This window comes from Chiloscyllium plagiosum, unplaced genomic scaffold, assembly GCF_037043375.1.
Source record: "Chiloscyllium plagiosum isolate Xiang-an unplaced genomic scaffold, Cpla_swu_hap1 HiC_scaffold_2, whole genome shotgun sequence".
Lineage (NCBI taxonomy): Eukaryota > Metazoa > Chordata > Chondrichthyes > Orectolobiformes > Hemiscylliidae > Chiloscyllium > Chiloscyllium plagiosum.
In genome coordinates, this window is record NW_028270140.1 from 111,593,177 (window position 1) to 112,169,892 (window position 576,716).

At 40.7% G+C, this 576,716-nt stretch overlaps 2 protein-coding genes across 9 annotated transcripts in view; one reads left to right on the plus strand and one right to left on the minus strand.

Moving 5' to 3' along the window:
- Positions 1-35,249: 35,249 nt before the first annotated feature.
- On the plus strand, positions 35,250-321,541 carry LOC122559186 (hyaluronan and proteoglycan link protein 1-like). 7 transcript variants are annotated; one of them, XM_087999673.1, is made up of 6 exons: positions 195,874-196,002; positions 225,695-225,825; positions 251,989-252,120; positions 284,498-284,866; positions 294,875-295,177; positions 316,545-321,541. In XM_087999673.1, exons 3-6 carry the CDS (start codon positions 252,012-252,014, stop codon positions 316,829-316,831), a joined length of 1,068 nt encoding a protein of 355 aa, XP_087855799.1. In that variant the 5' UTR covers positions 195,874-196,002; positions 225,695-225,825; positions 251,989-252,011; the 3' UTR covers positions 316,832-321,541. The 7 variants fall into 7 exon arrangements, with proteins under 7 accessions (XP_087855812.1, XP_043564510.1, XP_043564521.1 ...); XM_087999686.1 differs by lacking the exons at positions 195,874-196,002; positions 225,695-225,825 and adding an exon at positions 35,250-35,268; XM_043708575.2 differs by lacking the exons at positions 195,874-196,002; positions 225,695-225,825 and adding an exon at positions 195,744-195,852.
- Positions 321,542-400,311: 78,770 nt separating this feature from the next.
- LOC122556227 (uncharacterized) overlaps positions 400,312-576,716 on the minus strand; it is a 197,022-nt gene continuing 20,617 nt past the window's right edge. Inside the window, exons 3-17 of one of the 2 annotated variants that reach the window (XM_087999688.1) lie at positions 572,650-572,725; positions 569,639-570,043; positions 563,467-563,641; positions 559,632-559,759; positions 553,766-554,059; positions 532,430-535,384; positions 449,132-462,031; positions 444,290-444,415; positions 441,639-441,752; positions 424,476-424,634; positions 421,375-421,457; positions 408,264-408,408; positions 406,781-406,963; positions 403,966-404,105; positions 400,312-402,842 (exon numbers count right to left, since the gene is read on the minus strand). In XM_087999688.1, coding sequence (XP_087855814.1) covers positions 403,981-404,105; positions 406,781-406,963; positions 408,264-408,408; positions 421,375-421,457; positions 424,476-424,634; positions 441,639-441,752; positions 444,290-444,415; positions 449,132-462,031; positions 532,430-535,384; positions 553,766-554,059; positions 559,632-559,759; positions 563,467-563,641; positions 569,639-570,043; positions 572,650-572,719 — 17,862 coding nt within the window. In that variant the 5' untranslated portion in view covers positions 572,720-572,725 and the 3' untranslated portion in view covers positions 400,312-402,842; positions 403,966-403,980. Of the gene's footprint in view, positions 402,843-403,577; positions 404,106-406,780; positions 406,964-408,263; positions 408,409-421,374; positions 421,458-424,475; positions 424,635-441,638; positions 441,753-444,289; positions 444,416-449,131; positions 462,032-532,429; positions 535,385-553,765; positions 554,060-559,631; positions 559,760-563,466; positions 563,642-569,638; positions 570,044-572,649; positions 572,726-576,716 lie in introns of those variants that run through there. The other variant, XM_043702808.2, reaches the window with a different exon arrangement.

Genomic DNA, 576,716 nt, shown 5'->3' on the forward strand with positions numbered 1-576,716 from the left:
ACATTGTTGAACACCTTACTGAAGTCCATATGGATCACGTCTATCACGCTGCCCTCATCAATCTTCTTTGTTACTTCTGCAAAAAACTCAGTCAAGTTCGTGAGACATGATTTCCCACGCACAAAGCCATGTTGACTACCCTTAATCAGCCCTTACCTTTCCAAATACATGTACATCCTGTCCCTCAGGATTCCCTCCAGCAACTTGTCCACCACCGACGTCAGGCTCACTGGTCTATAGTTCCCTGGCTGGTCCTTTCCACCTTTCTTAAATACTGGCACCACGTTAGCCAACCTCCAGTCTTTCGGAACCTCACCTGTGACTATCGATGATACAAATATCTCAGCAAGAGGCCCAGCAATCACTTCCCTAGCTTCACGCAGAATTCTTGGTTACACCTGATCAGGTCCTGGGGATTTATCCACTTTTATACGTTTTAAGACATCCATCACCTCCTCCTTTGTCATATGGACATTTTTCAAGATATCACCATCTATTTCCCCACATTCTGTATCTTCCATGTCCGTCTCCACAGTAAACACTGATGCTAAATACTCATTTAGAATCTCCCCCATCTCCTGCAGCTCCACACAGAGGCTGTTTTGCTGATCGTTGAGGGGTCCTATTCTCTTCCACATTACCATTTTTTCCTTAATGTACTTATAAAATCCCTTTGGATTTTCCTTAACCCTAATGCCAAAGCTATGTCATGTCCCTTTTTTGTCCTGTTGATTTCCCTCTTAAGTATACTCCTACTGCCTTTATACACTTCTAAGGATTGACTATACCTGCTGTCTATACCTGACATATGCTTCCTTCTTTTTCTTAACCAAAACTTTAATTTTTCTAGTCATCCAGCATTCCCTACACCTACCAGCCTTTCCTTTCACCCTAACAGGAACAAAATGTCTCTGGACTCTCATTATCTCATTTTTGAAGACTTCCCATTTTTCCAGCCACCTATTTACCTGCGAACATCTGCCCCCAATCAGCTTTTGAACATTCTTGCCTAATACAGTCAAAATTAGCCTTCCTCCAATTTAAAACATCAGCTTTTAGATTGGTTTATCCTTTTCCATTGCTATTTTAAAACAAATACAATTATGGTCTCTGGCTCCAAAGTGCTCCCTCACTGACACCTCAGTCACCTGCCCACTCTTATTTCCCAAGAGTGGGTCAAGATTTGCACTTTCTCTAGTCGGTACATCCATATACTGAATCAGAAGATTTTCTTGTACACATTTAACAAATTCCTCTCCATCTAAACCCTTAACACTAAGACAGTCCCAGTCTATGTTTGGAAAGTTAAAATCCCCTACCATAACCATTCTATTATTCTTACAGATAACTGAGATCTCCTTATACGTTTGTTTCACAGAGGCTAGAAATATTTTCCCTGGTGCATAGGAGACTAAGAATTGACCTCATACAGGTCTAAAAATCATGTGATGCATAGAAAAGATAGATAACCAACTGTTTTTCCCCATATTAGGGGAATCTAAAACTGGATTGCTTAGGAGATTGGGGAGAGATACAAAAGGATCCAGGAGCAAACGTTTTACACAGAAGATGGTAAGTATCTGGAATCTGTATCTGAAAGACGTAGTGGGGAGGTGAGTATAATTTCATCATTTAAGGAACATTTAGACAGGTACATGAATGGGATAGGTATGGAGGGATATAGACCAAACGCAGACAAATAGGACAAGTTTAATTGTAAAATCTGGGCAGCATGGACAACTTGGACCAAAGGGCCTTTTTGCACACTGTATGCCTCTATGACCTATATGTGAGTCATTCAGCTCATTGAGTCTGGTTCATCATTCAAGGAGATCATGGCTGATCTGATAATCCTCTCCTCCACTTTCTTAACTTTTCCCCATAACCCTTGATTCTCTCATCTCAGCTTTGAATATACTGTTTAAAAAAATTATTTATTTTGTGCAATGCGGATGTTGCTGCCGGTCCAGCATTTATTGCCATCCCTAGTTGCCCTTGAGAAGGTTGTGGTGAGCTGCCTTCTTGAACAGCTGCAGTCCACCTAGTGTGGATTGACCTACAATGCCATTCAGGAGGGAATTCCAGGATTTTATGACCAAACCTCAACTTTGCAGTAAAGAATTCCACAGATTCACTCCCTTTGTACTAGCTTTTTATAATTTACACAAAATGACTCCAAATCTGTCTGTGCTGCAGTTTTCTGTAATCTATAGTTAGCCTTTCTCTTGTTGCTTTTTTTAAAATAATGATATGACATTAGCAGTTTTCTACTCCTCAAACACTTTTCCAGAATCTAAGAATTCCTGGAACATTATGACCAGGTGCATCCACTATCTCTATAGTCCTTCCTTTAATATCCTATGATGCAACCTTTTAAGTCCAGAGGGCATATTGACCTTTAGCCCCATTAGTTTCCTTAACCATTTGCTCTAGTGATAGCTACTGTATTTATTTTCTCTCTCCTTTTGTCCCTTGATCATTTAGTAGTTTTGGAAAGCTATTAGTGTCTTCTACCATGAGCTTGTTTCAAAGTATTTATTTAACTCCTCTGCCATTTTCTGGTTGCCATTATTATTTCTCCCGTCTTATTTTAAAGAGGCCTATGTTCACTTTGGCCTCTTTCCTCCATTTATGGATTTAAAGAAGGACTTGCTATCCATTGTGACATCACGGAAGCCTTAATAAGCATTCGTACAACTTTCTTTAGCATCTTCAAAGATTTTATTTTGTGCGTATGTCCTCAGCCAATCTGCTTTTGTACCCATTTTAGAATTGTATCATTATTTTTTTTTCCAACCTATCTGAATTGAATCTCATCAGCCACATGTCTGCACACTCAGCAGCCTGTCTGTGCCCTCCAGAAACATATCTCTATTCCCCTAAATGTAGTTTAGTTTCCAGTCAATAATTATTTATCCTCATCAAGTGTGGAAATGTTGCCAGAAGATCTTCAATTTCTCAATAGCTAAAGAATCGTCAAAAACCTAATCTAAATTATCTAACAACAAAATACCCTATATGATGAGAATTTCTACTATGCTGACAGGGGTTGAAATAACATTCTGATTCTTTCTGAAAATGGAGAAAATGCACTGATTAGAAGCAGATACCTGCAGAGCAAAGAATTATCTGATTCATGCTGATGGGGAATCAACGTGGGATATTGAGAATAGAAGGCAACTATACTGCTAACAATGAAACATTCTAATGATTGTAAATGGAGCTCGACTACTATCTAATTTACAGCCAATTATTTCAAATTGTGGTGTGATTCAAAGAAAAATCATGCTGCGCTTTTGATAGCAAAATGTCTATTTGAGAGTCATCGTGAAAACTTACTTAAATTATCTCTATAAAATATTTAGCCTGTTACTTTAATATTGCAAAGTTTTCAAAGTACTAAATGGAATAGTTGTATTATGTTCCTTGTCTATGAAATGTTCCATAGAAAAATAATGGTGTTCATTGGCAAAGTCAGAACAGCAAAGATGTTTCTTTCTGAGAACAAGGAGTTAAAAGCATCCAACTCATTTTGGACCCATGTCAGCAGATTAGCTCAACCCCTGTGGAGGTTTAACAATACAACTCTACTGAAAAGATATGCTATCCTGGTACCCTGAGGCCAACTGAGATTGGTTGATAAATTTCTTTACCAACAACTGAGTAAATAGCCATAATTTGCTGTAAAGAGACATTGATTGATCGTAAAAGAGATTTTGGCTTTGCAGATGGGGGGATTAAGTTGAGCTGGAAGGTTTGTAAAGAATTATTTTGATTTCAAGCCTCAAGCATGAACAATGAGGAACATAACCCATGCCTGGAGAAAGAACCAGAGGTTAATTGTTGGACTCTTTTCAATTTAAATTATTCAACATGTTCCTTTCTGTTTACACGCACTTTCGGCCTTGATCTGCCAATCTTGCCTTTTAATGGCGCTAGAGGACAAATGATGCTTTACATGGGGTGAAATCTTCTGCTCCTGGACAGAGCAAGTTTGGGGGTGAGAAGGCATTAGCTAGTGATATTCCCCACACACTGCCACCTAGCTTCCCACATGCAAATTAGGTTAGAGTCAGAAGATTGATCATGAGTCTTCCTACCCCAATCTATTTCTCACGTAGATAGGGTAGGTGAAAATGGGCTATTGGGGTATTGCAAGGTCAAAGGGGTCACAGAGCCTGTAGGAGATACCTGGAGATCTGGCGGAGCCCAGTGCTAATGTTGTCCACCATGAGTTTGATTCCCTGCTATCACTTGTCATTCTCTGGATTTGCACTGCAACTGGAAAATGGCTGGGACCATGTCCAGGATGGATGGAGTCAGTGCTACTTTGATGGATGAAGTGCAGGATCCACGTCTGTTGATACTAAATCATCGATGGGTCAAATACGCATTTGCAAACTCCTGTTACAATTCATTTGCAAACCTTTTATTATCCATTTGCGATCCATACAGAATGAATGTGCGAATGATCAAAGGAAGCTTGCACCATACCATTGGTTTGCTCATTGAACATTTGCATCTCAATGATGATGATGAAATTAACAATGTCTTAAAAAGAGGTCAATGCAAGCCAAGGTAGTGGATTATTCAGACCACTGCCAAAAGGCCTGTGGGAGGCAAAAAGCACCGCTTCATTGTCTGTCTAGTCAGCCACTTCTCAACCTTTTAGTTAAGGTCAAGTGTAAGCTCTGAGTTGCAAGTCATCAGAGGATTCCAAGATTATTGCTGGATCATGATTGGACATTGGAGGGTCGTCAGTTTAGTTGAGCTGCTATTGGTGGATCTTTCTGCTGCCTTTGGCCTAACACCTATTCAGTGTGCAGCCAACTAGAGAAGTGGCCATTGAGGGTGTCCAGAACAAATTCAGAGTAACTGTGAGAAAGATGAAGAAGGTATAGCAGTCTACTGGACCTTCTTCATGAAGAGCATGCTCCTGGATTGCTGGATTGCTGCGGGTTTCAAGCAGCAGATATCTACCCTGCGGGATGGCGTGGTATTTCATTGTGACCTTCTGGAGTGTAAAACAATGTGAGCATCTCCAGAAGGTGTTTGAGGAGAAAGGAGGTGAGAGTTCCCACTCTGTCCTATCTGCAGCACCATTGGTCATCCTCCCTACACAGAGAAGCTGGCTGGTTACTATCCACATGTATGAACCACATGTCTCAACAGTAGATGTCCTGTTCTTCCTGGGAAAATAAGTCCAGATGTAGTGGATCTGTTTGATATCTGGACCAGCAAGAGACAGGTCAAGGTGGCTGTGCATGCAAACATCCTCCATGTGCCCTCCAGCTTCATGATTGGAGGGTGTTGCGGCTACCTGACATACACAGGGCAGCCTAAAGTGTGCTGAATCTGTGGGAGGTCAGGGCACATGGCAGTAGACTGCAAGGTAACCCTCTGCAGGAACTGTACACAGGAGGGGCACTCACTGACCAACAGCAACAAGGAAAGAGGCAGCTGCATGAGGGACACACCAGCAGCTCCTCTGAACACTGAGCTGTGCAAAATGATGGTCACAAACATGAAAGGAGACAAAGCACCTTGAGGCAGAAGAAGACGAAGATCATCCTCCAGCCCTGGATCACCAGACATCGTGAAGGGTCAGTGAACCCCCTCCTCCAGTTGTCGGAAACCAAGGGTCATCCCCCTGCACCACAGCTCCAGGCAATTGACATCAGTGACACTCTGAACAAGGAGCAGAGCACAACAGCAGCTCTGTCCGATTCAAAAGTGAAACGTCCTGACTTCGTCCTCGCCCTGATAACACCGGATCAGACTAACTCTCCAGAGAGGGTGGAGCAGAACAGCTCCCTCGGCCCTGATCAAGGGATAACACCCAACCAGGAAAGAATTGGACAGCTCCCCCTGCCCTGATGCAGGAGCAGGTAAAAACAATGACTGCACATGCTGGAAACCAGATTCTGGATTAGTGGTGCTGGAAGAGCACAGCAGTTCAGGCAGCATCCGAGGAGCAGTAAAATCGACGTTTCGGGCAAAAGCCCTTCATCGGGAATACAGGCAGAGAGCCTGAAGGGTGAAGAGATAAGTGAGAGGAGGGTGGGGGTGGGGAGAAAGTAGCATAGAGTACAATAGGTGAGTGGGGGAGGGGATGAAGGTGATAAGTCGGGGGGGGAGGGTGGAGTGGATGGGTGAAAAAGAAGATAGGCAGGTAGGACAAATCATGGGGACAGTGCTGAGCTGGAAGTTTGGAACTGGGATGACGTGGGGGAAGGGGAAATGAGGAAACTGTTGAAGTCCACATTGATGCCCTGGGGTTGAAGTTTTCTGAGGCGGAAGATGAGGTGTTCTTCCTCCAGGCGCCTTGTGGTGAGGGAGCGGCGGTGAAGGAGGCCCGGGACCTCCATGTCCTCGGCAAAGTGGGAGGGGGAGTTGAAATGTTGGGCCACAGGGCTGTGTGGTTGATTGGTATGGGTGTCCCGGAGATGTTTCCTAAAGCGCTCTGCTAGGAGGCATCCAGTCTCCCCAATGTAGAGGAGACCGCATCGGGAGCAACGGATACAATAAATGATATTGGTGGATGTGCAGGTAAACCTTTGATGATGTGGAAGGCTCCTTTACGATCTTGGATAGAGGTGAGAGAGGAGGTGTGGGCGCAGGTTTTGCAATTCCTGTGGTGGCAGGGGAAGGTGCCAGGATGGGAGGGTGGGTTGTAGGGGGGCATGGACCTGACCAGGTAGTCACAGAAGAAACGGTCTTTGTGGAAGGCGGAAAGGGGTGGGGAGGGAAATATATCCCTGGTGGTGGGGTCTGTTTGGAGGTGGCGGAAATGTTGGCGAATGATTTGGTTTATGCGAAGGTTGATAGGGTGGAAGGTGAGTACCAGGGACATTCTGTCTTTGTTACAGTTGGAGGGGTGGGGTCTGAGGGCAGAGGTGCGGGATGTGGACGAGATGCTTTGGAGGGCATCTTTAACCACATGGGAAAGGGAAATTGCGGTCTCTAAAGAAGGAGGCCATCTGGTGTTTTCTGTGGTGGAACTGGTTCTCCGGGGAGCAGATATGGCGGAGGCGGAGGAATTGGGAATAGGGGATGGCATTTTTGCAGGAGGTAGGGTGGGAAGAGGTGTAATCCAGGTAACTGTGGGAGTCGGTGGGTTTGTAAAAAATGTCGGTGTCAAGTCGGTCGTCATTAATGGAGATGGAGAGGTCCAGGAAGGGGAGGGAGGTGTCAGAGATGGTCCAGGTAAATTTAAGGTCAGGGTGGAATGTGTTGGTGAAGTTGATGAATTGCTCAACCTCCTCGCGGGAGCATGAGGTGGCGCCAACGCAGTCATCAATGTAGCGGAGGAAGAGGTGGGGAGTGGTGCCGGTGTAATTACAGAAAATGGACTGTTCTACATAGCCAACAAAGAGACAGGCATTGCTGGAGCCTATATAGGTGCCAATGGCTACCCCTTTGGTCTGGAGGAAGTGGGAGGATTCGAAGGAGAAATTGTTAAGGGTGAGGACCAGTTCGGCCAAACGAATGAGAGTGTTGGTGGAAGGGTACTGTTGGGGATGGGAGAGGAAGAAATGGAGGACTTGGAAGACCTGGTCATGGCCATTTCATCTGGAGGTCAAAGTTGGACTTGATGCACAGGGACACTATGTACAAAGCTCTGGATAAGGAGAAGGGGGAGAAGAACATGTACCCAATGCCTCCCTCATCCTGATGACCACCTTTGTATGCAGCTGCATCAAGCTGTGCGTAAACCCTCAGTATGCAAGCACCAAGTGTCACTACATACCGAGGTTCTACCTGTCCTGGGTGTTACAATGAATGAATGAGTCTGGCCTTGTTGCCGCAGAAAGCTCCAATTAGTTGGACCATCTGCATCACTTATCCCTCATGGAAAGAGTTGCAAAACAAAACACCTATGACCAAAAGTCCATCAGACAGTGGTCATCATGTAAAATCCTTGAGATTGTGCTGGAAAAGGAGACAATAGATCCTATTGGGTTGTTCACTGAGCAGATTGTTAAAGTCACTTGGCAGAATGCCTCATCACCAGAAGTTTCCAACAAGCATCAAGACATTGCTTGGCTGGTGGTGAGAAGTGCCCAGCCCATCAGATCCTTCATGCATACCTGCTCGGTCTGGGCTACTGTACATTCCCTAAAAATGGTTGCTAGGGAATAGAGACTAACACGCACCTTCTTGTAGAATGTGCCTGTAGGATGTCTGGAGAAAGGTGCAATGGTTTTTGTTGAGTTTAATTCCAAGCAGCTCCATGACACAGGACCCTGTGCTCTACAGTCTGTTTCATGGGACACACAATGAGGAACACATCACTGCGACTGTAGGAACATCAACTCAGTGAAAGACGCTCTTTGGTCTGCCTGAAACCTGTTGGTCTTTCAGAGCAAGGAACTGACCCCGACTGAATGTTGCAGACTGGCTCATTCCAAGGTCCAGGACTACGTGTTGAGTGACAAATTAAAGCCTGGGGCAGCTGCCTCCAAGGAGTATTGGGTAAAGACCACTGTCTGAGGTCTTCCTGCCAAAGTTCTGTGGAGTCCTTTCAGTTCACGACCCTCTCAGTGTCTCAAAATATACGTAAATAGCAACCGGCATGAGTATAAAATGCCTTTGTTAACTGCAGGGAAGCCATGAGGAATGTCAAATTCCAATGTGTTCAGTTTTTTGACTCTGCAAAGACTGTTAAGAAATGTTTTATTACCTTTTGTAAGTGCATAAGATAATTTTTATGAGGAAAGTATATTTTTGCAATTAAAAAACAACTATTTTCTAAATTTAACAATGGTCTGTACTGAATGCAACGTAGTCGAGAGTGTGGAGCTGGAAAAGCAGAGCAGGACAGGCAGCATCGGAGGAGCAGGAGAATCAATTAGTTTTAAGATTTGTAGTTCAGGTTGAGGTTCTGGATGTAGGTTTGCTCACTGAGCTGGAAGGTTAATTTCCAGATGTTTCGTCACCCTACTAGGTAATATCTTCAGTGGGTCCCCAGGCGAAGTACTGCTGATAATCCCTGCTTTCTATTTATATGTTTGGGTTTCTTTGGGTTGGTGATATCATTTTCTGTGGTGATGTCATTTCCTGTTCTTTTTCTCAGGGGATGGTAGATGAGGTCTAACTCAATGTGTTTTTTGATAGAGTTCCGGTCGGAATTCCATGCTTCTAGGAATTCTCATGCATGTCTCTGTTTGGCTTGTCCTAGGATGGATGTGTTGTCCCAGTCGAAGTGGTGTCCTTCCTTATCTGTATGTAAGGATATTAGTGAGAGAGGATCATGTCGTTTTGTGGCTAGTTGATATTCATGTATCCTGGTGGCTAGTTTTCTGCCTGTTTGTCCAATGTAGTGTTTATTACAGTTCTTGCAAGTTATTTTGTAAATGACATTAGTTTTGCTTGCTGTCTGTGTAGGGTCTTTCAAGTTCATTATCTGCTGTTTTAGTATGTTGGTGGATTTGTGGGCTATCATGATGCCAAGGGGTCTGAGTAGTCTGGCAGTCATTTCCAAGATATCTTTGACATAGGAAAGAGTGGCTATGTTTTCTGGACGTGTTTTGTCTGCTTATTTGAGTTTGTTGCTGAGAAATCGGCGGACTGTGTTCATTGGATATCCATTCTTTCTGAATATACTGTATAGGTGATTTTCCTCTGCTCTGCGTAGTTCCTCTGTGCTGCAGTATGTGTTGGCTCATTAAAATAATATTCTGATGAAGCTTCATTTGTGGATGTTGGGATGATTACTCCCGTAGTTACATACAGATAAGGAAGGACACCATTTAGACTGGGACAACACATCCATCCTAGGACAAGCTAAACAGAGACATGCACAACAATTCCTAGAAGCTTAGCATTCGAACCGGCACTCTATCAACAAACACATCGAGTTAGACCTCATCTACCACCACCTGAGAAAAAGAACAAGAAATGACATCACCATAGGAAATGACATCACCACCGGAAATGCCGTCACCGACTCAAAGAAACCCAGAAGTATAAATAGAAAGCAATAAGTATCAACAGTGCTTTTCCCGGATGCCCACTGAAGATGTTAACTGGTAGGTTGAAGAAACATCTGGAAATGAACCTTCCAGCTCAGCGAGCAAACCTGCATCCAGGAGAATCGACGTTTCAGATATAAGCCCTTCAGCAGGAATGCAGCCTCAGTAGCAGAGAATGAGGAGCATGCAGGTCAGTGACAGGTCGCAGCCCCAGGCACATCCAGATTCAAAAGAGGACCAGAGTTTGTCAGATCTGACTCCATTTCCTGGGTATGGGTGCAGCATAGTGACAATGCAGGGTCCCAGTGTGTCCGCACACTACGGCAGGACAACACTTGAGGCTAGAGCTGGACTTGAGAGCTGCGGGGTGGGGGTGTGGAGGCTCTCCTGTCCCAATGATTGTGAAGTTGACTGTCGCTTTGAACTTCTATGTGATTGGTTCCTTCCAGGAAGTAACGGGATTTCGCAGTTGTATACTGACAAGTGCTTCAGGATAGCAACCAATGCTATCAATGCAAGATCATATTGATTTATTTTGTTTCCTGGTGGTGCTGCCCTGGCATTAGAATTTGGAAATAACTGGATCCCCCAGATACCGGATACCATTGAGTGCACACACGTGGCACTGCGAGTTGTGCCAGAATGCTATGGATAATAGCATCAACCGGAAGGGATTCCATTCAATTAATACTCAGATGGTATGTGATCACCATCACCACTTCCTGGAGGTATATGCCCTGGCAGATGCCACGACCTCTACAACTACAGCAGTCTCATGTACTTAGTGTATTTGAGTGTTCAGGAACCTTACAAAGCTGGTCACTGAAGACAAGGGATACCCACTGTGATCATGGCTGGTCACTCCATTACATAATATTCTGACTGATGTGGAGCACAGATATAATGCTGCTCATGCTTGAAACAGGACTATGGTAAAACAGACAATGAAGTTGGCCTGGTCCGAAAGGTCCTCATCGTATAGTTTGGACATAATGTGCTGCACATCCAACACAGTATAATTTGGACATAGTGAGTGCATACTGCGCTCTGCACAATTGTAGTAGGAAACATGGTGACGTGTTTGATGCTGAGAAAATAGGGAAAGACTCTTCTGAGGAGAACAAGGATACAGGGAAGGAGGAAGCTATACTTGTGCATAACAGAGTTCTACAGCATCAGAGCTACAGGCCAGGCAATACCAGATTGACAACTGGTTTCAGTATATGAGAGCTGGGAACAGCCGTCCAATACATAATGAGCAATAGTCATTTGATTTGCATTGTTGGGGTGACCTGAAGGTCTTTGGTTTCTGTTCACTTTTGGAGCCTATGATTAAAAGATCATGTTTAGAATTGTCTGATTGACTGCCTTCGGCCAAGTAACGTCTTTGGTGTTTGTTAGAAAGTTATGGTGATGAGGCATTCTGCCTAATAACTTTGATAGTTCCTTACTGGACAATAATAAAATCAAGTAAGCAGAGGATATTGGGAACAGAGTAACGATGACTTAGGAGGGCATTCAGACAAATGTATTAAGGATGAGTAAACTGTGCAGCTAGATGGTTAAAGAGCGACAATCGTGAGAGGAGTGGGTTGTAAGTGTCAGGGAGTGTTAGTCAAGCTGTGAGCAATGTGGATTTATGGCTGCTCTGTAATTATCCTGCTGGTGAAGGGCAAGAGCAGATCGCCAACTCTTGTCCAGCCACGTAGCAACCTTCCAAAGACAGTGCAGTTACAAGGGATCATGGTCATTCCACTGATATCTGATGAGTGGTGGGTTTTTCTGGAATGATGTGTGGTAAGAAAGAAATGGAATTGGACCTGAGGGGTGCCATTGAGATGAGATAGATAGCTAATTAGGTGAGTTTGATAAGATAGGCTAAAATTTCTCATTAGGCCTTGTGGCAAGAATCACTCAAAAAACATGATACAACCTGCATTTAGCAAAAACAATGTAAGATTGAGCCCCATGAGTCATTTGCTCATTCTTTAGCTTCTTTAGCTTCATCAGATTCCGTTTAGATTATATGAGTTCTGGAACTATGTTTTCTAGATATTGTTGCTTGCAGGATAATTTATGAAATTATCTTTCCTTCTTTCAAAAGGCAGCAATTAATTCAAGGGGAATTTAAGTTGAAAGATGCTTTTGCCTTCATAATTGACTCCAGGATGAGTGTCAGGAGAATGGTCTAGAGACTTCTTTGTTTTGTATTTGTGGACCAAAGTGTAAACTAACTTCTGAAATGGAAAGGTGCTGCCTGAATGCAGTGTAAATGACCTCTGTTGAACATCTTATAAAGTCAATGCATCAGTGTACACTTTTTAAATTAATTCATGGGAAGTGGGTGTCTGATTGGTTAACTCAAGAGTCAACCATGAATCATTGTGTCATTTTTTTTCATCACGACATAACTATTTTGAACTGATAAACACTGCTATTGACTGAAAATTCATTAAATCAGTGACAATATTGTAATGTAACAATATCTTGAAACTACATAATAAAAGCAAATTACTGCGGATGCTGGAATCTGAAACCAAAAGAGAAAATGCTGGAAAATCTCAGCAAGTCTGGCAGCATCTGTAAGGAGAAAAAAGAGCTTTGACAAAGGCCAGTTAGACTCAAAATGTCAGCTCTTTTCTCTCCTTACAGATGCTGCCAGACTTGCTGAGATTTTCCAGCATTTTCTCTTTATTGGGTTCTTGAAACTACCTGTCTTGATAAATGGAAAATGCTGAGTCAGGTACTGCATGACGATTCTATTTTGCTTCTAACTTCAACATGGAAAAGCAAGGAAGAGTATGTCGATATTTGGGAACATAAACCAGCAAAAAAATCAAACCAATTAAAAAATCCTATTCTCTCGACATTCACTCCTTGTTATGCATGGATCCACAGGTAGTGAATCTGTGTTCCCATGGTGTTGGGCTCAGACCTGAGGTTTTCACCCCTAATTGACAGATCTTGATGAATTCCACGGTCCTTCATGGTAGACAAAGGATTTCTATCACCTCTCTGAGCTTTTATGCTATACATGGGTGTTCTGTGCCCCATTTCCTGTGGATAACAAGGATTTTGGTGTAATTTGTACTCTGGCCTGTATGTAAACTTTCCTATTAATAATTCTGTCACTCCAGTGAGAGAAAAAGCCATTACCATCCCACGTTAATAAGGTTGCAGACATTAGAAAGCTGTTTATATTCAATTAATGCTGCGAGCTCAAATGATAAGAGTGAGCTCTGGAGGTGTCCCCATTTCTGAGCCAGTCCCACCTGCTCCAGGGGTCTGTGATAACATTTCAGACTAGGTTGATTTAAAAATATCTGGGTGAAGAGGGCTTGTAGGCAGTCTATGTGGAGCATCTACATTAATATGATTCTGGATTGAATGTCCTGCTTCCATGATTTGTATTCAGTGGTATTCTATTTAAAAATGACAGTATGACAGCAAATAAAAGCTTGAACTCATACAGTACCTTTGTTAACCTCACAACACTTGCACTATTGGAACACCTTTAATATAATAAAATGATCCAAGATTTGTTATTTGAATATTATTGAATTAGGCACTGAGCCACACCAGGAGACATTAGGACCACTGACAAATGCTTTGGTCAAAGTGTTGGTTTATAAGGAACATCTGAAAGAATCAGGAAAGATGGAGAGGGTTAAGGAAAGCAGGTGAACATGACCACCAAGATGGAAGGATGAAAACTGGGGATAAACGATATATTACAGATGCTGAAGATCTGAAATAAGATTGGAAAATACTGCAGAAACTCTCAGTCTGGCAGCGTCTGTGGAGATAGAAAAACAGAGTTAACATTCAAATCCGATCTGACTCTTCTTCAGAACATGATGTGTTATATCAGATAAAAACTGAGATTGTATAAAAGGCAGAATTACAGGTGTATAGACACCTCATATTGTTGTGGCACTGAAGGAGATTACAGAGATTGAGAAAGCAAGGCACTGAAGGGATTTAGAAACAAGGATGATAATTTTAGTATAGAGGTGGGGCTGACATCCAACATACATTAGTAATTAGGTAAATGGGAGTTAATAGGAGTTAAGTTAAGGAAAAGCATTAATAAAAATAGGAAGTGCTGGAGAAACTCAGTAGGTCTGGCAGAATTTGTGGAGAGAGAAACAGAGTTAGCATTTTGTGTCGAGTATGGCTATGTTTCAGAACTGCAACAAGTGAATCTCCATAAATGGGATTCATAACAAAGGCAGCCTGTCTGGATCTCACAGCATGTTCGTTCTGTCTTTACAAGTGGCATTGTGGTTCTGCTGCCTCACAGTGCCAGGGACTCAGGTTCAATTCCAGCTTTTGGTGACCGTCTGTATGGAGTTTGCATGTTTGCTCCATGACTGTATGGGCTTCTGTCAGGCGCTCCAGTTTCCTTCCACTATCCAAAGATGTACAGACTAGGTGGAATGATCATGCTAAATTGCCCTGTAGTATTCAGGGATGTGCAGGCTCGGTGTCTTAGCCATGGTAAATGTCCGGTTATGGGGACAGGGTAGAGGGCTGGGTTTGGGCAGGATGCTCTTCAGAGGGTTGATGCAGATGGGCTGAATGACCTCTTTCCGCGCTATAGGGATTATATTTTCTATCTATTAAGGTACTAAATGTGTTGTATGACTCTATTGCCCTGATACAAACCTTTGACAGACTTTGAACAGATTTAGCAACTCTAAACTGGGTATCTGTGCAGTGCTCTGGGACATCAAAACCATTGCTCTACCCTTAACCATAAACTCTACATCAGAAAGACATTCCAGGAGCAGCATCAACTCTTTTTTTCATGTTCAGACTAAGGTTGGAATGAGGTCAGGAGCTGAGTGACCCTGACAAGCACAAACTGAACATCAGTAAGCACGCTATCACTTTGCAAATGCTGCTGATGTACTGTTAATGACCCTTTCCATCATCTTCACTGGTAATTGAGTGTAGACTGATAGGGTGGTAATTGACTGGTTTGGATTTGTCCTGCTTTTTGTGGACATGGCATTCTTTGTCAATTTAAAGTTTAAAATGAAGTGTCAACCCAGAGAAGTTACAATACATGCTAGCAGTAGAACCAGCATTCAACAAACAGGGTTAATTGATCTCACGACCAATTGGTCAGATCTAAATTTTGCAGTCCTGTCGCATCCGATCATGATTCATGTTGAACAGTTAAATATCTAACAGAAAGAGAAGGCTCCACTAATTATCCCCATCCTCAATGATGGAGGCTCCCAGCAAATCAGTGCAAAAGATAAGGTGAAAACATTTCCAACCATATTCAGACAGAACTGCCAAGCAGACAATCATCTCAGCCTTTGCAAGAGGACTCCAGCATCACAAATGGCAGTCTTCAGTCAATTCAATTCATTCCATGTGATTTCGAGAAATCCCTGAAGCGACTAGATGATGTAAAGTCTATGAGCAACATTTTGACAATAATAATGAATGCTCTCAAATTAGCCTCAACCCTAGACAGGTCTCTGTAGTGCAGCTACAATGCTGGGATCTACCCAATAATGTGGAAAATTGCCACTCAGCTTCTGACTTCATTATAGCCTTGGTTTGAACATGAGCAAAAGAGCTAAACTTCATAGGTGAGTTAAGAATTACTGCTTTTGCTACCAAAGCAGTGTTTGAGCGAGTTGGATTCAAGGAGAACCATTACAAATTAACTCAGTGACATTACCAATATACTATCATCTCTCTCTTGTTCCCATAATTAATCCAAGGCTGAAACAAGCTCTGAAGCTGTATGATCCTGGCAAAACCCAAACTGAGAATTAGCTAGTGGGTTACATGTGAACAAATGCCACTTGATAACACTGTCAATGACATTTTGCATTGCTTTGCTGATGGGACTGTAATTGTCTATTTGATTCTGTCCTGCTTTGTATGCACAACAAATCTTGTCAATTTTTCACATTGTCAGATAGATGCAAATGTTATGGCTGCACTGCAATGGTTAATGTCAAAAATCCTGATGATTACATCTAGATCAGCCTGAACTCTTGGCAATATGGCTGTTAGTGTAAGATCTGTAGTCAGTCCAACTACTATATATTTTCTGCAGGGAAAGTGATGACAGTGTTGCCCCATGCAGTTCGCAGCATCTGTCACTTCCTTTATTTATCTACAAATTGCAGACTGATTGATCTTGCAGGCATCCCTCTTGACAGCATCATGCAATGAAAACAACACAGCTATATGAAATGTTGTGCCATATAGGGAATACTGCATACATCAGAATATATCCAAATATTTAAAATCTTAAATTATACTGCAGCTGGAAACTATTGTTTATCTTACAGTAGTTTTGGGTGGATCTGGATAGAAAAAGATTATATGTTCTTTAAAAATGTAAAGAGTGATGTTAGGCCCACACAGTAGTTCCTACATTTTATGGCAACTGATACGATACTTTGAAAACAAATGAAGATTGGGCAATCTGTTTTGAAACAAGGTGGAGTTGAAGTGACCTCCTCCTTGTCTGTCAATATACATGAAGCTTCACAAGACTGGAAGTTAGCTTCCTTGACTGCACAGGACATTAAAATGCACATGGCATTTTGGTGACATTCAATTGAGAAGATATAAAATGCAATAAATGTTTCCTGTGGATTTAATTGCTGCAATTATATCTCCAAAAGCTGACTTCCTGGCTACTGAATGGAATTCGACAAAATGATAATGAAGAGAAATACTTTCTATCACAAGGAAATGCAAATGGCTACAACTCAAACCTTTTGTGTATAAGTGCTCAAGTTACCTGGGATCACATGCATGGACAGTGAGAAAGCAGGTACTGTAGTTTCCTAATGCTGACAAATAAGATTAAGCAAATCAAAAAGTACTTTATCAATACATTAAGACTAAGAAGATAACTAAGAGAAAACTTGGGCTCATATAAGACTAAAAAGGTAACCGATGTGTAGGGACAAAAGAATGAATAATTTGTGTCTGTCTCCACAAAAGTGGGAGATATTACAGTGTAGATATTATAAATAAGGAGAGCAGTGTGACATCTTGGATATAATAAACAAAGGGAGAGAGGAAGTATTGAAAGTGGTAATTATCCACAATTAAATGAAATACATCTTAGGCTTTTTAAAGAAGCCTTGGAGAAAGTGGCAGAATGTCTGACCATCATTTTCCAATTCTCACAGGACACAAGTGTAGAGCTGAATGATTGAAGGATCACTAGCATTGTACCTTTATCTAAAAGAAATAGACCAGTTTTTCTAATCTCAGAAGTGGGCAAATTAATGCAATCAATTCTGAGAGACAGGATAAGTTGCTACTTAGAAGGCACAGGGTAATGCAGGATAGCTTTGGAAATTGGGGTCCCTTTAAAACTGATATTTTCTAATAAATCCTGTGTAGCATGAAATTTCATTTAACTACTGTGACTCAAGGGCCAGTACTGTATATTTCACAAGCTTGTGTCACAGAACTATATAGCCACGTATACCCTGAAAATAGTGCAGAGTTTAGGAAGATACAAACTTTTTCCAAAAGGATTGAAAACTAACATTCAAATGAAAGTGTGCAATTGAGAAACAATTATCCAGACATCATGAGTAGTTCTCATGTAACTAGTAGCTAGAAGGAATGGATGGTTTACACAATAAAAGTTACCATCTACTAGAAATGCTTGTCAGCCAGACCCTGTAGGGTTAAAACTTTGTCAGGGAGCTGTCTTCATTAGATGGAGAATGGATCAGAAGAATTTGAGGGAAAACCAGGGAAGAATTAACATTCAGTTAGTGAGCAGGATGCTGTCTTCACAAGTTTAATAAGATTGACACACTCATCTCAACCGCCTGATCATCCTCTGGTTTCAGCGAACCAACTCCAATTGTCATGGGATTTTTTTTTGTCTTATTAACTAATGTAGAATCTCTAAACTGCTGTTTCTTTTCAAACTATCTGAATACTTTTTACTAGTGGTTGAATACCTACATTAATTAACTGTGGTCACAAGCCCCTGATATCTAACAACAATCAATTTGGATTTGTTAAGGGAAGATTGTGTTTGACTAACTCGATAGAATTTTTGAAGAAGTAACATGAAGGAGAAACAAAGATAATGCATTTAATGTGGTCTCCATGAATTTTAACAAGGCTTTTGACAAGGTCCCACATGGCTTACTTGTTGAAAACATAAAACATAATGAGGTCTGAAGAATGAAATCATTCATTTTTGCCTCGAAATAAAATTTGTTCAGCAGCAGGAAATGAAGGATACTTGTTGACAGTGATTTTGGAGCTGGAAAGCTGTTTCTATTGGCATTCCACAGGGGTCAGTACAAGGTGCCTACATGCTGTGGTATGTATTAATGATTTGGATGTAGATATAGTGGTCATGATCAAGATATTTGCAGTTACCACAAAAATTGACCATGAAGCTGATGGTGAAAAAGGTGGCTGTAGACTGCAGGAAGTTATCAATGATCTGGTCAGGAGGACAGAAAAATGGTAAATGGAATTCAACCTAGAATTTATTTTTGACATTTGGAAATATAGCAGGGTTCTATTAGTGTCGCTGGGTCAAAATGCTGGAACTGCTCCTCTGACAGAATTGTGAGTGTAACTACACTAAGTGGACTACAACAGTTTAAGAGGGCAGCACACCACCATCTTCTGAAGGGTAACAAGGAATGGGCAATACATGCTGGCCCAACCAGTGCTGCCCTCATTCAATGAATGAAGTTGTAAAAAGTGAATTGATGCATTTGGGGAGGTCAAACCAGGCAAAGAAATGCACAATTAATAGGAGAATACTGAGATGCAAAGAGGAAACAAGGGACCTTGGAGTGAGTGTCCATGGATCCTTGAAGATAGAAGGCCAGATCAGTAACATTATTAGATTAGATTAGATTAGATTACATTACATTACAGTGTGGAATCAGGCCCTTCGGCCCAACAAGTCCACACCGACCCGCCGAAGCGAAATCCACCCATACCCCTATATTTACCCCTTACCTAACACTACGGGCAATTTAGCATGGCCAATTCACCTGACCCTGCACATCTTTTTTTGGACTGTGGGAGGAAACCGGAGCACCCGGAGGAAACCCACGCAGACACGGGGAGAACGTGCAAACTCCACACAGTCAGTCGCCTGAGGCGGGAATTGAACCCGGGTCTCAGGCGCTGTGAGGCAGCAGTGCTAACCACTGTGCCACCGTGCCGCCCACTGAAGGCATTATGAAGGCATATAAAATAATTTCTTTAATTTGATGAGGTATAGCATATTAGAAATTAGAAGTTTGGTTGGACTGTAAAAATGGTTAGTTAGGCCACAACTCAAATACTATAGGCAATTCTGCTCATCTCAGTATAGGAGGGATGCAATTGTACTAGAGAGGGTTCAGCGGAGATTTATGACAATGTTGCCAGGATTGGAAGGTTGCAGTAATGAGGAAAGATCAGGTCGGCTGTGATTCCTATTCTCAATACAAGGAAAGCTGAGGGGAGATTTTATAGGGGTTTATGAAATTTTAGTAGCCCGGATGGATTGGTTGGGAATGGCCTACTTAAATTAGCAGAGAGGTCAATGACTAGAGGCAATGGATTTAAGGTGTTTGGGAGAAAGATTAAAGGGAAGATAAGGAAAAGCTTTTATGCTCTGAGGGCAGAAAGGTTCTGGAATTCACGGCGCTAATGACAAGAGACAGAGACCCTCAACTAATTTAAAAAATGTCTGGAACCTGCAGGCTGCAGACCAAATGCCATTCAGTGGAATTAAGCTTGGTGGCTTGCTTTTCAGCTGATGCAGATAATGTTCTGCAAACTTTCTATTGTTTCTCTGACCCAAGGGAAACCAGGTCATGGTAAGAAATGTTTGCCAACATACATTTTGAGGCTCAGTCAGGAAGTTAACCTGACTGTCAAGGAGATTCAGAGGGAAGACGTGCAGCTTAGCAAGTGAAAGGCCCTCACTAGAGTCCACTGACTGGCAGAGAAATGGGTTGGCCTTCCATTTATCACTCTGATCAACGAAGCCAGATCTTTGCTTCAGGGGCTCAACTGTGCTTCAACAGGTGCAAAGCAGAAATCTACTGCTGCAGTAATAATCCATTGCAAATTTATCGCCAGAAACTCCTACCGTCTATTTCTTCAGTGAACCAAAAGGGGAAACATCACACCGCGATGTTTTAATCTTCTTTCCTAATAAAATCCTGTATAATAGTGAATGTTACCTCTTTGTATTTACCTTTTTTTTAGAATATATACTTTGACATGTGTATGGTCGAGTGAAAGTTACTCTGAATATATTCAAATGTTCAGAAGTAAATCATTTATACCTGTTCAAAAAAACTTACACGAAAGCATGACTGTTGACAATCGTAGCACTTCATGGTTTAAAACGCTTCTTTAAAACACATGTATTGTCAATCACTTCAGAGATAGCAAAAGGGAACCCAGCATGTAAGTTGATACACACTGCACATTCTCTGCACCATCATCAGCAAACCTGATATCAAGAGAACTTGGGAAATCAGTTGACCCAATATGGGAAAAATGTTTATGATTCTGCTAACAGCATGCTATCAATTCTAACAGGACCATGACTATGTGATAAATGGAATGCAAGATGTCAGTGTTGAGTATTGGGGATTGCATACCACTGATTGATATCTAACATTTTTCACTCAATTATCTTCAGTGGTTAGGAAGATGTTTCACACGATTGTAGCTTTCTGCAAATTTACTACTTCACCTATTCACTTCTCAGAGGACACCAAATGAATTGAAGAGATCTATGAGTACAAATTGTGTACAACATCATCTGTTGAAGGAGACAGCTAAATAACGTTATAGACATCTGATGTAGGATGTTAAATGATAACATATTCATGTAGCAGACAGCAAGCAGCAAGGATATGGTGTCAAGATTGAACAGGATCTCTATCAGGAGGAAGTGAGGACTGCAGATGCTGGAGATCAGAGCTGAAAATGTGTTGCTGGAAAAGCGCAGCAGGTCAGGCAGCATCCAAGGAACAGGAGAATCGACGTTTCGGGCAGAAGGGCTTATGCCCGAAACGTCGATTCTCCTGTTCCTTGGATGCTGCCTGACCTGCTGCGCTTTTCCAGCAACACATTTTCAGCCCAGGATCTCTATCATACAGGCTACAAAAGTTACGAAGATCTCAGAACCAGCTGTTTAATTCCCAAAAATATTTTACATAGCACTGATCAACGGGGAGAGGAATAGGTGTCAAGACTCAGAATTAAAGATAAAAATCACACAACACCAGGTTATAGTCCAACAGGTTTAATTGGAAGCACACTAGCTTTCGGAGCTACGCTCCTTCATCAGGTGATTGTGGAGGGCTCGATCGTAACACAGAATTTATAGCAAAAATTGATTGTCTCTTAAGCCTTTCATCTGTTAGAATACAGTGATAGTTTCACTTCTTTCATGTGTAAATCACAAAACCCTTTTATTTAAATTGCATTCTCGGGTTAGCTGTTAACAATGGTGATAGCTAGACAATATGTTGAAGGTGTTAGCCCCCTGAGTTCTCTGTCTATGACCTGATGTTTAGATTGATTCTAATCTAAAAAGTGAAATAACAGAGTTTTACATAAATTCATGCAGTTTTTGAGTTCAGAGTTCGACATGAATCTATGTGTTTTTTGAGCAAAGTGCAATGTAACTCTGAAAGTACCAAAAAAATTCACCACACACAATATATATGTGTGCATGTGGGTCTTTGTCTGTCTGTGTGTGTGTCTGTCTGGGGTGGGGGTTGTGAGTGTGAGAAAGTGTGTGTGTGTGTAGTGAGTGCAGAGTATCTTAAGTCTGTGAGGGGGTGCATGTGTGGGAGTCTGTGTGTCTATAAGGGTGTGTGTGGGTGTCTGTGTGCGCGTCTGTGTGTATCTGTGTCCATGTGCATGTGAGAGTGTGTGTGTGTGTGTAGGAATATCTGTGTGTGTGTAATGCAATGGGTATCAACTGTAATGTGACATGAATCCAAGGTCCCGGTTGAGGCCCTCCCTATGGCTACCGAACTTAGCTATCAGCCTCTGCTCAGCCACTTTCCTCTGCTGCCTGTCCCGAAGTCCACCTTGGAGGATGGTCACCCGAAGGTCCGAGGCTGAATATCCTGGACCACTGAAGTGTTCCCCAACTGGGAGGGAACCCTCCTGTCTGTTGATTGTTGTGCGGTGCCCATTCATCCGTTGTCGTAGCCTTTGCTCAGTTTTCCCAATGTACCATGCCTCTGGGCATCTCTGCCTGCAACGTATAAGATAGACAATGTTGGCTGAGTCACATGAGTACCTGCCATGTACACGGTGGGAGGTGTTCCCACGCGTGATAGTGGTATCTATGTCCACAATCTGACACGTTTTGCAGCATCCACCGTGACAGGGTTGTAAGGAGTTGTCCTGAGAGCCGGGCAGTTTGCTACGAACAATGATCTGTTTGAGGTTTGGCGGTTGTTTAAAGGCAAGTAGTGGAGGTGTGGGGAAGGTCTTGGTGAGGTGCTCATCTTCATTGATAATGTGTTGCAGGTCACGAAGAACATGGCGTAATTTTTCAGCCCCTGGGAAGTACTGAACAACGAAGGGTACCCTGTCAATTGCAGCCCGTGTCTGTCTCCTGAGGAGGTCATTACGGTTCCTTGCTGTGGCACGTCGAAACTGACGGTCGATGAGTTGAACATTGTACCCCGTTCTTGTGAGGGCATCTTTGAGTACTTCCAGGTGTCCGTCACGTTCCTCCTCATTTGAGCAGATCCGTTGTATGCGTAGGGCTTGTCCATAGGGAATGGCTGTTTTAATATGTTTTGGGTGGAAGCTGGAGAAGTGTAGCATTGTGAGGTTGTCTGTGGTTTGCGGTAGAGTGTGGTGCTGAGGTATCCGTCCTTGATGGAGACATTTGGCACGTGTCCAAGAATGAGACAGACAGTCGAGAGTAGTCCATGGTGAGTTTGATGGTGGGATGAAAATTGTTGATATCACTGTGTAGTTTATCAGTGACTCCTCGCCATGGGTCCAGAGGAAGAAAATGTCATCAATGTACCTGGTGTACAATGTCGGTTGGAGATCCTGCAAAGAGAAGAAATCTTGTTCGAACCTGTGCACAAAAATGTTGGCATATTGGGGTGCAAATTTGGTCCCCATGGCTGTTCCATGTGTCTGGATGAAGAATTGGTTGTCAAAGGTGAAGACGTTATGATCGAGGATAAAGCGGATGAGTTGTAGGATGGTGTTTGGAGACTGGCAGTTGTTGGTGTTGATTGCTGAGGCTGTTGCCGCGATGCCATCATTGTCGGGGATGCTGGTGTAGAGTGCGGAAACATCTATTGTGACGAGGAATGTTCCTGGTTCGACTGGTCCATGGGTGCTGAGTTTCTGTAAGACAATTTCAAAAGGAAGTTAAGAATTAACAATATTTACATGGGTCGATAGTTTCATGTAGTCCAGCAAATTTCCTTCCTTAAAGTATGTTAAACTACAATGGGAGTTGAATTCACATTTCCTGGATCATCGCTCAGTCCTAGTATAGGACATAAACAATATGAGGTATATATATATAAATCAACCTTGTCTAGACATGTTATGATACAACTCTGCAGCAAGTGGGTCTTGAAACCAGACCTTTCAGCTCAGACATAGGTATTCCACCATTGCACGACACAAGCCCTTGATTGATAATGGTTTTCATAATGGAGATTAGCTTTATAATACTCTGAGGTACAGTTAGGGAATGGTACCATACTGTGAGTGTAATTACAAAAGTCTCTGCAACTAAAAGTGGAACGGGGGAATAGAGTGAGTTGCAAAGAATATCAGAATCAAAGTCAGTCTGAAGTAATTATTGCAATTATGGAGACTTGGATAAAAGGGGGACAGGACTGGCAGCTAAATGCCCCAGGATTTAAATGTTTCAGATGTGATAGAAAGGGATGTAAAAGGGGTGGGAGAGTTGCATCACTGGTAAAGGAATACCTCACAGCAGTGCTGAGAGAGGAAACATCAGAGGATGTGTGCAGCGAGGCAATATGAATAAAACTCAGGAATGGAAAAGGTGAAATCACAATGCTGGGCGTATACTGCAGGCCTCACAACCGCCAACAAGAGATAGAGGAGAGAATATGTCGACAGATTTTGGAAAGATATAAAAACAGCAAGGTTGTTGTGGTGGGTGATTTTAACTTTCCCCGTAATGACTGGGACTTACTTCGCTTGGGGCTTGGATGGGGCACAATTTGTAAAGACCATTTAGGAGGGTACCTTTACACGGTATATAAACAGTCCAACCAAGAAAGGGGTTATACTGGATCTGATTTTGAAATGAGCCTGATCAGATGAGTGAAGTTCCAGTGGGGGAGCATTTTGGGAGTAGTTGCTATAATACTGTGACTTTTAGGATACTCATGGATGGGGATAACAGTAGTCCACTGGCGAAGATGTTAAACTTGAGGAAGGTGAACTCTGACAATATCAGGCTGGTACTGGGAAATTTTGTTTGGAGGCAGCTGTTTGAGGGTAAATCCACATTGGATATGTGGGAGTCTTTCAAATGGCAGTTCATACCAGTTCAGGAGCAGCATGTTCCTGAGAGAATGAAGGAAAGTTATGGCAGGTTACATGAACCAAGGATGATCAGGGATGTTATGATCTTGGTCAAAAAGGAAAAGGAAGCATACGTAAGGTCAAGGAGGATGGGAACAGATAAAGCCTTTGAAGTAGATAAGGAAAGTAGGAAAGAACTTAAACAAAGAATTAGAAGGGCTAAAAGTGGTCATGAAAAGTTGTGAGCAAACAGGATTGAGGAGAATCACTTAGAAGAATCCCTGCAGTGTGGAAACAAGCCTTTCAGCCAAACAAGTCCACATTGACCCTCTGAAGAGTAACCCACCCCATTACTCTACATTTACCCCAACCGACACATCCATGAACACTATGGGTGATTTAGCATGGCCAATTGACTGAACCTGCACATCTTTGGATCATGGGAGGAAACCAGAGCACCCAAAGGAAACCCACACAGACACAGGGAGAATGTGCAAACTCACACAGACATAACCCGAGACTGGAATTGAACCTGGATCCCTAGCACTGTGAGACAGCAGTGCTAGCCACTGAGCCACCGTACCACCCAAGTATTTGTCTGCATGTGTAAAAAAGCAATAGGGTAGCCAGGAAAAGGGTTGACACACTCAAGGACAAAGGATTGAATGTTTATGTGGAACCAGAAGAGGTAGGTGATGTCCTAAATGTGTCAGTATTCACCAAAGAGAAGGAATTAGTGGAGGATGATCTCAGGCAAGAAAGTGTTGAATTTCTAAGACAAGTTAATATTGAGGGAGGCAAGAGAACAGATTTGCATTGACAGACACTTTTGTATCTTCTTTGGCCACAGGTGAGTCCTATAGGACTGGAGAATAGCCAAGCTTGTCCCATTGTTTAAGAAGGGTAACAGGGATAATCCTGGAAATTACAGGCCTGTGAGTCTTACGTCAGTGGTAGGAAAATTACAAAAGATTTTCAGGGACAAGAGTGGAAAAAGATTTTCATTGGAAGGGGCATTAAGTACAAGGATAGACAAGTTATGCTACAGCTTTATAGGACTTCAATTGGGGCACACTTGGAATATTGCATACAGTTCTGGTCATCACCACACTATCAGAAGGATGTGGATCTTGCAGAGGGTACAGAAAAGGTTTATCAGGATGTTCCCTGGTTTGGGGAATTTTAGCTATGAAGAAAGGTTGGGTTTTGTTTTCACCAGAATGCAGGAGGTTGAGAGGCGACCTGAAAGAAGTTAATAAGATTGTGAATGGCATGGATAAAGTGGAAAATATGAGGCTTTTTCCAAGGAGAGAGGGGTCAGTTACTAAGGGATTCAGGTTCAAGGTGCAGAGGAGAGGTTTAAAAGAGATGTGCGAGCCAAGTGTTTCACAGAAAAGGTAGTGAGTGCCTGGAACACATTGCAAGAGGAGATAGTGGAAGCAGACACAATAGCAGCATTCAAGAAGCACCTGGAAAAATACATGAATAGGAAGGGAATAAAGGGGTATGGATCCTGTAAATGAAGACAGTTTTAGGAAGACATCCTGAAGGGCAAAATGTATTGGCACAGGCTTGGTTGGCTGAAGGGTCTGTTCATTGCTGTATTGTTCTTTGTTTGGGAGAGAAAAGGCTGAGGGGAAACTTATCAACAAGGAAATACATTTTTCATTCAATTTTATTCTGGATTTAGAATTCAACAATTCTCAAATGTTATTTTCACAGAAATATTACATTTAAACCTGTTTAAAAACCTTCTTTGAAATTTCTTTTTTGTAACAAAGTCCTCTTACACCAAGGATGAAAAGATAGACTAAAAAATTAGAATAAAGTGTTAAGTTTTAACAAAGCTGGACAAATCCACTTGAAAGACTAGTTTAGTTCAAGGTAAAAAAACATTATTTCTAAAGCTCAAAGAAAAATTATGAAATGTAATCTCCAAATCACAACAATCATCTGGAAATCCATTGTTCAACAGAATAATTCATTGATTGATGCAATTAAGTAATGCATTTCTTAAAACATCAGTTAAAATTCTAATATCTTATATAATAAAAGGTGAACTTGACTTATTCTTAATAAAACCCTTAAATATCGACAAAATAATAGATATCATGAAAACAATTGCAACATCTTCGAAACACAGGGAAATAAAATCCCTTGTCTGTTATAACGTTTTAACGTGGCCAGTTCTTTGTTTTTTTTGTGAAGGCAATATACAGAAGAATCAATGCAAATGAAAGTCAGAAAGCCAGTAAAGGCAAAACTGCATGACAGTGTTTTCTTTGTTTTGCAGAACTTGCATAATTCATTCTTTTCAACACATAAAGTTTACCGTTATGCACCACAAAACTATCAAAACCACCCCAAATAATAGCATAAGGCTCAACCTTCGGTTACTACAGAATATATCTGGCATTTTCAATTCAAGATGATAAGGATGGCTGATTATTTTCAGATGAGTCTTCAAACAAACAATTGTTCATTTCTACTGTGGCTTAAATTTCATTTAACCAGGATTAAGCATCAGTCTCAGTAAGGAACCTGCAAAAGGCAATTTCCTGCTAAGAATCTACTATTTGTAAATGAATAACTATACCTTTTCTTTGGGCAAATGCTTTGATTAAAATGAATAAAGTCCCTCAGTAACTGTATGCCAGCAGCATGCTTTCGAAGTTACTAACTGTGTGAACCTCAACCAAAAGCACTGCTGGCAAAAATTATTCTCACAACTAACTCAGTGAAATTAAAATTAATTTTGGATTCACGCCTCCAGATTACCACACAGGCTATAGAGATGAAAATGCCTGTCAACTTGTTTTCGGGAGAATGGAACGATTTTTCTTTTAAAAAAGGATTAAAAATAAGGTTTGAACTTTAAGAAATATTGTTTAATAAAAAGGATTTGTCTTGAAATAGCAAGAAGTATGGGACATGACTTTTGCACTGTTATTTTTGCAATTTGAGGTGATTTAGAACATTGTATTGATTATTTGCATACAAAAAGTAAGTGCAACTTGAGATCTGCATTTGAGTGAAAAAAAGCAATCTATGAAGGGAAGACATGAAGGTAATACGAATTTTAATTATTTCCCTTCAGAAATATTGTTTCATTTTCAGTTTACACAGAATCTGACAATATAATTGGTGTGATCATCTATAACATGATTCGACTGAATCCAAAAGATTTACATGTGGGGAAACCATTTGAAATCTTTTTACCTTTACAGAAATTGATCAATGGTTTGTATTATAAGCAATTTTAAATTCTATTTAAAGATTAGTTTTACAAGTACTTTCAGAATTTCAGATTAGGCTGTATTGAAAGTTTTATTGCTAATTTACATGTAGGAGAGTTTTTCAGCTTCAGTAACTCTTTTGTGTACTTTACAAGAACATAGGATCAAGAGAAGGCCATTTGGTCCATCAAGCCTTCAGTGTCATTCAATTTGATTGTGACTGGTTGAACATTTCAATGCTTTTATATAACAATGTCCCTTTCCCTGATTCATATACTTTAAAAATAAGCTTCAGATTAAACCAGTGGTTAGTTGAACATGGTATATATAGGATTGCATCCATTTACAATTAAATGGCTACATATAAGACTGAAAGGTTCAAAGTAGATTTGTTTGCCAATTGCTGCTAAGCATGCCTGTGTTTGTGTGTAAGGGTAGTGGACAACTTTGAGGTGGGGGTGGGGGTGGGGGTTTGGGGAGTGAAAAAACAGTACCAAGCACCAATTAAGTCATGAAATCAGCATGGGGAAACAGTCATTTAGCAGGGATTTTCTTCAAATCATCCCGTTAGTGGCCAGAGAGTGAGATCATTGTTTTGACATTAGGTTCTCTTAAAGTTTAATATTGTATAACAGGATATCTAACTCAGAAGGAGCAGCAGGCCAGAGTTCAGATAAGAGAGAGGCTGAACTCAGCAGCTAGGTCACCATTGTGGAAGAGGAAGGAGGTCCTTGGTAATAGCTGTAATCAGGTGGATGGGGAGAAGCTTCACAGTCTGCCTGGAGGCCAGCCGGCACTCCACCTTCTCTGGGAATCCTACCCTGAAGCTTCTGACTTAGAAAATAGGCTATGATTGGCCTTTAAATACTGTTAATTAGTTTCCTGCTGCTAATAAACAGGTAGTTTGCTCATTCCAAATCCTCACCCAGAAAACTATTCCAGCAGCAGATGGCCAACAGTGCAAACATTATAGGCCTGCACAGTGCTGTTCCCCTCACCCCACTCCACCCCACATAGAACTAAAATCTAGATCCTCACTTGTGATTATGGGCAAATTATGAACTCTCATAACAAAATCTGCGATATGAGGTAGATCTAAGAACTGAATAACTAGGAGCAGGAATAGGTTATTCAGCCTCTTGAGCACACTTCACAGTTTGATCATGGCATGACTCTGGTTTCAACTTTACATTTCTATTTACACTCCATATCCCTTAACTCCATTGTCAATCAAAAATCTAATTAATTCAGCCTTGAGTATATTTGATTATTCTACTTTCCAGGCTCTATTGGTCTCTGGGGAAGAGAACTCCATAAACTAATGATTGTCTCAGAAGAAAATAATTCTCTTCGTCACCATCTTAAATGGAAAGCCACATATTTTTTAATCATGATTTGGAGATGCTGGTGTTGGACTGGGGTGTTCAAAGTTAAAAATCACACAACCCCAGGTTATAGTCCAATCTGTGTCTTACGACCTTATACTCCACAACCACCTGATAAAGGAGCAGTGCTCCAAAAGCTAGTATTTCCAAATAAGCATGTTAGACTATAACCTGGGGTTGTATGATTTTTAAGTTTATTTTTTAATCAGTCACACTGGACTTGAAGCATTAATTTTCTTTCTCGCTACTCAGATGACTTTCTCCAGCACTTTCTGACTTTATTCCTCTATTTCCTGCCTGTACCATGGGGGACACATCTTTCATTACCTAACTTGTAAAGGCCCATCAGAGCCATATGTGTTTCAATAAGGCCAGTTGTCATTGATCTAATTGATAAAATGGATACATCCTGACCAATATTAAATAAAAACTGAAAGAACTGGGTTGCTGTAAATCAGAAACAAAAACAGAAATTGTTGGAAAAGCTCAGCAGGTCTGGCAGCATCTGTGGAGAGACATTAGAGTTAACATTTTAGGTCATGTTCTTGACCAATACTTCCTCATAGGATATCCTCTCCTTCACAGGAATCGGTTGAGTGAACTGTTTCTAATGCAATTCTATTCTTTCATGTAAGAAGGTTTAAGATATAGTACAGCAGAGTTGGTCTCACAAAGACCCTCTTCAATTGGAGACAAGCATCCTTGCCTTACTGCTGTATTCCCCTTGCAATAAATGCCAGCATTCTATTTGCCTTTCTGATCATCTGCTGAACCTGCATACTAATGTGATTTAATCCATGTGCCAGGATGCCCAGATTCCTCTGTACAACAAAGTTGTGAATTGTCTCTCCACTTCAATTATATAATATTTTTTCTTTCTGTCAAAATGGGAAGTTGTCATTTTCTCACACTAAACCACACATCAAATTTTGGTCTGTTCACTTCACCTACCTATATTTCTTTGTAGACTCTGTATGTCCTCATGACAACTTATTTTCTACCCTATCCTTGGGCCATCAGCAAACAAGACATTCAGTGCCTTTGTCCTAGTCATTTATGTAGATTATAAGACCTGCCCCCCTCCATCAAGCAATCTGTCACAATCCACTACTTCTAGTTTTCCAGCCTAACGATGAATCACTTAAAAACATAGAATCCCTAGAGTGCAGAAAGAGGCCATTCAGCCCATCAAGACTACATCGACCCTTCGAAAAGCATCTGACCTAGACACAGCACTCCACCCTATCCCCATAACTTTGCATTTACCATGGCTAATCCATCTATCCCTCACACCCCTGGACACTGTAGGGCAATTTAACCTGGCCAATCCGCCTTACCTGCACATCTTTGGACTGTGGGAGGAAATCAGAGCATCTGGCATAAACCTATGCAGACACAGAGAGGACTTGCAAACTCTACACAGAAAGTCACCAAATGAAACACTGTCCCCTGGCAATGTGAGGCAGTAGCATTAACCAACGTTTCGGGCAAAAGCCCTTCATCAGGAATAGAGGCAGAGTGCCTGCAGGGTGGAGAGATGAGAGAGATGATCACCCTGCAGGCACTCTGCCTGTATTCCTGATGAAGGGCTTTTGCCCAAAATGACAATTTTCCTGCTCCTCGGATGCTGCCTGAACTGCTGTGCTTTTCCAGTACCACTCTAATCTAGAATCTGGTTTCCAGCATCTGCAGCCCTTGTTTTTACTTAACAGCATTAACCACTCAACCACCGTGCTGCCCATTTATCCCTATGTTCTGCTTCATGTTAACTAACTAATCTCTCTTCACGCCACTTGTAACCCCTGCACCTGAGTAAATGAGATATAGAATATATGACTGCCAACCTGATTCTCTACGTCCTCATGAACACTATCATCCAGAAACGGCTTTCCCCTGAGAGAGCAATAATAGTGTAGCCCTTCCAAAAAAAGCTTTATTTCTTCATTGGGTAGTTTACTGATTTCTGTGTAAAATGTCAGTGGGTGGAAGGATGCAAGAAAAGTTTAGTACAAAAGCAATGTTCACTCCAACAGGAAGTGTCATCTCTGTGATAAGAGCAGATGCAGTTAAGAGTCCACCATATTGCCATGAGTCCAGAATCACATATAGGCCAGACGAGATAAGAATGGCGGATTTCCTTGTCAAACATTTTTTTGGCAATTTACAAAGGTTATGTTCGGCAAGCTTTTATTCCAGATTTTTATTGAATTCAAATTCCACCAATTTTCCTGGGTTTGTCCTGAGAATCTGCTGTAATGTTGACAACTAGAGAGGTAAAATATTGATCCCCTATCCCTCACTGTTGAATCCCTTGGAGAAATAGTGGAAATTAATAAAAATATCAATTTACACTATTTCGCCAGGATTTCTGTCTAATTTACAACAGGCAATTGAGAAAACCTCAAAGAAATCTTTCCCCATAATACAAAGTGTGAACTTTTCATTATATATTACTTCATTGATTAGCTCAAAGTGAAAGTACAGCAGATGAAAATAGATCTGAACAAGTAACAAGAATAAATATGAAAAATGAAGAAAACCATGTGCCAAAAAGAAAGTATTAAATCCATATTGAGCCAATACTACACTCTAGATACCATCAGCTAGCAAGATAATATGTATGTGATTGAATGTGTTTTGTTTGCTGTCAAAACAACACTACAGTCTTCAAAGGGACAAACAGTTTAACCTTGCATTAATTGAATGTCCTCAGGTGAATATTTGAACTGCCCAATTATAAGACCTATATGTGAACTTTACAGATCAATCAACTGATGATAGGAATGATACTTACAATTTCTAACTTGTATTAAATGATTTTTTGACTTATTTTTTGTTGGCTATTTAATTAATGTCCACATCCATTTGATTTATTGCTGAACAGTAGAGAGGATTATTTTCAACTTGCTGAGTTTAAATACTTTATATAGTTTTGCATCAGTAAGTTGTGACTATTGCTGCAACTTGTCTCTATTCTCCATTGCCTTGATCCCTACATTTGACTCCAGTGCTGACCTTTCTGATCTCCCATTACATTTATGATCTCCTAATACCCTTCTGTTCTTGCCCCAAACTTTCAACATCCACAATCCCTTACCCCCCCCCCAAGGACCCTCTGACCAATTTTAGCCCTGAGCGTTCTGATATCCCTCCAAAGCCATTTTCTCCTCCACCACTGACCCTACTAATCACATCCCAAAAGCTCTGACTCCTTTTTGCTTTCCAGTTGCAATCTTGTGCCAAATAGCCATTTGACAGTCAGTCAGCACTGCAATGTAGCTGGCTGCAGCTAGAAACAGACAAAAATAATGTCCATTAGCTTGTGCCATTTCAATGATGTGCTTTTGAAGCATTGCTTTTGTTGTACTAATAAATAAAAGAAGCTGAGATTGTTTCTTGGGCAGAAAAAATTAAGAAGATACTTCAGGAAAGTCACGAATGGTCATGCTAGAGTAAATAAGGGCAAATTGCGTTCAGTGGCAAAACACTGGTAATGAGAGGATATAAATTTAAGTTGAATGGCAAAATAAGCAGAGAAAACATAGGGAAGCATTGACAATAAGTTGGTATTGATCTGGAATGCACTACCTGCAATTTTTAAAGGTGAATTTGATAAATTCTTGAAAAAAGAGGGAGAGCATGGCACTTGTTGGTTCGTCCTTTGAAAAAGTTGTCAAATGCACAATGGACCACTAACCACCTTCTTCCCTATATCATTCTGTTATTCAATGATTCTAAGGGACTAACACCATAGCGTATTCAACAAAGGAAGATCCTGTGATGTATTTTCAGAGGTGATCCTTTTTGGAAGGTCAAATGCAAGAGGAAAGTATACAGTAAATGGAAGGACCCTTAGGAGCATTAAAATCTAAAAGGATCTTGGGTGCATGTACATTGTTCCTTGAAAGTGGTAATATGAGCTGGTAAAGGTGGCATTCGTATGCTTGATTTCATTGGTCGAGTCTTGAGTAAAAAGTTGGCAAATCATGTTGCCGGTATATAAAACGTTAGTTAGGCCACATTTGGGATATGGTGTGCAGTTCTGCCTGCCACACTATAAGAAGGACGTGAAGGCTTTAAAGAGGGGGCAGAGAGGTTTACCGGTATGGTGCCAGGATTGGAGTGTTTTAGCCACAGTGAGAAGATTGACAAGCTGGATTGTTTTCACTGGAGCATTGGAGGCTAAGAGGAGATCTGATAGAACTATATAGAATTGTGAGATTTTAGGTTGGATAGTCAGCATTTTTCTCCTTGGATAGTGAAGTAAGAGGGTGTAAATCTTTTTACACAGAGGTTGGTAGGTGCCTGAAATAAGCTGGTAGAGGAAGTCATCAAAACCAATTCAATAGCAACATAAAAGACAGATTTAGACAGATAAATAAACAGGCAGGGAATAGAGGGATGCAGACCATGTGCAGATCAATAGAATTAGTTCAGAATGGCATCATGATTGGCACAGACAAGGTGGGCTGAAGGGCCTGTTCTATGTATTGTACTATTCTATGTTCCCATGCTACTTCACAAAGGAAAGGTCAAAATCATGTGTGTAATGAGTTAGTAGCCAAATGACAAGTAAATCTCATTAGAAAACATAATTAGTATCCAAAAGTAGAAGGAAGGTCAGAGTAAAGTGGAAATAACAGCTGTGAATTGCAATCTGAAATTCATCCCTTACTCCAACAGGAAAAAAGGGTTTTTTGGGGAATGACAGTGCTTGAATTGAATCAACATCTATTTTTAGCTAAATAAACACTTCGATGCAACAAAAATAGATGGAAGGTTATGATCAATCCTAGGCAAGGGCTCAGTTGATTGTATCCTAATTATAGGTTAAGTAAGTTGGCAAATGGAAGAGAATGTGGGGAAATGTAAGGTTGTTCATTTTGGAAGGGGGAACAAAGGAACAGAATATTATTTAAATGGAGTATAACTGCAGAAATCTGCAACACAGAGTGATTTAGGAATACTTGAGCATGAAGCTAGCACACAGGTGCAGCAGGTAATCAGGAAGGACCTTATTTTAAGTGAGTTGGAGTGTAAGAAAAGGAAGATCTTACTGCAACTGAACAAGATGTTGTTGAGACCATACGTGGAGTACTATGAAAAGTTTTGTTCCTCTCGTTTAAGGAAAGATAGCATTTCATTGGAGGAAGTTCAGAGGAGGTTCACTAGAATTGTCCCTGGTATGGAGTTATTGTCTTATGAGCAAAGGTTAAACATTTTGTGATTCTACTCACTGGGGTTGAGAAGAATGGTTGGTAATCTCAGTGAAACATTTGGATTTGTAAGGTACTTGACAAGATAAATGCTGAGAGGATATTTTCCCTCACGGGAGAGTCTAAAAGCAGACGGTATAGTCTCAGAATAAGTGGACACCAATTTAAGACTGTAATGAGGAGGAAATTCTTCTCTCAGAGGGTTGGGAGCCTTTGGAACTCTTTGCCACAGAGGGCTGTGGTGGCAGAGTCCTTGTGCATATTTAATACGGAGATAGGTAGATTTTTGATTAGCTAGAGAATCTAGAGTTATGGGGAATGGGCAGGGAAGTGGATGTGAGGAATATCCATTCAACTGTGACCCAATTGAATGGTGGAGCAAGTTTAAGGGGTTGAATGACTTACCCCTGTTTCTATTTCTTATTGTCAAATGGACACAAAAGGAGTCAAAGAATGCGGTGCTGGAAAAGCATAGCCAGTCAGTTAGCATCCAATGAGCAGGAGAATCAATGTTTCAAGCGTAAGCTCTTCATCAGGAGAACTTATGTTTGAAACATTGATTCGCTTGTTCCTCGGATGCTGCCTGACCTGCAGTGCTTTTCCAGCACCACACTCTTTGACTCTGATCTCCAGCACCTGCAGTGCTCACTTTCTCCCAGTGGACACAAAAGTAATCTAGCCTCAGCATAATGTTATTGATTTCTCCTGTATCATTGCATCAAAAAAATCTTTGACCTCTCCATCCTTGCAAACTATTAATCCATATCCAATCTCTCTTTCTACTCCAGATATTCTCGCCTCCCAAATCAACATCAACGTTTCCCAGAGGTCTATGCTTGGATCTCTCTAATCAAGTTTGTATGCCTGATACAGTACCAAATCACAAATAACTCTTCATAGGACTGAGATAAAGGTAAATCTCCTTAATCTTTCAACCTGTGTACAGTCTTTGACACTTTTGATCACGCCATCTTCCTTTAAAGTCTCCATCATCTCCCAAGTTGGTGGGACACAACTTGCCTAGTGCCTTCTGAACTTTCAAGTCATAGAACATAGAACATAGAAAGGTACAGCACATAATAGGCCCTTTGGCCCACGATGTTGTGCCGAGATTTAATCCTAATGTAAAATATAGTAACAACCTATGCACCTCTCAACTTACTGTTATCCATGTGCATGTCCAGCAGTCGCTTAAATGTCCCCAATGACTCTGCTTCCACCACCACCGCTGGTAACACATTCCATGCATTCACAACTCTCTGTGTAAAAACCTACCTCTGGCATCTTCCTTATACCTTCCTCCTAATATCTTCAAAGTATGACTGCTCGTATCAGTAAAGCCTGCCCTGGGGAAAAGTCTCTGGCTATTGACTCTATCTATTCCTCTCATTATTTTGTACCCCTCTATCAGGTCTCCTCTCTTCCTCCTTCTCTCCAGAGAGAAAGTCCGAGCCTATTCAACCTTTCTTCATAAGGCAAGCCCTCCAGTCCAGGCAGCATCCTGGTAAACCTTCTTTGCACCCTCTCCAAAGCCTCTGTATCTTTCCTATAGTAGGGCGACCAGAACTGGACACAATATTCTAAGTGTGGCCTCACCAGGGACTTGGAGAGCTCCAACAAAACCTCACAGCTCTTAAATTCTATCCCCCTGTTGATGAAAGTCAAAACATATATGCTTTCTTAACAATCCTATCCACTTGGGTGGCAACTTTGAGGGATCTATGTACTTGCACACCCAGATCCCTCTTATTCTCCAAACTGCCAAGAATCCTGTCTTTAATCCTATATTCAGCATTCGAGCCAGGAAATGAGTGCAGCTTTAACAACACTCATTCATGTCACCACATGCACCACAATATGGCACACCAAGCACTCAGTGGTAGAAATGTACACCATCCGTAAGATTTGCTGCAGAAACTCACAAGCTCTTTTGACTGCACCTTCCAAAATTAAGATCTCTACCACTCAGAACCACAACAGCAGTAAATGTATGAGAACAGCACCATGTGCAAGCTCCATTCCAAGCCACACAATATTCCAATTTCTTCACTGTGACTAGATGCAAATCCTGAACACTAACCCATATAGTGTTCCTGGCACTAAATGGTTCAAGAAGGCAACACAGAATTGTTTTCTCAAGGACAGTTATGGATAAGCAATAAATTCGGGCCTTGCCAATGGTCTCCTCATCCCATGAAGCATCTTTTAAAAAATGATACTTGCATCTAATTTTGATCTCTCCGATATTCCCGATTTTATTCACTCCACTACAGGTGATTTTGTGTTCAGTTGCTGAGGCCCTAAGCATTAGATTCCTTCCCAAAACTTTCTGCCTCTCTATCTTCTTCCTTTCTGATGCGCCCTAAACCTACTGCTTTGATCACATTTTGGAAAATTCACTCTAGGCAGTATTGTATGTCATATTATGTTAAAAAAAATATAATAACAATCCCATATAACAATAAGTTCTTGTTGATGTTCTTCTTCCTTTATACATTTCAAACGTGAATACATTTGCAGGACTTCCTGATCATTTCATTTGTCACCTCTTCAATACAGATATACTTGGTACATTTAAGTCATCTCATTGTGCATCTGAAGAACTAGCAATAGTAAAAATATATTTTTGCTGCCCCAAACAAAGCAGTTGGAGTCATTGATTCATTACTGGTATGATATATTTTTCTCAGCCAACATATCCTCAGATAGTTTGAAACTCCATAAATACTTACCTTCCCAAATTATTTAAAATAGTATCCAATAGACTTTATAGCTTCTCCTTGGTCTGTTGTAATTTTTTTGTTACCCACATTGTCACACTGGTTATTTTCTTTGGTCAGGATCTCCTATCACAGAATTCTAGGCCCTAATTATTAAAAATTAAAATAATGTTGTTGATTGTGATATTTGTATTGGTGCTTTGTTTCATTTTTTGCAACACATATTGTTTCACATATATGTTATTTGTGTAGATTGAATCTTTCGCCTGTTACAGGTCTAACAATTGGCTTTTGACATATAATGCACCATAAAGGTGGACATAATAGCATTATGCATCAATGTTCATTTTATATATTTTTAAATAGCATGCTAAAATTTCTTCAGAGGTCATCTTCATATGTGGCAATAATTTCATCTGAAAACATTTGGTGGAAACTTCAAGTATGCACATAAAAGTTCTGTGCACTTCTGGCAACATTGTAGTAGTAGAGTGGAAAAGATTTAGCAGAAATTATTGAGCTGTGTGTTTGAGACAGTAATGCTGAAAAGAGAATCATGTTGCCAAAATCCCTTCATCTTGCATCCATCAGGACAAACACAAGAACATCAAATTTCATGCAATCACTACCATTTTTAAAAAAGGAAACTAGAGTGCTGATTGGTTGGCAATTCAACTCTGATTGGCTGAGGCATGGTCAAGAGAAAAGAAAAGGGTAACTATAGGATCCCTAAGCTTCCAACTGATTAAAAGAAGGTCCAAGGCTTGATCATACTAGTTTTATTGACAGAAGAGGAAGTTATGATGTGTGTTGCTTCCAACTCGTGCAAATGAACCATATGATGAGTTTGGATGATTATCTTAAAGTAGTTGTTAATGTAACTACTGGCACAGTCAGGATGTTTCAACAAGTACTGCACAATCACAAAATCATAACTAATAGCTGACATTTTGCTTTGGGTTTCCAAATGCAGGCTGGTTGGGTATAATGTATACTCTGCTTAGTATTAACAACTGTACGAACATGCTGCTTGACTCAATCAGCCAGTTGTTGGAATGTACAGCTTGCATACCTGACATTGTAATGACACTGAAATTCGTACACAATGTTAGTTAATTGTATGGTAGGCAGAACATCTAGTTAGACTGATGATAGCAATCTGTTAGTGGAAACTCACGTAATCACTGCAGAGCTTGAGCACAGAATGACTTGTTTAGCCTGTTCTTCAAATCAAATCCTCTGAAAGAAAAATAGCTCATTAAGAGCATTACATTTCTCAACATTGCGTGATACTTTAAGTCACATATTAAAAATATAAAAATGCTTCAAAGTTGTTTCTTAGATTCCTTTCGTGAAGACTTTGTGTATTATGGTATGAGAACTTAGGACATTTGTTCCATTCAATGCTGTGACCTAAAACTACCCAGTTGAAACTAGTGTTGAAAAACAGCTATGAACACACCTGAAAAGGCAGTTTCTGACACCGCTGATCAAAAGCAGACATTTTGCTGTAGGCAAGTGTCTGTAAAAAGTACACACAGTTTCAAACATGCCATAGACGACCGTATCTATTTCTAACTATCCATGCTCACTCTAATAGGAAAAGAGCAGCTGCCTTCACAGTCTTGGACTTTCTTACTCTTTAATCTCAAAGTGTTTGAAAAGCATAATATTTCAGTAAGCATTTCCTTAAAAAAAAATTGGGCTATACTTTCCTTTGGCTGACAGTTAACAGGCAGAAATTCAAACCCATGTAATTCCTTCCAACATATACCAATGGTGGGTGCTAAGAATAGGATGAAATTCTTAGTCAGCCATGTGATAGAAATAACTTAGACCCTCAACCATTATTATCCTCAGCTGCAAACTTTGGCATGCATGTGAAACTGTACGATGCCACAGCAACTGAGATTCCTTGAAGGAGGGTTGTTTGGCACAGATGACTGATGTGGATCTGATTAGTGACAACAGCATGAGTTCCAACCCTTGTTCTGGCTGCCTGGGTGGATTCATCACTTACCTCCTTGCCCCACCCTTGTTGAACATCATGTTACTGCGAATTTGCCTTGTGTCAGTGAACTGAAGAAGAAGGAGATTGCCTCCACACTGACAATAAACCATGCTTTTTTTAAAAATTCATTCATAGGATGTGAACATTACTGGTTGGGCCAGCATTTATTGCCCACTTCTATTTTTCAGCAGCAGCAGCAGCTTGAAGGACGGGAACTTAGACCAGGGGCCTGCCAGGAGCAGTGAGTCACTGATTTGAGCATTTATATTTGAAATCAGAGAGCAGACGTTTCTGGGAAAGGAGGGATATTTTTTAAATTTCCACCTAGCTATATAAATCAGTGTTTTCTAAACCTGAGACTCTACTTTTGTAGGGCCTCCCACCCAACCACCTCCTCTAACTTTAAAGACCAGAGACACATCAAGTAAGCGTTTCTTCTTTTTTACTTTCTGATAAGAGGATGGCAGTGCAAGGAGAGGAATGTTCCTCCTGCATGGTGTTTGAGGTGAGGGACGCCATTAGTGTTCCATCCAAGTACATCTGCAGGAAGTGCACCCAACTCTCGCTCCTCCAAGACCGTGTTAGAGAACTGGAGCGGGAGCTGGATGGACTTCGGATCATTCAGGAGGCAGAGGCTGTGATAGATAAGAGTTACAGGGAAGTAGTTACTCCTAGGCACAAAGAAAGCTGGGCGACTGTTCGAAGGGGGAGAAACAATCAGTGGAGGGATCCCCTGTGGTTGTTCTCCTGAAAAACATGTATACCGTTTTGGATACTGTTGATGGGGACGACTTACCAGGAGTATGCATTGGGGCCCAGGTCTCTGGCACAGAGCCTGTCCCTGTTACAAAGAAGGGAAGGAGGGAAAGGAGGAGATTGTAAATCATTGGGAACTCAATAGTTAGAGGATCGGATGGAAGGTTTGTTGGCAACGAACAAGACTCACAGTGGGTGTGTTGCCTCCCAGGTGCCAAGGTCCATGATGTCTCAGCTCGTATCTTTGGGGTCCTGAAGGGAGCGGGTGACCAGCCTCAAGTCATGGTCCACATAGGTACCAACGACATAGGTAGAAAGAGGGATAGGGATGTAAGGCAGGATTTCAGGGAGCTCGAGTGGAAGCTGAGAGCTAGAACAAACAGAGTTGTTATCTCTGGTTTGTTACCCGTGCCACGTGATCGCGAGACAAGGAATGGGGAGAGATATCAGCTGAACACGTGGCTGCAAGGATGGTGCAGGAGGGAGGGTTTCAGGTTCTTGGATAATTGGAGCTTATTCTGGGAAAGGTGGGACTTGTACAAACAGGGCGGTCTTCACTTGAACCAGAGGGGTACTAATATCCTGGGTGGGCAATTTGCTGGTGCTATTTGGGTGGGTTTACCACTAGCTCAGCAGGGGGATGGGAACCTGAGGTGTAGTTGCAGTGCACAGGAGGATGACAGTAGGGAGGACAGGGACAGGATTTCACGGTCACAGGAATGTGCTGGCAGACAGCAAGCTGGTTTGAAGTGTGTTTACTTCAACACCAGAAGTATCCGAAATATGGTAGGTGAGCTTGCAGCATGGATGGATATCTGGGATTTCAATGGTGTGGCCATTTTGGAGATATGGATAGAGCATGGTGAGGAATAGATGTTGCAGGTTCCAGGGTTTAGATCTTTCACTAAAAACAGGCAAGGCAGTACAAAAGGGGGAGGTGTGGCCTTGGTAGTCAAGGATAGTCTAACGGTGGCTGAAAGAACTTTTGATGAGGACTTGTCTACTGAGGTGTGGGCTGAGGTTAGAAACAGGAGAGGTCACATTGCTTGGAGTTTTTTATAGGCCTCCTTAGAGTTCCAGGGAGGTAGAAGAGAAGATTGGCAAAATTATTCTGAGTAGGAGTGAAACTTACAGGATGGTCCATATGGGGGATTTTAGCTCCCTCAACATTGATTGGAAATGCTATAGCTCTAGTACGTCGGATGGATCAGTTTTTGTCCAATGTGTACAAGAGGATTTCCTGACACAGTATGTTGAAGGGCCAACAAGAGGGAAGGCCACATTGGATTTGGTGCTTGGTAATTTGGTTTAGTTGTAGGAGAGTGACCGTAATTCAGTTATATTTAGTTTAGCAATGGAAAGGGATAGGTACATGCCACAGGTCAAGAATTATCGATGAGGCAAGGGCAATTATAATGCGATTAGGTAAGAATTAGGATGCATAGAATGGAGTAGCAAAATGCAGGGGATGCAGACAATGGAAATGTGGAGCTGGTTTAAGGAACAGATATTGTGTGTCCTTGATACGTATGTCCCTGTCAGGCAGGGAGGAAGTGATAAGGTAAGGGAACCGTGGTTTACTACAGAAATTGCATCACTTGTTACGAAGAAGAAGGAGGCTTATGTGTTGATGAGGCAAGATGGTTCAGATGAGGCGATGGAGAGTTACAGATCAGCTAGGAAGGAATTAAAGAGAGAGTTAAGAAGAGCAAAGAGAGAACACGAGCAGTATTTAGCAAAAAGAACAAAGGAGAACCCTAAAGCTTTCTATAGGTATGTGAGCAATAAAAGGATGACTAGGGTACGAATAGGACCAGTCAAAGACAGAAGTGGGAAGTTGAGTTTTTACCCTGTGGAGATCGGAGAGGTGCTAAATTAACATTTCTCATCAGTTTTCATTCAGGAAAAGGAGAATATTGTAGAGAAGAAGAATGAGATACGAGATATTAGACTAGAAAGGATCGAGGTTAGTTACGAAGAGGTGTTATCAATTCTAGAAGGAGTGAAAGTAGACAAGTTCCCAGGGCCGGATGGGAATTATTTGAAGCTAGGGAGGAGATAGCAGAGCCTTTGGCTTTGATATTTGAGTTGTCATAGTCTACAGGTTTCGTACCAGAGGACTGGAGGATTACAAATGTTGTGCCCTTGTTCAAGAACGACAGTAGAGTTGACCCAGGTAATTATAGACCAGTGAGTCTTAGGACTGTTGTAGGAAAGGTTTTGGAAAGGATTGTAAGAGATAAGATTTATAATCATCGAGCAAGCAACAATTTGATCTCAGATAATCAATATGGTTTCGTCAAGGGCAGGTTGTGCCTTACAAACTGGTATTTCCAGTGCGAGCAGCAGCGAAGGTAAGACCGTTTGGTTTTAAAAGTACTTACCGGTAGCGGGCAGCGGTGTTTTTTGTCTCTTTCACTCTCTCTTCACAGAAAGAGCGGGAGCACCAGGGGGAAGTGACGACGACCAGAGGGGCAGCCGAGACCCGGAAGCAGTTAGTGTAAGCTTACCTGGGTAGGTTTTTTCCCCCTTTAAAAGCGCGAAGGAGAGGAACCCGAGGCACTACACGGGTAGTGCCTCCCACCCGCCCTCCTCCTCTAACCTAATAATAACATCTGTTGTGGTAAGTAGGTAAGTGCTGAATTTTGCTTGTTGTATTCTTTAGACCCAGTTTTTTTTTTAAATAAAAGTTAGCTTTAGAGGGATGGCAGTGAAGGCAGTGCAATGTTCCTCCTGCAACATGTATGAGGTGAGGGATGCCATCGACGTCCCTGCCGATTACACTTGCAGGAAGTGCACCCATCTCCAGCTCCTCCAAGACCGTGTTAGGGAACTGGAGCTGGAGTTGGATGAACTTCGGATCATTCGGGAGGCAGAGGGGGTCATAGATCAGAGTTATAGGGAAGTAGTAACTCCAAAGATGGCAGATAGATGGGTGACAGTGAGGGGGACTGGGAGGAAGCAGCCAGTGCAGGGACCCCCTGCGGCTGTTCCCCTCAAGAACAAGTATACCGTTTTGGATACTTGTGGGGGGGGATGACTTACCAGGGGTAAGTAACGGGGCTCAGGTCTCTGGCACGGAGCCTGTCCCCGTTACTCAGAAGGGAAGGGTGAAGAAGAGCAGAGCAGTAGTAATTGGGGACTCGATAGTTCGGGGCACAGATAGGCGGTTTTGTGGGAACGAGAGAGACTCACGTTTGGTATGTTGCCTCCCAGGTGCAAGGGTACGTGATGTCTCTGATCGTGTTTTCCGGGTCCTGGAGGGGGAGGGGGAGCAGCCCGAAGTCGTGGTCCATATTGGCACCAACGACATAGGTAGGAGGAGTGCCGAGGATGTTAGACAGGCTTTCAGGGAACTAGGTTGGAAGCTCAGAGTTAGAACGAACAGAGTTGTTGTCTCTGGTTTGTTACCCGTGCCACGTGATAGAGATTCGAGGAATAGGGAAAGAGAACACTTAAATGCGTGGCTACAGGGATGGTGCAGGAGGGAGGGATTCCGGTTTTTGGATAACTGGGGTTCTTTCTGGGGACGGTGGGACCTCTATAAACAGGATGGTCTACACCTGAACCTGAGGGGTACCAGTATCCTTGGGGGGAGGTTTGCTAGTGCTCTTGGGGGGGGGTTTAAACTAACTCTGCAGGGGCATGGGAACCCAGATTGTAGCTTCAGGGTGCAGGGCCTGGAGTGTAGGGAGGTTAGGAACATGGCATCAATTTCAAAGGAGGGTGCCTGTAAACAGGAAAGTGGCTTGAAGTGTGTATACTTCAATGCAAGAAGTATACGAAATAAGGTAGGTGAACTTGCAGCGTGGGTTGGTACCTGGGACTTCGATGTTGTGGCTATTACGGAGACATGGCTAGAACAGGGACAGGATTGGCTGTTGCAGGTTCCAGGATTTAAATGTTTTAGTAGGGTCAGAGGTGGGGGTAAAAGAGGGGGAGGTGTGGCATTGCTTGTCAAAGATAGTATTACAGTGGTGGAAAGGACGATGGATGAGGACTTGTCATCTGAGGTAGTTTGGGCTGAGGTTAGGAATAGGAAAGGTGAGGTCACCCTGTTAGGAGTCTTTTACAGGCCTCCTAATAGTCCTAGAATCATTGAAGAAAGGATAGGGAAGGTGATTCAGGAGATGAGTGACAGTAATAGGGTGGTTGTTATGGGGGACTTTAACTTTCCTGATATTGATTGGGAAAGCTATAGCTCAAGTTCGTTAGATGGGTCAGTGTTTGTTCAATGTGTGCAGGAGAGTTTCCTGACACAATATGTAGACAGGCCAACAAGAGGTGAGGCCATACTGGATTTGGTTCTGGGTAACGAACCAGGCCAGGTGTTAGAATTAGAGGTAGGTGAGCACTTTGGGGATAGTGACCATAATTCGGTGATTTTTACTCTCGTGATGGAGAGGGATAAGTGTGTACTACAGGGCAAGAGTTATAGCTGGGGTCAGGGAAATTATGATGCGGTGAGGCATGACTTAGGATGTGTGGCTTGGAAAAGTAGACTCCAAGGCAAGAGTGTTAATGATATGTGGAGCTTGTTCAAGGAGCAACTATTGAGTGTCCTTGATAATTATGTACCTGTCAGGCAGGGAGGAAAGGGTCGTGCGAGGGAGCCGTGGTTTAATAAGGAATTGGAATCCCTTGTTAAATGGAAGAGGGCGGCCTATCTCAAGATGAGACGTGAAAGTTCAATTGGGGCGATTGAGAGTTATAGGGTAGCCAGGAAGGACCTGAAGAGAGAGCTAAGAGCAGCAAGGAGGGGACATGAAAGGTCCTTAGTCGGTAGGATTAGGGAAAACCCTAAGGCTTTCTATAGGTATGTTAGGAATAAAAGAATGACTAGGGTAGGAATAGGTCCAGTCAAGGATAGTAGTGGGAAGTTGCGTGTGGAGGCGGAAGAGATTGGGGAGACACTGAATGAATACTTTTCTTCAGTATTTACTCAGGAACAGGGCATTGTCGTCGATGTGAATACTGAGTCACAAATAAGTAGAATGGATGGCTTTGAGGTATGTAGAGAAGAGGTGTTGGAAATCCTGGAAAAGGTGAAAATAGATAAGTCCCCTGGGCCTGATGGCATTTATCCTAGGATTCTCTGGGAAGCAAGGGAGGAGATTGCAGAGCCATTGGCCTTGATTTTTATGTCCTCTTTGTCTACAGGAGTAGTGCCAGAAGACTGGAGGATAGCAAATGTGGTTCCCTTGTTCAAAAAGGGGAGTAGGGATAACCCTAGTAACTATAGGCCGGTGAGTCTCACTTCTGTTGTGGGCAAAGTCTTAGAGAGAATTGTAAGGGATAGGATTTATGCACATCTGGATAGGAATAATGTGATCAAGGATAGTCAGCATGGTTTTGTGAAGGGCAGGTCGTGCCTCACAAACCTTATTGAATTCTTTGAAAAGGTGACGAAGGAGGTTGATGAGGGGAAAGCGGTAGATGTGGTATATATGGATTTTAGTAAGGCGTTTGATAAGGTTCCCCATGGTAGGCTACTGCAGAAAATACGGAGATATGGCATTGAGGGTGAGTTGGAGGTTTGGATTAGAAATTGGCTGGATGGAAGAAGACAGAGGGTAGTAGTTGATGGCAAAGTTTCTTCATGGAGTGCCGTCACTAGCGGTGTTCCGCAAGGATCTGTTTTGGGACCATTGCTGTTTGTCATTTTTATAAATGACCTGGAAGAGGGGTTAGAAGGTTGTGTGAGCAAGTTTGCGGATGATACGAAAGTCGGAGGAGTTGTTGACAGTGAGGAAGGATGTGGCAAGTTACAGCAGGATATAGAGAAGCTGCAGAGCTGGGCAGAAAGGTGGCAAATGGAATTCAATGTAGCTAAGTGTGAGGTGATTCACTTTGGGAAGAATAACAAAAAGATGGGGTACTGGGCTAATGGTCGGATACTTGGTAGTGTGGATGAGCAGAGGGATCTTGGTGTCCATGTACACAGATCTCTGAAAGTTGCCACCCAGGTAAATAGTGCGGTGAGGAAGGCATATGGCGTACTGGCTTTTATTGGTAGAGGAATTGAGTTCCGGAGTCCTGAAGTCATGATGTATAAGACTCTGGTGCGGCCGCATCTGGAATATTGTGTGCAGTTTTGGTCGCCATACTATAGGAAGGATGTGGAGGCACTGGAACGGGTGCAGAGGAGGTTTACCAGGATGTTGCCTGGTATGGAAGGAAGATCGTATGAGGAAAGACTGAGACACTTGGGGCTGTTTTCATTAGAGAAAAGAAGGTTTAGGGGTGACTTGATTGAGGTGTACAAGATGATTAGGGGGTTAGATAGGGTTGACAGTGTGAACCTTTTCCCGCGTATGGAGTCGGGTATTACAAGGGGGCATAGCTTTAAATTAAGGTGGGGTAGATATAGGACTGAAGTTAGGGGTAGGTTCTTCACTCAGCGAGTCGTAAGTTCATGGAATGCCCTGCCAGTAGCAGTGGTGGACTCTCCCTCTTTATGGGCATTTAAGCGGGCATTGGATAGGTATATGGAGGATAGTGGGTTAGTATAGGTTAGGTGGGCTTGGATCGGCGCAACATCGAGGGCCAAAGGGCCTGTACTGCGCTGTATTCTTCTATGTTCTATGTTCTAAACCTCATTGAGTTTTTCGAGAAGTTGACCAAGCATGTAGATGAGGATAGAGCAATTGACATGGACTTCAGTAAAGCCTTTGATAAGGTTTCACATGGTAGGCTGTTGGAGAAAATGCAGAGGCATGAGATTAAGGGCGATTTAGCAGTTTGGATTAGAAACTGGCTTCCTGAAAGAAGGTAGTGAGTGGTGCTTGATGGAAAATATTCAGCCTAGAGCCTAGTTACTAGTGATGTGCCACAAGGATCTGTTTTGGGACCACTGCTGTTTGTCATTTTTATAAATGACTTAGACACAGGCACATTTGGATGGATTAGTAAATTTGCAGATGACGCTAAAGTCGGTGGAGTAGTGGACAGTTTGGAAGAATGTTACAGGTTGCAGGGGTCATTGGACTAACTGCAGAGTTGGGCTGAGAGGTGGCGAATGGAGTTTAATGCAGCTAAATGTGAGGTGATACATTTAGGGAATGGAAAGATTCTTGGTAGTGTGGATGTGCAGAGGGATCTTGGAGTCCATGTACATAGATCCCTGAAAGTTGCCACCCAGGTAGATAGTGCTGTTAAGAAGGCATACGGTGTGTTAGGTTTCATTGGTAGAAGGATTGAGTTCTGGAGCCGCAATATCATGCTGCAACTATACAAAATGCTCATGTGGCTGCACTTGGAATATTGTGTATGGTTCTGGTCGCTATATTTTGGGAAGGATGTGGAAGCATTGGAAAGGGTGCAGAGGCAATTTACTAGGATGTTGCCTGGTCTGGAGGGAAGGTCTTACAGGGAAAGGCTGAGAGACTTGGGTCTGTTCTCATTGGAAAGCAGAAGGCTAAGAGGGGATTTGATAGAGACATACAAGATGATCAGAAGATTAGATAGGGTAGACAGTGAAAGTCATTTCCTAGGATGATGACATCAGCTTGTACGAGGGGGCATAACTACAAATTGAGGGGTGATAATTTTAAGACAGATGTCAGAGGCAGGTTCTTTACTCAGAGAGTGGTAAGGATGTGGAATGCCTTACCTGCCAATGTAATTAACTCAGTAACATTCGGGAGATTTAAACAATCCTTGGATAAGCATATGGATAATGATGGGATAGTGTAGGGGGACGAGCTGAGAATAATTCACAAGTTGGTGTAACATTGAGGGCCGAAGGGCCTGTTCTGCGCTGTATTATTCTATATTCTATGTTCTATGTTCTACCCGTGATTGTCCTGGAAGAGGTGGTAGTGAGCTGCTTTACTGATCCGTTACATCCATACTCACACTGCTGTTAAGAAGGGAGTTCCAGGATTTTGTCTAATGTCAGTAAAAGAACAGCAGTAAGGTTCCATGTTTCATGTGGCGAGGGGGAGGTGGTGAGTGACTTACCGGGGAGCTTGCAGCAGGTGGTCATGATCCCATGCATCCATTGCCTTTGTCCTACAAGGTCCTAGAGGTCATAGGTTTGAATTGTGCCATCTAAGAGCTTTTTATAGCACATTTTGTAGATGATACACACTATTATGAGCGTGCATCGGTAAATATTGAAGTTGTTAGATGTGGTGCCAAACAAATAGGTAACTTTCTCCTGGATGGTGTCAAACCTTTCCAGTGGTGTTAGAGCTGCACTCATCCATGAAAGTGGGGAGCATTCCGTCACACTCTAGACTTGTACCTTGTAAAATGTGGATAGACCTTGAATAGTGAGGAGGTGAATCGCATCTACAGAACCCACAGGCTCTGAGCTATTCTTGCAGTCACAGCATTCATATGGCATGTCCAATTCACTTTCTGATCAATTTTAACCCCAAAGATGTTAATAATGGTGGATTCAGTGATGGCAATGCTATTAAATGTCAAGAGACAATAGTTAGATTCTCTCTTGCTAGAGGTGGCAATTGCTTGGCAACTGTGTGACATAAATATTACTTGCCACATATCTCGCACATAGACTGCTTATGCATGGAACATAGAACATTAGAGTGGAGTGCAGCCCTTCGGCCCTCAATATCGCGCCAACTTGTGAAGCCTATCTATCCAACGCTATTCCTTTTTCACCTATATGTCTATCCAATGACCATTTAAATGCCCTTAAAGTTGGTGAGTCTACCACTGTTGCAGGCTATGCATTCCATGCCCCTATTACTCTCTGAGTAAAGAAACTATGCCTGATTTCTGTCCTATATCTATCACCACTCAATTTAAAACTATGTGCCCTCATGCTAGCTATCACCATCCAAGGAAAAAGGCTCTCACTGTCCACCCGACATAACCCTCTGATTATCTTATATGTCTCAATTAAGTCACCTCTCAACCTTTTCTCTCCAATGAAAACAGCCTCAAGTCCCTCAGCCTTTCCTCATAAGACCTTCCCTTCATACCAGGCCACATCCTAGTAAATCTCTTCAGCACCCTTTCCAAACCTTCCATATCCTCCTGTATTGCGGTGACTAGAACTGTGCACAATACTCCAAATGTGGTCGCACCAGAGTTTTGTACGACTGCTTTTTCATGGCTTTGAAACTCAATCCTCCACCAATAAAAGCTAACACAATCTATGCCTTCTTAATATCCCTATCAACCTGGGTGGCAACTTTCAGGGCTTTATGTACATGGACACCAAGATCTCTTTGCTCATCTTTATTACCAAGAATCTTACCATTGGCCCAGTACTCTTTATTCCTGTTGTTCCTTCCAAAGCAAGTCACCTCACACTTTTCCATATTCAACTCCATTTGCCATCTCTCAGCCCAGCTCAGCTTATGGATGCCCCTCTGTAACCTGCAACATCCTTCAGCACTATCCACAACTCCACTGACCTTAGTGTCATCTGCAAATTTACTAACCCATTCTTCTACAGCTTCATCCAGGTCATTTATAAAAATGATGAACAGCAGTGGCCCTAAAACAGATCCTTGTGGTACCTCACTAGTAACTGAACTCCAGGATGAACATTTCCCATTAACTACTACCCTCTGTCTTCTTTCAATTAGCCAATTTCTGATCCAAACTGCAAAATCACCCTCACTCCCATGCCTCGGTATTTTCTGCAACATTCTACAGTGGGGCATCATATCAAATGCCTTACTGAGATCCATATACAACACATCAACTACTTTACCCTCAACCACCTGTTTTGTCACCATCTCAAAGCAGTTAATAAGGTTTGTGAGGCACAACCTACTCTTCACAAAACCATGTTGACTATCCCTAATCAACATATTCTTCTCCAGATGATTATATATCCTATCTCTTATAACCTTTTCCAACACTTTAGCCACAACTGAAGTAAGGCTTGCGGGTCTATAATTATCAGGGTTATCTCTACATCCCTTGTTGAATAAGGGACAACATTTGCTATCCTCCAGTCTTCTGGTAGTACTCCTGTAGACAATGACAACATAAAGATCAAAGCCACAGGCCCTGCAATCTCCACCCTAGCTTCCCAGAGAATCCTAGGATAAATCTCATCCAGCCCAGTGGACTTAGCTATTTTCACACTTTCCAGAATTGCAACACCTGCTCCTTGTGAACCTCAATCCTATCTAGTCTAATAGCCTGTATCTCAGTATTCTCCTTGACAACATTGTCTTTTTCCAGTGTGAATGCTGACAAAAAATATTCATTTAGCACTTCCACTTTCTTTCTGGTTTCCATGCACAACTTCCCACTACTATCCTTGATTGGTCCTAATCTTTCTCTAGTCATTTTGTTCTTCCTGCTATGCCAGCTTCTGAGGAATTATAAACATTGATGAACATTGTGCATTCATCAGTGAACATCTCCACTTCTGGAAAGAAGGTCAATGGTGAAGTATTTCAAAGTGATTAGGTGGAGGACACCACCCTGAGGAACTCCTGCAGTGTTACCCTGAGACTGAGATGATTAGCTTCCAAAAACTATTTTCTTTTGTGGAAAGTCTGATTCCAACCAATGGAGAGTTTTCCCTCCAGTTCCCATTGACTCCTTGATGCCACAATTAGTAAGATTCAGCCCGGATGTCAAGGCATTTGCTCTCACCAACTCTCTCAAGTTTAGCTTTAGCAAAGAATTACAGATGCTAGAGATCTGAAAAAAACATGTCATCGTGTTTTGAGAAGATTTGTAGCTCAAGTTGAGGTTCTGGATGTAGGTTTGCTCGCTGAACTGGAAAGTTCATTTTCAGACGTTTCATCATCATACTAGATAACACCACCAGTGAGCCTCCAGATGAAGCACTGGTGGTATGGCCTGCTTTCTATTTATGTGTTTGGGTTTCTTTGGGTTGGTGATGGTCCTGTCACAGGAAATAATTTCACAACCGGAAATGATGTTGCCACAGGAAATGACATCACCAACCCAAGGAAACCCAAGCACATACATAGAAAGTGGGCCATATCACCAGTGCTTCTTTCGGAGGCTCACTGATGATATTACCTAGCATGGTGACAAAACGTCTGAAAATGAACCATCCAGCTCAGGGAGTAAAAATCTATATCCAAATCTGAAAAAAAATGCTGGAGAAACTCAGTTGGTCTGGCAGCATCTGTGAGAAAAAAAAAGATTAACATCTGATGAAGAGTCAACAGACTTGAAACGTTAATTCTGTTTTCTTCCAACAGATGTTACCAGACCTGTTGAGTTTCTCTATCCAGTTCTGTTATTGTTTTAGCTTCACTGTCTTTATTTAAATTACAACAGTAATGAGCTCAAAAGGTTACCTGTTGTTGTTCTGCATTGGTTTGAGTAAATTGAGCTGATTTCATCAAGTAAAGGTTGCTTTTTCACCTTACAATATCTGTATACTCGGATTGTTTTTTTAAAAGTATCAGAAGCAACAGTGTTAGATTTCTTATTCTGCTGACTATGAAATTACACAATGAAGATAGCGGTGTCAGGAATTAGAGAATTTTTATTTTAAGATTGGAATTGTGGTCTTCATTCAACAGTGCAGGTAGAGCATTGCTCTCGTACTACAGCCACACTATGAACATGTGCCTTCCAGGCATTAATGTTGGAGCCAAGAACTATTTATCAGACAATTTATGTACAAGCTGTCTCTTCCTTTAGTATTCATCATCACAATGGGACCTGGTGAGTGCTGAGGATTGTTTTGGCCTTGAACCTCATGTCCATTTTCTTAGTAGTTAGGATGTCACTATATTCAATGCATTAACATCACCTGTCCTTTTATTTAATCTACCTATTGGCTCTTGAGAGTCAAAATTCCAAAAAGGAATCTCAAAGTGAATGCCCATCAGGATCATGAAATTGTAGAATCCCACACCCCCAACACCCTCTCCACAAACCATTGAGAAAGCACCATGACATAGAGTCATAGGGTTGTACAGCTCAGAAAAAAGACCCTTCAGTTTAACTCATCCAGATATACTAAATTCATCTCATCCCATTTGCCAGGACCTGGCCTATTTCCCTCTAAACTATTCCTATTCATATACCCATCCTGATACCTTTAAAATGTTGTAATTGTACCAGACTCCACCAATTCCTCTGTCAGCTCATCCCATACTGCACCCCCTCTGCGTGAAAGAAATTACCCTTTAGGTCCCTTTTAAATCTTTGCCCCCTCACCTTAAACCTATGCCCTCTAATTTTGGACTTCTCCACCCCAGCGAAAAGACTTTGTCTATTTACCCTATCCATGCCCCTTATGGTTTTGATAAACTTTTATAAGGTCACCCCTCAGCTTCTGTTCAGTATACCCGTGAATGGACTTCAATTGAAGTTGAGTGCCTGATATCTCTGTGAGTGCATTTAATTGAAGTTGAATGTTTGGCATCTCTGTAGGCTTCATACTCTCTGTGTTGGGTAGCCTGAGGCGTAAACGTTAGTTTCGGCATTGTGTGTATGTTTTGATTGATTGTTCTCTGAGAGTGGAGGTGTAAATTGGAATTCCAGGCTGAACAATAGTCCCAGACAGGAATCTCCATTCTGGCTGTGTTGTATGTTCTCTCAAGCCTGAGCTCAGAATTTTGACCGGTATTTTAGATATTAGAAAAGTCCAGGGTCTTGTCCAGTATTTTAGACGATGGGTATTTTTTGCTCAATCCTAATTTTGTCACTCAGCAAATCTATAATTAAGAGTGTAAAGTGAAATATAACATAAATTACTGATCACAGTGTAGAAAGTGAAACCTAAAGAAAAGTATTTAATAGAAAGGTAATTGGGCCTCAGAGTTTGCTTAACATAATTTTGTCTCATTTAAATGTCCATTTCTAATGTCAACTAAGTAAACTAGTATATGGTGCAAATTAAAGCATAGATTCTCCATAATTCTCAAAGGAGTTAAACATTGATTTAAAACAATAAAAATATGTGACGCCGAGTTCAAAAAAGTGTACAGCTCTGAGCTTCTCATTCAACTTAACTTGCAGATATTGTCCTAATTGCAAGGAACCCAACGTAGTATTCAATACTTTTCAATCCAATGCAGTTAAATTTTCCTTATTTACCTGTAAATGTTGATCAAGCAAACACTGATAATCCATGAATTTTGCCAAAGAAAATATCAAGTGGAAAGTCCAGGCCATGAATTATGTCATTTGTGTAAAGTAAGTGCAGAAGTGGTTAAATTACAAATCTCTGGATTGTCCAGCCCTTACTGTAACTTTCCAAAATGTTATTTCCTGTCCTTCAAGCATGTTTTGAATATTTGTTTCTAGGTTTTATACTGAATCTTCACAATTTTGACCTTAACAAAATGTGATCTACCAAGCCAGTTTTCCATATGGGATCTGACTTGTCCAGCATTCACATCACGAGAAAGTCCCTGAAAAAATGAGAAGCTTTGTCAGCCACAATCATCTAAATATATGCAGGCTGCTGTTAATCAAGTACTCCCTAAATATACAATATTGCTGAAAATTAATTTCATATATAAGTACTGAAGATAGATTAATATTGCAAGCATCTGCTTCATGACTGTTATAATCTCAGGATCCAATTTCAGCTCAAGTTAAATCTCAGAGTTCATTTATTTTCCATTGCAAAGATTGCTGACTTCCATCTTCATAACATTACCCACATCTTCCCTCCACCTTAGTTCATCTGCTGCTGGAATTTGAAACCATGTCTTTTATGTTCTCCAGATATAACAGTTCTAAATCTCTCTTAATTAGTCTCTCATTCTCAAACTTCTGATCATCCAACATTCCCAAGCTCTTGTTCAATTGCGTGCAAATTCGATTTTACTCTGACCTCCCTTCTTGCTACCCTACACCAGATAAAAATCATCTAATGTTTCTGGTTTAAAAATTTGATCCTTGGGCATAAATTATTTAACGTACATGTTTATAATCTTCTTTTATCTTCACTAACACCCACTACCTGCAACCCCCACCCCACTTCAGAATATTAATTCCACTTAGAACATTGTTAATCGAAAATTTGTTGCTCACTTATTCTCTTGTGAATACCTGGATGTAAACACACAGAACTTTATACTTGGTAATTATTGTCTGTTTTAATTTAATCCTGGAATCTTGTCATTGATTTTCTTAAACATGATTTTTCGCATGTTATTTCTTTTAGATAATGATGGTCAATTAAAACTATTATCCATTATTTTCATAACTGAGATCCATAACACTTTTCTGAATTTTCTATTTTTTAATACAGAGTTAGGATTTTTCTTCTTGTTCTTTAGAGTGAAATTTTGCTTTTTGATTATTTGTTCTCAGGAGATGGTCAATGTAAGAAAGGTGGCACATATTCCAGGTTTCATTTTTATCAGTCTAAGTAAAGTCAGAGGGGCAGAGAGAAAGAAGTGTTGCTACCATTGAAGCAGGTGTTTGGAAATGTTCAAGAATTCATTGTTTTCTTTTTCAAAAGAACTGGCAATTGAGACTGAAGGACGGAGGTGAATTCTATCTGAGGCAGCAAAATTAGGTGAAGGGAAATGATTAGAGGCAATATAAGATCTGAGTGCCAGAAATTGTGTGGGTCAAGACAAGAATTAGAATTACATTATTATAAAGGAAATAAGTTTTTCAGATAGATTTATACAGTTCAGGGATGCTAGGTATGATATTAGGCCATAATGAATGAATTGCTGTGCAGTGCCAGCCTTCAAAAAAGGTGAATGAGTTTTCAATTTGTTAGTTAGTTAAGCTCCCCACATCCTCTTGCCAGTACAATCAATTCACAATTTGCCTGCTGTCTTCCTCAGACCCTGAAAGTAGAGAATAAAGAAACTGCAACTGTACTGAATTGTCTGAAAAAAAAGTACTGGTTGAAGTTAATAATTAATCCATTAAATTACATTGTACTTATTATATTGCGATAATTAAGTGACCTTTTTTGAACAAATAAATCATCAGTTACATAGATAGTAGTCATTGAAAATATCATGCAATGTGTTGTATGGGTTTTGACATTTTCTCAAAAGACAAAAGGATCTGAGATTGATTTTATTAGTCTTCCCCTTGTATAATTGATACCTAAATTTTTGTTCTTTGTGCATATACCTCCAGTGACCCAAATAATATGGGCTGGAATTGGGTGACTATTGTAAGTCTTAAAATAAATTCACTTCCAATATATTGTTGTTTTATGCCGAAGGGACATGACATAGGTACCACACCACGTTCTGCATGCAGGAGCTTTATGTACAATGCATTTTAAATGTCAAAGCATCCTAATTCCAAATGAATATGATGGGAGAAAGGTAATCTCATTGGATTCCCATTGTAAAGAAGAGCACTGCAATATTTCTGGGATATATTATAAAAGGACAAGGGCAGAAGGTACTTGGAAACACCAAAACCCACAAGTTCCCTTCCAAAATGGACCATCCTGACTTGGAATTGTAGGAGGAATCTTACAGGGATCTGAGTGATCTGGGCTATGACAAGATTTGTGGCAGAATTAGACATGAAATCCAGCGTTGTGAATCTCAACTTCAAATCATTTCGTTTCTTGTTTTAGGTATTTGACTAGTGATAAGGTGCATTTTGTGCCAAACAGCAATGGGTTGCCAGTTAAGGGGGATTGTTCTTGTTAAACACCTGCTTAACAGCCTCACAAATATTCAGTTTCCAATCTTACCAAATTCAACAATCAGGCTAGACGTCAATAAAATTTGACATGGAATTCAGTATGGATACCTGGAAAATTCAATTCACTGCTGGCTCTGAAAAACTTTCATGTTGGATACTGGCACAACATCCTCAGGGCACGCTTCAAGGGCACCAGTCACATGCACCAGCCACATCCATGGACATTTCTACCTGATAAGTGCCTGCCTGAAGAAGGGGTACACTCGAAACATTGACTTCTCCACTTCCTGCGTGGCTTGCTGTGTTCTTCCAATCTCCTGCTTGTCTACCTTGGATTCCAGCATCTGCAGTCTTTCTTGGTCTCTACCCAAATTACCCCATGGCACATCTCCAGTTCACTTACAGGACTGGACAGCATTGCCATGCTGTGCCTTCGAGAAGCAGTGGTCTCGTGGTATTGGCACTGGACTAGTAATCCAGAGACCCAGATAAATTGAGGACAAAAGCAAAATACTATGGATGCTGGTAATGACACAAATACTGAGAATGTTGGAGAAACACAACAGGCCTGGCAGTATCTGTGGAATGAGAAACAGAGTTAACATTTCAAGTCTGAAATGGCTCTCTTTCAGAAGAGTTAACTGTGACTCTCCCCACTGGGACCATGCTCCAAATCCCTCTGTGGCAGATGATGGAATTTAAAGTCAATAAAAATCAGGAATTAGAAGTATAATAATGGCTATTAAACCATTGTCAATTGTCATTAAAAATCCATCTCGTTAATTAATTCCCTTTGTGGAAGGAAATCTATTATTCTTATCTAGTCTGGCCAGCATGTGACTCCAGGCTGACAGTAATGTGGTTGACACTTAACTGTCCTCTAGGGCAATTAGGAATGGGCAATAATGCTGCCCCAGTCAGCAACACTCACATCCCATGAACAAATAAAGAATAGAGCCAACACATCCCATGAAAGAAAATTAAAATACACTTGTTTTAAGGTATGCCTTGGAGACAGCATTTTAAAATTTTATTTGGTTTCTGTCAATGTAAATCTAGTGTAACAGCTTGCCAGGCAAATTGTTCTTTGTGGTCAATTAATTCACTGGTCATTTTACCTTATTGGCCAGACTTGTTATAAATCAACTTTGCTTTCCTTTGATGGTCTCCCATTTCCTGAGGTGCAGAATCTTAGAGTGGACCATGCAAAAAAAAATTGAACTTTATAAAATATTAAACTCAAACCTTATACAATGAAGACAAAACTGTTGTTTTTAAGATGCTTCCAATAAACAAGCAAGATGAAAGGCAAAAGCAAGTTGGAAAGTATAGATTAGCAGAGACTCTTTGGGGTTGATGTACAGATAAGTGGCAGCACAAGTTGATAAAATAATGAAAAACATGCAGGATTTATATATTCAAGCATTGAGTTTAAAAGCAGAAATATTTGTTTGGAACTTTATAAATCAGTGCTTAGGACTCAACTGTGGGAATAACACTTCAGAAAAGATGTAAAGACCTGAGAAAGGTTCTCAGCTTCAGATATAAGGGTGGATCAGAAAAGGCCTGTTCACTTCTTTCTTATCTTACTGACATTTCCTCTGTCTGCCAAAACTCACTTACTGAATGTTTTGACCTCAAATTCCAGTTCAGCTTATCTTCCCTCTGAATACTTGGCAGAATCCAATTCCCTACTGATTAGTTTAAATTTGTCCAGCAGTTATAACAAGCATCCCCTTAACGATGTCAGTTCCATTCCTACTCAAAAGTAACCCGTCCAACTTGTACACTTCCCACATTCCCCAGAAATGGCACCAATGCCTCAGGGATCTGATGTACTTCCTCCTGCACCATCTTTTCTTTATTCAATGCTGTGTGGCACCGAGAGTAATCTGAAGGTTACAACTTTTGGAGTCCTGTTTTCCAATTTCCTACCTATCTCCCTAAACTGCTGGAGGACCTAATTTTTCTTCCTAAATCTTTGTGCCTGACATAGACTACCTCTGGAAGTACCCCCTCTCTTTCAGACTGCCTGTAGCTGTTCCATGACAGCCTTGACCCTGGCTTCTAGGAGTCAATTTACTATGCCATGTTTGCAGCCACATAGGTACCTGTCTACTTCCTCACAAAACAAATGCCCTACTGCTAATTCCCTTCCATAACACTATCTCCTGCCCGGGAGCAGCTGCACTACCCACAGCACCATGGATTCAGTTAGCCTCCAAAGAGGGATTCTCATCATCTCTATTTTCCAAGGCTGAGCGATAGTTTATGAGTGAGATGCATTTGGAGGAGAGTCCTCTCACTATTTGTTTGGTCCCTTCTCTGGTTGGTGGTTACTCTGCTTGCACTTCCTTAAGCTGAGGAGTGAACATATCCTGAAATGTGCTACCCATGAAGCTGTGAACTTTGAAAATGCTTAAGCCCCAAAACTCAGAGCTCAAATTAATATCCAGTCATCTGTTACCTACTTCTCTTCTGTGAAGTTACACTTGGATTTTGTTGAAGCAGCTCTGCTGCTGGTCTGATTGCTTCTGGGACCTCTTCAATCTTGCTCTGCTCTTAACCTCTCTGTCACCATCCCCAAGATCCAGGCAGATTCACTGCTTTGTCTGCTTTTGAGTCATTACCTTGCCAACTCCTCTTGGTGATACTAACTACCTAACTTGGAGAACTCACCACAACCACTATAGCTAAGCGTATAGTGTGGAGATACAGTGTCAAATGTTGATTGGGTACTTGGAGTAGGTCAAGGATGTGTTTGTGAGCAATTGTAGTAGCAAGGTTCGGTCAGGTCAGCAGTGTGGGGTGGGGAGGACTTACAGGCCTGGGGGTTTTCAGGCCAGTTGTAGAGGGGCATAAGTGTCAGGTAAAGGGTGTGTGTTAGAATTGGGTCTTAGGGATGATCTAACTAGGCTCTGCTTGTCTGGTGGAGATTTAATGGATTGGGGGAATCAGTTTAATAGTTACCCAAAAGTTAGAGTGAGTTTTAAATTCCATATTTTTCCTGGGTAACCATTAGGCTTATCATGATTGGAACTCTCCAAAGATTCCAACATGAAGGACCTTTTAGAATGTTCCAGGAAAATTGCCAACTGGAGTTTCAATTTCCTGGGCAATTGCCAAGGATCTGACTGCATCAGGGATTCTTTATTGTCCTGACATCTAACTCTGATCTATGTTGTTCCAACCAGTCTCTAGCCACCAAAATATCTGGGCCATTGTTATGGGTCTGAAGTTACATGCAGGCCAGACTGGTTAAGAAGGGTAGATTTCCTTACTTTAAGGACATGAAAACAAAATCTGGATCACCAATTAACAATGGTTTTATTGTCACCATTAATGAGTCTAATTTTCAAATCCAGCTTTTTAAATTTGTGTATACATTTGGAAATTCTTCTGCCATCCAGGACTAAGCAACCTCTTGATTGGCACCACATTCACAAACATCAACTCCCTCCAACATTGATGCTTAGCAGCATCAATGTGTAGCATCTTCAACATGCACTGAAAAAAAAAACCAAGGTTCCTTCAACAGCACCTTCTAAACCCTTGACCACCTTCATCTAGAAAGTCAAGGGTAGCTGATACAAGGGAACAACACCACCTACAAATTCCCCTCCAAGCCATTCACTATCGTGATTCAAAATATATTTTGATTCCTTCAGTGTCAAAGTCCCGGCAGTCGTTCCTTAACAGCGCCATTAGTCTACCTACAACAAATGGACTACAGCAGTTCAAGGCAGCTCATCCTCACCTTCAAGGGCAACTATGGATGGACATCAGATGCAGGCCAGCTAGTGAAGCTAGCATCATCTGAACGAGTTTTTAAACACCCTCAATGATATGACATTTTTTTTCCAAGAGTGAATATATTTGTGCTTGTGTTTGAAAAAGCATCAAGTATGCGATTTCATCACATCATGGTAAATAACTAGAGTGGAAACTAGATGAGTACACTTACTGATTTACTGCACAGATGATAAAGCTGAGAATATATTCTCTTATCATTGAGCCTGACAAGACGATCAAAGAATGAAGCATGATACACTGATGAGAGAGTGTGCTTGTGTATTTTGCCATTTTGTAAAAAATGCGAATTCTGAAAACTACGTATCTATAAATGCACTCAAGCACGCACTCAGAAACCTGCACAATTTCAAGCACAGGAGGAATTATAATAAGTCTGGCAAATATAATATTGTACACACAGCAGGAGAGCTGCTCAGCTGTATCTTCTAAATGTCACAAATGTAGGAAAAAAATGGATATTTCACAAATACATCTTTCAACTGAAGCCTGCAAATGCTGAAAAAAGATGATGTGTGACCTAAAATTGATTATGATTGAGGGGATGCACCTCTGAATTAAATGTATTTTAGCTTATGGTAGGAAATGGGAACAAAAGACATTTAAGCTAATTGAAATGAAGGCGTGTTTTGTAATGTTATAATCAACTTCATGCTGGACACAAGTACACAGACCAATGTAAGATGTTGCAGCTGCACACCAAAATCAGTTCAAGGACAAGTTGCTTAAATTACTGTCCATTTAATTTGTATCATTCACCAAACACACAATAAGGTAAGACAGACAAGGAATCATCATAAACACAAAATAGTGTAGATGCTAGAAATCTTTTAAAAATTTGAAAATAGGCATAAAATTCTCTGTAGGTCTGGTAGCAACCATGGAAAGAGAAATAGACTCGATAGACTGGATTATACAGTGAGGACAAGCTCTTTGCATCCCGGTGCAAATATCACACTGAGTCAGCTTTCAGTCGGCCAACTCCCACTTTAACTTTTCAGCCAATGGGCTTTTAATTATAATGTGACACTTTGACCCTCTTCAGGAGCAAATCTTGCTTTATAGAGCTGCCAGGTCATTGGAGGACAGCAGCTCTGCAACACAGAAAGCAGTGGTAGTTCTCAGAATTCCAACAATGTCAGGAGGGAGCCATATAGCAATGTACCTGACCTTGGTGTTGGCCAGTCTCACTGGGGTCAGGCTAGAAGCTCCAATAAGCTCCAGGACAGAGGCAGGAGAGTAGATCTGAGAAAGTCAACTATGGTGCTGGCAAACCCAGTTGACACAGAGAACTCATTTTTGTCATTTATTTGAATGATTTGGATGTGAACATAAGAGGTATAGTTAGTAAGTTTGCAGATGACACCAAAATTGTTGGTATAGTGGAGAAGGTTACTTCAGAATACAACAGGACCTTGATCAAGTGGGCCAATGAGCCGAGGAGTGGCAGATGGAGTTTAATTTAAATAAATGTGAGGTGCTGCATTTTGGAAAGGCAAATCAGGGCAGGACATGTGCACTTAGTGATAAGGTCCTGGGAGTGTTGCTGAACAAAGAGACCTTGGTGTGCAGGTTCATAATTCCTTGAAAGTGGAGTTACAAGAAAATAGGTTAATAAAGAAGGTGTTTAGTATGCTTTCCTTTATTAGTCAGTCATTTAGAATAGAAATTAGGAGGTCATGTTGTGGCTTCACAGGTCACTTTTGGAATACTGGGTTATGATGATGCTGCTCCTTTAACAAGGTTATGCTGTCCTTGGTCTTTTTTCAGAGAGGTCATAAAAACAGCAGTCCCGAAAAGTCCAGGTTTGAAGGGCCAATTTATTTATAGCTAACAGACACTGCCTTAGCCAAAAGGCTTTCAAGTTTAAAAAATACTTGTACAATGAAAAGGGAATGGCTAGTTCTCCCAACTCAGCTTTTCTCTGATTTGGGTTTGGTTTGGTTTTTAGCAATCTGGCTGTTCACTGAAAGCAGTCAGTGAGACTGCCGGTCCAAGAAACAGCTACATAAAAGCTACATGCTGAGTTCCTCTGCTTTCTCTCCCGCCCTGTGAGACCCTGTGTTTGAATTTACCTTTTTTGCAAGGGGGGGTGTTTAATGGAGATTGTTGCAGAAATTGGAACAGCATCATTAAGTTGGAATAATCTGTTGAGTTTTTGGATAGGTAAGTTATTTTATATTCTTTACTCTTTTGTTTGTGTTTCATTCGGTAATAGAATCATAGAGTCATAGAGATGTACAGCATGGAAACAGACCCTTCGGTCCAACCTGTCCATGCCGACCAGATATCCCAACCCAATCTAGTCCCACCTGCCAGCATCCGGCCCATATACCTCTAAACCCTTCCTATTCATATACCCATCCAAATGCCTCTTAAATGTTGCAATTGTACTAGCCTCCACCACTTCCTCTGGCAGCTCATTCCTTACACGTACCACCCTCTGTGTGAAAAAGTTGCCCCTTAGGTCTCTTTTATATCTTTCCCCTCTCACCCTAAACCTAGGACCTCTAGTTCTGGACTGTGAAACTAAGTTGTTTGACCAGCTACATTACTCCTGCAATATCTGCTGTACACCTGCTTAAAACAACTGGCAAAATTAGGGTCCATGCTACTTTCTTGAAATGCTTTGCGGGGGTCTGACCTGGTCCATAACAGGGTTCACTTCTTGTCCCCCTGCTATAGGAAGGATGTTATGCAACTTGAAAGTGTTCAGAAAAGACTTTAAATGATATTGCCAGGGTTGGATGGTTTGAGCAAAAAGGAGAGTTGAACAGGTTTTCCCTCAAGCGTTAAAGAGTGACGTTACTGAAGTCTATAAAATCATGAGAAGCATTGATATGGTGAATAGCCAAAGTCACTTCCCCAGGGTAGTGGAGTCCAAAACTAGGGAGCTTAGGTTTAAGATGATAAGGGAAAAGTTTCAAAGGGTCCTAAAGAGCAACTTTTTCACACAGAGGGTAGTGCATAGCTACAACATTAAAAAGGAATCTGGATGGGTGTGTGAATAGGAAGGGTTTTGAGGGAAATGGGCCAAATTCTGGCAAATAAGACTAGATTTACTTAGAATATCTCTTCGGCATGGACAAGCTAGACTATAGGGTCTGTTTCCGTACTGTACAGCTCTATGATTCCATGACTCAGTTGATCCTGGAAGCCTAGCAAGTTGGCATTCCTCTTTGTTCACTCCTTTCACTGACCATTAGCCAGCAGGTGTAAACTTGCCAGGCTGCACTTTGGGTAAAAGCTTTAATGCCATCTGTTAAATGAAAACAGCAGCAGGATAAGGTCCTGAAGTGGACATAAATACCCACTCAATTGGGCCACTGGCAGATGGATTGCTCAGCGTCCCTCCTGCCACACATAGGGCCAGTGGCCATTCACCACCATGGCAACCTATTTGACAGTTCACCTGCTTTGCTTTCCACCATAGAATCTAGCCCAATGTTAATTTGTTTAATAGATGGCCTTCCATTGAATCTGACATTTCTTGGCCAGCATTGGGGGAGGCGATGGAGGTGGTCTTATGCCTAGCTGTTAGATGATATTCTATTAAGTGACTCAGGGTGGAGGATCAGGGTTTGACATCAAGCAGTGAATGGTGACAGTTAAGGTACCTCCTGCTTGAAAAATAAGAATCATGAGTAGAACTTAAATGTGATCCGTAATTTTAGTTGCATACCAAGGGAAAAATAAGAAGCCAAGTTTAAAAATAACCTGTGAACCTGAGAGAGTGTTTTTGGTGCTACATGGTTTTGCAACTTTGAGAGATACTTGGTGAAATTAGAAAGGTATCAGAGCTGACATAATGAGGTAAGGTGACCAAACAAATAAAAAGGCTCCAATCAGATTACTATTAATCTTGATGGCATTACACATGGTCAACACGTGCCAATGTGAGAGTATTTCCAATCCTTGATACAAGGGCAAGCCAATGGCAAAAGGCATTTAAGGTGATAAGCAATAAGCTAATGATAATTAATGTAATGTTTGGAGCACAGCTGCCAAAACTTTTCCAGCGCTGTAGGTGTCCAAGCAAGAAATTTGTAAAACCCTTTACAGAACCACAAAAACTTGCTTTCATACAGCCCCTTCCACATTGAAAAATGTCTTGCATCACTTCCTAAAGCTACAGACAGGACTAAGCCAAAGTCTGGCTGCTGTGGAAGGTGACCCAACATTTGGCTGGATTACACAGAACACCACAGGGGCAATAAAAGTTGGAATGACACTGGGACGAAAGCAGGGAGTTGTGCCTTGACAGCTGATGTGAATCAATACAAGGAGTAAAATTGTTCCTGCTACTATGAATCAGTAATTAAAATCACTGTCTGCAGCAAGTGGCAAACATCTGTGGTTTGCACAATGCAACTGTGCAAATTGGCTTGGAGATTTGACTGATACCCATGTTGTTTCTTGAAATGATTATAACTTAAAAGTTCAAGGCAACTGTTTCCATGACAGCGGACCAGATTTTGTGTTTGGTTGCAAGAATGTGTACAATTCCATGTCTTGCAATAATAGTGTCTACATCCAAGTTTCATTGCACATTTCCAAAAAGGGTACTGCCTTCTAATCTTCATCCTCCTCTTCCTACTTCTTCACAATCCACATCTGTAAAGCAGAATGGACCTGAGGCTAGTTTGTTTATAGGCAGCTCACAATAAAATATATATCAGGTAGGATCCAGTTTAAAACATGTTCAGTAACCTTCGAGTTAAACAGTTCAAGAATGAAAGAAATTGAGTAGAAGAAATACCCAACAATTTCAAAAAGCTGACTGGATCTAATGTCTGGGGCAGTTCCAAATTTGTGAAGACTCTCTGATAACTCCATCTTCCATTAGCATGGTTCTTCAGGAATGCTATTCAGCTGGTTTAAGTCTATTATGGAGGCATTATGCAATTTATATAATATAATTTCTTGAATACACTGGATTGTCAGGTCTATGATTTAAAGTCCCAGTGGCAGCCCCTCAGAATGATGTGAAGTGAACGGACAGGTAAAGGAGTATCAAAGTGTGGTCCTAAAAAAAGCACACCAGGTCAGGCAGCATCCGAGAACCAGGAGAGTCAATGTTTTGGGCATCATCAGGGTCCTGCCCAAAATGTCAACTCTCCTGCTGTTCAGAAGCTGCCTGACCAGCTGTGCTTTTCCAGCACCACACTTTATCAACTTTGACTGTCCAGCCTCTGCAGTCCTCACTTTCTCCTGGATAGTTAAATGGACCCTGACTAACCTTGACCAGTTTGCAGTATTCCTTTGTAATTCAGGCATGTTATGTGGTGAGGTAGATAAAGGGGTCAAGGGTCAGTGGGACACTGTATCAAAGAAAAGCAATATTTATCAACTTCTTTCATAGAATGGAATCCCTATAATGTAGAAGAAGGCCACTTGGCCCACTGAGTCCACATCAATCCTCTGAAGAACATCCCGCCCAGAACCACCCCACCCCTGTAACCTTACATTTATCATGGCTAACCCACCTAGCCTGCACTTTCACAGAACATAGAGCATAGAACAGTACAGCACAGTACAGGCCCTTTGGCCCTTGATGTTGTGCTGATCTTTTGTCCTACTCTAAGATCAAACTAACCTACATACCCTTCATTTTACTATCATCCATGTGCCTGTCCAAGAGTTGCTTAAGTGTACCTAATGTATTTGACTCTACTACCACCGGTGGCAGTGCATTCCACACACCCACGACTCTGTGTAAAGAACCGACCCCTGACACCTCCCGTAAACCTTCCTCCAATCACCTTAAAATTATGGCCCCTTGTAATACACATTTCTGCCCTGAGGAAAAGTTTCTGACTATTCACTCTATTTATGACTCTCATCATCTTGTACACCTCTATCAAGTCACCTCTCACCTTTCTTTATTCCAATAAGAAAAACCTTTCTTCATCAGACTTCCCTCCAGTCCAAGCAACATCCTGGTAAATCTCCTCTGCACCCTCTCTAAAACTTCCACAACCTTCCCATAATGAGGCGACCAGAACTGAACACCATATTCCAAGTGTGGTCTAACTAGGGCTCAAGAGAGCTGCAGCAAAACCTCGCAGCTCTTAAACTAAAGCCCCCTACTAATGAAAGTCAATACACCAAACACCTTCTTAACAACCTTGTCAAATTGTGTGGCAACTTTGAGGGATCTATGGACATGGTTCCCAAGATCCCTCTGTTCCTCCACACTGCCAAGGATCTTCCCTTTAACCCTATATTCTGCATTCAAATTTGGCCTTCCCAAGTGAATCACTTCACACTTACTCAGGTTGAACTCCATCTGTCACATCAGTCCAGTTCTGCATCCTGTCAATGTGTCATTGCAACCTACTACAGCCCTCCACACTATCCACTACTCCACCAACCATCGTGCCATTGCCAAACTTTCTAACCCACTCTTCCATTTCCTCATCCAAGTCATTTATAAAAATATAAAGAGCTGAGGTCCCAGAAAAGATCCCTGCGGAACACCACTGATCAACAAGCTCTAGACTGAATACTTTCCATCTACTACCACCCTCTATTTACTATGGGCCAGCCAATTCAGTACCCAGACAGCTAAATTTCCCTGTATCCCATGCCTCCTTACTTTCTGAATGAGCCTACCGTGAGGAATCTTATCAAATGCCTTCCTAAAATCCATACACATCACTACTCCATCTTCATCAATGTATTTTGTCACATCCTCAAATAATTCAATAAGGCTTGTGAGGCATGACCTGCCCCTCACAAAGCCATGCAGACTATCTCTAATCAAACTATGGTTTTCCAAGTAATCATAAATCCTGTTTCTCAGAATCTTCTCCAAAAATTTGCCCACCAATGACATAAGACTAACAAGCCTGTAATTCCTAGGATTATCCCTATTCCCTTTCTTGAATAAGAGAATAACATTTGCCACCGTCCAATCATCTGGTACTACTCCAGTGGACAATGAGGTTGCAAAGATCATCGCCAAAGACACAGGGAGGGCACCCAGGGGGATAGTGAGTAAAGAGATCAATCCTGAAGAAGGGCTTATGCCCGAAACGTCGATTCTCCTGTTCCCTGGATGCTGCCTGACCTGCTGCGCTTTTCCAGCAACACATTTTCAGCTCTGATCTCCAGCATCTGCAGACCTCACTTTCTCCTCCAGGATATAAATGCTACAGGAAGGATAGAAAGGGAGGCAAGAGAGGAGGCGGTGTGGCATTTTTGATAAGGGATAGCATTACATCGGTGCTGAGGGAGGATATTTCTGGAAATGCATCCAGGGAAGTTATTTGGGTGGAACTGAGAAATAAGAAAGGGATGATCACCTAATTGGGATTGTATTATAGACCCCCCTGCTACTCAGCAGGATATTGAGAAACAAATTTGTAAGGCGATCTCAGTTATCTTTAAGAATAATAGGGTGGTTATGGTAGGGGATTTTAACTTTCCAAATATAGACTGGGACTGCCATAGTGTTAAAGGTTTAGATGGAGAGGAATTTGTTAAGCATGTACAAGAAAATTTTGCGATTCAGTATGTGGATGTACATACTAAGAAGGTGCAAAACGTGATGTACTCTTGGGAAATAAGGCAGGGCAGGTGACTGAGGTGTCAGTGGGGGAGCACTTTGGGGCCAGTAATCATTATTCAATTAGTTTTAAAATAGTGATGGAAAAGGATAGACCAGATCGAACAGTTGAAGTTCTAAATTGGAGGAAGGCCAATTTTGACAGTTTTAGGCAAGAACTTTCAAAAGCTGATTGGGGGCAGATGTTCGCAGGTAAAGGGGCAGCTGGAAAATGGGAAGCCTTCAGAAGTGAGATAACGAGAGTCCAGAGACAGTGCATTCCTGTTAGGGTGAAACGAAACATATCAGTATAGAGAATGCTGGATGACTAAAGAAATAGAGGGTTTGCTTAAGAAAAAGAAGGAAGCATATGTCAGGTATAGACAGGATAGATTGTGTGAACCTTCAGAACAGTATAAAGGCAGGACGAGTATATTTAAGAGGGAAATCAGGAGGGCAAAAAGGGGACATGAGATAGCTTTGGCAAATAGAATTAAGGAGAATCCAAAGGGTTTTTACAAATATATTAAGGACAAAAGGGTAACGAGGGAGAGATATTTGTGCCATCGATAGTCACAGGTGAGGTGCCAGAAGACTGGAATTTGGCTAATGTGGTGACACTGTTTAAGAGAGGTGGTAAGGACAAGCTAGGGAACTATAGACAAGTGAGCCTGATGTTGGTGGTCGGCAAGTTGTTGGAGAGAATCCTGAGGAACAGGATATACAAGTATTTTGAAAGGCAAGGACTGATTAGGGATAGTCAACATGGCTTTGTGCATGAGAAATCATGTCTCACAAACTTGATTGAGTTTTTGGAAGAAGCAACAAAGAGGATTGATGAGGACAGAGCATGGATGTGACCTATATGGACTTCAGTAAGGCGTTAGACAAGTTCTCCTTTGGAGACTGGGTAGGCAGGTTAGATCTCATGGAAAACAGGGAGAACTAGCCATTTGGATACAAAACTGGCTCAGAGGTAGAAGACAGAGGGTGGTGGTGGAGGGTTGTTTTTCAGACTGGAGGCCTGTGACCGGTGGAGAGCCACAAGGATCAGTGCTGGGTCCATTACTTTTTTGTCATTTATATAAATGATTTGGATGTGAGCATAACAGGTACAGTTAGTAAGTTGGCAGATGACACCAAAATTGGAGGTTTAGTGGACAGCGAAGAAGGTTACCTCAGATTATGAGGGGATCTTGATCAGATGGGCCAAATCGGCTGAGAAGTGGCAGATGACGTTTAATTCAGATAAATGTAAAGTGCTGCATTTTGGGCAAGCAAATCTTAGCAGGACTTGCACATTTAATGGTAAGGGCTTAGGGAGTGTTGCTGAACAAAGAGACCTTGGAGTGCAGGTTCATAGCTCCTTGAAAGTGGAGTTGCAGGTAGATAGGATAGTGAAGAAGGCATTTGGTATGCTTTGCTTTATTGGTCAGAGTATTGAGTACAGGAGTTGGGAGGTTATGTTGCAGCTGTACAGGACATTGGTTAGGCCACTTTTGGAATATTGCGTGCAATTCTGATCTCCTTCCTATCGGAAAGATGTTGTGAAAGTTGAAAGGGTTCAGAAAAGATTTACAGGGATGTTGCCAGGGTTGGAGGATTTGAGCTATAGGGAGAGGCTGAACAGGTTGGGGCTGTTTTTCCTGGAGCATCAGAAGCTGAGGGGTGACCTTATGGAGGTTTACAAAATCATGAGGGGCATGGATAGGATAACTAATCACAGTCTTTTTCCTGGGGTGACGGAGTCCAGAACTAGAAGGCATAGGTTTAGGGTGAGAGGAGAAAGATATAAAAGAGACCTAAGGGGCAACTTCTTCACACAGAGGGTGGTACGTGTATGGAATGAGTTGCCAGAGGAAGTGGTGGAGGCTGGTACAATGACAACATTTAAAAGGCATCTGGATAGGTATATGAATAGGAAGGGTTTTGACGGATATGGGCCAGGTGCTGGCAGGTGGGACTAGATTGTGTTGGGATATCTGGTCGGCATGGACAAGTTGGATCAAAGGCTCTGCTCCTGTGCTGTACATCTCTATGACTCTATGACTCTATATCTGAAGGCCTTCCTCCTATCCCAGTCTTGCAGCCATGTGTTCATCTGCACTGGATCTCTGTTCCTAGCCTCACTAGCCCGTGGCACTGGTAGCAATCCTGAGATTACTTTGCTGCTCGTCCTGCCTTTTAGATTCCAACCTAACTTCTTATATTAAATTTTCAGGTTCTCATCCCTTTTCCCAGCTATGTCATTGGTACCACTACTTCTGGCTGCTCTCCCTCTCCCTTAAGAAGCCTACAGACTCGATCCGAGACATCCCTGATCCTGGCACCCAGTAGGCAATATACCATCGGGAGTCTCACTCATGACCACAGAATCTTCTGTCTGTTCCTCTTACAATTGAATCCCCTGTCACTATCACTTTCCAATTCACCCCACTCCCTTCTGAGCCACAGAGCCAGGCTAAGTGCCAGAGACCTGGTCGCTGAGGCCTTCCCCTGGAAGGTTGTCCACCGCAACAGTATTCAAAATGGTATAGCTTTTGTTCAGGGGAATGGCCACAGAGTGTCCCTGCACTGTCTGCCTATTCCCTTTCCCTCTCCTGACAGTCACCCAGCTATCTTTATCCTGCAACTTAAGTGTGACTGCCTCCCTTTAACTCCTCTCTATCACCCCCTCAACCTTCAAAATGGTCTGAAGTTCATCCAGCTCCAGCTCCAGTTCCCTAATTCGGTCTGTGAGAAGGTGGATTTGGATGCACTTCTCACAGGTGAAGTCAGCAGGGACACTCGTGGTGACCCTTACCTCCCACATCCTCTAAGAGGCGCATGCAACTGCCCTCGCCTCCATCCCTTCTGCTCTAAATTGCCAAGAGAGATTGAATAAATTTTAAAAACTTATTTTACCAACTCTCCTACACACCGGGTCTTTTTTGTTTGGTTAGAGGAGGAGCACCCAGAAGAAATCCACCAGACATGGGGAGAATGTGCAAACTGCACACAGACAGTTACCTGAGGTTGGAATTGAACCTGAGTCTGCTGTGACGTAACAGTGCTAACCACTGGGCCATTGTGCCACCCTTTCTACTATTGTACTTTAGTTAAACTTCACCAATCTCTTCACAGAACTCTTCAGTAAACAGTCTTAAATCTCTAAGTAAGCAAACAGGCTCAAATCAACACTAGCTATCAACTTCTGACACACACTTCCAAGGATTTGCTACACAAAATCCGCTCGTCCCCACCACTGTATTTGAACTGTTTGTCTGAAAAGATTGGTAAGGCTTGTTCATTAAGGTTGGGAGAGGCTGTTTCTCAATCTTTGAGATTTGTCTGATGTCTCAGAATCTATTATAGTCAATTTGGGCTTCCGCTCTCTGGTTCTGGTGCTCGGGTCACCTCACCAAAGAGGCTGAGCAGCTTGCCAGTTGAAGGTGATTTCTGGAGACATTGTTGCAGAAGGTGCAAAAGGCACTGAGAGAGCTAGAAACTTGTGTTGCCCTTTTTACCCACCTCTTCGTGCCCTTCTTGAAACTTCTTTGGCCTCTGTCCAATACTAGCATCAGGCAAAGGTAGAAAGATCCAATAAGCTAATGCCTTTCCACATTTGGAGGTCGCGGAGCATGGTTTCGAAACTTGTTGTCAACCTGCCACGCTATGCCTCTGGCCTTCTACTGAGCTGGCTGCCACCAAGTCTGTAAAGTATTCTTCAAACAAAACACGTTCACTGGAGGTGTTAACCATGGTTCAGACTGAAATATGATTGTTTGCACATGGCCAAGCAGTTCCTGGTTTTGATGGGAAATTGATTTTCCAAGATTTGGCTGCATGAAAACCGTCTGGTCCAGCTCCACAGTTTGAAAATTGCAGAGTCTGGCTAGATTTAAAATTTTTTCCCCCCGCATTCAGGAAAAAAGAATCAATATTTTTGTAATAATCCTGCAGGTTATGGGTCACCTGACCGTAGTTGGCAGCTTGCCTGGGCGGCACGGTGGCACAGTGGTTCGCACTGCTGCCTCACAGCACCAGAGACTCGGGTTCAATTCCCGCCTCAGGCAACTGTCTGTGTGAAGTTTGCACATTCTCCCCGTGTCAGCGTGAGTTTCCCCCGGGTGGTCCGGTTTCCTCCCACAGTCCAAAGATGTGCAGGTTAGGTGAATTGGCCATGCTAAATTGCCCGTAGAGTAAGGTGAAGGGGTAAACGTAGGGGAATGCGTCTGGGTGGGTTACTCTTCGGAGGGTCGGTCGGTGTGGACTTGTTGGGCCGAAGGGCCTGTTTCCACACTGTAAGTAATCTAATCTAATCTAATCTAAAACTCTTCTGGAAGTGTTCCCACCTACCCCACTAGCCTGCCACCAGGAGGCCACTGCCACTAAGTTATTGGCCTTTACATTCACAAAATGGCTTCGAAGTGAGTCTAATTTGTAGCCCATCTACAACACTGATCAGATTCGGTAGCCATGGGCACACGTATGGGCCCCAGCTATGCCTGTCTCTTTGTTGGCTACGTAGAACAGTCCATCTTCCGTAATTACACCGGCACCACTCCCCACCTGTTCCTCCGCTACATTGATGACTGCATTGGCACCACCTCGTGCTCCCGCGAGGAGGTTGAGCAATTCATCAACTTCACCAACACATTCCACCCTGACCTTAAATTTACCTGGACCATCTCTGACACCTCCCTCCCCCTCGTGGATTTCTCCATCTCCATTAATGACGACCGACTTGACACCGACATTTTTTACAAACCCACCGACTCCCACAGCTACCTGGATTACACCTCTTCCCATCCTACCTCTTGCAAAAATGCCATCCCGTATTCCCAATTCCTCCGCCTCCGCCATATCTGCTCCCAGGAGGACCAGTTCCACCACAAAACACACCAGATGGCCTCCTTCTTTAGAGACCACAATTTCCCTTCCCATGTCGTTAAAGATGCCCTTCAACGCATCTCGTCCATATCCTGCACCTCCCCCCTCAGACCCCGCCCCTCCAACTGTAACAAGGACAGAACGCCCCTGGTGCTCACCTTCCACCCTACCAACCTTCGTATAAACCAAATCATCCGCCAACATTTCTGCCACCTCCAAAAAGACCCCACCACCAGGGATATATTTCTCTCCCCACCCCTTTCCGCCTTCTGCAAAGACCGTTTCCTCCGTGACCACCTGGTCAGGTCCACGCCTCCCTACAACCCACCCTCCCATCCTGGCACCTTCCCCTGCCACCACAGGAATTGCAAATCCTACGCCCACACCTCCTCCCTCACCTCCATCCAAGGCCCTAAAGGAGCCTTCCACATCCATCAAAGTTTTACCTGCACATCCACCAATATCATTTATTGTATCCGTTGCTCCCGATGCGGTCTCCTCGACATTGGGGAGACTGGACGCCTCCTAGCAGAGCGCTTTAGGGAACATCTCCGGGACACCCGCACCAATCAACCACACCGCCCTGTGGCCCAATATTTCAACTCCCCCTCCTACTCTGCCGAGGACATGGAGGTCCTGGGTCTCCTTCACTGCCGCTCCCTCACCACCAGACACCTGGAGGAAGAACGCCTCATCTTCCGCCTCGGAACACTTCAACCCCAGGACATCAATGTGGACTTCAACAGTTTCCTCATTTCCCCTTCCCCCACCTCACCCCAGTTCCAAACTTCCAGCTCAAAACTGTCCCCATGACTTGTCCTACCTGCCTATCTTTTTTTCCACCTATCCACTCCACCCCCTCCCTGACCTATCACCTTCATCCCCTCCCCCACTCATCTATTGTACTCTATGCTACTTTCTCCCCACCCCCACCCTCCTCTAGCTTATCTCTCTACCCTTCAGGCTCTCTGCCTTTATTCCTGATGGAGGGTTTTTGCCCAAAACGTCAATTTCGCTGTGCTCTTCCAGCACCACTAATCCAGAATCTGGTTTCCAGCATCTGTAGTCATTGTTTTTACCTAGATTCCCACCCCCACCATGGTAAGTTCCCAAGAGGTGTAAGTGTACAATGAATCATCTAAACTTACCCTCACCACTTCCAACCATAAAGTGCCAAATATCCAAAATGCCAGAACAAGATGAGATAATGTACAATAGCTGCAAAGGATGGGAGTGGCACAGATTCCTTAACATGGCACTGTGTCTTCCTCTGCACAATCGATTGTTCAATGACTAATGTTAAAATCAACTGTTCAACTGCCAGCAGTAACAACCACTGAAATGGCAGCAATATTCTTCCATCTACTCTTTCTGAACATCTCAGGGAATGATCTGTTAGCTTTTTGGAACTTTTTACTCATTTTTAGGTTTTTGCTCGTTTAGAAATGTGTGTTACATTATAATTTTTCTCATGCTTGATAACGAATAAGGTCACACTTCTGATAACTCAAAAAAGGCTGGACAAATTCAGTCCTTTTAAACCATAAGTTCATTTGGTCCTGGAGAAAGGTACCCAAAAGGAGAGGATGTTTTGTAAGTTAACCTTTTTGCAATAAACCAATGGGGCAGATGAATAAAGAAGGGGAACCAGTTCATCTCTCTTCACTCAGAAGTTTGAACATTTGGGGTATCCTTGGTGGGCGGCACGGTGGCACAGTGGTTAGCACTGCTGCCTCACAGCGCCAGAGACCCGGGTTCAATACCCGCCTCAGGCGACTGACTGTGTGGAGTTTGCACGTTCTCCCCGTGTCTGCGTGGGTTTCCTCCGGGTGCTCCGGTTTCCTCCCACAGTCCAAAGATGTGCAGGTCAGGTGAATTGGCCATGCTAAATTGCCCGTAGTGTTAGGTAAGGGGTAAATGTAAATGTAGGGGTAGGGGTATGGGTGGGTTGCGCTTCGGCGGGGCCGTGTGGACTTGTTGGGCCGAAGGGCCTGTTTCCACATTGTAAGTAATCTAATCTAATCTAATCTAATCTATCTGGAGCCATAATAAATTGGGAAACGTCTTCCATGATATGTCATAGTATTTGATATTTAATAGCTAGTTATACTACATCTGAGTTAAATGAAAATCCATTGTAAGACCTGTTGTTATACTTAAGTGTGAGTACACATCATTGCTGCTGAAATTTTCTGCTACACCACTTAGAGACCGCTGAATAACAATCGGCTAGCAAATCATAAACATTTTGATTTTCAGACATCTAAATTTGAAAGTTTGCATAGAGATATTCAGTTAGACCAAGCTAATAGGAGACTGAAAGTAAGCAGCTGTCGTAAATGTTATAGAGGTAGCTCTTCCCAGTAATAGTCTTCTGATAGTCATTTTTGAATCAACCTGTTCAGTAATGTTAATGCACATTTATAAAACAGGTGAAAGTTCAACCTGGATCTATATGCTATGGGGTAGAGACATTACCACTGTGCATAAGAGCCCTGACAAACACTCCTGTAACAAAGGATGGACTTATACCATGATGTCCATTAACCCTTTCAGGACTACCTGTCTTGTACAACAACTGGATGTCCCTCCCCAATAACACAGTGGATGTATCTACACCTGAAGGGTTACAGACATTCTAGAACACCACTTTTGAAGGTAATTAGGAATAGACAATAATCTCTGGCCCAGCCAGCAATGCCCATGGGTAATTAATGTATAAGAAAATGTCAGTGTATCAGGGAATAAAAGTGCCAGGTTTTCTTTCTGACCAATGAGTCAACTATTTACAGATTACATTACTGAAACATTGTCTGATACTGCAAGTAATCCTTATTCTAACCTGAAGAGAGCTGAAGTGTTCGTGCATTTATTTCGGAGTCAGTAGATCTGGGTTGTAGAACTAAATGCAAAGTAGGTGTGTCATAACATTTCCAAACAAGTGAACTAAAAATAGTTTAAGACTAGAGGGGAATTCCAGCTACCTGATGTTTGTTAGAGAAGTGAAACAAGTGAGAAAGTGAGGACTGCAGATGCTGGAGATCAGAGTCGAGAGTGTGCTGCTGGAAAAGCAGAGCAGGTCAAGCAGCATCCCAGGAGCAGGAGAATCGACATTTCGGGCATAAGCCCTTCATCAGGAATGAATGGAGCAAGGGAGTCTTACAGTACTGTACAGTGTCACGTGAGACCACGTCTGGATTATTGTGCAGTTTTGGTCTCCTTACCTAAGAAAAGACTGTCATCGGGAATGCAGCAAATGTTCACCAGATTAATTCCTGGGATTGCACATCAGTTATATGATTGGAGATTGGGTTGACTAAACCTGTATTCTCTGCAGTTTGGAAGAATGAGAGGACATCAGTTAACCTCAGTTTCAGGGATGCTTTTGGAAGCAATGCTGGGGGACAGAATTAATCTGCATTTCGAGAGGAAGGGATTAAACAAAAAAGTCCATATGATTTTGTTAAAGGGCGGTCATATCTGACCAACTTTGTTGAATTATTTGGAAAAATGACCAAGTTTATAGATGAGGACAATGTTTTTGACGAAATCCTGCACAGGAGACCGATAACAAAGGTAAGAGCCCATGAGATCTGAGGAAATTTAGTAAATTGGATCTACAACTGGCTAAGTGGCAGGAAGCAGAGGATAATGGTTGCCGTTTATTTCTGACTGGAAGTTTGTATCCAATGGGGTCCACAGGGGTCAGTGTTGGGGGTCGTTGGGAGTTGGGATTTATATAAATGATTGAGACTTGAGTATAGAAGGGTTGATGAGTAAGTTTGCAGATGATACAAAAATTGGTGGACTGGTTAATAGTGAAGAGGAAAGACTACAGAAGGATGTAGTTGGACTGGTTCAGATTTACTGATCGTAGCAAATGGAATTCAGTCCAGATAAATGTAAGGTATTGGGGTACCTTACAAACAATGAAAGGGAATACATGACGAAAGGTAACACACTGGGAAGCGACAAGCATCAGAGGGACCTTGGGGTGCATGTACATTGGTCCCTTTAGGTATCAGGATAAAGATGTTAAGAAGGCATACGGTACGCTTGCCTTTATTAGTCAAGGCATAGTTTTTAAAGAACAGGGTGATTACATTGGAACAATATAAAATGTTGGTGATGCCACAGCTAGAATATTGTATGCAGTTCTGGAATCAACATTATAGGAGGAATATGATAGTACTGGGAAGGATGCAGAGAAAGTTTACCATGATGTTGCCTCGGCTGGAGAGTTTCAATTGTGAACAGAAATTGGACAGTCTTTTCTTTAGAGAAGAGGAGACTGAGGGGGTCGTGAAAATAATGACAGGCATAGATAGGATAGACAGGAAGAAACCTTTCAACTTGATAGAGTGATCAATATCGAGGGGGAAAATGTCTAAGGTAAAGAACAGAGAGATTACAGGAAATTTAAGGAAAAAGGTTTTTACTAAGAGAGTGATGGGAATGTGGAACTCACTGCCTGTGAGAATGGTGGAGGCAGAAACACTCATAACATTTATGAATTTTTAAATGTTCTCTTGCAATGCCAAGGTATTCAAGGCTATGAGCCAGGTGCTGGGAAATGGGATTGGAAAAGTTAGGTGGTTATTTTTGACTGGCACAGGCGCAATGGATCAAACGAGCTTTCTCGGTGCTGTAGATCTTTATGACTCCATCTCATAGAAATGTAATAAATTCTGACAAAGCTGGATAGACTGGATGCAGAACTGATGTTGCCCTTGGTGGGGGTGTGTTCCAAAACAAGGAGTCACACCTGAGGAAAAGTCAGCCGTTTCCAAATGAGGAAAGGAGAAATTTCGCTGAGACTGTGGTGAACCTATGGAATTCTTTACCACAAAAGGCTGTTGTGACAAAGTCACTGAATATATTTATGAAAGAAACAGATAGATTTCAAGCAGCTAAAGTGTTAAGGGTTATGGGGTGAGGGTGGGAGTGTCCAGTTGAGATCAAGGATCAGCTAAGCCCTTGTTGAATGGCAGAGGAGGTTCAATGTGCTCAATGGCCTACTTCTGTTCTGATTTTCTATGTTTCTACAATTAAAAACAGGTTGCTGCAGTTATCCTTCAAGGTCTGCAACCATTACTTTGCTGCCACAATATCTATAAAGGCTTCTCAGCAGCTGGCACATCTCACTAGTATCAGACTGAATACTGATATGGGCTAATCAGATAAGCTCCTAGGAGTTAAATGCCAACAGAGAGCAGTATAATGGATTATACCTGAAAATGTGAATATATCTATCATATGCTGGAAGGTTATGCTTTGACTCTGCTGGAATGCTCGAGACAAGTTGTTTGTCACGCCAAGTCCTTTGACGACACTCTGTTAAGTGACTCTGGGTGCTAATAATCGCCAGATAGAGGAGGCAGTTAGCAGCCATAAAAACCCATTTCCCAAGCTGCAAATGTACTATAAAAGGCAATAAAAAAGTTCAATACTGAAGGTGCAAGAAATCTGGAACAAACAGGATGTTCAAGAAACTCAGCATCTCAGGGTGAACTGAAGGAGAGTCATACTGGACTCAATATGTTAACTCTGTTTCTCTCTTTACAGTGGCAGAACTATTCAGTTCCTCCTACACTCTCTGTTTCTTTTTAACACAATAGGGAGTTTCTAACAGCAATTTAAAGGAGGTACAGAAATTAATAGGAGTGTCAGTTTGTATAACTAAAGTGCTATTATAGAAAGAACATACAAGTTAATGAACAAGGAGCAGGAATAGACCAATCAAGCCTTTGACAATGCTCCACAACATAAGATTTTGGCTGATCTTATTGTAACCAAAAAATCCACATTTCTGCGTACCGTGAGAATCTTTTACCCTTTTTACAAACTGCACCTATCTCAAAAATATTCAAGACTCAGTTTCAAACGTGTCCTTTAGTTCAAATACTTCCCCATATCAAAACAAAACTTGTGTGATAACTGTTTTAAATGCCCTACCACTTATATTTAAACAATGACCTGAGTTGTAATTGCTCACAAAAGAAGAACCATTCCCTCCACAGCTACCCTGTCAGTATCTCACAGTTTCAATTAAGTCACCACCTACTCTGGCAGATATAAGCCTGTCCAACCTGCTGCTGACAATGTGACAACCTGTCCATTACAAACATTAATCTGGTAAACCATCTCTGAACTGCTTCCAACGCATTTACATCCTTCCTTAAGATAACCAAGACAAGACACCAAATGCAGTCTCACCAATGCCCTGTTTCAACTGAAACATAACCTCCCTACTTTTGCACTCAATTTCTTTCACAACAAATGATAACATTCTATTAGCTTTCATAATTACTCACTGTACATGCACACTTGCCTGTGGTTCATGCAGTCAGAAACCCAAATCCCTTTACAATCCTTTCTAAGCAGGCTGTGCAACCCTTCCACACGTAAACAATATGTTTCTTTTATTCTTCCAGTAAAATTCAATATTTCACATTTTCCCACATTTTACATGTTTGCCAGATACAGTATTTGCCGAACTATATTATTTTGTAGCCTTTTTAAGTCCTCTTGACAACTTATTATCCTATCTGTCTTTGTACAGATTTGGTGATGCCAGTATTGGACTCAGGTGGACAAAGTTAAAAATCACACAACACCAGGTTATAGTCCAACAGGTTTATTTGGAAGCACTCGCTTTCAGAGCACTGCTCCTTCATCAGGTGGTTGTGGAGCAGAATCATAAGACACAGACTTTATTGCAACAGGATAGCAGTGTCATGGAATGTAATATTAAACAAATTTAGCTTAAGTCTTTGATCTTTTAGAACGATCATGTTAGTTTTGGTTCCTTCATATGTAAATTTCAGTACATTTTTAAAGTTATATTCTCAAAGTAGCTTTTAACAATAGGTGCCATCTCAACTCGGATAATGCATTGAAGGTGTAAGGTTAAAGTCTGTCTGTGTCCCAATGTTAGGTCAGACTGCTTCTACTTCTAAGTGGGACATACAGAATCTTACATGGGTTTATGCAGTTTTTGAGCAAAATAAAGTGTGATTCTGCAAAGACAAATTCACTGTGTGTGTGACATGAATCCAATGTCCCAGTTGAGGCCATCCCCAGGGGTACCGAACTTGGCTATCAGCTTCTGTTTAGCCACTTTGCGTTTGTTGCCTGTCCTGAAGTCCGCCTTGCAGGATGGTCACTCGAAGTTCTGGGACATTCAATCTTGGACTTTCGGTTGACCATCCTCCAAGGCAGACTTTGGGACAGGCAACAACGCAAAGTGGCCAAACAGAGGCTGATAGCTAAGTTCTGTACCCGTGGGGATGGCCTCAACTGGGACCTTGGGTTCATGATACACTACAGGTGACCCCACTGCACTATACACTCTCTCATAAACAATCTGTCTCACATACACTCACATATACACCCCCAAAACTCATAATCACACAGTCATAGAGATGTACAGCACAGAAACAGACCCTTCTGTCCAACTTGTCCATTCCAACCAGATATCCCAACCTAATCGAGTTCCAGTTGCCAGCACTTGGCCCATATCCCTCCAAACCCTTCCTATTAAAATACTCATCCAGATGCTTTTTAAATGTTTCAACTGTATGAGCCTCCACCACTTCCTCTGGCAGCTCTTTCCACACACACACCACCCTCTGAAAACGTTGCTCATTACGTCCCTTTTATAGCTTTCCCCTCTCAACCTATACCTATGCCCTCTAGTTCTGGACTCCCCCACCCCAGGGAAAAGACTTTGCCTATTTACCCTATCCATGCCCTTCATGATTTTATAAACCTCTATGAGGTCACCCCTCAGCCTCCAATGTTCCAGGGAAAATAGCCCCAACAGATTCAACCTCTCCCTATAGCTTAAATCCTACAACCCTGGCAACATCCTTGTAAATCTTTTCTGAACCCTTTCAAGTTTCACAACATTCTTTCGATAAGAAGGAGACCAGAATTACACGCAATATTCCATAAGTGGCCTTACCAATGTCCTGTACAGCCGCAACATAATCTCTAAGCTCCTATACTCAATGCTCTGACCAATAAAGGAAAGCATATCAAACACCTTCTTCACTATCCTATCAACCTGTGACTCTACGTTCAAGGAGCTATGAACCTGCACTCCAAGGTCTCTTTGTTCAGCAACACTCCCTAGGACCTTACCATTAAGCGTATAAGTCCTGCTGTGATTTGGTTTTCCAAAATGCACCACCTCGCATTTATCTAAATTAAACTTCATCTGCTACTCCTCAGCCTATTGGCCCATCTAATCAAGAGATTGTTGTAATCTGAGGTAGCTTTCTTCACTGTTCACTACACCTCCAATTTTGGTGTCACCTGCAAACTTACTAACTATCCCTCCTTTGTTCATATCCAAATTATTTATATGAATGACGAAAAGTAGAGGACCCAGCACCGATCCTTGTGGCACTCCACTGGTCACAGGCTTCCAGTCTGAAAAGTAAACCTCCACCATCACCCTCAGTCTTCTACCTTCGAGCCAGTTCTGTACTGAAATGGCTAGTTCTGCCTGTATTCCATATGATCTAACCTTGCTAACTAATGCCCCATAATGAAGCTTGTGGAATGCCTTACTGAAGTCCATATAGATCACGTCCACCACTCTGCCCTCATCAATTCTCTTTGTTACTGTTTCAAAAAACTCAATCAAGTTCATGAGGCATGACTTCCCATGTACAAAGCCATGTTGACTATCCTTAATCAGTTCCTGCCTTTCCAAATACAGGTACATCCTGTCCCTCAGGATTCCCTCCAACAACTCGCCCACCACTGACTCACCGGTCTATAGTTCCTTGGCTTGTCCTTACCAATCCCCTATTTCACTCACACACATACACACACTCTCTCACAGACACTCACACCCCCATACACACACACACACACACGTCTGTGGGGTGAATTAGTCCTTGCAGAATTATATTTTATTTTGCTCAAAAATACATAAATCCATGTAAGATTCTGTAAGTCCCGCTTTAGAAACAGAAGCAGTCCGACCTAACATTGGGATACAGCCATACTTTAGTTTCACACCTTCAATGCATTATCTGAGCTGAGATGGCACCTATTGTTAAAGCTATCTTGAGAATGTAACTTTAAAAATGTTCTAGAATTCACATATGAAGGAATCAAAACTAACATGATCATTCTAAAAGATGAAAGACTTAAGCTAAATCTGTTTAATATTACATTCCATGGCACTGCAATCCTGTTGGTATAAATTCTGTTTCCAAATAAACCTGTTGGACTATAACCTGGTGTTGTGTGATTTTAACTTTTTCTTTGTACCATCAACAAAGTTGGCACTCAGACTGTTCATCTTTCACCCAAGTCATTTATAAAAACTGCAAACAGTTGAGGTCCCAGCAATGATCCCTGCATCTTGCCAACCTGAGAAAGATCCAATTATGCTGACTCTCTGCTTTCTGTTATTTCACCCTCTCAGCAGTGGCCTCGGAAGCTTTTCAGTTGTATCACCCGCTAAAAAAGAATTAAAAATGGACAGACCACGTGGTATTGATGAAAGCACCAGAAGTGACAATGGCAAACTCAGCCCTGTTGAACCTGCAAAGTCTTCTTTACCAACATTTGTAGGCTAGTGGCAACATTGGAAGAGCTGTTTCAGAAACTAGTCAAGTAAAAACACGACATAGTCACGCTCACAGAATTAACATCCCTTTGATCATCAGCACCACTACCAATCATAATGTGTCCTATCCCACCAGCAGAACAGACCCAGCAGAGATGACTGGACAGTGATATATAATTAGGAGGTAGTTTCCCTTGGATTCCTTAATATTGAGGGGAAAGTGAGGACTGCAGATGCTGGAGATCAGAGCTGAAAATGTGTTGCTGGAAAAGTGCAGCAGGTCAGGCAGCATCCATGGAGCAGGAGAATCAACGTTTCGGGCATAAGCCCTTCTTCAGGAAGGGCTGAAGAAGCCTTTCCTAAAGAAGGGCTTATGCCCGAAATGTCGATTCTCTTGCTCCTTGGATGCTGCCTTACCTGCTGCACTTTTCCAGCAACACATTTTCATTTCTCAATATTGACTCAAGTACCTACAGAGTTTCTTGACATCAGGTCAAACTTGGGCAAGGAAATCTACTGGTGATCGTCATATACTCACCCATTTTGAACATGACTTGGAGGGAGCACTGAGGGTGGAAAAGGCAAATAATGTATTTTTGGTGGACTTTGAGATACCTCACCCAGAATGGCTCAGCAGCATCATTACTGACAAGCTTGTCAAGCTCTAAAGGACATAGCTGCAAGACTCAGTCTGGAGCAGATGCATACACAGCTGACCTCATTCTCACCAACCTGCTGAAGATGCATCTGTCCACAACTTGTATTGGTCAGAGTGACCACTGCATAGTCCTTGTAGAAACAAAGGTTGGTCTCCACATTGAGAATACCCTACAGCATGTTGTGGGACAGTACTACTATGTATAATAGCACAGATCTTGCAACTCAAGACTGGACATCCCCGAGGCACCTTGGACCATTAGCAGCATAAGAAATGCACTCAAACCCACTCTGCAAATTAATTGCCTGGCACAACACCACACTACTTTGCCATCAAAGTAAGGGAGATCAATAGTGAACCTGTGTGCCAAACAGCATAGCAACAAGTGATAGGCAGGTGTAAGTGATTCCACTACCTCTTTAGTCCCACCACATTCAGTTGTGAATGGTGACACACAATTATACAACTCATTGGATGTACAAACTCCACAAGTATCTCCATCCTCAGTCAAGAAGATACTTATAATATCTGCTCATATTTTTTTTTATCAGACAACTGCGATACCAGACAGGAATCCTGGCTTGACAGTTACCTTGACTGAAGCAGATATTATTCTAACAATAAAGTAGAAATTTATTACTGGAAGTGATTAAGATAAAATAGAATAAACGGAGTCATCAATTTATTATACAAATCTAAAGATTTTTAAACATACTAAACATGTAATCCTGTTAAACCTAAAACAGTCCTTAATAAATTGAAAGGAGACAAAACTGCTTCAGTGCCATACCCAAAACCTTTGTATAATATCTGAACTCATGCGATCCTCACACTAAAGTCCCTGTATCTAAAACCTTGGTAAGTTAAAGCCACTTGTGACTTTGGCATTTAGACTGGAGCTGCAGATAGCTTCTACCTGGAACCCACACACCTGCCTAAATGTACTTAGCTTTATATAACCTCCTCAGGGTTTTATCCCTCCACTTCTGGTCTGGGATGAACAGTAACTGTTCACTCTAAGGTACGTTAGTTCACTGTATCTCCTTCCGTTCTCAGGAGCACAGGTCTATATAGCCATCCGAAGAATGTTTACAAGGTCTTCCCCAAATCCATAGCATTTGGCAAATTAAAATGCATACATTAACTATTCACTAGCCAATCTGCAAATTCATTGCCTGGCATAACTCCATTCTATGGGATTTGGAAATTCAAATATATGCATCAAATATCTCACTCACCATTTCTTTAAGACACCAGGATGAAGTTCATGAGGATCTGGACACATGTCAGCGTGCTGTTTGAATAATGTACTCAGTATCAATCTTCTGGTGATTGCAATTTTTCCAAGCTCTTCCCTTCCTTCTGTTTCCTCATTTATAGCTGTTTCTGACATGTTACTTATATCTGCTATAAAAGAGGACTGATGCAAAATGCCTTTTCTATTTATCTGCCATCACTGTATTTTCTCTTAATTTCCAGATTCACTTTCAATAGTACCAACAGTCACTTTGTTAACTCAAGTCATAGTGGCATACAGCATGGAACCAGACCCTTCAGTTCAATTCGTCCATGCCAACAATTTATCTGCAATTGGTCCATGTTCCTCTAAACACATCCTATTTATGTACCTCTCCAAATGACCTTTAAAGTTGTAATTGTATCTACCTCTGCTACTTCCTCTGGCAGCTTGTTCCATACACGTACCACCCTCTATCTGAGAAGGTTGCCCCTCAGGTCCCTTTTAAATCTTGCCCCTCTCACCTTAAAACTATGTCCTCAAGTTTTAGATTCCCATACCGTTGGAAAAAGACCGTGGCTATTCACCTTATCTATGCCCCTCATGAATTTATAAATCTCTGTTGGTCACCCCATAGCCTCTAAAGCTCCAGAGGAAAAAAGCCAAAGTCTATCCACCCTGTCCTTGTAACTCATACCCTCCAGTCCTGGCAAATATTTTCTGCACCGTTTTTAGATTAACAACATACTTCTCATAGAAGAATAACCAGAATTGTACACAGTACTATAAAAGTGCGTCATAAATGTTGTATACATCCACAACATGATATCTCAACTCCTTTACTCAGTTTTGGATGTAGGCTTGCTCGCTGAGCTTGAAGGTTCATTTCCAGACATGTTCCAACTGGAACTCTATCAACAAACACATCGAGTTAGACCCCATCTACCACCCCCCTGAGAAAAGGAACAGGAAGTAACATCACCAAAGGAAATGACATCACAAACCCAAAGAAACCCAAACATATAAATAGAAATCAGGAATTTTCAGCAGTGCTTCGCCTGAGGCCCACTGAAAATGTTACATAGTAGGGTAACAAAACGTATGGAAATGAACCTTCAAGCTCAGCGAGCAAACCTACATCCAAAACCTCAACCTGAGCTACAAATCTTCTCAAAATGCCTATACTCAGTGTTCTGACCAATGAAGGCAAACCTAACAAAACCATATTCAGCAGTGACCACCTACAACACCATTTTCAAGGAACTGTGAACCTACATCTTTAGGTCCCTCTGTTCAACAACACTTCCCAGGGCCCTATCATTAACTGTGTAAGTCCTGCTCTGGTTTGCCTTGCCAAACTGCAACACCTTTGATTTATCTAACTTAAACTCCATCTGCCACTTCATGACCCATTGGCCACCCTTATCAAGATCTCATTGTACTCTTAGATAACCTTCTTCACAGTCCACTATACCACCAATTTTGGTGTCATCTGCAAACTTACTAATCATCTCTCCTACATTTTCATTCAAATCATTTATATAAATGACAAACAATAGTGGACCCTGAACTGATCCTTTTGGAACATCGCTGGTCATAGGCCTCCAATCAAATGAACACCCTCTACTGCCACCCTCCGTCTTTTACCATCAATTCAACTTTGTATTGATTTGGCTATCTCTCCCTGGAATGCATGTGGTCTAGACTTACTGAACCAGTCTACTATGCAGAATTGTCAAAGACCTTGCGAAAGTCCATATAGACAACATCTACTGCTCAGTCTTCATCTATCTTCTTAGTAACCTCTCCAACAAATTTGTGAGATACAATTTTCCATGCAGAAGCCCTCTTTTCTTGTTGCAAATATTTAAAGAAACTTTTCCCATCTATTTCTGGTTGGCTTTTTCTCAAACTCTACTTTTTCCTGCATATTGATTTTTCTTTCCTTAATCATTTTAGTAATTAATTTATAATCTGTCCAATCTTCAGTTCTGCTACCTGTCTTGGCACTATTATGCACTTTTTTCTGAAACTTTGAGACTATTTTTAACCTTTTATATTTAGTCATGAATGGTTGGGTCATCACCTCAAATTTTTTTTTCTTTGGAACATTGCTATATTTATTGAAATTTGTAACCTAATTTACCAATTCACTTTTGCTAGCTCTACTTTCATGCCCTTGCAATTGCCCTTATTTAAGTTTTTAAAAATAACTTCAGACCGCTCTTCTTTCCCTGAATCTGAACATAAAATTCAAATATGTTATTGCCACAACTAGGTAGGAGCACCTTCATTGTGTGATCATTAATACTATTTCATTACACAATATCAGAAGTCACATGACACCAGGCTATAGTCCAATAAGATTATTTGAAATCACAAACTTTCAGAGCCCTGTTCCTTCATCAGGTGAAGTGACTTCAAGTGACCCTATGGATAAGAGCTATGTTACTAGATCTGGAATTGAGAATTACTGGAATGCCTGCAAATATTGGGAATTGGCAGGTGAAGTAGCTGGATTAGTTACAGGTAATATCATATCACTTTAATATAGCAATGTTTTATCCTCCACCTTTCCATTGTAGAGACCTTAGTTTGCTTTTATGAAGAGTAAATGAAACTTGTCCTTTAATGGAGTAAGAATGTGAGGAGGAGGGAAGTGTGTTGTACCAATCTAGTCAGGTCAAAGAAAGCAATATGGTAGAAGTTGCTAGCACTTCCTCAGGCACATCCAACACAGCTGACACTAGCACAGTTCGAAGCACACAGGCTCTTATAAATACATTTTAATGATGGGATTTAGTTAAGAATAGCTGTTGGTTTTAAGGTAAGGAAGTATTAAACTGCGTAGGGAAGGGGGAAAGTGGTTGAGAAAGGAGGTTTTGGAGGCCAAATGAGAAGAAATAAGAAAGATTGCTTATAAGATTTGCCACTCTCTAGGATCCATCAAAGTTCAGAGTGCTAGAGTTGCCAGCTAATCAGATTGACCACAGCTCTTGATGATGGTTTGGTTGCTTTGAGGAGCAGTAGTCCCACTCTACCTGGTTTGCATGCTGCGCATTTTGGCTGCCGCGCAGACTTGCTTCGGATGCATCAACTGCCAACCAGTTTTCCTTCTGCAGGGAAGGGTGTTAGCATCCCATTTTTACATCTAGGCCTTGGTGTCTAGATGAAGGAGTTATGGATGAGTATGAGACAGCAAGCTCTGGATAAGGATTGAAGGGCAAGGCATTCACTTGATGACTATTCAGTAGATATTAATTTCATTCAGCCTGTTTTTAAAAGGAGAATGTTCTCTAAGTATAAAGAACATGTAAAGGCTTTGTACAATGTGAAAGGTTGAGGGGGCAATCCACTACTGATTTCCACAGAAATACACACATCTTTGGCTTCACTATAAATGGCCACCACTCAGATATGCAGGTCACCATGCATACCTACTTTATGAAGCATATTAGAAGGAGGAAAGTGAAGTAGTGAGGCAGAAAGGTGAAGGGAGGAACTTCCAGGGTCACGGCAAATGAAGGCAAAGCCATCAATGGTGGAGTAATGATGATTTGGAAATGCACAAGAACCAGAATTAGAGGAGCACAGATATCGCAGCAGTTTAAATTCATTCACAATAATATTTATTTTGCCCAAAACAAAGCATTCTTTTCTGGATGTAATTGGAAATGGTAAGGGGCACAGGTTGTTCAGTGGCTTAGAATTACCTTCTCACGTCACCAGGACAATTCCAAGTTCAAACTCCCAGCTCAGCACAATTGACAGAGCCCACAGAAGTAGGCTGAAAGCAGAGAAATTATAAAGGGATTATTGGGCTTGCACTTGGAAGCATTGCTTCTCAGAATAACAAAAATTCATGGCCTACTAATACAGCACTTAAGAGGATAAATTGTTTTCTTTCTGGAGAGATCTAGAACAGAATCCACAAAGTAGAAACCTGAATCCTAATGAGAAACATTAGAATGTATGAAGCTCCTGCTGGAGGGCTGATTTTATTCTTCCAACATATAACTCATGCCACATTGTTCTGTTGTTTACACTCAAATCGTACTTAAAGGTGAGGATGTTCCATTTTATATCCTCCTTTAGAGACAATATGATTATTTCAGAGATAATCTTAGTTTATCCTTGCAAAGAAAACAAACTAATTTTAAAAGGACAGTTTCCTGACTGAAACAGTGTTGTAGTTTAGGTTGAATTGCAGTACCATTGCTGCAGCATAAAGTGAATCTTTCCTTCTTCTCAACTTTTGGGATGATGTGATGTAATGGGATTGAAAAAAATGTGGGTTCGGAAAATGTGAAATGAAATAGTTCAAAGGACAAAGTACTGCAAATGTTGGAGATTGTAAACAACTGGGAGTACACAGTGGGTGCACCAATATCTATAATAAAACCTAAATTAATGCCACACGTTAAAGGTACTTTATGCTTTGAATTGATGGGCTGTCTGCTCTTGCCTGCATTTTCTGCTTTTATTTCTAATGTAATTCAATTCTATCTGTCATATTACAGAAGTCTTACAAGCTCAAGTAAGCATTTCTGGTACTTGAGCTACCATTTATGGGAAGGTGATGGAATGGACTGTTACTGATGTACTGCAAAATCAATGTTAGCTGTAGCTACTCTAGCTGCTCAGTTCAGAAATAATTCTTTTGCAAATTATAAACACCTTGATTTTCACACCTCCAAATTTGAAAGATTGAGTGAAGGTATTCAATCTGATTATGCTAACAGCAGGCTGAAAGTAAGCAGCTGCAGAAAATGTCATAGAGACACAAAACACAGAAACAAACCTTTCAGTCCAACCAGTCCCTGCCGAACTAGTCCATGTTCCCAAACTAGTCCTACCTGCCTGTGCTTGGCCCATATCCCTCCAAACATTTCCTACTCATGTACTCATCCAAATGCCTTTGAAACATTGTAACTGTGTCCACCACATTATCTGGCAGTTCATTACACATGCAAACTATTCTTTGCGTAAAAATGTTGCCCCACCTGTCCTTTTTCAATCTCAGCTCTCACCTTAAAAATATACCCCATAGTTTTGAATTCCCTTGCCCTAGGGGAAAAAAACCCTTGTCATTTACCTTATCTATGCCCCTCATGATTTTATACACCTCAATCAGATCATCCTTCAACCTCCTATGCTTCAGTGAAAGAAGTCCCATTCTTAAGTCTATTTTTTAGTCTCAAACCCTCCATTCCCAGCAATGTACTGGTAAATCTTTTCTGAACCCTCTCCAGCTTAATGATCTCGTTCCTATAACAGGGCAACCAGAGGCCTCACACACATGTCAATAGTCCTTCAAGTATTGTAATTATATGTGGTTGCTCATAATGGAAAGTTCACCTTTAAATAGAATTGTGTGCTCCTCCATTTCTGTTTGTTGCAACAACTTAATTGATGACTTTGACATCAACAGTAATATAACCTTTCAAAATGCGGGAACAGCAAGAAGTCATTCAGCTTCTCTAATGCTTTTGCTCATTCAAAGAGATATAGTCAATTTGTATCTCAACCCCATTTAACCAACTTCATTCAATACATCTCTTCCAACATAGAACATAGAATAGTACAGCACAGCACAGGTCTTTCAGCCCACAAATCTGTGCCAAGAATTTGTCTTAATCTAAGATCAACATAACCTACACACCCCTCAACTTACTGCCATGCATATGCTTGTCCAGCAGTCACTTAAATGTCCCTAATACCTCTGACACTACTACCACTGCTGGCAGTGCATTCAACGCACCCACCACTCTCTGTGTAAAGCAACTACCTCTGACATCCCCCCTATACCTTCCTCCAATCACCTTAAAGTTATGACCTCTCGTGACAGCTGTTTCTGATCTGGGGAAAAGTCTGTGGCTATCTCCTCTCTCTATGCCTCTCATTACCTTGTACACCTACATCAAATCACCTCTCTTCCTTCTTCTCCCCAGTGTGAAAAGCTTGAACTCACTCAATCTCTCTTCAGAAGGCAAGCCCCCCAATCCAGGCAGAATCCTGGTAAATCTCCTCTGCACCCTCTCTGAAGCATCAACATCTTTCCTATAATGAGGCAACCAGAACGGGACACAATATTCCAAGTGTGGTCTAACCAGGGTTTTATAGAGCTGCAGCAAAACCTTCCGGCTCTTAAACTCAATCCCCCTATTAGTGAAAGCCAAAGCACCATACGCCTTCTTAACAACCCGATCAACTTGGGTGGTGATTTTGAGGGATCAATGTATATGAACCACAAAATCCCAGTGTTCCTCCATACTGCCAAGAATCCTGTCTTTAACCCTGTATTCAGCATTCAAATTCAACATTCTAAAATGAATCACTTCGTATTTCTCCAGGTTGAACTCCATCTGTCACTTCTCAGTCCAGCTCGGCATTTTGTCAATGTCGTTTTGTATCCTGAAACAGCGCTCAACACCATCTACAACACCATTGACCTTTGCGTCATCGGCAAATGTACTAACCCACCCTTCCACTTCTTCATCCAAGTCATTTATGAAAACTACAAAGAGCAGAGGCCCAAGAAGAGCTCCTTGCGGGACACCATTGGTCACTGACCTCTAAGTGGAATACTTTCCATCTACTTCTACTCGCTGTCTTCTTTCCGCCAGCCAGTTCTATATCCAGACAGCCAAATTTCCCTGGATCCCATACCTCCTAACTTTCTGAATGAGCCCATCATGGGGAACCTTATCAAATGCTTTACTGAAATCCATATACACCACATCTGCTGTTTGACCTTCATCAATGTGTCTTAGCATTTCCTCAAAGACCTGCCCCTCACAAAGTCATGCTGACTATCTTTAACCAAACTATGTTTTTTTCCAAATAGTTATAAATCCTATCTTTCAGAATCCTTTCCAGTACTTTGCTTACCACAGACATAAGACTGACTATAATTCCCAGGGATTTCCCTAATCCCTTTCTTGAACAGGAGAACAACATTTGCATCCCTCCAATCAGCCGGTACTACTCCCATGGAGAGTGAGGATACAAAGTTCATCACTAGAGTCACAGCAATCTCATTCCTCACTTCCTGTAGTAACATTGGATAGATCTGGTCCAGCCCTGGGGACCTACCTATCTTGATGCTTCCCAGAATTTCCAGCACATCCACTTCTTTAATATCAATCTGTTCAAGCCTATTAACCTGGTCCATGGTGTTCTCACTATCAACAGGGTCCCTCTCTCTAGTGAATACTGAAGTAGAAAGCTCATAGGGCCTCCCCCCTACTTCTTCAGACTCCAGGCACAAGTTCCCTCCACTATCCCAGATCAGCCCTACCCTCTCTCTGATCATTTTCTTATTCCTCATGAACATGTAGAATGCCTTTGGGTTTTCCCTAATCCTTCCCACCAAGGCTTTATCGTGCCCCCTCCTAGCTCTCCTAGGTCCATTTTTGAGTTCTTTCCTAACTACCTTGTAATCATCTAAAGCTGTAGCAGATCCTTGCTTCCACAACCTTAATAAGCTTCCTTCTTCCTTTTGACAAGAAGCTCCTCTGCTCTTGTCATCCAAGGCTCCTTCTATTTGCGATTTCTTGCCTGTCTCACTGGGATGTTTTCCAGTCGAGAACTCCATCAATAAACACATCGATTTAGATCCTATCTACCTTCCGTTGAAAAGGAGAAGAAGAACCAGAAATGACATCAGCCACCTTAAGAAACCAAGACTTATAAATAGAGAGGCGGGACATGCCACCAGTGCTTCACCTGAGACTCTCACCAATGATGTTCCTAGTATGGTGATGAAATATCTTAAAACAAACCCTCAAGCTCAGCGAGCTAACTTACATACTTATCATCAACCTGAGCCATAAATCTTCTCAAAAATCACTTACCCAACACTCGCAACAAGTGCTCCGAAAACAGCCTCTGCATTTCTGTTGTGCCTTTCCCGTCTCTTGATTCCCTTAAGAAAAGTCTATTACCCTGTCTTGAAAGCTCTCAATGTCCCAGCATTCACACCAATTTACTGAAGAGGTTTTTAAAACCTTTAAACTATCCATCCTTTGATTTCCTCTTTAGATAACCACCTCTTAATTGAAAAATTACTTTCCCTCATGGGCAGTATTATGGTTTTACTGCTCATGTGGATATGATAGCTTTTTCGGGGGCCTGTACAGATATGATGGTTCAGTTGGCCCCCTTCTTTACTGTAAAATCCTATGAATCTAAAATTTTAATAACATTACTGAGAAGATTTCCAGAGTTTCCTGAATTCTACTTTCCATTTTCTCCATTCCCACAGTAAACATCCATGGATGTAGGTTTGCTCACTGAGCTGGAAGGTTCATTTTCAGACGTTTTGTCACCATACAAGTAGCATCATCAGTGAGCCTCCGGATGAAACACTGGCGGTATGACCCACTTTCTATTTATGTGTTTGGGTTTCCTTAAGTAAACATCCATATTTAGTGTCAATCACTTCATGCACCAAGGCTGAGTCAACTACTGCTTTAGTGCATTTATCCTGGCATCTTTATGGTCAGTGTTGAGAGGCTACCACCAAGTGTAGTTCAAACAGGTTGTAAATCAAGGGTTAAATGCTGGCCCATGTGTACAGCATATCAAAATCTGCTCATCCGGTAGTAAGACCAGCAAGAAGGGGTATCTTGTAAGAGTGTGATCAGACCTTGGTCAGTTACTCCATGACAGCAGGGAAGTATCTTCCTACAAAGGATCATCAGTTACAATGTTGTTGAAACATCCACTTTAACACAGATTGGCTTTATCAAAAGCAAAATTGCAATTGACAAAATCTGATGCATGGTGAGTGATAATCTTTAGCTTGCTGGAGATACCAGGTTCAGAATTTTCATCAATGTTTTGGTGAGTGAAATTCATGGCAGTCATTCCACTGTGGTTCAGAATAAGTTTTCTCCTATAATCTTCTGCCCTACAACTCATTAATTATTCAACAGGATGTCAGGCACCTTTCTCAGGGTATTGCAGAGCTGGAGAAGTGTAAGTACTCACTAACATTTGAGCTTTCTGATGTATATGACTCTAGTGCTATATCAAAGCTCAGCTACATGCTACTTCAGACCCTGCAAACCTAAACGTTCCCCATACAATATGGTGCTTGAGTCGAGAAATGTGGCACTGGAAAAGCACAGCAGGTCAAGCAGCATCTGAGGAGCAGGAGAGTCAACAGTTCTGGTTTAAGCCCTTCATCAAGAATCCTGATGAAGGGCTTATGCCAGAAATGTTGACTCTCCTGCTTTCGGATGCTGCCCAACCTGCTGTGCTTTTCCAGTGCCATACTTTTTGACTCTGACTCTCCAGCATCTGCAGTCCTCACTTTCTCCTCTAAGTGGTTGAGCCTTAACTTCAACATGTTACCAAGAAGAAGGGACAGCTCAGTCCCTGTTTCACGAGCATGAACTGGGAGATATTGGTGGATGGGATAGTGGAACGGAGAAAAATCCTTTTTACTGCCCTCTGCACTTCCTATTCATTTACTGGGCACACTTTATCAACTCTTCTGCTCATGCATCACATTAACTGCTCTTCCATTCACTTCTATGATACTCAATCCCTCCCTTGACTTATTGCAGGGAAAAATGGCCCACACTTGGACTGATGTCTGCACAGCACCCCGATAGATGTGTGTGTAAATTCCTGTTGATTGCACTTGAACTGTGGGGCTGCCCGTGGCTCATTCCCTGAATTCTGATGTAACCAAGCATCTGATTGATTGTGGCCATCACTCTGGAATGGAATAATACAAATCTCTTGATTGACTGTGGTGGTATCTTCTGAATGATCGTAGTCTCCCTTCACCCACTAAGGACAATACTCCTTTCACTTTGGTACAAACCTGATATTTTCTTTTTAAGGCGACATGTGCTCCTGCATGGAACGTGACCCGGCAGAAACTTCCAAGTCATAGGAGTTACTGAGCTAAAGTACTGAAAGTCTGAATGATGTGTGAGTTAGGTCAAAAGCAGAAATGATCATGTTGTGAGACCAATACTTTAACGTTGCCAATGTGCGTGGATAAAGGGTCGAAGCGGATTTGGCCATGGAACGTGCATTGGCATTCTGAAGAAGCAGTTACATGATGGGCAGTCATCACCTACCTACTCTGATTTACATGTTGCGAATTTATCCCGTTTCTTAATGAAGGAGGGGCAAGTTGGAAGTGGTATATAAAATCAGCAAATTGAGACTTTACAAGATGTACATGCTAGAAATAAAGTAATTGCTGCTACATAATGGCAAAATAGTGAAGTCATCTTTTAAGGGATGAAGTGAAAAATGTAACATTTTTCTCAATTTCAGGAATCAGTTTTTTAAAAAATTCTCATTGTGCTTCTCCCTTTCTTAGAACCAAAGTAGCTAGGAGCAGGAGTAGGTCATTCAGCTGTTCAAGTCTGCTCCGCCATTTAATATGATCCTGGATGATCCTCTGACTCAATATTCTCCCCATACTCCCTTTATATATGTTTGAATATAAAAAACAGAAGTTGCTGGAAAAGCTCATCAGTTTTGACAGTATTAGTGAAGAGAAATCAGAGTTAGCGTTTCAGGTAGTGACCTCTCCTTAGAACCGGACCCAAAATGTTAACTCTGATTTCTCTTTACAGATGCTGTCAGACCTGCTGAACTTTTCCAGCAACTTTGGGTTTTGTTTCTGATTTACAGCATCCACAGTTCACTTGGTGTCTCTTTTTTGAATATATTCAGTGACCTGGCCTCCGTAGTCTTCTGTGGTAATGAATTTGAAAAGTTGACCACTCGAGCGAAGAAATGTTTTCTTATCTCAGACTGTGATTCTTCTTTCCCCTAATTGGAAGAACATAGGTGCCAAATCTAGTCAGTCCAGCCCTGTTAGAATTTTATACACTTCAATCAACTCCCCTCTCGTTCTTCTAAATTCTCATCCTTGTGAAAAACAGGCTCAGTTGAACCAATCTATTCTTATAAAATAGTCCTGCCACCCTGGTATCTGCCTAATGCTCCTCCACAGTTAGTATACTTACCATACTCCCTCTATGGTTAGCATATATCCATTCTTAGGTAGGGAGACCAAAATGACACACAATGCCCCAGATGTGATTTCACCAAGACCCTGTATAACTGCAGTAAGACATTCCTACTTCTGAACTCAAATCCTCTTGCAACTCACACCAAGATATAATTTGCCTTCCTAATTTCTTGCTGCACCTGTTTGTTTGCTTTCCTTGATGTAGGACACCTAGATTTCATTGTACATCCATATTTTCCAATATATTGCCATTAATATTACTCTGCCTTTCTGTTTATCACACCAAAATGTATAACCTCATACTTATCCATGTTTTACATCTGAATCTGATTTCTGACTTTTCCCCACTCTCTTAATCTGTCTCGACCACTGTGAAGCCTCTTTGCATCTCTTCACAACCTAGTTCTGTGTTTTCTTACTGTCATTCTCATAATACCAGACAGAGCAGAGTTCAACCCCAAATTTATTATACATGCAAATGACCAGCATTAGATGAAGAAACACAGCAGAGGGAGAGGCTTTGCATTTTGAATCATTGATTTGGAATACAGATCACACTTTCTCAGGCCAAGACAGACATAATTCTGCTGGAGACAGAAATGAAGTTGTTGGACAACAGAAATTGAAAATAAAGAATAGAAGTTATACATAATGACCTTAAGATGATTTTTGCGAAAGATTCTGACCAGCCAAGGTTTCCTGTAATTACACCTTTTTGGATACAGCAATAAGAATACACTTGATAGAACCAATATGTTGTCAACAGCCTGTTTTTTTTTCATTCATTCACAGCATAAGGGTGATCCTGGCTAGGCCATAGGGCAGTTTACCACATTGCTGTGGGACTGGAGTCACATGTAGATCAGACCAGGTAAGGATGGCAATTTTTTTCTCGAAAGGACATGAGTGAAACAGATTGTTTTTTCCCTCAATAATTGGCAATGCATTCATGGTCACCATTAGACCCTTAATTCATGATTTTTATTGTATTCAAATTCTACCATCTACTGTGGTGGGAGTTGAGTCAAGGTCCCCAGAACATTACCTGGGTCTCTGGATTAACAGTAGAGTGAAAATGCCTCTAGGGCATTGCCTCCCTTAATCTATGGTATTAGTTTATCTACTTATACATATACCCAAGGTAATAGAATATGAAAAATTGAGATATTCCAACAAATTGCATATTTTATAGTCAATACCAGTATTAATACAATCTTCTTTAATTACTCAGTGAAATTAAATGTAATATTTTAATTCTCTATTTGAATTGCAAACATCATTCTGACATTAAATTCACAGGGGGCAAGACATAATGGTTTGGTTTATATTTAACATTGGCTAAAAAGTATGTTAAATAAAACAAGAAAGGAAAATGCTCAGAGTGAGATTTTGACTATCCTGCATCTGAATAAAGAACTTGGAATAGTAAAATTGTTTTTAAAGTTGGTTTGAAACTTGGTTTTATGCAGAGCCAGGTTTTCAACTGCACATTGCTTTTTTTTTGATTTGCCAGCTTATTTGCATTATTTTTAAAGTTGTCAGCATTTTTGAAGCTGCCAGCCTGTGTAGCTTCTTCAATGTCCCATGTGCCATGTTTGTCTGTTTATATACATTTCACCTTCCTGCTTTTGTAAAGCAGGGCAAAATCCTGTCCCAACCCTATGGTTAATGCTGTGATTGGATACATTTAACCCCCACATTGCAGCTGTTGTCTCCACCTCTGATAAATATATGGCAGTAAGATCTATGGACAGTATTCCCACTTCATTCCCAATTGAGACCCACATGTGCATAATGAATGCCATCTTAAGGGCCTCATCCCACCACTATTGGTAATATAGTAGTGGGTGGTAGGGGGCAGGGTTGTTGTGAGGGCTGGAATGGGGAGGTAGTGTGGATGGGCATGAAATCTGCCTTAAAGGGAGCACAACATGCAATGCTATGTGAGATTACTTGCAAACTCTGAAGATAGGTGTGGGTGGGCAATGTGTATGTTCAAAGACATGTCTCATGGAGAGCCCCAACATGGAAAGTAGAGGGACACCACTGAAGACCCACCCTGTCCTCATTGACCTCTTCCCACCCAACACCAATCATTCAGATGTGGCTGGACCCAGCAACAATCCCAGGCCATTGAGTGGTTATTTTATCAGCTGCAGCATTGCTATTTCATGAAATTGACCATTTTTGAATGGCCAACAGCTCCTTTGGTAGGGAGGATGGGTTCCTTAATTCCAACACAAGACCTGCCACAGGGCTGCTAAGTGCCTGACTGGAATAAGGTGTGGTGGGCCTTCAGGAAAAGAGGTGGTAGGGAGCTCCCATCAAACTCTCCAGCTAGCAGCCGAGACTCCTATTGCCTCCACCAGATTCTGACTGTTAGCTATGATTGCTATTTATAAAGCTTTAATGTAAATTTTAGAAATTTAGGTGTAAACTCCTTAATTGACTCTTTATAAGCAAGAACATCATTAATGGGATCAGGTCAGCCAGTTAAACTGTGAAACTTGTTTATTGGAAAAGCAGTTTAAAGTGTTTGGATGAAAGTTTTATCACCAGATCAATAGTTAATTATGTAAAAGGTTAACTCACCATACATATACAATGATAATTAGGCTCTGAAATAGAATTGCTAATTAAGGTCTTAAGAAACTGTATTTATCTCAGTTGTAGAAAGTGATATGTTTTCATTACATCAGTAATGTGCACTATCTCCTATGATTTCATAACAGAAATTATCTTCTATTATATCAATGATGAAGTAAAAGGGATTAATTTAGCATCAGGGATAACTCATTGTGATTCTGATAGAAATCAATCAGATAATTTCCAGGCATCATTGGCAACAATCTATATTTTTTAATGTGCTTTTGATTTAGGCAGCACAGGCAGTGTGTACATTGACTGGTATCACAAGAACTCTCAAACAAACACCAAAACATAACTTGAATATTGGTGATAATTCCTGCACACCCTTGCAGTGGCTTGTACGTTGAAGAGATGATAACTCATTGTTGTAAGGCAGTCTACCTTTTTAAGACAGTTAGACTACATCATGACATGTGACAGTCCCGTACAAAACCCCAACTCGGCTTCAGCAGTGTGTGGTCAGACAGTGTTACTGTCATGTAATATAGCCATAGCATAAAGCCTTGAACTCAGACTATGTGTAAGTCTGGGACCATCTTATAACTGAACATAATATTGTTAATAAATTTCAAGACAACTGTGTCATCAAGAATCCAATCTTGATGGTATGCAGGCTGTCATAAAGGGAAAAGTCATCATATCCTGGCAATAGTGTTTAACCAATGGAATCACATCATGGTGACAATGAGTTAGTGATAGCTGGTTGGTGCTAAATATTGATAGCAGCAGTGGCTCAGGACCTCTGGGAGGAGACAGAACTGGATCCTTCATTTAACACTTCTAGCTGAATTTTTTTGCGACTGCTTCAGCCTTGTCTTTTACACTGATGTGCTGAGTATTCAGAAATATCCCTATAAATGAATGCCACTGTTTCTCAATCAACCTCAAACTTGTTGGACAATTTCAAAGGCTGAAGCTTCTGCATTCCTGTCCCAGGGGTCCCCTTACTTGGCACACTTACAGTCACATTCTCCGGTCCCTGGCTACTGACCAAATCAGAAGAACTTATGTTAGGTGTGTGGCCACCTGTTGATGGAAAATATGCAGGTAACTTTCACCTTGCCTGAAGTGTCTCATTGTGTAATTTGGCCTCCAATTCAAATTACTGAATCAAAACTGCTTGAGCTGTAAATATTTGTTGCAGAGTGTTTGCCTTGGATCACATTAGCATCCAGGAGTCGTCATTCCCTCTATAGGCATATTAGCATCCAGGAGTCGTCATTTCTCCAGGCATAGCATAGACATCCATTTTCTGTGTTCAGCAGTTGCTGGAGAAACCGGACTTAATGTATCAGCATGGAGTCAGCACATCGATTATTGCGTGTGGACAATCAGAGCAGTTACAAGGCACATGGCCACACAGTTTAAAGCAAATATTGCCAGGTGCTTGCACATGCTGCAGCCATGACACATCACCTTTCATAGAAACATAAGAACAGGAGTAGGCTATTCAGCTTCTTGAGCTTCCATCTTCCATTTTACATGACAGCTGATCATTTAGCTCCCTATATATCTTGATGTTGTTCATAACTGGAAACCTATCAGTCTCTTGAACTTACTTTATGGTTGAACATCCGCAACCCCCTGGGGTAGAAAATTATACAACCAATATTTATAAATCAAGCAGCTTTGGCTCAGAATTTGATTTGGAGGCCAAGTTACATAAAGAAGCAGTGACATTCATTTAAAGGGATATTTCAGAATACTCAGTCAAAATATATTCCTATGATAAAGAAAAAGTTCTATGGCGAAGACCCACTATGTTTGGTTAATTAAAAAGATTAAAGGAAAGTGTCAAACTGAAGAAAAAGTATTATGATATTGTACAAAGACTATGATCCACAGTTAAAAAAAGCTTTTCTCCTCAGCTCAGTCCAAAATAATTCATTTTTACTCTTAAACAAAAGCAGAAATTGCTGGAAAAGTTCAGCAGGTCTCGCAGCATCAGTGCAGAGAAATCAGAATTAATATTTCAGGTCGAGTGAACCATCTTCAGAACGGAGGAAATGCTAATGCTGATTTCTCTCGAAAGGTTCTGCCAGAGCTGCTGAGCTTTTCCAGTAATTTCTGTTTTTGTTTCTGATTTACAGCATCTGCAGTTCTTTTCATTTTTATTCTTAGGTTGTGTTCCCGGATTCTAGATTTCACAGCCATGGCAATTATACTTTCTGCATCTACTCTATCCTTTTAAGAATCTTGTAAATTTCTACACAATAGATGCTCATTCTTCTAAATTTCAGAGTATACACAGCCATCCTCCTCAATCTGACCTCATAGGAGCCCCATCTTCCCAGGAATCAGTCTGGTGAACTTCCTCTACACTACCTGCCATCTTTAATGTGATTTTTAATTAGCTCCTATTATGATACGGAGTAAACCCACCTGTTTAGTTTAAACCAGCAACACAGAAAGGATTTCAGTAATCCTTTGCAGTAATCTGTGAAAATCCGACAGGCCAATAACTAGTTAAAGTAAAATTAACAAGTTTATTTCTTAAAGTATAACAGAGAATAATTAACTAACAACTACTTACAACTTCTTCCTCTAATCTATCTTTTATCTTTCTTTCTGTAATACTAGTCCGATAAACTCTGCCCCAAATTAAGATTTACCAAAAATTAAAGTTTTCAAAACCAGCCAGCTGTTGAATCTTCAATTTGGATCTTCCTGTGTCTCCTTTTCTTCTTCTTAGGGATTATGCTTCACAGGTCACAGATCGACAAAGGTACCTTTAAGAGAGCTATTTTTCAGGCAGTCTCTACATGCTGGTGGCATGGCAGTTCTCCTCCTAACTGATTAATTTTCCCCAGTCTTATCAATCGAAGCATCATATTGTGATTGGCCTTTAAGATTGTCAATATACTAAATCTAAACTTGATTGGATATTGGTATTTTTTGGGTTATAATTTAAACTGATTGGCCTAATTCAAATCTGTTTTTGTCGCTAAGCAACTAGCTACCCCAATAGCTGGACCACATGTCACATTGTATCTTATTCAGAACACTTGGCACTGTCAGGTAGTTCTGCCAGCTTTTAACTCTCTTAAAGGTACAGTACACCTACATCTTCATAACACTCCTTAAATATTGTAGTCAATTTTTGAATTATTAAAATAAGATGAAAAACCTGAAAAAATGAGTTTTAAAAAACACTCATCTATCTGTCACATTATCAGCTATCTTACCCCCAGCCCCATCCTTCCCATTTATCTGTTAACTGCCCGGTCCACAAGCCTCATTCCTGATGAAGAGCTTATGCCAAAACATTGATTCTCTTGCTCCTCGGATGTTGCCTGACCTTTTGTGCTTTTCCAGCACTACACTCTCAACTCTGATCTCCAGCACCTGCAGTTCTAACTTTATCCCCATTAAAAAAGATAACTCTATTACAAATTTCTGGAATATTTTAAACCTTCAGATTAGACCTTAGCCAGTCACAAGATACTCACCAAACAGCTTATGTATCTCATCTAAGTCCAAGTTGCCACTTCTTTTAAAAAGAATACACTTTTTTCTAATTTAAGTTGTATAAAGACACTCTATATCAGAGGATTTGATTAATCAATGAACTTCTCTAATGTTACTCTTTGAGCTTTATTTAGAATCAGCCCTCTTGTGCAACTTTTCATCTCCTGGTCTCCTTCTTTTCAAGCTCTCTCAAAATTCACAGTACTTCATTCTGTTACCCAGCATTCCATGCCGACTGCACTAATCTCTCTTATTTATGCTACTGAGATCTAGATGAGTGGAGTGTAAGGCAATTACAGAACTAGATAAGGCCAGCTAGTTAATTAGCTGACCTTACCTTTTGTACAACAGAGAATTTTATTAACCTTGTCCAAGCCAGCAAGTAACGTAAATTTATTATTCTCAGTTTTAAATGATTATTGTAAGCAAGCAATATTAGATTTTATTAAAACAGATAACACCTTAAAATGTAAAAATCAAAACAGTCACTGCGTTACTCAACAAACTCATAGACATTCCTATCTGTTCTATGCATTACATGCACAAGCCTTTCTTCATATTACTCCTGAGATTCGAATGTCTGAACTGGAATATTGTGGCCACATCTGGGCACCACATTTTACAATGGATGTGAAAGTACTGGAGAAAGTGACAAAGACTTGCAGCATAAGAATTAAACTGGGGATGAGATCCTGCAATTCAAGTAGTTTTGCAAAAGTTTAAGAGGAAATCTAAAAGAATTGTCTTGAACCATGTGTCTGGTTAAAGTAGCTTGGAAGTAATTGTTCCAATTGGCTGAAGGTTCAAGGAAATAAAGGAGAGTGGCAAAAAAACAATGTGGAGCTGAGGACATTTGTGTTTCTGCAATGAGTGGCTATGATCTTATATGCAAAGATCAATTCAAACATGATTTTCAAAAGAGAATTGGATAATTATCTGGGAAAAAATGTTTGCAAGACTTCTGGAAATATGATGAAACTCAGTGACAAGATCAAAGTGGCTGATTGTGGCTTTTTCAACCCGAGAAAAAGAACATACTGTTCCCAGGAGGACCAGTTCCAATACCGCAATTTCCCCCCAGACGTGGTCGATGATGCTCTCCACCGCATCTTCTCCACTTCCCGCTCCTCCGCCCTTGAGCCCCGCCCCTCCAATCGCCACCAGGACAGAACCCCACTGGTCCTCACCTACTACCCCACCAACTTCCATATACATCGTATCATCCGTCGTCATTTCCGCCACCTCCAAAACGGACCCCACCACCAGGGATATATTTCCCTCCCCTCCCCTATCAGTGTTCCGAAAAGACCAGTCCCTCCGTGACTCTCTCGTCAGGTCCACACCCCCCACCAACCCAACCTCCATTGCCGGCACCTTCCCCTGCAACTGCAAGAAATGCAAAACTTGCGCCCACACCTTCCCCCTTACTTCTCTCCAAGGCCCCAAGGGATCCTTCATATCCACAACAAATTCACCCGCACCTCCACACACATCATTTACTGCATCTGCTGCACCCGATGTGGCCTCCTCTATATTGGGGAGTCAGGCCACCTACTTGCGGAACGTTTCAGAGAACACCTCTGGGACACCCGGGCCAAGCAACCCAACCACCCCGTGGCTCAACACTTCAACTCCCCCCCCCCACTCCACCAAGGACATGCAGGTCCTTAGACTCCTCCATCGCCAGACCATAGCAACACGACGGCTGGAAGAAGAGCGCCTCATCTTCCACCTAGGAACCCTCCAACCACAAGGGATGAACTCAGATTTCTCCAGTTTCCTCATTTACCCTCCCCACACCTTGTCTCAGTCCCAAACCTCGAACTCAGCACCACCTTCCTAACCTGCAATCTTCTTCCTGACCTTTCCGCCCCCACCCCCACTCCAGCCTATCACCCTCACCTTAACCTCCTTCCACCTATCGCATTTCCAATGCCCCTCTCCCAAGTCCCTCCTCCCTACCTTTTATCTTAGCCTGCTTGGCACACTTTCCTCATTCCTGAAGAAGGGTTCATGCCCGAAATGTCGATTCTCCTGCTCCTTGGATGCTGCCTGACCTGCTGCACTTTTCCAGCAACACATTTTCAGCTCAGATCTCCAGCATCTGCGGTCCTCACTTTCTGCTAGATAATCTTTGAGGGACACTATTCTTTCCCAAGTTACCCTTTTGTCCTTAATGTATTTTAAAATCCATTTGGATTCTCCTTAATTCTATTTGCCAAAGCTATCTCGTGTCCCCTTTTTGCCCTCCTGATTTCTCTCTCAAGTATACTTCTACTGCCTTTATACTCTTCTAAGGATTCATTCGATCTATCCTGTCTTTGGCTTACATATGCTTCCTTCTTTTTCTTAACCAAACCCTCAATTTCTTTAGTCATCCAGCATTCCCTGAAACTTACCAGCCTTTCCTTTCACCCTGACAGGAATATACTTTCTGCGGATTTTCGTTATCTCATTTCTGAAAGCTTCTCATTTTTCAGCTGTCCCTTTACCTGCGAACATCTGCACCCAATCAGCTTTTGAAAGTTCTTGTCTAATATTGTCAAAATTGGCCTTCCTCCAATTTAGAACTTCAACTTTTAGATCTGGTTTATCCTTTTCCATCACTATTTTAAAGCCAGTTTCCTTAATCATCTGATTATTATCTTCTTTTGTGGTTCTGTAACATATCTTGTTCTGTAAAGTCACTGCAAAACACCTTCGGGCATTTGATTTCTGTGTCGCCATATTCTTACCAGACTATCGGGCTGTTCTCTCATTGCAGAGATAAATGATGCTGATTTAACTTGAGTGCCACCATACCTCAGATGATGGGCGAGGTTGAGAAGGAGAGTACTTCATACTAACCTCAGCCATGGTGGAATTTGAACCCACATTGTTGACATCACATTGTTTTGCAAATCAACCATTCAGTCAGCTGAGCTAAACCAACCCCCTTTTAAAGAAACTGTATGAAAATAAAATGTTGTTGTATTGGTTAACGTAGCACAAGGCACTACTCAAATATCAAGAATTTAATTGTGGAAGTACACAAGCCTGTCTTGGATCACAGGGTGTATCCAAACGGTTCTTTTCAGATTCAGTTCAATATAGTTAAGAGAAGACTGGCAACAGCAATTTGTTTAAATATGAGTGTTTATTAATAATAATGAATGATAATAATAATTATAAGAGCAATATATGTGGAAAGAAAGGAGGAAGAGCAACAAGTCTCATGCTCTTCTGCCCGACAGGGAGCCCTCGATCGAAAGCTGGTCTGCAGCCTTAGGTTTGCTCTTGGCACCGTTCACAATCCCGTTCCAAGGTGAAGTACCAACCACTTGGAATGAAACTCTCTCTCTTATACAGTGTAACAAACAACCAGCACAGAAAGACAGAAGATAAAACTGCTTGCTAGTACAGATACAGAAAACAAAACAAGCAGCCTCTCATTCAAGGTCAGGCTGCTTGTCAAGAATCATCAACAATTTCAGCCCTTCCACCCAATCTATGCTGTTTATTTTCTCATGCAGCTCCTTTAGCTCTTTGCCCATCCAATACAATATCAATTTTCTATCCATTAATTTTAATTAGTGGACAATCACTTGATACCCAGAGAAATCTATTTCCAAAACTGCAACTCAAAATCTTCATGAGAATACTAATTTGTGAAATCCATACAATATTCTACCTTCAAACTTCTGCCATAATTTTGGCAGGGCCCCAAGAAGAAAAACCATTCCAGGAACAACATAGCACCCCGTTCACACAGACAAGGACATTCCTAGGTGAAGGGGGTATTGTATGATAAAGTTTGGACAGCTGGCCCTGTATCGATTGTACTTAAATTAAAGTTGATCTCATTGAGACATGCATGAGACATCATATTCAAACATCTGTAATCTGAGAGGACCTGATAAGGTGGACATTGTATAAAGTAATGGTTCTGAAATGGTTACTGTTGAAGACTGCATTACGCTCCATCCAATCTGTTCATGTCACAGGAATTTGGGCAAGAAAAGGCAGTCTTAATAACATGAGTACAATACAGATATACCTGATTATTCTCATGCAATAAACAACTTTTGATTAAGACATGTGACAGTGAATACTTAGTGGATGTTTCCTTTTACGGAAGAGACAAGAACAATGGGACACAGTTGAAGAATAAGATGTCTCCTTTTTAAGATGGAGATTAGGAGAAATGTTTTCTTTATGAGCATGTCATTCTGTGGTATTCTCTTCCTCAGAAAGTATTAGAGGCTGTGCCATTGAATCTATTCAAGGCAAAAATAGTTGGATTTGGAAGAACAAAGAATTCAAGGCCTATAGGGGCCAGACAGGAAAGTGAAGTTGACCCAGAGTAGTGATGATATTGCTGGATGATAGAACAGGTTAAAAAGCCAAATGGGCTAATCTTTCTCTTTATTTTCATGATCCCATTTAATATTATTCCCTTATGTGTTCTGAACAATCACCAAAGTTAATTTCATTGGACTTGTTACAATTATCCCTGGCAATATACTTTTATGATAAAAGCTATACACTTTGTAGCTGAGTTGCAATGTTTTATGTACATTCAGACATAATTTTCACACTAATTTTAATGAGCTACACCAAGGAATGCATGCACTTATATCTGTATTAATACTTAGTATGCAGTGGTACAGTGATTTAATAATTCATGCGTTTGAGAGGTACTCTGTGAAATGCTCAGATGTTTTGTTATACAAAGTCTGCATATTAACCTACTGAAACCTCATTACTGCATCAAGTCACATCTGTGACACTATTGTTTCCTCCAGTAATTGCCAATAATCTTTTCAGGGCTGAAGTGACCATTTGCTGCAAAGTTCAAGCTTCAATGCATTTTCATTTTCTTGATTCTCTCCCTCTATCCACTTTATGAAATAGCATTAGAATGTTTGTGAAAATATTAATCTGCTTATATGAAAGATGGGAACAATTATCAACATATAAGATGAAAGAGATGATAATAAAGTCATGTCAATTCATTATTTTGAAACACATTCATCACTCTGTGGAATATATGATGATAATTTTCAATAGATCATACAATTTAAAATTCAGTTAGTAACATTAGATCAACAGCATAATTTCTGGAGGCTATTATAGTTTGGACTATTTAATCTTGGTCATTTCTTGGGTCAATTCTGATTATCTATAGCTCGCTTTTTAATAATAAAAACTGAACAACACAATATTCCTATTAACTCTGCGAGATTAATAGGGGAAAGAAATTTGCTTACCCCAAATCAGACCTAGTAACTGCAGTGTGTGATTATCCCACACAGTGGCTCAGTGTTTGGCACTGCTGCCTCACAGCACCAGGGTCCCAGGTTCGCTTCCAGCCTCGGGCGACTGTCTGTGTGGAGTTTGCACATTCTCCCTGTGTCTGCATGGGTTTCCTCCGGTTTTCTCCCACAGTCCAAAGATGTGCAGGTCAGGTGAATTGGCCATGCTAAATTGCCTGTAGTGAAATTGCCTGTACTTCACACCTAACACCTGTAGTGTTAGGTATATTAGTCAGAGGGAAATGGGCCTGGGTGGGTTACTCTTCCGAGGGTTGGTTGGGGTGAAGGGCCTGTTTCCATACTGTAGGGAATCTAATCTAATTAGGATAGGATTCTGAGTAATCCAAGATGGAGGACAGGAAAAATTTCTGGCTGTAACAGCTGCTCCTTGTTTGAGGTGTTGGAGATGATTTCCTCGAATTCCAAGGGCAGTAATTACTGTTTTATTTGCATTGTTTTGGAACTTTGGAAAACAAAAGTCAAAACTACAGCAGTTTTAAAAGGGAGAAGAACAGACAAAGGAAGCAAATGGTGAGGACAGTGCAAGAGACAGAGAGAGAGAGAACACGCACAGTTACTGCCTTTGCTGTTTGAATTCATGTATTGCTGGACATTGGAGTGCATCTGGGAAAATTAACAAACTGTGAAATCCACCACTAATCTTGGAGGAACCTGTTTGGGTGAAGTTCACAGCACAGAATCAAATAAATTAATCGTTGTTTTAAGTATGTCCAACAGAAATGCTGCAGTAGTGAGTAGAGTGGGTTCTTTCTTGATTGTATTTTTTGGGAGATATATCTCTTGATTAAACATTAAAATATAAGCCATAACTATTAATTTAACCTGAGGTAGTGTTTTGTAGAGGAATAAGACCGTATTATTTTCTGGGTCGGTAGATTGTGAAGGAGCAAAAATGGCCTTGAGAACAGTGATATATAATTGTTGTCAGATGTGGAAGTTTAAAGAGAGTTTAAGGGTTACTGCAGATTATATCTGCCATAAATGCTGTTGGATGTGAATCTAATCAGATCGAATGGATCGGTTGGAGAGACAGTTAGAAGCAGTGAGGAATTTGCAACAGCAATAGTATGTGATGGATGGCAGTTATAGGAAGGGGGAAAGTCTCAGATACAGTCACATAGATGCGTTAACTCCAGGAAAGGTGAGAGAGGTAGGCACCTAGTGCTGGAGTCTTTTTGGGAGGATTTCAAATAGTAAGGTGGGGGGGTGGGACCCAGGGAGGTAGTGAGGAAAGAGATCAATCTGAGACTGGTACAGTTGAGAACAGAAGTGAGTCAAACAGTCAGGGCAGGCAGGGACAAGGTAGGACGAATAAATTAAACTGCATTTATTTCAATGCAAGGGGCCTAACAGGGAAGGCAGATGAACTCAAGGCATGGGTTAGGAACATGGGGCAGGGATATCATAGAAATTACAGAAACATGGTTCAGGGATGGGTAGGACTGGCAGCTTAATGTTCCAGGATACATATGCTACAGGAAGGATAGAAAGGAAGGCAAGAGAGGAGGGGGAGTGGCATTTTTGATAAGGGAAAGCATTACAGCTGTGCTGAGGGAAGATATTCCTGGAAATATATCCAGGGAAGTTATTTGGGTGGAACTGAGAAATAAGAAAGGGATGATCACCTTATTGGGATTGTATTATAGACCCCCTAATAGTCAGAGGGAAATTGAGAAACAAACTTGTAAGGAGATCTCAGCTATCTGTAAGACTAATAAGGTAGTTATGGTAGGGGATTTTAACTTTCCAAACATAGACTAGGACTGTCATAGTGTTAAAGGTTTAGATGGAGAGGAATTTGATAAGTGCGTACAATTTTTGGATTCAGTATGTGGATGCAAAACTTGACCTACTCTTGGGAAATAAGGCAGGGCAGGTGACTGAATTGTCAATGGGGGAGCATTTTGGGGCCAGCGACCATAATTCTATTAGATTTAAGATAATGATGGAAAAGGATAGACCAGATCTAAAAGTTGAAGTTCTAAATTGGAGAAAGGCCAATCTTGACGGTATTAGGCAAGAACTTTTGAAAGCTGATTGGGGGCAGATGTTCGCAGGTAAAGTGGCGGCTGAGAAATGGGAAGCCTTCAGAAATGAGACAACGAGAATCCAGAGAAAGTATATTCCTGTCAGGGTGAAGGGAAAGGCTGGTAGGTATAGGGAATACTGGATGACGAATGAAATTGAGGGTTTGGTTAACAAAAAGAAGGAAGCATATGTAAGGTATAGCCAGGATAGATTGAGTGAATCCTTAGAAGACTATAAAGGAAGTAGGAGTATACTTAAGAGGGAAATCAGGAGGGCAAAAAGGAGACATGATATAGCTTTGGCAAATAGAATTAAGGAGAATCCAAAGGGTTTTTACAAATACATTAAGGACAAAAGGGTAACTAGGGAGAGAATAGGGCTCCACAAAGATTAGCAAGGCAGCCTTTGTGTGGAACCACAGAAAATGGGGGAGATACTAAATGAGTATTATGCTTCAGTATTTACTGTGCAAAAGGATAGGGAAGATATAGACTGTAGGGAAATAAATGGTGATATCTTGCAAAATGTCCAGATTACAGAGGAGGAAGGCTGGATGTCTTGAAATGGGTAAAGGTGGATAAATCCCCAAGACCTGATCAGGACCCGAGAACTCTGTGGGAAGTTAGAGAGGTGATTGCTGGGCCTCTTGCTGAGATATTTGTATCATCGATATTCACAGGTGAGGTGCCAGAAGACTGGAGGTTGGCAAACGTGGTGCCACTGTTTAAGAAGGGTGGTAAGGACAAGGCAGGGAACTATAGACCAGTGAGCCTGACCTTGGTCATTGGCAAGTTGTTGGAGGGAATCCTGAGGGACAGGATGTACATGTATTTGGAAAGGCAAGGAATGATTAGGGATAGTCAACATGGCTTTGTGCGTGGGAAATCATGTCTCACAAACTTGATTGGGTTTTTTGAAGAAGTAACAAAGAGGATTGATGAGGGCAGCATGGTAGATATGATCTATACAGCCTTCAGTAAGGCGTTCGACAAGGTTCCCCATAGGAGACTAATTAGCAAGGTTAGATCTCACGGAATACAGGGAGAACTCGCCATTTGGATATTTAACTGGCTCAAAAGTAGAAGACAGAGGGTGGTGGTGAAGGGTTGTTTTTCAGACTGGAGGTCTGTGACCAGTAGAGTGCCACAAGGATCAGTGCTGGGTCCTCTACTTTTTGTCATTTACAGAAATTATTTGGATGTGAGCATAAGAGGTATAGTTAGTAAGTTTGCAGATGGCACCAAAATTGGAGGTGTAGTGGACAGTGAAGAGGGTTACCTCAGATTAAAACAGGATCTTGACCAGATGAGCCAATGGGCTGAGAAGTGGCAGATGGAGTTTAATTTAGATTATTGTGAGGTGCTACATTTTGGGAAAGCAAATCTTCGCAGAACTTATACACTTAATGGTAAGGTCCTAGGGAATGTTGCTGAACAAGTAACCTTGGAGTGCAGGTTCATAGCTCCTTGAAAGTGGAGTCGCAGGTAGATAAGATAGTGAAGAAGGTGTTTGGTATGCTTTCATTTATTGGTCAGAGTATTGAGTACAGGAGTTGGAAGGTCATGTTGTGGCTGTACAGGACATTGGTTAGGCCACTGTTGGAATATTGTGTGCAATTCTGGTCTCCTTTCTATCAGAAAGATGTTGTGAAACTTGAAAGGGTTCAGAAAAGATTTAGAAGGATGTTGCCAGGGTTGGAGGATTGGAGGGAGAGGGAGAGGCTGAACAGACTGGGGCTATTTTCCCTGGAGCGTCAGAGGTTGAGGGGTGACCTTCTAGCAGTTTACAAAATTATGAGGGGCATGGATAGGGTAAATTGGCAAAGTCGTTTCCTGGGGTCGGGGAGTCCAGAACTAGAGGGCATAGGTTTATGGTGAGAGGGGAAAGTTATAAAAGAAACATACGGGGCAACTTTTTCACACAGAGGGTGGTACGGGTATGGAATGAGCTGCCAGGTGGAGGCTGGTACAATTGCAACATTTAAGGGGCATTTGGATGTGTATATGAATAGGAAGGGTTTGGAGGGATATGGGCTGAGTGCTGGCAGGTGGGACTAGATTGGGTTGGGGTATCTGTTCGGCATGGATGGGTTGGACAGAAGAGTCTGTTTCCATGCTGTACATCTCTATGACTCTATAACATGTTCATTGCCTTGTACAAAGCTCATAAATGTTGCCTGTTGTTTTATACAATTGCTTTATGCTGCAAGAGCTCCTGCCATTGGAGTAGGTATCAATATTTTATCATGATACCAAGAGTCGTTAATTCTTCCTAATGGTAGTGCATTCTAAAGAAGAGGTGCACTGTGGCCAAAAGTCGAGGTAAAATTCATTTGTAAACAAAATTTGTTCTGTGATATCTTTGGAGTGGCTGAATCTTTGAGTGAATGTCACATCTAGATATCACTCTTTGTGGGAAGATGGAGAGATGTTCACGTGCAGTTGAGTTGGAATTCCACCAGACAGGTGTTCAAAAGGCAGTAAGAGTTGGTGATTGCTGACCAACAAATTACCTTCTTGATTTCCTAATGAAGATATTATTGACAATTTTCACTCTTCAGGTATCATCACACTTTCTTTCGAATCTGCTATTTAAACAATTCTCAAAAGCCCAAACCCGATACTTCCATCCTTGTAAACTATCACTTGATCTTCAATGTTCCTTTGCTCTCCAAAGTTCTTGAACATATCGTTACCTCCCCAAATCTGTACTGATATTTCCCAGAACTCCATATTAATCACTGCCAACAAATTACTGTTCCACAGTACTAGAACTGTCCTTATCAAATTCACAAAAGACACCCAATGGGACTATCACAAATGTAAAACTTGGCTCCCATTCCTTTTTGAACAGCCAGCAGTCTTCGACACAGTTGATCACACCATCCTCCTTCCATGCCTCTCCACTGTTACCCAGTTTAGTGGGTCAATACCCCGACTGTGTCCATTCCCTTGCCTTTGCTCTATTTTTTCAGCTTATACTAGGTTAATTGGAAGTATGTATTGTTATTGCTCTCGTATGTTTGAAATTATTATGAAATTTTGCCTAAAGATGAGTTTCACTGTCTCCTCACTATATTTTAGGGTCTATGCTTAATGTGATAATTCCTTTGCTGTTCCTTAACTCTAACCAAATTCATTTAGACTTTGAACATGTAGAATATTATCCCATTGTAGAACTTTAACATTATCATTGGTCAATATCTCACCACTCATGGAATCATGCAGTACAGAAGAGACCATTCAGACACACATTTTCTGCTACATCATTTATATATATCACAAACAATGAGGAACCTAGTACTGATCCTTGAAGTATGTCACTGCACATAGCCTCCAGTCATGCAAAAAGCTTTCTATTGCCACCCCCTGTCTTCTGCCACTAAACTAGATTTGAATCCATCTTGCCAAGTTACCTTGTATCTCATGTGTTTTTACCTTCTTTCGCAATGTCCCATGTGATATTCATCAAAGACTTTGTTGAAATCCATATAAAATGCATCAACTGCACTACACTCATTGACACCCCTGATCACCTCCTTGAAAGATTCTATCAAATTTGTTAGGTCTGACCTCTGACAAAACTGTGCTGACTATCCCTGATCAAACCTTGTCTCTCTAAGTAGAGAGTAATTCTCTCTTCAAAATTTTCTCCAATAATTTCTCCACCACTGATGCAAGACTCACTGGTATGTAGTACCCTGGTTATCTCTATCAGTCTTCTTGAAAAATGGAATCACAGTGGCTATCCTCCAGTCCTGTGGCACCTCCCCTATGGTCAGACAGGAATTAAAAAATTGTATCAGAGGCCCTGTAATTTTTTTTACTTGTCTCCCACATCATGGGATGGTAATCAAACTTAGGGATTTGTTTGTTTTAATCCTGAGAAAACCTCCAATCACTCCTCACTCCCTGTGTCAATCTGCTCAAGAATTTTATACTCCCTCTTCCTGAAGTCTGTACCTGCATCTTTCTTCTCCCAAGTGAAGACAAATTCATCAATGACCCACTGTCTACCAGGAAGATTGGGGAGGTTCACTGATGATTGTAGATGTTGAGCACTATTAGTGATTCCTCAGATACTGCAGTAGTCCAGTGCATACACAAGAACACCATAAGAACATCAGGCTTGAGGTGAAAAGTGGCAAATAATATTTGCACAAAAAAAAATGCCAGGTAATGACCATCACAAGCAAGAGATAATCTCATCACCATAACTCAACATTCCATGGCATTATCATCAGTGAAACCCACTGTCAACATCCTGGGGTCACACACAGAACTGAAATGTTGGTACCCCATCCAAACCTTCAGTATGGATTCAAGGTGGAAGTGCATGCATTACAGCAACTCACTGAGCCTTCTTCAACAATATCTTCCAAACTCATGTCAAAGTAAAATACTGCAGATGCTGGAAATCTAAAACAATGCAAACATTTGTGGCAAGAGAAACAGAGTTAACATTTTGAGTCCAATATGACTCTTCTTCTCAAAATATTAATTCAATAATCTCAATTCAGATGCTGGCAGACCCGATGAGTTTCTCCAACAGCTTCTGTATTGTCCAAACCCATGACAATTTACCAATGTGAAGCACATGGTCAGTGGAGATGAGGCATCAGGATCATCTGCAAGTTCCCCTCCAAGCCACACACCATCCTAACCTGGAAATATTTCTTCAGGGCAGCATGGTGGCTCAGTGGTTAGCACTGCTGCCTCAACGCACCAGGGACCCCGATTCGCTTCCTGCCTCGGGTGACTGTCTGTGTGGAGTTGGCACATTTTCCCCATGTCTGCGTAGGTTTCCTCCAGGTGCTCTGGTTTCCTCCCACAATCCAAAAGATGTGCAGTTCAGGTGAATTAGCCACACTAAATGCCCATAGTGTTAGGTGCATTAGTCAGGGGGAAATGTGCGGAAATGAATCTGGATGGGTTACTCTTCAGAGGGTCGGTGCTGACTTGTTGGGCCGAAGATCCTGTTTCCACGCTGTAGAGAATCTAATTTAATCACTGTTGCTGGACAAAAATCTTAGAAATTTCTTCCTAGTAGCACCATGGTGTCCCCACACCCCAAAGACTGCAGCAGTTCAAGAAGATGGATCACTTCCATCTTCTCAAGGGAAATCAGGAATGAGCAACAAATGCTGTATTAGCCAGTGATATACACATCCTGTGAAAGAGTAACACAAAAAGGAGGGTTTATTATCCAGCCCAAACAAATTGAGGATTCATTACATTAATCTGGTTAAGGTTTCAGTTCTTTTTGAAAATTTCAATCAGCCTGCCGACAGCTCTCATTTCTCAGCTGGCGTATGTGTCACTGGGCAGTCTATGATAGAATTCTTTGAAAAGCCCAGAAATTGCCTCAATGCTCAACTCTCATTGAGATCTGGGCAGAAGTCTTCTTCACAGGAATTTAAAATGTATTTTGGGCAGAAATATGGAGAAACTATATTGCACCCCACATTTGATGGCTGTCTTCTGCTCAGCTTTCTCAGAGTCACAATAGTTATAATGCAGAATTAGATGATTTGGACTATTATGTCTGCAGCACCTCTCATAATGAGCATTTTGACTTAATGTTATTTTCCTATCCTTTCCCCATAACCCTGCACATTATTTCCATTTAATAAATTGCCTCAGCACAGATTATTTTCTAAATGGGTAAAGGCTTCACATATCTAAAGCACAAAGGGACTTGGCAGTATTGTTCAAGATTCTCTTAAGGTTAACATGCAGGTTCAGTTGGCAGCTAGGAAGGCAGATGTACCGTCATCATTCATTTCAAGAGATCTAGAATACAACAGAACTGTACTGCTGAGGCTGCAGAAGTCCTTGGTCAGACCACATGAGGAATATTGTGAGCAGTTTTGGACTCCATATTTAAGGAAGGATGTGTTAGCATTGGAGGGGATCGACATGGGTTTCACAAGCATGACTCCAAGGATGAAAGCCTTGTCATATGAGAAGTGGTTGAGGACTCTGGGTCTGTACTCAGTGAATAGTAGAAGGATGACAGTGGGAACTCAATGAAATATATGGAATACTGACAGATGGACAGATTAGACATAGAAAATATATTTCCACTAGTAGGAGACACTAGGACCTGAAGGCACGTCCTCACAGTGCACGGCCCTTTAGAACTGAGATGGTGAAGTATTTTTTTCAGCCACAGGGCAGTTAATTTGTGGAGTTCAGTACCACAGAGGGCTGTGGAGGTGAAGTCATTGGGTGTATTTAAGACAGATATAGATAAGTTCTTGATTGATAAAGGGATCAAGGGTTATGGGGGGAAGACAAGAGAATGGGGTTGAGAATCATGCTCAATGGTGGAGCTGACTCAATTGGCCAAAGAGCCTAATTTTGCTCCTATTTCTTATGGTTTTGTAGTCTTAATGCCCTCTTGACTGCCTACATGTCTGAGGAATTTTATGCCAGAAATGCTTAAAAAAAAAGCACGTTGGAGGAAAGCAGGGAAATATTAATGTTGGCCCTGAAGAACTGAATTCATATACCTATGCTCAACTTGCTCTGATTTGCTTCAATTTCTCCAGCCTTACACATTGCCCTCTGATCTCAATATTTAATGGAAAAGCGCAGCAGGTCAGGCAGCATCCAGGGAACAGGAGAATCGACGTTTCGGGCATAAGCCCTTCTTCAGGCTTATGCCCGAAACGTCGATTCTCCTGTTCCCTGGATGGTGCCTGACTTGCTGCGCTTTTCCAGCTCTGATCTCCAGCATCTGCAGACCTCACTTTCTCCTCAATATTTAATGGTAAGTTCTTGGTGAGAAATGTGTCGATTTATGAGTACAGCACAGATTTATAATTCATGTAAGCTTTGCAATACCAAGATGAATTCATGGTTTGAACAAAATTCATCAGGATCTGGTGACTTGTCAGCTTACATCTCCAACAAATTTGCTCTGTACCAGCTCAGAAGTTGGCCAGGTTAAAATCGATGCTCATACGTTCAGCAGTTGTTAGGCCCTCAGTCTCAGATGATATGGTTGATCGCCATTGAAGTTAAGAGATAAGTTAAGAGATAGAGAAATCATGGATGTATCCAGGCAGACACCTATACTCAAGTGGAAGTGCTATTTTTTTCCATTCATTGAAGAGACTTGTCAAAATGTTTTTAAGGAATAACATTTGAACCAAGGCATGTTGAAGTGTCCTATTGACAATAACTAAATGGATGACAGACCTGTGGAATTTAATAATTCCTCAACGAATCACAAATTGAGAATAGTACAACATACATTAAAAGAAGAAAATTCAAATGAAGTCTTGAAGATGGAGAAGTAACATGTCTTTAAACATTAATTTTTCTTCTGTTTAGACATTACTTCATTTCTCAAAGGAATAAGTCTTTTTTTTGTAGTCCCCTTGCTACTTATTGATTAAATACATTCTAATCAGAAAACAGTGGATGATATCACATGCCAGTTTTGTCTAATCAACCCTGCATGAACATTGCAAGGAAACGTTTACACATATTTGAATGTTTTCTTTTTTTCGGAAATCTGTTGTTTTCATGATCAAAATCTACTTATAGAAAACTGTTACCCTAATGTATTTGTTTTAACGAATTTCCATTTTCTTTCAGATCATTCAAATCTAATTTGAGATGATTTCTAAACATATACTTCACTTACTATTGTTGCCATTCTATTGAAGTAACATGATGCTAATGAAGTTCTAATTTTAGAACTGAATAAAAAAACTCGAATGAATTTATCTGCACTCCCTGCCAGACCACATGTTATAAAAGTCCTTAACAACTGGAAACATTATGAAAGTGCTATAGGGCTGTTGGGTTAATTAGACTATAGAGATGCATTGAAATAATTAGGTCTTATCTCTTAACTTCAATGGCGATCAACCATATCATCTGAGATTGAGGGCCTAACAACTGCTGAACGCATGAGCATCGATTTTAACCCGGCCAACTTCTGAGCTGGTACAGAGCAAATTTGTTGGAGATGTAAGCTGACAAGTCACCAGATCCTGATGAATTTTGTTCAAAGGTCTTAAGGAGATAATCAGTAAGATAATCGATGTGCTGGTTTAAATTTTCCGAAACTCTTACATTCAAGGAAGGTTCCATTGGGTTGAAAGATAACAGGTAACTATTTCACAAGAAAAGGAAGATTACTGAAAGCAAGAATCTACTCATCAGTTATCTTACACCTGTCATAAGGAAAATGCTTGGACGTATTATTAGAGATATGTTAGCAGGGTTTGGTTAAGACAAAGAAGGAAGCTTATGTGAGATATAGACAGGACAAATCGAGTGAATCCTTAGAAGAGCATAAAGGCAGTAGAAATATACTTAAGAGAGACGGCAAAAAGAGGACATGAGATAGCTTTGGCAAATAGAGTTAAGGAGAACCCAAAAGCTTTTTTACAAATGCATTAATGACAAAAGGGTAACTAGGGAGAGAATAGGACAACTCAAAGATCAGCATCTTGAGCAGCCTTTGGGCGGAGCTGCAGGAAATGGGGGAGATACTAAACGAGTATTTTGCATCAGTATTTACTTTGGAAAAGGACATGGAAGATATAGAATGTAGGGAAATAGATGGTGACATCTTGGAAAATGTCCATATTACAGAGAAAGAAATGCTGGATGCCTTGAAACACATAAAAGTGGATAAATCCCCAGGACCTGATCAGGTGTACCCTAGAATTCTGTGGGAAGCTGGGAAGTGTTGCTGGGCCTCTTACTGAGATACTTGTATCATCGATAGTCACAGGTGAGGTGCCGGAAGACTTGAGGTTGGCTAACGTGGTGCCACTGTTTAAGAAGGGTGGTAAGGACAAGCCAGGGAATATTAGACCAGTGAGTCTGATGTCGGTGGTGGGCAAGTTTTTGGAGGGAATCCTGAGGGACAGGATGTACATGTATTTGGAAAGGCAAGGACTAATTAGGGATAGTCAACATGGCTTTATGCATGGGAAATCATGTCTCACAAATTTGATTGAGTTTTTTGAAGATGTAACCAAGAGGATTGATGAGGGCAGAGTGGTAGATGTGATTTATATGGGCTTCAGTAAGGTGTTCGACAAGGTTCCCCATGGGAAACTGGTGAGCAATGTTAGATCTCATGAAATACAGGGAGAACTCGCCATTTGGTTACAGAACTGGCTCAAAGGTAGAAGACAGAGGGTGGTGTTGGAGGGTTGTTTTTCAGACTGGAGGCCTGTGACCAGTGGAGTGCCACAAGGATCAGTGCTGGGTCTACTACTTTTCATCATGTAAATAAATTATTTGAATGTGAGCATAAGAGGTATAGTTAGTAAGTTTGCTGATAACACCAAAATTGGAGGTGTAGTGTACAGCAAAGAGGGTTACTTCAGATTACAACGGGATCATGATCAGATGGACCAAGGGGCTGAGATGTGGCAGATGGAGTTTAATTTAGATAAATGAGATGTGCTGCATTTTGGGAAAGCAAATCTTAGCAGGACTTATACACTTCATGGTAAAGTCCTAGGGAGTGTTGCTGAATGAAGAGACCTTGGAATGCAGGTTCGTAGCTCCTTGAACGTGGAATTGCAGGTAGATAAGATAGTGAAGAAGGCGTTTGGTATGCTTTCCTTTATTGGTCAGAGTATTGAGTATAAGAGTGGGAGGTCATGTTGCGGCTGTACAGGACATTGGTTAAGCCACTTTTGGAATATTGCGTGCAATTCGGGTCTCCTTCCTATCAGAAAGATGTTGTGAAACTTGAAAGGGTTCAGAAAATATTTACAAGGGTTGGAGGATATGAGCTATAGGGAGAGGCTGAACATGTTGGGGCTGTTTTCCTTGGACAGTCTGAGTCTGAGAGATGACCTTATAGAGGTTTATAAAATCATGAGGGGCATGGATAGGGTAAATAAGCAAAGTCTTTTCCCTGGGGTGGGGGAGCCCAGAACTAGAGGGCATAGGTTTAGGGTGAGAGAGACCTAACAGGCAACTTTTGCACTCAGAGGGTGGTACGAGTATGGAATGAGCTACCTGAGAAAGTGGTAGAGGCTGGCACAATTGCAACATTTAAGAGGCATTTGGATGGGTATATGAATAGGAAGGGTTTGAAGCGATATGGGGCGGGTGCTGGCAGGTGGGACTAGGTTGGGTTGGGATATCTGGTTGGCATGGACAAGTTGGACCAAAGGGTCTGTTTCTTTGATGTACATCTCTATGACTCTATGACTCTTAGAGCATTTCAAGGTATTCAGAGCCAGAATCAGCATAGTTCTGTGACAGGAAAACCATGTCTAACTTTTTTTTATTCGTTCAGTGGATGTGAGTTTCACTGACTTAGCCAGCATTTATTGCCCATTGTCTTTGTCCCTAAGTGTCTATGAGAAGATGATTGTGAACTGCCTTCTTGAACCACTGTAGTCCATTTGGTGTAGATGTGGTCCATAATGTTGTTAGGAAGAGAGTTCCAAGATTTTGACCCAGCCACAGTGAAGAACTGCAATATATTTCCAAATCAGAATGGTGAATGGCTTGGAGGAGAGCTTGCAGGTATAGGTGATGGTGCTGCATAAAAGCACTATTGATGTTACCTTCCTTTAACTTGCTGACTGATAATTGCTGATAATTAGTTGGCTTCAATTTGTCTTTTTTGTATGCAGGTCATACCTGGACAATTTCCCGTGTTGCTCAGTAGATGTCAGTATTGGAGCTACACAGGAACCGCTTGGCTTGGGGTGCAGCAGCGTCTGAAAAAAAAATGTCATCAGTACCATTGCAAGAATGTTGTCTGGGCCCATAGCCTTTCCTGAATCGATTGATTCTCATCCATTTCTTGATATCAAGCAGAGTGAATTGAACTGGCTGAATTTATGGGCCTGTGCTCAACCTTCTCTGATTTGCTTCCATTTCTCCAGCTTTACACTTGGCATCAAAACTGAATCGATCTGTGATGCTCAGTACCTCAGGAGAAGGTTGAGATGGATCATTGGCTGAAGATTGCTGCAAATTCTCAGCCTTCCGTTTTATCCTGTGTTAGACTCCCAATCATTGGCAATGGAGATATTTGTGGAGCCTCCACCTCTAGTAAGTTATAGAGTCATAGAGGTATACAGCATGGAAACAGAACCTTTGCTCCAACTCATCAATGACGATCAGATATCCTAAATAAATCTAATCTCATTTGTCAGTATTTGGCCCATATCCCTCTAAGCCCTTCCTATTCATTTACCCATCCAGATGCCTTTTAAATGTTGTAATTGTACCAGTCTCCACCACTTCATCTGGCAGCTGATTCCATTCACGCACCACCCTCTGCGTGAAAAAGTTGCTCTTCAGGTCCCTTTTAAATCTTGTTTAACTATCCACCACCATTCATAACTGGCTATGGCAGGACTTCAGAAGCTATATCTGACACATTGTTTGTGAAATATACACTTAGCTCTGTCTATCATTTGGTTCTTAAACTGTTCAGCATGCAGCTAGTCTTGTTTTATATCTTTACCTCAATCGTCAATATGCCAGGTGCTGTTCCTAACGTGCTGTCCTGCACACTTTGTTGAACTATGGTTGATCCTCTGGCTCGATGATATTGGTAGAATGGGTATTCTGCTGGGGCATGAGGTTGCAACTTGTGTTTGAGTACAATTTTGCTGCTATTGGTTGCCTATAACACCTCATGGATGCCCAACATCTATTACTAAATCTTTTCAAAATCTATCCCTGTGAGCATAGTGGTAATGCCAGATACCACGATGGAGGGCATCCTTGATGGGAAGACAGGACATTGTAACTGCAAGAATTCTGCAGTGGTAACTTCTACTTTTACCACCATGACAGATGCACCTGCCTCAGACCAACTGATATAGATGAGGTTAAGTATGCTTTTCTCTCTTGTTGGTTCACTCACTGGCTGTCATAGACCCAGTCTAGCTGTTATGTCCCTTTGGTCTCAGCCTGCTGTTGCACCATTCTTGGACATGGGCATTGAAGACTCCCACCCAGATTACATTCTGTGCCCTTTCCTCCCTCAATATTTCCTCCAGGTGGGGCTCAACATGGAGGAGCGCTGATCTCTCTGCCAAGATGGATACAATATATGGTAATCAGCAGAAGGCTTCCTTGACACGTGGCTAAGGGATTGGTGTGGGCATCAGTTTTGGAACCGGGGGGATCTGTACCGTTGGGAAGGTCTCCACCTGAACCAATCAGGTACCAATGTTCTAATGAAGAGGATAAATAGGGTGGTCAGTAGGACTTTAAACTTCTGAGTTGGGGGGAAGGGAAAGTGAAAGCGACAGGGAGTATGGAGTTAAATGGAAAGATAAGCGGCAGGATAGCATATGTGCAGGCAGATTTAAATTTGAGACAGACTGGGAATGCAGCAAAAAGGAAGGATAACTTCAGACATCTTATGACTTCCAATATCTCTAATGATAAGAAAGTTAACATTAAGGCACTTTACCTGAATGCTCGTAGCATTCATAACAAAGCAGACAAACTAATGGCACAGATCATCGTGAATGATTATGATGTGGTAGGCATCACAGGGACGTGGTTACAGGGGGGGTCAGGACTGGCAGTTAAACATCCAAGGGTTTTCAACTTATCGAAAAGACAGGGAGGTGGGCAGAGGAGGCGGGGTTGCCTTGTTAGTTAAGAACAAAATTAAATCTATGGTGCTGAATGACATAGCGTTGGATGATGTGGAGTCTGTGTGGGTGGAATTGAGCATACACAAAGGCAAAAAAACCATAGTGGGAGTTATGTACAGACCTCCTAACAGTGGTCAGGACCAGGGCACAACATGTACCGGGAAATAGAGAAGGCATGTCAGAAAGGCAAGGTCACAGTGATCATGGGAGACTTCAATATGCAGGTGGACTGGGTAAATAATGTTGCCAGTGGATCCAAAGAAAGGGAATTCATGGAATGCTTACAGGATGGCTTTTTGGAACAGCTTGTCATGGAGCCCACAAGGGAGCAGGCTATTCTGGACCTAGTGCTATGTAATGAACCAGACTTTATAAAAAATCTTAAAGTAAGGGAACACTTAGGAAGCAGCGATCATAATATGGTAGAGTTCAGTCTGCAGTTTGAAAGAGAAAAGGCAAAATCGGATGTAATGGTGTTATAGTTAAATAAAGGTAATTATGAGGGCATGAGAGAGGAACTGACGAAAATAGACTGGAAGCAGAGCCTAGCAGGGAAGACAGTAGAGCAAAAATGGCAGGAGTTTGTGGGTAAAATTGAGGACACTGTACAGAGGTTCATCCCCAAGAAGAGAAAGATTATCCGGGGAGGGATTAGACAGCCATGGCTGACAAAGGAAGTCAGGAAATCTATCAAAGCAAAAGAGAGATCCTATAAAGTGGCCAAGACCACTGGGAAATCAGAAGATTGGGAAGGCTACAAAAACAAACAGAGGATAACAAAGAGAGAAATAAGGAAGGAGAGGATCAAATATGAAGGTAGGCTAGCCAGTAATATTAGAAATGATAGTAAAAGTTTCTTTCAATACATAAGAAACAAACGACAGGCAAGAGTAGACATTGGGCCACTTCAAACTGATGCTGTCAGCCTAGTGATGGGAGATAAGGAAATAGCAGGAGAACTTAATAAGTACTTTGCGTCAGTCTTCACAGTGGAAGACATGAGTAATATCCCAACAATTAAAGGGAGTCAGGGGGCTAAGTTGAATATGGTTGCCATTACAATAGAGCAAGTGCTAGAAAAGCTAAAAGGTCTTAAAATTGATAAATCTCCTGGCCCCGATGGGCTACATCCTAGAGTTCTAGAGGGAGGTGGCTAAGGAAATAGCGGAGGCGTTGGTTGAGATCTTTCAAAAGTCACTGGAGTCGGGGAAAATCCCGGATGATTGGAAGATCGCTGTTGTAACCCCCTTGTTCAAGAAAGGATCAAGGCAAAAGATGGAAAATTATAGGCCAATTAGCCTAACCTCGGTTGTTGGTAAAATTCTAGAATCCATCATTAAGGATGAGGTTTCTAAATTCTTAGAAGAGCAGGGTCGGATTAGAACAAGTCAACATGGATTTAGTAAGGGGAGGTTGTGCCTGACAAACCTGTTGGAGTTCTTTGAAGAGGTGACAAGTAGGTTAGACCGGGGAAACCCAGTGGATGTGGTCTACCTAGACTTCCAAAAGGCCTTTGATAAGGTGCCACACGGGAGGCTGCTGAGCAAGGTGAGGGCCCATGGTGTTCGAAGTGAGCTACTTGGTATGGATTGAGGATTGGCTGTCTGACAGAAGGCAGAGAGTTGGGATAAAAGGTTCTTTTTCGGAATGGCAGCTGGTGACAAGTGGTGTCCCGCAGGGTTCAGTGTTGGGGCCGCAGCTGTTCACATTATATATTAATGATCTGGATGAAGGGACTGGGGGCATTCTAGCAAAGTTTGCCGATGATACAAAGTTAGGTGGACAGGCAGGTAGTACCGAGAAAGTGAGGAGGCTGCAGAAGGATCTAGACAGTTTGGGAGAGTGGTCCAGGAAATGGCTGATGGAATTCAATGTAAGCAAATGCGAGGTCTTGCACTTTGGAAAAAAGAATAGAAGCATGGATTACTTTCTAAACGGTGAGAAAATTCGTAAAGCCAAAGTACAGAGGGATCTGGGAGTGCTAGTTGAGGATTCTCTAAAGGTATACATGCAGGTTGAGTCCGTGATTAAGAAAGCGAATGCAATGTTGTCAATTATCTCAAGAGGGTTGGAATATAAGAAGCACTGTTGTGCTACTGAGACTTTATAAAGCTCTGGTTAGGCCCCATTTGGAGTACTGTGTCCAGTTTTGGTCCCCACACCTCAGGAAGGATATACTGGCACTGGAGCGTGTCCAGCGGAGATTCACACGGATGATCCCTGGAATGGTAGGTCTAACATATGAGGAACGGCTGAGGATCCTGGGATTGTATTCATTGGAGTTTAGAAGATTAAGGGGAGATCTAATGGAAACTTACAAGATAATACATGGCTTGGAGAGGGTGGACGCTAGGAAATTGTTTCCGTTAGGCGAGGAGACTAAGACCCGTGGACACAGCCTTAGAATTAGAGGGGGTAAATTCAGAACAGAAATGCGGAGACATTTCTTCAGCCAGAGAGTGGTGGGCCTGTGGAATTCATTGCCACAGAGTGCAGTGGAGGCTGGGACGCTAAATGTCTTCAAGGCAGAAATTGATAAATTCTTGATGTCACAAGGAATTAAGGGCTACGGGGAGAATGCGGGTAAGTGGAGTTGAAATGCCCATCAGCCATGATTGAATGGAGGAGTGGACTCGATGGGCCGAATGGCCTTACTTCCGCTCCTATGTCTTATGGTCTTATGGTTTTGACCATGTATGGTTTGATGTCATGAGACTCTGTAGAACCTTAAGTCAATGTTGAGCACTCCCAGGGCATTTTCTTCTTAACTGTATGCAGCTGTGCTGCCACCTCTGCTGGGTCAGACTGACTGTTGAGTCAGAACATACCCAGCAATGGTGATGGTATTGTTTGGGACATAATGGGCAGCACTGTGGCTCAGTGGTTAGCACTGCTGCCTCACAGCGCCAGGGAGCCAGGTTTGATTCCACCCTCGGGCACCTGTCAATGTGGAGTTTGCACATTCTCCCCATGTCTGCGTGAGTTTCCTCCTCGTACGCTGGTTTCCTCCCACATTGCAAAAGGTGTGCAGGTTAGGTGAATTGGCCATGCTAAAATGCCTATTGTGTTAGGTACATTAGGCAGGGGTAAATGGAAGGAAAATGAATCTGCATGGGTTATTGTTCAGAGGGTCGGAGTGGATTTGTTAGGCCGAAGGGCATATTTCCACATTGTAGGGAATCTAAATATGCAAGTTTAGTTTGTAAATATGACAATGCTATATCAGATTTTAGTGGGGAGATCTTGACTATGATGCATCATTTCTAATGCCTTCAACAATGTCAGGTGGCTTGCTCAGTTTCGTTCCTTTTTGAGATTTTTTTAGTAGTTGATAAGCAACTGAATAACTTGCAAAGCTATTTCAAAGGCAATCATGAGTCAAGCATATCACTGTGGATCTGGAGTCATGTGTAGGCCTCTCCAGATAGTGTGACAGATTTCTGTCCCTAAAAGATGTTGGTGAATGAGATGGCTTTTACAACAACTGATAATGATTACATGGTCATCATTCAACTTTTAATTCCTGATTTTTTGATTGAAGGTTTTGCATCTGTTGTGGATTATCTACACAATGAGACACTACAGAGCTCTGAGATACAGAGAGTCCTGGGTAACTGAGTGCATGAATTGCAAATATTTATTAATTAATAATTTGGAAAACTTTCATACTGTAATTTATTGTGATGCAGAGGTGCCAATGTTGGACTGGAGTGGACAAGGTCAGAGGTCGCATGACACCAGGTGATAGTCCAACACATTTATTTGAAATCACAAGCTTTTGGAGCAGTGCCTCTGACTTCACCTGAAGTAAGGGCAACGTTCCAAAAGCTTGCGATTTCAAATAAACCTGTTGACCTATAACCTAGCATTGTGTGACTTATGATCTTGTTTATTGTGAAGAAATTGAATACAGAAACAGAGAAGTTATGTTTCAGTTATGTTTCAAATATGTTGAGATGTTGATTTTTTTTGAGAAAGGATTCAAATGCATTGGAAGAAGTCGTGATAAAATGTAGTGGACATGGAATGGGTAGGTGGTCTTATTGAGAATGATAATACAAGCTAACTTGTATCTGATGGAGTTAGAAATAACTTGACTAACGTATAAGATCAGGAGGGGATTGTCACAGTAGATGTTGAGTAGCTATTTTCTCTAGTGGGAGAATCTAAAGGTAAGGGTCATTGCTTCAAAATAAAAGGTCACTTATTTAAGTTGGTGATGAAATGAAATGTTTTCTTTCAGGCATATATCATTCTTTGCTATTTTGCATCCAGCACAATTTAATGAAGAGAATCTTCAAGTATTTTCAAGGCAGAGGGTGATAGATTCTTTATAAACAAGGGAGTGAAAATTTATAGGACTGGTCAGGTAAGTGGAAATGTGGAACTAAGGTTGCTATCAGATGAGCTGTGATCTTATTAAATAGTGGAAAAGTCTCAAGGGGTCAAATGGCCTACACCTGGTCCTTATACATGCATTCAGAGGTACAGGAAGAGATTAAGTTGCTGGGAAGGGTGCTCGGTTCCTACTCAACTAAGATAATTCATCTTGAACAAAGGATATCCGCTGCTCAAGAGGTCTGCCTTGTTGCAAAAGGTTGCAAGTAGTTGGTGATAAACTAAAATCATGTAAGACCCATCAAAGCAAAACTCAACAGCACAATTGGGCAACAGATAGTTCAGAGCAGAAAAGCCAAATGTGTATACCTTTGTATGTCAGAAGGAGCAGTGATATTTTTCTGGCATCATGCAAGAGGCTCTTTGGCTTCCACAGCACTAGTCTTGCTTCCAGTAACTCAAATTTCTTCCATTGGCTTAAGGCTAGAAATGATTCCTTGGCATTATGGAGTCCTCAAGTCCCAAGCCAATTTCTGCTTTTACTTGCTGACTTTGATGTCATTGCCATTGGTTTTACATGGGAGGAAATGTTCTCTATAAAACAAAACTTAAGAAATGAAATTGTTCAGCCTTCCAATGAACTCTCCATGGGATTTTCCCCTCCCACCTCATACCCCACCAACTCAATACCAAGTCTATATGTTCAGTAACTTGAGAACTGAGCAGTAAATGAAAAATCATGCATTAAAGCAAACAAAAAGAATGATTGAAGATATCTTTGCTGATAAAGGATCATTTTCAGTGAATGTCCTCCAATATTGGCCATGTAAGATCATTGTCAGAAATGATAACATGGCTTCAATCACTGCAGCTGCTCAAACTTGGATATTTCAATAATTTTATAGAAAATAGTTATTTTAACATAGTAATCCACTCCTTGTTTGAGGTGTTTAAATACAAAGATACTAAAGATAAAGACAATGATATTTCATTATATCATAGCCCACAACATACTCCATGATAAGCAATTTAGCTCCAATCTGCAGCACTATTAAGAGATGTTGGAAGTTGCACTGTTCAAATTTGAGAAGATTTAAAGGGTGAATTTAGCGACTAACTAAAATACAGCTTGTTTTTTTGGTGCCTTCATTCATCAATATCCAAATTCATAGCAGCACTTTATCCATAATACTGTGTTAACTAAATTGGCAATTGTGCTAATGGTACTGGGTTGAGCCTAGCATACCTAACTTGTACTGTTGGATCCAAAACACTGTTTAAACTGGAAGAATGAAGCTATACTTTCTGGACTTGCTGGGTTTTAGCTCTCAGATAGAAGCACAAGTTGTCTTATTTTTTTTGGAAAAATGCGATATTAGTTCAGATCCGTACACATAAGTTATGCTCTTGATTTTACATTCTAGTGAAACAGAAATTGTTTGTGCCTTATATGTAACTCACCTATAAAGTAGATCTCCTCCAAATGGTTAAGCTCTATTGTTTTGACATTCTTCTTGATAATCAAGGTTAGCAACAATGAGTGGTGTTTGTTAATTGTAGGATAGCCTAATTAGACCTTTTGGCTTCTATCAGCTTTCATAATGAAAAGTTAATCTAGGAATGAAATGTGTAAAATTTAGCTGACACAACAATCTTTCAATCATTTTCCATCATCAGAAAGTGTATTGGTATCACTTTCTGATGGAACACACTAAAAAGCAAGTAACCAGGATGAATGATTTGTGACATAACAGTCATCCTCAGTCTAGGTCGAAGCATGTGGTGTTGAGAAGTATAACTGTGTTTCTCTGTAACAATATTTGCTCAGCTTCTGGAACAAATCAGCTCAATGAGCAATTCCATAAACCAAATAAACAGAACATACTACTCATCACTAAAGCTGGTGTGAGAATGGTAAGTATGTGTAAGTAAGCACAAAATGACAACAAAAATAAATTATATTAAAACAGATGCTGCACTGGAAACATAATCATTGTATTGATATTAAGTTTGCATTTTGGATTGACCTTAAATGTACTCACATTTTAAAAATGCTATTGTCTGGTTTTAAAAGTATTATTTTGTAATCAGCGAATTGGATATGGACTTAATCTTTGTATGCAGTTTTGTATAAGCCTAATGGATATAGCATTCTCTCTAAAATACTGGGCATCAAAATTTGGCTTCATAGACCTCCTGGATTTGGCACTACTTAGACATTGAAATGAAAGAAATAAAGCAATTCCACTCCAAATGACGAATGAAGCAAAGTTTGTGAGAAGATTTGTAGCTCGGGCGCTCGTTGTTGTGGTTCTGTTCGTCGAGCTGGGAATTTGTGTTGCAGACCTTTCGTCCCCTGTCTAGGTGACATCCTCAGTGCTTGGGAGCCTCCTCTGAAGCACTTCTGTGATGTTTCCTCCGGCATTTGTTGTGGTTTGAATCTGCCGCTTCCGGTTGTCAGTTTCAGCTGTCCGCTGCAGTGGCCGGTATATTGGGTCCAGGTCGATGTGCTTATTGACTGAATTTGTGGATGAGTGCCATGCCTCTAAGAATTCCCTGGCTGTTCTCTGTTTGGCTTCTCCTATAATAGTAGTGTTGTCCCAGTTGAATTCATGTTGCTTGTCATCTGTAGGATAGCTGATCGTGTCGTTTCGTGGCTAGTTGGTGTTCATGGATGCGGATTGTTAGCTGTCTTCCTGTTTGTCCTATGTAGTGTTTTATGCAGTCCTTGCATGGGATTTTGTACACTACATTGGTTTTGTTTATGCTGGGTATCGGGTCCTTCGTTCTGGTGAGTTGTTGTCTGAGAGTGGCTGTTGGTTTGTGTGCTGTTATGAGTCCTAGTGGTCGCAGTAGTCTGGCTGTCAGTTCGGAAATGCTCTTGATGTATGGTAATGCGGCTAGTCCTTTGGGTTGTGGCATGTCCTCGTTCAGTTGTCTTTCCCTTAGGCATCTGTTGATGAAATTGCACGGGTATCCGTTTTTGGTGAATACATTGTATAGGTGTTCTTCCTCCTCTTTTTGCAGTTCTGGTGTACTGCAGTGTGTTGTGGCCCTTTTGAATAGTGTCTTGATGCAACTTCTTTTGTGTGTGTTGGGGTGGTTGCTTTCGTAGTTTAGGACTTGGTCTTTGTGTGTGGCTTTCCTGTATACCTTTGTGGTGAATTCTCCGTTAGGTGTTCTCTGTACCATCACGTCTAGGAATGGGAGTTGGTTGTCCTTTTCTTCCTCTCTAGTGAATCAGATTCCTGTGAGTGTGGCATTGGTGATCCGGTGTGTGTTCTCTATTTCTGTGTTTTTAATGATTACAAACGTGTCATCCACATATCTGACCCAGAGTTTGAGTTGAATTTGCGGTAAGACTGTTTGTTCTAAGCTTTGCATTACTGCTTCTGCTATGAGTCCAGAGATGGGTGAGCCCATATGAACAAATCAACGGCACACCCAGGGGCTCAATGAAGCAGTTCATTGTCATTGCTATCATTTTGACGTTGATAATGCAGACCTTCCATGTGTGTATTGCAATAAACAAAAATACATAAGAAATAACTGTAGGCCATTCAGCTCCTCAAGCCTGCCCCTTGATTCAATAAGATTATAGCTGATTGTCCCCAGGCCTCAACTCTTCTTTCATGCCAACTCCTCATCATCCTGAACTCCTTGATTTTTCAATATCTATCTATCACCTCCTTAAATACTTTCAGCAATGTAGTCATGGGTAGAGAATTCCAAATATTCATTCCCGTTGGGGAGAAGAAATTCCTTCACATCTAAGTTTAAATGCCCCCCTTTTCTATAACTATATCCCCTAGTTAGTGATTCCACCATCTGTGGAAACGGCTTCTCAATATCTACCCTGCCAAGCCCTCTCAGAATCATGTACGTTTTGATTAGACCGCCCCTCATTCTTCTAAACTCTAATGAATAAAGGCTTAATCTGTTTAGCCATCTTTGATAAGTCAATCCCTTCATTTTAGGAATCAGCCAAATGAATTTCCTTTGAACTGCATCCATTGCCTGTCTATCTTTTATTTAAATATAAGAGACAAAAAGAAAGGGTATACTGGTCCTGGAGGCAGATCATCAGATCAGTCAGGAACAGTCACTGACATAGCAATCAACCAGCAATCTTGGGTCTTGCCTGTTCTATTAATACTCTTTTTCTTAAATGCACACAAATAGTCAATGGCAAGAATGATAACCACACTTCAGATACCCAAGCGTGCTACTTAAAGACAACATCATTCAACCTATTGGTAAGTGGTTTTGATGTTTGCAGCTCCAAAGTTAGCAGAGGTACTATATTGTTTGAGGAGATGGCATAGGGAACAGTGGGGGAGTGGGATTAGCTTATTTTGAAAGGATCAACATGGAGTCAGCATGCCAATTTGCAACCCTCTGCATTATAACACATCATTAATTTTAATTTCTTTCGATCAAGAGGGCTTGGTAAGATACAGCAAGAGGTAGAAGAAATTCAAATTGAATTTCAGAAGAAATTGTGGTATGAAGAAATTCAAACTCAACAAGAAACTCCAAGGCATGCAACAAAATTGACACTTAGCCAAAAAACATAAGATTCAGCCCAGTTTCAGCCCATGAATGGCATCCTTTTCAAACTTATAGAAAATTTTATCAAAATATGATCTCTATTCCTAAAGTTCTCTTGCTTGAAGATTATTAATTAGCCCTTTCTCATTACATAATACCAGATGTAAAATAGCTTATACCCTAGTTGGTTCCTGATTATATTCTTCCATCTTGTATACATTTCATGACTTCTTTACCTAAAGCATTGGTGCTCATTATATTTACCCATTTTGTATATAGATTGAAGTCACCGCTGGTCATCACATTTTCCTTACAACATGTTCATCTAATTTCCTAATTTACACCATATTCTACATTACCATAGCTGTCTAATTGCTTCTAAATCACTTCCATTTTGCTGTTTCTTCTTTCCCTTGTAAATAAATTCCTTATCCTGTTTTCTGATCAGAAATTCTCTCTCATGAATACACTGATTCTATCCCTTATTATCGCATAACCTACCTCTGTTTCTTTTAAGCCTCTCCATTCTAAATATTGATTAACTTTTAATACTTAGTTTCTAGGTTTAGTCACCCTGCTGCCATATCTCTGTAATAGCTATAAAATTATACCTCTTGACTTCTACTAGTGCCATCAACTCACTGAATTTGTTGTATCCTGCACCACAAGTATAGTGTTATCACACAAGATTCCCATTCTTGTAACCTGGGTTCAACTCCCAGGCAGTACACTGGCTATTTTATGGTGATATGGTAGTTCAGTAGTTAGTGTTGCTACCTCACTATGCCAGGGAATTGGGTTTGATTCCACCCTTGGGTGACTGGCTGTGTGAGTTTCCTCCAAATGCTCCGATTATTTCCCACAGTCCAAAGACGTACAGGCTAGGTGAATTGTTTTAGATTAGATTAGATTCCCTACAATATGGAAACAGCCCCTTCAGCCCAACACGTCCACACCGACCCTCCGAAGACCCATTTCCCTCTGACCAATGCACCTAACACTATGAGCAATTTAAAATGGCTAATTCACCTGACCTGCACATCTTTAGACTGTGGGAGGAAACCCATGCAGACACAGGGAGAATGTGTAAACTCCACACAGACAGTCACTCAATGATGGAATTGAACCTGGGTCCCTGGCGCTGTGCGACAGCAGTGCTAACCACTGAGCCACCATGCCACCCCATGCTAAATTGACCATGCTAAATTGCTCCATGCTAAATTGACCATAATGTCCAGGGGGATGTGCAGGTTAGGTGGATCACCAATAGGAAATACAAGGTTACAGGGATGGAGTGGGTCTGAGTGGATGCTCTTCGGAGGGGCAGTGTGGACTTGATGGGCCAAATGACCTACTTCCACATTGTAGGGATTCTATGAATGGTGATAGAATTACTGCCAATTTTGCATTTTCAACACTGTTCTGCAATATGTCCCTGGTTGATTCCAAGATTTGTTCCTGCTGCTTTCCACATTTATTTTCAGCTTTTCCACTTCCCATAACCTACACAGGTTAAAAAAAATTCTATCTGAATTCCTGCTGACAAGCTAATTTAAACATTCCCCAGCAGCACTAGCATACCTCTCCACTTGAGTATTAGTCCAGTTTTGCTAAGCAGTAACACCGCTGCCCTTCTCATACAAACCTCACCTGCCCCAGAAATCTAAAATCCTCCCTTCATTTAGTCAGCCATGTGTTTATTCATGCGTTCTTCCTATCTCTGTACCCACTAGCAAGGGGTTACAAGGAGCAATGATAAGTTTCTTGCATTACATGTCCTATTTATCAGTCTCTTATCTAGCTTTTTTGATTCTTCTTTGAGGACATCAATCATCTCTACTTTTTTTTAATTTCAAAGACATGGTTTATTCATAGAATCACCTATAATTACATTCAAATGTTCTAAATCCATTCTATACAAGTTTTTGCAGAGAGATAAAGAACAAACAAAACATTAAAATTTTGATATTGCTCAAAGCTTTTTCATGTTGCAACATGTATGCAAAAATAACTGCATTTGCTTATGAGGGATGTTAATGTGGTCCACAATCTTTGGCTTTTCACTTTCATAAATGCAATGATTGCGTTATTGGTTGCATATATGTCATGCACATGAAGATTATCTTTTTGCTGAATGTCAGCAGTGTTTATAGCATAAAGAGCACAATCATGGAGATGTGCAAGCAGCATGTCAGCTGTATGTTCCCTGCATTACCCCCATTGTTTTTCTTCATTCCATATCATGATCCTCAAGCCAGCTAACAGGCTTTATCTAATATTTTCCATGGTATTTAAGGAAATAACTCCTCATAGGCTAGTATCCCATCACTAAATCATCCTTCATTCACACATGAACAATCCTTAATATAGTACTGCTTAATACAAAGTGAGGCATCAGGGTATCATTATCTCTGAACTCATCCTTTTCATGTCAGCCAGGTCTCCCTGATTGGACCAGGTTAACATCCCCAATCAGAGAACTCATATTCTATGCATTTCAGATGCCTGACCTTTTCACAATCACTATATTTAAGAAAATATTTAAGGAAAAAATAAATTTATTTTTGTTTATATTCCCATGTTTGGTATTTATTCTGCATTAAATTTTCGATTGCTGTCGGTCTTTCTGAAATGTCTTTACGGGGGAGGAGATAAATATGATTTAGGGCAGATTTGGCAAAGATATATAAGATGTTGCTTGATTTAGAGAAGATAGACAGGAAAAAGGTGTTTCCACTAATTAATGATACAAGGTAAGTGATTGTTATTTGAGTGGGTGTCTTCTAGACCCCAGGTCCTACAAAGTAGGGCCTCCCTCCCTCCCTCCTCCTCTAACCTAAATTAAAAGTCCACAGACTTGCTCCAAAAAGAGGGTCCAAGGAAGTTCCTGTGGATTGAAGAGTGAGGCTTTAGCTCAGGAGTCTTTGACAAGGAGGTTGAGTGAAGTGATTATGCCACAGTTGAAGAGGGTGAAGACATGACTGCCTAGCTGGTTCAGTGTGCTACGTGCTTGATGTGGGAGGTCAACGACTCTGGTGTGTCTGGCTCATATAAGTGTGGAAAGTGTGTGCACATTCACTACTGACAGAGCATATTGCAGCACTCAAGGACCTTAGGCTTATCCGAGAGGACGAGATCTTTCTGGCCAAGATGTAATAACCTTCTGGCGAGGTTATTACATCAATCATACCAGAAGAGAGCAGAAGAGAGCAGGCGATGAGGAAGGCAGAGAGGAGACAGGTGCAAGAGACCCCGGGGGAAGTAACTGTCAGGAACAAGTTGAATCTTTTGGAAACAGTAGAGACAGATGACACTGCCAGTCCACGAGGCAGCCAGGTCTGTCAATCAAACGTTAGCGTGGAGGCAGAGCGGAAGAGTCGGACATCGCACAGAGCCTTGGTAATAGGGGACTGCATAGTGAGAGGAACTGACCGGGGTTTTTGTGGCAGCAGATGGGACTTAAGGATGGTGTGTTGCCTTCTTGGTGCCAGGGTTAAAGACATCATAGACAGAGTGCAGAAAATCCTCAAGGACGAAGGTGAAGAGCCAGAAGTGGTGGTACATGTCGACACAAATGATGTCGGGAAGAAGAGGAGGAACATACTACAGCGGGACTTCGGAGAACTAGGAAGAAGGCTGAAAAGCAGGACATTCAGGGTGGTTATCTCCGGTTTGCTTCCAGTTCCTCGGGATGGTGAGGCCAGAAACAGGGAGATAATGGACTTGAACATGTGGCTGGGGAACTGGTGCAGGAAGCAAGGATTTAAATTCTTGAATCACTGGGGTATGTTTTGTGGTAAGCATAAATTACACAAGAGGGGCGGGTTGCACCTTAATAGGTTAGGGACCAGCATTCTGGCAGGCAGGTTTGCTACTGCAACACAGCTACATTTAAACTAAGTAACGGGGAGGAGGGGACAAACTGGATGTTTAAGAAGGAAATTGAAGGGAAAGTTAGAACAATGGAAGACAAGAAAGACAACTGTATCAAAGAGGCAGAAAACTCAAAAAGGGATCATGCTGTAAGGTTGAGTGAAATAGGAGTTGATGGGAAGGGTGAGCGCAGTAACAAATTGAAAATACTATACATGAATGCACGAAATATTAGAAATAAGATGGATGAGCTTGAGGCTCTTTTGGAAATTGGCAGATACGATATTGTGGGGATAACTGAGACGTGGCTTTAAGTGGACAGGGCCTGGAAATAAATATTCAAGGCTACATGTGCTATCGTAAGGACAGACTGACGGTCAGAGGGGGTGGAGTGGCCATGTTGGTAAGGGATGATATTCAATCCCTTGCGCGGGGGGAACTAGAATCAGGGGATGTAGAGTCAGTGTGGATAGAGCTGAGAAATACTAAGGGTAAAAAGACCATCTTGGGAGTTATCTACAGGCCCCCAAACAGTAGTCTGGATGTCAGATGTAAGTTGAATCAGGAGCTGAAATTGGCCTGTCGCAAAGGTGTTACTACAGTTGTTATGGAGGATTTCAACATGCAGGTAGACTGGGAGAATCAGGATGGTATTGGACCTCAAGAAAGAGACTTTGTGGAGTACCTCTGAGATGGATTCTTAGAACAGCTGGTGCTGGAGCCGACCAGGGAGAAGGCAATTCTGGATCTGGTATTGTGCAACGAACCAGAATTGATCAGGAACCTCGAAGTGAAGGAGCCATTAGGAAGTAGTGACCATAATACAATAAGCTTCAATCTGCAATTTGAGGGGAGTGGGTACAATCAGAAGTGACAATAGTTCTGTTGAATAAAGGGAACTATGGAACTATGAGGGAGGAGCTGGCCAAAGTTCAATGGTACAATACCTTAGCAGGGATGACAGTGGAGGAAAAATGGCGGATATTTCTGTGTATGATGCAGAAGTTGCAGGATCAGTTCATTCCAAAAAGGAAGAAAGATCCCAGGAGGATGCATAGGTGGCCATGGCTGACGAGGGAGGTTAAGAAACATATAAAGTTAAATGAGAAAAAGTATAACATAGCAAAGATAAGTGGGAAAACGGAGGACTGGGAAGCTTTTAAAGAACAACAGAGGATTACTAAGAAGAAAATACGCTGAGAAAAAATGAGGTACGAAGGTAAACTGACCAAAAATATAAAGGAGGATAGTAAAAGCTTTTTTAGGTATGTGAAAGGCAAAAAAAATGGTTAAGACTAAAATTGGGCCCTTGAAGACAGAAACAGGGGAATATATTACGGGGAACAAAGAAATGGCAGAAGAATTGAATTCGTATTTCAGATCTGTGTTCACTGGGGAAGACACAAGCAATCTCCCAGAGGTAACAGTGGCTGAAAGACCTGAACTGAAGGGAATTTATATTTGCCAGGAATTGTTGTTGGAGAGACTGTTAGGTCTGAAGGTTGATAAGTCCCCGGGGCCTGATGGTCTACATCCCAGGGTACTGAAGGAGGTGGCTCGAGAAATCATGGATGCTTTGGTGATTATTTTCCAGAGTTTGATAGATTCGGGATCAGTTCCTGCGGATTGGAGGGTGGCTAATGTTGTACTACTTTTTAAGAAAGGTGGGAGAGAGAAAACAGGAAATTTTCGACCAGTTAGTCTGACCTCAGTGGTGGGAAAGATGCTGGAGTCTATTATAAAGGATGAAATTATGACACATCTGGATAGTATTAACAGGATAGGTCAGAGTCAGCATGGATTGATTAAGGGGAAATCATGCTTGACTAATCTTCTGGAATTTTTTGAGGATGTAACTCTGAAGATGGACGAGGGAGATCCAGTAGATGTAGTGTACCTGGACTTTCAGAAAGCTTTTGATGAAGTCCCACATAGGAGGTTAGTCAGCAAAATTAGGGCGCATGGCATTGGGGGCAAAGTACTAACTTGGATTGAAAGTTAGTTGGCTGATAGGAAACAAAGAGTAGTGATAAACTGCTCCATTTCGGAATGGCAGGCAGTGACCAGTGGGGTACCGCAGGGATCAGTACTGGGACCGCAGCTTTTTATAATATATGTTAATGATATAGAAGATGGTATTAGCAATAACATTAGCAAATTTGCTGATGATACCAAGCTGGGTGGCAGGGTGAAATGTGATGAGGATGTTAGGAGATGAGGGTGTCCTGGACAAGTTAGGTGAGTGGTCAGATGCATGGCAGATGCAGTTTAATGTGGATAAATGTATGGTTATCCAAATTTGGTGGCAAGAACAGGAAGGCAGATTACTACCTAAATGGAATCAATTTAGGTAAAAGGACAATACAGAGAGATCTGGGTGTTCTTGTACATCAGTCAATGAAGGTAAGCATGCAGGTACAGCAGGTAGTGAAGAAGGCTAATAGCATGCTGGCCTTTATAACAAGAGGGATTGAGTATAGAAGCAAAGACGTGCTTCTGCAGCTGTACAGGGCCCTGGTGAGACCACACCTGAAGTACTGTATGCAGTTCTGGTCTCCAAATTTGAGGAAATACATTCTGGCTATTGAGAGATTGCAGCATAGGTTCACGAGGTCAATTCCTAAAATGGCGGGACTACCTTACACTGAAAGATTGGAGCGACTGGGCTTGTATACCCTTGAGTTTAGAAGACTGAGAGGGGATCTGATTGATACATATAAGATTATTAAAGGATTGGACACTCTGGAGGCAGGAAACAAGTTTCCACTGATGGGTGAGTCCCAAACCAGAGGACACAGCTTAAAAATACGGGGTAGACCATTTAGGACAGAGATGAGGAGAAACTTCTTCACCCAGAGAGTGGTGGCTGTGTGGAATGCTCTGCCCCAGAAGGCAGTGAAGGCCCAGTCTCTGGATTCATTTAAGAAAGAGTTGTTAGAGCTCTCAAGGATAGTGGAATCAAGAGTTATGGAGATAAGGCAGGGACAGGATACTGATTAAGAATGATCAGCCATGATCGTATTGAATGGTGGTGCAGGCTCGAAGGGCAGAATGGCCTACTCCTGCACCTATTGTCTATTGTCTATTGTCTATTGTCTATTGACTCAGGGGCCAGTGTTAAGGTTTTGAGCAAAAGCTGCTGGGATGATGTAAGGAAGAACTGTTTTATGCAGAGTGGCAATGACTGCCCACAAGGGTGATGGAAGTAGCAATCATCAATGATTTCAAAAGGAAATTAAATGGACTCACGAGGAATCAAATTTACAGGGCTACCTGGATAGAGCAGGGGAATAGGACTGATTAAATTGTTGTGCAAAGAGTCAGCATGGACTTGATAAGTAAAACAGCCTCAGTCTGTGCTGCAATGAATCTAACATTCCATTACTGTGCTGGACTGTAATATCTAGCTGGATTTATTTGAACATACACAGTGCAGGGTTTGACCTACATTCACCAGTACGTTTTGTGTTTGGCATTTACACTGGCTTTAATTAACTGCTTCTTACATTTTGAATCTGATAAATAGCAGTTAGACTACAATATGGTGGCAGAAGTTATCTTTATGAAGGTGTTTGACTTATGGCATTTCCATTTTAATTTCTGAGGCAGTTAATCAGCAAGGAAAGTACAGAAACCAAGACAATCCTTTAAACAATGGTGTTTTTTATGTAGGTAACATAATGGGGCATTGAACAGTGTCTACTCTTTATTATACTTGCAACTATATATGTTATTTCAAATAATTTTATCCATAGAGATGCTAATAATAGCAGTGAGGAAATAGAGATAGAAAAATACAAAGGGAAAAGTAAGAAGAAAGAAATATATTTTAAATTTTCCATTCTTAAAACAAATTACATCCTGAAGTAATAGTTAATTTTCAATGCAAGGGACATTGATTGGCGGCCATTAATATTTATCATTTTTTTAAAAAGGTAAGAATTATTAGGCTTAGATATCTGCACTGGGTGTAGGTTGTATCAATTGTGTAAATACAACGTATGTTAATTTCAAGAGAATATATGAAATATTAATAGTGGAGTGGTGCAACCCAACCAGTAATATTTCGATATTTGTGTTGGAAAATGTAGCTATCCTTCGCCTGAACTTGGTCTGCTACTCAGACATATATGCAACCAATAACACAATCATTGCATTTATGAAAAAAACCGTAATATCAAATTATATTTACATATTTCTATTTATGGATTTTCCAATGATTTTATGCTCAGTTATTGTTCATAACCATTGTCAAATATCATAATTTTCTGTTACCGTCGTAATTTACTAGAGATGGTCCTGCCTGGAAGTTATTACATTTTCAGATTTCAATGCCAATAATGTCTCAAAATTGTGAGAAGCTCTCTAGAGAGTAGGTTGTCCAAATCTTAAAAGCCTGCTTTATCATTTAGTTTTTACAAAATATTTCAGCAGTAACAAAACATAACACTTAACATTTTGATTATTTAATGTTTAGTTTGAGAATATTTGAAAGCATGAACAAGAAAAGGCCAGTAAATGTGCCTTCCAAGTCTTACTCTACGAGCCAAGTTGACTGTTTTCAATATTGCTTTCCTGCCCAAGCCCATCTGTCTTTGTTTTGCTAAACAAGAAATCAATTCAATTCTCTTGATATTTCTGCTAGTTTGCAATTTGCCCACACAAGGAAATTCTAAGACAGGTCCATCTTAATTTAAAGAATTAAGGCAAGTAATCACTCTACAAGCTTATTAGCTTCTTCAAATTGGTAGTGAGAGCCAAAAGAAAGAAGAAAATAGATGGATTGGAGCCATTGAGTACGTACAATGTAAGAATACTGACACAGGGGTAGGAAATTCTAAAAAGTGGTAATTGACCTGGAATATTAACATTGTTTCTCAATCCATAAATGTTCCTGGAACTGCTGAGTATTTCCAACATTTTCCTTCTTTCTTTCAAATTTTCACCAGAAATTTCAATCATGAATAAAAAATTTTGAAATACTGAGACATTTTCGACAAAAGGAAAAAGATTACTAGCATTTGTGTTGTGGGATGTGGGCATTCCTGGCAAAATAAGGATTTGGTTCCATTCCTAATTGTTATTGAGTAGGTGGTTCTGAGTGACCTTTCTGAACCGCTATAAACAGGAATTTAGGAATTAGGAGCATGACTAACCCACTCTGCCCTTTGAGCCAGTTGCAACATTCAGTTAGGTCGTGCCGTTGATTTTGTGATTGCAAATTCACTCTGCTATGTTTTCCTAAAATCCTTGACTCCTATCAAAACTCTCCTTGAACAAATTAAATGATATTATTGTCAACAGTAAAGGCAGTAAAAGATTAGCTTGCACATGACATTTCCTACTCACGGTAAAAGGTTAAGAATGAAGGAGGTTACCTCCCACACTTCGTGAATCTGACTTCCATCCCACACCCCTTCCCCTTTCTTAATACAATGTCTGATGCCTTCCAAACCCAAAGCCACAGGCTTAATTTTCAGTCCAGTAATGGTGACTTCTTCCTGGAATATCCCTGTAGTTCCAGCAGTGACCACTACTATGGTTCAGTGCTGTTGACTTTATTCTACTACCAACCAGGCACCTGGGCAGCTGTCAAGGGTGGAATATCCTGTCCCTGATGGCCAGAAGAAGAGGAGATGCTGGAGGTTTTAAAACACATAAGTGTAGATAAATTCCTGGGACCTGATCATGTGATTCACAGAACTTTGTAGAAAGCTAGAGAGGAGATTGCTGCCCCCTTTGTTGAGATATTTGTACCACTGACAGCCATGGGTGAGGAGCCAGAAGATTGGAAAATGGCTAATGTGGTGGCAGTATTTAAGAAAAGCAGTATAGAAAAGCCAGGGATCTATAAACCCAAGAGCCTTACGTCACTGGTGGCTAAGCCGTTGGAGGGGATTCTGAGGGACATGATTTACATGAATTTGGAAAGGCAAAGACGGATTATGGATAGTCAATATAACTCTGTGCATGGGAAATCATATCTCACCAACTTGATTGAATTTTTTGAAGAGGTAACAAAGAAGATTGATGAAAGCTGAGCGTTAAATGTTGTCTATATGGACTTCAGCAAAGCGTTCGACAATGTTCCATGTGGTAGTCTGGTTAGTAAGGTTAGATCACAATGGATCCAGGGGGAGATACCCAATTGGATACAAAATTTGCTTGAACATAGGAGACAGAATATGGTGGTGGAGTGTTGCTTGTTGGAGTGGAAGTCTGTGACCAACAGTGTGCCACACAAATAGGTGCTGGGTCCATTGCTTTTCATCATTTATGCAAATAACTTGGATGCGAATACAGGAGATATGGTAGTGAGTTTGCAAATGATACCAAATAGGTGGTTTACTGGACAGTGAAGAAGATTATCTCAGAGTACAATGGGACCTTGATCAGATGGGCTATGGTCAAGGAATTGCAGATTGAGTTTATTTTAGATAAATGTGAAGTGTTGCATTTTGATAAAGCAAACCAGGGTGGGACTTATACAGTTGATGGTATGGTCCTGGGGAGTTTTGCCAAACAAAGAGATCTAGGGTGCAGCTGCATAGTTCCTTCAAAGTTGAGTCACAGGGAGACAGGGTAGTGAATAAGGCTTTTGGGATGATTGCCTTCATTGGTCAGAACATTAAGTAAAGGATATGTGACATCATGCTGTTGCTTATAGGATATTTGTGAGGCTACCTTTACAATATTACATACAATTCTGGTTGTCCTTTTATAGGAAGGATGTTGTTAAACTTCAAGGGTGCAGAAATTATTTATAAAGATATTGCTGGGACTGGAAAGTTTGACTGGACGGCAGGGGCATTTTTCCTTGGAGTGTCAGAGGCAGAGGGATGACCTTATAAAGGTTTATAAAACCATGAGGGGCATAGATGAGGTGAATAGCCAATGTCTTTTTCTGAGGATAGAAGAGTCCAATGCTAGAGAGCATAGTTTTAAAGTGAGAGGGGAAAGATTTAAAAAGGACCTGAGCAGTAACCTTTTCTCACAGGGGGTGAGACATGTATGGAATGAGCTGCCAGAGGAAGTGGTGGAGACAGGTACAATTACAACACTTAAAAGCCATCTGAATTGGTTGATGAGTAGGAAGGTTTTAAAGGGATATGCTGACAAATGGGACTAAGTCAGATTGGGATGTCTGGTCATTGCGAATGAGTTGGACAGAAGGGTGTCCAACTGTATGTGCTGTATGACTTTATAATTCCCACTTTCACCTTGTTAATTCTACCTTCAGCCTGTTATCATTGTTGGGTAGCCCCTTTTTAAATGTAAGAAACCACCGACCTTTATTTTTCTACTTAGATTAGAGCGGGGAGATTCAGGGAGGAGTGGGAAGGTGTTGCTATGAACAATGGAATACGGAAAAGCAAGTAATATGCTTCCTACCCCATCAAGTTCACTGAATACACCCCAATATTTCAAAGAATTCTTCATTGAGAATGCAGCAATTTAAAATACTTTAAAGATATAAAAGGTTCTTCGTTCATGAAGTTCTTGTTAAGGCATTTGTTTGAGCAACAGGGAGCTGTAGACCAACTAGGGAAAGAATAACCATGAATTAAGCTTAATGCTTAAAATTCTGGTTTGCCTTCATCTCTTGGAGTGTATGGGCCATGAAACAACAGCCTCACATGACATGTAACATTGCATGTAACATTACCTGCACCATTTTGCCCCTCCAGCCTTTTCTAACATTCAGTAAAATCATGACTGCTCTGTTAGTTAACTCCACCTTCTCATCCCTGCCCCACTATCCTTAATATCTTTGCTTAACAAAAATCCATTGGTCCCACCATAATCCCAGAAATTGATCAGCCACATAATGTAAAGCAGTCACTCAATTGTACTCCATCAGACTTATAATATGGACTTGTCGTTAGCTGAAAGAAGTAATGATCTTCAACTGACTACTAACATGAGCTATTATAAAAGAGTTATGTTTGAATTGCCTCTTTATAATTTAAGAGAAAACAATATGTCCTGGAAAACAAAGATTGTATGAATTTGTATTGGATTCTACCCAGCAACAGGCTAGGTAATGATCACCACTGGAACAGGGTCTGAGACCCAAGAGCCATACTCCATACCTGAAGACAAACATGGAGCTTGCTGTTCTGGTTTTGTGTACACTCACAGATGAACGACAGTCTGATTTAAAATTCCTGTACACCTGAAGGAACGAGAGAGAGGGAGGTTCTCACAGAGAGATAGAGCTACTGCAATCAGCAGAGAGCTGTTTTTCTTTGCTAGCTCCCAGACAAAATGCAAGTTCAAAGATGTTCTCTGGTCAAGGAAATAGAATGCATGGAAATGAATGGACACTGGGAGATTAATCTTGGTGAGGCCATAGGAAGGAATCACCAAAGTGAAATGTACTGCTGGACAGGTACAGGTTTGTACAGGCTGGTAATAACTTCTCCCTAGTATATTACTACCTTTTACAGAAAACCATTACTTTGCAACAGAGTTTTGGCATTTTTAAGAGAAGCCTGAGGGATGATGTGGAAAAAGTTCAAGTTAACACTGACTCTCTGGAGAAACCAGACCACTAAACAATAAATACTGAACTATGAAGTCTGGGATCAGACTGGAATTATGTTAATTCAGATGTACATGCAAAGAAAAACCTTACTGCATTCAATTCTGTCCCCCAATTTATCATATTAAATGATTTCCAAATGAAATAAATCTAAATGCAATTAAAGATGACCTTTAAGAGCACACTGACAGAGTCATACAACCCCTAAGGAAATCAAAGATAGACTATTTATGGAGAACAATAAAAATAAAACCTTACATTTCAGAGGAATATAAATTTCCTTCTGTCTGAGGTATTCATTTCATGGAATACTCTGTGATAATGTGGCAGTCAAAGAATCTTGATGATAATATCAGCCAGGGAGCCCTGGAAAGTAACAAATATTTTCAATGAGCCCTGTGCAATACTGATCTTTTGTGGAGAATGACTTTATAAGTAAATGAGTGCAGTGAATAAAATACAATTCGAATGGATTCACACAAGTTCAACGTTATTCTTCTGGACACTTCTGAGAGTAACCTGGAGAAGTATCAGTTCTGAGGAAAGTCACTGGACCCGAAATGGTAACTGATTTCTCTCCACAGATGTTGCTAGACCTGTTGAGCTTTTCCAGCAATTTCTGTTTTTGTTTTTGATTTACAACATTCGCAGTTCTTTCAGGTTTTATGGAGAAAAATCATGTTGGCGTTGAAACAAACTTATTTTATTACCCAGCAACTGGCTAGGTAATGATCACCACTGGAACAGGGTCTGAGACTGAGACCTAAGAGCCAAACTCCATACCTAAAGACAAACATGGAGCTTGCTGTTCTGGTTTTGTGTACACTCACAGATGAACGACAGTCTGATTTAAAATTCCTGTACACCTGAAGGAACGAGAGAGAGGGAGGTTCTCACAGAGAGATAGAGCTACTGCAATCAGCAGAGAGCTGCTTTTCTTTGCTAGCTCCCAGACAAAATGCAAGTTCAAAGATGTTCTCTGGTCAAGGAAATAGAATGCATGGAAATGAATGGACACTGGGAGATTAATCTTGGTGAGGCCATAGGAAGGAATCACCAAAGTGAAATGTACTGCTGGACATCATTTCAGGAATATTCAGAAAATTGAGGGAAGGTACCTTTGGAGGTCTCTGATTATTACATTTAGTGAAATGGGGAGAAACAAGCCCATTGGAAGCTGGGAGTAACTTTGGACTAGGTCCTGTAAACACTGAACCTGTGGAGAACGTGGTGTAATGTATAAATGTGGTGTGGGATTATCATTCATGATGAGGAATATATTTGAAGTAGTAATAAAATTTTGACACTGGTAGCACAAGGATCAAAACAAACAGCACAGACATCCTGGTTAGCACAAATAATAGCCCCTGAAAATGGCAGAAAGAGCAATGGATTGGAAAAACAATGCAATATTAGTTTAGTTGGGGTCTTTAGGGGAAAGAAGCTATATCATTTACCTGCGAGGTTCTTTTAAAAAGCTGATTCTGTAATTGTATATCTAATAAAATATGTTACAACTTTTGCATGATTGACATACATTAATCTTTAACAGCTATCTCACCCTGTTGTTGGGTAGGCTTCGAAATAAGATCACATAACCCCTTCATTTTATCTTCTATTAAAAATACCACCCCAAACCATGTCAATTTCATAAACATTAAATTTACAATAAATTACAATTCTGACACTCTTAAATGTGTGCAATACCTTAGTTGCATTAACATGAGACAATGTGACCTCATCATGAGTTCAAAATATCTGTTATACCTGTTACACCTGCAATATCTGTTGCTCCAGTCCACGAATAGTAGCATTCTAGAACCATACAGCTTTTGTGAAATAAACCAATGGAAATCAAAAATAGGGTTTATTAAAATGTGGCAGCTAATTACATATAATTTACAATGACTTGCATCATTTGTGAATATCTTCACAAAAATCAGATCTTTGTATTGTGCCCTGTGACATCTCTATGACAGTATAACTCTGCATTATTGGAACTTCCTAATAAATGATTTAAATTAGGAACAGGTCACCAATGTAATTAATTCTACTAATGTGTTGCTAAAAGTGAAAATTAATGTTTCCAATAATGATTTATTACATTTGATGCAGACATTTAAAAGCAAAACTTAAACAGCTATAAATCCTAACAGAATCCCTATATTGTTCTAAGATGGGAAGCTACTATACAAAATTGTTTATGTAGGTATTAAAACGAAGTTCGATTGTGCTTCATGCCATGGGTTCTGGCAAGATTCATATGTCATGCCTGGAGGGAATTTTCCTTGTCACTAAGTCACCAGTTAATGACATGGTGACCTGGTAAAATAAAGGCAACACAGAGAATTGGCACAGAATGAAAGAATTATGAGTGCTGTTGAGAAGCTGAGTACACACTTTGAATGATACACTGTGTATGGTTGCCAATAAACCAGGCAGGGGATAATACTATTTTTGAATTGATGGATGCAGGATAAAGACTGGGTGGAGCAATATGCAATGAGATAAGTCTTTTGTGGTTTGATCCGTGGGGAAGTTTGCACTGGAGTCAAAGGTGATGTGTTCCCTCATCCAGTTTTTCTCTGGCCCATGAGGATTATGTTTTCATGTGTTTATGCTGCTCAAGAATGCCTTTTTGACATTGCTAACATTAACACTGCTGCCTCACAGTGACAGGGATACGGGTTCAATTCCAGACTCAGGCATGTCTGTGTGGAGTTTGCATATTCTCCCCGTGTCTGCGTGGGTTTCCTGCCGGTGCTCCAGTTTCCTCCCACAATCCAAAGATGTGCAGGTCAGGTGAATTGGCCATTCTAAATTGCCCATAGTGTTAAGTGCATTAGTCAGGGGTAAATACAGGGCAGGGGAATGAGTCTGGGTGGGTTACTCTTTGGAGGGTTAATGTGGACTTCTTAGGCAAATGGGCCTGTTTCCACACAGTAGGGAATCTAATCTAATCTAAAAAAATATAGTGATGCACAGCAATCTGGAAGATGTCACTAATGTCATCTGCTGTAACTTGTACAAGCCTACATTGCAAAGATTAACGGCAATATTGTCCTTGACAATCACAGTCAGTGATACCCTTTCCAGGTTTGAGGTTCCAATTGTAACATAGCCCGATGTCAGCTTCCTAAGTCTGTCATTCAGTAATGGAATCCTAAGGAAGCAATTTTATGCCTGTAAAATTGATTCCTTGCAAATGTTAGTGCTAGTCAAATATGTATATCACATGAGCCAATCAAAGTTTGCCCGCAATCTGGTTCTGAATCATCCATTAATTAAATGAAATGCTTGTTAAATTTGTGAAAGACACACATTTTGTGGAATAAGGAAAGGTTTGTGCAGTTGATTACAACAATATTTGATTTAAACGAGATTGTTCACTAGATAGTTCTCTAGCTTGATTCCAGGGATGAGGAGTTTGTCTTATGGAGAGAAATTGATGTGGAGGGGCCGGTGTTGGACTGGCGTGTGCAAAGTTAAAAATCACACAACACCGGGTTATAGTCCAACAGGTTTATTTGAAAGTTCTAGCTTTCAGAGCACTGCTTCTTCTTCAGGTAGCTCGTGGGGCAGGATTATAGGACACAGAATGTATAGCAAAAGATCAAAGTGTCATACAATTGATGTGATGTATTGAACGAACCTAGATTGCTGTAAGTCTTTAAAGAATATGATCCTGTCCCATTAGCTACCTGCTTATTGGCAACTATTGACAGTGTATCATTCAAAGTGTGTACTGAGCTTCTCAACAGCACTCATAATTCTTTCATTCTGTGCCAACTCTCTGTGCTGCCTTTATTCCAACCAGGTCACCATATCACTAACTGGTGACTTAGTGACAAGGAAAATTCCCTCCAGGCATGACATATGAATCTTGCCAGAACCTATGGCATGAAGCACAATCGAACTTCGTTTTAATATCTACACAAACAATTTGTATTGTAGCTTCTCCATCTTAGAACAATATTGGGATTCTGTTAGGATTTATAGCTGTTTAAGTTTTGCTTTTAAATGTCTGCATCAAATGTAGTAAATCATTATCGGAATCATGAATTTTCATTTTTAGCAACACATTAGTAGAATTAATTACATTGGTGACCTGTTCCTAATTTAAATCATTTATTAGGAAGCTCCAAAAGCTTATACTCCCAAATAAACCTGTTGGACTATAACCTGGTGTTGTGTGATTTTTAAGAGAGATTAAACAGTTTAGGCCTATACTGGCTGGAGTTTAGAAAAATGAGAAGAGATATAATTGAGGTATATTAAATGCAAAAGGGGATTATGGTCAAGTGATCATGGGCCCAGAATTAGACATTCTAAATTAACCCATTGCCAGAGAAATCGGGCCTGACAGAAAGTTGACCAAACTAAATTCAACAGCAGCCAACACCTATCGACTACAGAGAACAGCGGAAACGGAGATCAAAGAGGAAACAATGCACCTCCTTGGCATGGCAACGGTGAAGGGTGTTGACACAACCCCATTGGATGCTTTGAACCCCACTCTTGACCCCGTTGGCCAAAGGCCACAGCACATAATGGAAGGTCCAGGGAGAGGGGAATAAAAACACGTGCCTGCAAGCCACCACCCCCCTTCCCCCCCCCCCCCCCCCCCCCCACCCCCCACCCCCCTCCAGTGAAGACTCACAGTGAGACTCATGGCAGAAGATCAACTCAAGAAGATCCAGGAGAAAATTCTCCCTGACCTGTGAGACGCACCTTCGTGAAAGAGAGCCAGCTCTATGTCAGAGAGCAAGGAGATTCCAATCGCCCAGTTCAAACACAAGGATCATTTTGAGTAATATTCTTCATCAGATGGATAAAGCTAGATAGAGCGTAGCTGTCGTGGGAATTTGGGAGATAATCATATGCTGTTATTTTACAAGAAATATTTTGGTAATCAAATAGAGTTGAACTACAAACCAAATTCTGTGTCACTTTGTTCCCCCTACCCCTATGGAAAAAGTTCTTCGGTAAAGTGTTTTTAATGCAAACTAATCAAAGTGTCCAAAGTATGGTCAACGGAAATGACAAATTAGTCATAGAATGGACATTTCCTGATGTGGTATATTCTAGAATGAAAAGTCTTACTTTTTTATGATAAGGGATGGCAGATTTAAAATGAAGATGAGGAAAAATTCTTTTTCTCATTGTGTCATGAATCTGTGGAATTCGCTAATGCAGGGTGTGTTGGATGTTGGGACACTAAATAAATTTCAGGAAAAGATAGACAGGTTTTTAATTAGTAACGAGTTGAAGCAAGAAAGAGGTGCTGAGGCCACGATGAGACCAGCCATTTTCATAGGAAAGGATGGAACAGAGTCAAGGGGGTGAATTAGCTATTCCTGCTCCCAGTTTTGATGTTCTTCCATTCTTACGAAACAGTTATTCAAACACAGGATAATCCAAATTTGAATAGGGGGAATAAGAGATGAGTGAGTGTTCCTACTCTTTATGGCATAGAGATAGTTTATTGAGCACACATCATCAATGCATTGCACATTGTATTGCAATCGCATTGATGTCAGCAGGATGCCTGATCTCACACAATTAAACCTAAGCAAGGGAACAAACTAAGACTGTGAACATCTCATGTCCAAAAGGCTCACTGAACATAGATTTTTGCTGGATTGCAAGCACCTCTCATTCACTTTTTAATTTGGATAAATACCTGATCAGTCTGTGTTCTGGTGTGCCATTGTGCCCTTTCATGGTATGTGGCTGGTGTACAAGCAGACTATTTCATGATTTACAAGTGTCATGATTCACAGATGCTGAAATTAGTTTTACACCAAAATTTTGCACAAGGGGATAGAGTTTGGTTAAAACCAGTATAAAGCCAAGATCAGATTTTTCCCGAGTATGTGTTATGTGTCAATCTAGAAGAAGCGGAAGCTGCTACAAAGAGCTCCTACAAAGGGACCTGAGGGCATTATTACACCTTCTAGGAGCCTGTTGCCCCCTAAGACCACAAGGAATAGTGCAGAAGTAACCCATTCAGCCCCTCGAGACAATGAGATTATGGCTGATCTGACAATTCTCTACTCCACTTTCCTGCCTTTGACCCATGACCCTTGATTCCCTTCCTAATTACAAATCTATCTCAGCCTTGAATATGCTAATGGCTCAAGCTCAAAAGCCCTCTGTGTTAAAGAATGCCACAGATTCACGATCCTCTGTCTTAAATTGGCAATCCTTACTCTGAGTTTATGCCCTCTGGTTCTTCATTTGATTATCCCAGGAAATAGCAGTAAGTGGGATGGATAGAGGGGCATGAGACAAAGGGAAATCAAAGACAGACATCTTGTACCCTTAAGATTTTTGTCATGTGTGAATGGGGAAGGATTGGGAAACATGGCTGTTCCCATGATTCAAGTATTCATGTACTTGTTTTGATAGCAGCAGTCACAGAGCACTTACCTGTTCAGGAAGCTTCCTATACAGTAGTTGTAGGATAAGGCATGGTGTAGGAACATAGAAACAGGAGGAGGCCATTCAGCCGATCAGGCCTGCCCCACCATTCAATGCAATTATGGCTGATTGAACACCTATATCCATTTCACTGTATATCATTAATCATCAGAAATCTATCAATCTCTCCCTTAAACATGCTGAAAGACTGAACTTCCACAGCTTCCTGAGGTAGAGAATGCCGAAGCTTCACACCTCTGAGTAAAATGAGTTCTCCTCACCTCGGACCTAAGTGTTATTCCCCTTGTCTTTGAATTTGTCACCCTCTACTAGACACACAAAGAGGGAAAACATAAAGGCTATTTTTCTTTCTAATCACTCATGGGATATGGGCATCACTGGACAGTTAGCATTTGTTGCCCACCCCTAGTTCCGCTTAAGAAGATGGTTCTGAGCTGCTTTCTTGAACTGCTGTAGCAGGTAGATTAATATTGGGGAGGGAATCCCAAGATTTTGACACAATGAAGGAATGGTGATCTGTTCCAGGTCAGGATGGTGAGTGGCTTGAAGGGGAATTTGCAGTTGTTGGCGTTCCCATGTATCTGCTACTCTTGTCCTTCTGGATGGAAGTGGTCATGGGTTTGAAAGGTCCTGATTGAGCAGTTTTGGTGAATTTCAGCAGCACATCTTGTAGTTAGTACACACAGCTGCTACAGTGTCAGTCATGGAGGAACTAAACATTTGTGGATGTGGTGCCAATCAAGCGGGCTGCTTTGACCTGGATGCTTTGACCTTGAGCATTATTGGAAGTGCATAACATGAAGAAACATCATGTTTAAGAGGCATCTATCAAATATTTGACTGGAAACAAATATAAGAAATATCGGTAGAGGTGGGAGCTTCCCTTACCTGTTGAGTATCAAAAACAATCTGAAAACTTTCTACAACAAATTTACATATTACTAGATTAGATTCCTTACAGTATGGAGATAGGCCGTTCGGCCCAAGCAGTCCACACCGACCCTCCGAAGAGTAACCCACGCAGACTAATTTCTCTCTGACTAATGCACCTAACACTATGGGCAGTTGAGCATGGCCAATTCACCTGACTTGCACATCTTTAGACTGTGGGAGGAAACCCACACAGACACAGGGAGAATATGCAAACTCCACACAGACAGTCACCCAAGGCTGGAATTGAACCTGGGACCCTGGTGCTGTGAGACAGCAGTGTTAACCACTGAGCCACTGTGCCACCCACTGGATTTATGAAATTTACAATTGAATGATTCAAACTCATGAGCTCTAGTTCAATAGATATAAGGTTACTGAAATCATGACTTCAAACTAGATTATCAGACAACTGATGCTCATTTCAAGAGGGTTGAAGTACTAGAGTAGGGAAGTCTTATTGCAACTGTACAAGGTGCTGGTGAGATCACATCTGGAGTATTGTGAGCAGTTTTAGTCCCTAATTTAAGGAAAAATGTAATTTCATTCGAGTCAGTTCAGAGAAGGTTCACTAGGATGATCCCTGGTATGAAGGGATTGTCTATGAGCAAAGGTTAAACAGATCGGGACTATTCATGGGAATTTAGAAGAATGAGAGGTGATCTTACTGAAACATACAGAATTCTGAAGGGACTTGACAGGATAAATGTAGAGAGAATGTTTCCACTCCTGGGAGAGTCTAGAATCAGAGGGCATATTCTCAGAATAAAGAAGAACCAGTTTAAGACTAAAATGAGAAGGAATTTCTTCTCTCAGAGGGTTGTGAATCTTTGGAACTCCTTGCCACAGAGAGCTGTTGAGGCAAAGTCCTTGCATATATTTAAGGCTGAGATAGACAGATTCTTGATCAGTATGGGAATCAAGGCCTATGGGGAAAGGACAGGAAAGCAGATGTAAGGAAGCAGGCTCAGGGGCCAGACAGCCTACTTCTGTTTCTATTTCTTATGGTCTTAGATACCATTTACCCATCTGCTGCAATGTTTAATAACAAATTAGTTGATCCCACACAAGTCTTGTAAGTGATTACTTATGACTGGAACAGACTGAGTCAGCCTGCATATCTTGATCGGAGTTTTCTTAGAGAATCACAATTTCCTAAAACAGAGGTCCTTTGTAAGGTGTAGGAAGCTTACTTTCTTAGGATATCCCAGGTGCAATAGGTACAAAGACTTTTTGCTTTGTCACCTTTCAGCATTTGTACTGTTGTTGGAACTCCTTCCAGTACTGGATCAAAGTGGCACTGCATGTAGCACCCAATAAAATAAACAATATCCTTTCAGTACTATTCCATCAACTATTTTGATCTAAAATAGATACACAATGCAGTTCCACATGAGGTAACTTTAAATAACCCGACAACAAGCAATAAATGAGCTCAATCCAACTCAGATGAAGGAGTATGTGTTAATTTGCATTGGAAGCAGAAACCTCATGGAACAATTTTCTGAGAAATACCACAGATTTAAGTCATACGGAAAAGATTTCTCAACATTATGCTCAATTTTCTCGGACATGAACACATTGAGGCATTTCCCTTGTGCATTGTGAACATAAGTAGAGAAAGCTACATTAACCCTAATTATATTGTATGTTAATTGGTCCATGAGAATCACAGGAAGAATCAGACTATGTTTTGAAATTCATTTTGTCAGTGGAATGGAAAATTGGTATTGTGCTAAAGAAGCAATTCATTTGATCTTGTCTTCCCCTATCAAGTGAGTTAGGTCAAAACTATAATGGTGATCCAGCAGAAAACTGAAAGCACAAATGAATGAGCTTTTTGGGCTGTCATGCTGTCATTAGTGGGGTCTGAGTTATGTTCTTAATTAGTTATAATCTATGCCCATGATTTGGATGTTGGAACTGAATATGTGGTAGCAACATTTGCGATGTCACCAAGCGAACTTGGAATTTATCAAGAGGAAGTACAGAGTCTACAAAGGGATAAAGATGAATTGATTTGGCAAATATCTGGCAGTTAGAGTATGAAATGGGTGGTGTGAACTCATTCACTGTGAATGGAAGGATACCAATGCATTGTACAATTTAAATTGAGAGATATCACAGGATTTGATTGAATAGAGAGATCTCTGTTTATGTGGTGAGTCCAGTTCATTTTCTGGTGAATGCTACATTCTAATTCAGTGTGCACCTGGGAAAATACATAGCTACATCTATGAAGAGAAATGAGAGTTAATACTTCGGGATATGGGGAAGGGTCACTGGACCCGAAACATTAACTCTGATTTCTCTTCACAAATGCTGCAAGACCTGCTGAGCTTTCACAGCAACTTCTGTTTTTGTTTCTGATTAACAGCATCAGCACTTCTTGTGGCTTTTAAACAACATAACTATGTTGCCAAGGGCTATTGCTCAGGCTGCAACACTCTCCTTCTCATGGGGAAATGTGATAAAATGGTGTGAGCTGGTGTAAATTACACTAGAACAGCTTTGATGTATATATGCATCAAGGTTTGAGACCTCCCCAGTGGCTACTTGGAAAGGCCTGTTTCATCTAGGTTACATACAACTGTCACTTTGACAGAACTCCAGACAAGATGTCCACTCATTCCTTCAGGTCTCAATTCAGCAGCTGACATAGGATTGTGACAATGTTCCGGGACATATTCAGTCAGCAACAAAACTCCATCTCACTCATCTGAAGGAAGTGGCATCGAAGTCAATATCTCTTGTGCAACCTGCAGGGATCTTCAGCTGCAACCTGTCCATTTAGACATTGTCATGATTTGGAGGTGCCGGTGTTGGACTGAGGTGTACACAGTTAGAAATCACACAACACCAGGCTATAGTCCAACAGGTTTATTTGGAAGCATTAGCTAGGGCTACAACCTGGTGTTGAGTGATTTTTGGTGTGTGGAATTGGTTCAGCATTCACTGACGGTAGCTGTAGGTCCTGGGCTTGTGGACTTTCTGTTCCTCCTCCATTTCTCTGAGCCTTCACTGTATCATAGCAACAGTGACAATAACCCCAGCGGTGGATGGATCCAAACGTATGTGTGGACTCGAAGGATACAAGAAATAGGTTTACTAGACTTGTTCCCCAGATGGTGGGACTAACTTATGGAAAGAGATTGGGTAAACTGGGCCTGTGTTCTCTAGAGTTTTGAAGAATGAGAGGTGACCTCACTGAAATTTACAAAGTACTTAAAGGATAGATGCAAGTATTATATTCCCTTGATGGGAGAGTGTAGAATCAGGTGGCAAAATTTAAAAGTAAGGGGCATGCCACTTAGGTCTGAGATGAGGAGAATTGCTGTTCCTCAGAGGGTCATGGACCTTTGGAATTTTCTATGACAGGCGCTGTGGAAACTTAGTCTTTGAGTATGTTTGAGTTAGAGATTGATAGATTTCTGATTACTAGTGGTGCATGGGGTTTGGGGTAGTTAGATGAGAGGTATTAAAGTATTTAATCATGCATTATTATATTGATGACGGGTGGGCTAAATGGCTTACTTACATTCTCTTGTTCCTCCTCTAATATCCAAAAATCAGTCACAGAATAACAGCTCCCTGGCTGATTTCCTGTAAATTCTCTGATGGTTTGCGCTGAATGTGCAAGACTGTCCATGTCCCACTACCTATATCGCAGTAAAACAGACCCCCTGACTACTTCTACCCCAAGCAACCATATCCAAGCCACTGCACTGTGACCACACAATGCCATTGACTTACAATCCTGGTAATCCCTAACTGACAGCAGCTCCCCTTTGATTTGACAGAGGATTGCTCCTCTTGAATATCGAGGCATGACTATGTGGAAGAAGCACATGACATGTGTTTGCAGCATTTGCTGTGACACACTCGGTGTAAACTTGGCTTAGAATGCCAACCTGCCCATCCCTTCGGCTGATCACTGCTGACAGCCATGAGAAGTTGCCTAGCTTTGTGTCTGTGTAAAGCACCAAAGCAAGACAGACATACAATGAGCCTTTAAGGTGTGGTTCGGTGAGCAAAATGACAAAAGACAAAACAGGAATGCTATGAGCATTGAATTAGTCACAAAGTGAGTGAGTGCTATGCAAGCAGCCCTGAGATGCAACCTGATTCAGTCTATGAGGTTGGTGCCTCTCCCTGTGTACAAGGTCCTTGCAGCAGCAATCCACTGAAAGGTACCAGTGTGCTCAAAGGTGCAACACTGAAGTGCAGAACAACACAATAAATAGTTTGGAGATGTGCTATGATGATGTGTAGAGGCTGGTACATGTTGGATACCATGGTCTATAGATGGGGTGCATATAGTCACTGCCCATGGAGTGTGCCTGTAATTTTGGTGCCAGGTATCCAAGATGGAAGTCCAGACGACTAAGTGGTGAACTGGAGTCATTATGTAATTATTGGGTAGCTGAACTGCACAAGATGGGCAGAACAAGAGTTCCAAGGGAAATAGTGATGAGGGTAACTCGATAGTGAGAAGTACACACAGGCATTTATGCAGCCACAGCTGGGACTCCAGGATCGAGATGATGGAGCTGAGGGCAATGTTGCTAGGTTTGTAGATGACACAAAAATAGCTAGAAGGACAGGTAGTGTTGATGAAGCAGAAAGGATACAGAAGGACTTGGTAGGCTAGGAGACTGGGCAAAGAAGTGGCAGATGGAATAAAATGTGTGAAAATATGAGGTCATACAATTTTGGGTAGGAAGAGCATGTTTTCTAAACAAAGAAAGACTTCAAAAATCTGAAGGAGAAAAGGATTTGTGAGTTCTAATTCAGGACAATCTTCAGGGTCACATGCAGGTTCAGTTGGCAGTTAGGAAGGCAAATGCAATGTTAGCATTCTTTTCAAGAGGGCGAGAATACAAGGGCAGAAAGGTACTGCTGATGCTGTATAAGACTCGGTTGGACTGCACTTGGAATATTGTGAGCAGTTTTGGCCTCATAGCTAAGGAAGAATGTGTTGACATAGGAGGGGCTGCAGAGGAGGTTTACAAGAATGATCCCAAGAATGAAGGATTTGTCATAAGAGGAGCATTTGAAGACTCTGGCTCTGTACACACTGCAGTTTAGAAGGATGAGGGAAAATCTGATTGAAACTTATGGAATACAGAGAGGCCTAGATAGAGTGGATTTGGAGAAGATGTTTCCACTAGGAGCAGAGACTAGGAACCAAGGACCAATCTTTAAATTGAAGGGGTAACTCTTCTGAACTGAGCTGAGGAGGAATTCCTTCAGTCTGTTGGACTCATTACTGCAGCGGGCTGTGGAAGCCAACTTATTGATTGTATTTAAGTCAAAGATATCTAGGTTTTTGACTGGTAAGGGGATCAAGAATTACAGGAAGAAGGCAGGAGAGAAACGTATCACCCATGATCAAATAGCAGAGCAGGCTCAATGGGCTGAATAGCCTAGTTCTGTTCCCGTGTCTTATGTTCTTATGGATTTACGGTGCGTTGCTTCCCGGGACCAGGGACAGAGATTTCACTGAACATCTGTAAGGCATCCCAGAGGGAGAGGGTTATAAATCAGATGTTGTGATATATTAACAGTTTTTAAGAAGATTTGTACCTCAGGTTGATGATATAGATGTAAATGAGCTTGCTGAGCTGGAAAGTTTGCTTTCAGACATTTCGTCACCATGACTAGGTAACATCATCAGTGAGAGCCTCCGGTGAAGTGTTGATGGTATGTCCCACCTCTCTACTTAAAGGTCTTGGTTTCTTAAAGTTGGTGTTGTCATTTCCAGTTTTTTTTTCCAAGGGAAGGTAGATGTCATGGTATATGTTGATACCAATGATATAGATAGAATGAGGATGAGGTTTTGCATCAAGAATTCAGGGACCGATGCAATAGATTAAAAACCAGGATTTGTAAGGACTGTAATCTCAAGATTATACCCAGTGCTACTTGCTAATGAGTACAAAAGTAGGAGAACAGGGCAGATAAATGTATTGCTCAGGAATTGGTTCATGAAGGCGAGTTTTAGATTCCTGGATCATTGGGACCTTTGCAATGTGAGGTCCAAGGTGTGCAATTGGCAAAGTCTTCACTTGAACCAGAATGGGACCAATATCTTTTGCATGAGTTTGCCAGTGCTGCTGGTAGGAGTTTAAACTAGTTCAGCAGGTCAAGGGGACACCAAGGATTAGTACAATAGGGATACTGGATAAGTAAAGTTCCCAGGACAGAATAGTTTAGCGATATTGTGATTCATGTTGGTGAATAGTCTCTAGGATTATAGAAAAGACAGATGAGGTAAAAGCATGAAATATGGAATTCTGGTATTGTTGCCATCACAGACATGGTTGAGGGAGAAACAGGACTGGCAACTCAACATTCCATTGTATAGGATCTTTAGGCAAGATAGGTGATGGTGTAAAGAGGAAATGGTAGTTATTATTAGTTAAGGTGTCAATTACTTTCTTAAGGACAGACCGATATCCAGGCAGGGTCTTCAAATGAGGCTTTGTGGGTTGAGTTTGGAAAAAAAAAGAGAGCACTCACACTATTAAGAGTGTATTCTAGGCTCCCATACAGTAAGCGAGCAGGGAGGAGCAGATATGTAGACAATTCACTTAAATGTGTAGCAATGTTAATTGGCTAATTGTATTAGGGGATTTCAACTTCCTGAATATTAGCGATGCATGCCCACTGCTAACTCCTATATATTCCTGTTCCATTTGTTTGGTCAATACTCGAATTGCCTTTTGTGGGACATTGCTAGACACAAATTGGATGCCAGAGAAAGTGGTGGAGGCTGATACAATTACAACATTTAAAAGGCATCTGGATGGGTACACGAATAGGAAGTACTTAGAGGGATATGGGCCAAATGCTAGCAAATGGGGCGAGATGAATTTAGGACATCTGGTTAGCATGGACAAGTTGGACAGAAAATTTTGTTTCCATGCTGTACGTTTCCGTGATTCTATGGCTCTAAGTAACTATGTGGAATGAAAGACTGAATTTTTTAGAAATATGATTCAAGGAGATAAACTAAGCAAGTTTTGGAGTGGGAAATGGAAAAGTATTCATATCAAAATAAGTGGTCAGGACTGCGGTGGGGAATGAATTTGGAAGACAATAGAGCAAGGTGGAGAAAACAGTTCATAGAATCCCTACAATGTGGAACATGCTATTCAGCCCATTGAATCAACACGGTGCATTCAAAGAGCATCCAACCCAAAACCATCCCCCACCATATCCCTGTAACCCAGCATTTCCCATTCCTAATTCACCCAAACTGCACATCCCTATACACTATGGGCAATTTGGCATGGGAAATCCACCTAACCTGAACATCTTTGGATTCTGGGAGAAAACCAGAGCATCCTGAGGAAATCCACGCAGATAGGGAGAGATTCTGCAAACACCAGGCAGACAAATGCCAGAGGGTAAAATCAAACCCTGGTCCCTGCGCTATGAGGCAGAAGTGCTAACCACTAAACCACCACACCAACTAAAGTAAAGTTGAGAATTTTAAAAATCCAAAGGCTTCTTGCATTTGGTGTTATAGATGAAGATGAAAGAAAGGGGACATAAATTTAAGGTGAAGGGTGGAAGGTATAGGGGAGATGTCAGGGGTGGGTTCTTTACCCAGAGAGTGGTGGGGGCATGGAATGCGCTGCCCGTGGGAGTGGTAGAGTCGGAATCATTGGCGACCTTTAAGCGGCATTTGGATAGGTACATGGATGGGTACTTAATCTAGGTTAGAAGTTCGGCACAACATCGTGGGCCGAAGGGCCTGTTCTGTGCTGTATTGTTCTATGTTCTAAAAGCACAACAACTTAAGAGAGATTTTTGGTTTTGTGTAGAATATGTTTTTTGTTTTTTGTTCCCACATCAAGTGGACTGCAGTAGTTCAAAAAGGCAGCTCACCATCACATCCTCATGGGCAACAAGACATAGACAGCCAGCCAGCAAAGCCCACATTCCCTGGATCGCTAAAAGAAGAGTTATTGTTGGAGATTGCATTAAGCTCCACCCAATCTGATGATTTAATATGGAATTGTTGAGAGAAAAACAAACATCACAGGATCTTGTAACATGATTACCTTTATCCATAGGTCTCCCAGTAATCTTAATAACAATGTGTAACGTTTGTTGTAACTTATATTTAATTGCTATCATGCAATAGAGTGATAGAGACATACTGCTTGGAAACAGACCCTGGTCCACACCGACTATATTCCCAAACTAAACTAGTCTCACCTTGGCCCATATCCAAGCAAACCATTCCTGTTTGTAACTGTACCTGGATCCACAACCACATCTGGCAGTTCAATCTACATGGAGAAAGTGAGGACTGCAAATGCTAGAGATCAGAGTCGAGAGTGTGGTGCTGGAAAAACACAGCAGGTCAGGCAGTATCCAAGGAGCAGAAGAATTGACATTTTGGGCAAGAGCCCTTCATCAGTTCATTCTACTTGCTAATCAGTCTATGTATAAAAAGGTCGCCCCTCATGTCCTTTTAAATTTCTCACCTTAAAAATATGTATCCTAGTTTTGAACTCCTACACTTTTAGGGAAAGGACCTTTGCTATTCACCTTATTTATGCCCCTCATGATTTTATAAACCTCCATAAGGTCAGCTGTCCACCTCCTATGCTCCAGGGATAAAGTCCTAGACTTTCCAGCCTATTTTTATAACTCATTTCTGACAACATCCTGATAAATCTTTTCTGAAGCCTCTCCAGAAAAGACCTAACCAACGCCCTATACTAACTCAACGTGATGTCCCAATTCTTGTTCTCAAAGGTATGAGCAACTAAGGTAAGCATGCAAAATGTCTTCTTAACCACCCTGCCTACCTGGGACTCAAATTTCAAAGAATTATGTACTTGAACCCATTGGACTCTTTGTTCTACAATACTAACCAGGACCCTATCATTCACTGTATAAGTCCTGCCTTTCTTTGTTTTACCAAATTGCAACACCTTGCATTTATCCAAATTAAACTCCATCTGCCAGTCCTCAGCCCATTGACCCAATTGTATCTAAGATAACAAAGATATAACTTTTTCATTGTCCACTTTGCCACTAATTTTGGTGTCATCCACAACTTGCTAACCATGCCTCATACATTCTCATCCAACTCATTTATGTAAATGACAAAAAGAAATGGACCCAATACTGAACCCTGTGGAACACTGCTGGTCACAGGCCTTCAGTCCAAAAAATAACCCTCCACCACCTGGCAGTGGGAGGAATAATTCAACTACCACTCTCTGTCCCTTATTGTAAAGCCATTTATGTATCCAATTGACAAGCTCATCCTGAATCCCACGTATTTAATAGCACTGTCAACCATACCTTCCATCATGTTAATGATTTGACAGTAGACTGGTGGGGCAGTAATTGGCTGGGTTAGATTTGTCCAAAGTTTGGTGGACATGACAATTTTACACATTGCCAGGTAGGTGCCAGACTCGATATTGTACTGGAACAGCTTGGCTGGATAGGTATTGTAACTTATGTTGTATAGGGCTAGTGTAGAAATCAAGTCTTTTGGAATGACAGGGCTCACAGACTTTACAATATCATGTATTCAGCCATTTCTTGAGACTACATGGAGTGAATTGATTCACTGAATATGGATCTTTGGTTCTGAGGACATCAGAAGGAGACAGAACAAGGCTGTTCAATTGACATTTCTGGCTAGAGATGAATGCAAATGCTTTAGTTTTATTTTTTTACATTGATAGACTGGGTTCCCTAAGTCTGGTAATATGGTGTGGTCCCTTCAGTGCAAGCTGCACTGGAGGCAAACTGCTGACCTTGATGCCACGTTGGCCAAGATCACTTTGAAGGGTGTCTGGCCTCTTGAGCCACAGAGCTCCAGTATTGTCAGGGGCTCCTGTACAGTCACAGGAATATCCTGGATTGTTGAGACGTCTTGAAGGGCTAGTGTCAGTGGCAGAGGAACAGAGAAAAATGCTGTCACCATCAGTGCAAGAGGGTCCACAAAATGGAGACAGCTGTTGCTCATCCACTATGAGGAGGTCTAATTGTATATCTCTGCTTACTGGAGAGGAAAGAAATCCTATTGGAGACTTCAGGCAACTTACCTGCTTTGTGCATTGGCACTCACCAACCTTTGCATACCCACCCCTCCAACTGTAACAAGGAGAGAACCCTCCTGGTGTTCACCTTCCACCCTACCATCGCGCTTCAGAAACAGCGTCGGAAATGTTGGCACTGTGATTGCATTTTTCTCTGGTCCTCATCATCCGCTGACATTTCCACCACCTCCAAACATGCCCCACCACCAGGGATATATTTCCTTCCCCACCCCTTTCCACTTTCCGCAAAGACCGTTCACTCCGTGACCACCTGGTCAGGTCCAAGACCCCCCAAAAACCCCACCTTCCTTCCTGGCACCTGTCCCTGCCACCACAGGAATTGCAAAACCTGCACCCACACCTTCTTCCTCACCTCCATCCAAGGCCCCAAAGGAGCCTTCCACATCCATCAAAGTTTTACTTGCACATCCACCAATGTCATTTACTGTATCCGTTGCTCCCGATGCAGTCTCCTCTACATTGGAGAGACTGGATTCCTCTCTCGCAGAGCGCTTTAAGGAACATCTCCAGGACACCCACACCAATCAACCCCACCGCCCTGTGGCCCAACATTTCAACTCCCCCTCCCACTCTGCCGAAGACATGCAAGTCCTGGGCCTCCTCCACCGCCGCTCCCTCACCACCCGACGCCTGGAAGAAGGACGCCTCATCTTCCACTTCGGAACACTTCAACCCCAGGGCATCAATGTGGACTTCACCAGTTTCCACAATTCCCCTCCCCCCACCTCATCCCACTTCCAACCTTCCAGCCCAACACCGTTCCCATGACCTGTCCTACCTGTCTATCTTCCTTTCCACCAATCCACTCCACCCTCCTCTCTGACCTATCACCTCTATCCCCACCCCCATTCACCCATTGTACTCTTTGCTAATTTCTCCCTACCCCCACCTCCCTCTCATTTATCTCTCCACTCTGCAGGCTTCCTGCCTCTATTCCTGATGAAGGGCTTTTGCCCAAAACATCAATTTTCCTGCTCCTTGGATGCTGCCTGACCTGCTGTGCTTTTCCAGCACCACTCTAATCCAGACTTTCTATCTAAGGTCAATGATAATAAGATGACTTCTTGGTCTGCATGTGTACGCAATATCTCCAAATGTTGTATTGGTTCTAGCTCTTAGTAAGTGGCACCATTTAATCTCTTCAGGGAGGAGGCATGAATACAGATGTGAGGATGAGTATTGCATTCTTAGCTTGGAAGGACTCTTACATTGTCCAAACCAATGCATTTACAGGTCATTCTTTTATAATGTGCATTTCGTCAACACAAATTCGCTTTAACGCTATTAATGAATTGGGGACACTGTTTCTAAAGCACAAACTTTTACATGTGTTGGCTGTAAAGATGGATGCAAATGCTTTAGTTTTATTTTTTACATGGATGCACTGGGTTCCTTAAGTCTGGTAATATGGTGTGGTCCTTTCAGTGCAAGTTGCACAGGAGGCAAGCCGCTGACCTTGACACCACATTGGCCAAGATGATCTTGGAAGGTGTCTGGCCTCCTGAGCCTCAGAGCTCTAGTATTGTCAGGGGCTCCTGTAAAGTCACAGGAATATCCTGGATTGTTGAGACGTCCTGAAGGACTGGTGTCAGTGGCAGAGGACAAGAGGAAAATGCAATCACAGTGCCAACCTTTTAGACACTGTTTCTAAAGTGTGATTTTTCAATAAAACGGGGTTGCTTAAGAATACAATCATCATATTATAGAAGAACTGATTGTATACACTTTGGAATTTCTTCAGTGTTTCATGCACAACACCTGCATATGCAGTATCTACCAACTCACAGACAAGTCTGAAGAATCATCAACAGAGGGTCAGCATCCATGTGGATCTTTCACAGCTTCTGGTAACACGCCCAATGCATATTCAGAGTTCAGACCAGTTTGTGTTTCTCAATGGTTTGACACAAATACTCATTGAGGTGTAATTATCTAATGTGGTGGGATGTGCGAAGTAAAACTGAGACAGTGATTCTTCTGAGATTCCCTCCTCCTTCTGGTTAGAAATGAGTTTGCCACATCTCAGACAGGGACCACATAATCATGAGATAGTGATGCCCTCAATGAGACACACTTAAGCCTTTCACTGCAATGTTAAGATAGTCTCCTACCTTCTCTTAGACTGGGCATTGGTACTTTGGATTCTCACCACTCACAGGCACGAACACCGCCTTGCCACAGCCAAAACATTTCCCTCCCACTGTGTGACTGGCCAACTGCAGGATGTGGCCTTCCACCTGAACTGCCACATTGGTAACACCCTGACTGGTCTCTAACCTCACCCATTTTCTCCTATGAGCACCATGGAAAATTATAAATATCTTTAACAGGCAAATTGTGACCGAACATGCTACAGAGCACATCAAATATCAATGCAGTTCAGACAGATCCCAGAATTTAGCAACCCACCCAGATGAGAATGCCATCTTGTTTTTAATGAGACCTGAACAGGCTGATTGATTTAGAGGCCCTCTTGTGGTGTAGTCGTGGTGTCCAGGTTCAAGTCCTACCTACTCCAAAGATGTGTAATAACATCTCTGAACAGGTTGATTAGAAAAATAGGTTAATTTTAAAAATTGTTCGTTAAAACTTTATGTCATTCTGTTACAAATGAGCCTTTAAATCATCTTTCCAGATAATTCCTCTCCCATTAAAAACACAGTTAAGTTGAAACCAGAGAAATTATCATCAACTCTATGAACCTGAATTCCTCAACCTGACCTTGAATGTTTGCTGAATGTTTTTAAAATAATTAAGCTGTAAATCCCTCTAGGTTGCCATTACTGCCTGCTTTACAAACACCATGTCTCCACTTAAGTAAGCCACCTATGGTTTTATAGCTCCATCACTTCTATTCTGGTTCTATTAAAAACAACATGGGTAGCCTTCCGAACTGCCATTTGCTTTGTTTGTTCGACAAATTATTAAAGTCCAACACTTCAGTTACCTTATCTTCCTAGCTGTTAACTTCTTAAATAAAAATAATGTAATCTTTTCAGAGCCTGAGTGTTCAACGTGCTTGGGTTGCATTTTTCCTTTTCTCTGGAGTTAGACTTTCATATTTAGTTTTTAGATTTAGAATTGAAATGCATAAACCATGAATTAGATATTCACAGCAACTACCTAAAATCTGAGGGTGTAAATGAAACAGAGGTGGTGAGACCAATGGTTGCTTTCCAGCCACCTTCCAGTGCTGCCACAGAGATTATATCCCATAACTCAACAGAGATGTTGGACAGCATCCTGCAACCCATCCCATTGCAGGCAGTCTGTCTGAATACCTAGCTCTGCTGTTATTACTGCTGCAATGTGATAGTACAATCTTTTATCCCTCTGTGAATCCTGCAAGGCTGGAGTCTCCGGTTATTTTGGCCATTTATAAAGAGAGGCAGCAACATAAGTGCAGACCCTAATTGATTGCCTAAGGTGTAAATATACCTGTCTAGCATGCCTTTTTTAATCCTTTTCCTCCTCAATCTGCAAATGTAAACGGATGCCCAGAGGAATAGTTTGTTTATTTGCAACACAGAATGAAATGTCCCTGAGGAGACAAGCAGGACTAGCAGATGGAATGCAGTTTTCAGAAGCTGACAGCATCAGTAACAGTAGAGCCAAACAACTAAACAGCATGGAAGCTGAATAGCAATGAAGCACTAATATAGGTGGTAACAATACACAGCAAGTACTGGCAGCAAATCTAAAGAAAACAGGTTACTTTAAGAGTAAAAAACAATCTGTTGCCAAGACCTGCTTTACAGCACCTTTAATTCACCTCAAACAAAACAGAAATAATTTTGACCTTGCACAATGGTAGTAAATACACGGTACTGGCAACTGATCTTATGTCACTTAGTTTTTATTTATATTGAAGCCAATGGAAATAAAAAAATTAGAAGAGTTATAAAATGCACAGCTGACTCATTACCATGCATTTTACACTATCACCCACAGTTGTAAATATCTCCAACATGTGAAGCAATGGAGGCACCTTCAGGACACTTTATAATGCACACTGTGCATTGGGTGCACAGTGAAACTGATTCCAAGTGCAGATGTTCAATTTGTAGCAGCATTACAGGCCCAAAGATCAGATTTTCTATTCTATTGTTGACATAAACGTATTTGGAAATGCAAGGTACTTTTAAAAAAAGTTCCATTTGATTCACTGCGTGTGGTAGTTCCCCTATTTCTGAGTCAGGAGACCTGGGTTTAAAGTCCCACCAGAGGTGTTTCATAACACATCTGAACAGGCTGATTGATTTAGGGTTCTCTTGTGGCAGAGTGGTAGTGTCCCTATCCCAGATGAGAAGGCTCAGGTTCAAGTCCCACACACTCCAGCGGTGTAAAATAACATCTCTGAACAGTTTGGTTAGAAAACATAGGTGAATAAAAAAGACCAATTTTTATTGAAACCAGAAAGAAAGTGCATATTTCAGAAGAAGAAACAAGTCAAGATTGCCATACCAAGGATACTGATGCTGTTGTAAATAGCTGCTTCTTACCCTGTTAATGTTTGTACCCTGCACACTAGGACTTTTTTCCATAGTACATGTAAAACACCAATAATACAGGTAACTCCACATCCCAGGTGCAATTTATAAATGCAACTTTATCTAGAGTTAAAGCCTGCAATGCTAAATCCTGTCAGGATGGGGATCAAGATGTGGATCGCAGAGGAACTTGTAACTAGAATTGTTCCCAGGAATTTGCTGCGCTTGTTGGCAGGCTTAGACGATACTTTCAGAGCAGTCTTAGTAAGTTAGTGCAATAAAGATTACGGTTGGTAAACACTGTTGTCAATTTGCATTGGTGTTGAAAGGGGTTCATGTTGAAGGTAATGGATACATCACCAATCAAGCAGGAAATCATCTAGGAAAATGACAAATACTTCATACCACTCCTGACTTGTGTCTTGCAATATACAGGTATTGCATATACAGAAGGTATGTTACTCACTGCAGAATTCCTAACCTCTTGCCTTCTCTTGTGACCTTAGTATTTATTGTGGCCACTAGTCTAGTTTAGCTTATGGACATAGTTTAGTATCTGCCAGGATGTTGATAGTGGGGAATTCCACAAATATAATGACATTAAAATTAAAGAATAAAAGTTAGTTTCTCTCTTTTTTAAGAGAATGGGATGAGTAGTCATGTTGATTAAGAAAGGAATTCTAGCCAGGATACTGTCTTCATTACTGTTAACCTGTTAAATTGAAATGGCACCCAGGGTAAGGAGTATTATCTAAAATACTGTTTCTCGGACAAGGCTGTGTAACACTGAGGGGCATAAATGTCATTCTTCATTTGAAATGTCAATGCAATATTCCACTAATCAAGGTAAACTGTAAGGGGTTAATACTCCAAATATGTGTGGAACCCTTCCTGTTATGAGTTCAAATAAAATATGTAAGCATTTTCTGTGAGGCACTTTAGGTGTCCAATCTCCATTATAGAAATACATATATCACTGTGAAATTGGCCTTGCTGAATGCTATTCTTCAAAGTATAGAAGAGTTTTACAGTGTCCTACGCATGCCACTCAACACTCCTCTAGAATTTCAATCAGATTATCAATTCAAATTTGTTGTTACCCAAAAAATTCTGACTGTTATGGCCAGATGAAGGGAAGTGAATTGGTTTCTCATTTGTCAACTTCCCAATAGGTCTCAACAAAGGTTTAATTTAATATTAAGCATGGAGCTGTACCTTTCTCAAAATGCAGTTTGCTAATTTTTATTACAGCAGTGGGGAGACAAACATAACGTTTTCTTGAGTTAAAAAGAGCACTTTTATTACCAATCGACGCCAAAAGTAATAAAAGACATAACTGCCTTTGGGCAGACATTTTCTCACACACACTCTCACAAGTGCACACACACGGGCATACAAACTCTCACTCTCACTCAGACACACATGCAGACAGACACACCAAAAAAAAGGGTACAGTGTCAGTACAAAAGGAAGGTAAGAGAATGGGTATTTTAGTGTTCTTTGGTGTCCTTGAGGAATAAGTGTTTAACCTGAGACTATGGTTCATATTGCTTTCTGGCACTTTCACTTGTGGATAATATCTTTTTAGTTCTCACTTTCCTGATTTTTCTTTTCAGTCAGTGTTACCATCATGCATTTCTTCTTGAAAGGCAGAGTGAGAGGTGGGGTGTGGGCGGTGCAGGTGGAAAGAGAAAGCTTTTTCCATCCCATTTCAGTTCTGTAGTCCAGAACTTATATTCTCTGCCTCTGTCATAAAGACAGCTTCTTGAAAATGGAGCTTGTTTCTGCATTCCATCTGCACACTTTTTTTATCTCCAACTTGTCAGGATTCTCTTGATGGTGCTAATTAGATAGCAGATGATGGCCTGTTCACACCTCAGAGCATGGGCTGTTTGTTGGTTTAATTGCCTTGGGGAAAGTATTGATTTCATTTCAGGCTGATTTGTGCTAATCCATATTGGTTTCACATGACTTGGTAATTTGAAATCATTGGAATTGGCTCATTTTAAAGCCATTTCAGTCCATGAATCTCCCGAGTGTTACATTAGATGTTAGAATTTGAAGTCCACAGTCCATGTTTTATGTCATCGTGAAGTAAGACAATAAGTAAGACTAAGCCAGTCTTACAGAGAACCATGAATGATTATACAACTAATATTGGGTGTATCATTTTACACTACACAAATATTTTTCCAAAATTAAAATCTGCAATTCCAGTTCAGTTTTTAGGCCTTCCCTTACACATGTAAAGTGTCTAACCTTCTCAAAGATTATTTCTCCATTGACTATTTGTTTTGGCTAGCTTGATAATGTTACATTGGTATTTTGTGCCACACGGTGGTAAGACGTGGACTCACACGTGCAATCCTTAATGTGTTGAATCCTAGATTTTTATCTAAGGTTTGGGAAATATGTGTTTATTAATTTTGAATTCACCTTCTCTAGCTACGTTAAATATCCATGTTTTTAGTGTCTTTCAGAATAGAGTCATAGAGGTCTACTGCATTGAGACAAGCTCTTCTGCCCAAACTGGGGGTCCATGCCAACCAAAAAGTCCATCCACACTAACCCCATTTCCATGCACTTGGCCTATATCCTGAGAAACCTTTTCTAATTATGTATTTGTTCAAATGTCTTTTAAATGTTGTTAATGTACCCACGCCAACCATTTCCACTGGCAGCTCATTTCATATGCATACTATCTGCTGTGTAAAAATGTTGCCCCTCAGGTTCCCATTTATTCTTTCCCATCTTGCCTTAAACTGATGCCCTCTCATCCTTGATTCAGTAACCCGAGGAATAAGACTGAGTGTATGCACCTCATGATCCTATGCACTTCTATAAAATCCTCCCTCAGTCTCCTATACTCTAAAGAAAATGTTCTAGCTTGTCCAATCTCTCCCTGTCCAACTTCCATCGCTTGAGCCCTGGAGACATGTTTCTAAATTTCTTCTGCACTCTTTCCAGTAGAATAACATCCTTCCTATAGCAAGCTGACCAAAACTGAAAACAATACACCCAAGTGCAGCCTCACCAATGTTCTGTACAACAGCAACATGATTTCCCAACCTCTATACTCAATGCCCTGACTTATAAAAGCCAGTGTGCCAAAAGCCTTCTTCACTGCCCTATCTACATGTGATGCCACTTTCAGAGAATGGTGCACCTGAACTCAAAAGACCATAAAGTCATGGAGTCCTACAGCAATCACAGCGCAAGTGTGGAGGAGAGAGCATCTGGGCACACAGTGGGAAAAGTCCATCATAGATATATCATTGAGAGGGGACCAGCTTTGTTTGAAATTAGAAGACATTTTTTGAAGCACATCCAGTACCAGTGTGGTGCTGTAAAAACAGAAAACATTGGAAATACTCAGCAGGTCTGAAAACAACTGTGGTGGGAACATGTTAAAGAAAGCCTATTGTGAGATCAGGTTACAGACATCTCTACAAATCAAAGACTGTTCCAGTCAGGCAAGGATTCTGTGTGGTCAGAATTGAAATAAGACTGCTTGGCTTTACAAGCTGCCACAGCCATGTGTGGGAGGAAGATGGTCTCTTGTCAAAGATATCCTGTAATGATCTAAGGATTACAGAAAATGTGTCCTTGCATGACCAAGCTGTGGACTGTGTGTTAAAAGACTAATTGTTTGAAAACCGCATTGAATTAAAAATATAAAAGGGATTTTGGAGACTTTGAATTATATTTGTTCTTAAATTTATTCTCTGTTGAGAACAAATCAGTCAGCTTATCCTCAAAACTTAGATTCATAGAGATATACAGAGTGAAAACAGGCCCTTCGGTCCAACCAGACATCCAAAAATAATTTAGTCTTATTTTCCAGCATTTGGCCCATATCCCTTTAAATCCTTCTTATTCATGTACCCATCCAAATGCCTTTTAAATGTTGAAATTATACCAGCCTCCTCCACTTCCTCTGGCAACTCATTCCATACATGCACCACCCTCTACATGAAAACATTGCTCCTTGGGTCCCTTTTAAATCTTTCCCTCTCACTTTAAACATGAGCTTTGGATTTCCCCACACCAGGGAAAAGACCTTGTCTATTCACCCTATCCATGCCCCTCATGATTTTATAATCTTGTATAAGGTCATCCTTCAGCGTCCGGCACTCTAGGGAAAACAGCCCCAGCCTATTCAGCCTCTCCCTATAACTCAAATCCTCCAACCTTGGCAATATCCTTGTAAATTTTTTCTGAACCCTTTCAAGTTTCAGAACATTCTTCCCATAGGAGGAAGACCAGAAGTGCACACAGTATTCCGAAAGTGGCCTAACCAATGTCCTGTGCAGCCACAACATGACCTGCCAATTCCTATACTCAATGCACTGACCAATAAAGGCAAGTATACCAAACTCCTTCTTCACTAGCCTAAGTACCTGCAACTCTACTTTCAAGGAACTATGAACCTGCACTCCAAGGTCTTTGTTCAGCTGCACTCCCTAGGACCTTATCATTAAATGTATATGCCCTGCCCTGATTTTCCTTTCCAAAATGCATTAACTCACACATATCTAAGTTAAACTCCATCTGCCACTCCTCGGCCCATTGCCCCTATGATCAAGATCCTGTTATACTCAGAGATAACCTTCTTGGCTGAGCACATTTCTAATTTTGGTGCCATCTGCAAACTTACTAACCATACTTCCTGTGTTCACATCCAAATCATTTATATAAATGATGAAAAACCGTGGTCCCACCACTGTATTTTGAATTTTTATATTCTTGTTTCTCTTTTCTGCAAATATTAACTCAATGTCCTCGTAAAAAATGGTTGATTGCAAATGAAGCCTCATTCTAGAGTCACATAGGATTACAATGACAACTCTCAATGTATAGTGAAATGCCCTTGAGTGCAGCCTAGGGTGTTATTAACCTTGCTTAAAAAATCCTTACATTCATGAATTGAAATAATCAATTTTTTTTTCTACCTTTCATTGGAATTACCTAATATAAGTCAAAGCTCCTGTAACAAAGTCCTCTATTTTTTTATTTCTTTGCTAAATGTAATCTGCCATTTTTCAGTCCACTTGCTGATAATTTTTGGATGCTTCAAATTTCCCTTGCACTGGTTTTCTGACACCATAGTTTGGTGTCATCAGCAAATCTAGCAATATTATTAGAATAGTGAATAGAATGAATAGCACTCTTGGGATGCAGCCAGAAGTGCATTCCTTTTGTATGCTAGTTAATAAAGAAAGCACTTCCAGAGAGACTTTATATGACCAGAATCTGGTGTTATTATATTTGCATTGGACTTGATAGAGAGCCTTTCGCACTAACAGTCTTATTAAAAATGTAATGCTGCCAACAGGAAATCCTTTGTTAAGGGATTTTCTTTTGCCTTATTGCTCTGCTTGCTTGCTCAAATTCTTATAATGGAGATATCCATTTTTATATATTATAAGGATGCTACATGAGTTTCTATTATTCTGATGATTATTTCTCCTTCAAATCAAAATCTTGGATCTTGCAGTATTCAAATTGTATTGGAATAGATATTGGCCCAGATTTTCCAAAGGCCAGATAGTAATGTCTAAGGGGTAGATAGTATTTGTGCATCAGGACCCTACAGAATCAGTGGCAAAGCAAAATATGAGGGAAAGGCCCAGGAAATTGATGATTCTGCTGGGTAATTCCAGATACCATGAATTCAAAGGGTTCCACTACAGTTAAGCAAATAGTTACTCAGGAAAAGCCAGACTTTTGAGTGTCCCACCATCAAACTGGATAAAGGGAGCACTGTTGAACAAATAATAGTGCCCTGCTTTAAAGCCAGCTCTATAAGCAGTCAGGCAAACTGCCGCAAGATCACTTTTAGAGCAAGATTGTCTGGATGACTGAAAGGTGCTTCCCACACTGGGTGCTGTTTCCTCAATTCACAAAATGCCAACACTTCAGGGAAGGAGAAAAAAAAATGAAAGACACTCAGAAGTTCTCAGTGAAGCACAGCAGCATTGACATTAATAACTGAGAGGAAATTGTTACCAACCATTCAAAACAGCCAAACATTTATCCATCAGTTTTGAGTCACAACATCTTAATAATGAGGCAGAGAAGGAAGGAAAGGAAAAAAAAGGAAACAAATCCTGCACTTTGGATCCTACTGCTTAATTAGATATCTTGCCGCATCTGCCCAAAGATCTCTGAGTTGAGAATTGCCCTATTCAGACACAATGGCAAAAATTCACAGGAGAGTGGCAATCAATTTTATATCAGATAGCTATCACTGACAACTATCTTGCATCCTCCCATTCCAGTAAAACATTTCCCCAATTTCAGATATTTTGCCCTCATCTTGCATTCTCCAACTCTTCATTATTCTGTGTTTTCCAATTCTTTTGTTGTTGACTTGCTGTCGGGTGAGTCAGCATCTTTCCCATGTGCATCTTTGTACATTTTCTATAAAACTTATTCATACATTTATTATCATCTCCTTATAAGTAGCGACATTCCATTGTCCTACTATCTATCACTAACACTTTCTTCTGGAATACACACTGAACACTAACCTTGCTAAATGAAATAAAACAAAGAACTGAGGATGCTAGAAATCAAAATAAAAACAAATTGCGGGATAAACTCAGCACATCTGGCAGCATCTGTGGAGACAAAGCAACGTTAATGTTTCGGTCCCAGTGACCCTTCTTCAGAACTGTTAGCAGCTAGGAAAAGATCTGTATTGTGGAGAAGATGGGGTGAAAGCAGCAGGGAGGAGTAAATGATCTGTGGAGATGAAGTTCAGAGACAGAGAACAATAGTTGGATAGAGAAAGGAATGGGGATCAGCCTGGGTGAATCAATAGCTGGTAATAGGAACCGTTAGTGGCTGACATTAGGTTGTTCATAGTAGCAGTCCATGTGTGTGGGCTTGGAGTAAGGACATAGTAGAAGGTGTTTAGGCTCTAAAATTATTGAATTCAGTATTGAATCGCAAAGGCTGAAAAATCTCCCCGTGAAAAATGTGATGCTGTTCTTCCAGCTTGCACTGAGCTTCACTGGAGTACAGCAGCAAGCCTGAGACAGGTGTTGGCCAGGGACGTGGCAGTATGTTGAAGTGGCAGGCAACGAAAAGTTCAGAATAATTTTTGTGGTCAGAATGTAGTTAGGTATTCCACAAAGCAATCACCCCCTAGTCTGCTTTCATCTCCCCAGTGTAGAGGAGGCCACATTGTGAGCAGCAAATACAGTAGATGAGATTGAGTGAGGAGTAGTTAAATCACTATCTCACATGGAAGCTGTGTCTGATGCCTTGTATAATGGGGAGGGAAGAGGTAAACGACTTTTACACCTCTGTGATTGCATAGCAAAGTGCCATGAGGATCTGGTGATATGTCAGAAATGGAGGAGGAGTGGACCAAGGTGTCCCAGAGGGAATGGTCACTGTGGAAAGAAACGGAAAGGAAATATGTATCTCATGGTGAAATCCCATTGGAGATGAGGAAAATGGTGGCTAATGATCCAAGTGAATGCTGGTGGGGTGGTAAGTAAGGATCAGGGGGACCCTATTGGTACTGTGGGTGGGAAGAGAAGGGGTGAGGGCTGAGGGCCCTGTCAACCAGGTTGGTTAAAATCCTCCTTTGAGGAAGAAAGTGAATATTTTGGAGGCCCCCTCATCAAATACGTGTGGCAGATATGGAGGAACAGGGAGAATGAAATGAAGTCTTTACAGGAAGCTAGGTGTGAGGACATATAATCCAGGTTGCTGTGGGTGTCAGTGGGTTTGTAATGGGTATTGGTGAACAGTTTATTTCCAGAAATGGAAATAGAGGTATTGAGTAATACAAAGGAGAAGTCAAAGGTGAACCAGATGAAGGTAAGAGCAGAGTGGAACATAGAACATAGAAGAATACAGCGCAGTACAGGCCCTTTGGCCCTCGATGTTGCGCCGATCCAAGCCCACCTAACCTATACTAACCCACTATCCTCCATATACCTATCCAATGCCCGCTTAAATGCCCATAAAGAGGGAGAGTCCACCACTGCTACTGGCAGGGCATTCCATGAACTTACGACTCGCTGAGTGAAGAACCTACCCCTAACTTCAGTCCTATATCTACCCCCCCTTAATTTAAAGCTATGCCCCCTTGTAATACCCGACTCCATACGCGGGAAAAGGTTCACACTGTCAACCCTATCTAACCCCCTAATCATCTTGTACACCTCAATCAAGTCACCCCTAAACCTTCTTTTCTCTAATGAAAACAGCCCCAAGTGTCTCAGTCTTTCCTCATACGATCTTCCTTCCATACCAGGCAACATCCTGGTAAACCTCCTCTGCACCCGTTCCAATGCCTCCACATCCTTCCTATAGTATGGCGACCAAAACTGCACACAATATTCCAGATGCGGCCGCACCAGAGTCTTATACAACTGCATCATGACCTCAGGACTCCGGAACTCAATTCCTCTACCAATAAAAGCCAGTACGCCATATGCCTTCCTCACCGCACTATTTACCTGGGTGGCAACTTTCAGAGATCTGTGTACATGGACACCAAGATCCCTCTGCTCATCCACACTACCAAGTATCTGACCATTAGCCCAGTACCCCATCTTTTTGTTATTCTTCCCAAAGTGAATCACCTCACACTTAGCTACATTGAATTCCATTTGCCACCTTTCTGCCCAGCTCTGCAGCTTCTCTATATCCTGCTGTAACCTGCCACATCCTTCCTCACTGTCAACAACTCCTCCGACTTTCATATCATCCGCAAACTTGCTCACCCAACCTTCTAACCCCTCTTCCAGGTCATTTATAAAAATGACAAACAGCAATGGTCCCAAAACAGATCCTTGCGGAACACCGCTAGTGACGGCACTCCATGAAGAAACTTTGGCATCAACTACTACCCTCTGTCTTCTTCCATCCAGCCAATTCCTAATCCAAACCTCCAACTCACCCTCAATGCCATATCTCCGTATTTTCTGCAGTAGCCTACCATGGGGAACCTTATCAAACGCCTTACTAAAATCCATATATACCACATCTACCGCTTTCCCCTCATCAACCTCCTTCGTCACCTTTTCAAAGAATTCAATAAGGTTTGTGAGGCACGACCTGCCCTTCACAAAACCATGCTGACTATCCTTGATCACATTATTCCTATCCAGATGTGCATAAATCCTATCCCTTACAATTCTCTCTAAGACTTTGCCCACAACAGAAGTGAGACTCACCGGCCTATAGTTACTAGGGTTATCCCTACTCCCCTTTTTGAACAAGGGAACCACATTTGCTATCCTCCAGTCTTCTGGCACTACTCCTGTAGACAAAGAGGACATAAAAATCAAGGCCAATGGCTCTGCAATCTCCTCCCTTGCTTCCCAGAGAATCCTAGGATAAATGCCATCAGACCCAGGGGACTTATCTATTTTCACCTTTTCCAGGATTTCCAACACCTCTTCTCTACATACCTCAAAGCCATCCATTCTACTTATTTGTGACTCAGTATTCACATCGACGACAATGCCCTGTTCCTGAGTAAATACTGAAGAAAAGTATTCATTCAGTGTCTCCCCAATCTCTTCCGCCTCCACACGCAACTTCCCACTACTATCCTTGACTGGACCTATTCCTACCCTAGTCATTCTTTTATTCCTAACATACCTATAGAACCTAACATACCTATAGAAGTTGGACGTGAAATTGATAAACTTTTTAAATTCCAGGCTAGAGAAGGAAGCAGCATAGATTATATCATTGATGTACCAGAGAAAGAATTATGGGTGATAGCCATAGTAGGACTAGAACAAAGAATGTCCCAGGCACCCACAAAGAGATAGGCATAACTAGGGACCATGCAGGTATCCATGGCCACCTCTTTGACCTGAAGAAACTGAGATCAGTTAAAAGAAATTTTTCTTAGAGTGAGGAAGTGACAGGCAACAGAAAGTTCAGAATAATTTTTGTGGGCAGAATGTAGGTAGGTATTCCACAAAGCAATCGCCCCCTAGTCTGCTTTCATCTCCCCAGCGTAGAGGAGAACACATTGTGAGCAGCATATATGCACTCAGCCAAGCAAAGGAGGGCGGTGCCACATAGAGATAGTTCAGGCCTGTTCTTTAGGAGAAATGGCAAGCCCAGAGACCACCTTGATGGGGGATGAACATGTAAAGGGATTGCATGTCCATGGTAAAGAGGAGGTGGCTGGAGCCCACAAATTGGGAATTCTGAAACTTTCATAAAGTGACAGAAGAACCCCAGATGTAAGTGGGAAGAGATTCGTCAATGGAAAAGAATATCCAGCCAAGATAGGAAGAGATGACTTCTGAGGGGCAGAAACGGGCAGAAACAATGGGTTTGCCAGGCAATCCTCTTTGTGAGTTTTGGGAAGGAGGTAGAAGAAGGCTGTGAAGGATTGAAGGCAGTGAAGGGGAGATTACCAGATAAAATGGGATTAGTGATTTTTGTGGACAGGGTGGCCTGATGGTCAATGGTTGGGTCATGGTCCAGATGGAGATAGGAGGAGGAGCCCAAGACTGAGCACTCAGACTCTGCAATGTAGGGGTCAATGCATCTGACAACAACAGCACCACCCTTGTCAGCAGGCTTGACCACAATGTCAGGGTTGGATCTGACAGTAGGGAGTACAGCCAGTTCAGAGAGGGATAAATTCAAATGAAAGTGAAGGGCAGAGAAATTACCAAAGTCACATTGTTCTCGATAAACAGGTTAAGTGCAGATAAAAAGTTGAGGGAGAGTTCCCAGTGGAGGGAGAGTTTTAGAGGCAGGTGAAGGAGTCTGTGGGATTGGAAGAGAACTCTTGTCCAATAAATGGGCACAGAGATGAATGCGACAGAAGTAGAGTTCAATATCATGCCCTGCCTGAAGTTCATTAATGTTGGGGCACAGAGTAACAAAACTAAGACCTTTACTGAGTACAGAAATCATGCCAATTTTGCTGAACTCATTCCCTTTCCACTCATGTCTCTTACTACTGACCCCATGAACTCTGTCAGAAAATCAAAAATCACTGTCCACTTCTGCATATCCTTCCAGAACATCTGTTTCACAACAAGTGAAGCTAGATTCATTGTTAGTTTTAGCAATTTGATCGATCAAGTTTTGTTAAACATAGATATTAAGAGATATGGAGAAAGGTCTTGCATCTGGAATTGGGTTGCAGGTGTTGCTTTCGTTGAATGGTAGAGCAAACTCAAAGTGCTAAATTGCCTACTCCAGTTCTTAGCCTTCTATAACATCATGACCTTGGCTTAGGGCAATTACATCTTGCACCTTACTTACCTAGTTTTGTTGTCCACCATGCACTTATCCAATCATGATGATGATGATGTTCATCAAATGTCAGTTTTTGCTGTCTTTTCTACTTCTCTGGTGTTTTCTACCACTTTGAGGGTGTTACCTCATTCTACACTTCTGTTATATTATTGATGATTGTTTTGTTACAAATCATTCATCAGAGATTGATTGACTTCATAGGTTAGTTTATTTCAAAGAGGAAGACACTGTTAGAAGTTATGAAGCAGATGTTGTAGCATATAGGCTAATTTCTCAGCTAACGCACACAGCAGACTGATTTGCAGTCACAGCATAGTACACACAGCTCATGGAGTCCTTAAAGTTGAACTTTCTGAAGAGTGGAGTACATATGCAACATCCTTTCCAAAACTGTTTCTGAAAACAATCGAGCCTGAGACTCTACAAGATATATGGAATTTACTGATACATCCAGATCTCACAATGGCAACTTTGTCAGCAGGTACCTTAGATTAGCTGCAGTAATTAGTGACTGTCTTTCCTGTTTGTGTTTTGGATTTATTATGTAATGCATCAGGACAGGCAGGTTGTTGGAAAACTCGAAAAGCCTTATTTCATCCTGAGTTCCAGCTCTCCACTGTATCAGAATATACATGGACCTCATGAGATCTTGATTCAAAGCACATTTTTGCCATGTCAGCTGATTGCCATATACTTTCTGTGGGATCCTGAATACCAAGGTGTTGTCCTATGGGTAATTTTGGAAAATTTGTAAGCTGATTTTTATTGTGCACCTTAGTCACCTTCTCCTTTACAAGCTGTCAAATTTCAAAAAATGCATTTGGGTTACTAAATTGATATGCATTAATTTGCCAAATATAAAGTCTGCCAGAGATAGAGTGATTGCAGTCAGGTGCCTTGCCCTCAAATAAACCATTGAATGTGTGCATCTTGCTTGATCTGCTTACATTTGAGGATTACATTTAATTGTATGTAACTAAATGCATTACATTTAATTATTTGTATGCTATTGTATGTGTACCTTGACTTTAAGAGAGTTCACCTTGAAGGACTTCATTTGTTTACATTTGACTGTGTTAATCAGACATTCGGCTTGACAGTTGGGCCTGAAGTAATGTGGAGAAGAAGTAAAGGATTCATATAATCTTAAGTTCGATATTTCCAATACTGACTATTTCTGTGCTTCAGAGAAGCACTGGTAGTCCTTGTGCCATAGGAAAGGTGTGTGTGTTCTTAATCATTCTCTTAGTGATGAAGACTGTTGAGTGAAATTGGGAATGCATAGCATCAAAAATGAAAGAGACCTGGGGATCCAAGTTGGCGGCGACTCAGCAAGTCTGAGTCTACAGTGCTCCTCCCAAGACTTGGGCAAAGTGGGTCACCCACCCCCACCACACTCACCAAATCATTTAAAATAGCTGTTTAATCTAATTAGTTGTTTAGTATTGAATTTAAACAATTTAATATTCAGTAAAAATGACTAAAGGGAAGGGAGCCCACAGCTCTCAGCAAGCAGGAACCCCTCCCCCACCCTCTCCAGCTGCAGCAGAGGCATACGCAGCTGCCCCAGGGGACTTACCTACAGTGGCGAGCCTCGTGGAAATCATCTCTAAACTGGATGCGAAGATCGACGCTTTTATTGAAGAATCTCGAAGTCAATGGGACTCACTCTTGGCCGCGCTGCAAAAGCACAACTGAGACATTAAGGAAATTGAGCACAGAGTCGGAGGGGCGGAGCTAAAGGCTGCGACCTCCGAAAGTACAGCGTAATCGGCCATGGATCGGGTCCGGACTCTCGAACAGCGAGTCCGGACCTTAGAGAACCACATTGACGACCTTGAGAATCGAGGTCATCGAAAAAATATTCATTTGCTGGGCCTTCCCGAACAGGAAGAGGAAGGCCAGCTTACAGTGTTTCTCGAACAGTGGCTGCCACAGCTTTTAAATTTGGAAGCTGGATCAGGCCAGGTAAGGGTGGAATGGGCCTACCGGGTTACAATACGTGGGCCCGGCTCGAACCAGCGCCCCCGCCCGGTCCTGTTCCGGCGGCAGAGCTGTAAGGAGAGGCAGATACTCCTAGAAGCCTCTAGAAATCTTGGAAAAGATCCCCAAGCCATGATTTATAAAGGTTCCAAGATCATGTTATTCCAGGACTTTTCCCCAGCTCTGGTCCGAAAGAGGAAGGCATTCGATGAGGCGAAGAAGTGTTTAAGGGACTTAAATATTCAGTACACCTTATGCTACCCAGCGACGCTATGCTTTAACCATGAAGGATCCGTGTATAACTTCGGATCGCCGGAAAAGGCTAAGGAATTTTTGTACTCTCTTAGATAAATTGTAAGAGATGATTGATGTTGGTTTGCCTTCCCCCCACTCCAGTTTATATCCCCCCCTTTTCTTTTTTTACCTTACTGTTTAATATTATCTTGGGGGGTGGGGAGAGGGATTTATTTATTTGTTCTCTACTTAACGATTTTCTCCCCCCCTTATTTTTTTTTATTCTATCTGTATATAGGCCGGGAGGTCTAGTTAATGTTGGTGGGGGGAGGTGGTTACATTATTCTATTTTATCTCTGTCTCGAGGAGCGGGGTTGTTTTCCCTTGTTATTTTGTATTATTATATTTAATTATTACTTATTGAGGTTCTAATTTTATAGTTATATATGTTTATAGATGGTATTAACATTACGAAATATATCCAGGTGTTGGTGTGGGTGGGGGGGTGGGGGTATGGTGCTCACTGTTAACTCGAGCTCTGTAGTATATTTGAATTTTCCTCATCCTATTGAGGAGCACCTGGGTCAAGGGTGGGGCACTGGTTGGGAGAGGATACGATGGACCTTTGGAAAGGAAGTGATACCCCCTGGGATCAAGGGGGAAAATCTCCATTTAAATACGTTTTATATTTTTTTATTTAGAAATAGTTTTTTATTATACTGTTGTGAGTGTATTAGAGAGCCTTTATTTTTGTGAATTTTATATGCGCTATGCTCGGGGTGTTCTGGATAGGGTTTCCCCTCCTGAGAGGTCTTGGATTTGCCCGGACAATTATGGTTGATCAGTCGGTTAAGTGGTGCACCTGGAATATCAAGGGGAGTAATTCACCAGTCAAAAGGAAGAAAATATTATCAAATCTCAAGAAAGAAAGGGTTGATATAACTCTCCTACAGGAGACACACTTGTTGGATAAAGAACACTTGAAATTGCGACAGGGTGGATTTGATCAGGCCTTTTTTCTTCTGTTAGCTCAAAAAGCAGGGGAGTTGTTATTCTTATTCGGAAGAATTTCCCTTTCAAAATCGTAAATAAGATAAAAGACAAATCTGGATGATATATTCTGATTAAAGCCCTTATAAATGGAGAGAAATATGGGATTTTAAATTTGTATTGACCCCCGGCACATCCTTTTAAATTTATAACGGAAGCCTTCTCAAAATTGATGGCTCTCGGTGCCCGTCATACAATTATAGGGGGAGACTTTAATTGTATTATGGATCCGGAAATAGACAGGATTCCCAAGAGTACTGCAGGAGTATCTCCCAGATCTAGACAATTGGTGGATTTGAACAAAGAATTAGGATTAGTAGATGTATGAGATGTCTTCATCCACAGGGCAGAGATTTTTCTTTTTACTCCAATCCACATAAATGTCATACCAGAATTGATATGTTTTTTGCCCCCTCAATTTTTTTAAATTCCATATCATAAAATAGGTAGTACAGCAATTTCCGACCACGCTGCTGTATATATGGAAATCAAGGCGAGGAACAATGGGACATCCCCTCGGCATTGGCGTATGGACCCCTTCCTAATGAAAGATAGTAAATTTGTAAAGTACTTCTCTCAAGAATTTAAAACATTTTTTAGAAATTAATTTAGGTACGGCTAGCAACCCATCAATGATGTGGGAGACCATCAAAGTTTACGCGTGAGGTTTGATCATCTCATACTCAGCGACCCAGAAAAGATTAAAGGGAGAACAACAGCATCTGCTCGAAGCTCGCTTAAAAGCAGCTGAAACAGCATACGCTGATATACCTTCTATTATCAAATTGCAAAGGATTACGGCCCTTAGGACAGCTCTAAAACACCACGCTTACCCAAACGGCTAAGAGGGAAATATTATTTGCAAAATAAAGGTTATATGAATTTGACTACAAACCGGGTAGATACTTAGCATTTCTTGCAAAGAAAAAAAAGGTCCCTCAAACTATCAAGTCTATCAAGGAAGGTACAGGTATTTTGACTCATGATCATAAAAGGATTAACGCAATCTTCAGAAAATTTTATTCTGATTTATATAAATCGTAGGATTGTGAAGACAGGACTACGAGGATGCAATCATTTTTTAAAAATTTGACCTTTCCAGACCTAACTCCGGAACAGGTATCGGTCTTAAATGCTCCCCTAACAGTCTAAGAAATACTTGACACAATCAGGCAACTTCAGACCGGTAAGGCACCTGGCCCAGATGGCTTTCAAGCTGAATTCTATAAAGAATTTACAGGAATATTGGCTGGTCCATTTATGGACATATATAACTACGCATACAGTCAGGGCTGTCTCCCGCCTTCGTTGAAAGAGGCAAATATCTCTCTTATCCTTAAAAAAGGAAAGGATCCAGAAGATTGCACGTCACACAGACCAATATCCTTGCTAAATGTAGATCTTAAAATCCTTTCTAAAACGTTAGCACTGAGACTAGAAAGGGTATTGCCACATATCATAAAGGAGGATCAGACGAGGTTTATTAAGGGCCGTAGATCATCCAATAATATTAGAAAAGTTTTGAATATGATTCAAGCCTGTCATCAGGGAAAGATACCAGGAGTAGTAGTCTCATTAGATGCAGAAAAGGCATCGATAGGGTTGAATGGTCATATTTGTTTTACACATGGAAAGGTTTGGCGTTGGAAAGGTGTTTACCAAATGGATCTCAACATTGTATAGTGATCCCAAAGCAGTTGTGGTTACCAATGGATTAGGTTCGGATAGCTTCAGTGTGGATGGGGCTGCCGTCAGGGATGTCCTCTCTCGCCATTGTTATTTATGCTAATAATTGAACCACTAGCAGAAGCTATACGAGCTGATCCTAATATAACGGCCCCGAGGATTGGTACAGGTAAACATAAAATTACCCTTTATGCAGATGATGTTCTTCTATTCCTCAGTAATCCTCTGATGTCCATACCTCGCTTAATCCAAGTTATTAATATATTTAGTGCATTCACAGGCTATAAAATTAATTTCTCAAAATTAGAGGCTATGCCAATGGGTGGCCTTGCTATGATACCCCACTTAGTGGACGGATCCCACTTTCCCTTTCGGTGGTCCCTGGAGGGTTTCTTATATTTAGGCGTTTTTATTGCCCCAGTATTTGGTCAGTTACACAAGGCTAACTTTGTGCATTTATGGATAAGGCAGGACCTCCAGCGATGGGGAGACCTTCCAATTTCGTGGCTGGGTAGAATAGCACTAATTAAAATGAATGTCCTGCCCATCTCCTATACCCTATGATAATGCTTCCGGTGATGCTGCCGAGGCTGGCACTACGTAAATTATGTGGCTGGTTGGGTTCCTTTATCTGGAATCATAGATGGCCCCTCCTTAAGCTGAAGAAGCTACAGCTTCCACAGGCAAGGGAAGGATTGGACTACCCAGATTTAAGAAAATATCAGTTAAGTTCCCTATTAAGTTGCATACTGATTGGGTCTTGTCTGACCCGCAATCAATCTGGCTGGACATCGAGGCTTCTCAAGTAAAATGCCCATTTATTAACCTTTTATTTTCAGACAAGAGGAAAATCATTACGGATCACTGTAAAAACCCTATAATACTAAACACAATTAAAGCTTGGAATATAATGCGGCAAAATGAGGGCAACTCACATAAAACATCCCCCTATGCTCCGATAGTGGGAGCATGGGGATTTCAACCGGGGTTTACAGATGCCACTTTTAAACTCTGGAGATCCAGGGGTATAAAGGAGGAGAAAGTGAGGATTGCAGATGCTGGAGATCAGAGCTGAAAATGTGTTGCTGGAAAAGCGCAGCAGGTCAGGCAGCATCCAAGGAACAGGAGAATCGACGTTTCGGGCATAAGCCCTTCTTCAGCCCTTCCTGAAGAAGGGCTTATGCCCGAAACGTCGATTCTCCTGTTCCTTGGATGCTGCCTGACCTGCTGTGCTTTTCCAGATCCAGGGGTATCTCATGTTTAGGGGACCTATTTAAAGAAGGGATCCTGATGTCTTTTGAACAGCTGCGTCAGAAATTCGGATTACCTAATGGAGACCTCTTTCGATACTTCCAAAGTCGAGATTATATACAGAAGAAGACTACGTTATTAGATAGTCTTTTTAAATCAGATAGAGAATGTAGAGTGCTACGACCAATGGGGGTATCTTCTGTCAGTACTATTTATAATTTACTACATGATGAAGTATCGGGAGATATGGACAATCTGCTTAAAACATGGGATCAGGATTTGGGACTAGAAATCTCTATAGAAACGTGGAATGACATTTGGGAAAACGCCAGAAGAATCACCATCTGCAACAGAACTCAGGCTATCCAGCTGAAGATACTTCATAGGGCCCATATAGCACCGGATTGATTGGCAAAATTTAAGGCAGGAGCATCTCCAATGTGTCCCAAATGTAAAATAGAGGTGGGCACTCTTGTACATTGCTTATGGACCTGTCATAAGATCCGTAGATACTGGACTAAAGTAGCAAGTACCCTGACAGAAATTTTAGGAACAGAAATTAAAGTGGACCCTGTATCTCTCCTTTTAGGCTTTTCGAACTTACCCTCCCTGGATATGCACGGAAAGAGATTATTTTCTATTCTCTCTTTCAGTGCAAGGAAAAATATTTTGGTAAACTGGGTGGCTGAGGGCCCTGCTGGACTTTCAAATTGGCACAGATTAATTATGGAATGTATTCCCCTTGACTTCCTTACAAATATGGTGCACCAAAAGACCGAATTATTTCATAAAATAAGGCAGCCCTTCTTGAATTATATAAATACAGATATTTCGGCTATCCTAACAAGGGCTTTTATTTAACTGAGATTGCGAACCTGGCTGCTCCAGGGCCCCTTGGGGGAGGAATCCCGCACGAATACGGGTTTTGTTATATTTGATGTTAACACATTCCGAGCATGTATCTCACTACCCAATTTCTGTGTTATCCGTTGGGTTTTTTTTTCTTTCTCTTAGTTGAATAATGTAAGAGACTAAATTATACACTCTGGTTAGTTGTAGGTTAGATTAGTAGTTAGTTGAGTTCTTTTTCCCTCGGTATTTTTCTTTTGTTAAATGTTTGTTATTATTTATTTAAGATTTAATTGTATATCAATGTTTATACTTGAGATTTTTGTTTATTTTTGTAAACTTGTAAAAATGTTAAATTTCCAATAAAAATATCTAAAAAAAAAATGAAAGAAATCTAAACATTTTAAAGATCATCTTTCTCTTCAGGAGACTTTTATTCCCTCTATTTGACTTGAATCTGGGAATTATGCCTGCACTGGAATAAAATGTTATCATGTTGATGTGACATTTCTGACTGTTGAATACCAATCCTTTCTTGTGTGCTTTTTGCATCAATAAGGGCAGATTGTGATCATGTTTTTACTTTGTACTTCTTACTGTAGCAATATAATCAGTGATGCAGAAGAATCATGATACAGTCCATGTGAGCATGAAATAATTCCTGGTTAAAGCATAGCATGATTATTGAAAATTATGACATTTTCCAAATGGGGTACGGAATATAGTGAGCATTTTGGACTCCTCTGCAAGATGTATTGATTCATAATCATATTTTGAGAAGAATTTCAAGCCTGAAAATCGCTAAAATGAGTATTTTGTAAGGCCATTGTTGCAAAGCTGTGTTTAGATGTCGTGGATCAAGATATATTGTCAAAGATCCATCAATCTTCATGATGTATGTCATTGAACTACACCAATCTGTTTGCTTCTGTACTCTGTGAATGATTCCATCTTGCTCCATCTTGTCCAACTTGTTCCTCATTTTGTCTTTTAAGTAGACGTTGTATTGACGTAGTGGCCAATGGACAAGTTTGCATTTATCTTCGAGTACGAGGTTACAGCTCCCTTAAAATTGCCAATTTCGTCAAAACATTCTGAATATTTTGACATTAAATCATGAATTGAAGTAGCAAATAAAGCTTCTGAGTTTGATTTCCTTTCTATTGTCTAATTCCATGCATTGTGATGAGTTTAGGTCATAGCATTCTGGTAAAACTGCAACTGCTGACCAGCACTGTCTGGGATGTAGAAAATCTGCCACATCCAGGCAGGATAATTCTACCTGCATTCTAACATTATTGATGCTGCACATGGAATTAGTGAACAAGTTTTACAGTCATAGATTTGATCTTGGCTTTCCACATCTGAATTTATAATAGTGTTAAATTGACATTTCTCCTCATGTCAACTTTAGACAGCAACAAATAGTCACCAGTTTTCTAAAGACATATGATATGAATTTTTGTGAACACTTCAAATGAAATGATGACATTGATATTTTCCACCAGATTGGCCAAGTGGAACATGTGTTCACCACTCTTTGCCTTGAGATTTATATCTCCAGACTCTGGTTTGATGATTATTTCTTGCGTATGCCTTTGTTGAAATACCAGATGATCTTCATTATACCTTCATTGTATACCATCTATCCCTTTGTAACTGCTTCAGCAATGGTTCCAGTGAGCTACTTTTGTCAATGACCTGTCTGCACATGCCTTCCAAAATTAATGAAAATCTGGGTGCATGCAGAAGGCTATCCATTCCACATGTCTTGCTCCATTTGGTTATCCCAGTGATTCAGTCAATAGTCACGTTTTGTACTTAGAACTTTTGAGCTTCATCAACCTATAGGGTTGTTTTACACTTAAGTAAGTCTTCACTTTGCTGAGCAAATTATTCTGGAAAGCATCTAGGGGGTTGGGTGAGTTTAGAAAATCAATAATTCTGTTTGTTAGCTCCCCAAATTAAAAATCGCATAATAAGCTTTCTTCTCTGCATCTGAACACCAAGTGAACCATGAATTTGATAGACTGTTGTCTAAATGGCATGATTTCTAGTCAATAAAAATAGAAATTTAATCTGACAATGAATTGGTCTTTCAATGTGGTCCATGTCTTTTCGGAATCTTTTTAGCACTTCAGCTGTTAATCTTGATCTAATATATCTACATAGACCTTTGCTAAACAATGTTAAAAGCTTATTTTTTCTGAATGGACATGCCCAAATCTAGAAAGAAGAGCTCTGAATGCGGTTAAACACTTTAAAGTATGTTAAGGGATCAGTTGTCCCAATCTAAAATAAAGAATGTTGTGGACTTTCTGTCAATATGCCTTTGACCTTTGTTGGCTATCGATGGGCCTCACACACACTGATCACTTCCTTTCTCAAGTGAGTTAAATTTGTCTCTCCATTGTTTACCAGAAAGCAGTGATTTTACACATACAAATGCTGTAATGATCAAAGATGCAGTGCATTGTTTCATGTGCTTTAACATGAGTTTTCTACTGCTGCCTACTATGTCATGTTAATGATAATGGTCAAGCAATCAATAGGTCACTATGGGGTGACACGGTGGCTCAGTGGTTAGCACTGCTGCCTCACAGCACCAAGGTCCAAGGTTCGATTCCAGCCTTGGGCGACTGTCTGTGTGGGGCTTGCACATTCTCCCTGTGTCTGGTGTTAGGTGCATTAGTCAGAGGGAAATAGGTCTGGGTGGGTTGCTCTTCGGAGGGTTGGTGTGGAATGGTTGGGCCGAAGGGCCTGTTTCCACACTGTAGGGAATCTAATCTAAAGTTCACTATGGATTCATTAACAACATAGATTAGCAGTATGGCAGACCAGCAGTATTAACTGTACTCCACCTTATACTTATGAAACAGACATTACAGCATATTAACTGATTTCTTGCACACAAACAGCAGACTAACTGGCATGTGGATTCACAACATTATACAGAATTTGAAGTCCTTAAAGGTGAACTCTCTTAAATTCAAGGTATGCATACAATAGCTACTCTGAGCCTCACCAATTACTTATCTGAATCTATAACCACTCACATTGTTCATTCACCTTCATGTCCCACTTTTTTCTGTATCTATTCCTCTCCTCAAATTCTTTCCAGTAACATGTTCAAACTCACAACTGTTTAACATTTGTGTTCCATTCATCTCTATTAAAAGCAGTTATTAATCTGCTCATATCCTTACCTTTGTCTTTGATGCCTTTGTTCCTGGTTAAAAACTTCATTGTCTCCTATCCTAGTTATTTCTGGTTTTGAATTTATTTTTACATATTTATATTGAATAGCTTCAGTTAGTATCAATAGATACTTTGTCTGTGTTGCATCGTTAAGTATTTTTATTATTGGAAATAGTTTTGGAGGAGCAAAGAAACAATGGACACATAAGGAAATACATTGAAACTAGAGCCTAGAGGAAATAGCTGTGATACACTTCACTGTACGAAAACTGTTAGCAAAAACATAATAGGAAGTGTAAGATGATAATTGCATTAAAAGACTATCGACATCACAGCAAGTATCATGTTCTGTTATCAAAGATTAGCTATAAATTTAGTATAGATAAGGGAAATGCATTATTTGGTTTTATTATAACTTCAAAGAATATTGAGTGATGTATCTAACCTGACTTTATGCCAATAAATGATTAGTTTCTAGTGCAGTACTTTTGAGCTAGATTCAATATTAGGCAAAATCAAGCAGCAAATTTCCTCAGAGATCATAAAGTAGACTTTATGAATTTGTGCTCTTGGCAAGGAGATTTGACATGAAGAGAGGAATTCAAGCATTGAGGTCAGGCTTTAGAAGATACATAATAAGAATGTAAATGCATTTAATAAAATGTCATATGGGGTGACTTAGGTAGGTTAATTTACCCACCTTGGTGCATCCAAACATCATATCACATGTGCTGTGCCTGGAGACAGTTTCTTGTTTTATGATCTACTTTGTTTCATCTTGGCAAAAGTGAGGACTACAGATGCTGGAAACCAGAGTTGAGATCAGAGTGGTGCTGGAAAAGCACAGCAAGTCAGACAGCATCTGAGGAACCCTGATGAAGGGCTTTTGCCCGAAATGTCGATTTTCCTGCTCCTCGGACACTGCCTGACCTGCTGTGCTTTTCCAGAATCACTCTGATCTAAACTTTGTTTCGTCTTGAACCATTCTCATGGTGTTGTTTGTCAGTGATGAGCTGCTATTGTTTTCCACTTCCAAGTGAAAAGCTAGAATAGGAATCAAACTTATCCTGTTGGCATTACCCTGAATCACACTCTAACTGTTATCTGTGCTAATCAGCTCCCTTATGTAAATAATATTTCCAAACTTTATAGAACATAACCACTCAGATAATTTGCAGGATGAAGTTTTTGGATTAACTTCACTTTTCCTTACTCTCTTTGAAATGAACAGGAGTCCTTGTTCTGGATATTGTTGCGCTCAGTCCACAGCATTATGACACTTTCAGATTTCACTCAGTTTGAAAGCACTAAATTGCTTCCATCACAGGTCCATCAACTTACAATGATTCCAGGTTCAAGAGGTTAGGATGGAGTTCAACTTTTAGTTTGTGCATCAGATGAATGATACAACTGTGCTGCCTTCTCAATGTTTGAGGAAAGAAACACAAGCTATTTCACAGCCATGCCTTAACAACATTTTACCTGCAATTTGTAAAGTGCTTAACTTTAAGAGCAGCTGCATGTTAGGGTTTAAAGGGTGGAAGTCTATGATGTGGTTAGTGAAGGAAGCATAGATTGATTAGCAAGCAGGGAGTTGCATATTTTTATTGGGCCCACATTTTCAGAGCAGTCATACAGAACCTCTTTTAAGGATGTACACCCATATAGACATTCTTTGTCTACTCGTACTTGGAAAAAAACAATGTAGGAAGCCAATTTGTACACGATATGCTAAGCTCATTGCATCAATTTTCAGAGTGCTACCATCTCCTTCCTTTCTTGTAAGACACCAATAATTCAAATATATAGAAAAATAAATAGAAAAATGGTTAGGTAGATACCCATAAACTATATTTAAGCATTCAAAGAAATAAAAAAGAGTATCCTTTTATTGAGTTAACATTTGAAATTTCATTCAGTCATCGGATACATTTTATAGGTGAAGATTTGACAAATGTAGCCCAAGTATATCAGGATTTGCTGCAACTTTATCCTGTTACCAAATCAGAAAGCCTCAGAAAATGTCCAAAAACATAACATTATAATTTAATGACAGCATTATGCCTTAGGTACAGATTTGACACAGGTACCTCCTTTGAAGCAGCGTGAGCTAAAAACACTGCCAACTGCACTTCAGTCTTGAATTGTGGAAAGGTAGTTCACATGCACATGAAAATACAAGTGAAAGGTTCCATTCACCACAGTTTAAGTACTGTCAAAAGTTTAACTTCAGTGAAGGGCTGACTGTTCTCTAAACTCTCTGGTCTGTTAATTGTAAGTAGTTTATTCAAGAACTTTTAAAATATTTAAGGTTGCAATGTAAAATGTTCTTGTTTCATTTGGTGGTGGTTACTACTACTGCAACTACGAAGCTCAAATGATGATCTCATGTCCAGTGAACAAAACCCAACTGAGGCTGGTTTGGCTTCAGTTATGCTGTATATTTTGTATCATAGCACATGTGGTGTATTTTATTCCATTCAACAAAGAGACCAAGACGTTATGCGAGAAGCAGCACCAGGCTTACCTTAAATGAAAGTGTCAACCAAGTGAAACTACAAAACAGGAAAAATTGCTCATCAACTAATGGAAACAGTGCAATATACAGGCTATAACCAATGAAACAGATCTAAGCTCTAAAGTCCTACCACATGCAGTCAGCAAATGTGATGGACAATGAACAAACTCATAGAAGGGAGAGGCTCCACAAATATCCGCATTGTCAATGATATCAGAGCAAAAGACAAGATTAGAGTACAGTATTTGTATCCATCTTCAGTCAGATGATGATCTGTCTCTATGATGATCCAACAACAATACTGAACACTTGTGCTCCAGAATTAGCTGCAGTCTTGCCAAGCTGTTCCAGTATAGTTACAGCACTAGTATCTACCTGGCAATGTGGAAAATTTCTCAGTTGTGTGTCCTGTGCACAAAAAAAGGATAAATCCAACATGACCAATAATCAATGTGATTCAATGAGTCATCCACAATGCTTTTAAATAGCAGAAGAATAACCTGCTCACTGATGCTCAGTTTGGGTTCCATGAGAAATTACTACAGCCTTATTACAGGCTTGGTTTGTAGACAACAGAGTTGAATTCCAGAGGTGAGGTGGGAATGACTGCCCTTGACATCAAGACCACATTTGACCAAGTGTGGCATTAAGGAGCCCTAGCAAAACTGGCTTCAATGGGAATCATGGGGGAATCTCTTTGGGGGTTGGAGTCATATCTGGCACAAGGGAAGAAAGTTCTGGTTGTTGGAGATCAATAATCTGAGCTTCAGGATATCACTGCAAAAATTTATCTAGATAATGTCCTGAGCCCAAGCACCTTGAGCTGCTTTATCAATGATCTTCTCTTCATCATAAGGTCAGAAGTAGGGATATTCACCGACAATTGCACAATGAGTAGCACTATTTACAACTCCTCAGATTCTGAAACAATCCAAGTCCAAATGCAGCAAGCCCTGGCCAACATTCAGGCTTGGGCTGACAAGTAGCAAGTAACATTCACAGCTCACAAGTACCAGGCAATGACCATCCCCAACAATATCATTAAGCATCATTGACTTTGTCACTATCATCATCCAGGGGTTGTCATTGACCAAAACTTCAGTCCATATATATTGTGGTTACAAGAGCAATTCAGAGGCTAACACATGAAAACATTTGTATTTTGCCTGAATATGAATAGCAGATTACAAAAGACATTACATGAAAATCTGAAGAGGATTTACATGATGTAATGGTCATAATGTGTGACATGGGGCAGCATGGTGGCTCAGTGGTTAGCACTGCTGCCTCACAGCGTCAGGGACCCAGGTTTGATTCCTACCTCGAGTGACTATCTGCGTGGAGTTTACACATTATACCTATGTCTGCATGTATTTCCTCCGGGTGCTCCAGTTTCCTCCTACAATCCAAAGATGTGCAGGTTAGCTGAATTGGCCATGTTAAATTGCCCATAATCAGGGGTAAATATAGGATAAGGGAATGGGTCTGGGTGAGTTACTCTTCAGAGGGTCAGTGTGGACTCGTTGGGTCAAAGGGCCTGTTTCCATACTGAAGGGAATCTAATCTAATTTAGAGTGGTGCTGGAAAAGTACAGCAGTTCAGGCAGCATCCAAGGAGCAGTAAAATCGACATTTCGGGCAAAGCATCAATTTTCCTGCTCCTTGGATGCTGCCTGAACTGCTGTGCTTTTCCAGGACCACTCTAATCTAGACTCTGGTTTCCAGCATATGCAGTCATTGTTTTTACCTAATCTAATCTAATTGCCTTCCCTAAAAATACAGAGGGTTGGCAAAAAAGTTAGGGAATTTTGTAAAACTCAGGATTATACTTTCTAAGCCACAACTAGATACATGGGAACTGCACATTCCGCTCCAAGCCACTCACTATCCGGACTTGGAATTGTATTACCATTTTTTGTAACCTGGGACTTCCTCTCTAACAGGATTGTGGGGACATCAATATCAAAGTGACTGCAGCAGTTCAAGAAAACATCTCTTGCCGACTTTCTCAAAGACAACTAGTGATGGCCATTAAATGCTACCCAAGACAGCTAGGCCAACATCCTATGAATGAGAAAAAGATTGTTATAATTTAGATGCACTACCTGCAAGGATGGCAGAAGCACACTCAATTGTACTTTTCAAAAGAGAATGAGTTTTGTTTGTTCATGGGATGTGGGCATCACTGACTACACCAGCATTTATTACCTGATTGTAATAGCCCACACAGCAGTTGAGGCTAGCCACATTGCTGTGGTTGGTAGGCAAGTGGCAGATTTCCTTTCCCAAAGGTCATTAGCAAATTTGATGGGTTTTTATAACAATTTCACCAACTCTTTTGATTGAATTACAATTTAACCATCCACCATGGTGAGATTATGAACCCAGCCTGGGAATATGGATTTCTAGTACCATGACATCATTACTCAGCCACTCCATCCCATTCCTTCCTTGAACAGAAGGAATTGCAGGATGATGGGAAAGGCCAATGGAGTGTAGTTAATTGATAGCTCTTTCAGAAAGCTTGCATAAACATAATAACAAAAAGGCCTTCCTCTATGCTGTAAAATTGTCTATTTCTATGGCTTAAATCCACAATCAGGTAATAAAGGATCTAAACTGGATCAGACAAAAATTATCTATTTACCTTCTCTTGATTTTTTGAGATAATCTTCCAACTGAGTATCCTTCCACACTCAGTTATCATAAAAATTTACAGGGAAATCAGTGAAGTAAGTCTAAACTCCCTTGTTTACAACATTATCTGCTGTATTCTGGTAAGAAGCTAAATGATTTGAACCTTCATCAAAATGTTATGGAGAGAAGGTAAGTGTGAAAGAGAATTGGAGACAGCGGAGTGGCGTGTTAGGTGGATGGTGTGTGGATGAATGGAATGGCTAGTGGATAAGGTGGAAGCTGGGTAGAGAGGCAAGTGGTGAGGTGGATAGTTGGATGAAGAAGGGTTATCAGGTTGGGTCAGTGATAGGGGGGTAAGGGAGGGGTTGTTGGGGGAGTTGGGGGAAGTTTGAGATCAAGGAGAGCAGTTAGTTTTATTGTTACCCAGGTGTTAGTGTAGGACTTTTCTGTTCAGCATTCCCTCAGTAACTAATCAGGTGAGTAAGTTAGAACTGTCCAAACTCTAACTCAGGGTCAAATATTTTGTGCGAGTTCTTGTGTGAGTTAATTCAACTCTATTAAGGGACAGTACTTCAAAAAATGCTTAGCCTTGGTATCAATTGTCAATAAATACTCTTCGTTTCTTGATGGTAAACCTTATCTCAGGGGTAATTGCTTTGGAAGGTTAACAGATTTAAGAGATGTCAACGTATGATCCAGGCTGGAATTTCAGTGTAGTACTACATGAATGTGGCATTGTTGGAAGTATTAAGTTTTTTGCCTTAATCAACAACACTAAACCAGATTGTCCAATCATGATTGTTTATGTAATTTGGCTACGAAATTTCCTGAGATTTCAAGGGTAGCTTTACTTCAAAAATAACATAATTGCCTTTAAGTACTTTAGGAAGTCTCGAGGTCATGAAGGGTTTCAATAAACACAAGTACTTTAGTTAACATTGGTAATACTTTTGTTCAACAATAATGATTTCTTAAAACTATTAGTATTCTTACTGAGAACAAATAAATGAATGGCAAAGACAGAATGTTATCGGTTTTATATTGTTTCCTGGAAATTGTATTTCAGAAATATAATTTACATCAAACTTGGACTTAAGTGAAGAATTACCATTTGAATACTAAATTATATTTTCATAAAGTACTATTTCACAGCATTACAGAGAATTTTATATATGCAATCTTTATAAATATTATTGTATTAATTTTTCTGTAAATGTATTCATCACAACTTCATTTCTTTTGACAAAGAGGCATTGTGTCCAAGATATATTGCTATCCTGATGAAAAAAAAACTGCAGGATTTATACTTCTAAAATTCATATTACTTCTATATAAGTTCTATGGTACTAACTTATTTATTTTCTCATTTTCTTTTTTATTAATTTTTGAATATTCTTTATTGCAGAATGCATAATTTATCTAATCTGACATCACTATTTTTGTCTGATTAGCAATCTTCATAAGTAGGCCATTTAGGAACTAGACTATGCCTATGAATTACCACTCTTTAGCACTTTCAAGGTAAATTCCATTGATGTGGTTTAAATATTTCTGAAATCACTCGATTTTGGCTTAAATATATTGTCATTGGCAAATGTTCAATTTTTAATAATTTGAGGCCTTGTTAAATCAACCTTACAACAAGGTAAATACATTCATGTATAAATAAGAGTGCAGATTAAACTATTTTAATTCACTGAATCCATAATCTTGTTTGCTTCACATCAGCTCTAGTTTTTCATCAATTTATATTTTTCTTCAAATTGTCCATTTGATTATGGTAGTTTGACATGAACTGTGACATTCAGCATAAGCAAAACAAGTGCGAAGTTGGCTTTAAAGGAAATCAAAAGGCATGGGAGCAGAATTAGGCCATTCAGTCCATCAATTCTGCTTCATCATTCAATGAGATCATGGCTGATCTGATAATCCTGAACTCCACTTTCCTGCGTTTTCCCTCACAACCCTTGGTTTCCTTACTGATTAAAAAATGTTTCTCTCAGCCTTGAATATGTACTTAATGACCCAAGCTCAACAGTTCTCTGTGGTAAAGAATTTAATTGATTCACAACTTTCTGAGAAAACAAACGTCCTGATCTTTGTCTTAAATGTGTGGCCGCTTATTCCCTCTGGTCCTAGACTCTCCCACAAAGGAAAACAACCTTTCTGCAGCTGTCCTGTCAAGTCCTCTAAGAATTTTGCATCTTTCAATAAGCTTGCCTCTCATTGTTCTATATTCCAATGGAAAGAGAGATTTCCTGTACTAAGTATGCTTGTCCCTAACATCACCATTTCTAAATGCTCTGATTTAAATATTTCTAAATCACTTGATTTTGTCCACTGGCAGAAGTTCCATAGACACATTGCTTGAAAGTACTGGCCAATTGAGTCCATTTATTGTATCTTAACTCTTCCCATAACTTATGTTACTTTCTATGGTCTTTTGGAAAGCCACAATGGGTGAATGGGTCAGTGGCTGTATGAATAAATAGGTAGGGTAATAGATGGGTGGGTAAGTGGGCAGAATAGCAGGTGAGACAATCAGGTCAGAGTGGTGTATTGGTCAGTGAAAATGGTCAAGAGGACATGCCAGTGAGGAGTTGTATCTTGAAAATGTCAGAACAAGGTAAGGGCATAGTTTGCAGGTCAGAGGACAGTCCAGTCGGGTTCATGGTGTCAGGTCAGGTTTAATCAGGGTCAGATTGTGGTGGAGGCTAAGGGGATGATGTTGGCGGACAGTCAGTTTGAAGAGTTTCAGTGGTACAAACACAAAGAATGTTGGAGAAACTCAGCAGGTTTTGCAGCTTCTGAGAAACAGAAACTGCCTCCAGCCAGATATGACTCTTCTTCAGAATTCAGAACTTCCAACTACCAGACCTGCAGAGTTACTCCAGCATTCTCTGTGTTTCAGATTTCCAGCACCTATATTTCCATCTTCCTTGGGAGTTCAGTGGTTATCAATTCTATTCTACCTTTTGAGTAGCAAAGTGGCTCAGTGGTTGGTACTGCTACCAGGGATCTGGGTTTGATTCCAGCCTTGGGCTACTGTTTCTGAGTTTGCACATACTCCTTAGGTTTGTGTGGATTTACTCTGGGTGCTCTGGTTTCTTTCAAGTCCAAAGAGACAGGCCATGTAGATTAGCCATGGGAAATGCAGGATGACAGGGTGGATTGCTTTTCAGAGGGTCAGTGTGGACTTGATAGGCCACATGGTCTGCTTCCACACTGCAACGATACCCTGGGTGTTAAAGCAGGTTCCAATTCTCTCATGTTAATGGTTATCCAGGAAAATGAGATGAGGTAGAACCCTTGCAATGGCAACAAATGTTGCACATCTCTCCTGTACGTGCTAACACCACAGGGACAGCATATGAATCCGTCCCCAGTTGCACTTCAGTTCTCCAGCTGTTCCACTAGAAGAAACCATAATATTGCGGAATAAATGAAAGTCAGCAGCAAAGGAACAAGCCAAACCGTTGATTTACAGAAAGCAAGTGAAACATGAAATGTGTCAAATGGGGAAAGGTTACTTAACGGAACATGACAGGGGCATGGACTGCAGCGGTTTCAGGAGGCAGCTCGCTACCCCCTTCTCAAAGGCACTTAGGGACAGGCAATCAGCGACACCCAGGTCCCACGAGTCAGTAAAGACAGACTTGAATCCCAGTGCTGGATAAGTTACTTTGGAGAAATAGAAGCGACTATATGTATCATAAAACATTATCGCAGAGACTTAAATGATTTAATTTAAATATGTTTCCCAATGAGCAGTCTTATATTTCAATGTGCACGTAGAAAATTGGTGCCGTATTATAATTTAGATCTTTGAGGTTGAGTTGACCCCGCTTGTAGCACACCGAAACCTAGACATTAATCACATATCTGTGCCCTGCCTCACTAACACAACACAGCAGTGAGAAACCCGGGTTAATAGCTTTGCTCATTAGTGCACTATGGTTTGGCATGTTGAAAGGGAAGGGCAGTTGTTGAAAGTGCTGCTATCTCAAACTGCCCATCTCTGCTGCGGGAAGCAGGGAGCGGGCGGAGCCGAGCCCTGGGTGGGACCTCCCTCACCTTTTCGTCTCCTGCCAGAGGCAAACAGGAGATCAAACTTCTCTTGGTGGGGGGTGGAAAAACAACTCGGATAGCAGAGAGATGTTGAAAAGGGATTAAAACCACCCCGCCACTACACACGCACACAAGAAATAATGCCCTGTGAATTTGCGTAGAAGGGAGAGGGCATTGGTAATGGTAACGTGCCCATCAATAAGACTGCCCAAAGCCCAAAACGCTAAGGGGAAAGCATCTGGACGCCTCACTGCACCGTTCAAACCAATGGTTAGGTGGGATTCAAAATAAAGTCTTCCCTTGTTCAGCACCTGACCAGGTCCAAGGAGAAAGGAAACCAAGGCGGGGCCCCAGACTGTGCAATCAGCTCTGCCAAAGATGTCTGGGGCAAGCCTGGCCCCATTAAAAACTCCGACCTCCGCCCTCTTTTATTGGCCTGGGGAGACAGCAATGAGCGAAGCTGCCCCATGCTGCCCTACTCCCCACCGCCCATCTCCCCCCCCCCCCCCCCCCCACACACACACACACACACACACTGCCTGGCGGGATGGGGAACATGTCCCTGCCGGTTTATAGACGCCGCTTGTCGTAAGCGGCAAACTGGCAGAGATCAACACTCCGGCAAAACGATTCGGTGCGATCGCCCGGCCGTGCATTTGGCCGCGCACTCGCGAAATCAGTTCCCGCGGAAAACGGCACATTTCATTTCCAGAAGGACACAAAACAAGGGAACAACTTTTCACTTTCATGAAACTCGAGAAAGTCGGGTGGTCGGCAGGGAAAAGGCACCGCGCGGGTTGTTTCTAAAGTTGTCTCTCGAGGAGAGAGTATAGCAATCCTGAATTGGGCGAATTTAATGAAAAGTGCATTTGTAAGGAAGTCACAGCCGACTCTCAAAGAGCGCACTGTGCTGAAATATGAAGTGACTTCCTTTTACTGGGCAGACTGGCTGAATGTAAACCTGACTTATTATTAGCTCTGACTGTTAACGTATGTATGTCCTGCGATGTTTTCTTGGTGGGAACGTTGCATTGAACATAGGAGCCCAGTTACATCCCTGGGTAAATAGAGAGAGTAAAAACCGGACAGCCCACACACTGTGCCAGGGTATCCTGCGTTAATCACCGCAGTTACACAACCCTGGCCGTTGTCAGTGTGTGGAGCCAGTTCAGAATAAACAAGCGAAGGAAAGAACAGTCACTAAAGAGACCGCGTTTGAGCTCATAAAACACCTCTGTGTTCCTGAGGAGATCTGCCTCTGCTGTTCCTGGCTATCTCTTCAGACCTTCCCTTTTTAATCGAGTTTACCCATCTCCTATACATTACCGAACTCTGCACCCCTGTTGCTGGTTTCACTTCCCTATTTCATTATTGGTTAGGATGAGGTAAGGATTGTATTACAATCAGATATAACTTCACATTTCCCACCAATAGTTCTCTTGCTCTTCGAAACTTTACCCGTTAAAGTTTCTCGACTATTTCTGAGCCTCACAGGCGGGACGTAACTGTTTAATGACGTGGTGGCCATTTCCTCCGGGTGGGGAGAAGTGTCTTCCTCCTTAATGGACCAAAATCCCCCACACCCAGAGCAACAGGCGGGCATTCAACAGTGAGGCAGAGGCCAGCAAGGTGAGCTGAGTTCAGTCTACACCTCTACTCAGCTGGGATAAGCAGGGACAGGCACTAACAACACCTGCAAGTTTAGCTGCAACTCCGAAAAAAAAGTGTTCTTTTTCTTTTATAATTTTGACAGGATTGAATCTCCGCGATAGCTGTCACGTAAGTGTGATCTGTGTGTTAGAACTGTGTAATGCGCTTTGCAGAAGGTTAAGAACAGGGATGGTGCTCTATTAAGTGACAGATGGTTGTGTTAACGCCGCACAGTCTCCCCTTCTCTCTCTCCCCCCTCCCCCCCCCCTTTAGATAATAACTCAAGTGAAGTTTTGTAAGGAAAGTAAACATTTCTCTTTGTTTTGAAAGAGCCGGTGCATTGAAAAATTTAACTCCTCGGGCACTGTAGCAGGCCAGGAGGTGGCTGGATATTGATGCTGACGGAGAGAACCACCGTCCCCATTGTACATGCAGGTGGGATTTGGGAACGGCGTGGCCCGGGGACAGTAACTTTACAAAGCCAGCATAGCGGGTATCAGCAGCTGGGAAATATTAGGGGGGAAGATATAGTTAATGGTGCGATTGGCTGCGATTGCAGAATGTTTAAGCCATGTGGATTTCGTTATTGAATTCCTCTTGTTTATATTTGTCGGCTGTCCAAGATTAGAAATTAGCCAGCTTTTAGTGTTTTGAACGCAAAGGGTTCCTGGTCAAGCATCCACATGGTTGGGGAATGGCTGTGCGGTGCGGGCTTGCTGGTCTTATTTGATCAGATTTGATGTTTGTCGAAAAGGTTTGTTGTCATCTGTCACTTCAGCTTTTCGGAGTCAAGGGCTCCGGGTAAGTTTGGAGTCTGTCCACTAGGCATTAAAAAAAAACGGATTTACTCCAGATCCCAGCTCACCCCAATCAGAATCGCGAAGAAAAATATGTAAACCGCTCTGGGGAAAGTTATGTGTAGCTAACTATTATTAATATCGGCACCCGGTGTCATTGGTGCTCTGTTCTGATGGAGAGTCGCCGAACTGGGAGCGTTACCTTTGCTTTCTCTCCACAGATGTTGCCAGACCTGCTGAGTTTCTCCAGCGCGCTTTTGTTTGTTTCAGATTCGCAATTCTTTGCTTTATTTCACTGGCGTTCTCTAGACTCTCCCCCATTTAAAACATTTATCGAAATGCTGTGACACGTGTTATATTAATTTCTGGCCACTCCGCATTCCCTCATTTTTGGCATCCGAGTAGCTGAATGCAGAAACTGTACATTTAGGGATGTTATTTGCACAGCTTTTATTTTGTAATTTTAAGAGCAGGGAGAGGCATCTGCTAAACAAACCATTGTGCGCAACGTGTAAGGGAATCCAGCAGTTTCATAATGCCCTCCTTTATTGGAATGAATGGGAGGGTTTGTGTCTGTTGACAGTAGTGTGTGTGTATATGTTTGTACACGTACGGGTGTGAAGACATTTTCCATGGCAGCTCTGCGCCACCTACTGCTCATGTAACCAATGTTTGTAAAATCGGCTGATCACCATCCTCACGAATGCCATCTCCCCCCCCCCCCCCCGATATTAATTAACAAGTTACACCGTCATATCTTCGTGCAGCTTCGAATTAGGGGGGAAATGGGGATTGGTTTGCACTGTATAGCATTCTGACCCTTTCAGCTGTATTGTGTCAAACGTTCGTGTGAATGATGCAATTAAAAAGAAATACAATCTGTATCTTTTGCCAAAGGCAATGGAGGACAGCCCCCTAGTCACTGAAGACGTTTGTTTGGTCCTTTCCCGTTTTGCAGTTGACTGCAGTAAACTACCAGCGTTCCGAATCCAGATTTCGAGCGTATCCAATCATGCTACAGTGTCATCCAGAATCCCTACTCCAGACATAACACAAGTGTAAAACGTGAATCCAAAAATAACATGTGCTCTCATGTTGAATAATATCATGCCAACACGTGCAGTCACCTTTGGCACACTTACAACATTTTTTAAAAAAAGCACATTTAAGATAATAGAATATTTGTAATTTACACTAAATAGTTGGAACATAAATACACTGAGGCTCTTTGGCAAACTCAAGTATTTAATGTAATTCAGCTGTATTCCAATATCTGGACAATATGGCCATTGGCCCTGGTAAACATTTTTAAAAGCTGCTCTGCAAAGCTTTGAAGGATACCTTCCTCTGATTCCACAGAGTATATTGTGTCAAGATAGCATTTATCTAAAATAGAATAATAAATTCTCACAAAAGGAACCTATTCAATGCATCCTGCTTGTGGCAATTCTTTGGAAGCATTATCCAATTAGTCACGCTACCTTGCCCTTTCCCCAAAGGCTCTGTATTTTTCCCCAGTTCATGTACAGACCTAATTCCTTTTGAGAGTTAAATCAGTTGGTGCCATATTTGAATTAATGCCATTGTGACTACAGCACAGACCACTAACCACTTAACACCATACATCAGCATCAAATAATGTACAGCAAACTGGTAAGTCAATAGTGCACAGCCCCCCTGCCAGAGGCTGGAGTTTTTGTTGGGTTGAATTTTGTTTCTGCACAATCTGCCCAAAACCAGTCAAGCCACAACAAAATACCATGGAATTCCAAGCACAAATTATAAGTTGCATACAATGTCTTTCCTCAAATTTATGCATGAATTTAAAACCATTGTACTGGATATTAGGAAGATTCACAAAACCAATAATGCTTCCAGACTCAATTAATCTCTGTGCAGTTTCCTGATTATGGGTCATCAAGAAGGCTTTAAATATTAAGGTTTTTTTTCAGGCCCTGGAAAACTGATAGATGCCTTTTAAAAGTTTCTTTTTAAATTATTCATAAAGTGATTGCTGTCAGTTACAACCCTGTAACTAGCGTATGGTTCTACTTAACATTTTTTGAAACCATTTCCGTCATTTAAAGTTGGATATTAACAGATTGTAAACTAGAAACCCTGATTTAAAATGCTATTTTTGTGATAAACCCACTTCAACCTCATTAATCAAGCTGCATCACACTACTTTTTAAAAATATATCAAGAATATTTTTTAAAAGTCTTTTGAAAACTTTCAAGTATGGGGTCAGTTCACTGATAGCAGGAAATGTTGAACAATCTTAATTGATCATATGATATTGAAATCAAAAGATGATGGAGTAGTTTCCATTTATGTGACTCCCTTTATTTTGAAGTCATTATTTTCAGATAGGAAACTTTTCACATGAAAACAAATTTTTCCTTCTGCATTAACCTATGAATATTGGTGCACTAGGAGAAAATTATGATGGGTCAACTGACCTTCTTCTGTGCTATGACCATTTGATGATTTTATTCTGATGTATTGTACAGTTTAGTATCAAGCCTACAATGTGAAATATTGCAAGATATATATTTTGAAACTTAATGAACAATCAATGTCAGATTGAATGTCTCATTGGTGTGAAATTAATTTTTAAAAATGCTTACATGTTGGCAGTACTGGAGTTTACAGCTAAAGGGTGTCATGAACTCAAAACAGTTTCTCTTTCTGATGGTTAGCTGCTGTAGATTTGGATGCTAATTTGCTGAACGTAATCTACCTTTCCTGAAGGATTCTTGCTATAATGGATAGATTAACAAGATACAACACATATAAGCAATAGTTCAAGATGGTGAGATCATATTTTTGTTTTACATCTTAGAACATGTTTTAAAGGCTGTGGTAACAGATTAATAATGTCCAGCCTTTTCTTTATATAATAGCACCAACTCTGGCAGCTCTAGTGTAATTTGGTTTCACGGTTTTCACTACTTATCGACATGCTCTGCCTGAATCCTTTAATCATTAATGTGGTTGTGAAATAATGATACTAAAGCAGAATTACAGTGATTTTAATTAGAATGCAACACTGCTTCTGTGATTCATTAAAATACTGTGACCCCAAATTTTCCAGACAGACATCATTAAATGATTTTAATTATTTAATGTCCGTTATTTCTGGTCTTGTTCGAAATTAAAATTCATTTGGAAAGCTGTATAATGTTAGATTAAATTAATGAATTCTAAGATTTTACTGTTCATTTCTCAATAATTGTCCTAAATCTTGTGCTGTGAACAGTTAAATCACAAATATTGGCATTTTGTAATTCATGCAACATCCACACAGGAAAAAAGTTGAAATAAGATGTTAACATGAGTGATCATAACAATGCATTGACAGCTCTAACTGCAACCTTGGCAAAATATTCAATGCTTACATGTAAAGGCTTCATTCTGTAATGGCTGGGATTCATCTTAAGGAGTACTTAGTGGAATGCACATTCGGAAACCTGAGGCAGTGAGAATTTCCAAAGGGCTGCAGATGTTTTAAATGGAGTTGGTACTGCCATCAAGTGGCAATAGATAGAATTTCAGCCAAAACATATATTGAACCATAACAAAGTTTTTTTAAGAAAAGCATGTTTTTATTTTTTAATTCATGGAATATGGGTGTGCCTTGTGAAACCAGCATTTATTGTTCAACCCAAATTGCCTCTTGGAAAGTTGTTTTCTCGAACTGCTGCAGTCCATCTGGTGTTGGTGCACCCACACTGATGTTTGGAAGCAATATCCAAGATTTTAACCCACTGACAGCAAAGGATCAGTTATATATTTTCAAGGCAGGGTGGCCTGCTGTGCTTGATTTTGCAGGCTCTAGAAGATTTGGAAGGTGCTGTCAAAGGAGCTTTTGCAGTTGGATGCAATGCATCTTTAGATACACACCATTGCCATTCTACAATAGTACTGATGGTGAGAATGAAAATTGAAAGTGGTGGATGGGGTGTAAATCATGTGGGATACTTTACCCTGGATTGTGCAGTCATCCAGGACAAGGATGTATATTAGTATGGTTGAAGGATTGGCTAACTAATAGAAGATAATGAGTTGCAATAAAAGAGGAATTTTCCGGATGGCAAACCATAACTAGTAAAGTGCTACAGGGTTCAGTAGTGGAGCATTTATTTATGATATATGTTAGTGACAGATGGCAGAAATCAATGTATGACCACCGGGTTTGCAGATAACTCAACAGTAGGTGGAAGGCGAATAGTGAGGAAGGAATCTACTAAGGGGTAGAGACACATCAAGTGAGTGCGCAAAAACTTAGCATTTGGAATATAATGTGGGAAAATGCAAGAAGAAACAAAAGCACTGAATATTATTTAAATGGGGAAAGAGTGCAAAAAGGTTCAGCACAGAGGGATTTGTGGGCCCAAGTGTATGAATCACAAATAGCCATGTTCAGCAGGCAATTAGAAAGGCAAATTAAATGTTGGCCTTTATTTCAAAGCAAGAAAGATGGTGTTAGGGATTATCAGATAGGTCATGGTCTCAGTGAATGGCAAAGTGGACTCAATAGGCCAAATGGCCTATTTCTGCTCTTATGATTCACTGATGAAGGGTTACACACCTCCTGATGCTGCATCCTGCTTGTCAACCAAGGATTTTCAGTAATTTGCTACCTTTAGAACACAATTTAAAAGATATCACATCCACAGACTATCATTTAGTTTATCTGTCAACCAAGATCTGTTCAAGTAATACAGAAAATGTGACTGTATGCACGCGCATTGCCAATTATCAAAGTAATGGGCAAAACCAAAAAACAGCAAGATTGGAATCTTCATTCACTGAGGAGGAGTTGCTTATTTTTGATTGCAAGAAGTGCCAGGTGAATGTAAGTCAGGTCAATTTCTTTTGACTCTATATATTGAGATTGCAGAATTCATCCCGACCCAGGTAAAGCCAAAGATGTGGGACAAATGCCTTCCCACTAAATAAAGAAGGCAAGAGATATGCTTTTAATTCTTCAACTTATTGGCACCTTATATTCCAATCTTTTCTGCCCAAGTGTCATCGCTGAGAAAACTCCTAAGAAAGACATAAAATGTATTGCAGAAGGATCATCAACATATGTAAAGTCTCTTAAACAAGTCTTGTCAACAGAAAACTGTACTCTGATGTACTACAAACTAAGAAAGAAGACAATCCTCAAATATGCAGAAAGGATAGGAGCATGTATCATGTAAAGTATTGAATTAATTGTATCCAAAAGTCTACTTCAAGTATAATCCAATTATTCCATCATACGATTTAAATATTTGTTCTAGAATTGGGTATGACAAGATTTCATACTTATCTGCTCAGTCAGTAATTTGTTATGGAAACCAATCAAAAACATTGGAAAGGATTTGCCACAAACTACTGATAAGTGCACCACCTAGACTACAGTGACTTCTGGTACAATTACAGGTCTAAAACTTGGATGTCTCTACAGAGATGGTACTAAAACTATCACCTCAGACACACTGGGTAGATTGCCAAGTCTAAATCAGGATGCAAATGTTCCACGGAATCTACTAGCATAGACAAGGAGGAGGAAGATGCGTTCACAATCAATCTATTGCATTTTGGTCATCAAAAATGTGACCAGCTTCAAGTGGAAACAGCTAATGATCCACAATTGAAGGAAATGTGTTATCAGTGTATCAGTGAAGGGTGGCCTGGCACAATGGCACAATATCTTGACATCTTCAAAGGAAAACAAATACTTGTGATTAAAGTTCTTCACCAGGGCATATTGGAACATTTACACCAATAACATATGGGCTATAACTAGCACATGATTTAGTCTGTTAGCAGAGCTTAACGGTAACATCGAAAGGTTCGTGACGATATAGTAGCCATGGCATAGCCATCAGCCACAGCAATGTCGAGAGCCTGTACACCCTCATGTGATTCCATCAGTCCCTTGGTCCAAAACCTATTGATCTATTCACCATGAATGGAGAACACTTCATGTTGGAAAAGGAAACAGATGGTCTGCATAGAAGGGATTTCCTTATCTGGGGGAAGGCAGATTTTATTAAAGTAAGGCAGGATTTGACAAAAGTAGACTTGAAACAGCTACTTGTAGTTACATCTACAGCAGAACAATGGAGGGCATTCAAAAAGTAACTGTTGAGAGTGCAGAGCCAAAATGTTTCCTTTCGGATGAAAGGTAAGAGAATAAGGCCAGAGAACCCTTCATGTCTCAGAATATTCAGGACTGATTAAGAAGGAAAGAGAGGCTTTCAACAGATACAAAAGGAGCAGATCAATGGAGGCCTTAGTGGAGTACAGAAAGCACAAGAGGAATTTAAGAAAGGAATTAGGAGAGCAAAGAGGGATCAAGGAAATGCACTCATGGTTAAGTTTAGGGAGAATCCCAAGATATTCAGTAAGCATATCAAAGGGAAGAGGATGACCAGAGAAAGAGTAGGGCCCATTAAGAACCACCGAGACATTTTTATGGAGTCAGGGAACATTGGTAGCATGTTAAATAATTACTTCACATTTGTCTTTATTTGGAAGAAAGAGTAAAGAGGGACAGAATTCGAGAACAGGGCCTGTGAAGTTCTTGAGTAGTTTGACATATGGGATATTGGAGGCTTTGGCATGCTTAAAAGTGGACAAATCGCCAGGTCCAGATGGGTTGTAACCCAGGCTAATGTGGGAGGCAGGGGAGGAAATTACAGAGGCCCTGACCCAATGGGCAGATATTACACCTTCTGCAATTGCAGGAGAAGGTGCTGTGGAGTAGAGACAGACCAGGGAATTACAGACCAGTGAGTCTCACATCAGTAGTAAGGAAAATATTGGAGAAAATCCTTAGCTACAGGAGGATGTACATGGATTGGGCAGATGGACAGATGAATGGAAGATAGAAAGTAACCCTGGAAATATAAGGTGATATACTTTAGCAGTAACAAGAAAAAGGAGTACTCAATGAATGGCAGGACACTAGGAAGCTCTGAGGAACAGAGGTATCTTGGGTACAAGTCCATGTATCACTGAAAGTGGCAGGACGGGTTAATAAGATAGGTAAGAGGGCATGCAGGATGCATTTACTTAATCAGTCGTGGCATAGACTATAAGGGCAGGGAGGTTATGTTAAAGTAGTACAAAAACTTTGGTTAGGCTGGAGAACTGTATGCAGTTCTGGTAACTGCACCAAAGCAAGAATGTTTTTACACTGAAAGGGTGGAGAGGAGATTTACCAGGATGTTGCTTAGGATGGAGCCGTTTAGCTATGAAAAGAGGCTGATAAGCTTGGATTTTCTTTAGAGTACAGAAGGCGGAGGGGGAATCTAATTGAGGTTTAAGATTGTGAGGGGCGTGGACCTGTTGGATAAGAAAACAACTGTCTCCCCCCCCCCCCCCCCCCCCCTTTATTGTAGTATTAATAATGAGGGAGCTAATTTTAGAGTGAAAGGCTTAGAGATGAAAGAGAGTGATAAGAATCTAAAAATAGTGTGTGGGAGGCTAGTTAGGGCAAGAAACCTTGCCACCTTCAAAAAATACTTGGATGTGAACTTGAAATGTCATAACATTCAAGTCTGTGGGCCCAGTGCAGATAAGTGGGAGCTCTGATGAAGTGTCACTGGACTCACAATATTAAGTCTGCTTCCTCCCTACAGATGCTGCCAGACCTGCTGAGCTTCACCAGCAATTTCTGTTATTTCAGATCGCCAGTGCCTTACATAGTTATAGCAAGAATCCCCATTCTTATATTCCATTCCATTCAAAATAAAATACATTTAATTTACCTTCATGATTTCCTGATTAAATTGAATACTATCTTTAACTTTTATTCTAAGGAAACATCTCATAGGCAGATTTTATGGAGATAGAAGAGCAACAAGAAGCATTACTTCAAACATAATAATCTTTGGATCACTCCTGGTGCCAAGTCCTAGTAAGTGTATAAATACAAAGAGAGAGAAGATGATATTTAGCTAAAAAGTTGATACAAGAAGGAGACCTATTGGGATATTGGGTTCAGTTTGGAGGGAGCTGAGAATTACACAGCCAGACACATGCAGCACCTCAATCGGGCTGGGACAAATATCTTTCTGAGGTGGTTTGCTGGTGCTGCTGGGGAGGGTTTAGAAGAATTTGTCAACGATATGGAAAACATGATGCAGCATTTCAAAAGGTAGGGTCAAAAAGTAGTGGGAGTGACAGCACAAGAGTAAGCAATAGTAATGAGGATGGGTTAGCTGAGTTGGTGGATGGTTGATTTGACATGAAGAGTGGGACAAGCTGAAGAGGTTCAATTTCTGTACGGGTTGAGGTCACCATGAAATCTCCATCTTCTCAACATCACCCTTGCCTAATGTACGGTGACTGACAAGTTAAATTCACCATTTTCTTTAATGAGAAAGTGGTCTATGGTCCTCAGGAACTTTGGTGATTTCCACTTTCAGAATGAGTAAGAGTTTAGAAAGCTTGGAGGGCATTCCAAGGTCATTATGTTCTTCTCAATGTTATGACATGGGGTAAACTCTCTTGCTTAATTTAAAAACAGCAACACAGAAAAGATTTATCCCATGCAGTAATCTGAAAAAAAACCAAGTGGCCAAGAAATATTTAAAGTAAAATTTAACAACTTTATTTCTTAAAGTAAAACAGAGAATAATTAACTAACTACTATTTATAATTTCTCTCTCTAACCTATCTTTTACCTTCCCTTCTATAATACTAGTCCGATAAAATTCCCAATTAAGATTTACATTTCTTATCTCAAAACCAAACATGTTTTGTCTTCGGATGTTTGTGTGTCTTCTTTTCTCCTTGTTAGGAACTTCTGCATCACAGGTTACTGATTGAAAAGGTATCTCTTTAAGAGAGCTATTTTTCAGCAGTCTGTTTACATTGCTGAGTTTGTCAGTTCTCCTCTCAACTGTTCAATTTTCCCAGGTCTTATACTCCATAGCATTGGATTGTGTCATTGGCTTTTAAGATTGCAGATATACTCAATTCAAACTTAATTTGAAATTGACATTTTTTGTTGGGGTTTAAACTGATTGGCCGAATTCAAATTTGTTTTGTCTCCAGGCAAAGAACTACTCGAGTTGTTCAACTCAGTGTTAAATACATTGTTGCCTTATTGAGAACACTTGGTGCTGTGTCCGGTAGTTCCTCTGTTTTTAACTCTCTTAAAAGGAAACCCACATCTTCATAAAATCAAGAATCAGAAGTTGTCAAGGCAAAGGCAGGCATTAGATTGCAGATCAGCCAAGATCTCACTAAATAATATACAAGCTAGAGGAACAAAATGGCAAACTCCTGCTCCTAGCTCCAGGAGCAGTTTATCAAGGAAGATGGATCCACTTTGGAGGGGTAGACACAAATTCACCAGCATTATGCCAGGGAAAGAGAAACTTTGCATGAACGTGGATTGTATTCAAGTAAGGATTCAGCAGTTAGACCAAGAGAGCTCAACAAGCTACATAAATTGAAGCTCTCAAGACTGAAATCTTTGGATTTTCCTGAGGTGAGGTTATCAGCATATTTGGGATTCAGAAACAAATATCCTATCTGAACAGTAGAACAGGCAGAAACTGAATGAGCAACTCCCTGTTCTAATATTCCCACCAAAATTAGCAAAAGCTGACCTGATCCATTACATCTCATACAGGATAAAAATACAACAGAGATTGTTGAGGATGTTACCAGGACTGCAGAATTTGCATTATAAGGAGTGGCTGGATAGGCTGGGGCTTCTTTCACTGAAGTGTAAAAGGTTGAGGTCATGTAAGAGGGGCATGGATAATGTGAATAGGCAAGGTCTTTTCCCTACGGTGAGGGAGTTCAAAACTAGGGGGCATATTTTTAAAATGAGAGGAGAAAGATTTAAAAGAGACCCGAGGGGCAACTTTTTCACACAGATGTGGAATGAACTGCCAGAGGAAGTGATAGATGCAGTACAGCTACAATATTTATGCAGTCAAAGTCATAGAGATGTACAACATGGAAACAGACCCTTCGGTCCAACTCGTCCATGCCAACTAGATACCCCAACCCAATCAAGTCTCACCTGACAGCACCTGGCCCATATCCCTCCAAACCCTTCCTATTCATGTACCCATCCAAATGCCTTTTAAATATTGCAATTATACTAACCTCCACCACTTCTTCTGGCAGCTCATTCCATACACGTACCATCCTCTGCATGAAAACGTTGCCCCTTAGGTCTCTTTTATACTTTTCCGCTCTCACCCTAAACCTATGCCCTCTAGTTCTGGGCTCACCTACCCCAGGGAAAAGACTTTGTCTGTTTATCCTATCCATGCCCTTCATGATTTTGTAAACCTCTATAAGGTCAGCCCCCAGCCTCCGATGCTCCAGGGAACACAGCCCTAGCCTATTCAACCTCTCCCTGTAGCTCAAATTCTCCAACCCTGGCAAAATCATTGTAAATATTTTCTGAACCCTTTCAAGTTTCACAACATCTTTCTGATAGGAAGGAGACCAGCATTGCACACAATATTCCAACAGTGGCCTAATTAATGTCCTGTACAGCCGCAACATGACCTCCCACCTCCTGTACTCAATAATCTGACCAGTGAAGGAATGCATACCAAACGCCTCATTCACTATCCAATCTACCTGCGACTCCACTTTCAAGGAGCTATGAATCTGCAAGGTCTCTTTTTTCAGCAACACTCCCGAGAACCTTGCCATTAGATGTATAAGTCCTGCTAAGGTTTGCTTTCCCAAAATGTGGGACCTCACATTTTTCTAAATTAAACTCCATCTGTCACTTCTCAACCCATTGGCCCACCTGATTAAGATCCCGTTGTAATCTGAGAGGTAACCTTCTTCGCTTTCCACTACAACTCCAATTTTGGTGTCATCTGCAAACTTACTAACTTATGCTCACATCCAAATCATTTAAGAGGCATTTGGACAGATACATGACTTGGAAAGGTTTAGAGGGATATGGGCCAAATGCGGGCAAGTGGGATTAGTTTGGTTTTGGAAACTTGGTCCGCATGGACAAGTTGGACCAAAGGGTCTGTTTTCTGTGCTGTATGGCTCCATGACTATGACGTAGAAATTCAAAGAATTGCCGCAGGTCTCAAACATTAGCACTCCCGATATGTGAACACAAGTCAATGCTGGCCATCAGGAAACCATCTTTGCAGATATGTGTCTCCAGAAACAATAATGGATTGTTAATTTAACCAAGTCTCTACTTCTTGGGTAATGACAGAAGATGTCAGTTCATATGTGCAGCCTCTGATAAGGTATGGAAGTAGGGAGGATGGGATTCCTTAATAGGTGAAATTGCTGAAGAATTTGGAATACTAGGTGTTATTCCCTGCAGCAGACATGGCCTCCCCGACTGAGCACAAGAGCTGCTGACCTCTGATTGGCTGGTACTCTCAGTAGACAGAACATCAGCCCAGGGGAGTCTTGATTCCAGGGGAAGCCTTCTGTTGTGCTCATCACTACCTGATCAGCTGACGTTCCACAGACCTTTCTGAAAAGAGGCAGGATGGTCTGTCCTCTGCTGGCCACCTGGCAGGCAAGACCACCAACAGCTGAACAAGGTTCTGTCTTTAGTTCTGTGATGGGAAGGCAAAAAATTCATTGATCCGGGTCAAACACAGCAAAGACAAAGTCTTTCTTCACTGTTTAGCACAGATCATTTTTCTTATGTTCTCCTAATCAATGTGTGGTTTGTGGGAAAGAACCCAATAGCCCATCCCTACGTCAGCAACTATAAATTTTGAAGAATAATTCTTTTGATTTAAAATTAATAGTTTGAGAGCTGGGCTTGGCAAGGCAAACTTTGGCAGCTGTCACATTGCATAATAAAGAACAATATTGTATCCCTTACATTCCAACAATAATCAGTTACAGTAAGCTCTCTATAAAGCCCTGTCTTCAGTAATGTAACACATTTAACTCACATGCTAACAGAAAACTGTTATACTTTTGTTCCTATCATGTGCCTTAATTCAGCACTCTCCTCTGTGAGAAAAAAAAATTATCCGACAGAGGATCTCATTCACCCCAAGCTCTTCTGTACCTAAAGTCAGAAGTCACACGACACCAGGTTATAATCCAACAACTTTATTTGAAATCACAAGCTTTCATGATTTAGGTGAAGTCACCACCTGATGAAGGAGCAACGCTGCAAAAGCTTGTGATTTCATAGAGTCAGAGATGTACAGAATGGAAACAGACCCTTCGGTCCAACCTGTCCATGCCAACCAGATATCCCAACCCAATCTAGTCCCACCTGCCAGCACCCAGCTCATATCCCTCCAAACCCTTCCTATTCATATCCCCATCCAAATGCCTCTTAAATGTTGCAATTGTACCAGCCTCCACCACATCCTTTGGCAGCTCATTCCATACACGTACCACACTCTGCGTGAAAAGGTTGCCCCTTAGGTTTCTTTTATATCTTTCCCCTCTCACCCTAAACCTATGCCCTCTAGTTCTGGACTCCCCACCCCGGGAAAAGACTCTGTCTATTTATCCTATCCATGCCCCTCATAATTTTGTAAACCTCTATAAGGTCACCCCTCATTCTCCGACGCACTAGGGAAAACAACCCCAGCCTGTTCAGCTTCTCCCTATAGCTCAACCCCGGAAACCTTTTTGTAAATCTTTTCTGAACCCTTTCAAATTTCACAACATCTTTCCGATAGGAAGGAGACCAGAATTGCACACAATATTCCAACAGTGGCCTAACCAATGTCTTGTACAGCCACAACATGACCTCCCAACTCCTGTACTCAATACTCTGACCAATAAAGGAAAGCATACCAAACGCCTTCTTCACTATCCTATCTACCTGCGACTCCACTTTCAAGGAGCTATGAACCTGCACTCCAAGGTCTCTTTGTTCAGCAACACTTCCTAGGACCTTACCATTAAGTGTATAAGTCCTGCTAAGATTTGCTTTCCCAAAATGCAGCACCTCGCATTTATCTGAATTAAACTCCATCTGCCACTTCTCAGCCCATTGGCCCATCCGATCCAGATCCTGTTGTAATCTGAGGTAACCTTCTTCGCTGTCCACTACACCGCCAATTTTGGTGTCATCTGCAAACTTGCTAACTGTATCTCTTATGCTCGCATCCAAATCATTTATGTAAATAACAAAAAGTAGAGGACCCAGCACCAATCATTGTGGCACTTCACTGGTCACAGGTCTCCAGTCTGAAAAACAACCCTCCACCACCACCCTCTATATTCTATCTTTGAGCCAGTTCTGTATCCAAATGGCTAGACCTCCCTGTATTCCCTAAGATCTAACCTTGCTAATTAGTCTCCCATAGGGAACCTTGTCGAACGCCTTACTGAAGTCCATATAGATCACATCTATTGCTCTGCCCTCATCAATCGTCTTTATTACTGCTTCAAAAAACTCAGTCAAGTTTGTGAGACATGATTTCCCACACACAAAGCCATGTTGACTATCCCTAATCAGTCCTTGCCTTTCCAAATACATGTACATCCTGTCCCTCAGGATTCCCTCCAACAACTTGCCCACCACCGAGGTCAGGCTCACCGGTCTATAGTTCCCTGGCTTGTCTTTACCGCTCTTCTTAAACAGTGGCACCACGTTTGCCAACCTCCAGTCTTCCGGCACCTCACCTGTGACTATCGATGATACAAATATCTCAGCAAAAGGCCCAGCAATCACTTCTCTAGCTTTTCGGGTACATCTGATCAGGTCCTGGGGATTTATCCACTTTTAACCGTTTCAAGACATCCAGCACTTCCTTCTCTGTAATCTGGACATTTTGCAAGATGTCACCATCTTTTTCCCTACAGTGTATATCTTCCATATCCTTTTCCACAGTAAATACTGATGCAAAATATTCATTTAATATCTCCCCCATTTTCTGTGGCTCCACACAAAGGCCACCTTGCTGATCTATGAGGGGCCCTATTCTCTCCCTAGTTACCCTTTTGTCCTTAATATATTTGTAAAAACCCTTTGGATTCTCCTTAATTCTATTTGCCAAAGCTATCTCATGTCCCCTTTTTGGCCTCCTGATTTCCCTCTTAAGTATACTCCTACTTCCTTTATACTCGTCCAAGGATTCACTCGATCTATCCTGTCTGTACCTGACATATGCTTCCTTCTTTTTCTTAACCAAACCCTCAATTTCTTTAGTCATCCAGCATTCTCTATACCTACCTGACAGAAATATACTTTCTCTGGATTCTTGTTATCTCATTTCACACAAACCTGTTGGACTACAACCTGGTGTCATGTGACCTCTGACTTTGTCTCCACCCAGTTCAACACTGGCACCTCCACTTCAAGGCTAACATCTTCTGTAGTTGACATGGGTCAATGCATTAGCAGACCTCTGACAAATATCAGAATACTAATGGTAAGGATTATAAAGATGAATGAAACAGAAAAGAAAGATAATTCAATTATAAGAAAAAGAAAATGCTATAGAAACTCAGTGGATCTGGAGTACTTGTGGGGAAAGAAACAGAATTGCTGTTCTGAGCTCGCTGTAACTGTTTCAGTACTTATTTCAGATTTCCAGCATTTGCAGTATTTTGGTTTGATTAGAGATAATTCAACATTGTGTGAGATGCTGGAAAGAAAGAAACACTTTGCATTAGAGACAATTACTGTAGCATTCATTATATAGAACATGAGATTAGATAAATATCCTGCATTTTTATTTTGTTTGAGACAAGGAAAAAGCTTTGTCCAGTTTATTTCATCCCTCCTCATAAAAACAAAGTAAATGATAGTGTAGCGTTTATGGTGCCTGTGGCATGAGTTGGCTTCATTTGTTCCATATTCTTTACTACATCTTTGATTTATGTATTTTAATTTTGTTCACTCACACATAAATCCATCATTTTAACTGAGTGATGAAGTGTAAGGGCAGTATGACATTTTAATAAAAATAAGGAAGGTGGACAAAAAGGTAAAAATAAAATGCAAACTGCTTTTATGCTGGTTTTTAACTTCTTCCTCAATAGAAACTTGTAATTATAAAATGTCTAGTGGAACTTTGCAAGAATGTTGGCAAACAAAATCTAACACAGAGCCAAACAAGGAGACATTGGAGCATGGAACAAAAGTAAAAAGATAATTTTTTTTTGTAAGTGTGTAAAAAGAGGAAAAAAAGGCATAAAGAATGAAGGAATAAATTCTACAGTTTAGAAACTAGGTAGCTGGAGGCTTGACCACCAATTGTAGGAGGAGGCAGTGACAGAAAATTAGACTAGAAATCCAGAATGCCAGGCTAATGTTGTGGAGATGATGGGTTCAAATCCTAACATGGCAGATGGTGAAATTTGAATTCAAAACAAATGAGAATAAAAAGAATGATGACCATGTGACCACAATGATTGCCTTTGGTTCACTCATGTCCCTTAAGAAATGAAATCTGTCACCCTTACCTGGTTTGGCCTATATGTGACTCCAGATCCATAGCAATCTGGTTGACTCGTAACTGCCCTCTGGGCAATTAGTAATTATTAATAAGTATTGGCCGAGCCAGCAATGCCTAAATTCCATGAATAAGGAGAAATTAAAATTGAGGATATGTAATAGGCTGGAATTAGAAGGGTACAGATGCTTTGAATGGCTGCAGAAGACTACAGAGTTCAGGAGGAGTGAGGCTGTGGTAGGATTTCAAAATGAGAATTTTAAAATTTGCTTTACCATGAGCCAATGCAAGTTCCAACAGGACCTGGGTAAACTGGACTGCATGCGGGTTATGAAACGACAACAGTTTCAAATAAGCTCAGTACTACAGGGGTTCAAAATGGAACGCTGATTAAGCTTGCACTAGAATAGTTTGCACTGAGAAGCATGGATGAGAGCAAATAGCAATGGAAATTAAAATGATCAATTATAGAATATTGCCTTTGAAGCTTTTCTTTCCAAATTGCAACATTGATTTTCCATGAATTTGTAAAAATCTGAACTGTTCTGTTTAAAATGCAATGATAAAACATTTATTTTTATTCATATGTTATGCACTATTGCATGGTAGGAGAGAAAGCTAACTGGATTACATTTGGCCAACTTGAGTTGTGAAGTTCCCTATGTGAGATAGCTACAGATATGTGAAAAACATTTTCCATTTGTTTCAATAGATTTTAGCACCATTACAGAGCCATACTAATAATTTATAAATGACCTTAATTTTGATATTGTCTTTCTGCCAGACTAATTTGGCATTAATTCATACAATTCTAAAACTTCTAACACAGGTTGAAAAGTTCCACTTATATTTCACACATGCTCCGAGTGGAAATGATCAACTAATTGGTTGTGGGGTGGGAGCGAGGGGTTAATTTGCCTGAGACACGTTGAGGTATGCAACAAATCCATTCTTCAATTACAATGTATTGTTGTCCACCATGTTCAGTAAGGAAAAGTAAGTTCAGATTTAATAAGCTTCAATACCCATCCCTACTCCCCACACTGTTTTGGCTTTACAGCTAACAATAAAATGCATTTGGGCATTTTTCCCAAAAAATAATGTTCTGTAGGAGAGAATATTAAGATAGTTGAGCTGAATGATATATTTAGTAATGAACCCATTGAATGTGACTTCCAGCTGAACAAAATTAATGTAAGCCTTTGAAATTTTCCAAAAATTATTGGAGAACATTCCATGATGAGTGATTTTCTTTTTAAAACTTTAGAGAAAATTAATGACATCGATCAATGAAAGGTGGCAGAAAGCTGTTGATGTCAGGCTGACCAAGATCAGAGTTAAAGTTATGGGGTCAACTTATTCATCACACACTCCTAAGATGCAATCATGTTCTGGAGACATGCACACCAGAGGCAAGGCTATAACACAATAGTGCAAACTCCGAGATTCTCTTCAAGCATAGTTTCTGTTGCCAACTTCAGAGCTCTGTTAAAAAGGGTCTACCTTTTTAAGACAGAAATAAAGATAAATCTTTTGTCTGAGATGGTTGTGAATTTTTAAAACTCTTCTTCAAAAGGGAGTGGGAACAGAGTTCTTGAATGTACAATCACGAAGTCATTAGATTCCAGGTAAACAAGTTAGTGAAAAGTTATCTGGTGAGTGGTGATTTTTTGTTTTATTCATTCATTGGATGTAGACAATGCTGGCTGCCTCAGCATTTATTGCCTATCCTTAATTCCCCTTGAAACGGTGGTGATGAGCTACCTTCTTAGTGTCATAGAGTCATAGAGATGTACAGCATGGAAGCAGACCCTTCGGTCCAACTCGCCTATGCCGACCAGATATCCTAACCTAATCTAGTCTCACTTGCCAGCACCCAGCCCATATCCCTCCAAACCCTTCCTATTCATAAACCCACCTGGATGCCATTTAAATGTTGCAATTGGACTAGCCTCCACCACTTCTTCTGGCAGCTCATTCCATACACGTACCACCCTCTGGACAAAAAAGTTGCCTCTTAGATCCCTTTTAAAGCTTTCGCCTCTCACCCTAAACCTATGCCCTCTAGTTCTAGACTCACCCACCCACCAGAAAAGATTTTGTCTATTTACCCTATCCATACCCCTCATAACTTTATAAACCTCTATAAGGTCATCCCTCAGCCTTCGACCCTCCAGGAAACACAGCCCCAGCCAGTTCAACTTCTCCCTGTAGCTTAAATCCTCCAACCCTGGCAACATTCTTGTAAATCTTTTCTGAACCCTTTCAAGTATCACAACATCCTTCCAATAGGAAGGAGACCAGAACTGCATGCGATATTCCAAAAGTGGCCTAACCAATGTCTGGTACAGCCACAACATGACCTCCCAACTCCTGTACTCAATGATCTGACCAATAAAGGAAAGCATACCAAATGCCTTCTTCACTAACCTATCTACCTGCGACTCTACTTTCAAGGACTTATGCACCTGCATTCCAAGATCTCTTTGTTCAGCAACACTCCCAAGGACCTTACCATGCGAAGATTTGCTTTCCCAAAATGCAGCATCTCACATTTGTCTAAATTAAACTCCACCTGCCACTCCTCAGCCCATTGGCTCATCTGATCAAGATCCTGCTGTAATTAGATTAGATTAGATTCTCTACAGTGTGGAAACAGGCCTTTCAGCCCAACAAGTCCACACTGCCCCTACAAAAAGAAACCCACCCAAACCCATTCCCCTACATTTACCCCTGACTAACGCACCTAACACTGTGGGCAATTTAACATGAACAAGTCACCTGACCTGCACATCTTTGGATTGTGGGAGGAAACTGGAGCACCCAGAGGAAACCCACGCAGACACAGGGAGAATGTGCAAGCTCCACACAGACAGGCGGGAATTGAACCCAGGACCCTGGCGCTGTGAGGCAGCAGTGCTAACTACTGAGCCACTGTGCCGCCACTGAGCCATCGTGCCACCCTGTAATCTGAGGTGACCTTCTTCACAGTCCACTACACCTCCAATTTTGGTGTCATCTTACTAACTATACCTCTTATTGCTCACATCACTATATTCCATTTTGCATGGATTTCTAGATTTTGACCCAGGAACAATATAGGAATAGCAATATGTGTCCAAATCAGAATGGTGAGTGGCTTGGAGGAGTATTTGTACATAATGGTGCTCACTTGTATCTGCTACCATTGTCCTTCAGATAGTACTGGTCTTGGGTTTGTAAAGTGCTGTCTAAGGAGCCTTGGTGAATTTCTGTAGGTGGTGCACAATGCTGCTACTGTGTGTTGGTGGTGGATATGGTACAATCAAGCAGCTACTTTGTCCTTACGGTTCTTGAGTGTTATTGGAGCTGCACAGATCCAGACATGGAACTATTCCATCACACTTGTGACTTGCATCTTTGTGATGGTGAGTAGGCTTTGGGGAGTCAGAAGGTGATTTACTCACTGCAGGATTCCTAGACTCTATTTGTTCTTGTTTCTGTTTCTGGTCAATGATTATACCAGGATGTTGAATGTTGAATAATTAGATCAGTAACAACTTTATTGAATGGCAGGACATGTTCAAGCTGCTGAATAGCTTACACATGCTCCCATTTGGTGTGTTCGTACATACATTCGCAAATTTATCCAAGTTGAGCCAGATTTTCATTGCTGGTTTGGGAACTACTTGTCGGCCATTCCAGACATCGCATACCCCCAATTTCTAAAAAGCAATGCATTTCTGCAAAATTTTATTCTTCAAGAGCTGGTTGAATGATTGAGTCATTACTTCCACACATTGAGTAAAACTAAAGGTGGCCAGCATGTTGAATAGCCCATCTGCACCTACCTGCACATTGTCCCAATTCTCTTCATTGTTGTTAAGCCCTCTTGGTTTCAACCCCTGACTGTCACATGCCATTCATCTCTTTTGCCTGATAGCCTCATTGTGAATGTCTGGCTGAACTCCAGTGTTTCACTCTGGAAGTTAAATGCTTTGAAAACAAAAATTCTGCGCATTTTCTCGAAAGATTGTTATTTCACCAATCACACATAATAAAACTCTGCCATCTTCTGGTTGACTTTTAAATATATATTTAAATACAATTAACTAGTTTGTGCATGATGACTGTTGCCTTGTTACCTTTAATTCCTAGATGTTTAGTCTCCTGATAACAGAATTAGAGAATAAGTATTTTCTTTCAATAACAAAAAATAAATTTGTAAGGAAGTACACAAAATGATAAAATGTTGCATGTTGCATTATTATACACTCTTTAACAAACTCAAAACTCCCATATTGAAAATAATTTAATAAGGTAGCAGCATGGATATGATTTTGTTCTGATAAATCATCATAGCACAATACAATCACAGCACAAAACACCCCTATTTGAGGACATCCAACAATTTTTCATACAACAGTCTATTTTTGTAAAGCAATCTGATAACTGATTACTTATATTTACATATTTTACTTTTGAAATTTCTTTTCATTCTAACATCTCCATTATACTCATAGGACCAATCTCCAATCTCTTTTCAGCAACGTTGCACATTAAGCAAACATTTTCCCATAGTGATTGATTATCAACATAACATCCTCTAGGCACAATTGGCCCTTATATAGGAGTCCCTTTATATTACTAGATAATTGCATAGCCACATCTGTCATTTCTACAAGTGCAAGTATCTCTGCAACTAAGGTGTTTGTAACTACTGCTTTTGTTCAACTTTTGATTCCCAAGCTAATAGACAACATTTGTCATTTCTTTCCACTAAAAAATATAATGAATCCTGCCATGCTTGGAAAAAAAAAGCATTGGAAAGATTGGTATATGAGGTGTCACTAAAATGACTAATCCCATTCCTCCTGTCTTACCCAGTACTTCAAAACTGAGTGTACACTGTTTAACATTTCTCAATAACCCTTCCCAGTCATCTCTACTCTTTAAGTCCTTTTGTCTTCTAGTGAATCATATCTCCCTGATTGAAACTGGTTTTCAATGATCTTACATTATATCTTAAGGCTCACTCTTTCTAAGACTTGGGCTTTAATGAAAGCCTTTCTGTCTTTATGCAATGCAGGCACTTTGCAGTTTGGGCCTGATCACTTATTGCTGATAGAAATTTAGAATTTCTGCTAAAACCAATTGATACGGATTATATCCTCCAAGGATCTGCATTAAGTTTTAAGCTTTTCTTTTGCATGGACAGCTCATGCTGATGTGGATGATCATTTACAGATTGGTTGATCTGCCGAACCTTTCTGAATAATTTTCTCGATAACTGCATGGTTCTTTTCAACACCATTGCTAAAAGGGCTTTCTGCTGCTGTAGTCACAATTATTCTTATTTGCACACTTACCTCTAAATATATCATAAGCTAATTCCCTTACCTTATCTATGAGAAACTCCACTAGTGATTCAAGATTGGTCCCGATCCATTTTTCCATTACCATATCTAAAATTATTTTCTTATTGTTACTATATATTATTGCCAACTGATGAAAATTGAGTTGCCACACCTATGAAATGTAAAATGAAACTGTGTTTTCCTTTCTCCAATATCTTTAAATCCATTACACTAGTTCATTGAAATCTCTTGTTAAGAGAAATTTTACTGTAGATTATGATGGTGTCCTTAGTCTTTCTTTCATATTGTATGTTGCTTACCTGTTCTATAAGCTTATTCCATCTTGCTGCATTCTTTACTCTAGTTCTTACTTTTTTGGAAAATTGTTGAAAACTTTCTATGTAATTTTAAACATACTGATTTTCTGTCTTCTAAATTTCCATCCCTGATGTTAATTAAACTTTGTCAGTTCCTTCAGTCAAGAGATTATGTCCCATTAAAGGAGTACAAGAGCGTCCTGCTTGTTTAAATTTCAATTGACTGATGTCCAATCAAATCGCTTTACAATTTCCAAATCCAGCTTCATCTATGATTTCTTCATCAATGGCCTATTTCATAACAAGAACATTTCACTGGATATTACAAGTTTAGCACTGCTTACTCACAGGACCAGGGACCCAGGTTTGATTCGAACCGTTGGGCGACTGTCTGTGTGGTGTTTGCACATTTTTCCCATGTTTGCATGGGTTTTCTCCCCGTGCTCCGGTTTCCTCTCATAGTCCAAAGATGTGCAGGTTAGGTGGATTGACCATGCAAAATTGATGATCCAGGGATGTGCATGCTCAGTGGCTTAGCCATGGAAAATGTAGAGTTACAGGGATAGAGTACAGAGTGGGTCTAGGTGTGCTGCTCTTCAGAAAGTCAGTATGTACTCAATGGGCTGGATAGCCTGTTTCCACACTGTAGGGATTCTATGAAAATGATTGATATTATGAATGGAATGACTACTCTTTTTAAAGATACATGTTACCATCCCCAAATCTGAAACTGTTGGAATTCTCCATTTTTTAAACTTTGTTCCAATTTTTTTTTGTCAGATTTTGGGCAACATTTTAGCTAGTCTGTTCTTGTAAACATGTATCCAGTGTCCAATACTATACAATTAAAAGATTCTGCCACCACAGGTTCTGAGTTGCTATGCGCTTCGGAGGGCGGGTGTGGACTTGAGAGGCCAAATGCACCGTAGGGATTCTATGATTCTATTCATTTATTGTAAGTCCCAAATCGTATTTCCTTCTCAATGATATTTATAGCATATCTGTCCTCATTTCTCTTGTTTACAGTTCTCCCTTTGTACTGTCCACATGGTTGATCCATTCTTCCACTGGTCATAATCAGGAGTCATAATCACCCCACTCCCCTCTCCCCCAAAATTTTACATTTTGACTCAACTGTTTCCTTTTACTAATATTCTACACCAGAAGTTCAATGCATTTACACAAAGCCTTGTAGTGAAAATCTTATATCAAACACACACCATAAACCCCTGCCATCTTCTGGCTTTATATATCTTTGAATACATTTAACTTATTAGTTTACAACACATTTTTGCTTTATTACATTTAACTCAGAAGTTTTTTATATCTTCTCAATCGATTTAACATTAATACCCATGATTCACAATGACTCCACCTGTTGGATACTTTTTGCACAGCTTTGAAGGGACAGCTTTCTTTTACAGATTGGCAGTTTTATGAGTTTGCTTATCTTTCTTTAAAGAGGTTACTCAATGCTGTTTTTATTTGCACAAGATTGGAAGATGTTAACTTGATTAAAGCTATATTTAATGAGACTTTAGTTGCTGTGTTTGATGATTCTTTTTGAGTTGTTCTAGGAATTTTGTTCTCAAGGTGAATGGTGAATTACTGATTGTCTGCTTATTTCATGAGTACTTCAAAGACTTGTCAATGTTATACAGCTCATTGTTTCAGTACCTGACAGATACTAGAAGAATGTATCAAAGGCTCAGCAGATATCAGGACATTAAGTCAACTTGGAAATCAACCAAATGATCCTCCATAAACATTCATAGCTGATTTTCTGTAATTAAGAATGAGTTGTTATGTTCAAACACTGCATTAATACCATATTTGACTTTTGAAATGGCATATAATTATGACCATTGAAATTAGAAAGAAATTTTAAAGGTACCTGTTCACACCAAATTTCTCTCAAGGTACACACACTGACTTACCTGGCATCATTCATGCAGCCTTCAAGAACCCAGAAAAATCTGAGGCAAAAATAAACCTGGAGCAGGTTTTTGAATAGCAGGTGTCATGTCATGATTCACCACAATACCTGACACAGTAAAAATGGCAAAAGATGGGGTGTACAGGATAAGTACACAATCCCAAAAGGCATCTTTTGGGACCCACAATGTGGCTTTGATCAGTGTTGGGAGATGAATGTTCAGCCTATTGTCTCTTCCCATAAGAAAAGTAAACTGACAGCTCATGGGAAAAGACTGATGTATTTTACAGCCATCAGTGAATCACAAGAGAGTAATATAAACTGACTTCAGAGAAACTTGTGCAATGTCATTGAGTCGCATTAAAGTAATGCCAAAACACAGTTTTGAATACTTCTACACAATATATAATATGTTGTCCAAACTTTTAGCTTTCCCAAAATATGTCAAATCTGTTTACAATCTTCCTGGATGCCATAAACAGTCATGTTGCCTTTTAATGTTCACATGTAGAGTGCATCCTAAGGGATAGAATGATAGAATCCCTACAGTGTGGAAACAGACTATTTGGCCCATTGAGTCCACTCCACCCTTCAAAGAACACCCCAGTCAGACCCACCACCCTCTCCAATCCCTGCACTTCACATGGCTAGTTCACCTAGCCTGCATACTATGGGCATGCCAATGCACCTATCTTGCACTTCTTTGGACTGGACAGAAGCAGGGAGATTGTGCAAACTCCACACAGTCATCTGAGGGTAGGATCAAACCCAGGTCCCTGATGCTGTGAGGCAGCAGTGCTTAACCATTGAACCAACATGGGCAGGGCAGGTGACTGAGGTGTCAGTGGGGGAGCATTTTGAGGCCAGCGACCATAATTCTATTAGTTTTTAAATAGTGATGGGAAAGGATAGACCAGATCTAAAATTTGAAGTTTTAAATTGGAGAAAGGCCAATTTTGATGGTATTAGGCAAGAAGTTTCAAAAGCTGATTGGGAGCAGATGTTCGCAGTTAAAGGGATGGCTGAAAAATGGGAAGCCTTCAGAAATGAGAAAACGAGAATCCACAGACAGTATATTTCTGTTAGGGTGGAAGGAAAGGCTGGTAGGAGAGGGCATGTTGGATGACTAAAGAAATTGAGGGTTTGGTTCAGAAAAAAAAGGAAGCATATGTCAGGTATAGACAGGATAGATCGAGTGAATGCTTAGAAGTATATAAAGGCAGTAGGAGTATAGAGAGAAATCAGGAGGGCGAAATGGGGACATGAGATAGCTTTGGCAAATAGAATTAAGGAGAATCCAAAGGGTTTTTAAAAATACATTATGGACAAAAGGGTAACTAGGGAGAGAATAGGGCCCCTCAAAGATCAGCAAGGCGGCCTTTGTGTGGAGCCACAGGAGATTGGGGAGATACTAAAGGAGTATTTTGCATCAGTATTTACTATGAAAAAGAGCATGGAATATATAGAATGTAGGGAAATAGATGGTGACATCTTGAAAAATGTCCACATTATACAGTGCTGGATGTCTTGAAAGGCATAAAAGTGCAAACATCCTCAGGACATTATCTTCTGTGCCCTAGAACTCTGTGGGAATCTAGGGAAGTGATTACTAGGCCTCTTACTGAGATATTTGTATAACTGATAGTCACAGGTGAGGTGCCGGGAAACTGAAGGTTGGCTAACATGGTATCACTGTTTAAGAAGGGTGGTAAGGACAAGCCAGAGAACTATAGACCAGTGAGCTTGACATTGGTGGTGGACAAGTTGTTGGAGGGAATCCTAAGGGACAGGAAGTACATGTATTTTGAAAGGCAAGGACTGATTAGGGATAGTTAACATGGCTTTGTGCGTGGGAAATCATATCTTACAAACTTGATTGAGCTTTTTGAAGAAGTAACAAAGAGAATTGATGAGGGCAGAGCTGTAGATGTGATCTAAATGGACTTCAGTAAGGCGCTTGACAAGGTTCCCCATGGGAGACTGGTTAGCAAGGTTAGATCTCATGGAATACAGGGAGAACTGTCCATTTGGATACAGAACTGGCTCAAAGATGGTGGTGGAGGGTTGTTTTTCAGACTGGAGGCCTGTGACCAGACTGGAGTGCCACAAGGATCAGTGCTGCTTCCACTACTTTTCATCATTTATATAAATGATTTGGATGTGAGCATAAGAGGTATAGTTAGTAAGTTTGCAGATGAGACCAAAAGTGGAGGTGTAGTGGACAGCGAAGAAAGTTACCTCAGATTACAATGGGATCTTGATCAGATGGGCCAATGGGCTGAGAAGTGGCATATAGAGTTTACTTTAGATAAATGTGAAGTACTGCATTTTGGGAAAGCAAATCTTAGCAGGACTTATTCACTCAATGGCAAGGTGCTAGCGAATGTTGTTGAACAAAGAGACCTTGGAGTGCATGTTCATTGCTCCTTGAAAGTAGAGTTGCAGGTAGATAGGAAAGTGAAGAAGACATTTGGTATGCTTTCCTTTATTGGCCAGAGTATTGAGTACAGGAGTTGGGAGGTCATGCTGCGGCTGTACAGGACATTGGTTAGGTCAATGTTGGAACATTGCGTGTAGTTCTGGTCTCCTTCCTATCGGAAAGATGTTGTGAAACCTGAAAGGGTTCAGAAAAAATTTACAAGGATGTTGCCAGGGTTGGAGGATTTGAGCTACAGGGAGAGATTGAGTAGGCTAGGGCTGTTTTCCCTGGAGCTTTGGAGGCTAAGGGGTAACCTTATAGAGGTTTATAAAGTCATGAGGGGCATGGATAGGATAAATAGACAAAGTATTTTCCCTGGGGTTGGGGAGTCCAGAACTAGAGGGCATAGGTTTAGGGTGAGAGGAGAAAAATAAAGAAGAGACCTAAGGGGCAACTTTTTCATGCAGAGGGTGGTACGTGTATGGAATGAGCTACCAGAGGAAGTGGTGGAGGCTAGTACAATTGCAACATTTAAAAGGCATCTGAATGGGTATATGAATAGGAAGGTTTTGGAGGGATATGGGCCAGGTACTGGCAGGTGGGACTAGATTGGGTTGGGATATTTGGTCTGCATGGACGAGTTGGACCGAAGGGTCTGTTTCCATGCTGTACATCTCTATGACTCTATGACTCTTTGAATGGATAGTTGAATCGATAAACACTAGTGCTGAATATGATTAGGACATGGCAATCCTGATCAACTGAATTCTAGCTCTGATAAAAGATTTGCATTTTAAAAATCCTAGAGATAATTCTCAGAAGCATTTTGCTTCAATTTTATGTTGCAACCAGTGTATATAATGGTGAACGTATAGACAACGGCTATGCTATGATTGAAGTGGAATTGTTGAATCCATAGAGCACACAAACAATATGCAGCTCTGATTCTGGAGGAGTTCGCCCATTGGATGATAAATGTATGGATTATGTTTGTTCCACAAACTATTATGAATGTCATAAATACTGCACATTTAACATGCCATGAACATTACATTCAATGGGAAGGAGGCAGCTCTCTATTGGATTGTGTTGAAGATAAGTGCTACTGAATAAATTGTTGGAGCCGTGGGCTGACAAATGCTCGGATTCTTTATGGACCTCATCCTCGGGTCTTAAAAGAAATGGCAAGTGAGATAATTGATATTGTTTTTATTTTACAAAATTTCCTAGATTTGGGAAAGATTCCATTCATTTGGAAAATAGCTAATATAACTCCTTTATTTAAAAAGGAAGGACAGGAATCAGGAAGTAGAGACCAGTTAACAGCAATCATAGGGAAAATGTTTGAAGATATAATGAAAGACATTGTAACAGGACATTCTGTAAAGTTCAAGGTAATCAGGCAGAGTCTTTTTGTGAAAAGGAAATCATATTTAACTAATATATCGGAGTTCTTTGAGGAAGTAACATATGCTGTGGATAAAAGGGAAACAGTGATGTACTATGCACAGATTTCCAGATGACATTTGATAAAGTGCCACATCAAAGCTAATTGCAGAAAATAAAAACTCATGGTGTTGGAGGAGCATATTGGCATGGATGAAAGATTGGCTAGCTAGCAGGAAACAGGGTAGACATAAATGAGTCATTTTCTGGTTGGCAAGACATAACAAGTGGTGTGCCACTGGGATCAGTATTGGGTCTAACTTTTTTTTTACCATTTATATGTGTTCTTTGGATCAAGATATCAAAGGCAAAGTAGCTAAATATATTGACTAAATTGTGTGACCAATAATATAAAAAGACCTGATTGTCTGGTCTCTGAATTGTTAGAAACTTGACATATGTTCTAAGAGGCACATCAAGACCCCAAGGGATGCTCAGCGTAAAATTGTACTTCCAATGTGAAATTTCCCTGTTTTCAGGATGCCACTAAAAAGTATCTAACTCTGAACTTGAGACATAGACTTCAGACAGCTCAATAGTTACCTAGGAAATATTAGAAAAAATCCTAGCCCTGGATAACAATACAACTGATCCTGCCACAATCATTCACATTAATCTCCCTCATCTTGTCCCACCAACACATGATTCACCCCCCCCCCCCATTCAAATCTGTCCAGTCCCCACCTCAAGACTCCACCCTGATACCCCAAACCAAATGTCCAGCACTTTTGCCAGTGACTGCTTCATCACCAAACAGAGGAAAAAATTCCAGATACTCACCATCTTTTGGGTGAGAAAGCTTTTCCACATGTCCTCTCTAATCCCTCTACCAATCTGTCTTCTTTATAAAATCTTTAACTTTTGTGATTAAATAGTGGGGCTTGATTTACAGCATGCTCCCTCTGTGATCTGTTCCATCATCTCTGCCCTCAACTCATTATCTTTATTTGCTAAGCTCTTTGCCGTTATCTGTTTACCTTTTAAAACTATCAAGTTCCAATGCTGCACACTTTTCAGCCTTTGTTTCATCTGTCTTTCAGTCATTCATTAATTTTCTGCTTCCTATTCCCTGCTTCAAATTTGTTGAACAGAATTAACCCTCAGGTTCCCACCCCCTTGCCAAAGTAGTTTAAATCTTCTCAATAGCCCCAGCAAATCTTCTTGTGATAATATTTGCCCTTGATGTAGGCAGTCTGGTTTGCACAGTCCCACCTTCCCCAGAACTGGACCCAAAGCCTCAGAAATCTGATGCCAATCCTCCTATATCAATTTTCCAAACACATGTTCAATTGCTCAGTTCTCCCATTTCTGGAAAAATGAGCATTTCTGACTGGGTCCAATCTTACAACTTCTGCATTAAATATCCTGCTTTACAATATCTTCCTTTGCTCCCTGAAATCTGCTTTCAGGGTTTCATCCACATTTGGAACCAAATTATTGGTGATAGCGTATGCCAAAACCTCCAACTGTACACTCTCCCACAACCCCCATGAATGTCCAATAGCTGCTATGTGACAACCTTGACTCTAGCACCAGGGAGATCACTTAACATACTGGAGTCACACCTGTAGCCTCAAAAGTGTTGCCTGTTCCGCTAATTAATGAATCCCCTATCACCATTACTCTCCTTTTTTCTACCTCCTGAACAGAAGTTACCATGGTGCTATCAACTAACCTGACTTCATTCCTCTCAAGAATAAGCATCCTCTCCAGTATCAAAAAAGTGGACAAGTCATTAGTGAGTGGGACCCTCGTGAACTCCTGTCTTGCCTGGCTGGTGATCATTCTCCTAATTTGTGGTGTGATCTCTGTGAATGTGCCATCCACATAATCCTTCGCTTTTCAGATGCAACATATTCGTCTTCCCTCCAATCTAGCTCCAAATCCCCACAAATCAGACTTCTGCAGCTCCTGGCACTTCCTGAACATATCATTATCCAGGTGACCAGTTTCATCCACAGCTTCCTGCATATAACAGCACATGCTTTCCACGAGACCAAGCTGCCCTGCCAGGTCATAACTTTACTCACATTAATTTTATTTTACTTTAATGTAATTGTGTTGCTTTCCCTTGCTTAACCTTGACTTGTCTTTACTTCACTATTGCTTTATACTTCATATGTAAATCTTTCTAAATTATTTCTTTTCTAATACATTTTTCATATTTTCAGCTGAACATGACCACAGTTTCTCACCAATCAATAAACTTTTTCCTGTGATATCATTCTGAATTTTTTTCAAATTCAGCCAGCTCCCAAGTAGAGGCACCTGCTACAGAACCAGCTCTCTCTTTTCTCCAAACGTAAGTGAATGCCTCAAGCCTTACTCTCTCTTCCACCTCTTCCTGAAAAGAGGTGCCTCCTGCAGGTCCAATTCCCTTTGTTTCCAATTAGCAAACATTATTCTGACTTGGAACTATATAGCTCCTCACCGTTGCTGGGTTAAAACTCCGAAACTTCCTTCTCAACATGTGGTTGAAATCAGTTCAAGAAGGCAGCTCACAATGACCTTTTCAACAGCTATTCAGGATGGGCAGCAAATGCTGCATTACCAATGATAGGCATATCCTGTGAAAGAATAGTGACATAATCAAACGTTAATGGGCACTTTTGACCAAAAAGCAATCTACAGACCAGTCCTTGTGATGTCCATCAGTACTATGTTGGGATCTAGAAATTAAGAAGTAAGTGTATTAAATTGGTGCAATGTGATGTGGAGATGCTGGCGTTGGACTAGGGTAGACAAAGTCAAAAGTCACCCAACACCTGACAAAGGTCATCCTTTGTCTCTCGAAGGTCATCCCTTACCCATTGATGCTCCAGGGAAAACTGCCCTGGAGTCTGAAAGCTTGTGATTTTAAATGAATCTGTTGGACTTTAACCTGATGTCATGTGATTTGTAACTTGGTGCAATGTGAGGAGTGGTGTTCCTTAGAAATTTATACTGGAGCTTCAATGTTTCACTGTGGAGTGGGAAATGGAATTGGCACACAGCTACAGTGTGATTGACTGCGGGAACAGGCTCAAGACCATCAGTTTTACAGCGATTCAAAGGCGTGTTACAGACTGAAGTATGACATGGAAAGAGATTTTAGGGCAGATGAGTGAAGCTTTAAGAACTATTTTAGAAAAGGAAAGTGAGGATGGTCAATGGAGAAGCTCAGGGAGGGAATTTCAGGGCTTAGAGCAGAGGCTGCTGAAGGCATGGCTACTAATCCAGGAGTGATTATCTGATTTAGTTTATTTATTGTCACGTATATTTTGTTACAAAATACAATGAAAAGTGTTGTACACTTTCATTGTAAGATGGCGGTGGAGTAGCACTTTTGAGCCTAGGGCTCGTCCACTCCGTCTGCTTTAATTTTCGTTTCTTTTCTTTCACTTTTTCACTTACCTCTTGTTGGAGAGCTCAGTTACAATGATTGCATCAATGGCACTGGCTCGTGGCTATTGTGGCGGAGACGGGTTCAGGCCCAGTAAGAGACTTGGTGGCATCAGCATAGAGTCATAGTCATAGAAATGTACATCACAGAAACAGACTCTTTGGTCCAACTCATCCATGCCGACCAGATGTCCCAACCTAATCTAGTCCCATTTGCCAGCACTTGGCCTATATCCCTCTAAACCCTTCCTATTCATATACCCATTGAGATGCCTTTTAGATGTTGCAATTGTACCAGCCTCCACACTTCCTCTGGCACCTCATTCCAGGCACATACCACCCTTTGTGTGAAAAAGTTTCCCCTTAGGTCCCTTTTATTTCTTTCTGCTCGCACCCTAAAGCTATTCCCTCTAGTTCTGGACTCTCTTACCTCAGGTCTAATTTATCCTTTCCATGTCTCTCATGATTTTATAAACCTCTCGAAGGTCATCCCTTACCCATTGATGCTCCAGGGAAAACTGCCCCAGCCTATTTAGCCTCTCCCTAACGCTCAAATCCTCCAACCCTGGCAACATCCTTGTAAATCTTTTCTGAACCCTTTCAAGTTTCACAACATCTTTCCAATAGGAAGGAAACCAGAATTGCACACAATATTCCAAAAGTTGCCTAACCAATGTCCTGTACAGCCGCAACATGACCTCCCAACACCTATACTCAATGCTCTGGCCAATAAAGGAAAGTTTACCAAACACCATCTTCATTATCCTATCTACCTGTGACTCTACTTTCAAGGAACTATGAACCTGCACTCCAAGATCTCTTTGTTCAGCAACACTCCCTAGGACTTTGCCATTAAGTGTATAGGTCCTGCTAAGATTTGTTTTCCCAAAATACAGCACCGCGCATTTATCTAAATTAAACTCCACCTGCGGCTTCTCAGCCCATTGGCCCATCTGATCAAGATCCTGTTGTAATCTGAGGTAACCTTCTTCACTGTCCACTACACCTCCAGTTTTGGTGTCATCTGCAAACTTAGTAATTATACCTCCTATGTTTATATCCCAATCATTTATATAAATGACAAAAAGTAGTGGACCCAGCACTGATCCTTGTGGCACTCCACTGGTCACAGACCTCCAGTCTGAAAAACAACCCTCCACCACCACCTTCTGTCTTCTACCATCAAGCCAGTTCTGTAACCAAATGGCTAATTCTCCCTGTATTCCATGAGATCCAACCTTGCTAACCAATATCCCATGGTGAATGTTGTTGAATGCCTTACTGAAGTCCATATAGATCACGTCAAGCATTCTGTCATCATCAATCCTCTTTGTTACTTCTTCAAAAAACTCATTCAAATTTGTGAGATATGATTTCCCACGCACGAAGCTATGTTCACAATCCCTAATCAGTCCTTGTCTTTCCAAAAACGTGGAAATCCTGTCCTTCAGGATTGTCTCCAACAACGGTGCCCACCACCGACATCAGGCTCACCTGTCTATTGTTCCCTGGCTTTTCCTTACCATTTTTGTTAAGTAATGGTACCACATTAGCCAACCTCCAGTCTTGGCATCTCACCTGTGACTATCGATTATACATATATCTCAGCAAGAGGCCCAGCAATCACTTCACTAGCTTCCCACAGAGTTCTAGGGTACGCCTAGATTTATCCACCTTTATGCGCTTCAAGACATCCAACACTTCCTCCTCTGTAATATGGACATTTTTGAAGATGTCATCATCTATTTCCCTACGATCTATATACTCCATGTCTTTCTCCACAGTAAACACTGATGCAAAATACTTGTTTCGTATCTCCCCCATCTCCTGTGGCTCCACACAAAGGCTGCTTTGATGATCTTTGAGGGACCCTATTCGCTCCCTAGTTACCCTTTTGCCCTTAATATATTTGTAAAAACCCTTTGGATTCTCCTTAACCCTATTTGCCAAAGCTATCAGATGTCCCCTTTTTGCCCTCCTGATATCCGTCTTCAGTAAACTTCTACTGCCTTTATACTCTTCCAAGGATTCACTCAATTTCTCCTGTCTATGCCAAACTCTCAATTTCTCTAGCCATCCAGCAGTCCCTACACCTACCAGCCTTTCCTTTCACCCTAACAGGAATATACCGTGTCTGGACTCTCGTTACCTAATTAGCTGCTGAATTGGCAAGGTGGGCTCAAGCAGATGCGTGGCGGTAGCGGAGTTGAGTTAGGGCTGATACTTGTACCCAGTGGCATCTGCATTGGAGAGCTCCTAGTGGAGCTACAGGACTCATAGTGGCGAGGGTAGTGGTGAGATGGCGCTGAAGAGTGGGTGACTTTCATTCCAGCAGTGGTGGCACAGCGAAGGGACTCATGCCTGGCCAAAAGGCCCTTGGCCTATGACAGAGCCGATAGCAAGAAACACTGAAAATTTGAACACTTTTTCTTTATTTCTTCATTTTACTGTCTTTATACACTATGTTTTGGTTTACTTGTCTATGTTTTAAGATGGCATCAGAGAGTGGCAATACTATACAACACTTTTCACTGTATTTTGGAACAAAATACATATGACAATACGCAAATAAAATCGATTCAACTGAAATATTTGTTCAAAATAGATGTTCCTTATTCAACAATGGAATTAGTTATATTATGAAAACTGTATAGGCTATGAAAACATCTGGAAACTATTGAAGCATCCAGACAAAAATAAAGTATTAAGCTTGGCCTTCTGTGTACACTTTTGAAGGTGTTCTCTGGTGCTTTTTTCTCCATTAAATAATTTATCCTTTGCAATCCTTTTATAACATCATTAAATTGTTTGAGCAGCTCTTACAAAAAACTTCTGGTAAAGTTATGCTAATTTGCTTGGTACTCTTCTTGGGAGATGCCTTCCTTTTCTCTGAGAAAATTATTGCCTTTACAAAGGTAGTGGCCTACTCTCTTTAGGCTATGCAGAATTGCTCCTGGTCAGAATTCTGAACTAAACATTCACCGATTATTTTAAAAGGATTAAATATCCCATTTTCTATTTGTAAAGGTACCAATTTTTCTGAAACTATTGCTTGGACCTTATTACTAAAACCTATTGCTAAAGCTTGAAATTACATCTTCTTTTTGGGTTCTGAAACAGAGATAGTTGGAGAGATTGTGGAGGCATTGTGGTGATCTTTCAGGAATCACTGGAGTCAGAGAGGGTCACAGAAGCTGCCTAATGCTACCACCCTGTTTAAGAAGAGAGGGAGGCAGAAGATGGGAAATTATAGGCCAGTTAGCCTGACCTTGACCATTGGTAAGATTTTAGAGTCAATTTTGAAGAAGGAGAGTGCTTAGAAGTGCAGAGTGAATTAGGCCTGAGTCAGCATGGCCTCTTCAAGGGGAGGTCATGTCTGACAAATCTGTTAGAATTCTTTGAGGTGGCAATGAGTATGTTAGACAAATGAAACCCAGTGGACATGATTAAGTTGGATTTCCAGAAGGCCTTTGACAAGGTGCCGCACAGGAGGCTAATAAATGAGATAAGCTTCCATGTTGTTAGAGGCATGGTACTGGCAGAGGATTGGCTGACTGGCAGAAGGCAGTGAATAGAGATAAAGATGTCTTTTTCCAGATGGCATGAATGATTAATGGAGTTCTGCAGGAGTCAGTGTTGGGACCACAACAATTCACATTGTACATTAACAATCAGGATGAAGGAACTGAGGTTATCTATGTTTGCAGATGACACAAAGATCGGTAGAGAGACAGGCAGTGTTGAGGAGGCAGGGAGGCTGCAGAAGGACGTGGACAGGCTAGGAGAGTGGTTAAAGAAGTGGGTGATGGAATACAATGTGGGAAAATGTGAGGTTATGCTCTTTGGTTGGCAGTTAGCCAAAGTGTAAGAAAGGAAGTGTAGACAATTTTCCACTTAGGGAAAGACTTCAGAAATCTGAAGCACAAAGTGGCATAGAAATCCGAGCTCAGGATTCTGTTAAGGTTAACATGCAGGTTCAGTTGGCAGTTCAGAAGGCAAAATGCAATCATAGGATTAATTTCAAGAGGGCTGTGATATAGCAGCAGGGATAAACTGCTGAGAGTTTATAAGGCTCTGGTCAGACCACATTTGGAACATTGTGAGCAGCTTTCGGCCTCAACTTAAAAAAGAATGTGTGGGCCTGGAAGGAGTGCAGAGGAAGTTTACAAGAGTGATCCTGGGGATGAAGAACTTGTCATATAAGGAGTGGTTGAGGACTCTGGGTCTGCACTCCATGGAGTTTAGAAAGACGAGGAGGGATCTCATTGAAAGATGCAGAATATAGACAGGCCTGGATAGAGTGGACATGGAGATGATGTTTCCGCCAATGGGAGAGATATGAATTCAAGGCCACAACCTCAATGTGAAGGGATGACCCTTTAGAACTGAGATAAGGAGAAGTTTCTTTAGCTGGAGGGTAGTGAATCTGTGGAACTCATTGCACTGAAAGCTGTGAAATCCAAGTGATTGAGTAATTAAAGACAGGGATTGATAGATTCTTGATTGGTAAGGGGATCAAGGGTTATGAGGAGAAGGCAGAAGAATGAAGTTGAGAAACATGTCAGTCATGATCGAATAGCAGAGTAAACTCAGTGGGCAGATTGGCCTAATTCTGCTTCAATGACTCATGGTCTTATGTTAGTGTCTTAGGATTGGGAATGACTTATTTTCACCTTGTTTCAGTGAGGTTTGAGTTGGCTGATAAATCCAATGCATGATCTGCAGACCTTAGCACATACAGCACAAGTGCTTGTAAGGTGATGGTGATGAGCTAAAGTTGTGCATTGTCTTTGGACATCTCCTCTGTGTGTTCTCAATGAAATCTCACAGTGACTTTTCTTTCTTCTTGAATAAAACTCCATTTTGGTCAGTCACAATACAGGGACTTCCATAAGTCCTCATGGATACATGATCTCTTCTGGGATCTTTTGAAAACATCTTCTACTGTGTTTTCCTGCTTCCTACTGTGACTGAGTTCCAAGTAGAATATCAAATGCAGCACTGGGTATACTGGCTTGAGAAGTGACACTGCTTATTGGACCATATTCATTCTACTTAATTTGAAAGTTTTTTTAAAGTAATTTATGGGATCTGGGCTGCTGGCTGGACTCGCATTTACTCATCAAACCCAACCAGGATTAAAAATGCTGCCAGAACTGCTGAGTTTCTCCAGCATTTGCTGTGCCGGTACCATTTCATCATACACCAGTTAATCACTTAATATTATGAAATACTGACCAGTATTTTCTGTGATTATTCCAGCATTTACTGCCCGTTCCTGGTTGCTATTGAAAAGGTGGTAGTGATTTGCTACTTGAACTTCTGTAAGCTATTTGGTGTAGGTAGACCAACTGTACTGTTAGGGAGGGAGATACGGGATTTGACCTGGCATCATTAAAGGAACGGCAATATATTTCTGAGTCAATTGCATTGCAATTAACTTGGAAGGGAACTCGTAGGCAGTGCTATTCCTATATATCTGTTCTCCCTGTCCTTCAGGTTGGAAGTCATTGGAAGTGGTTATGGGTTTGGAAGGTACTATCTTAGGAGCTCTGTTAAGTTGTTTAGGGCATCTTGTAGATGGTATACATTGCTGCTACTGAATGTGAGTGATAAAGAGAGTGGATTATTTGTGGATGTGGTACCAAACAAGCATGCTGTTTTGTCCTGGATGGTGTCAAGCTTCATGAGAGTGATTAGAACTGCACTCATCCAGGAGAGTGGGAAATATTTCATGACCTTCCTGACTTTTGCCTTGTAGATGGTGAACAGGCTTTGGGGAGTCAGGAGGTGAGTATATTTGCTGCAGGATTCCTAGACTCTGACCTGCTCTTGTAGCCATTGTATTTACATGGCCCGTCAACTTCAATTCTGGTTAATGGTTATCCCCAGGATGTTGATAGTGGAGGATTTGATCATGGATTTCAAAATACCATTAAATGTCAAGGGTAGATGGTTAGATTCTCTTTGAATGGAAGTGATGGTCATTATCTGGTACTTGTGTGATGTAAGTGCTATGAGCCATTTGTCAGCCCAAACCTTGGTGTTGACCAGGTTATGCTGTGCTTGGATATGGACTGCTTCAGTATCTGAGGTGCTGAACATTGCACAATCATCTGAAAAAATCTCCACTTCTCACTGTCTGATGGAGAGACAGGCATTAATGAGGCAGCTAAAGATGGTTGGGCCTATGGCACGACCCTGACAATTTCCTGCTAAGATGTCCTGGAGCTGAGATGATTGAGGAGGAGAAAGTGAAGACTGCAGATGCTGGAAATCAGAGATGAGAGCGTGATTCTGGAAAACCACAGCACATCAAGCAGCATCAAGGAACAGGAGAATCAACGTTTCAGGCATAAGCCGGAATATCGATTCTCCTGCTCCTCAGATGCTGCCTGACCTGCTGCACTTTTCCAGCAACACATTTTCAGCTGCTGCGCTTTTCCACCGCCACACTCTTAACACTGAGATGATTGACCTCAATCAGAGCTAATGACTAAGGTTTTAAAAAATGTTTCATTCATAATTTTATAATGATAACTTTTTTATGCATTAAGTGGCACGGTGGCTCAGTGGTTAGCACAGCTGCCTCACAGTGCCAGCCGACCCGGGTTCCATTCCAGCCTCGGGCGACTGTCTGTGTGGAGTTTGCACATTCTCCCTGTGTCTGCGGGGTTTCCTCTGGGTGCTCGGCTTTCCTCCCACACTCCAAAGATGTGCAGGTTAGGTGAATTGGCCATGCTAAATTGCCCAGAGTGTTCAGGGATGTGTAGGTTAGATGCATTAGTTAGGGGTAAATGTAGAATAATAGGGTAGGCAAATGTGTCTCGGGTGGGTTACTATTTGGAGGGTCAGTGTGGACTTATTGGGTCAAATGGCCTGTTTCCACACTGCAGGGATTCTATGATTCTATGACAGCATTTTAAATAAAAATAATCTCCTTCAAACACTGCTTTAGCTTTAAGCAAGATGTGTGGATTCTAATAGTCATATTTAAAGGCTGGGATAGACAGGTTTCTGCTCTCTTATGGAATTAATGGATATAGAGAGTGGGCTGGAAAGTGTTGTTAGAGACCAAGTTCAGCATGAGTGTATTGAGTGGAAGAACAGGCTTATTGGCCTCTCTGGTCTTTTTGTGCTCCAATTGTTCTTAGAGTCATAGAGATGTACAGCACGAAAACAGACCCTTTTGTCCAACTCATGCATGCCAGCCAACTATTCTAAATTAATCTAGTCACATTTGCCAGCATTTGGGCCATATCTCTCTAAATCCTTCCTATTCATGTACCCATTCAGATGCCTTTTAAATGTAATTGTACCTGCCTCCACCACTTCATTTAGCAGCTCATTCCATACAGGCACCACCCTCTGTGAAAACATTACCCTTTTAAATCTTCCTACTCTCACCTTAAACCTATGCCCTCTTGTTTTGGATTCCCCTATCTTGAGGAATTGTGTTACGATTTCAAGAGGTACTGTTAGAAACGAAAATCGCTTCTCAATAATCGCTCTAGACAAATTCAGGAAAACAAAGTTTTATTAGCAAGTCTGCAGAGTTGGGCACTCTTCTGAGAAAAGCGCGCCAGGCTAACAAAGTTTTCGATTAAATACAGTTCAAGCTCCTCCCTTCTATAGCTCTAAAGAGTCACGAGGTTCACATTCTGAACATTCATTATTTTTCCATTCTGGACCCTTATCACAAAGTCTGCAGTATATGTCTCCCTCGTTGTTTTTCTAGCCTGCAGTCTTATCAGTCAAGGACTTATTCTTCTCTGTCAGAGTTAGTGGTCTTATCAATCATAGAAGAACATAGAACATAGAAGAATACAGCGCAGTACAGGCCCTTGGGCCCTCGATGTTGCGCCGATCCAAGCCCACCTAAACTACACTAACCCACTATCCTCCATATACCTATCCAATGCCCTCTTAAATGCCCATAAAGAGGGAGAGTCCACCACTGTTACTGGCAGGGCATTCCATGAACTAACGACTCGCTGAGTGAAGAACCTACCCCTAACATCAGTCCTATATCTACCCCCCCTTAATTTAAAGCTATGCCCCCTTGTAATACCCGACTCAATACGCGGGAAAAGGTTCATACTGTCGACCCTATCTAACCCCCTAATCAAGGACTTGTTTTTCTACTCTGTCTTGTCCTTTATTATAGAGAAGCATGTTTTACCCTACCCCCACGGCTCTATTCCCCTTAGACTCTGAGGTCATGCACATCTTAACTATTTGTACCGAAATCGTCTCTCACAGGTACTAATGAGGTATTTAAATATGGATGTTGGGATTATTGTAATCCAGGCATTTTGGTAAAACAAACAAGGACAGGATTTATACAGTTAATGATAGGGCCCTGGGAAATGTTGTAGAACAGAGAGACGTGGGGGTTGAGGTACATTAGTTTTGAAATTTGCATCACAGTTAGACAAGGTGTATAGGAAGGCGTTTAGCATGCTTGCCTTCATTGTTCACACCTTTGCGTTTTGGAATTGGAAGTCATGTAGGAGATTATAAAGGACATTGGAGAGGGCTCTTCTGGAGTACTGCATGCAGTTGTGGTCACCCTATTATAGGAGGGATATTATTAAATTGGAGAGATTTCAGAAAATATTTGCCGTGATGTTGCTGTGAATGGAGTCTTTGATTTAAAAAAATGGCTGAATAGGCTGAGACTTTTCTCACTGGAGTGTAGGAGGTTGAAGGCTGACCTGAAAGAGGTTTATAAAATGATGAGGGGCATAGATAAGGTGAATAGCAAGAGTCTTTTCCTCGGGTAGGGAGTTCAAAACTAGGGGGCATATTTTTAAGGTGAGAGGAGAAAGTTTTTAAAACGACATAAGGGACAACATTTTTACACAGAAAGTGGTTCATGTATGGAATAAACTGCCAGAGGATGTGGTGGATGCAGGTACAGTTATAACATTTAAAAGACAGTTGTATAAGTATGCAGATAGGAAAGACTAGTAGGGAAATGAGGCAGCATTTGATGTAGGGTTTTTGCCTGAAACGTTGATTTTCCTGCACCTCGGATGCTGCCTGACCTGCTGTGCTTTTCCAGCACCAATCTAATCTAGACTCTGATTTCCAGCATCTACAGTACCCACTTCTACCTAGGAGAGAGATGAGCCAAATGCAGGCAAGTGAGACTAGTTTAGTTTGGGAACATTGTAGGCGTGGACGAGTTGGACTGAAGGGTCTATTTCCATGCTCTATGACAGTAAAAATTTGAATCAATGCAAATTATAATGAGGAACTATGCAAACTAATTTAAATGTATGACAATGTTTTGGAAATAAAGAGGTAAGTACAGCAGGTTAAAAAGCATAGTTAAGAGTTTGCAAGAAAATATTACATATTTCAGTCAATATATACTACAAAATAATAAATGTGGGAAGAAGTTGTCAAGGATTTAGAGTTACCAATATATCTGAGCTAAGAATATTAACTCTGTAAGGAAATATACACAACATATGCTGCATCAGAATATTAAATATAACATGCAAAAGAATGTTAGTTAAAAATATATAACCCTGAGCTAGCAATAAAAGCTTAATATTAATGGCGATCAGCTTTCATTTGTATTAAATTCAGATTAAAATGTCAAACATAAATTTAAATCAATTAAAAAGAGTAATTAAAGGGGAGGGTAAAGTATGGGAGGGTGGACACATGGAATATTGGACCCTAAACAACAGAAACTATAGGACCTGGGATTTCTCTCACTGATCCTGATTCTATGGCCTGGGCACATAAACTGGGGTTCAGAAGGGAAGAGTTTACACAGTTAAGATTCATGTTAGAACATTAAAGTTCACCTTAAACAAGATAAAACACTTTTTCAAATACTTACTTTCACAGACAATTTCTGTATAGACCAAGAACTTAAAAAGAAATTTGAATTCCCAGTGGTCAACCTAAAGAACTGTGAGACAGATTTGAGGTTTTAAGATTTATGAATATTCTTTGAAACTTGCACACTTGTTAATTACTAAAATGAATTTTTGTTTCATTTTCAAAAATTCATTTTTAGCAGTTAAAAAACATTGCCAGTTTCAGAAGACATTTGGTATTCAGAAAGCTTAAACTTCTCTTTCATTTCAGTGATATGATTTTTAGTTCACTCAGGGAATATGGGGTGAGCCAACACTCATTGTCTATTTCTGAGGAGGTGGTGGCATGGAACTGGTAAGCTAAATACACATTGATTAAGCATTAAATTAATAAGCAATTAATGCAGTACAGATACAATATTGCTTATTAGTTTATTAACACATGTGATAACACCACACCGCATAGATAGATTTCAGTCCCTCTCTGGAGAATTATAGTATTTACAGGACCTAGTACAAAGTTATACCCAGCTTCCAGTGAGCTAAATTTCTGGCCGTTTCTCTGAGTCATATTGCCAAAGACTGTCAAATGTCCTTCCTCCAGTTTTCTGAAAAATTCCAAACCAACCTCCAGCAGAATGGTTTCTCTGTGATATTTCCTTCCACTAGCCACACCAGATGAATCTTCCATAGATGTTAAATTTCCGTGTGTTTTATTTCTTTGACCAGAGAACACCTTTGCACTTACATCATGTCTGGCAGCTAACAACAAAAACTGACTTTTGTTTCTTCTGCTGACTGCAGCAGTTGCACTGTCTTTCTCTGCCTGATGGATTTCACTATCACTTAATCTGGGACTCCTGTCCCAGTGGTGAAGAGGCTACACAGCATTGGCATTACACCAACCTAGTGGCAAATTTACCTTAAATGAAAAAGATAGTTGAAAACATACCTATCTTATAAAACTTCACATTCATAACAGTAATTGGAAAATAACTGTTATATAACTGAAAGATTGGCATTAGATGGTTCCAGTTTGACTTGATTATGTTTGAATTGAGGTTCTTGAGTAACACTAGTGTATGGTAACATAAAGAAATGAACTAATATGAAAGGAGTTTAAAAGTAGACAGTTTTTACTCAATGCTAACTGAGGGAGCTGCGCTTTGCTCCTTTCTCGACTTGTAATGTTCATGTTGCATACAGGTAAAGAGACAAAATATGGTATTGTTGGGTTGGAGAAGCACAAATCAAGTATTTTCTTTAATATGTATTCATAAGATGTGGGCATTCCATCACTTACTGGTCATCTTTAATGGCCTTTGAGGAAATGCAGGTCAGCCACCTTCTTAAGCCAACGCAATTATTTATCACTGTGGTTTGATCTGAGTAAGCGGCAGTTAAGAAGCTGTGATCATAATGAAAATGAAGGATCGATATTAAACTTTTGATATTTGTCTTTAATACCTGAGACTTACATGGACTTAGAATTACTTTAACAAGGATGCTACTGACTTAAAATGGTCACTGGAATCACCTGACAAGTACAGGAAAACCACATGGAATATATGAAATTGGCTGCATTAGAATCATCATTTTAATCAATAGACGTTGAAACTCAACAAGGCATTAAGAAGTTCATATCTGGTTTTTACTCATAATTGCATGATAAATTCACAGAATGAGAGACGAGAGGTTGCATACAACAATATATCTTAGAATGAAACAGTGACTCAGAGATAAGAATCCACAAAAGAACTGTACATCAACTGCAGCCTTTGAGCAACAAAGGAGAGAGAAAGCAACACGGACCGATAACAACAAGGATAGTACAAACTCGCCTTTCCAGCATTCTGTCAATCTTAGAAACTAGTCTCAGTGAAAAAGCAGCTTGGGGAGAAAAACACATCATTCATTGAGAAATCAAGCTTATTTGAAAGCTTTGCCACTCTTGAGGGAAAAGGGCAAGAGTTAAACAGTTGTCACTCCTATTTCATTTGTGGTACACAAGAACCCTATAAATGTTGAATTATAATTGATATTGCCTTCCTGTCTACTCTCCCATTTTTTGAAGCTTCAAATCTATGTTCATGTGTGTTTGATATAATATTTTTAGTATTTTTTGGGAGGCAGTAGGTTATAACATGCCTCTTCCTTTCACTCAAGAAAACCATGGTATTGGTTCCTTCATTATGCTGCAGTTAACTAACTTTTAATTGAAATATGGTAGCTGCATGCTAAGAAATATTGCTGCAACCAACCAAAAGGGGCCTAAAAAGAGGGTAACCAGTAATCCAATCTCATGTAGCCCTAACAAGAGTAATCACTTTGAAATCATATTGAAGGTACACTTCTTTCCTTAAATTAACTTTTATTTTCCAATAACCCAGTAGTTTCATGGTCACCATTACTGATCATAGCCTTTTGTTACACATTCCTTAATTAATTGAAGTTGGTGGCATTTTAATGCATATCTCTGGATCAATCCTCTGGATTATTAAACCAGAAAAATAATGAATCAGGACAGCAGGAGGTCTCACTGCCTGCATTTTTCTTCACTCATCATCACAATTTTTGATGAAATTGTGGAACAGGATCTCAACCTTCATATGATAAATGGATTTTCATAATGTGAGGAAGGAAGTCATTCATTCTGTTCAGAGGAACAGAAATTGCTGGAAGCCTCAGCTGGTCTGGCAGCATCTGTGAAGAGAATTGAGGTAGACTTTATTGCTTGCCATCCCACTATTGTTTACTCCAACCCTCTCCTCAGTCTTTCTTCTTGATAAATACCAACCTTTTCCTAGCTAATATCAATTCTGAAGAAGCATCACTGGACCCAAAACGTTAACTCTGATTTCTCTCCACAGATGCTGCCAGACCTGCTGAGATTTTCTCGCACTTTCAGTTTTTGTTTCTGATTTCCAGCATTAGCGGTTCTGCTGGTTGTTTAATTAGTGACTAGTGGGCTGCAATTGTCGGTTGACAATCCATGATACCTTTGAAAAGAAAAGTGGATAAATAATTGAAATATGGGACAAGTTAAAAGGATGTGGGAAGTAAGCACTAATTGGGACTGATCAACAATAGCTTCAGATGTTCAGTGCCTTTGTTTAGATAGAAAGGATTTCACTCTTATCTGGTCATTTTTCTGTCTGGTCCCTGGACATGTAATGATGGCCCTGGCCACCTAAAACAGAACATATTACAAGATACACTGTATTACATTCCTCAGTACTGAAATGGAAAACTATTATCTTCCCTCATTTTAAGTTAAAAACTAAAATTAAATTAAATGAAGAACACATTTCTTCCAGAATGGATGAAATACAAAAATAAAACAAAACAGTAACCACCCTGAAAACCTAAAAGGGATTTGGCATCAGAAATCACTTTCAGTCTGCCAACTGCCTGATAAACTATCACATAATATCTGAGGAAATAATCTGCAGTATGGGAATCTCTGTCCTACCTAAACTTGCATAATTAAAGCCTGGCTATTGATTTGCGAGACACTGATAAAAAATGTGCAGAGTAGAATTGGAGGCAGTCCCAAGATGTAAAAGTCCGTGACTTCATGCTGGGCAATTTGCCGCGGTGAAATCTGTGCTTTCTGAAACATATTTGGAAAAGACACTTAATTTTCGGTTACAGATCATTTTACAGTTAAGATTACAATCCAATAAAGCATGTTCTTGAGAGAATGATATTTGATCCTGCGACAACCATATAAAAGGCATTTCCTCACGTTGGTCCATGAGCTATGGACCCTTTTTAATTTGAATGGTTCAAGGTAAAATTCAGCAGGTTTTAGTCAAATGCATTAACAGTTCGTTTATTACAAGATTTTGCTGAAGATTGCCCAAGAATAAAGAGATAAAATTATTAACTAAAACATTAAAGATAAACCAGATTAAAACAAATACACACAGGACAAAAGGATGTTTGCAAGGAGAAATTTCCAATAATAATCTATGATCTACCATTAAGGCCTGTTAGAAACATAAACAAGAGCAGGAGTAGGAGAAAGTGAGGACTGCAGATGCTGGAGATCAGAGTTGAAAATGTGTGTGCTGGAAAAGCACAGCAGGTCATGCAGCATCCGAGGAGCAGGAGAATCACGTTTTGGATAGTGCCATTCACCAGGAGCAGGAGTAGGCCATTCAGCCCTTCAAGCCTGCTTCACCATTCATTGTGATCATTGCTGATCATGAAATTCAATAGACTGTTCCTGCTTTTCCCTATACCCTTTCATATCTTTAGACCAAAATGTTTTTTTCCAACTGCTTCTTAAAATCATAGCTTCAACTGTTTTCAGTGATACTGAATTGGGAAGACACACCATTCTCTGGATGAAGAAATGTCTCCTCATTTCAGTCCTAAATGGTTTCCCATGTCCTTAGACTGTGGCCCCTGGTTATGGACTCCTCTGACATTGGGATCATCTTTCCTGCATCTACCCTACATCTAACCCTGAAGTGGTTAACCATTAAAGTCAGGTCCAGCAGCTGTGAAGCATTCAATAAGCGAATAGTCAATATTTTCTTGTATAGGGAGACTCAGCAGCACAGCAGATTTTAGGGACTGAGAGAGATTCCTGGCTTCTGGTACTGTAAATAAAGGAGGAAAAATGCTAAGGTTGCACCACTGTTTAAACAAAAGGGAAGGCATAGATCAATTAATTACAGGTCAGTTAGCCCAAACTTGGTGATGGACAAGTTTTTAAAAATCAATCTGAAAACAGTATTAATCATCGTTCAGACAGTCATAGATTAATCAAAGACATGGATGATTTTAAGAGAAGGTCATGCCTAAATAAATTGACATATTTTGAGGCAGTAACGTGGAGGGCATTAATTGTATATAATTGCTTTAATTGTATGCAGGCAGTGGACATTAGCTAGGGATTCATTTGTGCCCTCATAAGTAGAAACAGACTGAAACAGTAGGTTAGGAGGTGTAAATAAATGCTTATGAAAATGTGTAGAGGTTGATTCTAGTTTTATCAGTTATACATTGACTTTCTGAAGTATAAGGTTAATGAAGATTTATGAGGATAGTGTCACACAGCAGACTGATCAGAGGGGTAAAAGCCCATAGGAGAAGTGTCAGGCAAAATCCAAAATTGGCTCAATGGGAAATAAAATGTAAATGTTTACATGGGCTTTTGTGACCGGAAGTTGTTTCCAATCAGGTTCTGCAGGCTCAGTCATTAGTCCCTTGCATTTTGTGGTGCATAACAATAATGTAGACTTATAAATAAAGGGCAAGATTCAGATGTTCAGAGATAATACGAAAATAACTGTGATAGGTGATTCATTAAAAAGCTGTAGACCATCAATGAACAAGACAAGTAGGCGAATGGAAATCAATCTGGAGAAGTGTGCGGCAATGCTTTTGGGAGGGAAATGCAGCCAGGGAAAAGTCAACAAGTACAAGGGTATTGAGAATTGTAGATGAACAAAAGGGACCTGATAGAGTAAATCCACAAATTCCTAACTGTTGCAGGACAGGTAAATAAAGTGATTAAGAAGACCTATGCAATATCTTCCTTCATTAAGTAAAACATGTTATAATTGCAAGAATGTTGTGTTGGAAATGTATGAAGCATTAGTTAGACCACATCTACATACTGGATGTGGTATGATGAAATTCATGTAAATAAGGAATATGTAGTGGATGAGATGACTCCGAAATTAGTAACAGAGAAAACATTAGTCTAGAATGAGCATAAGAAGCAAGAAGACTTAGACACTAAATTAGACTACTGTATTTGATCATCTATTATGTGCAGTTACAGTGCAACATATGCCTAATTGAAAAGCCTCCCTTCGCGATAAAAAATAAGCAGCTTCCGGGCAGTCTTTGCCAGTTAAAAGCCAGGCAATGACCATCTCCTGCAAGAATCTAACCATTACTACTTGACATACAATGGCATTATCATTGTTTAATCCCTACTACCAACATCCTGGGATGAAACATTTACCAGAAACTGAACTGGGCCAGCCATATAAATATTGTGACTAATAAGAGCAGATCAGAGACTCAGAATTCTGTGGCAAATAATTCACCTCCTGTCTCCCCAATGCCTGTCCACCATCTGCAAAGCACAATTCAAGATAGTGATGGAATACTCCTATCTAGAAGGACAAGGGCAACATATACATTGAAATACTACCATTTACAGATTTCACTTTAAGACACACAATCCTGATTTGGAACTACATTGTCCTTACTTCATTGTTGCTGAGTCTAGAATTCCCTTTCTAACAGTATTCTATGTTTCCTTAATTTCCCAGTGACTGCAGTGGTTCAAGAATCAGTTCATCACTGCTCTCGTCACGTTAATTAAGGGTGGGTGGTAAATGTTGGCTCACCCAGTGAAGCACATATCCCAGGAGCAGATGAATGAAATTCCTGTGATGTACATTGTCTTAAAACACAAGATCAATCACTATATTCAGTTACAGTCACTATATCAGACAAAAGTTATGAAGAAGAGTCTTGAAATGTTAACTCTGCTTTCTCCCCACAGACCTGCTGAGTTTCCAAATAATTTCTCATTTCTTTTCAGATCTCCAGCATCTTAGTTCTTTATTTTATTATATAAAAAAGATCTAGAAATAGTACAGAGGAGATTTTAGAGAATGCTAACTGAACTGGAGAGTTTAGTTAGAAGAAAGGTTGAATAGACAGGGGTTGTTTTCATTGTACTGAAGGGTCAATAATAAACAGGATGGATTTAAAATAATTGGTGGGAGAATAAGAAGGAAGTGAGAGTATTTTTCACATAAATAGTGTTGGACACATAGAATTCACAGTCAAAGAGTAAAAAAGCAAGAAACACTGACAAAATGCATAAAGTATTTCCTTGAAATATCATAGTCAGTTGGTTTATGGATCTACAGCTGGAAAATAAGGTTAGACTGGATTGCTCTTCTTTGGCTGACATGAACAAGATGGGACAAATGGTCACCTCCTGTAAAATAAATTTCTGTAAATATATGATCAGTGGCTGGCTCTCGATTATGTAGGCAATTGGTTGATAGTAAGAGAATGTAATAGCCACAGCAGTATTTAAGAAATACAAGGATAATGTAGAATCGAGAAGGCTTGTCATTCTGCAGTTGCTGATCAGTAGAAAATATGAGAAGGCTGTTTTGTAAAGCTTCATATTAGGTTTATCCACAGACAGCATTTGTCCTCTGCACTATCCGAAAGACATGAATGCATAAACAGAGAGGGCAGTAGTAACTTCCATGCTCACTCACACTGTGCCTGAGAATTAAAGATTTCTTGAAATAGCTAACATAGCTCTCTAACTGCAAAAGGTTCATTAACACTCTTCAGTAGTTGTGCAGTAACTGTGTCCTTGATATAAAGACTAACAGTGGTTAATCTGGACAGTAAGGGAGGAGTACATGGGTTTGAGAGTGGCCATTCCAGGGAAGATGGTCGAGTGTCAGAAAGCCAGCTTCACCTCTTCAACTTCTGCATTGACTCATGAGAGAGATGAGTATTAATCACACATTTACACTGAAGTTTCAAAACATTGCTGACTTTAACATTGAATCCAAAACTTCCTAACTGGCCAGTGAAAGCAAGACAAGGATACAGCAGCAATTGAGGAGGCTGAATCAATTGAGCAGAAACATTACAATAAATACTCAGCACTCACAGCTGTTCTCTTATCTGCATGTGGGAAAGTGCTGTGGGGAGTTCACTTTCCACTTTTCAGAGAATTTCTGACTCACAGCAGGATAGGTGGTGCTTTGGCTGCGTAAGCTTGAACCTTGGACAAAGTCTAATATACAGTGCAAACTCCCAGGAGCAGCCTGCTTTGGAGATACCTGTAGCTAAGCAGCAGATAGGGGATCAGCACAAAGAAGAGTGGCACAGGTTTGTAGCTTGCAGGAGTCACTATGTGCAGCATAACGGATTTATCATGGGGTTAAATTTCTTTCCAAGACTGAGCAGCTGCATTCAAACAGACTCAATTATAACATCAGCTTGTGGCCAACAGCTGAAGTCTGATAACCTGCCTTCAACTGGACCTGAAGGTCACATTTTACCTGTGGCTGTCAATGTCAGTATCACCTTCAAACTGTTAGCCTGATGATCCATCAGAACCCTGCTTGATACATATATGGGATCATATAGAGTGGCCTCAGAATGTATAGGATATGTGATCGACCCTTTTTGCTAGGGTCAGTAATTATATTAACTTCATCTGAGATTATACTAATCAGAATGAGTGGGACTCAGGTTTAAACTTTTGGCCAGCTTTCCAAAATGTCTAGGCTGTTATTGACTGCACTGACTTGACAATCAGAGAACACCCGTGAAAAACCATGAGATTTTCTGAACCAGAGAGACTTTCACTTCATCAATGTGCAGCTGGTGCTTAGACACAGTAAAATATTTCTCCAGGTTTGCACAAGGTTTCCAGGAATCTCTGTTATGATATTTTAGTCCAGCAGGAGGCTGGAAGAACACAGCAAGCCAGGCAGCATCAGGAGGTTCAGATGTTGACGTTTCGGGTGTAACCCTTCATCAGCACTGGGGGTGGCTGTGGGAGGAGCTGCAGATAAAGGGTGTGGTGGGGCAGGGTGGCAAAGTGGGAATAGGTAAAGGCAGGTAGAGGGTGTGACCTGGTTAGTCAATGGAAGGAATGAATCCTGTTGGTGGCAAGGAGGAGTGGAATGGAGGAGGAGGGACTGGGAAGAGAGTCAGGGGTTGGGGACAGAGCTTCTTTGAAATTGGAGAACTCAATGTTGAGTCCAGCATGCTGTAGGGTGCCCAGGTGGAAAATAAGGTGTAGTCCTGCAGCGATCTCCACACCTGTTGATGCACTTAAGGAGTAGCTGTTAAGAATTTTCACTTCAAACTTGGCTAATGAAAGCTGTCAGAAGCCTCAGCAATGACTCCCAACAGATGATCAGAAGTGTGATCAATCAAGCCCATCAGCATGTTAAAAGCAAATGTGATAGATTTTGAAGCATCTATCAGGACTGACCCACGAAAGTGTCCAGAATCCCTGTGGTATGATGCCCTCTGCACAGCATTGCACATTATTAAGGTGACCTGTTCAAAAGTTGCTGAGAGCTTACTTCAAGATGGAGGCACATTGTCTCTCCCACCTGCAATTGCAGGTTGCAGCTTCATCCAAGTTGGAGTGTCCCAGTTGACCCTCAGCTTTGAGAGTCTATCTGCCATCTTTAATTGGCTACCAACTGCCAATTCAAGAAAAGTCATGATTCAGGGCCACTCTGAACATTGCGTGGAGTCAGGACCTTCATTTGACCTCAATGTGGGGGCCTCGAATCAAAATGCAGTGTCATGCCTACAGGTTCTAAGTAATAATTCTAGATCAATAACCCATTTTCACTCAACTTCCAATCAAAGGAAATAACCATTAGAGAGAGCCATTCATTTTCAGTGTCCATGAGTTCGTGATGTCAATTGTGGAACCCAGTCAAAATGTGTGGCGCTGTAAAAGCACAGCCAGTCAGGCAGCATCCGAGGAGAGTAGAGTCAATGATTCAAGCATAAGCTCTTCATCAGGAATGTGGAGGGGCCCCAAGGGGGCTGAGAGATAAATGGGAGGGGCTGAGGCTGGACGGAAAGTAGATAGGAATGCGATAGGTGGAAGAAAGTGGGGTGGGGGATGGTGATAGGTTGGAGTGGAGGGTGGGTAGGAAGATGGACAGGTAAGACAGTTCAAGAGGGCAGTGTTGAGTTGGAGGGTTGGATCTGGGATAAGGTTGGGGAAGGGGAGATGAAAAATTTGGTGAAATCAACATTGATTCCATGTGGTTGGAGGGTCCCAAGGCGAAAGATGAGACATTCTCCCTTCAGTTGTCAGGTTGCTAGAATTTGGCAGTGGAGGAGGCCCAGGACTTGCATGTCCTTGACAGAGTGAAAGAAGAAGTTGAAGTGATCAGCCGCAGGGCAGTGGGGTTGTTTGGTCCTTGTGTCCCATGGCATCCCAGTAATTGTGGAATCCATCCTATTTTAGTATAATCTGTTTCTAATGGGTTAATCAAATATTTGATTTGAATCCAATGTCAATTTAAGCACAATGTAATTAATTTAGTATGTTAAACCAAGTCTTTTTACATACTCAGTTTTGTCTCTTTTTGTTAAAGTGTGATAGTGAGCATATCAGGTGGCAACTGATGGGCCATCCTCACCACTGAAAAAACTCAATCCGTTCCATGTCATTGAGAACGCAGTTAGTGTGAGTGAGTTTATTTGCCATTGTAGGCCTCAACATGGTATCACAAGTCACCAAAGGCTGATAGCTATTTGAAGATTGGCAGCTCTGGAACTAAAAGCTGCCAGCTGGGGATGTACTTCTCTGGGAACTCCAGTTTATTCATATTCATTCAAGGAACATGGGCTTTGCTGGCTGAGTCAGCACTTAATGTCTATTCCCAGTTGTCCTTGAGAAGACGGTGGTAGCTGTTCTTGAACTGCTGCAGTCCATCTGATGTGGGCAAACCCACAAGGTTATTAAGGAGGGAATTGACCATGTGAATGTAAAGGCACAGTAATATGCTTCCACTTCTGGATGGTAAGTGGCTTGATGGGGAAATTGCAGATGATCGAGGGAGGTAATGTTTGTGAATATGGAGCTTTGTCCTGGATGGTTTCAAGACATTTTTTATCTTCTTGTAATGGAATTTGCAGGCAGAGGAAAGTTAGTGGGGGACAGTGAAAAGAACTAGGGCTAGCTTTCAGTCACTGTCACTGACTCACATTCTCCAATGGCAGAAACATCTTACAGCTGCTTCATCAATGACCTTCTCTCCATTCGCACCATTCATGACCCTTCAGATTCTAAAACAGTCGATGCCCAAATAAACATAGAACATAACAGTGCAGTATAGGCCCTTCGGCACTCGATGTTGAGCCAACCTGTGAAACCGATCAGAAGCCCATCGAACCTACACTATTCCATTACCATCAATATATTTATCCAATGACCATTTCAATGCCCTTAAAGTTAGGGAGTCTACTACTGTTGCAGACAGGGTATTCCACGTCCTTACTATTCTCTGAGTAAAGAACCTATCTCTGATATCAACTTAAAGCTATGATCCTTGTGCTAGCTATCCCCATCCAAAGAAAAAGGCTCTCACTGTCCACCCTACCTAATCCTCTGATCATCTTATAATATGTTCAATGCAATAAGCTCTGGACAATATCCAGGCTTGGACTGACCAGCGACAAGTAACATTCATGTTACACAGATGCCAAGCAATGACCATTTCCAATAAGAGACAAGAACATCTAACCATCACCCCCTTGGCATTCAACAGCATCATAATTATTGAATCCCCCAGTATCAATATCCTGGTGTAACCATTGAGCAGAAACTCAACTTGACTAACCATATAATACAATGGCTACAAGATCAGATCAAAGATTAGGAATCTTGTAGCGAATATCTCACCTTGTAACTTCCCAAAGTCTGTCCACCATCCTCAAGGCACAAGTCAGGACTGTGATGGAATATTCTTCACTTGCCTGGATGAGTATCAGCCTCTCAGTCTTGGTGAACATTCCAACTGGCCTTCATGCTCCTTTCTGGTTTGCACACCTTGTTAAGCCCATCAGCTTTGAACTTTTCACATTCCACTCAACTCTTATGTAACTGCACATCAAAATGATTTATCCCCTGAGCCCAATGCATGTACTTTAGTTATGCCAAACATAGTTATGCACTGTCCCTCATCAAATCTACGGTGGTGGTGTCCTTTAATAACCTCCTCCTGACTCCCACAGAGCCCCTTTCCCTCCCATGCTGGATCACCTCTCGCCCTTATATGTTGACATGCTCCCCCTCGCAACTCTTAAGGGGAGCACCTCTGCATTCCCACATACAGTCAAAGAGTCATTTAAGATGTACAGCATGGAAACAGACCCTTTCATCCAACTCATCCACGCCGACCAGATATCCCAACCCAATCTAGTCCCATCTGGCAGCAACTGGCCCATATCCCTCCAAACCCTTCCTATTCATATCCCCATCCATGCTTTTTAAATGTTGTAATCGTACTCGCCTCCACCACTTCCTCTGGCAGCTCATTCCATACCCGTACCACCCTCTGTGTGAAAAAGTTGCCCCTTAGGTCTTTTTTATATCTTTCCCCTCTCACACTAAACCAATGCCCTCTCATTCTGGACACCCCACCCCAGAGACGAGACTTTATCTTTTTATCATATCCATGCCCCTCATGATTTTATAAACCTCTATAAGGTCACCCCTCAGCCTCCGACACTCTAGGGAAAACAGCCCCAGCCTATAGCTCAAACCCTCCAACCCTGGCAACATCCTTGTAAATCTTTTCTGAACCCTTTCAAGTTTCACAACATCTTTCCAATAGGATGGAGACCAGAGTTGCACGCAATATTCCAAAAGGACCTCTACATACTGCCTCTCATCCCCCAAATTGACTTCTAAGCATCCCCTTCACAGCGCTGGCTCTTGATAATGCTCACCACCCCTTACATTTCAATGAATAGAATCCTGGTCTGACCGTTGACACCCCACTGACAAACTTGGAGAAACAACACTAACTGATGAGTGACCAAACTCCTGACTGCTCTCTTTACAGTCCCCCTGGTAATCACTGGATTGATTGCACCAGACTGACAGGACTGATTATGGGTCACCCCCCAGACGATAGCACTATGCACCACCTAATGATGGGCTCAAACCCTGAAGGACTTGTCCAAGCCCCAGCAGTAATATTGTGTAATACCCTTGACTCTAAGCTGGTACATATTGAGTGAAGATAGTGCCCTTTGATTTGACTAAGGACTCCCCCCATTAGACTTTCAGACATGGCCATTTTGTTGAAGCACATACAGTGTGTTTGTTGGCGCATACTGCCCTGTCCTAGCAACATATCATACTGTATTATGTTCACCCTTTTAACATTTTCTTGCTGGAACAGCACAGAAGGTCAGGCAGCATCCAGGGAACAGGAGATTTGACGTTTCGGGCACAGGCCCTTCTTCAGGAATGAGCAGAGAGTGTTCAGCAGGAGAAGATAAAAGGTAGGGAGGAGGGACTTGGAGGAGGGGAGTTGGAAATGTGATAGGTGGAAAGACCTATCCACCTATCCACCTATCCACCTTTCCACCTATCACATTTCCAACTCCCCTCCTCCAAGTCCCTCCTCCCTACCTTTTATCTTCTCCTGCTGAACACTCTCTGCTCATTCCTGAAGAAGGGCCTGTGCCCGAAACGTCGAATCTCCTGTTCCCTGGATGCTGCCTGACCTGCTGTGCTGTTCCAGCAAGAAAGTTTCAACTTTGATCTCCAGCATCTGCAGACCTCACTTTCTCCACCCTTTTAACAACCATGACAAGCTGCCTAGCTTTGTGCTGGCACTAAACAGCAAAGCAAGAAACAAATACTTTGATCCTACATGTAGTGAATGAGGTGGAAATACACAAAGTGCAAGGCAGAGATGCTGTGAACATCCAAGTAGGTGTAAGCGAGTGACCCCAAGAGAGCAAATAAGGAGGCTTGAGATGCACCCTGCTCCAGTGCATGAGATGACTGCTAGTCATGCAGTGAAATACAACCAGGCCGAATTACAATGAAATGTGTCAGTGAGTTCTAACATGCTGTATTGAAGTGGAGAACCGTATTCTGAGTGCTTTGAAGATATGCCTTGATGATTGCTGAGGCTGGTGCATGTTCGATGCTAACTTCCATGAATGAAGGATGAGAACAGTCACAGCCCATGGACTGTGCCCTGAGAAGCTGGGGACTACTTGCCAAGATGGATGTCTGGAAGAGCAAGCAACAAACTGGATCTGTCAATTACAAACTCTGACTTTATTGTCAGCCATTATCATTCTCTCATTTTTCTCTGTTACATGGGATAATAGCCGACTGGATATAAATAAGATGATTATAGGTAATAACCAGGTGTAAATGTGCAAAAGGCTGCTTTCCACTCATTAGTGAGATTCTCATATCGCCATTCAAACCAGGGGTGGAAAATCGGACCCAATGCTGAGAATCTCATTTTATCAATCTTGCAATAATTTCCAATTGAGTCATCATTTGACTACATCATTCAGGGGCTGTGAAAATTCAGCCCCATGTCTCTGAAGCATTCGTCCAGGTATCTGAATTACTGGACCAGTAACATTTCATCGTGCTCCATTTCATGAACATGAATGCTGGAAATAATGCACTTAATGGGGCATTTCAGTCCTAATGTCGACTGCAGCACATGCTAGGATGTTTGAAAGTTATTTCACATCATCACATGGTGCAAAATAACAGTGACAGAAAAATTACTTAAAACTAATGTTTAAGTTGTAGGTATAAATATGTTTCTAATATAGAATTTGTGATGCTGTATACAGTCTAATTAGTTGCAATGCAGCATCCAGGATCTTCTTCTTATGTCATTATCTATTCACAATAACAGCTAGCTCAACTCTTGTGACCGTTCCCAGTCTGGTTGTGCCATTCTGCTGCATGCAGCTTTGCTGACTGCAGACACACTACCTGGCACACTGAGTTTGTGCGTCAGCATTCTACGTTAGAAATGAATGAAAAATCAATCTGTGTGACTGCAGTGCTAGCACTGTCCACTCTAACCTAGTTTCTACATTGTCTTCTATGTTGCTTCTTCAAGTGATGCCCTCTGTTTGAAATGGTGAGTTGGTTTGTATTTTATTTCCATGTTTCAGTTCTTTTTGAAAGATAGAAGTATAATACTGCAAAGGGGTTTCTGCAGGTCTGAGCACACTCCTGATTGCAGTGCTGAGTTGTTTTCTGATACTTTTAAAACGTGTTTATTACCAAACCCCAGTTGTTTTATACCAAAATTAAACAAAGGGAACAAATGGAATTTCAAATATTATATGACTATCCCAAACTAATTCTTGAAACAGGGAAGCATTTTACTTCTCTCTACAGCCTGAATGGCTTTCTCACTGTATTTAAGGCTGTACTTGATATGTTTTGTGGTCCCAGTAATAAATGGGTCGGTGTTACTAGAAAATGCTTATGTTACCAGAACTGGATTTGAATGTAATAAGAGTTAACATTCCAGTCTTAATTTTGTATCTCTCCATTTAAATTCCACTGTGGATTAACATAATTATCACTCTGTGTATTTGACTGCAGTGTGCTCAAGACAATTTGCAGCTGCTGAAATCTCTGCTCATTTATTCATTTGTCCAAATTCCTTTGGCTTTTCCTACAGTGAAGTGAATTTCTGCAGCCACAATGATGACTTCACTGCTGTTACTTGCTTTGCTGTCCGTCTGCTGGGCTGATTCTCAATTTAATCTGAACTCTACAGAGTCAAAATACTTCAGGACAGTCTACATTGCAGGTAAGACACATAACCAGGATAAGATAGGGAATATATTTCTAGCTTTGTTAATTAGTGTGAATGAATTGTTACATTACGGTAGTCCATTAATCTAGTGTAAATTTGCTTATAAGGTTAAAAGGAAAAGACATAAGTTTAATTTATTATGCATATGTTTGAATAGTATTTTGATATTCACGTCTTTCCATAGCTCCAGGACTATGGGCCAAGTACGAGAAAATGGGATTAGTGTCATCAAATGTTTGAGTGGGCTCAATGGGCTGAATGGCCTCCTGTGTTATAAAAATCTGAGTATATGTTGCCAATTAATGTATTCTAAAATGTGTATTAAGTACAATTTCATGAAGTTATTGAAACAGTTGGTCATTATTCTTTTCATATTTATATTCTGTAACTATTTTCACTCATGCCTGATAATTATTCCACTCATATAACAAACAGCAGGTACCAAGCAGAGCTCTCCCATCTCATTCTTCACTGACATATTCCCTGGCAAATCAATATAGCACTTCCCTTCCCCACAGCAGTCTCTCAATTTCTGGTAGTTGCTAACCTCTCTTACCAGCTGTTGTTTCTTTGCCTTCTGTGAATGTTTCCTGAATAATAGAATCTGTGGCCTTGAAATTACACACCTCTTGGAGCCAAAGAACATGTAGGACTTTCAGCAGAATGTTATACCAATTCGTGCTGTGTGTACCACTGCATTACCTATCTTAGAAGCATCTGAAAGTGTTTCATATCGAGAATGACTTGCTCTGAATTTCACTAACTGTTGTCTAATGGGCAGCAGGTGACTCATTTACACAAATGCTTTCATGCAAAATGATATGATAACAAGGTTGCATATGGTATTAGTTGAGAGATTAATATTGACATTTATTATGGGAATCACTTGTTTCACTTTGAATGATGTTCTCCAGTCATTGCCATTTACCTGAACCAGTGGAATCATGGCCTCACAAACGATGGTGCCTCAGGTACAAAGCAGTGCCATGAATCCTCATTTTATGTATTCCGGATTTGACTGCTCGTTTTGAAATTTCACCTTAATTGAAATTATAAAACCGAATACTAAGACACATCACCTTTGCAAAATGAACTCAAAGTCGAAAACCATCAATTTGTTGTTCATAGGAATCTGCAAACATTACATGGAAACCCATTGATAAACAAATACAGCAACCTTGTAAGAAACATTCCAAATAAATCTAAGTGGTTTTCAGCATCAACTGACAGGCTTGAGAAAACATTAGCAGTTACTGTTTAATAAATAGCAAGCAATGTTTCTATATTGCTTTTTTTTTGCTCTCTTTTTATTTAGCTTTCTTGACTTTGTTCCCTTTTTTTATCAGTCCTATTGAATTAAATTTCCTTATCTTGTGCCACCTATATTTTTCTGGTGGAAAAGCCATGATCCAGCATTTATACGGAGTCAAGAAAGGAGAAAGCAACTAGCTGCAGATTAATAAAATCAGAAATAAAAACAGAACATGCTGAAAATACTCACCAGATCAGACTACATCTGTGGAGCGTAAAACAGAGTTAACGTATTAGACTTAATGTCGGTGATGAGGATCTCTCCTGCTGAATGAAGATTTGGTGGTCCTTCATTTTGGGGAAAGTCAAAACATAAAGTACTACTCAGGCATGTAACTGGACATCAGCTAGCTTTCTCAGGATTAAGAACCCTGGGCAGGACTCCTGTTTACTGAGAAACTTTCTGTTGCCATTATAGCACCCATCTGAGGCTAAGGATCATGGCAGGATCCTAGTCCACAGGTAAGTCCTGGTGGGAGGGGAATCACCAGTTGACTGGTGACAACAGCAGGGATGGCGCGCAGTTGCCTCACTCCAGAATCCCATGATCAGGCACTGAGTGCATTTAAATGAGGCGGCCCTCACCGCAGCCCATAGGCAACCTCACAGAATTTGCTTGTCATGCTCCTTGCATGGCAAGATCCCATACCAGTGGATATCAGTGGAGGCAGGATGGGGTGCTTAATCATGTTCCTATGAATTGGCCATGGAAGAGTCTCAATTAGGGATAGGGCAGATATATAATCTACAGGCCTTCCTGGTGGAAGCGAGATAGTGGTGGAAGTGAGTACAACTTTCTCATTTAAGAAACATTTAATCAGATACATGTTTGGAATAGGCATAGAGGGATATGGACTAAACACAGGAAACGGGAACCAATTCAATTGTGAAAACTGGGTGGGGGTATGGACAAGTTGCGCCGAAGGGACTGCTTCCATGCTGTCGACCTCTATGAACCAAATTTAGTTGAAGACAAATTCACCCAACTTACCGTTCAATTAAATGCCCTCACCACAACAGTGTACTCTCCCAGAGGAGGGACAAGTAGTTCCCTCCAACATCTCAGGCCAGCAACCTTTTTATCAAAGCTGAAAGATTAACTCTGTTTTTCTCTCTACGGATGTAACCTGACTTAGTGAGTGTTTCCAACATTGCTTCTATTTCAGGTTTCCAGCAAGTGTAGTATTTTGCTTTTATATTAATAACATCAGACAAGGTGAAAAGCCATCCCCTGCATTGGTGGCATGATGGCTCAGTGGTTAGAACAGCTGCCTCACAACACCAGGGACACAGGTTCGATTCCAGCCTCAAGCGACTGTCTATGTGGATTTTGCACATTCGCCCTGTGTCTGTGTGGGTTTCCCCCCAAAGATGTGCAGGTTATGTGAATTGGCCATGCTAAATTGCCCATAGTGTCCAGGGATGTGCAGGCTAGGTGGATAAGCCATGGGAAAGATAGGGTTACAGCGATAAGGTGGGGTGTTAGTCTGGATTGGGCAATTGGTGTGAACTCAATGGGCTGGATGGTCTACTTCCACACTGTAGGGATTCTACGCACTTGCAGTATATCAAGATTTAAGTTACATTAACATTCTTGGTATCTAAAGATTTGCAGCTAACCGGAGCAACAGTGACCAGCCATTTCGAACTGTTTGAAAGGCAGCTGCAATCACATTCCAACATCTAAATAACCCAACCATTACAGCTAACATTACTAATGTCCTTCCCTTTCTTGCTATTGGCAGCTTTAAATCCTCCATGGGCAACATCTACAATATTTGACAGTTTGTAATTAATGATATATTGAAAGCAAGTACTAACTGCTATCAACTAGGTCAAGTCCTCCTGTGAGAAACAATAGAGAAGAAAAAAAACAGCTTTTATTTTATATTTGGCCTTTCAATAGTGCAAGGAGTTATTAATTCCACTTGTGTATCATTGCAAGCCACCGTCTATAAAGATACAATCATAAGGATTACACCCAGTCAACAACCAAATGGATCGCAGTCAGTTTACAATTCATTAACATTTCACATAACATTTTCATTTTGTGATTATTGTGTTTAATAGTAGTGAAGGGGGACTTCTGTTGGAACAAAATTTTCATGATTTCATGTGGCACAAATCTCCACTCAGATGACTCTTGTAATGCTCAAGAGAAGACAATTAGGGGCATATCCATGTGAAAAGTATCATAAAGCAACATACAAACAATGAACAAGAACCGAGAGTAGGCCATTCAGACCTCCAAGTCTGCTCTGTCATTTTGATTTTAATCTCAACTCAACATTCCTGCATATCCCCAATAGCATATCATTCCCTTAGCAATCAGCAATCTATCTGCCTCTAACTTAAGTTTATTGGGATCCTCAAATAACACTCTTGTTGTGTGTCTCTCACTGTGTCTCACACCTGTACACACACACCATGGGTGCTGGGGAAAAATAAGCTCTACCGCAGTTAGGCGGTAGTGTGGGGGTTTATTTAAAAAAAACACTCTTGTTGTTTGGATCTGTCTTGGGGCACTTTACTATATGTTGAATAACATATATAAAAATCTGCCACATGCTATAAAGCATTTTCAGGGATAGAAAAGCGAGCCATTCCATTTATGAAACACAGGGCAGGAAACCGTTGAAGAAGATAATTGAGAGAAGCAAAAGTCGGCTCTTGCAGGCCTTCAGTGTGTTTGCTTGTTCACATGGCGTGTGTGGTACAACATCATTCAAAAGCAATAAGACATAGCTGTCATTAAAAGTTACATGCAACAATCAGGGATGAAGGGCTTTTGCCGGAAACGTCGATTTTCCTGCTCCTCGGATGCTGCCTGAACTGCTGTGCTTTTCCAGCACCACTCTAATCTAGAATCTGGTTTCCAGCATCTGCAGTCCTTGTTTTTACCTAAGCCTATTGGTTTGTAGTTCTTACAACAAAACTGGTGTAATGATGGAATATCATCCTCAAACTTCAGGTAAAAAAAATCTTAAAAAGACATGTGCGACAATGGAATACACCTTCACAAGGACAATTAGGGATTGGTGATAATTGCTGACCTTGCCAGTGAAGCCTTCATCCAATGAACATCCATGAAAAGAAATTCCCTATTAAAATGTTATAAGTTCTCCTAAAATGTCTTTTGGTGCATCTTGGTTTTGAAATTCTCAGAATGTTATGCGATGTCGTCAGAATGATATATGAACTTACAAAATAATTTCTCCTGATGACTGCAAGTTTCCTTTCTGAATCCAAAATGTCATCTTCATTCCTTGCTGCAAGATAGTATCCAAACAATGTTACCATGCATCAACTATACACCAACTAATGCTAGCACATTAACATGCTCAGTGCAGAGCCCTGTATATGAGTGCACAGAAAAGAGGAGGCATGGTGACAATACAGCAGTAAGCATCTTTTTATTTATGCAATTTGAATTAAATGTTAAATTATGTATAAACTGAAGGTATAATATCATGGCACCTAGCAATGCTGTATGAACCACCTCATGCACAGCTCTAATTGTTACATTACACTGGAAGAGACAGATGTTATTCTTGGCTTTGAGTTCTGCTGCAGTGTTTCTCCAGACTGATACTGATGGGAATGATTCATATACTTCTGCAGATGGCTCCCCACTGATTGGTCTGTAATTACTCAGGGATCTGACACTCACCCAACTCTGGTACAAATAAAAATAGGAGACAAAGTGAACAGAGTATGGGTGTGACTGCATTGTGGGACATATTGTCTGTAACAATTTAATAATAAGTTATGTACAACAAAGAAACAGGGTGACTTTGTTTCAGTTGAACTTCACAAAGACATTTTGATCTTGACATTCACAATTTCTCGTCACAATTCCAGAAACAAATTCCAGAGAAATAGCATAAGTGGCTGAAATTGACTGTTACTATGGGAGACCAGCAGAAATGCTGTTGAATATTAGTACTTTTATGTTACAATGTGGCTAATGCATATTAGGGGTAAGACATCTATTTGTTGCATCCTCAATTATGCAAGAGATACTCCCAATTCAGTGGCTATTTTTCCATTTAAATCAAACCCTCCTAAATGATGAGTGTTCTTTGAAAGTCTAATTTATCTTTGAAATAATGGTCTATGCTTGAACTTACAGAAAACCTTTCATTAGGCGATGTCAAGGCACATGCAGCATATTTTGCAAACGTTGTTTGTACTATACAATTTAATGTAGTGTCCAATTTAATGTTGCTGAGAAACTGTGCCATAGTAGTTTACACATTGGCAGTGATGTTTATTAAATCACTCAACATGCATACAGCATTGCTATCTGCCTCAGTTCTTAGATATGATTTCTTTATCTGGATATTTTTATTTGGGCCTAAAACCTTTACTAAGTTGAGTGGTACTGGAAAAGCACAGCAAGTCAGGCAGCATCCGAGGAGCAGGAAGATTGACATTTCGGGAAAAAGCCCTTCATCAGGACTCCAGGGTGGAGAGATACATGGGAGGGGGGTGGGGCTGCGGAGAAGGTAGCAAAGACAACAGTAGGTGGATGGGGGTGGGAACGAAGGTGATAGATCAGAGAGGCGGGTGGGGGAAGGTAGCAAAGAGTACAATGGGAGGATGGGGGTGGGGATGAAGGTGATAGGTCAGAGAGGAGGGTGAAGCGGATAGGTGGGAAGGAAGATAGGCAAGTAGGACAGGTCATGGGGATGGTGCTGAGCTGGAAGGTTGGAACTGGGGGAAAGTTGGGGGAGGGGAAATGAGGAAACTGGTGAACTCCACATTGATGCCCTGGGGTTGAAATGTTCTGAGGCAGAAGATGAGGTGTTCTTCCTCCAGGCGTCGGGTGGTGAGGGAGTGGCGATAGAGGAGGCTCAGGACCTGCATGTCCTCGGCAGAGTGGGAGGGGGAGTTGAAATGTTGGGCCACAGGGCGGTGTGGTTGATTGGTGCGTGTGTCCCAGAGATGGCTCTGCTAGGAGGCGTCCAGTCTCCCCAATGTAGAGGAGAACGCAACGGGAGCAACGGATACAATAAATGACATTGGTGGAAGTGCAGGTGAAACTTTGATGGATGTGGAAGGCTCTTTTGGGGCCTTGGATGGAAGTGAGGGGGGAGGTGTGGACGCACGTTTTGAAATTCCGGTGGTGGCAGGGGAAGGTGCCAGTAGGGAAGGGTGGGTTGTTGGCAGGCTTTTTCCTGCTCCTCGAATGCTGCCTGACCGACTGTGCTTTTCCAGCACCACTCTAATCTAGACTCTGATTTCCAGCATCTGCAGTCCTCACTTTTGCCTACCTTTATTAAGTAGTCCACAGAAATTAGCAAACAAAGCTCTCACCTCCATGGTTCCATCACACCATTCTTGATCAGCTTCGTAATGGGAAAATGGATTTCCTTGACATTTCTCATTCCATTGCACTAACATTCACAGAGGTTGGGCAAAAAATCTTATTAATGTGTTATTTTTTAAAAGGTTTTTCTTTTTCTCATTTCTTCCTGAGACATTGGGTGGAATTTCATTGCTCCCATCAAGGGGTCATCGAGAGTAGGCTGGGAAGATGTAGAAACAGGGCATTGGTTTGGTGAGTTGATGAGACCAATCTTACTGAAGGTGAGTGCAAGTGACTAAGCACTACCTGTCTGGCAGGAGCAGGTAGCCAATTTGCATGTGTAAATAGCCATTGTGGACAGATTTAGGTTAGCACTGGGATCGTTGTGATAGCAGACAACCCCACACTGGGCCCACAACCCAGCAGGGGTCTGGGGCAGTGGGTTAGTGGCTGGTTGAGGGGTTGGCAAAGTTTTTTTGTTTACCTACCCATCAGAGCTACAGGGAACAATAGGTGTTAGCTGTGGCTGCAGGCCATCCTATGGAGCTGTTTGCCTTCCCCACGGTGACCTGACAACTGTAGCCAATATTTAAAGTAACAAAACATCTCCAGCAGGCACCTCAGCAGAAACCATGCAGAACTATGCATGGTTTCACCCCCCGTCACCAACTGCCCAAGCACATAGTGACAGTACCAGGTCTGCTGTTGCATTCAATGCCTTTTTCAAACTGTAGGTGCACCAGTTGGTTTGCCTCTGGAAGTTGCCAATGGACCTTAATAGGATGGTAGATGTGGAGGGAGATCTCCAGGAAGCTCACATCAGTGAATGAACTGCTAACCAGTGCAAAGCTAGGAGTAGCGCCAACCAGTGATTCTTTTTAGTTGTGTTAAGATTTCACCTATTGAGTTACAATGACATATAGTTCTCAAAAACATTGGTAATCTAGTCATTCCTATAATGCAGTGAACAAACATTATCTGTCAGTGTTGGACTGTGAAAGCTTTAAAATTACAAAAGGCACCACCGTTAAAGAAGTTCTACTAATGCCTGATGCCCACTTTTGCAGACATCCCTTCGAGGTCATTGCAGCAACCTAGGGCAGGAACATTGACTGATTTTTTTACCCATCTATGTCCAGGATTGAAGAACAATGTGAGTCACCAATTGGGAGAAAGTGAGCACTGTAGATGCTGGAGAGCCAGAGTCAGAAATTGTGGTGCTGGAAAAGAACCAGCTGGAGAACTTATGCCCGAAACATCGATTCTTCCACTCCTCGGATGCTGCCTAACCCACTGTGCTTTTCCAGCGCCACACTTTATGACTCTGAATTACCAAGTGGTCAATTAATACAGCGCAAAGCAGAATTTCATCCTGGAGTCTTCAACAACAACAACCTGTATTTGTTAAGCATCTTTAATGTAATAAAACATCCTAAGCTATTTACCAGTAACATTATAAAACAAAATATGAAACAAAGTCACACAAGGAAACGTTAAAGCAGATCTTTTGCTGAGAAAGAAAAAATTAAAAGAATGTCTTTAAAGGAGAAAAGTAAAGTAGAGAGATTTCAGGAGCGGTTCCTGAATACAGGAGCCAGCCAACTAAAGGCAAGATACATAACGAAGCCAGAATTCGAGTAGCACACGGATGGTTGTAGGACTGGGGAAGATTAGACCATAAGACCATAAGACCATAAGACATAGGAGTGGAAGTAAGGCCATTCGGCCCATCAAGTCCACTCCGCCATTCAATCATGGCTGATGCGCATTTCAGCTCCACTTACCAGCGTTCTCCCCGTAGCCCTTAATTCCTCGAGACAACAAGAATCTATCAATCTCGGCCTTGAAGACATTTAGCGTCCCGGCTTCCACTGCACTCCGTGGCAATGAATTCCACAGGCCCACCACTCTCTGGCTGAAGAAATGCCTCCGCATTTCTGTTCTGAAATGACCCCCTCTAATTCTAAGGCTGTGTCCACGGGTCCTAGTCTCCTCGTTTAACTGAAACAATTTCCTAGCATCCACCTTTTCCAAGCCATGTATTATTTTGTACGTCTCTATTAAGTCTCCCCTTAATCTTCTAAACTCCAACGAATACAATCCCAGTATCCTCAGCCGTTCCTCATATGTTAGACCTGTCATTCCAGGGATCATCCGTGTGAATCTCCGCTGGACACGTTCCAGTGCCAGTATGTCCTTCCTGAGGTGTGGGGACCAAAACTGGACACAGTACTCCAAATGGGGCCTAACCAGAGCTTTATAAAGTCTTAGTAGTACATCTCTGCTTTTATATTCCAACCCTCTTGAGATAAGAGACAACATTGCATTCGCTTTCTTAATCACGGACTCAACCTGCATGTTTACCTTTAGAGAATCCTGGACTAGCACTCCCAGATCCCTTTGTGCTTTGGCTTTATTAATTTTCTCACCATTTAGAAAGTAGTCTATGCTTTTATTCTTTTTGCCAAAGTGCAAGACCTCGCACTTGCTCACGTTAAATTCCATCAGCCATTAGAGATAGAGAAGGGCCTAACCTTAGTGGAACCAAAAATAAGGATGTAAATTTTAAAACTGAGGTGTTCATTAAATGGGAACCAGCGTTGGACAGTGAGCAGGATTTGTTGCAGGTTGAGTTACGGTGAGAGATTGGCCAGGATTATGTGTCTCGTCCAGAGTTCACAAAGGTCTAATTGAAGGATTCAGTAAAAGATTTTGCTGAAACAGGGAGATACTCAGATGATGTTGTGAGACATGGCAGTCTCATTAAGTAGTTGAGTGTTTAGAAGGGAATCAAGTTCCAACTCTAGGGTCAAAAGTGAAAGCTAACCCTGCTGTGGTGGTGGCTAATGCAGCTGCGGGCCTGCATTTTACCAGAGGCAGTAATTACCAAGTCACTGGCCAGGATCTTCATCCAACTGAAGAAGACAACTTTTCCCTCCGCAGCTGCTGGCCAAACCAGAGAGCAACAGCTCATTTGCCAGAAAGGTTTCACTGCATGTGACAGCTGCAAATGAAGCTGATTGATGAAGATGGGGATGCCACAATGCTATGGCACACAATGAAAAGTGAGAGATTTTCTTGAGGAGGCTGAGATCGTGTAACCAGGCTGCTGCAATCGTGTGTGGGGCGGGGTGGGAATAATCATTTCTCCTCTGATGTTGGGATGGCCATTGCCACGAGATTGGAGAATTTACCTGGTGATGTTGTCAAATGGCAGCACCATCCTGACCAACATTGATGAAAATGCCAGAGGAGAAGGCAATTTCTTTGATTTAGACAAATAATTGGGTCAGTGACCATAATTCTATTAGTTTAAAAATAGTGATGAAAAACGATAGGCATGCTCTAAAAGCTAAAATTATAAATTAGAGGAAGGCCAATTTTGATGGTATTAGGCAAGAACTTTCAAAAATTGATCGGGGGCAGATATTTGTAGGTAAAGGGACAGCTAGGAAGTGGGAAGCCTTCAAAAGTGAGATAACCAGAGTCCAGAGACAGTATACTCCTGTTATGGCGAAAGGCAAGGCTGGTAGGTGTGGGAAATGCTGGGTTAATAGAGAAATTGAGGTTTTGAATCAGAATAAGAAGGAATCATATGCCAAGTATAATCAGCAGAGATCGAGTAAATCCCTACAAAAGTATAACGGCAGTAGGAGTATACTTGAGAGGGAAATCAGGAGGGAAAAAAGGGACATGAGATAGCTTTGGCAAATAGAGTTAAGGAGAGTCCAAAGGGGTTTGACAAATACATTAAGGATAAAAGGGAAAGGATAGGTTCCCTTAAAGATCAAGAGAAAGTGAGGACTGCAGATGCTGGAGATCAGAGTCGAAAGTGTGGTACTGCAGCATCCAAGGAGGAGGAGAATCGATGTTTTGGGCGTAAGCCCTGCTTTGCTTTTCCTCTCCTGTTTCTTGGATGCTGCCTGACCTGTTGTGCTTTTCCCTCCTGTTTCTCGGATGCTGCCTGACCTAGTGCTTTTCCAGCACCACACTTTTGCCCCTTAAAGATCAGCAAGGCCACCTATGTGTGGAACTGCAAGAGATGAAGGAGATACTAAACAACAACTTTACAACAGTGTTTACTGTGGAGAAGGATATGGAAGATATAGAACATGGGAAAATAAATAGCAATATCTTGAAATGTGTCCATATTACAGAGGTGAAGGTGCCTGATGGCTTGAAATGTGTAAAAATGAATAAATCTCTGGTACCTGATCAGGTGTACTTGAGAACTCTGTGGGAAGCTAGGGAAGTGATTGCTGGGCCCCTTGCTGAGATACTTTGATCATTGAAAGCCACAAGTGAGCTCAGAAAGACTGGAGGTTGGTTAACGTGGTGCCATTATTTTAAAAAGGTGGTAAGGAAAAGCCAGGGAACTTTAGACCGGTGAGCATGATGTCAGTGGTGGGCAAGTTGTTGGAGGGAATCCTGAGTGATAGGGTTTACATGTGTTTGGAAAGGCAAAGACTGATTAGGGATAGTCACAAGCTTTGTGTGTAGGAAATTGTTTCTCACTAACTTAACTGAGTTTTTGAAGAAGTAACAAAGAGGATTGATGAGTGCAAAGCAGTGGACATGATCTATATAGACTTCAATAAGGCGTTCGACAAGGTTTCTCATGGGAGACTGGTTAGCAAGGTTAGATCACATAAAATACAGGGAAAACTAGCCATTTGGATATAGAACTGGCTCGATGGTAGAAGACAAAGGGTGGTGGTGGAGAGTTGCTTTTCAGACTGGAGACCTATGACCAGTGAAGTGCATGCAATTCTGATTTCCTTCCTGTGGGAAGAATGTTGAGAAACTTGAAAAGGTGCAGAAAAGATTTACAAGGATGTTGCCAGGATTGGAGGGTTTGTGCTATTGGGAGAGGCTGAATAGGCTGGGGCTGTTTTCAGATTGGAGGCCTATGACCAGTGGTGTGCCACAAGAAGCAGTGCTGGGTCCACTGCTTTTGATCGTTTATATAAATTATTTGGATGTGAACATAGGAGGTATGGTTAGTAAGTTTGCAGATGACACCAAAATAGGAGATATATTGGACAGTGGAGAAGGTTACCTCAGATTACAACTGGATCTGACCAGATGAGCCAATGGGCCGAGAAGAGGCGGATGGAGTTTATTGTAGATAAATGTGAGATGCTGCATTTTGGAATGGCAAATCAGGGTATGGCTTACACACTTAATGGTAAGATCCTGGGGAGTATAGTTGAACAAAGAGACCTTGGAGTGTAGATTCATAGTTCCTTGAAAGTGGTGTTGAGGGTAGATAGGATAGTGAAGAGGGTGTTTGGTCATAGCATTGAATATAGGAGTTGGGAGATCATGTTACAGCTGTACAGAACATTGATTAGGCCACGTTTGGAATACTGCATGCAATTCTAGTCTCCTCTCCTGTATGAAGGATGTTGAGAAACCTGAAAAGGTCAGAAAAGTTTTACAAAGACGCTGCCAGGGTTGGAGGGTTTGAGCTATAGGGAGAGGCAGAATAGGCTGGGGCTATTTTCCATGGAACATTGGAGGTTGAGGGGTGACCTTATAGGTTTATAAAATCATAAGGGGCATGGATAGGCTAAATTGACAAGGTTTTTTCCCCGAGGTGGGGGAGTCCAAAACTAGTGACCATAGGTTTCAGGGGAAAGATTTAAAAGGGACCCAAGAGGCAACATTTTCACATAGAAGGTGGTGTGTGCATTGAATGAGCTGCCAGAGGAAGTGGTGGCGGCTGGTACAATTACAGCCTTAAAGGCATCTGGATGGATATATGAATAAGAAGGGTTGAGATGGATGTGAGCCAAATGCTGGCAAATGGGACTAGATTTATTTCAGATATCTGGTTGGTATGACAAGTTGGACCGAAGGGTCTGCTTCCATGCTGTATACCTCTATGACTCTCTGATACTAATTGCCTCCTTTGGCTTTTCCAGATCAGGTTGCTGCATTTTATTGTGTAGAATGTGATGTACATCCTGCTCAATGTCCTCATCCTTCTCTTTGGAAGACTGCTGCTGCTGCTGTCACAACTTGTCAGGCTCTGTTAAATACCCTTTACCTACTCTCAATATGAAGAGCACAGCGTGGCTGGTGTCAGTAGTGCACTGTATCTAGATTGAACTCTAAGGGTCCCAGCCCAAGTCAAGCATCAAAACCTCACCTTTCGGAGATCCGTTGTCTGCTCCATTATGGTCAAAGAATGGGCTGCACTGAACTGACACTCTGCCTCAATCAGAGTCTTGTATGATGGAGTCATCAGCCATGGTCACAAAGGTAGCCCTTGTCCTTCAGTTACCATCCTTGTAAGGCATTTGGACCCTTGAACTACAAATTTCTCAAAGATGCAAGTCCCCGGGAACCTGTTCAGATTTCTAAGGTGTGGTATCAATCATCACAGGTGACTTGCGCATTGATAGGATGGAATCCTTTTTTATTGATGCTGTAACATAGCCTTACAATGCAACATTTATACATTCTATAGCACCCTGCACCTATGTTGCCAGAACTTACTGCCCAGGCTGTAGCACTGACCTCATTACAGAGAAATGAGATGAAGTGATGAGATCTGGTACAAATGGCATTGGTAACAGTCTTGATACATTTATGTGTGGATAATTGAGAGATTCCATATAGGTATCTTGGAGTTCTGTGTAAAAAGCAATGCATAAAAGTTCAATGCAACTATTACCTTGATAACCACTGGGATAGGATAGCTACTCAGGTCCTGTTTCAGCAGATGGTATAGTTCCACGACAGTGTCCTGGACAACCACAGTCTGCATCAAAACTGAGCCTCGCCCATCCAGAGGAAATGGTATCGGAGACAAAAGACTCTCACCCTCCTTTACCCCCTGCACACCCTGAACGGACCTTCAATTGATGCCTCTTCATGTGGAGGCTGCTTGGCATTCGCTGGAGATTGTTGACAGTCCTGGGCTTACTGGAGCATCTGTTCATCTTTCAGTCCTCTGCATTTTGTTGCTTCACCACAATGGTGACAGTAACCCCTGCTGTGATTGGATTCATCAGACACGCTAGCGATGACCCACTGTAAGGAATGTAAGAAACAGAACAGGTCCTTAGTAATGGGAGCAATCAGCATTCACATCACTCACAACTGACAGTTTATATCCTCTTCCGCACAATGGGACATGCAGCACTCTGACAAGGAGCACCTTGGAATGCCTTAAAGTGCTGCTTTGACATAGCTTATTCTAAAGAAGGCACCACCAGTCACACAAAGATACAGTATGAGATTTTAAGTTCTACATGAGTACTGAAGCCTTCTCCTCCCAGCCCCACATCACCCAAGAAAGGCAGCATTGCATACAAGAGCATGTTGCAGAATATTGATGGCTCTAGGTGAGAGGACATCAGTTCTGCATCATGGTGCAGCCTGTGAAATCTCACAATTTCTTTGTGCTTTGTGACCCACAGGTACCACTTTTAAAGTCACCTGTGATGATTTCTGCTTCACAGAGATGACTGCTTTCAATCTGCAATGACAAATGACATGGTCAAGATTACGTATGACCAGCATTTGCACCCCATATACTTGGACACTGCATGTATTTCACATGCACGATGCTATGATTAAGGTAACTTCAGCCCGCAAGTGTTTTACTGATGCAATTGCCCCTTGAAGAGCCTCCCATCACTCAAATATGGAGTCCACAACAACAGATTCCACCCCCACTCCGGATAAGGTCACAGTAATTTTCCGTTTATACCTCACTCTTAGGAGTCAAGTGCATATGGAAGGCCTCCACCCATTCCTCCTAAAAATCCTCCATGGTCCACGGTGGCAAAGTGGTTAGCACTGCTCCCTCACAGTGCCAGAGACCCGGATTCAATTCCCACCTTGGCAATTGTCTGTATGGAGTTTACACATTCTCCCCGTGTCTGCGTGGGTTTCCTCCGGGTGTTCCGGTTTCCTCCCACAGTCCAAAAATGTGCAGATTAGGTGAATTGGCCATGCTAAATTGCCCATAGTGTTAGGTGAAGGGGTAAATGTAGGGGAATGGGTCTGGGTGGGTTGCTTTTCAGAGGGTCGGTGTGGACTTGTTGGGCCAAAAGGCCTGTTTCCACACTGTAAGTAATCTAATCTAACTGGCACCTTTAGACTGCCCATCACCACTGGTCTTCCCCCACATGTCCTGACACACCACCTGCAATTACGACTATAATTCTTATCTAAACCTCCAGATCCCATTCCTACAGTTTAGTCCTGCCTACCATTGTACTCTACAGGTCCCCACTGAGGCTACAGCGGTGGTGACCTCCAATAACACAGTCCTCCCATGAACGACTGTCCCCTTCCTTTATATGGAGAAATAAAGGGAATTCAATGTGGGAGGGAGCCAAGGGGCCCTCCCATTTATCTCTCAGCCCCTTTGGGCACATACCCTTGCCTCCCCCCAACACATTCCTGATGAAAACGTTGACTCTCCTGCTCCTGCTGCCTGGCCTGCTATGCTTTTCCAGCACCACACTTTTTGACTTCTCCCTTTATATGTTGAATTTCTGCTCTTCACAATTCCCAGCCCTTTGTATCTTAGGTTGCTGCTTCCAAACTCCAGCACCTTAAATTCCCCAATCCCAACCACACAGCATTCTTGTAAAATTCTAATACCCATTATTAGCATCAGATAATAAATATTGTCCTATATTTCCAGCTAGGATCATTAATATTGCAAGCAATAACACTCTCATGCAGCATTAGTTTATGAAGAGATCAGATCGCCGCTCTTAATTAAACCAGAAAGCAAATATTTTATGTTAATAGCATTGTGCAATATTACTACTTTGACAGACAAAGAATCCCCAGAGGTATTTATATTGCCTCAGCAGTAACACACATCCTGGTGACTGCCTCATCCCTCATTAACGTGTACAGTATGTACCAAGTGACAGCAAATTAATATTTGGGGACAAAATTCAATGCTTGTAACCTAGAAAAAGAAAACCTTCTAAGTTTTCTTTTATATATTTAATATAATAACCACAATAATGAATCAGACATGAAATAACATCCTTATTTCATACAACAGCTGAAATTGGATCACCTTTCTCACAGGGCAGAAAGATTAAGTAACTCCTAAGCAACAACGTGGAATGATTGAATAACATAGGTCTTCACTGTTAGTGAGAAGCATTGGAGCTATCAGGTGGCTTTGGGCAAAACAACCTTTAAGAGACCAGAAGATAAAGACTGAATTGTTCACAATTGTATCTCTGCTTTTCTAATTAGCAAGTCTGAAGATCCTGCTGAATGATGCTTCTCGCTATAGAATTATTTCCATTCTCTGTCATGCCATGTAACTTTATCACAATGTTTCAATACCTCAGGAATCTCATGAGAGCACAGAATGGGTTAACAGGTCAGAAGACAAATCAGACACAACTTAAGTCTATGGAAAAGACTCTGGAAAATCTTGTGAGATGTAATGCAGATTCCTGATTCACTGTAATTTACACACTCCTGGCAATTTCACTGCACAAAGTCTGCTTGCAATAAATTTTCATAAGCATCAAAAAGTAATGAACTCCAGCTATGATTCTACCCTCTGTTCACGAGATAATTTTCAAAGACCAAGACCAGCTAGCCCATCACATCAGCATTCAGAATGGCCTTAAAAGTCACGTCCTCTAAACTTTTATTTGATTTGATCTATTAATGTGGCATGTACCAAAATACAATGAAAAGTATTGTTTTGCGTGCTATATAGGCAAATCATTCCTTACAAAAGTATCTCAGAATAATAGAACAGAATGCAAAAGATATTGTTGCAGCTACAGAGAAGATGCAGAGAAAGATCAACTCTATGCAAAAGGCCCATGCCAAAGTCTGATAACAGTAGGGAAGAAGCTGTTCTTGAAATTGTTGGTATGTGTTTCCCAACTTCTGTATCATCTGCCTGATGCAGGAGGGTGGAAGAGTGTAGCTGGGGTGGAAGGAGTCGTTGATTATGTTGACTGCTTTCCCAAGGCAGCGAGACGTGTGAACAGAGACAATGGATGGAAGCCGAGCTGATTCCAGGGATTTCACTCGCCATTTTACAACCAGATTTTCAAGCAAGAGCTATCTCACAACAGTCACAGCAAGTAATAAATGCTGCTACTAATCTTCAGGCAGCTTTGTGGTTTTCTTGGTGGTCTTTTAAACAAAAATTCAGGATTTTTTTCAAGATTTTCAAGAATTCCACAAGACAGCCTGAAGTCAGAAGCAGCTGCACAAGCAACTATCCATGAAACAGACCTGAAAGATTAGATTTGTTTGAAAAAAATCAGAACTGACTGTCAGCTTTATTTTCATTATTGTTAATGTTGGTTTTTCAGACCTGAAAATTTGGCTGCTCAGTGTGGCCAATGATGTGAATGACAATATCCCCAGGCCCGCCCAAGCCTGAATCCCAGAGTTTTGCAAATTGTCGAACACTTCTACCAGCACTGGCTTTACTAAAATTAAAAATCACTATCGGCCTTCCAGTTCACAAGCATTAAATGGCACAGTGTAGTTATATTAGAATGGCACATACAAACTAAAGTTGCTGCAAATATTTAAGACAAATAATTACAAGTTTAATACCTTTTTGACCATGCAGTGAGTGCTAATGACTGCCAAATAATGGATCTGGGTTATTGATATTGGAACTTATAAAAATATCAAAATTAAAACTTTTATAATTTTTGTCTGCTTCTGCCCATTTATCATTTTCTGTAAATCCATGTCTTTCTTTCACTCTCTTTTTCACATTTCTCTACCCTACTTGACATTACATTTACCCCCTTTAGTTTGCTCTCTTTCTCAGTCTTGCCTCTCATTATTTCCTTATCTCATAGTTTTAGAAGAGTTGCAAATGGTGCTGAACATTGTGCAGCTATGAGTGAACATGCCCACTTCTGACTTTATGGTGGAGAGAAGGTCATTAGTTAGGCCATGTCACTATTTTCCCTGCTACAGCAAAGTCTGGCCACAGTGTAGAAAGTTAATGAATGTTGATTGGAATCAATACAAAGAATTGATTGTGTTCAATGATACACGGAGATCATTCACGTAGAGAAGCTGCTGACTGCAATAGCAAAGTGTACCTGAGGAAACCAATTAGTTAACAAAAGCCATGAATAAATGGACCATTGCCGACAGAATAGACAGAGCAATTTGGAATCAGATAGCTACAAAAAGGAACCAAAGTCTCTATCATACTAATTAAAAGTAAATAGTACAAGGCAAGCACAATATTGCAACCCACTTTTGATTTCAGCTGACACCCTTAAGTGAACTTTGTTGTATCTGATATCATCTGGAATCTGAAAGTAAATTAGATTTTAGTCATTCTCAATCAAGCCTCAGAAGTGGAGAAGAGGAAGCAAGCAGATGCAATGTACCATATCTAATAAGATAATCCAGAGAAATAAGGGAGCCATGGCATCTCTCAAGGTTATTGATAGAATTGACTGAGTTCATGCAACCAACAGAAAGAGATGTTACTCCCATAATTCCTGATATTAGTTCCTTTATTTGATCGTCACTAGTTTATCGTTGCTAAAATGTATTTATCCCCTTGGAAATCTCCTCTATATTCCATTTAGCAAAGAAAAGCACAATGTCCTAAATGAACTTGTCAGTACTGCAAGTTCAAAACTATTTTTCAGGATCCTCAATACGTTTAAAATGAGTGACTGCCACACAAGAACAAGAATCCATTCACTCTGAGCAAGCAACAGAATATCAGAAAGGACAAATGTTGATATAGGTTGATGTGCTTTTCAGAATGTTCCAAGGCTGGTGTCATATAATGCTTGGCTGTTGAATTCTTCACACTTTACTTCTCTAGAAAGCTTCAAGACTAGAAGTCAAAGGCAGAGGGCAGTGAAATTACAGGTATTCAGTAGGAGCAACAGACAGTGAAGTAAAGCCAGATTACCTAACATTATAACATAGGAACAGGATTATACCATTCATCCTCTCAAACCTGTTCTGCCATTGTATGTCATGACTGATCATCTACACAATGTTGTATACTCACACTATCCTCATGTCCCTTAACGTCATTAGTCTCTAGAAATATATCAAGCTCTCTCTTGAATTTACTTAATGACTGAGCTTCCACATCCTCTAGGATAGGGAATGTCAAAGATTCCAATGTCAAAGGGGAAAGTGGGAGTGACTACCCTTGACATTAAGGTATTATTTGGTTCATTATTTTGTCTTGGAGTCCTAGCAACCTTGAAAGCAATGAAATCAGCAATAAAACCTTCACTGGTTTAAGTCCTACCTAGCACAAGGGAAGATGGTTGTTGTTGAAGGTTAATCATCTCAATTCCTACAGGAATTCCTCAGGGGAGTGTCCATGACCCAACCTTCATCAGCTGCTTCATCTATGACCTTCCATCCATCAAATGCCCAGAGACAGGGATGTTCATTTATGATTGCACAATGTTTAGAAACATCTGAGAAACTGAAGCAAACCAGGTCTATGTGCAGCAAGATCCAAACAATATCCAGATGTGAATTGATTAGTGGTAAGTAACATTCATGCCATACAATTTGGCAGGCAATGGCTATCACTAACAGGACAGAATCTAACCATTTCCACATGAAATTCAATACCATTACCACAATTAGATCCCTCACCATCAACATTCTGGGTATTTACTATTGTCCAGAAACTGAACTGGACTAGCTAACATAAATAGTGTGGCTACAAGAACCTGTTGGAGGCTGCAAATTCTGCTATGAGTAACTCCCTTTCTGACTGTGCAAAGCCTGTCCACCATCTACAAGGCACAAATCAGGATAGAATACTCGCTATTTGCCTGAATGAGTTCAGCTCCAACAACACAGGAAGCTTGACACTATCCAGGACAAAGCAGCATGCGTGTTTAGGGTACCACTCCAACACCTTGAGCATCCACTTCCTCCTTCAAATATGCACAGTGGCTGACTGTTTTCCATAATAAAGATGCATTGATGCTGCTTGGGAAACCTACTTTGACCGTGTCTTCCAAACTTACTGCCTGTATCACTTAATGACAGCATATAGTGCAAAACATTAATATCTACAAGTATATTCCAATCATACATTATCCTAACTTGGAAATATCACTGTTTCTTCAGTGTTGCTTGCTCTGTATCCCAAAATTTCCTTCCTAATAGAATGGTATGTGAGTTAGACTGCAACAGTTCAAGACGTTTTTTTCACCATCAACTTCTCTAGAAGAATGCAGTGTGAGCAATAAATGCTCGACTTTGCCAAAAAAGTTCAAGTGAATGAAAGAACGAAGCACCAGCAGCTAAAGCAACATCTGCAGCAGAGAGAAGGCTGTGATTGAAGCTTTATCAAGACATCTTTTCAGAAGATATGTCACCACTTGTCAAAGCATGCTTCTTGTATTGCAGTGCCTGTATTAAATCTAAAATGCATTTGTCTTAAACTTCCATTACTGCTTGAATGATCATTGACCGAAAATACAAGCCAAATAATCACTGATGTACAAAGTATCAAAATCATCTTCATATAACTACATGACAAATCTTCCCAAAAATAGGTGAAAAACCACATAAAATTTAACATAAACATGGAAGGACCCTGATGACTTTCCTATTTTCCTAATGCTTAGTCCATCAGTCTATGTAAGTGCCAATGAAAAGTGAAGGTTTTGAAACATTAATATATGCTTGAAATAACAATGGGCCTGTTGATATGGAAATGGCCTTTAATGTGGTGGAGGAGGGGTAGTGGCCCATTGGTGAGCCAGCTCAGGGTTCAGGACTCTCTCAGTTATATCTTTTACCCTTTTTATTCTTAAACTATTCAAAATGGTGCTGGATTGTGGTGACTGTTGAAGCATTTCACTGTATTTTACTGTCTTATTCACTGTAGAGTGCAAGTGACAATAAATAAATCATTCATTCATTCTATCTATCACTGCAGCAAAATTGTGAGAATTATTATTTCCTCTTGGTTCATCCACAACCTGTTCTGCTCTATTTCTCCCAAATAGGAAGTGCTGTAGTAATCTCAGTTTTGTCCCTGCCAATGAGCCAAAAACTCTAAGTTCAAGTCCCACTTGGGACTTGATGTCCTATGGTGGTGTGTTCACAATGTGACCAAACAGGTGGAATTTCAACTTGTAAATCTTGCTACCATCTGTCAATGACAGGCAGTAAAAGCAGGAGGTATTCTGAAATAAAAGTAGTGTTGCAGATGCTGTAGACCTGAAATGAACACAGAAAATCCTGGTAAACTCAAAATGTTTGACAGCATGTGTAAAAAGAGAAAAAAGTTAACATTTTGAGTGCAATATTCATCTTCTGTGCAGTTTCAGAGATAGGAATCAAAAAGTGAACTCTTGTTCCTTCTCCGCAGATGCTGTCTGTTTTTGTTATGGCAGATGTCCTGGTCAGGAGGTTGGTCAGTTCAGTTGATTGGATATCTAGTTTGTGATGCAGAGTGATGCCAACAGTGAGGCTTCAATTCCTGCACTGGCTGAGGTTATCATGAAGGGCTGTCCTTCTCAACCTCTCCCTTCGCCTGAGATGTGATGACCTTCCAGTCATCTCTCTTTCTTTCTTTGTCTCTCTCTCTCTCTCTCTCTCTATGGTCCATTTGAAGGATGGTGACTTCACCTTTACCCTTACCATTCTGGTCACCTGTGTGCTGGAAAGTAAATTGATGCTTCTCCCATCACTATCCAGAGCTCCAGATTACAATTAGCATGTAAAAGTCTGTGATGCCACAGCAACCAAGACTACTTGGCACCATGGTTGGTCCATTTGACTAGAAGGCTGGTATGAATCTGATTGGTATCAACAATCTGTCGTTGGACCTGCAACCTCTCCCTGCCTGTGCTGGAGAACATGGGGCTGTATGCCAGACAGTGAACTGAAGAAAAACATTGTCTGAATATATCCATTGTGCTGCCAACCTGAGGGAAAGCAACTTTATCAGGCTAATCTGCAGTTGTACCATCTGAACACCAAACAGGATTATGGAACATTGTAATTGCTGTAAAATCAGACTATGTTTTCATTAAAATCCCTCAAATCCTTAACAAGGATACATTGACTGTATTAAAATGCTGCTGTTAACTGGCAAGGTCAGCATTTATTCCCCAGCCCTAATTATTCTTGAGAAGTTGATGGTGAGTTGGCTTCTTGAACTGTTAACTATTGCTGTCTGCAGGCTATCGGTACAGAGTTCCAAGATCTTAGCCCATGCACGTTTTTGTGTGTGTGTGTGTGTGTCTGTCTGTCTGTGTGTGCCTGTACCTGTCTGTCTGTGTGTGCCTGTGTGTGTCTGTCTATGTGTAATGTGAAGAAGCCTTGGCTATGAAACATCCTGTGACTGTGTGCCAGAAATGGAAGAAAGTACTGCCAAAGTGGTGATTGCATTGCCAATCGGGCAGCCTGTTTTGAATAGGGTGATATCAGAAATGGACATGGTCGCATTCAGTACGAATAGTGAAACACAACTAATGGAAGAAGGAGATCACATGAAATCCACATTTGGTATGGTAGCAGAACTCAGCATGAGTAAACTCAAAGCTGAAACATTTCCAACTATCTTCATCCTGAAGTTCTGGGCAGATAATCCATCTTGGACTCCTTCTACACTCTTAAGCCATTCTGCAGCAAGTCTGATTCACTCCAGAGGTGTCATGAAGTCGTTATTCACACTTGTCATGGCACTGGGTCTGGAAACATTGTGATGAACTTAGCTCTAAAATTTCACATGCCCCTAGTCAAGTGGTTCTTGCCAAGTAAAACACTTGGATCCACTTAACAATGGAGAAAATTGCTGACCTTTGTTCCACCCACAGAAAACAGGACCAGTCAGCTCCGGCCTATTGGTCTATTTTATCAGCAAAATGATGATGAAATTATGTCATCAGTTATGCCATCAAATGATACCTATTTAATATGATAGAAATATAACAACTGGGACTCAAAGTTTGGACAAAAGGGGAAAGACCTGTAAGAAAACTGGAACATGGGACCTGAAGCAATGCATAGTCGAGTGTTTAAACACTGAAGACAAGCAGCATTGATGTCTCCTCAAAAGTATCAGGAGTCACATCTCTTTATATTGATGGGTCCCTTACCTTTATGATTAAACAAGGTTTATTCATAGCAAATCAATTAGAGCGACTTTAATGAATTTGTTTGGACATACCATCAAGCCAGGTGGAAGTTGAACCCACGCCGTCTGACCCAGAAACAGGGACACTATTACTGTGACACAAAAGCCTGCCAATTGATTATAAAATTATACTTAATCTATTAATTACTGAACTTAGATTTCTGTGCCAAATTTAATGGGCAAATAATATGTAAATACCACAACTTCAAAAAACCAACAGGCAGTGCAAGGCTGAGATGCCATTTTTAAGAAACTATGGTGATCAACTTGTGATGATGCAGTGTAAGAGTGTTGCTATTGTAAGACTGTATCTATTTCTTTCCAGATAGCTGGCTGATTTTCACATTAATAATGACATCTGTGTTAATGTTCCATTTTTTCACCAAGGGAGAGAGAGACTGCCTAAAAATGTCATACCAAGATTCAACATCACCTCATGAACTAATAAAGTGGATCATTAAAGTGAATCCAGAAACAGATTATAATGGAATTATAAACTGGATTATTCATTCTGCACTTAATAAAGAAAGACAAATAAAAAGATAGTTACCAGTTATAATGGTTCCATTTAGGTAAATGTTTGCAGTGGAGTCTCTTAAAGAACAGCCACAACTTTTAAAATAACCCATTAATAATCGCAAACATTTTTAATGAAAATGCTGTAAGTGAAATGATGCAGTTGATATTGAGCTATATGGGAAAGTGGACTATTCTAAGAGACCAGACATATCCAGAAATCTGCAGATGCTGGTAACACAAATTATACAGAAAAATATACTAATTACTGAGAACAAATGAGTGTCACAAAGGCACTACATAACAGAATATATGGAACACCAGAAACAGAGTCAGAGAATAAAAGAATACAGTTTTGACTTTCCTTGATTTCTCCCCTTTTGCTCCTCCTGCAGGTCAATTAGGAACAAGGAAAATAATGCTATTATAAAGTGACTTTGGTGTTATCAGATCATAATTTTCTTTTGAAGTGCAGTCACTATTGCTCTCAAAGCACTGGAAAAACTCTGTTAAACAAGTAATATTCGGGGTGGGGTGCATGGACAGGCCAGAGAGAGTTAAGAATCAAAAGCATGCACAGTGATCAGAGAGGGAAAATGAAAGCTAAGAACGTGCATAATTGTGTGAAGGCCTGGGACCCAAAAGCTTACTCAGTGGTGTAGGTTTACAAGTTATACGGCTTAAAGATTGCACAGTAAGGGGAGTTGTTAAATGGGTAGGAGTGTGTTCAGAGGTTGTTTCTAACTCGGAAGAAATGTGGGAAATTTCATTAAAATGCTGTGTGTGGCATTGTGTTATAGAGTGGTCAGTATTCTGTTGAGAATCCGGTAACCTCAACATGATTCAGAGTCTTAGCAACAAATTTCCTCAACACTTTGAAGCGGCTTTCAAGAAGGCATTGGTTGATTATTTGGATCAAAATAATGTGCAAATGTATGAAGATAAAGCAAGAGACTCATAGTAAATAATTAGACTGTTTTATTGAGCTGGTACAGGCAGGGATGGGGATGCAGGGCCGAATGGCCTCCTCTTGTGTTTTAACACTTCTTTGATTCTATGATCAAGTCATACTTCTTCATGTTTGCTAGTTGAGCATAAAGTAACATAATGCTTGATTCCCTTATTCCCAATTTGCGATATTGTATTGTACTTACAAAGCATTTATATCTGTAATGTCTTTAGAATATTGAGACAATTCAACATTGTAGTGTTTGGTTGAAGATTTCTGACAATAACTAAAATTATCAAGAAAAAAACAAAAATTGTCAACAAATATTATGACAAGTTTAAATACTTGGTGCCCATAGTGATTATGTCATAAATGGATTTATTGACATTTCCTGTCATACCAGCACCTGCCTCATGATCATCCCTATTACAGCCTATCCCACCCTTCCTGTGCCAACCCTAACTCTTTATTGCTTTCATCCTGCTCTTGCCATTCACTTGTTTCCTATTATTCCCAACCTCATAGAAAATATGTCTCTGTCCAGGATAGCTTTATTTGTAGTAAAAACACAGTGTTAAAGAAATCTTTCATTGGAAAACAAGTCATATTGGACTGCAGCATTTTATGTTTTTATTTGAAAGTTCCAGCATCCACAATACTTTGCTTTTCTTAGTTTTACTGTAGCTTTACATTGCACTGTTTTTGGTTCTCCACCAAATACTGACAATTCTACATTGAACTTCACTTCAATTATCTGTCTATGTGGTTCTATGTGGCACTGCCCATCAACAGAGGCATCCCTCAATTTGACAAATCAGGGTAGAGAAACATAAGGTGAGATCATTATAGATTAATCAAAACCAATTTAATGTACAGGGCTAAAGTAAGGACTACAGATGCTGGAGATCAGAGTCAAGAGTGTGGTTTTGGAAAAGCGCAGCAGGTCAGACAGCATCTGAGGAGCAGGAGAATCGATGTTTTGGGCATAAGCCCTTCCTGATGCTTGCTCCTCGGATCTGCCTGACCTGCTGTGCATTTCCAGCACCAGTGTAATGTACACTCTAAATACAAGTGTAACTAATTTCTCCAAGCCTTATTTTTTTTTAATCTTTAAATAGTTGCCAATGAATGTTAAATAATTAAGAAGCAAATTAGTGCCTTGAAAGGTGTGAGTTTATGCTTGTCTTCTTACTTTAGTTAAATGTTGTATGTAGCCAGACAAATGCTTCCCAACAAATATGGAAAAACAATAAGCCATTCAATCTGGCCTTCACCACAGCTACACTCAACCTAGTACATGATTTTCTGACTAACACCATGGAACATCTGTAAGCAATTGGGATTACCAACTGTCAACATAATTTTTAATGGTGTTTGATCCAGAGAAGCTATTTGCAGGACTGAGGGGGAGAATGTAGCAAAATATAAATCAGGTGCAGTTAACAATCTGAAATAAATAAGATTTAATTAATTGGAATTAAGTACATCTGAGACTATTTTAATGAATTAAAATCAAAATATCTACAAAGATAAAAGAAAATATAAATTAATCATAAATATATTCACAAAACTTTAAATAGAAGTGTAGTTTTATTGAAACAGAATGAATCCATTGGTATCATCACATTGGTCCTTTTATACAGGCCACCTTATTATTCTTAAGGTGTGATCTAAATAATTAGAGATGTTAACAATATATTTAACATTTCAATTAAATAATTCCTATTCCAATTGCTTGGAGCAGGTTTTAGCTCGAGCATTTTAAGACAATGTAGATTATCTGTAAACAAACATTACTTTGTGTTTATCCAAGCTCAATTCAAAAGAGGTAAATAATTTAACATTTCACAACCAGCTAACATTCAAATAAAGATCTCAAAGGCAATTTGGAATGGGCAATAAATGCTGATCCAGCCAGTGGTACCCACATCCCATAACATGATAAATATTTTTTAAAATCCAAGGACTTCCAGACCTGTATTGACGGTAAATTTGAAGTACAGAGCATTTTAATTTCATTCATTCTTTGAGATAGGTTGAGCATTTTTATTCAATCTTCGTTTGTGTCTGAGAAAGCAGTCAAGAATTGTCATAATCCATGTGGTGAAGGCTTGCACAATGTTCTCTTACAGAAAGTTCCAGAATTTTAATCCAGGAATAATGAACTATATGTTCAGAAGATGTGAGCATGCACCAACTTGGCTCAATGAAGGAGCAATTATAAAGTTCTCTTGAAACTTGACTCTTAAACCAGAGTTTTTCATATAACAAGTTTTGCTGTTTGGAAATTAGGTTTTTTTATGACATGATCTTTTCAATCTCAGGGAAACAAAGTTATTCCTCAAATGTTATTGAGGCCATTAGATATAAATTTGATATTTCAACTCCAGAGAAAACAGTTCCCAATTAGATTTTCATTTACTACAATTATAAACAAATCACAGCCTTTTTTTTTCTAGATTTGTATTTGTACTCTTAGGGCTGTTTTTGCAGATGGACAGCTTTATGCGACTTGTGCCTAGATTGAGAAGATTTAATTCTGTTAAAATTTTTATTAAATAAATATCAGGAATTTTGCACTTGGAGAACATTTGCAATAATTAGACTGCAGATCTTTTGTGACTCTCTGCTAGTTGGTGCAAATATTCATGTGGAAAGAATTACTCTGATCATCATGTGTGGCATCTTCCTACTTATGTTCTTCACTCTGGTCAGCACTTTTCATGAAAACATAAATACATTCATTCTTGAATCCATGCTTCGAGGGAAGCTGTACGTCCATGGTGTTCCCACGCAGCCTTTTACTTCTCAGTGGTGAAGATTGTGAGTTTCAGAGCTGAGACCAAGGAAGCTTTAATAAGTTGTTGCTGTGGATCCTGTAGGCTGTACATATTGCAGTCATGGTAGACACGAAGCAGAGGAATGAACATTTAAAGTAGAATAAAGGTACCGATCAAGTGGAATATTTTGTCTTCAGTTCTGCCGAGATTCCTGAGTTTTGATCTACCTCCAACTGTCTAGTCATGTAAAAAATATTTCCTCAAATTCTTCATGCATTGTAGATGGTTGAGAGACTTAACACAGATAGGGAAACCATTGGCTTAACAATATCTACTCTCTTACCTGCATGTATGTGACTAGTGCAAGTGAATTTCTTGTCAAAGGCAAGCCTCTGGGATATTGATAGTTGAGAACTTTATGGTGTTAATGCAATTGCATGTCGAGGATGCAAAGTTAGCTCTCTCTTATCAAAGAAGGTCATTGTCTCTAGATGTTGCAAGTCCAAGTTGGATGTTGTCAACATCCAACTATCTGAAAGCACAAATGCTCTCATTTCCTGAAAAGGTGCAAATCAAGCTGGATAATGGGCAATGCCAATACCATCCCTGCTTATGTCCTATGTCATTGGCTGAACCCAGCAGAGTTTGTGGCACAGTCACAGTTGGCAGTGAGGCAGAGTTCAATACTGACTTTGGACTCCATGAAATTTCATGGTGTCAGGTCAAACATGGTGAGAAACCTCCTGCTAATTACAATGTATTGTAAGTGATTATCAGCAGCAGCATAATTGTATTCCAACATAATGAAAGATCAGCATTTCCCACACAAGGATGTCAGGAGCAGAACCTGACATACTTAAAAATGTGCCAACAACATGCTGAAGGCACAGCACAAACAGCATAAGAAGGAAGTGATAGACAGAGCTAAGTGATTTCACAACAATTGAATCAGACCTAAGGTTTGAAGTCCTGCCACCCAGTTGTGAATGGCGGTCAACAATTAAACAATTCACTGGAGGAGGAGATTCCACAAACATCCCCATCCCCAATGATGGGGGAGCCCAACACATCAGTGCAAAAGAGAAGGCTGAATAATTTGCAACAATACATTGGTGACAGTGACGATAACTGCCACACATTTACCATAGCCATGGAGAGGGAAACAAGCAGGTACTATGGGAAAATATTTAATTGCGACAAGGAAATTATGATGCTATCAGACAGGATTTGGGAAGTACAAATTGGGAGCACTTCTGGCTTTATGTTGATGGGAGGACAATTGTTGAAGGCTGTTAAGGTTGGAAACTGCACTGAGAAGTTTGTGGAACAATCTCCTAAGATTCATTGGCCTCCAACAATCACATCAGCCACTGGGGAATTCTCTCCTGTTCCTCCTGAATTTGTTACTAATGACAACTGCTTGAAGCTGCACTCAGTTGAATGCTGTGTTACTTTACTGATGTATAACAATGCAACATGAACTAAAGGCAAGTTAAAGTTAACATAACCCTACAGGACAACAAGGCTGCTATCTCATTAGAGAGAGATGGTTGGTGATGGTTTAACCTGAAGGTCACAATGCTTAAGGCAAAGGGATAAGTTGAGAAGGAGCCTCAGCCAGTACAGAACTCGAACTCATACTGTTGGCATCATACTTAATTGCAAACCAGCCATTGAGCCAACATGAGCTAACTGGCCCCTTAACTTATAAAGAAAGATATGCTTTTCTATACTATGTGCTTTCTCCCTGCCTGAATGCTTGCAGCTGCTGAAAAATCTCAATTCCACAAGCTTCAGGCAATGAACAGGTTCTAATATTTTTCAAAACTGATTGAAAAAGTATTCTAAAGGTCAATCTGATACAAATAAATGTACATACATGAGATAAATTGATCAATATGGATTAACATCAATTAATAATATCGTGATGAAATCTGTTGTGATTTGTAAGGTTGATGTATCATTGTACATTGAGCAAATGCAGTATTCTGCAAACTATTGACACCTGCAAGAGTTGAGGATAAAATAGATACGCTATACTAATCTTTATACTCTAATCTTTTCTCAGTCTGAGAGAGTCACAAAGTCATAGAGATGTACAGCATAGAAACAGACCGTTCGGTCCAACTCATCCATGCTGACCACATAACCTAAATTAATCTAGTCTCATTTGCCAGTATTTGACCCATAACCCTCTAAACGCTTCCTTTTCATATACCCATCCAGATGCATTTTAAATGTTAGCCATGATGTGCAAGTGCCAGTGTTGGACTGGGGTGGGCAAAGTTAAAAATCTCCCAACACCAGGTTATTGTCCAACAGATTTATTTTGAAATATTAGCTTTCAGAGCGCTGCTCCTTCATCAGGTAGCTGTCATCAAGTAGCTTCATCAGACAGCTACCTGCTGAAGGAGCAGTGCTGCAAAAGCTAGTACTTCCAAATAAACCCATTGGACTATAACCTGATTTTGCATGATTTTTAACTTTTAAATATTGTAATTGTACCAGCCCCCACCGCTTCTTCTGGCAGCTCATTTCATACATGCACCACACTCTGTGTGAAAATGTTGCCCCTTAAGTCCTTTTTAAATCTTTCTCCTTTCATACTAAACCAATGCCCTCTTGTTTTGGACTCACCTAACCATGGAAAAGACCTTATCTATTTACCCTATCCATGTCCCTAATGATTTTATAAACCTCTATAAGGTCACCCCTCAGCTTCCAGGGAAAACTGCCCCAGCCTGTTTAGCCTCTCCCTATAGCTCAAAACCTCCAACCCTGGCATCATCCTTGCAAATCTTTTTTGAACCCTTTCAAGTTTCACAACATTCTTCCAATAGGAGGGAGACCAGAATTGCACACAAGTGGCCTAAGTATTGTTCTGTACGACCACAATGTGACCTCCCAACTCCTATACTCCATGCTCTGACCAATAAAGGAAAGCTACTAAATGCCTTCTTCACTATCCTATCTTAACTGAGACTCTACTTTTATGGAATTATGAACCTGCACTCCAAGGTCTCTTTGTGCAGCAACATTTCCCAGGACCTTACCATTAACTGTATAAGTACTGCCCTGATCTGCCTTTCCAAAATGTAGCACCTCACATTTATCTAAATCTGCCACTCCTCAGTCCATTGGCCCATTTGATCAAGAACCCGTTGGACTGTAAAGTAACTTCTTTGCTGTCCAATACACCTCCAAGTTTGGTGTCATCTCATCACCTCCTATGTTCACATCCAAATCATTTATATATATGACAAAAAACAGTGGATCCAGCACTGATCCTTGTGGCACACCACTGGTCGCAGGTCTCCAGTCTGAAAAACAACCCTTCACCAGCACCCTCTGTCTTCTATCTTTGGGACAGACTGTATCCAAATGCTAGTTCTCCCTGAAGTTCATGAGATCTAACCATGCTAACCAGACTACCATGAGGAACCTTGTCAAACACCTTACTGAAGTCCATATAGATCATGTCCACCACTCTGCCCTCATCAATCCTCTTCATTACTTCTTCAAAAAACTCAATCAAGTTTGTGAGCAATGATTTTCCACACACAAAGTCATGTTGACTATCCCTAATCAATCCTTGCCTTTCCAAATACATGTAAACCCTGTCCCTCAGGATTCCCTCCAACAACTTGCCCACCAGCAATGTCAGGCTCACCAATCTATAATTCTCTGACTTTTCCTTACCATCTTTCTTAAATAGTGGCACCACATTAGCCAACCCCCAGTCTTCTGGCATCTCACTTGTGACAATCAATGACCCAAATATCTCAGCAAGGGCCCAGCAATCACTTCCCTAGCTTCTCACAGAGTTCTAGGGTACACCTGATCAGACCATGGGGATCCATCCACCTTAGTGCATTTTAAGCTATCTAGCACCTCCTCCTGTTTCCTGTCAAGGATGTTGATATCATTTGAACTCCCCAGGTTAGGTTATTATTTTTAATCATTGTTAGACCTCCATTTATGTCTATTTGAAAATATTTCTTATATTCTATCAATCAGAACATGTTCAATTTCTTTACCTTAATCTTGGAACTGGCTAGATGGACTTCAGTGGTCTTCTAACTGATTATGCTGTGAATTAGTAGTTGTACAATCAATTTTAATATGAGATGTATATGTTATCAGTAAAGTCTCCATTTGTTATCATCCCTGACTACCTTGAATTTATTGGTTTTCTCAGTCATCTAGAAGGCAAGTCAGAGTCAACTACATTGTTGTATATCTGAAATCACATGTAGGCCAGACCAAGCAAGGATTATAAGTTTCTTTCACTAAGATAACATTTGTTACATTAAACATTAGTGGTTTATTAGTCCAGTGATGTTACCACTATGCCACCACTTAATACTATCTACTTCTAGTTGCAATTTTTACAATAGTTCCCTAAAATGATTTTGTTGAGGTTGTGTTACTAACCCTGACCATTCTTCCTGCTTGCATGCCAAGCAGTAGCGCAAATCAGGGTGGATTTTCAGCATATGGGTGATTAATTGCGTGAATCAATTCGTGCAATGCTTGTCTGTGTGCCTGTATCTGTGTGAGCTGCAGAATGCATTGTTGAATAATTATTGAAATATGATTGATACAGTGCAATTGAGAGCTGGTTGCTTGAAGCATTGATTCTTAATAAAGAGGTTAAAATTCTCATTGATAGCTTAGTGAGTCTTGACTTATACTAAAAACAATTTGTAGAATTTGAGAACCTACAGAAGTATAGTTAGCATATCCTTATTAATGAGCAATAAGCTAGGAACAGAGCACAATCACTTCATTTAGATTGTTAAACATCTGTATTATACGTAATAGGTCTACTTTATATCCGTAATTAGCTTCCTGTGAGTAATGCCTAATTTGGGATCTTATGAACAAATAACAGGATATTACCATTCATTTTTGTAAGATGTTGAACTATGGTTTTTAATTATTTGATTTGATTTTCTCATCATTATGAAAGCATTTTGAAAATTTTGTCTGAATTATGATATTCTCATTCTCAAAAGGTTTTGCGGGTAGCACCTGGATTTATGCATTAAAGAAAAACATTCCTTGAAACTTTAAAAGGCATTCTTTAAACTCTTCAGAAATAGTATTATGGCAACCAAATTTCTTAAAACAAGGAGTTTTTCCACTTTATCAAATGTGCTTTGAACATTATTGAGCACAATTTTGATAACATATTTGAAGCAAACTTTATTATGTCACTTCAACTTCCACCTATCACATTGCCAATGTTGATTTATTTCAATATTAAGTTTTAGTTTTAAGCTGTTCTCTGCAATGTAAGAAATTATATAAAGACAATGCAACTGGATCTGTATTAAATCTGTCTATTATTCTTCTTTTTGCAGATAAAGAATCACGACTGGGCATAAAGATAGAACAGCCTAAAGTTGTCTCATACCGAGGCAGCAATGCCACTCTGCCCTGTAAGTTCTATTACAAGCCTGTGCCTGTGCGTGCAGTTCAAACTCCTCTTAAAGTCAGGATCAAGTGGACCAAACTCACCTCTGATTACCTCAAGGAAATTGATGTATTTGTTTCATTGGGAAATAACTGGAAAAGTTTTGGAAACTACCAGGGAAGAGTTTTTCTAGAAAATGAGAATGATGCCTCCATAACAATAACAGATTTAACATTGGAGGACTACGGGAACTACAAATGTGAAATAATTGAAGGATTGGACGATGTCAGTGGGACTATTCTGCTGGATCTGCAAGGTATACATATATGTTTCAGTTTATGTGCAAAATAAGTAGTCATCTAATAACCATGGTAGAGAATATTTCTTGAAAAACGTTGTGGTCATGTTGTGTTCATTCAGGTGAATCATCTTATTTCAAAGCACTGCAGCACCCAATATTAAGCTACTGTTACTGCAATAGCCATTCCTCTCGCATTTTTGGATGAAATTGTCAATTTTGTTGAGAGGTCTGCTGATATTAGGCTCATTCTTTGGTCTCACCAATAGTGTAATCTCAGTATGCCCATACAGCCAGCAGGCAAACGAGGCTCCATCAGCTGGGCTGGTCTTGAACCCAGATGTTGATCCCACCACCCACTGGCTCCCATTGATTTCAATATTTGTATAGCTCCTTTATACCATACTCATCCAAATGTTGCCTTGAGATCAAGGGCAGTCAGAATGACCTAACATCTAGAGTCTCCTCTTTAGTTTGTTACAAAGTTGATTACAATGCAGAATAAAACCATTCAGCCACCATGTCTGCATTGGCTCTCTAAATATGTTAACCTGGTGCCAATCTCTTTTCTTTTCTGTCTAACCCCACACTTTGTTTCCAATGAGATAATCATCTAGCCCCCTCTTGAATGCATCAATTGAACCTGCCATCCAGGTACTGTATTCCAGCTCCAAACTACTCAGTCTGTGAACATGTTTCTCATTTTCTTCTTTTGTACAACATTGTAAAACTGTGCCCATTGGTGCTCGACCCTTTAACAAGTGAGAACAGTTTCTCCATATCCACTCTGTCCAGATCCCTCATGCCTTTGGAAACTTCTGTCAAATCTTCGCTTCACCTTCTTCTCTCCAAGGGAAACAGCCCCAACTCCTGTAGTCTTTCCCAGTAAGTGTGTGCCTCAACCCTGCAGCCATTCTTGGAAACCTCTTTTGCATTCTCTCCAATGCATTCACACCCTTCCTATAGTGTGACATCCAGAACTGCCTGCAAAACTCCAACTCAGGTCTAAATTGTTTATGTTGTATATATTTGACCAAGGTTTTAATGAGCCCTGAAGCTAAGTAGCCCTGATGCAACCCAAAATGAGCATCAGTGATCAGATACTTTTGTCAGACATTTTAATTGCTCTGATCCACTTACCTTTCACTTCTATGTTGTTAATTTATGCCTCCAGTCCATCAAATATTTTAGTTGTCATTTAGTAATCTGGTTTTATTTTTATTTGAATTATGTACTTTTTTCATTCTTTTCGTTTTCTTACCACATGGCACAATTATGGCACAATTAATTCGTAAAATTTAGGGCTCGGTTGGATATTTCGAGAAACTACCATTTGATTTCCCATGTTATATGAGGGGCTTTCTAAGCATTCCATCTTTTTTTTTTAAATGTGACATTTGACATAATTGTCATGGTGATCTGATTTTCACTACGGAGAGGAATTCTATCACAATTTTATTGCTCCACCTTACAATGAAAACTAGCAAATTATGGCCATCCCATTGATTTTATGATGTACTATTAATAAATATGCTGCAACTTATTTTTTTAAATCTATTATATTCAAGGAAAGAAAGTTACAAAATAAATTCCACATTCTGATTAAAGAAGGAATGACTACAGACATGTGCTCACATAAATTTACAAGTAGCTATTTTACATAAAATAATTGAGCAGTGTATAACCTGGTGAAATTAAGCTCTAAAAGACACAGTAGAGACCTATCAGAGAATTTATCCTTAAGCCATAGTTTTTCATTTCTGCCTCAAAATAGGAATAGAATTTATATTAGAAAAAATTTATTGCAATACCACAACTGTAATTAAAAAGGAAATACTGAGGAAAAGGAACCCAGCAAATTAGTCAGTATGTATGGAGAAGTTAATGTTTCAGATCTGTAATCTTTCAGCAAAACTAAGAAATGTTAGTGGTGTAATAGATTTTGGACATGGGAGTGGTTAGGATAAGGGACGGATGACAAGAAAGATTGAAGTACATATGGCTTAGTACTCCAGGACTACAGGGATTAATGATGGAGCTGAAAATGTTTTGCTGGAAAAGCGCAGCAGGTCGGGCAGCATCCAAGGAGCAAGAGAATCGACATTTCGGGCATAAGCTCTTCTTCAGGAATGAGGAAAGTGTGTCCAGCAGGCTACGATAAAAGGTAGGGAGGAGGGACTTGAGGGAGGGGCGTTGGAAATGCGATAGGTGGAAGGAGGTCAAGGTGAGGGTGATAGGCCGGAGTGGGGGTGGGGGCGGAGAGGTCATGAAGAAGATTGCAGGTTAGGAAGGCGGTGCTGAGTTTGAGGGATTTGACTGAGACAAGGTGGAGGGAGGAGAAATGAGGAAACTGGAGAAATCTGAGTTCATCCCTTGTGGTTGGAGGGTTCCTAAGCGGAAGATGAGGCGCTCTTCCTCCAACCGTCGTGTTGCTATGGTCTGGCGAATAATGGAGGCAAGAAAAGAAAACAAACAAATAAAGGAAGTATCTCAAACAGGTGTGCTGCTCACTGAAAGAAAATAAATGAAATGAGCAAAGAATAGGAAACAAAAATGATGGACAGATTGACAATCTGAAATTGGTTAATTGAAAGCTGAGTCCAAAAGGCTACAAGGTACCTGATTGCAAAATGAAGTGTTTTTCCTGAAGGTAACATTGAGTTTCACTGGCATAGTGTGATAGGCCAAGAGCAGAAATGCCTGCATGAGGACAAGGTGGAGAAGCAAGATGACAGGCCATAGGAAGCTTGGATCGTGCCTGCAGATGGAACTGAGGTGTCCTGCAAAGTTGTCATTTGTTTGGTCTCCCCAGTATAGAGGGGACCACAGAGTGAGCAGCAAATACAGTAGACCAGATTGGAAGAAGTAGAGGTAAATTGCTGCTTCATCTAGAAGGGTATTTGGATCTTTGCATGGCAAAGTGGGAAAGTGAGAAGGGGCAATGTTTAAGTTCCTGTGTTTCCATGGAAAGGTACCATGGGAAGGAGATGGAGTGTTGAGGTATCTGGGATATGGACCTCAGAGGACACATTCCCTTTGGATTATCGAAAGGGAAGGATAAGGGAAGATGTGTTTGGTTGTGGTATCATGCTGGGCATGATAGAAATAGTTGAAAATGATCCATTCAGTGCAAATGCTGCTGGGGTGGAAGGAAAGAACAAGAGGAACCCAAGCAAGGGAAACATTTGTGAAGAAGGGGAAAGGGAGGGTTAGGAGTGCATGGTTAGGAGTCCTGACAACTATTTGCCTGTTCTACTGAGGGAAACTTTGTATATGACCTGGAGGAATGATATTTGAAACAACATTAAATCCTTTTTTTGGCTATTTATCGACACATTTTTTTCCTCAGGCAAGGTTCAGCTTAGGATTTATAAAGAATACACTACTGCACCAGTGAGGCAGTTCCTTATCTATCAAGACTCAAGAGGCGATCCAGAAATAGGAGGATGTTTTAGATTAGATTCCCTATAGTATGGAAACAGGCCCTTCGGCCCAACAAGTCCACATTGACCCTCCAAAGAGTAACCCACTCGGACCCATTCCCCTACCCTATGTTTACCCCTGACTAATGCACCTAACATTGTGGGAGATTTCCCATGGCCAATTCATCTAACCTGCACATCTTTGGACTGTGGGAGGAAACTGGAGCACCCAGAGGAAACTCACGCAGACATGGGGGAATGTGCAAGCTTCGCACAGACACTTGCCCAAGGCGGGAATCAAACATGGGTCCGGGGTGCTGTGAGGCTGCAGTGCTAACCACTGAGCCACCGTGCCACTCAAAGATGAAGCAGATGAATGTATGGCTTGAAACATGATGAAAGAGTGGAAATATGTTGTTTGGGTGATTCCTATCTCAAGGAAGGGCAAAATTGGGTGTTAAATAATAAGTTGTTGAGGTACGTAGAAAAGTAAAGAAAGGAGAATGGGTAGCAGTATTGGTTAAGGAGCGCATTGCAGTGCTTGAGAAAGAGGATGGCATCTATGTGTTGTCCAAATTTCTGAGCCATGTGGAAGAGTGTGCTGCAGCAAGGTGAGAAGTTTGCTGCGCAATTCCTGGGAAACAGTGTTGCTTCACATAGACTCTCCATATTGCTCATGGGCAGATACTCGGTCCCACACATGCACAGAAGATGGGGAGTCTGCTTGTTATGCAGACTGCTTGCGCACACAGAGGATCAAATGTTCGATCTGAGAATGCACAATGATCAAAGCTTGTACCCCCAAGATGAGAAGAAACTGCAAATGCGCAATAAAGAAGCATGTGATTGTTGGACAACTATGGAACTGGTCTGCTTCCATATTAGCAAGGCCTTTAAGGTGAATATTTTTGGATTTTCTTTTTTAGTTCAGCCACTAATCTAAGTCTTAAATAGATTTAAGAAGAAATGACAAAGTTTCTTTGTCAAAATATGCAATTCCTTTGTCAATTCAGTCGATGAAATATCTGAACTCAAAGAAAATAAAGTTCTGTTGAGAGGCATAGTGAGAACTATGTGGCCTTTTGGATTTTCATAACAGAAGATGATGCTTGCCCCTTTCCTGAATATCTCATCTGCAGACAGAAATTGGCTAACATTGTACTGGTACCAAGTAAGTAAAGACACCAGTTACAAATTTTCATGAGGTCCTGAGAGACCTGACAAAGATTTCAAAAATGAAGAACTGCCTTATAAAGTGATACTATCTGATGATTACTTGTGGGTTAAGTTTGTATAACACACAGACTCTTCCAGCCAGCTGAATGAGCTGAATACTAAAATGCAGGGGAAGAGTGAGATGATCCTGAGCATCACAAATAAACTTCAAGGATTCAGATCTAAACTGGGCCTTTGGCAAGAGACAGTGTCAGAGAATTCACTCGGGATGTTTCCACTAGCATTGCCACTGGCACACACAGCTGTCAAGGTGCACAGTCTCATACTCAAACATATCAATGCAATGCAAGAGAAATTTGAATTCTACTTCCCCTCAACAAATGTGGAAGACTATGACTGGATACATGATGTGTTTAGTTCACTGGTTTCTGATTCCTCACAAAAGCTAACATTAAAAGAGAAGGAGGAATACGTAGAGCTACAGATGAACTGCACAATGGCGAGGCATCTTTACCTGTGTTTGGCTGACAGTGGTACATGAATAACTAACAATCTCTGCATATGCTATTGCTGTGTTCTTGTAGTTTGTGACAACATACCTCTACAAGCTACTATTTTCAACACCACCATAAATGAAAAGTAACAGATGGGAGTGTTTATCAATGAAGCAAGTTTGCAGGTCAATTACTCCCCAGATTAAAAAGTCCTTTGCACACTGACAGGTCCAAGTTTCCCACTAGGGGAAAGTGAGGACTGCAGATGCTGGAGATCAGAGTCAAGAGTGTGGCTCTGGAAAAGCACAGCTGGTCAGGCAGCAGCTGAGGAGAATCGATATTTTGGGCATAAGCCCTTCATCAGGTTTCCCACTAATCCAATAAATTGCAATTTATTCTACATTTTGCCACGACCCATTCTTTATGAACATGTAGAAATATTAAAATAGAGCAGTTTTTGCGAATGTGTCCGTGCATGCAGTTGAAGGCAATTTTTTTTTCTGGTAGATTTGAAATATGAATGCTTTTGATCCTTCTTTCATTCATTACATGCACTGTGTTGGAAAACTCTCCAGTAAAGCCATAACAACAATAAATGAGACATATCTGAGGAATGAGTTTACCCTAAAAAATGGGTGTGTGGACAATGCCTTCTTCCTTGACTCCACCATTGATCTCGAGGTTTGCCATCACATTTTCAGCAATGAGGATCATTGCCAATTGTGTCATGGAGGAGCCAGAGGTTATTGTTGAAATTTGCAGTAAAGCGAACACTTGGCATAGTCTTCCATAACACTTCCAAATGATTGCAACTGTTGGTAAGTGGAATAAAGAAAAGTTTATTGTGGAGTTCCCAGGGGTTGTTATTGGGGCCCTTGCTTTTCCTGACATATATTAATGATCTGGATGTTGAGAAACAGGGAACAATTTCAGATGACACGAGGCTTGAAAGAATTAGAAACTATGAGGAAAACAGTATGGAACACCAGAGGGATGTTGACAAGTTGGTGAAGTGGGCAAAAAGGTGGTAGATGAAGTTCAGTGCAAAGAATTGAGAGGCGATTCAGTTTGATAGGAAGAACACAGAAATGCAACATAAAGTAGGGGGTACAGTTCTAAAAGTGGTACAGGAACAAAGGGACTTCTGTGTATACAGTATATGCAAAGATTATTGAAAGTGGCAAGGCAGGTGGAGAGAGCAGTTAAGGGACATAGTGTCCTCAGCTTTATTAATAAGGGCATTCAGTGCCAGATCAGTCTTTATTAGTCTCAGCCCATTGGCCCATCTGGTCAAGATCCTGTTGTAATCTGAGGTAACCCTCTTCGCTGTCCACTACATCTCCAATTTCGGTGTCATCTGCAAACTTACTAACTGTACCTCTTATGCTCGCATCCAAATCATTTATGTAAATGACAAAAAGTAGAGGATCCTGCACCAAATCCTTGTGGCACTCCACTGGTCACAGGCCTCCAGTCTGAAAAACAACCCTCCACCACTACCTTCTGTCTTCTATCTTTGAGCCAGTTCTGTATCCAAATGTCTAGTTCTCCCTGTATTCCATGAGATCTAACCTTGCTAATCAGTCTCCCATGGGCAACCTTGTTGAAAGCCTTACTGAAGTCCATATAGATCACATCTACTGCTCTGACCTCATCAATCCTCTTTGTTACTTCCTCAAAAAACTCAATCAAATTTGTGAGACATGATTTTCCACGCACAAATCCATGTTGACTATCCCTAATCAGTCCTTGCCTTTCCAAATACATGTACATCCTGTCCCTCAGGATTGTCTCCAACAACTTGCCCATCACTGACGTCAGGCTCGCTGGACTATAGTTCCTTGGTTTGTCCTCACCACCCTTCTTAAACAGTGGCACCAGATTAGCCACTCTCCAGTCTTCCGGCACCTCACCTGTGACTATCGATGATACAAATATCTCAGCAAGAGGCCCAGCAATCAGTCTACTCTCAATAATCAGGAAAGTGATGGAAGGGATTATCAGCAAAGCTGTTAATCAGCACCTGATCAGCAATAACCTGCTCACTGACACTCAATCTGAATTTTGTCAGGGCCATTCAGCTGCTGACCTCATTGCATCCTTGGTACAAACATGCACAAAAGAGGTCCATTCCCTTCACATCAAGGCTGCATTTGACATAGTATGGCATCAATGAGGAGAAAGTGAGGACTGCAGATGCTGGAGATCAGAGCTGAAAATGTGTTGCTGGAAAAGCGCAGCAGGTCAGGCAGCATCCAAGGAACAGGAGAATCGACGTTTCGGGCATAAGCCCTTCTTCAGGAAAGGAAGAAGGGCTTATGCCCGAAACGTCGATTCTCCTGTTCCTTGGATGCTGCCTGACCTGCTGCGCTTTTCCAGCAACACATTTTCAGCGCTGGCATCAAGGAGACCTAGTAAAACTGGAGTCATGGGGATCAAAGGGAATCTAACTGGATTGAGTCATACCTAGTTCAAAAGAAGATTGTTCTGGTGGTCAGTTGTCTCAGGTCAGGATATCTCTGTAAGAGATGGTCTGATGAAAGGCTTATGCCCGAAATGTCGACTCTCCTGCTCCTCAGATGCTGCTTGACCTGCTGTGCTTTTCCAGTGCCACACTTTTCAACTCTGACACTTGGTAGCAGTAGTGTGCACAATCTACAAGGTTGTGCAATCTACAAGGTTTTGCAGAAATTTACCAAGGTTCCTTAGAGTGTGCCTTCCAAACCCATCACTGCAACCACCTAGAAGGGTAAGGGCAGCAGATTTATGGGAACACCACCACCTGTAAGTTCTCTCCAAGCCACTCACCAGCCTGACTTGGAAATATCTTGCTGTTCCTTCACTGTCACTGAGTCAAGATCTTGGAATTCCCTTCCTATGAATGCTGGGGATGTACCCACTCCAAACGAATTGCAACTGTTCAAATCTATGGATAACTAGTACCGACTCTAAGACAACTCATAAATGAATTTTTTAAAAATTGCACCAGACAGATTTGAGATTTCAAAATTTTTATCTCAGTAGAATATGGCAGAACAATGAGATCAATGACAGGAGAACAGTGGCAACATAGCAGAACACTCAGAAGCCGCAGAAGAATAACACGACTTGAGACAATCTGGGGCAGGGCAAGGAGAAATTCTAGGTCAGGAATTCAGGGCAGGCAGGAAATAGCACATCAAGAAATTGGGAAAGGAGCAACAGAAGGTTAAGGAATTAGAATGGGAACATAAAGTCAGATGGAGACCATTTGACCCTTTTTGCCTGTTCCATCATTAAATATGGTCACGCCAGATCTTTACATCAAATCCTCTATACCCATTAAGAAGAGAATTAACAAAACATTAAGTATCTAGGGTAAGTGAGGAAGAGCACAGCTGGAAATCAGCAGGTAGAAAGGAAACATTACATTATCACATTATAAGTTGATCTTCATGTCTCTGTGTGGAACTAGATTTTAAACTGGATATTGAAATCCAACTTTTGAACAAGAACTGTCGAATTCATTCATTGGCAAATTCCTAAATGTGACATAACTGGCTCAGATTTGTGTAAACAAGAAATCGTGACTTTTAGCATAATGTTGCAATCTTGTATTTCTAGCTTCCCTATGCTGTCAGAATTAACTGAGAGCTATTTGTTACATTTAAATTGATGTATAACTTGTACTACATATTCTGGCAGAAAGTGAGGACTGCAGATGCTGGAGATCAGAGCTGAAAATGTGTTGCTGGAAAAGCGCAGCAGGTCAGGCAGCATCCAAGGAACAGGAGAATCGACGTTTCGGGCATAAGTCCTTCTTCAGGAAGAAGGGCTTATGCCCGAAACGTCGATTCTCCTGTTCCTTGGATGCTGTCTGACCTGCTGCGCTTTTCCAGCAACACATTTTCAGCTACATATTCTGGCACTGTCCTATTTCTCTCAAGTGTAAACTGTCAAGAATATGCAAAAACTTCATAAGTTGGATGAAGAAAATTCTAGCTCTGATGAAATGTCATGGCAACCTAAAGCATTAACTCTCTTTCAACCCACAGACACCGCCTGACCTGCTGAGTATTTGCAGCATCGTTTCTTTGGTTTCAATTAAAGAGCAATTCAGATTTCAAATGCGTTCATTAGTTAAAATAGACGTGAATTGGTAGCACAACTTAATTATGTGCAGACTCACAGCCTCAGAACGGTCAGACATGTATCTGAACAAAATTCAAAATATTAACTGCCCCATTGCAAAGATTTATCTCCTGGGACCTAGGGTATTAGTGGCATTGGTCTGGAAAAACCTGAAATTGTTGCAATTTCAGACAGGAATGATGAATATTTCAGAAGATTTAATGAGGTGTTGGGCTAGTGGTGGATGGGAAAGAAATATGCACAAAGCAGAGAGAGTCCACAATTCAGTTAAATATAAATAATTTAACTTTGCTTTCCATTTTGAAAGCTGACAGATTTCATATATTCAATTTGACTTAATTCATGTGGAAAGGTTGCAGGCATGCATATGTATGCACGAATAAATTTACAGTAATAAGTCCAGCCAACAAAAACACTCACAGACCTCTTACTGGTTATTCATAAAGTTTGCAACAGTATTTTGACAATCTCTCATAGAAATTAACATCTATACAGTGAATTTTGCAAGAGAAATGTCTGGATTACATGTGCATCAATGTCAAATTATGGCAATGTGGAGAAAAACTGAAGAAAAATATCAACCACATCCAAGAGATATTATTAATGACTTATTAAAATTTCACAGAATCAGCGTACTTCTCAGGTCCAGGCAAGTCATTGTGAGGAATGTTCAATGAGCATATATTTGAATAGTGTACCTACACATATGTTTGACAGTCTGTGTAACTATGTATTTGTTGTGCTTTCATTTATCAAATGGATGTATTAATTTCTCTTTTGTTGTCTTCCGCATTTTCTTCCAGGTGTTGTGTTCCCATACTTCCCAAGACTAGGTCGTTACAACCTGAATTTTGTTGAGGCTCAGAAGGCTTGTGAAGATCAGGATGCAATAGTTGCTTCATTTGAGCAACTTTATGATGCATGGAGAGCAGGGATGGATTGGTGTAATGCAGGCTGGCTGAGTGATGGGTCTGTGCAGTATCCCATCACTAAACCCAGGGCACCATGTGGAGGGAGAAATACGGTTCCAGGTATTAGAAGCTATGGATACAGAGACAAGATGAAAGACAAATATGATGTGTTCTGTTTCACATCCTACTACAAAGGTAAGAAACTCAAGTGTTTGGCTCTGTCTTGAGTGATATAGAACTTTGATAAGCTACCAAACTGGAAAAGTAGCATTCAGCAGTGGTCAAGCCATTAAATGATGACTCTGAACAGGTTCAGTATCATTCAAAATCTAAGGAAAGTCAGTCAATCTGCAACAGTCTTGTACTCCTCCTAATGGCTGTTTGGAGTGTAGCAAAGGCAACAGCTAAAGATTGTTTCCTTAGTCCTGGACTGGAGAATGCTGCAAAGTGTGGACATATCAGACTGACTTTGTCCAGTCGATCAGCACTGTGCCATTCTGAGTACTCTTGCTGGAAACAATTTAGACCAGCACTGACAACCCGTCTGGCAGAGGTAGTTAGTTAACTAGGCTCAATTATTGCTCTCTTGGAAGCCACATTGGTAATGTCACTAAGATCTTCCTGATAGCAGATAGCTCAACTGCTGAGACTCAAACCTAGACTAGCTTGAAAGTACCCACTACTTTCTAGTGTCGCACATGTTAAAGATTAACATAGACACCCAGGAGCAGGAGTAGGACATTTAGATTTTCCCATTTTCCAGCTTTTACTCTGTAACCTTCTAAATGGTATGAAGTGCCTATCCAAATGTTTTTTTTTCAATGCAATGAATGTTTCTACCAACATGTCCCTTTGGCCTATGGCATACTGTCCTTGCCAAGACAATGAATAGAACTCCAGGGAGGTCATGTTCAAACTGTTGAAAACACTAGTTAGGCTATAGCTAAAGCAAAGCATATAGTTTTAATCACTGCATTATGGGAAAAAATGTGATCATACTGGAGAAGAGAAAAAGGAGATATGCAAAGATGTTGCCAGGACTGGAGAGTTTTGTTAATGAACAAAGCTGCAGTCTTTTTCTTTGGAGCACAGTGTGGAAGGGGAGCTTTAATTAAAGTGTGCAATGTTATAAAGAACCAACAATAGTTAACCAACTCAGTTAACTGGAGCATATTTCATTCAGACTTGTTGTTTTATCTGTTTTCAAAGATGGGAAACTTCCTTCTATCACTCTCTTACTGTTTATTTCCTCCAGAATTATACACTTGAATCTCTGAGGCACAACCTTGGCCCTGGGCATCGATTGAATTGGCATTGACAGAGGGTAGTGGCAATATCTCTGATTCAGTCACTAGTCGAGTCCTTCAATGATCTATATTAGGAGTATTGCTCTTCACCAGGCTTGTAAATGAGTTGCATTCAGGTTTTGAGAAGTCCTTGACATTTTTCTGATGGAATGTCATTAGGAATTTAGATAAAATAGACTCCAGGGTGATTTATTGATGGAATAGGCCATAATGTAGCAAATGTCCTTCATGTAAATTCAATCCATGGAATAAAATTCCAGAATGTGTGATGAATATATAATACTAAGACCTTTTGGATAAATTCAAAGCAGTAGAAGATATCTCAGTCAAGAGAGGATAAATGGTGCCAAAAGTGACAAGTATTATCAGTTATTCTAGTTGCCTGGAGTTTGATTAATTGCTTTCACAGGTCAATGTGAAAATCCACAAGAGATTTTTTTTTAAACTTGGCCTGCAGCTTTTGTTCTCTGAATTTGGCTCTCCCAGGAGGTTGTGTAACTGGGACTTAATAACATCCTGGGTAGCCCATTTCCAGGGCTTCAATATCATCACAGAGCGTGAGAAGTTTTTATGGTGCATGTAAGTTGCACAATGTCTGAATGTGACCGACTAAATGAACTAGTTTATCTTTCCTTGTCCTTTTTGTTTGCTGTAATACATATTCAATGCAATTAGTTTCCAAATTGACAATGATCACTTTAGCACCAGTCATGTGATTGCTGCACAATCATAGTACTTCGATTATCCTTCAACCTTCAACATGCTCCCCTTCCACATCCTGTATTCATCATGAAATGCAAAAAATTCAGTGAGAAGAAAATTCAGTGGGCGGCACGATGGCACAGTGGTTAGCACTGCTTCCTCACAGCACCAGAGACCCGGGTTCAATTCCCGACTCAGGTGACTGACTGTGTGGAGTTTACACATTCTCCCTGTGTCTGCGTGGGTTTCCTCCGGGTGCTCCGGTTTCCTCCCACAGTCCAAAGATGTGCAGGTCAGGTGAATTGGCCATGCTAAATTGCCCGTAGTGTTAGGTTAAAGGGGTAAATGTAGGGGTATGGGTGGGTTGCACTTCGGCGGGTCGGTGTGGACTTGTTGGGCTGAAGGGCCTGTTTCCACACTGTAAGTAATCTAATCTAAGTAATCTAATCTAAAAAAAAAGTTAATCTGCAATTTGATGTAAAGAGCAAAACATAACTGGCTAGTTGCTGATGGCTGTAATAAAATTAGGGAGGACAGCTGTTGACTCCCTTCTGTAAAATTGGATTATCCTCAGAAACATTCAATTGAATTGTCACTTTTTAACTTCCTCGGATTTTTCTTCTTTCATATATTTGTTTTTACTATGGTAAAATTAGTGAGATCAATTGTATAGATTATGGATGAGTATTTAGTTAAATAAAGACTGAAGTGTAATCTTGAACCCAATACTGGTTTGGATATTATGTTAATTTGAGAGCTGGGAATCCATCTGCCATATTGTCAGGGGCCTATAAATGATTCCCCTCTGTGTGGTATCTGTCAGGGACTTAAGATGATTGCATATTATTATTAGCTCTCCCCATAAAATATTGGGAATCACTCTGGGGAAAGGATGTGTATCATGAACAACAACAAATAAAGGAAAGAAAAGATTGGACAAGCCTTTAGATAAATTTGAGAATCAAACGTTGTGCAAGGTTCAGATATTAATTTAGTTGACAAGTGTCAGAAAATGGGTTGTGAATCCTTTGTGCTGGACTGTTGCATAGTTGCCAGACTTTCATGGATCAAGTCTGCTGGAGGAATTTGGATGGGTAATTCTATCAAGCAGGTACTTCAAATTAAATAATGCTGAAATGAAAACAGAACCTAGTACCATGTTTTACGTGTTAACACTGCTTCAGTAACATTCATACTTCTGATATGAGCATTGTAAATAAAGGTAGTGGTTTGAGAAACCCAGTCTCTGGTATTCTGTTATTGCCACAGCATTGGTAAAGTTGGTCCAGCTCAACATCTGGTCACTGATGACCGTCCAGATGTTATTTGTGAGGTTACCATTGAAGATCAAAGGCAAGTCAGCTAGCTTCCTCTTATTTGAGATAGTCACTACATAACACTTACATGGTGTGAATATCATCTTGTCATTTGTCAGCCCAACACTGGAGATTAGTTGTGTATTCCAATAGCTTGGCATGGGGTCTTTTTTTGAGTGGGTTATTGGAACTGGAGGCTGAAAACTATGGAACCAGCAGTTTCAAAACCAGGAGTTTACAGCAAAACAAAGCAATCTAGCTACAGCTGATGGGCAGTCAGGAAAGTACCAGTACAATGGGGATTCATGAACATCTCCATTATTAATCAAGCCCTGAGAGCCCTCTCTTGACTTATGACAGACAAAAGCCATTGAAGAACCATAGAAAATGGTAGGGTTGAAGATTCTTCTGAGAGCAAGTGTTGCTGACTGGTCTCCAATGACCACAGTCATTGTCCCTCCCAGCTATGATTCCAGCTTTGGAGGAGTTTTTTTATTGACTACAATTTATTAAATTCGCCATAACTCACTGATGCCATACATAGTCAAATATGTCTTAATGTCAAGGGTAGCAGTTTCTCTTTACCTCGCAAATTTTTTTGACTACATCTGAATCAAGGCTGCTTGATGATGCCAGCGATCATTTTACTGGTGACTGGATGGAGACTGATAAGCCAGTGTTTATTTGGAATCGAAGGGTCCTTTTCTTGTGAATGGGAACTCTTCCATATTTTAGAAGAGTGTCCTAGTGGAACAGTTTGGAACTGGCTAGTTTTGATGGACCCACCTTCAACAACGCTGCTGGAATTCTCTCAGAGTTCAAAGCCTTTATTGTGTGTTTGGCAGCTATACAGTGCCATGTGTCATGCTCTATGTTGGCTGAAGATTACTATCTAAAGTGATGAGAACCTCAGGAACAGATTTGGATCATCCAGTTTCGCGAAAGATACTTCCAAACAGTTCAATCTTGTCTTTGCACTCATATACATAGCTGTAACATGGTTAAGAATGCTGATGTTCATGAATCCCCATTGTACTGTTACTTGCCTGATTGCCCATCAGCTGTAGCTGGGTTGCAGTGTTTTGCTGTAAACTCCCGGTTTTGGAACTACTCAGCCCTATCCATATCCTGTGGCTTATTTGCATTACTCATGCCTCATTCCCAGATCTGTCTGATACTGTTAACAGTGAAGGTGGCATCAGATAGCTCAGTACTGACCCATTTATTCTGTTGGGCATTGAGGAAACAGGAGCAAATGCTAATGTTACTAGGTGAATAATGCAGAGGACCAGACTAGTGCTCTGAAGAGGTAAAAACAATGACTGCAGATGCTGGAAACCAGATTCTGGATCAGTGGTGCTGGAAGAGCACAGCAATTCAGGCAGCATCCGAGGACAGGCAGCGGATGCTGCCTGAATTGCTGTGCTCTTCCAGCACCACTGATCCAGAACCTAGTGCTCTGAAGACATGAGTTCAAGTTTCGCCATGGCAGTGAGGGAACTGAAATTCAATTAATAAATAACTATAGAATAAAATAATCACTAGATCACTGTAAAAATCCATCTTGTTCACTAAATTCCTCAAAGGAATAAAATCTGATATATAAGTGACTGAAGGCCCACAGCAATGCACTGGAGTCTTAACTGCCCACTGAAATGACCCTAGCAAGCTACAATTTGTAGTTGGTTTACCACCCATCTACCAAAGGATAATACAAAAAACTAGCCCTGCCAGCAATGCTTACATCCCAAGGGCAAATAAGAAAAACTTCTCTGTCCAGAATGTATTCTGGGCACTTGCTTCTCTCAGAAAATCCTCAAAGTACAGTTTAAAATGGAGTTATGGAGCTGAATTTCACAGTGAGTCCAGGATCTCTCCCCCCACCAACCTCTGCAATAAAAATCAGGGGTTTGCCTGCCTCTACTTGGCATTGTTTGTTATTGGATGATGGAAGTTATTTAAATTTGGCAAAGGTTATTTCCTTTGAGATGTTGGCATAGCAGTTTAATATCATAGTGTTTGCTTTGTTTGGCAGCAAATTAAGTTCGGCAACTAGTGACGAATTGAACTCTGCATTGCCATAATCAACATGAAGCAGAATTAGTACATTGTATATTTCTAATCACTGTTAACACTGGGGACTTGAACAAATCCATTTCATTATTACTGTTTTTTAATTGTTGTTTTCATAATTTTGGCTCGTTAAAATTTTCATTTTATTCTCCCAGGAAATGTATGGCCATTCCAGTCAGTAACATAGCTACAAAACTCAAACAAAAACAGGAATGCCGGAAAAACTCACCAGGTCTGGCAGCATCTGTGGATAGAAGGCAGAATTAATGTTTTGGGTCCAGTGACCCTTCTTCAGAAGTGATGGTAGCTAGGAAAAGGTTGGTATTTGTGCAGAAGATGGGGTGGGAGAGGGTGGAGGAGTAAATGATAGGTGGGGAAAGAGTCCAAAGAGAGAGAAAATGAGTTGGACAGACAAAGGACAAGGTACAGGTCAGCCGAAAATAATGAATAGCTGCTAATGGGGACCATTCATAGCTGACAATGGTTTGTGTGTGATGGCAGCCCATGTGATCACAAGCCCTGGTATGTGGAATTTAAGGTAAGGACATAAGCTCATTACATCAAGTTTTCTGAGGAATTGCTGATGATCACTTTTAGCTGCTTTAAGTCTTGCTAGAAAACATATTTGAACATTTTCAGAATGATCTAATTACTTCCATTATGTCTACAAAATTGTATCAAGGAGTTTCATTTGAATTTATTCTGTGAATATTGCTATGAATAAGTCTAGTGTAGCTTTTAATTACAATGTAGCTGGATTTCAGAATTCAAATTCCCTTATAGATGGAAGAAAATATCAATACCATTTATAAAACATGACAAACAAATGATGATAAACAGATGGCTGCAGTCAGCAATTTGGTGTTATAAATTAATATTTGTTTTTCGGAATGATCTTTAAGTAGTTCGATTGTGCCTTCCAAAAACAGTTCACTTTTGTGTAATTACTGGATTCGCAGTAACCACAAATAAACTACAAAATGCAGCTGGATCCTCAATATGCTTGAACAAAGTTTTAAGGTATAGTTTTGAAAGGGAAAGATGAACTGTCCTTGTCCCCCATAAGGCTGTCAATGTACAGGAGAAAGTGAGGTCTGCAGATGCTGGAGATCAGAGCTGAAATGTGTTGCTGCCACAGCGCAGCAGGTCAGGCAGCATCCAGGGAACAGGAGAATCGACGTTTCGGGCATAAGCCCTTCTTCAGGAAGGACTTCCTGAAGAAGGGCTTATGCCCGAAACGTCGATTCTCCTGTTCCCTGGATGCTGCCTGACCTGCTGCGCTGTTCCAGCAACACATTTCAGCAGCTGTCAATGTGCAGGAGCTATGAGGTGGAGGTGCCAGTGCTGGACTGGGGTGGACAAAGTCAAAAATCACACAACACTGGGTGATAGTCCAAGAGGTTTATTTGAAACTTGCGGTTTCAAATAAACCTGCTGGACTATAACCCCGCATTGTGCGATTTTTGACAATGCAGGGGGGGTTTTTAGGGCCGAACTGGATGTACTGTTTTCTTAAGATACTTTGAGATTTTCATTTGGGTTATAGCATATCATTGATGCAGCCATCTCTGTATTTAATTGAAATGGCATTATTAAGTGTTAGCTTGGAACTAGACTGGGCCCAGTATTTATATTCAGATTTTTAAGTGACTGTTCCTCTAAGGGGACTGCTGGGGACATGCAAATTATTCTTCTGGGATAGAATCCAGCTCCCCTACCTGGTTAGACCAGTTTATCATGACTAGTTCCAAGCTCTTTGCTGGGAACAGGGAAGCGGACTTGTGGCTGAATCCCAATGCCCAAAAGCCCATAACTGTAAGATCCTTCTCCTAACCCTGTAAACATGAGCAAGGTCAACAACAGAGTCTCATGGCAGGCTTGAGTCTGACAGAAGTGTCAGAATTACATTCCCACAGAGTTTCTAGACCATTGTATTTTCACAAGGAAAAACATGAGCCTGAAAGAAGTGTTTTGTACCATAAAATGATACATTTACAGCCACAGAAGGAATCGATTTAATCTGTCGTGCCATTGCCAACTTTTTGTGACAGCAATCCAAGATAAATCTCTCCTTCTGTCCCATTCTCATCCTTTGATTTAATCCATTTTTATTTTTCCCTTAAAAGATCCAATATCCTGTCACACCCCATTCTTGTCTCAATGAATTCAGCATCCACAGGCAAATTTCAGGCGTAAAGAAACTCCTTTCAAATCCAGTAATTAAAAAAAGTAAGCTGTTTTTGGAGGGCAGAATCAAACTACTTAAAGATCATACAGAGAAACAGATATTAGTATTTAATACCAAATTGCTGATTGCAGCCATCTGTTATCATCATTTGTTTGCCATGTTTTATAAATGGTATTCATATTTTCTTCCATCTGTAAAGAAATTTGAATTCTGAAATCCAGATTCATTGTAAGTAAAAGCTACACGAGACTTATAGCAATATTTACAGAATAAATTCAAATGAACCTCTTTGATACAATTTTGCAGACATAATGGAAGTAATTAGATAATTCTGAAAATGTTCAAATACATTTTCTAAAAACACCCAAAGCAGCTAAAGGTAATCATTAGCAATTCCTCAAACAATTTGATGTAATAGACCATTTTGCCTTCAAACAACTGTAATAAATCATGGATGGAAATGTAAGCTCAAACTTAACTCACATTTGGAACAGGCTATGAGTCTTTGAAAATGTGTATAAAGCATAAAACTTGCATCTCGAAATCCCTTAAAATCCAGTTGGGGAACAAGAAAGAAGAACAAGATCTGAGAATGATTGTTGTTTTGACTTGATCAGTGGCAGACTTTGGTGAAATAATACCACTGAAGTATCCCAACCCAAGAGTCTGATCACTCATGGACATGAATTCATTCATTTCTCTGTGTATTCTTAGGAAATGCACAATAATCATTGAGTAACAATAAATACAACTCCATATCTCAGAATTATCTACCTATGAAATCATGCTGGTGATTTTTTATGTTGAAAAGTATAACTTAGCCTTTCTGTGTATGAACAAATGTCTTCATAATGTTGTCTAATAGAAGCTCCAAAACCAATTATTTGAAATGCTTCAAATGTGCATTCCAGATGGTTAAAATAAATCTATTTTCACCACCACCTCGTTGCTTGAGAAGTACGAAAGCAACATAATTATAGATTGTGTTATGACTGGTCTTCTGCCATTCTAAGTAAAGAAGTTAGTCCTGTCAAAATTGCACAAAGGAAAATCTGTCTCATTAATTGGTGGATATTAAATTTGTTTCAAAATTAATGGAGCTAAAATACCATGGGCTTTCTGACACACTTTTACAATTAGCCAGGGATTTGTGTCTCCTCCCTGTTGCCAGGATTTTATAGCATTTCAGGGTATTAAGTATTCACCTCAGAAAGAAAGAACCTTACAATAGATAGACCCAGAGGAAGTGCCAGGAGTTCCCCATGCATCTAAAGTCAGAGCACTAGCAGTTCTCATTCACATGAGTGGGATTTTCACCTCCCAGCAGCCATGCTGTGAAGGAGAAATAATCAGGTGTGTTGGCACTGTTAAGATACCCAACAACTTTCCACCATTTTAGCAATTAATTTATGGTCAGTGTTATGGACAAGAGGGAGAGGCAAATTGATTTGTTTAATGTAATCTGTTTCAGTGTATAAGTGGAGATGTTTTTTTCTATTTGTTTCCTTTTTCAACTAGGTGGTTGCATATTCTCCCAAATGCTTTTGTTTGCAAAGTCTCTTTTTTTTTCAAGTGACACACACAATTTCCTGAGGTTTGATACAGGAATGTAGTTTATTAATGTATTCAAATATGGGGATAATTGTTGCAATACATACACGCAAACATGCAAGAAATAAATCTAAATAAAAGAAGTTGCAGTTCAAAATAATTGAAAGGTCAAAGATATAAACATTATTTTGTGTGATTTTTCTCTGAGTCCAGGTAACCAGTGTTTGATTGAGGTTCTTGTAGATGTGTGGATATTGGTGATGTCAGCTGGCTAAACTTGCAGAATTCCTTATGAAGTTGAAGGTGTGCAAGATGATATTGGTTTACAGACTTGTCCACATTTTTCAAATATGAGATTTTTTTTAAAACCAGGTTATGAACAGGATTTGGACTGGAGGAAGCCTGGCATCTGCCTGTGGTATGTCCAGTTGGAAACATAACAGACAGATTTAAAGTTAATCAGAACCTGCTTCCTACCAGACTGAATGGATGTGATTCAGGGATTGCAGTGAACCTCTCCAACAGCAAGTTGGTCATGTGACACATCCATGAAGGAATCACTTTTAATTTAACAGTTGCTCTTATGTCTTCCTTGCCTGAGTTCTCATATTAAACTTAGAAGATAGATACGATCATTTGCATCTCCCCAAATAAAAGGCACTCGGGTTTCTATAATCCTATTCCCATTGATGAGATGGGAATTCTAAAAGATCAGGGTGAACAGCCAGTTGTCTTGGTGCATATAGGCACCAACGATATATGTAGAAAACGGGATGAGGTCCTGAAAGAAGAATTCAGGGAGCTAGGAGAGAAGTTAAAGAGGAGGACCTCAAAGGTAGTGATCTCGGGATTACTACCAGTGCCACGTACTAGCCAGTGTAGAAATGAAAAAATAGGTAGGATGAACACGTGGCTTGAGAGATGGTGTAGGAGGGATGGATTCAGATTTGTTGGACGTTGGAAACAGTTCTGGGGAAGGTGGGACTATTATAAAAGGGACAGTCTACATCTGAATCAGACCGGAACCAATGTCCTTGGGGAGTTTTTGCTACTGCTGTTGGGGAGGTTTTAAACTAATGTGCCAGGGGGCTGGGAACCAGAAGAGAAAACAAGTAGGCAGTGAGGTGGAGACTGTAAGAATCATGAAGATAGCATTAATAAAGGGAAGAGCAGGCAGAGAGCAGATAAGCGCAAAGGAACTGGTGGCCTGAACTGCATCTACTTTAATGCAAGGAGTATAGTGTGTAAGGCAGGTGAACTTAGGGCTTGGATTGGTGCCTGGTCGTATGACGTTATTGCAATCACAGAGACTTGGTTGAAGGAAGGGCATGATGATTAGCAACTAACTGTTCCAGGGTGTGGACGCTTTAGACAGGACAAGGAGGGAAGTAAAAGGGGGTTGGAGTTGCATTGCTGGTCAGGGATGGTACCACAGCTGAGCTAAAGGAGGACACTATGGAGATCATGGGTGGTGAGGCATTATGGGTGGAGCTGAGAAATAAGAAGGGTGCAGTTACATTGTTGGGGCTGTACTACAGGCCTCCCAACAGTGAGCGTGAGGTAAAAGGACAAATAGGTAGACAGATTATGGAAAGATGTAGAGGCAATGTAGTGGTGATGGGAGATTTTAATTTTCCCAACATTGACTGGGATACACTTAGCGTCAGAGGTCCGGTTGGGGTAAAATTTGTAAGAAGCATCCAGGTGAGTTTTCTAGAGCAGTATGTCAATAGTCTGACGAGGGAAGGGGCCATATTTGACCTGGTACTGGGGAACGAGTCAGGACAGGTGGTAGAAGTTGGGGTGGGGGATTTCTTTGGGAACAGTGACCACAATTCTGTACGTTTTAGAATACTCATAGATAAAGATGAGAGTGGTCCTAAGGGAAGAGTACTAAACTGGGCCAAGACCAATTATATCAAAATTAGACAGGAACTGGGAAATGTGGATTGGACACAGCTATTTAAAGGGAAGTCCATATTTGAAATGTGGGAGGCTTTCAAAGATAGGTTAAAGATAGTGCAGAATAGGCATGTCCCGTTGAAGGCAAAGGATAGGAAGGGCAAGCTTCATGAACAGTGATGACAGGAGAAATTGTACGACTAGCCAAGAGGAAAAGGGAAGTGTAAATAAGGTCTAGGCAGCTAAGAACAGAACAGGTCCTGGAGGAATATCGGAAGAGTAGGACCAGTCTTAAACAAGGAATCAAGGGGCAAAAAGGGGTCATGAAATAGCATTAGCAAGCAGAATTTAGGAGAATCCCAAAGCATTTTATTCTTATGTAAGAAGCAAGCGGGTAACTAGAGAAAGGATTGGTCCACTAAAGGATAATTAAGGAAGGCTGTGTGTTGAACCTGAGAGAATGGGTGAGATTCTGAATGATTACTTTGCATCAGTGTTCACTGAGGAGAGGAACATGAATCTTGAGATTAGAGATAGAAGTTTGATTAGTCTGGTTCATGTTGGCATAAATAGGGAAGATGTCTTGGGTAGGCTAGAGGTTATTAAGGTGGACAAATCCCCAAGACTGGATGGGATCTATCCCAAGTTGCTGAGGGAGGCAAGAGAGGAAATACTTGGGGCCCTGACAGATATCTTTGTGACATCCTTAAACAAAGGTGAGGTGCTGGAGGACTGGAATGTTGCTCATGTTGTCCCCCTGTACAAGAAGGGTAGTGGGGATATTCCGGATAACTACAGACCAGTGAGCCTAATGTCAGTGGTGGGAAAGTTGCTGGAGAGAGTACTGAGGGATAGGATCTATTTATATTTAGTAAAGAATGGGCTTATCAGTGATAGGCAACATGGTTTTGTGCAGGGGAGATCGTGCCTTACCAACTTAATAGAGTTCTTCAAGAAAGTGACCAAGTTGATAGATGAAGGAAGGGCTGTTGGTATCATATACATGGACTTTAGTAAGGCGTTTGATAAGGTTCCCCATAGTAGACTAATCGAGAAAGTGAAGTCACATGGTGTGCAGGGTGTTCTAGCTAGGTGGATAAAGAACTGGTTGAGCAACAGGAGACAGAGAGTAGTAGTTGAAGGGAGTTTCTCGAAATGGAGAAAGGTTACCAGTGGTGTTCCGCAGGGGTCAGTGTTGAGGCCACTGTTGTTTGTAATATACATAAATGATCTGGAAGCGGGCACTGTTGGTATGATCAGCAAGTTTGCAGATGACACAAAGATTGGTGGAGTAGCAGAAAGCATAAGGGACTATCAAAGAATACAGGAGGATATAGATAGACTGGAGAGTTGGGCGGAAAAGTGGCAGATGGATTTCAGTCCAGACAAGTGTGAGGTGATGCATTTAGGCAAGACTAATTCTACAGTGAATTATACAATGAACGGAAGAGCCTTGGGAAAAGTTGATGGGCAGAGAGATCTGGGAGTGCAGGTCCATTGTACCCTGAAGGCTGCTGCACAGGGAGATAGAGTGGTCAAGAAGGCATATAGTATGCTTGCCTTCATTGGGCGGGGTGTTGATTATAAGAGCTGGCAAGTCATGTTAAAATTGTGCAGGACGTTGGTTCGGCCACATTTGGAATATTGTGTACTGTTCTGGTCGTCACATTACCAAAAGGATGTGGACACTTTGGAGAAGGTGCAGAGAAGGTTTACGAGGATGTTGCCTGGTATGGAAGGTGCTAGCTATGAAGAGAGGTTGAGTAGGTTAGGTTTATTTTCATTAGAAAAAAGGAGATTGGAGCTGATTGAGGTTTACAAAATCATAAAGGGTATAGACACGGTGGATAGAGACAAGTTGTTTTCTCAGAGTGAAGGATTCCATAACGAGACGTTACGCTTTCAAGGTGAGAGGTGAACAGCTTACACGAGATACATGTGGCAAGTACTTCACACAGAGGGTGGTGGGCATCTGGAACGCATTGCCAGCAGAGGTGGTAGAGGCAGGCATGGTAGATTCATTTAAGATGCATCTGGACAGATGCATGAGTAGGTGGGGAGCAGAGGGATACAGATGCTTAGGAAATAACTGACAGGTTTAGACAGTAGATTTGGATCGGCTCAGGCTTGGAGGGCCGAAGGGCCTGTTCCTGGGCTGTAAATTTTCTTTGTTCTTTGAGATAGAGGAGGAATATCACTGGACTAAGAATCCAGAAACCCAGGTTAGTACTTAGTATTTTAAACCCCCGATGCTGAAAATTGAATTAAATTTTTAAAATGTGGAATCAAACCTGGCCAAATGGCAGCCATGCATCCACTGTTAATGCGAAAAAAACCCACTAATGTCCTCCAGGGAATGGAGTTGGATCTGTGTGTGATCCTATGCTCAAAGTAGTGTGGTTGACTCTTAACTGCCTTCAGGGCAATAAGAGCTGAGCAAAAAATGCTAGCCCGGCCAATAAATCCCACATAGAGTTATAGAGTCAGAGAGATGTATAGCATGGAAACAGACCCTTCGGTCCAACTCGTCCATGCCACCAGATATTCCAACCCAATCTAGTCACACCTGCCAGCACCCGGCCCATATCCCTCCAAACCCTTCCTATTCATATACCCATCCAAATGCCTCTCAAATGTTGCAATTGTACCAGCCTCCACCACATCCTCTGGCAGCTCATTCCACACACGTACCACCTTCTGCATGAAAAAGCTACCCCACAGGTCTCTTTTATATCTTTCCCCTCTCACTCTAAACCTATGCCCTCTAGTTCTGGACTCCCCAACCTCAGGGAAAAGACTTTGCCTGTTTACCTGATTCCATGCCCCTCATAATTTTGTAAACCTCTATAAGGTCACCCCTCAGCCTCCGACGCTCCAGGGAAAACAGCCCCAGCCTGTTAAGCCTCTCCCTATAGCTCAAATCCTCCAACCCTGGCAACATCCTTGGAAATTTTTCTGAACCCTTTCAAGTTTCACAACATCTTTCTGATAGGAAGGAGACCAGAATTGTATGCAATATGCCAACAGTGGCCTAACCAATGTCCTGTACAGCCGCAACATGACCTCCCAACTCCTGTACTTAATACTCTGACCAATAAAGGAAAGCATACCAAACGCCTTCTTCACTATCCTATCTACCTGCGACTCCACTTTCAAGGAGCTATGAACCTGCACTCCAAGGTCTCTTTGTTCAGCAACACTCCCTAGGACCTTACCATTAAGTGTATAAGTCCTGCTAGGATTTGCTTTCCCAAGGTGCAGCACCTCGCATTTATCTGAATTAAAGTCCATCTGCCACTTCTCAGCCCATTGGCCCATCTGGTCAAGATCCTGTTGTAATCTGAGGTAACCCTCTTTGCTGTCCACTACACCTCCAATTTTGGTGTCATCTGCAAACTTACTAACTGTACCTCTTATGCTCGCATCCGAATCATTTATATAAATGACAAAAAGTAGAGGACCCAGCACCGGTCCTTGTGGCACTCCTCTGGTCACAGGCCTCCAGTCTGAAAAACAACCCTCCACCACCACCCTCTGTCTTCTACCTTTGAGCCAGTTCTGTATCCAAATGGCTAGTTCTCCCTGTATTCCGTGACATCTAGCTTTGCTAATCAGTCTCCCATGTGGAACCTTGTCGAACGCCTTACCGAATATCACTGCAGGCAGTAACTTCCCTTTACACTCACACTCTGCTGGAGACAGAGGGCAGAACTTTACAGCGATCTGAGTGATGTGGGCTGCGGTGAGATGTATGACATATTCAGGCGACAAGTGTAGCAAAGACCATCTAAACATCAGGACTAACTCAGGCCAGCATTTATACTTTTCACAAGTGGCATGGCATGATCCTTGCTGGACAGTGACAATTGACAGTATTTTTTGTTTGTTAAATACCTTGTTAACAGCTTGACTCACCTCCTTAATATTCAGACTCCTATCTTAATAAGCTCATCAAACTCTCTCGATGTCAGGAAAACAAAACAAGGAAACCAAAGTGAGCACTTGATGGATTTAATTTGCCACATACTCCAAGCAACCTCATGTTGGAAACTGGGAACCAACGTCTCTGAGCACTGACCATATGCACTCCTCATCTGTGGACTTGGGCATCTGACATGTGGCAGCCTCTAATAATCCTCCTGGTACATCCTCAACTACTTACATGACCCTTCTGCGTTGCTGCACCTCAGGCTAAACCAGCAACTATGGTTGTACATAATACTGCAGCAAGGACACACACAGTCAGGGACATGCACCCTATTCTTCACTTGTTATCACAGAAGTCATCACTCAGCCTAGATGCTCACAGCATTCTTGCATTGCTTTAATTTTTTTGCCTCTTCAGCCAGAGGTGCCAGGTTAATTTTAGTGGTGTCTTGTAGTGCCATTTAGTGCAGACACAAAGCCAGGAAACTTTGTCATGGTTGTGAAGGAGGCCTCAGTTGAGTAAAGGGTGGCAGCCTTTGGTCAGAGGCTCCTGGCACATTTAGTCTAGAGCAGCCTCCAATAACAGTACAGCCCATGATGGTCAGAGTCAGGATCCTCTCTCACAAAGGGTCAGGAGCCGAATGATGGGCAGCAGTCCACCCATTTGAACAATTTCTGCCCTATTTTGGGACATCTTCCATAAGGACAGAAAGAGAGGTGGTATTATACATGATTAAAGTAAGTGTTACTGTTGGTACAAGTGAGTAAGTGAATAGGCAGTGTAGAGGGAACCAGGGTTAATGGTTTCAGGGATTGGATTGGGTAAGTACGAGTAGGAAATATGCAGGCAATAGTGAGAGTGGTAGAGCATGAACCTTGGTGAGAGTTGTATACAGTAATTGAGATAAAGTGTGTGTGAGATATTGGAGACAAGATAGAGACATAGAGTCATAGAGTCCTACAGCATGGAGAGAGGCTCTTTGGCACAAACTGGTCCATGATGACCAAAATGTCCATCAAAGCTAACCCCATTTCCCTGCACTTGGTCCTTCTATACTTTTCCTATCCATTAATGTGTCCAAATGCCTTTTAAATGTTGTTAATGTACCCACCTCAACCACTTCTGCTGGCTGCACATTCCATATGCGTACCACCTTCTGTGTAAAAATGTTGTGCCTCTTGTTCCAATTCATTCTTTCCCTTCTGACCTTAAACTGGTGCTCTCTAATCCTCAATTCCCCAAAGCTGGAAAAAAGACAGAGTACTTTCACCCTATCCATGCTTCTCATGATCTTATACACCTTTGTAAGATCCCCCCTCAGTCTCCTACACTCCAAAGAAAAAAGTCCTGGCTTGTCCAACCTCTCCCTATATCTCAGACTGTTGAGCCCTGGCAACATCCTTGTAAATTTCTTCTGCACTGTTTCCAGTTTAATAACATCCTTCCTTTCGCAAGGTAACCAAAACTAAACACAATACTCCAAGTGTGGCCTCACCAATGTCCTGTACAACTGCAACATAACTTCCCAACTTCTATACTCGAATGCCCTGACTGATGAACGCCAGTGTGCCAAAGCATTCTTCACTGCCCTGTCTATTTGTGACTCCACTTTCTGAGAACCGTGCCCCTGAACTCCAAGATCCTTCTGCTCCACTGCATTCCTTAAAACCCTACCATTCTCCATGAAACTCTTACCTTGAATCAACTTTTCAAAGTGCAAGACCTCACACTTGTCAACATTAAACTCTATTTGCTATTTCTTAGCCCACTTCCCCCGCTGATCAAGATGGTAGATCCACCTAACAGACATTGACGTTCTTCCAACAGCATTGGGTATTATTCTAGACAGCTGAGACTACTTGAACCCAGCTGCACACCCTGGATGGTGTGGTGACATGGCCTCTATTGCTGGTACTGAGAATAAAGACTTACCTGTGTACTGCCCCATCCAACAGGATTTCTGGGACTCTACCCACAAAATGGGGCACCATTTTCTCCATTGCAATGTACGGGGTAAATGTCAAGAACAGTGCAGACGAGATGCAGACTGATAGCGCCTGTCCGACTCCACAACAGGCTTTTATAGATGGCATGAGCGCATGGGATGCCAGAGAATTCTGGGATATCTGACAAGTGGCGAGTTGTTCTGGGAATGGTATGTAGTAAGGTGGGTTAGAAATTGGATGAGAGATGCCAAAGAGGTAGTTACAAAGGAGAGGTTGGTAAGATATGGGAGAAAACTCAAGATGACAAGCTGTCTAAAAAAATTCAACATAACTCAGATTTAGCCAAAAGGAAGCTCATTGGTTTCAGCCTATGATGTCTCCCATTTGTAAATGCTGGCTTGATGACAATGTTGAGAATGTGGTGCTGGAAAAGCTCAGCAGGTTAGGCAGCATCCAAGGAGTAGAAGAGTCGATGTTTAGGGCATAAGCCCTTCATCAGGAGTCCTGATGAAGGGCTTATGCCCAAAACATCAATTCTGCTACTCCTCAGATGCTGCCCCTCCTACTGTGCTTTTCCAGCACCACACTCTCGACTCTGATCTCCAGCATGTGCGGTCCTCACTTTCCCCTCCTTTAGGACAATGTCCACACAATTCCAGGGTGTGACTTTCCAGGCGGATGGTGTACAAGTTTATCTTGGTAATTGCTGATCAGAATCCTTCAGAAATTGTCACCAATTTGTAACATATGATTATTAGTAATTCAGCAAGATTAATTTTAAAATTGAAACAATAAAATGTAACCATTGACAGAATTACAGAAGAAAACAATTAATACGATTTTTGATCTCTTTCCATATCTTGTAGACATGACTGGGGCAAAGTCTATGGGCTTTCTCCAGACTTGCCAACAATCATTACCTATGAGTGTTTACGAATGGCTACTTGAAGGCTTCATCCCTCCAGCAGTCTGACCACCTGCCCTCCTGGCGGGCAAGAAAAATAGCTCTCTTGTCATGGGAAAACCAGGGCAGCCTGTGCGCCATGGTGGAGAGTACAGGAGAGGTGATACCATTTGCCTCAAGCTGGGGACATGGATAGGGAACACTGGGATGGGTGGTAAAAGCCAACCTCTTCTGTGTGTCCCTCATCCCCACACCCTGTTACTCCTGTTACCACTGTCATCAGGCCTGTGATTCATCCAGAAAGCACTGACCTACTCACTCATACTGCTCTTGTGCTGGCTGTGCAATCTGGGCCTCCAGGTCCCAGTAATGGCTGGCAGTTTCCAGCAGGTTGAAACTTCAATGTAATCCATTCCTAGTTGCTCTGGGGAAGGTGGAGGTGAGCTATCTTCTTGAACGCTGAAATCTGTGGAGTGTATGTCAATGCTATTTGGACAGGAATTCTAAGATTTGGACCCAGCATTCTGGAAGAATCAGTGATTTTTATGATTGAATTGAATGGATCATATCTGTGTACAATTGGGCCAGTGCTAATAATAAACCTATCATATTTAAATACAGTTATAAGGATAAATAGACAAAGTCTTTTCCCTGGGGTGAGGGAGTCCAGAACTAGAGGGCATAGGTTTAGGGTGAGAGGGCAAAGATATAAAAGAGACCTAAGAGGCAACTTTTTCACTCAGAGGGTGGTACATGCATGGGATGAGCTGCCAGAATAAATGGTGGAGGCTTGTACAATTGCAATATTTAAAAGGCAACTGGTTGGGTATATGAATAGTAATGATTTAGAGGGATATGGGCCAAGTGCTGACAGGTAAGACTAGATTGGGTTGGGATATCTGGTCGGCATGGATGAGTCTGTTTCTGTGCTGTACATCTCTGTGACTCTATGATCACAGCAATTAGATTAGATTACGTACAGTGTGGAAACTGGCCCTTCGACCCAACAAGTCCACACCGACCCTCCGAAGAGCAACCCACCCAGACCCATTCCTCTACATTTACCCCTTCACCTAACACTACGAGCAAACTCCACACAGACAGTTGCCTGAGGCGGGAATTGAACCCGGGTCCCTGGCGCTGTGAGGCAGCAGTGCTAACCACTGTGCCACTATGCCGCCCATAAGGCAGTATCCATGGAGAGAGAAAGCAAGCAAATGTTTCGATTCCAGATGACTCTTCATCAGAGTTGACATGAAGTCTGGAAGGGGCAACATACCTGCAGTGGTGGGGGTGTGGAGTGCTGGGGAAGAAAGGGTGTTGATAGTGCAGATTAAGTGATCAGAATGTGAGAATGGTAGAACAATGGTGTGTCTAACTGCTCGACTGGAAAGATGAAGGGCTTTTGCCTGAAATGTCGATTTCGAAGCTCCTTGGATGCTGCCTGAACTGCTGCGCTCTTCTAGCACCACTAATCCAGAATCTGGTTTCCAGCATCTGCAGTCATTGTTTCTACCTGGAAAGAACAGAATAGTCCCACTGAAGTGGGGAGGGAAGGGCGGTAATAAGTAAAGCTATAAGAAAGGGAAGGAATGGGAGTGGGTTCACAACTGAATCTGTGTTGTAATAAAGTTGAGAGTGTGTTGTTGGAAAAGCACAGCAGGTCAGACAGCATCCGAGGCACAGGAAAATCAACGTTTCGGGCCAGAGCCTTTCATCAAGAATGCCCTTCCCAATGAAGGCTGCTGCCCGAAACATCGATTCTCCTGCTCCTTGATGCTGCCTAACCTACTGTACTTTTCCAGCAACACACTCTCAACTCTGATCTCTAGCATCTGTAGACCTCACTGTCCCCTGTGGTGTAATAAAGCTGTGTAATGGACTGTATAACAGCAAGTCTCTCACTCTGAGCCAATTAAAGATAAAAATATTGTGAGTTTTTCAGTTAGGGTGGTAATCTGTTTCTGATGCTTTGTAATAAGATTGCATTGAATGGATCATACCTCTGTACAATTGGGCCAGTGCTATTAATAAATCTATCATATTTAAATAGTTATAACCCATCTTTGAGTGCCTGTTTGTCCCCTGCTTATTTATTTAATTTAAATTAGTTGTGGGATTTGAAATGATTGATTCACTGTTGCATCAAAGGTTAAGTTTGACAGGTGGAAACTATAACCTCTGAATATCCGACCAAGTGACAATAAATAATTTTGTAGGAACTTTCATTAAGAGAATAAAAATGTGGTAGAATCCAATATTGCGTGGAATATAGTTTAGGTTAAGGGAGGCAGTGGCATATTTTAGTAATGCAGTTATTTAGAACCAGGCTAATGTTCCAGGGATATGGGTTTGAATCTCACCAGAGCAGGTGGTGAAATGTGAATTCAATAAAAATCTGGACTAAAAAGCCAGCCTAATTGTAAGCACTGTTGATAATTACGAAAACCCATCTTGTCCACTGATAACTTTTAGGGAATGAAATCTACCATCCTTACCTGATCTGGCCTATATGTGAGTCCTTATAGCACACAGAGTTGATTGTTGAATGACATCTGGACAATTAGGGACAGGCAGTCAGTGCTGGCTTAGCCAGTGACATCCACTGGCTAAGCCAGCACTGACTGCCTGTCCCTAATTATCCAGATGTCATTCAACAATCAACTCTGTGTGCTATAAGGACGTCCCAAGAGCAATTTTTAACAAGAGGGTGCTATCAAGGAGGTGATAATTGTGGCTGAAAACGAGTTTGGAAAAAGGCTTCTGTGTGTAGGGTGGATGGAGAGGGCCTAAATAAAATGTGAGCGTGGCTGCATGATGCCAAACAAATAATGTTTATTTGATATTTAATCCAAGATAATGCATGATATTCATTCCATTCTTAATTAGTTGTCAGATTTTCAATTGGTTCATCATTCACTGCTGCCTCACAGCGCCAGAGACCTGGGTTTGATTCCAACCTTGGGCGACTGTCTGTGCAGAATTTGCACATTTCCTCAGTGTCTGCGTGGGTTTCCAACGGGTGCTCCGGTTTCCTCCCACAGTCCAAAGGATGTGCAGGTCAGGCGAATTAGCCATGCTAAATTGCCCATAGTGTTAGGTGCATTAGTCAGGGGTAAATGCAGGGCAGGGGAATGGGTCTGGGTGAGTTACTCTTCGGAGAATCAGTGTGGACTTGTTGGGCCAAATGGCCTGTTTCCGTACTGTAGGGGATCTAATCTAATCATGGACTAAATCAGCCCAAGTCAACTTCATCAAGTCAAGTTCTTCCATGATATCATTTTATAAACAGATTATGAGATTTTTTTCAACTAATTAACAAGAATGTTTTAGCTGTACATTCCAAGTAGATGTATTTAATAATGTATATGTATGTGTATTATCTTTGGTATTCATGTGTCATATCCTTTTAATGAAGAAAATCCTGAAAGAATTCAAAATGCAAAACTGTGACTTTTTGATTTTCATAGACTACTTTTTTTAATTTTGTTGGCTCCTTTTACATTCTCACTAACTCATTTAATAACTGTTATAACTATTAGTTGCATTTGTGTTCATTGTGAGAATATAATGCAATCAGAATTACTCTGTACAAATGATGCTTTATAATAATTGTGTAGAATTACCAATTACTAATCAAAAACATTTAATGGGTAAAAATGTTTAATTTTTGAAAGCTGCACAATAACTAACTCTTTAAGTTGGAATACTGCTAATCAATTTTCCATTCTTTAATTCTTCTTAGGGCGCTTCTACTATCTGATTCATTTTAGAAAGCTGACCTATGGTGAGGCTGTGCAAGCCTGTATTAAAGATGGATCAAGGATTGCTAGTGTTGGTCAAATGTATGCAGCTTGGAAGTTGCTGGGCTATGACCGCTGTGATGCTGGCTGGCTAGCTGATGGCAGTGTTCGTTATCCAATCAGCAGACCCCGAAAGAGGTGCAGTGAAAGTGAAGCAGCTGTGCGCTTTGCTGGCTTCCCAGATAAGAAACATCGGCTATATGGTGTCTACTGCTTCAAAAGCAACTGAGAATTCATATAAATGCTTAAATGGAGATGAGTGTTATTTTAATTCTGCACATGTGAAGGATGTACTTTCAATGATATGAACTCAAAATATGTTACCAAAACTGTGATAAAAATATTTTTACTTACTGTACAATGCCATTTTCAAACAAGCCAAAACATTTTTTCTTTATTGTAATGTATCATAAATCATTAAATCTTAAAAATAATATAATTTTTATAGGAATCTATACCAAGAATTAGCACCATTTTGCTTCTTTTTAAAGTAGCAGTTAACAAAATTTAGAAAGAACATTGCTCTGACTGTATCTAACAGATAAAAAATTCAGGAATAGGTGGAACATGCCATAAACAGATCTTATTTAAAGTTGTATTCATTTACAAAATGGACATTTCTCAGGCAATCTTTCATTTTTTTTGTCAAATATACAAGCATTCAAATTCATCCTTTCAACTTTCTGAATTATACTGCATTTCTGACTCTCCAGCAAGTGGAACAAAGCAATGGAGAAACTTGATGCTAGAATCTAAAGTCCATCCTATTATTTGTTGAGTATTTATTGTATTTGATTCGGCTAGCATTGATTTTCATACTTTTGCAAAACCATTTGATATTGAACAATTTGAAAAATACCAACATCATTTTAATTTTGCTAGGTTTGTTTCATATGTCATTTTTGATGAATATGCTAGTTTTATCCCTGAACTTTAATCGTAATTATCTTTTCAGAAAAAGTTTTAAAAAATGCGAGACTGGACCACTTTTCCAATGGTGCTTTGTGGATTTGCACCACATTTGGTAACATTTTAAAGTCAGTAATTTGTACTATGTTGTACCAATATACTAATTTGAACAAGAAAACAATATGCTTTCCAACAATCTAATATTTTAACTGCTTTTCTTTGTTATCAAGAATGCTTTATGAGATAGTATTCAGAACATAAGCTTTTCCAAGTCTTTTAAATAGATCCTAAAATACTAGAAGAGGATGAGGGAAAAGAATGACTACATTACTGTAATGTAAAATGGTTACAGGATTCTACAATCCTCATTGAATCCCCAGCAAAATTAAAATCTGAAAATCTAAGTTTGCATGTGTAAATTCAAAAAATCTATGGTGCTATCACAGTTTAGTAAAGTTCAGTTCAAGAAAAAAATGATGAAACCAAACCAAATGTGTTTCATTCTGCCTGTTTGTACAATTTTCTCAATATATTATTGTAGCTTAATTTCCATAGTTCTGTGGCAAGCAGACTATTTGATGCACGCATAGTAGTTTTCTCTCTCTGAACAAATAGGTCTGGTTATTGCACTGAGTAATGAATTGCCTGAGAATTCAACACCTTCTTCGGCATCTTCATGTCTTCACAATCTATTGAAGGTCGCCATTATATTTAAGAAGACTATTTATTTGTGACAGAACAATAGGGAGAGTCTCCCGACACATGCACAAATCTTGTGTCAGTGTCAGTGTCAGAACCTGTGACTATTTTAAGTGAGAGATGCTTTTTATTTTCTTATTCTTTATTTTATTTTTAGATTGTGGTTATCACTGGCTAGGCCTGCATTTATTGCCTGTATCTATTTGCCTTGGAAAATGAGGTGGTGAGCTGCCTTCTGGAATTGCTATTGCTGCAGTATTTGGGATTCAGGGACATGATCAGGGCTGCCATGTAGGGAGTTCCACCATTTTGATACGGGACCCAATATGATAAGCAATGTACTTCCAAGCCAACATGGTTCTTGATTTGACAAGAAACTTGCAGGTGATGGTATTTCCATGTATCTGCTGCCCTTGTCCTTCTTAATAGTAGTCATCGTGGATTTGGAAGGTACTATCTAATAAGCCTATGTGAGCTGTTACAGTGCATTTGTATCTGGTACATGCTGTTACAACTATGCATTGGCAGTAGAGGGAGTACATTTTGAAGGCATTAGATGGAGTGTCAATTAAGTGGACTGCTTTATCCTTGAGGATGTTGAGTTTTTTGGATGTTGTCATGACTGCACCCATCTAGCCAAGTGGGGAATATTCCATCACACTCATGAGTTACATCTTATAGACAGTGGACAGGCTTTGAGCTGCCCGCAGCTGAGGTACTCATTGTATAATTCCCAATGCCTGGCCTAATCTTGTAGCTCTAGTATATATATATATATATATATATATATAGATAGTCCAGTTCAGTTTCTGGTCATGGTAACCCTCAGGAGTTTGATAGTCATGGTAATGCCATGATTCGGAAGGTTGGATTCTCTCTTGTTGAAGATAGCCATTGTTTAACACTTGTTTGTCACAAATATTACTTGCCACTTATTGACAAGATTGTGCAGATCTCTTTTAAAATGTTGGTTTAATTTCCTTGCTCCTGTTGCATCTCTCTGCTGGCAATACCATGGGTTCATAGTGTGCTTTGTGCAGCACTCACTTGGTCCACATTGTTAAAGGTTACCAACCTTTAGAGCTGTTCCATCTAAACAAGCAATCATCTGCAAAGCAAACATTTATCCAAAATGTTTTCCGCTCCAGTTGCATAGTAAGTAAATATAATGGGTTCATTCATCGCGAACAATAAGAGAATAAAAACACTGTTTAATAGTTGTGAGCGCCAGATCACAAATCCATATATCACAACAAACAATCACTTTGTGGAAATCACAACTGAGTAATCATATTCCGTTCAGAGTTTTTTTTTAATTGGACATTAGTTATGAGCATGATGTACTTCCAGTTTAACAATCCCTATTCAATTGCTTTTTTTGATTTTAGATTGTTTGCTTTTTAGTTTAGAAATTGTAAAATGACAATAGCTTCACTCATTGAAATGTGTCACCACCACTACTCATTTATAATTCAGTTCTAATGTAAATGAGATTTCCAGACTTGAGAAACAACCTAGTTCAGGCCTTACCTGGAGGTCGTATAGTCTGTTCACCAATATAGCTAGTTGAAGTAGGAGTGACAATTGAATGCAAAGAAGAACTTGGAGTAGTTTTGACATAATTTTTTATTCAATTTATTTAATCTGTTGGAAAGACATTACTGATTTAATGGAGGAATAGATCAATTATCATTCAGCAAATAGAGATGCTTGTTCAATGTCTAAACCGTGGTCTAAACATTGACGTGGATTCATATGTTTAGATCCTTTACATGAATTGACAACATTACAGCAAACAACAATATCTAACCTACTTCAAAGAAAAAAGATATTTAATTGTTCATCATTGTGAGATCAGGGTGCACTGGTTTAAATGACTAAGTGTTACCTGGTGTAGTCCCACTGGGTGAATTTCTACATACTGCCAACAGTATGTCGCTTTTGCATCTGTTATATTCCAATGGGATACATCATGTGTCAACTTTTCATTGGTCAATGTTTTTTCCTGCTTTTCTGTAATTATCTACTATTTCAAGCTCATTCTTTTAGTGATAGAAAGTACTAATATCAAATGCTGTGATATGATTACATACAAAGCCGTTCTGACGTTTTTTTAGTTTATTAATGGTTCAGGTTAGCGTGATTATCCTAAATGCTGAATTAAACTAGTTGAGAGTGTGTTTCCACAAAGGTGAAAATCAGCTGGACAGTAGCCTTTGCATGGCAAAAGGGAGGACTGCAGATGCTGGAAATCAGAGTCTAGATTAGAGTAGTGCTGGAAAAGCACAGCATGAATGAATGATGAATTAAATAGTTTTGCCCAAACGTCGATTTTCCTGCTCCTCGGATGCTGCCTGACCTGTTGAATTTTCCAGCACCACTCTAATCTAGTAGACTTTACATGGTCAAACCTCATCAGCGTAACATCGCCAGAGATTAATGAGCACTGAAAGGAGCTCTCCAACTGGGAGAAGGCAGGAAATCTAATAGCTCCTTCATGAAACCAAGATAAAGTTAGCATTTTAAGTAGATTAGGGGTGGAAATTCTGGTGAGGACATATAAAGCAGCAGACTGGAAGATTTACAATAGGCCATAAGGAGTATAATGCAGTGAAAGAAATTGCAAATGATCTTTGCAACTAGAGTAAGATCCAATTTAAATATTTTAATTAGGTGCCTGTCTGTTTCAAGTAGGACTGATGGGTATATATTTCATACCTTGTTAAAAATAGAATTGAATGGGCCTCAGAAGGCCAGTGTGTGATAGTTTCTTTTTAGAAATAAAGATTATTGTCCCATTTTTCGGCATTAACAGAACAGTTATGCAACAAATCAAGATCCACTGGAGTGAATTTGTTGCATCAGAGAATGAAACAATGTTGAATAGAGAGGGAGTTTTGTTTGTGCTGACGGGCAACATCTCACTGAATGAGAAGCGAAGTCTTGACTCACATGACAAAACGTCATGGCAGGTATGATTTGGAAGAGAGACCATCCTGATTTTTGATAGCAAGACTCTGACAGCTAGAAAGTGCTACGGAAAGTGATTTTCTTTTGCTCTGGAAGGAGTGAGACTTGTTTAGCGAGAGAAAATGAGGAATTTATCGGGGAAGATTAATTTTGTCTCAAGCAGAATTGTTTTTGGTATACTAGGGTTGAAGATACTATTGATGCGGCTAACTGTCTGTAATGAAAACACAATTTTTACTATACTTATTTTTTTCTGGATCCAATAGGTGAAATTGCTTGTTATGCAGGTTGCAGTAGTAGTATCACAGACAGAATTTACATAAACCCTTTCACTACCCATAGTCAGCTTGCTTGTGTATAATGGATGTATGTTTAACTCCCTCAGACTGATTGTCCCAATAAATAATTTAGCCTGCAAGCATTTTGAGCATATTAAACAATGAATGATCATTTTTTAGAACATATCTATCCCAGGTATTTAAAATGTGATGTCTCACTCACTCATCTCATGCACACAAAGACGAGTTCAAGTAAATGAATGCAATTGCAACATTATGATTACCTCTGTCTATTTAGTGGCATGTCTTTATGGATGAGCTGATGCTTTAGTCAAAGTGAAGGTTCTGTAAAGTAGAGAATTCTCAGAAAGCTTCAAGGGCTTTTTGTTGTTACAGTTGGAGCAGGTTGAGGAGAGTCCACTTCCCACTTTTAAGGAATCGATGTTTATGACTTTGCTTAGATGACTTTGGTTCAGTGGCTTTCTGGTGGAACTCTATATGCAAAAAAAAACACCTTGCTGCTTTCAAAAGCAGACAAAATAGTTGTCTCATCATTTGGCCTGTTACATATCCAAAATCCTTTTCCAACTAAGGTGGGTGATTAGTTCAGCTACATGTATTGTGCATTTCACACCTTGAGAGTTTGAGACAACCCATGTCTTGTACTTGATAAGACCCATTCAATTCATAAAAAAAATTTTTTTGAAGTAATTTCAAAGAAAAGGCATTACTATCAAGTCACTCTGGAAAGTTCCTTTTGAGTCAAAAAGTGTGGTATTGGAAAAGCACAGCAGGTCAGGCAGCATCCAAGGAGCAGGAGAATCAATGTTTCAGACATAAGCTCTTCATTAGGAATGCCCTGATGAAGGGCTTATGCTGGAAACATTGATTCTCCTGTTCTTCGGAAGCTGCCTGACCTGCTGTACTTTTCCATTGCCACACTTTTCAACTCTGATGTCCAACATCTGCAGTCCTCACTTTCTCCAAGGTTCCTTTTGATCCCTGTTAGGGCAGAGTGCATTTAATTCACAAAAGTGGTGAGGTAAGCCTTGAGTGACTATCTTTCTCCAGCCCTTTCGTGATCAGTTTTAAATCATAGAAACTGGTTTGATTTCAGGATATGTTGGGACATGACAGTCAGTCTTTCAGCTTCAATTGTGTTGTACAGTTCAATTACTTTACCGGCCTCAGGCTCAATTTGTACTTTTATGTCCAATCTTAGAAGTGTCCATTTCTTAGAAGTGCAGGCAGCAGCATTAGTTGAACAGTGCATTGTTTAGCCACATATTAGATGCTGCAAACAAATATCCAGTGAGACAATGAGAATGTTTTGTTTGGAGTTTGGCACACATTGCTGGTGGGGTACCACAGTAAGTTTTTTTAATTTACCAGAGAAATTTCTTTTATTTCTGAGGTACGTTAGTTGTATAAGAACTCAAGAGAGTTATCTGGTAAAACTGCAGGCAAAGAAGCAAAGGATTATCTACTTTCAAAATGTTTGCGTTGTTCTAACATTCCAATGTGTGATACTTAAATTGGCAACCCCCTGTATTCATCTTCGACTATGTAGACGGATTATTACTGAATGAGTTACCAAAATGTTCGTAAGAAGAAATGCAGCTATTACATAATCAAACAAATCAAAGTATCTTAATATAATCAGTGCATTGGTTCACATAATTTAAAAAAAGATACAAAAGCCACTAGTATGAATTTGGAGAGAGATTTAAATAATATCAGTTGTTTTTAATGGATTCATAGAAGCCCTACAGTGTACCAACGCTCTGAAGATCAACCCACCCAGACCCACCTCCTTATCCTATACCTGTAACCCCTGCCTTTCCCACGGCTAATCCACCTAGCCTGCACATCCCTGGACACTATGGGCAATTTAACATGGCCAATCCATCTAATCTGCACCTAATACGGGGAAACTGGAGCACCTGGTGGAAACTCATGCAGACATGGGGAGAATGTGCAAACTCCACACAGACAGTTGCCCAAGGGTGGAATCAAGTCCCAGTCCCTGGCACTGTGAAGCAGTAGTGCTAACCACCGTGCCACTGAATACAAATTCACAGAAAAGGTTACAAATAGTATGAAAGAATTATGGTACGATGAACTCCATAATAAATTAGTCTTAACTTACCGAGAGAGCTATTTATGTGTTGCTGGAAAAGCGCAGCAGATCAGGCAGCATCCAAGGAACAGGAGAATCGACGTTTCGGGTATAAGCCCTTCTTCTGAAGAAGGGCTTATGCCCGAAACATCGATTCTCCTGTTCCTTGGATGCTGCCTGACCTGCTGCGCTTTTCCAGCAACACATTTTCAGCTCTGATCTCCAGCATCTGCAGTCCTCACTTTCTCCCTGAGAGAGCTATTTGACTTATACAATGACTGTTCAAAGATGATATGTAAACTGTCTCAGTAATTATGATATACTGTATTTCCTTAGGTCCTCAGTTACTACATGCTGTGTGAAAAGTTGATATTTAAACCCATTTTAGCTCTTACTACATAAGGGCTATGAATAAGTAGGGCTATCAATTTGAGATGAAAATACAGCTGATTAGAGCATATGTGTATAATTTCAATTTAGACTTTTTTGTTTATTGATAATTTCTTTAAAGTTGTAAGTCAGTAATTTGAATTAGAACAATAGAGTAACTGTTCCATTGAAAAATGTTATGTGCAATGAATGAGCAAATCCTGAAAATGAAAAGCTATCTTCACTCAAGAGTGGACTGTGCACTGTAATCCTCCTTGAATATTACGCAGTGTATAAAGATTAGTGTTGCATGCATTCTATGAAATATGGATTTTGGAGGTGAGTCAAGGGGATAATCAAAGGTTTGACACTGATTTCTGCAGAGATCCAGATTTATCTTGCAGTATCAATGGCCCCGATGTGTCCTTTTACTGCTAAGCATCTCGTCTCAAACATCTGACCAAATATTAATTCTTAAATGTACATAAATATACAACCCAGTATATGGATCATTTATATGCAATTTCCCATTAGCATGGATTTGTTGCTTCAGCCGACAGAACAATGACACAGTAAAAATTTATTGCTGACAGCGTTTTAAATAGCATCAAGGTTTGCAGCATTGGTCTTGCTCAAGGGAAAAATGCTGGGGTTTTTTTGCTAGCGATACTTAGACTTCCTGCTCTCACATACTGCAATATTTTGTCACTCTGTATTATCAGTATCTTAATTCTAACCTTTGGAGGACTGAATACTTTACTACAACCTGCAGCATTCTGGTGACACCATTACAGAAATATAATATGATGGAAGAAGAAAATTAAAATTTATTTTTTAGAACACAAGCACATAGAACAATGTTTTAATGGCACTAAACATTTGGCATGCTGCTGGATGCAGAAAGAAATCCTTCAGGACTCTGTTATCTTGCTATGTAAATATGATGTGCTTCTATGTTTGTATGCCTTTTCTGCACCTATTTGCACTGTACCACATTAGTACTATTGATGTGTCTTCAAAACAAATTACTTGGAATACATTAACAAAGTGAAGCAACTGATTTAATATAATGTAAATTGTAGAATATCATATTGGAAATTAGGTAAAATTCAACCCCAAAGATCAATATTTGAAGGAATTTATTTCAAGTATTAAAAAAACTTTTTTTTTGTTTTTGCATTTTGTGACAGGAGCACAGCAATGCTAATAAAAGTATGAAAATAACTTTCCCTGAAGTTTAATTTTGTGATTTATTATCATGCTATTTTATTAAATGAATTAACAATCTGTTTCCAAAGGTAACCCTATCAACTGATTCTTAACATTCTAAGGTATATCAGACTACTTTGAGAGTGTTAATGTGGATGCGTGTACTGCTTTCAATTGTACATTTTATGCACACACAAAAGGGGGTCAATTTTGAGTGGTCTAACTTTGCATTAATTGAATTTAATGGCCTCAAAATATGTTCAGTTGACTTATTGCTCCTTTAGTGACGTGACAAATTGACATTGCTTTGAAAGGGGCCTCCAGCAGGTGTCTGAAGTGACTATCTATTTAAGGAGACAGCCCCTTTTAATCTACGTGTAAGGATTCTCAGACGTAAATATAAACGTGATGAATGCTTTAAATAGGAAGTGCCAGTACAAGCTCAAATCAGTTGGATATTGGAAAAGAATATGTTATGAATGGTGGAAATCTGAAATAGTTACAGAAACTGCTGGAAGTACTCAGCAGGTCTTGCGGTATATGCATACTGGGAGGTAGAATTAAGGTTTCAGGTTGAAGACCTTTTTTCTGGATGGGAGATTACTGGAGATGTCATAAGTTTGATTGGAGTAAAATGGGATGTGTGAAGAAAAGAACAAAAAGTAAGCCATCTGATCAGGTGATATGCATCCATTTTGTCAGTTAATCAGTTCATGGGCGGCACGGTGGTTAGCACTGCTGCCTCACGGCACTAGAGACCTGGATTCCATTCCCGCCTCAGGCGACTCTCTGTGTGGAGTTTGCACATTCTCCCAGTGTCTGCATGGTTTTCCTCCGGGTGCTCCGGTTTCCTCCCACAATCCAAAAATGTGCAGGTGAATTGGCCATGCTAAATTGCCCGTAGTGTTAGGTGTAGGGGAATGGGTCTGGGTAGGTGGCGGGTCGGTGTGGACTTGTTGGGCCGAAGGGCCTGTTTCCATACTGTAAGTAATCTAATCTTCCCTGTTCCTCATTCACAACCTTAATGGCAGTATTTTCAACCCAATTTTCTGTACTTGATCTGAGTTATATCAGAGTCTGTGCCTCCTCTATTGAATTTAAACACCTCAAAATTATGGTCAGTACTTAACATGCCCTACCACATGAGTTTGAAGGCAGGAGGTATCCTAGAGGACTAAAGAGGAGTACTTACATTTGCTTCCTGGTGTCAAGAAAACTGTTCTCAATTTAATGAAGGTTGGTATGGGCCTGACAAGGAAATCCTACCCAGGGGCACTAAGATGTCAATTGCTGATTAATGAATCACTGAAAGCTAATTATCCTGGATTCCACCAGAATGTAAGGGTGCCGCAGTGATTTAACAGTACGTGCACTCATTTTCCATAAGTCCCAAAGTCTGTTCAGCAAACTTTGTTGGTGCCCAGTTGAGGGACCTGCTTTGGGAATAGAGGGCCTCTGAAAATCAACCTCCCACCATTATGTCCAACACCCCTAGCCCCAGCTCAGTGATGTTTCCATCCCAATCTATTCAAATGCCTCCAATGATCCAGCAAAAACCTTGGCAAAAGTCATAAACAATTGCCAGCAACAGATACCACTTCCCCTGCCTCTAAGTGACTAGACATTGGTACGGTCTGCTTACACTGCAATTGCCACAGGTGTCCTGGAGAAAATCAACATGACGCTCTCAATAGGCATTTACGCTGTTAAGGATGACCCCCATCGCTAGGTCTAAATTCTGTCTGAGTTGTGTCTTTTCATTGCCACAACAGGTTGCCAATGTACATGCTCCACTAGTCAGGCACACAAAAATAAAAATCTACTCCAAATTGTTTTGAGTTGTGCTGAAGCCTAAAGGGTGAACCAGATATTCTACATCAGAGCATTTAATTCATAAGTTTTGTTTGTTAAATTTATTTACATGGTAAAGTTTTAGAAAGCAAGTATGTAAATTGTTTATATTGCTAAATGATGGGACAGTTTATTTCAAAAACTTTAATTATAAATAAATACAAATACAAAACAGTACAGCACAGACTTTACAGAAAATACGGTTGAATGTTGATATTCCTCATTAGAGCTTCAATCCAGTTGGAATAAAAAAGGCATTTTCTAAACATGAAAGAATTATTTACATACCTTAATTACATACCTAATATAATACATGCATATATTAAGGCATAGGATATTACACCAAAATGTTTTAAGTTAAGCAAGTTAAATATTAGGGCAGCATTGGAGGAAAGGAGAATTATTGATTTTTCCATTTAAAGTGACTATCTCAGATGTTAACTGTACTCTGAGAGAAAAGCTTGACTTTTTTTTGCTGCAGTTAAGCTTTGGTGCAGTGCCTCTTGTGCTCAATGTATTATTCACATTAGATTAGATTACTTAGTGTGGAAACAGTCCACACCAACCCTCCGAAGAGCAACCCACACAGACCCATTACCATACATTTACCACTTCACCTACCACTACGGGCAATTTAGCATGGCCAATTCATCTAACTTGCACATTTTAGACTGTGGTAGGAAACCGGAGCACCCGGAGGAAACCCACGCAGACATGGGAAGAATGTGCAAACTCCACACAGACAGTTGCCTGAGGCAGGAATTGAACCCGAGTGCCTGGCGCCGTGAGGCAGTGGATTTGCATATTGTATCTCATTGGTCGGTCATTACACTGCGCGATTCGAAAAATGTATAAAGCTGATGGAAACTGAGACATTCGCAACACAATGTGATTGTCCGTAATGACCAGTAAGGGATGTTTATTGTAAAGCTATAGGTATGTGTTTAATTTTGTTCTAAATATAGCTTTCACATATAATAATTCTTGGAACTATAATACTATCATCAGTGAGCATCAATGGAACATTCTTATTTTACTCTTGACTGTACAGAGGAACCTCGATTATCCGAACAAGATGGCCGAGCACTATTTCGTTCAGATAATTGATTATTCAGTTAATTTATTCAATGCTTCTCCTCTAGGGTTTGGGTTTTTTTGAAGTTTCCTTTTTCCTCGCTCTGACTGCCTTGCTGCCTCTCTCTGTCTCAGGATTTGTTTCTGAGCAGAGGCACACACTTGTGTGTAAAGGACCTGCAGCATTGCTGAAGCCCCCCCTCCCCCAGCCCCCCCACCAACACTGCCCCAAACAGTTCAATGGGATTGACACAGCGAGCACTTGCTAAGTCTGCTCCACGTTCAGAAGACTAGGCAGCAGCACACCGCGCGTGGTCCCTGCACCCCCGTTCACCCCCACGCCAGCCCCGTCCCCCGGTACCCCCCATCTGCTTCCCCAAACCCATCCACCATCCGGCCCCCCCAACCCCATCCAACCCTGCCCCCTGTGACCCCTCAACCCATCCACGCCAGCCCAGTGAGGTCCCTTTCATCCCCAAACAACATACCCCCCCACCCCCACCTCTGGGGCAGCCAGACTGGACAACAATAGGAAGATTGCTGCTGCCTTTGGGAGGGTGAGTCTCAAAATAGCACACACACCCACGCACACAAACACACAAAAAACGTTATACTACAACTTTTTGTCAGGTTCCACCTTTGCCCTGTACAAGACAATGTGGGAGAGATTATCTGGGGAAGGGGGGTTTAGGGTACACCCTTGTGTATAACTCCAGGGAATGAGCGAGGAGAGAGAGTGGGAGGTCAGTCAGGGCCCCCATCCATGTACAGGACTGTTCTCAGCAGCATTTCAGTAAGCCGAGTTCATTTTTAATCATTGTTAACAAAAGACGTGGACAGTGTTGAAGCACCTCTTTGATGTAATGTTTCTATCGGGACTTTGAGATCTTCGGATAATCCAAAATTCGGATCATTGATGTTCGGATAATCGAGGTTCCTCTGTAAAAAGATTTAATGCACATTAATGAACTCAATCAGCAGTCATTTGCTTTCACTCAAGTTCTGGATGTAGGTTTGGTCGCTGAACTGGAAGGTCCATTTTCAGACGTTTTGTCCCCATACGAGGTAACATCATCAGTGAGTCTCCAGATGAAGCACTGGTGGTATGGCCTACTTTTTGTTTATGTGTTTAGGTTTCCTTGGAAACTGGAGCACAGCATTTCATCATTGTTCTCCGGGGGTCTTCATAGACAAAAAAGGACTTCAATGATTATTGAGAGGATCCAAATCATACAATGACAAGCCAACAAAGAGTGCTTTGTGAACAAAAGACTCTGGCCTTCCGCTATCTGCAAGGCATTCTGAAAGCCCCTTGAGCTGCACCATCTTCATGTAGTGGAGATTTGGCTTCCCCTACTGGTTGTAGCTGGTTCAGGGCTTGCTACTGCACCCCTTTCTCCACTGTCTCCGTGTGCTGTTGCTGAATGGCAGTAACTACAACAATGGAGCCCTGCTGTGGTTGGGTGCATCCATGGACCTGGGTAGGAAACATAAGGAACAGAAGAGGTTCTTGCCAATTGGAACAGTTGCATTCATCACAAAGAAAGACTTGACATGCTCCTCCCTAGTGTGAGAAATATTGCATTATACCAAGGGAGGCCATAGAATGACTTATTTTGCCATTCTTGCATTGGACCTTATTTTCACAAGTGTTTTCTGGTCATGCCACAGAGATGTTAAGCAGATATGTCACTTGGATCACTGCATCACTGAGTAACTATCTGTTTTTTCATGTGTCTACCTATCCCAAGGTTGTTTGGTGACACATGTTGTTAGAGAAGACTGAAACATGTCATTGTGCACAATTACTCTCTTGTCAGTTTAATATTGCCCATGAGCAACCAACTCTATTTCTGCTCACAATATCAGCATCTTCTACCCCTCTCTCCTTTGAGCATTTATAGTCATAGAGTCATATCGCACGGAAACAGACCCTGCAATCCAACTTGCCCAAGCCAACCAGATATCCTACATTAATCTAGTCCCATATGCCAGCATTTGGCCCATATCCCTCTAAACCCTTCCTATTCATATACCCATCTAGATGTCTTTTAAATGTAATTGTACCAGCGTCCACCATTTCCTCTGGCAGTTCATTCCATATATGCACCAGCCTCTGTGTGAAAAAGTTGCCTCCTAGGTCCTTTTTAAATCTTTCCCCTCTCACCTTAAACTTATGCCCTCTAGTTTTGGACTCCCCTGCCCTGGGGAAAAGACATTGACTATTCTCCCATCCATGCCCCTCAATAACAAAAGGGCAACTGTTCCCTGAATACAATAATATCTTCCACTCAAATCACATCAACAGTGCCTTTCCAATCATACTTGTGACCCAATTCTAAACTCACCCAATTTCCCTCGATCAAACTCGCAACCAATGGATTTGACCTAACTTCTATCATCCTACTACACCCAGTCATGAATGAGGTAGACAATTAAACAACTAATAAGATTTATCCACAAATATGATATGGGGGAGACCAGCATGTAAGGCTGAGGTATTTGAATCCATTTTCAGCCACAAGTGCCAAGTGAGTGATTCTTCTGAGTCTATAGGATCACAGATGTCAGTCTTCAACCAATTCAATCATTCCATTGACATCACTCCATGTGATATCAAGAAATAACTGAAGACATTGCATAATGCAAAGTTTATGGATCCTGACAACGTTTGAACAATTGTACTGAAGTCTTGTGCTCCAGAACTTGCAATGCCTCTAGTCATGTTGTTCTATTATAGCTATAACACTGACATACTTGACAATATGGAACATTGCCTGGGTGTGCCCTCTACACAAAAAAACAGAACCACCACAGCCAATCATTAAACTATCAGTCCATACTCAATCATCAGGAAAGTAGGGAGGAGATTGTGGCATAATAGCAATATTAGTAATAGCAATATAGCAATAATGGCAATATTAGTAAGCTAAAGACCTGGGCTAATGTTCTATGGGCAGGGGTGAAATTTTAATTCCATGATGTATGGAAGTAAACGTGACCATGTAACTACTGTTGATTGTTGTAAAACCACATCTGACTCATTAATGTCCTTTAGGGATGGAAGTCTGTTCTTGTTACCTGGTCTGTCTTATATGTGACTCTAGACCTACAGCAATATGACTGATTCTCAACTCTGAAATGGTCTAGCGAAGTATTCAGTTGTAGGACAATTAGGAAGGACACCAAATGCCAGATGATCCAGTGATGCACCCACTCTGAATGAGTTTTAAAAAGTAATAGAAGAGGTCATTAGCAATGCTGTCGTGCACATTGATGCTCAGATTTGTTTCTGCCAGGGGACTCAGGTCCTGAGCTCATTACAGGCTTAGTGAAAATATCGACTCCAGAGGCAAGGTGACATGACTGCCCTTTTTATCAAGGCAGCCTTCAAATGGGGGTGACACCAAGGGGTCCTCACAAAACTGGAGTCAGTGGGAATTCGATGAAGAAATGTCACCAATTGGAATCATACATTAACAAAAAAAGGAAGATATTTGTAGTTGTTGGAGGTCACACATCTCCATCAAGGACATGCCTGCAGGAGTTTCTCCATGTAATGTCTCTGATTCAATCATCATCAGCTGCTTCATCAATGACCTTCCTTCCATCATAAAGTCAGAAGTGGGGATGTTCACCAATGACTGCACAATATAAGAGATTGAGGAGTGACCCTCGAGGTTTATGAAATCATGAGGGGCATAAATAAGGTGAATAGCAAAGGTCTTTTCCTAAGGGTTGGGAAGTTCAAAACTAGAGGACATAATTTTAAGGTGAGACGAGAAAAATTTAAAAGGGACCCAAGAGGCACTTTTTTACAGTGAGAGTGGTGAATATATAGAATTAACTGCCGGAGGAAGTGGTAGATGTAGGTACAGTTACAACATGTAAAAGACATTTGGAGAGGTACATGATAAGGAAAGATTTAGAAGGATATGGGCCAAATACAGGCAAGTGGGTCGAGTTTAATTTGGGAAACCTGATCAGCATGGATGAATTGGACTGAAGGGTCTGTTTCATCTGTATGACTCTATAGGGTAGCATGGTAACTCACTGGTTAACACTGCTGCCTCACAGCACCAGGGACCCGGGTTCAGTTCCAGGCCTAGGTGACTATCTGTGTGGACTTTGCACATTCTCCCTGTGTCAGAGTGGATTTCCTCCGGGTGCTCAAGTTTCCTCTCACCATTCAAAGATGTGCAGGTAAGGTGGATTAATGATGCTAAGTTGCCCATGGTCTCCAAAGATGTCTAGGTTAGTTGATTAGCCATTGCAGGGTTACAGGGATAGAGTAGGGGGATGAGTCTGAGTAGGATGCTCTTCAGAGAGGTGCTATGGACTCGTTGGGCTGAGTGTCCTGTTTCCACACTGTAGGGATTCTATTCAGCACCATTTATGATTCCTCAGATACCGAAGCAGTCTGTGTATATATGTATGTTGATAATTGGTAATTAGTATTCACGCCATACAAGTCCCACATGATGATTATCACTAACAAGAGTGATTATCTAACCATCACCCCTTGACATTCAACAACATTATCGTCACAGAGACCTCCACTATTGATGGTGTTTGCTATTAACCAGAAATTGAAATGAATCAATCATATAAATACTGTAGCTACAAAAATGAGTCACAGATTATGATTTCTGCAGAATGTATCTCAAATCCTGTGTCCCCAGTTCCTGTCCACCATCCACAAGTCAAGAGTTTGAGGAAAACTCTCCGATTCCTGAATGTGTGCAACTCCAAAAACACTCAAGAAGCTTGATATCATCCTGGATAAAGCTCTCTGCTGATTTGAGCCATACCTAGCACAAAAGAGGTCAATCATCTGCAGGTATTCCTCAGAGTAATGTCCAATTCAAACCACCTTCAGCAACTTCATCAAAAATCTTCCTTCCATCATAAGGTCAGAATGAGTATTTTCTTGATGATTGCACGGTCTCCAGCATTATCCAGAACACCTCAAATACAGAAGCAGTCCATGTTCAAGTGCAAGAAGATGTGCACAATATTTAGGCTTGGATTGAAAAGTGACAAGTAACTTTTGTGCCATTCAAGTGCCAGACAATAATCATCTCAAACAAGGGAGAATCTATTGTCCTTTGACATTCAATGGTGTTACCATCACTGAACCTACCACCAAGCCCCCAGCCCCCTCCTCAATATCAATATCCATTGACCAGAAACTACACTAGGCATATCAATACTGTGGTCAGAGGCTTGGAATCCTGCAATGAGTAACTCATCGCCTGATTGCCAAAGCCTATTCCCCATAGGAACATAGAAACAAGGTTAGGCCACTCAGTCGCTTAGGCCTGTTCCACCATTTATGCATTCATGGCTGATCTGTGGCCTAAATGTATATACCTACCTTTGGCCAATATGCTTAATACCTTTCCTTAACAAAAAGAAATGACCAATTTCAGATTTAAAGCTAACAACTGATCTAGCGTCAACTGCCATTTGTGGAAGAGAATTCCAAACCTCTACCATACTTTGTGTGCAATATATCCTCATATCTCCTGAATGGTCTAATTTTCAGACAATGCCATATCCACATCAACAAAGCACAGTGATGAGTGTGGTGGAATACACTCCATTGGCCTGATGTGTCCAGTTCTGAAAACAAGAAGCTTGATACCATCCAAGACAAAGCAGCCCGCTTGATTGGTAGCACACCCACAAACATCCATTCCTTCCACCAATGATGCTCAGTAATAGCATGGGGTACTATCTACAAGATGCATTGCAAAGTTGATCAAAGATCCTTCGACAGCACCTTCCAAACTTGCATCTCTGAAAAAAACTCACTAATGGAGGGCACTCCACAAATATCCCTATCCTCAATCATTTAGGCACCTCACAAATTTGGGATGCTTTGTCTCAACATCAGATTAATTCTAAAAGCAATTTTACAGGTTTATGTATACCTTTGCTGTCTTCAATAATGTTTGAATGTAATGCTCACATAATGCTACGATCGTTGTGTAACTTGTGAAAAGTCTAGGGTCACCCCACTTCATAAGGTTTTGTACCATTATGTAGTGAATTAATGGAGGATCAATAACTCTCATGCAATATACCAGATAAGGAATTGTGTTTGCAATTCTAGTTAATTGAAAAGAACATAAATGTTTCACTATCAAAGGTTACTACAGAAAGAAAACACAAACCACTCTGGACCACATATTGAATCCTTCACAAATGAAGTTGTTTGAGGCAGTAATTCCAAATATTTTGTAATTTTTCACTGTCAGTTTAATGTTTTCTTTTACTCCAATGGGAACAACTATAGCTGGTGTTTACAGAGCTAAATACTGGTGTGGAACTAACCAGTTCAGATAATATTAATTCAGAGCACATTAACATGAATTCCTTTGCAGTGACTAAATCAAGACACCTTGGTCACTGCATGTCCTTAAATGAGGCAATAAACTTTGCTGCTGATATTCTGTGGGGTTTGTGCCAGTCTCCTGCTCTAACTCTGACAGGAAACTGATGGAATTCCTTGGAAAATTGCAGACACCTAGGTCTGGAATTTCCTCAGGACTGCTCCCACTCACTCCACCACTCTAATGTTGCCAGATATACAGAATGTCTACTTCACAGGTTTAGTCAGGACCCAGCCTGGCAGATGGCTGGCAGGCTGAGTCAGCCGAGGAGTGCTGGTCTTCAAATTGGCAAAGGTGGGCCCCACCAATGTGAAGCCAGGCAGTGGAGCATGCTGGACTCCAAAGTAAATTGAGCTTTTCAGGGACATTCTTCTTATTCAGTCCTTTAAGGAAATTAGGTTGGGAAAGCAAAAGAAATACCCTCAATGATATACAGTGGCATTCCTTTTTCTATATTATGGAGGATATGCTGGAGGCTCATTCACTTGTACCTTACTGTTCTATGCAAATTTTGTGCCCTCACCACCACTCCCTTCCCCCACCCGGCCACTGCATCTGCAAAAAACAGCAGATACCAATCAAATACAACTGCAGGCATAGTTCCAATGGTCAGGACTGTATCGTGTGAAACTATGTGTGCTTCGGCTCATCAAAGCTACAATGGGTCCTAATTTCCTCCTATCTTGTGTCAATTTACATTTAGATATGTTCTGCAGGTCATTATTTTAATCCACCTGAATTACAAATTCAAGTTATTCGCATAGGTCTCACATCACTCAATATACAAACACCTTTTGACAGAAAATAAAGTTCAGAAATGAAGGAACAGTGTGTGAAGAAACCTTTTGCTTCTGAACCCAATCCAGAAACAGCAGTGCAACAGCTTCCAGCTCCAGTGACAATCCTGCTGGTTTCAATTAGGAATCTTACCAGTTTATAGAGCTGAGACTTCACTGCCTGTCAGCATTCAAAGGTTCAATTTCAGATGATCTGGATATTGGCAGTAATGTCAATCAATTAAAAATCTCTACATTTAGTTTCATTTGTGTTGAGGCACAGGAAAATGGGTTAGGAGGTATACTGTCTCTCCTCGGAAAAACTCACATACGCTGCAATGGATTACATTGGCCTGACATTATAATTAACACCTTTTTCAATTTTTAAGATTTGCACGTGGTTTGGAAACTTCCCTTATCTTAAAAGTCGACCCCAAGGCCGGTTTAATAAATTTTGTCAGAGCAGAAAATCCCCTAGGAGACAGTGACCGTAACATGGAAGAATTTCATATTCTGTTTGAAAGGGAGATACTTGGGTCATAAACAAGGGTAATTACAAAGGAATGAGGGCACTGCTGGCTGGGGTAGACTGAGAAAGGAATTTAGCAACAAAACAATTGAGAAAAAAGTGGCAGATGTTTAAGAACATGGTACATGGCTCACGACAAAATGTGCAGGAGTGAGGAAGAATGATTCCATGAAGGGATAAGCCAGCCAAAGTTAACCAAGAAAGTTAAGGATGGTGTCACACAAAAGAAAAAAATACAATATGGCAAAGATCAGTGGTAAGCCATAGGATTGGAAAAGACGTTTTTAAAACTAACAAAAGACAATCAAAAATATAATAGAGGAAAAAAAAATCAACAATGGACAGCAAAAGCTTCTTCACATATATAATGAAGAGAGAGGCCAAAACCTCTTAGAGAATGAGATCGGGAAAGTAATAATAGAGAAACCACAAAATGGCAAAACAGTTTAATAAACAATTTGCATCAATATTCACAGTAGAAGACATGAACAACCTTCCAAAATTTACTAAATAATCAAGAAGCAAAAGGAGGAGAGGAAATGAACGCAATAATCATCACTAGAGAAAAAGTGCTATGAAAACTAATGAGGCTGAAGGCAATAGGTCCCCTGGTCCTGATGGGGTGCATCTTTGGATATTAAAGGAAGTAACTATAGATATAGTGGACATACTGAGAGTAATCTTCCAGAATCCTTAGATTCTGGAAACGTCCCAAAGAATTGGAAAACTGCCAATGTAACATCATTGTTAAAAAAGGGGAACAGACAAAAAAGGGTAACTGTCAACCAGATAGCTTAAAGTCTTATTGGAAAAATGTTACAGTCCATTAGAAAGTATGCAATAGCAGAACATTTAGAAATGCACATTATAATAAAGCAGAGTCAGTAGTGCTCCACAAAGATAAAATCAAGCCTGATAAATTTATTCAAATGAGGGAGTAGCAAGCTTGATAGATAAAGTGGAAGCGCAGTAGAGGCCAGGACGTTGGGTGTCTTTAAGGAAGAGATTGATAAATTCTTGATCTCGTAAGGAATTAAGGGCTATGGGGAGAGTGTGGGTAAGTGGAATTGAAACACCCATCAGGCATGATTAAATGGCAGAGTCGACTCGATGGGCCAAATAGCCTTACTTCCACTCCTATGTCTTATGGTTTTATGGTCAGATGGTCTAAGCTGTGCCTGCAGTACATTTGGATATTCAGAAGGCATTTTATAAAGTCCACACAATACACTACTTAATAAGATACAAGTTCATAAGTTTATTCGCGTGAATAGAGAATTGGTTAACTAATCAAAGACAAAGAATTGGGGTATTTGGGGCATTTTCAGGATAGCAACCTGTAAATAGTAGAATGCCACAGGGATACATGCTGGGGAACAACAATCTACGTCAAATATTAATGACTTAATAATGAATTTGATTGCACTGTCACCATGTGTGCAATGAAATAAAAATAGCTGGGAAGACGAATGTTGAGAATGACAGAAAGAGTCTGCAGAGTGAAACAGATAGGTTAAGCTGAGAGGTGATCTTATTGAAACAGAAATGAATCCTAGGAGGTTTCACAAGATTGATGTGGAAATATTGATTTCCCTTATGGAAGAGTCTTAGACTAGAGCACGTAATCTCATTTAAGATACAGATGAGGAGGAATTTCTTCTCTCAAAAGATGGTGAATTGGAGGAATTCTGCACTGCAGAGAGCTGTCAAGGTTGGCTTATTAAGTATATTCAAGGCTGAGATGGACATATTTTTAATCAGTAAGGCAATCAAGGTTTATGGCAAAAAGATAAAGAAGTGGAGTTGAAGATAATCAGATCTGCCGTGATCTCATTAAATGATGGAGCAGAATTAATGGGCTGAATGGCTTATTTCTACTCTTGTCTTATGGTTTTATTTTTTCATCGGAGTTTACTCTCAGAAGCATTTTCCGCAACGAACTTTATTTTAATCTTTTAAACAGACTTTGTGTTTACATAACTCCAAGTGCCCATAATTTTGATTATTTAACAACTGTAACAAAAGCTCATGCCTGGAAGTGCTCCTCAAGGGTCAGGAGTATGTTTGATAAATATTTTTATTTCTTTCCTGCTTTCTTCTCCTGTGTTTCAAAATATTGATTGCTTTTTTGGATTGTTTTAACTTTGGTTTTACTGTCATCAGAATATGGTCAAAAAACAAGGGTCTCGCTAGTCAGAGGCATAGACAGATGTTTCTGCGGCCAGCAGCTAAAAATCAAAATTGTGTGTTGTCTCCCTGGTGCCAGCACCAAGGATGCCTCAGAGCGAATGCAGAATGTTCTCAAGGGGGAGAGGAACCAGCAGAAGTTCATTGTACACATTGGAACTAACGACATAGGAAGGGAAAAGGGCAGCAACTTGAAGGGCGGGAGCTTGCACCAGGGCCTGCCGGGAGTGGTGAGTCACTGATTCAAACCTTTAAAAACTTACCATGAGCGCTGGAGTCCTCCATTTCTGTTTTTGAGCGGCAGCAGCAACTCGAAGGGTGTGAACTTGCACCAGGGGCCTGCTGGGAGCAGTGAGTCACTGATTTGTGCATTTAAATTTGAAGTCAGAGAATAGAGGTTTCTGGGAGAGGAGGGACTTCTTATTTTTATTTCTGTCCAGCTATATAAGTCAGTGTTTTCTCAACCCGAGACCCTACATTTGTAGGGCCCCCCACCCAACCACGTCCTCTAACCTTAAAACCAGGGACATATCAGGTAAGCTTCTCTTCTTTTTTACTTTGTGACTAGGGGACGAGCAGGGATGGCAATGCAGGGAGAGCAATGTTCCTCCTGAATGATGTTTGAGGTGAGGGAGCTCATTAGTGTCCCATCCAAGTACATCTACAGGGAGTGCACCCAACTCTCGCTCCTCCAAGACCGTGTTAGGGAACTGGAGCGGGAGCTGGATGAACTTCAGATCATTCGGGAGGCAGAGGCTGTGATAGATAAGAGTTACAGGGAAGTAGTTACTCCTGGGCATGAAAAAAGCTGGGCGGCTGTTTGAAGCAGAAAAAAAACAGTCAGTGGAGGGATCCCCTACAGTCATTCCCCTGAAAAACATGTATGCCGTTTTGGATACTGTTGATGGGGACGACTTACCAGGGGTATGCAGTGGGGCCCAGGTCTCTGGCACAGAGCCTGTCCCTGTTGCACAGAAGGAAAGGAGGGAAAGGAGGAGAGTGTTAGTCATTGGGGACTCGATAGTTAGAGGTTCAGATAGAAGGTTTGTTGGGAACGAATGAGACTCGCGGTTGGTGTGTTGCCTCCCAGGTGCCAGGGTCCGTGATGTCTCAGCTCGTATCTTTGGGCTCCTGAAGGGAGAGAGTGACCAGCCTCAAGTCATTGTCCATGTAGTTACCAACAACATAGATAGAAAGAGGGATAGGGATGTAAGGCAGGATTTCAGGGAGCTAGGGTGGAAGCTGAGAGCTAGAACAAACAAACAGAGTTGTTATCTCTGGTTTGTTACCCATGCCACGTGACGCGAGGCAAGGAATAGGGAGAGATATCAGCTGAACGTGTGGCTGTAAGGATGGTGCAGGAGGGAGGGTTTCAGGTTCTTGGATAACTGGGGGTCATTCTGGGGAAGGTGGGACTTGTACAAAGAGGATGATCTTCACTTGAACCAGAGGGGTATTAATATCCTGGGTGAGAAATTTGCTGGTGCTATTTGTGGGGGGGGGGGTTAAAATAGCTCAACAGGGGGATGGGAACCGAAGGTGTAGTTGCAGTGTACAGGAGGATGAGAGTAGGAAGGACAGGAACAGGATGTCAGGGTCACAGGAATGTGCTTGCAGACTGGTTTGAAGTGTGTCTACTTCAACGCCAGAAGTATCTGAAATAAGGTCGGTGAGCTTGCAGCATGGATAGTCACCTAGGATTTCGATGTTGTAGCCATTTCAGAGACATGGACAGAGCAGGGTGAGGACTAGATGTTGCAGGTTCCAGGGTTTAGATCTTTCATTAAGAACAGGCAAGGTGGCATAAGAGGGGGAGATGTGGCCTTGTTAGTCAAGGATAGTATGACTGTGGCTGAGAGAACTTTTGATGAGGACTCATCTACTGAGGTGTGGGCTGAGGTTAGAAACAAGAGAGAAGAGGTCACGCTGCTTGGCATTATTTATAGGCCTCAGCAGAGTTCCAGGGAGGTGGAAGAGAGGATTAGCAAAATTATTCTGGGTAGGAGTGAAAGGAACAGGGTGGTCATTATGGGGGACTTTAACTTCCCTAACATTGACTGGAAATGCTATAGCCCTAGTACGTCGGATGGATCAGTTTTTGACCAATGTGTACAGGAGGGTTTCCTGACACAGTATGTCAGTATGTCGAAGGGCCGACAAGAGGGGAGGCCACACTGGATCTGGTACTTGCTAATGAACCAAGCCAGGTGTTTGGTTTAGTTGCAGGTGAGCACTTTGGAGAGAGTGACCATAATTCAGTTACGTTTAGTTAAGTGATGGAAAGGGATAGGTATATGCCACAGGTCAGGAGTTACCAATGGGGTAAGGGTAATTATAATGCGCTTAGGGAAGAATTAAGATGCATACAATGGGGTAGCAAAATGCAGGGGATGCAGACAATGGAAATGTGAAGCTGGTTTAAGGAACAGATATTGCATGTCCTTGATAGTATGTCCCTGTCAGGCAGGGAGGAAGTGATAAAGTAAGGGAACCGTGGTTTACAACAGAAATTGCATCTCATGTTACGAAGAAGAAGGAGGCTTACGTGTTGATGAGGCAAGATGGTTCAGATGAGGTGATGGAGAGTTACAGATCAGCTCGGAAGGAATTAAAGAGAGAGTTAAGAAGAGCAAAGAGAGGACACGAGCAGTCTTTAGCAAATAGAATAAAGGAGAACCCTAAAGCTTTCTATAGGTATGTGAGCAATAAAAGGATGATTAGGGTAGGAATAGGACCAATAAAAGACAAAAGTGGGAAGTTGAGTGTGGACCCTGTGGAGACCAGAGAGGTGCTCAATGAACATTTCTCATCAGTTTTCACTCAGGAAAAGGAGAATATTGTAGAGGAAAAGAATGAGATACGAGATATTAGACTAGAAAGGATCGAGGTTAGTTACGAACAGATGTTATCAATTCTAGAAGGAGTGAAAGTAGACAAGTCCCCTGGGCTGGATGGGATTTATTCGAGGATTCTCTGGGAAGCTAGGGAGGAGATAGCAGAGCCTTTGGCTTTGATATTTGAGTCATCATTGTCTAAAGGTTTGGTACCAGAGGACTGGAGGATTGCAAATGTTGTGCCCTTGTTCAAGAAGGGCAGCAGAGATGGTCCAGGTAGTTATAGACCAGTGAGCCTTATTTCTGTTGTAGGAAAGGTTTTGGAAAGGATTACAAGAGATAAGATTTATAATCATCTAACAAGCAACAATTTGATTCCAGATAGTCAACATGGTTTTGTCAAGGGTAGGTCGTGTTTCACAAACCTCATTGGATTTTTTGAGAAAGTGATCAAGCATGTAGATGAGAATAGGGAAGTTGACATGGTGTACATGGACTTCAGTAAAGCCTTTGATAAGGTTCCACATGGTAGGATGTTGGAGAAAATGCAGAGGCATGGAGTTGAGGGTGATTTAGCAATTTGGATTAGAAACTGGCTTTCTGAAAGAAGGCAGCGAGTGGTGGTTGATGGAAAATATTCAGCCTGGAGTCCGGTTTCTAGTGGTGTGCCACAAGGATCTGTTTTGGGACCACTGGTGTTTGTCATAGAGCATGGAAACAGACCCTTTGGTCCAACCCGTCCATGCCGACCAGATATCCCAACCCAATCTATTCCCACCTGCCAGCACCGAGCCCATATCCTTCCAAACCCTTCCTATTCATTTACCCATCCAAATGCCTCTTAAATGTTGCAATTGTACCAGCCTCCACCACATCCTCTGGCAGCTCATTCCATGCACGTACCACCCTCTGCGTGAAAAAGTTGCCCCTTAGGTCTCTTTTATATCTTTCCCCACTCACCCTAGACCTATGCCCTCTAGTTCTGTACTCCCCGACCCACGAAAAAGACTTTGTCTATTTATCCTATCCATGCCCCTCATAATTTTGTAAACCTCTAGAAGGTCACCCCTCAGCCTCCGACACTCCAGGGAAAACAGTCCCAGCCTATTCAGCCTCTCCCTAAAGCTCAAATCCTCCAACCCTGGCAACATCCTTGTAAATCTTTTCTGAACCCTTTCAAGTTTCACAACATCTTTCCAATAGGAAGGAGACCAGAATTGCACACAATATTCCAACAGTGGCCTAACCAATGTCTTGTAAAACCACAACATGACCTCCCAACTCCTGTACTCAATACTCTGACCAATAAAGGAAAGCATACCAAACACCTTCTTCACTATCCTATCGACCTGCGACTCCACTTTCAAGGAGCTATGAACCTGCACTCCAAGGTCTCTTTGTTCAGCAACATTCCCTAGGACCTTACCATTAAGTGTATAAGTCCTGCTAAGATTTGCTTTCCCAAAATGCAGCACCTTGTATTTATCTGAATTAAGCTCCATCTGCCACTTCTCAGCCCATTGGCCCATATGGTCCAGATCCTGTTGTAATCTGAGGTAACCCTCTTCGCTGTCCACTACACCTCCAATTTTGGTGTCATCTGCAAACTTACTAACTGTACCTCTTATGCTTGCATCCAAATCATTTACGTAAATGACAAAAAGTAGAGTACCCAGCACCGATCCTTGTGGCACTCCACTGGTCACAGGCCTCCAGTCTGAAAAACAACCTTCGACCACCACCCTCTGTCTTCTACCTTTGAGCCAGTTCTGTATCCAAATAGCTAGTTATCCCTGTATTCCGTGAGATCTAACCTTGCTAATCAGTCTTCCATGGGGAACTTGTCGAACGCCTTACTGAAGTCCATATAGATCACATCTACTGCTCTGCCCTCATCAATCTTCTTCAAAAAACTCAGTCAAGTTTATGAGATATGATTTCCCATACACAAAGTCATGTTGACTATCCCTAATCAGTCCTTGCCTTTCCAAATACATGTACATCCTGTCCCTCAGGATTCCCTCCAACAACTTGCCCAGCATCGAGGTCAGGCTCACTGGTCTATAGTTCCCTGGCTTGTCTTTACCGCCCTTCTTAAACAGTGGCACCATGTTTGCCAACCTTCAGTCTTCCGGCACCTCACCTGTGACTATCGATGATACAAATATCTCAGCAAGAGGCCCAGCAATCACTTCTCTCGCTTCCCACAGAGTTCTCGAGTACACCTGATCAGATCCTGGGGATTTATCCACCTTTAACCATTTCAAGACATCCAGCACTTCCTCCTCTGTAATATGGACATTTTGTAAGATGTCACCATCTATTTCCCTACGTCTGTATATTCCATATCCTTTTCCACAGTAAATCATGACCATTTTTATAAATGATTTAGAAGCAGGCATAGGTGGATGGATTAGTAAATTTGCAGACGACACTAAAGTCGGTTGAGTAGTGGACAGTGTGGAAGAATGTTACATGTTGCAGAGGGACTTCGATAAACTGCAGAGTTGGGCTGAAAGGTGGCAAATGGAGTTCAATACAGCTAAATGGGAGGTGATGCACTTTGGGAAGAATAACAGGAAGGCAGAGTACTGTGTCAATGGAAAGATTCTTGGTAGTGTGGATGTGCAGAGGGATCTTGGAGTCCATGTATGTAGATCCCTGAAAGTTGCCACCCAGGTGGATAGTGCTGTTAAGGCGGCATACGATGTGTTAGGTTTCATTCGTAGAGGGATTGAGTTCCGGAGCTGCAATATCATGCTGCAACTATACAAAACGCTGGTGTGGCCGCACTTGGAATATTGTGTATGGTTCTGGTCCCCATATTTTGGGAAGGATGTGGAAGCATCGGAAAAGGTGCAGAGGAGATTTCCCAGGATGTTGCCTGGTCTGGAGGGAAAGTCTTATGAGGAAAGGCTGAGAGACTTGGGTCTGTTCTCATTGGAATGCAGAAGGCTAAGAGGGGATTTGATAGAGACATACAAGATGATCAGAGGATTAGATAGGGTAGAGACAGTGAAAGTCTTTTTCCTTGGATGATGACATCAGCGTGTATGAGGGGGCATAATTACAAATTGAGGGGTGATAGATTTAAGACAGATGTCAGAGGTAGGTTCTTTACAGACAGAGTGGTACGGGCGTGGAATGCCCTACCTGCCAATGTAATCAACTCATTGGATAAGTACATGGATGATTTTGGGAGACGAGCTGAGAATAGCTCACAGATCGATGCAACATCGAGGACCAAAGGGTCTGTTCTGCGCTGTATTGTTCTATGTTCTATGTTCTAGATTCTGAATGGAGAATATAGAACATTAGGCAGGAATTTAAAAAAGGAGGTCCTCGAGGGTAGTAATAACTGGATTACTCCCAGTGCTATGAGCTAGTGAGGGTAAGAATAGGAGGATAGAGTGGATTAATGCATGGCTGAGAAGATGGTGCAGAGGAGAAGGATTCACATTTTTGGATCATTGAAATTTCTTCTGGGGTAGAAGTGACCTGTACAGGAAGGATGGATTGCACCTGAATAGGACGGGGACTAATATACCACAGAGAGATTTGCTCGAGCTGCTCGGGCGGATTTTAACTAGTAAGGTGGGGGTGGTGGTGTGGGCACAGGGAAATCGTGAGGAAAGAGATCAATCTGTGACTGGCACAGTGTAGAAAGACAGCAAGTCAGTCAGGGCAGGCAAGAACAAAGCAGGGAACAAGGTAGAACTGATAAATTAAACTGTATTCAATGCAAGAGGCCTAACAGGGAAGGCAGGTGAACTCAGGGATGGTTAAGAATGTGGGACAGGGATATCATGGCACTTACAGAAATGTGGCTCAGGGATGGGCAGGACTGACAGATTAATGTACCAGCATACAAACCCTACAAGAAGGACTGAAAGGGAGGCAAAAGAGGAGGGGGAATGGCATTTTTGGTAAGGGATAGCATTATTGCTGTAATTAGGAAGGATATTCCTGAAAGTACATCCAGGTAAGTTATTTGGTTGGAACCGAGGGATAAGAAAGGGAGGATCACCTTAATGAGATTGTATTGTAGACCCTGTAATAGTCAGTGGGAAATTGAGAAACAAATTTGGAAGGAGGTTTCAGTTATCTGTAAGAATAATAGAGTGGTTATGGTGGGGGATTTTAACTTTCCAAATATAGACTGGGACTGCCATAGTGTTAAAGGTTTAGATGGAGAGGAATTTGTTAAGCATGTACAAGAAAATTTTCTGATCCTGTATGTGGATGTACCTACAAGCGAAGGTGCAAAACATGACCTACTCTTGGGAAATAAGGCAGAGCAGGTGACTGAGGTGTCAGTGGAGGAGCACTTTGGCGCCAGAAACCGTAATTCTATCAGTTTTAAAATAGTGATGGAAAAGGATACACCGGATCTAAAAGTTGAAGTTTTAAATTGGAGAAATGCCAATTTTGACCGTATTAGGCAAGAACTTTCAAAAGCTGATTGGAGACAGATGTTCACAGGTAAAAGGATGGTTGGAAAATGGGAAGCCTTCAAAACTGAGATAACGAGAGTCCAGAGACAGTATGTTTCTGTTAGGGTGAAAGGAAAGGCTGGTAGGTATAGAGAATGTTGGATGACTAAAGAAATTAAGGGTTTAGTTAAGAAAAAGAAGGAAGCATATGTCAGGTATAGACAGGAGAGATCGAGTGAATCCCTAGAAGTGTATAAAGGCAGTAGGAAGATACTAAAGAGGGAAATCAGGAGGGCAAAAAGGGGACATGAGACAGCTTTGGCAAATAGAGTTAAGGAGAACCCGAAGGGTTTTTGAAAATATATTAAGGACAAAAGGGTAACTAGGGAGAGACTAGAGCCCCTCAAAGATCAGCAAGTCAGCCTTTATGTGGAGCCGCAGGAGATGGAGGAGATACAAAACGAGTATTTTGCATGAGAATTTACTGTGGAAAAGGACATGGAAGATATAGAATGTGGGGAAATAAATGGTGACTGTACTGGATATCTAAACACAAATAAAAGTGGGTAAGTATGCATAAAAATGCATAAAAATCCCCAGAACCTGATCAGATGTACCCTAGAACTCTGTGGGAAGCTAGGGAAGTGATTGCTGGGCCTCTTACTGAGATATTTGTATCATTGATAGTTATAGGTGAGGTGCCGGAAGAGGTTTGTTAATGTGGTGTGTGGGAAAAGATTTGCTAACCCATGATTGGCCAATTTTGCTTTTGTGGGCCTAACAGTACCAAAAACACCCAGAATTCCCAAGCAACTCACAAACCAAATCAGACAGCCCACACAGACAAAGCAATACACTTCAAGCTCCCACTAATAATAACAGAACACCACAAGCCACACAAAGAGCAGGTCAGACAGAGGGACACCAGCAAGGACGTGCTCCAGGAACAGGACAATGGAAACATCCCACCACTTCAGAAGAGACATTAACACCTACCTGTGAAGAGGAATGAAACCACCGATACTGTCAGGATGTTGCATTGTGTGAAGGAACAGGACATTCTTCAAATATTTATTTTCCAATTAGCAAATGCCAGCAAATGGGACTAAATTAGGTTAAGATATCTGGATAGCATGGACAAGTTGGACTGAAGGGTCTGTTTCCGTGCTTACATCTCTGTGACTCTATTACTTCTACAGAAGTACCAAATCATCCACTGTAATAGAAGTGTTTAAATTAGTTCATAAATCAAGCAAAACTGCAAAAAGTCCAGCCATGTGAATGAGCTTTTAGAGTGTGAATGTTTGATCCAAATCAGTGAACAACAAGCCACTTAAGCTTCAACCTATTTAGCAGGATGATTTAAAAATTAAGATAATGGGGTTGCTTTGAAAGTCACTCAACTATATGTATGAAGTAGCATAAGATGCAAGAAGGCATGTGTGACCAGCAGGGACCAGATTCCTGCTGCCAGACTTTCCAGATCCAAACATACCTGTATGTCATGGTGCTTACTATGTGCTGACTGAGAGCAGACTTTGTGTCTGCATCAAGCTAGTCGCACAGTCTTACCATCTGTTGCAGACCCCCCCTGTTCTGTATTTCTAGCACAATGACAGCACTGTTCATGCTACCAGTACACAACACTTCTGCCCAAGCTAGTTTAGGAATCATCTGAATAATCAACCAAAATACTGCCATGCATGAGTTGAGCAAATGACTTGTAGAATAATCATCAGATCCAAATCAATCTCCTTAAACAATTACTCAATATTACTGAGCTGTTGTATTTCCCAAAATGTGTGGGCTATTGTTGTCAGTTGCTTAAATTGGCAATTTATATTAAATCTAAATGACCAATTCTGTGAATCTGTGCAGCTATTCAAGTAGTAGGTTCCCACCCTTATAATTTGCAGCCAATACTCTATCATGATGTCCTCTACACTGTGACACCATCAGTTCTACCTTGTAAAGCATGTCACACCCTTAGAGAAGTAGCTTATTGTGATTGGTTGCTTGCAAACTTATACAAAAGAATGCAAAATGCTGTCTTGTCCTTGTTATTGGCAGTGTGTTGATATTAAGCTTTCTTAACTTATTCCATTGAATTTCCAAATATATCATCCGACATCCTCTTCCTGCAAGAGCACTATTTTGAACTCATCCTTATTTCCTTCTTTCTCCATCTCCTTTCCTTCCTCCTGTCCTTCAATCCTCTCTCCCTCCCTTCCTTCCTTCCTTCCTTCCTTTCTTCTTTCCTCCCTCCCTTCAAATTTATCTTGAGCTCATTTAAAAGTGCTTTGTTGCCAGAAAGAATTTGGTAAATCAATTCACAGATAAGAACACAGAAGCATTATGACAGAGAGGGAGACTCTTCAGCCCATCATGCCTGCATGACTCTAAATGAGCATTGTAATTCAATGCCAATCTCCTTCCATTTCCCCACGATTCTGCACATTGTTTCTATTTAAATAATCATCTAATGACCTTCTGAATGCTTCAGTTTTACCTACTCCAACACACCTCCAGGCAGTACACTCCAGATCCTAGCCACTCATTGTGTGAATTTTTGTTTTCTCACATCAAATCACCCTTGCTTCTTCTGAAAATCATTTTAAATCTATCTTATCATCCTTGATCTTATTAGACGTGCAAACAGTTTCTTCCAATCCACTCTATCCGACCACCTCATTTGGAAAACTGCTACCAGTTCTGCTATAATGCATGTTTTGTTAACACAAATTCTCTATAACACGATTGACGAATTGGGAACACTCTTTCTAAAGCAAAAAGTTTTCAAGCGTTATTGGTTATAATGTGATTCTGGCCCCATTTGTTTAAATGATGCTGCTATTACATGATTTTCTTATAACATGGTATTGCACAAGAATGGAACTACCGCGTTATAGTAGAACTGACTATGGTCCCATTCTCTCCAACTTATTTTGATAGCTAAAATTCCTATCATAAAACCACTCTCATAAATCTCTTCTGCACTCCCTCCAATGCATATACATCCATAAAATAACACGGCACATAGAACTGTATTCAATACTCCATGTGAGGTTGTAACAAGTATCTTGTATAAGTTCAATTCCACTTCTTTGCTCTTGTATTCTAGTCACTATTAATGAAATCCAGGAAACTGTATGCTTTACTTACTGCTCCCTCACATGTCCTGACAACTTCAATGATCTGTACATGCATACAACCACATCCCTCTGCTTTTGCATCCCTTCAGAATTGTACCTCTGATTTTATATTGTCTCTCTATGTTTGTGAGGAACAAAGCTCAGGTATCAATAAATTTCATTCCGAGTCAAATTCTGAAACAGCAAATTTTATTGAAACGTTCTTGCAAGATGGGTGACTAACAAATAGGCACACCAATCCAAAAATTACTTCACAATTTATACAGATTAACTGAGTCTCTCTCGGTACTTCCCCATTTATTTCATTGGCCTAGCATATTATACGTCAATCCTATCACTATTCCTTACTGTTTTCCGCCCCTGCCTAGCTGCGCTCTGCCCTTGTTTACTTCTCCCACTACTCTAAGCCTGATGCCCCTTACTCTTGTTTGTTTTATCCCTTATTTGTAACTAACTTGGCTCGTTCTGGTGCCTACGTGGAGGCAATCTGCTGAGCTGGCATGGCTCAGTGTCCTTTTCTTCCTACTATCCTCCTTATCTACTTGTCCTAACATAATCCATTGTTGCTCGTCCTAATCTTAACTGACTCCCTTCATATAGTTTCATCTTTGCATGCAAGTTTAGCTAACTCAGCTCTTTGCTGAAACAATTATGCAATTGTGTAAGTTAGTTCGTCACCTTGCAGAAGCAATTATAGCTGCAGAAGCAACATTGCTTTACTTACATCCCACAATTTCCCCCTTTTCTTTAATTAACATTTGTTGTCTTCTGCATTTTCCTTATATGTCGCCTCCAAGTTAGCGAGCATCATCCCCGAGATTTCATTTATTTTGGAAACCTCCCCGAGGTCACTTACTTCCTCATAGTTCAACAGGTAGAGCCCTTCTCCCTGATTGCTCTTTAGGGGCATTTGTGAGGCCAAAGCTGTTTCAATCAGCCTTTGGGTTAGCCCTCATGCTCAAGGTATGATACAGCATCCTATTGTGGTCAGTACTCCTGCCACTACGATCAAAGAGGTAAGGACTGAAACCACCACACCCTTCCACTTTCCAAACCACAAGTCTAGCCACCCGGTGAGTGATGAGTTGACTCCTGAGTTTTCGGCTAGTTCTTCCGCCAGAGTTGTTAGGCCTTGCAGGGCCCGAGTAATAGACTCATCTGCGGCTGTGCTACTTGGAATAAAGGTACAACAGCTCCCTTCTAACATCACACACACACACATACCCTTTTTCTGCTAGGATCATGTCTAGGGCCATTCTATTCTCCCGTGCCATTCTGCTGGTTGCATCAAGTTGTTCGGCTATGCCTTTAATTGCGTCTCTAGTTAATTAATGAGAAAATATAATTTATCCAATCCACATTTTTATTGACTGTTACCCACCAGAAGAGAGCCGATTCAAAACCTGCTGTGATCTGGTTACAAACCTTGAACTCATTGGGTACCCTTCTTGGAATTCCGATAGAGTCTAGATATATCCGATCATCAAATGAAGTATCCAATTTTGATCTCTTTCTCCGTCCCCCTTTCTTTACTATCTTTTTCTTTTCAAATGCCAGGGTGAACGGGATTGCCAATTACACAATCGCACGCATGCCCCTCCAACCTGGAGGTAGGGTGGGTCTCAATTTTTTCCCTCCACAGTACCACCACAGATCCGCTCGGGGAATCCTTAATGTTGAGTAGTTCCCTCCCTTGTCCGTTTCTGTCACATACTCAATTTCGGTACATGATTTCAGCTCCCCCAAGTATCTGGACCAATTTGTTCCTCGTCTGTTTACACACAGTGTGATTTCCGACCAAGGCAGAAAACGTGGGGGGCATTTTTAAATCTTCCTTCTTTAAGGGAAGGAGCATTAATAAAAGGGGCTTACAATTTTTATTACTCCATGCGGTCTCATCCTGATGCAGGGCTATCATGCATGTCATGCGCCTCCTGCCTCGCTTCCACCCGAGTGGATAGGGGACTACTTGGGCCATTGGTCTCCCAGAGGCACATGCATAACAATTGCTTTTATTCAGACTTTCACAGTGTACTTTACCCATTCAACCCAGGCATTTGTATCCCCATATCCTGTTTCTACTTCAATGGTCTGTTTTAAGTCTTTTACCTCTACAATTTTTATCACCTCAGGGTCAGAGTAAGGGGCTTTACCATTCATTTCTTCTACTCGGGTTCCGTCTTTTACCTGTATATTGAAATAACATCCCAAATCCTCCCATCTGCTTTCATCTCTATCCCAAATGTTTTGTTTAATTGGACCTGATAGGTTCCTTCCCCCCAAAACCGCTTCATGCCATGAGGTTTTCTTTATTGTTAAATATATAGGGTTACACTTTTTACCAGGACAGTCAAGAGCTGGCCGGTGTACTACAACGAGTGGATTAATCAAGAGATCACCTTCACGGTCTTCCTGTCTCTGCCATTCTTTACATCTTCTATCCCAAAGATATCCCTTACACTCCTCTCTCCGAGACACTTTCTTCCCGCAACCCTACCCCATGCCCCGCCTTCGGGGCCTTTTTCATAGAATTTAACTTTGAGTTACTGTATGGCCTGACTTCTTACATCTCCGTAATCCACTAGGCTGCAGACATCTGTTTCTATGACTTGTGGATTTGTACTTTCTGGAACCGTTATCACTAAGTAAGATGACCACACCAGGGCCTGACAGAATCCTAGGACTAGAAGAGCTAATATCGTGTACCTAAACATCCCCCCCATTCTACAATGGTACTGAAGCACCGAGAGACTTAGCATACAATATGACAAAAACTATCCTGTGCCTGCACTGCCACTGTATAATCAGTTATTTAAAGTCTTTTTAGCTTGAGTTTAAGTGGTTCTTTTGTCGATTCAGTTGTCCAGACTTCTCTCTCAACCGGAAATTCCACTGGCCCCTTTGTGGGTGGCACGGTGGCACAGTGGTTAGCACTGCTGCCTCACAGCGCCTGAGACCTGGGTTCAATTCCCGCCTCAGGCGACTGACTGTGTGGAGTTTGCACGTTCTCCCTGTGTCTGTGTGGGTTTCCTCCGGGTGCTCCGGTTTCCTCCCACAGTCCAAAGATGTGCAGGTCAGGTGAATTGGCCATGCTAAATTGCCTGTAATGTTAGGTAAGGGGTAAATGTAGGGGCATGGGTGGGTTGCGCTTCGGCAGGTCAGTGTGGACTTGTTGGGCCGAAGGGCCTGTTTCCATGCTGTAATGTAATCTAATCTAATCCGGGTGTAGTGAGTCCAGCCTTTCTCTGCCATTCTTATCGCCGTTTCAGTGGTCAAAACAGTGGTCTCCCAGTCCAGTTGCAATTTGGTCTCAGTCCATGATTTGACTAGGACCCAATCTCCTGGTTGGATTGGATGGACGGTGAATTCAAAGGGTGGAGTCTGTGCCAATGAACTCTGTTTTCTGAGGAAAGACAAAGAGGAGGACAAGCCCAGTATATACTTCTTTAAGAACAGCTCTTTAGTCTCCAGGGTCGGCAGTTCCCCTCTCGTTCCCAGATAGGGCAGGCCAAACAATATCTCATAAGGGGACAGCCCCATATCTTTCCTTGGGGCCGTTCACACTCACAAAAGAGCTATAGGTAAACACTTAGTCTAAGGGAGTCTGGTTTCTGCTACTAATTTAGATAACTGCCTCTTGAGTGTCTGGTTCATTCTCTCAACCTTTCCTGATGAAGATGGATGCCAAGAGGTGTGGAACTTCCAGGAGATTCCCAACTCCTTCATCGTTCCTTGGAGTACCCTGGAAGTAAAATGAGTTCCCTGATCCGAATCTATACACTCCATTATCCGTATCTGGGAATTATGTGTTCAAGTATTATCTTGAACACTCCACTTGCAATGGCAGTGGCTAGAGGATACACCTCCACCCATCCAGATAAATGATCAACTATTACCAGCATATATCTCAGTCTTCCCACTCGGGATAATTCAGTATAATCTACCTGGATGCTCTGAAATGGTCTTAGCCCAGGTTCTCACCGTCCTGGGACTTGTTTCCTTTACACCTTCTTGTTTACTTTTTGGCATGTTATACATCCCTCACATATCTGTTGGCTATCGTATATATCCCTTTGCATCTATATTTGCTTAAGACTAAATCACACGTTGCTTGCACTCCCCAGTGACTCCCATGATGTAAGACAGGCATAATTTCTCGCATCATCATTTTATTCAACATTTCCCTCCCATCTGGTAACATCCAGCACCCATCCGCTGTCTTTGCAGCCCCTAAATCTTTCAGTTCCTCTTCCTTCTTTGCAGTAAATAATGGGGCACCCTGAAGATCTGAAATTGTAGGTATTAGGGAGCATATCACTGCTCCTTGTGGATTTGGGGCTGCTTCTTTAGCTACCTTATCGGCCAGTTTATTTCCTCTTACTTCCAGTTCATTCCCCTTCTGATGTCCGTTTATATGAACTATCGCTATTTCTCTCGGAAGTAACAGGGATTCCAGCACTTGTTTTATCAATTCCTCGTGCGCTAGTTCTTTTCTTGTATTATTTATTAGTCCTCTTTCTTGCCAAATTTTTCCGAAGATTAGAACCGCTCCAAACGCATATTTGGAGTCTGTGTACACCTTTCCTTCCTTGTATTCTAAGGCTCTGAGAGGTATTTCTAGGGCATAGAGTTCACAAGTTTGGGCTGACCAGTCGTTAGGCAGTCTTTCAGCCTCAATAATGCTTCCCTCTATCCCGTCTACTACAACATATCCATTGTGCCTTTTACCCTCAAGCATCTGGGAGGACCCGTCGATAAACAACCGAGCTCCCACATGCAGCGGGATGTCCCTTAAGTCCATCCGCACTTTCGTCTGATATACAATAATATCAAGGCAGTCGTGTTCTGGATTGCCGAGGGCCTACCCCTCTCCCCTCCACAGGAATGTGGCCGGATTTAAGCAACTATCTGTGACTAACACATGGTCATCCTTCACTATTAAAATTGCCTCATATTTCAAGATCCTAGTGTTGGTGAGCCATCGTCCTGCTTTCTGATTTAGTATGGTCCGTACCTGGTGTGGGGTGCTGACTATTAAGGCTCCCCCAAAAGTAAGTTTCCGACTTTCCTCTACCAATAAGGCTGTTGCTGCCACTGCCTGCACACACTCTGGCCAGTAATGTGGCTTTCCATTCTTTAATTAACAATGAATTAATGCTGTCATGTTTTAAATTAGCCATGAATCAATATGACAGGTCACTGAGAATTGTGAAGGTATCCTGCCATTAATATTGATTCAGGCTAATACAATTGATTTATTAAAAATATTAATAATATAAATAATAATATATATAATTAATAATAAATATTTATAATAATAAATAAAATGATCATTATCTGTTATTCAGGGTGGAAACCCAAAAATTGTACTCTGCTGCTTCATCCTTCTTATTGCATTATTCTCTTCCCTTCTGTAGTTGATCTCCTTGCCTTTATTTTCATTTTAACCTCATTTAACCAATTTATCAATTTATGCTTGTCTAACTTTAAAGCCTGTTCCTAACTATACATTTTGGAATCTTACTTGTCATAATCTGAAAGCTAATTTTAGGATTTGAATTTCCATCTAATCAAAAATTGCAAGAGGAGAATAAATAAATAGGTGATTTATCTCATTCACTTGTCTACAAAAGAAGTAAAGATTGATATACCACCCTATTCCTCGATATGTTTGGCTGTCCCTATGTCCCAAAGGTTGGAATGCTGGGTGACAGCAGTGCCTGCTTAAGTCAGTTAGGGACACCTAATGATATGGATAGAATTCAGCTTGAATTTTGGAGAGAGCACTGAGTGGAGTGGTACCAAGCCACTATAATTACCCGGTTTTAGTCCCTTAATTTAAATTCAAAATTAGTTTTCTTAAGTAGTCCTGACCAGTCATTGCTCAATTACGATGCTATAGGTCATGAAATAACCGGAGCTGCCTTAAAAGGATTTGTCTATTCAAGTTTAAAAAAAACTTCTAATGCATGAATAACGGCCAAATCCAAGGTCACAGATATTACCATAGGATTTTTTTTTATGATTTATTACAATCTAATGTTCAACTGTCATTGAGGGAGGGGACTTTCTGAATAAAGCTACAGCTGGCACATCATAATCACCAATGAAACACATCAATCTTAAAATTAAGTGGAAACAAATGAGTCTGAAACACAAAAAAAGGTTATAATGTTGTTTTCCTCCGTATTAAGCTGATTTGAAATCGAATAAGATTGGCTTTTATGTAAGGATAAAAAAGATTAGTTAGAAACTGATAGTAAGGCAGCCATGACCTGTAAAAAGAACAGGAGTTAACATTTTATTTCATAATCACTGCAAAATCCTTAACCTTAAAAGAAATCATGTTAAATTTTCATAATAGAAATCAGATTCAAAACAGTTCCGGATCTCAAGCTCCAGGAAACAAAGCACAAGTGTTCAATCACCAACAAACAAATGTGCATTCAAACCGAATCACAAAGGGTTAAACTTTCTATTGTTTTCTCTCTATCTCACTCTCTCACACACACACACACACCACATCTCACAAACACTTTCTGAGCTTTCCGCAACAACTCCTCTCGAGGCTTCTCACCCCACCCCTCTATCTTTTGAATGTTTCTGGATGGCTGGTCATGATTTAGTTACGAAGTGTACCCTCAGTAGCCCTTCAGCTACTAGCCCTTCCAGGTCCATCCCGGAATGCTTTCTCATAGAATCTCTTAACAAGTATTATGTTTCCAATTCCTCAACATCCTCCCCGATGGACTTTCTGGAGGTAAGACCCCGCCTCCATTTCCATCTCCTTTTTCCCTGGAGGCTCTTTCTTTACTCCCAGCACAACCCATATTGAGTTCCTTTGTCACTCCCCTGTTCACTACTAGAACTCAATCCCAGCCACCAAGGCAGTACTTAAAAGTCAATTTTCTTACCTTGGTCCATGCACGGAATTGCCTGGCTTGACGTCTCCCTGTGCCTACTTACATTTCTCACTTCACAACCCTTTCGCCTGGTTCAGATAGATTCTCATTGGATCTCGATCAGTCAACCAGAAGGGGGTGCCCACCGCCGCGGAACACAGGACCGTTCTAAAAGGAACGGGACGTGTCTTCCCAGCTGTCGACGGTGCCTACCGTGCTGGTGATGATGGACATTGCGGACGAGCCCCCAATTGTGAGGAACAAAGCTCACGTATCAATAAATTTCAGTCCAAGTCAAAATCTGAAGCAGCGAATTTTATTGAAACATTCTTGCAAGACGGGTAGCTAACAAATAGGCACACCAATCCAAAAATTACTTCACAATTTATACAGATAAACTGAGTCTCTCTCGGTACTTCCCTGTTTACTTCATTGGCCTCGCATATTATGCGTCAATCCTATCACTATTCCTTACTGTATTCCGCCCCTGCCTAGCTGCGGTCTGCCCTTGTTACTTCTCCCTCTACTCTAAGTTTGGTGCCCCTTACTCTTGTGTGTTTTATCCCTTATTTGTAACTAACTTGGCTCGTTCTGGTGCCTACGTGAAGGCAATCTGCTGAGCTGGCATGGCTCAGTGTCCTTTTCTTCCTACTATCCTCCTTATCTACTTGTCCTATCATAATCCATTGTTGCTCATCCTAATCTTAACTGACTCCCTTCATATAGTTTCATCTTTGCATGCAAGTTTAGCTAACTCAGCTCTTTGCTGAAACAATTATGCAATTGTGTAAGTTAGTTCATCACCTTGCAGAAGCAATTATAGCTGCAGAAGCAACACTGCTTTACTTATATCCCACAATGTTCTTCCTACAGAAATGGGCAGCATGATGACTCAATGGTTAGCACTACTGCCTCACAGCACCAAGGACCTGGGTTCAATTCCACCCTCAGATGATTGTCTGCGTGGAGTTTGGACATTCTCCCTGCGTCTGCATAGGTTTCCTCCAGAAGCTCTGATTTCTTCCCACAGTCCAAAGATGTGCAGATTAGGTGCATTAGCTATACTAAATTGCCTGTGGTGTCCAGGAATGTGCGGGCTAGGTGAATTAGCCATGGGAAAAGCAAGGCTACATGGATACGGGGAGGGGGGTGGAGATGCTCTTTGGACGGTTAGTGTGGACTTAACAGGCTGAATGGCTTGCTCCCATACTGTCAGGATTCTATGAAAATGCATCACTTCACACTTTGCATTGAAGTTCGCCTCCAACTACCCATCTACTTCACCAACTTGCTGATGACTTTTGGAGTTCTACATTGTCCTAATTGCAGTTTACAATGCTTCCAGGTTTTGTTTCATCCAAAACCAATGAAACTGTCCCTCATGTGCTAAGTTCTACATTGTGACCATATATCAGGAAGAGCAAGGGTTCCAATCCCAATCCCTGGGCAACACCACTACAAACTTTCCTCCAGCCTGAAAAACATATCCATTGACCCATTCTGAGGAAGGGTCACTCAACCCAAAATGATATAATTAATGGCCACATGGAAAAAGGTAGAGGTTGATTGGGAAGAATCACCATGAATTTCAGGATTCTAAAGCCCACCCTCTTTTGCCATCTTTTCAGCCATCTTTCTCTTCCTGTTGCACATCCGGAGAATAATCCAGAGATGAATACATTTGAGGTCCTGCTTGCTAGTTTTGTCTTCCTAGCTTCCTAAATTCTGATTGCAGGTCTTCATTCCCCTCCTACTTAAGTCATTAGTGCCAATGTGGAACACGACCACTAGCTGTTCACACTCTCCACGAGAATGTACTGCACCAACTCTGTAACATCCTTGACCCTGGTACCAGGAGAGCAATACACCATCCTCGAGTCACATCTATGGCAACAAAAACACCAGCCTGTTCTCCTCACTAGTAAATCTTCTATCACTGCTGTTATGCATTTCTGCTTTCTTCTATCATGGGGAACTGAACGGCTCGTGGTGTGACAAACTTGAACTGAATCACCCAACTGAAATAATCATTGACACAGTACACCATCTCATTTATCAGTGAGTCAAGAGGCCAGTTTCAAGTCCCACCTGCTCCAGATGTGTGTAATAACATCCCTGAACAGGTTCTTTTGAAAGTATCTCATTAATAGCTGCCATATCTTGAAAACAGGAAACAATTCACATAATCCTCAAATATTTGCTGTAATGCCTATATCTCTGCTATAGAACATTATCTGCAACAAAGTAGAATATCACACATATCAGTGCAGTAACTTCAGAAAATCTATCAGAGTTGAATCTATCCTTTGTAAAGTTGACCAACTAGGGCATCACTAGGAATGGGCGTCAGAAATAAGTTGATTTTAGCATTCTAACTACCAATGCACTCCTTTGCTGTTGTAGATCGGGTGAGATAGCATACCTATGTTTGAAGACCGAAGATGATGGAGCAATGTCTCTCTTGACAATGACTAAGTTGACCTTATCAGTAAGAGCTTTCATTGAAAGAGTTTGACTTGAAAAGCTGGATATTTTGTGGGGGATAACATTAATTTTTAGGAGTCCTGAGATCACTCCCTTCCAAATTATCCTGAGACAAGTTAGTTTTATCCTACTGATGATGTGTTGTTGCAATAATAATGCTGCTCAGTCCGCATGGACCTGTAGGTTCAGACATTTGGTGTTGTGCGTGGCTAAGGAGCCAGTGATATGAGTTGTGGGATTGTGGGTTGTGACTGAATGCTTCTAAGTCAGAATCCCAGCTAAAGGTAATGATACCCTGGCACTGTGGACTGCTGGTTGGCCTTAGATAACCGGGTGCGCTCGTGTGTGCCATTTGATTCAGGGCAGGAGTGTGGCAGTGCAGAAGTTGTCTCTCTCCTGTAAACACACAACATGTTTGTGGGGAATCTGGTGCTAAATTGTGCATAAATGACCCGATTTCAGCTCAAGGTTTTATAAGTAGCAGAGCAGCTGTCTCACTGCTATTAATTGAAAGTCGTCCCCAAAACCAACCTTTTGTTACTTTTTTTTGGGCAGTTCAGTGGTTAGCACTGCTGCCTCACAGCCCTGGGACCTGGGTTCGATTCCGGCCTTAGTAAACTGTCTGTATGGAGTTTGCACATTCTCCCCATGTCTGCGTGGGTTTTTGCTGCATGCTCCAGTTTCCTCCCATAGTTCAAAGATGTGTAAGTTAGGTGGATCGGCCATACTAAGTTGTTTGTAGTATGCAGGATGTGCAGATAGGTGGATTAGCCATGGAAAATGTGAGGATCATGAGCTGGTTCTGGGTGTAATGCTCTTCAGAGGGTTGGTGCAGACCTGATGGGCTGAATAGTCTCTTCTTGTACTGCAGAGATTCTATGATTCTAGCTGTACATTACTGGCCTGTCCATGGAACAGGATATGTAGAAATGAAGATGATTAAGGAATATGAGTTGTTGATTGAAATGTATAATTCTCTGTGTAGGACAATATCAGGTTATTATTGCTTAGCTAGTCCTTGGGACACTTTGGGGAAGGAAATGGTACAATGAGATCTCTGAGTCCTTATGTACCACTCACTGCAAGTAAGCATGCAGATACAGCAGGCAGTGAAGTAGGGAAATGGCATGTTCCTAGACAGAAGATTCGAGCATAGGAGAAGGGATACAACTGTACAAGGCCTTGGTGAGGTGACAACTGGAATATTGTGTACAGTTTTGGTCTCCTTTTCTGAGAGAGAATATTCTGGCTATTAAGGGAGTGCAAAGAAGGTGCAGACTGATTCCTGGGACATCAGGACAGACAAAAAGGGTGATATTGGATCAGTTAGGACAATATTCAATGGAGTTTAGAAGAATTCTATTAGAATTCTCATACAAGTCTATAAAATTCTAACAGGACGAGACAAGGTAAGTGCAGGCCAGATGTTCTCAATGACTAGGGAGGCAGAATCAGGGGTCACAATCTAAGGATATGGGGTAGACCATTTTGGATAGATTTGAGGCTAAATTTCTTCACCCAGAGATGGTGAGCCTGTGAAATTTTCTGCTAAAAGAAACAGTTAAGACCAAAAATTGAAGACTTTCAGGAAGAAAGGACTAAACACATCAAAATAAAGGGGCAGCTTTCCCATTTCACTAACAACTTAGTGAGGTAGATTCTCCAGGATCAAGTCAGTTGGATGCATTTTGTCTTATCCAAATCCAGTCCTCAAGTTGGTGGCAGGTAGTCTATCCCTTATAATATGCTTATTATAATTTTTGTAGCACTTTGAATAATCAATGGCTTGCTAGCTCATTGAAGAGGACAGCTACATAATTGGCGATATGAAGATGCATACATAAATACAGCAGAAATCCTTTGTTAAGGACATTAGTGAAATAGGTGGGTTTGATGAAGTTATTGGCCTCCATTACTGATACTGGGCCTTTGCTGAAGTGCCCACATTCCACAAATGAGTATAAAAAAACCCCTCCTACTGCCAGTGCTGTGGAGCAGGATTCCCACCCATGTGACTACACTAACACTAACCCAGTTGTACTTTATTCCCATTTTGACTGCAGTTGAACTTCAATTAGAAATATTGTAAAACAGATTGACTATTCACTATTTCCCACTTTACACTGTTACTAAAAGAAAAATCTATACCTGTAATGCTTGCAAAATTGCAACTCAGTATGAGAAAGCTAAAATTGTGGTTGGATGGAATTGAGATACAAGCCCAGTCCTCCAGGATATCATTCATGGGTTTCCAGACTGTAGGTTGTGACCCCCATTGGGGTCATGGGCTGATCATTTGAGCTATAAGCTCTCATGTAGTAATAGTGAATCAAGATTCTGGATAGAATGTGAACTTTCTGGCCAAACGATTTCTGAATGGAACAACTTCTCAGTCCATTCATCAGTCATTCTTTTAGCCACCTGACTGACCATTTAATTCTATACTCCAACGAATCAATTAGGGACATCCTTGGACATTTCTGGAAAGGAGGAGAATCTATAATGTGCATTACTGTCAATGGTGGGACAGTCCCCGATCTGCACTGAAGCTCCATTACATGCTCACTTGTGACCCTTAGCTCTGAAACCTTATCAGAGTCTTCAAGACTATTGTAGACAAAGCTATTTGCCTCCATTCAACAACTCCCCTGTCTGGCTCAACAACATTCCCTTATTCCTCTCACAATTCCCAATACCACACCCCTCCCTGACAATTGCTAGTATGTGAATTTCTCTTCCCCAAAAGCAATGAAGACTGGGCTTTTGAATGTGTTTTAGGGTGAGCTGGATAACGTTTTGATAGCAAGAGAGTCAAGGGTTGCGGGAACAGACAGGAAAGTATCACCCATTTTCAATGGGGAACCAACTCAAAGGGCCAAGTGGCCTATGTTCTATATTCCTATTACCATTCTAGCATCATTTTACCCTCAAAATGTAAACAATGATGCATTTGAACACCAATGCAAGGTTTGTGTCTTATTTCTATTTGCATATCATCAATATAGTGCGGCAAGTTAGTTTCATATTCTTCAGGTTATCTTCAATGGTTTCATTGTTTTGTCAAGTTGAGAAGAAGTTTTAAAGAAAAGGGACAACTTATGCATGTTTCATGGATGCGAAATGTTTGTTTTTCACTGCAGGACTTATCGCAGATGTGTCCTTTTCAGTGGTTCGAGCAGATGTTATGGGATTTGGAGCATTAAACTTGAAGCAGTCCAGAATACAAGTGGGCCTCCAGTGCCGCACGTCATACCGGAACTGGGCATGGTTAATAATTTTTTCTGGCATTAGCTGTGTGCCAAAACGCCTGATTACAGGTCCATTGAGTCTAAGTCACAAAGATAATCTTGTACCCAAACAAAAAAGATTGTTTTATATTCTAACCTGAGGCTGTAAACATTGCAGTTGCAAAAGCTGAACTTTAGTAAGTACATCAAGATATTAACTTTAAGTCAGTTCAATTACGAACATGGTACATGTTGAAACCATTACTCCCTGGCATGAGTTATTCACTTTCTTTGTCTGCAGGGAGAGAAGGAGGTGATGTAGAAGCACCAGCATTGACTTCATATGCCTGCTGTTGCTACAGCCAGAATTCTATGAAGCTATGAATCTGGGAACACATTTTACAGATAAGTGGCAACTTTCCAAAATGGCATGTTGGCCCTGGTAAAAGTGCAGCACTTACCACATGATATAAAAGAATAGAAGAATGTATTGTGCATTGTATCTAAAAAGTACATTCTTAGTACTTCAAAATCATTCATTTTCATTAGAAAATAAGAATTCTTGGAACAGGTAACAAATAAATAAGTAACAACTTTGGTTGAGTTCAGAATTGTTTTTAAGATAGTAGTTCACATTACAATTTATTAATTACCTTTTCTCTCATTGTTCTGGGATTTATTTAACTCTTCTACCCAAATGGATGGTTCGGGAAACTCAAATGAAAATTCACCCCAGAAGTTTTTTTTGTCATTGCAATGTGTAACAGTCCCTTGGTCGACATTCTTGTCAAAAAACTTAGAAATAGTCTGTGCTGAACATAACTATACAGAAGGAAAGGTAACAGAGAATATCTTCTGGAAAGCTTCAGACTCGGGTTCTATTTCCATGTAATCTGCATCACTATGACATGGTACCTTGTACACATTCTCGGTAGTTATTCTCAGGTCAAAGGTATAGTTAACCCTTTACTTCACATAGTAGGCTGTGGACCATGTGAGGATAAACACGTAGACAAGCAGGAAGACAATGACAAAAATTTGCTCTGACACTCTTAGCCAACAGCTCAAATATTGGCATTGAATGAATTTTGGAGGAGAACATAGCGATTGAATCTAAACATGGGGAAGCACTGGGGACAAATGAGCTGCAGCGAGGGCAGTGAACAAGGGTAGTCGAGACCCAATGTAGAGGTGCTGGAAAAGCACTGCAGGTCAGGCAGCATCCAAGGAGCAGGAAAATCGACGTTTCAGGCAAAAGCCCTTTATCATGCATTTTGCCCGAAATGTTGATTTTCCTACTCCTCGGATGCTGCCTGACCAGCTATGCTTTTCCAGCACCACTCTAATCTTGACTCTAATCTCCAGCATCTGTTGTACCCACTTCCACCTCTCCAATGTAGAGGATTCACATGAGAACACCAGTGAGATGGTCAACAAAAGAAGACTGATACATTAGTGGATTGAAATATTTGGTACCATTACCAGACCCATCAGAAAGTCAGGGGTCAGTCAAGAAACTTTGAGGAGTCCAGTGTCAACTTGGAATAGAGCTTTATGCTTGTTTTATGTGAGGAACTTGAGACCATTCTTGCCTGTGTGGAAGTGGTGGTTAAAATTCCGTCAGCGAAGCTATGGGTCCTACTGTGCTGCAGCTTGTAATGTTCAATGTCTCAGCTCCGCTACATCACAAACAGAAGCTAATTAATTTTTGGATGTTACATTGAAAGACATAGGAACAGGAATTAGGCCATTTGGCCCATCAAGTCTGAACTGCCATTCAATAATGGCTGATGAGTTTTTCCCACTTTCTCTCCTTAACTTTGGATCTCTTTAGCAATCAAGAAATGATCTATCTCTATTTTAAATATTCTCAATGACCTGGCCTCCACAGCCTTTTGTGGCAATGAATTCCACAAATTCACCACCCTCTGGCTGAAGAAGTTTCTCCTTTCCTCTGTTCTAAAAGGTCCTCCCTTTACTCGAAGGCTGTGCCCTTCGGTCCCCACCTCTCCTACCAATGGAAACATCTTCCACTCTGTCCTGGCAATTTAGTATTCTGAAAGTTTCAATCAGATCACCCTTTCAACCTTCTAAACTCCATCAAATATAGTCCCAGAGCACTCAAAAGTTCTTCAATTGTTAAGCCTTTCATTCCTGGAATGATTCTTGTAAACCTCCTTTGGATCTGCTCCAGGGCCAGTACATCTTTCCTGAAGTATAGGGCCTAAAATTGCTCATAATATTCTAAATGTGGTCTGACCAGAGCCTTAAAAAGCCTCAGAGGTACATCCCTGTTTTTATCTTCTAGTCCTCTCGAGGTAAATGACAACATTGTATTTGCCTTCCTAGCTACTCACCCAACCTGCAAGTTTACCTTAAGAGAATTTCTGGACGAGAACTCCCAAATCCCCTTGCACTTCAGATTTCTGAATTTCCTCCCCACTTAGAAAATATTCCCTGCCTCTATTCTTCCTTTCAAAATGCATGGCCACACACAAAGCTCAGACAAGCCATGTAAGCTGACCTTGCACTCAAACTGCTCACATCCAAAGCTAGATTGGTTGCCACTATCATTCAGTTTGCTGCTATTATAACAGCAGGCATCAATGTTCAAAGGTACAGCAGACTCTCACAGTAGTCCAGCATTGTTTTCTTGAAAACCTTGCTAGGTTTGTTGACCTATTGCCTGGGAGGAGTGACAGTGACACCACAGAGCATGACATGTAGCCTGCATTCACGTTTGCAACTTACATCTTCTCAGGCCCTATAGAAGGGCCTTTACTGTTGTCTATCAGCCAACCAGCCCAGACTGATGCCACACATGCAACATTCCAGCTGATGAAGGAGCACTACGTAGGAGCATAAGGATCGACAAAGGAAAACAGTCAGGAAGCTAACTAGAAAAATGAATGGGGATCTCAAAAAAACCTATAAAATTCTGACTGGACCAGACAGGGTAAACACAGGAAGGATGCTCCTGGTGACCAGGGAGTTCAGAACCAGAGGTCATGCTTTAAGTACACAGGATAAGCCATTTAGAACTCAGATGAGGAGAAATTTCTTCACCCTAAGTGGTGAACCTGTAGATTTCTCTGCAACATAACACAACTGAGGCCAAAACACTGAATATTTTCAAGAAGGTATCAGATAACGTCATTAAAGCTAAAGGGAATATAGATATAGAGAGAAACAGGGAACAGAGTTGACTGATCAATCATGACCATTTTGAATGGTGGAGCAGACTCAAAGGGCCAATTATCATACTCCTGTTCCTATTCTCGATGTTTCTATGCTTCTAAACAAATGTTCTGAGGTGTTAACATGATGCTTATGAGCATGTAGCATGATTTAATCATGGGTCTTATTTGAAGCACTTAGTTATTGGTGGGTTTTATTTTTACATTGTGGTCGATGGACACTCTGATAGTCAGTGACAGAGTGAAAATTGGATGTATGGCTGTTGGGGCAATGGAATTTAAGGTTGCATTCATTGGTATCACAGTTGAATGAATTGATAGTGGCCAGCCTGCACAGTGTTACGACACAGGGCAAGCCCTCCTGTTTAATTTAAACCAGCAACATAGAAAAGATTTGTTCCATCCAGTAATCTGTAAAAAATTCGAGTGGCTAAGAACGATTTAAAGTAAAAATGAACAACTTGATTTCTTAAAGTATAACAGAAAATAATTAACTAACAACTACGGACATGTCCTTACTATAACCTACCTTTTACCTTCCCTTCTTTAATACTAGTCCAATAAAACTCACAATTAAGATTTAGAAAACAGCACTTCTTGTCTCAAAACCAGGCAGCTTTTGGTTCTTCTATTCGGATCTTCCTGTGTCTTCTTTTCTTCTTAGGAATTTCTGTGTCACAGATTACTGATTGAAATGGTACCTTTTAAGACAGCTATTTTTCAGACAGTCTGTTTACATGCTGGGCTTGGCAGTTCTATCCCCAAATGTTCAATTTTCCCCCGGTCTGATACCCCAGAGCATCGTATTTTAAGATTGTCAATATAATCAATTCAAACTTGACCGAAAGTTGGTATTTTTCGGGGTATAATTTAAACTGATTGGCTTAATTCAAATCTGTTTTTTGTTGTTTCCAGGCAACCAGCTGCTCCCATAGCTGGAACACATGTTATGTTGTGTCTTATTGAGAACACTTGGTGCTGTCACTGTTAGCTCTTAACTCTCTTAAAAGGTATAGTTCACTCACCCTTTATAACACCTCCCTCCTTAAGAAAAAATGAACCATCAAAATGAAAAGATGCTTAATGTTTTTCTTTACTTTTTAACCACATTACCCTAACATACAGATGACTTTAATATAAGTTCACCCTAATTTATTTCTATATTATATATATACAAAACATTAAATAAAGACAAATCTCATCTAAACTCTATCAGTTAAATGCACAATAATGCATCTGTGATTACATTCTTCTGACCTGCAACATGTATGATTTTTAAATTAAAAATCTGTAACATAAGACTCCAATGAAATTATCTGATATTTTTGTCTTTAAAGCATTCTAAGAATGTAAGTGTATTGTGGACTATCTCCGATACATGTGGGCGGTATGGTGGCACAATGGTTAGCACGGCTGCCTCACAGCACCAAAGACCTGGATTCAATTCCCACCTCAGGCAACTGTCTGTGTGGAGTTTGCATATTCTCTCTGCGTGGGTTTTCTCCGGGTGCTCCGGTTTCCTCCCACAGTCCAAAAATGTGCAGGTTAGGTGAAATGGCCATGCTAAATTGCCCATAGTGGTAGGTAAAGGTGTAAATGTAGGGGAATGGGACTGGGCAGGTTGCTCTTCGGAGGGTCAGTGTGGACTTGTAGGGCGGAAGGGCCTGTTTTCACACTGTAAGTAATCTAATTTAAGTCACATTAAAATGTTGCAAAGCCAGTACCAAACTCAATAGTTCCTTTTCGATTGTGGAGTTTCCTTTGGTGAATGTGAAGCATTCTTTCTTCAAAAAGTAATGAACTGACAGTTCAATCCATCCTCATCTTCCTGTAAGAGTACAGCTCCAACTCCAATGTCACTAGCATCGATGGTTACTTTAAAAGGTTTTGACAAAAGGTTTTAAAAGGTGTAGCTAAAACTGGTTTGGTGGTTAATATTAATTTCAAACGATCGAATGCCTCCTGGCATTGTTCTGAACACCGAAACTTTGTGTTCTTCCTCAGCAAATCAGTAAATGGTGCCACTACACTGCTGAAGTTTGGAACAAACTTCTGATAGAATCCGCTGAGTCTGAAGAATCAAAACACCTCTTTCTTCGAGGTTGGTTGTGGAAATTCCTTGATGGCCTTTGTCTTTGCGTTCCATGATCGATGTTATGTCCCAAGAACGTTGCCTCTGCTTTTGCGAATTCTGTTTTATTTAAGTTTATCACCAGTTTTGCTTCTCATAGTCATTCAAGGAGCTCTGCCAACTATACCATGTGATCTTTCCAGATCACCTACTAAAGTGACCACTACATTGTCCAATAGACTGCAGTTTGTTAACCCAGCCACAACTCTGATCATGAGTCTTTGAAATGTGGCGGGTGCATTCTTCATTCCAAAGGGCATCACTTTAAACTGATATAGCCCATTTGGGGTTACAAATGCAGAAATTTATTTCGCCAACTCTGATGAAGGTACCTGCCTGTAACCACGCATTAAGTCCAACTTGGTGATGTAACTGGCTTGTCCGACTTTCTTGATACAGTCCTACGATCTAAGAGTTGGATATGAGACCAATTTTGTAACAGCGTTGACCTTCCGATAATCCACGCAGAATCGTTGAGTCCTGTCTGGTTTGGGAACTAAGATGGTCGGTGAATTCCACTCGCTCTGGCTTGGTTCAATGATGTCTTCATCAAGCATGGCCTCCACCTCCTTCTGGACCTGTCTGACTTTGAAAGGATTAAGCCGATAGGGGTGTTGCTTTATCAGAACAACATTTCCTACGTCTACTTCATGTATAAAAGCATTAGTCCTCCCCAACTGTTTCTTACATATGTCCTTGCACTGCAGGAACAAATCTTTCAACTCCATTCTATGTTCCTGAGACAGATAGCTTACTAACCTATCCCATTCCTCAAGGACGTCTTCATTTTTTAATCTATTTTGAGGCACCTCAAAATCCACATCATCTGGATTTGATTCCTCACTCTGCGGGGCAGTAACTAACACCTGTTTCTCCAGTTCTTTCTCTCTAGTGTAATATCTATCTGTCATCTTTACTAGATAGTTCACCTGACTCAACTTTATCTCAATTTGATAGGGACCACTAAACCTGGCTTTGAAGGATCTCTTATTACTGGTAACAGTACTAACACCTTATCCCCTTAGGAAAATGTCCAAGTCTCAGAACTTTTATCTGCCACCTGCTTCATTCTATACTGTTCCCTCCTTAGATACTGTTTAGCTAACTCACCTACTTGGTTTAATCTCTCCCACACTTCCGATATATAATCTAAGTGTGAGATCTCTGACTTTGGTCCTGCCAATTTTTCTTTAATTAATTTCAAAGGGCCTCTCACTTCATGCCTGAATATTAACTTGAAGGGAGTGAACTGAGTCGGTTCATTTGGGGCATCTCGAATGGCAAAAAATACGAATGGGATACCTTTATCCTAATCATTCAGGTAATCCTGACAGTATGCTCTCAACATGGTCTTCAAGGTGCCACCTTTCTAACACTCCCTGGGATTCAGGATGATACACATTGAATTTAAAGTGCTGTATACCTAAGCTATCCATAGCCTCCTTAAACAGCCTAGCAGTCAAATTAGACCTTTGGTCTGACTGAATCTCTCTAGGTAACCCATACCATGTGAAGAAAGTTACTAACTCCTACACTACCCTTTTTACTTTGATATTCCATAATGGAATTGCTTCCAGAAATCTGGTAGACACATCCATTATGGTCAACAAGTACTGGTTCCCACTTTTAGTTCTCGGGAAGGACCTACACAATTAATTATAACACACGTGAAAGGTTCTTCAAATGCAGGAATTGGCAGTCTTTTGTATCCCTAGGTGACCTCCTATAGGTAGTTCATGTGCTGCCCGTAACACTTCCTGTCTGTATGCTACCGGCAACACAATCTGATGCACTTCAGCCCATTTTCCCTCTGCACTAACCAGCCATTTCTGTCTTAGGATTCTATCTTTCAGATAATAACCATCCGGTATATTCTCTGCCTCCTTTTCAAAGTTTGCATCCACATATATATCTTTTATTGTCTTGTCATGCTGTTGCAAGTCCCTTAGCCTTTCAGGACTAAACACTTCTTGCACCATTACATCAAACAGGGTATCCACTAACAGAACCTCCTTCATCTTTCTCTTTACTTTTTGCATCGTACTGTGACTTATTAACGTGGGATCTGGTTACCATACAGTCTGGGAAAATACTAGGATATTTCTGTTTTAACTCCTCAGTTTCTTGGTCTTCCTTGGGCTTCTCCATAACAAGGGGTGTCACTCCCACCTTGGATCCTGCCAAATCATTCCCAAGAACAAACTGAATTCCTGGAACTGACACTCCGTCAATCACTCTCACTGTAATTTCTCCAGTTTTAGGTTGACACTCCAACCTAATCTTCCACAGAGGAACGCTACATTTCTGTCCATTTATCCCACAAATTACCACACTCTCAGATAACAAATCAGAAAGAATGCATACTCGCTCATCCCTTACTATCAGCGCCTGGTTAGATCCTGTATCTCTCAAAATTATAACTTCTTATCCTTCTCCCCCTTATCTTTCTGACTAAACTTTATCCACAGAGGCGAATTCCTTGTAGAGATCAGATACTAACTCCATACCCAGCTCCTGTCTAGGCTGCGCACTCTCCTGCAGCCCCTTGGCTCTTCTTGGGGTCTCCTTTACTACCTTCACTAATGCCACTGGCTTTGCTTCTTCTACCACATTTTTTTTCCACAGCACCTTCTTTTAACAACCAGCACTATGTCTTTATGTGTCCCACCTTCTGGCAGTGAAAACACCTTTTCCCAATGCCCTTCTGAAAACACCGGCACTGTAATTTTCTGAGTCCCACTCCATTACAGTGAAAACACCTGAGGCCTTTCACCTCCTGCCCACCCTCTTGGGCTTCTTTAACCTGTGGTAAAATCTAACCAGTGCTCTCTACTCTTGGTTTAGTAGTGTAGAATCTGCCTTTCTCCTAACTTCTATCCTTTACAGGACGAAACTTTGGCCAGAAGCTTATCTTATGCACCAACATGTACTTATCTGCTAATTCTGCTGCCCTTCTCACTTGCTGAATTTTCTGTTCATCCACGTGAATTCTTACCATCTCTGGAAGTGAGTTTTAAACTCCTCTAGCAGAATAATCTTTCTTAGAGCCTCAAGTGTCCTATTTACTTTCAAAGCACTTATCCATTGATCAAAATGAATATGCTTAACTCTTTCAAGCTCAACATAAGTCTGATCTGGTTCTTTCTTTGTGTTTCTGAACTGCTGTCTGTATGCTTCTGGTACCAATTCATAAGCAATTAAAATAGTCTGTTTAACCTCTTCATAATCTCTTGACACCTTATCTGACAGTGCAGCAAATACCTCGAGGTTTTTCAAGGAGCCCAGGTTTTGGTTCCTTGTCTTTTGCCCTTGTTGTAATGCACATTCCCAGTACCTGAACCATTTTCTCCTTAATCATTTAGTGTTCTGCGATAGTTTTTGCTCTCAACCTTTGATTGCACATTAACCTTTCAGATCCTTTCTCATCAAAATTAATTATCTTCAAATTTGGATGTTCGAAGTTAGATTGTTTCTTACTCTTCTGCATTACTTCAGTAAACCAAATCATACGTTTATAAGTCTTACTCAAGTGTTTTGCCACAGATACTTGGTCCCCTTAACTCAGCTTATGTCCCATCACCAGATCCAACAATGCTTCCCTTTATAGTTGGACTGAGAGTATACCAATTAAATAAGTTCTCCTGAGCGCTAAAGTTTTTCATCCTTGCCCTTTACTTTAAAAATATCACAATAAATATTTAGATAATTAAAGTGCCCCAATATCTCCACTCCATAGATGTTGTAAATCTCTGTGATTTTGATGCAGATTCAATTCTCTGTTTTTCTTTCTCTCACTATCTGAAGACCAATGGTATATATTTCTTGATTTATGCAAGGCTTGTGGACTTCACTGGCTGAACCAGCATTTATTGCCTATTCCTTCTTGCCCTGGAACATAAGAAATAGGACATAAGAAATAGAAGCAAGAATAGGTTATCTGGCCATGAAAAAGCTGTTTTCTTGATGGTAGTATTCTCATTTATCTGCTGCCATTATCCTAATAGATGTTCATAGTCATGGGTGAATTTCTGCTGTGCATTTAGGAACAGGAAAAGGCCTTTCAGCCCTCAAGCCTTTTCCATTACTCAATTAGATCATGACTGATCTGTGGCCTATCTCCATATACCTACCTTTGGCCCACATTCATTAATATTTTTAATATTGATGTTTACCATGTATTTAATATTGCTGTATAATAAATAATGTTACTTTGAAATCTAAGCCTGAAGACAATTCTTGACTTTACTTCTTCTCAACCAATCTGGACATACCCGAAACTCATAAAATGGTATGACACCACACAATAAAAGACCATATCCCAGGATAAGGCCCAAACAAAGTCATGGAGCCCTTGCTGAAGTGATAGAAACCTCTGGGTTGATAACAGCCACAATTCTGTCAGAAACAGCAGGGCATCAGAATGAAATCAGATATGCACAGAAATCTGATGAAGAATGTGATCAGGTCAGAGAGTTGTCTGACATAAAATACCCAGCATCAATGTCAAAACTCCTAGTCTCATACTTCACTATTTAAAGAGAGGTTATCAAAGTGCAGTGGATGTTTTGTTCATCAACACTGAGAGAATAGTCATTCTGGGAGTTCTGAGATTCAACATATTGCAACAATTGCATCAATAATAGTTGGGCATTACAAAACATTGAAGCAGAGCAAAATATACTGTTCAGTGGCTATATCTCTCAACATCACTCGAAGAAAAGATATCAATCATATGCTTTTGATCATCAAAAGACAAGACAAGAATTTATGTCATCTTCGGTCCCATTACAATCATGGAATGAGTTGAGATGGCATGTGGTAATCAGCAGGACGTTTCTTTGCCCATGATTAACCTATGCCACAAGACTTTATGCAGTCCAAAGTTAATATTGAGGACTCAAAGGCAACTCCGTTTGCCATTAACTCTGCTGGGCCTGTCTTGCCAGTGAGACAGGAATATCCTAAGATAGTGATGGTGATGCCTGGCATATTGTCTGTAAGGTATGATTCCATGATTATAACTATGTCAGGTCGTTGTTTGATTAATCTGTGAGACAGCTCTCCCAGTTTTAGCTCTAGCCTTGAGATATTAGTAAGACGGACTTGACTACGTTGATAGGGCTAGGCCAGCAATTATTGCTCTACACTAGTTGCACTGGAGAAGGTGGTGGTGAGTTGCCTTCTTGATTTGCTGCATCCCTTAGAATATAGGGAGACCCATAATGTTAGGAAGGGAGTTCCTAGACTTTGAACCAGTGACAGTGAGAAATGGAAATTTTGTTCCATGTCAAGATGATGTGTGGCATGGAGGGGAAATTGCAGGCAGTGGTATTCCTCATCACAAGGACTTTAGAAGTTTGAGGACTCACAACTTTTCAGGGTAACTGGTAACATACAATGAATACAACCTTGTTTGTTTCACACTTATCCCAGGCACAAATAACAAAATATTTGTTCCATGTGTAACAGGAAAGGCCCTCCACAAAGAAATGATTCGGAGATGCCGGTGTTGGACTGGGGTGTAAAAATCACACAACACCAGGCAACTGAGCAAAGGCTACGACAACGGATGAATGGGCACCGCACAACAATCAACAGACAGGAGGGTTCCCTCCCAGTTGGGGAACACTTCAGTGGTCCAGGACATTCAGCCTCGGACCTTCGGGTGACCATCCTCCAAGGTGGACTTCAGGACAGGCAGCAGAGGAAAGTGACCGAGCAGAGGCTGATAGCTAAGTTCGGTACCCATAGGGAGGGCCTCAACTGGGACCTTGGGATCATGTCACATTACAGGTGATACCCATTACACTACACATACACACAGATATTCCTACACACACACACTCTCACATACACATGGACACAGTAAACACAGACGCGTACACAGACACCCACACACACCCTTATAGACACACACATTCCCACACATGCACCCCCTCACAGACTTAAGACACTCTGCACTCACTACACACACATACATTCTCACACTCACAATCCCCAACCCAGACAGACACATACACAGACAGACAAAGACCCACATGCACACATATATTTTGTGTGGTGAATTTTTTTGTACTTGCAGAGTTACATTGCACTTTGCTCAAAAACTGCATACATTCATGTAGAACTCTGAGCTCAAAAACTGCATGAATTTATGTAAAACTCTGTTATCTCACTTTTTAGATTAGAATCAATCTAAACATCAGGTCATAGACAGAGAACACAGGGGGCTAACACCTTCAACATATTGTCTAGCTATCACCATTGTTAACAGCTAACCCAAGAATGCAACTTTAAAAAAAGGGTTTTGTGATTTACACATGAAAGAAGTGAAACTATCACTGTATTCTAACAGATGAAAGGCTTAACAGACAATCAATTCTTCAATGTATAATTTCAGTTACATCACACTGCAAATTTTTGCTATAAATTCTTGTTACGATCAAGCCCTCCACAATCACCTGATGAAGGAGCGTTGCTCCGAAAGCTAGTGTGCTTCCAATTAAACCTGTTGGACTATAACCTGGTGTTGTGTGATTTTTAACTTTCCACAAAGAAACACCACTAGATGGAGACATTGTGATAAGATTGCAATATATTCAGTGGTTTGCATTTGTTCATTAGATTAATACCATGTGCAAATGACACAAGAATGTTTTGGTGACTGAGTGATGTATTTCAACATAGATTGTGTCAATACATTGAGTGCTTGGCAAATGAAAGGCTGTAAAGGCTGTCTCAAAGCTTTTCAAGTGGCTGTTTCTTTGTAAACAGTCAAACTGATCTTGGAATTCACCCCACATTTGCTTTCTTGTTAATATGCCCTGTAATTAATTGGATAGAAACATTCAGCACATTAGGACTGCTCCACATTTCAACATGATCATGGCTGACCCTTTATCTTCCACACTGCCATTCATCCACTCTTTCCCGATACCCCTTAACACTTCTAGCTTCAAGATGGCTATTTATTTATTAAACATATTCAAAGACTTGGCCTACAAAGTGTTCTGTGGTAGAGAGTTCCTCATGTTCATCGCCCAAGAGTGAAGGCATTTCTCCTTCTCTCAGTACAAACGATCCAACCCAATACCCCAACCCTGTATTTCCTTCTTCTGGATACTCCTGTCAGGGGAAACATCAACTTTGCATTCAATCTGTCCAGCCTTGGAGTTTTACAGGTTTCAATGAGAATCCCTCTCATTCTTCTAAACCCCAATAAATATAGGCCGATTTGACCTTGTCTGTCCAAACCTGTCACCTCACAAATTCGTCTGATGAGACTTTACTGCACTTCCTCTATAGAAATTATATCGTTTATTAGATAAGGAGACAAAAACTGCACAAATACTCCAGGTGTAGGTTTACCAAGTCCCTGTGAAGATGCAGCAACTCCCTTGTTCTTGTACTCAAACCCTCTTACAATGAAGGTCAACATGTCATTTGCCTTCCTAACTGCTTGAGAAATCTGCATGCTTGCAGTCAGTGACCAGCATATAAGAACACCCACATGCCTCTTTTCATCAACATTTCCCAGTGTATCACAATTTAAATAATGCTGTAGCATTCTATTTTTCCAACCAAAGTGAATATCTTCACACTTATCCATATATGTTTTGCTATATCTGCCATGCATTTGCCCACTTGCTCAACTTGACTATATTGCCTTGAAACCTCTTTATATCCAATTCACCACTCACAATCCCACTTAATGTAGCATCATGAGAAAACGTAGAAATATTATGTTTGATTCCCTCATCCAAATTTTTTATATTTATTGTGAATAGCTGGGACTCAAGAACTAATCCTTGCAGTATCCCACTTGGGACTCCTTTCAAATTGTCTGAACTTTTCTTTATTCAGTCATGAGAGGTAGGCATTGCTGGCAGGATGAGTATTTATTGCCCACGTCTAGTTGCCCTTGAGAAGGTGTTGGTAAGCTGCCTTCTGAAACCACTGCAGCCTGTGTGCTGTAAGTAGAACTTACACTATTTCCACCCAAAATATATATTGTTAAAATCTTGATGTAATCATTCAGAACCAATTATGATGTGTTTCAATGAATGTTCTTCAAATGTACAAAATATCTAAACTTACAATCAAAAGTTCTGCTAACAAGTTTAATAGCTATGATTTTCATTGGCTGTTTTCAGTCTGATTTTCATCTGGTGATGTAGAGAGAATGAAATCAGAAATTACAAATATATTCAGGTTTTTTTGCAGTAATAGTAAATTTGCAACGCCCTCCAAACCAACAACGTTCACCTCATGTATAGGCGGAGCGCACACAGAGCAGGACCAGACACAGGACTGTTGGGTTAATGAGGCTTTATAATTGAGTGGTTGCTTTAACCTAAACACTACTCAGGTAGTGTCTCCTACCCAAACTCCTCTTCTAACCAAAACAAAAGGTTTTGTGTGCCAATTGGTAAGGTGACTGGTTTATTTCTTTTTAGTTTTTCCGTAGTCTCATTGGGAATTTAGAATAGTGGGAGTGGAGGTTAGGGCAGTTGAATGTTCCTCCTGAAGAATGTGGGAGGTAAGGGTCACCAATAGTGTCCCTGCTGACTGTATCTGTGGAAAGTGCACCCAACTCCAGCTCCTCGAAAACTGCGTTAAGGAACTGGAGCTGGAGCTGGATTAGATTCAGATCTTTCGGGAGGCGGAGGGGTTACAGGGAGGTAGTCACACCTCAGGTAAAAGATGAAAGTAAATGGGTTACCATCAGGGGACAGAAAGGGAACCTGCAGGCAGTGCAAGGACCCCCTGTGGTCATTCCCCTCAACAATTATACTGTTTTGGATACTGTTTTGGGAGGGGTAAGCAATAGGGCACAAGTCTCTGGCACAAGGTCTGTCCTTGTTGCTTGGAAGGAAAAGGGGAAGAGGAGCAGAGTATTAGTCATTGTGGACTCCATAGTTAGGTGGACAGATAGGAGGTTCTGTGGGAATGAGAGAGAGACTCACGGTTGGTGTGTTGCCTCCCAGGTGCCAGGGTTCATGATGTCTCTGATCGTGTTTTCGGGGTCCTTGAGAGGGAAGGAGAACAGCCCAAAGTCATGGTCCACATTGGCACCAAAGATATAGATAGGAAGTAAGATGGGGATTTAAAGCAGAAATTCAGGGAGCTTGGGTGGAAACTTAGAGCTAGAACAAGCAGAGATGTTATTTCTGGTTTGTTGCCTGTGCCACGTGCTAGCGAGGAGAGGAATAGGGAGAAAGAGTTGAACATGTGGCTACAGGGATGGTGCAGGAGGGAAGGTTTTGGATTCCTGGATAATTGAGGCTTTTTCTGGGGTAGGTGGGACCCCTACAAACAGGATTGTCTTCATCTGAACCAGAGGAGTACCAATATCCTGGGGGGAGAATTTGCTAATGCTCTTTGGGTGGGTTTAAACTAATTCAGCAGGAGGATTGGAACCAAAATTGTAGTTTGAGTATACGGGTGGATGAGAGTAGTGAAGTCAGAATGAAGATTTCAAGATCGCAAGAAGGCAACAGCAGGCAAGAGATTGGTTTGACATGTGTCTACTTAATTCCAGGAGCATGCAGAATAAGGTGGGTGAACTTGTGGCATGGGTTGGTACCTGGGATTTTGATGTTGTGGCCATTTCAGAGACATGGGTAGAGCAGGAACAGGAACGGTTATTGCAAGTTCCAGAATTTAGATGTTTCAGTAAGAACAGAGAAAATAGTAAAAGAGGGGGTGGTGTGGCACTGTTAGTCAATGAAAGTATTACGGTTGCAGAAAGGACGTTTGAGGATTCATCTACTGAGGTAGTATGGGCTGAGATTAGAAACAGGAAAGGAGAGGTCACCCTGTTGGGAGTTTTCTATCGGCCTCCATATACTTCCAGAGATGTAGAAGAGAGCATAGCAAAGATGATTCTCAATAAGAGGGAGAGTGACAGGGTAGTTGTTATGGGGGCTTTTACCATTCCAAATATTGACTGGGAATACTATAGTTCAAGTACTTTAAATGGGTCAGTTTTTGTCCAAAGTGTGCAGGATGGTTTCCTGACACAGTATGTAGACAGGCCAACAAAGGGCAGGGCCACAATAGATTTGGTACTGGGTAATGAACCCTGCCAGGTGTTATATTTGGAGGTCGATGAACACTTTGGTGATACTGACCACAAATTGATTATGTTTACTTTAGTGATGGAAAAGAATAGGTATATAACGCAAGGCAAGAGTTATAGCTGGAGAAAAGGCAATTATAATGTAATTAGGAAGGATTTAGGATGCATAGAATGGGGAAGGAAACTGCAGGGGATAGGCACAGTTGAAATGTGGAGCTTATTCAAGGACCAGCTATTGTGGACTCTTGATAAGTACATACCTGTCAGGCAGGGAAGAAGTGGTCGAGCGCAGGAGCCGTGTTTACTAAGGAAGTTGAATCTCTTGTCAAGAGGAGAAGAAGGCCTATGTTAGGATGAGATGTGGTGGCTTAGTTAGGGTGCTTGAGAATTACAAGTTAGGGAGGAAGGACCTAAAGAGAGAGCTAAGCAAAGCCAGGAGTGGATGTGAGAAGTCATTGGTGGATAGGATCAAAGGAAACCCTAAGGCTTTTTATAGGTATATCAGGAATAAAAGAATGACTCGACTAAGATTAGGGCCAATCAAGCATAGTAATGGGAAGTTGTGAGTGGAGTCAGAGGAGATAAGGGAAGTGCTAAATGAATACTTTTTGTTAGTATTCACATGAGAAAAAGACAATGTGGACGAGGAGAATACTGAGAAACAGGCTAGTAGACTAATTGGGATTGAGGTTCATAAGGAGGAGGTGTTAGCAATTCTGGAAAGTGTAATAATAGATAAGACCCCTGGGCTGGATGGGATTTATCCTAGGATTCTCTGGGAAGCCAGGAAGGAGATTGCCGAGCCTTTGACTTTGATCTTTATGTCATCGTTGTGTACATGAATAATGCCAAAAGACTGGAGGATAGCAAATTTTATTCCCTTGTTCAAGAAGAGGAGTAGAGACAGCCCTGGAAATTATAGACCAGTGAGCCTTACTTCAGTTGTGGGTAAAAAGTTGGAAAGGGTTATAAGAGATAGGACTTATAATCATCTAGAGAGGAATAAGTTGATTAGGGATTGTCAGCACGGTTTTATGAAGGGTAGGTTATGCATCACAAATCTTATTAAGTTATATGAGATGGTGACCATACAGGTAGATGAGGGTAAAGTAGTTGATGTGGTGTATATGGATTTCAGTAAGGTGTTTGGTAAGGTTCCACATGGCAGGCTATTGCACAAAATACAGAGGCATGGGATTAGATTAGATTACTTACAATGTGGAAACAGGCCCTTCGACCCAACAAGTCCACACCGACCCGTCGAAGCGCAACCCACCCAGACTCATTCCCCTACATTTGCCCCTGCACCTAACACTATGGGCAATTTAGCATGGCCAATTCACCTGACCTGCACATTTTTGGACAGTGGGAGGAAACCGGAGCACCCGGAGGAATCCCACGCAGACACGGGGAGAATGTGCAAACTCCACACAGTCAGTCGCCTAAGGCAGGAATTGAACCCGGGTCTCTGGCGCTGTGAGGTAACAGTGCTAACCACTGTGCCACCGTGCTTCCCAAAGAGTGATCTACTGGTTTGAGAGTGATCTACTGGTTTCTATCAGAAATTGGCTAGCTGAAAGAAGACAGAGGGTGGTGGTTGATGGGAAATATTCATCCTGGAGTTCAGTTACTAGTGGGGTACCGCAAGGATCTGTTTTGGGGCCACTGCTGTTTATCATTTTTATAAATGACCTGGATGAGGGCAGAGAAGGGTGGGTTAGTAAATTTGCAGATGACACTCAGGTTGGTGGGGTTGTGGATAGTGACAAAGTATGTTGCAGGTTACAGAGAGACATAGATAAGCTGCAGAGCTGGGCTGAGAGGTGGCAAATGGATTTTAATACGGAAAAGTGTGAGTGTTTCATTTTGGAAGGAGTAACAGGAATGCACAGAACCGGGCTGATTCTTGGTAAATGAGCAGAGAGCTCTCTGTGTCCATGTGCCACCCAGGTTGATAGGGCTGTTAAGAAGTCATATGGTTTGTTAGCTTTTATTAGTGGAGGGATTGGTTTCAGAACCATGAGATCATGCTGCAGCCACATTTGGTGTATGGCGTACAGCTATCGTCACCGCATTATAGGAAGGATGTGGAAGCTTTGGAAAGGGTTCAGAGAAGATTTACTAGGATGTTGCCTGCTATGGTGGAAAGGTCTTACAAGGGAAGGCTGAGGGACTTGAGGCTGTTTTCGTTAAAGAGAAGAAGTTTGAGAGGTGACTTAATTGACACAAAAAAGGTAATCAGAGGGTTAGATAGGGTGGACAATGAGAGCCCTTTTCCTTGGATGGCTAATGGCTAACATAAGGGAACATAGCTTTAAATTGAGGGATGATAGATATAGGACAAATGTTAGAGGTAGTTTCTTTACTCAGAGTATAGTAGGGGGCATGGAATGCATCGCCTGTAACAGTAGTAGACTCGGTAAAAACAATGACTGCAGATGCTGGAAACCAGATTCTGGATCAGTGGTGCTGGAAGAGCACAGCAATTCAGGCAGCATCTGACGAGCAGCAAAATCGACGTTTCGGGCAAAAGCCCTTCATCAGACTCGCCAACTTTAAAGATATTTAAATGGTCATTGGATAAACATATGGACGAGAATGGAATAGTGTAGGTTAGATGGGCTTCAGATTGGTTCCACGCATTGGCACAACATCGAAGGCTGAAGGGCCTGTACTGCTCTGTAATGTGCTTTATACTATGTTGTATGTTCCATGCTGCACTTCTGAGTGGCAATTTTGCAGGTCACGTACGTTTTGGATCGCAACACCACGTGTATTTTTTTTTGAGTCAGGGTAACATTGTCAGTCCTATATGAAATCTTTGAATTCGCCTCCACAACCACAGTATTTCTGTATAATGGTGTAGCATGTGTCCTCTGTAGGAAGCCTGCTCAGGAATTGGGAACATTCTTACAGGTAGGTCGGTGTTAAAAGGTATAATAATTTCACATTTTACTATTAGATGCTGTTTTGTAGCATTTTGTGTTCTCATGGCTTTTGTAATAGTACTCTGTCATGAAAAGTTAAATTAACCATTGCATGGATTTCAACAGCTTCCTCATTTCCCTTCCCCCAACATTATCCCAGTCTCAAGCCTTCAACTTGGCACAGCCCTCCAGATCTGTCCATCACTCCCCCCTCTGACCTATCACCTTCTCCCTCACCTTCATCCACATATCACTTTCTCAGTTACCCTCTCCCCCCCAAATCCCACCCACCTCCCGTTTATCTCTCAGCTCTGGCCCACAAGCATCATTCCTGATGAGGCTGAATAAGCTGGGGCTGTTTTCCGTGGAGTGTCGGCGATTGAGGGGTGACCTTATAGAGGTTTATAAAATCATGAGGGGCATCGATAGTTTATGTAGACAAGGTCTATTTACCCTATAGACAAGGGTGTCCAGAACCAAAAGACATAAGTTTAAGGTAAGTGAGGAAAGATTTAAAAGCGACAACTTTTTCACACAAAGGGTGGTGCGCCTATGGATTGAGCTGCCAGAGGAAGTGTGGAGGCTGGTACAATTGCAACATTTAAAAGGCATCTATATGGGTATATGAATTGGAAGGTTTTCGAGGAATATGGGCCAAGTGATGGTAAATGGGACTTGATTAAGTTAGGATATCTGGTCAGGACGGATGAGTTGGACCAAAGGGGTCTGTTTCCGTACTGCATATCTCTATGACTCTATGTCTCTGTCAAAGTGTCCAGATACTATAACCAGCCTGTGCCATACTGATTAGATGCTCCTGCCTGTTTAACACACACTGCTCTACAAGAAAGTGGAAAATATGCTGTGAATGTGGGCAATGTGATTGGTAGAATAAAAGTTTGAAGGTTGAAGCTAATAGTATCTGCAAGCTCTGGAGGTGCGTGTAAGGATTGCAGCATAGCTAAGTGAGGATGGCATTAAAAAATGTGAGAGCTGAGTTGTGACAGTGGTTTGGGGTAAGTGAATGAGGAAAGTGTAGTACAGTGAACAAAATTATAGTTCAATTACAAAATAAGACATTTGTCATACACAATCAGTTACCTCAACTACTTGTGTCAGGTTAATTAACATCTTGTGTCACTGTTTCCAGAGCCTGAGTTTACATTAAGTGCAGCAATTATCTGTTCCCATTGCCTTTCCAGTGTTTATCCGGATGGCCTTCTGGGACCTTGCAGACAGAAAGCATCTCTCGATTTGACTACCTCCAGCTCCAATGCTTCTGATGCTAAATTGAAGAATCTTGAAGCACTATCTCTGCTATTTCACTACAATCACTCTCATAGCAGGCTACACATTCTTCCTCAGTCACTTCCAGCAACGTTTCCCCATAAAATACATCTCTTCCTAAGGAGTACAGACATAGTTAAACTCATGGTTACTTTTCATGATATTTTCAATTCATTCTAAAAATGTGACTATTACTTGAAAGATAAAAATTGAATGCCTGTCCCCAATTACCCTTGAGAAGGTGGTAATGAGTAAGCTTCTTAAACTACAGAGTCCATGGTGTAAGTACATTTATGGTGCTGTTAGGGATTTGAGGGTTTTGATTCCTAGATAGTGAGGGAATAGCAATGTATTTATAAGTCAGAGTGGTATGCAGTTTGGAAGAGAACTTACAGCAGTGGGGTTCCCACACCTCAGTTGCCCATATAGGTAGTAAGAGTGGTCACTTTGAAAGATTTTGTTGAAGGAGCCTTGGTGAGTTGCGAATCTTGTAGAAGTTATGCACTGCTGATCTTGTGCATTGTTGGTGGAGGATGGGAATATTTAAGGTTGTGGCAGATCAAGTGTCTATTTTGTTTTGGAAGGTATCAAACTTTTTGAATGTTGTTGGAGATGCACTCAACCAAGAAATTGGAGATTACTCCATCACACTGCTGAACTGTAATTGGTGACCAGCTTTAGGGTGTTTGGGAGTGAGTTACTCATACAGTGTTCTCAGTCTTTGACCTATTTTTGTAGCAAATTTATTTTTGCAGCCTCTGGTTAGATGAGAACTATTCAGCAATCTACTTAGTGTTGGAAGCACATTGTAATCATGCAAATGAGCATTGGAAGTGACAAGAGTGATCATTTATCACAATGCCAGTATCCATTTTCATTCTTTATTGAATTTTGCACGACTGTTTTGGTCTTATTTATTGGAACATCAAATCAATTTTGCCCCTTTTCTCTCTTAGGTTTCTTACATGAAATCGAAATAACTTGGATTGAGGTAGCTTACATAACCCACCATGAGCAACTAACTTGTAGTAATATGCTACAATATAGAAAAAAATCTCCCAGAAAACAGAGATCCAACTAAAACACATTTGCAGAGCTACAGAAGATACTCGAAGACGTGACTTGAAAGTACAATCAGAGGTGAGTTTTAAGGAAGTTCTTGAAAGGAAATTTCTTCTTGCAAAGGGAAGAGGGAAAACAGAAGAAATTAGGTCAGAGATTCCAAAACAGTGGAGCTGAGGGCTCAGACAATAATGATGAGACAAAGTTGGGCATATACAGACTATACTGTCCTGGCTCAGAAGTAGCTGCCAGCATCATAAGAGGCCCTTTTTTCATTTTCCACCAACTGCTGTGGTGATGTTTGAACCTGCATCCCCTAGTCATTAACCTGGTCCCGAGATTGCTTGTCTGGTGTCATTACCGAGGATCCTGTATGCTTTATTTCATGCTCTGCCAAAATGTCCTGATACCTTCAATTATTTATGCACATACATATCCAGATTCTCAGCTCATGCATCCCATTTAGAATCATAGCCTTTATTTTACATTGTCTCTCTGCATTTGACCTACCAAAGTAAATTATTTCACACTTCTCTTCACTAAGTTATATTTGCCCCCCAGTTGGCCTTGTGTTTCAACTCGTTTATGTCCCTTTAAATTTCGACACTATCATCCTCACAACACACAATGCTGTTAAGTTTTGAGTCATTGCAGATTTTGAAACTGTGCCCTGTATATCATGGCCAAGACTATTAGTATGTATTAGGAAGAGCAAGGGTCCTAATATTGACCTCTGGAGAACTCTGTTGTAAACCTTCTTACAACTCCAAAGATGTGCAGGTTAGGTTAATTGGCCATGCTAAATTGCTCACAGTGTATGTTATTAGTCAGGGGTAGGTCTGGGTGTGTTACTCTTCAGAAGGTCAGTGTTGACTTGTTAGGAGGAAGGGCCTATATCCACACTGTAGGGATTCTAATTCTAGTTTTAATTCTTCTAACTCAAAAGTAGCCAGTAACCACAACTGTCTGTTCCTTGTGACCAACCAATTTTATATTTATGTTGCCATTATTCTTTTTAATTCCACGAGCTCTAACTTGGTTGGACAGTCTGACAGTCCATACATGACATCAGTAACATTAGCCTCATTAATCCTGTCACCTCATTAAAAATGCCAGCAAGTTTTTTAAACACGAGTTGCACTTAACAAATACATTAAAGCTTTCTTGGCAGATCATCCGAGGTGTAGATGGAGGCAAGGGATATTACAAAGGTAGACGTAGGCAGTATTTGTGATGAAGAGGTTTGGGAGATGTATTGTCTTATGGTCAGTATAACAGAACATCTTTAAAAGACATGACAGCGGGGGGGATCCAAGATGGCGGCGATCTGAGAAGATCGCACTGCAGAGCTCCACATCGCAGCACAAGCCAGACAAACCTTTAACCCGCCTAATCCAGGCCATCGCGGTATCTTGGGACTCTGGAAAGATTGTGGAGTCCCAAGAAACTTATAAAAATTAACTTACCTGTGTTTCTAGATGTCCAAAGATGCTGAAAAAGAGAGGAAGAGCATCTGAGGCCAGGTCTACAATTCAGCCTGCAGAATGCCCACAGCCGATTACTCTCCAGAACCTGGTGAGCAAGCTCCCGAAATCTCCCGAGATGCTGGGGAAACAGATTGAAGAGAAGCTGGCTCCAATCTCTCTCATGCTGCAGAAGCATGAGCAGCAGCTGGGAGACCTGAAGAAGAGGACGGATGAGGTGGAGCACAGGATTACAGTGGTGGAAGCTGATGGCAGTTCATTCAAGGATCGGATACAAGCCCTGGAGATGCAGGTTCGTAATTTGCGTGACCAAGTGGATGATCTTGAGAACAGGGGCAGGAGAAAAAGCATTCGGATCATCGGTCTGCCTGAGGGTAAGGAAGATGAGCGGCCTGCGGAATTTGTTGAGGATTGGCTGCCAAAATTCCTTGACTTGGAGGCTGGCATGGGAGAATTGAGGATAGAGAGGGCTCACCCGGTTACAGCGCGGAGCTGGGGTCTGGGTCAAAGTCCTCGTCCTCTCCTGGTGCTGTTCCATCATTACCAGGATAAGGAGAGAGTCATGGAAGCTTCCAGAGTCCAGGGGAAGGATCTGAAGGCCCTAATTTACGAGGGCTTTAAGATCATGTTCTTTCAGGACTTCTCAGTGGCGGTGATCCAGAAACGAAAATCTTATGACGGTGTCTAGAGAAGACGGAGGGAGCTTGTGATTCAGTATGCCCTGGGGTATCCAGTAGTGCTCCGGTACACCTTAGATATACATCTCTTTGACACGTCGGAATAGGCAAAAAACTTTGTGGACAAACTAACCTAATTTGAACAATTTCAGTATGTATAAATAGTGTTGTTTGGGTAAATGTTTATCATTCTGTAAAAGAAACGGAAGAAGTCCGGTTGGAGCTTTATCTTTTTTTTAACTCTATTGATAATAATTTGGCTTAAACTATGTTTGGCGGTGGTTGAGACGTACATTTTCAATTTCTAAGTTAGGGTATACTAAAGGATGGGTGCGGTATGTATTCCCCTTTTATTAAAAAAAAGTGTTTTTTATTCATATTGGTTTTCTATGGAGTGTTTATTCTTTTCTGCTTGTGTTTGTGGTGTGGCTCTAGCTGGGAGAAGTGAAGGTGGTTGTGATGGTTAGATGCCTACTTATGGGCAGTTTGGGATGGGTAGTTGCCCCCTCTGGGCAGGGGGTGAGTTCCCCTACTCAGTGCTGTTGGTGCTTTATATGTTGGTTTGTTTTTTGGTTTTTGTTGTTTTTTTATTCTCAATACTTTTGTAGGTTTGTTAAATGTAATGGCTTTAGTTTATGTAATTTTTATGTTTGGTGGATCATATGACATTAATGCTCAGCAGTTTGTGGTTCGGGTTCTTCCTCTCTGGAATTTAAATGTTATTACAGAAGATTATGGCTAATTACTTGATTAAATGGTGTACCTGGATATTCGAGGGAAGTCACTCACCAATTAAGAGGAAGAAGGTACTCTTGAGTCTTAGAAAGGAGAAGGTGGATACTGCTTTGTTACAGGAGAAACATTTGGATGACAAGGAGCATCTGAAATTATAACAGATTGGTTTTGACCAAGTTTATTTTTCATCATTTAATACCAGAAGTAGGGGAGTGGCTATATTGGTTAGGAAAAATCTTCCATTTAAGTTGTTGGAATGCATTAAAGACACACACGGGAGGTTTGTAATTCTTAAAGCCTTGATAAATGGGGAAGAATACAGTGTTTTAAATGTTTATTACCCTCCAGCTCATCCCCTTGAAGTTTTGGTAGACGCTTTTTCTAAACTGATAAGTCTCGAGTCCCAGCACGTCATTATAGGGGGAGATTTTAACTGTGTCATGGATCCCACAGTAGACAGGTTGCCCAAAGGTCCCTTGATACCCTCTGTACAAACTAAACAGTTAGTGGGTCTGTGTGGGGAGTTAGGGTTGGTGGACATCTGGAGGCATCTCCACCCTACAAGTAGGGATTTTACGTTTTTCTCCAATCCGCGCAGATGTCACACCGGGACTGATTTTTTTCTGACCCCTGCGGTAACCCTGGATTTGGTGGCATCTTACACGATTGGTAATATTACCATCTCTGATCATGCTCCACTGTACCTTATGGTTAAGATTAAGGTCGTTACAGTGGGTTCAAGGTACTGGCGAATGGATTACTTTATCCTCAAGGATAATATGTTTGTGGAGCATTTCTCTTGGGAATTTCAGGCTTTCCTATACATCAACAAAGGCTTGGTTGATAGCTCATCCATTCTCTTGGAAACTGCCAAAGCCTATGCTAGTGGGTTAGCTATTTCATATTCTGCTAGTAGGAAGCAGCAGAAGGGTGAACAGCAATGTCTCCTTGAAACACGGTTGAAGGCAGCCGAGAAGGCCTACTTTGACAGAACCTCACTGGTCAAACTACAGAGGATTATACTCTGTGCTCACGCAGATGGCAAAGAAGGAGCTGGCTTTTGCAAAGCAAAGGTTATACGAACATGGTGACAATCCAAGCAAATGCTTAGCATATCTTGCCAGAAAGAGGATTGCCCCACAAGCCATTACAGCGATTAGGGAAGGGTTTGGGAACCTAACATGTGATTCTAAAAAGATTAATGTGGCGCTCCAGAGATTTTACTCTAAGTTATACCAGTCTGAGGATTGTGAGGAGGGGCAGGCCAAAATGGAATCCTTTTTTAGGGATCTGAAGCTCCCTGGTGTGACTCCCGAAAAACAGTCCTTTTTCAATGCCCTGTTATCAGAGCAAGAAATGTAGGAAGCTGTGAGGCAGCTTCAGAGTGGAAAGGTGCCCGGTCCTGACGGACTTCCTTGTGATTTCTATAAGGAATTTATAAGTATACTGTCTGGCGCGATGCCCAGTATGTTTAATGATTCATACAGTCATGATTGTCTCCAACCAGCTCTGAGAGAGGCCAATATTTCACTTACCCTTAAAAAAGGGAAGGACCCGGAAGATTGTGCTTCATACAGGCTCATTTTGCTCTTAAATGTGGACTTTCAAATCCTCCCTAAGACTCTCGCGTTAAGACTGGAGAATGTGTTACCTTCTATTTTAAAGAGGATCAGATGGGCTTTATAACGGGTCGCAAATCTTCCAATAATGTTAGGAGCCTGTTTAATGTAATTCAAGCATGACAACATCAGTCAATACAGGGATTGGTGATTTCTCTGGATGCAGAGAAGGCATTTGACCGAGTTGAGTGGTTGTATACTCTAGAGCGAAGTCTTCATAAGATGGGTAAAGGTTCTCTACATGGCCTTCTCGCAGGGGACATCACCAATGCGGTAAAATCTAGCAATTTTAATATTTTTAGGAGCAGCTGGGAGGGCTGCCCCCTTTCACCATTGCTTTGTGCGTTGGTGATTGTACCATTGGCAGAGACCATTTGTGGGGATCCCAATATATCAGCTCCAGAAGTGGGGTCAAAATTACATAAGATTTTGTTGCATGCAGACGATGTCCTAATTTTTTTGACAAATCCAGCAGTTTTAGTGCCTTGCCTGAGACAATGCACTCATGTGTTTGGTGCTTTTTCTGGGTACAAGATAATTTTGCAAAATCAGAAGCCATGCCTATGGGTGGTCTTACAAAGGAGCTAGCTCTTGAGGGCAACTATAGATTCCCATTTAGCTGGTCACAGGGAGTTTTGTATATTTGGCTTATTCATTACTCCAGTTCTGGATCGGTTGTTCAAAGCCAATTTTATCCAATTATTTGGAAAAATTAAACAAGATCTTCAAAGATGGGAGGCACTTCCAGTCTCGTGGTTGAGTCGGATAGCCCGCTTAGTAAGGTGCGGAGCAGGTAAGGGCTGTTTGGCAGTGGCAGCTTGAAGGCTTGGTGACGTTTGTTTAACGGTTTAAATTTGAAAGTTTTTTTTTAAAAAGTGCGGAGCAGACCCGGAAGCTGGTGTAGCGCAAGCTTACCTGGGTAGGTTTTTTTTCCCTATAAAAGCGCACAGGAGAGGAACCTGAGGCACTACAGAGGTAGTGCCTCCCACTCGCCCTCCTCCTCTAACCTAATAATAAGACCCGTTGTGGTAAGTAGGTAAGTGCTGCATTTTGCTTGTTCTATTCTTTAGACCTAGTTTTTTTTTAAAAAGGTTACTTTTAGAGGGATGGCAGTGAAGGCAGTGCAATGTTCCTCTTGCAAAATGTTTGAGGTGAGGGATGCCATGGTCGTCCCTGCTGATTACACTTGCAGGAAGTGCACCCATCTCCAGCTCCTCCAAGACCGTGTTAGGGAACTGGAGCTGGAGTTGGATGAACTTAGGATCATTCGGGAGGCAGAGGGGGTCATAGATCGGAGCTTTAGGGAAGTAGTAACTCCAAAGATTGCAGACAGATGGGTGACAGTGAGGGGGACTGGGAGGAAGCAGCCAGTGCAGGGACCCCCTGCGGCAATTCCCCTCAAGAACAACTATACCGTTTTGGATACTTGCGGGGGGGAACGACTTACCAGGGGTAAGCAATGGGGTTCAGGCCTCTGGCACAGAGCCTGTCCCCGTTGCTCAGAAGGGAAGGGTGGAGAAGAGCAGAGCAATAGTTATTGGGGACTCGATAGTTCGGGGCACAGATAGGCGGTTTTGTGGGGGCGAGAGAGACTCACGTTTGGTATGTTGCCTCCCAGGTGCAAGGGTACATGACGTCTCTGATCATGTTTTCCGGGTCCTTAAGGGGGAGGGGGAGCAGCCCGAAGTCGTGGTCCACATTGGCACCAACGACATAGGTAGGAAGAGCGCTGAGGATGTTAGGCAGGCTTTCAGGGAGCTAGGTTGGAAGCTCAGAGTTAAAACAAACAGAGTTGTTCTCTCTGGTTTGTTACCCGTGCCACGTGATAGAGAGTCGAGGAATAAGGAGAGAGAACAGTTAAATGCGTGGCTACAGGGATGGTGCAGGAGGGAGGGATTCCGGTATCTGGATAACTGGGGTTCTTTCTGGGGAAGGTGGGACCTCTATAAACAGGATGGTCTACACCTGAACCTGAGGGGCACCAGTATCCTTGGGGGGAGGTTTGCTAGTGCTCTTGGGTGGGGGGTTTAAACTAACTCTGCAGGGGCATGGGAACCTAGACTGTAGCTTTAGGGTGCAGGACCTGGAGTGTAGGGAGGTTAGGAACATGGCATCAATCTCAAAGGAGGGTGCCTGTAAACAGGAAAGTGGCTTGAAGTGTGTATACTTCAATGCAAGAAGTATATGAAATAAGGTAGGTGAACTTGCAGCGGGGGTTGGTACCTGGGATTTCGATGTTGTGGCTATTACGGAGACATGGGTAGAACAGGGACAAGATTGGCTGTTGCAGGTTCCAGGGTTTAAATGTTTTAGTAGGTCAGAGGTGGGGGTAAAAGAGGGGGAGGTGTGGCATTGCTTGTCAAAGATAGTATTACAGCGGTGGAAAGGACGATGGATGAAGACTCACCATCTGAGGTAGTTTGGGCTGAGGTTAGGAATAGGAAAGGTGAGGTCACCCCGTTAGGAGTTTTCTACAGGCCTCCTAATAGTCCTAGAGACGTAGAAGAAAGGATTGCGAGGATGATTCAGGAGAAGAGTGAAAGTAATAGGGTGGTTGTTATAGGGGACTTTAACATTCCTGATATTGACTGGGAAAGCTATAGCTCGAGTTCATTAGATGGGTCGGTGTTTGTCCAATGTGTGCAGGAGGGTTTCCTGACACAATATGTAGACAGGCCAACAAGAGGCGAGGCCATACTGGATTTGGTTCTGGATAACGAACCAGGCCAGGTGTTAGAATTGGAGGTAGGTGAGCACTTTGGGGACAGTGACCACAATTTGGTGACTTTTACTCTAGTGATGGAGAGGGATAAGTGTGCACTGCAGGGCAAGAGTTATAGCTGGGGGCAGGGAAATTATGATGTGGTGAGGCACGACTTAGGATGCATGGCTTGGAAAAGTAGGCTTCAAGGCAAGGGCACAATTGATATGTGGAGCTTGTTCAAGGAGCAACTATTGAGTGTCCTTGATAAGTATGTACCTGTCAGGCAGGGAGGAAAGGGTCGTGTGAGGGAGCTGTGGTTTAATAAAGAATTGGAATCCCTTGTTAAATGGAAGAGGGCGGCCTATGTAAAGATGAGGCGTGAAGGTTCAATTGGGGCGGTTGAGAGTTATAAGGTAGCCAGGAAGGATCTGAAGAGAGAGCTAAGAGCAGCAAGGAGGGGACATGAAAAGTGCTTAGATGGTAGGATTAGGGAAAACCCAAAGGCTTTCTATAGGTATGTCAGGAATAAAAGAATGACTAGGATATTAGCGGGAAGTTGTGTGTGGAGGCTGAAGAGACTGGGGAGACACTGAATGAATACTTTTTGTCAGTATTCACTCAGGAACAGGACATTGTTGCCGATGTGAATACTGAGTCACAATTAATTAGAATGGACGGCTTTGAGGTATGTAGGGAAGAGGTGTTGGAAATTCTGGAATGGGTAAAAATAGATAAGTCCCCTGGGCCTGATGGCATTTATCCTAGGATTCTCTGGGAAGCAAGGGAGGAGATTGCAGAGCCATTGGCCTTGATTTTTATGTCCTCGTTGTCTACAGGAATAGTGCCAGAAGACTGGAGGATAGCAAATGTGGTTCCCTTATTCAAGAAGGGGAGTAGGGATAACCCTAGTAACTATAGGCCGGTGAGTCTCACATCTGTTGTGGGCAAAATCTTAGAGAGAATTGTAAGGGATTTATGAACATCTGGATAGGAATAATGTGATCAAGGATAGTCAGCATGGTTTTGTGAAGGGCAGTTCATGCCTCACAAACCTTATTGAATTCTTTGAGAAGGTGACTAAGGAGGTAGATGAGGGTAAAGCAGTAGATGTGGTGTATATGGATTTTAGCAAGGCATTTGATAAGGTTCCCCATGGTAGGCTACTGCAAAAAATACGGAGGTATGGCATTGAGGGTGAGTTGGAGGTTTGGATTAGGAATTGGCTGGCTGCAAGAAGACAGAGGGTAGTAGTTGATGGTAAAGGTTCATCTTGGAGTGCAGTTACTAGCGGTGTTCCGCAAGGATCTGTTTTGGGACCATTGCTGTTTGTCATTTTTATAAGTGACGTGGAGGAGGGGCTAGAAGGTTGGGTGAGCAAGTTTGCGGATGATACGAAAGTCGGTGGAGTTGTTGACAGTGAGGAAGGATGTGTCAGGTTACAGCAGGATATAGATAAGCTGCAGAGCTGGGCAGAAAGGTGGCAAATGGAGTTCAATGTAGGTAAGTGTGAGGTGATTCACTTTGGTAAGAGTAACAAAAAGATGGGGGAACTGGGCTAATGGTCGGATACTTGGTAGTGTGGATGAGCAGAGGGATCTTGGTGTCCATGTACACAGATCTTTGAAAGTTGCCACCCAGGTAAATAGTGCGGTGAAGAAGGCATATGGCGTACTGGCTTTTATTGGTAGAGGAATTGAGTTCCGGAGTCCTGAGGTCATGTTGCAATTGTATAAGACTCTGGTTCAGCCGCATCTGGAGTATTGTGTGCAGTTTTGGTCGCCATACTATAGGAAGGATGTGGAGGCACTGGAACGGGTGCAGAGGAGGTTTACCAGGATGTTGCCTGGTATGGTAGGAAGATCGTATGAGGAAAGGCTGAGGCACTTGGGGCTGTTTTCATTGGAGAAAAGAAGGTTTAGGGGTGACTTGATAGAGGTGTACAAGATGATTAGGGGTTTAGATAGGGTTGACCATGAGAACCTTTTTCCACGTATGGAGTCAGCTATTATGAGGGGGCATAGCTTTAACTTAAGGGGTGGTAGGTATAGGACAGATGTTAGGGGTAGGTTCTTTACTCAGCAAGTCGTGAGTTCATGGAATGACCTGCCAGTAGCAGTGGTGGATTCTCCCTCATTATGGACATTTAAACGGGCATTGGATAGGCATATGGAGGATAGTGGGCTAGTGTAGGTTAGGTGGGCTTGGATCGGCGCAACATCGAGGGCCAAAGGGCCTGTACTGCGCTGTATTCTTCTATGTTCTATGTTCTATGTTCTATGGATATTTTCCCCTATTTGCTATACCCTATATGGATGCTCCACCTGATTTTAATAAGCAAACTCTCAGGAGGCTGAACGGCTGGTTTAGCTCCTTTATTTGGTATCATAAGCGGCCCCTCATTAAATTAGCCAAACTGCAACTGCCTCACAAACTGGAGGGAGTGGACCTTCTAGATATTAAGAATTACCAATTAAGCTCATTTTTGTCCTACGTGAGTGATTGGGTTTGTGGAGATCCTCTTTCAATATGTCTAGATATCGAAGCCTCCCAGGCAAGGTGCCCCCTTACCAGTTTGCTGATTTTGGACAAAATGAGGAGAGTTAGGGAATATTGCCAAAACCCAATAGTCATCAATATTGTTAAAGCATGGAGGGCAATTCAGCAGAAGAAAGGCAATATTGGCAAGACATCTTTGTTTACACCTTTAGTGGGTATGCCGGATTTTCAACTGGGGATGATAGATTCAGGATTTAAACGTTGGACAGCTAGGGGTGTGTCTTGCATGGGTGAATTATTTGACGGAGATGTAATGATGTCCTTCGATCAGTTAGTACGGAAGTATGAGTTGTCTAATAGCGATCTCTTTCATTTTTCTCAAGTTAGGAATTTTATTCAAAAAAAGACCACACTTTTGATTGATTCCTGCAAATCCAACATGGGGGCGGGGGCGGGGGGTGTGGGGGGGGGACGCGGAGGTGGGGAGAGCTGCTAAGTGCTAAGAGTACACTTTCTGTCAGTACTTTATATCATCAATTGGGGGTGCCCCAATTGACTGACTCTGCATACGTTAGGGCCCGGGTGTCTTTGGAGAAGGAGCACGCGGTGTCAACCAACACCCTGGAGGTGTTCAGGGAGAGGTGGGCGCCGCAGGGAGTGGAGTGCATCATTTCTCCCTCCAATTCTATTTTGATTTAGTCCCGACCCTCCCCTTCACTGTTTTGATCACACAGCACTGCCCTTTGAAGTGAAGGGCAGTGCTTGTCACTGGCCACCTGGGTGTTTTCCTATCTTCCTGGTGGTGGAATTTGAATAAAGATTTGTGCACTTTGTGTCTTTCACTGTGTCTCACACCTGCACACACACACACACCATGGGTGCTGGGGATAAAATAAGCACTACCGCACTTAGGTGGTAGTGTGGGGGTTAAATTTTAAAAAAATTGACTGACTCTGCAAGATGTGGGAAAGAGAGCTGGGTGTTAAAGTCTCTTCAGAGGCATGAGAGGATATTTGGGAGAATGCAAGGACCCATGCTTTACAGTTGAAGATTCTCCACAGGGTCCACTTGGCTCTGGACCGTATGTCAAAATTTAAACCAGGGGTATCTTCAGCATGTCCCAAGTGCAAGGTCTGCACGGGCACTCTTACCCATTGTCTTTGGTCTTGCGATAGGCTTCAAACATATTGGAGCGCTGTGGTGGGCACAATGGAGAAAACTTTGGGTGTAAGGGTGAAGAAGGACCTTATCTCTCTCCTTTTGGTCCTGCCCACTGTATTTCCTGCACATGCGCATAAGAAAAAAACTTTTCAATATTCTCACGTTTTGTGCAAGAAAGAATACCTTGCTAGGTTGATATCCGAAAACGCCCTACCCCCCCACCCCGGACCTATCAGGTTGTGGAAGATTGTTGTGGAGCATATTCCTCTGGATTTTCTCACAAATATGGTACACCACAAAACTGAGAATTTTTACATGCCATGGCAACCCTGATTGGAATACTTTGACACCGATTTATCTGCCACGCTAACAAGGGTTTTAATATAGCCATAACGATTGTGTTTTACGAGTCCAATATCCAACTAGGAGGAACTGTGAATGTTTGAGCATTTTGTTTGGCTGGGCTGAGTTATTACAATTTATTAGATTGTTGTTGGTTATTTAATTATTTAGTTAAATAGCCAGTTTGGGTTTCTTTTTATTCTTTTTTTTATATGTGTTTATATATTTGTACGTGAGGGTGGGTTGGGGATTATTTATATCCGCGTTGTTTGTTTTGTACTTTTTGAATTGTATTGTTTTGTACTTTTTGTAATATTAAAAAATCTATTCTTTCAATAAAAGTATATTTTTAAAAAAGACATGACAGCTATCATTACCATACTATATCATGTGACTGAGGGTCCAGAGTTCTCATACTCTAACTTGCATTGATTACTTAAAGCATAACATTCTATTGGAAGCATTTTCCTCTGGTTTAACCAAATAAACCTAAAATTAGTCCAGATACTTATTTATCTGAGGAATGGAATGTTTGTATATATAGAGTATAACATGCAGATCAGCCATGATCTCATTGAACGATAGAATAAGTTTGAGGGGCTCAGTGACCTCCTCCTGTTCCTAATAATTAGTTGGAATAAATGTCTGTTTGATTCTTCAAAACCACATTTAAAGCCCAGTTGCTTATGTTGCAGAAGGTAACATAGGCATTGCCACATCAGGACAAATACACTGTTGGAGGCAAACTCACACCAGGGTGGGTTATGCATTCTATTAGAAATGGCATCAGAATCTCAGCTTTTGGATTGTTGAAGTGGCTAGAAAAAGTAAGGGGCTTGTATGGTACTTATCTGTCAGCTGTGCCATTTATATTTGCTATGTCACTGCAAATGGAGCTACTGAATTTCAGATCTTTACTGCTTCTAACAGTTAATCTTTCTGAAATACCCTGGCACTGGAGATCCACAGGCTGACAAATCTGTCTGGCTCCACCAGCCCATAGGCTTCATTAGTGATTCCAGCAAAACCCATGGGATTGGGAGGATTACAATTAGCTGTTCTCTGGCTCCATTCCACAAGGCAATCCCAAAGATGTTGTCCCTGTAACCTGAATTACATATATTGTGAGTTGCTGCTGACTTTCCAGATTGTTTGATGGACATTCGGCATCAGAGAATGCTAAATCAGTGGTTGATTCTTGAAGTTTTTAACATTATATTTCAAAAAATTCTTGGGAGAAATTTCCAGAGGTCTCTGCTCAGATATACCTGACTGTATAGGAGTAGGAGTAGGAGTAGGCAGTTGGGCTTTTGAGCGTCCTCCATCATTCAATATGATCATGGGTGATCATTCAACTCAGTACCCTTTTACCACTTTCTCCCCATACCTTTAAATCCCTTGAGATCTAAGAGCTATATCAAATGTTTTCTTGAAAACATTTAATGTTTTGGCCTCAGCCACAATCCATGGCAAAGAATTCCATAGGTTCACCACCCTCTGGGTGAAGAAAGTTCTCATCTCAGTCCTAAATGGTCTATCTTGCATCCTTAAACTGTGAAGCCTGGTTCTAGACTTCTTGGTGATTGGGAATAGCCTTCCTGCATTTATCATTCCTCTAAACTTCAGTGAATATGGTCCCAACTGATCAAGTGTCTCTTTATATGTCAGTCCTGCATCCCAGAAATCAGTCTGGTAAATCTTTGTTGCACTCCCTCCATAGCAAGAATATCCTATTTTTGACAAAGAGATCAAAAAAGCACACAATACACCAGATGTGGTCTCACCAAGCACAATTGCAGCAAGACATTGCTGGTCCTGCAATCAAATCCGCGCATTATGAAGGTCAATATAATATTTGTCTTTTTAACCTGCTGCACCTACATGCTTACCTTCAATAACTGGTATCTCCATCTTCCTCACAGGCTCACCCTTCCATCCAACTTTGTGTTATCTGCAAACCTGGACATATTTCATTTAGTTCCCTTATTTCTATCATTAATGTGTTTTTGAATAGCTGGAGTCTAAGCACCTATCCCTGCAGTATCCCATAAGTCACTGCCTGTTACTCAGAAAAAAGACCTGTTTATTGCTCTTGTTGTATCCTTTTTGACAATTAGGTCTCTATCAATAGCAGTACACTATCCCCAATCCCATAGCCTTTAGTTTTACCCCTTAGTAACTGAAAACCTTCTAACAGTCCACGTAAACCACATCCACCTCTTATCAACTTGAATTATATCCTTACAAAATTCCAATTGATTCATCAAGCGTGATTTCCCATTCGTAATTCCTTGCTGCTTGTATCCAATCTTGACTCTGTTTTCCAAGTGCTCTGCTGTTAAATCTTTCAGAATGGACTCCAGCATTGCCTACCATGTGGCACCCCAAGTATTGGGAAACGTGGCAAAATTAATGGAATGAAAATTGGCATTTTTGTTTATTGTCACATACTGCAAGCCATCCAACTTTTCAAAAATAATTGTGGCAAAATCATCCAGATTATCTATTTGCAAACCCATATTTGTTATAACCTACTAAGTTCTGTGATTCATTTAATCTCTTTCAACATAAATTTAAAAGGGACCTAAGGAGCAATTTATTTTCAAGCAGAGGGTGGTGTGCATATGGAATGAGCTGCCAAAGGAAGTGGTGGAGGCTGGTACAATTACAACATTTAGCAGACACCTGGATGGGTATATGAATAGAAGGGGTTTGGAAGGATATTGGCCAATTGTTGGCAAATGGGACTAGATTAATTCAGGACATATGGTCGGCATGGACAAGTTGGGCCGAAGGGTCTGTTTCCAAACTGTACATCTCTAAGACTCCACATTACAAAATTTCAGAGAGCGTATGCAATTCCAAGAATTAATTTTTAGGTGAATGATGTCCAAGTATTGTCAGATCAGATGCACTAACAATTCTTCACAGTTTGGCATTTCTCTCTGTACAGTAATGAGACACCTCCAATATGCAGTCTCCTCTCTCCTGCAAGGCAGCAGCAGCCTTTGTAAAGATTATCACCTGTCCTTGACAATTATGCTCAATCTATTCCAGTAATGTCAGCAACCCAACTCAGCCATCTATATTTGAATATTGTGTTGAGGGAGTAATCCACATAAAACATTGGATCACGACCTGAAAATTATCCGTGCGTGCTTTGCTGACAGTAGACTGAAAGCCGCTATATTTTAAAATCAGTGCAACTAACAACTGACATTAGATGCAAGTTAACAGTAAGGGTCTGTAAGCTAAATTATAAAGAACATGAATATTACATCACTGGAGAATGCTGCAGTGCATGAGTACCCTTTGAAGAACCATTTCCTTGATTGAACAGATGCACATATCACATAGCTTTCTCTGTGATAGAGAATATTCCACCATTCTGTTCTCTTGCAGAGAAAAAAAATGTGCACATCATTTGCAGGAATAATAGGCAATTGGAAACCATAAGGCCATTAAATGTAGAAGCACAACTAGGCAATTTGGCTCATCATGTCTGCTCCTTCATTCAATCATGGCTGATGTGTTTCTTAACCCCATTCTCCAGCCTTCTCCCAGTTCCCTTGATCCCCTTACTAATCAAGAACCTATCTTTCTCTGTCTTAAATAAACTCAGTGGCTTGGCTTCCATAGCCTTCTGCAGCAATAAATACCTCTCATCTAAAAGGGTCATACCTCAGGTCCTAGTCTCTCCTACTAGAATTAAAATCTTTTCCACATTTACTATATCCAAGCCTCTCAATACTCTATAACTTTCAATGAGATCACCCGTCATCCTTCCAAACTCCATGAATACAACCCAGAGTCCTCAACCATTCCTGATATGACAAGCCCTTCATCCCCAGGATAATTCTCATAAACCTCCTGTAGACCTCCTCCAACACCAGCGTGTCCTTCCTGACATGTAGGGCCCAAAAGTGCTTACAATAGAGACACTATGATGACGGCAAATGGAGAACAGGAGAAACACACAATCAAGGACAGGAGTAGGTCACTCAGGCCTTCCATCTTGCTCCAATATTCAACAAGATCATGACTGATGAAATTTGAACCTTAATTCTACATTCCTGCATATCTCTGATAATCTTTCAACCTGTTGTTAATTAAGAAACTATCCAACCCTGCATTAAAAAAAAATCAAAATTCTATATTTGCTACCTTTTGAGGAAGGGAATTCCAAAGGCTCACAACCCTTTGAAAGAAAATATGTTTCTTCATCTTTTGATTTAAATGGTCCACCCCTTATTTTATAAACTATGACTGTATTCTGACTTGTACATAATAAATTACAATGTGTAATGACCAAAACGCTTTTCAGTAACCTGATACTTGTACTCTTTAAGAGATTATCATTTGTAGAATAGAAAGAATCCACAGATTGCAAGAAACACTATCCACTCTGCTGTGAATTTGTCTTCAAAAGAAAGTAGAGAGAGAAAAAAAATGACCAATAGTAAAGCCCTGAACAATAGGAATTAATAATGGGTCATTCACCTGAATTTGGTTCCATCTATTTGCTCCCACATTGTAACTTGGAAATATAGATTGCTGAGAGAAGGAATGGACATTGGGTAGTGTATAATGAAGCCTATGGCTGGGGCCACAAAACGGAGAAGGACATTATTAGGTGTATCATTGTTTATTTCATGAATGCTTGAGTAATCATTTCAAGGATCCTATTACGAACAAAATGGGGCAGGATCATCAAGGAACTATCTGAAAATATACAACAGGTATTAGCAATGAACAATGGATCCTGGAAATCTGAAATACAAACAAAGTATCGGAGAATCGGAGCAGATCTGGCATTTGTAGAGAGAAGCAGAAGTAACATTAAGTGATCCCTGGACTCTTAAAAATTAACACTGCTTCTCTCTGTACAGATGCTGCCGGATCTGCTGAGTTTCTCCAGCACTTTGTATTTGTGTGCAGCAGTTGTCAGAACAAGGGAAGGAGTTCAGCACAACGTCAGAGTGGGATCCTCAACAATGCAGGGCAACATGAAAGACTTCATGGGATAGATGCAAAAACATTGTTTTCCCTTCTGGGAGAGTCTAGGACCAGAGGGTAAAATCTCACAATAAGTGGTTGCACATTTATGATAGAATGGAAAGAAATTGCTGCACTCAAGAGGGCTGTGAATCTCTGGAATTCTTTTTCAGAGACAGCTCTTGAGGCTGGATTGTAAGTATATTCGAGGCTGAGAGAGACAGATTTTTAATCACTAAGGGAATCAAGGGTTTGGGAAAAGACAGGAAAATGGAGTTGAGTATTATCAGAGCAGCCATGATCTCATTGAATACTGGAATATACTTGATGGACTGAATGGCTTACTTTCTTTCCTATATCTTATGATCTTGTGGGTGATAGTTACAGGAACATTTGACTATGTGTCACTGAAAACCAAGGCCTGAAGGGATGCTATCATTTCCAGTATGCAGGCTTTGACTAGTTGCTTTCAGTCTTTGTATAGTGAAATGTAGGAAATAGGCAAAGCAAATTCTACTCAAGAATGACCTCCTGAGCACTATTTTAGACAGTATGCAGAATACATAGCATTCACTTTCCTAGTACAAGGCTGCTAATTTCATCATTAATTGGGCTCAAAAATCGCTGATTAGCCGAAATGTAAAATGACACAGATCCCTCTACCCAGAGTGCTACAGTGCCCCCATGATGCCAACTGATTTTATGATCTCACATTGGCCTCCAACCTGCTAACCTGCTCCTGTAGAGACCATAACATTCTGGTCACTACTTCCAAATCCTGTTTCGATTGAAGGAAAAATTCTGTCTGCTTGGCGATGAGTATTTGAATTCTCTCAGGATCCTCATTTATAGATGGCTTTCAACCAAAATAGATTGGATGGGTATTTACCTAGAAATGTTTATGGGATCTTACTAAGCAAATTGGCTTTAACATTTGCTCACAAAATTTACAATGAAAGTTCTTTGAATGTAACTGTTTGATTTTGAAATGTCAGGGCATATCCTCAACTAATGAAAGATATAGTAGAATAATGCATATTTGCTTTCCTGATCTCTTTTTACTTTTATTACTGTGTAGACACTGTGGACACTAAAAGAACATAGTCTTCTAAAGAAACATTCTGATATTCATCCTATGTACATAATGCATGGCTAATTCCCAACCAGATTTGATCCCCTATTGGTTGCCAAGTTGCTTAGATACACTCGTTTTGGCTCAAGAGGACCTCGGCCAGCTATTTGCTACTTATCTGTGTGTGCAGGAGCTTTTATTTTAAACTCATTGGTATCTCAGAAATTCTGTATTAGCACTTGGATTTTCTACAATTCTATACAATGGTTCAATGGCCCACATTCCTCTACTCAATGTCATCAAATATTTGTAATAATCCTATATGAGTCAAGATCAGGACACCGTCCTGCCCTCCCAGGAGTGACTCACTTCCCCTATTAAGTTATTCACTATACCTAGTTCACTAAGTAGTAGGAACCAGATTGAAGGAACTTCTTAGAGGGCTATATTTTTTCTACGGTCAGTACCAGTCCGGGCGCAGTTGTCATAGGACATTCCAAAGTCTATTTCCAATAGGTCTTCTGTAATCAACTTGCTCCCCGCATCAATTGTTGAGATTTAGAATTTTCAAACTCTCATATAAATATATTCAAAGTAATATGCATAATCATATACTTGCATGATCATTCATATTAATTAAGAATTTCTTGCAGTTCCATTTTAACATTGTTTCAATCATCTGTAAGTCACATTTTCCTTTATCTCCTTTCAGATTCTGAGTCATCATTAATGTGCTTATCCGCCCACACACAGGAAGCATGGTGTGGAGTTTAGTTAATAGATATCTCACCTGACCCATGAAGGTCAACTTGTCTTTCAATCCAAGGTAAGGTCAAAAGTAGTATTTCGGAGAGCTTTTGCTTCAACCTTTGAAATTAATCCTTCCACAACTGGACTTTCTGGATCTTTCATTTGAAACGGAGACCGTATTATCTGCCTGAGAAGCTAAAGCTACCCATCCTAACATGGCAAACATACCCTGATTGATCTCTTTCAGCAGGTTATTCTAGTGAGTTTGTAAGGGACTATCCAGAAGAAGCCAGTCAATCAAACACACCAGTTTGATTGACAGGAGATATTCATGTTCAGAAATAGAAGATATGTACATACCTATCAGTAAATGAATTGGAAATTCGCAAACAGAATTTGATAAACTATTGAATTAAACAATTCACAGGACCTGGGGGGAATATCAGAGAACTGGAGCTAATTGTACAGATTTTCTGGAGGCTGAATGGTCTCCTTTGTGCGGTATTCTTCAAAATTTCTCTGATTCTTTACTTACATATACAAAAATGTTTCAAAACATATTATGCCATATTTCTGTCAATAGTTTACTTTGGAATGTTATTTATTTTGTTCTGTCTTTTTATTTAGACTACAGTACTCGAGAAATTAGCTCACAAAGCAGAATTTGAATTCTTGTAACATTACATTTGCCACAAGAAATTCAAACCTATTGATGTTTCACATCAAATACATGAACAGTGCATATACTGCTGTCTAACCTATCTGAGAAGCAGTATTCTCTGATTTCAATGGTAGTGAGCATTGCAAGCATAGCCTCAATAGAAAATTGTGGTACTGAGGCAATCACAGAATTTTGAATCTAATTTTATCCTGAAGAGAAGATGTTACACTGTGAACTGCAAGAAAATGGTCAGTCAATAATAATCATAGCTCAAGACAATTATGAAAACATGTCTAATAAATACTAGAGATATCTTATAACTGATAAGTAATCACAATTCTCAGGCTATGCAGAGCTTATTGAATAGTAGGTCACACCATTTACTGGAAAATCCTGCAGCATTGGAAAAGCTGTAGTACAAGTATTTCATGAATGCTTGGCAAAACCAAAGACAATTTTGTGTTGATAATTTCTAACTTCAACAGGAAACCTAACCAAGTTTTATGTTGCAGATGAATTAGAACATTGCAGGGAGGATATTTAAGGTCATTTCATTTTTGGCCACATTGCTTCAATGATCTGAGGTTTAAGCCAAAGAAGAGAAAAAAGGATAAATATACTGTATCTGGCAAGACAATATTACAAAGTTGTACTGTACTATATCAGCATTATGTCAGAAAAAGAGAATTGAGTAAGGATGTATAATACATGAAAATCAAAATCACAAAACAAAATAGTTAATGATGTTCAGGTCAATGATCTGCTGAGGGGGCAAATTGTATTTGGTTGGATTTCAGAGCTCCTGTCCTACTATAAAGCGAACTGGTATATCATAAATTATGTAAATTTAGAAATGGAAAAATGTTGTGCTTTTTAATACATTTCAAAAGGTTGATTCATATTGTCAAACCTGGTTGGATAGATTGCTGGAAGCTTAACCATATGGTTTTGCATTTCCAATGACCTACATGCATCATTGACAAGTTCACCCTCACAGAACACCACTATTCATTATCTGATTCAATAATTCTTGGCTGTCAAGTCACATCTTCAATTTATTTTATAACTAATCAGTGGAAGTGTCCAAAGAAAGTGAAGACAACATCCATATTTTTTAAGTTCTCTGTTATTTTTTTCTCCCAGGTTACGCACAAAAATGTCTTACAGATTAATATTCAATTCCTGCAGGCTTCAGGACAATCCAAGAGCATTGTCAATGATGTAAATTAGGGCATCAATATACAAGAAAATAACTAATCGTCACTGCATCCCAACATTGCAATATAGCCAAAGGCTTCAAATTTTTTTTTAATATTGCTCTTCAAGTCAGTTCTATCAGTAGGACTAAGGCATGAAAATAGAAACAGCATGATCAAAATTTGTTTTGGTTTCTTTGGTGAACCACAGTAAGTAAAAAAAGTAACAAAAAGGTTTTCACTATTTCATTCACAAAATCCCAAACGTTCACATTATACACTATACAAGTTAAAATATAAATACAGCATTGTTCTGTGTGCATTGTCAAGAAATATAAAGCAAAAAAAAATCATACAGTGATTTTTGTTGATGCTGATAAAAAGAAGAAACTGAAATGGCTGAAGCAACCAACATATTTTCTATTCAGAAATTAATTTCCTGCGGACCATATTAAGTTTCATTTTCAGAAGAAGTCTTTGTTCTTACCACATGTTAACCATTGGACTTACAGGTCATTTAATTCTTTCTTTCTGCCATATTCTCTCCATGATTGAATTTAAATTGATGGGATTTGGTTCTTCTCAGTATAATTTCTAAGTGGTTTCTATACAATCTTTCCACTCATATCCACAGATTTGAATGATAATTAGACCTCGAGAATATAAAATACATTGCAATGAAATCTGAATCAAAATGATGTACTTAGATCTTTTCCCACAGTGCAAATTATAAAAGCCGGTGGTGCTTTATACAGATTCCCAAGGGTTAACAGCAGAAATGTTACAAAAATATATAGTTCATTTCTTCTCAATCCCATCCTTTCAAAGTAAATAAAATCCCAAGAATTAAACTACATTGCCATATGTGATGATCAACATATGCTACACAGCTGTCACATTCAGACATAAACATTCATTTTAAAAAATGCACTAAGATGGTTATATATACAAAAATTAATTTATTTTTTTGTTTTTTTTTACAAAAAAAAGTAGGTTTATATTCACCCTTAGAAAAAGGCAGCTCCATATTGTAGTATGGTTAGTGAGGGCTGCAAAAAGCTGCCATATCTGAGAAAGTTAATATATTAGCACTTGTGACCTCAGAAAGAATCAACTGTCTTTTGTAAGGTCATGTAGCGTCCTTTTGCACTTGCTATTCTGATTGCTTGTATCCAGGTGAGTTAAAGAGCAGCTTCACAATGCAGTCTCTGGGCTTGATCCCACCTTGCATCCTTAGAAATACAATACACAGGGGTCTTGTAGCTGTAGAAGTGAGAGATCGATTGAGGAAGAGGATGTTCAATGTTTTTGAATCAGACAATTAATCATCCAGGTTCTTTAAAAACAGGTTTCACTCACATTAATGCACCATAACTGCCTCTATTTTCTGTTCACCTAAAAATGCTTATTATAGTGATCAGTATATTTGGAGCAGCAATCAAAATGACACTTGTGCGACCACCAGATTACTACAAGCAGCATGTTAACGCCTTCACATCCCTGAACATGACTACTTGAAGCAATGTAAAATTTGGAAAGAAAGTAAGTTGAAATAGCCACTAGGGGTCACTGAAACCACAGGTAATCATTTTTTATATACTGTATGTCAAACTGGGTCGGTTAGCTCCGTTGGCCGGATGGCTAGTTTGCAATGTAGAGTAAGGCTAACAGCATGGGTTCAGTTTACACACTGACTCAGGTTACCATGAAGGCCCCCCTTCTCAACCTTGCCCATTTGTATGGTGACCCTCAAGTTAAACCACTCCCAGTTATCTTTCTCTCCAATGACAGCACAGTCCTCTGGAACTGTGGTGACTTAACCTATGTCTCAAATGAGTGCAATAAATAATGAAATGAATTTATAAAATATATGCCAAAATTAGCCCAGTAAAGTGAAACGGTACAACTGAAATGGTAATTTATGATTGATTTGCAAAAACTGCTGAAAAATGTAACTTTTCCACATGTAAGAAACAGAAAACTAATGACATGAAAAGGTGCAAAAATGCTCTAAAATATTTTATATTGTTAAAATAATCCTGCAAAGACATGTGCAGTATATGCACGCATAAATAAAAGGAGTTGTTCAATATTTGTAAAACAACATGGAGAATTGCAGAACTGTAAAATGCTGAATGTTAGAATTATGAAATTACAATGAACTATGAACAAACAACAGGGCCTCAGCTTCTATTCAATTTAACTTATTCAGATCATCATGAAATGAATGATTTACAATTGTTTTAACAATCACATTTTTGAAGACACTGCCATTTGATCTTTCCCGATGTGCTTTGTCTTTTAAGAAATATTCCCCATCCCAATGTGTTACTAATGGCACTGTTTGGATCAGATGTGGCTCGAATAGCAAGGAACAGTTTCCCACCATTCAGTGGTGCAGTCAGTGCCCTGAATGAAATTTCCTGATCCAGCGATGATGGTGTCGGATCGGTTCTTGCGAACTTTTCATTCCTTTTCGGTACAATCCGTGAAAATACCTTCGTGAGTTTCGCTGATATGTTGAAGCTATCGGGTGCAAGGAAGAAAAGAGAGAATTAAAGGAGTTGACAAAAAGAAATAAAATGATGAAATATTTGCAAACACTTTGTCAACGTGGGTTAAAATCATCAAAAGACAACCAGTGCCGTAGGAGGTGAAACACACCACCTGTTGTGGTACTGAGATACACAGACTAAATTCTGCAAGCAGCCCTTGGCTAGCATTGAGTCTATGGTAAAGTTAAGATGCTGCATGTGGGTTCAGTCCTTTTAAGCAAGGGAGAAGATAAATTAGTCAAATTTCCAATTCTAGTCTTTATTGAGTGACTCCTACTAGGAAATGTGGGACCGTGGATATTGGACTCAGTCAGAAGTAAACTTGACTGCTATGCATCTTTAAAACTGGCAGAATACCTCATGAGGTAAGTTCATTGGAAATTATTTACTATGGAACCAAATCCCACCATGAGCAGGTACCTTCTCAAAAAGATAGGACTGCATCTTTCCTACAGGTCATTTTAAGCTAGCTCTCCTCAACATCATTTTACTGGAAGAAAAACCAAATTACATGAGCTTAAAAAGTAGGTGGCTTTTTCTTGAATCTGGATTTATTTAAAAGTAAAATAAATGTCTAAAATAGCCAGTCTTAATAGGTCACTCCCAACAAAATATTTTTGTCACACCTTATTTCTTATGTTTTGCTGCAATGCTGTGAATTCAAATAGTATTGTTTACATTCCCAACATCAGGACTAAGCAATGATGTACTGTTTTCTGAGAGAATGAATAGGAATGTGACCAACATGTCCTTTCACTTCAAACTTACAGGTGCACAATAATATTGTTCAGATTATGGCCTCGAAGAAATATGAACCTTATCTAGGAGTTCAAATCATTAATAAAATTTAAAGCCCAAACTAACTACAAGCTATAATTTTACTGAAGTTAACTTTCCAAGAATAAATACCAAAGAAGCTGCTTAGTATGAACCTGGTAGTAACACTAATGTTATTTTATGTATTGAATTTTGTACATCAAGTGGCATATAAGCTGTCTAGGGAAGGCAGCAGGTGTCATTTGATGAAATCCACAATAAAAAAGAAAATTAAGTGAAAATAATAAAATCAACATCCACTTAAGCAAGTTACAACAATCCTGTTGCAAATACATATCTAGCAATGCACAAACTCTGGGAACAGGGGTACAAATCTCATTTTGACAAGTGCTACAACTTAAATTCAATTAATAAATCTGGAATATAAAGCTAGTCTGTTATGCTGACTATAAATATGTTGATGATTATTGTGAAAAGCTGGTCCACCAAAGTCCTTGAGGGAAGGAAATCAAAATCCTTCTGAGCAATCACAAGTGGTGATAAATACTTGCTTTAGATTGTGTTGGGGCTGTTTTTATGCAGTGATTGACTTGGAGAAGTTTTCACTTATCTACCTGAATTAGAGGAAAGCCTGCTAAGAATTGTGATTTGGGGATGCCGGTGTTGGACTGGGGTGTACAATCACACAACACCAGGTTATAGTCCAATAGGTTTAATTGGAAACACTAGCTTTTGGAGCATTGCTCCTTCATCAGGCGTTCCTTCACCAACCACCTGATGAAGGAGCAGCACTCCGAAAACTAGTGGTTCCAATTAAACCTATTGGACCTGGTGTTATGTGATTTTTAACTCTGCTAAGAATCAGCTTATTAGAGGCAAGTTTGCTATCAACAAAATACCTAGCTGATCTCTCTCATTTCTGAATGAGAAACCTCCACACCAGTTCAGGCTAAAACCTATTTGCTCTTTTGAAAAAGTGATGGCAAGAACGTGTTAAGATAGTATTTTCTGAGCAAATTGTGTCTGTACCAAGTCTGCAACTTCAGAGACAACAGTGCATGATTATTGACTACCACATATGTGAGAACATCATAGAAATAGGTTCCACAATATCCTATACTTTATCCTTTTGTCTCTATGTTCTTTGTACACAATTCAAAAAAAATGTACAAAATAATGGGCTCTATACTGCAGGATTTAACAGAGGTATAGAATACAAGAGCAGGGTGATTATGGTGAAGTTATTTCAGATACTAATTGAACCTCAGCTGGAGTATTGGGTACAGAATGTACTGCCTGATAGTGTGGCACAGGTAGGTTCAGTAAGGCATTCTCAAGAGGGTATTAGAGTTTTATTTAAACAGAGACAATTTGGTGGAGGGGGGTGCTATGGGAAAAAGCAGGAGATTAATACTGACTTTTAAATCTTCAGGGAGGCCAGTGTAGACAAAATGGGTTGAAGGACCTCCTTCTGCATTCTAACAGTTTTCATTGGCTAAGAGTGTGTGATTTGTGAACATTTAGAGGAGTACACATTTTTATTTTCATTTGATTACCTGTTAACCAATTAGTGCAATTTTATTGAATACATTTTATTTTGACAATAAACTAATAACATGTTTATAAAGAAACCTGATTGTTTGACCGTCTTACTTAAAACCAATATAGTTAAGACATTTAATTGGTAATCTTGCTACCTGAATGAAATATTTTTACCTTATGTTCTGATTTGTGGACTGGTGGGACTGGAACAATCATGCACTCCTCCAGCCTCAGCAGTAACAATATTTTAAACATCAAAAAAACTTTTCTCCTTTTTACTTTCTCTTTTCCTCTCCTCCAATCTCATAAACTATTTACGCAACTTACGTGTTATGCAGGCGACTTTTGGTTTATCCCAGTATCCATTGGTTCGACACTTAATGACTGGAAAGTGGCGTTGGATAAAGCCCGCACTGCAGTGGTACCTGATCATAGAATTTATTTCATATCGAGGTTTCAACTTCCCAAACATCCTAGCATTCTTCACAACAGGCGGTTGACCACAGGCAACTAAATTAAGAAAGGAATGTCTTCTGTATCATTAATGACAACTTATTAGAGGAAATTTATTTCTTAACATACAAAGTAATGGCAACCACTTTATATACCATAGGCTGAGCAGAATTACAGAAGAAAATTAGGAAGCAACTTGTACAATTGATGAGATAACAGCTAAGAAACTAGTATAAATAAGGTTTTAAAAGAAAACTCTGGTACAAAGTTGCAAATTACCTATCATTTTCTATAAATATAAATAGAAAGATATAAATAGAAAGCAGGAGACAACAGCTTTGCTTCACTTGGAGGTCGCCACTGATGATGTTACCTTGCCAGGTAATGAAACGTCTGGATATCAAACCTACAGCTCAGCGAGCAAACCTACACCCTAAACCTCAACCTGAGCTACAAACCTTCACAAACCTTGCAAAAATTTTCTATAAAGTAAGGAGTTAGCATCTAATGTAAAAATCTTTAGTTATTGATAAAATCTGTCTTCTATTAATGCAACTGTTTGGCTTAAGTCCAAACCAAGGAGGAACAAAGCACTATGCTGCTCATTTTAAGGTTATAGGGACAAAGGCTTCGACCAACAGCTAACATAATCGTAAAAAGACTATTATATCTCTGGTACACTAAGATATTTTAAATGAAAGTCAGAGCATGTGTAAACACTTTTAAGATTGAAGGACCTAACATTTAGCAATGAACGCATTCTGAAAAGCAGAGGCCTAAATTATTATAGTTAAACCAGTAAAAGAACAGAACCACATGTCAGTTTGTACTCTCGTCCATTATGTAGTCATCACTACTGCGAAAGGTCTATAAATCTCAAATGATGTCAGGATGAGTTTAATTTTAATGCCCTCTGGGGTGAAAAACCTGTCATCACCCGACTGAGGTGGAAGATACTGAAAATGAAGCACTGTAATATTGCAGGGATCCATTTTGCATGGAGAGGATGCTTCTGAAAGATGAGTGAAAAATATTTTGACTACATAAGCAGAATATCAAGGTGTTTTCTACTTTTGTATTCTAGGGGCATATAGCAGCATATTATGTGCGCCTTTAGCCTATGACTTTTCATCCATCAAAATAAGTGAATAAAGAGTCACAGGTTTGGGGTATGCAGATCACTGGTATACGTTTCCAGTATATAAATGAAGGAATGTCTTCACAAACCTCTTTACTACATATTGCTGTTATACTTTGTGCTTTCATCTATGGGTAAGGTTTTGAAGAAATGTTGAAGGACAGGTTTGAGAAAGAAAAGGGGTAGAGCCAAGTATATGCAGTCAATGCCAGATCTTACCTGTGCCTTTTTTACAAGTGTAGGTTAGGTGGTAGTTACATGGAACATCATTCCACTGGCCACCTTCATGCCAGATCATAACAACACAATCTTCTCCAGTAGAAAAGAAACTGTCAGGCTGGTGTGGGCGCCAATTTTCGTATTGCTATGTGAGAAACAAAAATGACAAAGTTAAGATAAAAGCTAAGTACTGCAGATGCTGGAGATCCAAAATAAAAAAGAAACAGGAAGTACTGGAGAAACTCAGCAGGTCTGCCAGCAATTTCAACTTCAAAGAAGAAAAATCAGATTCGAAACGTTAATTCTGTTTGTGTTCTACAGATTGCTGAGTTTCTCCAGCACTTTATACTTTTTATATGACAAAGACTTTGAATGGAATCAATAACAATACCCATCACAGGTTTATCAATAACAATACCCATCACAGGATTATAATGAGTGTGCAACTGAATTAGCATGGTGACATAGCGTGGTACAGATGTATATGAGCTTCTAGACCCTAAAAGTAGACATTGTTTTTCTGCGTTCTAATTGCTGTGATGTTGATACTGGCATGCAGCCATGCCTAATGTTAATTCAATTTATAGCAATTATAATGAACTGTCACACTCAATGCAGAGATTAAGTATATGTAGACAAGGCAGATACCAGAATAATAATATTTTGTTTTGAAAGGTAGAGTAATTTCATTGAGAATTGAATTTTGAATAATAGAAGATTTACTAAACTGTAACATTCTCGATTCAGTGTCTGATGGCTACCTGAGCTTGTGTTCAAGACAATAAGAACATACTTGCCACATGTTCTTTGTGCTATAGATACAATGCTTCATTAGCCCTGTGCTTTAACATTGCAGTGACCCTTGCTTTGAGGACACAGACACTGGTGTTTTATGTTTTTGCGCTATAAAAACATGGGCCTGACTCATATCCTGTGAAATAAGATTTACTGCCCATCTCATATCTTGTAGCATATGATTCACTTTCTAAGTGCCCTCTGTCCTAAAGCAAGTGATCACATTTTCTTGGAATGCTTTCGTTTGATTTCAATGGATGCCTGCCATTTTTCTGGAATCAGCTTCTTTTGTATCTCAATGCACAAAGGCTCTATCTTTGAAACATTAAACTGGAATTTATTTTACCGAATAAATGAAGCTCTGAAGATAAAGTTTTGCTTAGACAACTTCAAAATGACATTGAACAATTATATCTTTTAAGGTATTGGTTAATGTAATAGTCTTTGCCTGCTGCAATGCAATAATAATACTCAAGGTGTGAACATGCCAAGAGGTAATAATTCACCACATTTGCAATAGAATTTGTAATCTATTCCTCTATTTGCATCAATAAGCACATCCATTCTCCTGATTCTGTGGTCACTAAATATGCTACATATGTTGTGAATAACTATTCTCAATTTAATTTCTCAGCTCCCGCATTTTGCAGGAAAATCTAAGTTCTAGTTTCACCATAAAGAGGCTGATATCTTTAAAACTGATTTACTTTACAGTATGTAAATATATATAATTAGTTTGCTCCAATTAATCAATTGGAGCAAGCTAATTAGGCCAACAATTGAACATCCCATGTGACTGAAAAGATAGCAAAATAGTTGCATTAGCTTACGAGTGTCACAAAATGAGTCACTAATGCATTTAAGATAAAAGAGAAATGAAATACATTTTAAAAATAGAAACTGCTGGGAATTCTTAGGCCCTCAGTCAGCATAGAATGAGGAAAATAAGTTAACATCTTGCTCACAAACGAACTTAAAATTTCCAGCATTTTAGCATTTTTAAAAAATCTCAGATAATTGCTATCTTCATTTTTTTGTTCAGTCCTCAACCTATGTATTTTAATATCAATTGTTAATAAAATCCAACAGCATTAGTGAGATAGAAGACAATGTATATTGCTCTTTTTTGGGGTGAGTGTTTATCAACTTGCTCAGTTTTACTCCTCTCATCCATGCCAGAAATCCTTATGTATATGTGTTTAAAGTAATTAATATCTGCCACCCATTTCTCTTAACCTTAACAATGACATTCACAAACCTTCATCATGTGATTAGCAAGACACTAACATTACCAATTTAAAAATACAATTTATAGAAAACAATATTGTTTACATAAACACAATTCTCACAAATCTCAACCATGCCCCATGATTTTTAATTCAAATTAATCATTCTCTTCAAAGCATTCCTTCTTCAGTTGACCTTGTTTCTGCAATATCCTTTGATACACGTGCAACTTTTCTGTCTAATCTAGATTACAAAATGTCCTACCTCGCTCTGTATAACCAATGTTAAGTCATCAGATGCTATACCCCTGTATCAAAACCCCTCTCTCAACCCAGCTGTCTTTAAATTGAACTAACATGTTATTAATGTCTTTCCAGCACACTGCCTTTTACAACCATGGCTTCGACCACATCCCAACCAGACTTTTCTGTGTAAGATTTTGCTTCCAATGCAACACCTTAGGTCAATTTTTAGATTAAAGATTGCACATAAGTTGTTGAAGTTCGAAACTATAATTCCAAATAGATTTCTTCAATCATAATATTTTACTAATTTGCATCAGCTCTTTACTTAATAAGCTTGCAGGAAATAATTATAATGAGTTTTGTGTGCAGATGCAACTTTGAAATGAGGTCAATGTTTCTGAAAGCAATGAGATTTCAGAATAATATTTTAAACCATGGATTCTGAACTGTTTTGGCAATGTTGCTTTTTATGGCCGTTACTAGACTGTAATAAGTGCCAGGACAATAAATCAGACTGCAATGCCTCGTCAAAATTTGGCCAAATCAGATAAGGCAACTTTTTAAAGGGCTATTCTAACTAAGCTGCTTAAATTTAGCTGGAATTATATACTTAGATAAAATTTAAGGATTTTCTAGTAACCGTAACTTTATTTTCCTTCAGAATTATGGGTTTTACACAAGACCTGTTTTACATTTTATTGTACCTTTATCCGATCATTTACAATGTTATGGCTCAGTTAGCCAGACAACTAGCATGTAATACAGAGTAATTCTTGCATCAGCTGAGGTTACCATGAAGACTTGTCTCATCAACTTCTCATTTTACCTCTCTCTCACAGACACTCACAAACACCCCCCACTCCAGACACACACGCACACTCCTACACTCAGACATGCACCCCCTCACAGACTTAAGACACTCTCCACTCACTACACACACACATACACTCTCTCTCACACTCACAACCCCCAACCCCGACACACACACAAATACACACACACACTCACACACAAAGACCCACATGCACACATATATTTTGGGGGGTGAATTTGTACTTGCAGAGTTACATTGTACTTTGCTCAAAAACTGCATGAATTCATGTAAAACTCCGTTATCTCACTTTTTAGATTAGAATCAATCTAAACATCATGGCATAGACAGAGAACACAGGGGGCCAACACCTTCAACATATTGTCTAGCTATCACCCATTGTTACAGCTAACCTGAGAATGCAACTTTTAAAAAAAAGGTTTGTGATTTACACATGAAAGAAGTGAAACTATCATGGTATTCAAACAGATGAAAGACTCAACAGACAATCAAGGTATTTTTCAATGTATAATTTCAGTTACATCACACTGTAAATTTTTGCTATAAATTCTGTGTGTTAGGATTGAGTCCTCCACTATCACCTGATGAAGGAGTGACGCTCCGAAAGCTCGTGTGCTTCCAATTAAACCGGTTGGACTATAACCTGATGTTGTGTGAGTTTTATCATTTTACCTGAAGTATGATGACCCTTAAATTCAATCACCACCAGTTGTCTCTCGCTCTAATGGGGAGGGAACACTATGCTCCAATTGGACAATGGTGATTTTACCTTGATGCCCAGTGAAATGTATTAAAAACTCTTAAATATTAATGCTATTTTCCATTAATGCCAGTAATAAACCTGCTCATCTGAACAGAGAGGTAGCTGCCTGTTAGTAATTCAGGCTTTCTGCTAAATAGGTAACAACGTTTGGGTCGGAAGGGGGGAACCCTCTTAAAGTTCAAGAGCATTACACTTGAAACAGGCAGCAAACACACAGCCATGTTTCAAAAAGCATGTCAGCTCAGGTCATGTACATTACTATAGGCACATTCCATTTGATGGTCCAGAATGTATTTGACTAAAGCAAGAACACTGACTGAGGGACAGCTTGTTTTATAACTTATGATTTGGTACTGGGTGTAAGCAACCTGCAGAGCTTTCCATGGACTAAATGAATTCAGACCACCGATTCACACCAGAATGGATTGATACACAGTGTGAAGCCAAGTGGAACAGAAGATGTGGGGAGTCTCATACTTCACGATATGTGATATCAATCATACCAGGACCTGATTCACAAGTTATACTGCTCCTTTTCTTTGAATGTGCACCTGAAAATTCTTGAATCATTGCAAGAGTAGCAATCTAATTGGCTATAAGCTGCAGTTGATTTTATCTTAAGTGTGCTGCACTCAGATTGTGCCTCAATTCAAGCACAAACTAATTTCTAGACTGTGAAGTTTCCTTCCTCGTTTCGCACATGGTGAAAACTAATTTCACTGACTTGACACAACTGAATCTTTTAAGTACTGTATGTACTATGAGTAAGTTGATATACATTTAATGATAAAGTGAAAAATGATTTTACCTAATCTCTGTGGTGCTAAAATATATTTGTTTCAGATAAATATATTAAATGGGCTCCTAATGACAACATATGTAGGTTTCATTAAGGCGTCACTAACTGTTCAGTCACTAATAAAGAATTGAGTTCTATCTGCCTCTGTTCTCATCTATCTTCCACAAATTTTCATAACTTCATAAAATTTGTACAGTTTTCAGGAGACTGTAGTGAATGTTTCATGAGTGTTCTTTAATTATGTGTATATTAATTTGTACATAAAATAAAAATGATTATAGATGATCACCTTTTAGCAGCATGGATTACAGAAAAGAAACATTGGGAAAAGATTTCTTGTGCAATCCGAAAGTTCAGTCGGAGCACATCCCCACTGATACCAGTTGCCCCATAGCTGTTTGATGCTTGTGGCAGGAATTAGGTTAGGGGAGACTTCCAATGAAGAGGAGGTTCTGTCTTAGAGAATTGCTGCTCAGTTGGATGGCAAGCAGTTCTGTCTTCTCAATGTTACCGAGATCGAGCAGTAGTCACTGCTGGAATTAGAGACAGTCACTGAAGAAGAGTAGGCCAGACTGACAGTAAATCCAGAGTATCATCGGGGCCTGGATATGATGTGCCAGGGAAGAAAGTGAAGGCTTTGCAGCGGATGGGCTTGGAAGGTCAGGGGTGGAAGGATTTAAATGGGACATGACCTTGAGGATAGTCTGCTTCTGATGGAAACCACCTCCCCCCAGAGCAAGTCCCTGCCTGCAATACCCCACTTCCTCTGACCAACATAAGCATCTGCAAAGAAAGCTACCCAGTTATCTGCTTAGCATGGGCCTCCACTTGCTGTGGGTGTAATAAAAGTTGGGTGGGATGATACATTTTAAGTGACTGGCAACCTCAACAGACTCAAGGGTGGCAGACCACCAAAGGCCTTCACCATTCCCAGTGAAAGTTTAGATTATGCACATACGCAATGGGCAGACCCTGTACCATATTCAACAAGTCACCTCCTACCTCACCCCTGACTTCAAATTTGCCAGCAAGAATTGTTAATAACTCCCACAGATGGAATCCCCATTTATTTTCTTCAAGAAATTTGGTATTTATCCCTACTATTTTTCTAATGAAGGTGGGTAACTGTTTAGTGATATATGAAAAAAACAGAAGAGACTGAATCTCAACTGGGAAGAACTTTATGAAAAATCGCCAGTGCATTTTTGATTAAACATTAAAGTCTGTTCATGCTAACAATAGAAAACTACATGGTACAGTTTAATTTAAATTACTCTGCATGACAGCATGGCATAGTTGACAGCAGGGTATAACATCGACAATGTGATAGAAAGGGGTCCTGCTGTTATAATGAGAATCATGCCAATAAAGCTCTGTACTGTCAACACCTGTTCTTACTTGGGAATGAACATTCATAAGGGAAATTTTCTCTTCTGTTCAGCATCAGGAGCCTATCACAATTTAATTGTGCCCTCTTGTCTTTCACTGCGAGTAATATTCACCAGGCACTGAAGACTATGCTCATGCAGTTTGCCTGCTTTCCATGCAGATGTTGACAGGGTTAAGTGGTAGGGCTGTCAATTACCAGAGCTTGACTGTCCCTGTTGGGTGGAATGCATGAGTTGTCAGTTGGGCTGCCAAACAATAGCTTGGTTACTTCAGATGATCCATCAGTGCAAGTAAAAACTGAAAATGCTTGCTGTAAATTTAACTCCTGCTGGGTTACAAGATGACACCAGGAGTAACTGTTGTAAAATCTCATGTTCACTCATCAAAAAAGAGGAAAGGAGAAACAACTAACAGAACTGTCACTAAAAAAAAATCAATATTTAAATTTCATGCAAATTCTTACGTTTCTCAATTAATTTGTTTCATCAAGACCACTATAGATTGTATAGAAAGTCATCTGCCTTCCTTAGCTTTTGGTCTCCTTGAATTCTCCCAACTATGATTCTCCCTACATTAACAGGGGGATTGAGATTAAGAGCCACAAGGTTTTGCTGCAGCTCTTAAAAACCATAAACCATAAAAACCATTAAAACTTAGTTAGACCACAGTTGGAATATTGTGCCCAGTTCTGGTTGCCTCATTATAGGAAGGATGATGCTTTAGAGAGGGTGCAGAGGAGATTTACAAGGATGCTGCCTGGATTGGAGGGCTTGTCTTATGAAGAGAGGTTGAGTGAGCTCAGGCTTTTCACACTGGAGAGGAAAAGGAAGAGAGGTGACTTGATAGAAGTGTGCAAGGTAATGAGTGGCACACAGAGAGTAGATAGCCAGAGACATTTTCCCCACGGCAGAAATGGCTGTCACGAGGGGTCATAATTTTAAGGTGACTGAAGGACAGCATAAGGGAGATGTCAGAAGTAGGTTCTTTATGCAGAGAGTGTTGGGTGCTTGGAATGAACTGCCAGCGGTGGTAGTAGAGTCAGAGACATTAGGGACATTTAAGCAACTGCTGGACAAGTACATGGACGGCAATAAATTGGAGGGTGTGTAGGTTAGGTTGATCTTAGATTAAGATAAATGCTCGGCACAACATAGTGGAACAAACGGTCTGTACTGTGCTGTACTGCTCTATGTTCGACATTTACTATACCATCCACCACAAGATGCACTTTTGCTTTTGCTGAAAAAACATCCCTTTGTTCACTGTGAAACATGGAAGGGTGGAGATGCTACATCCCCAGATCTTTTTGCTTTATGCATGCAATTATCACTGAACATGCTGAATGGTGGTCAATAGGTTAATTTCAATATTAAAATATACCATTTAAATAGTATGATGTATACTCTTTGACTCCTGTTCAGAGCAGTCATGACATGACGAATTGTATAAAGAAAACTCAATTGTTGTCTGAAGTGCAACTCAATTTCACTATGCGGGAGTTCCATTTAATTTTATTTTGCTGTATTTCCGACTTGTAGACAAATTTATTGCAGTGACTTAGAGGTTTCCTCACTATATGCAAGTTACAATCCTTTTCAGTGATACATTTTCTGTCAGTTCCATCATGTGGGGCTACTTAGCAGCCAGAAAGCGTACAACATTTAGGTAATTTCAAATGTGCTTTTAGTGATCAACTTACCAAGGGATAATTACCCTATGAAAATGGGAAGCTGTGGATTCATACATGCTAATAGCTGGTACATCTCCAACAGCTGTTAAAAACTGGTCAAGGTTACTGCCAGTCTGTAAAAGTCATTTCAGTCAAATTTGGATTTTACTATGGTGATTTATTTACTAACAAATATAATTTTAACACAGCCCTGGCTTTAAGCTGTAACTAACATAGATGCTGGAGATCTGAAACAAAAACAGAAATTGCTGGTGAAATGCAGCAGGTCCAGCAACATCTGTGGGGAAAAAGTTAACATTTTGAGTCTGGTCTGTGTATAGCTGGAGATGGAATCAGAGAGAAAGAGAAAGAGACAGATTTAAACCGGGTAGGCAGATATAGAGATTATTGATAGTTGGCTATTAAAGTTAAAGTGAGGATAAACTGGACAAGCAGAGGAGATGGTTGTGGATGGAGACAATTCAAGTCTTTCCAGGAAGAAGCAGAGAGACCTAGCCTTCACACTTCTGTCCTCACCCCTTCTCTTCCTCTCCTGCCCCCAATAAAGCCTCCACATACAGAGGATCAGAAGATGCCATTTCCGTCACCTCCAGCAGGATATTACAACCGGATACATATTCCCATTCCTTGTCAGCATTCTGCAGGGATTGTTCCCTCCAGGACACTCTGGTCCACCCCTCCTCCACTCCCAACACTTCCCCTCACCCATGCAGGTACAGAAGGTATAACACTTACTTGTTTATCTCCTCTCTCCTCACTATCTAAAACTCTAGACACAGGTGAAACAGCGATTTACCTGATTTCACTCAATCAAGACTATTACATTTGCTGATCACAATGCAGTCTTCTCTACATTGGAGAGACAAACACAGACTGACTTACTGACTGTTTTGTGGGACATCTACAGTCTGTCTATAAAAAAATGACCCTGACCTTCCAGTTGGTTGCGATTCAATACACCACTGTGTCCCCACACCAACATTTTTCTGTTGCCAGCCTGCTGCAGTGTTCCAGCGCAGCTCAGAGCAATCTCGAGGAATAGCATCTCATTTTCAATTTGGGAGCCCTGCAGCCTCTGACACTCAACATCGAGCTCAATAACTTTAGAGACTGATTCCATTCTTCCATGTTTTTAACCCACTCCACCCCCTGGTCTTGTCATGGCATGGGATGCTTTCAGCACAGCCAACCCATTCCTTCCTATCCTTGGGAATAATTTATTCAGCTCCTCTCTGTACTGGCCCTCATCAGCTTACCCCTTTCATACCTCTGTCTCCATCTCCATCTACCCACTCACCTCTCCCCCCTACCAACAGCACTCCCTAGTCTTCAGCATAAATACCAATTTCTCCAGACTCAAAACATTAACTCAAAATGTTAACTCTGCTTTATCCCCTCACAGATGCTGCTTGGCTCAATAAGTTTTGCCATAAATTTCTAATTTTGTCTTTGTTGTAGCTGTCTGGTGAGCAATGAATAATGCGATTTGTTTAAGAATGGTCAGCATTTCGACAGGCTATTTGGATCTGTTTGGGGAATTGTTTTAATAGTTCCTAGAGCAGATGAGAATTAAAATACGGTACACATTTGGACCAGGCTGGGCCATATGGGTTGAAGTATCCACATGTGATCCCTGTTTGGTGCCATGTTGAGCTGCTGGGTTGGGAAAGGTTCCTATTCATTCCTGAAATTGCGTGGAACGAGCTCAGTTATGATGCTCTCACTCAATGACTATAGCACTGGAATGAAGAATGGCTGCATATGCCAAATGGCAGGCTCTTAATGGCACCCCAAAACAGTTGGCCACTAACAGTTAGGCCCTGGAAAGAAAGGAAAAGGAGAATGCAGGAAAATCTAGCCCACCTCACAATCTGATGTCTCCCCAGCATCTCAACTGATCTACCTGTAATCGCTATATTGGTTGTGCTCGACTTGCAGAACTGGCCACGGTCCAGACCTTGGGCTGCAAGAACTGAGCTGATTCCTGAACACTGGTTGAACCAAGTGTCTGACTAATTGTGGCCAATTCCCTTGGTGTGGAATTGGATGAGATCCTTGACAGGCTGTGGTGGTATTTCCTGATTGACGGTCATCCCCCTTGACCTCACTATGGACAGGTCTCTTTTAGACTTGCACTTAAAACCATTTTCTTGAGGCACATGCAATGTGATGCCATGTAAGCTGCTGCCACCTGCTGGTCTAACATTGAAGTAGCACAGTGCCACACAACGACATTGATTGATTGGTTCTCCCCACCCTAACAAGCTCTCTGCCCCAACATCTGCGCTGAGTATGCAATATGAAGTATACGAAGACGGGCAGCCTCCAAGTATTCACAACGTGAGTGAGCACTAAAAAAGCAAGATAAGAACCAATAGATGCAGCTTGTGCAGGTGCACGAGGTGCACATCTGTCCCTGCATGCAAAGTGCCCTGGCAGAAGCAAGCAAGTCACGGGTGTTACTGAGTTTCAAGGTAAAGCATTAAGGAACTGAAGTTGCTTGTGAGTTTGTCCAAGAGCAAACCTGATGAAGCTGGTGGCTTGCCAATGCTGACTCATGTGAACTAAGGGTCAAGGACTATGATGGCCATGCAGCGCACAGGGGCATTGTGCTGAACAGACAGTTGGATGATGGTCAGTAAGCTGTGTTACTCATTCTGACTTACATGTCAGGAATTCTCTCTAGGAGAAAGAGGGCAAGAATTAGATGTAGCATATAAATGAGGTAAGATAGTGGCAGGGGCTGGGTTAAGAAGTTCCACATAAAGTCTTTGGCTTTTCCAATATTCTTCCGTTCAGGTAAAGAGTGACTGCAAGCAAGAAATTGGAGGATCACTGGAATTTATATCTATCCATGACCTCGAAAGGTTCCACAGTGCTTCACAGTCAAGTTAGAGCAATTTGGAAATATTGTAAATACATTTCAATGTTTTCAAGGAAGAAGTGGGAGCTCCAAAAGCTTGTGGTTTCAAATAAACCTGTTGGACTCTATAACCTGGTGCTGTGTGATTTTTGACTTCAAGGAATAAAAATAGGAGAAAATTTGGGCAAAAATTTGTATTTAAGTCATTTTCTACTACCATTAATTAATGAGAGTAGCAGTGTTCTTGGTGTTAGTTATGAGAACAGATGAAAGAAAATGGGGCTCTTCACTTGAACCAAGTCAAGAGGAAATCTTTTCAACGTGCTAAAAATTACCTTTTTCAGAGATACATTGAGAAAAACAAATTTCCACTGACCAATCAATAAGTGAATAAGTGGGATGAAAGGAATTAGTATCATAATCCAAATGGATGAAAGGAGAGGTTAAGATGATTGTTAATATATGGACTCAGTGAATAAAAACACAGATGGAAGCAGAATCAGTCTTTGCTTTCAAAATGGAATATACATAGTTCAAGAATATGAGTTTTCACCAGTCTGGTGAAGGGAACAGGGGCTGGATTGGAAAGCAGCAGGCAACACCTCTACAATGAACTGAATAGTCTTTTGCTACCCTGACGGAATCTGTTCTACAATTTTTGTAAGTAAAATGATCGTGTGACTAAATGCTAAAAAGTATATTTGAAGAGAGATAGAAAGTGTGCTTCTATCAAAGATTTTAACAGTTTTCAGCAATTGTAAGTCACACATGTATTTTTTTTTCCCCATCAATGCAGTAATATAGTGCAGATTGGATGGGTTTTTTTTACTGATTTTCCATGCAGTCATTATTACACAATGCTCAAACTGGCCAATTATACTAGACTAATTATGCTGCATCAAAAACAAACATACCATCAAGGAGACTTTTCTTCTCTGAAGAAACCAACTGAGAACTTCTCCCACTGGATTTCGTCTCAGTGAGGGTAAATCTGTCATTTACACCACTTCTGTGCAATGTCTTGGGAGTTTTATGTCTCAACTTACACTTACAATATTGGTGATCTAAACTATGTTACCACATGCAGTGGTGACTCACCTCTACATAAAAGCTCATTATATTAGCAACTGCTGCTGGAGCACATTGTGTGTACCTCAGCAACAGGTCTTGGGAATGGCTCAATACAGAAATCTATAAATATCTCTGCCAGATCACCAATAACATTTGGCATAAAGCACTGAATGCTTTTTGGCCTGTATTCAGGAACAGACTTGAAATGAAAGTAGCAGAATCACACTGAAATACCTTATATGGTCAAATAATGCTAATAATTCAAACAGCATAATGTGTAAAGTCAGTGGAAGTGCAAAGAATTTTTAAGGGAAAGAATTATGTTCTAAATGTATTTCTGCCAGGTTTTTAATAATGGGGATTGTTTGATGTTTCACCTTATAAACTCGAGTTTTTAATAACATGCTAAAGTGTCAACAGTGGAGTTTCTTTTGGCTCTTCATAACTCAGTCAAACTATAACTCTTAATTTATATCTATGTTGTATTAGTGGTTCATAATCAAATGCTAGAATGAACAACATGAAAATCATTATGATTCATAGTGTTGCTGTACTGATCATAATTAAGAATGAGCACAAAAATAGTCTGAATTGAGCCATCATAAGTCAATTAAGAAAATTATTTGGGCAATTTACTTTCAAAGGTAGACTGCCACATGTTTTCAGTGCTGTAAGAATTTCTCTTCCCCTTTTCTTGTTTCTTTAATTCTCAATAGCTTGGAAAGGTCAAGATAGATACAGGCTGCTTGGTACATAGTCCTCATTCTTTAGTGAGGGAGTCATGGCCTTGGTAGATATATATCCGATTAATTTCTGATAAGGTAATGTATTATGTGGCTGCAGTGAGGATTGTTATTATCGCACAAGTGTGTTTGCCTAACCTATTGCCATTAAGTAGACAGGTATATGGGTGTTAATTTTGCTTCCATCTGATAGCAGTTATGGTACAACAGAACATGCAATTCACACATAATTACATAATGAATTTGTTTATCTACAAGTTTAACTATCTCCACTGGGACGTTTAACGGTTCTTGATGAGTTAAAGAACCACGTTTCCTAATGCAATCTGAAAATCCTTTCTCTGTATTTAGATGACTCAAATTTCTGATCACATGAATTACAGTCGAAATCAGAGACTGCAGTTTATACAAGCACATTTTCTTGGTTATAATAGTCAAGGCTATTACATTAAGTGATATTTCAATGTACAAATGCATTATATAATCATAAGCAATTCTTTCATATGTTTGTTATATTGAAGAAACTAACCCATCTGTGGATTAAAGTTGGCGGTGTAGTTTTTATAATGCTTGTGCATTTAACAATTATACTTGTCTAGAACCTTGTGGTTAGGCCACACTGTCTGCTCACAGATCCCTGAGGGGTTTCTCACTTGAATGATATAAAACTGAAAAAAAAATTTCAAAGACTAACCAGAGGGCTTCCATCAGTCCAACGGAAATCATGTTCAAACATTTTGTCATTTAGGCCAATCCATTGGTAGTCCTGGCCAATACCTATGGGGCAGATAAAACAAGGAAAGGATGTGTTTGAAAACAATTCCATGTATGGCAATGATTAATCCAGCAACGTCAGGAAGTTTATATGTATATATAAATTGCCCTTCCTGTTCTGTAGATCTCAAACAAAAATCTTGATGACTGGGTGTCTTTCATCCAATCTTTTTGGAATTTCTATCTTAACATAAGTAAGCTGCTTTCATCGTGCTTTCCTACCCTCCTTCTCTCCCGAAATTTTAAAAAAATTATCTTTGTTAATTGTCGTGGTTTTGCTATTCCACATTTCTGTTTATTGGCATTGTCCTAGTATGATTACTGAGGTACTGGTAACATGTCTGACTGACTTTGTTATACAGGTAAAAACTGAAAGACCTGCAGATGCTGGAAATCAGAAATAAAAACAGAAATTGCTGGAAAAGCTCAGCCGATCTGGCAGCTTCTGTGGAGAGAAATCGCCAGAGTTAATGTTTCAGGTCCAGTGACCTTTCCTCAGAATGCTAGTGCATGAAATGTTAAACAGGAACTAAAACAGGAATTGCTGGAAAAGCTCAGTGGGTCTGGCAACATCTGTGGGAATAATCAAGAGTTAACATTTCATGCACTAGCATTCTGAGGAAGGGTCACTGGACCTGAAACATTAACTCTGGCGATTTCTCTCCACAGAAGCTGCCAGATCGGCTGAGCTTTTCCAGCAATTCCTGTTTTTGTTTATACGGGTATTGCTAGGCTGCAATAACTTGTAATAGTAGGTACTGTTGTCAGAACCATGTTAAATCTATTATTAGATTACTTACAGTGTGGAAACAGGCCCTTCGGCCCAATAAGTCCACACCGACCCTCCAAAGAGCAACCTACCCAAAACCATTCCTTTATTCCTGATGAAGGGCTTTTGCCCGAAACGTCGATTTTGAAGCTGCCTGAACTGCTGTGCTCTTCCAGCACCACTGATCCAGAAATCTGGTTTCCAGCATCTGCAGTCATTGTTTTTACCAAAAAACATTCCCCTACAGGCAACTAAGCATGGCCAATTCACCTAACCTGCACATTTTTGGACTGTGGGAGAAAACTGGAGCACCAAGAGGAAACCCATGCAGACACAGGGAGAATGTGCAAACTCCACACAGGCAGTTGCCTGAGGCGGGAATTGAACCCGGGTCTTGGGCGCTGTTAGGCAGCAGTGCTAGCCACTGTGCCACTGTGCCTCCCACAAGTACCATTATTAGACTGTGCTAATTCTATTACTCATCTGTGGTCAATAAGTGAAGTTAACTCTAATATTCAAGCAATATTATCCATGCCACTAGGTAAAAACAAGGACTGCAGATGCTGGAAACCAGACTCTATATTAGACTGGTGCTGGAAAAGCACAGCAGGTCAGGTCAGGCAATTCCTGATGAAGGGCTTTTGCCCGAAATGTCGATTTTCCTGCTCCTTGGATGCTGCCTGACCTGCTCTGCTTTTCCAGCACCACTCTAATCTAGTATCCATGCCACAACAACACTATTAGCTAGAGACCATTATCAGTGTTATATTGAAGGTGCTAAATTGTTCATTTTTTAAAACATTTTTTGAGACATCTTGTCAACTCTTTATCACACCCAAAACTGTCAACTGCAGGCATGGAGGAGAGGAAAGTAAGAATGCACTTGGAACTTAAAAACGAGTTAATTAAATACATTTGCACCAGCCCTCACAGGTTTCTGGCCCACGTCAGCTTTAGAGACAAAACGCATTCACAAGAGGTCCATGTGTTGGAAAATTAAGATTATGGTTCTTGAGAATTTTACCTATGCATTAACGTATGCACTGAAGGGTTTTGAATTGAATTACTCATACTGTTATATGTGATTTTAAAAACCTTATGGACTCTTCAATGCATAGACAGGTTAATGCTCAAAATAAAATGTATTCTGAACTATGCTCTCCTAGTGTTTTGCATCTCAAAACTACTGACCCTTCAGATGTGCTCACCTCTGTCAGTTTCAGTTTTGTCATGCTTCCACTGGGCTGTCAGATGGAGCATGTGCAGAAATGTGATGGCCTCCTCTGAGGAGGTAAAGATCACTGACATGTTCCAGCTGGCCCGAGTCCAGTCATACCCTCCCGCTGGCTGTCAATGGAGTTCCACTGCAGTCATGAGGAAGGCAATAACCCAGGTTCTGTAACTTGTGAGACAAAAGAGGAGGTGCACTCATAAGCAACCTCTGAAAAAGGAAACGGGACCTAAATGTAAGTTTTCCAAAGCTGAACTATCTTTTATGTTGGACGACTCTGCATGTTATTTCTTTGTGTTTGTACTTTCAGGCTTGAGCTTTAGCTTTGACCTTGAATCTATTGCCTTGATGCAAGGAAGTAGATCGATAGCATTAGAAGTATCCTCTTAAGAAGGGACCATTTCAGAGGCTACTTTCCCTGGATTGTCAGAGGCTGAGGGGTGACCGTACAGAGGTTTATAAAATCATGAGTGGCATGGATAGAATAAATAGACAAGGTCTTTTCCTCAAGGTAAAAACAATGACTGCAGATGCTGGAAACCAGAGTCTAGATTAGAGTGGTGCTGGAAAAACACAGCAGTTCAGGCAGCACCCGAGGAGCAGGAAAATCGACGTTTCGGGCAAAAGCCCTTCATCAGGAATACAGGCAGAGAGCCTGAAGGGTGGAGAGATAAAAAGGTCTTTTCTTCCACGTAGGGGAGTCCAAAACTAGAGGGCATATGTTTAAGGTGAGAGGGACAAAATTTAGAAGTGATCTAAAGGACAACATTTTCACGCAGAAGGTGGTGCGTGTATGGAATGAGCTGCCAGAGGAAGTGGTGGAGGCTGGTACAATGACAACATTTAAAAGGCATCTGGATAGGTACATGAATAGGAAGGGTTTAGAGGGATATGGGCCAAGTGCAGGCAAATGGGACTAAATGTATTTAAGATATCTAGTCGGCATGGACAAGTTGGACCAAAAGGTCTGTTTCATATTGTACATCTCTATGACTCCATGAATAATTGTCACAGAACATACGGTTCACAAAAAGTTGCTCTTCATGTGTGAGGATGCTAGCCAAGTGAGCACCCTGCAGGCGACATTCCTTCTCTGCATCTTCCCAAGCTCGCCGGTGACCGAAGTACTTATAGCAGTGTCCTTGGAATTTGTGCCAGCCAAAATCACACACCTGCGTATCTGAAAATCAAACAGACCCATCCATCAAAACGGCATTGCTTTTCCAGACTGTTACACTAACTCAAAGCACAGCAGATACATATTTGCTTTGAATATAATTTAACTTTTAGAAGATACAAACTATGCAACTACCAAGGGGAGATTTACATTATGCAATAAATTAATTTCATTTCTTCAAATATATCATAGCCCCATACAACAGAGTTAAAACATGTCAGAAAAAACATATTAATTTACTGGCAGTTTAGAAGAACCTCATGACTCTGTAAGGCTTTGCAGTAATGGCAGAAGAGTTATTTTTGACATCCAGTTTCATCCATTTCTGATCTATACCATAAAATGCCTGCACACCATGGCAAATATTTTTGTTTCATTTAATCAACACCAACCTTAGCCAAAACAATTAAAATAGTTTAAAAATAGTTAAATTGTACTGGCTTTAATATTATGCTGTTTCAACTTTTGCTATTCACTGTTTAACACTTTCATGTTTGATTATTTATCCTGCTAATTTAAATAGACAAATAAATTATGCACAAATAGTGATATATCATAATTTCAAGAGAATCAGATTTAGGACAATAATTAGGTGGCTGATTTAAAATGCAAAGAACTCAATCCCACTTTTTAAATTTTATTTTATTAATTCATGGGACATGGACATTGCTGGCTGGGTCAGCATTTATTGGATATCCCTAGGTGACCTTGAGAAGGTAGTGGCAAGCTGCCTTCTTGAATCAATACAATCCATGTCCTGTACATAGACCCACATTGCTATTAGGGAAGGGATTCCAGGACTTTGACCCAGTGGTACTGAAGGAATGGTGATATACTTTCAAATTAGAATAGTGAATGGCTTGGAGAGGAATTTGCAGATGATAGTGTTCCCTTGTATCTACTGCCCTTATCCTTCTAAGTGGAAGTGGTCATGGGTTTAGGAGTTACTGTATAAGGATATTTGGCGAATTTCTGCAGTTCCTCTTGTGGATGGTACACACCTTTGCTGCTGAACATTGATAGTGTCAATCATGTTGGCTACTTTATCCTGGATGGTGCCAAGCTTCTCAAGTGTTGTTTGGAGCTGCTCTCATGCAGTCAAGTGGGGAGTATTCCATCACAGTACTCACTCGTGGCTTGTAGATGCTGGATAGGTTTTGTGAAGTTAGGATCTGAGTTACTCGCTGCAGGATTCATAGACTCTGCTCTTATAGCCACTTTATTTATATGATGAGTCGGTTTCTTCTCAATGGTAACTCCCATGACATTGATAGTGGCATATTTAAAGAAGATAATTGAATGTCATGGGACAATGTTTGGAATATCTCTTTATTGGCCACCATCTTTGCCTGGGATTTGTGTAGCATAAATATTACTTGCCACTTAAATATCTCTAACCATCATTCTTGTCATCAACCTTGACATTTAGTGCCATTGTCATCACTTAATTTCCCTCAAGATCAGCCAGACCATTGACTAAATCAAGCCACTCATGAGACAGCATGTTAGCCTGAATGGCAGCATGAATATCAGGTCATTGGGGTCAATTTCTATAAAGCTGTAGAGATACATCTAAACTGGGTCATCAAGAAATGAACATGAGTGAACATAATACAGACCAAATGCAGATGTAGTTTAACTATGATGTGAAAAAGGAGGACTTTTCAGGGGAAGCACCCAAGTTGTCACTTCCAAATCTCTACCTGCAAGTTTTCTTTGACTGTTTTATTCAGGGAAGCTCATTTTCAGAAAAAAAAAAGTTTTCAAGAATTGGTAAATGACCCTACAGTCAACCCAAATGCTTTGTAGTGCCAGTGTACCTGACCTCATCTGGGTGGCACTCAGGATATTATTACTGGCCTGAATGCCTCTTAATGGGTGAGGCAATATCTGAATAATTCCTGATCCCAAACACTCTGAAGTTACTATTGTGAAAAAGACACTGCACAGTCAGATTTTCTGATGAGGAAAGGATTAGGTTCAGGGGTGATGCCCCTATAGTCATATCTGCCACTGAGATACTTATCTGTCCATGTTTATGTGGTAACACCTATGTAGAAAAGATATTGAGCACACGCAGCACTTAATGACATCTTAATTGTATAATGGATCAATATATTGAGAAGAGAATGACAACACAAGACAGAATATTGGCAACATTTAAAATTACTTGAGGTATATTTCAATAAGGGCTTGACAATAAATCAAAAGACAAAGTACAGGACAGCTCAGTTTATTTATTTTGCGATTTAAATGTGTGGTGACTTTCAACCTCCCAACATCAGGAAATAGGGAACACGTCTTGCGACAATAAACTAATGACTAATTAAAGCAATTTGTCATCCCGATGATTTATAATCATTCATTTTCTAGTTCCACTGTATCACTGACAAAGCTAGCATTTGTCCTTCTCTAATTGCTGGGTTAATATAACTCAATGCTTTTCTGGTCACATCAGAGGCCATTTTAATTAGGGGAATAGCTTCTAACTGTTGAGAGTTCAATGGGTTTTGACTGTTGTCTGTTCATTGTTATACAGAGTGAACCTTTCCTTGTAACGAGTAGTTTACAAACTCAAACAAAAACTCTGGGTGGCGGGAGTACACTCAAATATTGTCACCCTATTTACAAGGTGTCCCGGTGATGAAAATGAAATTGAGAAATAGCAGCACTCACACTGAGGGCCTTTAAATGGGCAGTCAATACTTCCATGGAGGTCTCTGCTTGTGGATGCAAATCTGGGTTGACTTCATTGGCATTGTCCAATGGCACTAGAACTTTGGGGTGACTGTGCATCCATGACCACACGACAACACACATGCGCACAGTTCCAGGCCCTGTACATCCATTGTGTCATACACAAAACCCCACAATGTGTTTGCATGCATTACAGGAGCGAGCTTGAAACAGGAATCAAATGAAATTGGAGGGAAGGGAATGGGTGGGGGGACAAATGGGGCTGAGGTGATGATTGGGTCCACATTAAAGTTGGGGGGAATGGGAGAAGGGCATCATCTGACCTCTGTCCCCGCCTACTGATCTCTTTCTCTCTCTCCTCCCTCATAATCTCCCCCTCCCCGACTTCTCTCTCCATCTCCACCCACATCCCAATCTCTACCTCATCCTTAAAGATGAAAATAGTTAAAACTATCTGTTCAAAAATATAACTAAAGTCTGAAAGTGCGTTCAAACCAAAGGGCGGCACGGTGTGGACTTGTCAGGCCGAAGGTCCTGTTACCGCACTGTAGGGAATCTAATCTAATCAGCTACAGATATGTTTCTAAAGACAAAGATGTGTATGTGGACACTTTTCAATAAACCTTATTCACTAGCACATGTGCAAGTATCTCCCTAGAGCATACTGCACATGCTTATCGGTATCACCAAGTGCAGCCATTTGCAATTTCTAAGTAAAAATGGAGCTACCGCACACCTTAAGTGCAGTCCTTAAAGGAATCATGATTGCAAACCATTCTGTGACAGATTGCAGCAATATTGGAATTGTAGGAGCAACAAGACTGTTCCTGCTCCCACAGACATACTGCAGCCCACCAATAACCAATAGGCAGATCTGAGGAAGGGTCACTCGACTCAAAATGTTAATTCTGATTTCTTTCCACAGATGCTGCCAGACTTGCTGAGCTTTTCTCGCAATTTAAATTTTTGTAGCCAACAGGCAGGATAGCCTGACTATTATAGTATTTACACTGAATTTTAACTTCTCACCCAATTTTTAATTTGTTGAAAGTGTCGAGAGGAGGCAGTAAATGCGCCACCACCTTCACATCCATTTTGTGCACAGATTACCTTACATACCCCTGGAGCAGGTTGGACCTGAACCCAGGCTTCCTTGTCTAGAGGTAGATGTGCTAACACTTTGCCACAAGAGCTCTCCATTTTAGGTTCATGTTTAATATCACCCTTTGGGTTTGCCAGCCAACAATGTGAACGAAGATAAAACAATGATATCAGATTAAAGTCAATTGAGATAGTTCAGTGGAAAGGGGTTGGCGGTGGGTTGGGGGAAATAAATTGGACCAGTCCTCCACTAACTTGTGCTCAGTGTCAAGCTGTATTTCTCATTAAAACCATCAAAGAGACTCTCAAAGCAAGTGGGTCTTCAATAAAAACGAAATCTAATTCCATTTCTGGATACAGCAATAAAACTGATGTATGAACAGTAAATGTTCCTCGAGTCTTGAATGATTAACAGAGGGGAGGGTACAGATGACACACTCAACTCCTCCTATCATGGTGTAAGATCTTTCAGTCATCTAATTTTTAACTATCTATGAACAAACGAGTTGTTGGCAAATGGAGTTAACTTAAATCTGGAAAATTGAATAAAGGTTATTAAAATCAACATAAGAAATTGTAATACATACAATTTTAAAGCCTCGTTCCTGACAATAAAGTGCTTCATGAGTTTTGCCTGGTCAAGGTCACAAACTTCTAATTTCACTGAGACTGATTTTATGCGTATCGCTTTCAAAGACAAGTATCTGAGGGATAATTTTCTGCTCCTCGAATGAAATATTTCCCAATGTGTTTGAAACTACCTTGCTCTTTTATCTCAAAAGCACACAGTAATTCTTAAGAACAGAGTATTCTCCCCACTCCAACAGTGGTTTAAGATTTATTGCCTGAGCCCGTTTAGAGACTCTTCAACAGCTCACAGGAAGGAAGTGGCGTGTAACAATAAAGCCTGTGGTAACTCTGAGAAACCATAAGCCACGTCTAAAGAGTGCAGGCTACCAACTACGCAATAGAGAAGAGAAGCAGTTTAAAGGAGTCTGTGAGAAAACTATTTAAGATAATTTATTCTTGTTTTATTGAAGTGAAAAATAAATAGAATATATATGAATTAAAAACTGTGGAAAGGGAGTATTGGAAATGTAATCCAGAACAAATGCAGTTTATAGACTAAACTCAAACCTCAAAAAAGATGAAAGGTATAATTATAGTCTTAGCATCAAGGGAGATTTCTTTTTGTGCCATCTCCATCAAAACTGCAAACTTTTTTGACACAATTCATAATCCATTCCTGATGCACCAAGCACACAGTGTTGTTATTTTTAATATTACCGCAAAACGTTATCTTATTATCGTCCTGTTTAATGTTACTGAATTGAATAATAATAATAATAATCAATCTTTCCAATACTTGGACCTTGTCTGATTTTGGTTAAAATGGTCTTTTGCTGCTGAGCTGGTAATGATACCTTTTGAGAAACAGATTTTTTTTTGGTTTGAATTTTGCCATAGCCAAGCACTCATTTGTTACAATTGTCATAAGTCAACAACAGCAACTGGCGTTTATGCAGCATTTTAAACTCATTAAAATGTCCTACTTAGGCATCTTAGGAGATGAATGTACTCATTCTGATTCTGTGTTTGAGTGGGGGTACCATTAACAATCTTGAAAATAGAGGTGAAGGGCATGTGCCCAGTTAGGAAGCCACCCCCAACACCTTCCCCACCAACTAATCCAGACTGGGAGGCTGCAAGGATTTATCTAACAGTCTCCCTGTATGCCAAAGAGTCCCATGCTTCCCATCCACACCATCACACTGTTGTTAAAATACCAGCTGAAGGGGAAATGGTCCTTAATTGCTACTTTTGTGGTTGAATTGACCTCTGGTGCGATGACTCTGTCCTGCCTTCCCCATTCCTGGCAAAATGTCATGGGAGCATCCCCCCGTAAGGAGGTGAGGATGACTCGAGATCTCCCAGCCTCCACCTATCTCCACATCATTTCATGGTTTTTTTTAATTCATTCAACTGACGCAATTATCACTGATGAACCCAACATTTATTGCCAAAGAAGGTGGTGGGTAGCTGACTTATCGAACCACTGTAGAGGTAGTCCTTGGGGTGCTGGAATACCCAAAATGCTGTTAGACACAATTCCAGGATGTTGACCCAGCCTCTCAATTCAGTTAAAATTCAGCCTGCTGTTTAATACATACATGAATGTTTGCCACTCATAGAAAATACATATTTTTTATGTTAGTCTTCACTCTTCTTTTCCAGAAGGTCACAGAACTATTGCAGTACAGAGGGAGACCATTCAGTCCATTATTTCTGCACCAGCTTGCCATCTGGCCATCATGACTCAGTGCCATTCTATTGCCTTTTCCAAGCAACCTTGCACATTGCTTCCATTTAAATAGTCAGCGAATACCCTCTGAAATACCTTCATTGAACGTGCCTCCTCCAATACACTTCTAGACGGTGCTTTCCACACTCCAGCCACTCGTTTTCTCACATTGCAAATCTTTTGCAAATGGCAAAGATGTTGATTACTTTAAAAAAAATTCTTCTCTATCTGCTAAGTAGAGACATGTGAGCATACAACATGTCAAAATAATTCATGTGATCGGTATTCCTGCCACAAAATTCAATGTCCACCTCTCCCCTACAGACACATTGCAGTTGCAGTGTGCAAAATGTGCAGCCTGTATTGCTTTAGCGTTTTGAGGTTTCTTAAGACAGTACCTCTTAATGCTGTGACCAGCAGGAGAACCAATGCCATAGGAATGCAAGAACCTTCAGGTACCCTCCAAGTCACACAAAATTCCTACATTGTTGCTAGGTCACAATTTTGGAATCCCTTACCTAAAGTCATGGCAATCCCCATCTCTGGCCTTATTGCTGCAACATGCATGTCTATCATTCTATCAACATACTTGCTTGGATTGAGGTTTAGCAACACCAGAAACCACTTGTCAAAAAGTCCAAACTCCATCCACTTTACACATTCTGTTCGGGTACTTTGATTCTACAATAATAATGGAGTTGTGATTAATCTCTGCAATTAATTTCTGTCAAATACCCCAAGACAGTTACAGAAATGAAATGAGGAAATCCTGATGGTATGGAGCTTTCAGAATCATTGGTCCTAAGTAATCTTTTTCTGACCAAGTAGGTTACATTCACCAGATGTCTCAAATTACTCATACATTCCATCTTTAAATATGACTTTAAAAAAAAACCTTATTTTCATTTGAATGAATCAATACTGAATACTGGCACTATTTCCCAAGGGAGTCTGTTGCACAGATCAAGCACATACGTATGTTTCCAAAGATTTCAAGAAAAATGGTTGATGAATCAAGTTTTGTATGATGAAATTGGAATAACCCTCATTACTTAGCTCTTCATTTTTAAATTTAAAACTGACTGATTGATGTAACTCTCTCTCTCATTGATCAAAAAGTAGCAGCTTATTAATTCATTAGAGCTGATTTGCTCAGATCCTCCAAGTTGGTTTTAAACAGCTTTTAAAAATACAATTAACTGTGTCCTTAAACAGGCAGACTGTCCTCAAAGATTAAACAGACATCTGATTTTATAACACAGACTTTTCAATGGCATTTGAAAATCTTCCCTCATTGCAAAGTGAAAGAAATACAAAATCACAATTGACTTTTACTCAATTGGTTCCATTCACTATCAGAAAAAAATAAAGGAATCCATTAATTATGCATCAGAATAATAGGAAAAGCTTTTGTTTGAAGAAAGTAAGGTTACAGCTGTGAGAAAATCTTTGATTAATCAAGATGTCAGTTTGTTGGCAGTGGGTCCTCAGCATGTAACAGTAATGTTAATGCAAGTTAGTGTGATTGGATGCTCTGTGAACATTAATCACATTTGGTCAGTCCTGTCTCACACGCACAGGCTTGTTTAGGTAATGGAGCAGTGCCTGAAGGTCAGCAAGGCCACCACCAATTTAAGATGGACTGACAGACCATGTGGGCCCAATCCAGTCAGGCAGGAAACTCATTATGATAGTTGAAATGGACAATTATTTTAAAAACTTATCCATTACTTACGACAACTCTTCGAAAGAATGATTTGAATGTGGGAATATATTGATGGTGAATAAAAAGCCCCTTTAAGGCACAGCATACAAAATGATCTAGTCCTCAGAGCTTAACTCTGAAAAGAGGCATAAACGTACCATTTTCCTCAAACTACTAAGTTGCTGCAATATTATAGATGCCTGAAAGTGGATTAATCAATGATGGTAAAGAAGCAACTGCATGCATTGCACTCTCTTATTTCAGTCAATTTTACAATTTTGCAGTTTATTTCTAAGTAGATATAACATCTACATAGAGCTGGAAGATCAGCATCTCATTTTCCACCCTGCAGTCTTCAGCACTCAATATTGAGTTCAATAATTTTAGGGCCTGAGCAACTTTGCCCATGTCCTTCCGCTAACCCCACACACCAGGCCTTGTCATCACATGGGCTGCCACCACAAACAACCTGTTGTCAGCCATTAGCAGCTATTGACTCTCCCATGCTGACCTTTACTCATTTTTCTGTCTGCTCAGTTCTCTCTCTCTTCGAGCTCCATTTCTACCTATCGTTTACTTCTCCCCACTCCCCCAACCCATCTTCAGCATATATACCAATCTTTTCCTAGCTACGATCAGTTCTGAAGAAGGTTCATTTGACTTGAAACATTAACTCTACTTTCTCTGCACAGATGTTGGCAGACTTGCTAGGTTTTCCCAGCAATTTCGATTTGTGTTCCACATAGCAGGTGCTATTCCTTAAAAGTGTAGGACTATACGGTTGGTTGATAATGAATGATGAAGCATTATTAGTAGCAAATTAAAACAGATGAGATAAATTATTGGATTTTTCTTTGAATCCTGTATTGTCACATACACAGAATGTGGCACTTATAGTGTATTTATATTTGAGGTGGAACTCCAGTATGTTGACTATCAGAACAGACCCAGAGGCTACATACAGAGAAAGGACCCCACCCGGGCATTGGCAAATCATCTTACAGAATTCCTGGTCACAGAGTCATAGGGGAGTAGTGCACCCCAGCATTAGCCAAGATACACGCTGAGCCAATACTAGTTTCTTACTCATAGAGGAAAGTATATTATAACTGCATTTGCTGCGGAGTAAAGATTATACTATACTGTAACAAATTTCACAGTGTGTTGATTCAGTCATAGGATCATACTCAATTAATCAACAAAAGTGAATTCATGTTTTCCTAATTGGCCAAAGGGTTATCCCATCTTTCATCTGCTTTTCCCATTCTCTTTCTCCACAAGATGAATTTGAGCCATGCCACTACTAGTGCAGTGCCTTCACAGGACAATTTATTTTATTGTGAAAGATTATAATCATCATATAAACCAATGGAGAGAGCAAATTCAAAAGCAAAGTAGATGGATAAGTTGAGATGCTAAGTTAAATTTAAATACAGATTTCTTTCATTTGAATTTTAATGAAAAGGAAGAGGCTAAAGAAGGGAATGAAAAAATGTTCTAAATATTCTAGAGCAGTTAACATGGTGAAATAATATGGCAGGTCATATTGATAATGGTGTACCATTTCTACTCAGGTAGGACAAACACCAGTAACAACAACTTAGACCTATACAGCATCTTACATGTAATGAAATAACCCAAGTTGCTTCACAGAAGCAATACGTAATAGCAGATCTGACAGTAAGCCACTTTAAATGATATTAGATGACCAAAAATGAGGTAGGTTTTGAAAGGTATCCTCCAGGAGAAAAATGTGGTTGAGGCAAAGAGGTATGGAGAAGGAATTTCAGAGCTTGAGGCCTAGGCAACTGAAGACACGACCATCCATGGCAGAGTAAACATGATCACAATACATTGAGAAATAGGGGAGGTCAGCCATCTCCAAGAATTGTGGGATTGGAGATTTCCGAGTAAGGGAGAAGCAAGGAATTTGAAGACATGGATGAGAGCGTTAAAATCAAGATACTGCTTAACAAAAGGCCAGTGAAGGTTAGCAAGCACATTGTTGCCTATGTCCTAACTTGCAATTAGGACACGGACTGCAAGTTAGTCATCCCGAACATCATATTTACAAAGAGTAGAATGTGGAAGATCAGCACAGTGCTTTGGAACAGTCACATCTAGATGCAACAAAGATATAGGGATGTTCTCACTAACAGATGAGCTGAGACTGGGATTAAGTGGAGCATTGTTATAAGGTGTAAAAGGAGGTTTTTAGCATAGAATGATTATGAGATCTCAGGGTCAAATGTGACAGCAAGGCTTAAGGTTGCCAGGCAAGAGGTACAGGCTGCTAGATAGGGAATGAATTTTGAACAGATACTCAAAACAATGGGTACATTTACCCCAATATTTCATTTGAGGAAAACTCTGCTCATCCAGAACGGAATGCTAGTTAACAGTTTGATAATTTAGCAACAGTGGAGAAGCCAAGCGATGTGGGGAGGTGGAGCTAGTTAAAATAAGCATATGTGTGAATGCTAATTCCATGCCTTTCAACAGTATCACCAAAATGGCGTATGTAGTCGAGAAATAAGAGGGCAGGAGTTGAGGAGAGATCATAAGCATATCAACAGCTTATTGTGAAGCAAAGGAGCAATGATTATACCAAGAAAACTGCCTAAAATATTAATGGATATGAACTAAGTTGAGAGCTCAATATAATGTTAACTTACCATAATCCTCTCCTTTAAGAAAAGTGAACCAGCATATTGGACTATTGCCTTTGCACAGCACTGCCATAAAAGGACTTCTACATATTTTGAGCAACTCCTACAATTCTGACTTACATGTGACTAACAGATTTAGCATGCATTTCCTGGATAAGCATCTACAGACACAATTCAGATTTGGAAACCTAAATTTACCCTGAACCATTACCCCCAAAGGTCATTTATCACAAACTTATGTGGCACTGAGACATGGATTCAGTAGTATTTTGTGATGACTTCCACTCCTGTGGTCGTATCCTCACACCAGACAGCTATGTCTGTGCTTTGAAATACATTTTTGTCTGGTGTGGTGGAAATCTGGCATGAAATGCTTTGCCCAGAGAGTTCTGCTGGATCCTGAAGTCTGAGCTACTTTATATCTCAAAGACTGCAGGCAATAAATATAACTTACAATTTCATACCCAAATTGCTGCTGAAGAAACAAATACTTCTCAGGTGAGAAGCTGCTTTAGAAAAAAGTTAATCAGGGACTACAGATCATCAGACAAATATAAAGTATACAGACGTTTAGATATTATTTTGTTTTGCAGTCATGTCCATAGTTACTACTACTGTCACTCCTTGGCTAAGAAGCACATGTGTGCAATGTGTGATAGGATTCTTCCCTAACGAGACTTGTCTCCCCTCCCAGAGTCTGTCTATGCAAGGATGGAAATCCTGATGTATTATTTGTAATTATGACTTCACCAGATTAACAGAATATTTAACCCTTATAATGCATGAATTTTTAAAAAATGTGTGATAATGAATGGAAAGCGAACAGATATTCTGAACTCAAAGATTTAGAAGTTAATAATCTGGAGGCTTACGTTATACTTTTTTTTAAAAAATCAAACACAACTTCTGTCTGTTATATGTAATCAGCAAATATGTTGGTTGGCTGCACATTCACCCTCACTGAAATGAATTGTATTGTTTGCTGTCTGTGGGATAATTTGGCTCATTTCTTATTTCTTTATGTCTAAATCCATATTTTTTTTTATAGATCAAGTGAGTGTTGTGCACAAGAAATTACTCTTCATTGCCGCATGATCACATCCTATTTGCAAATTGAAATCGAAGACAATGACTTCAACTGCTGCCTGCAAATTTGGCACTGGTTCAGTTAACAGATTGCTGAAAAGTACAGCTGTAAATATGCTGAGGAACTGACTTTAGAATAGTGTTCAGATCTCAGTTAACATTGTAGGAACATTAGATTCAAATATAAAATGTCCCGGTCTTGAAAGTGTATCTTTCCCTCAGATTTTACAAGTACTCATTAAAGGCCTCATCTAAGAAAACATTCTTCTAATCTAAGCCCAGACAGTGAGTGTCCGCAGATGATTTGATTCTGGGGGCATATCACAGCTGGAACAGATTATTAACAACAACAACAACAACTTGCATTTTTGGTGCACCTAAAGTAGCCAACTTGCAAGTGGTAAGCTCCAACAAACAATGATGCAATTTGTTTTTAATTAATTGACAGGCTATGGATGTTTTAATCAAGGCCAATGGTTATGGCCATTCCAATATGACTGCGTGATTTGTTAAACCATTTCAGTAATCCAAAGCCAACAGTTCTAATCATGGAATACCATTCAAGAATTTGGATAAAAATCTTGGAACCCAAATTATCTCAGTCACTAATTAACAAATGCCTTGTGACAAGTTACTATGTCTTGGTGAATAGATATCTCTGACAAAATGCTGCCAAAGGAAGGTTTAAGTTGTAAAGAAAGGCTGGGACTTCTTTCGCTGGAGTATAGGAAGCTCAAAGGTCAAGGACAAAAGGGTAACTAGGGAGAGAATAGGGTTCGTCAAAGATTAGCAAGGCAGCCTTTGTGTGGAGCTGCAGAAAATGGGGGAGATACTAAATGAGTATTTTGCATCAGTATTTACTGTGGAAAAGGATATGGAAGATATAGACTGTAGGGAAATAGATGGTGACATCTTGCAAAATGTCCATGTTAAAGAGGAGGAAGTGCTGGATGCCTTGAAACGGTTAAAGGTGGATAAATCCCCAGGACCTGATCAGGTGCACCCTAGAGCTCTGTGGGAAGCTAGAGAAGTGATTGCTGGGCCTCTTGCTGAGATATTTGTATCATGGATATTCACAGGTGAGGTGCTGGAAGACTGGAGTTTGGCCAACATGGTGCCACTATTTAAGAAGGGTGGTAAGGACAAGCCAGGGAACTATAGACCGGTGAGCCTGACCTTGGTGGTGGGCAAGTTTATTTAGATTACTTACGATGTGGAAACAGGTCCTTTAGCCCAACAAGTCCACACCGATCCACTGAAGCACAAACCACCCAGACCCATTCCCCTACGTTTACCCCTTTATCTAACACTACGGGCAATTTAGCATGGCCAATTCACCTAACCTGCACATTTTTGGACTGTGGGAGGAAACCGGAGCACCCTGAGGAAACCCACGCAGATACGGGGAGAATGTACAAACTCCACACAGTCAGTCGCCTGAGGCGGGAATTGAACCCGGGTCTCTGGTGCTGCGAGGCAGCAGTGCTAACCACTGTGCCACCATGCCGCCCACTGTTGCTGGAAGGAATCCTGAGGGACAGGATCTACATGTATTTGGAAAGGCAAGGACTGATTAGGGATAGTCAACATGGCTTTGTGCATGGGAAATCATGTCTCACAAACTTGATTGAGTTTTTGAAGAAGTAACAAAGAGGATTGATGAGGGCAGAGCGGTAGATGTGATCTATATGGACTTCGGTAAGGCGTTCAAAAAGGTTCCCCATGGGAGACTGATTAGCAAAGTTAGGTCTCATGGAATATAGGGAGAACTAGCCATTTGGATACAGAACTGGCTAAAGGTAGAAGACAGAGGGTGGTAGTGGAGGGTTGTTTTTCAGACTGTAGGTCTATGACCAGTGGAGTGCCACAATTTCGGTGCTGGGTCCTCTACTTTTTATCATTTACATAAATGAGTTGAATGCGAGCATAAGAGGTACAGTTAGTAGGTTTGCAGATGACACCAAAATTGGAGGTGTAGTAGACAGCGAAGAGGATTACCTCAGATTACAACATGATCTGGACCAGATGGGCCAATGGGCTGAGAAGTGGCAGATGGAGTTTAATTCAGATAAATGCGTGGTGCTGCATTTTGGGAAAGCAAATCTTAGTGGGACTTATACACTTAATGTCCTAGGGAGTGTTGCTGAACAAAGAGACCTTGGAGTGAACAAAGAGACCTTGAAAGTGGAGTCGCAGGTGGATAGAGTAGTGAAGAAGGCTTTTGGTATGCTTTCCTTTCTTGGTCAGAGTATTAAGTACAGGAATTGGGAGGTCATGTTGCGGCTGTACAGGACATTGGTTAGGCCACTGTTGGAATATTGCATGCAGTTCTGGTCTCCTTCCTGCCAGAAAGATATTGTGAAACTTGAAAGGGTTCAGAAAAGATTTACAAGAATGTTGCCAGGGTTGGAGGATTTGAGCTATAGGGAGAGGCTGAACAGGCTGGGGCTATTATCCCTGGAGCGTCGGAGGCTGAGGGGTGACCTTATAGAGGTTTACAAAATTATGAGGGGCATGGATTGGGTAAATAGGCAAAGCATTTTCCCTGGGGTCCGGGAGTCCAGAACTAGAGAGTATAGGTTTAGGGTGAGAGGGCAAAGATATATAAGAGACCTAAGGGGCAACTTTTTCACACAGAGGGTGGTATGTGTTTGGAATGAGCTGCCAGAGGATGTGGTGGAGGCTGGTACAATTGCAACATTTAAGAGGCATTTGGATGGGTGTATGAATAGGAAGGGTTTGGAGGGATATGGGCCAGGTGCTGGCAGGTGGGACTAGATTGGGTTGGGATATCTGGTCGACATGGACGAGTTGGACGGAAGGCTCTGTTTCCATGCTGTACATTTATATGACTCTTATAAAGTTTGATAAAATCATGAGGGGTATAGGTAGGGTTGATGGTAAGTGTCTTTTCCTGAGGATAGGGGCGCACATTTTTAAGGTGAAAAGAGTGAGGTTTATAAAAGGACATGAGGGACACATATTTTATACATAGGGTGATTCGCAAGTGGAGTGAACGTCCTGAGGAAGTGGGATGTATGCACAATTACAACATTTAAAAGACATTTGGATAAGGACATGAATAGGAAAGGATTGGAGAGATACAGGCCAAGAGCAGTCAGTTGAGACTAGTTTAGTTTGGAGTTATGTTGGGCATGTTTGGACTCAAAGGTCTGATTCTGTGCTGCATGACTCTATGACTCCATCATAAAGTAGGGGGTGTGGCATTCTAATTGCCATGCTTCTAAACCCAATAAGAAACAGTGCAGGAGGGCATACCAAAAGCAGAAGGTATACCTAAAACTGAGATGTCAACCTTTGGAAGCCACTATACAGGACTATCTGTATGCCAAACATAAGCAGCAAGTGACAGACAGAGCTAAACAAGCCCAAGGCCAATAGATCAATTCTAAGCTTTGCAGTTCGACCATATTTAGTCATGAATTGTAGTAGACAATTAATCAACTAACAGGAGATGGAAGCTCCAGCATTAGCTCCACCCTCAATGATGAGGAAGCCTAGTATGCAACTGCAAGTGATGAGGGTGAAATATTTGCATTCTTCTTCAGCCAGAAGTGTTGAGTGGATGATTCACCTCAGCCTCCTCCTGAGCTCCTCAGCATCACAGATGCCAGTCTTCAATCAATTTCATTCACAAATTATCAGGAAATGGCTGAAGACACTGGAGACTGGAACATCTATGGGCACTGACAACAATTTGGCAATTGTACTAAAAACTTGTGCTCCAGAACTAACTCTACCTCTAATCAAGCTGCTAAAACATTGCCACCTGTCCACACCCTGGTAATTACTGGCCAAACAGTGGACTCTAGATCATAAGCAAAGAAACAGGAGGAGGTGCGGACTGTACAATCAAACAGCACTTGCAAATGATTAATCAGCTCACTGACTCTCAGACTGAGCTGAACTCAAGAGGTGAGGCAAGAATGATATCAAGGCAGCATTGGATCAAGTGTGACATCAAAGAGCCCTGACCATGGTCAGGCAGCATCCAAGGAGCATGAGTTTCCTAATGAAGTGTTTTTGCCCGAAACATCAATCCTCCTGCTCCTCAGATGCTGCCTGACCTGCTGTGCTTTTCCAGTATAACATTCATATACATACAGTGTCTACAAGAGCAGTCAGAGGCTAGGCATTCTGTCCTCATCTACAAGGCACAAGTCAAGAGTTAGTCTGATGGAATACTGCCCATTTTCCCTCCCTAATGGCATTGTGAGTCCACCTACATCACATGGACTGAAGCAGTTCAAGAAGGCAGCTCACCACTATCTTCTCAAAGGCATCTGGGGTGGGCAATGAATGCTGGCCAGCCAGCGATGTCCACTTCCCATTAGAAAATAAAAAACATTGCTTGGAATGTGCAGCACTGACAAAACTCAAGTAGTTTGACACCATCTAAAACAAAGCAGCAACCTTCAACATTTCTCCCAACAACAGAGCACCAGAGGCAACAGTAGACACAATTGAAACAGTGCACTGTAGCAACTCATCAAGACTTCTTTGAAAACGCCATCCAATTCTACAACCCTCACCATCTACAGGGACTAGGAAACAGATATATGGGAGTACACTACCTGCAAGTTTCCCTCCAAGCCACATGTCATCCTGACTGGGAACTACATTGTCATTTTGTTAATCTTGGTGGGTCAAATTCCTGCAACTCTTTTCCTAACAGCATGATGGGTGTAGCTTCCTGCTACTGACTGCACTTGTTTAATAAGGTAGCTTAGCACAACATTGCCAATGAATGTTAGCTTTGCCAGTGAATCCACATCCCATGAACAAATTAGAAACTTGAAGGGTCAGAAATCAGGCTCTATGTAACAGACAATTACGATGTTGATTTCAGAATGTCTACCTACCATAGGCTTTAAAGTGGCATATTCTTATATTCATACAATCCCTGTCATGCAGAAGCAAATCGTTCAGCTCAAGTTCACACTCATCCTCCGAAGAGCATCTCACCTAAACCCACCCCTCTGTGGTATCCCTGTAACCCTTATTTCCCATGCCCAATCCACCAAGGCTACACATCTTTGGACTGTAGGAGGAAACCCACGCAGACACAGGGAGAATGTGCAAACTCCACACAGATAGTCACCTGAGGCTGGAATCGAACATAATCCTTGGTGCTGTGAGGCAGCAGTGCTAACCACTGAGTTCACTATATTCTTCATTGCAAAGCATCTGGCTTTTGCCAGTTTACCAAATGCTTAAGCAAGATGTTGCAATTTGTGTCAAAAACATGAAGAATAAATTGCTTTTTAAAAGTTGTTTGCCGTATGCCCATCATTACGATATTGTTTCTAATCATCATCATCCCATTATGGTAAAGGGATAATGGGTTTACTTGAAATATGTGATGAATTGTTCACTTCAACACTTCAAACAATGAGCTTTCATAATTAATACATCTTTAGGCTTACCTTGTTCACACAAAGCACCACCATAGCTTGGTAAGCAGATACAAGTGAAGCAGTTGGCACCGTCAATACATGTGGCTCCATTACGGCAAGGGTTGGATTGACATTCATCTATATCTGTGTGAGATATAAGTGGTTAGTGATTAATTAAACCAAGAATTGCTTTCATTATTGCTGTATCTTGTGTGCACCAGAACTAAAGCAGCCAGCAAACCGGACCATGTGAATTGGCATCTTCAAAAGCAGAACCAGGAAGTGGCTTCTTTGAAAGTTTAGACCAATTTCCTAAAAGCTGAAAGCATCCCTAATTAATCAGGATGGTATTACTGCTCAGAACTTTACTGGCTCTTCCTGTGTCTTTATCTAAACAAACAGTGGCACTTAAAATATTTCAAAAAATACTGCCACAACTTAACATGAAAAAGCTTGAGCTGTCAGATGTACTTGGGGCAAATCTGAAACTCAAAGCAAATACATAAATAATTAAATTCAAACGATTAGAAACAATCCTTCCAGGTAACCAAGGCTTCAAGTGGATATTTTGCAGATAAAAAGATTGTAAAATGGATCAGTATTAAATGGATGTCTTAGGCACATAATGACTATCCCATCTAGCATGCGATAGCATGGTAAATAAGGGGCATGTATAGAGTGGATGGAGGTGAGGGTGTGAGGGCCTGATGTTGATCATTAAATCAGTGGTTAGCACTGCTGTCTCACAGCGTCAGGGACCCAGGTTTGACCCAGCCTTGGGTGACTGTCTGTGTGGAGTTTGCGCGTTCTCCCCGCGTCTGCGTGGGTTTTCTCCAGGTGCTCCTCAGTCCAAAGATGTGCAGTCCAGGTGAATTGACCATGCTAAATTGCCCATAATGTTAGGCGCATTAGTCAGAGGGAAATGTGTCTGGGTGGGTTACTCTTCTGAGAGTCGGTGTGGACTTGTTGGGCTCAAGGGCCTGTTTCCACACTGTAGGGAATCTAATTTAATCTATTCTAATCTAAATCTGGGTTAATGTTCCAGTAAAAAGTGGTAGACATCCCACCTGCTGGCCTCACCATCTTCCTTGAATGAGAATGTGGTACCCTTTAAGTTGACAGATCTCCTGACTTGGGAATGCTTCTGACTTGACCTCCCAACCTCCTCTATGAAAATCTATGATAAAGAGTCTTAGAATCACTATGGCACAGAAAGAGATCATTCAGGATCAGTGGAATCTAATCTTTCTCACTCAGTCCATTCCCCTCTGAATCCTTTAGCCCGAGAGTTTCAGTACTCTCCATTGTCCACCCCATTTCCTTTGGAAATCATCCATCATTCCCACTTCTACCACCCTCATAGGCAATGAGTTCCAGGTCATTACCACTTACTACATGAAAAAAGCTCTTCCTGACTGTCCTTCCCCTTCATCTCACACACATAACCTTAAATGTGTATTCCCAATCCTTGTAAAATGAACTAATGTCAAAAAGCATCCAAAATGTATCAATACTTTTGCATATATCAAATCTTTGATGTGGCAATATGGGAATGTTCTCTGCCCTATTATATCTGCTTTAATATTCCCTTAATGCATTACTTCCTCCAGTGGTAGTAACTTAAATATGCTATTCTTAATTTTACCAGAGGATGGCACTAGTACACCTCTGAATGAAAAGCATGCAGCCTGTCCTTTATGTTTGCTCCAGACAAGCTGCCTCTTTCTTCAGCAAATCACAAGAAGCTCACCTAAAGGCAGTCAATTCCTCTGCCTAATTATGAGTAATTCTATGATTCAATGATGAAATTCAATTGGACTCTCAGTATTAAATTCATTCTGAAAGACTAAACGGTTTTGGGCTACAGTTTTGGTTTACTACAACAAGGAGATTTGTTGTCCCTGGGGAAGTATAAGAGGCTGGCTAAAGTTCCTGGGTGAGTAAAGATGCACTTTATTCCCTGTGGACTTTCTTAAATCGTTTCTTCCATGCCTGGAGACATCAGAAATGCCCTGTCATTCCTGTATCCTGCCCTGTTATGGCAAAAAGGATGGAAAAGGTGAGATCTGGAATCACTGGGTCATTGATGTGTCATCTGAATATGTGGAAGGACTTACTCAATGACTGACATTGCTTTTATTGATAGCAGTTAGTGGAAAGCTTATGGAATTTAGCACAGGCTGATACCTTACCCTCATCCATCAGTGATTCACCAGAATTTGTGTATAAACAGAGGATAACATCTCGCCTAAATACGTGGAGTGCATTTGTGAAGATTGTTGCTATGTCAGTGAGATAAGATTACTAGTTGGGAGACTGAATTCTGAATTTATGAACAAAAGATTTGCATATGCTTGGAGCAGATTTGTTTTTTCTCTGATACAGTATATTGAATTGTTTCCCACAGTCAAGGTTTGTGACTTCCATTTTATATCTGCATCAGACCCGGTAATACTAGTAACTAGAGTGTACTTCAGATTACATTAACACAGTGTGCATGAAATGCAATTTCCGTGTCATGATGGAAACAGAATTGGATTGCTGCATTACTTGTGGGTATCACCTCTGATTAAAACATAAAATTCTTATAATCTTAGCATTCTAATAATGAATATATATCATTTCCAATGAAAACTAAGCATTGTATATCACTGAAACATTGCGGAGTGTCCTGCCCTTACCTAGTTCACAGTGCTCCCCAGTGAATCCTGGCAAACAGGTACAAATATAACTTGTTTCTCGTGGGTAACAACTGCCTCCATTTTGGCAGGGGAATTCTTCACATGGGTTAACCTGTGCTATGAGAACTGAAAGCATAAAGAACACACAAGCATGGTTACTTCCTTAGCTGGGTATATTTCCTTTTTGCAGATAAAGAGAAGAAAAATCACAATATGAATAATTACAGCCATATACCATTATTAAATTTAATGGTATTTACTGAATGGAATTCAGTTCATTGATGTTTTTAAAAGATAGTTGCTTAATTTCAAATGCTTAAAATTGGAATACCACTTCTGCAAATCAATCCCACATTTTGTTTTTCATTGAGGAGGACAACCAGGTTCTGTAATAAAAACCTTCAGCCAACCTGTCACAAAAGGGTTAACGTCTTTGCAAAGTGTTTTGTATTATTGCCAAAACTTCAGAGAAGGTGATAATCAAAAATCTTATTCAGTGACTCTTTTTCTTTTGCATATATGGTTCATTCTTAATAGCAGATAGAAAATAGTTGCAAGTTCAAGCAGAATGTCAAGTGCACAGCCACAGCACAAGCAGAAAGTTCAGTTTTGGAGAAGAGTGATTTTAGGGGCAAGTTGCCGAACGTTAACATTGTAATCTTGCTAATGACATATAAGTTCTCTCCTTAGAAATCATTAGTCAGACATTTTGAGCATAAGTCAAAGAAAATACATTTGAGAAGAACAAACGATTAAGTAAGAAAATGACTGAAAGAAAACAAAATCTGCAAAGAGGTGCATTGATTTATTTTAGAGCTTTGTGAAGTATTTCCTTCATGTAAGAGTACAAATATTTGAAAGCTGTTAGATGAACATAACTAATCAAAAAAAATCTGACAACTGATCATTTGTCAGAGCACCCCGGTGGTTTGAACCAACAGCTTGCAAAAGCAGAATTGTCAGTTCCGTAACCATGCGCTAAGGGAGATAAGGAGAAACTTTTTCAGCCAGAGTGGTGAATCTATGGAATTCATTGCCACAGGAGGCTGTGGAGGCCAGGTCATTGAGTATACTTAAGACAGAGATGGATAGGTTCTTGAGTAACAAGGGGATCAAGGGTTACAGGGAATAAGCACGAGAATGGTGTTGAGAAACTTATCAGCCATGATAAGTTGATGGGCTGAATGGCCTAATTTCTGCTCCTGTGTCTTACGGTCTTCTGGTCTTATGACATATGGGACTCAATCAATCAATTTCCTTAACCAATGAGGATTAAGGATTCAGAGGGAAAAGCTATATGTCTGAGAAGGAGGAGAAATGAGAATTAAATTGGTTATAGAGAAAAATACAAAAAGAGGGAAAGATAAACCAAATCTCCCACCTGAAGGAATGACTCCACAATTTTGGGCCAAAGAGTCGATGAGCATTGTATTAGCAATTGACAATCAGGTACATGGTATCTTAATTACTGGATTTTAACATTCTGCAGTGAATTTATCAAGCTATTCATGTGCTAAAACAGTAGGTTCTTAGAACAAGAAGGTTGAGAAAGAGACAAGTTTATGTGAAGTAATTGGCAGAGTGGTGTAAAACAAATAGCAAGATCTGAAGATAATACATTTCTTGGTGCAATGAACCTGTTAACTGATCTGCAATTATGATTTGGAGATGCTGGTGTTGGACAGGAGTATACAATGTTAAAAATCACACCACCAGGTTATAGTCCAACAGGTTTAATTGGAAGCATGTACCAGTAATACATTGTGTATTGGTCAGGAGGTTCCATGACACATGTAGGCCAGCTCAAATATTGAAGAGTCAGACCTCCATCCCTCAATGGGAGTCAGTCCCACCCTCTGGAGTTTTCTGGTCAATCTGACTGGTTAATAGTTTCAGAACCCCAACAGTGCCAGAATTCCACAATGAATACTGCAAGGACTGCAACCAGTTAGAGACAAAAACAAAATGCAGATGCTGGAATCCAATGTGGACAAGAGGCTGGAAGAACGCAGTAAACAAGGCAGTATTAAGAGATGGAGAAGTCAACGTTTCAGGTATAACTCGTCTTCAGGAATGAGGGTCGGGGTAGGGGGAACTCCTAGCCTTCCCCTACCCCCAATGCCATTCCTGACGAAGGGTTATATTCGAAACACTGACTTCTCCACCTCCTGATGCTGCCTGGCTTGCTGTGTTCTTCCAGCCTCCTGCTAAACTGCAACCATTGCGAGAATGAAGGCTCCAATGAGCCCCAGATCCAGGTAGGTAAGCATTGGATGGGAGGATTTGGCAACATTAAGGAAGAAGCAAGGGTGATACATTCATGGATTGGTCTCTAATTCTAAAGAATGATACATGTCCCCTGTCAGAACTGATTAAAGGAAACATTAGAACACCCAAAAACTCAAAAGATGAATTGAAATATTCATTAACCTTGAGGATTCCAGATACCAATCATGTGACTGTGGTCCCAAGTTAAAATTTTACACCTGAAGGATACCCTAAAGTTTAGACCATATATTCCTTTTATCTTCCTCTCCTGATGGACTCTATCCACTTTTAAGTTTGTAGCTGTCTGCATATGTGCTTGATACTGTGTCTTTATGAATTTCTCTTTATTTCACTTAAGAAAATATTGTATTTGGTGCCTAATAGGCAGACTAGACTTTGGGTAATCTCTTTTCCATTAGGGAGTAAAGTAGCAATGTGAGAAGTTCTAGAAATAGTGTTATTAGTATTAATAGTAGGGTTAAAAAGAAAGTGCATGATGCCTAAAAATGAGTTCTGCAGTTCCCATTCGATTCTAAATTGTCACAATATACAATAACACATATTGCAACACAAAGGAAGGAGATGAGGGGAATTAAAAATCCAGACAAGGCAACTGAGTTACCATGGAAACTAACAAACCCAAGGTCTAAATATTGAGATAAAATGGGCCTGCATGAGTTTGAGAATGATAAATACATGCTGATAATTCTATTCTTCTGAGAAGTTCTTTGGTTAACCAAGATGAGATGTTCCCTTGCATATACTAATATCTTTGCTTGAATCAACCACACTAACTGAGAGTGGTTGTTTTTCACCACAACAGAGAGAGAGGTATAGACACAGACTAAAAAGAACATAAATGTTTGTTGGCAGTCAACTGAGTAGGCTAAAAACAAGGGAACTAAATCACCCCTCTTCACCTCAGAATAATACATTATCCCAAAAAATTCCTGCACACCTGCTTCTTTTCTCTCTTCCCTCCCAGCTTAAATTTGTTTTGTTACATTTTAAATGTTGTTCCTTCATAATGTCCTGCAATCCTAAGGGAGAATCTTATATTTGAAACATAAAAATTCCTGATGGGACTGAACAGGCTAGATGTGGGAAGAATGTTCCTGATGTTGGAAGAATGTTCCTGATGTTGGGCAAGTCCAGAACTAGGAGTCACAGTCTAAGAATAAGGGGTAAGCCTTTCAGGACTGAGAGGAGGAAGAATTTCTTCACTCGGAGAGTTGTGAAACTCTGGAATTCACTCTTGCAGGAAGCTGTTGGGGCCAGCTCGTGAGATATATTCAAGAGGGAGCTGGATGTAGCCCTTGCAGCTAAAGAGATCAAGGGGTATAGGGAGATACTGAGATTGCCCGATCAGCCATGGTGGTATTGAATGGTGGTGCAGGCTCAAAGGGTCAAATGGCCTACTCTTGTACTGGTTTTCTATATTTCTATCCAAATGTTGACTGACTATTTGCTCCACACATGCTTCTTGAACATTTCCAGATTTTTCTTTTCGTTGCTGAAACCTAAGTTACCTGCTTGGTTGGTCAGTAGTTAATAGCGTTTATATCATTTAATGTGAGTCAATTCAAAGCTAATTTAGGCCTCACAAGCAAACCACTAAAAAGCTTGGCTAAACTACTATTCCTACAAGACAACTCTAATTAATAAGAGCAAAGTATTGTGAATGTTAGAGATTGGAAATAAAAACAGAAAATATTTTTAAAAATCTCAGCAGGTATGGCAACTTCTTAGGAGAGAAAACCAGAGTTAACATATTGATTGGACTTAGGGCGGCACGGTGGCTCAGTGGTTAGCACTGCTGCCTCACAGTGCCAGGGACCCAGGTTCAATTCCCGCCACGGGCAACTGTGTGGAGTTTGCACATTCTCCCTGTGTCTGCGTGGGTTTCCTCCGGGTGCTCCAGTTTCCTCCCACAGTCCAAAGATGTGCAGGTCAGGTGAATTGGCCATGCTAAATTGCCCGTAGTGTTAGGTGAAGGGGGTAAAAGTAGGGAATGGGTCTGGGTGGTTTGCTCTTTGGAGGATCGGTGTGGACTTGTTGGGCCAAAGGGCCTGTTTCCACACTGTAAGTAATCTAATCTTAAGGTTTCGTACTGCACAGATGCCACTAAACCTAATTTATAAGGCCTCTGTACAATTTCCATCAACGTCATGCCTAAGCTATATTAGGTGTTCCTACGTGGACTGAAATCAATTTTACCTTGCATTTTACTAAGTATTTCATTTGGCAAAGCCTTCCAAACAGAAACTAAAATTTCTCCATTGAATGGAATAAGAGTTTGAATGCACGCTCGCTTTCAATGCTCAGATTGGCCTGCTGGGATCACTTCTCAAAAAAGTATAGGTAGAATTCCCATTTTCCATTCATTTCTTGATGGCAAGGACTCTGCCCAGGAACGTTCATGCAGAAAATGTAATTTCAAGCAATTTGAGAATATTAAGTTACCAAAAATAACATGATTTTTACACCAAATATTCCTAACGTTGTATTTTTCTTTGCATCACTAACTGACTTTAAAATTCTGGGGGAAAAAATAATCTGACAGACATTTCATACCTGGAACATGAACAGTCTCACCGTCCTCTGGCACACCAGTAATCATTGGTTCACCCGTTTTACTATGGTCCCAAGATTCAATTTCAGAGGTGGTCTTCGAGCGAGCTGTCGACACCAGGGTGGTTTCAGCAGTTTTGTTATCAGTTTGTACCAAATGAAAAATAATTTTACCAGAATCATCAGTACTCTTTATCAATAGTTGAGGCGTTTGTGTTGATCTCCTATCTTCTGATCGGTCAAGATGTGACAGAGGAGGAACATCTGTGTGAATGTCAGTGCCATCTGTTAGAGACTGTTCTACAGAAGGGGAGGCAGGTATTGAAGGAAGAGTCCTGAATTCACTTATTTTTGAATGTGTCTGAAGTGTTGTATCCTTGAGATCTTGCTTCACTAATAGATCCAGCTGCTGTGAAGTGTTCTCATGTAAAGAGGATGAAATTGTTGTAACTTTAATAGATTCTTTAATATCCTTTTCAGTATCCTTTTGCTCTGTCGATGGCCATAAAGATGTCGCACTGACTGACGTTTCTTTAGAAATTTCGACATAATTATCCTGTGCTGGTGATGCATCTCCTTCTACAGGTATAGCGGTGTCTACATCTGGTGGCAACATAGATCCTGGAATGTGTTCTGTAGCATGTATGTAAATATCATATAAAGGAATTTCACCCACTGTACTTGGGGAAGTGGCTGTTGGTGGCACAGGTGATTCTTTTCCAAATATTTTGATGGGCATTGAGGCTGTGGCAGAACTTCCTACTGACTGTAATCTTGAACTCAAATCTAACAAAGACGTTGCATTTGTCACAGTCTCCTCAGTCCTCTTGTCCATTGCATGTGAAAGTTCTTGCTGACTAATAGTTGGTTGCATAATAATCTGACTTGCTCCAATTTCTTCTTTTGTAGAAACATTGTCAAAGGTCGATGCTGAAGGCAAACTTTCGAGTTCTTCCATTTTAATTTGCTGTGTGGTTGGTTCCATTGTCACAACCATCACCAATTCTTCACCATGCTTCTTGTCTGGCAATTCTACTGATATACCTTCTTCTACAGAAGAGGAAGTAAAGTTATTAGTAGATACATGTTCTGTACGCAGCTCTGTTACAGTTAGAGCTTGTTCTTCAGCAGAATACACAGAAGTTGCTTTTGTTGATGAACTTACTGTGTTCGTAATATCAAAGCCAAGTTGAGATGAAGTCTGTGTTTGGGCAGCCTTATCCAATAAATGGGTAAATGTTCTATCGTCAGTACTTACGAAATCATCCCCAGAGAATTCCTCTTGTAGTAAACTGGATGCAGTTGAACTTTCAATGTCCTTATGTTCTGTCATAGTATGAATATCTCCTTCACTGACATGGGCCTTTGAATCATTGACTATTTGATATGTAACTGATTTTTCTGAAAGTGTACTTGGACTGTCTACATACTTGAAAGGAGTCTGTGCAGTGGATGTGTGTATGTCACCATCTTCTTCAACTGAAATTATTTTTGACACAGTTTTCCTTATGCCTTCAGTGGGTGAAACTGGTACATGTTGAGGTAAAATTGTAGTCTTAAATACTTGCGACATATCCTTTTTTATCTGTGGTTCAGACACATCTTTCTCAATTTTATCCAAGGAAACAGTTGTGGCAGCTGTGCTCCTGATAACGCTTGGCTCAGGTGTTACCGGTAATAAAGATGAAGGCAGATCTCCGGATCCAACAATATCTGTCTCAATATCACTCAACGCATAAGTGACAACGTGCTCTAGTTCCTCAGTTTGGATAATTTCCAATAGCTTTGTAGTGTTATGAGTTGGCAAATGAGTTGGAGACACCTTATCAGGTTTATCCACGTTTATACTTTCAATTTCTCCTTTTGCATCTTCTAATTTTTTGTCAATATCAATTATAAAGTCTGACACTGTAGTGGCTCCAAATTTCTGTTCTTCTATAATACTAATGCCATTTTCTTTACCATTCACGTAAATTACACTAATGTTTTGAGGTGCTAGAGAACTATCTGTAATTTTATCTTCAGATAATTGGTCATCTCCCCAGTCCCAAACAATGTCTATGGTTTTTACTGTCTTGTCATCAGGTTTTATAGTTCCCTCTTGGATTTCTTTCAGCTCTGCTTTAACTGTTTTTAACAATGCTTCAATTTTTTTATGATCCTCTTCACTCCTGGCAGTACTAGGAATTATTTGTTGTGTATAATTCATTTCATCACTTGTTTGGATTCTTGTCCTATCAACTGACTTTGGTTGAAATTTATCCATTACTCTCTCTGTTGGAACAAGAGTTGGGGTAGTTACGTGTGAGGCTTCTTTTACATGTACGCTACTGGCAAACACTTCTGGTTCTTTTGCTGAAAACTCTTCACTGATCAGGGCAGAGGTTGGTGAAAACTCTTTGTCAAACTGCACCGTTGTTAATTCACCAGAACTTTCTTCTCCTGTAAAAGAAGATACTGTTTGTTTGCTTGCTTCAGTAGTAAATATGAATGGTTCCCTGGGAGTTGATGAAGGCCTAAGATATTCGACAGATGGTTTTGATTGTGGTTTACCAGTAACCTCAATTTTCTCTCGTCCTTTGAGTGTGGACATGTCAGTTTTCTCCTGATGTGCAGCCACAGTAACGGACTGAATTTCCCCTTCTTGTTGTGATTCCTTACTGTGGATAATTTCAACAGAACTTTCCTGCTCATGTAATGAAATTGTTGTGTGGAAGCCAACTTCCACAGTTTCTTCTCTGCTTTGCATTGTGCCAGCACTTGTTCTCTCAGTTGAGTCTTCTTCACTTTCACTGCTATCTCCAACACCAGGATGAACTGATACCGAAATATGTTCTTGTTCAACTTCTTCACCAGAACGTTCTTCATCTGAAAGAGGAGTCTGCTTGTGGTAAACTTTCATCATTTCTGTGGTTTCTTCAATTGCTGCAGAGGTCCCTGAAGGTTTTGTAATCACTTTTCCAGGCAAACTATACATTCCAGTGATGGATTTTGTTGAATCTGATGTAAATTCTTCAGACTTTTGTTCAAATGCGGGTGTAACTCTGACACGGGGAGCATTTGTTGAGACTGAAAATAGTGTGTCAAAAGTTTGCTCCTTGTCAACCACAGTTATTGCTGGAGATTTGTCTGATGCTTCAGTAAATATTTTAACCAAAGTTTTTTGTGTTTCTGACTCTATCTCAGGTAAATCAGATGTAGATATTCCAACTTCTGCCTCATGGCCAGCAGTGACAGCTGTATAACGAGCTTCCTCATCCAGTGATGTTTTGCTAGTCACTGGGACTCCATGGCTGCGTGTTCCTGAAGTGGAAACATCTGTAACTTCCTGTGTGAGGTTAAATAATCTTTCACCAGAACCTTCGAAACCTTCAAATGGCATTTGTGTCTGTAAATCTTCTTCTGCTTTTGTGCTTTTCTCAGTAGCTGGAGATTTATCTGAAGGCTCAATATCCTTCACTGGCAGCTCTTCAATCGTAGTGATCACCTTTGTTGCTTCTGTTCTGGCACGTTGAGACAGTTCTTCAATTGCTGGCGCAACAGTGACATGGGGAATGCTCACATCCATTCTTTTTGTTGGGACTGACAATAGTTTATCCACGTTCTCATCAACCCAGGCTGCTTCAGGAGATTTGTCTGTCACATCCATAAGCACTTGGAGAAATATTTTTTCTGTTTCAGATCCAGGCATGGGTGATCCAGATGTGGTCAGTCCAGGCTCGCCATCATGTCTGACTGTAACAGTTGTCTGAAGAGGATGTGAATCTAGTGGGATTTGACTTGCCACTGGAGTTTTTTGGCTACTTAGTTCAGAAGAAGAAAGAACTGGAACATGGCTAACTGTGTCTTTGATGCTAAGTAATCCTTCACCAGAGCTCTCTGTTTCCAGTAAAGAAGAAGTGGACAGTTCTATATCTCCAGCATGAGTTGATGTAATGTTGCTGTGGAGAGTTTTCACATCTAAAGATATGTTGCTCGTCATTGGAACCACTTGGCTGGTCAAAGTAGAAAAGTCTGAACTATCTGGTTCTTTGATGGCAAACATTTCTTCACCTGAACCCTCTATATTTGCAACTGACATTTGTTTTTGCAAATCCTTATCTATTTTTGTGGTGCTTTCAATCACTGAATATTTTGCAGAAGGCTCCATCAACTTTTTCCCTGGCAGTTTTCCCGTCGCTGCAGTCACATATATTCCTTCAGATGTAGGTTCTTCAGACCTTTCCTCAGTTAGTTCTGAATGCACCTTTACAAAGGCGGTTTCTGCTTCTGATTTTATGCTTGGTAATCCAGATGTGAACACCCTAGCATCTGTAACAGCAGTACTCACAGCTTCTGTATCTAGTGAGGTCTTGCTTGTCACTGGAACTATGTGGCTGCTTGTTTCAAAAACATCTGGGACAGGTCTCACATGTAGCTTGATGGTCAGGAATCCTTCACCAGAAGCCTCTATGTCTTTAAATGGAGTTTCTTTTTGAGAATCTTCAGCAATTTCTGTGACTTCATCAATTTCTGGAAAAGTTTCAGAAGGTTTAGTGATTACCTTTTCTGACAGCACTTCAGTCTTAGTGATTATATCTGTAGCTTCGGTTGTGGATTCTTCAGACATTTCTTTGATTGCTGGTATAACAGACACATGTGGAGCTGGCAGATCTAATTCAGCAAATTGCCTCTCAGTTCCTTTAATGGTCAATATTTCTTCACCTGAACTCTCCACATCCAAAAATTGTGTTGATTTCTGCAAATCCTGATCAGTTGTTGTGATTTCCTCAGTTGCTGGAGGTTTATCTTCAGGCTCCACGTCCCTTTCTGGCTGCTGTTTCATTTCCTTCATCACTTTTGTAGCTTCAGTTGTAGTTTCCTGAGACATTACTTCGATTGCTGAGGTAACAGTGATACGGAGACCTGGCGTTTCCAATTCTCTTGGTGTGACTGAAACGAATGTATCAGCAGTTTCCTCCTCACCAACCACAGGTGTTGCTGGAGATTTGTCTGTTCGTTCCGTCGCCACTTTTCCTGGTAAATCTACTATTTCTGCCTTTGTCTCTGGGAGTTGTGATACAGTCAGTCCAGCCTCTCTGTCATGTCCAGCCGTAACAGCTGTATGAACAGATTCTGTCTCCACTGAGATTGTCCTTGTCACTGAAGCTACATGTGTGCTTGTTTCAGCAGTGTAAACATCTGGAAAAACTTTGACTGTTTCTCCTTCACCAGAACTCTCGCTATCTGTGAACAGAGTTTGTTTCTGTGAATCTGTTCCTGTGGTTTCTTCAATTGCAGGAGATTTTTCAGAAGTTTCCATTACTGTTTCTGGCAGTTCCTTTTTCTCTGTGATCACTTTTATTGCTTTTGGTGTGAATTCCTGAGACCTTTCTTCAATTCCTGGTGTAACAGTGACACGGTGAGAACCCACATTCACTGTTGGGACTGAAGTAACAGTCTTAGTAGCTTCCTCTCCATCAACCAGAAGTGCTGTTGAAGATTTTACTACTAGTTGTGTATGTACCTCTCCCATCTCTGATTGTGTTTCCAGTAAAGAAGATGTAGTCAGTTCCTCATCTCCAGCATGAGTTGCGGTAACATTGGTGTGGAGAATTTCCACATCTAAAGGTATTTTGCTCGTCAGTGGACCCACATGGCTGGTCAAAGTAAAAACATCTGGACTGTCTGGTCTTTTGATGATAAACATTTCTTCACCTGAACCCTCTATATCTGCAACTGGTGTTTGTTTTGGCAAATCCTTATCTATTTTTGTGGTGTTTTCAATCACGGAGTATTTTTCAGAAGGCTCCATCAACCTTTTCCCTGGCAATTTTCCCGTCACTGAGGTCACATATATTCCTTCAAATGTAGATTCTTGAGACCTTTCCTCAGTTGGTTGTGAATGTACTTCTACAAAGAGTGTTTCTGCTTCTGACTTTGTCCTTGGGAATCCAGATGTGAACACTCCAACATCTGTACCATCTGTAGCAGCTGTGTGTATGGCTTTGACATCTAATGAGATTTTGCTTGTAACTGGAACTACATGACTGCTCATTTCTATAACATCTGGAACAGTTCTGCTTGCTGCTTTGATGGTTAATAATCCTTCACCCGAGCTTTCTATATCTGTGAATGGAGTTTGTTTCTGTGAATCTTTCTCTGTTCCAGTGGTTTCATCGATTGCTGGAGATTGTTCAGAAGGTTTCATAATCAGTTCTGGCAGTCCTTTGATGTCTGTCATCATTTTTATTGCCTCTGATGTGGGTTCTTGAGGCTTTGGTTCAATTCCTGGTGTCAAAGTGACTTTGGGAAATCCCACATCTACTGCTTTTGTTGTGAATGAATCTAATGTATCAAAAGTTACCTTCTCTTCAGCCTTAACTGTAGCTGAAGATTTGTCTGCTCTTTCTGTATGTACTGTCACCAATAATGTTCCCATTTCTGATTTTGTCTCCGATAATCTAGATGTGGATGTTTCTGTCATTCTATCATGTGGAGCTGACATCACAGTGTATAGAGATTCTCCTTCAAAAGGCATTTTCCTTGTCACTGGAACCACATGACTGGTCATTGTGGAAACATCAGCAACCTCCTTCTCTGTTTCTTTTAGTATAAATATTTCTTCACCAGAGCTCTCCATGTCTACAAATTGTGTTGATTTCTGCAAATCTTGATCTGTTGTTGTGATTTTCTCAGTTGCTGGAGATTTATCTACAGGCTGCATTTCCTTTCCTGGTTGCTGTTCAATTTCCTTGATCACTTTTGTAGCTTTGGTTGTGGATTCTTGAGACATTACTTCAATTGCTGGTGAAACAGTGACATGGGGAACTGCTGTATCCAATTCTTTTACTGTGACTGAAACTAATGTATCACCAGTTTCCCCCTCATTCATCAGAGGTGTTGCTGATGATCTGTCTGCCAGCGCTGTATATAATTGTACCAATACCTTTCTCGTTTCTGAATGTGTCTCCAGTAATGAAGGTGTAGTCAGTTCCTCATCTCCAGCATGAGTTAATGTAATATTGCTGTGGAGAGTTTCTGCATCCAAAGATATTTTGCTCGTCACTGGAACCACTTGGCTGGTCAAAGTAGAAAAGTCTGGACTATCTGGTTCTTTGACGGCAAACATTTCTTTACCTGAACCCTCTATATCTGCAACTGGTATTTCTTTTGGAAAATCCTTATCTATTTTTGTGGTGCTTTCAGTCACTGAGTATTTTGCAGAAGGCTCCATCAACTTTTTCCCTGGCAGTTTTCCCGTCACTGTGGTCACATATATTCCTTCAGATGTAGGTTTTTCAGACCTTTCCTCAGTTGGTTCTGAATGCACCTTTACAAAGGTGGTTTCTGCTTCTGATTTTATCCCTGATAATCCAGATGTGAACACCCCAACATCTGTATCATGTTTACCTGTAACAGCTGTATGCACAGTGTCCAAATCTAGTGTGGTTTTGCTTGTCACTGGAACTATGTGGCTGCTTGTTTCAAAAACATCTGAAACAGGTCTCACATGCACTTTGATGGTCAGGAATCCTTCACCAGAAGCCTCTACATCTTTGAATGGAATTTGTTTTTGAGAATCTTCAGAAATTTCTGTGGCTTCATCAATTTGTGGAGTTTTTTCAGAAGGTTTAGTGATTACCTTTTCTGACAACACTTCAGTCTTAGTGATTATATCTGTAGTTTTGGTTGTGAATCCTTGAGACATTTCTTCAATTGCTGCTCCAAGAAACACATGTAGAGCTGGCATTTCCAATTCTCTTGGTGTGACTGAAACTAATGAATCAGTAGTTTCCTCCTCACCAACCATAGGTGTTGCTGGAAATTTGTCTGTTCGTTCTGTCGCCACTTTTCCTGTTAAATCTGCCATTTCTGCCTTTGTCTCTGGTAATCGTGATGCAGTCAGTCCAGCCTCTCTGTCACGTCCAGCCGTAACAGCTGTATGAACAGATTCTGTCTCTACTGAGATTGTCCTTGTCACTGGAGCTACATATGTGCTGGTTTCGGCAGTGTAAACATCTGGAAAAACTTTGATTGTTTCTCCTTCACCAGAACTCTCGCTATCTGTGAACGGAATTTGTTTCTGTGAATCTTTCTCAGTTCCTGTGGTTTCAGCAATTGCAGGAGATTGTTCAGAAGTTTCCATAATTGATCCTGGCATCTCTTCGATCTCTGTGATCACTTTCATTGCTCCTGATGTTGATTCCTGAGACTTTTCTTCTATCCCTGGTGTTACAGTGACTTGAGGAAATCGAACTGTTTTTGTTGTGAATGAATCTAATGTATCAACAGTTACTTTCTCTTCAGCCTTAATTGTAGCTGAAGGTTTGTCTGTCCGCTGTATAGGCACTGTTACCAACAGCGTTCCCATTTCTGGTTTTGTCTCCGGTAATCCAGATGTAGGTGTTTCTGCCGTTCTTTCATGTGGAGCTGACATCACAGTGTGTAGAGATTCTCCTTCGAAAGGCATTTTCCTTGTCACTGGAACCACATGGCTGATCATTGTGGAAACATCAGCAGCTTGCTTCTCTGTTTCTTTGATGATAAATATTTCTTCTCCTGAACTCTCCATATCCACAAATTGTGTTGACTTCTGTAAATCCTGATCAGTTGTTGTGATTTCCTCAGTTGCTGGAGATTTATCGACAGGCTCCATGCCCCTTTCTGGCTGCTGTTTCCTTTCCTTTGTCATTTCTGTAGTTTCGGTTGTGGTTTCTTGAGGCACTACTTTGATTACTGGTGTAACAGTGATACGGAGACCTGGCGTCTCAAATTCTTTTGTTATGGCTGAAACCAATGCATCAGCAGGTTTCTCTTCAACCAGAGGTGTTGCTGAAGATTTGTCTGCTCGGTCTGTACCCACTTTTACTGACAATTTTATTATTTCTGACTTTGTCTCTGGGGATCCTGATGCAGTCAGACCAGCCTCTCCGTCGCGTCCAGCCGTAACAGCTTTATGAACAGATTCTGTCTCTACTGAGATTGTCCTTGTCACTGGAGCTACATATGTGCTGGTTTCGGCAGTGTAAACATCTGGAAAAACTTTGACTGTTTCTCCTTCACCAGAACTCTCACTATCTGTGAACGGAGTTTGTTTCTGTGAATCTTTCTCAGTTCCTGTGGTTTCAGCAATTGCAGGAGATTGTTCAGAAGTTTCCATTATTGATCCTGACATCTCTTCGATCTCTGTGATCACTTTCATTGCTCCTGATGTTGATTCCTGAGACTTTTCTTCTATCCCTGGTGTTACAGTGACTTGAGGAAATCGAACTGCTTTTGTTGTGAATGAATCTAATGTATCAACAGTTACTTTCTCTTCAGCCTTAATTGTAGCTGAAGGTTTGTCTGTCCGCTGTATAGGCACTGTTACCAACAGCGTTCCCATTTCTGGTTTTGTCTCCAGTAATCCAGATGTGGGTGTTTCTGCCGTTCTTTCATGTGGAGCTGACATGACAGTGTGTAGAGATTCTCCTTCGAAAGGCATTTTCCTTGTCACTGGAACCACATGGCTGATCATTGTGGAAACATCAACAATTTGCCTCTCTGTTCCTTCTCCTGAACTCTCCATATCCACAAATTGTGTTGACTTCTGTAAATCCTGATCAGTTGTTGTGATTTCCTCAGTTGCTGGAGATTTATCGACAGACTCCATGCCCCTTTCTGGCTGCTGTTTCATTTCCTTTGTCACTTCTGTAGTTTCGGTTGTGGTTTCTTGAGGCACTACTTTGATTACTGGTGTAACAGTGATACGGGAACCTGGCGTTTCCAATTCTCTTGGTGTGACTGAAACAAATGTATCAGCAGTTTCCTCCTCACCAGCCACAGGTGTTGCTGGAGATTTATCTGTCCGTTCCGTCGCCACTTTTACTGTCAATTTTACCATTTCTGCCTTTGTCTCTGGTAATCGTGATGCAGTCAGTCCAGCCTCTCTGTCGTGTGCAGTCGTAACAGCTGTATGAACAGATTCTGTCTCTACTGAGATTGCCCTTGTCACTGGAACTACATGTGTGCTTGTTTCTACAGTATAAACATCTGGAAAAACTTTGACTGTTTCTCCTTCATCAGAACTCTCGCTATCTGTGAACAGAGCTTGTTTCTGTGAATCTTTCTCAGTTCCTGTGGTTTCAGCAATTGCAGGAGATTGTTCAGAAGTTTCCATTATTGCTCCCGGCATCTCTTTGATCTCTGTGATCACTTTTATTCTTTCATGTGTAGCTGTCATAATAGTGTGTAGAGATTCTCCTTCCGAATGCATTTTCCTTGTCACTGGAACCACATGGCTGATCATTGTGGAAACATCAACAACTTGCCTCTCTGTTCCTTCTCCTGAACTCTCCACAAATTGTGTTGACTTCTGTAAATCCTGATCAGTTGTTGTGATTTCCTCAGTTGCTGGAGATTTATCGACAGGCTCCATGCCCCTTTCTGGCTGCTGTTTCCTTTCCTTTGTCATTTCTGTAGTTTCGGTTGTGGTTTCTTGAGGCACTACTTTGATTACTGGTGTAACAGTGATACGGAGACCTGGCGTCTCCAATTCTTTTGTTATGGCTGAAACCAATGCATCAGCAGGTTTCTCCTCAACCAGAGGTGTTGCTGAAGATTTGTCTGCTCGGTCTGTACCCACTTTTACTGACAATTTTATTATTTCTGACTTTGTCTCTGGGGATCCTGATGCAGTCAGTCCAGCCTCTCTGTCACGTCCAGCCGTAACAGCTTTATGAACAGATTCTGTCTCTACTGAGATTGTCCTTGTCACTGGAGCTACATATGTGCTGGTTTCTACAGTATAAACATCTGGAAAAACTTTGACTGTTTCTCCTTCACCAGAACTCTCGCTATCTGTGAACGGAGTTTGTTTCTGTGAATCTTTCTCCGTTCCTGTGGTTTCAGCAATTGCAGGAGATTGTTCAGAAGTTTCCATTATTGCTCCCGGCATCTCTTTGATCTCTGTGATTATTTTTATTGCTCCTGATGTTGATTCCTGAGACTTTTCTTCCATCCTTGGTGTTACAGTGACTTGAGGAAATTGAAGATCTATTGCTTTTGTTGTGAATGAATCAGCCTTAATCTTCACTGGAACCACATGGCTGGTCAACCTGGAAACATCAACAACTTGCTTCTCTATTCCTTCACCTGAACTCTCCATATCCACAAATTGTGTTGATTTCTGTAAACCCTGACCTGTTGTGATTTTTTCAGTTGCTGGAGATTTATCTCTTGGCTCAACGTCCTTTTCTGGCTGCTGTTTAATTTCCTTTGTCACTTTTGAAGCTTCAGTTATGGATTCTTGAGATATTTCTTTAATTGCTGGTGTGATATTCCCTGCTTGAGTTGGCACTGAAACTGATTCATCAACGTGTTCTTCCTGATGAACCTGAGAGGTTGCTGCAGGTTTGTCTGCTCGCTCTGTATGTAATTTTGCAAATGCTTTTGTCTCCGGTGATTCAGATGTGGATATTCCAGCTTCCTCGTCCTGTGTAGCTGGAATGGCTGTCAGATTGGTTTCGCTTGTCACTGCAAGTACATGGCTGCTCATTTCTAAAGCAGAAAGGTCTGGAACTGACCTTACTGGTTCATTACTGGTTAATGTTCCTTCACTTGGGCTTTTAACATCTAAAGATGGAGTGAATTGTGGTAGTGTTTCTCTGGGTTTTTCAGTAAGTTCAGTGTGTGTTTTCTCTGTCAGTTTTTCTATCCTTGTGGTTGGTTTCATTGTTGCCAGAGTGAGTACTCCAACCTCTCTGTCAGTTCCCGGTGTAACATCATCAGTCTGCCGTCCCTCACTTCGGAATGATCCAATGGTACTGGATATAGTTACCGTAACGTCTGACACAGAGCTAATCCTTTCTCTACTGATACTCTCAGTGACTGTAATTGGAGTAGATATGGGCAAAGTGCCTGTATACATTTCAGTCAGAGTTGCAGTTTCTAGTTTTGGTCTTTTTTCTGAAACATCAGAACCTGTTTCCGGTTTTCTCAAAATAACTGTTTTTGTTGTTGCTTCTTTGACAGCATCAGAATCTACACGGCTAATTATTTCACGTTCTTCACTCGAACTCTCAACCTCTTTTTCAGTGCTGAATACTTCCAGTGATTTGCTATCTTCACTCTCAGTGGACTCCAATCTCTTTTCTGCTCTAAATGTTGGAACAATGATTTCTGCTGATGACCCTTCTGTTGGCAAGACGTCTGTTTTTGTATCTGTTGTTGTGACCTCTACTTCAGTTGTTCGGGAAGCAGTTTCCTTTGATGCAGTTGTAACAGCCAAATGATGCTTGTCTCTCAACTGATCCATTGCTGAAAGCTCATCATCTTTCTCTTGAGTGCCTCTGGTTGAATGGGCATAATCCTCTGTGAGTGAAGAGATGATCCAGTCTTTGTCAAGTTCTACCCCAGAATGAACTTTAGTTGCTTCTTTTGTAATGCCTAGAATTTCAGGTTCTTTACTAGTAGAAACAGTTTCCATACTCTCAATAGTGATTTCTTGTTCCTGTGTTCCAGTAATTCCAGTTATTAAATGAGGCTTACTATCATCGTGTGTTTGAATAATATCCATATCTGATATTGGTCTTAGAGCAGGTGATACGCTTTCCAGTTGGCCACCCTTTGCTTCCTCTCCATTTGGTGTCTCACATGGGGGATCAAATTCCATTCGGCTCTTGCCAATAAGAAAGCTGGGTGATGGAGGCACATCCTCTCCTGTACCTGCTGTTGGTGCTTGTTGTCCAGAAAAAGATGGAAACAAGCCAAAGTTTCCACTGCCTTCTATCCTATCATCATCCACTTGATGAATGTGAATGTGTAATATATTGATCTTGTTAAACATTTGAGATGTCATGTCTTTAGTTGATTGATGATGTAGTAATGACATTGATTCAGTAGAAGTGCTTTTCCCAGTTTCAAGTTCTTCAGGTTCAAGCCCTGAAATTAAATCAATAAATATGTATCAATGAAAAGAGACAGAAACATAGGAATAGCAGTAAATTACTCAGCTGCTCAAGCCTTATTTGCCTTAATATCTCAACACTTCTTAGCCACCTCAGTTCCAAGTCCCTGAGTATTCTTAACTAATAAAAACTTGCATGCTACATATTTTCATAGATTGGATACTATTCACAGCAGACAGAAAAAAATGTACATGCACAAAAGATGTATTTCAACTCAACAAAACAGTTAACATCCATTCTCTGATTTGTTTCTCAGGGATTGATCAATCAAAGTCAAATTGCCTGGTTTAAAACTTAAAGAAAGTATCTCTTTTGTCAGTCATCACTAACTGAAGCATTGTCCATGGAAACGCCGCTATTAATTAGAGGTATTCTTCTCTCTTAAGTATAAGTGTTACTTTCCCTTTACTTTGGTTTTTCTTGCAACCTATCCTGATGATTCCAGAATGAACAGCTTTCACAAAATTTGCCTTTTTTTGCAATACTCAAATTCTGTACAGTTAACTGAATATTTGTAACAAATCTCTATTGCTCTCCATTTGACATTTTTAATTAGCCCACCATCAGCTTTGTGAGAGACAAGAGTTCCCGGTTCCCACATTCTGAAATAATGTGCTTCTGTTTTGCTTGTGAAGAATATGAAAGAATGCTGGATGATGTCAAGCTTCTTGACTGTTGTTGAAGTTGCACTTATCTAGACAAGTGGGGAGGATTCTATCACCATCCTGACTTGTGCCTTGTAGATAGTGGACAATTTTGGATGGTCTGTAGGTGAGTTACTTATTGCAGTATTCATTACTTCAGTAGCCACTGTATTTATATGTTGAGTCCAGTTAGGTTGTGGTCAATGGAAGCCCTCAGGATGTTGATTCTAGGGGATTCAGTGATAGTAATGCCATTGAATGTCAAAGGGTGATGGTTAGGGGCTCTTTTATTTGAGATGGTCATTGCCTGGTGTGATATAGCATGCCACTGTTCAGCTCAAGCCTGGATATTGTCCTGGTCTTGTTGCATTTGAACATGGGTCTGCTTCAATATCTGAGGAGTAGCAAATAGTGCAGATGAGAAGGCAACATTTGACCAAATATGGCATCAAGGAGCCTGAGCAAAAGTGGACTCAATAGAAATCAGAAAGAAAAGTTTCCACTGGTTAGAATCATACATAACAGAAAGGAAGTTGAATCCCCCACTATCAACATCTTGGGTAACCACTGACCAGAAACTGAATTGAACCATAGCTACAACAGCAGGTCGAGAAGCTAGGAATTCTGTGGTGAGTAACTCACCTTTGCCTCTCAAAGCCTTTTACCATGTGAAAGTCGCAATTCAGAATGAGATAAAATACTATATGAGCACAACAATATTCAAGAAACTTTTCACCACCCAGGACAAATAGCCCACTTGATTGGCACCCCATTGAACCCCTGCAATATTCACTTCCTCCATCATCAATACACAGTAGCAGCAGTGTGTAGGAGAACAATAGCAATCCAGGTAACAGATGCAAGGAGCATTCCACCTACAACCTCTTCAAGCCGCACACCAGTCTCACGCAAAATTATTTCATTATTTCTTCACTGCTGCTGGTTCAAACTCCTTTCTTAATAGTGCTCTGGGTATAACTAACCCACAGTTCGAGAAGGTAATGATCCATGGAAAAAGCTCCTCTCTCTGCCTACTAAAGAACTCTATAAAGGCCTTAAGGGCTCATTAATTTTCAGGGAGGCAGTCATAGTTTGACAACTACTTGCCTTCAGACCAGTTGCATGGAACTCTAAGCCCAGAATCAGTGAAGGGAAGACTTTAAAAGTCAAGCAAAAATGGTTTTCCAATTTAAAAGCGTTTAGCCCAATTGTAGTTAAAGTTCCATCACAGGTCAGTGGAGGAGACAGATTGAGAAATTCAAGGGAACCCTGCTCTTCTGGCATTGCTTGGCAGTGCCTGCTAACATGAGGGCACCACAGCAGTGGGTATGCCTGTGTAAACTCCAGCTGAGCACCAGGAAGGATACAGGTGGAAATGGGAGGTACATCCCCAGAGCTCAAGTCTACTGTGGATAAGCAGCAGTAGGCTGCACGGGAACTGCACAGCTCTGGGCATCAGGATGCCAAAGGAGAGGAACAAGGGGCATGTAGAGAAAGAGATACTACCATGAGCACAGGATCTATGTACAGAGGAGAAACCGCCTGTCAATGACTGAGAACCAGTGGCGTAAGAGGCTGTGACTCTTTAAGGAGATAGCCACAGACATAAGTACCCCTGAGAGTGGCAGATCTCTGCAGAATCGCACAAGTGGTTGCAGCCTAGTGTATCATTCAGGATAGATGGACCCTTTTCTGATGTTGGATACCACATTAGGATTACAACTGATGAACCATTGCAGGATCAGAGGGCACTGCATCTGTTACCTTGGGTAGTGTCCTGCAACACCAGCAGGTCATGGAGGATGACCCTGTTGCCTGACAAGGTGGTCTCCAATCGGGACCCTTCAGGAAGAGGACTTTCCACCTCTCCCTCATGTGTATCAGGACTCTAGCTCCCCATGCCATCTTAATTCCCGTGGGGCAGTGGCAGGCTTTGGTATAACCTCTCTTCCTTAAGACAAGCAACAGTCTCAGTGATGTCTGCCCGAAACCAGATTCTGTTCCTGCCCTCCCTAGCTTTAATCAGGTGGGAGACCTGTTTCCAATGCAACTCGGGGTTCACTCCAATGAAAATTGCAACTGGAGTCAGTTATCTGGTAGAGAAGGGTTTCTAAACTTAATAAAGTCCAACCTCCTGTTTCACATCTTCAATGGAAAAATCCAATCCTGAGAATTCGAACAGTATATTCTTTGTTTCTGACATTTCCAGAATTCATTGAATGCTGCCTTTGCAACATCTCTTCATGTCAGAGTGATGTAATTAATTCATCATGACTGGGCATGCTTATAGCTTGGTAATCTCAGAGGTCTGATGTAAATGCTGTGGCAGGGATAAAAAGGTACTGACAGACGCACAGCAGTAAGTTCTAGGTTTCCTGAATGCGAACAGACACACTGTCTCACAACTCCCAGGACATCTTTAAGTTATAATTCTATTCAAAAGTTCAGATGTTGTCCCCAAAGTTGAAATAAATAATGACCATCAATTGACCTTTGTCATCAAAAGCACATATTTCTTGATCTAATCTCAGTCTCTGTTTTTCAATTATTTCTTGATCTAATCTAATTCTCTATTTTACAATTATTTCTGCACAACGGTGTCCTGTAAACTGGGCCTGCTTGTTCATGCCTGTCTAATCTGCCTTAGGACATTGCTTATCTGGCTAATCTGTTCCTTTCAGATCTCACGACTAAATGGCCTTAGTACAGCTGTGACAAAAATTAGATACTTTAAAAAAACATCAGATCACTAGGATAAAGAAACACCTCGAGTTGAAATTATAGTTCTCGGCTCTATAATTGTAGTGGATAATTAGTATGCTTTATTATGCTGTACAAAGGGTAATGGCTACAAATTATATTTAATTATTTATTGAAGCCCAAGATAGCATTGGTACTTTTTGACCTGTACAATCAAATGCTTTTGAAACATTTTATTTCATGATCGATAAGTAAGTTAAGTAGACAAATAATCGTACTGATCTGTACCAATGTTCTCCGGTAGTTAAAGTATCTGCAGTTTTCACAAGGTCCTCCTGAAATGCAAAGCCCATGCTTAATGATTCGACACCTCTACTTCTACCAAACAGCAAGGTCATCATTATTCTTACCTACCAACAGTCCCCTTACACTACATTGAGTTCTACTAAAAGGTGACTAACCAAGAACACTCACTGTATCTCTCTGCAGATGTTGTCTGATCTGCTAAATGTATCCAATATTTTCTGCTTTTATACAACATTGGAGTTTTCAATCATAATTTCTTTTGAAGTTTGGGCACTCACCAACTCGACTGCATGCATTACATTCCTGCAAAGCAGATTGTAAGTCATTGCAACTGGAGATGGTACAACTCAATATTGTTGCTAAGAATTCAAAGTGTGATTCATAAGGAAGTTCAAAAGTTGTAATAATATAAGAGCAGGAGTACACTACTCAGTCTCTTGAGCCTGGTTTGCCATTCAAGATCATGGGTGAGTTGAGTATATATACCTTCTTTCACCCCATATCTCTTTGGGTAACAGAAGTTCATTAATCTCAGAATTAAAACTCTCATTTGATCCGCCATCAATTGCCATGACAGAGAGACTTCCAAACTGTTACTACCTTTTGCATATAGGAATGCTGATAATTTCATTCTTGAATGATCTGGCTTTAAATTCTTACTTATGTTCACTTTTCCTTAAGTTCCCAACCAGTAGTTTCTATCACCTATTCGTTCCCATTAATATATTGAAAATTTCAATCAAATCACCCCTTAACCTTCCAAGTTCCTGGGTATATAACTCTTGCTTCTGTAATCTTGCTATATAACCAGTGGAGTCCAGGTATTATTCCGATCCTTCTAGCCTGCACTCCCTCCAGGCAAATATGTCCTTCCAGTGCTGTTCAGAACTGCTCAAGGTACTCCAGGTATGAGTTTTTGAAGCATCCATGTCATCTATGTGAATGAAACAGTTCAAACCTTTTGTATCTCCATTACTTCTAGAGTTTTCACAAATTTTAGAAGTGTTCTGTTCTTTCCTACCTTGCCCATTCAATTTCCCCTTCTTTTCAATTTTATGATTCCATTTATAGTGCTGCCTCTAAGTGTCTTCAGTAAACTTGGTTATGTGCCTTTCAATTCCATTATCTTAGTTATTACTAAACACACTATATCATTGAGGCTCTAACCACAAATCTCTGTGGGACTCTACTCATCACATCTTTCCAGCTGTAACACCTACTCATTATCTCTACTGGGGGTCTCCTCCTGCTCAGCCACATGCCTAACTGTGGTAATCATTTGTCCTTGATTGTATGAGCTTCAACATTAACAAAGAGCTGGTAAAATAGTTGAGATATTTCCCTGCCCACCATTTTACTCAAGTCTTCACAAAATTCAATCAAGTTTCACCAAAAATGACATACCTTTACAAATCCATGTTGGCCCACTTTGACCAGCTTAATAATTTCAAGGTGTTCAATCTTTCCATCCTTTTAATTATTAAAACTTATAAATTTCCTAACAATAGGCATTTGTTAAGACGTTGACAACCTACTTGCTTTCCTTAGATAAACACATCTGTCTTGAAGATTTGCTCTTTATTCTTCATTACTATTCATTTGCTTACATTAACTTTGATGAAACCCATTTACAGTTTCAATATTAGCTTCCTAACCATCTCTAGAATACTGTTTCCTCCATTACAAATACCAAGGCAACACAGTTAATATGTCTGCCATGTTATTTTCATGGAAGCCACCGAAACCACTCTCTTTTTTCTAACATAATAGTAAAACAAATTGATTTATGTTCCTTGTAAGTTCTTTTCATGCATTTTTTGTGGCTTTTACTATCTGTTATGTCACATTTTGCTATTCTTTGGATTATTTGCATTCACTGAGATCTGTCTTTTTGTTTTACATTCTTCGGTGCTTTTTTTTTTGTTTTCTGTTATCCCTTACCACACCTTAGGAAGACATATTTGCCTGGAGGGAGTGCAGGCTAGATTGATCAGAATAATGCCTGGACTCCACTGGTTATACAGCAAGATTACAGAAGAAAGAGTTACATACCCAGGAACTTAGAAGGTTATGGGGTGACTTGATTGAAGTTTTCAATATATTAATGGGAATGGATAGATGATAGAAAGCAACTACTGGTTGGGAACTTAAAGAGAAGTGAACATAAGCAAAACTTTAAAGCCAAACCATTCAAGAATGAATACTAGCTTCGTATGGCTGCCTTTTTAACTGACAAATAAAACTCTTGCATTTTTGGAGGAATGAACTTGTTCTGTATCTTTTTTTGATATCATTGCTATTCTGTTCCTTTACCAAATAAGAAACTTTCCAGTTACTGTGGATAGGCTCACACCATCCCATTGAAGTTGGCCTCAACTAAATCTGCAATCCTAGTTCCTGGTTGTGTTTCGCATTTTCAAACAATACATTGATCTCAATCTTATTAAGGTCATTATTAGATAAATGTTAACGCACTTTTCATATGTTACCCAAAAGTGTATAAAACTCATGGTTAATCAAACATGATCATGAGATATAGTTGCAAAATTATGTCATTTGGCCAATCAAATCTGCTCCACCATTCACTCATTGCTGATATGTTTCTCAATCGTCGAGAGTGTGGTGCTGAAAAACAGCAGATCAGGCGGCATCCAAGGAGCAGGCGAATCGATGTTTTGGGCAAGATACTGCCTGACCTGCTGTGCTTTTCCAGCACCATACTCTTGACTCTGATCTCCAACATCTGCAGGCTTCACTTTCTCCTGGTATGTTTCTCAACCCTATTCTGTTGTCTTCTCCCCATAACATTTAATCCCTTTACTAATCAATAACCTATCTATTTCTGTCTTTATTACAAGAAACAACTTGGCCTTCTGTGGCAATGAGTTCACACAGATCCACACCTTCTGGTTGAACAAATTCCTCCTCATCTCAGTTTGAAAGAATCGTCCCTTCACTCTGAGGCTGTGCCCTCAAGTCTTTGTCTTTCCTACAATAGAAATGTCTTCTTCATGCCTGCTCTATTCAGGCCTCTCAGTATGCTGTGAATTTCAATGAGATCTCCTCTCATCCTCCATTGGGCAAAGGGCCAGATTCCTCAACTGCCGCTCATATGACAAAGGTTGTTCAACCACTCCTTATTTGATAAGTTCTTCAACCTGGGATCATTCTTGTAAACCTCGTCTGGACCGCCTTCAAGGCCCTCAAACCCTTCTTTAGATACAGGGCCCAAAACTGCTCGTATATTCAAAATGTAAGATCCAACATTCAATCTAGAGCCCGACACAGTCTCAGCAGTACATTCCTGCTCTAGTTTTCGATCCCTCTTGAAATGAATGCTAACATTGGATTTGCCTTTCTAACTGCCAACTGGACCTGCATGTCTTTAAGAGAATCCTTAACTCAAACTCCCAAGTCCTTTCATGCTTCAGGTTTTAAAAGCCTTGCACCATTTAGAAAATAATCTATGCCTCTATTCTTCCTACCAAAGTGCATAACTTCACACTTTCCCACATTGTTCTCTATCTGCCACTTCTATGCCCACTCTCCTAACCTGTCCAAGTCATTCTGCAGCCTTCCTGCTCCCTCAACACTATTTGTCCCTCCACCTATCTTTGTGTCATCTGCAAACTTAGTACTCTCAGTTCCTTTGTCCAGATCATTATGCATAACATGAATAGTTGTGGCCCCAAAATGACTCCTGCAGAGCTCTGCTAGTCACTGACTGCCATCTTAAAGAAGAGCTGAAAATGTGTTGCTGGAAAAGAGCAGCAGGTCAGGCAGCATCCAAGGAACAAGAGAATCGACGTTTCGGGCATAAGCCCTTCTTCAGGAATGAGGAAAGTGTGTCCAGCAGGCTAAGATAAAAGGTAGGGAGGAGGGACTTGGGGGAGGGGCTATGGAAATGCGATAGGTGGAGGGAGGTCAAGGTGAGGATGATAGGCCGGAGTGGGATGGGGGCGGAGAGGTCAGGAAGATGATTGCAGGTTTGAAAGGCGGTGCTGAGTTCGAGGGATTTGACTGAGACAAGGTGGGGGGAGGGGAAATGAGGAAACTGGAGAAATCTGAGTTCATCCCTTGTGGTTGGAGAGTTCCCAGGCAGAAGATGAGGCGCTCTTCCTCCAACCGTCGTGTTGCCATGGTCTGGCGATGGAGGAGTCCAAGGACCTGCATGTCCTTGGTGGAGTGGGAGGGGGAGTTAAAGTGTTGGGCTACGGGGTGGTTGGGTTGATTGGTCCGGGTGTCCCAGAGGTGTTCTCTGAAACATTCCGCAAGTAGGCGGCCTGTCTCCCCAATATAGAGGAGGCCACATCGGGTGCAGTGGATGCAATAGATGATGTGTGTGGAGGTGCAGGTGAATTTGTGGCGGATATGGAAGTGTCCCTTGGGGCCTTGGAAGGAAGTAAGGGGGGAAGTGTGGGCGCAAGTTTTGCATTTCTTGCGTTTGCAGGGGAAGGTGCCGGGAGTGGAGGTTGGGTTGGTGGGGGGTGTGGACCTGACGAGGGAGTCATGGAGGGAGTGGTCTTTTCGGAATACTGATAGGGGAGGGGAGGGAAATATATCCCTGGTGGTGGGGTCCATTTGGAGGTGGCGGAAATGACGGTGGATGATACATTGTACATTGAGGTTGGTGGGGTGGTAGGTGAGGATCAGTGGGATTCTGTCCTGGTGGCGGTTGGAGGGGCGGGGCTCAAGGGCAGAGGCGCAGGAAGTGGAAGAGATGCGGTTGAGGGAATCGTCAACTACGTCTGGCGGGAAATTGCGGTCCTTGAAGAAGGAGGCCATCTGGGTTGTACGGTTTTGGAACTGGTCCTCCTGGGAGCAGATGCGGCGGAGACGAAGGAATTGGGAATATGGGATGGCGTTTTTACAGGGGGCAGGGTGGGAGGAGGTGTAGTCTAGGTAGCTGTGGGAGTCGGTCGGTTTATAGTAGATGTCCGTGTCGATTCGGTCACCCGAGATAGAAATGGAAAGGTCTAGGAAGGGGAGGGAGGAGTCTGAGACGGTCCAGGTGAATTTGAGGTCGGGGTGGAAGGTGTTGGTAAAGTGGATGAACTGTTCAACCTCCTCGTGGGAGCACGAGGCAGCGCCGATACAGTCATCGATGTAGCGGAGGAAAAGGTGGGGGATGGTGCCAGTGTAGCTGCGGAAGATGGACTGTTCCACATATCCTACGAAGAGGCAGGCATAGCTGGGGTCCATGCAGGTGCCCATGGCTACTCCTTTGGTTTGGAGGAAGTGGGAGGATTGGAAAGAGAAGTTGTTCAGAGTGAGGACCAGTTCAGTCAGTCGAAGGAGGGTGTCAGTCAAAGGGTACTGGTTGGTACGGCGGGAAAGGAAGAAGCGGAGGGCTTTGAGTCCTTCGTGATGGGGGATGGAGGTGTACAGGGATTGGATGTCCATGGTGAAGATAAGGCGTTGGGGACCGGGGAAGCGAGAATCATGGAGGAGGTGGAGGGCGTGAGTGGTGTCCCGAACGTAGGTGGGGAGTTCTTGGACTAAGGGGGACAGGACCGTGTCGAGGTATGCAGAGATGAGTTCGGTGGGGCAGGAGCAGGCTGAGACAATGGGTCGGCCGGGGCAGTCAGGTTTGTGGATTTTGGGCAGGAGGTAGAAACGGGCGGTGTGGGGTAGTGGGACTATGAGGTTGGAGGCGGTGGATGGGAGATCCCCTGAGGTGATGAGGTTCTGGATGGTCTGGGAGATGATGGTTTGGTGGTGGGAGGTGGGGTCATGGTCAAGGGGACGGTAGGAGGAGGTATCTGCGAGCTGGCATTTGGCCTCAGCGGTGTAGAGGTCGGTGCGCCAAACTACTACCGCGCCTCCCTTGTCTGTTGGTTTGATAGTGAGGTTGGGGTTGGAACGGAGGGAGTGGAGGGCTGCACGTTCCGAGGGTGAGAGGTTGGAGTGGGTGAGAGGGGTGGAGAAGTTGAGGCGGTTAATGTCGCGGCGGCAGTTGGCTATGAAGAGATCGAGGGCGGGTAAGAGGCCAGCACGGAGTGTCCAGGTGGATGGGGTCTGTTGGAGGCGGGAGAAGGAGTCGTCAGAGGGTGGCCGAGAGTCTTGGTTGAAGAAGTAGGCGCGGAGGCGAAGGCGGCGGAAGAATTGTTCGATGTCACGCCGCGTGCTGAACTCGTTGATCCAAGAGCGTAGGGGAATGAAGGTGAGGCCTCTGCTGAGGACTGATCTTTCATCCTCAGAGAGGGGTAGTTCTGGAGGGACGGTGAAAACACGGCAGGGCTGGGAGCTAGGACCTGGTGTGGGGCTGGAGCTGGGAGTGAGGGCGGGTTGGGCGTGGGGGCGGGGACGGAGATCGGCGTGGGGGCGGAGTTGGGCGTGGTGACGGAGATCGGCGTGGGGGCGGGGTTAGACGTGACGGAGATCGGCGTGGGGGTGGAGTTAAGCGTGGTGACGGAGCCCTTTATTCCCACTTTCAGCCACAGTACTCAGTACTCGACAATCTCATCCTTAATAACGGACTCTAAAATCTTACCAATATTGAGGTCAGGCTAACTAGGCTACAATTTCCTTTCTTCTGCCTTCCTCCTATCTTAAACTGGGATGTTACATGAGCCATTTTCAGGCCTCTGGGACACTTCCTGATTCCAGCATATATGGCCCTAATTCCTTTTGGTGTCCAAAACATTGTCATGGAAAACTATCCTGAATACACTCAAGATATTTGCAGTCTTTTTGAATACAAGCATCGCTGCTTATCTCAGGCTGTTCAAAAGTTAAAATTTTACCTTCACCACATTAAGGAGAGCTGCTGAATGCAACATATTTGTACACTTTAAATATTCATAATTTTACAATTATTTTATTTTTTGTTTCATGCTTATGTATAATTGTTATAAATTATGATTCATTGTTTTGTTTGTAGCACCATCACAGTTCAGCACATACCTCCATGAAGTTTGTGAATAAATGAGTTTGAATCTACCTGGACAGTGTATCTGTGAATCAGATCATCCAACCCTTACAGATGCTTCCTAATTTCACCCCATTGCAGTGAAGGTAAACATGTATCACTGAGGATTTACTTAACTTCAATAATACACCATTTAGCTATATCACCAAGTAACAAAAATGACAGCAGCCTTTCAATTTAAAATTATCATCTCTATCATCATTTTTTTCCTCTTGAAATGACTAAAATGCACTCAGCTCAGTACAGCTATCTCCAAATCTGTGATACAATACACGAACCATTTTAACTGAAATCATATGTACAATATTAGTATGTCATTGGATTCATATGAAATATTTTGCCTACGAGGTAGGTCTTTGTTAAAGAAGCAAAATAAAAGATTGTCTTTTAAATGTATTAATTATCAATATTACTGATTTCAGCTTCCTATGAATGTCCCTTAATTCATATTCAGACCAGAAATTACAATCAAAGCACACCCAAATTACACCTTTAGTCATTGTACGCAGTTCAGAAATCTAATCCTGTTTCAGCGCATTTGTTAAGTGCCATCTGAAGGTGAGATCAAATTCTTTCCTCTGACAAAAACTCACCAATGGTTCACTTAAATCCCTGTCTAAGGTAACATTTTTGGCAAATTTAGAATATAATAATTAGAATGCAACTCAACTGTGAATCAGATAATATTAACTGTATAATGACTCATATTTCCAATGCTAGGCAGTATAAAATAGAAAATAAAGTAGATAAACTGTAAGAAATTTTCATAAACTAAAATATATTATAATCTCATTTGTTTTACTTTGGTGCACATTTCAGTTATAATGAGCCGTACATTCTATTTTTGCTTGACAAACTGAAGCTATGTACACACTTGATTGTAGTTAGTAGCCTGCTTTTTAAATTGTGATATTGTGCAATTACTGACAATGCAATTTCATTTCAGGGAATGAAAAAATTAATATTCCCAAGCTGCCTATGCTAATTAACGTTTAACATATTTAAATCTATTAATAAGTGACTTAAATCCTATAAATCTTGGAGATATTGCTCGCACAACTTTAAAATGTTGTGTAGATATTTAACGGCCGCTTTGGTTGCTTGCAGCAGAAGTAAACCCACTTCAGTCAAAGCTTTTTAAACCTCAAGTTCCTTCATTCACTGCCATGACACAGATGTGGAATTTCCTCAGGGCTACTCTCCAGCAAGTAGTGGGAGGAAGCAAGAGGGTTCGACCCAACCATAAATGAAGTTGCCACAGTGGGAGCTCCGAGGAAATTCAAGGCTCAAAACTGTTCAGTGTCTATTCTGTGTCTGTTGTAAATAGTGCACTTTCTATACCTCTGTGCTCTTAATCATTCTTGCTCATTACTGTATATCTGCCAATGACTACTACAGTCATGTCATCAGGTAGAGAATTGTTCAGTACTTTGCAGATGCAAAAAAGCTGAGAAGTACTATTCAGTTCTGATGTGGCAATGATTTGAAATGTCTGACCTTAAATGCACTTCACAGCAGGTCTGGCCAAGTACAAAATCATAACATTTCACTCCATGTTGCTAAGTAACATTGTTTCAGACAGTAGTAGAACAAATGAGCTTGGAGCCAGAGGAGGAGAATGGTGGCATGGTGGTAATGTCACTTGACGAGTAATCCAGAACTTTGTGATGATGTTCCCTGGGGTCATGGGTTTGAATCCCATCATGGTAGATGTTGAAATCCTAATTAAAGCATTTCCTTTTACTGTTGTGGTTTTGTCACTGGATTAATAATCCAGAGACCCACGTCCAAATCCAATTCGCAGATGGTAGAATTTGAGTTGGAAAAATCTGGAAATAAAAGTTTAATTATGCCCATGAATCAGTTGTTGGGAAAACCTAGTTTTCCAATGTCACTTAGGGAAGGAAGTCTGCTGTCCTTGCTTGATCTGGCTTATATTTGACTCCAGACACATAATTGACTCTCAAATGCCCTCTGAAATAGCATAGCAAGCCACTCAGTTGTATCAACTGCTAAAAAGAATGGTGTGAAATGAACAGACAATCTGACATCCACCTAGGGACCAGAAATGACAACGGCACACTCAGCCATGTTGACCCTTCAAATGAAAAGTGCATGCCAGGAGCACCAGAAGGCATATCTAAAAATGACATGCCAACTTGGTGAAGCTACAAAACAGGATAACAGGGCTAAATGATCCTACAACCAGCAGATCAGTTGTAAGCTCTGCAGTCCTGCAACACCCAGTCATGAATGGTGGTAGACAATTAAACAACTGACAGGAGGTGAAGAATCCACAAATGCCCCCAGCACATTAATGTAAGGCACACAGCAGAAGTATTTGCATCCATTTTCAACCAGAAGTGACAAGTGAATGATCCATTTTACCACCTCCGGAGTTCCCCATTTTCACAGATGGCAGCCTTCCAACAACATCAAAAAATGCCTGAAAGTGCTGAATGCTGCAATGGCCATGGACACTGACAACAATCAAACGACGGTACTGAAGACTTGTGCTCTAGCACTAGCTGCAGCTCTAAACAAGATGTTCCAACATAGCCAGAATACTGGCAACTACCAGCAATGTGAAAAATCGCCTCGATAAGCAGGTCAAATCTAATCAGTTTAATTATCACTCCATCAGTCTACTCTTAATTATCTGGAAAGAATTGGAAGTGTTATACATAATACTATCAAACAGTGCTTGCACATGATTAACCCGATCACTGAGGCTCGATTTGTGTTCTGCCAGAGTCACTCAGCTCCTGAGCTCATTGCAGCTTGGTCCAAACACGTGTCTGCCCATGTGCAGCAAGACCTGGACAACATCCAGATTTGACCTGATAAGTGACAAGTAACTTATGTAATTTGAATTCCAAGCAATGACTGTCTCCAACAGGAGAGAATCTAACCATCTCCCCTTGAAATTCAATGACAATAGTTCCGCTATAAGTTTCTGTCCAAAACAGACACCATTCTATCAACATTCCTTCACTGTCAGTGGGTCAAAATCATTAAACACCCCTACTATTAACATCCTGCCTGTCACCATTAACCAAAATTAGAGTGGTGCTGGAAAAGCACAGCAGGTCAGGCAGCATCCGAGGAGCTGGAAAATTGATGTTTCAGGCTAAAGCCCATCAGGCTTTTGCCTGAAAAGTCAATTTTCTTGCTTGTCGGATGCTGCCTGACCTGCTGTGCTTTTCCAGCACCACTCTAATCTTGACTCTAGTCTCCAGCATCTGCAGTACCCACTTCTGCCACCATTAACCAAAAGCTAAACTGGAAAAGTTGGTCACAACCTATGGGTTCTACAGTGCAATTCCTTACCAGTCCAATGGCAATCTATCATCTAGAAGACACATATCACAAGTTTTTTTTTGTAATACCCTTGTGCTGTCTTGCAGGTCAAAGCAGCGCACTTAGTTGGCACCTCATCCACCAACTTCAGCTTTCACTTCCTTTATGCTCCAATGGCTGCAGTTGTACCATTTACGAGATGTGCTGCAGTAACTCACCAAGCAATATTCAACAATACCTTCCAATCCATGACCTCAACCATCTAGAAAGACAGGACCAACAGATTTAGAAGAACATTACTACCTGCGAGTTCCCTTCTAAGCCACATGTCATCTTGATTTGGAATTTTATTGACATACCTTCACGGTCACTGGGTCAAAAATCTGAAATTCCCTTCCTAAGGCAGAAGGGATTGCCAATTAGTACAGGCCTGTGAGTAATAAAGGTCAGCCAATAATGCCCAAATCTCATAAAAAAAATAAGAAGTAAAGGATGTATCAAGCAAAGGAAATGATTTCAACCAAATCATTAATAAAGATCAAGCATCTGGACACAGAGCCTGCCTTGACTCAGAGGCAAAAGATTAAAGCCCCGCTATAGCATCTTGAGCAATACTCCAGGCTGATATCCAATGCTGATATCCGAGGAGCAGGAGAATCGACGTTTTGGGCATAAGCCCTTCTTCAGGAATGAGGCTGGTGTGCCAAGCGGGCTGAGATAAAAGGTAGGGGGAGGGGGGGGGGGGAATTTGGGGGACGGGCGCTGGGAATACAATAGGTGGAAGGAGGTTCAAGGGCGAGAAGTGGAGGAGATGCAGTGGAGAGCATCGTCGACCAGGTCAGAGGGGAAATTGCGGTCTTTGAAGAAGGAGGCCATTTGGGTTGTTTCGTAGTGGAACTGGTCCTCCTGGGAGTAGATGCGGCAGATGCAAAGGAATTGGGAATATGGGATGGCGTTTTTACAGGGGTAGGGTGGGAGGAGGTAATCTAGGTAGTTGTGGGAGTCAGTCGGTTTGTAGTAAATGTCTGTGTTGAGTCAGTCACCCGAGATAGAAATGGAGAGGTCTAGGAAGGGGAGGGAGGAATCTGAGACGGTCCAGGTAAATTTGAGGTCAGCGTGGAAGGTGTTAATAAAGTGGATGAACTGTTCAACCTCCTCATGGGAGCATGAGGTAGCGCCAATACAATCTTCCCATTTCCTCCAAACCAAAGGAGTAGCCATGGACACCCGCATGGGCCCCAGCTATGCCTGCCTCTTCGTTGGATATGTGGAACAGTCCATCTTCCGCAGCTACACTGGCACCATCCCCCACCTTTTCCTCCGCTACATCGATGATTGTATTGGTGCTACCTCCTGCTCTCACGAGGAGGTTGAACAGTTCATCCACTTTACTAACACCTTCCACCCCAACCTCAAATTCACCTGGACCGTCTCAGACTCCTCCCTCCCCTTCCTAGACCTCTCCATTTCTATCTCGGGCGACCGACTCAACACAGACATTTACTACAAACTGACCGACTCCCACAGCTACCTAGATGACACCTCCTCCCACCCTGCCCCCTGTAAAAACACCATCCCATATTTCCAATTCCTTCGCCTCCGCCACATTTGCTCCCAGGAGGACCAATTCCAATACCGAACAACCCAAATGGCCTCCTTCTTCAAAGACCGCAATTTCCCCTCCGACGTGGTTGACGATGCTCTCCACCACATATCCTCCACTTCCCGCTCCTCCACCCTTGAACCCCGCCCCTCCAATCGCCTCCAGGACAGAACCCCACTGGTCCTCACCTTCCACCCCACCAACCTCTGGATACATCGTAACATCCTCCGTCATTTCCGCCACCTCCAAACGGAGCCCATCACCAGGGATATATTTCCCTCTCCACCCCTATTAGCGTTCTGGAGAGACTACTCCCTCCGCGACTCCCTCGTCAGGTCCACACCCCCACCAACCCAACCTCCACTCCCGGCACCTTTCCCTGCAACTGCAAGAAGTGCAAAATTTGCGCCCACGCCTCCCCCTTCACCTCCAAGGCCCAAATGGATCCTTCCATATCCATCACAAATTCACCTGCACCTCCACACACACCATTTACTGTATCTGCTGCACCCGATGTGGTCTCCTCTACATTGGGGAGACAGGCCGCCTACATGGGGAACGTTTCAGGGAACACCTCTGGGACACCCGCACCAACCAACCCAACCGCCCCGTGGTTGAACACTTTAACCCCAACTCCCACTCTGCCAAGGACATGCAGGTCCTTGGCCTCCTCCATCGCCAGACCCTGGCCACACGACGCCTGGAGGAAGAGCGCCTCATCTTCCGCCTAGGAACCCTCCAACCACACGGGATGAATGTAGATTTCTCCAGCTTCCTCATTTCCCCTCCCCCCACCTTATCTCAGTCCCAACCCCCGAATTCAGCATCGCCCTCTTGACCTGCAATCTTCTTCCCGACTTCTCCGCCCCCACCCCCTCTCCGGCCTATCACCCTCCCCCTCACCTCCTTCCACCTATCGTATTCCCAGCGCCCCTCCCCAAAACCTCCCCCCCTTTTATCTCAGCCCGTTTGGCACATCAGCCTCATTCCTGAAGAAGGGCTTATGCCCGAAACGTTGATTCTCCTGCTTCTCGGATGCTGCCTGGCCTGCTGCGCATTTCCAGAACCATACTTTTCAACTCTGGTCTCCAGCATCTGCAGTCCTCACTTTCTCCTACCTGATATCCGATGCGGCACTGTAGGGTACCAAGTTCCATGTAAGTGGCCACCTTCTCAAATGAATGCAAGTATTCTATAGCAGTATTCACAGAGATGCCTCAAGTCCTTTAATTTCAACATTTGTTTGTCATTTGTATGCACAAATTGTTTTGCACCAATTGTCTGCTCTGTTCCCTTACATTACCTACCGCCTCATTTCAGAAGTAGTTCTTCGATTGTAAGCACAACAAGCAGAATCTTGTTCTGATGGGGATGGCAAGGCAGAGGAAGCACTGTGGTGGCATACCTCAACTCTGCTGTCATCTCACCTCCACAAGAATTAAGTTCTGATTGGAAAGGTACGTGAGTGGTCATCTTGCTTAGTTGCCGAATGAGACCCTAAAGTGGTCTAGTAAGGATCCTTAGGAGCCTGCCCAAGAGTGCTGGGTTTAAACCAGTGGCAAGTGCAACTTGCAGTTCCCTGGATGAAAATGAACTGTGGGCTGTTTATCAGCTGGGAGTGTAAGAGATGCCCTTGATCATAGGCAATCAGAGCCTGATCAAGGACATGGATATAAGGCAGGGTGTTGTCCACTGAGAGCTTTTCTAACAGCCTTGTCCCCTCTGCCCATATGTCTGATGTCTGAAAACTACAACGACCACCACAAATGAGTCTCTTACCTTGATTCTGGATCATTGGACTCCAGGGGTCTACTTACGACACCAACCCTGTGACACTGTCAAGCATAGGAGCTGCCAGCGTGTGATTAGTCAGCAGCTCCTGGTGAGCAGGATCTCTATTTCTGGGATTTAATCCCAAAGCTAGGTCCGTTTGTATCTTCTGACCTGACTGATTGGTAGAAGATTCAATGGGTCTTACTTTGAAGATGCAGTGCATGTCAATGCAAGTCATTGCTTTATTAGGTTACAAAGCTCTTGAACAAAGGCTGTCTTTCTTCAATGATCTTTAGAGTCAGTTTTCAAATATTGCATTCCTGGAATTTTGCCGGTCCAAAGTACTGAAACAGTACCTTTTGGAAATTCAGGCAATATTATGCACGATTTTCCAACCAATTCAACAAAAGCAACAAGATGTCTAACTATGCAGTTCCAGCAGACAAGACTGGGAGTGTAAAGTATCTCAGCATTTCTTCCATTATGTTTTCACTGTTTAATTTCCATCAACCAAAAACAAAATGTTTGGTTGAATATGTCAATCTTTTTTGTCTGATATTTTGCTTCTCTCTCATTTGTTTCTCTTATTCTTCTCTTCTTTTATAAGCTACCAATACGATGGTTGATAAATGCTTTAGAATGTTTTACGGGTAAAATATATTATGGAAAAGAATAATAAAACAAAACTAAATCAAGTAGATTAACCGATGCTGAATAACTGCGTAACTGATTTAAAATAAAAACAGCAATATTTATTTTTAATGCATTTAATATACCAAGACAGGCTGTCTGTTAAGTCATTGCTGACCTGTTCAAAACTTCAGAACCTTTGTCTCATTGCTGAAGAGAATTATTGCAAGCTATGGGAAATAAATTATGCGTAGCCACCTGGACAGGTCAATAGTTTAATTCTTAATCAATTGAAGAGACAAAATGCACTCAAGATTAAATCATCCCTAAAGCAAGATCAAGTATTGTTAATGACGTCAGCAATTTATATCGATTCATTTGAATTATGAGCAAATTGGAACCTGATGTTTGAATGCTTATACAGTATGGACGTAAAGGTGATGTAGCATGCAGTCATGGGTAGAGACTGAACTTAAAAGTGGTGTTTGCTCTGTAACAGGACACTGCCAAGCCTTAACATCAGAAAAGCTTCCAGTGTGGGGTTCTCAATTCCTGGATAATCACATCAGCTCTTTCCACAGTGCCTAAGGCTCCCTTTCAGATGGAGGAAATGGCTGGCTGGTGATTTAACCTGTCAATAAATCTCACTGTTAAAAGCAAATTTAACCCATTGTTGCTCACATGTGACAGAATTCCTCTCTTGCTAACAGTAAGATCCTGCGATTCGTTAAAAGAAAGGAAACATGAGTTTCGAGAGCTCTCTTTGGAGAGAAGAAAGCCATGAGGAGACATGATGGAGTTTTCAAGATTGGGAGGGGCTGGATAAGTAGAAAGGAAGAAATTCTTCCTGCTGAAGAAGCTGGGTGCACAGGTTTAAAGTGAATTGCAATAGAAATAAATGTGAGGTGAGAGAAAAAGACATTTCACACAAGTGGTTTGGGTCTGGAATGCACTACCTGTAAGTATGGTAGAAGCAGGTTCAATCAAAGCATTAAGATGGCATTGGATAATTATTTAAATAGAAGTAACCAAGTGAGGGTACAGGGAAAAGATAAGAATATGGTTCTAAGTCATGATGTTAATTCACAGAGAGCCAGTGCAGACACAATAGGCCAAATGGCCTCCTTCTACATTAGCTCCAGTAGTTTTGATGGATGGGATGGATGGATAAAAAGTATTAGCGGGCAGTTCTAAAAGCCCAACTAATCCTGCAGGAGTAGCAAATGTATGAGGTAGGAGATTGTCAGAGACTTTGCTGATGACATGGAATATCAGAAAGCAGAACTGGCTGACTTGGGTGGACAGACAGTGTGGATCAGATTGGTGCCATAACATGTGTTTAAATTCTGGTTCCAACTGAGATGGATTCAGGACATGCCTCCTTACCATACACAGTTTGAGGACATGGTGCTACAAGTTAGACATGCCCTTGGTCATTATTATTCAGTTGCTGCAAATAAACATTCTATGAGGATAGAGCTAACTGGAGTTGCCTTTGCTGTTCCCACTTCACTTATAGACTTATTCAGATTGCAATGGTGTTACTTAGCCGTGGTCAAGTAAAATGACACACGAGAGTTCCGCTGTTCTATAAGTCCATACCCAACATATTAAACTAATTTAAGTAATTGTGGCAATGGTGTAGTGTTATCAATACTGAATTAACAATCTTACAAAAATCAGTAAATGATCTGGGATCTTATGTTCGAATTCTGCCATGGTAGACGGTGGAGTTTGCTGTTCAATAAAATCTTGAGTTGTTGAGGGTAAGATGAGCTTGAAACCATTATCAATTGATTAGGGTTCTTGGGTTACAGTGGCAGTGTCCCTTCCTTTGGGCCAGAGGCCTGGGTTCAAGATGTTCTGGAGATGTGTCATAATGGTTTGATTTAAAAATTTGTATATGGGGCTTCTGTGGTGCAGTGGTTATGTCCCTACATCTGGGTTTAAAACCAATTTTAATAAAAGGGGAGTCAGAATAAAAAAAAAACTGGAAAAGGTCGAAGGTTGAAAAGGTTATTTTAACTCATTGAAGTTGTCACATTTTACTTTGAATCTTTTACCTGCAATTAATGCATTGTGATAGGTGGTGAAGCTTAGAGGCTGAGCTCCAAACGAACATTTTTTATTATTTATATGCAAGACAAACAAAAAGACAAATCTGAGAACAGCCTTTGTGCACTGGGAGCTCAAAGTACTGAGCTGGGAAGGAAGAACACAGAAAGCATCACAATCTTTGCAACACAACCACCAATTGTGGGATAATTGATGGGCCTGGATTTAATCAACCAGAGTAATTGTGCACACACTCTATCATTACAAGCTTTCTTCAGTCAAAAGAGGCTTATTGAATACATGCAGAATAACACCAGGTGCAGTTTAGATATGATTTTTATACTTGTTAGATATGACTATAAAAGTGGATTTTTATGCAAGTTCAGGCCATTTTTCTATAGAACGTACCAAATTTGAGCACTCCTCTACCATTTTTTTGTAAACCATTTATTTGCAGGGAAAAAACTAAATCATATGATGTCTGAATAATTCTGTGATTTAAAAATAACTTTTTTATCCCACTTTAGTTTTTATCCAGCAATTTATTTTACCAAACCTATAAATGCTACCTCCTGGAAAGACAATGACAGCAGATGCATGGGAACACCACCACTTGCAGTTTCCCCTCCAAACCATGCACAATCCTCAGAAATACAGAACTATGGAAGCATTAATACACGGAAGAAGGTGGTTCAGCTCATCATGCTCACATTGCCTGAAAAATCCAGCTGCCCATTCTGATCCCACTTATTAGCACATGGTCCACAGACTTGCAGGTTACAGCACTTCAGGTTCAAATCAAGGTTTCTTGAAATGATTTGACAGTTTCCCCCCCCAACCATTAAACTGGGCAGCAAATTCTAGGCAGTTCCCCACCGTTTGAGTAAAAAAGAGAGTTTCCTCATATTCCTCATGGGGCGGCACGGTGGCTCAGTGGTTAGCACTGTTGCCTCACAGCACCAGGGTCCCGGGTTTGATTCCAAGCTCGGGTGACTGTCTGTGTGGGTTTCCTCCGGTTGCTCTGGTTTCCTCCCACAGTCCAAAGATCTGTTGGTTTGGTGAATTGACCATGCTTAAATTGTCAATCAGGTGCATTAGTCAGAAGGAAAAGGGGATTGGGTGTGTTACTTTTCGGTAGGTTGGTGTGGACTTGTTGGGCCGAAGGGCCTGTTCCCACACTGTTACCTAATCTGTAGGTAATCTAAATGGGCGGCACAGTGACTCAGTGGTTAGCACTGCTGCCTCACAGCGCCAGAGTCCCAGGTTCAATTCCAGCCTCAGGTGACTGTCTGTGTGGAGTTTGCACATTCTCCCCATGTCTGCGTGGGTTTCCTCTGGGTGCTCCGGTTTCCTCCCACAGTCACAAAGATGTGCAGGTTAGGTGAACTGGCCATGCTAAATTGCCCGTAGTGTTCGGTGCATTAGTCAGGGGTAAATGTAGGGGAATGGGTCTGGGTGGGTTGCTCTTCAGAGGGTCGGTGTGGACATGTTGGGCCGAAGGACCTGTTTCCACACTGTAGGGAATCTAATCTAATCTAATCCCCTCTAATGGTTGAAACAATCCCCTTAAATCTGTGTCCCCAAGGAACTGATTTCTCTACAAAGGACAAAAGTCTTCCCTGTCCACTCTATGAAAGTCCCTCATTATTTTGTATATTTTGATTAAATCACCCTGTATAGTTCTCTGTTCTAAGGAAAACAACCTTAGCTTCTCCAATCTTTCCTTATGCTTCGAATTTTCAAGCTCTGGCAATCTTCTTGTAAAATTCCTCAATACTCTATTTTGAATAATTATGGTTTTCCTATAATGTGCTGACCAGAACTCGACACAAACTCCAGATGTGGCCTAACTAGTGTCTTACTCAGTTCCATTGTTATACCCCTGCTTGTATTCAATGCTTCTTCTAACTGACACAAATATCCCATATGCTTTCATTTATCACCTTATCCACCTACACTGCTGCCTTCAAAGACATGTGAATATGCAATCCAATGTCTCTCACTTCCTCTACCTCTTTCAATATCCACCCATTTATTATGTATTCTGCTTTTTTTGCCCTTCTCAAATGCACTATCTTGCACTTCTCCAGATTGATTAATATTTGTTATTTTTCAATCCATTCAACCAAACAGTTGCTATTCTCTTCACTATCACACATATACCGAACTTTTGTTGGATTTGGAACTGTATCACTGTTCTTTCACCATTGTGAGATCAAGGTCCTGGAACTCCTTTCTTAACAATACCATAAGTGTCCCTACATCCCAAATCTGCAGTAGTTCAAGAAGGCAGCTCATGACTATCTTTTCCAGGGCAATTAGGGCTCAACAATATAGATTGGCCTAGCCACATCAGATGAGCAAATACAGTTGTTTTCTGCTTCTTCTTCTTAAACTAGTGATTAATTTTGGGTATAACTTCACAAATAACAGAGCACTCTTGTACTCATTGCACTGAAGAAAACTTGGCAAAGCCTATAAAACCCTTGTTAAAAACATCTCTAACCAAATGTTAACCTATATTTTCTCTGTTCATTCACTGTTTGACTGCTATTTTTTGCATGCATCTGTTCTAAATTCAATATTTCAACATTATTTTTAAAAATAAGAGAATCTATTATTAATACTTGGCCGACAGGTCACAGCCGAAAATCTTCGCACCTAAGATTCAACCAGTGTGAATAGCTCTGATTAAAATTGAATTATTGAAAGTAAAGTAGTTCCAGTTACCAGGTTACCAACAGTGACAAGTTCAATTGCTTTCAACGTTCTAAAGGGAAAGCCCTAAGGCTTTTAAACAAAGGGCTAATCTTAGCTGTCCTCAACATATCTTCCTATTCCTCAATGAAGTTTCAAGATAACGTGTAGTGCAGTGTTCAAGAACTTCACCTAGCTACAAAAACATGTAGACTACATTGTCTTTACCCGATTAATCTCATGTTGTATGAAAGACAAGCAGCTTGATATACTCATCTATTGCCTTCAAAGGAGATGGTCTATGGTTTTAAAAGGACATAAATTCCTTCTGTGATAACACAAAACCAATTTCCTGCGGGCTTCCCCTATTAATTTTAAAGGTTTTTATGGAAATAATTTAATAAAAACAGAGAACTTACAAGAAACTTGCAACGGAAACTAAATTTGTGTATTGATATCATGTATATCTTTTAGTGTCGAAAATGTGTTGCTGAAAAAGTGCAGCAGGTCAGGCAGCATCCAAGGAACAGAAGAATCGACGTTTCGGGCATAAGCCCTTCTTCTGGTGTCATCGTGGCATTTTCAAAGCACTTGCAGTGACCCATAAATGTGTAGCTTCATGTGGAAGTATTCAACGGAAATCATGGTTAATGTCTCATATATGTCAATCTTGCTGCCACCAGGGGAAAAAATAAATATCAGTTGAGTTGAAGTCATTGCAATTTGGTAGTATCAGAAATTTTAGGAACCTGCCTTTGAAAATTGAAAGATGAGCAGGAACTGGCTAGAGGACTACTGGGAGAAGCTAAGATACAAATTGTTGATTCTTTCTCTTTGCAGAAGAATAACTATCAAGCTTTTGGAAAGGAAGTTGCCTTAAGGCAAAAGTCCATTGACAGTTTATTTAAAGAAAAAAAAGACTTTTTATACTCCCTCACTATGCCTACATCAACAATAAATAAGGACCTCTGCCACTGCAGTTACATTTTGATTAGGAGCCAGCTAGGAAATTGAGTACAGTTTCAACTGGGCACTAACTGCCAGAATTAAGCACCCCCAGGTAAGATGTTCTGTAGAGCAAAGATCTCTGTTTCTGCTGAACAATGACTTTCATCTCCAATCACAGAAGAGCAACACAGTAATGCAATTATTTCCATTTCCCAAGCCAACACACGTTGTGGTCTCTGTAGCTGCCAACTTGTTGCTGCATGGGAAATTTTATGTTGTGTACTCTAACACACTGGAACTAAGTTAAGACAAGCCAACCGCATTATTTTCACTTAGGTCCACTTCGGTCAGCAACAAGAAACTTTCATCCATCAGTCTGATCTGGATTCATGCCCAGCCTTTGACAGTAAAGGACAGTGCTTGGTGCCAATACAGCATCAAGTCCTCAATTAGAAGTATATATTTTAAATATAAAGCTCCTTTGCAGGAATAAATCTATTGTTCAAATAACAAAATGAAATTACAAAGATTTTCAAACTCAGATCATTAAAAAAACTTAAGCTGTATTAACAGGAAAAGTAGAATTTCCTGATTATACTGATTTCTTGAGATTCCGTTAAAGAATAGCCACAGATTTAAATTTGGGAAATGTTTTGGGGAAGCATTTTTTCCCTCTCCAATAAGTACTCACCCTTTCCAGTTCAACCATCTTTTCATCACAAATGTATTGGGCTATTTGCATCCATTTTTGTGAAAAAACAATTTTCAGAAAATGAAACATGTTGTAATCAAGCTAGCCAGTATACAGGAGAAACCAATTACAGTCAAGTGTTCCTTTATTACTGTGAGCAGATTGAAGACTCTGAAGTAATATTTTGCAGGATTTATTCTTTGAAGAGATTTTGACTCAGAGGCAGAAGCAATCCCCAGCTTAGCCATTCAGTTACTGTGCACCCCTATTACAGATGTGAACTCCTATTTGTGACAGTAATCTGAATGTAGGTGCACACAGTTGTTTAGTCAATGTTGTATAGCCAACAGTATTAATACTCCTAAACAGTTCAATGAGATGACTCACAAAGGCAAGTTGTCAGGTGGTCAAAATGATAAAGACAAAGGTCAAACAAATTTAAAAGCACTGCATGCACCAAATAACCCTCCACCATAACTGTTTGATAGGGCATTTAAACAGACTAGAGGGTGGTTGAAGGTGACTCTGCTTCCTTCACATCACCATCCTGATAAAGTCAGTGACAGAAAGGACTTTGGACAGTCTTCCATTCCACCATAACAAATGCCCCTATTGAAGCTCATACTTTCCTCACTGGTATTAACCCAGTAGTGCGCAGGGATGCAAGATGGGAAACAAGCCTTTTTGGGATTACTTACGGGCTCTGATCGGGTCCTTTGCTCATTACCTGATGAAGGGACTCAGCATCAGGAAAGCGATGTTCCTGAGGGCCACCCTCTCCTTTTCCTGCCAAACCTCTTCTCTCATGATCTCCCTTTCCACCATTACTCACCTGTGGTCTGAGTTCCAGTAACATCGCTAGGTCTCAGGCAGATGTAAAATTGGCAGCAGTCACCAACTCCCTGGTGACACTTATGTTCAATAGAGCTGCCACTGTCTGACTGGTTGGCAGATCTTGGCAGGCAGAATTTCTGCCTGTGGGATTCTTGATCCGTGGGAAATCCCATTGCTTTTAAGTATCTAATTTGACAGGACTTTCCTAAAAGAGGTGACACAAATGTCTCACTGGCTTTCCAGCTGGCCAGCAAGATCCCTGCTGACTCCATCAAATACCACCCTGAGATTCTTTTAATGGTGGTCATTTGTGAGAAGTTAAAAATCACACACCAGGTTATAGTCCAACAGGTTTAATTGGAAGCACACTAGCTTTCGGAGCGACGTTCCTTCATCAGGTGATTGTCATCACCTTCATCAGGTAAAGGAAGGTCGCTCCGAAAGCTAGTGTGCTTCCAATTAAACCTGTTGGACTATAACCTGGTGTTGTGTGAATTTTAACTTTGTACACCCCAGTCCAACACCGGCATCTCCAAATCATTTGTGAGAAGGTTTACTAAAGAAATACTTTTGGTTATTACTGTAATTTATTGATTCAGTTCAATGAAATGGTCCAAACAAAAAAAATTGAGAAAAATGGAAACTATTAGAGACAATATCAAAATTCCCTGTGAGACACTTGTGAATCTGGATTCCTTGGAAGTAGGATCCCCAAACACAATGATATCAGTGAAAAGAAGAGGAGAGATGAGTTGTGTGAGGTCAATGGGCAAAATCATACAATGAACATTTATATAAAAAGGAGGCTAACACTTCCTAACAGAATAGCAAGTTGGTTGTCTATATAAATGTATTAAACAATCTGGTGCTGTTAAAAGAATGACTACACACTTTGCTGAAGGCCAAGTAAAGTTGATTCAGTTGCAGAAAGACCCTGCATGGTTTTCCAAATGAATTACAGATAAGCAGAGGAGTGTACTCCGAGACTGACGTGCTGGAGTCCTGCCAATATTGAAAGATCAATGAATACATCAGCCAGGAGAGGCCTAGAATCAACCCACATGATTCAAAAATCAAAACATCTGAAATGATTTTTAAAATGTTGTGTTTGTGTCTCTGTGTGTGTCTGTTGATGTGGAGGTGGGGGGAGAGAAAGAGCAAAGTCACCTATAGCATATATTAATGATTTTTCAATTTGCATCCTGTTTGGCTGAATTGTCTGTTGTAAAGATGCCAGTAATGATCTAGCACTGCTTAATTTATTTAAATATACACACTCTATGGGACAAAAAGTTCATTTGCATCAAGTACAATCTGTGAATAAGAGACTTTCAAAAGTAAAAGTCAAGAACAGGATAATTTAGACTGGCTGATTAATCTGTTGATTGATGTTTAATTGACACAGCTTCTTTTGCCTGAAGGCAATTCTTTCTGTTGGTCCTGAGATGCTGGGAAAGAGAGGAGGTTTTTGTTTCATACTGCAATTAAAGTTGAGGCCTCCTGTATGACTGCATGTGACCATAGCCTCACCTCCTTTGACAGGCCTTTGTGCAAGATGTAATTCATTCATATTTCAGTTTGTTTGCAGTTAAGGTTAATATACTCCAGCAGAGAAAATGCCTGAAGGCTACCATAGAGATTTCATAAACAAAATGGATATCACATCTTTTTTATATTCTGTACCTGAACTGGAAGTTTGTGCTGAATGAGCAGAAAATTCACAGCAAGAAGTCTCATATCCCAAAGAGGTCAAAGGTTAAAACCAAACTACAAACACTAACATAATTTAAATAAAATTTGGCTAAGACATAGAGGTAAAACTATTTTTAATCATTCTAAATTTCATTCATTTTCTATTTGCCAAAAATTAGACAGCAAAGTAAGTAATTTATATGAAAAACACTTGTTTGAGACCTTTATTTGCTGTTCTCTTCTAATGGTTGTCTCTCTTTAAATCTCCCATCTCTCTATCACTTTTCACCTTTCGCAACTTACACACTGCTGCTTCCCCTGATAAGACACCTTCACAGCTGGCAGACCCATCAATCTAAACCTCACAAATCTTAAAACACCGGTAACTAGCTGTTTATTATTGATTACAGTTGTTCTTCCACAGTGGAAGTGCTGGGGACCTTGTTATGATATGGTATTATCATGCCCCATGCTATTCCCTCCATGGTAAGATTTTAGTGTTATTGTATTGAGTATATAGTCTGTACCAAGTGATAGGCACCACGCATTGCAGGTTCACAAATTCCAAATGTATTTCAAATGTACATTATACAAACAACCTGATCATTGGATTAGTTTTCCAAGACTGATATATAAATTCTGTTTGCTCTCATTCTTTCTCTAAGTTTCTCATTTCATTTTTCTCAAGATTCTCCCCATTTTTTTTCCTGTGTCTTCAAGTACTTTTACATTTGGTGTTTCAGGTTGTGCATTATCAATGTGTATGAATCTGCAATTTCATTGTCAAAATAAGGAAAGCAGTTTAACTAAGTATGTGCAGAAAGCTAGAATGCAAACATTAATCCAATGATCTAAACTACTGAAAGAATAATTATCTAAGTGACTTTTCTGCCGTCTTGTTTCCTCTTTCTCTTGCATCTGTGTTCTTTGTTTCTGACTATTTCACCTTCTCTTTCTTTATGCCTCACCCTATTTCCTCTAACATCCCAATGAAGCCTAGAGACAGCTCAAGAGCAACAGTTCCCTGTGGCGTGGAACTAATCTTATCTTCCCTCGTTACAATTCTTAAAAGTTCTCCTCTTCAGCATTAGCCAAATCCTCAAGCATGCTTTTCTGAACAGTGTTACACCACAGACGTTCCTAAGGACAAAGGATATGTGCATAATAGGATTGGACTTGGACAGGGGGAAGAACATGAGGCATGTAGTGATTTATTTGACCCAGTATATGATCAATAATGCATTCACAGTTACATGATTACCTCAATTCAACAAGATGTCCAAAAATAGCCATAAACTTTTATAGCTAACAACTGTACAATTTCTATTATTAAACATTTTGTAATATAAAATATATAAAAATATTAACATTGTTAAAAATGTTTCAATACTAAAATAATATGCTATTTTGTAGTAAAATGACAATTATTGCTAAAATAAGTTCATTTTTGAAAACGTTTACAAAAAATTGTTTTCCTTATGAAGGAAGTTGGAGCAAGTTAGGCCAAGCTCATTGGATTTTAGAAGAATGAGACGTGATCTTATTGAAACATGTTAGATTCTGAGGGGACTTGATGTGAAGAGGTGTTACCCCACATGGAGCTATCTAAAACGTTTGGGGGAGTGAGTTTCAATGCAAGTGGCTTCACATTTAAGGCGGAGATAAGGAGATTTCTTTTCACTCAGATACTGACTAATCTTTGGAATTCTCTTCCCCAGGAAGTGGAGTTGGCTGGGTCATTGGATATCTCAAGATTGAGTTAGATAGATACTTGATTTACAAGGGAATCAAGAGTTATGGGGGACAGATAAGATAGTGAAATTAAGGCCACAATCAGATCAGATATTACTGAATTGCGGGGCAACTGAAGGGACCAAATGGCCCCTTTATACTTCCAATTTAAGTTTTTGCTATGTTCTTATTCCCAGACAATTTGTTGTCTCACCCAAGTGACACTTCTACTCTGAATCAGTTATATCTTAGATAAATTCAAAAAGTTCATGTAAAATATGCTTCGGCTATAAATCCCTCAGCTAACCTAATAAAGCTAATCAGAAAGGTTTATAAATAGGTTTCATATTTGCAATTTACTTTTAAATTATAGGTACATCATGCATATAATAAAATGTCTAGTCTTGCATCTACTCAAAACTAAAACTGAGAAGTGAATTGTATTTCATGATGAAGCTTGAAGCCAGAGGGTATCATACCTGGTGCTCAAGCTGGGAGCAGTACCAGGCCAGTGCTGAGGCTTGTATCATGAGACTATTTAGGTAGGAATGGGATAAAGCACCATAAAGTGGCTAGAGTTAAAAACTGAGCCCCAGGGTGACTCAGTGAGTCCCTTTCTCACTGCCACAATGGCGTGACTTCCTCAGCCCTCCAGCTCTTCCACCATATGGTGAAACAAACTCGCTACTACAACCACGTGACATTCCTCAGCTGCTGTCTTCACAACCATCTCATCCCTCAAGGCCTAAAGGTATACCTTCTACCTGTCTTCACCTATTCCTATTTCCCCATCCTGCCCCCACCACCCCCTTTATCTGCAGCTCTCCCTACACCCACCCCCAGTCATGAAGGAGGGTTACACCTAAAATGTCAACTTCTCTACCTCCTGATTCTGCCTGGTTTGCTGTGTTCTTCCAGCCTCCTGCCTGTCTACCCAGGGTCACTCAGAGCACGAGTGTTTAATTCCAAGAAAGCTCATTTCAAAGAAAGTCCAATAGAATAGCAAGAAATGGTCGTAGCCAGCAGATATTTGGAACTACATTTAACAGTGATATTGTTCAAAGATTGTTGAGATAAAAAAAGGGACATAAGAGTTGACTCAGGTTTTATAAATCTAGATTTAGAACACTTTTCTTTTGGGCTAAGGAGTGACAAATATCCAATATTACTGAGATCTCTTTTATTGGGTGTTCTATCTCTTTCACAATTTGATCAAACATGCTACACTTTTTTATTCTATAAGTTTTCTGTCATAGATTGCAGAGCTAGATCCAATTCAAAAAATGTAGTAATGTCCTCTGCAATCGATTTCTCTTAATTTGTTCTCCAATTAGCTACTGCAATTTCATTACTTGTCCCACCATAAGTCAGTAAATAGTCACCAGAACAGTAGTGGTGATTCAGGGCTAACAGTAGTGTCACTTCTTGTTTATGATGACTGGGATCGAGATTGGTAACAGTGATATATAGTCCACAAATTGATCTCCTATTCATTAAGGTTAAATTTTAACTTCATTCCATTCCAGAATTGTACTTGGAAGAACCAATGTATGAAAAGCCTACTCATTGTCTTAGAATAGTCGTGATTTAGTTCAGAGGTGATTAATCCATTTCCCCTCCATTTCCCCTGATGATATCTTGAAAAAAATGGCAATGATGACCATCACTGTTTAGAATTATCCTTTATACAACACCAAGTCATATCTATGTTACATGTCACAAAACATCTAATGATTCTTTACCTTAGTAATTCCAGATATGGGGTTTGCAGCTGAGGGCAATGTTGAGAATGAAAACAATTCAGTCTGAGCAAATTACCCTGGAAGGAAGAATAAATCCCAGGAACCATCCACATTAAGAAATGAGAATCTTACTTCCCAAAGGTTACTCAATTAGTAAATGAGCTCAGACTGAATAAAAGTCATTACAAATCAGAAAGGTCTCCACCGTTCATGAACTCAGCTTGTCTGGAGCAGCAGTATGAGTGCAGCAAAAGGCAACCAGGGATTATAGGAGAAAAGAAACAGATGACTCTAGTTTATTGATCATTAATGCTTTTGTATGATTTTGTGCCAGAATGTACGTGTGTAGATTTTAAGTGTATTCACAATCTAATTTCTGTATAATGTTCTAAGAATTTAGTAATCTGTCAAAATTCACTAGCTTGTTCCACACATCAATAACAGTTGCTTGAGCAAAACATTAAACAGTGGCTAATATCCATAAACCACTTGGAGCTTAATTTGGGTAAATGCAAGGTATTGCATTTGGATAACACGAACAAGGTCAAGCCTAATGGGAGGCCCCTGGCAGTGCTGGAGAATAGAGAGACCTAGAGGTTCCAGTACATAGTTCATTGAAAATTGCATCACAGGTAGACAGAGAGGTAAAGAAGGGAATTGAAACGCTTGCCCTCATTGCTCAGACTATTGAGTTTAGGAGTTGGGACATCACGTTGAAGTTATACAAGAGGATGATGAGACCACTTTTGGAGTACTATGTATAGTTCTGGTCACCCTGCTTTAGGAAGGATATTACTAAATTGAAGTGGACGCAGAAAAGATTTCCAAGGATGCTACCAGGATTGGAGGATTTAGGTTATAAGGAGAAACTAGATGAGTTGGGACTTTTTGCCCTGGAAAGTAGGAGGCTGAGGGGTCACTTTATAGAGGTTTATAAAATTATGAGGGGCATAGATAAGGTGAATAGCAAAGGTCATTTCCCTACGGTTCAGAAGTAGAGTGCATTATTTCAAAGTGAGAGGATAAAGATTTAAAAGGGATTTGAGGGGCATCTTTTTCACAAAGAGGGTCTTTCTTATGTGGAATGAATTGTTAGAGGATGTGGTAGATGCAGGTACAGTTACAAGATTTAAAGACACATTTAGATAGGTACATGAAAAAGAAAGGGTTTAGAAAGATATGAGCCAAGCGCAGGCAAATGGGACTAACTTGGTTTGGGAAACTTAGTTGGCATAGACGAATTGGACTGAAGAGTCTGTTTCCTTGCTGTATGACACTTATGACTCTAGGCTGCCCCTTTTCAAATGGCTCATATGTTTTCCTAATGGATATTTCTGCTAAACATTGTTAAAATCAGGACCATTCTTCAAACAAATCATTTAATTAAAGTAAGTGAAAGAAGACTTTGTTATTTTTAAAATAATACAACCCCCATTTTAATATGTGTGTTGTATTAGTCTTATGAATTTGCACTGGAGCATCTTATCCTAAACTCTTTCCAGCATCACCAATCCAATTGTGATCAATGCCCCAATACAAGCATGATATGGAGGTGCCAGTATTGGACTGGGGTGGACATAGTTAAAAATCACACAACACCATGTTATCGTCCAACAGGTTTACAGCATATTTGGAAGTACTAGCTTTTGGAACAGTGCTCTGAAAGTTTGTAATTCCAAATAAACCTGTTGGAAAATAACCTGGCGTTGTGTGATATTTAACCAATATAAGCAGCCAAACTCATACAACACCACCTTCTAAATTTATACTGGTTGACTCTATACTTGAAGCACTTGCCCTCAAATGTGTAAAGCAGATCCTAACTTGCATAAGAAAAAGCTACTTGACTGGGTTCATGCATTTTGGCCATAACTGGTTATGGACCAATTACTAACATTTAATAAATTGCAATCTGTGTAAAGGTACTGCACCAAATGAAAGTTGTCACAATTTGCAAAACATTTCCTCCCTCCATGCTGGCCCTATTGGAGAAGACATTGTTGTATGCCTGCTTTCAAGAACATTTAAGCTTAACTCAAGGTGGGTGGGAAGTTTTTATGGCAACTGGTCAAATTCTGTGCAGCGGAAACTATATAAATCCCTAGTGATATCTCTCCAACATGCAGAGCTGGATTTGTGTTTAAGAATTCACAGTGTACTCCTTCACTCACATAACCTCCAGACTGACCCTGTTCCTGGCATCCACCAGGAGCACCTGTAATGGGGGATGTTACTCAGATGAAACACCTGTTCTCCAGAGGGATTTGGACTAGGAACAATTTAAAGGGACTTCAGCCAGGTCTGTGACTCATAGGAAGAAAGGACAGACATACTGGGAAATAACAAATGCATGATAAACAAGAAATCTCTTTTATTACTGATATGACCTTACATTTGGAAATCAGACTAAATAAATAACATTACTACGAATTGCAAAACCAAGTTTCACCCAACTCTGAACTCTTCTAAAACTGCTAACTTCCTGTGGCTTCAACTGATCTTCCAAGTTTCAACAAGATTGCATCTGGGCTCTCAAACACTAGGTAATAAAATATTAGATTTGAGGTTCAACAATAACTTAACTGTCTATTCATTGCTGGCTACTTATGAATCCATCAGAAGTGTCTCCAGATGAATGAATGCCCCAATACTTTTGAACAGTATAATCTCAAAGATCAGCTTCATGATATGTCAAAAGCATAATTTTGTATGTAATTCAATCATTATGCTGCCATTTATTTATTTGCAACTGTTACAGCTTTATAAGTTTGTATAAGATTTTTCCAAAATTATTTTGAAATTTTAGAATTCTGTCCAGACGGATCGATAATTGGAGTGGAAATCGTTAGCTGTAAACAGCCATTTCCTTTTGGCCCTGTGACCATAAAAGATGCAGTAGTGTACTTGAGAGTTTAATGGGATGCATATACATAATCACACCTGTGGTGGTATATTACAGCTGTTTGTTCTCTTGGGTCCAAGATCTATAAGTTATACAAGCGGCAGAGGCTAAAGAGAGACTTTGAGCCCTTTTGATTGAAAGACCATTCAGAACAATTCATTAGCTTGAGGAACTTCAACTCAAACCATAAACATTATTGAGGTTCTGAAAGTGGGGTCAGCACTATATCTTGTTGATGTAGCTTTCTGGAATTTGATATTATTTCTGTCAAATAAAATGGTTCATTTGCAGATGATGTAACTGTGACAGAACTGATGTAGTTTTAGTTTCCTTCCCAAATGGTAAAATTATCAGATCATAAGAGATTTCAAAACATTTTGCAAACAAGTAAACTGCTGCACTGAATGCATTTTATTTTTATTTTTCTACTGAAAAACAATGTGAATGATGGAAGCATTTGTTTTCAGAGCGCTGCTCCTTCATCACGTGGTCGTCAACTAAAACCTGGTGCTGTGTGATTTTTAACTTTGTACACCCCAGTCCAACACCGGTATCTCCAAATAATGTGAATGATGATGATGAACAGCAAGAAGAGTAGACAGTAAATGAACCCTTCATGCAAAAGAGATGAAAGAACAGCAGATGCAACAAAAACAAACACTGATATTGCTGGAAAAACAGAGCCTGTTTGGCAGCATCCATGGACAGAAATCAAGAGTTAACATTTTGGGTCCAGTGACTCCTCTTCATAACACTGAAGGGTCTTTGAACAAAAAAAAACTCTGATTTCTCTCCACAGATGCTGCCAGAGCTGTTTAATTGTTTATGTGTGCTCTAAGACACAGATTTTACACAGAAGGCAGGCTCAGCACACTTTACCATAAAGGTTGAGACTTGCTCAGCACTACTTGGCCAGCTCGCCCTGCATTAATTTTTTTGGACTTTAGTTATTCTGAAGCAAGACATTCAGCCCTCTCCAGATTCAGAAAGGTCCTGGCTGGGTGGCAAACCTTAGAGAGAGGAATAGTAAGGATGTTGAATGCTTTGGATGGAGGACAAAAAAAAGTTTTGGTATAGCTCTGGGAATACAGGTATTCAACTACAGTCATTTAAAGTACCATATTAAGCAATTTCTCTTTGATAAATAAGAATTAATTCCTATATTTTTCTCCAAAATTTGTATATCACAGATCTTCTGCATTTTCTGTATTTGACTATAAAAATAATTTACTTTTGCAGTAATTCCTCATTCTTGTCTAAATCTTCTTAAGGATGGTAGATAAGTATGTCCAAAGACAATTGAAAAATGTCTCAGAACGTTATGATATATTAGAAGTTGGCTCTGCTGGTTGTAATTAAGCCAAGGTCAAAACTAAATTCAAAATTGCCACATGACATTAATGCTGAGATCGCTCAGCTAGACGTTAAAAATCCAGGATTCAAAGTTCCTCCAAGCCACTTAATCAGATAAAAAAAAGGAGCAGAATTCCCATTCCTTGTGTACCTAATAAAATAGTGTTCCAAATTGCATGGTTCGTGTGACCTATCTAGTCAAGATAGTTTCTCCAGTCACCCTTGCCCTTGATCTGGCATGGGAAGGTCGAGTGACACATTTCCACACTGCTGAAGGTAGAACCTCAGAACCAAGATAAAACTGATTTGAAATAAGAATGGAAAATGCTAGGCCAGCTCAGCTCAGAAGATGAGTCAAAATTCAGTTCTGCTTCTCTCTGCATGGATTACTGCCAGACCTTCTGAGTTCTTTCAGCACTTCGCAAATGTTTCAGATTTCCTGCATCCATTGTATTTTATTTTTATTTCAAAAAAAAGAATATTTTTCACTTTGACAGGAGACATCATGTGCTGAGGTCGAAAGTAACTGCTCTTGGAACAATCTGGATTTAATTTGATGAATTTCGAAAGGTTTTCATGCCATCTGTGGACTAGCCTGAATAGAACTGAAATATGAAAGAACATAAAAAGTGAAATTCCTACACCAGTTTGGCAACTTCCATGCAGAGGTCTCCTTGATATAAGTCTCTTTGGATAATCTATCCAAGGCTCCACTACCAGAAAGAGAATGGGGGCCCAACTGCCATTGTGCCTCTGATTTGACTAAATCTGGTGCAGGGGGAATAAATGCCCATTGTGGGCCTCATCGCAGAACTGATATCTTACTGGTCCTGAGCCTCAGGGATGCATTTCTAGCACTGCTCCTGTTGTTATGTTGTCTGCAATGAAAAACCTGCTGATTTTTGATTGGCCTATAATTTTCATGGAATGGGGTTCCCATCCCCAGCATCATTGATCCCAGGGATGGCCTGTTGCAGGCCACTTCTGTATGCCTGACTGGCATTCAATACAGCGGTACTTTTAATATGAGGTAATACAACTGGATAGGGATGGCTCCTGTCCCCTGTACTAAATACAGCCCCTGAATTTCTCCATCCAGCAGAACTAGTTTTTGTCCATCCTATTAGTTCCTCTTAAAATTTTGAAAACTTTGATCAAATTACAACTCAACGTTCAATATTACAAATAACATGTTGCTAGTTTGTGTTTATTTTTCTCATAATTTAACCGCTGGTGGCCAGGTGTCATTCTGGTAAATCTAGCCCGCACTCCTTCAAAGTCAATATATACTTCTGAAGCTATGATGCCCACAACTGCTCACAATACTCCTGCTGTGCTCTAATTAGAAGCTGGCTTTCTTTTTAAACTAAAATTCATTTTTAATTATTTGGGATTTGCTATTTCCTAAATATCTATGTTGGTATCTGTGGTTTATATATTACATACATCTGTTAATATATTGAAAGTTTTACAAATGTAATTCATTTTAAATGTGCCCAGATATATTTTACTTGAAGTTATGAAACATATTCCATTTACATTGCTACATTTCTTATTTTTCAATACAAGAAGTGCCTTAGAAGAGGACTTAATTTATGCACTTTACATGTAGAATATAAATATTTAAAAATCTAAATTAAAACATTAGTGTGGACTGCTTCAGAGTGTTTTCTTCATTTGTGGGGGAAACACAGAGATGCAAACTGTTTGGAAGATTTAGTTTACAGTTATTAAATTCTATACACTGATTTTATAAACCCATTCAAGCTTCCTAATATTGAAGTCTATACATATAGCTGAACAATCATACTTCAGCTGTCAAATTATGCTCACAAACTGCAACAACTTTCACCAAGAAAAATACAGCACAGATTCAGTGGCACTAAAATGGATGCAGAGAGAAAGATATCTGAAAGTAAGTGAGGGTGGGAGTTCAACACTCTAAACAGCAGTTAGAACTTTCGAACAAAAACTGACACTACCTCAAAGTCCAATTGTGAACTTTAGGTGATTGTTACATCACTCACCCTTGCACCAACACTGAGAGCTAACACAGGAGTCAATAATAAAATATTTGAAAAAAAATGTGTGTTCTTTCAGCATAAAGAAAATCAATTATATAGGATATCACCACAGGCCAATTTGTGAAGAAAGCTGCATTTGTATCTTTTGTTGAAAAGAGGCAGAGTGCACTAAACTAAACTTCAGTAACGATTTGCGCCTGACATATTTGCAGAGACAGAAATCTAAACAAGAATATTATGTCAGTGTCAATGCAGACAACTGGTGCTGTAAAGATATTTTATGGCACCCAACACTACAAGGTAGTTATTGATGTGTGTATGTGTTAAGGGTACGAGGAAGGATTAGATTGGAGTCACTATTGTGCAACTTAAGTTCCACAGGTGGTCCGACATTGTCCTTTTGTTACCAAAGTAAGCAAGTCTGTTGTATTTGCAAGAGATAATGCTGAAGATTCTAGGGGAAGCAGGATGTAAGAAGAGGATTTTTTCCAGAGCCCACACAGCCATTTCAATAGGGTTAAGTGCTATTTCTTTATATGTAATTATACAGTAATTAGTCGAAACACAATGTGGTCGGTTACTGGAGTTCTGGATGCTGAAAGGAATCTGCCAGTTGTTGTTAGTTATCATGATTTAAATGCTGGGGATGTACCTCGTGAAGGAAACTCGAGGTAGTGAAGTTGACACAGTGAAAAGAACAGCAAGTGCCAAAGTACACATGCACACTTCAGATGTTTAATGGCTTGACTGCAGCAATCTACAGTCGAAAATATAAAGATTGTTAGAGTAATTTCATAATCTCTCACATGTGCTGTCAAAGCTTGAACTTCTTTTGCACAACAAGCATCTATACAATCCAATTTGTTTTAACTCTGTTTCAGAATGAAAACCGACTTCTAGGTTTAAAAATATCAGTCACAAAAATGTTCCAACGTTTACTGCAAAAACTCAGAAGAGATTAAACAATAATATCTAACATCTATTGTTAGTCTTAGGTTTTCGGGCACAGACTAATATATACTTGAAATCTGAAGTACCTGTAATTAACTGAACGCCATTTTCACACCCACATTGTCTGGTTACTCTGCAGTAACACCAGAGAATATTTTCCTTCCCATGGAGTCTGGTCGCATTTGTGACAGATCAGAATGGGATGCTAATTTGACAACATCGAGGTTTCTAAATTATATTCCACAGGGAGTGAAACAAAGACCTTTTGTTGAAGTGATGTTGTTAAGTCTCAAGCAAAGTCTGATCTGAATTTAAAATTAAATGAAAGCTAATTTCATGAATTAAACTAACACATAGGAGGATGGGTGATGAGCTGAGAGATAGAGTTGGAATTTCTCTGGGGGGGTAATAGTTGCCCCCAGTCGGGTTGACCAGTAATTAGTTTAGATTAGAGTAAAAGTTCATATACGTGAACAAAAGAAATATGACTGATTGTTGGCCCGTTCCATTTTATTAGCATGACGAATTAAAACTGCAGGAGGTTTTATTGTGGTCTGGCATGGAGTGGGAATTTTATTCAACACCTGGGTTGAATTATCCATAAAGCTGTGAAATGTCCAGCAGCAATGCTTAATACCATTGTTTTCCTTGTCAGAATCAAGCACTTCAAAGCAACAGCCACAAAGCTCCTGGATACTGTTCCTTTTGTTGCTTTGAGCCCTAAAAATAAGTCCAATTCTTTTAGTCGATTAACCAGAGGAGTCATGTGGAAAGTTACACTAATTCTAACTTCGTCAAGCATGAAAATGTAGCTACACTCTAGTAGAAGGCAAACCCAGGGCACAAAGGTAGTTACTCAATCCACTGACCCACACAGACCCTAAAGCAATCACTGGATGATCTGCAGGATTCCTGCACAGTTTCCTTTTCTACAATGGTTGTCTTACACCGATAAGGTTTCCTCTGCTGAATGAAACATTTTAAGTCTTTACTGCAGGGTCAACTTTTGCTATTAAATTAATTTATGAGGCTCATGTTGGAGAGGTTGCATGGGGAAGCAGTGGTGTTTTCTTATCTCAGTCTTTCTTTGTCTAAAGACCCAAGATTAACACTACACTGAATTTAGAATGGCAATGAAGAGCGTCCAACTCTTCCTGTGTTTGTTTTATTACTGCTACAAATCTGCATTCTAAATTGCCTCTCTCTTTTCCTGATGATTGTTCATCTATACATATAAGGAATCTAAGTTTATTGGTATAATGAGGAATGTTAGATACTTACAAGTTAATGTTGCTCAGCGTACAGGAGCAAGAGGTTCGTTTTACAGCCATTTTCCATGCTGCAAATGGAGAAAAGGGAAAGCTGTTTTTTTTTGGATAGCTGCTGGTGCAATGGACACCACATCATTGGGATTTCCAGTTTTGTCGGCATCCTGGAGAGCTGACTTAAACCATTGTTAGTGCTTTTGAATGAGTTTACAAAAGAAAAGGCCTTGTGTCTGCTTAAGAGCCTCTCCTGAAAATTTGTGTGTGTTGACATGTCATGCCACAGCTGGGAATCCCACAGGAATATACTCATGACAGGATAAATACCTGTGAGGAATTGGGGAAGAGAAATCACAGGCAGGGGAGGGGTTGCCCCTGCTTCATCTGGAGGAGATTTGGATGGAGTTTCAGATGGAGATTAAAATTGTATTTGATCAGATTTGCACAGGAACGCAATAGCTAAATGCATCACTCAATTTTAACTTCTCTATTGCTTGCTTTCCATAGGGAAACGGTGTTTAAAATGCTTCTTATTATGTAGCCTATGAAGGAAGAGGCAATTTCTAAACCACTGGTGAAGCTTATGTGATGGACAGTTAAAAAAATACTAATCAAGAAACTGGTTTGCATTGACAATGGAGCAAATTGCCAATGCACTATATACACTTATTGAGGCTGGTGCCAAGATCACAACAAAATCATCTGCCATCACTGCTGATTCACAGCTCCAGATTTAACAAACAGTTAAAGTGTGTGTGTGTATGTGTGTTGGGGGGTTGGTCAAGGCCTCAGGAGAGTCCAGGAAAAGGAAATTGTAAGTTAGGAGGAGCTTAGTACAGGCATTACACACTGTTCAGCAGTAACCCAGAGCAGCGTTGATGTGGAGCAAGAATGGTCAATAAAACCTGTTAGTCTGAAAGGGTTAATGGCAAGGCATGCCAAAAGCACCACCCACTATGAATTATGGACGTGAGTGCAGAATAGCTTAGGATATTGGAGTGATACCTAACACGTGGTCCTAATCAAAGTTGCTGTAACTTGTAATTGATAACTTATAATAAACTGTCTGTAGTTAACTATAAAAGACTCTTCTTGGTAGACCAAGAAGTGATTTTTCTGTACCAGCAGGTCATACAGTCATAGAGATGTACAGCATGGAAACAGACCCTTCGGTCCAACCCGTCCATGCCGACCAGATATCCCAACCCAATCTACTCCCACATGCCAGCACCCAGCCCATATCCCTCCAAACCCTTCCTATTCATATACCCATCCAAATGCCTCTTAAATGTTGCAATTGTACCAGCCTCCACCACGTCCTCTGGCGCCTCATTCCATACACGCACCAACCTCCTTGTGAAAAAGTTGCCCAATAGGTCTCTTTTATATCTTTCCCGTCTCACCCTAAACCTATGCCCTCTAGTTCTGGACTCCCCAACCCCAGGGAAAAGACTTTGTCTATTTACCCTATCCATGCTCCTCATAATTTTGTAAAACTCTATAAGGTCACCCCTCAGCCTCCGACGCTTCAGGGAAAGCAGCCCCAGCCTGTTCAGCCTCTCCCTGTAGCTCAGATCCTCGAATCCTGGCAACATCCTTGTAAGTCTTTTCTGAACCCTTTCAAGTTTCACAACATCTTTCCGATAGGAAGGAGACCAGAATTGCACGCAATATTTCAACAGTGGCCCAACCAATGTCCTGTACAGCCGCAACATGACCTCCCAACTCCTGTACTCAATTCTTTGACCGATAAAGGAAAGCATACCAAATGCCTTTTTCACTATCCTATTTACCTCCGACTCCACTTTCAAGAAGCTATGAACCTGCACTCCAAGGTCTCTTTGTTCAGCAACATTCCCTAGGACAGTAAGTGTATAAGTCCTGTTAAGATTTGCTTTCCCAAAATGCAGCACCTCACATTTATCTGAATTAAACACCATCTGTCACTTCTCAGCCCATTGGCCCATCTGGTCCAGATCCTGTAGTAACCTGAGGTCACCCTCTTCGCTGTCCACTAACCTCCAATAAGATGGTGACAGCAACCTTCATCATGAACAGCAGCTCATACTGTGGAGGGAACTGGCATGCCCATACCAAGTAAAAAAATGTTTAAATTTATTCTCTGCGTCAGCTGCCAACTGGTGTATTTGGCACAGAGACTGAAACTTAAGCAATTAAGATCATGGCTTGTATTTGTATAGACCTAATACTAATTTTCAATAGATTCCTGATGAAGGTCTCCTGCCCAAACGTTAATTTTCCTGCTCCTTGAATGCTGTTTGACCTGCTGTGCTTTTCCAGCACCAGACTAATCTTGACATTAATTTTCAGCAAACAACTAGGATGCCCACACCGCTAGCCAATTGGACTGATTTTGCCAGCAAAATGGGAATAGTCTTATCAAATTTCAAGGACCTGCATGTTAGACAACAGCATCATATTTACAAGTGTAATACTTACTAATGCTTTTGCACATTTTTCATTTAATTAGAGCTCAGTAATCTGTAACTCTCAAGACACCATAAATAATTTTAAGAAGGCTAACAGTGATCTACCACCCATATGGAGGCCATGTGCTATTTGTGTGCATCGACAGAATGCAGCCACACACAACTAAAGCAGGCCTGCAAGTTTCATTAGGCTGCTAGGAATGTAGGCACTTGGGAACTACTACTGTCTAGTCAACAGTAGACTACCTCACCTCCGCAAATAAGTTCTAGCAGCCTTGGTTTAACAATTGGTATAACCTCATTAGTAAGTTTGTATCACATTGCTCAACAGGGATCTAAAGCAGCTCTAAAGGATTAATGTGTTTCAGTAATGACAAAATCACATGTACAGTGTTGTAAAAGTAGGTCAGTCATAGGGAGATAAAGGAACAATAAACAGTCTATTGGGGAAAAAAATATTTTCTAGTGACAAGTTGCAAGAGGAAAAGTAGATCAATCTGTGCTGCAGATGAGACAGAAGTTTTACAATAAGAAATTTTATGATAAGAGAACAAAGATTTCAGACAATATTACAAAATAACCTCCCCTGCATTTCATCAAGGTATCTGAACCTTTCACTGCTTTGCTACATTTAACTGAATTCTCCAATTATTCCACATTGGCAGCATTTAAAATGCTTGACAGAATTTATCACACAAGGAACAAATTACAGAAGAGAAATGTTTAAGATATTTCAAAGGCTTGGGTTTTTCCTAATTTCCCTTTGTGCTAGTTTTCTGACTGTAATTAGTGTTGGTAGCTAATGCTTCTCACTTTCAACACATGGAACTTCATAATCTCCACCCTTACAGTTTTGTCTGGTCTCTACCATGAGAATAAAGTGGTTTCATTTGTTTTCATGAATTCATCTTGAGCATAACTCAACCAAAACAGTACAGGCATTTCAGACATAACTTTTTTGTAAGATACATTCTGATGCAACATGTCTCATTTCTTGGGTGGGGAGGAGAAAGAATAACGAAACAATATATTAAGAGAGATGGAGCCACGAGAACATTTCTGTAGCTGTAATCAAAATCTGGCTCATTGGGGTGTTTTAGTTTGCGATTAGTTTACATCAACAAATTACAGTCATTAAATAAAAATATAAGCCATCTGTTTGAGAATGAACATATGGAGCTATCTAGAGTCTCGGACATAGACTTGGAATTTTTGGCCAAGTTGAGCTGAATCAGTCCTGTGGAAAGCATAACATCTGTGTCCTGGGATGTATCCTTCTGAATGAGGACACACACATTTACTGAGTCACTGTGAAAACTGGGAAAGTGCTGTACTTAAGTCATACTCAAAGCAGGTGGCCAAGCTGCAAAATTCATCGAGGCAGGATGAATTATTCCTAATTTTCTCCACAGACTCATAAACATTAACCTACATGTTCTCAGCACAGAACCCAAGCTTCAATCTTGTTTCTTTGCAGAAATGTTCTGTTGATTGATTTACATTTTCTCCATTTTTAAAGTTAATTTTTCATTTTGTAGGAAACAGTTTTGTCTCTGCATCTGCATGTGTAATAAAATGTATTTATTCAATGTTTCTCATCACACACCACCTTCCCTGAATCACAACAAAGATTTGTTTAAAATATTGTTATGGCTTTTCAATTTAATGCTGTTTTACTTTGGTGTCAGATATATTCAATTCTTACAATAATAGAAACATAAGAAAATTTAAAAAGCATTTACTGCTAAACTAAGTGCAGGCTTAAGCTTTGATATAACCAGTTAATCCAGTCACCAGATATTCCACAGTCTTCAGTTGTCCATCTCTCTATTTATTTAAAGGGATTATTTAACAGAATGGAATGCATTTTCATTGTGCACTTTTGATCTTTTAAATAGTGCTTCCTTGCACAGTTAAAACATCTCAACAAAAGCAGCTAAGGTTGCTGTGATTAGCTGCTACAAAAAAAACAGCCGAGCAAATATTTGATTAAGAATGGGAATGAAGAATGGAAATGAACAGGACAAAGATAAGGATCAAGGCAAATGTTTGATTGTTCCTTGGAATGCAATAGTTTCTATGCCGCTAGCATCATACAAATTTGGCTTTATAAACTAAGTGGCCAATTGAATGACATAAATGTTAAATTGTTATATTATTTGTAATTTGCAAGTTATGGGTATAGCCTCGGCTGCCGAAACCACTATCACACAATCCACCAGCCACACAGAGTCATAGAGTCATAGAGATGGACAGCATGGAAACAGACCCTTCAGTCCAACCCGTCCATACCGACCAGATATCCTAATCCAATCTAGTCCCACCTGCCAGCACCCAGCCCATATCCCTCTAAATCCTTCCTATTTATATACCCATCCAAATGCCTCTTAAATGTTGCAATTGTACCAGCCTCCACCACTGCTCATTTCTGGGATGGAACTGTACTCCTATGGTGAATGCTGTTGCAAAAGCAACTGTTACTGCTAATCTATCTCTGTTGTTGGGAAATGGTAGGACTCTGACCTGAAGGAAGTTCACCTGATGAAAACTCACCTGCATTTTGAATCTAAAGTGTGATTATTTCTAACTTATGAAAATTGGAATGACAGTAACAGATGGCAAAGTATAGTTTTGGGGCAGATAAACCCACCTGTAATTGCCTGCAAAAGCTCCTTCCAGTACTTCAGCAGATTAATTATCAATTTATCCCCTAATTTGAAAGGCAGGCCATATTCTCTGGTTCTAATATGATGAATAAGCTGAAACCACCAGTCCAAACCTGTTTTTCCCAGTTCCTTCAAAATCCTGGGAGAAACAAACTTTTCTTCTCTATTCCAGTTGAGATCATGTACTAAATTTGTGGGTGATATCCAAAATAGAAGGTGTAGTATGGAGGCGATCAACTGAAACTGCAAAGAGATGTTAATAAAATGAGAGATTTGGGGTAAAATGTGACAATTGTAACTCAGTGTCAGTAAATGTGAGTTGTTGCATCATCAGGAGCAGAAGTTTGCAGGTGAAAGGGTTAACCCCCACTTAACTGAGTTGGCACAGAGCACATCCCAATTGATCACTGCTCCCATGCAGCAACCTAGCAATGCAAGAAGCATTAATTGGCTGAAGGCAAGCATTCCTCCTCCTCCTCCTCCTCCCCCACCCAACACTGGGAGAAAGTCCCAGAGTTTCCAATCAATCTGATTGACATGTAGCTGCATAGTTCCAGAAGACTACAAGCAAAGCAAATGAGCCCAGATGGAGGTACGGCTAGCGTTGCTTGTAGGGACAAGAGAGAGGATCATGGGATGGTGGGGAGAGGGAGAGAAGAAGAAGCCATGATGGCAAGACCGGGCAGAGAGGGAGCAATTTGCAGGGTGGGGGCAAGTGGGGGGGTTGGTGGTGTGATCTTAAGTGGATGACATTTGAGTCCTGAGCTGGGTGATCTGCCATGCTTTCTCTGATCCCTGAACTCCTCTCACTGGCTGAAAAGGGGTGATCGAGGAAGCCCTTAAGTGGCCACTGAGGGATCTTAATTGCATCTTTTTCTGTAATTGTAAAGTTGAGGACAATTCAAAGGCGGAAACGAAGAAAGACTACCCAGGCCTCCTCCCCACTTGAAGCCAATCAATCAGGCAACGTACATTTTTAGCTTTTTCTAACTTGAATGAATGCAGACTCGGTTCTGTGGAAGGCCAGACGGGTCAGTACATGGAATACTAAAGGCAACAACTCAGGATGATAAGGCACCATTGGGTTCCATACCATAGTAAGGTTGTATAGAGAGAGTACAATGTTGATTTGAGAAGACTGCTGATATTACTTGGACAATTGGGTCTTTTCTCATTTGGATGTAATGATTGCATGATAATACAATAGAAGTACTTAAGAGTAGGAAAGGCTAGAGCAGGGTAGGAAAAAGTGGATTGTTTATAGATGCTGAGAATCATGAAAAAAATATATATTGCTACAAGATTAAATGCAAGATATTCAGATCAGATGGCAAGAGAAACTTTTCACATGCACATTTCTGAGTCATAGAATTTACCTTTAGGGTTAGTGAATGAGACAAAAATTATACATATTCAATACTAGATTTGGTAGATGCTTCATTAAAGGATAAAGGACCAGATATGCTACATGTATGGGTCTACTTTAAAATCTGTGCAAAAATCAACAGGAATAATGGCTCATGACTTTGAAAAGCTGGACAGCAAATCAGGATCTAACACGATCTGGGTGGTTTGAATCACACCCACAAACATTTTCACTCTTGCAGTATATAGTATAGCATCCAAAGCCTTCAAAAATGCTCCACTATTACAATATGCTATCAGCCATCTGCTGTCCTCTAAACAGAAGATGTTAATTAATATTCTGATTACATACGATAAATAAATAAGTCTCTGATTTTCTTCCCGTCACATGCTGGTATCCAACTGGCAAAACTTGGCAAGGGTAGGGGAAAACATTGGCATAAATGGCAATTGGAAGGTGGTTTATTAGAAGAAACAAAGAACTTTCTTGGATGGGTGTTACAAAACTGCTGTGTTGTTATGTTTTATGGCTTCATTTGAACCCAGGGATTGTAACTTTCTCCGAGGCAACTGTTACTCTACTTCTAATACGCTATTGTTACTAGATGCACTGTTTGGGTGCTTCGGTTGCTTCTGAGTAGAAACTGACCTACTTCGAAATAAAACAAAACTTAATAAGTCCATTTATAAGGTTAACAATTCAAAATGAAAATAAATTGTCCATGAAAGCCACCCAAAGCACACACAAGAATAATGATTAAAGTCCAAAGGAAAGGAATGTACAAAATAATGTAGAGATTTTGATTAATAATAATCATGAATCCCTAGTGGAGTATAAGGGTAATAGGAGTATACTCAACAGGGAAACCAAAGGGCAAAAAAAGGACATGAGATAGCTTTGGCAAAGAGGGTTAATGAGAATCCAAAGAGATTCTACACATACATTAACGACAAAAGAATAATTAGGGAGAGAATAGGGCCCCTTAAAGATCAGGCAGGCAAAAGTGAGGACTGCAGATGCTGGAAACCAGAGTTTAGATCAGAGTGGTGCTGGAAAAACACAGCAGGTCAGGCAGCATCCAAGCAGCAGGAAAATTGACGTTTCAGGCAAAAGCCCTTCATCATTCCTGATGAAGGGCTTTTGCCTGAAACGTCGATTTTCCTGCTCCTCGGATGCTGCCTAACCTACTGTGCTTTTCCAGCACCACACTGATCTAAACCCCTTAAAGATCAACAAGACCACCTACATGTGGAACGAAAGGAGATAGTTGAGATACTAAACAAGTATTTCATTTCAGTATTTACTATGGAGAAGGATATGGAAGCTGGAGAACCTGGAGAAATAAATAGTGATATTTTGTAAACTGTCCATATTACAGAGAAGCAGGTGCTGGACATCTTAAAATGCATAGAGGTGGATAAATCTGGTGCAGCCCAGAACTCTATATGAAGCTAGGGAAATGACTGCTAGGCCCCTTGTTGAGATATTTGTATTATCAATAGCCACATATGAGATGCCAGAAGACTGGAGGGTGGCTAATGTGGTGCCATTATTTAATAAAGGTGGTAAAGAAAAGCCAGGAACTATAGGCTGGTGAGTCTTACATCCGTGGTTGAGGGGATTCAGAGGGACAGGATTTACATTTGTTTGGAAAGGCAAAGACTGATTAGGGACAGTCAACATGGCTTTGTGCATGGGAAATCGTGTCTCACTAACTTGATTGAAGTGTTTGAAGAAATCACAAAGAAGACTGATGAAGGCAAGACCAATGGATGTTGTCTATAAGGACTTCAGCAAGGCATGCACAAGGTTCCACATGGTAGACTGGTTAGCAAGGTTGAATCACATGGAATCCAGAGAGAGCTAACCATTTGCATACAGAATTGGCTTGAAAGTCGGAGACAGAGGGTGATGGTAGAGGACTGTGACCAGTGGAGTTCCACGGGAACAGTGCTGGATCCACTGCATTTTGCCACTTATATAAATGATTTGAATGTGAATATAGGAAGAATGATTAGTAATTTTGCTAATGACACCAAAATTGGTGGTGTCATGGCCAATGACGAATGTTATCTCAGAGTACAATGGAACCTTGATCAGATGGCTTGATGAGCCAAGAAGTGGCAAGTGGAGTTTAATTTAGATAAATGTGAGATGTTGCATCTTGATATGGCAAATCAGGGCAGAACTTACACACTTTTTGGTAGGGTCCTGGGGACTGTTGCTGAACAAAAAGATCTTGGGGTGCAGGTTCATAGAGAGGGAAAAGATTTAAAAGGAACCTAAGGGCCACACTTTCATGTAGAGGGTGGTGTGTGTATGGCATGAGCTGCAAGTGGTAGTGAAAGGCATGGATACATGAATAAGAATGGTTAAAGGGATATGGGCCAAATGCTGGCAAATGGGACTAGATTAGGATATCTAGTTGGCATAGATGAGTTTGACTGAAGGGTCTGTTTCCATGATGTACAACTGTGTTCAGGACTGTAGGAGTTGCCGCAGAGTAGTGTCCCAGGCCTAACTAACTTCAGCTGCTCGATGGAAGTAATGTTTTGGATGAAATCAAAAGTGATGATGTATGATTGCTATGCTTCATTTCCTTCACAGCTCTGCAGATATGAAGTAATCTGATGGCCATGTGCAAAAAGATGTGAACAAACCTGAGCTTTTAAGTGTTGAGTAGCAATTGTGTCATGTCATATAAGTGCCGGGCCATGACCGTTTCAAATAAAGGAGTGGTTAACTGCCTTCCCTTGATACTTAATGATATTGGCATAATTCCCCTAGAGTCAACAACCTGACAATTACTATTGACCAGAAACTTAATTGGAACAGCCATGCAAATACTGTGTCTACAAGGACAGGTCACTTTGTTGGAAGTAGCTCTCTATTTCAACTTCCCAAAGGTTTCCATCATTTGCAGGTACAACTTGTGAGTGTAACAGAAAGCCCTCTGAATGTCTAGTTCCAAAACCATCAAAAATCCTTCTTTTGAACTTGAATTGGCCCAGGCAAAGAGTCCTGGCTCCTCCTCCAGCACCAATACTTTGTGGTTGCAGTGTGCAATATTTAAAAGATGTACTCCTGCAACTCACAAGATCAGTTGATGAGCCAAGAAGTGGCAAGTGGAGTTTAGTCAAAACGCATCATCAAAACGCGAATCTACAGGTTGGAAGAATAATGGCAGCCACTGCATTGAAATACTCCCATCTGCCAGTTCTCTCTGAAGTTGCATACTATTGTTTCTTGGAAATATATTGACATTCCTTCAGCAGTGCAAGTTCAAAATCCTGGAACTCCCTACCTAACATTACTGGGGGAGGACATTCACTACATGAACTGCAATAGTTCGAGAAGAAATATTTAATATGAGCTTTTGCACGAAAGTGCTAAGGATGGATGAAAAGAGGTTTTGAGACTGCACTGAATCAGTTAAAACACAAGGTGAGATTTTGAATTGATCACCTGACAGGAAGCTGGTACTGAAGTTTGGTCAGTCATTATGTATGCCATCATAATTAATTTAAAAAAAGACAATTGTGTGGTTTTTATAGCAATTGTTGAATTACATCTGAAATCGATTATTGAAAACACACCGTATTCAGTAAAGGGACGATAGACGCATTCTCTCACTACAGAAAGATGACTGGTGGTGGTTTAACCTGATGGTCACATACCTCAGGTGAGGAGTTAGATGAAGAAAGTGAGACCATCATGATTATCTCAGCTGGTATGGGAATTGAACTTTCATTGTTGTCATTACTCTGCATTAGAAACCAGCCATCCAGCCAATGGAACTACAGGGCATACTGATACAATGTGACAGTTCGTGTTCCTGCAACCTTGCACTATAAAAAAATTGCACTAAGGAAAACCACTATAGAAAATTGCGCTGTAGAAGATTGTTACACCCGTTCAATAAAAAGTTCACGCTATCCAAATAGCTTCCACAACTTGTCAATCGCATTATGGTCAATTCGTGTTGACAAAACACATATTATACCAGAACGACCTGTAACTGACTGAGCTAACAGACACTCATCTATCCATTAAATCTGCATTAGAACTGGGGCAGAATCAACCTGCAGGCTTCAGAAAATGAAGGGATATGATACGTGATAGGCATTGAAGTTTAGAACCGACGATGGGGAGAAGATGGCTTTACATCTTGGATCAAACAGACAACAGAGATTACATGTTCAATTTCTGGATTGCAGTAAATTAGTTCATCTCAGTAACACAGTTGAAGTGAGAAATTGGTAAGAGGTTCTAAAGCTGACCATGAGCGTGGCGTGCATTGAAAAGAGCTTACAGGTGAATGTTTGGTTAGAGGAGAATAGCATTTAATTCTGATCACAATTGTAGCAAATGCCACTATCTTAGGGATTGCCACCAAGTTGGAGAAAATATTGTCAGTTCATAAAATTGATATAAATAAGTTTCTTTAAAGCTGATTCATGGGATGTGGACATTGCAGGCAGGAGAGGTATTTATTGTCCATTTTCATGATTGATCTTGCAGAATTAACATGAAGTAACAAGGTTTGTGCTGATAATAAATTAAATTTGAACTGTGCTTTTATTAAAAGGGGGTTGCAGTATGAAAGGAGGGACGGTTTACTGATCTGCACAAGATACTGTTGAGATTGCAGCTGGAGTACTGTGAGCAGTTTTGGTCTCCTTATTTAAGGAAAGATATTATTTCATTGGAGGTACTTCAGACAAGGTTCACTAGGATGATCCCTGGTATGGAGAGATTGTGTTATGAGTAAAGACTGAGAACAGGTTCAGAACCTATTCACTGGAGTTTAGAAGAATGAGAGGTGATCTCGTTGAAACAGAAAGGAATCTAAAGGGGCTTGACAGGGTAAATGGATGTTCCCCTCATGGGAGACACTAGGGGCAGAGGGCATAATCTTTGAATAAAGGGCTTTATTCAAATTAAGACTGAAATGAAGAGAATTTTCTTCTCTCGATGAATTAAGAGTCTTTGGAACTCTTCGGCACAAAGTGCTGTGGGGGCATAGGCCTTATCTATCTCATACTGAAATAGATTTAGGGGAAACAAGGGTTATGGGGGAAAAGAAGGAAAGTATATATGAGGAATACTGGATCAGCCATGATCCTATTGAATGGTGAAGCAGCCTGATAAGGCTGAATGGCTACTCCTGTTCCTATTTCTTATGGTCTTATTGTCTTATAGTAGCAGATGTGTCACACAATCAGATTGGTGATATCACGGAGCTTCAAACTTTAGTATTCAGGGAATGGTACCAGATTCTTCAAGCACTGGATGTAGGTGATAAGAACAGCTTAACAATCACCCCAGGTCAACGTGGGGTGGCACTTGGATGGCACCCCACCCACCACCTTTAACATTTACTGCTTTCTGCACTGATGCACAGTAGCAGCAGTGTGTACAATCTACAAGATCCACTGCAGTAACTCACCAAAGTCTTGCAATGGTACCTTCCATCTAGAATAATACGAGTAGAAGATGCGAGGGAACACCCCTCCAAGCTACACACTGTCCAGACTTCCATGATATTGTCATTCCTTACAGGGCTTACCTTCTCTTAGAGGTGGAATTCCCATTTTCAGCTTACTATGATGGTAGCCAATGGATCATCACTGTTTCTTTTTGAAGGTGGGTTCATTCAAAGGTAGACTTTTCAACCAGAACCCTCAGCTGTAATTTGTCACACCCCTCCCCCCACATCCCCGCATCCCATTTAATTTACCCAATGGTATCAGTGGTTGATTGCATTTTTGACTGAAGAACTTCAGACATTTGATGTTTCCATGATTTCCTTTTACCTTCTCCCACCCCATCTTTCCACAACATACCTTAAGTTAATGGATGCCTTACCAATTCTGGAAAGTTTGATACATTTAAAAAACTAAGCATACTTACACTGCTAATTATGAAAATGTGTCCCAGCAGGAAAGCTCTACATCAGAATTTATAATTGTGACATAGGAATTACATTTACATCCCTTGATCCCCATATTGCATTTCCTATTTTTAACAGCACAATGAGCAATGGAAGATATTGTATAATGTGGTGTTTATATTATATACACATATATAAGTGATAAATAATATAGAAGAAAATGTGGGGGGATAATTTTGGAGATAAAATGAAGATTGGCCAGGTGGTTGACAATGAGGAGCAGGGTCTTAGATTACAGATGGGTAGAGATGGATTTGGCAGATGGATGGATCAGCAGCAATGGAATTGAACCCTGATAAGTGCAAGTGATCCACCTTGGAAGAATTAACAAGACAAGTAAATGCTCAATGAATGGCAGGACACTAAGAAGCTCAGAGAAACGGAGGGATCTTGGGGTGCTTGTCCACAGATCCCTGAAGGCAGCAGGTTAGGTTAATAGATTAATTAAGAAATTACAAAGGATGCTTGCCTTTATCAACCATAGCACAGGGAGCAATTGTGAGAGCAGGGAGGTTATGGTAGAGCTATACAGGATATTGATTAGACTTCAGCTGAAGTATTGTGTGCAGTTCTGATTTCTGCACTATAGGAAAGATGTGATTACACTGGAGAAGGTGCAGAAAGATTTACCAGTTCTGTTGCCTGTGGTGGAATATTTTAGCTATGAAGAGAAGCTGGATAAGCTCAGGCTGTTTTCTTTAGAAAAGGCTGAGAGAGGAACTGATTAAGGTTCATAAGGTAATGAGGGGATTAGACAGGGTGAATAAAAAGTAGCTGTCCTTAGTTGAAGGGTCAAGAAGAAAGGGGAACAGTTTTAGGGTGAAAGGCAGGAGGTTTTGAGGAAAGGTTTTTCACCCAGAGGATGGTGGAAATTTGGAATGCATTTGAAATCGAGAAGGGTAGTTGAGGTGCAAAACCTCATAACCTTTGAAAAGTATTTGTATGAACACTTGAAATGTCATACATTCAAGGTATGGGCCAAGTGCTGGAAAGGGACCAGTATAGATTTAGATTTAGTTTTTGCTGGTGCAGACTTGATGGGCCAAATAGCCTCTTCTGTATTGTATGATTCTATGATGACAGGTGATACAGAAGTTACAGTTTTAGGATTTTTCTCATGGATCTCGCCACTTTCCTACTTCTTGCTCCTCTATGTAGAAGCTTTCCATCAAAAGCCTGACTATCTTCTTTATGCAGTTCAGGGTCCAAGTTTGTCAGTAAGAACTCTTGTGAAATACTTTGGGAGGTTTTACTAAGCTTTGTAACGGTAACAGGACTATGTAAATACAAGTTGATGTTGTTGACAGTTTCTGGCTTCCCATCAACAAGGGAAGGCACAGATCACCAAGATGAAGGCTGACAGAAACCTTGAGAAGGCAGGAGGAAGTGTTGAGGGAGGAAAGTTCACTTGTTTTTGAGAGGTCTTAAAAGCAGGAAATGGCAGCCAGAGGGAGTGTGTTGATGAGGTTCCTGATATTTAATGATATCAGATGGATGACACAGTGCTTTCCCAAATAGTATAAGCAATAGGGATCTCAATCTATGATAAGGATAACAAGCAGATAAGTTTAATTACGACAAGCGCACTGTCAAAAAACAAAAATACTGTAACATAAAAGTTCAAGAGAAAATAGGTGTTTGACTTACAGACAATGTACATTATTTGAAACTTCTAAAATGTTAGAGAAATATGTCAGGCAGAAAAAAATAGCTGGTTGTTAAATTAATTTCAGACCTTTGGAAATTGGCTCCACACTGATCATGCTGTCATTTCATTGCATTCAGCATTTTCCATTGCTCTCGGTCATGCTGCAGCTGCTCAATTTATTTGGACACTTTCACTGGTTACAAAGGTAGATGCCCCACTCCCAATCTCAGATAAAACATATAAAATATCATGCATTTATGCAGTGTACTATAATAACATTGCAAGGAGTAAATGGATTTTAATTTCCTATTACCCTGCCACAGTTAATGCTAGGAAAAAGGAAAACAATACAGGTCTGTTAAGTTCTTTCAGTAAATTGATACTGTTAGCCATATCTTGACTAATTTAATAAGAAAAGATTGTTGTAGCCTCTCCTGGCAGAATTTAATTTAAAAATTAGAAAATGGAACAAAATGAATGTAAACAGTATGTTAAAGAAAGGAATCAATCTCATTACAAAAACTTTGCAGAGTTAAAAATATGCTTTTGATAAGACATTGTGTGTGCGCGTTAAAGTCAACAGGAGCTCTTACAAGCTATTCATCAGTGCCTGGCTATGTTGTCATTATGTTCTGACGTGAGACAATTGTGTTTATACATGCTTATCCTTTTCTTAACGTTTTATTCTAGAATATACAAATAAAAATTCTGTATCATATATAAAGAAATTCTATATCATGTCTCTGTTACTGTATATATTGTCAAATTATTTAGCAAATAAGTATCCCATGAAAAAGAAAGTTACTACCTAAATAATTTTTTTTGATGACAGAGAAAGGCAGATTTATTTTTTAACATATCAATGTGAACAACCACTGTGTTCCAGTTGGCAGCTTTATTTTACACATGTATTATTACTGCCGACCAGCTGGAGTCTAAATAAAGTCTGATGTGTAACTTACACATACATAATTATTTTCAAGTTATAATGTGAGACTACATCAAATCATTTTTCAGGTGGTTCTTCTATAACACGATGGGTGTATTCTTGTGCAAATGCTTTAGAAACAGTGCTTCACGTGTTGGCAGTGTAATTGCGTTACTGCTAACACATGTTTTAAAAGTTTGCACTTTAGAAACTGTTCCCAATTCGTCAATCACATTCTCATGAATTTGCGTAAACAATACATGCATTATAACAGAACGACCTGTGTATCTTAGATAGCATCACCAGCTCTGGCCTCCAATAGTTAGTATTTGTTTTCATTGATGTTACTGCTGGGGACAGTGCTGCATCTTAAAGTATTCACAGATCAGGTTATTTTGATGTTGTACACGGTCTGGTTCATTTTTCCGCTCTTCTACCAATGGGAGGACTATGACAATGCAGCAAGTGCTCTATCAGATCAACACTGAATACTCTCAGGTTCTTTGATATTGGCAAACACAGACATAAAATCAGTTCTATATAGTTATTTCCCTTTATTCAAAGTACATGAGTGTCAATAGCAAAGGCAGCATTTATTGTCCCTTCCCAAGTGTCCCTTGGGAAGATGACAGTGAACTGCTTTCAATAATACAACTGGCTTGCTAGAAAATTTCAGAGGAAGAGTCAGCCAAGTATCTATTTGGAGTCACCTGTGGGCCCCAGACCACATATCCTTCCCTGAAGAATATTAGTCAGCGGGAAACTGGTCTGGGTGGGTTACTCTTCGGAGGGTTGGTGTAGACTGGTTGGGCCAAAGAGCCTGTTTCCACACTGTAGGTAATCTAATTAGTGAAGCAATGTATCTTTGACAACAATTCAATCATGGTATTTGAACTAGGTCTCTGGATCAATAGTCCATACTCCCAAGATTATTGGTTCATTATCATTATGTTACTATCCATTGGAGATAAAGCAGCTCATAGTAAACTTTAGAAAAGTCGGATCCACTGAAACATTTTTTTTGTTTTGATACTCTCAGTGACATTATTTGCTCATTTGGAAATAAACCATACCAAACATCTAATTTTGTGACCAAGTAACAATATGGATGTATATGTACCCTTTAACATAGTGCAATGTTCCAGCACAAGGACATCTTTCAGACAAGATTTGACATTAAGCCATAAATAGGGAATATTTGAACAGATGATCCAAAATTGGTCAGAGAGATTTTAAGGTGCCTTGAAGAAGAGAGAGGAAGGATGGTGGAATAGTTTAAGGCAGGAATTCCAGAGTTTAGGACCTCAGTAGCTGAAAATGTTGGTACCAATAAAAGCAGGGATGCATACAAGTCTAGAAATATAAAAATATAGTGGTCTTCGTGATTAATGGAATTAGAGGAATTCACAGACACAGTGAGCTGCAAGGCCAATGACAGATTAGATTCCATACAGTATGGAAACAGGTCCTTCAGCCCAACAAGTACACACCAATCCTCTGAAGAGTAACCCACCAACCCACTCTATATTTACCCCTGACTAACGCACCTAACACTATGAGCAATTTAGCAAGGCCAATTCACCTGACCTGCACATCTTTGGATCATGGGAGGAAACCCATACAGACACAGGGAATCAAACCTGGGTCCCTGGTGCTGTGAAGCAGTAGTGCTAACCACTGAGCCACCATGCCACAGGTTAAATAAATTGGCCATGCTAAATTGCTCATAGTGTTAGGTGCACTAAACCACGAGCCATCATAGTTTATCAAGCAGACCAGCAATTTAAGCTGTGAGATATAGAGTTTTGGATGAGCTCATCTTTATGAATGATGCAGAAGGAAACCAATCATGAGTACGTTGGAATAATCAAATGAAGCGATATCAATGGCACTGATAATGCTTTCAGCATGAGATGAATAATATCAATCAAGAAAGAAACTGCAATGATTCCGTTTATTGATAAATAAGGCAGCCTCTGTGTTGCATGCTGCTGCAAAGCAACTTAGGATTGATCAACAATTCCTCTGAGCACATACAACAGGAAGGTTTCCTTGGGTTGCAGGAGCACAGGGGCTGGAACAACAGCTTTCTACTAATAATAAAATGTTTCATAAGTTCTCAATTGATCAAAATAACCACTTGGGTACCCTTGCAATGTTGTATTCATGTGCAGAGTGTGATGAAAGAAAAACTTTAGTATTTAAGAATTTCAACATTCAAAATGATTGCTTTAAAATGGTAGTTCATCCTTTACTAGCTCCAAAATAACAAATGGATGACAGTCAAGCCACAGACAATTAGTTAACATAATAATGCTTTAAGTATGAAGTGAACTATAGAGGGCAGTAGTAGGTGTTAACTGCACAGGTCTTAGGATACTATGTGCTTAAAGTTCATGGAATTGTGTTCACAAGAGCTTGAATTCTGATGACCACAGGAATATGAGTACATCATTTTAGTTCCTCAAGCCTGTTCTGTTATTCAGTGAGATCATAACTAATCTGTGAACTAATTCAATAAATCACCATTTGCCTCCTTTTCCTTAATAACTTTCAAACACATATCAACTTCAACTTTAAATTAAAAACATAACAGCATTAATTTAAAGTTTGTGAAAGAGAGTTTGAAACTTCTATTACCCTGTTAATTTCAATTTTGGAAATCACCTCTAATTTTCAGACTATACACTCGAGTCCTAGACTTTTCCATTAAATAAATAAATTCTCTTTAGCCATGTATCTTTCTTCTCAATACCATGAAACATTTGATTAAATTATTCCTTCACTTTATAAATTCCATACAATAAAAACATTTCTATAATGTCTCCTTAAAATCCAGGTAAAATTCTGATTAACAGTATTCTCTCCAAAGCCAATATCTCCTTCCTAAGAATTGCCCACAGTATTCCAAATGTGGATGAAGTAATGCTTTGTAGATTTGATGCATGACTTCTAACCATTAGTACTTCTGATTCTTTACATTGTCTGTTGACATTTTAACGATCACTGATCAGATCTCTTAGGATCCCAATTGTTTCTGACTATTCACCATTCACCACTAGGGTGATCATCGTATGGAATTCACTACCGCAGAAGGCTGTGGGAACTGGTCACTTAATATGTAATTTTTGTAATAGCCATTTCTGGGATCTGGGCATCGCTCACTTACCAGCATTTATTGTACATCCCTAGTAGCCCTTAACAAGGTGGTGGTGAGCTATTTTCTTCAACCGCTGCAGTCCACCTGCTATGGGTGGATCCACAACATCGTTAAGGAAGGAATTCCAGAATATTGATCCAGCGCCAGTGAAGGAACAGTGATATATTAACAAGTAAGGCTGGTGAGCAGCTTGGAAGGGAACGTGAAGGTGTTAAAGTTCCCATGTATTTGTTGCCCTTGTCCTTTTAGGTTGAAATGGTTATGGGTCTGGAAGGTGCTTTGTGCGGATTTTTGTCGAATTTCCACAGTGCATCTTGTAGTTAGTACACACTGCTGCTGCTGAATATTAGTGTGAACAGAATCTTTCTCAAGATAGGGATTTTATTACAGATAATAAACGTATAAAGGAGAATGGAGAGAAAACTGGAACATGACGTTGCAATAGAGGTTTAACCATGACCATATTAGAGTCATAGTAAGTCATAGAGATGTACAGCATGGAAACAGACCTTTCGGTCCAACCTGTCCATGCCAACCAGATATCCCAACCAATCCAGTCCAACCTGCCAGCACCCAGCCCATATCCCTCCAAACCCTTCCTGTTCATATACCCATCCAAATGCCTCTTAAATGTTGCAATTGCACTAGCCTCCACCACATCCTCTGGCAGCTCATTCCATACACGTACCACCCTCTGCGTGAAAAGGTTGCCCCTTAGGTCTCTTTTATATCTTTCCCCTCTCACCCTAAACCTATGCCCTCTAGTTCTGGACTCCCCGACGCCAGGGAAAAGACTTTGTCTATTTATCCTATCCATGCCCCTCATAATTTTGTAAACCTCTATAAGGTCACCCCTCAGCCTCCGACGCTCCAGGGAAAACAGCCCGAGCCTGTTCAGCCTCTTCCTGTGGCTCAGATCCTCCAACCCCGGCAACACCCTTGTAAATCTTTTCTGAACACTTTCAAGTTTCACAACATCTTTCCGATAGGAAGGAGACCAGAACTGCACGCAATATTCCAACAGTGGCCTAACCAATGTCCTGTACAGCCGCAACATGACCTCCCAACTCCTGTACTCAATACTCTGACCAATAAAGGAAAGCATACCAAACGCCTTCTTCACTATCCTATCTACCTGCGACTCCACTTTCAAGGAGCTATGAACCTGCACTCCAAGGTTTCTTTGTTCAGCAACACTCCCTAGGACCTTACCATTAAGTGTATAAGTCCTGCTAAGATTTGCTTTCCCAAAATGCAGCACCTCGCATTTATCTGAATTAAACTCCATCTGCCACTTCTCAGCTCATTGGCCCATCTGGTCTAAATCCTGTTGTAATCTGAGGTAACCCTCTTCGCAGTCCACTACACCTCCAATTTTGATGTCTTCTGCAAACTTACTAACTGTGCCTCTTATGCTTGCATCCAAATCATTTGTGTAAATGACAAAAAGTAGAGGGCCCAGCATGATCCTTGTGGCACTCCACTGGTCACAGACCTCCAGTCTGAAAAACAACACTCCACCACCCTCCTCTGTCTTTTACCTTTGAGCCAGTTCTATATCCAAATGGCTAGTTCTCCCTGTGTTCCATGAGATCTAACTTGCTAATCAGTCTCCCATGGGGAACCTTGTCGAACGCCTTACTGAAGTCCATGTAGATCACATCTATTGCTCTGCCATCATCAATCATCTTTGTTACTTCATCAAACAACTCAATCAAGTTTGTGAGACCTGATTTCCCACGCACAAAGCCATGTTTACTATCCCGAATCAGTCCTTGCCTTTCCAAATACATGTACATCCTGTCCCTCAGGATTCCCTCCAACAACTTGCCCACCACCAAGGTCAGGCTCACTGGTCTATAGTTCCTCGCTTGTCCTTACCACCCTCCTTAAACAGTGGCACCACGTTTGCCAACCTCCAGTCTTCCGGCACCTCACCTGTGACTATTGATGATACAAATATCTCAGCAAGAGGCCCAGCAATCACTTTTCTAGCTTCCCACAGAGTTCTCGGGTACACCTCATCAGGTCCTGGGGATTTATCCACCTTTAACAGTTTCAAGACATCCAGCACTTCCTCCTCTGTAATCTGGACATTTTGCAAGACGTCACCATCTATTTCCCTACATTCTATATCTTCCATATCCTTTTCCACAGTAAATACAAATGCAAAATATTCATTTAGTATCTCCCCCATTTTCTGTGGCTCCACACAAAGGCCGCCTTGCTGATCTTTGATGGGCCCTATTCTCTCCCTAGTTACCCTTTTGTCCTTAATATATTTGTAAAACCCCTTTGGATTCTCCCTAATTCTATTTGCCAAAGTTATCTCATGTCCCCGTTTTGCCCTCCTGATTTCCCTCTTAAGTATACTCCTACTTTCTTTATACTCTTCTAAGGATTCACTCGATCTATCCTGCCTGAACCTGACATATGCTTCCTTCTTTTTCTTGACCAAACCCTCAATTTCTTTAGTCATCCAGCATTCCCATATTGAATAGCACAACTGGTTTGAAGAGCCAAATGGCTCACTCCTGCTCCTAGTTTCTAGGTTTTTGGTTAGAAAATACCCTGTTTTAACTTTCCAGATCCAAAGTGGATAATATTGCATTTGCCAACATTGAAATCCATTTCATCAAATTTTATCAATTTGGGAAATCTATCAATCTATCAATGTTGGCAAATCGATCAATCTTCCATTGTAATTTGGTGCTTCCATCTACACAGCTGACAGGATTGGAAAGACTACCCAGTATTGACCTACAACACCAAATGTAAAATAAAGACCAACAAAGGCCAGTCAATCCTTTAAAACTCTCTTTCCCAATACCTCAGATATTTTACAAAAGTCAAAAGCTGGCTGACAGACTGATCAAACATCAGTCTTGACATATTCATGGAATCAGACCTTACAGCCAATTTCCGAAATTTCGCCATCACTTATTCCTGGACATATGCTGCTCCATTGACTTACCCAAGTTGGGAGTAGAGTGATTGGCAGTCATAGAGAAATTGCCAGAATCCTCAACATTGTCTCCAGAACTCACAAAGTTTGATGACATCAGGTCAAAAATCAGCGGAAAAATCTCCAACTGATTACCGTTGACCACCTTGACTCAACTGCTCCGCCATACAACTCACATGTTGAAACTTACTTGGATTATTAACTGAGGGTAGCATAGAATGCACTCGAATGGTTTATGAACATGGCTACTGATTAAGTGGTTGACAGCCTCGAGTGAGGTGTCAGAAGACTGGACGGTGGTTAATGTGGTTCTAATATTTAAGAAAGGTGGTAAGGAAAAGCCAGGGAACTATAGATTGGTGAGCCTGACATCAATGGTGGATACGTTGTTGGCCATTCTGAGGGACAGGATTTACATGCATTTGAAATGGTAAGGATTGATTAGGGATAGTCAACAAGGCTTTGTGCTTGGGAAATTGTATCTCACTAACTTGATTGAGTTTTTTTGAAGAGGGAACAAAGAAAACTGATGAAGACAGAGCAATGGACATGTCTAAATGGACTTCTGTAAGAAGTTCGACAAAGTTCTTCATGGTAGACTGGTTAGCAAGGGTTAGATCACATAAAATCTGGGGCAGCTAGTCAACTGTATACAAAATTGGCTTGTAGGTAGGAGACGGAGGGTGGTGGTAGAGGGTCATTTTTCAGACTGGAGGCCTGTAACCAGCTCTGTGCTGCAAAAATCGGTGCTTTTCATCATTTATATAAGCGATTTGGATATGAATATAGGAGGTATGGTTAGTAAGTTTGTGGATGACACCAAAATTGATGGTGTAGGGGATAGTGAACATGGTTATCTCTGAGTACAATGGGATCTTGATTAGATGAGCCAATGGGTCGAGGAATGGCAGATGAAGTTTAATTAGATAAATGTGAGGTGTTGCATTTTGGTAAGACAAACCAGGGCAGGACTTAAACAGTTAATTCTAGGGCTCTAGGGAGTGTTGCTAAACAAACAGACCGAGGGGTGCTGCTGCATAGTTCCTTGAAAATGGAATTGCAGGTAGGCAGGGTAGTGAGCTTAGTATGCTTGCTTTCATTGACCAATACACTGAGTATAGGAGTTGGGACCTCATGTTGCAGCTGTACCAGATATTGTTGAGGCTACTTTTAGAATACTGCATTCAATTCTGATCTCCCTGCTATAGGAAAGATATTGTTAAACTTGAAAGGGTTCAAAAAAAGATTTACAAGGATTGAATGGTTTGAGCTATATGCTGGATTATTTTTTTCCCTGGATCATCAGAGGCCAAGAGATGCCTTTATAGAGGTTTGTAAAGCTATGAGGAGCATAGACAGAATGAGTAAACAAGGCCTTTTTCCCAGAGTAGGGGAGTCTAAAACTAGTGGGCATAGGTTTAAAGTGAGAGGGGAAAAACTGAAAGGGACCTGAGGGGCAACTTTTTTCACACAGAGGTTAGTGCATGTGTGGAACAAGTTGCCAGAGGAAGTGGTGGAGGGTACAAATATAACATTTTAAAGGCATCTGGATGGGTATATGAATAGGAAGCGTTTAGAGGGATATGTACAAAATGCTGGCAAATGAGACTACATCAGTTTAAGGTACCTGAGCGGCGTGGACTAGTTGGACGGAAGGATCTGTTTCTGTTCCGTATAACTCTATGACTTTATCAGTGAGTCCTGAAGGATGTATCAACCTTGAGAAAGGTTTGCCGCTCATGGTTTGAATTACTAGATCTGATCTGAATCTATCCCATTTAGCACATCAGTGATGCCACGCAACACACTGGATAGTTTGAAAATAGAATGCCTTTTCCACAAGGACTGTGCAGTGGTCACTTCCATAAACGCTGTATTGGATAGACACAGCAGTGACAGGTGGATTGATGAGGACAAAACCAGGTGCCTTCTTATCCTTACATTGTTTCTCAAAACACAAGCAGCAAGCCTTTCTCGCTGAATTTGTTTCAGTGCACATGACTTCAAGGTAAAGTTGAACACAATGGATACAGCAAATGCTATGAGCCTAGACAATATCCTAGCTGTAATACTGAAGATTTGTGCTCCGGTGCTAATGGTGCCCCTATCCAAGCTGTTCCAGAACAATAACAACACTGACAGCACTACCCAACAATTTACTAAGTTCGGCATAGTTGCCTGATACACAAAGGCAGGGCTTGTCAACTTTATCTTGATATCATGTGCACTGAATCAAATTCAGCAAAAAGGTTCTGCTGTTCATGGTTTGAGAAACAAGGTTAGGGTAAAAAGGTTCCTGTTCACAAAAAGTGGCACAAAAGTAACATTGCCAACCAGCACATCATCAGTTTGTTCCCAGTCTTAAGTAGGTTAATAGCAGGAGAGATGTGGAAATTCTGTGGCGTGTAACTCAGGGAGCGTGATGGATTCTGACAGCTCCCACATGTCTCCAAAATTCAATACCATTGACAATAAAACATTTTTTTAAATGATTCCTCTCACCTTAAACATTTACTCTCTCCATCATCAATACACCCGAGTTGCACTGCTGATTACTGCATATCTTTCTATCTCATTAACAAGATTGGATTAAATTAATTCCGGAAAATAGCTGACGTCCAATCACAAATCCTGGCAGGACATCACTATTCATATCCTGCCAATTAGTGTCAGTATTTATTATTCCTGTTGTCTGTGTTATGACTCTGAGCCAATTTCTTAACTAATGGTGAGATGAAGCCCTTGTGTAGCCACTGATTTACCACTAAAGGACATTAATTTCTGAAAAATGGAGAAGGTTGTCCAAGGAACTTCCTGCCCAGTATTTAATTGCTGAGGTGGTATGAAGAAGTTGAGGATCTATCCAATGAAACTATCCTTCTCACCAACTTCTTCAACATATCCAGGGAGGGGAAAAATGAATATGCAAATTCTTTCTTCAATATGGTTTCTGCCAAACCCGTTGACTATTTCTAGATTGACAAAACAATAGAGAGATATGGGCCAAGGGCTGGCAAATGGGACTAGGTTAATTTAGGATAGCTGGTTGGTATGGATGAGTTGGATCGAAGAGTCTTTTACTGTGCTGTACATCTCTATGACTCTAATAGCTTGTCAATTTATAAATGCAGAGCAAGAGTCAGCATCTCAGTCCATCGAGCCTTCTCTGTCATTTTATATGATTAAGACTGTGTTCTCTACTTTCCTGTCCATCCCACATTATCTTTAACACCCTTGTCAGTCAAGACTCTATCTAACACAGCTTTATCCTTTGATTTATAATAGATAGATAGGTCGTTCCTGTGGGAACATTCCACCATTTATTAGCTCTTCCACTGTCATTTTCAGTGAATATATTTTATTATAATCCCAACAAAACACTTGATTTCTTTGCTTTGCTGCTTCATGGTGAAGTAAATTAAAATGCCATATCCACTTTCTTCTTTATGGATTAACTTAATTCTAGATCCCATTCAACAATGTAAATGCAGAAGGAATGGATTAATTTGCACACAATCTTTTAGGTCTCCCATTGAAGTTAGAAATCAATGCTAAAATTCAATATCAATGAGTGCAACCTATGAATGGCTACACTTCAGATATGAATAGTGCCCCTTCCATGAAACATTAACTATGAGCGAATACTACAGATTCAGAACATTAACACTCCATGTTTTGATCCGATTGGAATTCTATTCTTGTTAAAATCCCTCACAGTTTGATCACAATCAGAACTTCACTAGAATCTTAAGTAAAGGTAAAATTGCCATGGTCTTACCAGACCATAGAGCTGGTCTCTCATTAGCAGGTGAGGGGAGAAGTTAAGAAGGAGAATCCTCCATGGTACCTTCCTAACAGTCTTTATGTCATCTGCAAATGTAGCTACCAAGCCATGGCTCTTCTCAGCTAAGTCATTGATTTAAATTAGAAAAAGCTAAGACCCCAGCATACACCCTTACAGTACTCCATGCATTACTTCCTGACTATGACCAATAATGCACACACTCTGTTTTGCCAGCAATCAATTTTCTGTCCACGCTAATATGTTACCCCTATGCCATGAGCTCCTACTTTCCACAATAACCCTTGATGTGGTACGTTGTCAAATGTCTTCTGGAAATCTAAGTACAAAACATTTTTAGACTCCCTTTATCTACATGTGTTGTAGATCAATCAAACAACTTTAAAAAATTGGTTTAACATAATTGCCCTTTCACAAAACCTCACTGACGTTTCCTGATTACTGTGATTCCTTTCTATGGGCCAAGTCTTAATTGCCTTCATGATCAATCTAACACCCTTCTACCACAACAGGTGTCAAGCTAACTAATGGTTTCCTGTTTCCTGCCTCCTTCGCTTCTTGAATAGAATAGTTCCCTGTGCTAGTTTTCATTCTACTGAAAATTTCCAAACCTAATGAATTTTGGTAAATTATAGCCTAAGCATGTATTGGCCATCTTTTAAGAACCAATGATAAGTCCACCAGGAACCAAGGATCTGCCAGTCCGCTGTTCCATCAGTTTGCTCAGCACTACTTTTCCAGTGATTGGCTTTTCAGCTTGTTCCTTTCATCTTTCCATTTCTTGATTAACAGTTAATCCTCAAATGCTAACTATTTCTTCAATTGCAGAGGCAGAATCAAACCACTGGACTTCTTTATCCCCCACTTCCTTATTATCTACAATTAATTCCCCATTCTTATTCTATAGAGAACCAACATTCACTTTCCTCACTATCTTCCTTTTAACGTACAAGAAGAAACACTTATTGTCTGTTTTTACACTTCTAGCCAGCTTTTCTTCAAACTTTCAGTATTTTTCTCCAACTTAATCTTTTTGTCATTCTCTACCATCTTTTATACTCTATTCAATCATCTGACCTGCCACTCATCTTTGTAATTATTTGTTTCTTCCTTAACACTGAATCTTCCAAAATTATCTGAATGTGAGGACAACAAAAAAGTAGAAAATTGTAAACTAGTTAGTTTAACATCTGTCAGAAGGAAATAGTAGAATCCATTATTAATGGATGTGATAACAGGACATTTTAGATTAGATTAGATTAGATTATTTACAGTGTGGAAACAGGCCCTTCGGCCCAACAAGTCCACACCGCCCCGTCGAAGCGCAACCCACCCAGACCCATTCCCCTGCATTTAACCCTTCACCTAACACTACGGGCAATTTAGCATGGCCAATTCACCTAACCTGCACATCTTTGGACTGTGGGAGGAAACCGGAGCACCCGGAGGAAACCCACGCAGACACGGGGAGAACGTGCAAATTCCACACAGTCAGTCGCCTGAGGCGGGAATTGAACCCGGGTCTCTGGCGCTGTGAGGCAGCAGTGCTAACCACTGTGCCACCGTGCCGCCCACGGAAAGTCAAAAGTCAAAAACAATTCATCACAGTCAGCATGGTCTTATGAAGGATAAGTCATGTTTGATTAATTTGCTCAAGTTCTTGGAAGATGTAACAAGCATAATGGGGATCCTGCAGAAGCAGTTTATCTGGACTTCCAGAAGACATTTGATATGGTGCCACAATAAACGTACATAAGGTAAGATCACATTGTATTTGGGGTAATTTGTTAGCTTGGACAGAGGATTGGCCAACCAGAAGAAAGCAGAGAGTCAGGATAAATGGGCCTTTTTATGGTTGGTAAGGTGTAGCCAGTGGGCTGCCGCAGGGTTTGATCCTCAAGCCCCAACAATTTTCTATCTATATTAATGATTTGGGTGGAGGGATAGAAGGTGTAATAGGCAAATTTGCAAATGACACTAAAATAGGAAGGAAAATAAGTTGAAATAAATATTTTCACATGGATAGGTTAGGTAAATGGCCCAAAATTTGGCCAATGAAGTTTAACGTGATTAAGTGTGAGATTATCCATTTTGTTCGGAAGAATAGAAAGGCAACTTGCTACCTAACTGGAGAGAAATTTTAGAGTGTTTGGTGCACAGAGATCTGGATGTCCACATGCATAAATTGCAGAAAACTAGAATGTAGGTCCAGTAGATAAAAGAAATCTTAACGGAATTTTATAATTTCCTACTAAATAAATAACATATAAAATAGGGAGGTGTTGTTGCAAATGTACAAGGCATTGGTGAGACTGCATCTGGAGTATTGTGTACAGTTTGAGTCCCCCCTACCTGAGGACATAGTAGCATTGGAGGTAATTCAGATTTACTAGATTGATTCCAGAAACAAAGGGTTTGTCTTATAAAGAGCAGTTTAAGCCTATATTTTCTACAGTTAGAACAGTGAGAAGAGATCTAATTGAGGTATACAAAACACTAAAGGGATTGACAACATAGATGTAAAGAAGATATTTCCTCATGTGCGGCAATCTAGAATGAGTGGTCATAGTTTTAGGATGAGGGAAAAACAGATTTAAAACAGAGATGAAGAGAAAGTGCATCCCTGAAAAAATTGTGAATCTGTGCAATTCACAACTCCAAAGTGCAGTCGATATTGGGACACTGAGTAAATTTAAGAAGGATAGAGACAGATTTTTAATTAGTAATCAGGTTGAAAGTTGTGGACAGCAGACATCAAAGTGGAGTTGAGGCCGAGATGAGATCAGCCATGATTGTATTTAATGGTGGAGCAGGTTCGAGGGGCCGAATTGCCTTCTCCTGTTCTTAGTTCTTATGCTTAACTTATTTAATTAACCTCGAATGATGGGTCCTCTGTTTAAGAAGTTTTCTCTACTGTAGGAATATGCTTATTTTCAGCTATGATTGGTGATGGACTGAATTCCCTGCTTTTCTTCAACATGCCATGTATCTTCTACACCATCTGAAACTCTGGACAAAGCTTTAGTTTTGTATTTTTCTGTAATAATGAAATATTTAGTCATTTGGCAGTACAGAATTTGAATATCAATGAAAAAGTACACACTATCAAATCGTTTCATCTGTCACTCATCAGGTCATTTGAAAGAATATCAACTTCAAAGGAGTAGCAATTTATAACGCATGAGATAAGGATGCTGAACGGTTGCAAGTCAACTCTGATGGATTGTGGTGTTGCCTTGGAAAAAGTTCCAGGAAACTATTGCCTCTATGTTTTTGATTATGATGTACTGTTAATGTTAGTTCTACCCTTCACTAAAGTGATAATGACAACTTCGTACCCCAGCCTATTTGTGAATCTGGAATTCATCATCTACCACACAAAGAGGCAAATCTGCTAATACTCTGGATGTAGGTATGCTCGCTGAGCTGGAAGGTTCATTTTCAGACGTTTCATCACCCTACAAGGTAACATCCTCAGTGGGCTCAGGCGAAGCACTGTGGATTAGTCCTGCTTTCTATTTATTTATGTTTGGTTTCTTTGGGTTGGTGATGTCATTTCCTGTCGTAAAGTCACTTCCTGTTCTTTTTCTTAGTGGGTGGTAGATGGGGTCTAACTTGATGTGTTTGTTGATAGATTTCTGGTTGGAATGCCATGCTTCTACATGTCATACATGTCTTTGCTTGGCTTGTCCTAGGATGGATGTGTTGTCCCACTCAAAGTGGTGTCCTTCCTCATCCTTATGTAAGGATACTAGTGAGAGAGGGTCATGTCTTTTTGTGACTACTTGGTGTTCATGTATCCTGGTGGCTAGATTTCTGCCTGTTTGTCCAATGTAGTTTGTTACAGTCCTTGCACGGTATTTTGTAAATGACATTAGTTGTCTTCGTAAGAGGATTAAATTACAACTGCCAGGATGTGGACAAGAAAGATTTCTTAGCAGCGTTAGAAACAACACTAAAAGACAACTAACTAACAGAAGAAACCCAGCAAACCATCAGATAGGTAGTTGCACCAACATTAAGCGGAAAAAAGGAAGGAAACACACTCAGTACACAAGAAAGGAAAGCACTGGAAAGACTTAAAAAAAGATAAAAACATTGCTATCCTACCTGCAGACAAATCGAAAAGACTACATTGAAAAAGCGAAGGCACTAATTACAGATAGCAACACTTACTAACAAGTGGCAATAGACCCAACCTCACAATTAGAGAACCGAATCACAGCCCCACTCAAAACAATTCAGAAATCTGGAGACATAAATAAGACCGACTTACAAAAAATGAAACCAGATGGCGCCAACACACTACGCTTCTATGGATTACCCAAAATTCACAAACCAGGAGCCTCCCCTCAGACCCATAGTCTCACTACCTGGAACACCAAATTACAGATTGGCCAAGGAGCTACACCAAAGACTAAAACATTTAGTAGAAGATTCACACCACTCCATCCACTCCACCCAAAATTTCCTGAAGACCATCAAAGACATGAAGATAGAAGAGGATGAAATAATGGTTTCCTTTGATGTAACAGCCCTGTTTACATCAATCAACATTAACATGGCCAATGAAACACTGACTACACTATTAGAAGACCCAAAGACACATAAAGCAAAAACCACTAACTTCATCAACAAGGACTGTATCATCAAGTTAGTGGACCTATGCCTTACTACACACTTCACCTTCAACAACAAAACCTACAGACAAACCAACGGAACACCCTTGGGATCTCCAATATCAGGGTCCTTAGCAGAGGCAGTAATGTAGAGACTTGAACAAATAGCTCTGTCAACCATCCAACCCAAACTTTGGGTCCGCTACGTGGATGACACCTTTGTCATCATTAAACAAAACAAATTAGAGAAAACCTTCAAGACCATCAATAATACTCTTACTGGCATAAACTTCACTAAAGAGGAGGAAAGCAACAACAAACTGCCATTCCTAGATGTCACAGTAGAGCGAACAGCCAATGGGAACTTCAAACCAATGTCTACAGGAAAACAAGACATACCAACCAAACATTGAACGACAGATGCAATCATCCCAACATCCACAAACGAACCTGCATCAGAACATTATTTCAATGAGCCAACACACACTGCAGCACAGAGGAACTACACAGAGCAGAGGAAAATCACCTATATGATGCATTCAAAAAGAACGGGTACCCAATGAACACAGTCTGCCGATTTCTCAGCAACAAACCCAAACAAGCAGACAAACCATGTCCAGAAGCCCTAGCCACTCTCCTCTACATCAAAGACATCTCGGAAATGACCGCCAGACTACTCAGACCCCTTGGCATCATGGTAGCCCACAAATCCACCAACACACTAAAACAGCAGGTAATAAACTTGAAAGACCTTACACAGGCAACAAGCAAAACTAATGTCATTTACAAAACACTGTGCAAGGACTGTAACAAACACTACATTGGACAAACAGGCAGATGATGAAGTGCTCTTTCCCACAAGGTCAATTGTCCTCCTCCTCGGATGCTGCCTGACCAGGATACATGAACACCAACTAGCCACAAAAAGACATGACCCTCTCTTACTAGTATCCTTATATACAGGTGAGGAAGGATACCACTTCGACTTGGACAACACATCCATCCTAGGACAAGCCAAACAGAGACATGCATGAGAATTCCTAGAAGCATGGCATTCTAACCGGAACTCTATCAACAAACACATCGAGTTAGACCCCATCTACCAACCCCGAGAGAAAGAATAGGAAGTGACTTCACCACCGGAAATGACATCACCACAGGAAATGGCATCACCAACCGAAAGAAACCCAAAGATCAATAAATAGAAAGCAGGACATTTCCACAGTGCTTCGCCTGAGGCCCACTGAGGATGCTACCTAGTAGGGTGACGAAACATCTGGAAATGAACCTTCCAGCTCAGCGAGCAAACCTACATCCAGAACCTCAACCTGAGCTACAAGTCTTCTCAAAGCTTGCTAATACTGAGTTAAGTCGTGACTTATAGTGTGACTTTAACATCATCCTTTCACAAGGCCCAATATTGCTAATAAATGGAGAACACCTGTTTCAGTATTTGCACTTTTTACAGAAGTTTTGAAATCCACATGAATGAAAAGGATAACTCCAGTGAAACCAAAGCAATGACTTCCATCAATCTGCTGACAAGTCACTCACTGGTAGAATGCAGTAGTTCAAGAAGGCAGCTCACAAACACCTTCTCAAGGGGAACCAGGGACAGGTAATACATGCTGGCCAGCCAGTGATGTCCACATCCCTCAAATGAATTTTTAACTAACTTTCTGCAGTTTAACCATTATATCCACTTCAACAATTGTCTTCATAAATTTTCATTAACAAAACAAGGCACAAGTCATAATGCTCACATGGTAGAGCGCAAAAACAATGTAATGGCATACTATCGAAACGTGTACAGCAGCTGTGATAAAATGAGCTTTCAGCACTCTTTGGATTCTCAGTATTTTAAATAGGATCAACCACCACTGTACTTCAAATGGGATTACAGGTTGAAATTGAAAAAATATCACAAAGCCATAAATCCCTAATAAAATTTAAACAACTGATCCATAATATGTACAACAAATTACCTCAACTACAGGAAATATATAAAGTTTTATTATTAAGAAACAAATAAAAATAACTTGCCTTGATCAGTTGGTATTTTCTTCTGCGCAGTCATATTAGCAATTAACTTTTCTTCAACTGTCAGAAGCTGCTTATGCTTCTCCTCAGTATCTACTGAACTTGGAAAAGCTGTGGTTGATGATGAAACAGTGGGAAATGTTGAACTTTCCACAGCCCTTTGAGTAGCTACTTTCTGTGCAACAGAAGGTTTAGAAGTTGCTGAAACCAGTCTAGTTCTGGATGACGGCATTGTGAAATATTCATGATCGATGTCAGGTTGTGAGGCTGTACCAGTCATATCAACCTCCAAGATATCAGGAGGCTGTGTACCTGATTCATCAATAATGACAACCTCTTCAGCTGTCGTCTCACCAGGCTCATTTTCAATAATAATTGGAGTTGCACTCATTTCCACACGCTTAGGTTTCGCTGAAGTTCTTTTTTCATGATCAGTCTTAGAAGTACCTGAACCAGGTCTAACTTCAACAAGAGGAGCCGTGACTGTTGATACCATTTCAGGCACTGTTGAGGTTATGTTTATCCGCGCTGCAGTGGTAACAGCAGTGGTTGCCGTTTTGACATCAGTAGGCCCTGCTGTTTGATAGCTTGTGGGATATTCCTTTTGGATAGCTGTTGACTCTTCCATGGTGTGTGAATCCTCTTTCTTTTTTACTGCTATGGATGGGGTAACAGGAACAGATTCATTCTGGGAAGTGGAAATTTCTTGTTCCAATGTAGGTATTTTGGTAACTGTTGGCATTTCAGTAACTATTACAGAGCTTACTTTCTCATGGGTCCTCTCAGTATCATCTGAAGTGGGAAACCTCATAGAAATGTTGGTTTCAATCTCAGGGATTAAAGTGGCCTCCTGTGTTGAGATAGGGTGATAGGATATTGCTTTCCCTGACTCATCCTCAACCTTAGCAGAAAATGTGGACGTTGATGGAGTGACTGGATGTAATTCAGTGCCCGGACTCAATGTATGATCTTCCTTGCTCACATGTTCAAATGAAATCGTTTCAACAGTACTAACTTTTAGTTTTTCTTGGGAGCTTGCAACTGTGAAACTTTCAGTCAATGACTTTGTAGCAACTGGCACGACTTTTATTCTCTCATAATCAGTAGATATTGTTTCAACTGGATGAGTTTTGTCTACAGATACCAATCTAGTTTTTGCTGTTTCCTGAGGAGTTATCACTGTGGAAATATGGTCTTCTCTTTTTGCTTCTGATGTTTGAATGGTTGCAACAATGTCATGTGTGTCATTTTTCTCCCCAATTTCTGGAAATGGTGTCTCAAATGTTATTTTGTGTTCAAAAACAGAAAAGTGGATTTTTTGACTTTCATCAATAGGTTTTGTTTGGGAACTCAGATCAGCGGTGATGGGCTCTGGTGCATCAGAAGATGTGGATTTATCCTGTGACAGCTGAGTTGTCATATCCACTTCTCTATCACGTTCAACAGTAGAAATATCTGGTTCTACTCTAGAGCTTGTAACAGGGTGTTCTACACTCATCTCTTTTCCCAACTGTTGTGTGGCCTGTTCTGGTTCTTTTTCCTTGTCTGCATCTATTTGATGACTTACAGAAACTATGTGATCAGTATCTTTTGTGCTACTTTCTACTTCTCTATCTACATTCAGAGTTACAACAGTACCAGCTGCAGGTTCAGCTGTTGGTGGGCTAATTCTTAACACAATTGTTGGCAGTGTAACTTCTTCAACATGTTTGATTTTTCCATCTTTAGTTGTTATGGATTGGATTGTAATGATGTCCATGTCTCTTATAGAGGTATTCACCTCTTTCTTGCCATCCTGCTCTTTCTTTGGCGTGAAGCTAACATCATCTGTTATCTTTGTGGCCATCTCTTTCTGAGTACCATGTTCTGCAGACTCAGTTTCATAAACCACTGGAACTGGTGTTATTGATGATGTAATGAATTTCTCATCACCCTTATCTTCTTTTTTCACATACTCTTCAATCTTCATTCCATCCTGCCGTGTTGAAGCTGGTTCACTAACGTCAATCCCTGCAGCAGTAACACTTACTGTTACCTTCTCAGCTACCTTTTTGGGTTCCAGTTTTTCCCTCTCATCCTCTGAAAAAGTAACTGAAATATCAGTGATGTGAACTTTTTCAGTTGGCTGCAATTTACCTGTGGTTGAAGTTCCAAATGTTGAAATTGTTTCATGGTCATCTCCTTCCACCAGCTTAACACTCTCACTTGCACTCTCTATTGTAGTTTTCATAGTGTCTGGTGATCTTGGCATTGTTGTGCCACTGGTGGGTTCCTTAACCTCTTGTTGTCTAGCAGCCTGGGTGTCTTTATCTGAAATTTCTATTTTCTCAGTACTGGCAGTCACAGGTAGTTTCAGCTTATTGTCGTCCTCTGCTACAATATCCATTTCAGTAAACAATGTGGTTTGTATGCTAGGCTGAGCTTTTACTTCCTTGTGGGCAGGAGCACTTGTAATTTGAAATTCTTCTTTGACTGATGGTTGAAATGAGGCAGCTAAAGTTGCTGTCTCTTTGACTAACTCCTGGCTAATGTCTTCAGGATGCCCAGTAACATTTTTGCCATCTGGAAGTTTTGCACTGTATACAGCTTTGGAAATTTCAGTGCTCGGACTTTGTTCCATTGTTGTTTTTACAGCAACTTCATCACTCGGCCTTTCTTTAATTCTTGGAAACATGCTGTGGCTTTGTGTGGTTACTTTTTCCCCAAGTTTCTCAATATCAATTTTGACTACATGAATTCCAGTTGTCAATTCTTCTTTTGATGTAGATTTAGGGGTTAAATGAGTACTTATCTGCCCTTCTTGAAAAGGCTTCGAATCAAGGCTCATGCTCTGATTATAATCTTCAATAACTAATGTTGGAGATAGTTCTACTTTCTCAACAATCAAATCAGTTGCAGCTTGATGCACTTTCTTTGGGCCAGAAGCAATTTGTGGTGGTGTTTTCCTTAAAGGCTGACCTATGAACACATAAAAATAAATGTTGAAATTTTGTCAGAATACCACTGTGGGGTTATTTTCCACATTACACGGGACTTACATGAAAAGTTTCAAAATTCATATAATTTTCCATTTAATTCGACAAAAGTAATGCAGACATTGCTGAGGTTCTTTGGAAAGATGCTATGAAAACTTTAGCAGAGGATCCATACAACTTTGAGGCTGCAATGCTTGTCTGAATGAAGCTTGCAGGAACCCAAGATGTACTATGAGTGACATGGGCTCCCAAGACCCCATAGAATTGGGAGTCCTCCCCCTCTCCACATATTCAGGCGGTGTCAGTACTTGAGGGGTATAGTAGCTTTGAGATCATTTTAGTTTTCTGGAGGCTTAGATTGATGATCCAGAAACATGAGTCAAAATTCCACCATGGGGAATTTAAATGCAATTAATAACACAAACCTGCAAAATACCGCAGATAGTGATGGCTAGTATGAGGGGACATAGCTTTAAATTGAGGGGTGATGGATATAGGATAGATGTCAGAGGTAGGTTCTTTACTCAGAAAGTAGTAAGAGCATGGAATGCTCTGCCTGCAACAGTAGTAGACTCGCCAACTTTAAGGGCATTTAAATGGTCATTGGATAAACATATGGATGATAATGTGTGTGTCGCTACAGTTTTATCAGACCACAGGAGCTGCTCTCTTATTAGAGAGAAGTGACTGGTGATGATTTAACCTGAGGGCCACCAGACTTCAGGTGCAAGAAGAGGTTGAGAAGGAGAGTCCTTCATGATAACCTCAAACCAGTGATGGGAATTCAAACCACACTGTTGGCATCACACTGCTCCGTAAACCAACAATCCAGCCAACTGAGCTGAACCATTCCCATGAATGATAATGGAACAGTGTAGGTTAGATGGGCTTCGGATTGGTTTCACAGGTCAGCCTAAAATCAAGGACTGAAGGGCCTGTACAGCGCTGTAACGTTCTATGTTCTAGGAGAATATAAATCTGTTGTTTTTATTCATCTTTATCTGGTGATTCCAAACCCATAAATGTTATTGACGCTGACTGGCCAGTGAAATGACCTAAAAAGCCAGTGAGTAGTATAAGGATGTGCCACAAATGCTGACTTTGCCTACATTGTCTACATTCTCTGAATTAATTAATAAAAATAGGATAATCACATTTCAATTACTGGCATCATATGAAAATTCAGGCACTGTTAAATGTTGCTAACCCAGCGTTGAACATTCTAATAAATGCGGCCTATTAAAATGCACCTATGGTCGGCTCTTGGTAGATGTGGTACCTGTCAGAAGAAAATCACCTTTCTAACAACCATCCATCACATGGGATAAAAGAACAGGCAGTGTAACCATTGTACAGTTATGGGTTATGGCTTCTGCTTTTTTTTCACCCAGTCATTCACTTTATAGTCAGCAGGGATCAAAGCCAAATCCATCAGGTCAGCATGTTAAGCATGCAAAACCAAACAATCCTAGTGATTCCTAGTAAACACAAAAATATAAATAGGGTTTCTCCAAAGTTTTCCCAAGACATCAGCAATCGTCAGGATAAATTCACCACCCAAGATATTTTCAGTATGAATTTTATGTTAAATATTAATTTTCTCCTTACCAAATTGATAACCTTCACTTAGGATCTGAATGCTAGCAAAGGAGTCCATTCTGGAGCACTGCCTTTTGTGAATGTACATTGATGATCCATTTGTTAATGTTTACAGTTGTTTGGCAACCAGGAAGCGTGAAGCCCATTTTAGACGTCAGGTCCTAGTCACCCCAAAAGGTTGACTGTCGGCCAGTAACAAGGTGATAGAAACACATGCTTAAGTGATTCTTTTCCATTAGTACGGAGATTCGAAAGCTGGGGTTATTTTGAAATGCACTTCAGAATGTAATTTTTGGTTGGATAATTGTAAATCTTTACAGCATTGCAGTGATAGTTCAACAGCTTTGACAACACATTGAAGTAAATTTTGCATGAATGTGTTTCGTATAAAAACAGAGATGAATTACATGAGAACTTTTCTTTAAAGACAATGATTAACTTTCATTTTTCGAAGTTCTTAAAATGCACATAAAACCAAGAATTGGCTTTTTTGCTTTCATACTTAAACCCTGCCATTTCCTGACATTCTAGACTGGCTCCAAAATGACTAAAAATCGTAATTGAATCAGACAAAGCTGCTTTTGGCACAGAACAGCAATTCATGATCAGGCATAAGTCAAAATTAATTATTCATCACAAACATTTTCAGAATCATTCAAAATAACTTTGTACATTTCCCAGCACTACACTTTTTATGACATTATGAGTAGATGATAAATTGTGACAGTTAGATCATAGAACATAGAAAAGTACAACACAGAACAGACCCTTTGGTCCACAATGTTGTGCCAAGGTTTAACCCTAATGTAAAATATAGGTAACTTAACCTACGCACCCCTCAACTCACTGCTATCCATGTGCATGTCCAGCAGTCACTTAAATGCCCCCAATGACTCTGCTTCCACCACCACAGCTGGCAACGCATTCCATGCATTCACAACTCTCTGTGTAAAGAACCTTCCTCCTAATATCTTCAAACTATGACTCGTCATACCAGTCAATCCTCCCCTGGGGAAAAGTCTTTGGCTATTGACTCTACCTATTCCACTCATTATTTTGTACACCTCGATTAGGTCTCCTCTCTTCCTCCTTCTCTCCAGAGAGAAAAGTCCGAGCTTATTCAATATTTCTTCATGAGGCAAGCCCTCCAGTCCAGGCAGCATCCTGGTAAACCTTCTTTGCACCCTCTCCATAGCCTCTGTATCTTTCCTATAGTAGGGCGACCAGAACTGGACACAATATTCCAAGTGTGGTCTCACCAGGGACTTGTAAAGTTGCAGTAAAACCTCGCAGCTCTTAAACTCGATCCCCCGTTAATGAAAGCCAAAATACCATATGCTTTCTTAACAAACCTATCCACTTGGGTGACAACTTTGAGGGATCTATGTACTTGCACACCCAGATTCCTCGTGTTCAAAGATCCCTCTGCCAAGAATCCTGTCTTTAATCCTATATTCAGCATTCGAGTTCGACCTTCCAAAATGCATCACTTCGCATTTATCCAGGTTGAACTCCACCTGCCATTTCTCAGCCCAGCTCTGCATCCTGTCTATATCATGCAGTTACTGTTGACCTTCTTCCTAATGACTTAATCCTAATGTATGGATAACCCCTAGCTACAGGAGGAGGCATGTTTTTGTACCAAGTGTGCAATTCAGGAACTCACAGTCTGAGCAGGATTGCCACAACTATATATGATGCTATGAGTTAAATTATTGATGTGACAGCATACAGAAAAAGATAGGTTTTCCAATTTCAAGCACATGCTGCATTTAAATTTTTTCCCCATCTCGTTAAGATCAGTGATGCCAACTGGCTAATTCAGCAGTAATGTGCAATTGGAAAAATTACAACTAAGCCAGTATACCTTACCTTTATGCCAAATATGCTTGTCTGCTCATTTTAGTTGATCATCTCCAATTACTCTTAAGAACACCACAATGGGTGTAAATATTTCATCTTAGTTTTATTTAATTTCAAATGCCTCTTCTAACCAAAAATTTGGAATAATACATTTATATTTATTGTGCTTTTGAATCATTTCTAAATTTTAAATTTTAAACAGAGCAGAGTACACAAAATTCAAGTACCGACTATTATGATGCACTGAAAGCCTTGTAAAAAATGTCTAGTGCAGCCTTATGGAAACTTCATATGCTTAAAGTTACACATTATTTCCTACTCTGCAATTAACAACTTCTGGCAAAGAGCTGTAACCTCATAGAGAACACACCAGAAAACTGTGTGGGTATGTAGTCTGTGGCTTTCTTATTCAGTGTGAATACCAGTCCTCACAGGCAAGAAACCATCTTAGAAATATGCTCTTTATATTCTGATGTCTATGTTTGTCTTAAGGTCTACTTCATGCTTATACAATTTGCTTCAAATAGTCAGGTGCACCTTTCTCATACCTAAATGAATCTTACCCCAGCAGAAAAATAAAACTCCACAAAACATAAGCCTTTGATCTATTTTCTAAACATGGAATATCATTGTGTTAGAATGTAAATGTTTCTATGTAGTTGTACAACGTCCTTACAGGCTTACAACTAGGAGAAAGTGAGGACTGCAGATGCTGGAGATCAGAGCTGAAAAATGTGTTGCTGGAAAAGCGCAGCAGGTCAGGCAGCATCAAACGTTTCGGGCATAACCCTTCTTCAGGAATGAGGAGGGTGTGCCAAGCAGGCTAAGATAAAAGGTAGGGAGGAGGGACTTGGGGGAGGGGCGTTGGAAATGCGATAGGTGGAAGAAGGTTAAGGTGAGGGTGATAGGCCGGAGAGGGGGTGGGGGCAGAGAGGTCGGGAAGAAGATTGCAGGTGAAGAAGGCGGTGCTGAGTCCAAGGGTTGGGACTGAGACAAGGTGGGGGGAGGGGAAATGAGAAAGCTGGAGAAATCTGCATTCATCCCTTGTGGTTGGAGCATTCCTAGGCGGAAGATGAGGCGCTCTTCCTCCAGACGTCGTGTTGCCATGGTCTGGCGATGGAGGAGGCCAAGGACCTGCATGTCCTTGGTGGAGTGGGAGGGGGAGTTAAAGTGTTCAGCCACAGGGCGGTTGGGTTGGTTGGTGCGGGTGTCCCAGAGGTGTTCTCCGAAACATTCCACAAGTAGGCGGCCTGTCTCCCCAATGTAGAGGAGGCCACATCGGGTGCAGTAAATGATGTATGTGGAGGTGCAGGTGAATTTGTGACAGATATGGAAGGATCCCTTGGGGCCTTGGAGGGAAGTAAGGGGGGAGGTGTGGGCGCAAGTTTTGCATTTCTTGCGGTTGCAGGGGAAGGTGCCGGGAGTGGAGGTTGGGTTGGTGGGGGGTGTGGACCTGACAAGGGAGTCACAGAGGGAGTGGTCTTTCTGGAATGCTGATGAGGAGGGGAGGGAAATATATCCTTGGTGGTGGGGTCTGTTTGGAGGTGGCGGAAATGACGAAAGATGATATGATGTATCTGGAGGTTGGTGGGGTGGTAGGTGAGGACCAGTGGGGTTCTGTCCTGGTGGCGTTTGGAGGGGAGGAGGCTTACAACTAGGCAGAGCATTACATTCGTGGGGATGTTCGTAGTGTCACAATCTGACATTGCAGAAGCCTAAGCTCCTATGTGGAGGAAAGGGGTTCAAATGTCAACATGGGCACTGAAAAGTGGAAGTAAAGCTCGTCACACAGTCCCATCAAACACACCGTGGTTAGGGACAGCATGGACCAGATACAGAGAAATGTTACCCCATATCTTTTGAACTGAAAGTAAAGCTTTCTCTACACAATTCTCATCAAACACATAATGATTGTTTTGCACTGGCTCAGGGGCTGAGCAAAAAATAAAAACAATCCAACTGGACAATTTTCATGGAACCTGGTGACCATGGTACCTGGTGGAACTTAAATTCATTTAAAATCTATCTAAATTATAATGTTACTCTCAATAATGGTGGCCATGAGAAGCATCACTGATTGTTATAAAATCTCATCTGGTTAATTAAGTGTCTTTTTGGGGGGGAAATTGGACTATTCTTATCACTTTCAAATCTACATGTGCCTCAGACAGCCTCAGTAATAACTGCCCTCTGAAACAGCAAACACATATTTCAAAGCAATGAGGGATGGGCAACAAGTCTGACTTTGACAATGACACTAACATCCAATGAAATAACTTTAAGATATACAGGAGAGATCGCAATATGCTTTAGTGTTGCATCTGTGAAATTCATATCTGACTCTTTAAATTTATGGCCTCAAATTGCTTCAATTGTTACTACTGGTGGTATAAGCATTGGAATATTAGAACAATGTCTACATTAAAGAACTACTTCAATGTCTGTAAAGCTCATGGAGATATTCTAAAGGTGCTATATAAATGACACCGTTTTTTGCATTTTCAACTTCGCTCCGGCTCAAAATATCTTAAAGTAATAGCATACATTTGGAAAGGTGAACTTTAATGTTGCATTGCTGGTAGATTCCACAATTCAATGGATACAATATGAACATTTGCATTCCAATCATTATTGTCAGTTCAACAACCGTATCAAAAATGGGCTATGATAGCTGTGTCTCCTGATGCAGTCAGGGCAGTTGGAATTCCCAAATTCAACAATACAAGCTTATTATCTTAATTTGAATGTGCAATCTATATTGTTGTAAAACAATGGTTTGGAAAGAGTTAACTTTGAAGTTGCAGTATCTCTAGTCAAATGCTGATTGTCACAGTCTTTGGGTGTAGTTGATGAGCTGTATATTAGCCTTCATAGTGAGTAGACGTAGTTGGTAAAGCTCCTGAGAGCTCTTAGTAATAATTCCTGACTAATAATGTAAACTTATTCCCATCATGTAATACATCATTAAAATGGCGTAACTAGGATAAGTGGCTTTTCTGCAAAGACTCTATACTTGTGTGTCCTCTGCCACTAATCACTAATTGCCCCTAGTCAAAATATAGATGAAGAATAATTCGTAGCAGTGAACTACCTCAAACAACCCTAGTTTGTACTACATATTGAAAGAGGTGGCAGTTATCACATGATGCGAGTAGTGGAAACAGCTCTAATATTACTTTTGATTCACTTAAGTGTTTTCCATGCATTGAACTTAATAGAAGTAAGGAAAGTCAAGAAGTGCACATAACAAACTACCATAGATGGTAATTTGTATATTCTGCTTGCCAGGCCAATGATGAAAATGGTCAAAGTTGGGACAAGCCCTCTCTCAGCTACAATGTGCAGCAAACATGATTCATAAATACTATTTTCCGCATCCAAAGCTCAACTGAAAAGGTTATTAGATCTGCAAGCTATTAATAGGCAGACTACACAAGTTAAAACTATGAGCAAACTCTACCTGTTTTGAATGTGATATAATATCAGGAATGAAGATGGGAAGAGTTAACACAATTTCTTGAATTTTTCACATAACATTTTTAAATTCTATCATACTTCAGCTTCACCTTTGTGGCTGGCACTAAAAGGTGCTCCCAACATCATCTATTATTATATTTTTATAGGTTACATCGCCAAAAATATTTTGCATCTGATATCCTTTAAGAAAAGATGTAAATAGATTTGAAATGAATCATGGCTTATTTATGTGAGACCAACTTAATTATGAACAAGAGAAGTGCTGATGTGCTCTCCATGCAAAGTCCCTGAGAGATTTTGAAAATTTAGCTTCACCTAAATTTGACACCTCAAAGTCTGGGGTATGGACCTGGCAGGTCAATTTGAAGAGGTAATCAAAACATTTTTCTCCAGCTCCTTAAAGACTGGTTCAACCCAAATCACCATGACCTCAACCACAGGTAGCGCAAGGAGGCAGCTGGAAAGGAAATTTAACCCCATGTTGTTGGCACCAATCTGATCAACATTAGCTCTTCAGCCAACTAAACTAACCTGAGGTGCAGCATGATACATTTTTTACGTGCATGTGGTAGTTTAAAGCTATGAACAGCTGACAGATTTGCTGTCCATCACATAGCTGACCAGAATCTCCTCTACTTTCATTGTCTGCTGTTGTCGTATGTTGGAATATTTGCAGATTGATCTTCAACCTTTTTGGCCTTGTTTTGTGCATGCCTTTCTTGGCCATCAAGTTCTGGAGTGGATCTTGAGCTCAGAGCTATTAGCGCAGAAGCAGGGATGCTACCCAATGCACCACAAGACCTCCTACCCAGGACATGCAAATCACAAAATTCATCCCATTCCACTTTACTGAAACCCTAATGACAGTCTGTGTTGCAAGACTTTATTGTAAATAAGAAAGCAATTTCAAACTATTATTTTTTTGGTTTAAATTAAATGTTACTAAAAGTGAAGCAAAGCCAATCGTTTGGCAATCAACAGAAAGGAATCAGTAATTAAATAATCAAATGGGAGTGAGAGGGATGACTATTTTTTGACTAAGTGCAGGTCATTCTGCTATAATGGGCATTTCGTTAATGTAAATTCGGCATAAAACAACTGACAAATTGGCAACACTGTTTCTAAAGCGCAAACTTTTTATGTTTGTATTGGTTTTAATGTGATTCTGCCACATTAGTTTAAAATGGTGCAGCTATTATGTGATTTTCTTATAACACGGGATTGCAAGAGAATGAAACTACTGTGTTGTAGCAGAACCGACTGTATGCAGTTCTAATAGATACTTAGATTGACTCTGAGCTGTATTATAGAAAATATATCTTTTGTAATGAAGGGTTAAGTGGAAATTTGTGAAACTTCAAGGGCTGGTTTAGCATAAATATGATGAAATTAATATTTAGGTATATCAGACTAGGATCAGAAATTGGAGCCTACATCATTACTTTAAATATTTCATTACACTAGTCTTACATGAAAATAGTTATTTTTAAAAAAGGTTTTGTGTTTCAAATAACTTAAAAGCAATTTTTCTGGCTATTTTTAAGTACGCATATTTTGTGTGCAATTGAGATTTTACCTGAATAAGCCCATACACAGCATCATCAATGCAGTATAAGTTTGCCTGCTGTGCAATGTACTATCTTTGGGTGTGAAATACCCCAGAGAACCAAAGCAGAAAGTGTGAGCTCATTTCCATGGAGCAGTCTGAGAACTTTTTAAACTTACATTTCATTTTGTTTTTACTGTGAGCACAAAGCCAACAGGAAAAATCTGCTGGCGTTAACTGCAATCAGATGTTAGTGAGCAAACCAATTCTGAAGGCCATCTTCCAAATCTGTGTTGGAAAATCCTGTGCAGCTCATGTCCGAATTTCCAACATGTGTGCTCAGGGGACAAGATCCCCTGTTTGGACTGTGAAAATATAAATGTGCCCATTGATACCTCGGCTTAAAATTATTACAAGCTCCAATTTACCAGGCTGAGGAATGAAGAAGGAGCAGTAATATTATGAATGTATGCCTACCCAAGGTCACTTAAAAGTTTTGCTTCACAACCATACATACAGTATCATAACATTCTAAAAGTGATGTCAGTGGCTACACTTGCCGAATTATTAATGATCAATCTCAGGAACAGACCAGATGGAATCATATTGCTGTATGATTTCCACTTGATTCTCGCGAGAAGATCAGGATAATCACTGAGAAAATGGTCAGGGGTCAAATATGTTATTTTGATCTTTGCTGGGGAATCATAAGCAACTGTGCGAAGGACACCGCCTAAATTTCACACCCATATGGAGACAGTCCGTATCATGGGAACAGGGATTCGCTGACTTTGAGAGTTCACAACTTTCAGGGCAGATCACAGACCTGGCATAAGTCTAAGTGAATTGCAGCTTGGGGGTGCGGGGAGAGGGGGGAAAACAAGGGAAATGGATTTTATCTTCCAAGCTGATTGCTCCTCCCATCCCAGCTTCCAGAACGGAGCTGCATGCAGACTCCAGAGGATGCCAATCAACTCAGGTAACTCTGACAGAATAGTGAAAGAAGTTGCCCACGATGTAGCTATTGTGACAGAGCAGTTGTCGACTTCATGGACATGAGGTGCCCATCACTAACCTCAGAAACACTGGCAGGCTCAGGACGAGAGGGTTACTGCCATGATCATTTTTCAAAATGTTTGGGGCTGTAGTATTTATTATTTTGCTCTACACTCACTTTATAATCAAAGTTCCACATTCCTTAAAGGTTTAATAACATTGTGATGATTTGGACTCAACAATGAAGTGCAGGGCTGAGTAGAAAAGGTAACTTAGAGCATCTTTGGGAATAGATTAGCAAACAATTTGGTAATGCTGATGGCATTATATCCCTAAAACTGGAGCATATGAACTCTGTATATTACACAGTTGAAATGAATTGCCGATTACATCAATCAGATTATCCTGTAGCATTTTAAATTTGTTACATGAAGGCCACGTAAATAGTTTTCCTCAATGTGTTTAGAAGGTCAATCCTCAGCTTTTGCTGCTCATTCCCAGATGCAGCTGCTTTTCATTATTTTAACCTCCCCTCTCCCTCCCCCAACCCCCAACCTTGTATTCTATCCTCAGTGGTGTCTTCTAGTAGCAGTCAGTGAAGTAAGATGTGAGACAGATTTTCCCAATAAAAAAAACATGAATGTATTAACTCTCCACATCCAACTATCTTACCAACATCTGTTTACATGAAAAGCCTTTTTGTTTTGTATTTTTGTTAAACTTCTAATTAATCAAACGGAGGCAGAAACATGTTAACAATAAAGGCACTGGGAAAAGTATATATGAGTCTGTAAGGTGAGATCTCTAATTTTTCATACGCTTACTATATTTAAATGTACACACTTTCTCACAAATTCAGTATGATACAAAGACTATGAGCATTGTCTTGACTGAATTAGAAATAAGTTGCTGATTTAATCCAGAATCCCCAGAAGTTATTAAACAAGACGTAAGATGCCTGTGAATATATTTTACTTTACAAAACTACACTTCCTCCCCCAAATGTATACTCAGGTACAATTTCACTTGTGTTGGTACCTTGCCCAACTCAATTAAATATACACCAGCAGTCAAATTTGAGACCTTCATGATCTAAATGGCTTATCATAGCCTAAAATGTGTTGCTGGAAAAGCGCAGCAGGTCAGGCAGCATCCAAGGAGCAGGAAAATCGACGTTTCGGGCATGAGCCCTTCTTCAGGAATGAGGAAAGTGTGCCAAGCAGGCTAAGATAAAAGGTAGGGAGGAGGGACTTGGGGGAGGGATGTTGGAAATGTGATAGGTGGAAGGAGGTTAAGGTGAAGGTGATAGGCCGGAGAGGGGGTGGAGGTGGAGAGGTGAGGTCAGGAAGACGATTGCAGGTTAGGAAGGTGGTGCTGAGTTCGAGGGTTGAGACTGAGACAAGGTGGGGGAGGGGAAATGAGGAAACTGGAGAAATCTGAGTTCATCCCTTGTGGTTGGAGGGTTCCTAGGCGGAAGATGAGGTGCTCTTCCTCCAGCCGTCGTGTTGCCATGGTCTGGCGATGGAGGAGGCCAAGGACCTGCATGTCCTTGGTGGAGTGGGAGGGGGAGTTGAAGTGTTGAGCCACGGGATGGTTGGGTTGGTTGGTCCGGGTGACCCAGAGGTGTTCTCTGAAATGTTCCACAAGTAGGCGGCCTGTCTCCCCAATATAGAGGAGGCCACATTGGGTGCAGCGGATGCAGTAAATGAAGTGTGTGGAGGTGCAGGTGAATTTGTGGCAGATATGGAAGGATCCCTTGAGGCGTTGGAGGGAAATAAGGGGGGAGGTGTGGGCGCAAGTTTTGCATTTCCTGCGGTTGCAGGGGGAGTGGAGGTTGGGTTGGTGGGGGGTGTGGACCTGACAAGGGAGTCACAGAGGGAGTGGTCTTTTCGGAATGCTGATAGGGGAGGGGAGGGAAATATATCCCTGGTGGTGGGGTCCGTTTGGAGGTGGCGGAAATGACGACGGATGATATGATGTATATGGAGGTTGGTGGGGTGGTAGGTGAGGACCAGTGGGGTTCTGTCCTGGTGGTGATTGGAGGGATGGGGCTCAAGGCTGGATGAGCGGGAAGTGGAGGAGATGCGATGGAGAGCATCATCGATCACGTCTGGGGGGAAATTGCGGTCTTTGAAGAAGGAGGCCATCTGGGTTGTACGGTATTGGAATTGGTCCTCCTGGGAGCAGATGCGGCGGAGACGAAGGAATTGGGAATATGGGATGGCATTTTTACAGGGGGCAGGGTGGGAGGAGGTGTAGTCTAGGTAGCTGTGGGAGTCGGTCGGTTTATAGTAAATGTCCGTGTTGATTCGGTCCCCCGAGATAGAAATGGAGAGGTCTAGGAAGGAGAGGGAGGAGTCTGAGACGGTCCAGGTAAATTTGAGGTTGGGGTGGAAGTGTTGGTAAAGTGGATGAACTGTTCAACTTCCTCGTGGGAGCACAAGGCAGCGCCGATACAGTCATCGATGTAGCGGAGGAAAAGGTGGGGGGTGGTGCCAGTGTAGCTGCGGAATGTTCCACATATCCTACGAAGAGGCAGGCATAGCTGGGGTCCATGCGGGTGCCCATGGCTACTCCTTTGGTTTGGAGGAAGTGGGAGGATTGGAAAGAGAAGTTGTTCAGAGTGAGGACCAGTTCAGTCAGTCGAAGGAGGGTGTCAGTCGAAGGGTACTGGTTGGTACGGCGGGAAAGGAAGAAGCGGAGGGCTTTGAGTCCTTCGTGATGGGGGATGGAGGTGTACAGGGATTGGATGTCCATGGTGAAGATAAGGCGTTGGGGACCGGGGAAGCGAAAATCATGGAGGAGGTGGAGGGCGTGGGTGGTGTCCCGAACGTAGGTGGGGAGTTCTTGGACTAAGGGGGACAGGACCGTGTCGAGGTATGCAGAGATGAGTTTGGTGGGGCAAGAGCAGGCTGAGACAATGGGTCGGCCGGGGCAGTCAGGTTTGTGGATTTTGGGCAGGAGGTAGAAACGGCGGTGCGGAGTTGTGGGACTATGAGGTTGGAGGCAGTGGATGGGCGATCCCCTGAGGTGATGAGGTTATGGATGGTCTGGGAGATGATGGTTTGGTGGTGGGAGGTGGGTTCATGGTCAAGGCGGCATAGGAGGAGGTGTCCACGAGCTGGCGTTTAGCGGTGTAAAGGTTGGTGCGCCAAATTACTACCACGCCTCCCTTGTCTGCCGGTTTGATAGTGAGGTTGGGGTTGGAACAGACGGAGTGGAGGGCTGCACATTCCGAGGGTGAGCAGTTGGAGTGGGTGAGAGGGGTGGAGAGGTTGAGGCGGTCAATGTTGCGGCGGCGGTTGGCTATGAAGAGATCGAGGGCGGGTAAGAGGCCAGCACGGGGTGTCCAGGTGGATGGGGTGTGTTGGAGGCGGGTGAAGGGGTCGTCAGAGGGTGGGCGAGAATCCTGGTTGAAGAAGTAGGCGCGGAGGCGAAGGCGGCGGAAGAATTGTTTGATGTCTCGCCGCATGTTGAACTTGTTAATCCGAGTGTGTAGGGGAATAAAGGTGAGGCCTCTGCCGAGGACTGATCTTTCATCCTCAGAGAGGGGTAGTTCTGGAGGGACAGTGAAAACACGGCACACCTTATCATAGCCTAAGGCTATGATTTCAAAGAGCATTATTTTCAAAAAGCATCAGAACTTTAGATAAGTTAGACAAAGAAAAGAATCCTTTTAGTGTAGATAAGATTCAGCACATCAAATCTACTCCAACCTTCCAAACAGCATCCCACCCAGACCCACCCCATCACTGTTACTCCAAATTTACCATGGCTGACACATCCCTGAACCCTGACTGCAACAGACAAGACAGCATGGCCAATCCACTAGCTTGCACATGAATGTCAGCAAATAATTTGACTGCAGAGAGATACAATAGCACCCAGCAGAAACCCAGAGGAAATCACAGCACCCAGCAGAAACCCACACAGACACAGGGAGAACACACAATCTCCACACGGACAGTCACCCAAGGCTGAAATTAACCGAGGTCCCTGGTGCTATGAGCTGGAAATGTGTTGCTGGAAAGGCGCAGCAGGTCAGGCAGCATCCAGGGAACAGGAGAATCAACGTGTTGGGCATAAGCCCTTCTTCAGGAATCGGGCATATGTCCTGAAGAAGGGCTTATGCCCGAAACGTTGATTCTCCTGTTCCCTGGATGCTGCCTGACCTGCTGCGCCTTTCCAGCAACACATTTCCAGCTCTGATCTCCAGCATCTGCAGACCTCACTCTCTCCTCCCTGGTGCTATGAGGCAGCTGTACTAACCATTGTGCCACCATGTTACCCAAAAGCTGTTCTCAATGTCGAATCGTAAAAGGACAAAGTGATGTGTATTTAGAAACACTGAGCAGGAAAAGCAGGGCAATGTGAAGAAGAACTTTATTTTGCAATGAGTGATAATGACCAGGAACTCACTACTCACAAGAATGGTGAATGTGGAGATAATGAATGAGTCCAAAAGGAAATTTATTGACGCTTGAGGAAAATGAATTTACAAGATGGATTACTCTACGCAGTACTCAATGGGCTCAATGGGTTGAATGGCCTCCTTCTGTGAAATAAAGGCTCTGTGATCCCAGGATAATTTTGTATACTTCAAACAGACTAGTTACAAAGTTTCAGTTCTGAAGAAGAGACATACGAGACTCAAAGTGTTAAATCTGCTTCTTACTCCATAGATGCTGCCAGACCTGCTGAGTTTGTGTTTATTCTGTGTTTATTTCAGTTACAAACCAACACTGGTCTGGTAAACAGAACAGACCACACATTTTCCCAGTTGCTGTATCAAATGAAAGTGGGATTGAAATAAAGATAGTCAGAAAACAAAATCTGAAAAGAGCTGAAGTTTTGGCTAATTTTTAAAGAAACTTTCATCTTGTTAATTTGTATTATCCAGAAGACTGTGGTGTCTCTAGTCTGAGTGAACTCTGGAGAGATATATTAAAAAATTACATCATTTGGAATAACAGGAAGAACATGTGTTCCACAGACGCTGGCCAAAGTAGAAGTACCTGCCTACTTGAAAGGGCTCGTTGGCAATGTGCTTTTATGTTCGAACTTAACAAATGCTATCTTTACATGAAAGTAGATCAGCCATTTTAATTTATGACATCCTTATTTAAAACAAATATGACTTTTACATCTTCCTGCTCTTTCTTCGAAAGAGATCCTGAAGTAGCAAAGCAACAAATCTAGTGCTGGACTCAAACACCAAACAGTCACAAAAATATGGAGTGCAAATGGTTCAAAATGTCCTTTCTGTTAGAAAAGTAATGTTAAAGAAGCTACCTCAAACTTCAAAGGTAGGTCTTTACTAGACTTTTAAAACAACATTGAATGTAGAAAAAGCTGTTTAACAGCAATTCAAAAAGGTAGCTCACTACCATCTTTTCAAAAGTAATTAGAGAAGGGTAATAAACGCTTAGCCAGTGACACCCACATCCCGTGAACGAATGAAAAAGATCCTTTGTTTGAGAAGAAACCACTTTTGTCTTTTGTGTCCATGTCACATTCTAAAGCATGCTAATGAATATCAGTGTGATTTATGTTGATTTTTTTCATTTGTTCACGGGATGTGGGTATTGCTGGTAAAGTCAGAATTTATTACCCATCCTTAATTGCCCTTGAGAAGATGACAGTGAGCTGTCTTGAATCAAAGTGTGTAGGAGCTCAAGGACTTTGACCCCATGGCATTGAAAAAACAGCAATATAGCTCCAAATAAGGATAGTATCGCAGGTCATAGTGCTCCCATGCATCTGCTGCTTCTAGGTGATCGAGCTCATCAGTTTGTAAGTTGCTGTCCTGAAAGCAATTTCTTGCAGTAAACTTTAATCTCCTAGCTGGTTTATGCCTTAGGTGCTTCAGTCAATAGATAACCTTCATATATTAGCTTTTATATATGTGACAGAAAATGAACAGATAATGGGAGGGATCACAGTCAACCTAAACCTATTCTGACACCTACAGATCACTAAATCTTATGCACAGCAGGAGGTCTTTCAGACCATTGTACCTGCACCAACTCTTTAAAAGAGCTATATTTGCTTACCCAGTCACAGGATATGGGTGTCACTGACACGACCAGTATTTGTTGTCCATCTCTTGCAAAGGCAAAATCCATTCAGGTTATAGATTATTCTAAGCTTTCTGGTCCAATTCCACAGCGCTTTGCCATTGACCTGCAAATTCTTCCTCTTCAAGGCACAGTGGTTCAGTGGTTAGCACTGCTGCCTCACAGTACCAGGCCCACAGGTCATGTTCTGTGTGCAATTTGCACATTTGTCCCGTGTCTGGGTGGGCTTCCTCTCACAGTCAAAAGATGTGTAGTTTAGGTGGATTGGCCACATTAAGTTGCCCACATTGTCCAGGGATTTGCAGGCTATGAGTGTTAGCCAATTTGCAGGGTTATAGAAATAGGGGAGTGGGTCTGGTTGGGATGCTGTTTGTGGAGAGTTGGCATGAGCTGAATGGCTTGCTTCCTGACTGTGAGGATTCTAGTTGTCATTTCAATTCAGTTCTAAATGTTATAATTCAAACATTTTGCACCATCCTTTCAACCAATGCAATCCAATTAATAATAATTCACTGCATTAATTATCAAAGGCATGATGGACCAAAAGTCCTTTATGATTCTAAGGTTTTGAACTTCTCTATTAAACCTCCACTTAAACTTCTCTGCTTGATGGCAAAAAATCCTAGCTTTTCTTATCTTTCCACATAGCTAAAGTCACCTATCCTTTGTACCATTTCATTGAGTCTCCTCTGGACCGTCTCCAAAGTCTTGACTTCCTTCCCAACATCATGATGACCCAGGATTGGATAAAATACTGCAGCTGAGGCATAATTAATTTTTTTCATGATTTCAATGATTTATGAAGCTTTAGTACTTATTCCAACTTTTAGCAATTATTGATCTTGACACTCCCTGTTATCGGGATAACAAATTAATTGTGACCCCCCCAGCTGCTACCTAAACTTTCACCAATCAACTTTGTACTGAGAAGGATTCAATTCAGACCAGAGAAAAATCTGAATGATTGACTCACATTGGGAAATGCATTTTCCAACTGAGTATTTATAAAACTGCAGGCCACATATAATAACACAGGAGAAGCATTGTGCATGAGCACATTTACTTCCAAACAAATGAACATTACTTTTTATGAATACTCGCTTGGTCATGCAGAACTTCTCAGTATTGCTGAAAAACAAGACATGCTATCAACGCTTTTATCTTGCACTCATCAAACATAAGAATGCCAAATTTCAAATTGCTCCTTTTTTGAATTAAACAAAAGCATAGGAGAATAGAGTTTCTCCACATTCTCCACGGTATTGCCTTTACCAAAATAAACAAAACAGTCAATCAGAAGCCTACTTTCAGGCAGTATAAATTGTTGCCGCTTTTAAATTTGATGTGGGATGCCGGTGTTGGACTGGGGTGGACAAACTTAAAAATCAGACAATACCAGGTTATAGTCCAACAGGTTTATTTGGAAGTACTAGCTTTCAGACTGCTGCTCCTTCATCAGGTTAAAAAAAATTGGCATTCTTGCCAAAGTCCTGATGAGTGCAAGGCAAATATGGCTTTGACAACATTCCCTTTTATTCAGCAATATTCCTGCTGCAAGCAACCTTCTCTGATTTGTTTTAATTAGTGTGTCTGTGTGAGTGTGTGACACATGCGCATCTGTACATATCTGTGTGTCTTGAGTCGGTGGGTGTGTGCATATATCTCGTGAATATAGACAGAAAGGGGCAGAAGAGTGATGAGGGAGCATAACAGGCAAAAAAAAATATAAAAAGCAGAGAGATATAATAAACTGACATGAGACACAGGAAGGCCAGAAAGGTGAAGGAGAGTTAGTGTGACAAGAGAGAAAGACACAATGAAATGAGAGATAATAGATAACAGAAAGCAGAAGAGACAAAATTGCAGACAGAAAATAAAATGGATGGTGTTACACTGAGACAAATCATAGAGTCACAGAGATTCATACAACATGTGAAATTAATTTACTGTTTCTCATGTCTCACATTTGTGTCTGGGTGAAATAATGTGGTTTGAAAGAAGAAGAAATAATATCACAAATTTTAAGGCGTAACCCCTTTAGCCACGCCAAAACTGAGTGGGAAGCAATTCTGCCAGCTCCTCGTCACCTACAGTGATTTCCACAAATCTTCAGTGGATGTGGAAAGTAAAACTTTTATCTATCAATTTTAGTTATGTATATTAAGATGTTATAGCAATATCTCATACATTATAGATTCTGTCAACTTTCTCCATTGTAACATATATATTCCCGGCAATCAATTACACACCCATTGATCTCAGTTTTGTCAGTTCCATAATAAAAAGTTTTAAATTACTATCTGCCCGCTTTGGAGGTACCGTGGAGGCTTCCTGATACTAACAGGATCTTTCCATTCAAGGTGCAAGCTCAGAGCAGATGGTAGGGACTGGGAAGCACAATGTTTGGTACTGGGAAAAGAATCGTCACCTTTGCATGTATATGTTTGATGTGAAATCTCCTCAATAGTCATATTGCAGAAGGTGTGACTACAATCCCTTTAAAAAATCATGACATCCTGAACACCATTACCTAAAAACAGTCGTGAAAGATAGGGACAATTCCACAATTATTGCACATTTCTAAATTGTATTTTCCTGCACGTTGCATAGCGTTCTAAAGGAATTTTATGTTAGCCTCCCAACATGGGTTTTCATCCACCAGGAATGCAGACCAAGAGATAAAATCTGGTGAGGCTCATTGAATACTAGATCCATGTTCACAATGCATGGTGAAGATAAATTTATAAAATTTACCCTCCTATTCCATCAGCTTCTTTTTAGTGCAAATTTCCAGAAATTTATTTACCTCGGAAACAATAGGCATCAAACTTTGAGTTTGCGGCTGGAAATCCAGTCCTATTGTTGAATCGATACTTGGTCCTCACTCCGACAAGACCCCCTCCACACTGACTCCTGGCATAGACAACTGGGTAACGTACGCTACCATCTGCCAGCCAGCCGTAGTCACAGCGATCCAGACCTTGCTTCCATGCAGCATGTAACTGTCCGGTGGTTGCTAACTGTGCATTCCTACGCTTGCACTCCAGCTGTGCTTGAAGAAAGGTCAACTTTCCAGGTGCTGACACATGGAAGACAAACCCTATTAAATAAAAGAGAGAGACCAGCCTGAGTTAGTAATGACATCCTAAGAAATAACAACTAAAAAAATGCTTACCTGAATTAATAAATTGTTAGAGCATTTTAACTCCTTCCCAAAGCCACTATCAATAAATTGGTGACAAATACATTATGTTGTCCTCTTTTCCTCTCTGGTTTCATACTTGTCCCCAGCAAATAACATGTGAAAGTTAAGAAAAGCTACAGTTATAATTTTCTCTTTACTCTTCACAGTCTCACCAAATAATTCTCCTGAATTCAAGCAATTATTTCTGTCCCTGTGTTGATGTTTAATATGTAGAAATTAAAACTTCTGTATCTGGAGATCAAAATGGGATCTTTCTGTCCCTATATCTTAATACCACAACTTGCAATGCCCATCCTCACCTTGTCATGAGGGGGCATATTTACCATTACCATATCTCATCAGTATCCAGAAACAACATAGAAAAAAACCTCAACCATTTTCGTTGGTAATGCCTTGAAAACATGGGGAGATTTCCCAATTCCAGCATTTAGTTTATTTGATCACTTCGATGCAACACAGACAAAAAAGAATACAAACAGGAGAAGATTATGTGGTATATATTCTTCCTGTCTAATATTCCTCTGATTTTCCCAGATACAGGGAGAGGTAAGTCTGCCCAATATCTGTCATAAGTGTTCATATCTACTTTTACTTTGCCTTTTGCCATCATCCTGTCATAATCCTCCTTTAGGATGAAGCACCAATGACTTTCCAAAACTGTAATTTGCCTTGTGCTTAGTCAATGAGAATGTGCTTACAGAGCAACATCATATGAAGAGATCCATTAAGGCTTTGGTACTTTATCAGAAAATTTTAAGAAGCCAATACCCTAACCTGTCTTTCTCTATGCAATTGTTGACAGTATATTTCATTTTTTTGGCTTTTGTTGTAGATTTTAATCATTTTAATGATTTTTTTGGATGCATAGAGGAAATATTTGTTTTATTAGCCTATCACCATCAACCCTCTTATTTTAGTAAAGATCTTGGCACTTCACCTCCAAATTGTTCGCAACAAAGGCCTGAAACTAAATAAACATGAGACAAAATTCAACTCAACTTATTGTGATTGAATTTTTTTTTAAATCCAGTAGTTTCGATACTGGATTGTTGAACTGAAAGGCCAGGTTTCTGCCTGAGTGCTAGTTAAAAAAATAATTCCCACTAGTGACTGAAGTAGATAACCATAAGTTCTTGACAGCTCTGAAACTTACATTCACTTCATCCCTGCCACAGGACAATTACTATGCTGGACTGAAACTGTATTTAACCTATAACATCATAATCCCCAAGGAACAGTACAAATACTGTAAGAAAACCTCTGCTGAAATAACATTTGATTTATGGGAGAGGAGTAAAGTCGTCTTGTAACTAGATCTTAAGGATGCAGCATAGAACAAAGAGATTCAAATAATAAAACTTAAAACAAATGCAGAAAGTAACCTGCTGTGTTTGAGACAAATCTCAAACTTTGAAGGCACAACTAATTAATGATAACAATCTTGTTATTCCAATCATCAAAGGAGTCAAATAATTCAAGGAAATCTGTCATCCAGTTCAGACAGCAAATATATCCATTCAAATGTGGGCTCAGCTGTATGACCTCATTATTTTCACCAATAGTACCAATTATTACTGAACCATGCACCTCATTTATTAGAAGTGATAACCATCATTTAACTTTAAGAAACTCAACTTTAATCCTTAGCACCTACAGGGAAAGTATAATCCTTTCATTTAAAAAAAAATCTCCTTTCTTGAGGTTTTAGCTCATGCCACTAGTATTGCAGTCATATCAGGTACATCACAGCAATGACATATTCTTTAAAAGTGAGGTCGGGCAGTGATGGAAGGTTGTTCAATTTATAAGATCCTCAAAGGCAAGTTCAGTTTTGTTTCAGCTTTATGCATGTCTCACTATACAGTGATCCCCAGCAAAACTGATTTTTTTAAAAATGGTGTATTTAGCTTATTGACAGTCTGGGCTGAAAGTCAGGATGAAATCAAAACCTTCTAAAGCTTACATAAGCATTTTAATGCATAGGTAACTTGCTAAAACATGTTGCGTAACATTCCCTTGCAATCCCAAGCATAAAACATTGACCTTAGATATACACTTTCATTAATTGATTTTTTTTAACATATCATAAAATACTTTCGAAAACATCCTGATCCAAAACAAAATAAGATATTATTATTGCTTCATTAGGATTTCTCACTTTGAAAACCTACACTCAGTTGAACCAGCACAGTCTGCAATTCAAAACACAGAATAACAAATGCTTGACCTTATTCTTTCATTTTCCACATGCTGTTAACAGCAGGAGATATAATGCTTTGCAAGTTTATAATGAACCTTTCCTTAATTTGTGTGCAAAGGATTCATTAAAAGTTGAATTTTATTTGGCAAAGGCGCAATCTATGAAGAAATATCATTTTGGGGCAAATATTAGAGTTGGTACAATGTTACAAACAATTTAAAAGAGGGTCAGTAAAGAATGTAAAATTTTGAAAGTCAAGGTTAGAAAGGTTCAACCAATATATGGTGAATGTCCCGCGCCTCTTCATCTATACCAATATTAACAAGTATTTGATCCTGGTTCTGATAGCAAATGCAAAATTCATTCAGGTGGCCCCATGTCTGCTGAAACTTCTCTGGACCCTTTGTTTCACTAAACTAACATAGCGAATGAAAACAGAAAACATGATAATGTTTTAACTTGCTGTCAACAATGGACTGTATGTTGACACTGGCTGAGAGGGTGAGAGAGGGAGACCCTTTCCCTTATTTCAGGATGTAATTTGTATTTGAAAGTATCTCAAGTATTTCCCAAGTGTACATATAGCACCACTTTATGTGGGGCTTGGTTTGAAGAATGTCTGGCTTTCTCCGCCAATACATCAGTGAAATTATCTAGTGAGTTATTGAGCTATATACAAAACAAGAAACTCACAGGTTTCTTTTCAATTTAGCATGTGGTGCCAAGTTAACTGATCCCTGTTGCAAGAAATTAAGGGTGCTACAATTTGTAATGCTACTCTGGGTTAAGGGAAAGAAAAGTCAACCCAAGATTTTTGTTCTTGATCATTATTGAGTAACCCTTGCTAGAAACATGACAGCATATAAGGCTAAAGTAAGACTTGGCCATGTGGTCAAATATCTTCTGACACTCACTTTTAAGGCTCACACGTAAATGCTACTGTCTACTATAAGTGGATTTATGGAACCTGTGGAATTAATCAACTAGACTTATTTGCTTTCCTTGACATTACTTGGTGAATATTAGTACTGTGGACCAATGGAAGAAATTTTTTCATGAAATGTTATTCATTAAAGTAGCAACTTTTGAACCAAATGAGTATCCACTTCAGGAATTCCAGACTTCAAAGTTACTTATTAACACAGATGGCCAACCGTGAACAAACCCCATAACAGTAAATATAATTGAGAAAAGGTTTATTTTGAGAAATGTCAGTTTTGTAATGTTTCACTTCATAGAAGCAAAGAATCTGGATGATCCGTTGCTTTCACATTGTGATTTTTGCTTATATTAATTCCTCAAATCATACATGTGCTCAGTTTTATTGAACTGGAGATTTAAACACCAACCAAAACAGGACATGAAAGGGGTGTTGCCATTTACAAACAATACTGTGACAGGCTAGCTGAAATAGAGCCCTTTTTCTTGTCAAAAACTCTAATGAGTACATAAACATAGCTAACATGGGATACTTTTAAGATTCAAAAATTGTTTTTTGTTTTTATTCCCTCAATTTCCCTGTAAGACTTTATTTAAAAGATTATATCCCTCATCAGTTGCAATTAGCAGCCAAAGCAATTTCATCACAGTGATCACGAAGTAAGCTCTGGCCTAGATTGCTGGTTTTAATTTACTTGTAACTTGATGCAATAACAAATAACAAATGACACACACAATTCTGCTAAATCAGCTTATTGGGCAGAATGAGTGGCCAAATCAATAGCTTGCAACTGAATCCAGAATATTTTAGATTAATCAATATCTTTACCAGAACAAAATTTAGTGAATGACTGAGTTTATACAACAACAAACTGTGATTATGCACACCAGGTTCTTAGCCATCCTCATTTAACTAGCAGTGATCCACACGACTTTCTAACATTTGGATAATGTATGTCAGAAAGTCCTGCTTGACTGGTATTATTTTAAGGAGCTTAATGAAATGAAACCAGAATTGGAAGAGTCAGAATCAGTAAAGAATGGAATGAGAACGAGGGGAATAGAGCAGAATGGGGATAGGTTGTGTAAAAATAAAACCACAGGTTCTTTTAAATTATAGGAATGCAGCTGACACCCATTCCCCTGGTGTTGTCTCCATAAACTGTTGTTCTTCAAACTTTCCATTGCAATTAGGATGCCCATTTCAGGAATATAATTGTAGCAGACCACTCTCCTGTATTTTCATTTACCAGGGGATTCATATCCTTGCCAGCAAGGCAAGCAAACAGATGTCTGATGCCCGAAAAGAGACAGGTGCCAACAGCTCATCTCCATTATTTAAATGATTCCTAATGCTCAAAAGAGCAAAAGTTAGAACCATAGAACTACAGAAATGATCCATCAGAGAAGGGGACCATTCAGCCAGACTGACTCAAAGACACCCAGATGCCCTTTCTAATTCCATCTTCCCTTGCTCTAGCCTTGCACCTTATAGCACTAAAGGTACAGATCCAGGTACTTTATGAAAGAGTTTAGGGTCTCTGCCTCCACCACTAACTCAGACAGTGAAGTCCCAACGGCCACTACCCTCTGCATAAAAACATTTTTCCTCACATTCCCTCGAATCCCGCTTCCACTTGGCTTGGATCTATCACTCCTGGTTTTAGAACTCCCTATTAAGGGAAACAGGTTCCTCCTGGTTACTCTATCTTTACCCCTCACAACTTTATATATCTCAATCATGTCACCCCTCAGCCTTCTCTGATTCAAGGAAAATAATCCCAACCTCTACAATGTCTCCTTGTGGCTACAATTTTCCAGCCCTGGCAACATTCTAGTAAATCTTCTCTGCACTCTCTCCTGAGAAATTATGTCCTTAAATTTGTTTTATGGGTAGAATTCCCTCCATAACGGCACAGCAACTTCAGCAGTTCAAGAAGACAGCTCACCACCACATTTTCAAGCACAAATAGGAGCAGTCAATAAATGCTGGTCAGCCAGTGATGCACACCTCCCAGAAAAGCATAAACGAAATGAGAGAGGTGTACTGTATCAGTGTAGTACTGCAGAACACTGAAGACATCTTTCAACTGAGGAGTTAACATAAGGCCCTCTCTGACTGTTATGATGGGTGGAAAAGTTTCCCGTTTCATAGCGAAGGTCCACCAAGAAAATGACTCCAAAAATAAATTCACTGAACCCAAATAAACCTCTATCCCATTGACAGTACCAAACCTTCTAGTACTTTTCTGAAGTATTACTTCAAGTTTTCCAATAAGAAGGCAATGTTATTATTGAAAAGGTTCAATTATCCTAGAGGCTTCTTACCATGTATGTCTCCCACATAACAGTAAACATCATATGTCTCATTGGGATCTCGTATTCCATAAGTCCTGACACCTGGTTGTCCCCTTTTATCTGCATAGCAGCCAGGTCTTGGTTTGGTGATTGGGTATCTAAAAAGCAAAAAAACAAAAAAAATCACTGTAGTCAGTGAATAACTGAATAACAAACTCCTTAAACGAAGTGTCATCCTTTTCCCTTTGGTTTTCCAAATGCGGATGGTACTGGAAAAGCTGCATTATTGTGTAATACCACTTACCCTGAAGAAGGTAGTAGAATATTTTATTGAATAACAATTGCTGAAGAGAATATAAGGGGCTCACAGTATTGCTTAGGAAATCAGGTAGGGGTGCGAGATTCTTTTTTTTAAGGGATAAGTGTAACAATTGGCTTTTCACAACATTCCAGCAATATGTATGCCTTTGTTGGCAGATTTGGCGAAAATTATCAGATTAATTCAGATTGTACAGGTTCCAATGGTGAGATTTGGACTCATGGAATGGAATCTTGTTGCCCCCATGGAGATGGGGTTGCAGATGGACCCTTCAAATCCTCCAATGGTGCAATGGGTTAGCTCCTCAAGCATTCCCATCTTCAGAAACAGGAGATGCCCTCACAGTTCTCTATATGTTTCAGCTCTCCTGGTCGGTATGAAATCAAGTCTTTTGTTAGGCCTCTAGCTTCCGGAGTCCATCCATCTTTATTAATTGAATGGCAACTGCCTCCATGGACTTGGAATTGGCTGCTTCCTGTAGGATCACAATGTTGTGCAGTCAGCAGTCAGGTCCAGAAGCAGGTACTCATTCAGTTGGTATCTCTTGAACCTTATGATACCATCAGGATCAGTACTCGGTTTTGGTCTCAATATAACATAGAACAGTATAGCCCTTTGGCCCTTGACCTTGTGCCGACCTTTTATTCTAGTCTAAGATCAGACTAACCTACATACCTTTCATTGTGCTATCTTCCATGTGCCTCTCCAAGAGTCGCTTAAATGTACCTAATGTATCTGACTGTACTACCACTGCTGGCAGTACATTCCACCATCACCCTCTAATCACCTTAAAATTATGTTCCCTCATGGTAGACATTTCCACCATGGGAAAAAGTCTCTGACTATCCATTCTATCTATGTCTCTCATTACCTTGTACATCTCGATCAAGTCATCTCTCACCCTTCTTCGCTCCAATGAGAAAAATCATAACTCCCTCAACCTTTCTTCATAAAACAATCCAGGCAGCATCCTGGTAAATCTCCTCTGCACCCTCTCTAAAGCTTCCACATCTTCCCTATAATGAAGCAAGCAGACCTGAACACAATATTCCAAGTGTGGTCTAACCAGGGCTCTATAGACCTGAGCATAACCTTGTAGCTCTTAAATTCAATCTCCCTGCTAACGAAAGCCAACACACCACATGCCTTCTTAACAACGCTATCAACTTGGGTGGCAACTTTGAGGGATCTGTAGACATGGACCTCAAGATCCCTCAGTTCCCTCACATTGCCAAGAATCCTGCCTTTAACCCTGTATTCTGCATTCAAATTCGACCTTCTAAAGTGAATTACTTCACACTTATCCAAGCTGAACTCCTCTGCCACTTATCAGCCCAGTTCTGCATTCTGTCAATGTCTCGTTGCGACGTACAACAGCCCTCCACACTAGAAGAAATAATTAAGAGGTGGTAGGACTCCATCTTGCCTTTCTGAGTTATTGCTTACTATTCTAATCACAATGCTACCATAGTGAAATAACACTGTGATAATGTGAAGTCTAATAAATTCTCTCAATAGAGAGGTGCAAAGTAGAGCTAAGATATAGATATACATCAATAATGGCCCAAACAATCTACAATCGCGATTAAATCATCACATGGAGGCATAAAGCTTTCTTTTGAAGGGTGAAAGTGAAGCTAGCATTTATATAATGCCTTTCCCATACTCAGGATGTTCCAAAGCATCTTACAACGAATCACTTTCAATTACACTTTGAAAGTGTAATTGCTATTTTACAATCAAACCTAAAGCTTTTCATTAAAGTGTCATGATTTTTTTTACGTCAATCTTAATAGTCAGACAGTCTTTGCTTAATTTCTCAATTAATAGACAGCATCTTCATAAGTGCAACACTCCTTTAGTAGTATGCTGAAGTAGCAGCCTAAATAAGAATGTAAGGACGTAGGTAATCGAAGTCAGAGTAGGTTGTTTTGTCCCTCAAACGTCCGCCACCATTCAATAAGATCATGACTGATGTTTTATTGCCATTTGCTTGCAAAATCTGTATTCCTTTGTCTACACAGTAGTAGTTGGCAACATTGACAGCACTTTGAGATCATATATTGGACATGAAACACTTTTATGCCCTGAGAACTGACAGAAAATGATAATTAACTTTTCCACTTTGAATTTGAAATACCTGTATGGATGTTCCTATGATGACAGTGAGCCACCTTTTGGTGGGAATTGTGAGCTGCTATTGAGTCTACTGACTCCAATTTTCACCAGCTTGATTTTCACAGCCAGTTTCTTTCTATCACAACATCAACATCACCATAAAATCAGTACCATCACAGTTACTGAATGAAGATGTTTGGACTGAAATGGAGAACCACAATCACATCATTACATTGTGTGCATATCATTAAACAAGACCTTATATCTTCAATCTGTTTCTGGTGAGAAAATAAATAACCTCTTCCAAATCCAGGTTTTATTACACCGCTAATTTAAAGGCACCTTCTAATTGCAAAGCAGACAGTTGCATAGAAGGATTGGCAGAATCATCAAAGCAGTAGCTAACATTGTTTTCTCAGTGCACAGCTCTTAACATGAGAAATAACTGGTTGAATTGAAGTTGTTGAGACAATCCATCATTTTAACTGTTATAAATGCAATAGGGGCAATTAAACTTTATGTGCCAATATAAAGGCAAAGGAAGTGGCTCCAATTCAAAGCCCACAAGCAGATAGTCAAGCTTCCTTAATCAGGATTCCAACAGTACAGAGTTCACATGTGTTCTCAACCACTTGCATTGATAAAGCATTTTTAATTTAGTAAAATGTCCAAAGGTACTCCATAGAATTAGAGAATAATAGCGGTACAGCAGAAGATCATTGTGTCCATGTTAGTTCTCTGTCAGTGCAACTCAGAGATAGTCCTGCAGCCCCAACTTTTGCCCTTAATCTTGCAAATTGTTTTCCTTTTGTGTTCCTGTCTAATTCCCTTTCAAACTGAACGTGCCTCTCTCACACTTTTTGGGTAATGTACTCCAGATCTTAGCCATTAGTTGTTTTTCCAATTCACATTAAATCTGTGTCTTCTGGATCTTGACCTTTTCACTAATGAGAAAAACTTCTCTCTGTCTCCTCTGTCTAAGGCTCTCATGATCTTGACATGTCTACTGAATCTCTTCTGTAAGGAGAACAATTGCAGCATCTCCAAAGGATTCATGCAACTACAACCCATCACCTCTAGAATCACCTTTCCAAAGTCTTCACATCCTTCCAAACGTATGATGACCAGAACTGGACCCAATACTCTAGTTGAGGCTAAATCAGAGTTTAACATAACTTCCTTGCTTTTGTACTCTATGCCTCTACTCAAGAGTCCAGGATCCAATATGCCCTTCTTAATCACTTTATTAACCTGCCTTACCATTTCAATGATTTATGCAATCTCTGTTATTGCACTCCATTTGGAACTGCACCCTTTATTTCGTATTGCATTCTTCTCATCCTTCCTACTATTTAATGCTAAATAGCTAATCTGTCGTTTACCAATTTACAACAAACACCAGTTTGTACGCAGTAATCAACCGCTTACCTGACACTTCGATCAGAAAGCCAGCCAGCATCACAGTGATCAAACCCATCTTCATACGAGGCTTGAAGCTGTTCTGGGGTTGCAATGGTGGCACTGTTATCCTGACATACTTGTTTGGCCATCTCGAAGTTCAGTGCATATCTGCTTGCTGCTGCCCGATAGTGGAATATTACACCTGAGGATGGAATGGCACCTCTCAGTAAATGTATTATAGGTAAGGGTGCATTTATTTTCTTCTCTTCCCTTCCCTTCTGAAGGTAGTAATCCTTGCTAGCGTATACAGTCACAGTTATCCACAGTTCAGTAACCTCTCATTGAATTGTTCATTAGCACAGCACATTAGTGAGTCAAGATAATGAGAGACCAGCTTTTCTCTACTTTAGAAAAAACATTGTATGGACCAGCATGTTATGCCAACTGTCAATAAGCACTGGGGATAGGATGGCCTATTGGTATTATCGCGAGTCCATTAATCCAGAGACCCTGGTAAGGTTCTGAAGACCCAGTTTTGAATCTTGCCTTGGCAAATGATGGCATTTGAATTCAATAAAATAGCTGGAATTAGGAATTTAATGGTGACCATGAAACCATTGTCGATTGTCATTTAAAAAACCCATCTGGTTCACGAATGTCCCTTAGAAAGGAAACTGCTGTCCTGACCATTCTCAAGCCTGCTGTGTGCTGAGTAGGTTGAATTTAGCCATCTGCTGCAGTTCAGGAAGAATAAGTAGTCTCAACACTTCTGTAATAGGAAGTGGAAAATTCAGCTCATCAGCCATTGACTCTTGCTAAAATTTATGCAAGTGTGGGAAAAGAGATTGACTTTGTGTTACTCACTCTCATGTTTGAAGATAATTTAGATGTGTGAGGACAGTGGTAGCGTAGCTATAGTGAAACAGAAACTGTACCTCAGTGCTTAAGCGATGAGGAAGTACTTTAGAAAGGAGTAGGTAGAATGTTTGTGATTAATGGTTGGCACTTTTTAATTTGTATTCATGGATGTGGCTGTCACTGACTAGGCCAGCATTTATTGTCCATTTCTAATTATCCAAAGGACAGCTAAGAATCAACCACATTGCTCTGCGTTTGGAGTCACATGTAGGCTACACCAGTGCCTACCTCACCAGACATAAGACAAAATGGACTGAAATACTAAAACAGAGCAATAGTTGATGAATTTTTGAAGCATGTGTTCAAAGCAAGCACCAGCTATAATGATTTTAGTGCTACCTAGGTTGCATTAACCACAATTGATTTGCCTTAAAAATCCCTCGACCGTTACAGTCATTATGTAGATCTCATAGTCTACTGTTTGAATGTGATTTAATTCCTAGTAGCAATACATTCCTTTGGAGAAAGAATGTTTTCTTAGCACCTCCAGAGATGGCCTCAAATAAATAGGGGCAAGTCTATGTTCATACTTTGCCAATTCCTTGCATCAATGTAGCACACTTCTGATGTGTGTTCATCAGTTTCATTCACTGATCACAGAATGCCTGAGATGTCTGTAATCTATACCAACACTCCCTTTCAGCTCAAACAAGGAAATAAGAGGCAGGATACAACAATTCTCCAGTGAATGTGTAAAATGGACTGGGGGCTTGTCATGCTGGATTACTACCAATACTGGACTCTGAGGTATTTTCCAACAGAAAACAGCAGACTTATATGAACCATATTTATTATCATTATTGCCTGAGAAGCACTGAAGCAGATGAACACTGTGGAATACATTGCCCACTGTTCTTGTGCAAACAGAAGGCTTTAATCAAGTTAAATGCCCATAAGACTGAGGAAAATCAATGCAGGTCATTAATCCTTCATCAGGTTTTATTTTGGCTGTTTGCTGCAATTTACCTGCTCTTTAAGCTGCTGTATGTGCTGGATTACTATAGTAACAATCTTACATCCCACCCCAGGTTCATAGGCAGGTTCACAGACAGGGGCACAAACATCTCCCAGTACCTACCTAAGAGGTGATACAGCTTTCCTGATTCAGGAAAGTCACCTGAATCAGTGACAATGCAAGCTGAAATTTCACCAAGTCATCCTTTCAGCCGATCTCAAGAGCGAGGTCAGATTAGATTACTTACAGTGTAGAAACAAGTCATTCAGCCCAACAAGTCCACACCGACCCTCTGAAGAGCAACCCACCCAGACCCATTCCCCTACATTTACTCCTTCACCTAACACTATGGGCAATTTAGCATGACCTAACCTGCACATTTTTCGACTGTAGGAGGAAACCGGAGCACCCAGAGGAAACCCACACAGACACGGGGAGAATGTGCAAACTCCACACAGACAGTTGCCCGAGGCGGGAATTGAACCCGGGGTCTCTGGCACTGTGAGGCAGCAGTGCTAACCACTGTGCCACCGTGCCGCCCTTGATTTCTCAAGGCAAAAATATTTGAAATTAAACAAAAGATTGGAAATCCTTTCTTTAGAAAAGGTGAGTAGTTATCGAAAAAGACTATTGCAGATTAACCGTGTAAATTAAGAACGAAAATGCAGCTTGGCTCAATTGGCAAAATGTTTTTCTCAGAAAGGTGGATTTAGACCCTTCTCAATCTAAGACAAACCTCCACTGTAGTATCAGAGTCAAAGAGTGTGATGCTGGAAAAGCACAGCCGGTTAGGCAGCATCCGAGGAGCAGGAGAACTGACGTTTCAAGCATAAGCTCTTCATCAGCTTAAAGTCAAAACGTCAATTCTCCTGCTCCTCGGATGCTTCCCAACCAACTGTGCTTTTCCAGCATCACACTCTTTGACTCTGATCTCCAGCATCTGCAGTCCTCACTTTCTCCACTATAGTATTTTGTTACAAGAAATGAGAAATGAAGACTACTTTTTTTCAGCTGACCAGGAAATTCACCAGATGCCATGGCTGACAATTTTTCTGAGTTTTCACTGAAGTAACAGATTATTGGTTTGTGGAATCTTACTGTACGTAAAATTGCAGCTACATTTACCCCAACTTAACATGATGACTTTTACAAGTCACAATTTGAAGGTGCCGGAATTGGACTGGGGTGGAGAAAGTTAAAAATCACACAACAACAGGTTATAGTCCAACAGGTTTAATTGAAAGGAGTAGCTTTCGGAGCACTGCCCCTCCGGCAGATGATTGTCAACTTGGTCACCTGTTGAAGGAGCAGCACTCCAAAAGCTAGTGCTTCCAAATAAACCTGTTGGACTATAACCTGGTGTTGTGTGATTTTTAACTTTTTAAAAGTCACTGCACTTAAGTGTAATTTACTGTATACAAAGTCTTTGGACATTGCAGAGAGTTGTGATAAAATACTTTAAAAATGCAAGTCTTTCTTACAATGTAGTGGATTAATTCTGGAAAACCTATTTTAAAAATAAAAATCTGAATGTGGACTGTGCAATTTGCCTTTGTAGTTAACTAACTTCTATCCATCACCTTGAGGCTACTCATTAATATTGAACACTTGGACAAGAAATGCCACAAGAAAACAGAGGTAATTAGCGAAAGAAATAAATATAGTCTATTCTTCTTTCTTTACTTATCTCTTCACTCATATTAGTCTGCAGGTTTTCGCAATACCCTACTCTTTCTTTTAGTGTTATTACATGTTGTCTTTCTGGCCACCCGCTGTTGCTATAAATGTATTGATGAAACTTTCAAGCATTGGAAAACGAAAATCAGATACATAATCACATGTTTTGGAGGTGGTAACTGCCATTATTGGGTGGCAGCGAGGGCGTTCAGTAGCTACTCAAATCGCATGCACCAATTCAACACGTGGAGCTGAATAGATTAGGCAAAGATTAGATATAGCAAACAATAGGCTAATGTGTAGATCTACACTGTTATCAGGAGGGTGGTGACAATGCATATACACATTATATGGGGTTTGTGCAGCTCACCATGCCTTGTGAGGAGCTCCTGCTACCTGCTGTTTATCAAACAAAGGTTCAGCTTCGTAGGTTATTGCAGCCTGTCTGCCTTGGAGCTAAGTAGTCAGAATCCCTTTGTGTTGTGTGCTTTGCAGTAGAAAATCAGAATGGTTAACTCCATGTGGTAGACTTAGTAATCTGATACCTGATCCAAGCAGTCAACCTGCCTAACTAATAAAACCTGGAGAGCCTGTCTTTGGGGCTGGGATTCTCTTCAACAGCATCTGAATAATTTTGCAGGCAAAGGCTCTGACAAATAATGTGGACAAGTATCGGGATGCATGCCATTGTCTGAGGTTACAGAAGCTATTTGTAATCTTAATGTCTTATTTGATCGAGGTCAGTTTTTGATGTTACTTCTCCCTCACAAAACTGTCTGCTTTGAACTTTGTAACACTGTTTTTGTCTGTCCCTATATCAATCCCTTTGCTACTGAAACCCTTATTTAAATCTTTGTCACCTTCAGACTATGTTACTTGAATAAATTCAGAAAATACGAGAACGAAACAAGAGTTACTGTTTCATGCTGTCAGACCTGCTGAGAACTTCCACTTTCCAGCATGTTCAGTTTTTATTTCAGATTTCCAGCTTCTGCAGTTTTTGCTTGTCTGGTCAGTTTACTTGGCAGTTTATGATCCTAATTCCCACACAACACTGCTGACAGTATCCCCTACAATACCACATGCTGCACATCGCACACGTCTCTGCTCACCAATCAAACTTGGTTCCCAGAATCCCGTGCCTCACATTTAACACTCATGTATTTATGGTTAAATGTCAAGCTCCTCTGTAACTCATTAACCACCTTGATTCATTGCTTTATCCTTGTGAATCTAGCTATTGAAGAACCTTTCTTCCTGGCCCCACATTTTGTTACAGTGCTTTCAGTTGCCTTGTATATTGTTTTTTGGATTTTTTTAACTGAGCTTTTCTACTTGTAAAGCTTTCATCTTCCTTTTAACTTTTTCCTTAAAATCTACATCTTCACCTTCCCTCATCTCTCTCTTTTGATTTATAACAGTGAATTATGGCTGTAAGTATCTCTGACTATGCCATACAATTGTTATGTGAATACTGGCACAATATTTATATTTCCATCCTTTCTTCCAGTTATATAGTTTCCACTTAGTAAAACTGTACTTTAAAATTGAAGAAAATTCAATTTTCTTCTTCTCCCAAACTGGAACACAGCAATTTCCAACCTGTCTTTCTTTTTCTTCAACTTTTATGCACTTATGATCAGCTGAACTAATATCCAATGAAACCACAAGGAATCATTTATTTGCTAGCAGATTAAACAGAGGAAGGTTTGCATTTATATAGCATCCTGTCAAAAATCCCAGAAGTGTCTCAAAGTACTTCAGAGGCAATTGTTTATATTGAACTGTGGTGGCTGCTGTTAGAATGCTAATCAAGGTGTCTTTTTCCATGTATCCAGCAAGACTTCACAAGCAGCAAATACTTTTTGGCTGAGGGGGAACATTGGCACGATGAGGATTTCCTGCTCCTCTTTGATGATGTTACTGAGATCTAAACATCACAATAAAACAGACAGGATCTTTGGCTACTGTGTCATCAAAAGAATTGATCAATAGGGTGTCTGTCAATATTAGTGTAATGCCAGTCAGATTATGTACTTGTATCCTGGGTTGACTTGATAAGAAAAGACACTGTGACAAATTATATAAGCCTTATTCTGGGTCAAGTAATGGTACATTTAATTAAATGAGAGACTTCTAAACCAAATAAAATGAAACCTTGGTGGGCGGCACGGTAGCACAGTGGTCAGCACTGCTGCTTCACAGCGCCAGAGACCCGGGTTCAATTCCCGCCTCAGGCGACTCTCTGTGTGGAGTTTGCACATTCTCCCCGTGTCTGCGTGGGTTTCCTCCGGGTGCTCCGGTTTCCTCCCACAATCTAAAAATGTGCAGGTTAGGTGAAATTGGCCATGCTAAATTGCCCGTAGTGTTAGGTGAAGGGGTAAATGTAAGGGACTGGGTCTGGGTGGGTTACGCTTCGGCGGGTCAGTGTGGACTTGTTGGGCCGAAGGGCCTGTTTCCACACTGTAAGTAATCTAATCTAAGTAGCTTTACAGACCCATTTCAGCAGTAGGATCTACATACAAACACTAAATCTGTAACTAAAGATCTCCGTTCAATAGAAGAAGATGTCAGTCTAATAGTCATTTGGCTAATGCCAATGTCACTGCAATCCATGAGCTGAAAATTACTTGACATATCAAGACTTACCAGTAACATCTAATGAGACAGTGTCTTGCTCATCTTCGATGCCAATCATTACCTCACAGCGGTAAAGACCAGTATCACTTGCTCGCAGTCGGCAAATGGTTAGTGTTGCATCACTCAGACTCTCAGGGTGCTTGGGCACTGCAACTCGACCATCATAGTCAGCAGCAATTTTTATCACACCATTTTGCGCCACCAGAATTAAGGTTTCTTTCTTGATCCTTCCATCTTTTCCTTCCTCTATTTTTGTCCACTTAATCCGAGGAAACTCCTGGAAAGAATGGTTGGATGGTGAAGGTGTGGCCAGCATTGAATAGTGACATGGAAGAGAGACAAAGCTAGAAAGGGAGCCTTTCACATAGGAACTCCTCTTAATCTTCATTCTCATCATCTTCCCACTATCGTGTGCTAAGGACAAAGAAAGAAAGAGTTGTCATTTGTGAATTAGAAACAGGTTGACTTTACAAAATCACTCTATGTAACATTTAACTTGAAAGAGAAGCCAGCCACATTTGGGTTCACCTTTGCTCAATTGGAAATATTTATTACTTTTAGGTTTCTGTCATTTGAAACTTGTCAGTGAAATGGATGCAGGAGCTGCCAGTTCCTCAGGCTTAGTGGCTGTTTGATCAGTTTTGCTGGTCAGAAAGAGGAGTACTTCTCTGGGCCTCTCGTTAGAGGTCTTTGATGATCACCAACAGCAAACACCAGGGTTCTTTACTCCCATATTGATTGCTGTTTCCATCACCACCATTTGCCAGAGACTGACCCCAGGAATACGTCGCTAAACCCTGCTGTTGCTAGTGTCCATTCTCCCAACAAACAAGCCGTTCATCGGCCAAAGTGCCATGCAGGAAGCTAAGGAATATTAACAAAGTTCTATTGTCCACAATATCCAACCAGGTTCTTCAACATTTTCGAACAGCACCCTACCCTCCTCAGCTCCCCATTATTAACAGCGACAAAATGTTTGTATCACCTGCATTGCATTTCCTCCCCAACCTATGCAGATGACCTAGAAAGTGCAAAAATAGCACCTAGAGTCTTCTATGAGTATGCAATGAGGATAACTGGGCTGCTTCTCAGCTGTACATCATTGGCAGATGGAAGAACAATTCTAGTGCACTAGTTCTAATAATGCTCTCTATGAGAAACATGCAGCTCTCAATGCCAATTATGGTATTACCAGATCTTCATTGTTATTAGATTTTAAAATATCTAATATTGTTTCACCTAAGCACTTGAATATTGCTCCATTTAGAATATTGAAATTATGCAGTTTTCGAACTACTATATTCTGGCTAATACCATCATCTTTGAAGTTGTAAAATTATGTACACACATGGACTCATGTAATACTTGCAGACTACTTTAGAACATTTAAGGGCAATAAAATTACTCTTGTACATAATAGAGTAATTGAGATATACAACACAGAGACAGACCCTTCAGTCCAACCCATCCATGCTGACCAGATATCCCCAAGCAATCTAGTCCCAACTGCCAGCACCCCGCTCATATCCCTCCAAACCCTTTTTTATTCATTTACCCATCCAAATGCCTTTTAAATTTTGCAATCATACTAGCCTCCACCACTTCCTCTGGCAGCTCATTCCATACACGTACCACCCTCTGCGTGAAAACGTTGCCCCTTAGGTCTCTTTTATATCTTTCTCCTCTCACCTTACACCTATGCCTTCTAGTTCTGGACGACCCCACCCCAGTGAAGAGATTTTGTCTATTTATCCAATCCATGCCCCTCATGATTTTATAAACCTCTAAAAGGTCACTCCTCAGCCTCTTACACTACAGGGAAAACAGCCCCAGCCTAATCAACTTCTCCCTTTAGCTCAAATCCTCCAACCCTGGCAACATTCTTGTAAATCTTTTCTGAACCCTTTCAAGTTTCACAACATCTTTCTAGTAGGAAGGAGACCAGAATTGCACACAATATTCCAACAGTGGCCTGACCAATGTCCTGTACAGCCGCAACATTATCTCCCAACTTCTGTACTCAATATTCTGACCAATAAAGGAAAGCATACCAAATGCCTTCTTCACTATCCTACCTACCTGCGATTCCACTTTTAAGGAGTTATGAACCTGCACTCCAAGGTCTCTTTGTTCAGTGACAGCCCCTAGGACCTTACCATTAAGTGTATAAGTCCTGCTAAGATTTGCTTTCACAAAATGCAGCACCTCGCATTTATCTGAATTAAATTCCATCTGCCACTTCACAGCCCATTGGCCCATCTGATCAAGATCCTGTTGTAATCTGAGGTAACCTTCTTCGCTGTCCACTACACCTCCAATTTTGCTGTCATTTGCAAACTTACTAACTGTACCTCTTATGCTCACATCCAAATCATTTATGTAAATGACAAAAAGTAGTGGACCCAGCACAAATCCTTGTGGCACTCCACTGGTCACAGGCCTCCAGTCTGAAAAACAAAGCTCCACCACCACCCTCTGTCTTCTACCTTTGAGCCAGTTCTGTATCCAAATGGTGAGTTCTCCCTGAATTCCATGAGATTTAACCTTGCTAACCAGTCTCCCATGGAGAATCTTGTCGAATGCCTTACTGAGGTTCATAATAATCACATTCATCGCTCTGCCCTCATCAAACCTCTTTGTTACTTCTTCAAAAAACTCAATCAAATTTGTGAGACATGATTTCCCATGCACAAAGCCATGTTGACTATTCCTAATCAGTACTTGCCTTTCCAAATATATATACATCCTGTCCCTCAGGATTCCCTCCAACATCCTGGCCCACCACTGACGTCAGGCTCACTGGTCTATAGTTTCCTGGTTTGTCCTGACCACCCTTCTTAAACATTGGCATCACATTAGCCAATCACCAGTCTTCTGGAACCTCACTTGTGATGATCGATGATACAAATATCTCAGCAAGGGGCCCAGCAATCACTTCCCTAGCTTGCAATAATGATCTTTTATATTTCATGCAGGCAATGTAGAAACATAGGATGGTGCAAGAGGTAATACTATCTTACCTGAGTGTACTGACGATACTATTGTCAACGTGGAACATATCCACAAGATATGCATTAAATGTAATATCATTTTGACCTAAAAAGGAAAGAAAACACATTGCCAATCAAATTGCACAGTAGTCTCCACTAAATAATTAACATTAAAACAGAGGAACATTCTACATCATTTAAATTCTAGAAAAATATTCATAGCTACATGATTTACTTCTGCCTGTAACTGAGTATACTGTTTGAGTACCTGCTTTCTCGAAATGAAGAGCTGAAAGTGATCAGCACTTACACTACACTGCAAACTCTCAAGATTGCATGCAGTAAATTAAGTGTAGAACTATTTAATCATAGAAGTCAAGTAGCTGAACTACAGAGTAAAAGATAAATCAGAACCTGATAGAAATGGGAAACAGTTGAATACACTTGAAAAGCACTTCACTGAAATTGCCATAGTCAAGCAATTTATTCATAATTAGTTTAAATACTGAAAGATTGTAGGGAAAGAAAAGGCATTCCTCATGTCAAGTGAATACAGCAAGTTTCCAGTGTAGCTACCCTGATGACAATAGTGCAATATCAATAAGTTAGAAGTTGCAAGTATTAAGGCAACAAAAATTATAGGATATCTAATCAGGGAATGTTCAAGCAAAGAAAAGAACAGGTGAACTGAATTGTACATATTAAAAAATTGACTGACCAGCGATGTATTTAGATTTCTATCAAAATGAAGATGATAAAAGACAAATGACGGAGTTGACCCTCAGACAACCTGCGTCCGATCTAAATAATTTTCAACACAATCATCAAAAATCAAACAGATCGTACAGGATTTGTGTGTATTTTGTGTAAACATTCCAGCTTTCACTTCCAATCTACTCAAGAATTAGGCAGCTTCCGAGTCTGTGGAAGGGTCGCTCCACCCAAAATGTTAACTTTGATTTCTCGCCATAGATTCTGCTCAGACCTGCGGAGGTTCCCAAGCAATTCCCCTTTTTGTCCCTTGTTGGGAATACTGACTATGAAACGTATTGCTGTCCTTTGTTGGATCAAACTCATGAAATCCTTTCCTAACAGCACTGACTGTACTTAAACCACATGGACTGCACTGTTAAGAAGGCAGCTCATACTCACCTTCTCAAGAGCAATTAAGGGAAAATAATAAATATTGCTCTTGCCACTGACACTCATACCTCAAATATTATTAAGAAAAAGTCCACATTGAGATAGCTGATCTCACAAATGCTGATTGCAACTTCTGCCCCAGCACCCCCACCCCAGCTGAGACAGTACTTTTATCTAATGTTAAGTTCTTTGAAGCGGTTTATAATCTTCACGTAGAGGCTAGCTGCACTTTCTAATGTCAAAATTAAAGTGTTGAAATTGAGGAACAAAATATTTCAGAGGTCTTAAGAGTAAATAAGAAGACTCAGGAGCAACAGTCAGGTGAGAGAGAAAGGATTGCATTTGTTGTTGGCTGGTTTATTTAAATATTTTGCTTGAGAAGGCAAAAGCTAAATGCTCCTCAGACTAAACTAGCTCCAAAACTGTCCTGGGATAACAAGTTCTCAATTCACAACCCTAACCAATCTATAATTCAATATGCAAACTATGATCTGAATATCCCCGGGGCAGCAAGGAAAAGAAGATTACTCAAAATGACTGATCATATCAGTTCCGTATGTCATCACAGACTCCCTACAGTATGAAAGGCAGGCTATTCAGCCCAACTGACCCTATTTCCCATGGCTAATCCACCTAACATTCACATCCCTGGATACTATGGGTAATTTGCCATGGCCAATCCACCTGACCAGCATGTCTTTGGACTGTGGGAGGAAACCAGAGCACCTAGATGAAACCCACACAGACACTGGGACAATGTGCAAACTCCACACAGTCAGTCACCCAAGAGTGTAATCAAATCCGGGTCCCTGCTGCTGTGAGGCAGCAATGATAACCACTAAGCCACTTTGCCTCCCTTATAGTACTATAAGGCAAAACTGGCAAAACTTCTTTTGGCCATGGGCCGAGATGACTGATACAGCCACGTTTGCAAGGAACTCCTGAGAATGAGACTACAAGTATGGAAAATATGGTAAAGTAGGAGATGTTAAAATCTATTCTATAGTGATGTAATTGTTTTTTTAACTGCAGCAATGTTGAACCAGGTGCTATTTGCAAGCCATGAATTTTATTCCCAGTATTTAGGGTTTGAACTTTGAGAATCACCATATGGTTAGGTTAATTTATCAATTTTACATCGTATTCTAAGGAAATAGTGAGACAAGCAAACTTAAAAGAACACTTTTTCTAATTAGTAGAGACTATACATTGAATGATGCAATGCAAAACTAGAAAGACATTAACTATTTTGACAGACACATTTCTTAAATCTCATTTATTTTGAATAAACAAGTCATTTGCCCATAAAATATTAGCTGCATAGTTATTTAAATGAAAGCAATAGCATGAATGTTTCACCTTAAAAACAGAAAGAAAGCAAATGACATTTGCTAGAGACTTGTCTATAAACCTCAAAAGCCACATTCTCAAGGGAAGACAGACAAAATTAAAGGCTTTGTAGACTATTTCGTTCTGACATGAATCCAATAAAAACTTGCATTTATGTATTACCTTTAATGTGGCAGAGGATTCTAGATTTTTAACAAATTGGGTATTGGATGCTCAGTCACAACAACAGAAAGCACAGTTGAAAAGGTGGGATTTTGAGGCTGTTTTTAAAAGCCTTAGGAGAAGTATCCAGCATGTTGACTTAAGAGATGAAAGGTGACAGAAAATATTAATTAAAAGATTGGAGAGTGAAAACTGGGTTACAGAACGAGGTGAAAATGTGTTGCTAGAAAAGCACAGCAGGTCAGGCAGCATCCAAGGAGCAGGAGAATCGACGTTTCGGGCACGAGCCCTTCTTCAGGAATCCTGAAGAAGGGCTCATGTCCGAAACGTCGATTCGCCTGCTCCTTGGATGCTGCCTGACCTGCTGCGCTTTTCCAGCAACACATTTTCAGCTCTGATCTCCAGCATCTGCAGTCCTCACTTTCTCCTTACAGAACGAGGGGCAAGCTCAGAATCAGGGTGAAGTAAAAAAGGAATGATTTTTAATTCAGACTTCCAGCATCAACAGTATTTTGTTTGATTGAATGAAACAAGGACAGGCAATGAACCATAAATTCCACACAGTAACTTGATAATGTGAAAACTCCATATACTTTGACTGCCATTTTCATATTTTACAAACACTGGTAAAGCACTTATAGCTAGATGTTTTTGATTTCTTTGTTCTGAGGGAATAATTTTAGTAGCAAAGTTAAATACATTCAGATGATTCTAATACCAAAACAAATGGAAGTAAACTGTTTTACCACATGGGTATTGCTCTTCTTACATTATTAATAATCTCTGACAGGAGATTAGACATGAAAAAAAATTCTCCTGTCAGAACTTGTAATGGGACTTAAAGGGATCATTTCAGGTTTCCTCCTACTGTGCAGTTTACCTGCTCCAAACTTGAAAATCTGAGAATTCTTTCAAGATGGAACTAATTCAAAGCACACATTTAAAATGTGTATGTGACACCATTTCCAGTGTGTCATGCATGTCATTATACGATATCAGAATCTTTCATGGAGGGAAAGATTTAGCAGAAACATTTAAACATAAATAAGATTCAAATCTTTGGCTTCTTCAACCCTTAGCAGCCCCAACTTCTGCCCTCACCTCCACTTCATACAATTAAAAAGATGGGCATGACTAGGCTTGCACAGTCTTGTGCATTGGTGTACAATTCCTATCATCTGTAAATGACAAAATGAATACTATTTCTCATCCCACCTGTCAGCACTGCTCTCTGTTCATAATGCCCCAGTAGTGATGCATTTTTAGTGGCTCAGTATTGTCATGATAGATTTGCAGATCAAAACGGTAGATAGAGGGGAGGTGTCTGTATTTGTGTTATGATGGGAGAACACCTGTGAAGGGGAGAAATGTAAGGAAAAAGAAATGTATTGAGAGAAATAGATGGATCTGACAGGGTTTGGACAAGTAATGATATTGATATT

Bases quoted from the DNA above. Each gene is read 5' to 3' on its own strand.
- LOC122559186 (XM_087999686.1), top strand. From the start codon at position 252,012: ATGATGACTTCACTGCTGTTACTTGCTTTGCTGTCCGTCTGCTGGGCT. The intron at 252,121-284,497 runs GTAAGACACATA...TTCTTTTTGCAG, and splicing joins CAGGACAGTCTACATTGCAG to ATAAAGAATCACGACTGGGC. The intron at 295,178-316,544 runs GTAAGAAACTCA...AATTCTTCTTAG, and splicing joins TTTCACATCCTACTACAAAG to GGCGCTTCTACTATCTGATT.